Raw genomic sequence first — 576,716 nt, forward strand, 5'->3', positions numbered from 1 at the left:
TCAGAAACCAGTTTGCCAATGAGGACATTTGGCAATTGATAATAAACACTAGGATGTTACTTCAGGGGATAACTAGGAAAGGAGGAATTAACAAACTCTAATACTTCCTCCAGAAAACTTACAAAGAACACATTTTGAGTAGTTTTACAGGGGACAAGCACCTTGCATCCCCCAGACTTTATATATATATATATATATACATACCAACTTCATGGTCACACTGATTCAAAGAAGGAGGGACCCCCCCCCCCGGCATCACTGCCAGTACATCTTGCAGACAATGATTTTTCTCTGGAGGTTCTCCAATCCTTGCCTTCTTTTGCCCCAGGGCAATTGATGCTCAAGAAATCAGTCTTCATCCACCAGTACTGCAGCTGTCCATAGCACAGCTGTGGTTTGTAAGCTTTCTACACAAATGTGTTTTTCAGAGAAAACACACAATCTGCAATAGTGGTATTTTTAAATATAATCACACTAGGAGACTGTCCTTATAAACCAGTAAATTATATATAAGAATGCATACATCCATTGTTTTGCATATTAAAACTGAATTATGCTTTAACTACATGAAATAAATGGCATTGCTAATAAGAACCCAATCTTGTGTGGAACCAGTAAAGCAGGCTCAAAATGGGTAAGGTACATTTAAATACTTTATTCAACAGTTAAGCGCTTTCTTCCCATATAAGGACTTCATCAGAACTGTTAAATATAGTTAAAACCACCATTAAATATTTTAATTACAATCACATGATCCAAAAGCATCCAATAGGTACAACCATTCAATCAATTAATTAGTGCTAAAGAATTTTATCTCCACATCATGTGGAATATCCAATAATATAATAACTACTCATATATAAAATATCATAAATATAAAACATCATAAAAATCCATCTATATACAGTAACTATTAAAATATTAACCAAAAATACTGGGTTAAACTTCTAAATATTTTAATTTTAATAAAGAGCTAATAGAGCATGCTTCCTTTAACCCCAGTTTACCATAGGATTTAATTTTATCTGCTGTATCAACTAGCTCTTAGATAAATGCTCATCTACTATAAACCCTCAAAAATTTTTCTTAACCTGCTTTATAACTGTGTGTGGGATATTCAAAAATATATCTATAAAGAGCATTAGTGTTTTTACATTTCCTAATATCAAGTTGGTGCTCATACATCCTCTCTTTCAACTTTCTAGAAGTTCTTCCTACATAAAATGCTGACCATAAGTTGCAGCATCCTAACTATACAACTTGCATTGATTCATAATTATAATAACCATTTATATTATGCTTAACTCCCCTAATGGTCACCCTCTCACTTATTAATATATCCTTACACTGTGAACAATGTCCACACTTCACCATACACTTTTTGTTATTACTATTATTATTAACTATACTAGTCTTGCCTTCCAAAAGTTTTTTAAAATGCACTTACCTACAGACCCCTGTGTCTGCTGGATGCATACCTCTCAACATGGAAACATTAAAAATCTGGACAAGGCCCATGAAAAATAGGTACAAATCTGTACACTGATTAGCGTAAAATTTGTATACATAATTATGTAACCCCGCCCACTACAAAGCATTGTGGGATGCCAACTTTCAAACGCAAACTGAAGAACAGACAACCAAAATATGGCACCAGAGTCTCCCTGCGGCCATTCCAATGTCCCATTACCTGGCTATTTCACCCCATGTACCATAAACACTAATGTGTGCATACTGCTTCACTTCTACAATGATTATTTGGATTTTATTTTTACATTTTATAGCACAATGGACAAACACTGATAGATATCTGCTAAACAAAGCAATACTGTCTCACTAAACAAAGCAATACTGTCTCACAATGAAAATAGACTTGGCATTAAAACTTCTCTGCTCTTGAAACTCACATTCATTGAAACAGCATTGAAACCCACACCACATCCAATAGAAAATGCATCTGGCCAGTGGTGAATAAATATTACCTTTGGGCTGTTTTCAAATCATAGGCCCCTTGCACACAAAACATGAAACAACTGGTGACTAACTGTATTGCCGGCTATACCAATTGGTTCCAACAAGAAACATACATGCGTTCTTTGATGCATCTTCCTGACTTTATTAAATTATATTCCTTGTATAACACAGCACACTTGTTAGACTTAAGTTACAGCACATTTTAAATTTATTGTTTGAACATTTTTCCAGTAGGCATTAGGCAATGAAACAAAATGCATGAACCAGTAATGAAAAAACTGCCCAATTCAGAACATTTCCATCATAAAAGTCTACTTCCACACACACTATATATATATATATATATATATATATATATATATATATAATGACTGTAGTGTATGCAGGACAAAAGGCCAAAAACCAGGCACACATTTTAAACATTGCTTGTATAATTTTGTAAAGTTGCTAGAATAAAATGCTGTGTTACCACCATGCATTTCACTGCCAAGTTTAAACATTGCTTGTATAATTTTGGAAAGTTTCTAGAATAAAATGCTGTGTTACCACTATGCATTTCACTGCCAAGTCTTAAACCCAGGCCAGGACCCTGTGCACTACAGTCAAAGCAACATACCACTATGCCAAATCAGCAGCTTCCTGAAAGACATGAAGACTGAAACTTAAATGACTGTTAACCCTCAAAATTAGACAATAACTAAAAGAAAATATGGAGGTTAAGCAATAAGTTCTGTTCTGCTGCAATAAATAAATAGTGAGATTGGAGGCAAACTGGAAAAAAATGAAAGAGGCAGCTCACTATTTAATTCTTATAGACACCCATTGCCTCCTACCATGGAACCAATTAATTCTTCTGTTGAAAGAAGCTTGCATACCTCCTACTTTTCTTCCCAGCTTAATATTAAGCCTTGCAGCAGAACTTATTGCTTAACCTCCATATTTTCTTTTAGTCATTGTCTAGTTTTGAGGGTTAACAGTCTTCTTTCACATCAGAGCAAACATTCTTTTATATCTAATAATGTGGTTTGTTGCACTGATTACAAAAAAAAAAATTCCACTACTTACATTTGGGAACTGAGAACCTATACAGCTGTGAGAGGTACTCTGAGTTGATGACTGAATCTATCATGTTATCTTGGTCTGTAAGGATGCTGTGTTATTTCTCTGTTTTGAAAAGATGTACTAACACTGAATTTTACATTAGCAGTAATATCCAAAGCATTACTAGGCTAACCCCAGTTATAGCTGTCAGTCAGATTAACATAAGTCACCTCCTAGTATAGCTGGAACAGCATCTGATTTGTCAGCAAAATTTCGTGCAAGGAAATTAATACCATCATTAAATATTTTCTAGGTATGTCAGATACAGCAAATCTACCTTTACCCTGCTTCCATAATCAGAATCATATTCATAATACTGTGAGTGTCGGTCATTCATCCTAGCTGAAAACAAAATGAAAAGTTTCTTCTCACAAAAAATAATGTCATCCATCATGGTGGTGGCATCAGGTTTTAGCAATATATCTCAAGTTGCAAGGAGAAGAAATCTTGATATATAGAGCTATAATTACAAGCCCTTAGCCAAATAAAAAAATCACAGCATTAGCAAATATATATACGAAACCGACAAACAAAAGGTTGTAAAAGGTCTTAGCCATTTTTCTGTGCATAAACAACATACATACACACACACACACACACACACACACACACACACACACACACACACACACACACACAGTGGTACCTCTCAGCTGCTTGATGGTTTCTGCAATCTGCACAACTCCAATGCTAAACAGCAGCCTTTCAGACACAGCACAACCCTGAAACAGACTTCCAAGGCTTTAAAAGTAAAGGACTCAGACTTAAAATCTATCCAAGGCTTAAATGTAAAGGACTCAGACTTAAAATCCAAGGCTTAAACGTAATTGAAATGAAAGGTATTCCAAAAGGCAAGGCTTAAATGTAACATAATTGAAACGAAAGGAAAGGACTCCAAACGGCAACTCCATGACTTAAAATTAACGCGCGTACCTCTGAGCTTAATTCCGACAGGCTGACGGAGCTGACGTCATCACGCACATGATGACGTCAGCTCCGAAAGCGCAAAATGTAAAAAGATAGATAAAAAAATCGGAAATGAAGGGGTGCCACTCGGGAATCGTGGCACCCTTTCATTGGGACCCCAAAACTCGGTAAAAAACGAGTAATTCGGGACGGTTGGGAGGTCTGGCTGGATGTCACCACACATAGAGCAACAGGTGAGCAGGTAAAAAATGTATAATGTTGTCTACACATGCATGGACAGGGCACATTGTTCTTGCCCACAGGCTTGCCCATCCAAATGCAAACAGCCACAGATGGCCAAACTGGTAACTGTAGCCACATAACTAGGATAAATAAGAGTTATCTGACTGCTAGGCTACTAGATGCAGATAACAGTATGAAGCAATTTCACTCTGCACCACACAGATGCTGTTCAACACAAGCCTAGTTTGTGCAATCCACAAGTAGTTTGCCTGCAGTTATGTCTAAAAAAGACATCAGCGCTAGTGCGTGTGATAAGTACTGTGATCTATGGTGTATAAGACTATCTCACTCTGGGCCATTGGTGTGTGTGTGTGTGTGTGTGTGTGTGTGTGTGTGTGTGTGTGTGTGTGTGTGTGTGTGTGTGTGTGTGTGTGTGTGTGTGTGTGTGTGTGTGTGCATGTATCCCCCTGAAAAACAACTGGAGAATCCCTCATTGACTATCAAACTGTAATAATTCTGCATTTCTTGCCCTGTAAGTTGCTGCTGATTTCAAAACTGCCCTCTTCTACAAGGCTTGTTGATGTCATCAACTTTAAAACTACCAGCTGCCATTGTAATGTCAGAGTTAAGCTGTGGCATGTGGGATTAGTACTGTGAACTAAAGTGTGTAAAACTAGTTAGGTAGGGGTTCTAATCTCACTCCAGGCCACTTGGTGTGTGTATGTGTGCACATGTATCTCCCTGTAAACCACCTTAGAATCCTTCATTGACTATCGAACTGCAATGGTTCTGCACTTTTTGGCTCTATAAGTTGCTGCCAATTTCCAAAATGCCCTCTTCTCCAAGGCCTGCTGATGTCATTGACCTTAAGACTACCACCTGCCATTGTAATGTCAGATTTAAGCTGTGGAGTGTGTGATAAGTGATGTATAGTGTGCAAGACTAGATAGGTAGGTGTTCTAATCTCACTCCAGGCCACTCATTGTGTGCGTATCTCCGTATGACATAAATATGATCACCTCAGTAACTTAGAAAGAGGTAGGGTTTTGCAGTATTTTGGTTGTAGCAGCTGATCTGGGCCTCCAAAAGCCTGACTACAACTAGGCCTGCTGATGTCATCAAGCATAAGATGTCCTAAAGAGATAGTAATAGTAGACTCGAGGTGTAGCATGTGCATCATGTACTGTGATCTGTAGTGTGTACCATTAGATCGGTAAGTGTTCTACTCTTTATGCATCCAACTTGCAGTGTATGTGTGCTGTGCCATGTCCTATAAACAGTAATTGGAGGTGGTACTATCCTCAATGTAGCCAGGATTCTGTGTATGGCTGTTAGAGCATTTTACATCAGCTTATGGAATCATAGGGATCTTTGAACTTTAGTAGCATAATGGCCCTACAGCCCTCACAATCTTAGCCAAGTTTATACCCTTATTTACATGATCAGCACATATTGCCCCTGTCCATGAGGGACACAAGCAGAAGCCCTGTGGTGAATTGATGGTCACCCAGCAAATCATACAGATGACATCTGATGAGATCCACTGAGGTGCTCTGTTTGCCATTAGGAAGAATTCTGTTTCAAAGGGGTATTAAATTCTGCTAGACAGATCTCTCCCACCAGCATGTATTACTAATGTCACATACCAGGTTAATCTCCTTAGCATGAGTAATCCATGTACCATGCCACCTACAGATATGCAGCATTTCCAGTCAAGCAGGGTCATACATTGCCCTGTAGGCAAGGCAGAGATCACCTCTGAGTAGTCTATGTACCATAGGCTACAGTGACCACTGATTTCAGATGAACTCCATTGAACAGATAGTGAAGACGTGAAGTTCCCTTGTGAGGGGACCATTGTGCTGTGTGCAATTGCCAGTAGTTTTTGGAAATGTACATTACCAAATGGCCATTGCACTCAAATATTGGAATGCTGAGGGAAGAGTACATGGAGGTTATGAGTATGTCAATGTTGGGTGACTGTGCATGATTCCTGTCTTACCACTGGGGAGACATGGTGATCTCGGGTGCATTAGGTGTAAACCTGTGTGGTCAGGCCTGTGTGCCCAGGTCTATCACCCTGGAGTATGTACATGACATGTTGCAACTGATGTGCTACTTACCAGGAGCATAGGTGTTACCGATGGAAATGATACTACATATATATTTGCAATGAGCTTATTGTCATATAGTATGTCAACAGGCATTTGTTCATCAATACCCTCTTGTAGGATATCGACATAAGTCACAGAGTCTATGACTGCTCACAGTTTGCAGGCATAAGCCACCACTGTCAACCAGAGATATTTAGTATTCACTTGTGTGATGAAAGGAGATACTGCCATCCCAGCTAGCTAGAATTTTGTAAATAATTATATGTCATTGGTGAATATCAAAATGATTCATACAAGATGCTTGTGTTACAAGTGTATTAGAACTGTATGTCATGTGTATATCACACTGCTTGAACAGATGTGTGTGTTTAAAAGGTATTTGCAAAGTGGTGTTTGAAATGTAACTACAGTGTGCCCTTCTGGAAAAGAACAGAAATGTACATGCACTATTGTACCTGTTTAAATGTATATATTTTAACAGTGGAAACTGGGATACAGGAGGTTAACCTCAGTCTAGTAAATTTTAGAAAAATTAAATTATTTTATGGCTAGGCCATAAAAGATGGTATCTTTCAGTTTTCAGTGCAGCAAGAGACACAATATATGTACTAGGAAACATTCTGTATTGTCTTTAGGGTGAAGTAATTACTAGTCTTGAAAGCATGAAGAAATGCAATTGTTTTATGACTTCCAGCATCTGGCAGAGATCTGAGGAAAAGCCCTTGTCTGTATATTTTTACAGGTAAATGCTAAATACTGCCAGCTTCATCAGTGGTTGTTTGGCCTGGGAACTAAGAGTCAGATGAAAAGAAATTATGTCATTCTTCAAGCTATCCCAACAGAAATATTTTAGATATTAATTTGAGAAGTGTCTTAGTGAGACAAAGCATTCTGCATTCTGTCTTGGACCTGACAACAACTAGAAGATCCATTCACCACATTTGCCTTGAAAGTTCTTATGTTATAGTATAATTCTCTTACATTCAATTAGGAATATAGAAAATCTTAGTTTCAATATTTTATTTATTTAAGACTGTCCTGCGATGTTGTTTTACATATTTCCTGTGGTTTTGAAATCTGATGTCACTGTGAATATATATTTAGTATTGTCTTGTTCTTTTATTATTTATTATTAAGTATATTTAAACCTTTCATTGTGGCTGATCTGTGCACAGATATTTAAGTTTTGAGAGTACTTGCATGTTTATTTGGTGACACTGTGTGGGCCACTCATAACAGGCTTGCTCTTGGTCAAAATACCATTTGTGTTAATATTAATATTGCACAGTAAGACTGGACACCCTTTGTTAATGGCCTTAAAGTACCTCACTATACACCTACAACAACTGGAGAGGACACAAAAGTACCTCACAAAGAGGATCCTAGACCTTAAACACTTGTCCTATATGAACAGACTCAAAAAACTCCAACTTTTCTCTGTCTCATATCACCTACATAGAGGTGATCTCTGCTTGACTTACAAAGCCATGTCTGACCCAGCTATGTTAGAAATACTACATCTAAAGAAATCCTAATCCTTCCACACCACATCCTCCAGAGACCTCAACCTCATTACCACAATCAACAGAATGTGCTGGAGGGACAGGTTCATAACCCAGAGACTGACCATACTATGGAATAGACTTCCTATACATGTCAAACAGAGCACCTTACTGGCCTTCTTCAAGAGAAATCTTGATGCATGGATGAGAAATAGAAAATTCACCCCAGGGATCACTCCAGTGGCTCTACTTGACAGAGGCATTGGGAACTAAGGTCGGGTGGCACAATGTCAGGGTAATCCTATGGGCTAGGCTTGTAAAGGCTCCAGGACCATTAGCCTAGTACACACCTATGAACCTATGAAACTATCCAGATATCTGACCAGCAGGCTGCCTAAAAGGCATCCTGCCCTCCTTATCTTTCCTGGTTGCACTTCCAATCTAACCAACCAGCTTCCATTACTAAGGACCCATACCATGCTTAAATCATAAAAACAGATTCTTCAAAAAAAGGTGAACATTAAACAAATCAAGACCTACATCACTGAGATGTATCAATCTTGCCTGAACCATACCACATCTTTGTCCACAAAAAAGCAAAAAACCAGTTGCAGCCATTCTACAAACTTTTTGATTTTATTATCTTTCTGGCAATTTCTGTTGTTGCAACCCTGACTGCCGCTCTCCAAATTAACCTTTTATAGTCAATGACCAGGTAATCACTGACGTAGAAAATAACTGCAGTAATAATAATAATAAATCTTTCACTATCCAAGGCAATAATTTACCTTTTAAGACCAGATCCAAGTCTTTTCCATAGTAATATTTGGGCCACCAACTACTGCCTTAACTTCATCCAGCACTCCAGTGGATACTACTGCACCCTTGGCACATCACTTCCCTGAAAGACAAGTCAAGGCCCTTGTGAGGTCATCCTGGCCTAACTGCTGCTTATTTGGCTACTCAAAATATGTAAGAATGACCCAGGATCACCACCTTCTTGTGCCCTTCAAAACAACATCATCACAACCTACTTGCTCCCTGCAAACACAACAACCACTACCCAAACCAGCAAGCCAGTAATGTAACACCAAAATGAGGTTATCTAATTTAAGACAAGAAAACATCTGATAATCTGCTACCCCTCTTCTTGATAAGCTCTGTTGACTTGCCCTCATAAGCTAAGTCAGATGCCCTACCTATTTGAATAGAATGAGCCAAGTATCTTACCTTCTGAAATACCTTGACCCTTAAGATGTGGTTTAAAATGGCATCAAACTGCCGGACATTCACAGGTCTGCAATCTGAAAACTGAAAAACCAAACTACCCTGATAAAACAAAGACAAACTCCTCTTAGTTAATACCCACTTCACTGGGCACGACAGAACCTCACAACTGTCTTCCAGTACTACCTGACAACTAATGCAAGAATGATCGGTCTTAAATCTGTTAACCAAATCAAAATGTCTTGCTTAGTCACTACTCACACATCCAACCACTTAAGGCTCCCTTCCAACTTACTGGTATGAAATGACCCAACACACATAAAACAAAAATAGAGTAGCCCATAAAACATGCAATTTGTATGTGGCAAAAAACCTCATAAAAACTTTCAAGACTCCACTGAGCAATCGCTTCCCCAAAAGGAAGCCTTCAATACATCTCTGAGACTATAAATGTTTCCCAGCATCAATAACCTCAAAATTAACCAATGCTTTATAAAATTCAAACATCCTAAAACCTTAAGCAATTGCAAAGCCACCAAATGTTCTCTAATCAGTCTCACTGCTCTGCTCACGCCCCCATGTGAATCCCATACCTTGCAGTTAACCTCAGTGAACAGATCATCTCCTGCAGAGGCAAGCCACCTGCAAATTATAAAAAGCTAACAGAGATGCACTATATCACCTTCATGTCCACTGAGCCCATGATTGCTGCACTGACTACCCAGCCACCAACTGCCAGTCCTACAAACCTCCTGTAGCACTGCTGATGGGTGCTCTTCCACACCTGAGACCAAAGCCCTAAACCTCTGAAAGTGAAAAACAGGAGAAAGTATCACTTACATATTCAACCTATCTGAAATATACTTAGCAAAAAAGATATATTTATCTTTAGACAATGCAGTATAAAGTTCTTTAATAAAACCTAAAAAATCTCTGACCTGGCTGCACATGCATAATGAGGGTGGGGTGAATGGGCCCGACACCCCAGACACAAAATGTTAAGGAGAATGATAATCCCATCCTAATCAATCTTCAGTGCATTACTGGCATCCAGAAATGTATTTGCAGTTAGATCTGAAGCCTTGCCACACTCCATGCTTGACATAACTTTTAATAATTAGCAGTGTACTGCAGTTAAAAAGAGCATTTTTTGATCCTTAAATCTGAAAGTGGCATTAGACCAGCATGAGTACTAGATGCAAGATAGCTAGCTACACTACTACCTGGCTGATTACTTCAACAGCACCTGTGCCACCCCTCCATTAGAGCAAAATACCACCTAGTTGCACCCTGCAAGCATAACAACAACCACTACCCAAACCAGCAAGCCAATAATGCTTCCAAACAACCCAAATTGGCATTAATTCTAGGAAGATAAAAGCCTTCCTTCTGTCCTCTGGCCTCTTATCCAACCAAGAAACCACAGTCTAACTCCCTTTAAAATAGGCCCCCATGCCTAATCCCCCAGTTGCATCTGTGTACAGCTTTAAATGATCAGATGATCCCCAATCATCCTGTTGCATTGTGCTTCTTTGAAATGTACCAAAAACTCTCTCTCTCTGAATTAGTAGGCCTTCTCTAGTCCATCTTTTATTTATTTATTTCACATTTGTTTACCGGGAAAGTCCAAATGGGATAATATCCATTTTCAGTGGTGGCCCAGGTAGAAAAGCTCCACACTGACATAATATGCTTACAGTTAAATAAAGTTATTCAAAAGCCTACTACAGAAGAATGACCTATTAACTAAGTAAAAATTCAACTTCAGTTCATACATTGTGAACCTATAGATAGATCGTGCAAATATTTGGATGGATATAACACGCTGAAATAAAACATTGTTAATAGTTAAAGTATTCATAAGTTGCAGTTCATAGAGATGGCATTAAACAAACTGAGTACATTCTTTGGAACAGTGATGATTCATTAATATAGCTTAGACAAAAATATGTCCTTATCTAAGAAGCAGATTTTACTAATTCCTTCTCTCCAAACATAGTCAAAGTATGCTCAGGGTGGAAGAATTGTGGTACTAGTTCAACCTGGGGTAGTGTAGGAGCAGAGCTAACTCTTATTTAAGTAGTCTTTTAGCAGTTCTTTGAAGCTGGAGAGATTATAGGGAGATCTAATTTTCAGAGGGATTTAATTCCATTTTAGCAACAGAGTACAAGTAGAGACTTTGTCCAGAGGATTTGTGTGGTTTATATATGCTACGATGTTGTCATTAGATCAAAGTAGTCTATTAAGGTGACAGGAATGGAAAATAGCAGTAAAAGGAGGGCTGTCACTAGCTTTATGAGTAATGCTGTGTGTGGAGATAATCTGTATGTAATCAAAGTGGCAAGGTAGTTCTAGCCAATTCAAAACCTTTTATTTTTTAAACAAGAAACATCTTTATTAAATTGTCACGTATGACACAGGCAATCATATATTTATATAAATTAAAACAAACCATATTGACATAAGTTTTCAATTCAAAGCCTTAAGGGCAATAAAGTGGTAGCTCTGGTATTATTTGTTGGTGGCAAATTTTGCGACCTTATTACAGCAAGCCACTAGCTTATTTTTAACTGTAGCCTGAAGTTTAGTTAGGATGGGTGTACCATGTAAGAGAAATGGGAGAAGGTAAGTAGCGGCAAAAGTGCTTTTGGTGGTATTAAGGAAGTTTTTATGTTTGTAAACCATTCATAAATTTTGGTGAGTCTTTTTATGTTATTTTGAACATGCAGGTGAAATTGAAGGTTATCATCCATAATCACTCCAAGAAGTTTTGTAATGGGAGACAGATGACTTCAATTTCAGTTTTGTTCAGTGAAAAGATTTTGAAATTTGCTTTATCAGGCATGTGTGATTTGAGGAAAAATAGTTGTAACTTTTTTTTTGTTAGGTGGGCATGGTGGAGCTATTTCTTAACCAAGGAAAAGCTTTTTGTGTGATATGGAGGAGCTGAGGCAGGTTATTAGATGCATGCATAAGAGTGGAATCATCAGCATAATGAAACAGTATTGTTAAAGTATATGTCAAAGCACTTGCAATTTGCTTTGGTGGGAGCTTGGCTATGTTGCAAAAGCCCTTGGATCTGGTGTATTTGGTTAGTACAGATCTGTTTTACTGATCGGATTGTTATCCAGGTCTTTGTTTAATTAACTCTTTATATTTCACTGGACCAAAATATTTTCTTGGCCATTTTGGCTCACATGCTGACACAGTATACAAGCTTGCTGTATCCGATTTCTCTGGCTTCTTAAAAGTATCTGGAATTTTTTCTCAACCCTCCCACCCTTTTGTTATTATTTTAAAAGCCAGTGTCTCTGGCTTTCGTGCCTTATGATAATCTGACTTCCAGAGTCCCTCTCACCCCTTTGATGTCAGTTGTGTAAGCTAATTAAATATTTTCCCCACCCATTGTTTTACATAGATCAATAATACTTAGAGGCCACTCAGCAAACAGGTATTGCTCTTGAGTTAACCTCCCCTACTACAATTCATCATTTTCACAGCAGTACCATCTGCATAGCATCCTTGCCATAATCTGAGAGGGCCCTGAATAAATCCTGTGCCATCCTTTACAGATAAAAAAATTATCTTACTGTTTTATAACTGCTTTATCTGCTGATTTCTTGCTCTTTAAATTGTTTTCAAGTACTCTAATATTGTAATTTTGTTGATTGCTGAAAACTGCACTTTTGAGAAGGATTACTGACAGTGTTACTGCATAATTTGCTACTCTGTATTTTTGTTGGTACCTTTTGTGCAAGTCTGCCCCTGCTAAAGGGCCAACAAAGCACCCTTATTAGTCTGTATCAACAAAGTACCCTTAATAGCCTTCTAAACTCAATCCACCACCCCCTTGAAGCTCACCAATCAAACGAATGGATAGTATGGGTATGCAATTTCCTAAGTTCCTTGGAATCAGCTTGATGAATATGTGCATCTTGAGACAATGTAGCAATTGTCTGATGTTCACCAACAACCACTTAATCCTTAAGGAAGCAGACATAGTATGCGAGAGATGTACTTACACAATGACACTGGAAGCTAAACTCACATACAAGAGCACATCAGGTTATGGAAACCATGCATGCAGCACCCACCTCACATAGCACGCAAGGCACACATAGACTAACATATGCTGAGGCACTGAAAAGCAGTCTTCCTAAACAAAGAAGATCACTTAGACAACCCATTATCAAAGCTATGCCTCACCAAGCCCAAACATACACACAGAAAAATCAACACTTAACATTGCACATTCTGGCACTCTCAGTGGAACCCCAAACACTAAGCTCCTAAGGCAAGCAAACACACTTCCCAGGACTCTTGTCATAGGGAACCCCATTGTAAGATATAGTGATGCTCATCTAACCAGGCTGAACAAGGAGAGGATAACTGTTGGATACTTATCTGGAGTCAGGATTCAGCAAAGCATGCACGCCTCAGGTGATTACCCCACAGATACTATATGATTTCATCATAGATCATGTAGGTATAAATGACCTGAGATGTACCTCCTTGGGCTATATGAAGAGAGATATTATGGATCTTTCAGACTATATGTTTCAGGCTGGTATTAGCCTAGCACTGAGCAGCATATTATCATCACTGAGGATGATGCCACAATATGAGGAAAAAATGATTGATTTCAGCACCTAGCTGTCTTACTCGTGTCATTCTAATGGTATCCAATATCCATTAGCTTTTGAGGACATGGTTAACAGATCACATGACTTTGCCAAGAAGGTCTGCACCTTTCCCCTCTAGGCTTTTGAATATAGGCTAAAACTTTATCCACCCCATATTGCCTTTTTTAGGCAATGCCAAATTGACAAACCTACCAACATAGCAAAAGCTATTCAGTTGAACTTCAAGGAGTTGCTGCTCAATGCCAGTAGCCTAAATTAAAAAAAATACACTTCCTTCAAGCCCTCCTCATGCTCGAGAATATAGACATCTGTGCAGTTACCAAGACATGGTTTAAAGAGGCAGAGAGTACCACGGCAGTGCAAGGTTTCAGTGCCTTCCACACTTTTAGACCAGTAGCTGCACAGACAAGGGCTAAAGAAGGAAATGTCTCAATATACATCAGTAACAAGCATACCTCTAGGGTGGTCAAACAGGATGACATGCTGGAGTTCCTTCTGCGTACAGATCACCATAGACAAAATCCTGTACCATATCCTACCTAGCTATAGGTCACCCTCCATGTCCCAAGAAACTCACAATGTATATTTGGACCTACTGAAGAAACTTACCATCAAACCTAACACCCTAACCATGGGAGACTAAGTACCCCTCTATAGACTGGGAATTCTATAAGATCTCAAATCTATAAGCACAGAGATTCCTGTACTTTAAAAATACAAACACCCTTGATCAAATAGTGACTATACCCACTACAGGCTCCAACATACTTGCATCATGCTTGTAAATATAGGAGAATGCTGCACCTCCCCAATGTCTCATCATCTCTAGTATAGTCTGAGCATAAAGCTGCCTCCTCAAAATCAAAATCAACTTTGCTATCCCATTAAAACCAATAATAGTTAGGAGACATTCCAAGGCAAATTACCTTTTATTAGATGATGGTTTGTCAAAATTCAATGCCCCTCCAGACCCAGAGAGCACAGCAGCATATGCTTAAATGCTCTCAGAAACTCTGTACAACCATGTCAATGGCTGCGTAGAGGCTACTTTATCTCACAGAAGTAGTTATTTACTTATTTACCTATTTATCTGTCGTTGTTGACTGGGAAAAGTCCGACTGAGTAAAATTCATTTACAGCAGAGGCCTGGGAATAAAAGCTCCACATTTAAGTTACACAAAATCACATTTATAACTGAATAATAAAACATCTCTACATGAGTATATTTACTTTTTTTAAAATATTTACTACATGAACATAGCATTTTCACACAAAAAAAGAGAGAAATTAACATATATTGGCTAATTATTGAATATAAAAATAAAATATACAATAACAAATAATGTATTTATAGTATGATGGCTGTACAGAAAAGATCAAACTGAGGTGTTTTTGAGGTCAATAGTAATTTACAGACAGACAAGTAATAATATAGCTTATGAATCGATGATAAGAGACATATGAAAGGAGAAATTATGGAAATGACCAGGAGGGTAAATGGACAGAGGAGGAACTGTAATTAGTGGTGGGCTGTGACAGAAAGAGGAAGAGGAAGAATTTAGAAATTAATTGCAGTATGAGGAGGAGCGATAAGTTATAAAAGATTGAGAAGCAACATGGTTGTAAGAGTTGGAGTAAAGTAATCTGAGTAAAGCTAGCCAGGTGTGTAGGGAAAAACAGAGCCATCTTTGACACTGGTGCTGTTTAAGCAATGTTTTGAAACTATTTAGGTTTTCTATCTGTTTTAACTGTGTGGGGATTTCATTCCAGAGTTTTGCACAGAGAGGGAGAAGAGAGAATCTCCAGCAATGTTGAATGTCTTACTGAGAACATGGGGTAATGCCTTCTACCAGCACCTCCAGGACTACATGATCTGATCATTATAATCTGCAAAGCTATGGAGAGGATCATAATTCATAAATAAAGACATAGGGACTCACCCAGAGACTCCTTGATACATAGTTAGAGTTTATTGCTATAGTGAAAGTCTCTAGTGGGTGAATAGAGTAGAGTATTTTGTAATGCTGTTCATTTGTCTGGAGATTACAATTGGTTATGAGCAATGATTAGTTTGGGAGTTCAAGACATTTTAATTGTTTTAATGTAAGGAAATGGTGTGTTTTATAAGGTTGGTTAGTGGTTCCAAATTTAGCAATTCTGTAGTAGCCGGAGGCTAGTTTAGTTTCATATGTAATGCTGATATTTGTAAGAATAGGGGAAGCATATAAAGAGAAGAAAGGAGGTATGTTGCTGCTAAGGTAATCCTTGCTTGATCTGTCAGGTAGTGTTTGGCTCTACAGAGGGAGGCAAGTTTTTGGTGAGTTTGCTTGATGGAATGAAGTATGCGGTGATCAAATTTAAGGTTGTCATCTATTATGACTGAATAGTTTAGTCTGGCTTATGATTTCTATTTTCTTGTTATTACTTGAGGTAATATGAAATGTGTGTTTCTGGGTAAGGTGTTGTTTTGGAGTAAATATAATCTTGTTTTTATTTTGGCAACAAGTTAGAATTTTTTGCCATATTTCAATGTCAGTGAAAGATTTTTGAGTGATTTTGAGTAATTTTGTTATCGATGGGGCAGTGGAGATAAAGGTTGAATCATCTGCGTATTATACGAGAGTGGCAAGTGTACTGATATGATGTTTATTTATGAAAATATTAAATAGAAGGGGGCAGAGTATTGACCCAGGAAGACCAACAGAGACTGGATGAAATGCTGAAAGGTTTCGTGCATTTTAGTTGCCTGCTGATGATTCCATAAAAATTGTGAAACCAGGAGAGGGAGTGGTAAGTGAGACCTTGAGTTGCAAGTTCAGGAAGGAGCTTTTGGTGGGACACTATGTCAAATGCTTTCAAAAGGTCTAGAAAAAGTGAAGAAACAAGGTTGCCATTATTTCTGTATTGGTTTACTATGTTGTTGAAGTTGAGGAGGGCAGTAGTAGTACTGTGGTTGGGCTTGAAACTGTACTGGGTGTTGAAGAGGAGGGTCTGTTTGGTTATATTCATAGTTCATAGGTGAATACAAGGCCATTTCAAGCCTAGCCAAAAACCTGAAGTCAGTATCAAACCCTGTACCTTGTGTTTGTGAGGTGAAGACCTTAAACATTATGCCAAACCCACTACTACTTAGATGTTTCATAAGCTGAGTGAATGCATTGCTAAAAGATTTCAGAGAGGGGGTGATAGGACAGCAGTAGGTATTTAGTTTGTTAACTCCGTTAAAGTACTTCCTTGGTGAAGGGGTGTAATAATGGATATTGATTGGTTATCAGAATGGAGACAGGGAAGGCTAGTGCTTCTGCAGCTATTTTGAGGAAGTCAGTAGGAGGGTTATCACCATCTGAGGTTGCTTTTAATTTAGCTAGTAATTTTTTAGGGTTGATGTTGGGACAGGCTGAAAACTAAAAGACAGTGTGTTGCTTTTCAGAACAGATGGAAGTTGGAGGGGATAAGTGAGATGGCCATTGATTAGTGATGAAACTGGCTGGAGTGTTGAACTGAGTAGCAATGGACTCTGTTGTCTAAGGTAGAAGAACGGGGTGTAGTGGTATGACCAGGGAGTAATAGTTTATGTAGTGAGAGGATGTGTTGGTGCTTTTGTTGCAGATTACTGTAGTAGGATTTCTTGTCAGATTTAGCATGGCTCTTGGTACGGTTTCTGAGATATCTAAAGTTTTGGTAGGCATGTTGTGTTTCATTCTTATGACATTCTTTCAATGCTTTATCTCTTTGCAGCATGAGTTGTTTTGTCTTTTTTATTAGACATGGGGCAGTGTTAGTTTTTACCCTTCATGTTCTAACTGGTGCAAAATCATTTAGTAATTTCAGGAAGGTCTAATTGAATGAAGTGACTAACTGCTTAATCTAGTGGCATTTCTCTTAAAACATTCCTGGTGTAGTGGGACAGAGCTGTAATAAATGTCTTTGTCAAATCTGGTTAAATTGTGTACTTGTTTATAAATTATCTTTGTGAGTGAACCCAGTTGTTGTCTTTTACATAGCTTAGGATGTGATTGCTTATGGTATCTAGAAAGCAACTACAGGAGTTTATATTATGGGATTTGATTGTCAATATCCAGTCCAATGTGAATTGCCTCTTAGTGCTTTTGTTAATTCTGGTGGTGGAGCTTATTAGTTGAGTGAAGCCAAATAAGTGAATAGAGAGTCCTTGGGGTTGCTGCTGTTTATGGATTGCCAGTCTATATTTAGGTCACCTAAGATGAAGGTTTCCTGGGGATGCTGTCAAATAGCCAGTGTAGGATATTTTTGGTTGTGGTAATGTTGCCTGGTCGGATGTATACTGCTGAGATACATATAGATTTCTTTTGGTTGATTTTGAGGTATGCAATCAGAAGTTCAGCATTATTAAATTTTCATATTTAGATGCACTGTTGCAATTTCTAAATTGTTTTTAAAAATAATAGCCATACTGCCTGCTCTTTTAAGTTTTCTGTCCATTCTGAGTATGTTGAAACCTGGGGGAATAATTTGTTGTCAAATATTTCTTGTTTTATCTAGGTTCCAGTGGCTAAAACAAGCTGAAGTAAGACTAACCCCAGAAACAAACCACCCTTGTGGCATACCAAATTAAACAGGATAAACAACAAATGGAAAAAAATATGGCAAAAATCAGGAAGGGTAATTCCCATAGAGATAAAAACTCTCTCATCAAAGTAAATAGACAACTAAGAGGGCTAATTAGGTCAACCAAAGCCATCTTTGACTTTAAGATAGCCTCCCTGGTGAAGTATAACCATAAGGCCTTTTTTAACTATTTCAAAAACCTCAAGGCAGCACACAAGAATGTGCTAAACTGGTAGTTAAGGGTGCCACATTCACCAAGCTTGGTGATATAATAAACCTGTTAGCAGACACATTCAGTTCCAACTTTACCCACTGTCACCCACAGCCATTCCACATGAAATACCCTCAAACATAACCCCTCCAACTATAACTAGGCAGCATGTTCTGGCTCTACTTGTTTAATCCAAGCACCCAGCCTCATTTAGTCCAATAACATCCCCGGGTGCTTCCTAAGCAGTCTAAAATATGACTTAATAGGACACCTGGAGTCATTATTTAACTATACCTTTGTCCCATGAGACTGGAGGACGGAGGTGAACATCCCCTTCATAAGGGAAGACCTTCAACAGATCCTGGAAACTACAGACCCATTAGTATGACTAGTCTTATTTGCAAAGCCATGAAAACCATTATCATAGAATTTATCAACAAGGACAGCAGACCTCCAGACACTGGATCCATCTCAGTTTGGCTTTGTCAAAGGAAGGTCTTGCTTACTGAATATGGTGGACTTCTTTAAAAAGGTCACTAAGGCAATGGATGAGGAGAAAATGGTGTATATGCCTACCAAGATCTGGCTAAACCATTTGATATAAAACCTAACTTGAGCATTGTCAACAAATTTATAGAACTAGAAACAACCCCTTTATAACACTTTGGATAGCTAGCTGACTCACTAATAGGACACAGGAGGTTAAAATCAATGAGGTCACCTCCACAAAGAAGCCAGTCACCAGTGGAGTCCCCCAGGGCTCTGTACTATGTCACTCCTCTTTGGCTTCTACTTCTTGGATGTCAAAGCCAATGTCAAAGGCCTCTGGCTAACTAAGTTCACAGATGACTGCAAACTGGTAGCAGTCAAGATGAGAACACCCCTACAGGAAGGTCTAACACAGACAAATGCTTTGTACTAAAGCCATGGCTTAAAACTCAGTACCAAGAAATGCATTATGCTACCTTTTGGGAAGTTGACCCCCCCAGGTAACAATGTCATCAAGAAATGAAACACCCCTAAAAGTTGACTAAGTAGTCAAGGAATCTAGGAACTCATGTAGATAGTGATCTAACCTTTGACCAACATGTGTCCAAGTAGTAAGAATTTTTTTCTGTGTTGCTCAACTTATAAGCAAGGGCTTGGAATCTAGGTCCAGAGAGGTCATCATATCACTGTACTCATCAGACCCATCATAGAGTTTAATGCCCCCTTCAGTATGTACCCGACTAGACATATGCAGCAACTGGAATTTCAACAAAGGTTCCTTACAAAAAGAATACAGGAAGTAAACACAATGTGCTATACTGGTCACCTCAAAGCCCTGTATCTTTACTTGGTATCATACATACTTCTGACAGGTGATCTTTACCTGGCGTACAAGGCATCCCCAGACCCTGTTTTGATTACCCTTTTGCATATCTGTAAAATAAACAACATAAAAACTACTAGATTAAAAGACCTAATGCCATAAATAGGCCAGGTTGGACAGATAGATATGTTTCTCAGAGAATTCACATTCTCTGTAACAGGCTCCCCATCCATAAAAAGCAGAGTTTCATTCTACTACTATTTAAGCACAACTTGGACCAATGAATGGGTAATTGGAAATTCACCCCTGGTCTATGTCTATGTCTCTTACAGATGGAGGCAGTCAGTAAATCAGCTGATATATACATCAAATTTGTCAGTCACATTTGGGTTGCACGGCTAGGCTTATAAGGGCCCTAGTGGTTGTTAGCTTAGTACACACCTATGAACCTATAAGCGATGCTGGACCTAAGGAGGTGTAGAGGTCATTGATAAAAATATTAAACAGAAAGGGAACAAGTACAAAACCTTGGGGTATACCTGTGAGGACTTGCAGGTAGGGACAGAGAGTATTCTGTTATTTTACAGATCGGAGCCTGTCAGTTAAATGACTATTCAACCATAGTAATGAAAAAGGGGATAGTCCACGTTGAGACAGTTTATACATGAGTTTAGGGAGAGAAACTGTATTGAAGATTTTTGACAGGTCAAAGAATAAGGAGGAACAAGTTTGCCTGAGTCCCTGTATTTGTTTATGGTGTCAGTGAATGACAGGAGGGCTGCAGTTTTACTGTGTGTTGGGTGGAAGCCACATTGGCTGGATTGTAGAAGATAGTGGAGGAGTTGCTTATGAAAATATCTTTCAAGAATTTTTGAAAGCAGTGATATTGCAATAGACCAAATGTTAGACATGTCAGTCAAGATGCCACCATTATGAAGAGGGATAATATAGGATTTTTTCCAATGTGAGGGTACATAGAATTCAGTTATTGATCTATTGATAAGCTATCTTTAGACATTCAGGTAAGAGGTCATCAGCTGCAGTGGAGCAAGGCTTGAGTTTAAGTAGAAGTTTTTTATCACTGATTTGGGGAGAAGTCCTCAGTGGAAGTTGCTAGAAATGGATATAGAGGGTTAATTAGTTTATGTGAGGATGATGAAAGGGAGTGGGGAATAAAGGAAGTGGAAGTGTGTATAGTATATGGAGAATTTTGCTTTTGATCTAACCAGTTATTTGCTGAATTACTAGGATTGGATGTTATTGTGGTGGTGACAAACGCACTGTATGGGGTAAAGAGTTTTCAGTTAAGGAGGTAATGCTTTCTTTGAAGTAGGTATTGAATAAGGTAGCGATTTCTAGTGGAGACCAATTATGAGAAGGACTGGATTCCTTGTTTGAGCAGGGATGTAACAGGTTAAATATTGATGTCCAGAATTTTTTGGAGTCGTTTTCTGGTGAAGTTGTAGATTGCTATAATAATATCTTTTTTATCTAGGTTAACTTGTTTTATTACTCAGATTGTACAATTCTCTATAAAGTTGCAAGTTATAGGGTGTTTTTAAGTTAAGCCATTTTTTTCCAAGCTTTGTCTCTGTTATACATTATAGTTTTCAACTGGGTAGTGGGCCATGGCGCGTGGTTAATATTCACTCTTGGTTTGCAACGTGGGGTGTGTTTTGAATCTTTAAGAATAAGGTATTACAAGCATTGACTACCTTGTCAAGTGGAACAGTGTGTATAGGGCAACCTAATTAAAGGCTTTCAATGTATTGATAAAGGAGTTTTTAATTGAATTTAGAATGTTTTGGGGATGTTTTAAGTAGGTGAGTGTTAGGTTGGTATGTTGTATTTCTATGGGTATAGTTTTGGAAATGGTCACTAAGTGAGTTTGGATAGGTTCCACAAGATGAATTTACTAGGTCAGAGATCATCATCTCCCATTTAGTTATCACCTTCCACATCCAAAATGTAGAACACTACCACTCGTAATGTGGAGCAAAAAGCAAAATGTGAACCCCCTAATAACGTTATATTAGCAACTTCATATAGAAACTCCCAGCATGATGACCTGATATGATTCAGTATTAAGGACCATGGGTAACAGGAGGATTCTAACAATGAATGTGTGACTGGCCCCTTTACTTCTTACTTAGTTTCTCATTAATTCTGGATGAAAGCAAACTAAAGGGAGAGATAGGAACAGATTTTGAATTATGCTCTTATAAAGTTACCAGAAAACCAGGTTTTGTATCGACCTACGTCTTCTTTTTTAAAACAGGTTTATTGTTTTAACATATAAGAGAAATATCATAACAATTTTATACAAATAATTAAAAATATCGACCTACGTCTTCTGAAGGATGTGAAGTCTGAAAATAAATGTCTGTCATTATTTAGCTAATGGAATCCTCCATGATTTGCCAGAAAACTATGAACTTATGAGAAACAAACCACAGCTTACAGGCCACAACATTATGGACCATTGAGGCATGTCAACCTCATTTAATGAGGAAACAGATAAACCTTCCTCCTCTGCTTCAAAATCAAACCTTACAAAGGGCCAAAATCAGGGATAGATTTAGAATACTGCTCTTAAAAACGTAGTTACCAGAATAAAAATTTGTATATAAGAGTGCCTTTTCTGAAGGGTTTGAATACTGCAAATCAAATGTGTGCCATTATTTACTGACTGCAGTTCTTCATGATTAGCCAGAATGCTACAAACATTTTCAGGAATAGCCCAAAAATATGAGGCAACAATTTGGAAAATCAAATCTCACAGTTTGTGACACTGCAAGAGCTCCTGCAACCTCTCCTGCTATGCCATAGCATCATAGTACCTCTGCTGATATGACCACAATGCTGACAGTTCTAGGGCAAATGGTCCTTAGCATTCATGACTGATGGCATCTTGGTATGAATGAATAGGAGACCACCTTCCTGGGAAGTACAGGGCAACTGAGAGGTCCAACCCTACCTCTCAACCTCTTAGCACAAGACTTCTGGACAACAGCCCAAAAGAAGAGACAAACTAGATCCTCAACAGCATGCATTTTCTGAAGTGCTGGAAGTCTGAAAACTCAAATGTCCATTGCCATTCAGCAACTTCCTCTTCCCATGCCCAACTTTAACTGCAAACCTCATAAGAAAAGAACTAACCATGAGCAACGTTCACAGTTTCTTGCTCATGAATCAGGGACAAAATCAGAGACAATTTAAATATTACATGAATTCACTTTAAAGTAAATAGACATAATCAGGAAGAGCATCTCCCATAATGATAGTAGCTCTCTGATTAAACTAAATGAAACTAAGATGACAAAGTTGAACAAGGTCAATTATGAGGTCAAGATAGCCTTCGAAGCTAAAGACAACCACAAGGCCTTCTACAGCTGAGTCTGACATCTCAAAGGCAACACACATCAGTGTGCCAAACTGTGGTTAATGGTGCCACTTTCTGTGAAAAAAGTGATATAATGAATTTCCTGGTTGATAAATTCATCTCAAACTTTGCCTCACACTCCCCCTGCCTCCTCCCATGAAATACCTACTTGCATAATCCCACAACTATTAACAGGGAGCATGTCATGGCAGCACTTACTATGGCCAACAACACAGCTCAATGGGCCCCACCAATATCCTGGGATGCCTGATAAGTTGCTTGAAAGATGACCTGTCAGGACCACTTGAGTCACCTTTCAACTATAGCCTCAAAAGAGGTTTTGTACCATGTGAAGAGAGGACTGCAATAGTTATCCCACTTCACGATAGTGGACCATCAACTGACCCCAGAATCTATGGACCCATTAATCTGACTAGTCTAATATGCAAAGCCATGGAAATAATGACCATGGAAGTGATAAACAAAGACATAGGCAACCTTCAGACACTGGACCTAACCCAGTTTAGCTTTGTCAAGGGAAGGTCATGCATACTAAACCTGGTGGACTTCTTTGAGAAGGTCACCAAGGCAATGGATGAGGGGAATATGGGGCATACCGTCTACTTGGACCTGGCAATGGTGTTTGATACAATACCCCACCCAGGTAAAGTTGACATACTCATCAAACTGGGCATAAACCCCTACATAACTCATTGGATTGCCAGGTGGCTCACAGACAGGACCTAAGAAGTCAGGGTTGGTGAGACCACCTCCACTACGAGACCAGTGACCAGCAGGATAGCAAAGGGTTCCATGCTGGGACAGCTCCTATTTGGCATCTACTTCTCAGAGGTAAAGGCTAATGTCAAGTGCCTTTGGCTGACTGAATTTGCAAAGGAATACACATTTGGAGATATCATAGATTCCCTCTATGATACAAACATCTTACAAGACAGTCTAAGACAGAAAAATGACTGGTGCCAAAGTCAAGGATTAAAACTCAATGTCAAGAATTGCAGTATATTGTATTTTGGGAAAACTGCCACCCATGCTAATTACTCCATCAATAAGATACCCCTAAGAGTTGACCTAGTATTTAGGGTCTGGGAACATATGTAGACAGTAAACTACCCTTTGAATAGCACATGGCCAAGGTAGTAAAAAAATCTTTCTGTATTCCCCAACTTGTAAGTAAGGGCATGGCATCCTGGTCCAAGGAAGTCGTAGTGCCATTTTATTCTGCCCTAACAGACCCATCATTGAGTATAATAAGGGCATGGCATCCTGGTCCAAGGAAGTCATAGTGCCATTTTATTCTGCCCTAACAGGCCCATCATCGAGTAGAATGCCCCCCCCTCAGCATGTACCTGTCCAGAGACATGCAACAGTTGGAGCGTCCACAGAGGTTCCTTACTAGAGGAATCCAGGAATTGACATAAAGCCCTATCGCTATTTTCAGTCTCCTACAGGTTAATGAGATGCAATCTATGCCTGGCATACAAGGATTCCTCAGATCTGGTTCTGATGGACCTTTTGCACATCCACAAACTGAATAGCATCAGAACCACTAAATATAAGAAATTAAATTTTGCTTGTGACATAAATAAGACATGTTGGCAAGACAGATTTGCCTCAGAGGATCCTCTTGCTCTGGAACAGACTCTTCATCTACATATAGGAGAGTCCATCTTTAACCTTATTTAAGCATCAACTTGAGCAAGGGATGGGAAATCAGAAATTCACTCCACGTCTGGCACCCATGTTTCTGATACAGAGGCAGACAGTACTCCCCAAACTAATATAGGATCATAGGAGGTTACTAGGCTAATGGCCCTGGGGCCCTTTACAAGCCTAGCCAAGAGTTTAGCCCCAAAAAAGAAACCTCAGTCAGTGCCTGGCACCCCTGTCAATTACGGACAAAGGTGGGACCCCCTGGGACAAATTTGTGGTTTCCCATCCACTCATCAAGGTTGCGCTTGAAGAGGGTCAGCAAGGTACTCTGCTTTACGTGTATGGGAAGTCTATTCCAGAAATGGGGCAGCCTCTGGGAGATAAACCTGTCTCTCCAGCAGGTTTTGTTGATGTGGCATATTAGATTTGGGCTTATTGAGCAGGTAATGCACAAGAAGTTAGACTCACAGATATGGAACATCTCTAGTAGGGCAGGGTCCGATATTGCCTTGTAGGTAAGACACAGATCACCTCTCAGCAATCTGTATGATACTGAGTAAAGTGATAGAGATTTCAGCCTATCCGCATAGGACAGGTGTTGGAGGCCATGGATTATCTTTGTGAGGTATTTCTGTGGCCTTTCCAGTTATTGCAGGTGTTTGGTGAGGTGCATACCAAACAGGGCATTATACTCAATTACAGGTCTAATGAGGGAAGAATACAGAGAGGTAATAGCCTCTTTTTTTCCTGGATGCAATCCCTTTACTTATGCAATGAACCAAGTAAAAGGTTTTTCTGACCACTGCCGCCACATGATGGTCAAATATGAGATTGTTGACAACCTTTTACCCAGGTCGCTCACCATAGGTTGTGTGCTTAGATAACCTCTAGAAATTTCCTAATACTTCCTAACTAACATACTCCCTCACAATAAATGCCTTTGATGCATAGAGACACAATTGGGATGGGTTGCACAGTTAGGCTTTTAAAGGTCCTGGTGGTTTTTAGACTATTATATACCAATGAACCTATAAACCCAAGTTGCACTAGTTGTATAAAGGGATTTTGACACAGGCTTAAGTAGGGGACTCTGCCTTGGACCCCATCTAGTATAAAACCACCCCTGATTAGAGGTATATGCAGAAAGCCACTATAGCTTGTGGGGAGCTAGGGACACTAAGATCATTGTTTCTTTAATATTCCTTGTGATCAATCCTTGGGGTGTTCAGAGAAAGTCTTTACAGCTTGTGTGGGAGCTGGGGAACAACATGATCATTATATCTTTTAATTTTCCTCATCATCAAACTTCTAGACTGTGCACAGAAGATCACTATAGCTTGCATGGGGGGGTAGGGACAAAGTAATCATTATTTTCTTTTAATGTTTCACATAGTCTAACCTCAGAGTTGTTCACCAAAGGTCAGTATATCTTCTCTAAAGTTAGTTCACTCTCCAGGAGCAACACAGTGGAATACATGACTATGACTGTTATTTTTTTTTTTTTACTTTTTTTCAGCCAAAAGTTACATTTGTATACAGATGACTAACTTCTGAGGGTAGTGGTAAGGAGACATGCTGCGTATGCATGTCTGACAGAAAAAAGATGAAGTGTGTTACTATATTCTGTTTTTAGCTTTTATTCTTGCTGCTTTTTGGGGATGGGGTGAGGCAGCATATCACAAATATGTATGACAGCAACATGAAATATATCACTGTGGCCATTTGTTCATAGTTTAGTACTAAGCTAACTGCCCTTGTGAGCTATTTTTGTTTTTAAGCCTAGTCAATTATCCCTTGTGAGACTCAAACCCTGCACCTTGTGTTTATAAGGTAAACACCTTAGCCATTAGGCCACCCTCCAAACCCACCTTGTTCTTTCACCTTTATTCCAATCTAAGACCAGAGCAATACATAGAAGCTGACTGTCTTTTTCTTGTTTGGGGGGGGAGGCAGGGAGGCAGGTACTATTCCCAAAAATAATAATACCTCACAAGTATTTGTCTTCTGAATGTACAAGCCTTGAAGAACATATTTCTTCTCTGAAAGAAAAGGAAAATGAAGGCGGCATTTATTTTCTTAGTAATTGGTTAGCTGTTAATTGTTTTACATGGGGTACTTATACGCATTATTGACTGTGATTTCAGACCCTGGTGAAGCCTGTTTGTAAATAGGGTGAAAGTGCTCAGTCTAAATTGCTTATATTTTAATATTTCTATTTTAATAAAGTTGCTGTGTCTGTACTGGAGCCGTTTTGTCTTTGTTGGTTTTACTACCAGTTTTACATTATGAACTTGGGAGATTTCCCATAAATTGTAGCACTCTGATATTCATTTACCTATTTGTTTATTTGTGAAGCAAATCTATCAGTTTCTCTTCCTTGCCTGCAGCAACTTTGCAGCATGACAACATAGCATATTGTTTAGAAAGTAAATGTTGACTGCAACAATCGGTAAGCTGCTTTAGTATGTGTTATCTTTATAGGTTCATATGTAAGTACCAGGCTAGCTGCCTTCACAGGCCATTTTAAGTCTAGCCAGTTTCCCTTTTTGTACTAGAAATAACCTATCCCATTTGGTTAGAGATTGCCTTACCCATCCCACGGTTGGTAAATATATATTACTCCTAATGAGAATAACTGGGATCATAGTATATATAATTTGAGGGAACCCATGCATGGGATAAAGCATTGTGGGGCTCTTTCTGTCCATTCGTAGTACAGGGCAGTCTTGAGTAAATTTTCTGTTTCCCATCCATACATCCAAGTTGCACTTGAATATGGATAGGAATGAACTTTGTTTTTTATGGATATGGGGAGTCTCTTCACAACAGCAGTATCCTCTGTGAGCTATACCCATAGCCGGCCTTAGGCATAGGCCAACTAGGTGGTTGCCTAGGGCACTGCTTTAGTAGGGGCACTTTTCCGGTATTTATTTGGTGTAGGTAGACCAGGATGGGGGCACTGAGTGGTGTGGTGGGGGTGCCATGGTGCCCTTTTGCCTAGGACACCAGTTGACCGAAGACCGTTCCTGGATATATCTGTCCCTCTTCACCATTGTATTCATGTTGCAGAAGTTTAGATCCCTAGACTGACTATTTCTGATGACATCTGACTTTCTAATGTGCAGTAAATCCATTAATAATGGGTCTGAGGATGCCTTGTATGCCAGACATAGGTCACCTCTCAGCAATCTGTAGGATACCAAGTATAGTTTTTAGGTCTTTGAGTCAGTCCATGTAAGACATGTTGTTTAGGCCTTGTTTCCTTTTTAGTAAGATATCTCTGTGGGCATTGTAGTTTTTGCATGTGTCTGGACAGATACATGTCAAAACAGGCACTGTATTCAATGGTTGGCCTAATGAGGTCTGATTAAATGGGAAAATTGACATCCTTATATCCAGACTTGATCCCTTTGTTTATAAGCTGTGAAATATAGAAGAACTTTCTTACAACAATAGATACATTTGAACCTTCAAACAATAACTGATGGAGTTTATTAAAGCATACACTTCAAATGTATTCAGCTTACATTTGGTGCATACAGTATAATTCTATTTGCTTTAAATGGGATGGGTGAAGATAGCATTTAACTGATAATTTAAAGTACTTTGGAACATGGACTGATGAATAGCATTGAGCACAAATTTAAGGCAAAGTAAATGTTGCAGTATAATACAGAAGAGGAATTCTCAGTTTTACCATCCATAGATAAAGATAAAGAATAGTTCAGAGTAACGGTGAGTGTGGAAGAGAGGTGAAGAAGAGAGTACAGGCAGGATGGAGTGGGTGGAGAAGAGTGTCAGGAGTGATTTGTGACAGACGAGTACCTGTAAGAGCAAAAGGGAAGGTCTACAAGAGGGTAGTGAGACCAAACTCAAATGCTATGGAACAACTTGTTACCACTCCCACAAGAGGGGAAAACATACTGGACCTGATCATCACCAACATGGGGACTCTATGCTCCAGACCAGAAGTGTATCCCTCACTGGTAAGATCAGACCATAAACTAATCTCACTGGATATTCACATCCCGACCCCACCCCCTGCCCAGAAAACCACAGTGAAAAACTTCTCTAAAGCAAATTTCACACTCCTCAAAACCGAGGTGGAATCCTTCAAAGCCCCCGGGCCTGTGGAAAATACGGCCCAGACCGCAGAATCCTTTATAAACGCATTCTATGAACACCTTCAGGAATGCATGGATCATGCGATCCCAAATAAAACCAAGACCCAATCCTCCAAAGGCAGACGTCCTGTCTGGTGGACCCCAGCCATAAACAAACTATACAATAGAAGGAGGAAGCTACTAAATGATAGAGCAAAATCCCAAAAAGGGAAGGCATCACTCATCAGTATTAGCAAAAAACTACGGGCACTCATAAAATTGTCTAAGGCCAGCTTCAGAAAAATTGCACAGGACACTAAGGATAATCACAAGGCTTTCTTTAGTTATGTTAGGAACCTGGGTGGTAATTCCCAGATATGCTCAGAATTAGTCCAAAATGACAAAAAATACACTGAACCCACAGACATTGCCAACATCCTAGCTGACAGGTTCAGTGCAAACTTCTCCCCTCCCACCAAAGGGCAAATATCTATCCCAGCAGAGTGCTGCCCCTGACATCTCAGATGCTCAGGTAAGAGACGCCCCTCCAAAGCAAAAACACAGCATCAGTGGGACCAGACGGTGTCCCGGGCTGTCCTACATGAACTCCAAGAAGAGCTAAACCCAAACATAAAACTACTGTTCAATCTCAGCCTTACTACAGGATATGTGCCCAAAGAGTGGCGTGCAGCAACAGTGGTCCCTCTCCATAAAGGTGGTGCCTCAACGGATCCTGGAAACTATCACCCCATAAGCCTGACTAGCTTGGTCTGCAAAGCTATGGAAAGGATCATCATGGACCTCATAAATAAAGATATTGGGGACCTACAGACACTGGATCCTACCCAGTTCGGCTTTGTTAAGGGCAGATCCTGCCTCTTAAACCTGGTTGATTTCTTTGAAACAGTCACCAAGGCGATTGACGAGGGGAAGGTGGTCCACACAGCCTACCTGGACCTCGCAAAAGCCTTCGATACAATACCCCACTCGGGCATTATAGATAAGCTCACCAGCTTAAATATAAACCCCTATGTCACTAGATGGATTGCAAACTGGCTCAAGGACAGAACCCACATGGTTAGAATTGCTGGAGCCATGTCAGACTCCAAACCAGTTACAAGTGGTGCCCCACAAGGCTCAGTCCTGGGACCTCTCTTGTTCGGTATATATTTCTCGGAGATACAGGCCAACACGGAAGGACTGTGGCTGACTAAGTTCGCAGATGACTGCAAACTGGGCACCATAATCGACTCTCCAGCCGGCACAAGCATCCTCCAAAAGGGCCTCATAGAAACAGACAACTGGTGCCAGAGCCATGGCCTCAAGCTAAATGCCAAAAAGTGTATAGTCATCCCCTTTGGCAAAAACAAAGTGCCCACAAATTACCACATAGGTGGTAATCCATTAAGTACAGAAGAAGTAATTAGGGACCTGGGGACCCAAGTTGATAGCAATCTCTCATATGACAACCACATGACCAAAGTGGTTAGAAAAACATTTTATATATCCCACCTAATCATGAAGGGATTCACATCTAGATCAGGGGAGGTCATTGTGCCTCTTTACTCATCCCTCATCAGGCCCATAATTGAGTACAATGCCCTTTTTGGGATGTACCTTACCAGACACCTGCAGCAACTGGAAAGACCCCAAAAGTACCTCACCAAGAGTATCAAAGGGCTCAAACAGATGCCATATGCTGCCCGGTTAAAGAAACTCCAGCTCTACTCAGTGGCATACCGCCTGTTCAGAGGCGATCTGTGCCTGACGTATAAAGCCATGTCCAACCCGGAATTAATGGACATGCTGCACCTCAGAAAATCCAAATCCCATCGAGCTACGTGCTCGAGAGACTTGAACCTCAGCACTGAAATAAATAGGACATGCTGGAGGGACAGATTCATAACCCAGAGGCTCCCTTCACTCTGGAATAAAATCCCAGTCCAGGTTAGGTAGAGTCCCTCACTGACTCTCTTCAAGAGGAATCTTGATGAGTGGATGGGAGATCGTAGGTTTACCCCGGGTATCACTTCTGTGTCACTGTTAGACAGAGGCACAGTATACTAACCTCAAAAAAGGGCATAGCAAAATAAATTTAAAATGGGTGGCGAAAGCCAAACACATTCTGTCTAGGCTTATAAATGCCCTAGGGCAGATAGCCTAGTATGAACCTATGAACCTATGAACCTATGAGCTATGTTATATGGGTTGGAGACAGTGGCATTGACAGAAAGGCAGGAGTTTGAGCTGGATGTGGCAGAATTAAAGATGTTAAGATTTGCACTGGGTGTGACGAGGGTGGACAGGATTAGGAATATATTAGAGGGTCAGCCCAGGTTGGAAGGTTTGGAGACAAAGCCAGAGAGGCACGATTACATTGGTTTGGACATGTGCTGATGCTGAGTATATTGGGAAAAAGATGCTAAGGATGAAGCTACCAGGTAACAGGAAAAGAGGAAGGTCTAAGATACGGTTTATGGATGTGGTGAGAGAGGACATTCAGGTGGTTGGTGTGACATGCAGAGGACAGGAAGAAATGGAAACAGGTGATCTGCTCTGGCGACCCCTAACGGGAACAGCCAAAAGAAGATGATGATGATGATGACCATCCATAGATAAAGATAAAGGCTGGATTTGTTTTGTTCATTGTAAGATTTGCAATTTCTTGTAAACCATTCAGGATTAGTAACTAGATAATATCAGTCATTAAAGTTTCAAACTTCATAGTCTTCAGAAAATGCAAGTTAGTATAAAGCCAGTTATTCTTTTAACATTATGTATATTTTAAAATGTCCCTGAGTTTGGGCTTTATTTCCTTATTGTTTATGGCTGTTTCCCTGATTCTTGAGCTAAGAGGTTAAAGAGTATGTGATAACATGTTCAGAAACTGGCACACATTATGTGAATAATGGATTATTTGGAAAGTTAATATTAAGATCATGTATAAGTTGATAAGAATTATTATTGATCTGTTGCTGTCTAGTTCTTTGAATGTCTAGTACCCATCTGTTGAATGGTCACTGCCTAATCTGCAGGACAGAATGGCTAGATATCAAAAACAACTCATTTTAAGAATTAAGGAAGTAATGGTCAGTCATAAGAAGCACCTTATTCTGGTCTTATGATTAATATCACTCTCCATTTATACGTGTGATCGCATTCCGTTTTTATATGGATCTGAATACATGTAAATTAAAGGAGTGATCAGCAGGTTGTAGAATGGAAGACACAGTCAAACCTTAATCTGAATAAAACATAATTATTCTTCTTATAATTTATATTACTTCATCACTCTGTTTTTTTTTTCCTAATTCATGTTTCTGAGTGGTGGTATAACAAAATCCTACTTGAAGTGAGGGGATTATTCTATTAGGTATGTAAATTCATGCTAATTAGAGTTCCAGATTTTTGGTCATTTGTACCTACTTTTCAAGAATCATTGCCCACATTTTCAATATCTGCAGGCTGAGAAGTATGATTGTGCATTTATTGCATACAATCACTGTATATGACAATTCAACTACATACGCCTGTGTGTGATTTATTAAAAGGGGCAGAGTTACTCAGGAAAAGGGGGTTACATTATACAGCAGATGTGGCTTACTTGTCAATAGATAGCAGAATGTAAAGATGGCAACCCTGCATGGGACTGAATTCTATTTAGTAGGACCCAAATGGGAGGAGGCTGTTTCAAGAGAGATTAGAGAAAGTGTGTGATGATAAATGTAAGAGCACTGAAATCAGACAATCTGAGAGGCATGGAGGAGTGTTTAACAGAAAGATAAGGCAATGTAGTGTCTTAAAGTGAAATGCATTTCAAAATTCACTGCTTGTTAGAGTCACATGTCAGCACATACCACATTCTAGGAAATATATTTAAAGCTTAAAAGTTTTATTTTCAGAAAACAGAAATACATATACAGCAGGAGCATGACCAAGGTATCTACATCCAAAACAAGAAAAACACTTAAGCAGCCATGAAGATGTTATACATCATTCTCCAGAAGCATGCATCCCTGCCTGTTGAAATTAGGGCTTAAATATATACTATATGCTTCAGTGAATGTTGACTAGGACTATATTGCACTGTTTTGAAGTCATGCTTTATTCCTATGTTCTAATATACTTTACTGATTTCATTCCTGTTTTTTTTTTCTATACATTTGTATGAATTTATATTGCAATCAGTATACGGCTGAAAAACAGATACACTAGTCAGTCAACTTGCATCTCAAATTACGAATAAAACAGTTATTAAAATGTCACTGGGAAACTGAACACTCAAGTGGCATAGGTTCATAGGTTCAGAGGTTCATACTAGGCTATCTGCCCTAGGGCATTTATAAGCCTAGCCAGAATGTGTTTGGCTTTCGCCACCCATTTTAAATTTATTTTGCTATGCTCTTTTTCGAGGTTAGTATACTGTGCCTCTGTCTAACAGTGACACAGAAGTGATACCCGGGGTAAACCTAAGATCTCCCATCCACTCATCAAGATTCCTCTTGAAGAGAGTCAATGAGGGACTCTGCCTAACCTGGACTGGGATTTTATTCCAGAGTGAAGGGAGCCTCTGGGTTATGAATCTGTCCCTCCAGCATGTCCTATTTATTTCAGTGCTGAGGTTCAAGTCTCTCGAGTGCGTAGCTCAATGGGATTTGGATTTTCTGAGGTGCAGCATGTCCATTAATTCTGGGTTGGACATGACTTTATACGTCAGGCACAGATCGCCTCTGAACAGGTGGTATGCCACTGAGTAGAGCTGGAGTTTCTTTAACCGGGCAGCATATGGCATCTGTTTGAGCCCTTTGATCCTCTTGGTGAGGTACTTTTGGGGTCTTTCCAGATGCTGCAGGTGTCTGGTAAGGTACATCCCAAAAGGGGCATTGTACTCAATTATGGGCTTGATGAGGGATGAGTAAAGAGGCACAATGACCTCCCCTGATCTAGATGTGAATCCCTTCATGATTAGGTAGGCTATATAAAATGTTTTTCTAACCACTTTGGCCATGTGGTTGTCAAATGAGAGATTGCTATCAACTTGGGTCCCCAGGTCTCTAATTACTTCTTCTGTACTTAATGGATTACCACCTATGTGGTAATTTGTGGGCACTTTGTTTTTGCCAAAGGGGATGACTATACACTTTTTGGCATTTAGCTTGATGCCATGGCTCTGGCACCAGTTGTCTATTTCTATGAGGCCCTTTTGGAGGATGCTTGTGTCGGCTGGAGAGTTGATTATGGTGCCCAGTTTGCAGTCATCTGCGAACTTGGTCAGCCACAGTCCTTCCGTGTTGGCCTGTATCTCCGAGAAATATATACCGAACAAGAGAGGTCCCAGAACTGAGCCTTGTGGGGCACCACTTGTAACTGGTTTGGAGTCTGACATGGCTCCAGCAATTCTAACCATGAGCCAGTCCTGTCCTTGAGCCAGTTTGCAATCCATCTAGTGACATAGGGGTTTATATTTAAGCTAGTGAGCTTATCTATAATGCCCGAGTGGGGTATTGTATCAAAGGCTTTTGCGAGGTCCAGATAGGCTGTGTGGACCACCTTCCCCTCATCAATCACCTTGGTGACTGTTTCAAAGAAATCAACCAGGTTTAAGAGGCAGGATCTGCCCTTAACAAAGCCGAACTGGGTAGGATCCAGTGTCTGTAGGTCCCCAATATCTTTATTTATGAGGTCCATGATGATCCTTTCCATAGCTTTGCAGACCAAGCTAGTCAGGCTTATGTGGTGATAGTTTCCAGGATCCGTTGAGGCACCACCTTTATGGAGAGGGACCACTGTTGCTGTACGCCACTCTTTGGGCACATATCCTGTAGTAAGGCTGAGATTGAACAGTAGTTTTATGTTTGGGTTTAGCTCTTCTTGGAGTTCATGTAGGATGCAGCCCGGGACACCGTCTGGTCCCATTGATGCTGTGTTTTTTGCTTTGGAGAGGGCAGCTTTTACCCGAGCATCTGAGATGTCAGGGGGGCAGCACTCTGCTGGGATAGATATTTGCCCTTTTGGTGAGGAGGGGGGGAAGAAGTTTGTGCTGAACCTGTCAGCTAGGATGTTGGCAATGTCTGTGGGTTCAGTGTATTTTTTGTCATTTTGGACTAATTCTGAGCATATCTGGGAATTACCACCCAGGTTCCTAACATAACTAAAGAAAGCCTTGTGATTATCCTTAGTGTCTTGTGCAATTTTTCCTCTCGAAGCTGGCCTTAGACAATTTTATGAGTGCCCGTAGTTTTTTGCTAATACTGATGAGTGATGCCTTCCCTTTTTGGAATTTTGCTCTATCATTTAGTAGCTTCCTCCTTCTATTGTATAGTTTGTTTATGGCTGGGGTCCACCAGACAGGGCGTCTGCCTTTGGAGGATTGGGTCTTGGTTTTATTTGGGATCGCATGATCCATGCATTCCTGAAGGTGTTCATAGAATGCATTTATAAAGGATTCTGTGGTCTGGGCCATATTTTCCACAGGCCCGGGGGCTTTGAAGGATTCCACCTCGGTTTTGAGGAGTGTGAAATTTGCTTTAGAGAAGTTTTTCACTGTGGTTTTCTGGGCAGGGGTGGGGTCGGGATGTGAATATCCAGTGAGATTAGTTTATGGTCTGATCTTACCAGTGAGGGATACACTTCTGGTCTGGAGCATAGAGTCCCCATGTTGGTGATGATCAGGTCCAGTATGTTTTCCCCTCTTGTGGGAGTGGTAACAAGTTGTTCCATAGCATTTGAGTTTATAAATTCTAGGAACCTTTGGGCTGGGGTGTTGGAGCTAGAGTAATGCTCCCAGTCTATGTTTGGGTAGTTGAAGTCGCCCAATATAATGGTGTTTGGAGAGACCTTCATATTTTCCAGTGTTCTCAGGAAGGCCGAGTGGGGTTCCTGGGTTTGGGAGGGTGGTCTGTAGCAGGCTATAAACTGGAAGGCAGTTTTACCCACTGTTAGTTGCACATGGATAGTCTCTGATGCTTCGTGCTTTGCCACCAACCTGGAGGTGTGGGTATCTTTGATGAATATTGATACTCCCCCTCCTTTTGTGGTTCGGTCCAAGTTTTGGGGCCGAAAAGCATGGTATGAGGTATAACCTGGTAGTGCTAGGGTGCTCTCGGGAGCCCTGAACCAGGTTTCTGTTACTGCACAGATATCGATGTTCTCCATGCTAAGGAGAGTTTCGAGTGCATGCATCTTCAGGTTTAGACTTCTGGCATTGAGTAGCATTACTCTTAGTTTCTTATCCCTTGTGATACCTATGGAGGTGGGTTTGTCTTTTGAGCCTTGCCTAAAAAAGGCACTATGGGGGTTGCAAGAGCCTTTACCAATATCCGAAAGCCCAGGGGTGACAGGTGCAAGCCGACCCTAGCGAAGCATCGTGGCTTGTCGAGCATATCATCCCAAGCTGACAGGCATTGGATCCCCTTTGAATGACACCAGTACTTAAGCCAATTGTTGAAATTGATCATCTTGAATTCATATTGTGGCATCATTCTTGGTGAGGGTAAGATGCTACTCAAGGTCAGGGTCATACCGGCCTGGGCTACATGCTCAGAGAGCTCCTTTATGTCTCTTTTCATGTAGTCCAGGGAGTTACGTCTCAGGTCATTCACACCAGCATGGACAATGACCGAATCATATTTGTACTTGCCTTGGAGTGACCTGAGTGCTTGTGTTATGTGGCGGATCCTAGCGCCCGACAGGCTGCTCACCGTGACCCTCTCCTTGTTCAGCCTGGTGAGCGGGACGTCAGTGTGCCTGATGATAGAGTCACCTATTACAAGTGTATCAGGTGTGTTGTTTAGTCTTAAGGGCTGTGACTGTTCGGCACACTGGCTTTGTGAGATATGTGTTGCACTTGTTTTGTTTTGGGGTAGTGGTTGCTTGGGTGTCTGCTTTGGAGGTCTCTGCTGCTTAGGCAGATCTTTATTTAGAGCCTCCGAGTATGTTTTTGTTTGATTATGTGTTTGGTTTGCTGTCGTGGTAGGCCTATGTGAGACTGGAATTGTAGTGAGTGTGGTTTCCTTCTCCTCCTGACTGGTTATGCCAGTACTGAGTTGAGAGAGCTTAGCCTCCAGTTTGGCTGTATGGTTGCATCTCTCACATGTGTTGGAATTTGTTGGGAGGAGGAGAGGGTTGTCTGTGTACATGAGGCAGTTGTAACATTGCCTCAAGATTCCCAGATTCACCAGCTGGACCGGAGAGGAGATTGACAACTGACCTTTGGACATGCTAGAATAATATTGGGAATTCCTTAATAATTGAAAACAAGGGCCAGTGGGGAGTGAGGGTGTAGTGCTTTTAATTTTTAGTGCTGACTTATATAATTGCTTTAGTGAGCAAGTGCCAGGTAACTTAAGTGCAATGTGTTACAGGTAACTTAAATGCAAAAATGACAAACAGTAACTTTCTTTCAAGTGAAACAAGGAAATAAGTACAGTAAGCAATGCAGATATCACTAGTGATCCACAGAAGCTGAGAAGCCGCATATTAGGTGGAATTAGCGTTCCAGGAAATAACAAGCAAACAAACAACAAGCATATAAACAAAGCTAGATTCAGCAGGCCTGGATCTAGTCTATGCTACAGCAAACAAGGTGTACCAATTTCAGTAAGATACAGTTCAAATATTCAGGCACTATAAACCTTTAACCAGAAATTCCCAGCTCAGAAGGGCAGAGTCCAGCCTCTTCTCCCACAAGAGTGCAGACCACAAACCTTCTTAATGTAAAATAACTGGCCTGAAGCCCAAGTGCTTAATCCAGAAATAATACACTTTAAGAATAACAGACACTGGGCTCTCAATCAGCAGTTCCCAACTTAGAAGGATGAAAGCTACCTGTCCTGCCACCACAGTGCATGCCACAAACCTTCCTAATGTAAAACAACTGGTCTGAAGCCCAAGTACTTAATCCAAAAGACTTAGAATTATAGCTACACTTTAATCAAGTTACTACCAATCAGTAATAAATACAATTGAATACTTTAGAGAATGCCTGGATTAGTGCTCAAGTTACACAAACAAAGCTAGATCCAGCAGGCCCGAATCCAGTCTATGCCACAGCAAACAAGGCGCACCAACTTCAGTAAGAAGCAGTTCAGATATGCATGCACTATAAGCCTTTAACCAGAAATTCCCAGCTCAGAAGGGCAGAGTCCAGCCTCTCCTCCCACAAGAGTGCAGACCATGAACCCTCTTAATGTAAAATAACTGGCCTGAAAGCCCAAGTGCTTAAACCAGAATTAATACACTTTTAGAATAACAGACACTGAGCCCTCAGTCAGCAGTTCCCAACCTAGAAGGATGTAAGCTACCTGTTCTGCCACTACAGTGCAGACCACAAACCCTCTCAGTGCAAAACAACTGGTCCGAAGCCCAAGTGTTCAAACCAAAAGGCTTAGAATGAGTTACACCAAGCAGTAATAAATACAATTGAGTACTTTTAAGATGATGCAAAAGTAAAATAAAGTAGGTAGAAACACAAGTACAGTAAAAGCAGATGAATTTTTTTTTTTTTTTTTTCTGAACAAGTGCTGAGATCAAAGAAACAGATTTGAGTGCTGAAACTAGAAAACTGGCTAGTTATAAGAAAAAAAAACTAAGCTAGAAGGCTTCCCTCCAACACAGAAGGGCTTGGGGGCTCAGAAGCCTACAAATAGTCTATACCACTTAACAGGAAAGGCAGGAAACAAGCTTAAATTTTTTTTTTTTCTGTTTCCCAGATGCTCTCTTTGTACATGGTAGGAGTGCCTGAAATCAGAATATGATCTCACTGCACTCAATTGAGTGAGCAAATGAGATGGGCCCAGAAGGAGTATCCAAACACATGTAGCTCAGATTTGGGTAGTGCACATTTCCTCTGAAATTATAGCAAATTGTACCTACAGCACTGCTGAAAACATGAAAAGATGATATATATATAGGGTTGCAAGATGGAAATTTTCTTCTGATGAAGCTATTCTTTTGCTGATTTGGATGTATGCATGGGGTCATTGTGGTACCGAAAGGTAAAATTCCTCTTCGTCTTCAGCTTTCTAGCAGATGCCTGAAGGTTTTGGGCCAAAAGTGACTGGTATATATATATATATACACATACATACACACACACACACACACACACACACACACACACACACACACACACACACACACATATATATATATATATATATATATATATATATATATATATATAGTGGATATAAAAAGTGTACACCCCCTGTTAAAATGCCAGGTTTTTTATATAAAAAAAATGAGACCACAATAAATAATTTCAAAACTTTTCCCACCTTTAATGTGACCTATAACCTGTACAATTCAATTGAAAGACAAACAAATCTGTTAGGGGAAAAATATAAAAAATAAAAAATATATAATACGCTGGTTGCATAAGTGTGCACACTCTTAAACTAATACTTTGCTGAAACACCTTTTTATTTAATTGTAGCATTCAGTCTTAAACTAATACTATATTTAAGCAACTTTTGATTTAATTACAGCATTCAGTCTTCTTGGGTAGGAGTCGATCAGCATGGCACATCTTGACTTGGCAATATTTGCCCACTCTTTCTTGCAAAATTGCTCCAAATCTGTCAGATTGCAAGGACATCTCTTGTGTACAGCCCTATTCAGGTCACCCCACACATTTTCTATTGGATTTAGGTCTGGGCTCTGGCTGGGCCATTCCAAAACTTTAATTTTCTTCTGATGAAGCTATTCTTTTGCTGATTTGGATGTATGCATGGGGTCATTGTGGTACCGAAAGGTAAAATTCCTCTTCGTCTTCAGCTTTCTAGCAGATGCCTGAAGGTTTTGGGCCAAAAGTGACTGGTATTTGGAACTGTTCATAATTTCCTCCACCTTGACTAAAGCCACAGTTCCAGCTGAAGAAAAACAACCCCAAAGCATGATACTGCCAACACCATGCTTCACCGTGGGGATGGTATTCTTTTGGTGATGCAAAGTGTTGTTTTTGCGCCAAACCTACCTTTTGGAATTGTGGCCAAAAAGTTCAACCTTGGTCTCATCAGACCATAACACATTTCCCCACATGCTTTTGGGAGACAATGTATTGTTTTGCAAATTTTAGCCAGGCCTGTATGTTTTTCTGTTTAAGAAAAGGCTTCCATCTTGCAACCCTACCCCATAGTCCAGACATATGGAGAATATGGGAGATTTTTGTCATTTGATGCTTTGTAAGTTCTCTGCAAGCCATGGCTTTTGCTGTAGCAGGCAACTGAGTAAATGTCAGAAAAATCCTACTAGGCCAGCTGAACTTTATTTGGGGTTAATCAGAGTCTCTTTAATTGATGGCAGGTGCGTACCCAAAAAGACTGAATGCTATAATTAAATCAAAAGTATCTTCAACAAAGTTTAGTTTAAGGATGTGCACACTTATGCAACCAGCGTATTGTATGTTTTTTATTTTTTATATTTTTTCCCCTAACAGATTTGTTTGTTTTCAATTGAATTGTACAGGTTATAGGTCACATTAAAGGTGGGAAACATTTTGAAATAATTTATTGTGGTCTCAATTTTTTATATCACAAAAACCTGGCATTTTAACAGGGGTGTGTGCACTTTTTATATCCCCTCTATATTACCTAATCCAAATGGGTAAACATTGAATGCCTTTTCACCAACCCCTAAACATCAAACTACCATTTATGAGAACGGCCAGTTTAGCAATTGGCTGTCGTCATGAATTTGCCCTTTTCCCCACTGTAGTGCAATCTTAGAGTTGATATATTTAGTTGAGGGGGTGTGAGGGGGGTGAAGCCCCCCACTTTGCAATGTTTGAAGTGGTGTGTCATTTCTGGTTGGCCAAGAGATTTTTTTCCCTAGGGAAATAAATCGCTGAATTGGCTGTTTGCATAAATGGTAGTTCAATGTTTAGGGGTCAATGAAATGGCGTTCAATGTTTAGCCATTTTGATTAGGTAATATAGACCCTATATATATATTTTATACACACACACACATATATATATATATATATATATATATATATATATATATATATATATATATATATAGATAGATAGATATATGAGACACTTAGTTGTATACTCATATTAGCAAACTGCACAAGATCAACAAAAAATGGTTGATAAAACAGTTGACAATAACAAAAGAAAAACAGTATTTTTTGCAAGGGGGCAAAACCCCATGCACCCCCACACCACCTACTAATTATATATAACAACTTTGAGATCACTATACAGTGGGGAAAGAGCAACTCCCCAATCCCCACTGCTCATAGTCTTGCACAGAAACAAAGCTGGTAGTGTTCGATCACCTGATTTTCATTCAGCTGTGCTGGCTTTTTTTCTGTTCATAGGTTCATGGGTGTTAGGTTAATGACCAAAAGGGCCTTTATAACAGCAAAAGAGCAATGCATCCCAAATCTCTGACAAGTTGTGTTACCCTTGATAAGTGTAAGCAGGAGCTTGGGAGATGAACCATTTACAGGTTGCCTGTGTCCTTTAGAGACATAGGTACCAAGCCAGGGATAAATGTCCTGTTCCCCATCCAATTGTCCAAGTTACACTTGAATTGGGTTAGGGAGAAACTCTGCTTCACATTCATGGGGAGCCTGTTTCAGAGATGGGGTAGTCTCGGTGATACATGCCTGTCTCTTCAACAGGTCCTATTTATATCACAGGCAAGGTGTAAGTATTTATAATGGGTAATTCTAGTGCTGTTTGTTTTGTGGATATGCAGGAGGTCCATCAGAGTGGAGTCTGACAATGCACTGCATACCATGCATAGCTTTTCACTCAACAGCCTCTAGGAGAAAGAATTCAGGGATAGGGCCTTGAGGCAGTCTGCATAGGACATTTTACTTATGCCCTGTATTCTTTTAGTGAGGAACCTCTGTGGACATTCCATTTGTTGGATATGCCTGGTTAGGTACAAAACAAAGGTGGCATTGTACTCGACAGGTCTGATACATGCCAAATACAGTGGAGCAATGACTTCCTTGGACCTAGATGCCATACCTTTGTTTATAAGTTGCACAGCATAGAATGATTTCCTCACTACTGCAGATATGTGATGGTCAAAGGCATTACTGTCTATGTGTGTCCTTAAGTCCCTAACTACTGGGTCAACTCTAAGGGGTGTGTTGTCAATATGATAGTTGCCAGGGCTGGATGGCTTCCCAGAAAATACTATTATGAATTTCTTGGCATTTAGTTTAAATCCATGGCTCTGACACCAGTTGTTTGTCTGTGTCAGCCCTTTCTGGAGAACATTTCTGTCGGTGTGGGATTTAATGACAGCTCTTAATTTGCAGTCATCAGCAAATATAGTCAGCCAGAGATCATTGAAATTAGCCTTGGCTTCAGAGAATATATATGTGTTCCATTCATTTCATCAATTTTTTTTATATCAAATAGTGCTAAGTGATCAAAAATCAACTGATCTAGCTGCTGTGCCAGCTTTTTTAGAATGAAAAAATAAGGTACAGCAGTGTTTGGGAAATTTACCTTTACCTCACTGTAGTGCAATCTTGGAGATGGTATAAATAATTAGTAGAGGGTTTGGAGGGCTGCAAATGTGTTTTTTTTGGAGGGGGTTGTGAATCTTTTTAATTTCAAATATTAGATGTTCAATGAGTTGATTTTTGATTTTATCATATATATACATATATATATATATATATATATATATATATATATATATATATATATACAGATGTACATAAAACTCGGAGACACTAGGCACTCACCAACAGTGCTGGACAATGACCAACCATCAACAATTACTTAATGCAGGTTTTCATTGGCTAATGAAAATATGGTGTTATTTTATTACAGTTTTCAACTGAAAATATGGCAGCTAGAAATTGATCCTCCACATCATTAAATATCCCAGACTGAGTAAGCAGGTACTGGGGCAGGACGGTATCAGATTAAAAAGACAGACAAGAAACACAAAAAGAGACCATGTGTGGATTTCCAGTTTAATGTTACTGTTTCTATTTATTTCAAGCACGGGACACTGACAGACTAGTTACCCGCCAATATCTCAGTGAAAACATAACACTGACCACCAGAGTAGTGAATTGAGTTCCCTGTGCTTTTCCATGCTGCAGTAGAATCCAGGTAGAATTTTTTTTTTTTTGGTCTTTTTGTGGTTTTTTTTTTTTTTTTTTACATTAGGGAGAAAGTGTATATCAGTGGACTGTGGGAGTAGCAGAGACCACCAAGAAATGCTGATCATACTGAAAATTGCAGCATGAATTCTGACAGCAGATTAGGACCACTTGGCACACCTATCCTGTCAATGTTTCTGCCTTCTGACTTAAGTTACAGAACCTACTTTATCAAATGATTTTTCTCTCAAGACATACCCCATGCATGCCTCATACCATATTTTATTCGCTCAATGCTTTCAGATCCTGTTTACATGACATGACTTGTGAACCGGTGAACAAGAGAATCATGTCTATAAATTCTGACCAACTTGTGCAGCTGGCATGTAGAACTTGCCTCGCCTGTTCTTACAAAGTAATTGATAAAACAAAAAGAAAACTGCCAACACAAAAAAAAAAGTTGAACGTTCAGTTAGTGAGCTCTGCAATTAAATGCCCTTTTCTCCTAAATTAGTGCATAAATCAATTTCCAGGACCTATGCAAAAAATGTCTTTCTCCAGTGCTTGACTTTTACATAAATCAAAAGGAATGAGTCAGCTACATTTAATTAACACCCTATTAAATTGCCATTCCAAAGAGTTTAAACACTTAGCACTTCTTCCTATACTAGTTAAGAGTCTGCTAAAACTCAAAAACAAATTAAAATAAAAAGAACAAATTTTTCACAAACTGCTTGAAAATGTTTCTGTATAAAGACCAATTAAATAGTCAATCAATAACCTCTGAAACAAAAAAAAAATGTCTCTGCTGTGCCCTTGTGGGTCTCTTTGCTTGTAACTGCTGGCTTCAGGAGATATGCAACCTAAATATCTGTTAAGGATCTTATAAGCATTCTATATGGACTGCACACAAACAAAACAACCAGAAAAGGCAGTAGGAAAAGCAATTTGTAGCAATGAGCTCAGAAAACTTTCTTTATGGAATTCATTTTCATTTAACACTGACAAAATAATTATTGCTTTAGTTATATTATATCAGATGATTCCCAATTATAACTTAAGGTGAATGTCAGAGGGAACGTGAATGATACTGGAGAATCCATATTAGTAGTTAGAGAACACTGCGATCAGAAATTAAACATACCAGGATGCACACACAATATATAGGTGGGACAAGCAAAGATACAGAATAAGAAAAACGTATGCTAATGTGCTATACTCTGTGTAGAAGGGAAGGATCAATACAAAATAATAACTGAAAAGAGAAGGAGGGAAAGCACTAGTGGTCCCACAACAGGACTGGAAATAGCAGCTTTGCAAGGTTTTAATATTTATTTATTTTATTTCACATTTGTTAACCTGGAAAGTCCAACTTGGAACGAGCCAATTTTCAGCAGAGGTCCAGGGAGAAATGCTCCAGATGCGTCTTTATAACATGGGAGGAAACCGGAGCACCTGGAGGAAACCCACACGAACGCAGGGAGGACATGCAGACTCTGCACAGAAAGCACCCCAGCCAAGAATCGAACCGGAGAACCTCTTGCTGTGAGGCAATATACAAATTCATAGCTACTAGGCTATTGTTCTGTGAGGATCATAAGCATAGCTTTACATTCCCATGGTAGTTTTTAGCCCTTATATTTTGCAAACAAATTTATTTTTATTTATTTATTTTACATTTGTTTACCAGGAAACTCCGACTGGACACAGGTCTTTTTTCACCGGAGTCCCAGGGAGAAAAGCTCCAGAGTTAACATTAATAGTATGCATATTGAATATAATGTACAAAAATGTATAAACAGTAAAAAATTTAAGTACATATGTAGTAAACGGACAATCAAGATTACAAGATGCTAAGTAAGTAGAACTACAGTCACAAGGTTGTTCTTGGACAGGCAGATTAGTACATAGGTGTAACTGATATAGGTAAATACATGTATAAGTCATATAATATGTTGAGTGCGTTAGATGTAAGGAGAAAGAAGGAATAGAAGTGTTGAGTTAGCATGTGGTCAGAGTTTGAAGAATGCAGAGATTAGAATACTGCTAGCCTGGATAGTTGCAGTTGCAGAGCCATATGTTAGAGAGGTGTTTTATATAACCCAGAAGCATGCAGAAAAAAATATGCTGGAACATTTGCTGCCCCCATCCATGAGGGACTTGGATGCTAAACTGGGGGTGAATTTGTTTTCCCATCCATTTGTCCAAATTATGTTTGGATGGAAAAAGAGAAGTATCTCACTTTATGTAAAATGGAAAACTACTCCAAAGAAGAGGTATTCTGTATGATCTATACCTATTACTTCAGCATGTTCTATGTATGTTGCAAAAGAGACTAACATCCCTTGAGCAGGTGTTCATAATACCAATGGACTTGCAAATGTGTAACAGGCCTAACAGGATAGGAGCTGTTGAGACTCTATATGTGAGGCAAAGGTCCCTCTTAGCAGCCTGTAGGATGCTAAGATATTACAGTGCTTACCAGCTGATGAATATAGCAATAACCCATAGCTGGGTGTGGGTAGTATTGGATTTACCCACTGTTGGCATTCACCTTTTTGACCAAACAAACCCACCCATGGGTAAATCCAGCATTACCTACACCCAGCCATGGGTTATTGCTATTACACAATGACATTATTTAAGAAAGAAATTGCTTAGTTTTCTTGAATAATGTCTTTGTATAATGGTGCTGTGGTGTTCTTCAACATTGTTTCCCGATTCTACTGTTTTCTTGATATACTGCGTATGTGTATGGGACTTCCATTCCCATGTTTATACAGTACATCAGTGCTTAGGAAAGCAAGCAACAGAGACAGGAAGATCTCCATTGCTTTTTTATTTTTGTTTGTTTGCTTGCTTTTTTTTTTTTTGTTTGTTTTTTTTTGGGGGGGGGAAGAAAAAAAGCTGTAACCTCCAGACAGTTTAGAGGTACAAGATAGATGAGGAAACCACAAGGAAATCAGATAGGTTTCTTTAGTTTTGCAGAATGTACGTGATTTTTTTTTGTATTTTCTCTGCTTTTGTACACACCTCTCCACCTCTTATTTTAAGAAATGTGGACAAAGCTATAAATAAAGAGGGAATGGGTAATGTTGCTCTTATAAACTTGGAAAGTGTTGAGAAAGATTGCACATTGTCTGAAGGAAAGTCTGAAACTGAAATGTGTGTCATTATTTAGTGACTTTGTTCCTCAATGATTTGTTAGAAAACCACACATTTTATGAGGAATTAAGTCACAAAATAATGACATACATTTCAGTTTCAGACTTTGTTTCCTTCAGACTAATGTGTGTCTACCACATACCAAGAGAAAAAAAAAGTCTGGCAGCTCAATGATACTTTAGCAATGGGACTTTTTTCTATTGGTATATTGTGAATTTACAAAGGGTATGCTGGTTGGACTGTCCAATCAACATGCTAGTTTTTAAATGTTAATGGCCAGTCATTGTATAATAGCTAACAACACACATAATTAAATGACAGGACAGAGACCTGATGAAATTCTAAGGACCATAAATGTGATTTTGGAAGACTAGAACTGTTAGCCAAATGTGGGAAATATTACACTAAGTCCAAAATTTCCACACTGTTCCCCACTACTCTGAGGTACAGCAACCTCAAAAGTTAGCATGTATAAATAGCTAGCTCCTTGAATAAGACCCTTTAAAAATGTGTAACACTGAGTTTCAGAATTCACTGTTTTTCTTTAGAGGTGTCCATGCTCTTCCAGTATTGTATCTTGCACTTATGAAAGGAAACTAAGTAGTATAGCTAGAGGGTGTAATAGACACATCAGATTTATCATTACTTTAAAAAAGGTATGTTGATTAAAAGACCTGTATATTGCAGGGTGACACAGTGGTGCAGCAAGACATGCATCTGCTGAATTTCTCCCTTGCCCTCTGCTGTAAACAGGCGCTGTGGAACCTAAAATGTTAAATAAATAAATAAAAAAAAGTTGTAGAATGTAAAGGGATTAAGGTGATTCAGAGAGGGGCATCCAAGCACTGGTGGCAGGCAAGGAGAATGAGAAGGGAGTTAGACAGTTGTGGTCATCTTATCTCTTCAACTGAGCTATGTTATAGTCACAAAATAAAAAGATGTAAAGTCGGGTCTTTTCAAGTACCAGTAAATTTGCCATCCTGTTCATCATTCAGTCACATTTTTACAGCAGAATACAACTGCACTGCAACAGACGTGCTTTAGCTGTGTTCTGTACAGCAGGACAATGCAATCTCTAAAGTCAATGCCAAGATCCAAGAATTTAATGCCATGCCACCCTTGGTAATTATCTTACCACATCAGGTGATATAATCAGTTGAGATGCAATTAATACTCAAACACACCTCCTCCTCCATTGTCTAATGCCTCCTCTCTTCATAGATCAGTGCTTTGTGGCAGCAATCCTAGTTGCTGTTTGCTCTGACAAAATTACCTTCCTTAAAGCTTTACACCCTACCACCGCAAACACACAGATATACGCAAAGCCAGCCTTAGGTTAACTGACACCCTTGGTGCAATGGCTCTATGGTGCACAGACACACTTGCACACATCACCCAGTACATCCATCCTGGCCTACCCACAAGATCCAGATTACTTTTTTCTTCCTTTTTGTCAAAGTTTGTCTTACTCTTCAGTTTTTACTGCATTTACTCATTCATTCAACACATTTTAAGCATGCAAGACTGCTTTCTGATAACTGTGTAAAAACAGCTGCATTAAGCTGGAGTCCACAGGGTTCCTAGATGCGAAGGGGGTTTCCTAGATGATTTTTCTCAGGTGCACTGTACAGTATTTTCTTAAAAAAAAAAACAAGGTTTACATCCATGATGGCTTGAACAAAAATCATGATTAAAGGAAAAATTCAGACTTTCACTTCAACTTTGTTTTTCACTAAATGCTTTCAATGCACCCTAACTCTTCAAGAATTACACAGCAATAACCAAGGTAGAAATAACTGTATTAAGCCAGGAGTCTGGGAGTCACAAAGTCCCCTGAAGCCATGGGGGTTCTAGATGGTATAAGTTTACATTTTCTTCTTTTTTCATCCAGTGATGGCCTGAACAAATTCATGATCGAGGCAAGAAATTAATTCTGATTAAGGGAAAACGTTCACACCTTAACTGACCAGGACTGTACTGCAATAAGTAAATTAAGCAGAGGGGTCTAGGGGTTGCTGTGTACCAGAAGACACGGGGTTATAGATTCTCTGAGATACATTTTAGAACTTTTTTCCTACCTTTTGATTCAGAGGTGATACTAACAAAAATCATACATAAGGTATGAAATTATACTGTTCTTTTTATTTCAAAAAATGAGTTGTACCCAAAGCTTAACCAAATAGCAGTGCGCAATAAACATGACAGAGAAGTGCTTGTATTATACATAAATCATACCTGTAAATAGTACCTGCCACCCTAAGCCACCTTAAAAAAAGTTTGTCACTTTCTGTGTATCCTCATCTGGTGTTAAATTGGGGTGACAGTTTAAAGGCAAATGGTTACAATCATATATTTCAAGTCACTAATGTCATGTGTATATAATGCATGCCTCCTTATCCCATTCCCACAAAAAAAATATCTACCTTCTGTGTATCTCCCTGATGTCACACTTGGACAAAGTTGAAAAAAAACAAAAAAACAAGTAGGTCATATTTGCTGTCAAGCATACAAAATAGCCACCTGTATATGCACCTGATTTCATTTGTGAGAAAAAAAAAACTATTTTCAACCTGTACAGGAGCAGTATGCTTTCTAAGTGACCCTCTGTGCACCCCTCTAATGTTTCTGAGGAAATTTAAAAAGTAAGGACTACACTGTTCACAGCCCAACACAAAATAGTGACCTCTGAGGTTTGGGAGGAAAATTAAAGAAATAAGGACATGCCCGCCAGCTTCCTACACAAGCTACAGTAACCTTCTGTGCACACCTCTAAGCAAGGCAGGTTTAAGGCTAGATGGGGTTCAGGGCAGAGGAGTTACTTGCTCAGTTTATAGTCATTTCTCAAAAAAAAAGATAAAATGCATCACAGAATTCCCAGTCCTTCAGAGACTACTAAGCCCATGTCAAAACCCACTTATGCAACGCTCTCAGAAACTCCTCAGGTCTGGGTATTCTGTGATGTAGTTTACTCCCCCGCCTTTTTTTTTTTTTTTTTTTTTTGAGAAATGCCTGTAAACTGTTTAAGTGACATGATTGTCATTTAATGTCATCCAGAAACCCCTTACCAAGCAATTATAGCTATATCTATGTACAATTCGCATGTTGGATTGTGATAGCCATGTAATGCATTTCACCTTTGTTCCAAACAAACATTGGCCACACATTAAAATATTCAAAAATGCACAAATTACAATAGTCCTGCAAAGTCTGAATAATAAGTAAATAATTACATGAAAGTAGTTGTTTTCCTCCAAATACAGCTCATCAATTATACCTACTCTGTCAGTGCATATCAGGTGCCAAGTTAAGTAGTTCTGCTTACTTCTCTCAAATGCACACAAATCCTGCAAAGCCAGATTGTTGTGGATGCTTACAACTGGGAAAAGCACAAGATCATCTGGAATTAACCACACTGTCCAAGCTCACTTGGTATCATGCCGTCAACCACAACCCCATAGCTCTCAACCTCTAGCCTCCGGAATCAGGGACAAAAAAAAAAAAAAATCAGGGCCACATTTTAAAAAGTTAGTACTATTAAGATGAGAATTTGGCAGAATAAGAGAAAGTGAAATAACAACCCCAGTGCCATAGCTCCCGACCTCCTCCCACCAGAAAGAGGAAGAAATTAAAAAGAAAAAAAAAAATCAGGGACATATTTTAAAATGTTAGTACTATTAACATAAGAAGCTGACAGAAAAAGAGAATGTAAAATAACATACATTTTCTGAAGCAAAATAAGTCTATAACTCTATATTGTCATTATTATTAGATATAGTCCACTCCCGCGGTGGTGGTGCTGTGGTAGTGTTGTCGCCTCACAGTAAGACGCTGTCTGGTTCGATTCTCAGCTAGACCGTCTTCTGCGTGGAGACATGCGCGAATGGGCGTACTTTTGTTGAAGGTTGTGCATCAGGCCTGGCAAGCCGGTACGTAAAAAATCAACTGCCAATCATTAGCGGACCAGAGTTCCGCTGTGGCGACCCCTAACTGGGAAAAGCCAAAAGACACAAACAAATTTAGGTATAGTCCACTATCTTTTCTCCTAAATGTACTTGTGAGCCAAAATCATGGACAAATGAGAGGAATGCCAACTCCAACCCAGCTGTTATAGCCATGAGGTCTGATGGCCACATAATAAGTTCACCTTTGTTAGTACACACAATTAAGGTGCCACATATCCAAGTATTGCAAGTTGCACAACACAAATTACTATAAACATTGCAAAAAAAGTTAATCACTGCCAGCATCACAGAGAAAAAAACTCAGTGATAATTTATATCTCACTGTTTTCTCTGTTATACCATTCCATTCAAATATCCATAAATGCCCCCACCCCCAGGCTGAAGATACAGTTATCAGTAAAGCCAGACATTAGAGCTTTATTTGAAAATAAAAGCATTACAGTGATGCAGCCACTCAATAATGAGAACATCACCACTTCCCATGTACTAACTTGAACGTTGCAAGGTCTCTGCTCCATGACCTCACAATACTCAATTCTAACAGGACATTTCTTGACTTGACTTGAATAGTCAGGTCAAGTAAAGCAGCCTCCTGGTGCACCTACCTCGCTGAGGGGTGAGTGCATCTTGTTGAAGTAGGGAAACACATTTCATTTGTTTTGTAGAGCGACCAAATCTCATTATTCATTGCTCTAAAAATTAAAAAAATAAATAAAGAAATTGAAAAGAGCAACCTTCCAGCCCTTCCAAGCACAGCGCCTTAAACAGTTCCCTAGTCTGTCCATGTGTAAGGGCAGCCTTGCACACATGTTGTTGCCTCCAAGGTCACAGTCATCTGCATACCTTACCATTCACTCTGTGTGCAGCATCCAAGATTTAAAAAAAAATCAGCACCAAATACTGTACCAAGCCAAAGCAATCCACTAGCACTATCCTCTCAGAATAGCTATTAGTACATTACCCATCTCAAAGCTTGAAACAGTTTCCATGGAACCAACCTTTAAGTAACATCTTTCAGGTTTTTTTCAACATATACTGAAAACCTTAACAAAATATAAGAAACCAACATACACCACAATCCTAAAAGCTGTGCAGATCAGTTTTAACTCAAGTCATTATTATTCTGCAAGAACAAATTAGCAAAAGGTTGCCTCCCTGAGGCTGTATGGAATTAACCACACTGTCCAAGCTCACTTGGTATCATGCCTTCAACACACAAACATTCAATGAAAAGCTGTAGGAATCTGGAAAAATGCAGTTAGAACAATGGGGTACGCTGACTAGTCAGCTGTTCTTTTTGCATTTGCAGCCTACTACTAAGCATAGGTGTTAGAAAGCAACATACATATTCAGTGAGAGTGACACATACTCATTTACTCTAATAAGCATTTATTTTATTTATTTAGCACTTGATTACTGTGAAAGTCCAAATGGGATGACAAAGCATGTCCCTTTTCAGCGAAGGCCAGGGTGAAATGCTACACATTAAGTTCAATAGCATAATTTGGTTACAGTTTCAATATAAAATACAATTGTTGAAAAGCAAATTGTGTTACATAAGTTCGTAGGCCTATAGTAACAGATATCAGATATATAAATTATGCATAATCTGATTGGATGCACAGAGAGATGAGAAACTCTATGTAGAGCGAGGTGAGGAAGTAATAGTATAGCAAAGAGTATGGTAAGTGAAATACAGGAGAGATGCTATTCTAACAATGGAAGGAAGATTATTGGTAGTTATGAGGTTGCAGATGAAAGATGTAGAAAAGGAGAAGGTATATGATGAAGTAGAAAATATCCTTATGATGATAGCGAAGGAGTCATTTTTAGAATACATTTAACAGGAAAAGGACAGTATCAGACTGCTGGATAAAGAATAGCTGCATTAATAAAGTTTTATTTGTTTTGCGGATGTGACAGCTACTGCCTGAAGTGCTGCATTATAACTGATATCTAAACAAGTCTCACACTTAATACAGACAAGCCCAGTAGCAGAAACCAAAGCTGCAGACAGAAGGTAGATTAAACTAAGCTTCTTATTAAACATATTCTGTCATTTGCAATTATCTTGTAGATTGTATATTTACTATAGAGAAAATATACAGTCCCCCAAATTGCCTTGCATGCATGATGGGGAGTTTAAAGACACCACAGGTTGAACACAGAGGTATCTGGAAATACACTAGTATCATGGGAAAACCATGGAGAAGTTCATTAAACAGTGTTAGTGAAGCAGCCACATAAATGTCCAAATAGCTTTAGAGAGAGCAGGTCATACTGGTCAGATCAGCTACAACTTCATGACTGTATAACTAGAAGAGGTCTATTAGGAGAATGAGTGGATTGATTTTTTTCTGGACTTCAGTTAGACATATAATATGCTGCATATGGAAGACTGATCTAAAAATGCATGGAAAATAGAAATAGTATTCAGATAGCTGAATGGATCCTAAACAGGCTAAATAAAAGGAGGCATACTGCAGTGATAAGGAGAATCCTGTCTGAAGGTAACCAGGTGATGACTGGTGCTACCCAAGGCTTGATGCTGGGATTGGGGCTTTTCCAAATATTAGGTGATTGTTTCAAAAAATAATAAAAAGAAAATACACATTTTGCATGACACAAAGGTCAGCACAGAGATTTTCAAAAGGAGGTGGGATGCAAGATGATCTGGATATATTTGGGTTCATTTTCAGTATCACCACAAGCCTACAACAGGTATTCTGAAAATGCAAATGGAAAATCTGAATGGCTGCATCTAGCATCTGTACTGACATTACAGAGACCTGCCTGAATTAAATATAGTATGTGCTAGCCTTCTGGGCATATTAAAGTGGTATAAAATTAACTATATATACATACATATACACATATATTAACCCCCACATTTAATTTTACAATATTTTATATAAATACTGCTTCACTGCTTTCCCCACTTTTTTCATTGCTTACTAGGCCAAATTTCCAACTCAGACTTTAAAAAAGAATTCAGTACCCTACCAAAGCTTCCACAACTGCCCACACTGCATCCACCCACACCTCCCTTTGCACACATATTTTACTTCAAATAAATCAAAGCAAAATAAAACAAACATCTTCTTGATCAACATCTCACTGATGCTCCCACAGGTTATGATAATCTAAAACCGTGGTTTGTGAACTACTGCAGACAATCCATCGCCATCCCTCTACTACATATCTGCAATCTCTGTTTGACAGACAAGTTGGCTGGTATTTGGAAGGTAGCTTTAGTAAAACCCTTGCCAAAATAATTCCGTTCTGCTAGTGCTTCTTAGTATTGGCCCACCTCAATTCTATCCACATTAGAATATATACTTGAGAAGATCATTTATAGCCAACACAGGAACATCACAAAGACATTTTTGTTAAAAGCAGTTTCAGTGAAAATATTTAAACAAAAATGGGATTCAGCGAGTGGAGAATTACCTTTTTTCCCCACTGCTGTGCGACCTTGTAGTAGGTGTATTTAACTTTGGAGTGTGGGGGTGCCCCCCCCCCCCCACACACACACACACATACATTGGAGAGGTACAATTTGCTGTTGCATTCACTGAAGGATTTTTTCAATTAAATGTTTTCACAGAGTGCATTCGGCAAAAATGTTTTTGCTCTAGTGACATGAATCTATCCAGTGCTCATGGTACAACAAGTAATACGACCTTCTTTCTCTAAAACAACATGGTTTCTGGACACTGATGCACAATTCCTGCATTTGTATGCTCTCTGATGAAGCATTTCTTAACTGGATAAAGGAAACCTGATTAATGTACTCTTTAGTGATCTCACAAGAGCATTTGATCTAGTTGGCCACACCGTTTACTTAATCACATGATAAATATAGGGATCAATCCAAACACTACTACCGAGTTTCAAAACTTTCTAACCTAGAGACTCTTCAGAGTCGTGAGTGTCTCTTCCATCTTTCCTCCCTCTAACCTTCTCATAGTTGTTCCTTAAGGTGCCATCCTTGCCCCACTAATTATCTCAATCTTCATTAACAAACTTCCCTATGATCTACTACTCATCTCCTTTAAAGACCATATGCAGGTAATGGACTTATTCTGCTCAAATGCATCACATTATACAAAGAAAATCAACTGACAGCCAGCTCTATAACATAGATGGGTAAAACCCTCACTACACTGCAAGTGACTCAAGTTGGATTAGTGGTTTGGTTGTCAATAGGACCTAACCAGAGAGAATGGTAGTGACCAGCAACTGTTGGGGGTGGAAGGTGACTCTGGATCACCACAAGACTGACATCTAGTGAAAACATTAGGTGCTGCACCCATTTGAGTCTGAGCCTGTGCTGTCAAAGTACAGTCACACTAGAAGCTGAGGGGAAATCAGCATGCAGAACAGAACTTCCCAACTGGAGACAGTAATAGCAGAGCTCAGGGGAGCTGCCATGGGGTGTTCCCAAAGGAGATGATAGGCTGCAGGAACAAATGGTTCATAGGGCCTTAACTTAGCCCAGGAATGCCCAGGTCTCATCAGCTCAGAATGAATGGACCACCTGGGTTTGGATAGAGTAGCCAATTGGACAAGGTCCTAAGAGATCAAAAAACAAACAAAAAAAACCCACAAAGCCTTCTGGAAAATTACCTCCACTAGCTTTCAGAAATGGATCAGCAAGAAAAAAATGCTTCTTCATTAAAAAACAAAACAAAACCATGCTATTTAGGGCACATCAAAAACTTGCAAAGGCCTAAATGTTAGTAACTAAAGATCAATTGAAACACTAATTCTTTCAAATCATAAACATGTAGCTATAACAAACCCTTAACTTTTAAACCCACCTAGAAAAGAAAGAAGTAATATTAATCTTCTTTTTCTATGCTCATTTTGAATATGGACTTACTCAACTATAATTACCAAAACTTTACAGAATATTTCCAAGATATGCAAGTACATTACCATATCTGGCTCCAGGACCTGCAGGTTAGCCCACTCCCAACCATCCAGCTGTCACTTGGGAATGTAATGGCTGACTGATATTCCTGAGTGAGAATGAATGGACTATAGGGGTCTTGCCCAGCTTGAGATTCCCGGTTTTCATGTCCCCAAAACAAATTGGCTCATAGGGTGTTGATAGTGGAACCACTGGCCAAGGTCCTGTGAGGGCGTAAAAAAATCACACCAAACTGCTTACAAACAGCTTATACCAATATTTCAGGTTGTTGTAGTGGCACAATCTAAAATAAAAGATTGTAACTCCCAGCTTTTGTAAATGAAGTATCTAATTTTCTCTTTTGTTTTAGTGCATGACTGGAATAAGCTAGTAATATAGCTTCTGAGCTTTTCTCAATGCCTTGCAAACCCAAGTCTCTGAATGTAGTTTTGGTCAAGATAATGCAATCTGTACCAGTAACAAATTTAAAGTAAACAACTTAGCCAATATTGCAGTTTCTCAGTCCAGTGTGATTAATTTTCTAGCAGTATTGCTGTATTACTGCATTTCAATAGTCAGTCTATCCACAGTGTCCTTAGTATCCACTACATACGCTTCTATGGTATCCACAAACAATGCAAATGCAACATTAAATAGTGCATTCTCTATACTTATAGTTGCATTATTTATTTGCAAAACATTTTCTGCCCACTTACTTCCATTCTTTTTGTTTCAAGCATTTTAAAGAAATGGTTCCATAAACCACATTTTCTGCATTCTTTATTCATTACAGTGCAAGCTTTACCCACATACCTACCACCACATTTTGAACAGTATGGAATCATGTTCAACTGATCATAGGATCATAAGATCATAGAAGGTTACTAGGCTAATGGCCACAGGACCCTTACAAGCCTAGCCAAGTTCAACCTGTGTTCCCAAGGGTGTCTGGTTCATGCAGACACTAAAATCATCACCTAATTTCTCCTGTCCAAGAGGGACACAGGTGGAAACCCCAGAGTGAATTTCTGGTTACTCATCCAGTCATCCAAATTGCACTTAAATACAGCCAATGAGAGGATTTGTTTAACATGAATAGGAAGCTTCTTCCAAAGGTGGACCAAAACCAAGAAAAGTGTAGTCAATGATTAAGTCAATTTTACTTTGATGAAAGCACTTAACCTGGAAATAAATTGTGTGTCTATTAGTCCTGCTGGTGAACTTATTGTTTTTTTGTTCCAAAGGTGGGACAACTTCTGTGAGACAAATCAGTCTCTCCAGCAAGTTCGGTTGATGTCACATTCCAGGTTAAGTACTTTGAGCGAGTCACCAGTGTGCCATTAATGAACTCAGTCTGTCCACATAAGAAGATCTTAAAGACCCTGAATTTTCTTTGTAAGGAACCTTTGTGGTTTCTCCAGTTGTTGCAGGTGTTTGGAAAGGAACATACCAAAGGGAGTGTTGTACTATATTATTGGCCTGATGAGGGAAGAGTACACAGGGGTTATAACCTATTTTTTTTCTGGAGGCAATGCCCTTACTTATGAGATGAGCAATATGAAATGCCCTTCTTACCACTGTGGAGACAAGGTTACTGACATTAAGGTTGCTGTCAACCTGGGTTCCAATATCAGTCATCACGGACTGTGTGCTTAGGGTATTGCTATTGATGTGGTAGTTTGCAGGAACATCACCCTTGCTGAAGGGGATGATAATACATTTTTTGCATTAAGTTTATGACCATGATCACAATTGTGGTGATGACCTTTTTAGGGTAAAGTTGAAGTTGTGAGATAAGTATGTCCCAATTATTGGGGGAGGGGTAGGAGTTTGGTATTTGATGTAAAGTTAAGTTGGACTTATGCAGTAAGGCAGTTCCACCCCCTTTACGAGTGGTCTGTCTTGTTTAATGATATTGTAGTCAGTAGGGAGAACTTTTGAGTTAGTTATGTTTTTATTTAGCCAGGTTTCTGTTAAAGCAACTATGTCTGGGGAGTAGTGTGCTATTGTAGCCTGGAGTTCAGGTATTTTATTTTTGATACTTCTAATATTAATATTCAGCATTAACAGATGGTTGGTTTTGCTGCTGTTGTTGATTTGCCCAGGGATGAAGATAGTGGGGGCATTATGTTCTGACAATTGTGTTGGAGCAGTTTGTGTTGGAGAGGATGGATTTGGGCTTGGGTTGGGGTGGATTGTCCCCACTTATGATGAGCCTGGTGTTAAAATGGTGATACAGATGTTGCAGTTTGGTGATGAATGTGATAAAGTATTGTGTTTTTTTGGAGTAGGAATAAGAGCATATGTGTTTAGATCTGAATTGGTCTGTTATGTAGTTCTTGAACAACTGTGGGCAGATATTATTATAATGTGCAGTGTCTGTATATGAGAGTGGATAATATAGTGTTGTGCCACTAAGTTTAGGGATATTGCTAAAGTGATAACTTGTGGCGTTATAAAGAATTATGAGAAGACAGACTAGACTTAGTTGTGTGATAGTCATGGTTATAAAGTTTGTTTGTTCTAGGTAGAGGTGTGGATAGGAATTATAGGGTTGCACTATATGTGGACGGAGTGATGTAATAATGCCTATCGGGAATGAGAGTGGTTGGGAGTATTCTGTGGTGGAGCAAGTGGGCGTGGTGTAATGTAATCTGACTTGAGGAGCTGTGATTGGTGGAGGTGATGTGAGGTTGAGCTGTGGGTGTGGTTGCGATTACTATAAATGTAGAGGTAGAAGGGGCAGGAGGGAATTGGGGGCAGAGCAGGGGAGTGGAGAGGGCAAAATGGAGCAGGACAGAGACCACAAAGACAAGAGTAATGGGCAGCAAAAAGTAAGTGTTACTTTACAAATCTGAACACTTTAACAAATTCCTGAGGTCTGATGGCTTACCAGCAAACAGAATTCAATTGCTGAAGAGCACTTGTGTCCTGGTGGGGGACTAGTACTTTAAAAATGGCTCCATGCTCAGCAGGATTCTAATATAGACTTAGTATTGGGGGAGGGGGATAGCACAAGGGGTGTAAACCAGGTGGAATGCAAAGAAACCAGCCCAAACCAGAGAGGCAGTCAGTAGAAATCTATCAGTGAAGGCCTCAGAGGGGGTGAGTAATAATTCAAACTCTACCTGTAAAGTGAAGGAGAGAAGAGACAGCAAAGTTTATTAAGGTTGGGAGTGTGTCTTCACATTGACTTGCTTATTAGCAGCCAGTTTGTGCACAGATTAGAGTAGGGAGATACATTAGCAATGAAGGGGAATGTATAGAGATAAAAATAAACAAATGGGGCTCAAGTGATACAAACTAAGGCAGAAAGCACTGAGAGGGATGCTTAATGGTTAATTTAATCACAGAGATCTGAATTAAATGTATACTGTCTATTGGACAGTTAGGATTACTGCACTAGCAGGGGGGACACAAGGCTACAACAGTCAGTTTTATTAGCACACTGAGAACTACTAAGAAACATTGCTAATGTTATAGCTTCACTCTCTTAACACATACAAGTAGAATGCCTGGGTGGACTGACCCTCCTCTTGAGGCTCAAAATGTATATCCTTGTTTAGTTTTGCAGTACTGATTCCTTCTTAGACTGTATGGGTGGGGTGGAAGCCTCAGACTGCAGAGTTGCTTGAGTGTGCTCCTGCTCTTGAGGCTCAAAATGTATATCGTTGTTTAGTTTTGCTCTATGACTCAGCTTAATTTCATATGTATCAATTATGTCTTGTGGCCATTATTTTCTAATAAAAATAAATCACAAATATATGGCAGATTTTTCTTTGGATCACAATACTGTTTAAATCTGTTTCTTATGACTACTAAGACAGTTTATTCCTTGTTGGTAATATTAAATGTGTAGGATACTATATGTCACAATCTCCAGCAGACTTGACATTTACCTTTATTAAGTAGTGAACAAAACTTGATGCAGTAGTTTTGGTGATGGGTATGTTATGGACAGAATTGTGAGGAAAAGGCTCAAACAGTATTTTTTTTCATAGTATGAGTCAGGAGAGAAAATTATTGCCTTGTTAGAATATGCTCAAAATTTTGACACCACAAGGCAAATGTGCTATAATGTTATTCCGAAGAATAAATCAATACCTTTCAAAGTTATTACCCTGCTTATCTGTCCACGGTCCACTTAGGATGCTAACAGAGCATGGAGTCAATTGTTTTAGTTTGGTTTAGGTCTTCAGAGCAGGATAAAAGCTTTGAAATGTTAAACTGGCTTGTTACAAGAGCTCCAGCTTTAGAGATTATGGTGTCTCTCAACCAGCTACTCCTTAGATTGATAGCATTCAACTAGAACTGGGTGCCGTGCTGATACAGTATGGTAAACTAACTGTTACTGAGCTGTTAATGAGCTGCTTCCTTTAGTACAGGGTTCATTTCCCTTAAATACCATTTGCCTACCATGATACTTTAAGCAAATTACTTTACCAGACAGTTCTTGGGGAAATTAGGAAATTTGGCTAGGCTACTCAATGGTCTCCTGGACTGCATGTATAATAGCTATCTTTGAGCCTATAAAGATCTTTGACTAAAGCACAACTAAGACATGCATAAATAGAGAAAAAAAATGTTTCCCAATTGTCTTTTTCTGCCTAAAATTTCATGGCATTTTTGGCAAAAAAGTAACAGTAAAATCAGCTCACAAACCACTGCAAAAATATTTTTAAGAAAACTTTGTGCAAAGCTCCAATGAATTTTCTTAAGTCTGCAAAATATGCCGTCAAAGTCCAATACAAACAGGAGAATGAACTCCATATAGCTGATAAATGTAACATCAACACAAGGAAGAGCAGCTGAAACAACACTTAGAAGTCCTTTGGAATATTCTGCAGTTACTTATGTCTGTTAACAACAAAAAATAAACTGATGAACTATTTGTTTTTATTTATTCATTGTTGACCTGGTTAGTCCCACTAGCCTAGTAGTCTCTTTCCAGGGAGGCTTGAGTTAGGATTTATAGTACTATGGGAAATTTGGCCAGGGCATCATGGAACGTCCACTACTCATTATTGTTGTGAATGGGAACCATTTTGGAGGATCACTTCCTGTTTCCATTCCAGGTGCAGAGGTTGCCCAGAGAAACATGAAGGCAGATGCAGGAGAAGGAGATGATGGAGTAGTGAAAGAAATGAAAGAGAAAGGAAATATTGAGACCAGAGAATGTGTGCAGGATTCAGTGGAAATATTTCAAAGAAACCTGTTTGATGGAGATGAGTCAGCAAATAATGGATGTATAATTACAACCGTCCAGTCGGGAGGGTTGCAGGATGATTTACTTAAAAAAATGGTGGTGCAGAGTGAGCCAGAAAATTAAGATATTTCCTAAGGGGACATTATGGAGAAAATACAAATGGAGGATGCAGAGACAATCCTGAAAAATAGTGGAGAGATGGAAAAGAAAACAGACACAGAAAAAATAAAAGGAGAAAGTGGAGTAGCAGAAAAGAATGCAGAAGAAAATGAAAAGCAGAAGTATGTGGTAAGGATTCAAAGTAAAGAAGGCAAGGAAATGGAGAGGTATGGAGTTTGGGACAATTTAATAGCTCCTTTGGGTGTAAAAGCACATGAAGTAAGAGCACTTATCATTTTTATCAAAGAGATATTTTGTGACATTATATTTGAGACTGTTTTTTTAATACAATATTTTCTTAAAGAATATGAAAAAAGAAAGACTGTAACTCCTAGAATCTTTATGTGTTAAAAGCATTTAACTGGGAAACAAAAAAGAAGATTCATGTACAATTTCAAACAGAGGTACAAAGAGAGGCTTTGAAAGAACATTTGAAAGATTTTTGTGAAGAAGTACTAAACATTGCAAAAGTTTACAACAAAAGTGGTTTATGGGCAGCTGGCTGGGATTGTAATACTGTATTAAAACTTGAACGAGAAAAAAATATATACATATACCAAGCATGATAAAGGTGGATGGAAATGGGGTGTTGTAAAATACTAGGGACAACCCAAAAACACATTTCTTGTGTGGAAAAGAATGATATTTGATAAGTAACTTGACAAAAGAAAATGTATTTGGGAGGAAATGAGACATGATGCAAAAAATGTGAATTGAACTGTTATAAATGTAACAAAGTTGGGAATTTTTGGATGGATTTAAAAAATAAAAATAACAGTAAGGAAAAGAAAAAAGAAAGAGAAGAAAATGAACAAAGAGAAGACATTTTAGAAGTAGTAGAAACAGAAAAAAAAACAATGAGAAAAAATAATAAAGAGAACTTGAAATAAGTCATGAAGAAGACCTAAAGCAGGAGGTAATAAAAGGGAAAAAAAAGTTCTATTGGTAAAAGGGTAAAAGACAGAAAAAGAAAATTTAAAGGGATAAGTACAAAAGAAAAAAGAAAATAAATGGATGAAAAATAATATATACAGCTGAAGAATGCAGCTTGATATAATGGTTAAAGTGTTTAACTTATATATACAAGGTACAATGCTTGATTCTACCCATTGGAAATTGGTTAGAATTAGAATGGCCTATTAAGAAAGCTAGCCTACTAATTAGCTATAAACATATGAAACCATGAATCAAAGTGAAAATGAAAAGTTTAGAGGGCTTTCTGTAAATGTGAATAGTATTAAGAATACAGTAAGAAGAATAGGAATTTTGATGTGGTGTAATATATGTGACGTAGATGCAATTATATTAGAAGACACAATATTTTTAACAAATGAATGATTACAAACAGAGAAACTATGGGAAGGAAAGATAATCTGGAATTTAGGAAATGAGAGATGTTCTGGAATAGCTATATTCTGTAGAAATACAGTAAAGATATTACATGTAAATTTAGCAAAAATAGGAAGATTAACCATTGTAGATTTAAAATGGAAAGATAAACCCCAGGATTCACGAAGCCTCCGTGTAAGAGTTATAACTCTTACACGGAGGCTGCAGTTAAACGGAGTGATGTCAGCATGCTTTGCATATTCATGAGAGCATGCTGAATCACACCTAAGTCTAACACGGTCCATGTAAGACAGTAGGGGGCGTGTCCGTAGACTGAGCCCTGCAAGCGGACACGCCCCCAGAAGTGTAAAAGTGCCCAAAGTAGACACCCACAACAGAGTCCACGGAAATGTGAATAAACACAACACATGCCCCTACAGACTATAAACATAAAAGAAATATAAATGAACATGTTATATATTTCTTTTTAAAATTGTAAAGATGTTTAACCGTGAGTGCTTCGTTTGCTGGCGTGCCAGTAAAGCGCAGCTACAGTTAGCAGTCAGTGGGAAAGCATATAAGAACTAAATATGCAAAGTAAGCCAAGAAGCAATAGCGTAGCGGTAGAGATGTTGGCTGAAGAGCAGGCATTCATGGTTCGAGCCCCCACAACACCAATTTTTTTTTTTGCAAAATAAGCAGGAAACAAGTCCCTGACAAATATGTACACATAAAACCACAATTCATGTAAAATGTAATGAAATAGCCCATTTATATTGAAGACATATGAGGTACCAAAAGAAGAAAAAATGCCAGATGTGCTCATAGCTGAGCTACAGTTTAACAGGGTGAGTGCATGTGCCCGTAGATGAGCAGTGGTTTAACTGGTGCAAAATGTGTGCCCGTAGCTGAGCAGTCGTTTAACATGTTGAATCTATGTGCCCCTAGCTGAGCTGAGCGTAATATGCGTGCCGATAGCCAAATGAGGCTTAAAGCAGCGTACCCCATTTGTGCGGAGCTGCGCACCGCGCAAACAAGCTAACCGACGGGCAACGTTGAGCAAGCCGTATCAAAACTGCCTTTACACAGACACACCCCTCAGCATGTCTAGACAGTCATGAAAAATAAAAAGCAGTGGCCAGGTTTGAACCCAGGATACTATACACCATAGTCAAGGTACAGAACCACTAAGCCATGACAGCAGTATCTAGAAATGGAATAATAGCTAATATATAGGAATGAATACAAACTACAGCATGACAATGCAGGTTTACTGAAGTTGATACAATTCCAAAATGGCCAATCACAGATATGTGCGGGAAAAATGGACTATATAAGCCCCATAGGCGGGAATACACAGCATAAATGATTGTAGAACAGACCTGCAGGCAGAATGTCAGGAGTAGGAGAGGGTAGTCGCTTTCAAGCACAGAGGTGGGGTGTTGAGGAGTCCAGGTACATGGCCTGGCTCCTAGTCCACAATCATGAGGCCCAACTCATGCAGGGCCAGGTCCTTTGGGGAGCATACAGGGCTGAGGCGTGGGACTGGTTGGCTCATGAACTCACCAGTGCCACAGAGATTCCAAGGACAGGTGAGCAGGTCCGTCACCACCATGCGGACCTGAAGAGACGCAAGCAGGACCAACTGAACCTTTGGATCCAGGAGGCCTGGCAAACACCCAACGCCCCACCACTGAGTAAGTAACATTTAATTATGTATGTAAAAAGTTAAACTAGCTGATATTATGGAGATGTGTATTCCAATATTACTTCATTTATATTACAGCTGCAGGTGTCCGTTCTGCGAACCGCAGAGCCTATGGTGATAGGCTGGTGCGGTTGCGCCACCAGGCAGGTCAGTAATCCACTACCAGTAACTGTAAAGAAATATAAAAGTATGACAGTCAGCAAAAGAGTGCAGTGTAGTCAGTAAGGAATAAAATCTGCAAGTAACAGTGTGAAAGTGTATGCAAGTATTGCTTGATTACAACAGTTTTCAGCCTGTAAGTTTAAGCTAAACATGAAACTGTCCGACATATATCCTGAAATAAAAATGCCCTGCCTGTAAGAAAATAGTACATAACCTGCAGCAGGCTGAAACGTATAGCTGCAGAAGATGATAAATCACATGTGTGAAATATATCCCTGTGGAAATACTGAAACATGACAGAAGTGAGACTGCTGGAAAGGATTGTAATAACTACTGTTAAAACATGTCAATAAAGCCTAGAAGTGCCATCCTGAATAGTAAAATGAAAGCAAGTGAGAGAGTGTGAGAAAGTGCCATGAATCCAGCAATACAGTAGTAATAACCCCTGAATAAAGTATACTGCAGTCAAGACAGAATGAAATGCATGTCAGATTCAAAACCAAACAGCTAAATCTGTTCAAAGTGTTGCTGCATCTGGAATGTGTATCCCAAAATCAGGATATGTTGCTCTCAGTCTGCAATATGCAGATAGGATGTTTGTCTGATATACCAAACATCCACACTTGTCTACAGCCATATAAAGCAAATGTAGCCTTGATGTAGCTGAACAAAGCTAGATATGAATGTGTATGAAGAACCATAAAATGTATATTGATGTTGCATTAACAGTCCTATCACCAAGTTGAAATAGTTAACATATAGGAAACTGTAGTTAGAACAGTAGTGTGTATATAACTGTAGCTATTAGAAATGTATAGCATATGTATTGTTATTCGAAGGTGTTAATATTACTTTCTTCACCCCACCCTATAACTACATATAACCCATTCCACGTGAAAATGGTATGTGCAATCACAATTAACACCCCTGGACGTTTGTCCTGTTGGGTCATATATATTTAAATGTCTGTTGATGCATCTGCCCTGTTCATATATCCACACCTGATGGCCTGTTGCCATCAATTAACCCTGCATGTTGTTGGACTGTGTATTTCTGTTCAAATTATGCCTGTGTTATGCACGCTGTTCAATGGTGTGAATATCTGGGTGTTTGGTTAATGGGAATACTAATGCATGCTGTTACAACTAATTGTGAATGGTATTATATGTCACTAACCCAAACTGTCATGACATGATGCAAAACATAGTACGACAGGGAAGGCGGGTTCCAGCGGACCCACCTCTCCCACCTCAGCTGGCGAGTGCACCTGGCACTAGTGCTGAGTCCGGACCCTCCTCCGGTGGCCCTGTGCCACCTGCGGGTGGAAGCGCTGCAGGGGATGGGGCTTGCCCCCCCCTCTGCAAGTGTGGCCGGAGGAGATCCACCACTCACCCTCCGTAGCGTCCGGACTGTGGTGCGTAGGGAGATTCGGGACTCTGTCCTTGAGCCCCTATGCCAGCTCGAGGCACGGGTGGCACAACTAACGGGCATGCCTGTTGCCCCACCTACACAGCCCCCAGCACAGCCCCGTCCTGGGCAGTGAAGGAACAGTGGCAACTGCCTATGGGTGGGGATATCAGTTCCACTGTTGCCATCTGTGGGCTCATGGGCTCTGGATATCCAAACCTCCGTCCCCGTCAATTGTGTAACCCCCCACACGTGTCATACACCGCCCCTGTATGCATCTTGTTTGTCTTGTCTGTTAACCTACCCAACCTACCTCCCCAGCTGTACCGACTACCTTCACCTGACATACCACTCTCACCTGAAAAAAAAAAAAAAGGGCACTCTGTACCCACAAATAAATTACGCCCCATACATAGCTGCCCATTCCGCACACATGTCTACTGGACATGGAACCTATCAATTCCAATTGGCTGTACAACAAGTATTATTGTTGTCCTGACACCTCTCTCAGGGGTGGAAGGTTTCAAATGTCACACCAAATTACATATATATGCACAGCTGTTGCTGATGAAGAAATGGGCAGCTATGGGCCTTACCTACATCCCTCCTGCACATCCCAAGCTTGTTTCCCTACTGTCTTACCCTCTTTGTGACCCCTTTTTCACCACTTTCCTGTCTCCCCATTTTCTTTTCTTTCAAGGAAAATAGCGGGTGTCGCAAGAGTAAGCGTTTAAGTGGTTGTAATCAGGTGTGCGCTTGTGTGCACGGAGCTAACCGCCAGTGTGCATCGTGAGCTCCGCAAACCAGCGCTAACCTGGTTACAACTGCTTAAAAGTGCCTTAGTCACTTTGATTGACAGGTCCTGTACACAGTTCAAAAGCAAAATAAAATCCCACTGTGAGTCCCGAACCCAGGACCTTGGCAACTGTAGTCTGCATGACTTACCACTAAGCCATGACTCTTATACAAGAACATTGTGCTAAAGTAAATATATCATGTAACAGTAGGAATGAATGTAAAGGGAATATAGATGTGTAGTACACAAAGCATGACGTTTAGAATTACTAACAAAACTGGTGGATTTCCATTATAGTAGTGTGTGAACAGAAACAGCCATGCTAGTTGGAAGCTAGTAGGTAATAATGTCACTATAGCACCTTGCAAGACACACACATACTCACAGCAGGATAAGCACTGCCCCTACCCCACAACCTCTTACAGGAACACATCTGGACCAAGTAATAAAATATGTGGAGCAAAGGCCCAAAACCAGGGACACATTACAAATAATGTTACAACAAACGCAGACAGTTCAGAAAGTAACAGGGTCTACACTTTGTGGGATATTTGGAAGGGTATGCAGTCTGGAACTTGAATGTTTGTCACCATATTCTGACTTTAGCCCAGAGTGACTTGCCAGAAAAAGGTGTGCATGAGATATTGACCAAATTATGAGGCAGAAATGTGGACAACCTGCAAATATCTGTACACATGACGGGTCCAACATCACCATATTTGAATAGTTAAGAGCCTAGACATAGCAACAGTGAATGACTTACAGGGATGCCCCACAGACCCCATGTGAAATGTACAAACAGTAGGCAGAAAGGTGTAACACATGCAATGGTAACTATGGAGTCCGGAAAGTATTCACCACTTGCATGGCAGAAAAAGTGTAGTAATACATATGCTCATGCTAACCCACAGTCACAACTGCAGCATACCAGACATTTTAATGGGTGTACCCCACTGATATGTACCATTCCATGAGGCACATAACAGATGAACCTGAAAGTCTCTGGGGCCTGCTCAGCAGCATACTCAAATACCCTAATAGATGTCAAGGCCCACACCATGGCCAGACCACACTGCATGCTGTAACACCCTAGCAGATATAGCAAGCATTCCAAAGTGTGAATGTACATGGAAAATAGGAAAGCTACAGCAGCACACTACAGTCAAGACACCTAGCAGGCATACAAGTAGTGACTGTAAAGGGCAACTATTGAAGCCTTAGCAACAGAGTGCAAGCAAAAGTGAAAGGAAAGCACACACACACATTAACAGTAGTAGTAGTTGTAGGTGTCAGTGTACATACACAGTTAGTACAGGAAACTGGAGAAATGAATGGAGTAATGTTAATCTACAACACACCTGGAAATATGAGAGAGATACCAACCTTTACACTCACAGAACATTGTCCACAGCATAACAGCATGGTCCCTGCCCTTAACATCTGAAAGGGCTACGCCTATCTCACAACCTTTTTATAGCACTGTTCTGAAATCACAGTGAGAACTGCAATCAGTACACAACTGGCTGCATGCAATTAGCAAATGCTGGCTAACAATTGGTGCAGAGGCCATCACATGGGCATATGCAGATACCTACAAAAGTATGCTGTACTCCATGTCCACGCATGCAATACTTTCATTGCACCCTGAGAAGGACGTGAGAGACAGACAGAGAGAGAGAGAGAGAGAGAGAGAGAGACAGAGACAGAGAAAACTGCAATTAAGCAGACAGAAACAAATTGTTCAGCAACAGCTACCTGAAAGCTGACAACTGGGAAGTGGAGCAGCAGGACAGAGAACCAGACAGCAACACAAGCAGCTGTGACAAACACAGGTCATGTAAAGTAATACTATAAAGGTCTACATACTGTGAACCCTCCATATGTGTCATTGGTCTGTATCCATATGTATATGAAGATGTGTAAAGGGCAGGGGACATACAGCAACTATCAGTGAAGGCTGTACATACATTTGTATGTGAGAGCATCTATGTGCACATATCAATGTTGTTTGATTGTAGGTTGTAGTGCCATGTACAAAGTAGGTTACACAGTTATGTATGTTTAGCAGTATGTTAGTGTGTGTATACAGTATGGTAGACAAATATGTTGATATACCTGTCTAACATATGGATATGTATGTATGTCAACATATGTATGTGTATATATATATATATATATATATATATATATATATATATATATATATATGATATGCGTAGATGTAGATAGAATATTGTACAAACATATCTATGTAATGCACACATACATATATAGATATATGTAGATACATATACATAGACAGACTGATCTGACTACCTACAGGTATGACTGTATATGACGACCTGCAACACAGCCTGTCCCACCCCCTCTGTCACTCACACCCCTCTGTGCCCCCTCCACATCTATAGCAATATATGTACATCAATATATATATGTGTATATGTATATGGACATATATATATATATATATATATATATATATATATATATATATATATATATATACATATAGATATATCTATATACATATATATATATATATATATATATAGATATATATATATATATATATATATATATATATATATAGAGAGAGAGAGAGAGATGTATATAAATTCTGAGTGGGGCACATGTGTACAGATGTATTGCAACAGGTGCCTGGTGACAAAGGCATGGAGTGAACACCAGTGTCAAATCCGGAGTACCATACCACATTCCAGATCACCTACACCAGTAACCACCAGATATGTGATTGGCTGCCCACCACTGCATGTGTCAGGGGTGAGCAGGGTCAGAAATGTGTACAATAGTGGCCCCAATGATATTCACAGTGGCACACTATCCCTGGAATACCTGCACATGGTATGTGTCAGCGGACATGGTGAGTCAGGTATGGACATGTAGGTCGGTGTACCCCTCCACACCACATAATGGATGCCATGGTATGGACCTCACATGACAGCTACAGATATGGAGGAGGACACAGTGACATGTACAACACTGTGACAATGCACTCAAACACATTACCAATGCACAGTGTCTGACAACACCACAGAGTACACATATGCTACCCACATAGAGGTTACCACTCCCGCATTTACATATGGAAGTCACACCCATGACAGATGTCTAACAACCATAGTAACACCTCCCACCATCCACAACCTAAATGTCTGCTGTGTGTCGTCCGTGCCACTGCAATAGTGTGCACATGTGGAGGTAAGAGTTCCTACCCACAGGTAAGACATACCCTGCAATAAACCACACAGTGTTAAGAAGCAAGACTCCCCATGAGTACATGTCACACATACCCCTGCTGAATGTTAGTCAGATAGGTAATATGCCATATGAGTCACCCTGTGTAACTGTGTGACAGCAGCAGGTATCATCACACCACATGTGCCACAATGGTCAGGGTAGCAGAACAGTATGCTGCTGTAGACACAGGGGCAATAGCATATTGTATAGTATTGTATTGTAATGTAATGTATTGTGTTGTATTGTAATGGTATGGTGAGGTGCCTCCTTCATGGAGTGGAACCACTGCTGCTGTGCGCCAGTGTACAGGTACATATCCTGTAGTCAGGCTAGTGTTACATAGCACTTCTATATGTGTGTTTAGCTCCTGTCAGAGGTTATGTAGCATGCAACTGGGGATACCATCAGGTCCCATCCATGTTGTGTATTCTGCTGTCCTGCGGGTGTCTCTCACCTGGACATCTGTGATGACAGGCAGGTTACAGTCAGCTGGGATAACTATGCCTTATTTCGGGGGAGAGGGCGGGGTGACACCTGCACTGAACCTGTCTGCCACAATGTTGTCGATATCTGTGGTGTCAGTGGAATATTTGTTGTGGTGTACTACCTATGGGCATAGAGGATGGCTCCTGACCAGGTTGCTAACATAACTGAAGAAGGCCTTCTGGTTATCTGTAGTGTCACTCTTGATTTACCTCTCAAAGTTGCCCATGTATTTTGTATGATGGAAAATAGATCCTTACCAGTGCTGCTCAGACATGCCCTCCCTTTAGTGAATTATGCTCTGTCTTGCAGTAGCTTCCATCTTCTGTAATACAATCTGTCTATGGCTGGGGTCCACCAGACAGGATGCTGTCCCTTTGTGGAGAGTGTCTTGGTCATATATGGGATTGCATGATCCATGCATTCTCGGAGATGTCTGTAGAAAGCAATTGTGTAGGGGTCAGCATTGTGGGTTGTATCTGCCACTGGCCCAGTGGGCTGAAAGGATACCATATCACTGTTACAAAGTGTAAAGTTTGTATCTGTAATGTTATGCACTATAGTCGTTTGTGCTGGTGGTGGAGGTGGGATATGTATATCCAGGGCAATCAGTGTGTGGTCAGCTCACAGTAGTTGACGATGTAGGCCATACAGTACCTAGATACAAACCCCCAGAGTGAGGAGGTGCTCTTGACCTGAATCAGTGTTCTGACTGCTGGGGTTTGGTAGTATGTCGTATGGAGTCTGCCAGGTACTGTTGCACAGTTGCTGGCCGAGCACTGATACCTGGCCATCTACATGTGTATCCACCAATAGACAGACAGATGCTACATATGTGAGATATGTTGTATCATAACAGTCGAGTAGCATGTGTAGTATGTGTGCCAAATTCTGCTGACATATATTGCTGATACCAGGTTATTTTCTTTCTCAGGTACATGGCCCACCAGCGGAATCCCACCTACTCCACAACTGAGGATAAGGAGATACACCAGAGCCTGGTGCAGGATTATGCAATACTCTTTTCCCGCACCAGCCAGAATCAGCAGGAGAGGGCTGCACTGTGGCAAGACCTTGCCCGTCGGGTAAATGACATAGGCATGCATAATAGGACATATGAGCAGGTACGACATCACTGCAGTGATTTAATCAGACATGTCCGTCAGCGTGCGTCAGATATCCACAGGCAACAGGTCGCCACAGGTGGTGGGGTGGCTACACATCCCCCACTCACCAGACTGGAGAGACTACTCATGAGTGTAGTGGCTCCAGTCCGCCAGCAACAACAACAGCAGCAGACATGCATTATGATGGAGGCTGGAGCCACACAGCAGCAAGACAGTGAACGTGCAGGTAATATGCCATATGTATAGTTGACTATTGTGTACACTGGTAGTTAATGCATGTGTGAGGTGTGCCCTTGGTTTGTAGCTGTCACCATAGTATTTAATGTGCAAGTGTGATATCCTCAATATTAGCTGCTGACCTGTGAAAGGCGACTGTTGTACTCCTGACCTGTATCATACTCAGTAACAATGGCACAGTTGTGCCCACTAACATTAGTTTCTTCACGTCTGCAGGACCCTCTGGTATAACAGCAATGCAGCCTATCCATGCTGGTGAGTGTGTATTAACAATTCCTGTAATAGTGTTGATAGTAATAGTACTATTTGGCTCACTTAGTAGTGCTCTTTGTATGCATGTAGGTGTGTCTGTGTCTGTGTGTTGATATCACGCATACTGAGTACTGTACAATTGTGTGAAACTGTGTGCATGTGTGCATGTGTGCACCTGTGCACCTGTGCACGTGTGCATATGTGCACCTGTGCACGTGTGCACCTGTGCATGTGTGCACCTGTGCATGTGTGCACCTGTGCACCTGTGCATGTGTGCACCTGTGCATGTGTGCATGTGTGCACCTGTGCACCTGTGCATGTGTGCATGTGTGCACCTGTGCATGTGTGCATCGCTGGTAATGTGTAGACATTGTAAACTGTGCTTCCTGTTTCCTTCCCACAGGTTCTGTTGCTGCTCTGGTTTCATGTAGCAGGGAACCTGAGTCAGGTGCCGTGGGTACTGATAATGATGACATCTGCGTAATGGCACAGGAAGGTATGCCAGGGTCCGCCATTGGTCAGCCGATTGACAGTACACAGCTGTCGACCCCATCAATGCGCACAGTTATCCTGCCAATACACCCTTTGTCACCACTGTCCCTAGGTGATGGACAGCATACAGTGGGCATTGACCAGGGTAATGTGGTATCTGTGGCACATGCCTCACCACACAGCAGCCATGGGCATGGCCCAGAGATGGTACCACACAGACAGATGTCCAGGGGTTCTCGTGGGAGCATCCATGGGCGTACTGCCCTTGTCAGACGTGCCCACAGAGGTCTTACAACCTCAGCTATGTTTCGGACTGTCATGCAGGCACAGTCACTTATGGAACGGTACACCAGACAGGGTCTGAGGGAGCTGGCAGCATGTCGCACAGCCATGACTGACAGTATGTGTGACATTGCGGCTGCCATCCGTGATTTCACCAATGTCATAGACAGACATTGTGGGGACATATTAGACCGGTTCCACAACTACATGTCCATGAGCCAGGGCGATGGTGGGCGGTTGAGGCGTCGACGTGGCCGTATGCCAGCAACAGCAGCAGCTGGCAGTCGTCACGGGCGACAACAGGGCCGCGGCTGCCCCCGTAGTGCCAGCAGCAGCCCCAGCAATGCTGGGTCTGTGCTGTCATCAGACCGCCCCAGGAGACCACGTGCACGTGGCTCTGGCCAGGCCCAACAGGGACCTGTGTCCAGTCAACGAACACCTGCTTCTGATGACAGTACCCAGTCTGGGTTGGTACCGGATATGGTCTGTAGCACCCCTGCAAGGCACAGGTACCGTGTCCGTGGCCAGAGACACTGATCTGTATGACCTGGCAGGTACAGTCTGTGGCTGTCCACAAACACCAGTATATGGCAGCCATGAGGTGGAACTGTGTGCATCCATACACACATGCAAATTAACAACACCTAGGGCTACCGCATACACGCACACACTGCATCAACATTGCCCCACCTTCTACTGCTGTCCCTCACCAACACACATAGACATACATGTCAATTGGTGGTATGAGTGGCTGACTCAGGCATAGCAGGTTCACACCCTGTGCATATGATGAAACTGTGCCACCTCCTGCAATCTGTAACAACTGTGCAGGTACAGGTTAACATGTTGCTGATGCACAGGGTGACCACATAGATGTGTAGTAATAGTATCATGTTGTTAACTGTACTGTGTGCTGAATTAATTGTGGGTATATCACAGCATGCCTGATGCAGTAAGTGTGTGATTGTCATGTCCTGTTGTCTACACCCATGGTAAGTACCATAGTGTATCATCTGCACATGTTGGCATACTGGTGGTAATGATGTCAACAGAAGGCTACATACATAGGTAGCACAGGGGATAGGGTAATGAATGTAGTAATACACAATGATGGACATGTAAATTGCAAGTGGCATGTTGCCCACACTAGACTCTGCATTGCAGATGTTTGAGGATGTTGATATGTGTGCAGTACTACACGACTGGTACAGGACACACAGGAGCACCCTTGCACTGCATGCTCACATCTCATACCATGCTAGACAGCCCCAACACACATAACTAACTGTCACAGGAGGGAGAGTCCCCATATATGTCAGGGATACTGTGGTGGCAGGCCAGGGAGCATACATCCTACTAAGTATGGAACCACTGAGTGAAGGCTCAGTGTCTGTTATTGACATGTGTATTACTGCAGGTATGAGCACATGGGTTTCTATCCAGTTATTGTACATCCTGACAGTACATGGTCTGTACACTTGTGTGCACTGAGACTGGACCCTAGCCATCTGACCCATGTATTTCCATGTACATGTGCATAGTGCCTGCATATTTGCAGTGTTACCTACTGGAACTGGTACAGCTTGTTTGTTGTACAATGGACTACATGCAGCCCTGTTTACTGTAGCTTTGTTTGCATGCATGTTTGCTTGCAATTACCCTGGAATACTGATCACACCTGCAATGCATAGTTATAGAGCTTCTGTGGACTCCTAGTGCCATCTGCATAGCCTACTATATGTATGTCCATGTCCCACTTGACAGGATGTCACTGTTTGTCCTGTTCACATGTACATTGCCTGTGACACAGTGCATATGACCTACCTGGCATGTGTCCACGTGAGCAGTCATATATGCTACTGCTAACTAATCACAGGCACTACACCTTCACACATTCATCTTCTGTTGAACTACCTGCTTTGCTAGGGACGGCCTGCACCTGTCACCCTGGGCTTTCAGATATTGGCAAAGGCTCTTGCTACCCCATAGTGCCTATGTTAGGCAGGGCTCAAATGACAAACCCACCTTCATAGGTATCACAAGGGATAAGAAACTAAGAGCAATGCTACCCAATGCCAGAAGTCTAAACCTCCAGATGCATGCACCCAAAACACTCCTTGGCATGGAAAACATCGATATCTGTGCAGTAACAAATGCCTGGTTCAGGGCTACTGAGAGCACACCAGCACTACCAGGTTTAACCGGTTGATTTCTTTGAAACAGTCACCAAGGCCATTGACGAGGGGAAGGTGGTTCACACAGCCTACCTGGACCTTGCAAAAGCCTTCACAACAATACCCCACTTGGGCATTCTAGAGAAGCTCACCAGCTTAAATATAAGCCCCTATGTCACTAGATGGATTGCACAGTGGCTCAAGGACAGAACCCACATGGTTAGCATTGCTGGAGCCATGCCAGACCCCACAACAGTTACGGGTTGTGTCCCACAAGGCTCAGTCCTGGGACCCTCTTGTTTGGTATATATTTATTGGAGGTACAGGCCAACACGGACGGACTGTGGCTGCCCAAATATGCAGATGACTGCAAACTGGCCACCATAATCGACTCTCCAGCTGACACAAGCATCTTCCAAAGGGGCATCATAGCAACAGACAACTTGTGCCAGAGCCATGGCCTTCTGCTGAACAGTGTTTAGAAAGGCCAATGTGCATCCTGTAGTCTGTTCACCTAGTTGCCAAAAGGGACATTGTCCTCACACACACTAACCCCCCTCAGCCAAAAACACACACTTGCCAATTGCAGGATTCAAACCCCTATCTGACTATGTTATGACACTTGAGACAGCTGCATTAGCAGAGCACGCTATTTGCATTACTGGGAGTTTTCCCTTCTCCTGCTATACTTATAGAGTGCTGACATCATCAGTGTTTAGAACAGGGAATGAGCATCCTGTAGTCTGTTCACCTAGTTGCCAAAAGGGACATTTCCCTCACACACATTAACCCCCCTCAGCCAAAAACACACACTTGCCAATCGCAGGATTCAAACCCCTATCTGACTATGTTATGACACTTGAGACGGATGCATTAGCAGAGTACGCTATTTGCGTTACTGGGAGTTTTTTCTTCTCCTGCTATACTTATAGAGTGCTGACATCATCAGTGTTTAGAAAAGGGAATGTGCATCCTGTAGTGTGTTTTCCTAGTTGGCAAAAGGGACATTTCCCTCACACACACAAACCCCCCTCAGACAAACACACACACGTGCCATTCACAGGATTCAAACCCCTACCTAACTATGTTATGAAACTTGAGACGGACGCATTAGCAGAGTGCGCTATTCGCATTACTGGGAGGTTTCTTTTCTCCTGCTGTACTTATAGGGTGCTGACATCATCGGTGTTTAGAAAGGGAATGTGCATCCTGTAGTGTGTTTTCCTAGTTGCCAAAAGGGACATTTCCCTCACACACACAAACTCCCCTCAGACAAACACACACACTTGCCATCCGCAGGATTTAAACCCCTACCTAACTATGTTATGACACTTGAGACGGACGCATTAGCAGAGCGCGCTATTCGCATTAGTGGGAGTTTTCCCTTCTCCTGCTGTACTTATAGAGTGCTGACATCATCAGTGTTTAGAAAAGGGAATGAGCATCCTGTAGTCTGTTCACCTAGTTGCCAAAAGGGACATTTCCCTCACACACATTAACCCCCCTCAGCCAAAAACACACACTTGCCAATTGCAGGATTCAAACCCCTATCTGACTATGTTATGACACTTGAGACGGATGCATTAGCAGAGCACGCTATTTGCATTACTGGGAGTTTTCCCTTCTCCTGCTATACTTATAGAGTGCTGACATCATCAGTGTTTAGAAAAGGGAATGTGCATCCTGTAGTGTGTTTTCCTAGTTGCCAAAAGGGACATTTCCCTCACACACACAAACCCCCCCTCAGACAAACACACACACGTGCCATTCGCAGGATTCAAACCCCTACCTAACTATGTTATGACACTTGAGACAGATGCATTAGCAGAGCACGCTATTCACATTACTGGGAGGTTTCTTTTCTCCTGCTGTACTTATAGGGTGCTGACATCATCGGTGTTTAGAAAGGGAATGTGCATCCTGTAGTGTGTTTTCCTAGTTGCCAAAAGGGACATTTCTCTCCCACAGACTTACACACACACCAACGCCACACACACCAACCCCCCACACACACACACACACACACACTGAGCATTTGCAGGATTTGAAACCCCTACCTAACTATGTTATGACACTTGAGACAGACGCATTAGCAGAGCGCTATTCGGATTACTGGGAAGTTTCTTTTCTCCTGCTGTACTTATAGGGTGCTGACATCATCTGTGTTTAGAAAGGGGAATGTGCATCCTGTGGGGAGGCAGACACCAAGCACACTCTGGCTAAGCTGTCATTCCCTAGGGCAAACGGCCTAGTGTTGACCTCTACACCCATATGTTTAATTGTCAAATGCACATTATTTGTTGCTGATAGACTGTTTGCACATCTTTATTGCCATAGCATTCCCTGTTTGTATGAACAACTTGTGCATCTGTGGAAGATGTTTGCATATGGGAGGGATCCACTATATCACGTATGTCTCTGTAGTCATTTAACTGTGTGCACTGGGCAGACTGCTGTAATGTGGTTGGTTCCTGGAATAACACATAACAATACCAGATATGTGTGTCCAACTGCTAAACCGAGATTTGGCTTAGGTGTGTGAGCATGCCCAGTTCAGCCTTCCCATGGCATGTTGTCAAAGTGTGTGAGCATGCCCAGTGTGAGCATTCCATATGTTGGACTCTGCAGCCCACCACATTTGTGGATGAGTGTGAACTTCAACAACTATCACCCGTTTATGGTTGTGTGTTGTGTGTCATGTTGTGTAGTTACTGTACAACTGCTTTGTGTGTGAACACAACAGGATTATACTGTGCCTGCAGTGTTTGCATGGGATACTTTGCATACAGTTGTCAACATCCTTTCACACTGACCTAACACTGTAGTACTGTATAGTGTACTGGTAGTACTTTGACTGTGGTGGACAGTATCCTGGGCTTTACTGCTATCACTGCTTTACATTTCGATAGTGGGCACAACAGCCTGGTTAGGGGCCAGTTGTGTACATCTGACCATGTTGCATTCTGTTCAGATATGAACTACTTAAATCAGGCTTGTCCAACATTGGTAGTGTATTCCACAACATAGGTGTACATTTGCAAACACTAGCGATGTGCCCTAGTCCATGTCTAATGCTAGTTGGAGAGTGTGTTTGTCCTTCAACACACATTGTAAGTGGAGTTTGCCATGACATATGTCATGGTTAGTATACTGTGCCTCTGTCTACCTGTGACATGACAGTGATACCAAGGATAAATCTACCATCTCCCATCCACTCATCAAGATTCCTATTGAGGAAGATTGATAAGTGACTCTATGGGTAGCCTGTGCTGGGGGTTCACTCATGGGTGGGAGTGGCTTCTGTGTTATGGATCACGCAGTACAGCTTGTCCTATGTAAGTCAGTGCTGGGGTTCAGGTCTCTCATGTGCATAGCTCACTGCCATTCAGAATGTACAAGGTGCAGCATGTTTATTGATGCCAGCAACACAGGCAACACATGGCATCTGTGCAAGCTCTTTGATACTCCTGATGAGGTACTGTTGAGGACTTTACGGTTGATGGAGGTGTCTGCTGAGGTACATCCCACAGGGGCTATTGTAGTCAATTGTACCGCTGATGAAGGATGACTGCAGAGCCACAATGACCTCCCCTTATCTAGATCTGACAGCCTTCATGATTAGGTGGGTATATGGTATGTTTCTGTAAACACTACAGCAAATGTTTGTCCAATGCAGGATATCTATCACCTTGTGTCCCCAGGTCTCTCATTACATGTTAACTACATAATGGGTTAACACCTATGTGGTAATTGGTGGGCACTTACTGTATATCCACGGGAGTTGACTAAACACGTTTATGCACTTAGCTTGCTGACATGGCTATGGCACCAGTTGTCTGTTTCTATGTGGCCCTTTTGTGGGATGCTTGTGTCAGCTGGTGGATCATATGAGGTGAGCAGTTTGTAGTCCTCTGCAAACATGTTCGGACACAGTCCTTCCATGTTTGCCTGTACCTATGGGACATATATACCAGACGAGGGAGATCCCAGGACAAAGCCTTGTGGGATGCCAGTTATATCTGGTTTGTAGTCTGACATGGCTGCAGCATGTCTGACCATGTCTATTCTGTCCTTGGTCTGGTTTGCAACCCCTCTACTGACATGTGGGTTTATATTTAAGCTGGTGAGCCTATCTATAATGAACACGTAGGGTATTGTATAGAAGCCTTTGCAAGGTCCAGCTACACTGTGTGGAGCACATTGCCCTCATCAATGACCTTAATGACTGTTTCAATTGAGTCAAACATGGTTATGGGCAGGATCTGCACTTGAGAAGGCCACACTGGGTTGGGTCCGGTGTCAGTAGGTCCCCAATATCTTTATGTCTGTGGTACATGCTGATCCTTTCCATAGCTGTGCTAACCGAGCTTCTCAGGATTCTGGGGTAGTAGTGTTCAGTATCCATTCAGGCAACACCTTTGTTGAGAAGGACCACTGTTGTTGTACACTGCTCTTTGGGTACATATTCTGTGGTAAGGCTGACATTGAGCAGTAGTGTGGTTTGGCATTCCATTCATCTTGGAGTCCATGTTGCACTAAGCCCAGGACACCATCTCATACCATTGCTGCTGTGTGTTTTGCTTTGTAGATGTTGGCTGTTACCTCAGCATCTGCAATGTCAGGGGCCAGCAGTCTTCTGGGATAGATACTCTGCATTCGGGTCTTTGCACTGCACCTGTCAGGATGTATGTTGGCAATATGTGTGTGTGTTTGTGATATTTGTGTGATTCAGGGCATATCTGTGGATTCCCAACATGGTTCCTACCATCAGTTGTGAAAGCCTTGGGATTATCCTTAGTGTCCTGTACAATTTGTATCTTCATAGGTTCATAGGTTCATACTAGGCTATCCACCCTGGGCATTTGTTAGCCTAGCCAGAGTGTGTGTGGCTTTTGACACCCCTTGCTATGTGAATATTATGGCCATTTATGATTTGCTTTGCTGTGCCTCTGTCTGGACATGACACAGTGAAGACCCCCAGTGTAACTCTACAATCATCCATCCACTTGGCAAGATTCCTGTTGAAGAGTGTCAGTGAGGGGCTCTGCCTAACATGGAGTGGGATTCTGGTCCAGGGTGTGGGGAGCCTCTGGATTATGCATCTGTCCCACCAGCACATCCTATTTCATCATTTGTTGAGGTTGACATCTCTCACTCTCACAGCTCTGATGGATTTGAGTTTTCTGGGGTGGAGCATGTCCATTACTCCTGTGATGGGCATGGCCTCCTACAACAGGCATGCAATGCCTCTGTGTAGGCAGTATGTGACTGGATTCAGCTGGGGTGTCTACAGCCAGGCAGCATATGACATATATTTGAGACCCTTTATCCTCTTGGTGAGGTACCTTTGAGGTCTTTCTAACTGCTGCAGGTGTCAGGTAAGGTACATCCCATATGAGGCATTGTACTAGATTATGGGTGTGATTAGAGAAAAGTATAGGGGCACAATGACCTCTGTTGCCGTAGATGTGACTCCTTTCCTGATACGGTGTCAAATGTAGACAGTCTTCCTAGCCACATTGGCAATGTGGGTGTCACATAACAGGTTACTGTCCACTTGTGCCCCTAGGTCCCTGGTTACTCCTTCCATACATAATGGTTTACCACCTATGTGGTAATTTGTGGTACCTTGTTTGGTATTTGGTGGGACATTCATACTATCCAGTGTCTTCAGGACGGCTGGATGGGGTTATTGTGTGTGAGAGTGCAGTCTGTAGCATGCTACAGACTGCACAGCAGTCTTGCCTACAGTTAGTTGCACATGGGTGAACTCCAATGCCTTGTGCATTGTCAGTTACCTGGACGTATGGGTATCTGTGCTGACTATGGATACTCACCCTCCTTTTATGTTTTGTTCCAGGTTTTGGGGCCATGACACATGATACGTGGTATAACCTGGTAGTGCTGGTGTGCTGTCAGGAGGCTTGCAGCAGGTTTCTGTCACTGCACAGACATCGATGTTCTCCATTCTGGGGATGGCCTCGCCTGCATGCATATTGGGGTGTACACATCTGGCATTGGTCAGCATTTCCCATATGTTTCTTCCCACTTATGTTTTCTAGGGTGGTGGGTCAGTCTTTTCAGCCTTGCCTACAAAAGGCTCTATGGAGGTGGCAAAGGCCTTATCCAATATTCAGACCCAGGGTAACAGGTGCAGGCCATCCCAAGGCAGCTGCGTGGCTTGTCAAGCATGACATCCCAAGCAGACAGACATTGGATCCCCTTGGAATGACACCAGTAAGTGTGCCACTTGCTATGACTGATCATTCCATGTTTGTACTGTGGCATTATTCTTGGTAAGGGTAGGATGCTGCGAACGGTGAGTGTCATACCGGCCTGGACTACATAATCAGATAGCTCATCTATGTCTCTTTTCATGTAGTCTAGGGCAGTACATCTCAGGTCATTCACACCAGCATGGACTATGACTGCATCATATTTCTACTTGCTTTGGAGTGACCTACATACTTCTGTTATGTGGCATATTGTGGCAGCCTACAGGCAGCTTACTGTACCCTTTCCCTTGTTCAGTCTGGTGTGTGGGACAGCAGTGTGTCTGACTATGGAGTCACCTATTACAACTGTATCAGGCATGTTGTTTCACCTTCTGGCCTGTGACTGTTTGGCACACCAGCTTTGTGTGCTATGTGTTGCATGTGCTATGTTTGGAGGCTGTTTGATTGGGTGTCTATTTTAGAGGCCTCTGTTGGTGTGCTGTGTTTGTAATTTGTGCCTCCGGGAATGTTTTTCTGTGTTTATGTGTTTGGTTTGCAGTTGTGATAGGTCTATGTGGGAGTGTGTTTGTGGTGTGTGTGGTTACCTTCTCCTACTGACTTGTTTTGGGAGTACTGAGTTGAGGGAGTTCAGCCTCCAGTTTGGATGGATGGTTGCATTTCTCACATATATTTGTATTTTTTGGGTGGAGTTGGGGGTTGTCTGTGTACTTGGGGCAGGTGTAACATTGCTTCAGGATTCACAGATTCCACTTGTTGTGGCTGGCCTTAGTGGATTGCATGTGTGGACAGATTTTATTGCCATACTACTGATCAGTGATTACTTCATTGTTCATGTTTGCTCTATCATGTAGTAGCTTCCTCATTCTCTTGCATGTTTTGGTTATGGCTGGTGTCCACCATGCCAGATTTAGGCACTGTGTCTTGTTTTAATTTAGGACTGCATAATCCAAGCATTCCTGGCAGTGTTCATGGAATGGCTGTATTACAGGTTCTGAGGTGTGGCCCATATTTTGCACCTGCACGGGACCTTTAATGGATTCCACATCAGTTTGGAGGAGTGCAAATATTGCTTAACACATGTTTTCCACTGTGGTTTTCCGGCCAGGGACTGTGGTCAGGATTTGTATATCCAGTGTGATTACTCTATGGTCTGGTTTTACCAGTGAGCAATACACTTCTCGTCTTGCCATCCAGTACCCATGTTGCTGATTATCACATCCAGTATGCTTACCCCTCTTGTGGGAGTGGTACATTGTTCCTGGGCCTTTTGGTTTGTGGATTCTATGAACTTTTGTCCTACACTGTTGGAGCTAGTATAATGCTCCCAGTCTATATCTGGGTATTTGCAGTCACCCAATATAATGTGGTTTGGAGGACTTGATATATTCATGTATTCCAGCATAGGCCGGATGCAGTTCCTGGTGTTGGGACAGTAGTCTGTAGCAGGCTATAAACTGGGGGGCAGTTTTAGCCACTGTTACTTGAGCATGGCTAGTCCATGCTGCTTTTGTTGTGGTACCGACATGGGGGTGTGGTTATCCTTGACAATTCTTGCTAGTCACCCTCCTTTTGTAGCTTGTTCCAAGTTTTGAGGCTGTACAGCACAGTATGAGGTGTAACCTGGTAGTGTTAGGGTGCTGTTGTGAGCCTTGCCTCAGTTTTCTGTTACAGCACAGTTATCAACATTCTCCATACTGGGTGAGTTTAGACTGCATGCATCTTGCTGTTTCAACTTATCCCTTATCTTATTCTTATCCCTTCTGGTACTTATGGAGATAGGTTTGTGTTTTGAGCCTTACCTATTCAGGGCACACTGTGGGTGACAACAGCCTTTGCCAGTATCCATACGGCCTGCTCCGATAGGTGCATGCCAGTCCTAGCAGGTGGTGCATCATGTCATGCTCAGCATGTCATCCCAGACTGGCACACATTGGGTCCCCTTTGACTAACTGCGATACTTCAGTCAATTGTTGCACTTGATCATCTCATTGTCATGTTGTGGCATGATGCTTGGTGAGGGTAGGATGTTAGTCAGGGTCCTCAGGTGTGCATATAGTACATGGTGTTACATTACTTAACACATAGCATTCATGCCTCAGGTGGTGCTGCAGGGCTGTCTCTGTTGGATGCGCATATTACACTTCCCTGTACATATTTGAGAGCAGGTTGTGTCATGTTAGGCATCCCTGTTACTATATGAGTGAGTCAGAGAGGGGTATCATTCCCAAGGTTCTTACTGAGCCAATGTATGTGCTATGCATTGCCTCTTTGCCAAGGCCAGGGCATACTGGGCACGCCTCCTTCTGCCTACTGGGGCAGGCTCAGGTTGTTCCTCCTCCGAGTCACGCTCTGCCTGTGATGGCCTTGGCAATGGTGGGGGGCTGTTTGGCCCAGCCCTATGCTGGTCCTGCTGCAGCTGTTTTCACAAGATCATATTATGTAGCATAGCACATACCATGACTATTTGGGTACATGTAGTTGGTGTGTACTGCAAGGCTCCACCAGATGTGTCCAGACACCGAACCGTGATTTGAGCAGCCCAAACACATGCTCTATTACATTACGTGTTTGTGCGTGTGCCTCATTATGGCGTTCCTGTTCAGGTGTGTGCGCATTTCTGATGGGTGTCATTAGCCACGGCTCCAGTGCATAACCTGCATCCCCACTAGGTGTCTGTGGGATGTCCCCATTGGCAAATGTCTGGTACAGCTGCCAAATGCCAGATGTGGGAATCGTGGTAGCTCCCAGGACAGCCAGCACACACATTCATTATTATGCCCTGGGCATCACACACGACCTGGCAGTTGATGGAGGGGAAGCCCTTGCGGTTGATGTATGCCCTACCCTGCTCACCGGCTGGTGCTTTGATGCGTATGTGCAGTCTATTGCACCCACTACCTCAGGGTATTCCGCTATTTGCTGGAAGAGATGCATATTGCTGGCGAATACCTCATGGGCATTGGGGAAATATACATGATCACCGACATGTGCTGACATGGCATCCAGGAACTGGTGCAGTACCCTGGAGGCTGATGCCTGTGATATCCCCATCATATCACCAGTTGGTCTCTGGAAGGTACCTGTTGCTAGTATTCTTAGGCCAACACATACCTTGGTTTCCACTGGGATGGGTTCCCCTCTGTTGGTTCTGTGTGTGAGGCGTGGCCTGCACAGCTCCACTATTTGCTGCAGGAGGTCTCTGTCCACTCTATAGCGGCCTACTATCTCCAGCTCATGTAACCCGTGGTAGGTGACCCTGGGCCTGTACACTCTTCTCCGCCTCCTCACTGTGGGTTGTCTGGCACCATCTGCATTGTCACCACCCTCAGCAAGTTGCCTATGTCTCATTATGACAGCTATGGCAGCCCCTAACATTTCTGCTCTGAGTTCAGCTTTTTCAGTTTTCACTTCTGATAACTTAACTCCTGTCTTGCAGTGTCTCTTGAGAGAAACATTCTGCACTGCTGTTTGCAGAGTTTTAAGTGCTGGGCTGGGCTAGTATTCTGCCTGTGTAATTGCCTGCATCTAATTGTTTTCACCTGCTAACTTCCTACTACATCTGTTGCTTCCTTTTTCCTTTCTGTTTCCTCAGGGTGGAGCCGTGTGCAAACCAGCAGAAACACGCTCACAGTGGCTTACACGCGTGCACACATACTTACACAGTTCAGAATCTGCTTATTCGGTTTTAAACACGTGCACACCCACGCAAACGGTGTTAAACATCTCCCAACACGCTCCCACATGCTTAGTCTGCCTTACACGCCAAGACACTGCCTTACACGCCAAGACACTGCCTTACTAGGCTTCGTGGGCCCTACATGTGCATACACGCCCAGCAAGAAACTTTGGTGTAGGCAACAGTGTACACCTTCCATTTCTTGACTTTCTCATGTTTACTTAGTGGCACACCTCTTTCCTTGATATCTGTCTGACATCTGTCATGTAACTCTAACCTCCAATGAACTGCATTTCTTTCTACCATTCCCCTGTGATGTCACCTATCTCCTACTCTGTTCCTCCCCTTATGTAACTCTTACACTACTCAGAATGTGCTCATTTGCTATGTGACAGTGGAATTCAGTATCCTTACACTCATTTGCATCAGATTGCCTACTAATGCTTAGTTACATCTCTTAGACTCAGCTTCCCCTTAGCAACCACTACACGGTGGCCATGTTGGTTTTGTTCTGCTGGTCCCTGCATTGACATTCCATGTATTGCATAAAACCTACATTTGTAGGTTTAAAACCTTCGCTTTTATAGTTCTATACAGCGCAGCCCGTTTGCTGGGCTGCGCTTGGTTTAAACATCGGCAAAAAAATTATATTTCCCATATATTTGCATCAGGTTACCTTGCCATTGGCCACATATTTGGCCATTGGCATGCTGCCTGACACATATGCACCCTTTATTTGGAGCTGACATGGCTCCATTGCGCTTTTGAGAAACGCACTCAGTTGTCAACTGAGTACATTTCTGCAGCTAAACGGCTCTTACATCGGCTGTTCTGGCTTCTGGATCGCTAATCAGCCTCATTTGCATGCTATTCGGCTGCAAGTGAGGTGATTAGCTTATCCACGCCCACTCCGTGTAAGAGCCGTTTTAGCTTGACTCTTACACGGACTTTGGGCTGTTCCTGGATCGGGAAGGCTGCATGGAGTCTTACACTACTCTTAGACTCCGTGCAAGCCTTCGTGAATCCGGCCCAAAGTATATTGAATTATAACATTATATGCTTATACTAACAGTAAAGAAAGGGAAAGCTTATTTCATCCGATTTTAGACTATGTAGTGATAAATATGAATATTATAATAACAGGACACCTTAACTGTGATTTAAAAGGCAAGCATAAACAGAAAGGAAATGATATAACAAAAATGTTGGAAGTTATAAGATGTGGTAAGTTAAAACTTTGGGACAAAACTTCATGGACTTACAAAAGGGGTATGTATAGAACTGAAATACATTATTTTATAGTATCAGAATGTTTAGTTATAGGAGAAGGGGAGGTAGTTGAAACAGGATTTTTTCTTCATCTTGCAATATGACTAGAGATAAAAGAAAACAAGGAATATATAAAAAAGGCAAAGTAATAAAAAGGATAAACGGGAATGAATGGAATGAAGAATGGAAGAGATTAGCAATACAGTTATGGAAAGATCTTATTACTGTGATAACATTTTATAAAAAATGCTCTGAATGGTGGATGATATTTAAGGAAAATATAAAAATGTTTTTTTTTTTACAGTGGCAATATAATGTTAGAAAAGCAGGAAAGAAAAGTATAAACAAACATAATGCATTGGAAGATTTAAAAAATAATCATAGAAAGTACTTTGACAAAAAAAGGAATTACATGAAAGAAATCAAGAAACTATACAAGAATTATTATATAAGCAAAGATATTTTACAAGGTAAAAGAGAAGTATCAAGTTACTTAAGCAGATTAGTAAAGGAAGATAGCATAATGAGAGAAATAAAAAAATCTAAAATGAGAAACAGAAAGAGTCAGGAAAAGATTATGAATAGTGTAGTACAATATGTACAACAAATGTTCAAAAAAAGAAGGTAGTGTTAAAAACCTGGAAAGTAAAAAAAGTTAACAGAAAAACAGAATAAAGAGTTGGAAAAGGAGATTTTTTTTTAAAAGCGCTATATAAAGTATTAGGACAAGTAAATATAGATTTGGCTGCAGGCACAGATGGAATAGGCTATGAAATGTATAAACAATTTGAGGGATTGGTAAAAAAATGTTTTAAAGATTTTGAATGGTTAAATGAAGGTTTTATGCACAAAGAATTTTATATAGAAAAAGGAAGATATAAAAGAATTAAAAAAATGGAGACAAATAGTATCGAATAATAATGATTATAAGATCTTTATGAAAATAATACAAAAGAGATTTGAAACTAAAATGGAAAATATTACGGAAGATAGCATGTATATTAGTAAGGGGAAGGGTTGTCAAAAATTACTAATGATAGAGAAATTGTGGATAATATTATGAACAGAAAAGAAGAAGCAAAAATCATGTTAGGAGGCATTAATAAGTCATTTGAAACAATTGGACATGAAATCTTATGGGTGATAATCAAAGAATATAATATGTGAGAAAGTTAGGAATTATGTATGTTAGTGTATAGTATGATAAAGTAAAAATACTTGTAAATGGCTATGTACCAACAGGTACATATGAAGAGTGGTATAAGACAGGGATGTCCAGTGAGTTGTATACTTTTTGCATTAGTTATGAATTTGAAAGTATGTGAAATAAATTACAAAATGAAGGAGGTATGGTATATAACACCTGAAGGGCTAAAAATTACAGTTTTGTTAACATATGCAAATGACATTATAATAATTGGAAAATAACAAAATTTGGATAAAATAAGTAATAGTTTGCACAAATAAGTGTCTAGCGATAATAGAGATGGCTTTAAATAATAAAAAGGTAAAGGTTTAGGTGAGGTAGTAAAGACTGGGGTATATTTTACAATGAATGAAATTTGTGTGTTAGGCATAACATTTGGGAATAAACATGTAAGTAGAATTCAATGGGATAAAAACAATAGAAGTAATAAAGTAAACATCTTTTCTGGAGAACATACAAATTATCATTCAGAAAAAATAACTTATTTGATAAATTCAGTACTGATGTGGAAAATACTATATTTGGAAAGTGTATCTATGTTGCCAACAGTATTTGAAAAGGAATTATTGCAGATTTTTTTTTCATTTATATGGGGTTCTAGATTAAACCAGGAGTTCTGTATGTAAATAAAGTAGAAAGGGATTTAGGGTTAATTAACCCAGTGGTATATGCTTCTTCATTAAATTTGTACTAATTATTAAAGTGATTAAATGAATAAGATGAGAGATCAGCAGAAAAACTATATACATATAAGTATGATAAATGTTGAGTTATGGTGAAAAAGAGTATACAAATGAATAACTACAATGTTACCAAAAATATTTTTGTGGAAAATACAAATTGGTTATATAGAAAGAGATACAAAAGTATGGTATAAGAATGTCATTACTATGTAAAACCATGGAAAAATTTAACGGATGAAAAAACTGATGCTATAAAAATAAACAAATGGTGTAATCAGAAAGTAGAATGTCAAGATGTTTTGTGGACACTGGTAGTAGATAAATTACCAGTAAAAGGAAATATTCCATATAAAAAGAAAAGTAATAGAATATATTTACATTGTCAAGAAGACAAAGCTACAGAACATGTGTTTTTGAAATGCAGAAGAGTAAAATATTATAGGGGAAACTATGTAAAGAAGATTTTTGAAGCTATAAAAGAACTGGGTAAAATAAGCATGGATGTGATTAAATATGGATATTACAAGAATGGAAGTACATACTGTGTTACATGAATAGATAAAAAGTTATTTTATGTTATATGGGTTATATGGAATAAAATAATTATGTTTAATGGCAAATGGATTTTAATAACAATATTAAGTAAAATGAGATGGTGGTTATGGAAAAAGGAGTGGGGGTCTAATAGGAATGACAATTTATCATGGTTTTAAAGGAAAGTATGAATATGTGCAAACAGATTTGTATATTTATATATTTGTACATGTGTAAATATTTGTAAGTATGTAAATATTTTGTAAATAAGAGTTACTTTTTTATATAAATAAAGAACCCCTTACTCTTTTCACCAGGTGTCATGAGAGCTCTTACAACCACCTGTGATACCCCCATTCAAGCAGATGGGACCTTGGTTTAACATCTCATCTGAAGGAAAACATAGTCAGGAGTGCAGCAACTCCATTATGCTGCACTGCAGTATCAGCAATCCATCTACCTGCTAGGGAATAGAACCCATAGTCTACCTATTACACCACTGATACTGATCAAGGCAGCACAGAAATCCAACATTGGAAAAAAAGTTATTATAAAAGGTTGGATAAATCAAAAGTCTTCAGTAATCTAAGTCAGACAAGAGAAACAATGCTTAAAAAATATGTGAATTACATCTAGGCATGGCCAGGTCAAGGTAGGCAGTGTGAACCATTATTCTGTCTATTGCCTTGGTGACCTTCTCAAAGAAGTCCACCACATTTAATAGGCATGAAGTGTTCTTGAAAAAACACACACTGGGTCAGATCCAGTGCCTGGAGGTTTCCTGTGTCATTACTGATCATTTCAAAGATAATTCTTTCCATGGCTTTGCATATGAGACTAGTGATGCTTATCAGTCCGTAGATGGCCTGCCTTTGTGCGAAGGAATGACAGTTGCCATTCTCCATTTGTGAGGCACAAAAACTGTCTGGAGGCTACAGTTAAACAGTGATTCTGGAGAGCCTGATAAGAATTTCATGCTATTTAGAAGGCAGCCTGGGATATTGTCACGGCCCATCGATGCAGTATTTTAGGTCTCAGAGAGAGCATTGAGGACCTGTTCTCTAGTGATAGTTCTAAGTTATATTTGATGGCATTTCCTGATGGGAGGGGTAAAGTTATTTGTTTGCCAGAAGGTTTGCAATATCTTCGGGCTCAGTGTAGGTGACTCCATTAATGAAGCGCTCTACATACAATTGTGTATTGTCTTTGAGGTTGCAGACATAGCTAAAGAATGCCTTGTAGTTGTTCTTGGCCTGGGAGGCCAGATTTACTTAAATTTGGCTTTGCTAGACCTTATTTGCCCTCTGAGTTGCTTGTTTAGTTTAATGAGAGTGCTTTTATCCTGCTGGGTATTACACCTCCTAAGATTCTACCAGGGTGGCTTTTTTTGAGTTAGTTGTGTGCTTATTCTTGGTGGTACAGTAGCCTCTATGCAGCTATTAACATGCTTGAATAGGAATTCTGTGAACAATTCCACATAGGGAGTGCTGTTCTCAGGGTTTAGGGGGACTTGAAATTTTTCCAGGTTATCACTTAACAGTAGGAAGTTAACTTTAGAGTAGTTCCTGAATGATCAAGGTTAGCTGGAGATCCGGGTTATATTTTCACTTCAACTGAGACTATGTTGTTGTCCGACCTTAACAGAGAGGACATTACACTAGAGGGTGTGCAGCTTTTGCCTATATTAGTGAGGACGATCCAGTACTTCCCACAAGACATTCCAAGGTGCATAGTCATATACTTTCTCTAGGTCCTCAATACAGATGCAGACCCAATGCCATGTCAAATACCTGTGTAAGGACATGTTAATAATGTTGTTCATATGGCTAGGACAGAATCTATATTGCTATTCCAGAATCAGTGACTCATATTCTAGAAGAAGTTGCCTTTCCACCATCATGGTACAATATTTCTAAAGGAAACAGCAGTACCTGATACCTTTAGAAGTAGTACACATTCTTCCTGCTCCCTATTCTAGAAGATCACAAATTGACAGTTCAGAGGTACTGTCTTGGCCGCCTTCTTAACAATGAAATAATGCAGTAGCCATGACAACCCAAAAGCACCCAGTAACTTCAGCAATTCCATCTGGACCTCATCTGTTATCACAGCCTTGTCACTAAAGAAAAGTTTAATTGCTTCAGTGGTGATGTGGACGCAATCCCTCTAGTTTTTTCTGGCACTGTCTCCTCAAAGAAGGTATGTCCAGCTGGGTTTAAGAGTTCCTCAATGTGTTCTTTCAAGCTGTAGAAAAATGTGCATATTTGAGATTATTACTTTTTTGCCCTTGCTGCGAACAACCCCCCCCCCACCATGTTATCAGATGGTTTGTAAGAGCCTCTGTGAGGCCACCTAAAAGTCATTCTATAGGATCTCACCAAACATTTTTCACACTTTGGCATTTGTCTCATTGGCTTCTGCAGATACTGCCTTTCAAGTGAGATGGTACTTATCAGAGACATCTGGAGTCCCCCTCTGCTAGTACTTATGAGAAGGTCTTTTTTTATTTGAGGGAAGGGAATATGCAATATACGAAAGGCTACTTTCTAACTTGATGGCAGGAACTGTGGATAAAGGTATATCTAGAGAAAACCAAAGCCATGTTTTTTGGCATTCAAAGAGCCTTGTGAATGTAAAAAGGAATTTACAGGTCTAAGTCCTACAGGGGTTAAGTTCTGCAAACGATAAAGTACCTGTGAGTGGGGCTAGACCCTGCTCTCACCTTTTTTTTGGGATATAAAAAATGTTAAAAAAAAGTTAATAAAGCCAATTACTTTCTCTCTTACCTGTTGCATAATTTTAAATCTATTGACTACGGATGCCAGAGAAACAATAGCAAAGGGGTTATGCTTCTTCCTCTGTTCTGCACCTTATCAATAACAAAAGCGACACCTGCAAGAAAGCTAAGTAAATTGCAAATCACCAGAAGAAAGTTCTTTAGGTAGAACTGATACCTCCAACCAGCAGCATTACTTTTGCATATTGGGAGAGGCAGAATGTACCTGTGTGTTAACCTCAGAGCCAAACTGCCAGTTATACAAACCAATTTTCTTGGTGGAATGTCAAGTCAGACAGTCCAAAGAATGATGATATTCAAACACATAGCATATTTAGATAAAGTTAGACTTCACTTGAGCTATTGATCCCACAGCATTCCTTATTATACCTATCCAGAGCAGTTTCACTTCAGGGGCCAAAAATATGAAATTCTCTGCCTGTCACTATAACACTACTATACAGTCCCATCAGGATTCGTAAGAGAAAAATAACAGCTGCTTTTAGAAGGAGCTACCACGTGCAAATGCAGGTGGTATTAAACAGGATATTTATATGCTATTGACTACCTACTTGCATAACTCAGATGAAACCTGGGTTACAGTGGTCGGTATGGTTTATATTTTAACATAGTTAGCTTATTTCAGTAATATTCCCGTCAAGTAGAAAGGAAACGTAATCCACTAAAGTCTTATTTTATTTTCTTTGTTATTTTATGTAATCTGTTTCCATAATACTAATGTAACTAGGTCTTAACCAAAATAGTACTCTAGTAATCCAGTTCACTTACCTCTAAAATAAAAACATTAAAAAAAAATTGCTAGCTTCTATCAGTGTATCCTAGAATCACTACTGTTATAAGGACCAACCACCTTCTTATCGCTGCTTCTTCCTGACATACCAACTACTAAAGTTTAGAAAAAGGTTCTTTGTATTCCATGTCTATGACCATTACTGGAATACAAAGTTGGGAGATGAACTCATCCGGAGCAAATCATCTTCTAAGCATTCATAAGTCATTCTCACTACATTGTTTTGGTTGTTCAGTTCTGTCCAGGCACCACCCAGGTTGTATGATCCAACTTAACACCAAGAAAAGAGCAGTTAACAGCTCTGTACCTCTATTGACCAAGTGTCCAGAACATATGGTCTGATGTCTGATGATTTGACTACAAAGATGGTCTTTGGCCTTTGGTCAAAGGTAGTTTAGTACCAAGCATTCTCAAGAAGAGTCAGACTGTTCAGACTGTGGGTTCCATTAACAAACTAGGTGTTTGGATTCATTTTTTTTTTCAAATACTGGCAAATTTAGTGCAGCTTAAGGGGCTGCAAACCTTTGGAAAGATGTTAAACTGGGTCTGTATTAGATAATCAAAGCTTTGGGTAATCTAATACCTAAATTGACACCTAAACAGCAAAAGATGTAAACCGCGAATGGCCAACTTCCATTAATTTTTTCATAGAGAAAAAATTTGCTTGGCATGACAAAAAAAAACGTTTGAACCCTAATCGAGTGGGGAGCTTGGGCTGTGCCCCCCACACCCCACTAACTAAATATACCAACTCTGAGCTCTCTCTACAGTGGAGAAAAGGGCAGATTCCTGGTAATGGCCAAGCAAATTTTTTCCCTATGAAAAAATTTGCAGAAGTGGCCGCTCGCGGTTTACAGCTTTCACTGTTTAGGTGTTGAGCTTTAGGTATTCCATTACCTAAAGCTTTAACTATATGATATAGACCTGTTAAACTGATGCCACATCTGCCTGAGTTACTGACAGCTCATACGAATGAAAAAGATACAATGACACTTTCAGAAAAGAGTTGGGGCATTTTTCTGGTGCCCTGGTCAAATTTCCTGTAGTCAGTATTAGTACCACCTTGGGTCTTCCAAGAAAAGTGGACCTAGTGGGACTAGCCTGGTCAACAAATCATAAATAACAATAAATAAAAAAAACAGACTGGGGTACAATATGGCATTTATTATGAATAATTCATAACTGGCACACAAATACAAGAACAGGTAGCCATTTAGGCTCAGATTAAATCAACCATTCCTCCCAGTCAAGGCCCTGCAGATATCTCCAACATCATCATCATCATCATAATTCCCCATTTGTTCACTTAAGTGTTTTTGGGTGAACTGAAGCATTCATTGATGATATCTTGTCAACTTCCATATTCACGGTCTCCAAGGTCAAATACATTCACTGTTAGGTGCACTTGCTTAGAATTTTCTGTTTTGTGCCTCACAGTTAGACTGAAAAAACTTCCTCATCTACTGCCACAAATATCAAGTGTACAGCAGCATTCCCAGGGCTTGTAAATATTCCCATACTTAAGACAGAATTTCCAAAGCAGGATACAGAACAGCCCTGAATGAGCTTGGTTCCAGAACCAACACTGCATACAGAAGTAAGACTATCTAGATGTTCATCCTCCAACAAGAATTCTGGCTCCTTTCTACCCAGCAATGAGACTTCATTACAAATCTCAACAACCATTTTTCCATAGTCTTGTCCATCTTCTATAGTCTTCATTACAAATCTCAACAACCATTTTTCCATAGTCTAGTCCATCTAGGCCTCTTCTACTCCTACACTCCTAAAATTTACTGAAGAAGCTTTTTCAACCACTGAGCAATGGATGAAAAGAAATCACCTAGCACTCAATGCCTCCAAACCCAAATTAATGGTATTTACTCCCTCTAAGGTCACCTCATTCAACTTAAACTCTTTCACTATTACTAGTCAAAACAATATACCTCTGGAACTGGTGTCAGAGACCAAATTACTCAGGGTCCAAATTGATAACCAGCTCAAATTCAACTCTCACTTACAACTAAATATAAAAAAAAAACATCAAAAACTAGGCATGCTCTACTGACAAAATCATTACCTTACACCTGCCACAAAAGTAACTCTTTCCACTTCCTTTCTCATCCCCTCCCTTCTCTATGGAGCTCCTCTTCTTACTAACCTACAATCCTCTCTGAAAACACAACTTTCCTCCTGCTACAACAAAATCGCCAAGTTTGCTGCCAGCCATAAGTCCTTCTCCCATCACTGTTCCTCTCTCCAAAAACTAAAATGGCTAGAACTTCCTAATCATCTTATCTATACACAACTAACTCTTGCACACAAGCTCATTTTTAACCCCTCCCTCTGTCCTTCCCTCTCGTCTGCCTTTAAGATGCACCTACCTGATAGAGTATTAAGATTCATTAACCAAAATCTACTAGAAGTGTACAAACCAACCCATCCCCCAGGCGAAAATCTTCTATCTTATGGTCCAGCACATGTCTGGAACTCCCTACCACCATCCATTTGTGTCACTTCTAACCATTACATTTTCAAAAAATCTCTTCATTCACATCTAGTATCCCAATGGGAATGCTCCTGTTCTCTCCCCACATAATTAACAATAGCAATCTCCATTTTCCCTTCATTCCATGATTACACCAGATATTTTTCTCTATTGCTGTTTACATCAAAAATATTATTTCCTTCTATCATCTCTCCATACACTTATACTCCTGTCACTTCTATGCTATTTGTAAATAATGCATCAGACTGCAACTGTAATGTGTATGTTTCTAATATGAAATGCCTCTCAATACCTACATTGCAATGTTCCTATCACTAGTCTGTATCATCTTCAACCTTATCACTAGTCTGCACTAATTTGTAATGTTTGCTGTATTATTTGCAATGTTTTGCTCGAATCTACAACTTTTTGTATAATTTATCATCTATAACCTATTGTAACCTAGATTGTTTTGGAGCTTTTCTCCTCAGGACTCCATTGAAAATGGGTTCAAAATGGCCCAATGGACTATCCTGGTAAACCAACTGCAAATAAATAAATAAATCATAATCTGTCACTTTCCCACCTGTCACTTAATTGGAATCACACCCGGTCAACATCTTTTTCTTTGCTGGTGGTTTTTCACAAAGAAGCTCAAAGCAGTTATTTTGGGCTTAGCTGAACATCGCTTATAACCAAACTTAACTTCTGTAAACAAATAAAATCCACAAAAGGAAATGAAGAGAGAATAAATTATCCACAAAATATTGTATGGCAGTATAGGTGTTTAGTGCCTAACAGGCAACAGAAGAACTGAATGATATCAAAAAGAAAAGTAAAAAAAACATAACACTGGCTCTAGCACACACACTACCAAGCTGTGGGTATGTTAGAACCTATGCATATGCTTAGTAAACTTTTATACAACCCTGAGCTCTGCAATAAACTCAACTATCCGAGAAGTAATAAGCCAAGGGTCTTGCTATAATTCCTAAGTCAGCTTTTGTGTGAAAAGCATGATGTAAAAATATGTCGTGTTCTTCTGCAGTGGTAGATCATGCAATTCACCTTCTTTAGGTTCACAGGTAGTCACTCAGCATGTAGTCAAGGTGACCATTGAGGAGCCTAGGCCAGTGATCCAATTGTCCCACAGTCTGGTTAAGTGACTTGTTCCAAGTCACACAGTAAGCAAATGAAGGCTGAGGGAATCGAATAATGGACTGCAGAAAGCAGCTCGTTAACAGCTTCATAGCCTTTACCCACTGCACTTACTGCCAGACTGGAACTGAGAAATGCTTGATGGTGGCTACTAGTGACAGATAATAGAGTGACAATGCTCATAGCCGGCCTTAGGCATAGGCCAACTAGGCAGCTGCCTAGGGTGCCGCTTTAGTAGGGGCACTTTTCCAGTATTTATTTGGTGTAGGTAGTCCAGGATAGGGACACTGGGTGGTGTGGTGGGGGGTGCCATGGTGCCCTTTTGCCTAGGGCACCAGTTGACCTAAGGCCACTCCTGACAATGCTGAAGGAGGTCAGAATTGAACTTGGTGACAGGAAGAAACCTTATGAAAATTTCATTAATGTTTTATCTTTTCCATTCACTACTGAGTTTCATAACTGTGAGATAAATATTCAGTCTGAGGCAAGATTTCAAATTCTTTACTGGAGTTCATAACATATCATATATCCTTACAGATGGAGGCAATAAAGGACTACACTAAACTCATATTAGCATTTTTGTTCATCTGTTGAGTTCATCAAAGCCTCTGATTTGCTGCAAGCCACAGAACATGTGGGTCTTACAAGTCTGTATATAGAATTATGTGTTTCTACATGCCAGAGCTGGACAGAAAATTGCCTCTGGTCATGTAGCACTGCATGGTGTGTTTGTGTGTGAGACAACAGCAGAATGATCCCAGCATACAGTCTCTAGCAAACAGAAAGTGGGTTGAAGACATAGCAGGTGTTGGTCATATCTTAGACGTCATGTTCGAATACTAATGTCATGTGGTATACAATGGTTGCTTTAGTAACAATGAGATGAAATTTAAACGTCCATTTACCAAGCAATGCATGTTGGGAACTCTGAAATTATTACACAGACTACAAGGTTACAGACATCAAAGACTCAAATTTAAACACATGGAAATGCTTTAATAAGAGTACTCTTGTTTTCTGAGCAGTTTATAATCAGGTAACTTAATGGGTCTTTGATGTTACAATTTCCGTTGCACCTTATCGAAAAACTATGTATGATAAAAGGATGATGTGCCATTTTATTTTTTCTTTTAGCAACTAAAACTTTCAGATTCTTTTTAAATAAATCAGTAGTCATAAGATTCTGGTTCTTGTTTTCAAATGTTACTTTGATGGAGAATTATGAAGGCACAACCATTTTGCAAATAGATGATATGTTTCTCTTTCCTATCACAGACAAGGTGTTAAACCATACTTTAACAGTTCCTATTTTTAATCATTTTAATTACTATCATATGCTTATGCCATCCTAAACTGTCCAGCTAGAACAATGACATTTCGCTTTATCTTTAAGACTTTTTGCCTTCTCGGAAAAATAAGACAAATATCCTCATTCAGCCTTCATGATCAACATAACTATACAAATGTCGATAATTATGAATTAACATTCAGCATGCCACTGGATGTTCTTACACTTGGTATTGTTAATTTTCTTTTCAGAAAAGAAAATAATCTGTTTAAAATGTCAGCTTGCATTTTGCAAACTTCACACAAGTACCAGAATAGAATGCATATGGTTCATATTATGTAGAAGAAGTAAAAATGCAGAACAAAGATTATGCATAGATTGTTCGTGGGACAAAAGGGTTGCATTGACTGATGGTTTGATTACTTATATTTAATGATGTAGATAATTAAATGTTTACATTCTAATTTTTCTTATGCTCACATAATATTAAGGATTCAGACATATAGCAGGACCAACTGATAACACAATTCAGCAAAATAAAAAAAAATGGCAACAGTTCTTCTTCTTTTTATAGCTTTATAAAGGAACATTATTAAGGAGTTCGCCTGGAGGAAACAGCAGCATGATTAAAATACTTAAGTGAGTTAGTGGGAGATAACAATTATTGTCACAGCTAGCAGTCATCCGCAGCTTTCTGGGTTGCAGCAACTGCATCAAACTCTGGAGAGATGTTTATTATTAAGCTAATCTTATTTATTGGCCAACTCATCTGCTAAACAGGCACAGTAGATGTAGACGTAAAGTTGGCGTATAAGAATCAATATCATTATTACTAACTGAGCAGTATGGGAAGAATGCATATGAGCTGTATGGTGTATGGCACCACCATGTGTTCAAAGTATAAAATTGCATGTTATAAAATAGTGTACTCTTATTTTATAATATGCAGTTTTAAATCTTTAAACACATGGTGATGCCATATACTCTACAGCGTATATGTAGTCAGTGTACAATTAAGCATTCTAGACTTACACATTAAATATCAACTGTACAAAACAGCAGCCAGCATTATTAGCAGCATATTTCAAAGCAAACCTTTAGCTGTGGGAACAATGGATATTTAATGTGGAAATTCTAGAAAGTTTAATTATACAGTGGCACTGTCTTGTGTCTCTGCACTACTAAACATATCTGGAATCAAATGCAGTTCATGAGCTGACAACACATAATGCAACAATTATCTGTCTACGTTAGTGTAAGGTGAGAGAAATGCTGGATGTGTTTTCAATGAATAAGATGAAGAAGTTAGTCAAAGGCTTTTAGAGACCTGCCTAAGCTGCCCAGCTATCTCTGTAAAAGCAGTCGGAAAACCTGTGCAGCTACAGATAAGTTTGTTTTGAGTAGGTAAGTGGAATGGGCCAACATAGTTACAGAGTTAAAATATTTAGAAATAAAAAGGAAGAATAGCAACCATCACCATTATACACTCTTAAAATTCCCTCCAGTACAGGCATTGTTCATTGGACCATAGGAGGATATTAGGTTATTGGCCCTATGGCCTTTACAAGCCTAGGCATGTTATACCCTTGTTCTCTTATAGACCAAGATATATATATATATATATATATATATATATATATATATATATATATAGTCTATATTTGCAGGTTGAAAATCTAAGATCAGCACTGGATGTCCCTGTCTAAGAGGGACATAGTCAAAACCCCTTGGATAAATTTATGGTTTCCCATCCAATTGTCCAAGTTACACTTAAATAGGATCATTGAGGAGCTCTGTTTTACGTGAATTGGGAGTTTGTTCCAGAAGAGTGGCAACCTCTGGAAGACATATCTGTCTCTCCAGCATGTCCTGTTAATGTTGCAGGCTAGGTTAAGGTCCCTAGAGTGAGTGACTCTTGTCACATTTGATTTGTGGATATGCACCATTTCCGTTAAGACAGGGTTCGAGACCACCATGTAGGCCAGGCACAAGTCACCACTAAACAGTATATATGATATACAGAGTACAGTGACAGGGCCCTCAGTCTGTCAATGTAGGTCATATATTGTAGTCCCTGAATTTATTCTGTTAAAAACCTCTGCTGTCTCTCTAGCTGCTGCAGGTGTCTGGTAAGGTACATACATAAAGAAGCATCATACTCTATTACTGTTCTGATGAGGGACGGGTACAGGGCAGTTATGACCTCCTTAGCTTTAGATGCTATGCCCTTATTTATGAGATGTACAACATAGAAGGCCTTTCTCACAACTGTGGACACATGGTGGTCAAAGTTAAGGCTGCTATCAACCTGCATTCCCAAATCTCTCACCACTGGGTTTGACCTTAGGGGGCTATTATTAATATTGTAATTTTCAGGGACTTCTTCGCATAAGGGGATGATAATAGATTTTGTTTGTGTTGAGTTTTAAGTTCGTGGCTCTGGCATTATGTTGACATCATTGGGGGATTGTACAATTGCACAAAATTTGCAGTCATCAGAGAACTTGGTAAGCCACAGGCCATCTTTTTTTGCTTGGATTCCTGAGAAAATGATTCCAAGCAGTGAGGGACCCAGCCCAGAACCTTGTGGAACCCCACTGGTAACAGGTCTGCTAGTAACCAAATGTAAGGGGAAAAACAACTCCAACCAACGACCAATAACCTGAAAAAGGTGCTGTTTGGAAAACAAAGTCCACGGACCACAGAGTAATAATCCTTTATTCCAGACACAGATATATGTACAGAGGCTATGGATAAATACTTTAAATAGGAGGGATGTTTCACTCTGGCAAGGAAACAGCATAGTGTGTCTGAATGGTGTTTTTGGTGTTGGGAGAGCACTTTCAGTACTTGTTCAGATGTAATTATTGGGGGACTGGATACTTTATATTAGGAAGTTTGGAGGTGATAAAGGGGAGAAGTTGGATCTGAATTCATCTGCAAAGATGTTAGATATTTCTTTAGGGTATGAGTGACTAATGCCATTATACAAACGCTCAGCACAATTCTGTGTATTTTTTTTTCTGTGGTTCTTTAAACAATTAAAGAATGTCCTGTAATTATCCTCTGCTGATGTGACAATTAGTTCATAATTAGCTCTGCATGATTTGATGTTGTTCCTGAGTTGCCTGTTAACCATTCTGAAGTTGATTATAACATCTGTCTATTTATTAAAGCCACAAGCTTTTTCCTTTATTGCAGTTTGTTTGTAGTTGAGTTTTAACAGAGGGTCTTGTTTCTAATCTGTATTTGTGGTGAACAGGAAAATGAGTTTTTATATAATAGCTGAAATGGAAGTATAAACTTTAGGTACACACATCAGTATCTGCTATAGGATAATCGGGATGGGGACTGTCATAGCCATCTCAAGTCATCACTCAATGTAAGGAAAACAGTCTTGGAGAAGTCTCTAAAGATGGTTGGGCTGTTAATTGACCTGCACTGGGATCTTATGCTGAATACAACAGTGCATTGGTCTGATATGACTACTAAGGGTATGACAGTGGAAATAAGCAGACAGAACCTGTATTTGTGAGGATAAGACAGAATATGTTGCTACCTCCTGAGATGGAGAGTACCGTTTGATCAAGGGAGTTTGTAGTGATAAAGTCAAGAAAGCGTTGAGCATATTTATTTGCAGAAGTACAGTTTATGGAGGGGTTGTTAAAGTCCTCTATAAAGATGATGTTTGGATAAATTGAGAGAGACTTTAGTTTATTAAAATATGTTTCATGGTTTGTGGGTGTTCTGGTCTTATTTACTGATATTAGAATATGTCAGTGTCCTGGCTGATTAGTCTAGAGGGATGGTGTTTTAGATAAAGTTAGACATGTCATCATAATCATTACTACTATTTACACTTAAAGGTCTTAACAGCCCTGCAGGCAGAGAAACCAGGTAAGGAGGGAGTGTTGACACTGTTCTGGAAGCAGACTTCTGTAACAGTGCAAATATCTATGCTTTCCAAAGGTAAAAAAGCCTCAAGAAAAGACATTTTCTTATTTAGGCTCTTAACCCTCAGTACTGAATAGCAAGCTACACTAACATTTGCCAAATCAGAATTTGTATTTGCTAGGTCAGTAGTAGATATACCGGCATTGCCTGAAAAAAAGCACCATGGAGACTGAGAATATCTTAGCCAGTATGTAAAAGCCCCAATGAGATAGTGCGGTTTGTTGTTGGTAAAGCAGGTAGGACTGTTGTTAGTCTTTCTGCAGTCTGACACAATTTGGGTCCCCTCAGAATGGTACATATAAGTAAAATAATTATTAAAGTCTATCATATTCTGATGATATTGTGGCATCCATCTTGACAACGGTAGAATGCTGCTTATGACTATTTTCCAGCCTTAGAGACATATTCAGAGAACTCCATCATGTCTCTCTTCATATAGTCTAAACAGGTGCATTGCAAGTCATTCACATCTACATGAATAATGACCACTTCATATTCATACTTGGGGTGAAGGGTCCTGGGTGCTGTGGTAATATGGCTCATCACAATATGTGAGAGAGAGCTGACTGTTACAATGTTTCTGCTCAGCCTTGTGAGTGGAACACTGGTGTGCCAAACTATGGAGTCACCTATAACAAGTACATAAGTGTGGCAGATGGGCTGCCCTTATAGCCTAAAGAGCCTGGCTAAACTATTCTGGTGACTCATGCATGTGATGGTGCTGAAAGAAACTATATGTGGTATGGAATGTATGTTACTATATGACCGAGTTTTGGCTGTGATGCACAAACTTACATTAATAAACTCTGGAGGTCTCTGTGGTTTTTGAAAGTGACTTTTGGAGCACATTAACACAGAAAGGTTTTCTGTTCATCTTGCAATGTTTAGGTGTAGTGCAAGTATGGATACTGATAACCATTCTGTGGAAGAGGTTTGCTTCCAGATGTAGTTTAAGTATTTCCAGTTCTCACATGTGGACTCATTCTGTGGTAATAGCAAGTGGTTATTAATAAGCAAGTAGCAGTTTATACATTGCCTCTGGGTGCCTAGTGCTAGAAGGCTGACAACAGATGGGGCAGAGAAAAACATGGGCTCATGCTTAATTTAGAAATGCCATTTTATGTTATACAATTTGATGACCCTTGGTCTGTGTAGAAGGGAAGGAATGCTGTATGATATATAAATGGATGGTGAGACAATGCAAATAGTGCAAAAACAGCATAATATACTCAATGCAGTAGCTGTTTGGTATACAAGTCAGTGAACCCATTTACAGAAAAGTGTAAAACAGTGCAACTGTGTACAATGTAACACAATATAGTAGAATATTATACCATACAATATAGTAGTGCTCAATAAAGCTCAATACAGATACAGGCTGATACAGTTCAATACAGTGAAAAACAAGGCAGTAAGTACAGATCAATTGAGCAACAAATATGGATGTCACTGCCCAATGAATAAAGAGATAACACACAAAATATAGTATAAGAATGAGTGAGATGCAAACAGGACTATTATAATGCAGTGATCAGTGCAATACAATATATTAATATATGACTGACCAGCAAGCAGAGGGTTCACAGCACAATAATCCAGAAGCCACGGATACAGCTGTCTCCAAGACATCATGTGGTGGTTTATATAGCAGGCAAAATGCCACAAGATTTTACAAGTTGGATAATACAACAGGCAAAATGTGACAAGAGGCATTACGTACACAGGCCACAGCTGCCACAATGAGGCATCAACAGCAGGCTTGGATGCCACAATAATAAATATAATGATGAAAAGCAGAAGTAATGCAAAACTGTAGCTGATGCCATGATAGCAAGGCTACCATATGGCAGGCAGTAAACAGTCAGCCGTGGATACAGTATATCAGGACATTAAACAATCAGCCACAGCTGAGAAATAGACAACAGGGAGTAAAAGTTAACAATGTTTAATCCAATATCATTACTATACCCCTCAACCTCTTAGCACAAGAAATCTGGACAAAGCCTCTCATAACTGGGGGACAAAGGCCCAAAAATAGGGACACATTTTAAATATTGCTCTTATAAACTTAAAAAGTTGCTAGAATAAAAGGATTTGTGTTAGAATGCATTTTCTGAAGGATATGAAGTCTGGAACTCAACTGTATATAATTATTTAGTGACTTTAATCCTTAAATCATCCTAGTGTTTTGTCAAAAAAACTACAGTTACCACCTGTCCCTCTTTGCAAGGAACAGTCCCACTTTCGGCACTTGTGTCCTCTGAAAAAAACTAAAAAATGGCAAATGTCCTGAGATTTTAGGAGAAAAAAAAACATTTCCTAAGATTTCATTAATAGTTGCATAAAAGTCATTTTGTATCTGAAACATTTAAATGTTATATGAAATAGCATAAGCAACTCAAACGCTATAAAAGTAACCTTTTATTTGGGCAAAAAAGTAAAGTTTTGTCCTTTGCACTGGCTGTGGGTATGTTTTGTCCTGCAAAATCTCATGTTTCTATAAAAGAATGTCACACTTTGGGCATTTGAAAAGGTGGCAACCCTAAAAAAAACACATTTTTATGAGGAACAGAAGAAAAATATAAGGTAAAAATCTGGACTTTCTGTGAAAATCTGTACAGTTGAGAGGTATGATTCATTACTACATAGAAGGTGCCAAAACCATGTGCCACACAACCAAGAACAGCCAGATGAAGGTAAGCATTAGGGTGTTATGGTTCAGGGAATAGGGTTTTGGAGGAAAAGGACAGTTACCAAGATAAGTACTTGCTACTTTCATATGCACTCCAGTACTGCACTGAAAATTCTGCAAACCCAATGAGCTAGGTGCAGCATTTCCCTGATGTCATGTGATTGGTTTTCAAGTTTAATTTGGTAATGCAAACATTCCTAGGGGCAATTTTTTTACATAGGAAGAACAGCTAAAAAGCTAACCATTAGTGTTTAACAACATAATTATGCTGACACAAAGAAAAAAATATAAAAATGCTCTTTACTGACACATTCTCATGTACTACATGAAAGAAATTTATTTTTTATATACTAGAAAAACTGAATTTGGGGTTAAGAACTGAAGACTTTAAAATGCATTAAGCAAAAAAGAGCACTTTTTGCAGGCTGTTTTAGAAGCATGTAAACAAAAGAATTTGGTTTAAACAGAGCTTTATATTTTATATACAGATTTAAGAATAGACCACTAAAACTATGGAATAATATGGTTTTACATTTTTAATTATTACTATTTAGAATTGATGGGCGGCCACGGTGGTGCAGTGGTTAGCATTGCCACTTCACAGCAAGAGGTTCTCCGGTTCAATCCTCAGCTGGGGTGCCTTCTATGTGGAGTCTGCATGTCCTCCCTGTGGTCACATGGGTTTCCTCTGGGTGCTCCAGTTTCCTCCCACATCCCAAAGACATGCTGCAGGTGGATTGGACACTCTAAATTGGCCCTAGGTGTGAGTGTGTGTGTGCCTTCTGTGGAAGGTTGGGTGCCAGGCTGGCAACTTGACACCGTAAAACTCCACTGCCAATTATGAGCAGACAAGGTGATTCGCTGTGGCGACCCCTAACTGTGAAAAGCCAGAAGAAGAAGATTACTATTTAGAATTGATTTTCTAATACTATTTCTGTATCACTTTGAAGTGAAGGCAAGTTGTGTTTTTTAATATACATATTATTTTTTAATTCTCTGCAGCTGATCACCAGCTGCCAACAGCTCCTCTCCTCATTCAATGACCCTATCAGAGCTGCTTTAGCCTCCCCCAGACTCTATCCGAGCCATATAAATAAGAAACAGCCTCAGTTACTCACAGCAGGAAATAGAATCACAAATCAATCAGCAAATTAAAGGCACTTTGTCAAGCACTTAACTTTTTTTTTAAAAACATTATCTTAAAAATAATAGTTTAATGTTTTATCATACTTTAATGCTTCAAAGGTCTCTCTTTCAAAAAGGGTTTTAGGGAGACTTTGGCATTCAGTCCTGGAGGTCTGTCTGCCTAAAGTTTAATTATTCAATTTTTGCTCTGCCACTTCAGTTTTGTTTTTAAAGTCTCCTCCCCTTGTACTTTCAACTAAGACTTCTAACACGAAGAAACTAAGGCTATGATTCATTCCTTCTTTTAAAACATGTTGTGCCAAGGCACTAGTTTCTTTTGTGTTCTGTACATCCCTGTAGTGCTCATGCATCCTGTCTTTCAGCATACGGATGGTTTTACCAATGTATTATGCATAACACATCTTACAGAAACTGAAATAAACCACATTTTTTGTCCTACAATCAGTGTAAAAATGAAAGTCAATGTTAAAGTGCAATATAGGGTGTTGATAAGATTCACCAGTATATACATATTTACATGCACTACAATTTCTGCATTTATGTGTGCCAATTCTTTCTGAAGGAATTCCTTGGTTCTTATTTAAAGATTCATTTTAAGGGACGTGTTGTTCTAAAACGAAAAGCACGGTGTTTCACCTGTCACTTTTTCAAATTCATCTACAGTCCTTAGAATGTTCCAATTAGCTTTCACAATATCACATATACTGTTAATATCACTGGAGTATGGCAGGGTGACCCTAAAATCACCAGGCTTCACTCTATTTAGTTGTGAGTTGATTTCAAGTGGAGTCTCATCTCCATAATATGGCCTGTATCTATTCTGCCTTTCTCTCCAGGCTTCTGTGATACAGCTATCTATCTCTGCAGCTTTGTAGCCCTTACTAAAGAATTCAGCTTTAAGATTTGATAGGGCCCTTTCCAGATGAACATCATCATTGAAAAGCCTCTTTGTTCTGAAGACCTGCCCCTTCAAGGCATTTTTCTTTACATGTCGAGGGTGCATACTACTATTATGGATGTTATTTCTCCTAACCAGCTTTCTATAGAGGCCTGTGTGTATTGTGTGCAATTCCCCTCTACTAATCTTCGCATCCAAGAAATCAATGTCACTATAAGAATATTTATGTGTAAATTTAAGGAAACTAATGGTAGTGTGCAAATATGCAATAAAGTCATTCAGATGTTCAACAGTGCCATCCCACAACAAAAAGACATCATCTGCAAAGCGTGTATACCATTTCAAATTCTCAGTAAATGCATTGTTAGATAAAACAAAGTCCATTTCCCACTGAAATAAGCAAAGGTTGGCATAGCTGTTCACACACGGTGTGCCCATAGCTACGCCAACCCTCCGCAGGTAAAATTCATTATTGAATGTAAAAACATTGTTGTCAAGTATTAATTCTAATGGGTCTATATCATAGTATCGAAATTCCAAAACATCGAACACCATAAGCTCGAACTTGGAATCTCAAAATATGATATCATCGAAAACTCAGAACAGCGAATTTTTTCCTTGGGAAAAAAAATCGCTGTTCCAAGAAACACACACACAGCACAAGCACACCAAAAAAACAGCAATCCACACACATACAGTAAAAATCCTACATCTAACCCTACACTAAATTGTACATACACTACTATCTATCCACGTACCTTAACTCAAACCCTAACCCTAAGGTCCAACACTATCGCACACTCACCTGACCTGCGCCCTAACCCTAACTCACCTACCCCGCCCTAACCCTAAAGTCTGTCACTGTCGCACACTCACCTCACCTGCACCCTAACGTCCACACAATCACACACTTACCTGAACCCGACCCGTAACTTTCCACCACAGTGCTGAAAATAGCAAATCCACAGAAACGGCCAACCGAATTCTTTCCCTAGGAAAAAATTAGGTGTTCTATAGCTTTGCTATTTTCAGTGTTCGCTGTTTTGGGGACAATATTTGAACATTCGATGTTTTCAAACTTTGATGCTCTAATATAGACCCATTATAACAGTGTACAGATAAGAGAAACCTTCCTGTCATTCCAATTCTTACTGTTCAGAAACTTCCTGATACTAGATACTCCCCATTTATTCGGAATGACAGTAAATAAGGATTCTATGTCCATGGTCACAAACCAATAATCAGTATGTAAGTTACATGTTTGCATATACAAATTCTGTAGAAATGCCTTGGTGTCCTTTAATATAGTGACACATTGATCTAGAAAAGGATGTAGCTTATTCTCCACATAACTAGATAGAGGTTCAGTCACCCAACCCTTGCTGGATACTATAGGACGCATAGGTGGTATATTCAGATGTTTATGTACTTTGGGCAGTCCATACAGGTTAGGAATTGATGAATATTCTACTTTAAAGTATTCAAATAAAGGTTCATTAATCAAATTGTTAATCAGTAGATCAAATACCAAAAAAGAGACCGTCTCAATAATCCCTTTCACAGTGGAACCTGATACATTCAAGTGTGTCAACATCATTTAATAAAATGTTCATCTGCTGTAAGTAAAAAAGGTCTTTATCTCAGATCACATCCCCCCTCCCTTGTCAGCTGGTCTAATAACAGCACTAGATATGTTCTTTAATTCATGTAGTGCATCATGTTCAGCTGAAAGACAGGATACTTGAGCACTACAGGGATGTATGGAACACAAAAGAAACTAGTGCCTTGGCACAACATGTTTTAAAAGAAGGAATGAATCATAGCTTTAGTTTCTTTGTGTTAGAAGTGTTAGTTGAAGGTACAAGGGGAGGAGACTTTAAAAACAAAACTGAAGTGGCAGAGCAAAATTGGAAAATTAAACTTCATGCAGACAGACCTCCAGGACTGAATGCCAAAGTCTCCCAAAACAAAACTGAAGTGGCAGAGCAAAATTGGAAAATTAAACTTCAGGCAGACAGACCTCCAGGACTGAATGCCAAAGTCTCCCTAAAAGAGAGACCTTTGAAGCATTAAAGTATGATGAAACACTAAACTATTATTTTTAAGATGGTGTTTTTAAAAAATTTTAAGTGCTTGACAAAGTGCCTTTAATTTTCTGATTGATTTGTGATGTCATAAATTGGTATGGTTTTAAATGCTTTTGTTTTTGAAGCGAATGCATGTCTGATGAAGTGGCGAATACCATGAAAGCGTTAACATAATACATTTTGTTATTTTGTTCTTTTTCCTGCTGTGAGTAACTGAGGCTGTTTCTTATTTATTTTCCACTGTTTTGCTACTGCTGGTTACATTGCACATATAAGCTGTTTTTTTTTTTTCATCTACCCGAGCCATGTCTGGGGCCAGTGAAGAGATACTGCTGCCAGAGAGCATGCACTAAGCCATCACCCCATGGCAGCTTTGCAGGCTCTGCAATGGCTTTCTTCAGGAGATGCATGGATACTTCCATCCATCTCTAACCTCTTAACCAAGCTACACACTGCTTGCAGCATGGAGTTTGCCAGACTCTTCATTCTATTATTGCAACAAGCCTGGCTGCCCCCCACCCCATGATGGAAGAGATGGCATCAGTTGCTCATTCTTATTCTCACTCATCTGGTCTCTTCAGTGTCCCTGCCACTAATTTAATATAGGTCATCTGGGGCACAGTCAGGTCTCTATTCCTCTGTGCTATGGGGTAGGGATTCTATGGTTTTAATGTTAATGACTTACGTAGACTGAAAGTTGTTTTTCTGTGTTAATCTGTCGTATGCAGTCACTCATTTCTTAGCACAGAGCAAACTTAAATGATAATTTGCGACTTGCTTGTTGTGTATCAAGTAATTGCTGCAAAATGTACAAAGCATTGCTGTCATTTTACTTTAACATTATGATGAAGTCCAGCACAGGACATGAAAGCACTAATTATTATGTGGTGCATGGAGTATGGCGATTACGCTCCAAATTTTGGAAAAAGACGAATCAGTTAAGCTCTAAAATGGCACAAGACCTTACCTTAACAAATATTAAGCATCCCTTGATTAAGTTGTTAAGATCAAGTCTGGGGTTAGGCAATCAGATCTGATAGTACTGACCAGCAAATGATAGCAGCAAAATAAAATATTTTTTTCTGCCTGCTGTCCATTTCAATAAGGTGCCCCTGACTTCCTGTTATAAACTTAAGAGCGTTGACAGGATATCTGTTCATCTGCATTTTCTGAAGGATACAAAGTCTGAAACCTAAAGGTATGCCATTATTTCATGATTTCAATCCTCAGAGATTTGTCTAAGAACCCCAGACTTTTTGAGGAACAGAGCAAATATATAAGGCAAAAATTTGGACATTTGAGAGGCATGGAAGGTTAGTATAAAAAAAAGGGACTGTGTTACACTGTCTTCCTGATAGCCCTAGTGCTTTATGGCTTTGAAAGCCAGCAAAATGCTGACTGAGTCCTATATATATATATATATATATATATATATATATATATATATATATATATATATATATATATATATATATATAAATAAAACTACTAGTTTGTGGAGCAGATAAAGCTCCATGAACCGTACCTCTCAACTGTACAGATTTTCTCAGAATGTCCAGAATTTTGCCTCATTTTTTTGGTCCAGCTTTCATAAAATTATGGTTTTCTGGCAAATCTCTGACAATTCATTAAAGACTGAAGTCAGGAAATAATGACAGACATTTGTGTTTCAGACTTCATACTCTTCAGAAAACCCATGCTAATGCAAAACCTGTTATTCTATCAACTTTATAAGTTTGTAGGAGCAATATTTAAAAATTTCCCCTGTTTTTGTCCTTTGCCCCCCCCCCAATTATTTATAGCTTTGTCCAGTTTTCTTGCTGTAAGAGGTTGAGAGGTATGCCATGCACTGCAAAGAATTATGAATGGGTCGCTGATGATATCCTTCTATTATGTTTCCTCAACATGAATGTCAAGATTCACCTTTTGATATTCCCTCTTGAGATGATTTTCTTCACATCCATGCCTGAAACACATAATAAGTCGGCTAGGATTGCCAACTTGCTATGCTAGGATTGCCAACTTGCTATGCTTGAACACATAATAAGTCGGTTAGGATTGCCAGCTTGGTCATAATCCTCTATTTATTTTACATTATATTAAATGTTTCTCATCAGATGTAAGGAGGTACAAGTGTCTTTTTATGTATTTATTTATGTGTTTATTCTAATTTACACAGTGTGTCATTCACTGGTTTGCTCAGTTTTCATTGGAGTTATTGTCGAGTCCTCCTCTGATGCGCAAGTCCTTCGGCAAGAATATTTACTCATGAACACCTTGTGCAGAAAAATGGAATCAGATTAAATGCTAAAATGTGCAATACTGTCATGTTTGTTAAACAACTGCCCCCCAACATACAACATAGACAACACCCCACTCCAAAATGAGAATGTCATTAAAGATCGTGGAACTTGAGTTGTCCATGGTTGGTCCCTAAGTTGTTAGGCCTGATCACCAAGTGTTTACCATATCCCTCAGAACATCCTTTCCCATGGTTACCAACGCCATTTTCTTTAGAGACTTTAAAAAAAAGCTAACCTTTTACAATTTTATGACAGAATCAAAAAGTTATCCAATGCTTAACCTCAAAATGGAACTAGAATATGCAGCCACCTATACAAATGATCTTTACGCATAAAACAGATTTTCCCCACAAGGACCAAATTCAGTGGGAAATTCAATAACAACTCCTCAGTGGTCAGTAGACATAAACTTTACAACAGAAGGAATAAACTGCTTAGATTACTTGTAAGGTCAGAATTTCTCATCACAATGAGAATATAAAATACCTTACCAAGAAACTGAAGGTAGCTATTAAGACCAGAAAAACCTCCTGTGAAATCAGGCTTGCTTCTTGCATACTGTACTCACTTCCCTACTATCACCAAGGAGTGTGTCTTTAAAGTGCTCTCCAAGACCAAACAACATTCTGTCTTGTCTAATAAATAGTGTCAAGCAGGCTCTTGCTGATCCCGTCCTTATGTTGTTCAGCCTCCGCCTTGCCACAGGTCATCTTCCTGATCAATGGCACATGACATGGTGATGCCTCTTCATAAAGTTGGTCCTCAAACTTACCCAAGCAACTACAGATCCATTTGCCTTACCAGTCTTGTCTGCAAAGCGTTATCATTCTCCTCATAAACCAGGACATTAAGAATTTAATCAGGATCAAACCACAACAATTCAGATTTGTTAGGGGCATATTATGTCTACTCAATCTTATGAACTTCTTTGAAAAGGTTGCGTAGGCCATGGACAATGATCACACTGTTCATGCTGCCTACCTGGATCTAGCAAAAGCATTTGCTACAGTACCATGTGATGGGACTGTACACAAGTGAATAGCCTTAAATGTAGATACCTATGTGGTAAGATGGGCTGAAAACTGTTTCAAGGACTGAAAGCACTGTGCCAGGTCTGGTGATGCCTCCTCAGTTAAGAAAGATGTGACCAGTGGCATTCAACAGGTGTCCAAATTGGGAGTTCTCCTTTTTGACATTTATTTCTCTGATATCAGAACTGACACAGGGATCTCTGACTAATTTTGATTATGAATACAAGTTGAGTGTACTTTGTCAAATCAACAAATGATACAAATTCCCTTAAAATGGAAATACCATGCACTAATACATGGTGCTCTAAGAAAGGGCTCACATTAAATGCTACAAAATATAGTATTATTTTCTTCAGAAAACAACAAATCGCTGCCATCTTCTGCTTCAGTGATGCCGTACTCTCCAATGAGTCTGTCATCAGAGACCTGGGCAGCTGGATAGATGTCTCCCTCTCCTTTAATGTGCATCCATTCCAAAACCAAGGAAGCTATTATTCCCTTATAATCTGCACTGGTTAAACCTATTATAGTATGTGATACACCCTTTAACATGCATCTCAATAGACATATCAAAAACTTGAAAGACTGCAGAGGTTCCTTAAAAACTATTTTGTGCCTCAAACATCAGAAAAGGCTGGAATTACTCTCCCTGTACTTAGTACCATTTAGACTCTTGAGGGGAGACCTATACTTTGCTTTCTGTGTCCTCAGGGATATCATTATCCGGGACCTCCTTTTTCTCAATATGTCAAACAGTACAACCAACACTAAAACAAGAGACTGAATCTACATCAAGGAATAAATAAAACTAAATATAGAGATAAGTTCATCGTATAGCACCTCTCTTTGCTCTGAGATAGACTCCACCTGCTTTTGAAGTAGTGCAATCTCTGTCTGCCTTCAAACATAGGTTAGACATTTGGATGGGTACCCTAAACATACTGTCTGGGTGTTACAGGCATTGCCTTCCTTGAAAGGGTTGGTAGAGCCTCAGGTTGGTTACTGGCAAGGAAGACAGGGCCTCTAGCCTGATACTCTTGTATTTCTTGTATTTCCTATGATCTTATGATCTTTTAACAACAATAGTCAGAAAGCCCTTCTACTTTGCACAGCTAATTGCCATATGGATATCATCCAGATCTAAAGATGTCATTGCTCCCTTATTCAGCATTGATTATTCCAGTTACTGAATACCAAGGTCCATTTGGGTTCTATCTGACTTGACATATCAAACAACTAGAAAGACCCCATAGGATCACTTGCTAAAAACCTGTACACTACCAGAAATGACAGGAAGCACTGTTCCTTTATTCAGTATGTTATAGACGCCTGTGGGGAGATCTATACCTTGCCTTCATTGTTGTTAGAGACCTATTGGTCCTGGATCTCTTGCATCACCGCAAGCCAAATACTTCCATAAATCCTAGAACAAGGGAACTAAATCTTCATCAGCAAATAAATAAAAGATGGCAGAGAGAGAGAATCATTACACAGCACCCTTCCTACCTCTGAAATAAACTCCCTCTGAAAATTAAGAAGTGTGGTGCATTACCTTCCCTCACATGGGAACTGGATGATTAGATGGGTATTCACAAATTCACTCCTGGCCTGACTTGCCTAGCTGTCCTCAAAAGAGGAGACATGGTGTAAGGGTGGGTGCTGGCAAGTTATAAATGGCTGCAAGACTCAGTTGCCTTGTATTTTCTATGATCCTATGAATGAGTCAAGTTATATAAGAAATAAGATAAAGCAGAACACCAAGGTTAGTTAATTTTTATTAAACTAAATGAGTCTCATCAGAAGGTAGGAGCCCAATGTCTTTTATTCATTCATTCATTCATTCTTGTTTACACATTGTGCCATCGGCTGCTTAGTTTAGTTTTCATTATATTTTAAAGTAAATTCAAGTTATAAGAAACAGGGCAAAATATAATGTTACAGTTATTTGTGCAACTGATTGACTGGGTTGGATCAGAAATGCTGTATTCATTGTCCAGTAGTTTTTAATAAGAAGCCTTGAAACACTCATATGAGGTCATTGTTCAGGTACTCTTCCAATAGAGCTTGTAGTGTACTGCTGTATTTAAAAGGTGTTTGGAGCTGTAACCCCCTGGGTATGGATAGCATTGTTCTAATGCTCATTAGTAGTGAGTTACTACCAGAAAGTAAGGAATGTTAAGATATTATCTCAACTCCATGTCACAATAGGGTATGTACATGGTCTCTAAAAGCCATTGCAGAATATATTGTTTTCAGCAGAAGATCTAGGGACTCCCATAACAGCCTAAAAAGGAAATAAACATGCAAGCTGAACAAGTGAGCCTGGTTTTTACAAACCCTAAGTATGTATATACGTTTTTAGACAGTTTTTTACCTTATCTAAACAGACTAATAAAGAAATCATTAAATGTCATGCCAATTAAACTGATTCAATTTATTAAGTCCTTGGATACTCAAAGTCAGAAAAGAACATTTATCCATGAGGATGGGAATCAGAAATGACTCCTAATATTGCTTTCGTGTGCACTCATACCTCTCAACTGTCCTTGACTTTGCAGAATGTCCCTGATTTGACTCATATTTTTGCCCTATCTCTCATACAGTTTTTGATTTTCTGGTACATTACTGAGGATTACAGTTAATCAATAATGCCATATATTAGAGTTTCATATTTCTTATTTTTCAGGGTTCACATTCTGTTTCAGAGATCAGGTAAGTATCCTAACAGCAGTTAATAAAATGTAGAATAACATAACACATTGTAACACAATATAACATAACATTATGCTTCTCCTATGAGACCTTTTAATAAGAATACTCTCTTGTCAAATTCGCAGTCGCCCAATCTTGTAGGAATTAGAGCATTGTCTTTAGATATGGCATCTGTATTATAATTGGCCTTTGGCCTTAATGCAATTTAATATGAACTGTGGAACTACTGAACTATTGAACTTGTAACTCATCCACAACATGCAAACCAATATATTTATTTATTTATTTATATATATCAACCCCACAATCGTACAACACTGTGAGCGAGGGAAAGTCCACAGATCAATGAACACCAGTTTTGGTCAATGTCATTTTTCACCCTTTCATGACTAACCAGCTTATTTATATGATCTAGTGTAGCAAATGCATGTTGGGAAACATAATACAACATATCTTTTCTATACCAATGTTATCCAATTCAGCATGGCAGGTTGCCAAAGCCTGTATCAGTAAGCAATATTTGGAAGGGAGGACATTAGCAGAATAAGATGCATGTCAAACCAACACAGGAGCAGTCCAGAAAATAAAAACAAATGACCAAAAAACAGTTTCTGGACCAAAAGAAGGGCACCATGCTTGGGATCGACTCCTTTATTGTACCAGTAGATAATAACACTAAAATATTAATGCCACACACAATTCAATATGTGTTTTTGTCTAGGAAACACCTAAGACTTTTTCAGATACAAGGCTTGAAGAAATAAGCGCTTCTTATATACATTTGTTAAAAGATTAATTAAACTTGATTGTTAAAAGATCAATTAAACTTGATTGACATAATTAGTTTTTTTAAAAAAAATGCTCAAATAAATTTTAAATATATATACACGCTGAATGTTTATTCTAAGGTACAGTGAATATTATTCTTTGTTTAAAAATGTCTATCTTTAAATTTATAAAAAAATAAAAATATATAAAAAAATGTGTATATACATACATATATATATATATATATATATATATATATATATATATATATATATATATATATATATATACATACACACACATACATATTACACACTTCACATTTAAAGTTTAGCAGATCTAAGTTTCAAAAGAGGTGCTAGGGAAATGTTGTCATTCAACCCAGGAGGTTTGTTGGCTTCAAGCACCACCTGCCAAAAGGTCTCCACGTACTCTAATCTTGTTTCCCAGGGACCCCCACTAACATCTTTAGGAACTGTTTCAACAACATAAAAGGAAAAACTGGCTTGAACACAATCTAAGGTGTATCTATATAATGCATTACTGTTTTTTTTTCCTAACATCATTAAGATGTTCATAAATTCTACGTTTAAACTGCCTTTTTGTTTTTCCAATATAAAAACTCTCACATGCTCCACATAAAACCAGGTACACCAAGCCTTGGGAATTATAGTTTGAATAATTATTTGTGGTTAACAAGTACTGTCTAGCTGCTATAAAAACCTCTTCTTCCTGTATAATGTAGGTGTACACTGAAAACAGGTCCCACACCTATATGTACCTCTCTTTTTCTGGGAGTATACACTGGAGCTATTGGCATGTTCTAATAGATTTTTAATGTTTTGTCCTTTCCTAAAAAAGCACCTTTACATATTTATTTTTCAAATTGCACGAGTCTGTTAATTCTAAAAATTTATTCCATTCTTTCTCTACAATATTTTTAATTTGATAGGCATTTCCACTAAATTTAGTTATAAATGTTCTACCAAAAGTAGCCTGTGTCACCCCACTGTTGGTTTGGGAAAATTAAATTCCAGTGCCTAAAATAGGTGCAAATCTGTCTTTGCGACCTTGCAATACCTCCCTTTTAGTGGAAAAAATAAATTCCTTAGGGTAGTCCCTTTCCAAAAACATTTGTTCTAAATTACAACATTCCTCCAGAAACTCTGTATCCAGAGATGTCTTGCGACTAGCATGAACAAACTGCCCCTTAACAATTCCTTTCTTCAGAAAGAAGGGGTGTGCACTAGGAAAACAAATGTATATGTTAGAAAAGGTGCGCTTTCTATATATAGTAGATTTAAAACCTTCATTCAGTTTGTGTATGGAAACATTCAAGTAGTTCAGTCTTTCAAAGGTTACTGTATGTGTAAACTGAAGAAAAGATATAGTCTGTGCAAGATATTGTATGAATTCTTCCAGCACCTCAAGGCTACTAACCCAAAAAATACAAATATCATCTAGGTATCGGGTATATAGCATCCAGGAAGTGCAATAATTACTGGCATGTACAAATTTGGATTCCCAGACTGATAAAATAATATCAGTGTAGGTGGGGGCACAACTAGCCCCATAGTCACTCCCTGTTCTTGTCGAAAGAATTCTCCTTCAAAAAACAAAAAGTTATTTTTGAGGACAAGTTCTGCCAATTGCAGGCAAAGAAAGATGTTATTGTCTGATACTCCTGTCTTGGACCTAAGTGCCTCTTCAAGCCACTCTAACCCTATATTGTGAGGAATGACCGCAAATAGGTCCACCACATCAATTGTAACAACATTTAAGCTGTTAGAAAAATATTCAGGTTTTACCCTGGCCAAAAAATCCCAGTCTTTGGTTATGCGTGTTTCACCTCCCCACAAAGTTTTTAATTTCCAATCTAGGTATTTTGCTAGGGGTGCTATTTTTGAGCCATCAGAGACAACAATGGGTCTAAGAGGAGGATCATCAATGTTCTTATGGACTTTGGATATTCCAAATATGGACGGTACCCTAGGTGTTGTATTTTCCATGCACTTGTAGTCTCAAAATCTATCACCCTCTGATCAAATAGGTCTTTCAAAGCAAAATCTGTTTTCTTGTAGAAAATATTGATCTCATTAATAGAAACCTTACTGTACCTGGTTTCATCATGTAAAATAGAAAACATTTTAGATTTGTATAAAATTTTGTCCATAAGCATGATGCCCCTTCCTTTATCAGGTTCCATTACTCTAATTCCTGGGTTTGTACATAATTCTGTAAGCAATTTGTTCTCATTTTTATTTAAGTTGTACCTAACCTTGTTGCGTTTAAAAATAGTTCTAATTTGGTTCTCCAATACATTCTCCAAATTCATTAATTGTGAGTGCATTGGGGGATTAAAGGTGCTGTTTTTTTCTAGGGGTAATGGAGCTAATTGTTGGTGTATTTCCACCAAACATATCTTCTTGGATAAGTTTCCTAATGAACATTTTTAAATCAAGAATAACTTGTGCCAAACTACTTTTCTTCATAGAATAAACTTGAACCCTTTACTGAACAGACAAAAAAAATCTTGTGTAACTTCAACACAATTGTAATTATAAATACAAAAACCCTGCCAGCTAAAAACATTAGGATTATCAGTGCTGAAGTCTAGGGACTGAATACCACCTATTAACGTTGATTGCCCCTGTGTCCCCCTCCTCTCTGATTGTAAGTAACCCTGTGAAAATGGTTATTGTTATTGTTATTGTGTTTGTTCCACAGCCTTTCCGACCTGCATGATGAAGTGTGCTCATTGACGTTGTCAATATTCTCATTTTCAGATGCAATAAAAACATCCTGTTGATGCCCACCTTGTGCTTGTTGATTTGTGTGCAATTCACTGAAGAAGTTATCACCTTCTTCCCGAGAGTGTGGTAAATTATTATATAGTCTAGGTAACGGGTATTGCTTACCCTACCTGTATTGTTTAATGTCTCTATCTAATCTTTTGTATTTTCTGTTTAAAATAGTTTCACATTTCTTGTCAATGTTAATTTTAACATCATAATAGGAGGTCATAGGATCATAGGAGGTCATAGGAGGTTAATAGGCTATTGGTCCTGAGGCCATAAGCCTAGCCAAGAGTTTAGCCCATGTTTAGACAAATCAGCACCTGATGCCCCTGTCCAGCAGGGACATGGGTGGAATCCCAGGGGTATATTTTCTGTTTCCTATCCAATTATCCAGATTGGACTTAAAAAGGGATAAAAAGGTATTCTGCTTGGTGTGGAGATGCAGTCTATTCCATAGATGGGGGAGTCTCTGGGACACAAATTTGTCCCGCCAACAAGTCTTGTTGATGTTACAGACCAGGTAGAGGCTGCGCATGTGGGTTACTCGAGTGGAGCTTGACTTGTGGATATGCAGCAGTCCCATCAAGGCGGGGTATGAAAACGCCTTGTATGCCAGACAGAGGTTACCTCTGAGGAGTCTGTATGAAACCAAGTAGAGGGATAGGGCTTTGAGCCTATCTGTATATGGTAGATGTTTGAGGCCCTAGATTCTCCTGCTGAGGAACCTCTGTGGTCTATCCAGCTGCTGCATGTGCTTTGTGAGGTACATGCCGAAAGGGGCATTGTACTTGTTAAATAGGCCTTATAAGGAAAGAATACAGGGATGTTATGACCTCCTTGTCCCTGGATGAGATAACCTTATTTATGAGTTATGAGGTGGGCAATGTAGAAGGCTTTCCATAAAATGGAAGCAACATGGTGGTCAAAAGTTAGGTTGCTATCAACCTGGATATCCAAATCTTTCATGACTGACTGAGTGCTTAGAACGTTGTTATAATTTGTCGGGAAGTCACTCACTCCAAAGGAGATGAGAATGCATTTTTTTGGTATTCAGCTTGAGGGCATGTTTCTGGCACCAGTCATTTGTCTGAGTGAGACCCTCTTGGAGGATGTCCACATCACTAGGGGAATTGATGACCACACCCAGCTTGCAGTCATCTGAATACTTGGTCAGCCATAGCCCACTGGTTTTGGCCTGCACCTCAGAAAAGTATATTCCAAATAACAGAGGCCCCCAAGTCCGAACCCTGGGGTATGCCGCTTGTTACAGGTCTATTGCTTGAGGTGACTTCCCCTATTTTGACTATGTGGGTTCTGTCAATGAGCCAGTTTGCTGATAGTCTGGTAACATGGATTGATGCCAAGTTGAGAGAGTTTATCTATTATACTCTAGTGGGGAATAGTGTCAAAGGCTTTGGCCAGGTCAAGGTAAGCAGTATGTACCTTCTTCCCCTCATCCATGTCTTTGGTGACCGTCTCAAAGAAGTCGACCAAATTTAGCAGACATGACCTCCCCTTGATGAAGCCAGACCATGTGGGATCAAGTGTTTGGAGGTTGCCAATGTCCTTGTTAATGAGATCCGTGATAATCCATTCCATGGCCTTGCAGAGCAGGCTAGTTAGGCTGATGGGTCTATAATTTCCCAGATTGGTGGATGCTCCACCTTTGTGTAAAGGGATGACAGTGGCTGTCCTCCTCCCAGCTGGGATGAAGCCAGTACTCAGGATTTAGTTGAATAGGGTGCCTAGTGGTGCTGCCAGTTCCTGCCCGAGTTCACGTAGGATGCAGACTGGGATGTTATCAGGTCCCATGGAGGCTGTCATTTTTGTCTTTGAGAGAGCATTGATGACCCATTCCCTAGATATGAGGAAAGTGGCAGGTACTGCGGATGTCCTGATTTACTGATGGGGGACAGAGGTAAAGTTTTCACTGAATCTGTCAGCCAGCAAGTTTGCTATATCTACTGCATTTGTATATGTGGTGTCCTTGACTACCAGTTCTGAACAGATCTGGGTGCTTCCTTTGAAGCTGCAGACATATATGAAGAAGGCCTTATGATAGTCTCTAATAGATGTGGCCAATTTGGACTCGAAGTTTACTTTGGAGGATTTCACTAGTGCTTTTATTTGCTTGTTCAGGCTAAGGAGACATTGCTTCCACTTGGGCACCTGCTACTACTTGGTCTTGGACAGCAATTTTTTCCTTTTGTCATAGAGTTTATTTATTGCAGATGTCCACCATACAGGTTTACTCTTCCTTGCGGAGGATGATTTAGTCCTGTCAGGTATTCCTGATTCCATGCATCTATATAAATGCTCATATAGTGCTTTGGTGTAGTTTTGGTGCCAGTACCTACAGAGGGGGAGGGGGAGGGGGCTATGAAGCTATTTATATCATCCCTCAGGAGGCTGTAATCAGCTTTGGAGAAGTTTTTATGCCTGATCCTGGCTTGGGGGGGGGGGGTTGGGGGAGATAATGACTTCAAAAGTGACCGCTTTGTGGTCAGATCTTACCAGGGAGGATGATACTATAGGGATGCTGCAGTGGTTACTCATGTTGGTTAATACCAAGTCCAAGATACCATCACCACTTGTGATGGTATCAACTAGCTGTTCCAAGGCATTTGCATTGACAAAATCAAGGAATTTCTGGGCATTTGTGGTCTGGCATGAGTGGTTCTTCCAGTCTATGTTTGGAAAGTTAAAGTCACCCAAGATCAGGGTAAAGGTTGAATCTTGATAGATTCGAACAGGTCCAAATAGGCGGATTAGGCATCGAGTCAGATTTGGGGGCCGGTAGCTAGCTATGATTTGAATAGGGGTCTTGTCAAAGGTTGACTGCACCTGGAGTGTCTCCTGTGCATCATACTATTTGACAACCCTGGAGGTGTGTATGTCTTACTAATACTTCATTTTCTCCGCCCCAAAATCAAACAACAAATCATTAGTAACTTTTAAGTAATGTAATTTGTTGTTGCAAAATAATCATGTCATTCTCGCTATTTTTGACAACAGCTTTTAAAATTTTTAACCCACTTTTGTCAAATATGTTGATAAATTCTTTATGAAATTCTGAACCAATCTTGACATTATTGGGGTATTTATAGACCTGAAGGCCTTTAGGTACAATTGCTAACTTGATACATTCATTTAAGTAGGCGTTATCTATACAAAGAGTTTTATACCTCATAAGAGCATCTTGTAGTCTATTAAAATCCCCCCCTGTAAGAGTCCAGAGTTTCAGCGTTTGTTGTTGGAACCAGTCATTTCTGAATGTCCGGTATTTCCTGCAATGAGGCAGAACAGTCCGTTCATTCTTCGTTGTTAAAATTATGCTCAATTCCCACTTCCTGGTTTACTTTATGGCCACACTGTGTCCTTAGTATGGTAGGCATGTTGTTCCAAGCTGTTCTGTTCAAAGCAGGCTGGATGGAATTGGAATCAGCATTAATGTTCAACCCAACACTGTTCTGATGATGTGACCATTCAGAACGTACCAAAGCTTCCTGGTTACCTGGTAAGGAAGCATTAAACAATAAAACTGTTAGTCTTTGGCCAATAGGGGTCAATAAATCCACAAGCTGGGTAAATTGGCCAATGATTTTATGTATTTCACCCACTTCAGATCCTCGGGATTCTTGTGAACATATTATGGGTGAGGAAAGACCCTTCGAAGACTCCATAGTAAATAACCAGTCAAACCAACACGGGAGCAGTCCAGAAAATAAAAACAAATAACAAAAAAAAAAAAAACAGTTTCTGGACCAAAAGGAAGGAAGAATAAGATGCTAGTTTTTTTTATGTGGTACACAGTCACACAATAACAAACACCTATGGTTAATTTAGCATTGGCTGTCAGCTTACTGCCTTATCATTCAACTGGAAACCTGCACAAACAAAGGGAAAACATGCAAACTTCTCAAAAGAAGGTAACCCAGACAACAAACAGGAAATAAGTTCTGTGAGACAGCAAATCTGTTTCACTGGTATGGTCCAACATAACATAAAATAACACAGCTAGCGATGTACACCTGCCTGACAGGTTATGTGAGAAAAGGGCAAGTATCTTCTATTACCATCAACCATCACCACTGATCCCCATTGCTCCCAGTTCCATCCACCAACTCCCTAGCCATGTTGGAATCACCTCCATTATGAATAGCCCCCCAGTATAATGGGTCCACCACAGTATCCATGAATAGGCCATCCTCCTATCCCATCACTAAGCCAGACCCAAAGTCTGCCAGGCAGACCCTCCTTACTCCTTTATTCTTTACCAAGAACTGCTCCCCATCCTCATTTTATAGTTGCAACTATGAACGTCTAGATCAGTGATGGCAAACCTTTTGTGCTCGGCGTGTCAAAAATTCAGAAAATGCCCATCTTGACTCTGCTGGAGTGTCACCCCCCCCCAAACAAAAGCGAAACAATTCTTTACATATTCATTTATTTAAAAAAATACACTCCAATCATGTGCTGGTATGTATTATAAAAGTAAAAGAAAAATCACTGACTTACAATAGAGAAAATGATATGCGCACTGAGAATTGGGCTTAAAATAGTGCACCAAAAAATTACACTACTTTTAATAGTAATTTTGAATTGAACTGATAAAAATGGAAAACATTGCATTTGATTTGATCAACAACAATTAATGACTTTTTTGTTGCTGAGTTTTAATAAATAAGTGCAGAGTCACATATTTCTTGTATTTTTGTTCCTTCAGTTTCTTTGGTAACTTGTGTTGGTGAATGCCGGTGTGTCACCCAAAATGTCTTGGTGTGTCACCTTTGACATGCGTGTCATAGGCTCCCCATCACTGGTCTAAATCATATTATTTCTTGCTCTCCTCTAATCAGAAGAAAATACTGCCTGCCTATGAAGTCTTACAGTTATATTCTTGCATGTGCTTATCACATTACATTTTAATCTCCCTTATCTTGCAATGCCTCCAGAAATGCAAAAAAGTACTTCAAAGGTACCTTAACCGGAGATTTGTGTAGTAGTAAATTCCACACTCTGTAACTACTATCTCATAACATGGTTGTATACCTATCAGTTGGTTAGTCTTGCCACTGGTTTAATATAGTGACTATAATGTTAAATGTTTTCAGCCACTAGAATGTTATTCACAGTATTCTAATATCTTCTTCTTTCGGCTTTTCCCGGTTAGGGGTCGCCACAGTGGATCACCTGTCCGCTCATGATTGGCAGTGGAGTTTTACTGTGTCGAGTTGCCAGCCTGGTGCCCAACCTTCCACAGAAGGCACACACACGCACACACACACACATCTAGGGCCAATTTAGAGTGTCCAATCCACCTACGGCATGTCTTTGGGATGTGGGAGGAAACCGGAGCACCCGGAGGAAACCCACACGACCACAGGGAGGACATGCAGACTCCGCACAGAAGACACCCCAGCCGAGAATCGAACCAGAGAACCTCTTGCTGAAGAAAAAAATTGTTAAATGGGTAATCTCATTGGACATGAAGTCCCTTTTCAGTGGTAACCTGGGAGGGATGGATATCTGATAGTTAAGTGAAAAAAATTGTTAAATGGGTAATCTTATTGGACATGAAGTCCCTTTTCAGTGGTAACCTGGGAGGGATGGATATCTGATAGTTAAGTGACTTGCCTAGAGTCGAACATTAGGCAAGTGGAAGCTGTAGGAATTAAACTGTGGGACTGCTGCAGGTTCCAGATCTACCAGCAGATAGTCTTAAACACTTATGCAAACTGCCAGATTACTATGAAGGGCAGGTTATAGTTAAAATGTTTCAAGTAAACAGGTGTACTTATTTATGCTTTTACTGCTCATGTGTTTTAAGTCATTCACTATTCAATGATTGTGAATTGAATAGCGTTTCCCCCTTGCTTGTAAATCACAATGCCTATTGATTGTTAGTTTTTCTAAGATGTAAGCAAAAACAGAATATTAGCAATTAGATCATAAGACATGACTTAGAAATTAAAGGAAATAAAGGAAGTAAGAAGGCGAGGAAGTCATATTTAAACATCATAACCATTAATTATTCCAGTCTAGAAAGTGCTTTAATACCAGACTCAAAGCAGGAAAGAAGGCATCTTACAAGGAAGGCAAGAAAAATAAATGATGATCAGAAAGGGAACAAAAGGCAACAGTATGCTAATTTGCAGTATAATATGAAGCTCTACATGCAATGCTGCACTGAACAGCAAGAGGAAATCCCTTTACTTCTCTGCATTCTAATGAACCCCCATGGTTATCTCAAGCTGTGCTGTGACCCATCAAGATGCACTCCTATGTCTCCTTGTGGTTGCTATAGAAACATCAGCTATGCAAAACATCCTAATTCTCAAGGAAAGGCAATTCTCTGAGATACAGTGAACAGACACCCTGTCTGACTCAAAATCAGTATATGCTTGCTTTGTTAGCCAGCGGCAGCACCTGTTAGCACTTGCTAGCCATGCTGATGATGCTGGGGAATCATCAGAAGCAAATAATGTGCATAATAGTTTTATTGCACTGATTCTGAGCCTTCCATAATTTACAAGAAAGAAAAAAAAAGGAACGAAAATGCTGCTGACTTTCTCCAAAATATCCCAGCCTTCCAGTCTGTTCCTAAATTCCCATAGTATAGTGTGAACATGTACAATCTTTAGGAACTAGATAAGTGTCTTTGACAACAGAAATAAGCTTCTTTACACACAAGAACAGACTGTGACTCTAACTGAAAATTCATGTCACCCACTTCATCTTTATACCCTGTTCCTGTCTAATGACTAAGGGTTACACAACTGATAATATGCAGTGAGAGTTCAACGGCTACATGGCCTTATTAATAGAACAGTGATTGACAGTCTGTTGTTTTATTTTATTAGCTGTTAATAGTTTAGATGGTTGCACTAGATAGCACAATGATAGTTTTTACATAAACACAAACACAGAGAGGTTACAGATTTTGGATAAGTGAATAAAAGGTGCAGTATTGTAAAGGTGCATGACTGATGAGAGAATGCGCACTTCATGTTGCCAAGTTCAGGGACTGGTTCAGTAGTAAAGACGCTACAGAGCAAACTACTGTTATTTTAATGGGCAGCTAAAACTCTTTGCCCTCTGCCTTCCTGCCTGTCTTCTTACTTCCTTGAATCCACAGTAATATCATACCCAATCAGTTTTTAATTCTTCTTTGGGATGACATAGACCATCTTACCCTGATCTCTTCTTTCAAACATCCAGCAACAAAACTGAAAAATGGTTTCTGCTATCATATTTGAATATGCTACATTCCAACTAAGACGTACAACCATTTTGCATCAATTGTGGCCATTTGTTTTACTTCATTTATTGATTTTATGTATTTCTGTGGTAAAATAAGGGCCATATAATACTGCTCAGGTACAGCACTGTAAGCTTCATGAGCTGAGCACAGAACATCTACAAATCTACTATTTCCAATGATCCAGCCCCTGGTAATTACTAAACAAAAAAAATTGTCTCACCAGGAGACAAAACCATAAGACAGGATAAGGAAACACCTTTATGACATCAAGCAAAATAGATCAACTAATGCCTTATACAGACATCGTGTTATATGCTTGAATTTTAAGAAGTTTATATTTTTTTGTACTTGATGATAAGGTACACCCCTCTGAAAAGGGCTGTGACTTGGATAATTTTTTAGAATACAAACAGAATGTCTGGTAAGCCGCAGTGGTGCAGCGGTAGCATTGTCACCTCACAGCAAGAGGTTCTCCCGTTCGATTCTCGGCTGGAGCACCTTCTGTGTGGAGTCTGCATGTCCTCCCCACGGTCGAGTGGCATTCAAAGACATGCAGGAATGGACGTGCCTTCATTGAAGGTTGAGTGTCAGGCTGGCACCTTGGCACCGTAAAAATCTACTGCCAATCATTAGAGGACCGGAGTTCCACTGTGCTGACCCCTAACCGGGAAAAGCCAAAAGAAGAAGAAGAACAACAACAAACAGAATGTCTGGTAGTTGAGACTGAATGCAGGTACACCCCAAGGGTTGAATGATTATGTTTCTATTGGTGTAAAGAAGGGCCACTATTTTTTTAATCTTGGTATTTTAGGACATACTTTTTCACATATTTACATTCTCTTTTATTATAAGTATATTGGGTTTATTTTTTGTTTATTAGTTCTGATTATATTAGTATTTATTGCATCTAGATGGCATAGACTGTAGTGTCTTTTAAGCCTTTTTAAATAATTTAAACAATTACTCATTATTATTCATGAATCTGCTATTTATATTGGTGGGATTTTTAAATAAATTGCATAGGGCTTGTGAAATAATTACTCTGATGAAGTTCTAGCAATAATAAGAATGAAAGCACTTGATCTGTTGGTATTTGTATATTAATAAAACTAGGATAACTGCTAATGGTGGACTTTTTTGTTTTTGCTTATATATTGGTGTATATTTTTGGTGCTTTACCAAACTGTCAAAATAAATATGGTCGACAATTTGGTTTGTTGAACCATTCTGACTGAGACCACAGAACAGTAGAGATCAGGGCATTTGTCCCTTTCCCCACTGCAGTGCAATCTCAGAGCTGGTATAAATAATTAGCAGGGGGTCAAAAATATTGTTTTGTTGGTGGGTGTTGTGTGGATTTATGTTAGTTTTTCAATTAACTGCAATTTCGACCATATGCTCTTGACCATAGGGGTTTCAACAATGTGTTTTTTTTTTTAAACTGATATAAATCCAAGTCTACTGTATGTGGGTTATTATCATCATTTTTTTACTGCTGTATTATTGTTTAATCCTCATTTCAAATGTTTGGGACACTTCTCCAGATTCACTCTCAAAGTCAAGTTTCTGCTAGAGAGTCAGATTAGAAATTAAGTTTATTACAACTCTATGGTGCATTTTCATAATTTTTACTTCTTTGGTATTGTTTTATCTTCCCCAGTACAGCCTGAAATAACATTACTATTATAGACTCTCTTCAGTGCAGTATTTTGAACTCACTTTAGTTCATTTAATATTTCTGCACAATCTGACCACTGTGTAATTCATAGGTTAACACGGGATATGAGGAAGTTTGTGATGAGCAAGCAAAAGCACTCCTAGGTTAGGAGAACCCACAAATAGGCACTGTTAAATGATGAGAGGTTGTTGTTTTGTTGTTCTGGCAGTTCACAAGTATTTTAGATAGTAAATACGTCTGAATATTAGTAAACAAACAAGAAATTGAAAATGAAAATATTAGTAAACAAACAAGAAATTGAAAATGAAAATAAAGCTAGAGAGCTCCATACAAGCAGGTCCCAAAATGCTTTGCTAGAAAGGACCACAATCAAGTGTGAGCTTCATAAAAGTGAGCTCATATCTTCATTACATCAAAAATGATTGTGAACGCATTCAGAGCTGAGAAATATGCAATCGAGATGCAATAACATGCAACTAACATCGGATTACCGGGCCAAATGGCAAGTGATTTGTTAAAACAGCATAGTAATGATTTGACCACAAAAATATCTGTGAAACAGTTTGTAAAATTCAGTGGGGTAGCTATGCACATATAATGTATTAATTTTGAGTTTATACATTAAAAAGGACATAATTTAAGGTAGTTGAAGCTTAAGCAATAACAAAGTTTAGCAGTACATTAGATTTCCAAGGGTTGAACACATGGGCGTTATCAACCACACTTGGGAACATCCCCATGCAAATGGGGATGAGTATTAACATCCAGTAAGATGTCATCATTATAAGCTGATAAAAGGCCACTCAGGTGGAATTTGGTTGTCTTACAGTGTATTGTGCCTCTCTGTAACAGCACTTATAGTAACAAGATGATCATAGAAAGTTTAGGTGTAATAAATGGATCTGAAGAAGACTACAAGGACGATAGCACTTATCCCAGTAAAACCTATAAAAGGAATTATCTGTAGGCAGCCAGATTTGGAACTGGGTTTATTTTGTTTTTAGAAATAAAATAATATAGTTGCAGGGATTGCTCTAAATACTTCGCTATGGACCATCCTGTGGTGGAATTTCAGTTTGCATGGTGCATATTCCCTGTATACAGCCAGGCTGCATTGGAGATAGTGGAGTCCCCACCCACTGGTAACCTTTTTTGTCTACATTCATTCTTTGAAGACAATGAGGATCTGTAAAGCACAAGGTCCCTCAGAGTCTTTGGAATTTTATCCAGAAGGGATTCCCAGATTAGAAAGTCAATACTACCAGAGCTTAAAGGTGTGACCCACAAAAGGTAACCATGGCCCACATAGCAAACTGGTAACTGACCACCAGTTTTTCTTTGGAATCCTCATGGAGACCCCCCCCCAGGGGAATTACTCAGAGATCACAGGACCAGCAGGGGGAATGGTAGGAACAATGAACAGCAAAAACAGGACTTCATCCAGTTGCTTCTTTCATTAGAGAAGAACTTAAAAAAGAAATCAAAAGCCTCCGATGGCAGGAAACTTTTCTAACCACCTCAATGAAAAATTAAACAGTACCAAGAGGGCTAAGAGTGCAAAAGAAACCCATGTGAAACAAACATGAAAAAAGAATGTCATAAAATGCTGGAAAACTCTGGACTTAAATTATTGAACATCTTACTAGAATACAACAAAAAACACAAGAATTCACTAAGAACAACATTCATAAACTGGAAGAGGAGAGACAAAACCTGGATAGCTACCTGCTAAATACAATGGACTACAGGATCAAGTAATTACCGACTAAAAGAAACTCAAAGAGAAAAAAAATAAAGAAAATAGACAGTGACCTGAAAGATTACAAAGACAACATGAATAACCATGATAATGGACTGTCAGTCGATCACCAAGAGAAAGACAAGAATGAGACCATGGCCACCTAAATACCACATCATGTGGACCTGGGAAATGCTTGTCTAAGAAAAATCACCTAGAAAACCTGGGAGATAGACAGAACCTCAGGCCACACACCTATGTAGCTGAGATCTTAGATTCAACACCAAGCCTAACAGAAAACACAGAAAAAGAATTTTGGAAGAACTGGAGACCTGCCAGCCTGGACAAATATCATTACGCCACTCCCAAGATCCATACAACCCCAAACCTTCAAGAAGTCTTCAGACTCCAAAATAATTTTATCCCTACCACCAGAAAGGCCAGTCAACAATGAACAATCCACCACCTCAGGAAAGGCCATCAATCCCACACTACTCCCAACCAAAAAGGGACAGGAAATAGCAAGGAAAAGTAGTCATGAAAAACCTGCAAATTCCTAACCAAAAAGAAGGACACACCAGCTCCAGACTAAGGTCTGAAACCATTCCAGGAACCCATCTCACAGAGTTGGAATCAAGGCTACTCAAGAAATGCATGAATTTTATTCCCCACATCAGGAGTAACTTGTTCAACAACACAGTGGACTTAAAGCTATATGTAAGGAGGCTCAAACTTAAGTATTTTTAGTGATAAAGAGAAAGAGAGCAACACCAACAAAATCAATCCCAATTATATGCCAGACAGAAAAATGAAACAAATCAAGTGATTTCTGCCCCCCCAATATACGCAACCCTGAATGCCCAATATACCCAACCCTGATGACTTCAAAGCCAAGAGCAAGCCAACATTCTGAACATTCTAACTAAGCAATGTAAGAAAAAAATATTCTAAAACTTAAAAAGATGAAACACAAGCACTAGTCAGTATTAGTACAGACAAGAACATGAGAGTAATCAAGGCTGATAAGTGCAGAGGTATTCTAAATAGAAACACTACTGCCTACAACAGAAAAATTGGCAACATGCTCGATAACCCATTTTTTACAAGAAAGCTGATTATATAACAGTCACAAATGCATAGATGCCATCCATGATATCTTGAATTCACCATACAATGATATATTAATACACAGCAAATTGATAGACTTGCTTAAAGTTGCCCACCCCAAAATCTCTACCTTTTTCAGTATACCTAAGCCCAATGCATAGATGCCATCCATGATATCTTGAATTCACCATACAATGATATATTAATACATAGCAAATTGATAGACTTGCTTAAAGTTGCCCACCCCAAAATCTCTACCTTTTTCAGTATACCTAAGCCCCACAAGTGCTTACTGGATTCCCCATACAGGCCCATGGTAGCAGGGACAGCTCAATAGCTTAGCCCATATCCACTTACCATGAGGCTTCAATAAACCCCTTGCAGCTAAAGCCAGATCATATATTCTGGACAAGATCAGTTTTCAGAAAATCCAAGATATCAGGCTACACCCTGAGCATGGCTTGTCAAAACTGATGTACACACTCTCTACACCATTTTACCACACAACTACTGCATCAAAGCAGTACAGGAGACACTAACCAACTGCAGTGAGGCCCTCCCCAATGAAATAGAGCTGAGTACAAAATTACTCTAGCTATGACTGAAAAACAGCTTCTTCATATTTAATGACAAATTGTATCAACAGACCAAAGTAATCTCTATGGGAGCAGCCATGGCATCAAGCCTGGCTAATGTTGCTTTAGCAATATGGGAGTAAGATGTGATTTATTGCTCAAATTTTCATCATGGCCTGTTACCTCTGTTTCATTAATGACATTGTCATTGTCTAGAATGCAGAATAAAACCAGCTAGAAGATTTCTTCTCCCACATAGGAAGCTCAACTTTCTTCCAAAATTTACCATGAACCACAGCCAGAATAGTGTATGCTTTCTAGATATCATTGTCAGCAAGAGCACTGAAACAGGGTCTCTGTCCAACAATCTATACAAGAAACCCACAACAGTGAACCTACTGCTGCATGCTTCCAGTGTGCACCCCCAGATAAACAAATGCAATGTCATAAAGTCATAGAGCATGTGCATTACAAGGGTCTCAAAAGAACTTACAGACTTTCTATGCAACCTAAACAAGCTCACAAAAGATTTCTTAACTGGGAGGTATTAAAGCAGGGTGCTCAACAGAATACTGGAGCCAATAAAGAATTTGAAAATAGCAGGAGACCCCTATTTGCTGGATCCAGTCAGAAGATGATGTATCAATTACAGAATAGCCCAGCTGAATCCCAAATCTGGGGCTAGAAAAGAAACATGGCTATAGCATTTACAATAGATCACAAATAAATCTGCAAGGCCACACTAAGAACTGGATCATAATAAAGAATAGAGAAAAATGGACCCATAGCTAAGATCATTAAACCATCCCCAAGTTTCATCTTTAAGAAAAGAAGAACTATGAAAGCCTTCCTTGAACTGAAAGACCATGGAGAAAGGACAGATGCTTATGTCATATGGAGGTCTGAAATGTAGGTTTTGCAGCCTGATGAGTTGAGTGGACTACTTAATCTGCCCTAACATGGACCAGAAGTACCATAACAAAATCAGGGGTGACTGCAACACTGAAAGAGTGGCTTGCAGGGAAAAATGTCTGAAATGTAAAAGTTTTTATATGGAGAAGACAATTAATAAACTGAAAATCTGCATTATGCACCATTTGTCTGACATCAGACTGAAAATCCATGTGAACAAACTTGCAAAACACAGCATGGTCAAGGAAGGACACTCTACTTTCAGGTACCATATCCTGGACTTTGTTTAATTTGACCCCCCCCCCCAAAGGCAATGCAGTCCTGGAAAAAAGAAAATAAGAATGGCAAGTTTGGCTCAATACATACGTGGCCTACAATTATGGAGCCTAAACCTCAAACTGTTCTGCTAAAAAAATCCATGGCTTCTGCTAGAGATGCACACTCTAAGTCAAATTTCCACCAGAGAATAACATTCAGAGTCAATTTTACTATATGTGGATTTATATCACCACTTTTTGCTCCCATATAATTAATCTTCCCTACAACTCTTTGAGACACTTCTTCAGAATTCTGAATAGGGTTGCCAACTTTTCATGTCAAACATTCTGCATATGTATGTGAAAGCAAAATGCATGCAAATTTGGTACCCCCCAACACAGCCATTCCAGTGTTCCATTATTTAGCCAGTTCTCCATTTGCCATAAACACTGTTCAAAACCTTCAGTGTACATGCTATTTTCTGCTTTACTTCTACAATCACTACAGATATTTTGATTTAATTTAAAACTTTTATTTCAAATTTTATAGCACAAACTGATAGACATTTTCTAAACAAAGCAATACAGTCTCACCATGAAAACAGACAGCATTAAAACTTCTCTGCTTTTGAAACTCAAACACATTGTAAACAAACTTAGCATGAGCAACAGTAAACATTTCTCTTGAAGCTCACAATTGCTTGAAAATGTACTTGAAATTAAACTCTTTGAAAAATTCACCTGATACTCTGTTTCTTGAAAAATACAGCTTGGTATTTGCGGTAGAGGATTCAGGCTCTTATTTCCTGTAGCTAAGGTACAAGGTTTCAGCCTAAGCAAATTATTAACCTGCTAACCTTAACTAGGGTATTTCACTCATTCACATAGACACACCCCTCAACCTCTTAGTGCAAGAAATCTAGACAAAGCCTGTCATAATGTGTGTGTGGGGGGGGAGGCAAAAAACTAGGGGATTTTTTTAATATTGCTCTTATAAACTTATAAAGTTGCTAGAATAACAGGATTTGCATTAGAATGCATTTTCTGAAGGATATGAAGTCTGAAATTCAAATGCATGTCATTATTTAATAACTTTAATCTTTAGATAATCGAAGTGATTTGTCAAAAAAGTGATCATTTTTATGAGGAACAGACCAAAAATATAAGGCAAAAATCTGGACATTCTGAGAAAATTTGGACATTTGAGAGGTATGACACCCCCCCCCCCATCATGATGCTTTGCTTTTGACCTTCATAAATGTTTACTAAAGCAAATATTTATCCCACAAGAAATACTCTTACTGCTATTTTGTTTACTTGTAATTTACTGGGTCCTACAGAGGCTTCACACCTCAAGACCTTAACTTTCTATTTGAACACTGAGTTTCTAATAACCAGGAGGGAATAGCGTATTCCACTGCATATTACCTGATACAGCCTAAATGCATTCTACAGTGTTTAAATACAGGCTATTAAACAATAATGAGTGTTTAAAACTACAGATATATAGCATATGAGTACAGCACTGCACCACCATCTCCATGCATTAGTGACTACAAAAGTCCCTTGTGGCACATTCCGAAACTTGCTGTACTGGGGACTTAACTATTAGAAACAGCAGTCTGATTCCAAGAGGCTAATACAATGGATAACAGACCTAAAAGACTGGAAGCCTACAAATGTTACTCCATTAAAAGTAATTACAGACTGTGTATATACATTAGTGTTGTGCTGCACAATCTATCCATTAAAAGCATGGCAGTAAATAATGTCAGTGCCTTTCATAAAAAACAGAGCTAAGATAATGCTACAGTTTTGGACATTTAGTGCATCTCTGGTGGAGTCAACTGCATTACATTTAGCCGCAATGCTAACAGTCCCATAGCATGCCTTCTCCCTGAATCTGCACATCACATTATGATTATGATCATCAAATTATCATTCTCCACTGGCTAGCAAAACTGGCACTCTTTCTTCCTGTTAAATATTGATGGGCGGGGGCTGCAAAGCACAGGGAGTCAGTCAGACCTTGCTTTGCTTGCCTAATACTTTTCCCAAGGCACTATTGTATTCTGGTCCTTTGTTTCTGTTGATGGAACAACAACTTAGTAAGAACATTCTTTTTTAGTTTCAAGAAAAAAAAAAACCTCTCTGACCAACGTTTCCTGGAATTCATTAATTCCAATGCCCTGGACCAGCTTGTTCTTACCGCCACTAGAGGTAGCAACATCCTTGACCTGGTCATTACTAACATGGGTGACCGTTGCTCTACACCAACAGTCAACTCTTCCCTGGTTAGATCCGACCACAAACTAATCACCTTGGAAATCCACATCCCCCCATCCCCCGCAAAGGTAACCACCATGAAAAACTTCTCCAAAGCTAACTTTGGGCTCCTAAAAACAGAGGTGGCTAACTTCACAGCACCCATAATTGCATGACCACTGAATCATACACCAAAGCACTGTACGAACACGTACACAAATGCATGGATCTTGCCATACCCAATAGAACCAAGATGCTCTCCTCCAAAAAAGGAAGCCAATATGGTGGTCTCCTACTATAAACAAACTCTACAACAGAAGGACAAAACTGATGCAGAATAAGGTGAAGTCCCAAGACTGGAAAAACTCCCTTATCAGCCTCAACAAAATGTTGAGATCTCTCATCAAATCCTCTAAAGCTAGCTATGAAAACAGAATTGCAGCAGATAGTAAAGACAGCCACAAGGCCTTCTGTAGTTATGTAAAGAATTTCCACGGCAATACTCAGATTTGATCTGAGCTGCTGCACAATGGTACCTCCTATACCGAGTGAACACATATTGCCAATATACTGGCCAACAGATTCAGTGCCAACTTTAATCCCCCCTGCCCCAAAAGAATCAATCACAATAACAGTAGATTGCCAGGCACACAGTATTACTGCTGCACAGGTTAAAATAGCACTGTCCTAGGCCAAGAATACAGCTTTTATGGGACCTGACAATATCACTGGCTGTGTTCTACATGAACTACAGAGTGAACTGGCACATTACTTGTGAGCCCTGTTCAATCACAGCCTCACCTCAGGCTTTGTCCCTACCAAATGGTGCACTGCTAGTCATCCCTCTCCACAAAGGAAGAGTGACTGCACACCCTGGGAGCTATCGCCCCATTAGCCTGACGGGTCTGATATGCAAAGCTATGGAGCGCATCATCATGGACCTACTAAACAAGGATATAGGGAATCTCTAAACTCTGTATCCCACACAGTTTGGTCTTGTGAAGGATAGATCATGCCTGCTTAACTTGATCAACTTCTTTGAGTCAGTCACCAGAGCTGTGGATGAAAGCAAGGTGGTTCATACAGCCCACCTTGATCTGGCCAAGGCCTTTGATACCATTCCCCACTCAGGAATCATAGAAAAATTCAGTAAGCTAGGCATCAACCCCTATATCACCAGGTGGGTTGTAAATGGCTCACAGATAGAGCCCACAGTGTGAAAGTAGCTGACTCCAAGTCTGACTGCCAACCAGTCACGAGTAGAGTCCCACAGGGTTCTGCCCTGGGTCCTCTCCTGTTTGGTATCTACTTCTCTGAAGTCCAGGCCAACACGAAGGGACTCTGGCTGAGATAGTTCACAGACGATTGCAAGTTGGGAACTATTATTAGCTCCCTAAGTGATGTTGACATCCTACAGAAAGGTCTCACTGAGACCAATGACTGGTGTCAGAACCATGGCCTTAAGCTCAATGCCAAAAAATGTGTCGTCATCCCCCTTTGGGAAAAGCCTGGTTCCCATGAATTACCACATCAATGGTAGTGCACTGAACACAGAAGGCGTTATGAGAGATCTGGGAACACAAGTTGTCAGCAACCTCTCTTTTGACCAACACATTGCCACTGTGGTCAGAAAGTCCTTCTGTGTGGCACATCTCATTATTAAGGGTTTTGCATCCAGGAAGAAAGAGGTCATTGTCTCCCTCTACTCTTCCCTCATTAAGCCAATGATCGAGTACAATGCCCCTTTTTTAATGTACCTCAGTAGACACCTGCAACAACTGGAGAGGCTGCAAAAGTACCTCACAAAGAGGATCCTAGGCCTTAAACACTTATCCTATATGGACAGACTCAAAAAACTCCAACTATTCTCTGTCTCATATTGCCTACTTAGAGGCGATCTCTGCTTGACTTACAAAGCCATGTCTGACCCAGCTCTGTTAGAAATGCTACATCTAAAGAAATCCCAATCTCTCTGCACTACACGCTCCAGAGACCTCAACCTTATTACCACAATCAAAAGAACGTGCTGGAGGGACAGGTGCATAACACAGAGACTACCCATGCTATGGAATAGATTCCCATACATGTCAAACAGAACATCTCACTGGCCCTCTTCAAGTGAAATCTTGATGAATGGATGGGATATAGAAAATTTACCCCGGGGATCACTCTAGTGGCTCTACTCGACAGAGGCACTGGGAACTAAGGTCAGGTGGCACGATGCCAGGGTAATCCTATGGGCTAGGCTTGTAAAAGCTCCAGGGCCATTAGCCTAGAACACACCTATGAACCTATGACTGTCTTATGTTTCATGTAAAGATCACTGCACCTTCTAAACACAGAACTAGCTGTGCACACAAGAATAATACAACTACATTTATACTGTTATGTTCCATAAAAAAAAAGAAAAAAAAACACTTACTGCTCCATCTCTAGTTTTGCTTTTTCAGAAACAAAAGCCTTGATGTAGTACTGTGTATCAGAAATGTGGAGAGTAGCAGCTGGGAACATGGATCTTCTGCCTGCTTCTCTGTCAGATTAACAAACTGCAGAAAAAAAGCAGACACCAATAAAAATAAAGGGGGTAAATACGTCTGCAGTCCAAACTGCTTCTGAAATTCAAATTCCGCATGCGTGGAGGACGAAGATGTACAAAATTGGTCACACAGACACAAAGGTGGCCAACACCTGTAGCTTCTGTCAGACTGGATGCAAAGGGTGTTCTTAAAGAAAAACGCATTTAAAAAATGTATTTTTTAACTAAAAGAAAATGTGCACTACAATTGATTTTATTTTTTTACGGACAATACACTGTCCAGAAAAGGCAGCCTCCATTCTCCAGACAGTGTCCCTTAATTCTACACAGTCTGGATGAATTCTGGATGGTTAGCAACCCTAGATACTCAAGTTTACTGTATGTGGGTTTATATAACCATTTCTTATTCCTGTATTATTGTTTTATCTTCCATATAACTGCTTGTGACACTTCTTCACAGTTTTGTTAGAGTAACACTTAAAGTTAAATTTCTGTTAGAGTCAGATTAGAAGTCAAATTTATTATGACTTTATAGTATATTCTCATAATTTGTACTTCTTCAATACTGTTTTATCTTCCCTACTACAGCCTGAAAAAAAGATTATTATTATTATTAACTGTCTTCAGTACAGTATTTTGAACTTTCTCCAATACATTTAATACTTCTGTACAATCTGACCATTGTGCAATTCATAGGTTAGCTCGGGATCTTTAGAAGCTTGTGATAATCAAGCTAAACCACTACTGTGTTAATAAACCCCAACAACAGGCTCTGTTAAATGACACGGGAGATTGCTGTTTTGCTATTCTGGCAGTTTACAAATATTTTATGTAGTGAATACGTCTGAATACAGAAACAATTGAAAATGAAAATAAAAACAGAGGCCTGTACAAGTGGGTCCCATAGAGCTTTGATAAAAAGGACCACAATCAAGTATGAACTCCATAAAAGTGAGCTCATATCTTCATTACATCAAACATTATGATGAATGTTTTCAAAAATATAATCTAGATGTAATAACCTAAAACTAACACCTGAATACAGGACCAAATAGCAAGTATTTTTTAAAACAACATAGTTATGTTTGTTGACCTTGTCACACTGCCAGCCCAGCTATCCAGAATTTTGTAAATAATTCTGTCATTTGTGAATATCGATATGATTTATACAGAAGTATGTGTAAAAGTACTGAGCTAAAATGTAACCACAGCATGCCCTATTGGAATAGAACAGGAATGTACCTGCACTACTGTGACTGTTTAGATGTATATGCTTAATGGAAGCTGGAACACAGGAGGTTAATTTAAAAAAAAATCAGAGAAAATAGTTGAAATTAATTTTTTTTTTATAATTACTGGGTCATAAACAGAATATGTTTTTTTTCTCAAAAATCTTTGTAGATTAGTTTTTAATATCAAGTAACACTTTCACACATAAAAAGGTTATATATGAATAGAATAAATGGTGTTATATCAAACATACATCAAAACTATAAGACACTTATTTACAAATGTGTCATACAACTATAAACAGTCAAGTATTTGGTAAGCTGTGTACATCTAAATTACTGTACCACCAAAATAAGAGCAGGATCTGATTGATAATCCACTACCATTCCTTTTGTGTAATGGGGAAATAATACTTCCAGTTACTAGGAAACAACAATGTCAAAAATCTTTGCCAGATTTTCTGTAGGTTAGATTATTTTTTTATTATTATAAATAACCATTTTGTATGCCTATAAATGTTTGATAGCCATTTGTTTAAAGTCTCCCTTTGGAAATGATAGTAAATCCATCCATTTGGAGGCAATATAGAGCTTCATGAGAAGGAAGAGTGTAATAAGGATTCGGATTTGAGATGCTGAGAGGTCTGTGGGGAGATATGAAGTAGTGTTAACTCCCAGGATAACATTGTATTCTCATATCCCATCTTTTGGAGCTGTAACCTTAGGGAATTCCATAACTTATACACACTTTTGCAACTCCAAAACATGTGTAATAAATCTGCTTTTTGGAACTCGCAATGTGGGCAGATAGATGAAATGGATAAGTAAATTCTATGTAAAACTGTAGGGGTAAAATAGGCATTAATTACAATCATAAGTTGTGTATACAATAATTTTTTCAGGGGGGAGTATTTTATAAGTTATTTTAAATGATTATTTTATTTGATTCTCCATTATCGAAAGGTTCACCTCCACCATAAACAGAAGTTGTTATTTCTCAGTTTCAGTGCCGTAGCAGACACAATGTCTACAGCTAAAAATGTTTTGTATTGTCTTGAAAGAGAAGTAATTACTAGGTTTGATATGTAGAAGTGTTTTATTGTTTCATGATTTCCAGGATCTGCAAACATCTGAAAGACATTTATTTTTCACAGAGAGATCCTAAATTCTGGTAGTTTCTGACAATGAGATTTTAGCTTGGGAACTGAAAGTCATGTGACAAAAAGTGATGTCATCCAAACTAACCTAGCAGTAATATCTGATATTAATTTAATAATTCTCTCAGAGAGAGACTGTGCATTTTGTATTTTGTCTTTGACCTAACAAGAACATCCAATCATCACCACATCTGCAATTGCCTTGCTGTAAGTAGGTTTTTAGGGCATAGTAACTCTTTTAGATTCAAATAGGTGTATAGTAAAGTGTAGCTTAGATGTTTTCTTTATTTGAGACTGTCCTGCAAGGTTTTAAATATTTCTTGTGATTTTGAACTCTGATGTAACTGATTACTTACTGAGTATTGTCTTGTTCTTTTATTATTTATTATTAAATATATTTAAACCTTTTAATTGTGGCTAGTCTGTTTAAAGATATTTAAGCTCTCAGAGTACTTGCATATCTATTTGGTGACACTGTACAGGCCACTCCTAAATAGTCTTCCTCTTGGTCATAATATCATTTGGATTAACAGTAACATTACACAGTAGGACTGGACACCTTATGTTGGGGGCCTTAAAGAAGATGATAAGTAGTGACTGGTGGCAGTGGAAACTACCGTATAGTCTGGGCAGAAGGAGGCATTGCTAGTAAACCTGTGCCAGCCTTTCCCAGGAGTGTGTGTGTGTGTGTGTGTGTGTGTGTGTGTGTGTGTGTGTGTGTGTGTGTGTGTGTGTGTGTGTGTGTGTGTGTATGTGTGTGTGTATACATAAATCAAATCTCAAAGAGTTTGTATGTGAGCTACTTGGCTACTTGGGCAGGGGCACAAAGCACTGGTTGGACAGAGAAAGTACTGGAGATCTTGATTTGGCCACTCAGCTGAGATCTCAACCCTATACCTGTGCCAGTGGGGAGTCTTATTGGGGATCTTGGGAAAGAGGGAGAAACCAGCCCCACACTTACTGTAATCTCTGTGTGCTCTTAAGGGAAGTTGTACTTTACTGTGTGTGTACATGTCATCCTCCCAGTGTGTACATTTCCCACTGTTACCAGGAAAGTGATACTGGGTAAAAAATACCAATTTTCAGTGGCAGCCTAGGGAGAAAAGCTCCAGAGAATTAAATAACATCAAATAAAATGGCAGTATATATGAAATGTAAAGAAAAAAAAGCACAACATATATTTGGTTTGACAGTGGAATACATAGAATACAGTGAAGCATGATGACACACTAGTTATGTTATAATAATAAAAAATAAAAAAGAATGACAATTAAATATGAAAATCAGTATATATAAAAGTGTTAGAAGTGTAGTCTATTATGCTAGGAAATAAAAATAATAAAAAAGATATTAAAAGTGGTTTACTCTTGTTTTACTAAAACTACATTGATTCAGAGTTTTTAAAAGGAGAATCCTTCTTAAACTGTCTTAATCTCTTGTGTTTTTTTAAATAAATCAAAATATCATCTGGCAAAAGAAGCGTAACCAACCACAATGAACACATGGAAAAAGACTGTAGAAGCCAAGATGTAAAGAACTAATGTATTTTCACTACACTGATCTGAATGAATCTGGAATGCAGAGAAAGAAGAATAAAAGACTTAAAAGTTACAGAACATGTATTAACACCACTTAAGGCATCATATAGTTTTAAAGCTAAACTATCCTGAAGGAAGCAGATTGGACAGAAGTGGGATAGTGGATATGTTGCTGTCATATAGCGGAACAGAAAACAAGCAGTTACTCAAGGGGGTACAAATTAGTTCAGGAAGGAAAGGGTTTTTGCAAGTACATAATAGAATCTATATTCCAGTTTTTACCGTTTCAACAATAAAACACTTTATATTATAAAATGTAATATTTAATCAGACTGACATTTGCTTTTAGATTTTCTTCTCACCACAGTTAAGGAGTATAATTATTCCCCTAAATGTTTGTTTTTTTGTGTTTTCGTAATAGAAAATGTCTGAGAACTAAAGGGAAGAATTCAACGTTGCTTAAAGAGAAAAGAATTATAACCATTTCTAGACTTACAGATAGCCAGGCTTATCTATGTGATATTCATGGCAAAGTTTGTTGGCTTAATGCAGAGTTTATGCTTCTCTGAAGAGGTGTTATCTGTAACAGGATAAATGATACTAGCTGCAGACTCACTGGAAATCAAAGATGCAATATGGCTTTTAATGGTGGGTCTATGACTTTGTCACATATAATGACAGCACAAAAGGAACTACAGAGTTCTCATGCAGGCCTTTTGGTAAATCAAGAATCAAAGACATTTTTCATTTCTGCTACACAATACAAAGCAATTAAGGACATTAATGCATGCTGTAGACTATTGGTCATCCTAAAACCTTTAATGCTTACAAAGGAATTAATTTGTCACCCAAAACCTGTAACAAATCCAGCCAGCTTATGCTACTGCGGTTTTAGCATAATACAGTTTTTTTACCTAAGCATAGAACAGGTAAATGCATAACATAGGAGAAATAAAGCACTTCATTGGCTATAGCTCTTTTTGACTATGAAACAAGAGAAAGAATCATCAGTGTCAGAATTCCTATATACTCTAGCTAAACTGCAGACTTTTAACAGTTTTTAGGTTTTAGTTTCTATTCCAGGAGAACATTAATGAGTTTGTACTAAAAGATTTCTTTAATATGCTAGCTATCACAAATGAAGATCTGTAGCAGGCGCAATATATTATGTCCAAGGGATCTTGACCCAAGGGAAATATTTTCCCTTCTGTAGTGCTAAGACCAAGCTGAAGGGAAGAAAAAAAATCTTAAACACATAGATAGATAGATAGATAGATAGATAGATAGATAGATAGATAGATAGATAGATAGATAGACCTTCTGGTTTTGAACCAAGATGTGACTTGTATCACTAGATGAGCCCAGAAAGAGGACAATATTACCAGCATATTGAACCAGTGAATTTTCCTCACAAATGTTGAATGCTGGCCAGGAGACAGAAAAACAAGATACCCAATCCTTGATCTGAGTTACTGATAAGAGACAAATTAAGAACCACATAAACTATGACCAATATTTCAATAGCTGGAGAAATTTTATCTCTGCCATTTCCACATTCCAGTGACCTAAGTAAAAGGTCATTAAATCAATGTAATTGAAATGCTCCATGGCTTCATTGCTCCATCTAGTACTATCTTCTGTTTCTTGTAGTAGTTTTTCCTTCAGCATTCTGTTTATCATTAACGTTGACTGTATTTGCGTTCCTTTTCTGTTTGCTTTTAGCAATAAGAAAACTTATTAGGCATTTGAAAATCAAAGTGGTCACTGCTGATAGAGTTGAGCATAACATGTCCAGCTACCCTCCCTGCAAAATGTTTTGCCTCACAAGTATTTCAGCATAGCTACATTTCCAAGTATTAATCTTGATAAATCCAGTTAGAGGTTTTTATGTCTTCATCCCTGTAATTGCTATCTAGATAATTCCTTCTAGCAAGGCTGAGGGACCTCAGTGTTACCCTGTTAAATTATACTTGCCCTGACCATTGTTATTGCATTCACAAACCTTAGTAACCATCATGTAAAATAGAGTGCTGATTCTGTGTTATCCCCTATACAAATGTAACTGTTTACTTATCTGTAAACACAATTTGATATGTTTGGTCAGTCTTCTCTGCCAAATACTCATTGACCTGCTACCGTTGTATGTCACAGTCTTCTGTTGTAGTATCCTTGACTGCCCCGGTAGTTTTATTTCAGGCTTCCTGTGCCTGTTCTTATTACTCTGCCTGTCTGCTTTGTAATACTAATACATTGCATATTTCTGGGGACATCACTGTTCTGTCCCTTATTGTTCAGTGTGGTTTACATTAAGAGGCTTTTTAATGCAAATACAGCACATACCTTCTTATTTTATATTGCCTGTTTTCTGATGATTCTATGCATGCACAGATTGTCTCCCGGTGCTGTGATAGGTACATCCCTCTTTGCTCACCTCCCACTCCCATTCTCCATCCATCCTCTCACTACATATAATGTAGCTTAACCACTCCCACTAATTCAGGTACTTAAAAAGCTATATGGCATATATTTGCACTTTAACAAACTTGCTGCAAGTCCTCACTTTATGCATTACAAGTAAATTATATACTAAATGCTAAGGCTACCAGTAAAATCTTTCAAAGAGCAAGACCCCAGTAAAATCAAAAACTAGAAAGTCTTTATAGGTTCATAGGTGATTACTAGGTTAATGACCCCAGGGGGCCTTTTTAAGCCTAGCCATACTTCTCAAGTGTATCTGAAAGTTTTGCTACCCTAGGATTATTTTAATTGGTATATGCAGGCCTGGGCATGACTGGTCAAGTACTTACAGGGTGCCTCTGTCTACTAGAGACAAAGATGCCAAGGCAGAGGTAAATTTATGGCATTGCAGTAATTGGTGAACTAATCACTACTTAAAGAATCCACTTATAACTTAATACCCAAACTGGTCCAAAATCCCTACAATCCATCAGATTAAATACACCAGTAATAATACTTCCACTGAGTTACCAGTTTTTTTAGCTAAAATCCTGCCTTCTTGAAGAACATCATTATCCCAGCCCAGTGTAGTACTTAGTTGTATAAGAACAGTAAGCAATACTAATTTAATATCAAATTCAAACTGAATAGGGTTCAGCAAACTTAAAATACTCAACTCATGTCAATCACGCTTGGCAATCAACATGAATTACAAAAATAACCCTCCTCCAACACAAACCTTTAACCTTCCATATATCTTTGAGTCCCACACTTTGACTCCATTTATACTCTCTTATTAATTTTATTATCCTTACAATTTTTTATTCATGTTTACCCATAACACAGTATTCCAGTCAGCCATGACAATGGTTACACTCACACACTACCCCCCTTATCCTTTATTTCCTTTTACTGTCCTCTCACACTGACATCTCTCGACAAGTCTACAACCCCACCACTCCTCTTTGAAGCTTTCAAAATCTCCTCTATACCTTCTCTCACTCTCTCTCATTGTCACTACACAAATTGCAAATTTACCATTTTATATACCCATCAATACCCAAGTAAATTGTTGTCCCTGTGACAATGTGAGGTATTGCCAGCTATGCCAGGAGAAGTAGAGCAGTGGATATATAACATATGCCCATACCTCTCAACTTGTAAACATAAAAAATGTGGACAAAGGCCCATGAAAAATCGGTACAAGTGGCCAAAAATCTGGATGCTGATTAACATACAATTTACATATATAATTGTGTAACTCCACCCCAGTGGAATTGTGGGATACCAACATTCAAACAGAAATTGAAGAACAGACAAAATATTAAACACAAAATATAACCAGAACAATAGTGTTTTATTTATATTAACATTTCAGCTTGTATCAAACTTTGAACTTGTATAAATCTAAAATGCAATTTTCTTTTATAAAAATAAAATTAACTGCTGCTACACTTATATTAAGTAACAAACTGCCTATCTCAAGTTATTTGTACTAAAAATATAAGGGCTAAAAACTATCATGGGTATGTAAGGTAAGGCTCCTTAAGACTCTCACAGATAATAGCCTAGTAAATACCTGTGAACCTAGGAACACACACACACACACACACACACACACACACACACACACACACACACACACACACACACACACACACACACAATACAGGAATGCTAATTCAGAGATTCCTTTCTATAACATTTCATTTACAAAGGCAACAAGACACCACCCCTAACTAAATATTCTTACTCCAAGACCACACTACACTCAGGGAAAGGGCAGGTGCCAGGGAAAGAAATTGGTTATATGGCCGTTCGCTATGTCCGTAGTTCGGCATTTTGATGTCGAACATTTCAGACTCGACACTGTGAGCTGTTGACAATTTAATATAGACCCAACAGAACAGCATACTTGGCACTCATCTAGAGTAAGATGATAGAGGAATGAGGGGTTCCATGATTATACATGCAACATAGTGGGTATTACTGATAAGCACATTGTCACTGCCCCTTCAAAAAAGAATTCTGATTGATTTTTAAACAGTGGGATTGTCCCTTTAAATGTTTAAGTATTTTATAACTTGGCGGAGTATTACAGCTCAGTCAGAATCTTCACTCCAAAAATAAATAAACATTAATGATAATAATAAAAATAAGGACAACTGCAAGACAAAGTGAAAAGGCACAAGTGCACATTCAACTACATGCCTTTTTCACAGAAATCCCATTATATATTCTTTGCTGTAGAAATAAATCATACTGGAAAACTGAAAGTGTGATAATCCATACTACTTGCAGAGCTATAACTCAAAAAAAAAAGGGTTGACTGCCTACGGTGTAAGTCTGTAATGCAAGCATTACTTTAACAGCTAAGAACAAGTGATCACATTACAGAACCTTACCAAAAAAAAAAATTATGACTGAAGGATAAGTAGATATTGGCCAACAAAACTGTAAGGGCACCAGAGAATGTAAATAACATACCTGGATTAAAAGAAAAGACATGTTTCCGCGTTATTACAGGTATAGTTAAGATCCCTCAACAAAATACATGCATCCACCAGCTAGAGTGAGCAAATTATTTCCCACTTCCCAGAGATGCCCAGCTTCATCTTTTAATTGGCTGTAATAGCCATATTAAAAAGATGTGATGTATATTACACACCACAGTAACATCTTCGTAAATCAACGTCTACACCAGTTCGCCCTCATTCACCTGGAAGTATATCCTGCACTAAAGCATCATGGGAACCATAGTTTTTCAGTCAAGAAAGGAAAAAATATATTTATTTAAAACAATATTTATGCTTGCTTACCATTATTAACATTTCACTAATGCTTTAACAATTATAAAGAGCTAACAAAAGCATGATTACAAGTATTACCATCACACCCTCCACTTCTGTGTTGTTTTTGTAATCCTATTTGTGTGTGCACTTGACTCCACTGATAGTTGCAGCCTGTATTGTCATGGTTACAGGCTTATAGAGATACTTGGTTTGACTAAAGCAGCAGTCGTTCTTTCAAAGTGTTAAGTTAAATTAAAATGTATTCAGGTAGACAGCTGCCTGTATTGTAAAAGTGAAATGGATAACTGTGATTTAGAGAAGCTTTCAGTTACTGTCGGGAAATTGGAACCCCATTTTAAACCATCTGTTTTAAATTACAAAGTGTCATTGCCAAGTGGTACTGAGAAAATAACTCTAGATCTTCTAACAAGTGACCATGGAGCATCTTATAGGACTATTGTAAGTGATATATAATGCATTGAATGTTGCTTTAGCATAATCAGTTTAAATGTACTATGCAGATGTGAGTTCTACTAGATTTGACATGTAGTTTCTTGCTCAAAATTCATGTAACAAATAATTTTCAAAGTACTGGAACTTCAACTTGTATTTGCAGACAGGATATGATAAGGACAACGATATCTGTAAATGTAGCAAAGAATGAGACCATCCACTATGGATAATGAACACAATGCAAAGAAGACTACTTTCTTTAGTGCAGAACTTATCTGTCAAGAGGTAATGATATTCAGTTTTGATCTACAACTCGCACCTCCAAATTTACCTGATAAAGGTCAGTTTGTTTGTCCTTTCTTTGCCCTCATGCATACCGAGAGGGATGCTGGTATGTAAATGTGGTAGACAAATAAGAAAAATAACTTCTACATGATGAAATTAGCAGGTGCATCTCCAAGGCAAAATGACTACAGGAGGGCAATTTTGGGTGGTCCTTGAGCAGCAGCAAAGAAAACAGGAAAAAAAGCAAAGGGTGTTGTTATTATTACAGTGCCCGTACTATCTGTACAGCTCTGCAAGTATGTCACAGGCTTAAAGATGGCTGAAAATAGCAGAGCCGTAAGTAAGGGAATGGAAGAAACAGTCAAAATTGTTATTTTCCAAAGCACTGTGACAGCTGTAAAGATCTACATTCAGCTGATAGGGGACAAAAACATTTGTGAAATGAGGAAACATCTAAATAAGCATGTTGTGGCCCTTTAACTAAACATTGTAAATATAGAAAATAAATTGCGATTTGAAGGGGCCACTCAGGAATTTATGGCACCGCATTATTTTAGTCTCAAAACTGGGAAATTCTGAGTAATTCAGTATGGTTGAGAGGTATGCATATGCCAGCATAGCTAGCTGGTGTTTTGTAAATAATTATATGTCATTTGTGTATCAAACTGATTTGTACAGGTGCTTGTGTTGAAAATTTATTTGTAAAGCTGCTTGTGTTAAAAATGTACTAAGAGTGGGTCCTGCTGGACAGAAAAGAAGTACACCTGTATGTTAAAATGTATTGTAACTGTTGAAATGAATATATTGCAACAGAAGATACTGAAGGAGACAGAGTCCAGTAAATTCTGAAAAGTCATCTGAAATTAAGTTACCTGGTTTAGGCCCTAAAGATTGTGTCTTACAGTTCTGATTGCAGCCAGAGACAAAATGTCTGTGAAAACCAGGACTAGGAATCCTACTGTATTGTCTTTAGGGGTGAACAAATTGCTACCCTGGAAGTGTGGAAGTTCTTAAATGGTTTTATAGCTTCCAGATACTATAACACATCTTAGAAAAGCTCTATGTTTGTGTATGGTAATACATATGTGCTAGACTCTGGTTCAGTTTCTAGTAAAGGGGGTAGTGTGGGAACCTGAGTCAGATGACCAGATGTATGTGATGTTATTCTGTAATCCAGCACTGAAAAGATGTTTTAATACTAGATGAGGTTGAAGTGCCAAGGCAGTCTGTTTTTGAAACCTGACAAAGAAGGACCACTCACCTACATCATCTTGCCATGTTCTAGTAAGTGAACTAGGGAACATAAATTCTTTGGATCAGTCAGGAAAATATAGTGAGATTAGTTAAGTATTATTTTCTGTAGCTGTGTGAATCTATCCAGCAGTGTTATTTTTAATACTTCCTGTGATTGAAACTCCTGTGTTTATTGTAAATAGATATTTAGTATTTGTATGTTCTTTTATTATTTATTATTAAATATATTTAAACTTTTCATTGTGGATGGTCCTTTAGAGAATATTTTAACATTGAGAGTACTTATATTTACTTGGTGATACTGTGGCTGCTTCTGAAAGCCTTGTTGTTTGTTCAACATTACCATTGATATTAGTATTAATTTTATCAGTATAATTGGGTACCGTTGTAACAGCCTTAAAGTAACTAGCTGGTGGCAGTGAATCTACCTTATAGTCTAGGCAGAAGGGGGCATTGTTAGTAGATTTGTGCCAGCCTTTCTCAGGCATGTGTGTGTGAAAATCAAATCTAAAAGAGTGTGTGTGTGTGTCTGTGTGTGTGTGTGTGTGTGTGTGTGTGTGTGTGTGTGTGTGTGTGTGTGTGTGTGTGTGTGTGTGTGTGTATGTGTGTCTCAGCTACTAGGAGCAGGGGCACAGGGCACTGGTTTCACAGAGAGGTTGGTGGAAGACTTGGCTTGGAACACTCAGCTGAGGACTCAAACCTACAGCAGTGTCAGTGGGGAGTCTTATTTGGGGCCTGGACAGAGAGAGAAACCAAGCCACAGGGCTGAGTGTGTTCCCTGTGTGCTCTTAAGGGAAATTGTGCTTGGTGCAGAGAGTTGTATCTGGAAATACTGTGTGTGTCCATTTTTGTTCCAAGTAAACATCCCTCACTGGTATCCATGGTGAGGACTGAGACTCCTTGATTACCAGCCCAGAGGAGGGTCATCACAGTCCCAACCTCCACCCAAATTCTTCCTCTGTAAACTCTTAAATTTAAAAAATACTTCTCTTTCATTATATTAAATGTCTCAACTTTACATAAACGTATTCTCTGATAAATGTTTTCTTAATACAAAAGTATTGTCAAACAGATCCAGAATCACTTTTATAACTAACTAAGCTACTTACCCACCTAACTATAATGCCAAACTAAAAGTAGCTTGTGTGGTCAATAAATTAGATCAACTCAATTTATTCCCTACAACACTTTGTCCAATTTCAAAGAGATAATGGAACCCTGTTTAAAAAGAGACTCTTCAACCTGAATCAATACTTTACTGGGCTGGGTACAATTATCTCCTTAACACCAGAATTAGTTCAGAAATTTCTGGAGGCACACTATTGTATCCCCAAAGGTAATAATATTATAAGAAAATATTCAAACCTTCCTCAAAGCACAAAACACTAATAGAAGAGCTTTAAATATACCTCTTAATAACTCGAAAAAATATCACACTGGCTGATGCCTATTTTCCCCCTCCATCAATTCAAAGCAAATTCAAAATGCTTATAAATCAAATTCTGTATCATACTAAAACATTCAAATATATTATGATTCTGTTAGATTTTAAAGTTAATCGCCTCAGCCTGTTTGAAAGAATACTGAACACTTCCTGCAGACTAGGGCCTTGCCTAACTATTAAGGATCCTACTAGACCAAAGTTTAAATCTGGAAATCATTTTCTTCTAGATCTCATACTTACAAAGAAGTCTTAATAAAATCATAAATGTATTTATTTACATACTGACATTTGTTGTCCGGGTTATTCCAACTGGGCAAATGCCCCTTTTCAGTGGAGACCTAAGGAGAAAAGCTCCAAAAAATGGATAATATATAAATAAGTATAGCAGTAATCACATACAGTAAAACAGTGGTCACTTAAATTCATTCAACACATTGTCAAAGTAACAATAATAACATAACTTATAACAGTAAGCACATATAGTTTCCAATACACAAAGTACAATTACTTATAGATGTAAGGCACCATCCCATAAATGTAAGGCGTCTTCCTATACATTGCCAAGGTGACAGTAATAAGATACAGTATAACAGTAAGCACATGTAGATTTATCCTATAGATAGTCACCATAAAGTATCTCATAGATGGTTCTGGACTATTACAACACCTCTGGACTGTAAAACTGTAGTATAGCCTACTCTGTGGAACATGAGGATGAAAGAAGGAGGGTTAGTTGAAAGAAAAGGGGAGAGATAAAAAGGAGGGGCTAATAGAAAGAATGGGGGAGAGACAGAGGTAGATTAAGTTAGGTCAAATATCTACATTCTTTTTCCTCTTAGTAACTACTGCTGATAATTTTTACCCTACTAATTCCAAAAAATAAAATCTCCCTTACTGATTACCTTTGACATAAATTACAAAAGAAATTAGCTTTAAAAGATGAACTGTCAAAAATATTCTATTTACTGAATACCCTGCTAAAATAACTAGTACACTCATGCAGACCTTAACTAAGAAACAAGACAAACATTTTCCTAAATTCTCCAGGATTTGTAAAGGTACACAGAACCAATGGCTTAGAAAGGAACTAAAAGTTCTTTACAAAGTAAGAGTAACAAATCAGCAGCAATGGAAACTCTGCCCTCTCTTGTAGAAAACAGAAAGATATTCATTCTAGCAAAAAAGACACAATGAGACATAAAGTCAGCTATCTACAGTTCTCCCAGACTTCTCTCTCCAAAACAGTTGAAACTAATTCTGGAACCTAAATAATTGTACAAATCTATGCTCACTATGTAAATAACCCCTAAAGGATAATACTTATACAACCTCCTTAGGAAAAATGTCTCCACTAGATTCACTGAAAGACTTTTCCACACTTCCATCTACCATACAACTCTCCAAAAAAGTCCTTCCCCAAATCAGAATCTATGCTGTATGCCTCACCATTTTACTTTAAAGCAATAAAAACTAAGACATTAAAAGTCTTTAATCAAATCCCCTTCCATATGCTAACAGGAGCTGATGGTCTACAGCTCTGGTTTATCCTACTTTGCAAGGATCATATCATATAACCCCATATGCTACCTCTACAACTTCTGCCTCATTAAAAATACTATGCCATCAAAGAGTAAGCATGTCATAATCAACCCAGATTCAAAACCTGCTAAACCCTCTTATGACAAGGACTGCCTACACTTGGAGAAATGTTTGAAAAATAATGTTAACTTAGAAAATAGAATATGTTGAAAGTGCACCATTCTATCTCATTATCAGAATGAATTTTGGTTTGGTAGGAAAACAGTGATGGCCCTTACTGTTATTAGTTGTTATCAATAAACTGCCAGTTGACCTCCTTCACATTTCACTAATTTTGTACACAAACAGTACGGCTATATGTAAGGCAAACACTTCAAACTCCACCATCAAAAACTGAGCTGGACCAAGACCTCTCTCAAATCTGTTTGATTACTATAAAATAATATTGTTCTAAATACCAAGGGAAACGATAACAGAAAAGTTATATTCTTTGGTACAAAAAAAAAATATCCATAATCCTACAATGTTGGAACATTATTCACAATAACCAGGAACTAACAAAAACAGCTCCATACTAAAGTAATCTAAGATCCCGGTTGGATCAAAACCTCAGCTTCCAATACCATGTATAAATTATTAAAGCAAAAGTAAACAAATTAATACTTTGAGCCAAAAAAAACTCACTTCCTTTCCCCAATAGGGACAATGGGGACAATGGCCATAGGTAAAGATCGTCTTAGCCAGTCAAATATGAACTTCCCTTTATAGTAGCAGGATAAAAAAAGCACAGTTCTCTCTGCAGAGATCCATCCCCTTGCCTGACAAATATAACAGCACTGTTTTTTCTTGTCAAAGGCAGTGTCTACCTGCAAAACATAGATGTATTCTGCCAGCTGCATCAGTAACCTATGAATTAATCAACCCCACCTTTAAGGTGAGAGTCTCGGTGCCTCTGTACCCTCTACATTCCACTCAAAGTAAACTTTACTCCATAGACCCAGTCTTTTTTCTTTTTTTGTAAAAATAATGATCTTCCTCTCATTGTTCCTGTCTTGAAATTACCTTTGGTGAAGGATTTCCAGCTAGTTGTTTAAGTGGTTTGGGTTAGCACTCCACTTGTTGGTCTCTTTTCTACTATGTTTTGACATTAAGAGAGCTGGGTTTATTCCTCTTCTGGCAGGAGGCGTTTGCTTGGTCTATATGAGTTGGGAAATGCACAAAATGACTTGCAGTGTAGTCATTTTATTGGCCAAAGGGTTCATTTTTTAGTTTTCTTTTCGTCTGTGCTGCTATAAATTCTGCAAGTTTGCATGTACTAGCAGTGCTCTGTACGATAGTAAACACCTAGAAAGCAAATATTCTCTGTAGAACGATCCATAAAACTGCAACCTGTAAAGCAACAATATAGTGCAAATACCTTGTGTGCCAACAAGCTTAGAGCAGCTAGTTGGGATTCAAGTGGCAATACCTACAGATCTAGTAGAATTCAGTATTGTGTAAACATTAACATTAGTAGAATTTAGTACTATTTAGCTTAATCTGCCCCAATAAAGCACCCTTATTACTATGCACAAATGAAGCAGCCTTAATAGCCTTCTAACCCCAATACACCACTCCCTGTAGCTCACAAATCAAAGGACTGGACAGTGTGGATATGCAGTTTCCTTACTTCTCTGTAGTCAACTTGGTAGATATGAGCATCCTCAGACAATATAGCATTGTATCATGTTTACTAACAATCACTTAATCCTTAAACAATCAGACACAGTTTGTGAGAGATGTAATTACACAATGACACTGGAGGCTAACCTCTTGTATACAAGTCCACATCAGGTTATCGAAACCACACACACAGCAACCACCTCACATAGTACATAAGATACACACATAGACTAACATATGCTAAGGCACTTAAAATCAATCTTCCTAACAACAAAGATTGTCTAAACTACCCACTGTCAAGGCTATGCTTCAGCAAGTGCAAAGGCACTTAGAAAAAACAACACCTAACATCACACATACTGTCACTCTCAGTGGAGCCCCAAACACAAAGCCCCTACAGCAAGAAAACACACTTCCCAGGAATCTCATCATAGCAGACTCCATTGTAAGATATATCAATTCCCCTCCAACCAGACTAAACAAAAAGATAATACCTGTTTGTTGCTTATCTGGAGACAGGATCCACCAAATCACGCATGCACTCAATTCATTATTCCACATGTACCAGTATGATTCCATCATAGTCCATGTAAGTGTAAATGATCTCAGATGAACCTTCCTGGACTAAATGAAGAGAGACATTATGGAGCTTTCAGACTATGTGTTTCAGGCTGGTATGAACCTGGCACTGAGCAGCATATTACCATCACTGATGATGATGCCACAATATGAGGAAAAAATTATTGATTTCAGCAACTGTCTGCCCTTCTGGTATCATTCTAAGCGGATCCAATATTTGTCACCTTGGGAGGACATGGTCAACAGACCATGTTGCTTTGTCAATGATGGTCTGCACTTTTCCCCTCTAGGCTTTCAAATACTGGCTAAGGCTTTGTCTACCACCATAGTGCCTTATTTAGGCAATGCCAAATTGACAAACCTACCGACATAGCAAATTCAACTAAATGAAACCTCAAGATGTTACTGCTCAATGTCAGGAGCCTAAATAAAAAAACTGCACTCCCTTCAAGCCCTCTTCACAATGTTGAATTACAGATATCTGTGCAGTTACTGATACATGGTTAAAGCAGCAGAGAGTACACCAACATCAATGCCTCTGGCTAACCAGGTTTTCAGATGATAGCAAACTGGAAGCAGTCATTGAATTCCTCCAAAATGAGAACACCCTTCAGTAAGGTCTAATACAGACAAACACTTGCTGCCAATACCAAGAAATGCATTGTAGTACCTTTTGGGAAGTCTGCCAGCTCGGGTAACTATGTCATCAATAAAACACCCTTAAAAGTTGATTCACTAGTCAGGGATCTGGAAACTCATGTAGATAGTAAACTAGCCTTTGACCAACATGTGATGTGTCCAAGGTAGTAAGAAAATCCTTCTATGTTGTTCAACTTATAAGCAACGGCATGACATCTAGGTCCAGATAGGTTATTTGTACCAGTGTACTTGGCCCTCATCAGGCCCATCATAGAGTACAAGGACCCATTCAGTATGTATCTAACCAGACACATGCAGCAACTGGAACTTCCACAAAGGTTTCTTACAAAAAGAATATAAGGAGTAAACACAATGTCCTACACTGATTACCTCAAAGCCCTGTCTCTTAACTCAGTATCATACAGACTTCTATGAGGTGATCTTTGCCTAGCATACATACAAGGCATCCCAGGACCCTATTTTGATGAATCTTTTGACTCGCCAACCAGGATATTGCAATAGTAAACCAGAAGTAAGAATGAACAATAGACTAAAACAATAAATCCAACTTCAAGAACGGCACAAAAGTTTATTGCACCGCTTTCAGGATAACTCACTTCCTCAGTTCTAATACAATTCAATCATTTCTTCCAATTCATATGCAATGGTTAGCTGTTTGTCAGGTTCCAGAATCCGCCATATCCCACACGCACTCAAGTCTCCCAACAACAGGTACTGTTATGACTCTGTCATAGTCCATATTGGCGTGAATGACTTGAGATGTACCTCCCTGGACTATATGAAGAGAGACGTGATTGAGCTTGCTAAATATGTGTCCCATGCAGGTATGTCCCTAGCCTTAAGCAGCATTCTACCATCACCCGGAATTATGCCTCAATACAAACAGAAAATTATTGACTTCAACAATTGGCTTAGTTTCTGGTGTCATTCCAGGGGGATCCAGTACCTGACTGCCTGGGAAGATATGATCGACAGACCACAATGCTTTTCTAGAGAAGGCCTGCATCTGTCTCACTTGGACTTCAGGCTTCTGGCAAAGGTCCTTGCCCCCCCATAGTGCCTTTTTTAGGAAAAGTCATGAGATTGACACTACCAACATAAAAATTTCAACAAAACGCAAATTAAAGGTCATGCTACTAAACACTAGGAGTCTAAACATGAAACTGCACTCATTGAAAGCATTCTTAACCCTGGAAGATGCTGACATTTGTGCAGTCACAGAAACTTGGTTCAAAGCTGCAGAGAGCACCCCAGCCTTAGCTGGTTATAGGTTCATAGGTTCATAGGTTCATACTAGGCTATCTGCCCTGGGGCAATTATAAGCCTAGCCCGATTCTGTATGGCTTATGCCACCCCTTGATTTGAGTATACTGTGCCCTTTTTTAAGGTTTAGTTTACTGTGCCTCTGTCTAATAGTGACACAGGAGTAATCCCTGGAACAAACCTACGATCCCCCATCCACTTGTCGAGATTCTTCTTGAAGAGATTCAGTGAGGTGCTCTGCCTCACATGAACTGGAATTCTATTCCAGAGTGAAGGGAGCCTCTGGGTTATGAACCTGTCCCTCCAGCAAGTTCTATTTATTTCTGTGCTGAGGTTCAAGTCCCTCAGCGTGTGGCTCTAAGGGATCTAGATTTACTGAGGTGGAGCATGTCCATTAATTCTGGATTTGACATAGCTTTGTATGTCAGGCATAGATCGCCTCAAGTAGGCGGTATGCAACTGAGTAGAGCTGGAGTTTTTTAACCGAGCAGCATATGGCATCTGTTTGAGACCCTTGATCCTCTTGGTGAGATACTTTTGGGGTCTTTCTAATTGCTGCAGGTGTCGGGTAAGGTACATCCCAAAAAGGGCATTGTATTCTATGATGGGCCTGATGAGGGATGAATAAAGGCACAACCTCTCTTGATCTAGATGTGAAACCCTTCGATGAGGTGGGCTATGTAGAAGGTCTTTCTAACCACTTTGGCAATGTGGTTTTCAAAGGAGAGATTGCTGTCAACTTGGGTCCCCAGGTCTCTAATAACTTTCTCAGTACTTGATGGGTTTCCGCTATGTGGTAATTTGTGGGCACATTGTTTTTGCCAAAGGGTATGACTATACATTTTTTGGCATTTAGCTTTAAACCATGGCGCTGGCACCAGTTATCTGTCTCTGTGAGACCTTTTTGAAGGATGTTTGTGTCAGCTGGAGAGTTGATTATGCGCCAGTTTGCAGTCGCTCATGAACTTGGTGAGCCATAGTCCTCCCACGTTTGCCTGTACCTCGGAAAAGTATATACCGAACAAGAGTGGTCCCAGGACAGAACCCTGTGGGACGCCAGACACCCTAGCTAGGGGGGGGGGGGGGGTCAGATTCATCCTATCATACATTTAGACCCCAAACTGTGGGCAGCAAAGCCAAAGGAGGTGGAGTTTCAATATATATTAAAGACACATACACACTTCCAGGCTGGTCAAACAGTATGATGCACAACAGGCTCTTCAAATACAGTTAACCATTGACAAGACCCCTATTCAGATCATAGCTAGCTATTGGCCCCCCAAATTTGATTCAAGATGCCCACCCCACGTATCTGCACCTCTTCAAATCTATCAAGATTCAACCTTTTACCCTGATCCTGGGTGACTTTAAGTACCCAACCATAGACTGGAAAAACTACTCATGCCAGAACACAAATTCCCAAAGATTCCTCGATTTTATCAATGCTAGGCGATAACCTCACAAGTGGTGATAATATCTTGGACTTGGTATTAACCATCTTGAGTAACCACTGCAACACTCCTACAGTACCATCCTCCCTGGTAAGATCCAACCAGAAAGCGGTTACTTTCAAAGTCACCATCTCCTCTGACCCCACCCCCTCCTAGCTAGGGTCAAACAAAAAACTTCTCTAAAACTGATTACTACCTCTTTAGTGATGGTGTAAACAACTTCACAACTGCCTCTGCCTCTGTAGGAACTGGCACCAATGTCCAAATCTACAACAAAGTACTATACGAGCATTTATATAGATGCATGGAATCAGGAAAACCGACAGGGCAAAACCATCCTCCGCAAGGAAGAGTAAACCTGTATGGTGGACATCTGCAATAAATAAACTCTATGACAAAAGGAAAAAATTGCTGTTCAGGACCAAGAAAGAGCAGGTTCCCAATTGAAAGCAGTCTCTCCTTAGCCTGAACAAGCAAATAAGAGCACTAGTGAAATCCTCTAAAGCCAACTTTGAGTCCAAATTGGCCACATCTACTAGAGACAATCATAAGGCCTTCTTCACATATGTCTAATTTCTCAAAGGAAGCACACAGATCTGTTCAGAGCTGGTAGTCAAGGACATCACATACACAAATGCTGTAGATATAGACAACCTACTGGCTGACAGATTCAGTGAAACCTTCATACTTCTGTCCCCCATCATTAAATCAGGACATCCCCAGTACCAACCCCCTCCCCTTATCTCTATGGAACAGCTCATCACTACCTTCTCAAAGGCAAAAAATACAGCATCCATGGGACCTGATAACATCCCAGGCTGCATCCTATGTGAACTCAGGTATGAACTTGCAGTACCATTAGGCATGCTATTCAACCAAAGCCTGAGTATCGGCTTTGTCCCACCCAAGTGGAAGACAGCCACTGTCACCCATTTACACAAAGGTGGAGCGTCCACCGATCTGGAAAATTTTAGACCCACCGGCCTATTTAGCCTGATCTGCAAGACCATGGAATGGATTATCATGTTCCTCATTAACAGGGACATTGGCAACCTCCAAACACTCGACCCCACACAGTTTGACTTTGTCAAGGGGAGCTCATGTGTGTTAAATCTTATCAACTTCTTTGAGACAGTCACCAAAGCCATGGATGAGGGGAAGACAGTACACACTGCTTACCTTGTCTTGGCCAAAGCCTTCGACAATACTCTCCACTTGGGCATAATAGATAAATTCTCTCAACAAGGCATCAAGCCATATGTTACCAGATGTCTAGCAAACTGGCTCACTGATAGAACCCACCTAATCAAAATAGGGGAAGCCACCTCAAGCAGTAGACCCGTACTGAGTGGTGTACCCCAGGAATCGGTCTTGGGGCCTTTGTTATTCAGGATATACTTTTCTGAGGTGCAGGCCAAAACCAGTGGGCTATGACTGACCAAGGTTGCAGATGACTACAAGCTGGGCATGGTCATCAATTCCCCAAGTGATGTGGATGTCCTCAAAGAGGGTCTCACTCAAACAAATGACTGGTTCCAGAAACATGGACTCAAGCTGAATCCCAAAAAATGCATCATCATCACTTTTGGGGAAAGTGACATCCCCACATACTATCGCATTAATAACAATGTCCTAAGCATGCAATCATTTATGAGGGATTTGGGCACCCAAGTTGATAGCAAGCTGAATTTTGACCACCTTGTTGCTTCTGTTGTACGGAAATCTTTCTACATGACCCACCTCATAAGTAAGGGTATCTCATCCAAGGACAAGAAGGTCATAACATCCCTGTATTCTTCCCGTATAAGGCCAATTTCTGAGTACAATGCCCCCTTCGGCATGTACCTTGCAAAGCACATGCAGTAGCTTGAGAGATCACAGAAGTTCCTCACCAGAAGAATCCAGGGCCTCAAACATCTACCCTACACATATAGGCTAAAAGCCCTGTCCCTCTACTCAGTTTCATACAGACTCCTCAGAGGTGACCTCTGTCTGGCACACAAAGCAATCTCACACCTCGCCTTGATGGGACTCCTGCATATCCGCAAGTCAAGCTGCACTCGAGTAACCTCCACACGCAACCTCAACCTGGTCTGTGACATCAATAGGACTTGTTTGCAGGACAGATTTGCATCCCAGAGGCTCTCCCATCTGTGGAATAGACTCCCTCTCCATGTCAAGCAGAGTACCTCATTATCCCTTTTTAAACACAACCTGGATAACTGGATGGGAAACAGAAAATGCACCCCTAAGATTCCACCTATGTCCTTGCTGGACAGGGGCTTTGGGTGCTGACTTGTCAAAACATGGGCTAAACTCTTGGTTAGGCTTATAAGGTCCTCAGGGCTAATAGCCTAGTAACTTCCCATGATCCTATAAAAATGAAGTCTCAAATCTCCCAAATCCAAGGACAGTCCAACAACTCTGAATGTCTCTTCAAGAGACCCTTTTGAACCCCCTCCCTCCTTAGCCCCAGGTCTCTTCCAGAAAGTTTGAATCTCCTTTTTTCTCTTTGGCAACAGATTGTTTCAAACAAGTAAATCCTTCCATCCAGGGGGTCATTCCTCATTTTGCAGTGCAGACTCTTTGTTTCCTCCTGTTCTGCATTACATACTGTGAGAAGTGATAGAACCAGTTCCTCCTTCTGAAGTGGGGATGGGGTTTTATACAAGCATGTTCTTAGTATAAAAAAAAAGAAAATGCTTGAAGACCAGCTCTGGATCTTTTTTCCTAAACCTGTTTGTGATAGTGCCCAAATTCAAAATGATGTCACTTTATAACCTGTTACATCTTCTTCCCCTTTCAAGTTTCCTGGTAGCACTAGACTTAAGAGATGCTTATCATAACATCTCTATTCATTCAGAATTCAGGCATTTCTCAAGGTTTTGTGTGTCTGGATCACATTACCAATTCTCTGCCCTATCTTTGAACTATCACTATCCACTGCAGCAAGAGCGTTCAAAAAGTGCCTGACTCTAATTATAGCTCATTGTAGGGTAAAGGGTATGCACCTTTTTCCATATCTAGATGACTTGCTTATCTTTGCAGAGTCCTTTTCAAAATGTCAGGGGTCTCCCTCTTGGGTGAAATATCTCTTGCACAAACTGGAATTCCGAGAGAACATTCAAAAGTCTTTCTTGACTCCCTCACACGGGATTGCGTTCCTGGGATGTCAACTAGACACCTCTGTTCAAAGAGTTTTTCTTCCACAGGGAAAAGAAACAGACCTTTATCTAGATCTATTTCTAAGGTTTTCTACTAAGTCTCTGCAAGGGAATAACTCAGAATTTTGAATATCTTTGCATCTATAATTTTCATGATACGTCTAGCAAGACTCCATATGAGAAAGATACAGTAGTATCTAAAATCTCTTTGTTCCTATCATCAATACCCTTTATCATTTCAGATTCCACTACTGGGGTTTGTCAGAAGGAAAATGTTTTATTGGAGACAACAGATATCCTCATATTTGTGTCTCCCCTTCTCCATCCCTCCTGCCACGCAGTCAGTCACCGTAGATGCTTCAGACTTTGCTTGGGGAGCTGATTTGGAAGGGATAAAATTCCAGGGGGTGTGTCACCAAGGACAGATGGAAGCATATAAATATCAAGGAGATGCTTGCCCTGATCAAGACATCTAATTCTGAAACATCTTTGTTCATAGGTTCATAGATTAGTACTAGGCTAACTGCCCTTGCAAGCTATTTTAAGCCTAGCCAATTATCCCTTGTGAGACTCAAACCCTGTACCTTGTGTTTGTAAGGCAAACACCTTAACCATTAGGCCACCCTCCCAACCCAGATTCCCATGACCTCTTCAAGTAGTTACAGACAATACCACAGGCATGTGGTACATCAATAAGCAAGGGGGGACCAGGTCATACCCCTATTGCAGAATAGCCATGTTAGCTTGGGGTATAGCTTCACAGCACAATCTGACTACAGGCATGCTACATTCTGTCAGAGCAAAATTATATGGCAGACAAGCTGAGCTGAGCAGGACCAGATCCATATGTGGGGAGTCCCTCAAGTAAACGTCTTTGCCTCCTCTCTGAATAGTCAGCTGGCAAAATTCTGTTCTAGGACTCCATGCAAGACAGCCTGGAAGACATATGCTTTTTCTTTTCCTTGGACAGGAATGTTCATGTCTACCTTTCCACTGTTTCCACTAATATCTAGGGTATTTCTGAAGATTTAGAAAGAATCCCCCCAGTCACTAAACAACTGTGGTTCTCCCTTTTTTTGGAAGTGGCCAGGGGCAGTTATGACAAGCTTTCTCACAGAATGGATCTACGCACACAAGAACAGGGGTGTTTGATACACCCTAACATCAATTATTTTCAAGTGACTGCCTGAATGATAGGAATTTAATTCCTTTCAGGCACTTGTTTACTCAGCATGTGAAACAGGTACTAATGGAGGCAAGAAACCCTGCTACAAGAAAATCATATATTAGTAAATGGAAAAGGTTTTCTAATTGATGCCAGAAACATAACCAGCACCTATTCAGGGCTAGCTGTTCTCTGGCTTTACAATATTTGTGTGAGTTACTATCCTATGGGCTTTCTTATTCCTCTATTAAGGTTCATTTATCGGCCATTTCAGCATGTCTGCCTATGGATCCTCCTCTTTCATGGCAGTCTCATGACAAAATGTTCTTGAAAGGGGTTTTGCATAAGAGGCCTCCAAATAAACAGGTGGCCCCCTCCTTAGGATCTTACTTTTGTTTTAGAGAAGCAAATGCTTGCTCCATTTGAACCAGGTAATCTGGCTGACTTGAGGTTCTTAACATGGAAAACAGTTTTACTTATTGCTCTGACCTCTGCAAGAAGGGTATCTGAGTTGAAAGCTGTTATGGTGAGTCAACCCTACCTCATTATCCATACAGACAGGGTTTTTTTAAGAACTAGTCCTTCTTTTATGCCTAAAGTGGTATCCAAGTTTACTTTAAACCAAACTATCCATCTCCCTTTCTTCTTTCCTGAACCTAAAAATGAAGAAGAAAGGATACTCCATACCTTGGATGTCCACAAACAACTCATTGCTATCTTCTCAGAACTAAATCTTTCAGATCTTAAGATCAATTTTTAATTTCTTATTAAAGTAAGAAGAAAGGAAAACCTGTATCAAAACAAACTATTTCCAAATGGTTGTCTAATGCCGTTACCTTTTGCTAGGCTCACTATGACAAATCTATTCCAGGCAGGGTCAAGGCTCACTGTACCAGGGCCTTGGCTTTATCTATGGCTATTTGGAAAGACTTGGAGTCTAGAAGTATTCTAGAAGCTGCAACTTGATACTCTGTACATAATTTTACAAAACACTATAAGCTTAATTCCTTTGCTAGGTCTAGATCAAGTTTTGCTAGGACCATTCCCCCGGGGGTCTTAGACCCTTCTCCTTCTTCCTCCCAAATATCAAATGTAGTTAGCTGTGGTAATCTCCCCATATAGCTAAGGCTACTGCAGAAGTGATCGATATGAAGAACATAGTACAGCTGTGTAAGTTGAACTTATAATAACAGTAGACATTCAAAAAGTCACTGTTGCAGTAGCTGCTCCCTCTCTCCACCTCCCTTGTTTTCTGGTGTGTTTTTTATGCCAGGGTGTGGACATTTATTTTCTGCTTTTCCTAGTATTGTTCCTTCAGGGGTCAGCCTCCATCTCCCTGCTGGCAGGAAAACTGTGAAGGGCTTTGCACCCAATCTTACCTTTTAGTCAGCTCATCTTGAGCTGCTTCACAATCTGAGTGGTGAAAGGTGCCCTGAAGCTTTGGAAGCTGGCTGGCTGGCTGTTATATTCTTGGCAGGATATAGTCCATATAGCTAAGGCTACTTCAGAAGTCATCATTGAAACATCTACTGTTAAGGTAAGTTTAACTTATACAACTGTACTTTTATCATCCTGTTTTTTTTCATTCACTTAACACATTTTTTGCATATCTAAAGATACTGAGTGGGTGAGATACAATGTTAACATTTTACGGCCATGACCTAACTTAGCAAATAGGTGCATAGGTGATTACTAGGCTAATGGCACAAGAGCCTTTACAACTCAGGATATGACAATATTATATCTTAATTCCCCAGATATGGGCTAGGGTAGTGACAGAGTAGTGGGTCTTTGGGTGTTGGAGCCCAGAGTCATTTTACAGACTGCCTGTGTCCATAAGGGACATGGGTAATGGCCGTGGAGTGAATTTACTGTTACCCATCTATTTATCCAAATTCTTTCTGAAGAGAATGAGGGACAGTCTTTGTTTTACAAAGATGAGAAGATTATTCCATAGATGAGGTAGTCTTTGGGATACAAATTTGTCATTCCAGCAAGTTCTGTTAGAGGCACAAATAAAGTTCAGGTCCATGGAACGCATAGCCCTTGTATAATTTTTGCAAAAATGTGTAACATTTTCATCAGGGCTGGATCAGAGAATGCCTTATATGTCAGGCATAAGTCACCTCTCAATAAACGATAAGAAATAGAGTAAAGGAAATAGGGCCTTTAGTTGGTCTGCATAAGACATGTGTCTTACGCTTAGTATTCTTTTAGTGAGACACCTCTGCAGCCACTCCAGTTGGTGTAAGTGCTTGGTTAGGTACATGCAGAAGGGAGCATTGTACTTGATTACAGGCCTGATGAGGGCCAAGTACAATGGCACCAAGACTTCTTTTGATCTTGATGCAATGCACTTACTTGTAAGTTGAGCCACACTGAAGGATATCCTCAATACCATAGCTACCTAGTGGTCAATGTTTAGGTTATTGTCTATCTGTATACCTAGGTCCCCTCACCACTCTGTTGACTTTTAGGGGTGTGCTATCAATATTATAATTTGCAGGGATATCTGATTTACCAAAGGGTATGATTATACATTTTTTATTATTTAGTCTCAGACCATGGTTTTGGCACCAGTCATTTGTCATTTTTAGGCCAGTTTGTAGGCTGTCAATGTCATTTGGGGATTCAATGATTGCTTCCAGCTTACAGCTGTCTACAAACCTGGTGCGCCAGAGGCCCCCAACACTGGCCTTCACTTCAGAAAAGTATATACAAAACAGGAAGAGTCCTGACATTGAGCCCTGTGGGACAACACTAGTAACAGGTTTCTTACTGGAAGTGGATTCACCTATCTGGACAACATGTGTCCTATCAGTGAGCCAGTTGGCTACCCATCTGACTATGTAGGTGTTTATGCCTAACTTAGTAAGTTTATATATGATCCCTGACTGTGTCAAAAGCTTTGTCAGGTCTAGATAAGCAGTGTGTACCATTTTACCCTCTTCCATGGCTCTGGTGACTTTTTTGAAGAAGTCCACCAGATCGAGAAGGCAAGACCTCCCTTTGACAAAGCCAAATTGGGTCTGGTCTTGTGTTTGGAGAGTTCCTATATCATTATTGATCTGGTCCATGATAATTCTCTCCATGGCCTTGCAGATAAGACTGGTCAAGCTTATGGGTCTGTAGTTCCCTGGGTCAGGTGATGGTCTCTCCTTGTGCATAGGAACAACTGTTGCAGTCTTCCATTCCTCTGGGATAAAGCCCATCCAGATGCTGTGGTTAAAAAGGGATTCTAGGCGGTCCTGATATATTCTGTTTTAAGCTATTTAAAAAGCATCCTGGAATGTTGCCATGGAGGCTGTGTTGCTGGGTTTAGTGAGCACAGTAAGAACCTGCTTGGATTGGGAAATGTTTACGAATGTTTCTGTGGGTGTTGTAGGAGGTGATTGGGGGGAGAAGTTTGAACTGAACTTGTCAGCCAGCAGGTTTGCTATACTTTCAGGTTGGGTGTAAGTGTTGCTGTTCATAATTAACTCAGTACATTGCTGAGCATTTCCCCTGAGGTTATGAGCATAATTTAAAAAAGCCTTAAGGTTATCGTTCACCAGGGAGGCTATCTTTATGTTATAGTTTGCTTTGGTAGATTTGACCAGCTCTCTAATTTGTTTGTTTAGAGTGGTGAGTGTCTTTTTGCACTGTTTTGTCTGTTCCTTCTTGGCTTTGGAGAGGATTTTTTTCCTTTTATTGAATAACCTATTTATTCTAGGGGTCCATTAGGGTGGTTTATTTTTGCCAGCAATCTTAGCTTTGAATCGGACAGGTAATGTCTCTTCTATGCAACTATGAATGTGGTTGTACATTGCTTTTTTGTACAGCTCAGAGTAGGCCTCAGTGTCATCCAGGTTTAGAAGTTTAATAAGCTGTCACTTAGTTTGAAGTAATTGGCCCTGACAAAGTTCTTAACGGGTATGAAGTTTGATGGAGGTTATAGCTTAGTTTTAATACTAAAAGAGAGAATTTTGTGGTCCAATCTTAGCAGGGAGGAGTTAATGCACAGGAGGAAGCAGCATCCCCCCCATGTTGATGAGTGTTAGGTCTAGGATATTTGTGAACCACAAAGAGAGATGTAGGCAAAATAAATTAGACTTGTAACAACTGCTGAATTTTGCCAAGGACACCACAAGGGAAACTCGCACTCCACCAGAACTCCGTTTATTGAAATAACAATGAAAAATAACGCTGGAAATCCAAGATACGTTTTCGATCAACTATCTTCATCAGAATAAGCACAAAACACTTAATTAACATCCTAACTAGTTATATACCCTATCCAATTAACAGAGCAACACAAATAATTGTCAATTAGTAAGAATAGTGTCAATTAGTAAAAATAATTTAAACCTAGCAAGCAATGTTTAAAAAACTCTTACAAACAGCCTTAAAAATAATTAAACAAGTGTTTGTATTACTAAATTGGATAAAATAAACATACCTAATTTAAAAAACATTTTTAATAATATATATTAATAGGATAATAAAATAATTCTAGGATATTTGTACCTGTAGTTCGGGAGCTAACTGGTTGCTCCAGGGTGTTTGCATTAAGTCCAAAAACTTCTTAGTAAGTGAATTATGAGTCATATAAGTCTCCCAGTTTAAGGAGGAGTAGTTGAGGTCACCCATAAGTATGGTGTTAGGCTGAATGTCAAGACTCTAGTAGGTTTAGGCAGGATGTGTAGTTTTCCAGACTCATGTTAGTCACTTAACACAAAGTAAGAATTTTCTTCATTTACACTATCAAACACAACACAGAAGGGTGGCCACGGTGGTGCAATGGTTAGCGCTGCCACCTCACAGCAAGGGGTTCTACGGTTCGATCCTTGGCTGGGGTGCCTTCTGTATAGAGTGTGCATGTCCTCCCTGTGGCTGCATGGGTTTCCTCTGGGTGCTCCGGTTTCCTCCCAAAGACATGCTGTAGGTGGATTGGACACTCTAAATTTGCCCTTGGTGTGAGTGTGTGCATGCATGTGCATGTCTTCTGTGGAAGGTTGGACGCTGGGCTGGCAACACAATACCTTAAAACTCCACTGCCAATCATGAGTGGACAGGTGATCTGCTGTGACGACCCCTAACCAGGAAAAGCCAAAAAAAGAAGAAGGAGATACTATCAAACATAGAAAAAGCAAGTAATGGTTTGCATTGCTGCTGATTCCATCAAGCAGCTGTTATATCCCCATCAGGTTATCTCATTAGCTTTTGACTATTAGATAAATTGGATTCTTTTAAATGTCTTTTTTTGCTGTAGCTGCTAAAAAGGTGTTCAGTTCAATTTCACTCAAAAAGTGCCCTTAATCAAATTTTAGGACTCAGTTCTGTATGTAAATATATTTAAACTGTATGCAATTAGATATTTCACTGTAACTAGGCTATGTTTTGAAAAGGCGTTTAATGACCGGGTGCACTTCCTTGATCAAGAAAACTGAAACCGAGATTTTTTCTGAAGACTTTTCAGTAGCATTCTATACTGCCAAGGGATATTTTTCATAAAAAGTACACATGGGCATATTTATGTTTTTGCAAAAACATAGAAAGATCAACTTTTGTAAACTCCCATTGAACAAAAATTATATAATTCATTACTTATAAGATTTCATTTGTATATTTTGCTACTGATTAATTTGAAAGAGTCAAACTAATTTTGTTTTAGCCACCTCTACTCTCTTTGAGTCTGTATGCATTTCGGGATAAAACATAAGGTTAACTTATTTTGTGCAGATAACAGGCCACTGAGGAATTGGTAAAATTAACTCAAAAGAGTCAGAACTAAATGTTTTAGCTAGACTGATGTGTAGATAGAATTGCTGGCAGTTCTGGAATACTGATATCTTAAATTTTCACATGCATTTTTTGAGAATGCCATTTAGATGACATTTCTAAAACTGAAACGTATTAATTGCCAAAATGTGAGTGATTTCATTTGACTGAAAAAGTATCGCTGTTAGTAGATTTGGAAGTTCATCACTGTGTGCCTGATAATACAAACAAGACAAATGTCATTACTGATTTCAAATAGTGTGCCTTTTAAATAGAACACACTTACATACTTCATTGCAACAGCACACTCATAAGTGCATGTGAATCACACAGAAATAGAAATATAAGCAATGTCAGGTGTTCTTGTCAATCTGGGAGCATTTTAATATTCACCACCATAAGTGCCTGCATACACAAAAGATTCAGCTAATCAACTTGCAGACATTATAGTATTGCATTAGTCATGAACAACTTCTATTACCAAAGCAATATCAGTATTAATAAGCAATTCAATAAGACAGGATATGTTTTAGATTATAAATTAAAGCTAAAAAAGAGAGAAGAAACAGAACCTTCAATCATTATTTGTTGATAATTATCTTTTCTATTTTTAGAAACAGGCATAACATAAGTTATTCATTTCCTCACCTGACATGATGCATTTTCATTAACCATGTCACATTGTCAACCAAGAACAACCATTTTCTTCATTGTTGAACCTGGTATGACCTATCCCTATAAATAACTGATCAATGAAAGGTTTTCAGTTTGCAAATGGGTCAATTCTATTTGTTCTTTGATCATCTAGCTGCCCTGTTTTAATGCCTTGGCCTAAAAAATACTTTGTAATAAACCAGACCGCCCTCAAAAACAGAAAGGCTGGATAATTTAGATTTTAGATTTTGCATTGTAAAAGTGCCATATGGCACTTTGCAAGTGCTGTCAGTGTCTGCGGACACTAACAGCTAATAAAATAGCTCATGTTAGTGTCCATGAACACTGAAATAGCCAGCAGATGATCAAGGAAATGCAGGGGGTGTGTGACAGGTTCTGTCACACACCCCTTGCATTGTAAAAGTGCCATACAGCACTTTGCAAGTGCTGTCAGTGTCCGTGAACACTGACAGCTAATAAAATAGCTAATGTCAGTGTCCACGGACACTGAAATAGCCAGCAGATGATTAAGGAAATTCAAGGAGTGTGTGACAGGTTCTGTCACTCACCCCCTGCATTGTAAAAGTGCCGTACGGCCATAGCCATTAACTGTACAGGTGTCTGCCGAATTCCCAGATGCCTGCCTCACATACTTCTCACCCTTCTAGAGCAATAAAGCAGTAGAAAGCCATAAGTAATGGGAGGACAAAGCCACAAAAATAGAGGCATGTTAAATATTGTACTGACAAACCTGAAAGAAGACAGAATAAAAGGTTTGCAGTAGCAAGGACTTCCTGCAGGGTATGAAGACTGAAACAAAAATGTCTACCATCTGAAAGTGCTGTATAGCCATAGTTGTCAACTCAACAGGTTTATGCATAATGCCCAGTTGCCTGCCTCACATACCTGTCAACCTCCTAGAGCAAGACAGCTGTGGAAGGCCAGAAATAATATTAATTTTTCCATACTAAGGAATGTTTACATATAGCTGAGCGGGTGTGCACATTATCACCCTCTGCTTAGCATTGCTTAAACATCCCATAGGAGATAAATAGAAATATACAGCTATAATTCCCAAAGTGAGATAGTACAGTGGTTAGAGTTCTGGCCAAATCAGGCAAGTTATTTTTATATGGGAAAGCAGTGTTAAAATTATTATTTTCAACTTAAATTATGTAGTAACTGTTTTTTGTCAACCAGGGTAGTGTAGCTGGTGTAAAATAGAATTCTGATTGTATATAACATGTGAAACCACCCATGTATACACAAGTGTCCCATACAGTATAGTCACACCCCTTGCTAATGTAATAAAAGCACATAGAGGGATGTCATGTAAAGTAAATCACATACACTGATTAAATGAAGTCATTATTCTGATATTTTCTAAAAATTTAAAGCGAGGAATGGTTAGCAATGCTCAGCTATGCTTACCAAGTTTAAGCAACACTTAGACATGAATGCTAAGTAGCAGATAGCTCAGCTAAGTGGTTTTGTGCACTGTTAAGCAGTGTTCAGCAATTACCCCTTTAAGCACTGTTCAACTCAACTTAGCAGATTTGTGCACTGCTTAGCAGAGCTTAACATGTTCAAAATGGTCCAATGACGGCAAAGGGTGGGAATATCACCCTATTTAAATGGCGCAGGCAGGAATACAGCCAGAATCTGTTATAGTTCATCTGTGCAGGTACTATGGCTGCTGTAGGTGAAGGAGCGAGCTTTCGGGTGCAGTGCTGGAGCATTCAGGAGTCCAGAGTCATAGCTGGACTCCTTGTAGAAAACCATAAGGAGAGATTGCTGCATGGCCAGTACTAGGGCTCATAATACAAAGTGGAGGCCTGGGACAGTCTTGCTCATGATCTCACCAGTGCAAATGACATCCCCTGGAATGGTGAGCAGGTACAGTACCACTATGGTGACATAAAGCAGAGGAAGGGGATGCTCTTGCCAAGTGGATCCAAGATGCACAGGCACAGAATGCTCCAGTAGTGAGTAAGTATCACTATCAAGTAGTCTGTAGCAAATACTAGCCTGAGAATATGATAGACAGGTATGCATAATGTTTGTTTTTCTCCCCTACAGCTGCAGCAGAGAAGGCTAGTAACATAGAAGCCCATGCTGACAGACTGCTGAGGCTGCGCCAACAGGCTGGTGAGTACAAATCTATTTTGCAGTATATTGTTCAAATAGCTAAGAAGGAGTACATTTCTTACTGCTGCTAGGTGCACTGTTACTGTGTGAACTGAATAAATAAAAAAGTTTGACTGACTAATATTGATATGCAATAAAGATCCCTACAAAAAAACTGTTGAGTTTATTCTGGTATGTTGTTGTAGACATATAGAATGTATACAGGTTCGTCACAGCAAATATGACTGTGACCGCATACATTAACTGAGGTTGTTCTGTGAACCAGCTGTTAAGAAAAACTGTAGATGGTATAAGACAAGATATAACTGAAATGTGAAATATATACTGCACTAAGTTCTGAACCCTGAATAGTAATGTGTAAAGTTTCAAAGTGTGTTCCATCCAGCATTGCCTTGTGTTAACCATTGCTTTCCAGATTGTAGTAATCCAAAGGATCAATGCACAGTACAATAACTATCTGTCATGCATGCATCACAGGATTACAAGTTCAGACTGTCTAACCAAGAGACTATTAGGAGAAACCAGTGAAACAAAAACAGCAGTTCCCCAGTAGATCAGTGTGATGGGAAATAGCTTAGTTGTTAATTTTGCACACCCAGACATGGTTTGAATCCAGGGAGTCTTACTAAAATGCGTGCATATCTACACACAAGGAATCAAGAATAAATGTAAAAATAGTCAAGTAGTGTTAGATATTTTCTCCACAGGTTTTACAGCTAAGGAAATATTGGTAGTAGCTGTATGAAGGATATACTAATACACTGTGTAGAACTGTTTAATTGTCCCACCACATGTCAGCAAATGACAGCAGGATAGGTACATACAACATGCACTCTTCCCGATACATGTCTCACAAGTGTCACGCTGTCACGGCTAGTGGTTACTGCTGCCAATAACCCTGGACACAGATAGGAAACCAGTTGAAGTATGCCAGTAGCGCACTCACATAACAGCAGTTCAGGGTACCCCTTCTGTGCCAGATATGTAACTGTGACATGTACGAGTCCCCTCTAGTCATGTACCCAGAGTTGTCACAATTTGCCCCATACCATTCCAGGGTGACAGTTTAATAGGTATGTTTGTGCTACAGAAGCTATGGGCCCATAGTCAGATGTAAAGTGAGGGCAGACCCATAGAGTATTGAGCAGTACTGTTGTAGGAAATAGAAGCATAAACAGTTGTTAATGGACTTTTTGTCTCTCCCCCAACCTCTCATCTGGATCAATACTATAATTCATATACTATGGATATGTTTTTCTCTAAATCTAATGCTGGGACTTGTGTTCTGTTATTGTTCATATTTTTGATTGGTTGCATGTTAACATACCTTGTTCAAATACCATTGTTGGTGGCCTGTTGCCATCAATGTTACTGGCATGCTGTTACGATGCATACTGTTGTTCCATTTATGCATGTGTTTATTTTGCTATGCAACTGTTTCAAATCTGCTTTATGGGGTTAATTGGAACACCCATGCATGCTGTTATAACTAATCTTGAAATGTGTTGTTCATGACTAACCAACATATTTTTAAAACCTCAACACCATAGCGTATTTGGGAAGGCAGATCATGGTGGATCCACCTGTCCCACCTCATCTGGCCATGGCACTGGTCCCCAGCACATCTGAGACCCAACCTGGGACTTCCTTGTCCACTGGTCCTGCACCACCTTCAGGTGGACCCACCTCAGGGGATGGGGCCCGCCCCCCCAGGAGTGGGTGTGGACAGGAGCCTGTCACCTGCAGTCAGTTCTGGGGTATGGTGCACAGCACCATCCAATCTTGGTGCACCTCGAGGAGTAGGCCGCCCCTCCTGTTCAGTCTCCAGCACAGCCACCTTTGGGGCCATGAAGGAGCAGTGATGACTGCCCATGGGTGGGGACCTCAGTCCCACTGTATCCATTTGAGGGCTCATCAGCTTCGGATTCCCAACCACCCTCCCAGTCGAAGGTGTTTACCCCCCTCATGTGTCATATACCGCCCTTGTCTGCTGTCTTGTCTATCTTGTCTGTCTGTAAATGCAACCTACCTCCCCAAACATAACTACAGCCTTTCCCCAACATCCCACTCTCACCTTAAAAAGGGGCATCTGTCCCACAAAAAAAAAAATTGCCCCATACTAAGCTGTACATTTTGCCCCCATGTACAGTGATACTAATCAATCAACCTACAGATTATTCTGCAAATGTCTGTTGCCAACACCCCTCCCTGTGGGGTGTGAGGCTGTAAATTCAAAATTCTACACATTGTATTCACACCTGTTGCTGCAGAAGAAATGTAGAGCTATGGTCCTTTCCTACACCCATCCTGCACATCCCTAGCTGTTTTTCATAATATTTTACCCTTTGCTTGCAGCCATTTCACCACTTTCCTATCACCCTTTTTTCTTTTCTTTAAAGAAAATTAGTGTGGGTGTAAACGGGAGCAAGTGGTTCTAAGCAAAGCTAACAGGGCTTTACCGTACATTAGCATCGCTTAGCTTCACACAAAACCGTGCCAGCCTACTTACAACTGCTTACAACTGCTTTAATCATGCTGTCTCCATCAGCCCTTGTTCTGCCAGGCAACAAAATGATCATAGCCAAGTGTTGAACCAGGGATGCTGTGCACTACAATCACAACAATGTACCACTAAATCATCTGAGCTCTGGGAATCTGTAAAGCTTTTACAAATATATCATTCATTCTGGTTATTTAACATTAATGAAAAAAAAAAGTAATCATTTCCTAGTTTGGAACCGAGGACCCTGTGCACAGCAATCACAGCAACATACCTGTACACCATCTGAGCTGCAGGAATTTGTAATGTTTTTACAAACATATCATGCACAACAGTCATTCAATATAAGGAGGAATTATATATTCTTAGTACTGTTATATACATATATATATATATATATATATATATATATATATATATATATATATATATATATATATATATATATATATATTATATATATATATATATATTGTGTGTGTGTATGTACACACCACACACACACACAAATAAACACACATGCACACATACACACACACACACACACACACACACACACACACACACACAGACATATATATATATATATATATATATATATATATATATATATATATATATATTCATACACAGATATATAAACAGATAACCAACCTCTTACTGCAACACATCTGCAAAAAGCCAGACAAACTGGGAGGATAAAGGGCAAACAATAGTGACATCTTTGAAATATAGCTGTCATACATGTAGAAGTCTGCTAGAGTGGCATGGTGTGCTTAACATACAATGCCAGATAGATTCCAAGTCTGAAACACAAATGAATGTCATTATTTACAAAAGGCAAGCTGCTGCCTATGCAACACAGGTCACAACCCATCTACACAAAGACAGACTGCGACTACACAAACCTAAACATTTGCATTGTTGTGAGGAAACTCTTGAGCACTATAACAGGTATGTCAAACATGTAAGCTTGTAATGGAATGCAGAAGGGTGGATGCAATGATCCAAAGTCCAAACACCAAAAATGCCAGCAAAATGTAGAAAAAACAATCCAGGTACCTCCAGGTTCACACTCCTTTATTATGAAACTGAGAATTAAGCATTTTCGTCTCTGCCAATGGGGACTTCATCAGAATAATGAACACTGAATGCATGAATGAATGAATAAATGAATGAATGAATGGCACTTTATATAGCCATTATAAGCATAATAGACAACTCCCTTAGCCAATCCAAACACTAAATGTCACAAAAATGCAACTTCCCAATAGATTATAAAACTCCACCCCCTTTAAAAAAAAACACAATACTGTGTTATACCAGTATGAAAACTTCTTATTAAAACATTTATGTATGTTTAATATGATGCCAGAAACAATAACAAAAATATTAACATAAAACAAATCAAAATGTGTTTGTTTTTCATGTAGCATAGGAATGATGGATATAGCGTCATTCATCCCCAGGGGGAACATAGCCACCAGTCTTATCTGCCACTCAGTTTCTTTTATGCTTATAATGGCTATATAAAATGCCTTTGACTGGTAACTTCATTATTCTGATGAAGTCTCCATTGGCAGAGATGAAAGCAGTTAATTCTCAGTTTCAAAATAAAGGAGTGTGAACCTGCAGGTGCCTGGATCATTTTTTTTTCTACATTTTGTTGGGGATGCAATGATATCAAATGGGACATTAAACACTAGGCCGCAACAAGACCTGCTGGACTCACATGCTGCTGTCCAGCACCTATGGCCATTTCTGCCTGCCCTGCCTGCATTGACATGGAGCACATCTCTGGCTCCTGAGTCACCCCAGCAAAGGTCAGCTCTGTTGTCCAATACTGAGTGTGTCACTGGTAGGCCAGCTACCTAGGATGTAGTAATTATTCATATGTCACCTGTGAATGCTACTCTCATACATATGCTTGTACACAGGGTATGTGCATAGTACACGACAGGTGCAGATGTATGTGTTGAACTGTATTTGATATACTGAGCCGATACTTGACAACTGTACAGAGTTTTGCAGACTGAACACATGTCTACCTCATATATGTAGACAATGCCTCAGACAGTTGTGTATTGTTTGGCACATCACTGGCAACCCATTAAAGACTGACATCATAACAAATTAGCATACATTTCATTGTCAGATGTCATATCCTGCAGAGTACACCTGTGAATGTGACACCATCTTTGCTGGCAACTAAGTGTGTTTCAACTAGATGGCCTTTACCTACCACTGATGTGTGCCTTTGTGCAGATGTCTTGCTCTAACAGGAGCTAGGTGTCTCACCATGAAACCCATGTCAATCCAAGTGTACCTTGTCCTGTACAGTTCTGACATTTGTGCAGTCACTGACCCCCTGCTTTCTAGCTGTGGAGAGCGCACCAACCTTGCCATGTCACTCATCCCATCATATGTTTAGACCCCAAATGGAGGCCCGCAAAGCCACAGGAGGTGGAGTGTTGAATATTAGCAAACACATGTATACCTCCTGGCTGGCCAAACAGTATGATGCATGGGTGACATCCCAAGTGCAGTTAACAGTTGACAAAACACTCAAATCATAGCTAGCTACAGGCCTCCAACCATGACTATGGACACCCACCACATCTATTGGGACCTGCTGGAATCTGTTAGAATTCAATCATCTACCCTGCTCCTGGGTGACTTCAAATACCCAACCATAGTGTGCATGATCTATGCCACTTGAACATGAATGCACATATATTCTTCAGCTTTGTCAATGGCAATGCAGTCTACAGTATGTGGAAATCCCATGTACCTAGTCTTAACCAACATGAGTAGCCACTGTAGCACTCATACAGTGCCATTCTCCTTGGTAATATCTGACCACATAGCCATCACTGTTCAGGTCACCATCTCCCTTGCCTTCCCCCTTTACAGTGTCAAACAAAATTAACTTTACCCAAATGACTATAAATCCCCTCAGATCAGGTAGAAGTAGCTGTACAGCTAACATCCCATTTGTTAGAACTAGCAGTATTGTCCAGGCCCACACCACAACACTATGTGGACACTTACATAGATGTATGGAATCAGCAGTACATGACAGGACATCATCTCTTACAAAGTAGGGTAAACACCTGTGGTGGACAGCATCAATATACAAATATCATAATAGGTGGAAACAGTTGCTGGATGGGCTAAGAAGGAACAGGGTGCCTCATTGGAAGCAATGTCACCTTGGTCTGCACAAGCAAATAAGGGAACAGGTGATGTACCCTAAGGCTGTCTTTGAGTGCAAATTGGACATATCCACCAAGGCAAATCACTAGGCCTTCTGCACGTGTCTGCAATTCAAGAGGTAACATACACAAATCTGCTCTTTAGTGGTGGTCAGTAACACCACATGTACATAAGGCATAGATATAGGCAACGGGCTGCAGACAGGTGAAGTGTAAACACCATCCCCTGTCCCCCCCAGTGGTACACATGTACATGTACAGCACCTGCCCCCTCCCCTCGTCATCAGGAAGCAGGTCCGTAATGCCTTCTCAAAGACAACACACAGAGGTCTCCATAGGCATGATACAGTCTGCATCCCACATGAACACAGGCATGGGCTCTCAGATCCATTCCTCACTGTACTCAACCAGAGCCTGAGCACTGGTGTCATCCCATCTACACAAAGTACAGCCATTGCCATCTCTATACACAAAGGTGGAGCAATCCACCAACCCAGCCAATATTATGCAAATCAGCCTATCTAGCCTACTTTACAAGGTCATGGAAGGCAATATCAAGGACATTATGAACAGGGACATCAACAACATCAAAATGCCTGGCCCACACACCATGGTATCGTCAAAGGGAGATCAGGCCTGTTAAATCTGTCTGACCTCTCTGCAGTGATCAACAAACACAGGGACAAAGGGAAGATGGTGAACAATGCCTACCTTCACCTAGTCTAATCCTCTCACACTAATCCCCAGGTGGACAGGATACATACACCTACACAGCTAGGCACCAATCTGTAGGTTACCAGATGGGTAGCTAACTGGCCCAATGATAATACCCACTCAGTCAAAGTAGAAGAACCCACCTCTAATAGTAGATTCCTCCACAACAGTGTACCCCAAGGATTGCTCTGGGGGCCTCTACTGTTTGAGATATATGTATCTGAGGTACAGGACAAAAGCAGTGGTTGCGACTGAACAGGTGTATGGATGGTTGCAAGCTGTCCACTGTCTTACATTCCCCTACTGATGTGATCATCACCCAAGAGGCACTTGCTCAATTACTGACTGGTACAAGAAGCATTACAGCAAACGGAATGCCAGAAGAGGCATCATTCCCCCTGCTGTGGCAGACATCATCCACACTAAGTATGACAGTAATAATGTACTGAGCATGCAATCAGGTGTGAGGCGACTTGTGCACTGAGGTTGGTAGCAACCTGACAGTTTCCTACCATGTGGGCACCATTGTACGGATGGCCGTCTAATGACCCACCTCACAAATATGGGTATGTCATATGTAGGCCATAGGTAGATGTAAAGTGAGGGCAGACCTCTACAGTGTCAAGCAGTACTGTTGTCAAAATAGAAGCCAATGTAGTTGTTAATGTACTTTTCTTCTCTTCCCCCACCCCTCATCTGCATCACTAATTATTAGTCATATACTATGGGTATGTTTGCACCAAACCTAATGTTGTGACATGTGTTATGTGATTGTTCATATAATTAATTTGTTGCATGTTAACATACCTTCTTTAAATATCAATGTGGGCTGCCTGTTGCCATCATTCTTACTGGCATGCTGTTACAATGCTTACTGTTGTTCCACTTATGCATGTGCTCTGTTTGCTATGCAACTGTTTCACATCTGTTGTTTTGGGTTAATTTGAACACCCATGCATGCCTTTAAAACTAATATTGAAATGTTTTGGTCATGACTAACCAATTTATCTTGGAAAACCTCAACACCATAGCACATTAGGGAAGGCTGATACCAGCTGATCCACCTGTCCTGCCCCATCTGGCCATGGCACCAGGCCCCAGCACATCTGGGACCCACCCTGGAACTTCATCTTCTGCAGGCCCACACCACCTGGGAGCGAGGGCAGAGATGAGCCCATCATCTGCCTTCAGTTCTAGGGTACGGTGTTTAGAGTCATCTGCTCTGAGTTGGGTGGCCAGCAGCACCAGATGGAGTGCTGCCTGGTGCACCTTGAGGAGCAGGCTGCCCCTCCTGTCAAGCCTCCAGCACAACCACCATCAGGGCTGTGACACTGCAGTCATGACTGCCTGCAGGTGGGGATGTCAGTCCCACTGTATCCATATGGGGACTCATGAGTCTCTGATTCCCAAACATCCTCCCCATCCAAGGTGATTACCCCCCACATGTGTCATACACTGCCCCTGTCTGCTGTCTTGTCTGTCTCCCTACCCAACCTACCTTCCCAGATGTACCTACAATCCTTCCCCAATATCCTACTTTCACCTTAACAAAAAAAAGGGGATCTGTCCCCCAAAAAATTATCGCCCCATACATAGCTGTCCATTTTGCACAAGTGTCACTGGACACATGTAATCCAGTCCAATTGGCTTGACACCATATTTCTGTTGTCCTCACCCCTGTCTCTGGTGGTTGAGTGTCCAAATTCACCTCCAAATTCCATACAAATGCACAGCTGTTGCTGTATACGAAGTAGACAGCTATGGACCTTCCCTACACCTGTCCTGCACATCCCTAGCTACCTTTCATATTGTTTTTATCTCTGCATACCCCTTTCTCACCACTTTCCTATAACCCCTTTTTCTTTTTTTTTAAAGGGAATTAGCGTGGGTGTAAGTGGGAGTAAGCAGGAGTAAGCGAGTTTGAGCGATGCTAAATGAAGCCAAAATGGATTAAGCATCTGTAAGGTTAATCGTATGTTGGCATCACATAGCGCCACGCAAACCTGAACAAACCCTGCGCAAACCCACTTAAAGCTGCTTAAAACTGCTTTAATCACTCTATCTCCATCAGCCACTGTTTTGCCTAGCAACAAAATAATCAGCCCTGTCAAGTCTCAAACACAGGACCCCCATACACTATAGTCAGAGCAATGTACCACTATACCATTTGAGCTACAGGAATTTCTGATGCTTTTTCAAACATATCACTTAGTAGTAATCCAATAAATGACTGGAAGGCAAAAATAATAAAAATAAGTAATCCAATAAATGTCTGGAAGGCAAAAAATAATAAAAATCAGTAATCCAATAAATGACTATCGCTTAGTAGAGTCATTCAATAGTAGGGAAAAAGCTCTATGGAATCATTCAGGTTTTGTATATATATATATATATATATATATATATATATATATATATATATATATACAGATATATATGTATGGAGATACATATATATGAAAAATATATTAAAGACACACACACATATATATATATATATATATATATATATATATATATATATATATATATGTACATAACATATAGTGCAGTCATACCTCAGAACCATACCTTTCAATCTCTTAGTGCAAGACATCTGGGCAAAGGCTGTCAAAATGGGGGGACAATGAGCCAAATGTAGGAATGTGATTTAAATGTTGCCATTAGAAACATAGACAGTTGCAAGAGTAACAGGGTTTGTTTCAGCATGCATTTTCTGAAGGATATGAGGTCTGACACTGAAATGTATGTCATCATTTACTGACAGAAATCCTCAGATCATCACAATGATTTACCAGAGAAATACAAATAATTTGTGGAACAGACCGAAAATATGAACGATAAACCTGGAAATTCTGAAACAATCCAGCCAGTTGACAGGTATGCTCAGAACCCCTTAGTGCAACAAATTTGTACCAAGCCTGACAAAGTGGGGGGAGAAAGCCATGAACATAGGGACATATCTGAAATACTTGAGTAGATAAGCTGAGACAGTTGTTGCAGTAACACTGTCTGTTCTAACATATATTGACTGAAATAGCACAAGTTCAAGACTCAATTGCTTCTCATTAGTTAGTGATTTAAATCCTCACATCATTCCACTGATTTGTCACAAATATACAACAGTTATGGGGACCAGACCAAAGATATGAGCCAGACAACTGGACATCTTATGAATATCTGGACATAACATGACATTAGGGAAAACACACTGGGCTGCTAAGCATGTCACCAAGCACCATTCAAACTACAGTCAGACTGACACAACACTACCCCAAATCAGCTATGGGGAATTACACATGCATTTGCAAATATATCAGGCACTACAGGGATGTAACAGTAGTGAAGAACCGACACCAGTGTGAAAGTGCATACCCCCAACCAATTTCACCACAGTCACAGTGACATACAAGTAAGCCAAATGAACACTAGGGTATAATGACTGTGTGAACAAAAATATAAATATCAGATTTGCCACTCACACACTACCCCTACATATACTGGACCAATTCACAGTGTAGTAGGAATCCTGAGTTGATACAGGACATGCCTCAATCTGCCCATACAAACATATACAGCCGATATAACACCAGAAACTGGAGCAGCATGAACAGTCAGATAGAAAAGGAGCAATGACACTTGCATCTACCCCCTCCCTACACAGCCCAACTAACATTTATACACTACACTGCTACACAATTCTGACAGTTTGTTAACAATCACCAGACATACACAGACCTCTCAATTGTACAGATTCCCACAGAATATCCAGGCTTTGTCCTCATATATATGGCCTCGGGTCTATATTAGATGAATGAAAGTTCATCTTAGCGAACGCTCACATGAGCGAAAATCCAGGAACTTGAAACCACAATTGTGAGATTGCAGTACAGTGAAGATGGGAATATTTGCCCTTTCCTCACTGTAGTGCAATCTCAGAGTTGGAATATATATTTAGTGGGGGGCACAGCCCCCCACAATTGCAGTTTCGAGTTCCTGGATTTTCGCTCATGTGAGCATTCGCTAAGATGAACTTTTGTTCATCTAATATAGACCCTATGGCCTCTACCTCATAACATGTCTGGCATTCTGCTACATCACTGGTATGATATCAAGAATGAAGGCAATAAATAATGACATACCATACCTATCAACCTCTTACTGCATGTCATCTGGACAAAGCCTGACATAATTGGGGGACAGAGGCACAAAAACAGGGGCATAATTGAAATATTGCTGTTACAAACTGAAAAGTTGCTGGTGTTACAGGGTTTGTTGTAACATATCTTTTCTGAGGGATATGAAGTCAGAAACACAAATGGATGTTAGCATTTATTGACTGCGATCCCCAGAGTATGCTACTGAATTGCCAATGATAAAAACTGTCTGAGGAACAGACCAAACATAGGAGTCAAACCTCTGGCCATTCTGCGGATAGCTCTACAGTTGAGAGTTATATCAACCACATAACTCTGTCAGACTTAATATCACAGAGAAAATCCATGTCTACACAAACCCTGTTAAACTAGCATTAATCCAGCTGTATAACAGCAATACCTGCATTCTGTCCCTAGGTCTAGAACCTTCTCCCCCATCTTGTTGGGCTGTCTCCACATTTTTCATTGTAAGAGGTATTTCCAACTACCCTTTGTGTTGCTGTTGTTCACACACCTCCACGATGTTCTCCTCAGAGGCAAGGAAAAGGGCAAACGCCCACATGAAGTACTCAATTATAGGAGTGTGTTGCCATATCATTTGGCTATAGGAATGACAATACAGCTATTTAGCATGCAATTAGCAAGTGGGGGACAAATACCTCTCAACCACTTAGTGCAAGAAGTCTGGACAAAGCCTGACAAAATGGGAGTACAAAGGCCCAAAAATAGAGACAGATTTTAAACATTGCTCTTATAAACGTAGAAAGTTTCTAGAGTAAAAAGGTTTGTGTTGACATGCATTTTCTGAAGGTTTTGAAGTCTGAAACTCAAATGTACGTCATTATTTAGTGACTTCAATCCTCAGATCATCCCACTGGTTTGCTAGGAAATCACAAATTTTATGAGGAATAGACCAAAACAGGAGTAAAAATCTGGACTTTCTATGAAAATCTGTACAGTTGAGAGGTATAGGGGGACACCAACTGGTGCACAGACCATCAGCTGCTCATGAGCATTACCTACAAAAGACAAGCTCCTGCCTATGCAAAACAGATGTATACCTGACATGTTTGAGAGAGAGAGAGAGAGAGAGAGAGAGACAGACAGACAGACAAACATAAACAGAAATCGGATGCAAACCAACTATACTTCGAAAAAAAAAAGATATGTCAATCAAGTAAGTGGGATGCAGTAGGGGATATGTAATAAGGGGAAATAGATAGTTTAACAATTATGTCTCAACAAGACTTGCTCTACTGATAACTTGCCGGTAAGCACCTATGGCCATAGCACCTGGGTCTGTCTGCAGTGACATAGATCACAGCTCAGGCCCCTGAGTCACCCCAGGAAAGGATGGCTCACATATGACTACTACTGGAGTGTCTGTTGAACAATACTGACTGTGACACTGCTAGGCCAGCTAGTGGGATGTCGTAAATATCCATATGTTACTTGTGAATACAACTATGATACATGTTTGTCTCACAAATCTAAGAGACCTATATAGGGAATATGCACAGTAAACTACTGTCGCAGATGTGTGTGTTGAACTGCATGTGATATACTGAGCTCATACCATTCAACTGTCCAGTGTTATGCACACTGATCATATGTGTGCCTCATATTTGTAGTCATTTACTCATAGAGTTGTGTTATGTCTACAAATCATAGGCAAATCTGTGAAGACTGACATTAGAACATACTAGCATACATATGAGTGTCAGACATCCTCCAAGGTATTTCTGTGAATGCAAAGCCTACTGTACTATCAACTGACTTAAGTGTGTTACAGCAATATTAATGAAGTGTCACCAATGTTGGGCCACTGCCCCCCCATTTATGTGTGGCATCCTCCAGATGTCCTGCTCTAACAGGTTGAGAAGTGTGACTGAGCAGCAAGAGTGTAAATACAGTGTGCCATACTGACAAGAACAGATATGTATATCAGGTATTACCTGTGCACATGTATATATGAGCAGGTGTACCTGCAAGCCTCATAACAACAGAAATGAGATACAAAATGTCAGGTAAATAAGCTGTATATGTTGTACATGTGTGTGATCTTAGTTTCTGTGCATCCAACAGGCATGAATTTATACAGCTACTGGTTGTTGCATTGCCCTGACACAGCTATGGGTGCTAGAATAAGCATGATCATTAGGTTGAAATTGGAGAGCTGTCCGACTGTGTTATGACCTTGTGTCTATGCCTACTACAAATGGCTATATGAGCTACTACATAGCTGTCTGGACTCAGTAATACCTTACTCTTAAAACCTGCCTCCACCAAGGTAGAGTAACCCCCTTTGCTGGACAGCAGCAATGCACAAACTACATAATCAGTTGTTATATTGGCTGTACAGGGCCAAGTAGGAGCAGGCACCAGCTTGGGAGCAAGTCAGGCTTTGTCTGACTGAGCATATAAGGTCACAGGTGAATTACTGTAAGGCTATGAGTACAAATCAGACACATCCACCAAGGCCAATCACAAGGCCATCTTCACATATGTCTTCAATCTCAGATGCAACAACTCAACCCACCCTATAATGGTGGTCAATCACACCACATACACACACACCAAAGCTATAGCAGACAGGTTAAGGGAAAACATCAGCCCCTGTCCCATTATCAGTATAAGTGGCTATGCACAGCACCCGTACCCCTCCCCTCATCATCAGGGAGCAGGTCCATAATGCCTAATCAAAGTCAACAAAAGTAAGTCTCCATGGGACCTGATATCATCCCTGTCTGCATCCTACATGAACTCAGGCATATGCTCCTAGCTCCATTACACACTGTACGCAAGAAAAGCCTGAGCACCATTGACATCCCATCTGCAAGGAAGATGGCCACTGTCATCCTTCTACACAAAGGTGAATGATGAATGGTGGATTATGCAATGTACTGGCCTTCATTGGGGGGAACATGACACATCAGGACCAGGAGTGCAATGCAAGTTCATACTGTACTGATATATGACAGGGATATGATGTGGTTGTAAGTGGTGGCTAATGATATTCAATGTTGATATGCAGGTTCTGTAAATAATTTTGACAAATGTATGAGGTCCTTTGATGTGTTTTCCTGTTTATGTCTTCCAGGTGACATGCAGCGGCCAAGACAGCCAGCATATACTGCAGCTGAAAATGCAGCCATCACAGATACCATCATCCAGCACCATGGGGTGATGTTTGGCTGTAGCCAACACAATCTGTGGCAGCGGACCACCCTGTGGGATGACCTTGTCCGCAGAGTTTGCAACTTAGGCCACCATGGACGCACATATAACCAGGTCAGGCATCAGGCAACTGACCTGATATGCCATGCCAGCCAAAGGGCTACTGCCATGGCCAGGGACCGTACCACTACAGGTGGGAGTCCTGCCACACAGGCCCCACTTACACCAACAGAGGAGCTCCTTGCCAACCTTGGGGTGACCACCACACACCAGCTAAGCCAACAAACACAAGTTGTAGAGGTGGGTGACATCCAGGCAACAGGAGAGGAGCATCCAGGTAAGGCCCCAGTGCACATCAATTGAATACTGCAGCAGTCATACTGGCTTCTGTAGAGTATCTAGATGCATATGTCAGGTTAAACTGCATTTGTGGGTGCGGTTTTGTAATGCACACAAGTGCACATCTATGGTGAAGGACAGCAAATGGTGCAGTATCAGAGCTTGTACTGTACATGTGCAGAAACGTAGCATTCATCTTGTACCAATGCCACATGTGAGTCTGCTGACAATACCTCTCCCCCACAACTACACAGGTACCTCTGGTCTGGATGTGGGACAGCAGCCTGAAGCCGATGAGTATGGGATTGTCCTGTTGTGGCTCACCAGTACCCCAGGCATGTTAACGTCATGCATTTTACCATGCAAACAACTGCTATTCTTAGCCATATTGTGATATGTGCATGTTCACTTATGGTGGGGTTAACTGCATTGCATCACAGTGGTCGTCACAGGGGCCTATTTTCAGGAGATGCAACATATCTGTAGCATACCTCACAACCTGTCATTGCAAGACATCCGGACAAAGACTGACAAAATGCGGGAACAAAGGCCCAAAAACTAGGGTCATATTTTATAAATTAGTCTTATATAGTGCATATAAAAGATGTACACACCCCTATTAAAATGCCAGGTATTTGTGATATACAAAAATGAGACCACAATAAAACATTTCCAAACTCTTCCAACCTGTAATGTGACCTATAACCTGTACAATTCAATTGGTAAACAAACATATCTGTTAGGGGAACAATTATGACAAAATAAAATGTACAATAAGCTAGATGCATAAGTGTGTACAGGCTGAAGCTAATACTGTGCTGAAGCAGCTTTTGATATAACTACAGCATTACGTCTTCTTGGGTACACACCTGCCATCAATTACAGAAACTATTTGATTAACACCAAATAATGGTCAGCTGTCCTGTTCAGCTGTCCTACTAGTATTTTCCTGACATTTACTCAGTTGCCTGCTACAGCAACAGCCATGGTTCACACAGAGCTTACAAAGCATCAACGGGATGCCATTGTTGAAAGGTATCAGCCCAGAGAAGGGCACAAAAACATTTTCACAGCATTGCATATACCATGGAACACAGTGAAGCCAGTCATCAAAAGGTGGTGAAAATATGGGACAACAGTGACATTGCAAAGAAGTGGACATCCCTCCAAATGTGATGAAACAGCAAGACCAAAACTAGTCAGGGAGGCTGCCAGGAGACCTACAGCAACACTAAAGGAGTTGCAGGAATCTCTGGCAAGGACTGGTTGTATAATACATGTGACAACAATCTCCCATACTCTCCACATCTGGACTATGGGGTAGGGTTGGAAGATGGAAGCCTTTTCTCACACAGAACAACATCCAGGTCTGGCTAAATTCTCAAGAGCAATACATCAGGTCTCCCAAAAGCATGTGGGAAAATGTGTTAAGGGGAAATGAGACCATGGTTGCACTTTTTGGCCACAATTCCAAAAGGTTTGTTTTTCACAATAACAACACTGTGCATCACCAAAATAACACCACCCCCACGGTGAAGCATAGTGATGGCAGCGTCCTGCTTTGTGGCTGCTGTTCATAAGCTGGAAGTGGACCTTTAGCCAAGGTGGAGGGGATTATGAACAGTCCCAAATACTAGTTGCTTTTGGCCCAAAACCTTCAGGTCTCTGCTAGAAAACTGTAGATGAAGAGGAAATTCACCTTTCCACATGACAATGACCCAAACCATGCATCCAAATCAAAAAAAGAAAGGCTTCACCAGAGGGACAATCAATGTGTTGGAATGGGCCAGCCAGAGTCCACACCTGCATCCAATAAAAAATACGTGGGGTGCCCTGATGAGGGCTGTGCACAGGAGATGCCTTCGCAATCTGACAGAGTCGGAGGACTTCTGCAAGGGAGAGTGTGCAAATATTGCTAAGTCAAGATGTGCTGATAGACACCTTCCCAAGAGGACTGACTGCTGTAATTAAATCAAAATGTGCTTTAACAATGTATTAGTTTAAGGGTGTTCACACTCATGCAGCCAGCCTATTGTATGTATTTCATTTTCTATATGTTACCTCTAACCGATGTGTTTGATCTAAAAGTGAATTGCACAGGTTATAGGTCACATTAAAGGTGGGAAATGTTATGACATGATTTATGTGGTCTCATGTTATATATCAGCAAAACCTGGCATGCTAGCAGGGGTGTGTACACTTAGGTTCCCTATTAGAAGACCGAAGACACACTCTTTCAAACGCATCTTGGTCGAACTCAAAAGCCTGAAATGGCAAAATATCGAAGCAGCTTTTAAGCAAATTCTTTCCCTAGGAAAGAATTTGCTTGGCCGCTTCATTATTTTGTCATTTGTGGCACTGTAGTGCAGTCTCGGAGTTGGTATAATTAAGTAGGGGGTGTGGGGGGGAGTGGAGGGCAAAGCCCTTCACTTAATGTAATGTTTAAAGTATGTTTTTTTTTTTTTTTTTTGTTGGAAAAGCGATTTTTCCCTAGGAGAAAAATCACTGTTCTGGCAGTTTGAATTTGTAAGCTTTCGCTTACATGGGGTTGATTAATCACCGTTCACTTTTTTAAGTGTTCATTGATCTAATATAGAACCTACACTTATTATATCCACTGTAAGCTTAGAAGGTTATTAGAGTAACCAGTTTTATTTTAACATACATTTAATGCAGGTTTTGAAGTGTGAAACGCAAATTATGTCATTAATTAGTGATGCCAATCCTCAGATTATCCTAGTAATGTGTCAGACAAACACAGGATTTATGAGGAACAAACCAAAAATATGAGCCACACAGATAGACATTCAGCAAATTGTTGTACTGTTGAGAGGTATGTTCTGTAGGAGTTGCCACTGTGCTATACAGCTGAACAGCAATAATGTGTACATGGCTGCACTGTGTGCTAGGTGAAGGCCATCACCTACTAACACTACTCATGTATCCCAGAGGTGTATATTAGTAGTAACATTAAGTGGAAAGGGCTGCACTGCATGATGTTGAGGGCCTGTCCAGAGTGTGTATGTTGTGGTCTGACTGTGTCGTGAATGTCACCAGTTGGCTATTGTAAGGTCTGTGTAATGCCTTTGTGCCACAATTTACATATGTTGTCTTCCACTCACAGGTGAACATGGTGGTCATGATCCCTCTTGCTCAGAATCTGATGTCAGTGTCTCTACAGACTCTGACAATGATGGAGGTCATATTGGGGCACAGGTGGAGTTGTCAGGGTCTGAACCTGTGACACTGGCTAGCATTTCACAGTCATCCACAATGTCCCCACACACAGTCACAATGCCCACACATACCTTGTCCCCAGCAGCCACAGATAATGGACAGTTGGCAGGTGGTAGCATGGAACAGGCTAGTGTGGTGACTATGGCAAGTGTGAGTGTAGCAACTAACCATAGCCAGAGTGCAGGTGAGGTCCCACACAGGCGGAGGAACAGGGATGCTCGAAGGAGGACTGCTGCCCATCAAGCCACTTTCACAAGTGCCCCAGCAGGTGTCACCAGGTGCATGTTTTGGGCTGTCATGGATGCACAGGCAAGTAGTGAATGCAACACCAGACAAATACTCAGGGTCTTGGAAGCAACTCTTCTTAGCTTACATGCCAACATACATGATCTTGTTGAGGCCACACATCAAAATACTGAGGTCATGAAAAGATGGTGGGGTGAGACCTTGGCAATCCTCGACTGTGGCATGTCTGTTCTAGAGCATGTGGTGGAAGATGGGTGTTGGCCATGTGGACATAGGTCAGCACCAACATCAGCTGAGAGTCTACGGGGCCATGCACCTTCACACTCCCATAGTGGCAGTACCACCAGCACTATTGAAGGGGGTGTGTTGTCCACACCACAATGGAGCAGGCCATAGGCACATTGTCCTGGCCGGTCCCGTCAAGGAGACAGATCCAGCAGACAGCAGTCACCATCGGGAAGCAGTACTGCATATGGCTTTGTGCCTGGGGGGGCCAGTGAGACCCTTGGCAAGACCAGTTACTGTGTCTGTGGCTGGAGATGGTGAACTGTATACCCTGCCGTGTATGGTCCACAGCTGTCCAACAAACCCTTGTGTAGGGCAGCCACATGGTGTGACTGTGTGCATACATACACACACACATCTGTATCACAGGCAGGTCACCTCCAGACACACACAGCACCTCTGCACAGCCCATTTATACAGTGCCCCTCCATAGACAAACACATGATGTCAACCACATGACCCAGTCTAGGCCTCTGGCAAACCCACACCACACCCTGTGCATATGATGATACCTATGCCACATGCCTGTCATCCATACCATCAATGCGGGGACATGCTAATATGGGTCTGATGCACAGGGTGAATATAGTACAGTGTAGCTTTGTAATGCTGTGTAAGGTGCTGTGTACTTGCACTTGTTATGGGTACACATTAAAATGTAAATACCTTATTAGCTATGATGCATTATTGCTGTTAGTACTACTGACTGAATGTAGTCTGACATGCTGTGTTCTGTTTGCATGTCAGGTGTCTGTGTGTCTGCAGGCTGTGGCCTGCAGACATTACCAATGTGGAGTGTATGGCAGAGTGGAAACACACTGACAGTGTCAGAACCGAGTTACAGCTGTATATGTACACATTTACCAGATCTGTGAAACAGTTATTGTATGTGCCACGGAGCTTATAGGGCTGAAGGGTGTATACAGGTAAGTCTATGGTGGTTGATGTCATTAGCCCTTGTAAAGTGGACAATGGTAAGTGTAGTGGGTGGAACACACCTCAGAATGGTAAAACCCACCCCCCAGATGATATTGTGTTGGCCAAGCTCACAGAGAATATTGTTCCCACACACACATGTGCGCGCGCACGCACACACACACACACACACACACACACACACACACACACACACACACACACGGTGCGCATAGGATCACAGTTGCCAGTGTTGGGTTTGGAACCCCTACCCATCTAGTTAGTGGTACTTCAGTGTTATGTGGTTATCACAGGTGGCACGGAACTAATAGTGTGATGACTGTTCCACGGTACCTGTTAAGTGAATAACATCACGTGCCATTGTGAAGTATGGCAATGGGGGTGTACTGGGTATGGAAGAACTCATTAGACTGTCATCTACAAATCTACACACTCACAAAGACTGCTATACACACCAATGTACACACACAGTTGCCAGTGCTGACATTAACAGCCGTGCCTATCTTGTTAGTCAGTCCATACTGTTACATAATTGCCGCATGCAGCACAAGGCTTACTGAGCTGAAGAGTGTCAACAAATACCTCTATGGTTGATGAAGACAGCAGGCCTTGTAAAGTGGACCTTGGGACGTGTACTGGGAGTACCATGGCCTAAAAATATAAAACCCACCACCCCAATGGATATAGTTCTCACTTAGATACATACACAGTATACAGTTCTTACACACATTTGCCAGGACTGAGATTAGAACCCCTACATATCTAATTATTGCTAATACAGTGTAATGCATTAATCACACATGCCACGGAGCTTATAGTGTGAAGAGTATTCCACAGTTCTTCCAGGGTGAACAACATCACCAACCATTGTAAAGTATGGCAATGGGCAGTGCATTGGGAGAGTGAGGCCTCAAAATGTTGTATCCAGCAAATATACACACTTATAAATACTTACACACACATTTGTCAGGACTCAGATTATAACCCCTACTTATGTCGTCATTGGTACTATAGTGTTACACAGTTACCATATGCACCACAAAGCTTGTAGGGTGAAGAGGGTCCTATGGTACCTAAATAGTGAATAACATTACCAGTCCTTGTAAAGTATGTAAATGCTAGGTGTACTGGGTGAGAAGAGCCTCAAACTACTTTCACCCACAAGTTTACACATTCACAAACACTTTTCTACACACTAATGCACACACACCCACATTTGCCAGTACTGAGAGCCATACATTCATAGGTTCATAGGTGTGTACTAGGCAAATGGCCATGGAGGCTTTACAAGCCTAGCCTATAGGATTACCCTGGCATCATGCCACCTGATGATAGTCCCCAATGTGTCTAACTAGTATAGCCACTGGAGTGATCCCTGGGTTGTGATTTCTATTCCCCATCCACTCATCCAGATTTCTCTTGAAGAGAGCCAGTGAGGTGCTCTGCTTGACATGTATGTGAAGTTTATTCCATAGTGTGGGCAGTCTCTGGGTTATGAACCTGTCCCTCCAGCAAGTTTTGTTGATTGTGGAAATGGGGTTGAGATCTCTGCGGCATGTGGTGCAGATGGATTGCGTTCTTTAGATGTAGCATTCCTGACAGAGGTGGGCCAGACATGGCTTTGTAAGTCAAGCAGAGATTGCCTCTAAGTAGCCAATATGAGACAAAGAATAGTTGGAGTTATTGGAGTCTGTCCATACAGGACAAGTGTTTAAGGCCTAGGATCCTCTTTGTAAGGTACATTTGCAGCCTCTCCAGTTATTGCAGATGTCCAGTTAGGTACATGCCAAATGGGCCATTGTACTCATTGATCGGCCAAATGAGGGGAGAGTAGAGGTAGACAATGACCTCTTACTTCCTGGATGCAACACCCTTAGTAATGAGATGTGCCACATAGACGGACATTCTGAACACAGTGGCACTGTGGTGGTCAACAGAGAGCTCGCTGTCAACCTGTGTTCCCAGTTCTCTTATAAAAACTTCAGTGTTCAGTGGACTACCATTGATGTGGTGTTTCATGGGAACCATGTTGTTCCCAAAGGGGATGGTGGCACATTTTCTGGAACTGAGCTAAGGTCCAGGGTTCTGACACCAGTCGTAGGTCTTAGTGAGGCCTTTCTGCAGGATGTCAACATCACTTCGGGAGGTGATAATAGCACCCACCTTGCAGTCATCTGCAAACATTGTCAGTCAGAGTTCCTTCATGTTGGGCTGGACTTCAGAGGCATAGATACTGAACATGAAGGGACCCAGGACCAAACTTGTGGGACTCCACTCATGACTGGTCAGCAGTCTGATATGGAGTCCACTGCTTTCACATAGTGGGTTCTATCTGTGAGCCAGTTTGCAAGCCACCTAGTGATATAGGGGTTGATGCCTAGCTGAGTGTGTCTATAATTCCTAAGTGAGGAATAGCATCCAAGGATTAGAAGGGCTGTCTATCATGTTATTTATTCCATACTATTACATAGTTATCGCATGTGGCACAGAGCTTATATGGCTGCAGAGCGTCTACAGCTACTTCTACAGTGGATGACAACAGTGGGCCTTGGAAAGTGGACATTGGGACGTGTACTGGGTAGACCACAGCAAAAAATTGCAAAACCCGCCACCAGTGGATATCGTTCTCACCCAAACACGATACTGTTCTTGTGCGTACACACACACACACACACACACACACACACACACACACACACACACACACACACATACACACACTTGTCAGGACTGAGATTAGATCTCCTACCTATCTAGTTATTGCTAATACAATGTTATGCATTCATCACACATGCCATGGAACTTATAGGGTGAAGTGCGTCCCAAGGCACTTCTAAGGTGAGGAACATTACCAGCCCTTGTAAAGTATGGCAATGGGTGATATACTGGGTGACAGAGGCCACAAAATACTTTAACCTACACATGTACACACACAAATACACTCACACATTTGCCAGGATGGAGAATAGAACCCCTGCCTAACTAGTTATTTGTACTATAGTTCAAAACAGGTTACAAACTAAGAACTGCTGACAAACCAGACAAATGGAATCCACTCAGGAGCTGGAACAAAAAGTTTTTAATAACACCAAAGTTTAGTGCGTTCACTTCCTTGTGAGAAACTTCATCAGAACAACTACAATGAAACCCCTACATAACTAGTTTATTTGTAATTAGTGTTAAGCAATTATCGCATGCACCACAGAGCTTCTAAGGTGACTGACATCAGCAAGACTGCTAAAGTAAGGCAATGGGAAGTGTACTGGGTGTGAATGGGCTCAAAATCTTCAACCTACAGACACACACACACACACACACACACACACACACACACACACACACACACACACACACACACACACACACCTTTACATTTGCCATGACTGAGATTGGAACCCCTACCTAACTAGTTATTTGTACTATAGTGTTACACAATTATCACACACACCAAAGTGCTTATAGGGCTGTGGGCTGCCCAAAGCTACTTCCTAAAGTGACTGACATCAGCAGGACTGCTAAAGTAGGGCAATGGGAAGCATACTGGGTGTGAATGGGCACAAAATCATTAACCTACAGACACACACACTTTTACATTTGCCAGGACTGAGATTAGAACCTCTACTTAACTACTTATTTGCCTCATAATGTTACGCAATTTTCACACACGCCACAGAGCTTGTAGGGCTCTTGGCTGCCCAAAGGTACTTCTAAGGTGACTGACATCAGCAGGGCTGCTAAAGTAGGGCAACAGGAAGTGTACTGGGTGTGGATGGGATCAAAATCTTTAACCTACAAATACACACACACACACTTTTACATTTGCTAGGACTGAGATTAGAACTCCTACCTAAATATTCATTTGCACTATAGTGTTATGCAGTTATCACACACCACAGAGCTTATAAAGCAGAGGCCAGTCCAACAGTACTTCTACAGTGAATGACATCAGCAGATCTTATGGAGTAGGGCAATGGGAGGTGTACTGAGTGAGAATGAACAGGACATCACTCTATGCCATTCAGGGTAGCCCTGTGTTTGACTCACTGCCTGTGTGTGCCTCCCTGTGTGTCTCATTCAATCACTGTCTGTCCCTCTCTTACCCATGTCTATGTGTCTGTATGCTTGACATATTGCAATATGTTGCTCATATATACTGTATGTGTGTGTATCACACACAACAGATGCATATATATATATATATATATATATATATATATATATGTGTGTGTGTGTGTGTGTGTGTGTGTGTGTGTGTGTGTGTGTGTCACATGCAGCAGATGCAGATATACCACATATATGCCACCTACAGCTGGCTGTAGGTAATTCTGTCTGATGGGTGTGTGTGGAGGCAGTTAGGTTTACATAGCTGTGTGTATGCAGATACATTTGCACAATACAGAGATGTATAGTCCGATGGGATTTCAGACATGGGCTTCACTTCTCTAAGTGTAGGAGCATGCTCAGTATGACCTTCTATAGTAAGTGTGGGAATCCATTCTCGGGATAGTTGTACTCCAATCTGGGGTGTTGTGTGCTACATCCATACATTGCAACCTGTTTGTGCAAGATATCTGGAGATAGGCTGCCAATATGGGGAAACAATGAGCCAAACATAAGGGGTACTGTAACTATTGCTGTTATCAATGTATGAGTTGCTTGAATTACAGGGTTTGTTTTAGCAGACATTTTCTGACATATGTAATGACTGACACTGTGTCATTACCTGCTGACAGATATAATCAGATCATCACATTTATTTACCAGAGAAATACAAGATGGATGATACGCAGACCTATATTATGAGGTAAAGTTAGACATTCTTGCACAATCCGGCCATTTGGGAGGTGTGGCTACAGCCGATTGACTGATAAAGCTGGGTAAAATGTCCAGCATCTTGGTGATATACTGGCTGGGGATCTCCTGGTTGTGTGGTATTCTTCTTACCTGAAAGGTCATACTCTGGTGTGACCATACCTGTCAACTGTACATATTCTTATCCAGATTCATGCCTCATATATCTGGTCGGTTTCCCTTAACATTGTGGTTTCTAGCACGTTTGTTGAAAATCACTCAGGGTTGCAGTCAGGGAATACTGACAGAACATTAGAGTTTCAGACTTCACACCCTTCATGACATCCATGCTGCTACACACCACTTCTGTTATTCTATCAACTTTCAAACATCATGAGAGCAATATTACAAATGTGTCGCTATAGTTAGGCCTTCATCCCACCATTATGTATGACTTTGTCCAGATCTCTTCCTCTACAATTGAGAGGTATGTTACTAGCATTTAGCAGCATGGCCTTACATTTGCATTTTGTTGACTGTGTTATGTTGGTAGTATGGACCCCATGACATTCCCTACAAAGGCACTATGGGTGAGGCATGGGCCTTTGCCAGAGGCCTGTAGGCCATGTGAGACTGATGCAGGCCATCTGTAGCAAGGCAGTGCGTTCTGTCACTCATATGTTCTCAGGCTGCCAGGCAGTGCACCCCCCTGGGGTGACAATGGTAAGTGACAGAACACACTGCTTTGATACTTAGGAACCATACCGTTCTAAGTATGTGAGCCAGACATCTGGACAAAGCCATGAGTAATTGACAAAGGACTAAATATATGGACCATTGTAACTATTGGCCTTACAAACCTGGAAGGGTGATACAATAGCATATTTTGGATTAGCATGCATTTTTCTATAGGGAATGAAGTCTGAGACACTACAATCCATCATTATTTTCTGACTTTAGACTTTCGTGATTTGCCGGAGATTTGCCAGACAACCATTGTTTCAGAATAAAGACATCACAAATAAGCTCTGTACATTCTGCAAAAGGTCTGCACAGTTGGGAGGTATGGTAGGCACTGTGTAGGTTACTCCAACCTGTGTACTGTTCATATGTGTGGCCCCTTGTACATGACCTGTCCAGTTTCCCAGCAGTAATGGATATTGACACCTGGACAGTGAGTACAACTCCCACCGTAGGTGTAGCTGACATGCAAAATAGTTGGCATTGCATTTTGTGGAACATGGCCCTGACTACCACAGTACTGTACCTAGGCCACTAGGACACAACAGTCATGAGAAGTTGCTGGCCACATCCTGACAGTATTCCACACACATATGCATAGCTCATTGACCACTGCATATTGTGGACATGCAACAAGTTACATGTTGATTGGGACAGCCCTGGCAATGTGTATTCTGCTGCTATTACCCTACAAACTTACATGTTACTGCATTTCTATGGGAATATGGGTGTGGGGGGGCATGCCTGTCAATGGTACACATTTGCACAAACTGTGCTGATATTGGCTTCACATTTTGGTTCCATTTAGTATAGCATTGTGCCCTGTCTTGGAGAATAGAGGCATATCACTAAGTTAGATTGTAATGCCATACAACTGAGTTAAAGACTTCTTACCCTTTAGAGCCTTACTGCATATGCAAGGCCTGCTGTGATATAACTGTGTAAGTCTGTAGTGAGTTATTCCATCATTGTCACCATTTGTGGGCCTTTGCCAAACATTCCTTTATGGTTTTCTATGGTTAACTTGCTGTGTGAGTCTGTGGAGTGAGTATGGGATCCCCACAGTAACAGCCATACATGTGACCTATGACCCCCCTTAGTTGCCCCCCACATATACTTGCAGTGGGATTAAATGATACTGCATAGTGTGGGGAAGCCACTATTGTGCAGACATTTCCTGGTGTCCCACATAGCTGTCAGCTGTCTGCTGCTATTCCAGTAGGCCACCTCATTCCCTTGCATGCATGCAGCATTACCATAGATATGCAACCAAAACATACTAATCCATTCATTTATTGTTAAGAAGACTGACTTACCTTGTGTCTGCAGCAGTTGTGAAGATGGTGCTTGAGGGCTGCCTATGGTGGATGCACACAGTACACTGCCTATACATGGTAAGTTACGGGTAATGTGATGCGTGTGCCATCCTTTTTACTGTGTGTGCAAGTCAGACAGAGGTCCCTGGGTCCCTACAGTGTCAGTGTGTGCGTGCTATGCATTGTCTCTTTGCCAAGGCCTGAGCATACTGGGCAATCCTCCATCTGCCAACAGGAGCAGGCTCAGGGGCCTCTTCCTCTGAGTCCATCTGTGCCTGTGGGAACATTAGCAATGGTGGGGGGCTGTGTTTCCCTTCCCCATGCTCTTCCTGCTGCAGCTATTTCTGCAGGATCATATTGTGTAGCATGGCACATACTATGAACATGTATGCACATGTGGCTGGAGAGTACTGCAAGGCTCCACCAGATGTTCCAAGGTAGCGGAACCATGACCTGAGCATCCCAAACACATGCTCTATAATGAACCTGGATTGTGCGTGTGCCTCATTATGGCATTCTTGAGTGTGTGTGCATTTCTGATGGGTGTCATCATCCATGGCTCCAGTGCATAGCCAGCATCCCCCACCAGATGGCCATACGGGATGTCCCCACTAGCAAATGCCTGGTACAGCTGTGACGAATGCCAAATTTGGGAGTTGTGATAGCTTTCAGGGCTGCCAGCACACACATTCATGATAATACCCTCGGCATTGCACATAACCTGACAGATGATGGAGAGGAAGCCCTTGTGGTTTATGTAGACCCTACCTGTTCACCGGGTGGTGCTTTGATGTGAATGTGTGTGCAGTCTATGGCACCCAGTACTTCCGGCTATTCTGCTACACTGTGGAAGAGACACATATTGCTGGTCCTCTCCTCACAGGTGTTGGGGAAGTAAATGTGCTCACCAGCATGTGGTAGGAAGGCAACCAGGAACTGGTGGAGTACCCTGGCTGTAGATTCCTGTGAGACCCCATAATGTCCCCAGTAGATCTTTGAAATTACCTGTAACTAGTATTCTTAAGGCTACACATAACTTGGTATCCACTGGGATGGGTTCCCCCCTTTTGGCTGTGAGTCTGAGTTGAGGCTGGCACAGCTCGATGATTTGCTAAAGTATGTCTCTATTCACCCTGTAGCGCTCTACTATCTCCAGATCATGTAGCCCCTGGTAAGTTACCCTGGGTCTGAACACTCTTCTCCTCCTCCTTGATCTGTAGAGGTTGTCAGCATTATCCTCCTCACCGCCTTCAGCCTCTAGCACATACTGATGGGTCAAAGCAATGGCAGCCCCTAACATTTTTTCGGTTAAAATTCCCCTGGATGTGTACACCAATGATGCAGAGTTTGTGGGAAAACCAGACTAGAAGGTGTTTGCATAGTTTTTGTGCTGCAGACGCTGCCTGTATGACTGACTGACTATGATTCATTCCACCTGCCAGCTATTTGTACTTGATTGCTTTTATTCTGCTATTCCCTTTTTTTTCTTTATTTCCCTTCCCATTTCTGCCCCTGTTAAGCCCTGAGGTGTGCAATGCAAACCTGGTGCCCAAATGTGAACAATCCTGCTACTTCCAGGGTTTTTTTTTTTTGTTTTTTTTAGACCCACACCACGCAAACCCATTTAGTTAAGATAAACAGTAAGAAATGGCCCATCCCTGGACACAAACACACTTTTCATTTCATGGAATAAGTCAATACAGGTTCAGACCCCCCCCCCCTGCTTAGCTGTGCTTAGCTAAGCTCAAATGTGAGCCATGAAGCTCCAATGTGCTTACACCAAGCATAAGACACACCCTTTTCATGTCAGCTGCTTCTCCTGCTTACACCACTGCCTTATAGCTCCTACCTGGTTAGGTGCAGTTTGGCACTTGTCTTCTTTTTGTGATTCAGTAAATTTCCCTCATTAGCATACCCCACTGCCTTAGTCCCTAGTTACAGCACTTCACCAGATCCTTTCCCCTTAGCAACCACTGTTCCCTGCTGTTGTTTTGATTCTGCATGCCATAGATTATAATGGCAAAATGCAGATTTCACTTAAAATTGCCTTTTCACATTTTTTTTTATTTTTGGCATGATCCTGTTTGTGTGCCACTGCCCTATGCTTAAACGGCCGAGATTGGCAAAAAACAAAAAACGTATTTTTATAATTTTGCAACACTTTTCCATGCCAATGGCCATATATTTGGTCATTGGCATGCCTAATGATTATAATACATGCTTTAGTTTGAGCTGTCATGCCTCCATTCTGATATTTGCAGAAATGTATTCTGCTAGTAGCCGAATACATTTATGCATCCTACACTATTCTGCCATGGATGCTTGCCTGCTTACTGGATCGCTAATTGACCTCATTTACATATTTTTTACCAGCAAATGAGGTCATTAGCATAATCCACACATGTCCATGGCTGAATAGTGTTAGGAGGCTCGTGCAAATCCCCAGGCTTGTTTACTGGATCGTTCGGTGGCAATATTCCATGCAATGGCTACACTATTCCTGCACAGACTTTTTAGCTTACTGAATCCCGGAGTGAGTCTATACTGCCTGTATGCATAAAGTTTTATTATAATCCATGTTTGCCAGTCTATCAGTCCAGTTCATCTTTGAAAAATTGGGCAAATACACACAAACTGTAAAAATAAAGTAAAGGAAAAAGCATGTAAGCCACTCAATTACATCTCACTTCACTCTATTAAGTCTGTACAGGTAGGACTCCATCAAACTAATTCAACCCTTAAAAACACTTTTAATAACCTAATTTCAAAATCATGTGACAAAATTACCCAATCAACTTTAAAAATATATTCACCTTAATTTTCATCTCATTAACTCAGGCCTCTTACTGTATAACTTAATTTATATTTGTAAATAAATTTGCCCCATATTTTAATTGCCATTGCATTTCTTCTCTGCTTATTATAGTGTCCAATTCCCTATTCCCTAATAAGTAAATTAACACTATCCAATATATAACATTTAAATTTACTGTTGTTGTTACGTTAGCTTAAATTAGCTATTATAAATAGCTATTGTTGCTTGAACTTCTAGCCCAGCTAGGACCACAGACTTGTAGGTTAGACTCTCAGTAGTGAGAGTATTGTGATTTACAACAGAACCAGTGTTAGAGAGCTCCTCTGGCTCTAGTTTCCAGCTTTTTTAATTGGTTTACTCTCCTAGTTTTTCTCTTACAATCTGCTCTGAGCTGTTCATAGGGCACCACTGCTGAAGTTCCAGTTTGATAATAGGTAGTGTGTGCAAAGGCTTTTTATATAGGAAGCCTTGCTTGAGTCTTACAGAATTCTATACTTTGAATCTGTGGCCTCATTCATCTGCACTAAGTGCTGATAAAACAACTCTGCAGCAGAAAGTAGAGTAATTTCCCACCTAGCCCAAGATAAATACCCCTTTTGAGCAGATAAGATAGCTCTGCAGTAGCAACTATAGTAGTCTCCTCTGTAGTCCAAGAAAATTAATCACCCCTTTATAAACACTCACCTCAGACTCCTACCCAAGACGGGCATCATAACTCCCCCCTATCTCTGTGTCCAATCAAAGTACTTCCTCACCTAAAACAACTCCGCCAGCCCTGGTAGAATCTTGACAAATAAGAACCATGGAAAAGCACTCTCCTGCTCTTTCTATAGCCATCTTGATTTAGATGGGTATCTTGAGACAATGTAAGAACTGTCTGATGATTACCTGCTACACAAACAGTGTGTGAGAGATGTATTTATTTAATGTCACTGGAAACTAAAGGTTCAGACAGTGTCACCACTGTTGCAAGGATCTTTAGCAGCTCACCCCATGGCACACCTCTTCACAACTTACATAAAACACATAATCCATCATATGCCAAAGTTCTAAACCTTAATCTGCCCAAACCTCAAAGATCTACAAAATACAGCAAGGACATTATGCACCCTCAGCAATATTCCAAGCCTGCAATACAGGCAAAGTCTAACACCTTACAAGGCCACTGTGAAAGCATCCAGACAACCTAATATTCTAGTCTTAGGTGACTCCACAGTGAGACATACAGATGCACCACTCACCAGGGTGAATAAGGAAAAAGTGATACTCATTTCCTTATCCAGAGCCCAGATTCATCAGAACACACACACAAAAAAAATTCAAGGCTATTATTACTATTTTCTGTTAGCATATTTTTCTAATGCATCATCAGAAATACCTGACAAATTCTTTATGGATTTGTGCAGTAAGCACTAAAAGCAGTCTTCAATGGTTTCATAACACTAAATAGAAACTTATTTTTTGTATCCTCCATTGGATGTGCCTGATGACTACACTACCTTGCACAACTGACCCATTCATTCCATTTGAGGTGACAGCTAGGCATCCCTAGGCTAAACAATAGCCCTATAACTCATTCATTCCTGTCCAGATGTGCCTCATCAGCCCACTAATTTCCCCTACAGTGAGATTCAGGTGGTATGGAGCTGGCTAACTACCAGATCTGGTAAGATGTCCCCCCCCACCCTCCCAAGTAGCATCCCTATGCCCACAACAGCAAACTCCACAGCTGCCGCCAGATACAAGATGCATGCATCTGCACACTGTAGGCTCCGGTTCCATGGGTGCAACACCTACTGCTCCAACTAAGTGTCACCCAAGTGGCAGGCCAGAGCTGCCTCCCTCCCTCCAGGATGAGTGAACTGGCTGCAGTTGTTCACCCCCACCTTCACCTGTGACAGTCAGGGCACCTGTGTCTTGACCAGGGCCTTACCTCCCTACGCCACAGAGCTTGCAAAAGATGAAACCCTCTTTTAGCAGGTTATCTGTCATATCCAATCTAGTCCAGTAATGCTGAGCCATCTTGTACTTGAAAACTTCTGTCTTATCATTAGATAGATCAGAATATAAAATCAGATGCAGGTTTGGAATAGGTGATCACCTATCAACAGCTGATTTACTGACCTCCTGGGTTTGCTGATTGAGTTTGTGTTCACCACAAATAATCAATCTTTCATAGGTCAGGAAAGAATAATACTGTTTTTGCTTCTGCAGGCCTTCAGTGTATGGACCGGAAATGGAAGTGATGCAAATAGAAATTGACTTTGCCATGGTAAACTGCAACCTGGAAGGAAAAAAAATATCTTAACATGGATTTCTGGAGTAGAATGTCCAATATGATGTTGAGCAGTAGCCCTAAAAATCCACATTTGGAATAGCCACCAATATAAGAGTTTTATTACTTCTAGAGTTAATGGTTACTCACAAGGGTCTTCTCAACAAAACTTGTTTCCAAAATGTCCTGAACTCCATTCAGACAAATTGTTTAGAGCAGGACTCCTCCACTGGCTACTGTTCAACATCTGAAGAATCCCCTGTAGGGGAAATACAAACTTCTCTTTAATTTTGAATGTATTATTTTAGATGTTTGTATGCCTTGAATGAACTGATGACTACATCTACCAAATCATTAACACTGTTATAAAACTGATCATACTTCAAATGTTATGGACCAAAGATATACCCCCACAGGACTCAAACAGTTTGGATAGAAAGACTTTAACAAAGGATACCCTACCAAAGAAGAAAACAAGAAACTAGTCTGAGTGAATTTTCCTTTTGAATTCTTTCTGAAGAAGCCATTGCAAAAATACTTTTCAAGTAACCATTTCATCAAGGACCAGACCAAGACCTGACTAAAAGAAATGGATATGAATGCAAGAAAGTGATACTTGTATTCCCTGTACACTGAACAACTATTGTGCACTGCTCACATGCAAGTACTCAGAATAGCAACAAATCCATCAAATTCACTATATAGACTCAACCTGCATAGTTTCTTGTTTCGTGGTGTACCATGCTGCATGCAAACACTCTTTTTATTTTCATCTATGGCATACATGCTCACAGAGACATTGATCCTACTTTCTTCAACCAAGGGCTGCTCTTCAGTTTTTCATGATGGCCTGTCCTTCCACCCCAACCTATTAATGCAAGTATAACATTGGAATGCCATTTATCTCAACATTAGTCAGTGTACCCTATGAGCACGGTTACAGGGAAGCTCCCTCCGAGAGGTGTGGTATAATTCCTCATTATCCACACAATTATTTTGCAAGTAGGTTGTTAAGAATGAACCATCATCTTAACTTGGTAGGACCTTTTCCACTGCCCCTCATATCCAGTCTGCAATACATTAGTATATCTGCTCATTCAAACTTAATGAGCCTGTGCAAGTATTTGCCAGTGTTGCTGCAGTTTCGTTCTGCGTACTTCATATAAGAACTGCCCTTAGTCACTTAACTTTCCTCCCTCTTTGACTTTACATTCTCCTTGTGATTGTTTATGAACTTGCATCATGGAAGTATGACCTTTCCTTCACATCACAGGGTAGTCAGCATATTTGCTTATGTTTTATTAAACCGAAGGGAAGTTGTGTCTGCTTGTATTCAGAAAAGCTGCTGCTCTACGCTGTAGGGCATATTTTATCTCTTAAATAAAGAATACACTGAAATATGGTGCAGCATATTTAGTAAGCCCAATCATTTTTTAAATAGCTGCACATAAAATTCACGACTCAGCAAGCCACTTAACAACAACATAATTTTATTTTCATAGTTCCAAAACAAACAATTGTACTTAGCATGCCTTATTTGGCTAACACATACTTATATTTGATTGGCAGCTGCAGAGGTTACTACACCTAAACTAAGAAGCCAAGCACAAGTATTTAATTCTTCTTTCATCTTTTGTTTAGATGAAATTGAAAACTGGAAGTTTTATATATATATATATATATATATATATATATATATGCAGATCATTTAGTGGTCTTCACAACATGGCAGCTTTTATACCAGTCTATTAACACTGTATTTTCAACTCCAAAAATATGAGCCAGTCCTAAGCTTAGATGTTAACAGACTACAGTAAACATTAATGTCCACAGGACATGCACTTCATCATTTATATAATTCTTATATCTACCAATGTCCTTTTAAGATATTATCTTTTATAATAGCTATATTATTGGATTTGAGTTTGGTTCTATATGTAATAATACAGCCCCATGAATTCTATTAGAATAGAAATAAGTTGTATCTTCTGGCTGGATATTACATTTTCTCTGTTTTTCTTTTCTGCATCGCAATGTATAAAGGTTTTCATAGCCTTACTCAATCCAGATAAAGTCCATAATTAAAGCCATAAATCACTTCTGTTCTTTCATCAGACATGATGGCTCATATTTATCCAATTTTTTTGCCAATTTATTTTAATATTAGTACATTTCCAACCCACTGTGTTGCTTAAGCAATTCTGAATAGCTTCATCTACCATACCATTTGTAATTCGTTTAAAAACTCATATTATCTGCATAGCTCAAACCCTGCATTTATTATGCAGTAGGACTATCTATTACAAATAAATGAAAGAAGATAGTGGCCAATTTGGAAACCTGAATTATTCTTTTGTGATAAAGAATATTTTTATATGGATTTATAAGAAAATTGCCTTGTATCTTAGCCTCCTGAGCTCATGCATTCATGTCCCTACCATTTACTTGATGGAAACATTCCACATTAAAATTAAAAAGAAAAACATTGAATAACACCTTCTCAAAAAGAATCAATACAAAAATTAACAAATTTCACCAAGTATAAATCTAATACAGCTAAAAATGCGTAACTCCCTTTGTTCTCCCTTCATGAGGATGCTAGTACACTGGCATGTAAAATCAAGGGTACACAAAGGTAATGATTGTCAATAAACACATTATTCAAAATGTTTAAAAATTCAGTTGAATCCCTTAAGCAAATAGGTATACAGGACAACAAAGGTCTTAAATATTTTTTCTAAAAATGCTGACAGGGGTTCAATTAAAAAATCCTGACTGAGATAACTGGTCTGCCTAGAGGAGTGAATATGTATTTGTGTATTTTAGGCAAGAATGCAAAACATTAGGATCTTTCACTAAAAGCTATATTTACTCAGAAATTATGACCCTTAATACTTCATCCATTAATTGTGACTCAAGTTACATTCTAAAAGTGGGTGTAGGATCTAATACTAACTTTTGATAAAGCATTTGATTTGAAAGCTATTTGCTTCATTATCATATTCTACATCATTCCAATTAAGTAGAGCTCTACCTTTGTCAACTGTAGTAATAACAATAACAGCCTTACTCATAAACAAAGCTGAAGGCTATTTTCCAGATCAGAAATATTATAACCACCATTTTTAAAAGTAATAGAGGCATTCTTATTCAAATCCCTCATTGCGATTTGTTTAAATGTCATAAATGCAGGGTGATATTGTGGATTAAATTTAGTTTTCTTCCATTTAAAGGCTGGAAACTTCTCTATACTATTGGTTGGATGAGTAACAAACCGATATTTTAAATTAAGAGTTCTGCAAAAACATTTAAGATCAATAACCATTAGGAAATATGAAACAAAATAAGCAGGGGCAAATGTTAATCTTTTATTTAACAAAATCATACCATCTTTAGTAAATTCAAAATCAGATATATTGATAAAAATCATCATTCAATGTCCCAAAATGTCCTAGAACATCTAGAACCATTTTTTTTCTTTTATTTTAGCATTTTCTCCTAATGCAGGTGCCTTGATTTCCAAAGGGTGAAGCCCTTTAATAACTTACAACTGTGAATATTCGCTCATGGAAGAAACATCAGCTATCGTTGGAAGAAAGTTCAGATGTTGAATCTGGACATTTTAAAAAGGAACTATACTGGATGGCCTTTTATATTTGTTTCTGCCCTTATTAACAAACATTTTTGACATAGAACCTTAAGCAAACCATACAGCTCATTTTTTTCTCAAACTAAAGCCAATTCACCGTGTAATCTTTTAAATTCCTCTATTGTTTTTTTATTTTTTTTATTTCTGTAGCTCTTGTTCATTGTCAAGCTCTTTCATATTTTTGGAATAATTCTGAAACAATTCATCACAATTAGGATCAAAGGAAAACATCTGAGCCCATTCCATAGAAACAGAGTCTGTTTCACTTATTATTGGTAACTGCATTTCATAAATCTGAATTAAACAGTTAGCAAACATTTGTGAAGCCACGTCCTGCATAGAATAACTTATCTCCATAAAAACTATCCCTGAGATTCAGTAATACTTACACAGAGTGCTAGAATAGTGAAAGCGCTACTGCACGAAATATGTCTGTAGTGCGATCCAGTAAACAAGTCTGGGGATGTGCACGAGCTTGGTAGCACTATTCCTGCCCGGACACCACTGAATAGTGCTAATTATCTCATTTGCTGGTGAAAAACATGTAAATGGGGTGAATTAGCAATTCAGGAAGCAGCCAGGCATCCATGCAGGAATAGTGTTATATGCAGAAATGTTTTTGGCTACTAGCCAAATATAGTTTTGCAAAAATCAAAATGGAGGTATGACAGCTCAAATAAAAGCATGTATTATAATTTTTAGGCATGTCAATGGCAAGATATATGGCCATTGGCATGGAAAAGTGTTTACATTTTATAAAAATAAAAGTTCATTTTTTTTTGGCTGATCTCGGCCATTTAAGCATAGGGCAGCGGCTTGCAAACTGGATTGTGCCAAAAATAAAAAAAAGATGTGAAAACACAATTTTAAGTGAAATCTGCATTTTGCCATTATACTCTATGGCATGCAGAATCAAAACAATACCAGGGAACAGAGGTTGCTAAGGTGATAGGCTCTGATGTAGTGCAGTAACTAGGGATTAAGGCAGTGGGGAATGCTAATGAGGGAAATTTACTGAATCACAAAAATAATCTAAGTGCCAAACTGCACCTAACCATGTAGGTGTTATAAGGCAGTGGTGTAAGCAGGATGAGCAGCAGACATGAAAATGGGGTGTGTCATGCTTGGTGTAAGCACATTAGAGTTCCACGGCTCCCAAATAAGCACAGCTAAGCAAGGGGGAGTGTCTGACGCTGTATTGACTTATACCATGAAATGAAAAGCATGTTCATGTACAGGGAGGGCCATTTCTCACTGTTTACATCAGCTAAATGGGTTTGCGTGGGGTACACCAGGTCTAAAAAATAAACCCCCCAAAAATAGCAGGACTGTTTACATTTGGGCACCAGGTTTGTGCGGCGTGCCTTGATGCTTAAAAGGGGCGGAAATGGGAAGGGGAAAAAAAGAAAAAAAAAAAACAGCAGAATAAAAGCAATCAAGTACAAATAACATAGCTGGCAGGTGGAATGCATCAGAGTTAGCCAATCATACAGGCAGCATCTGCAGCACAACAATATAAACCATGCAAACATCTTACAGTCTGTTTTTTCCCACAAACTCTGCACCATTGGTGTACACATGCAGGGGAATTTTAACCGAAAACATGTTAGGGGCTGCCATTGCTTTGATCCATCAGTATGTGCTAGAGACTGAGAGAGGTGAGGAGGATAATTCTGATAACCGTCACAGACCGAGGAGGAAGAGAAGAGTGTTCAGACACAGAGTAACTTACCAGGGGCTACATGATCTAGAGATAGTAGAGCACTACAGGGTGGACAGAGACATACTGCAGCAAGTCATCAGACCCAGAGCCAACATAGGGGAACCCATTCCAGTGGATACCAAGGTATGTGTAGCCTTAATAATACTAGATAAAGGTACTTTCCAAAGCCCTATTGGGGACATCATGTGGGTCTCACAGGCATCTGCATCCAAGGTACTCCACCAGTTCCTGGATTCCATCCTACCACATGCCAGTGATCACATTTATTTCCCCAAAACCCGTGAGGGGAGGATCAGCAATATGCGTCTCTTCCACCATGTAGCAGAATACCCAGAGGAACTGACTGCGATAGACTGCATGCATATCCACATCAAAGCACCACCCAGTCAACAGGGCAGGGACTACATAAACCACAAGGGCTTCCTGCTGGCAGCCCTGGAAGTTATCATGACTCCCACATCTGGCATTCATCACAGCTGTACAGGCATTTGCCAGTGGGGGAATCCCATATGGCCATTTGGTGGGGGATGCTGGCTCTGCACGGGAGTCGTGGATGATGACACCCAACAGATATGCACACACACCCACACAAGAACACCATAATGAGACACACGTACAAACCAGGATCATAACAGAGTGTGTGTTTGGGATGCTCAAGTCACATTTTCGCTGCCTTGACATATCTGGTGGAACCTTGCAGTATTCTCCAGCCATATGTGCACACATGTTCATAGTATGTGCCATGCTACACAATATGATCCTGTGGAAACAGCTGCAGCAGGAACAGCATGGGGAAGGGCCACGCAGCCCCACACCATTGCCAAGGTCCCCACAGCCACAGAGGGACTCAGAAGAGAAAACCCCTGAGCCTGCTCCTATAGACAGACAGAGGCATGCCCAGTATGCCCAGGCCTTGACAAAGAGGCAATGCATAGCACACACACTGACACTGTAGGGACCCAGGGATTGACACCTCTCTCTGACTCGCACACACAGTAAAATGGATGACACACACATCACATTACCTGTAACTTACCATGTATAGGCAGTGTACTGTGTGCATCCAACATAGGCAGCCCTCAAGCACCATAATCACAACTGCTGCAGGCACAAGGTAAGTCAGTCTTCTTAACAATAAATGAATGGATTATTATGTTTTGGTAGCATATCTATGGAAATGCTGCATGCATGCAAGGAAATGGGGTGGCCAACTGGGAGAGCAGCAGACAACTGACAGCTATATGGGACACCAGGAAATGTCTACACAATACTGGCTTCCCCACACTATGCAGTACTATTTAAGGTGATAAATCCCACAGCAGTATATGTGGGGGGCTAACTAAGGGGAGGTTTATAGGTCACATGCATGGATGTCACTGTTGGGCTCCCATACTCACTCCTAGACTCACACAGCAAGTCAGCCATAGAAAACCATAAAGGAATATCTGGCAAAGGGACACAAATGGTGACAATGATGGAATACCCCACTCCAGACTTACACAGTGATATCACAGCAGGCCTTGCAGTTGCAGTAAGACTCTCTGAAGGATAAGAAGTCTGAAACGCAGTTGTATGGCATTATAATCTAATCTGTGGTCTCTAGTGATATGCCTCTATTCTCCAAGACAGGGCACAATACTATACTAAATGGAACCAAAATGTACAGCCAATATCAGCACAGGCTGTGCAAATGTGTACTGTTGACATGTGTGCCCCCCTACACACCCATATTCACATAGAAATGCAGTAACATGTAAGTTTGTAGGGTAATAGCAGCAGAGTACACATTGCCAGGGCTGTCTCAATCAACATGATAACTTGTTGCATGTCCACAATATGCAGTGGTCAATAAGCTATGCATATGTGTGGGGAATACTTGTCAGGATGTGGCCAGCAACTTCTCATGGCTGTTGTGTCCTACTGGCCTAGGTACAGCACTGTGGTAGACAGGGCCATGTTCCTTGAAATGCAGTGCCAACTATATTGCATGTCAGCTATATATATATATATATAAATATATGGTGGAAGTTGTACACACTGTCCAGATGTCAATATCCATTACTGCTGGTAAGTTGGATAGGTCATGTACAGGGGGCCACACGTATGAACAGTACACAGGTTAGAGTAACCTATATAGTGCCTACCATACCTCACAACTGTACATACCTTTTACAGAATGTACACAGGTTTACATCATATCTGTGGTGTCCTTATTCTGAAATAGTGGTTGTCTGGCAAATCATTGGCAAACCATGAAAGTCTAAAGTCAGAAAATATTGATGGATTGTAGTTTCTCAGACTTCATACCCTATAGAAAAATGCATGCTAATGGAAAATCTGTTATTGTATTACTGTTCCAGGTTTGTAAGGCCAATAGTTACAATGGTCTGTATATTTAGGCTTTTGCCACCCAATTACACATGGCTTTGTCCGGATGTCTGGCTCACATATGTAGAGAGGTATGGTGCCTAGAAGCACAGCAGGGCATTCTGTCACTTACCATTGTCACCACAGGGGGGTCCACTGTCTGGCAGCCTGGGAACATGTGAGTGACAGAATGCACTGGCTCACTACAGATGGTCTGCAGCAGTCTCACATGGCCTACAAGCCTTGACAAAGGCCCATGCCTCACCCATAGTGCCTTTGTAGGGAATGTCATGGGGTCCATACTACCAAAATAACACAGTCAACAAAATGCAAATGTAAGGCCATGCTGCTAAATGCTAGTAGCATACATCTCAACCTCATAGAGGGAGAAATATGGAAAAAGCCATACATAATGGTGGTATAAAGGCCCAACTATAGGTACACATTTGAAATATTGCTCTCATAATATTAGACAATTGATAGAATAACAGAGGGGTGTGTAGTAGCATGTATGTCATGAAGGGTGTGAAGTCTGAAACGTTAATGTTTTGTCAGTATTCCCTAACTACAATCCTGAGTGATTTGCATGAAATGTGCTAGAAAACCACAATATTAAGGGAAACTGACCAAATATATGAGGCATGCATCTGGATAATATGTGAGAATCTGGACAGTTGCTAGGTATGGCCACACCAGGGTATGATCTGTCAGGTAAGAAGAAAACCGTACAACCAGAATATCCCCAGCCAGCCTAACACCAAGGTGCTGGACCTTTTACACAGCTTCAAAAGACAATCAGCTGTACCCATACCTCTCAACTGACCTGACTGTACAAGAATCTCTAGCCTTTACCTCATAATATAACTCTGTGCATCATCCATCTTGCATTTCTCTGGTAACTAACTGTGATGATCCGATTATATCTATCAGTAGGTAATGACACAGCACAGTACAGTGTCAAACATTACATATGTCAGAAAATGTCTGCTAAAACAAACTCTGTCATTCAAGCAACTCATACATTGCTAAGAGCAATAGTTACAGTACCCCCCTATGTTTGACCCATTGTTCCCAAATATTGGCAGCCTATCTCCAGATATCTTGCAAACAGATTGTAAGGTATGGCTGTAGCACACAACACACTGTACTAAAGCACAACTATTCCCGGAATGGATTCCCACACTTAAAATAGAAGGTCACACTGAGCATGCTTCTACATTTAGAGAAGTGAAGCCCATGTCTAAAACCACATCAGATTATATATCTCTGTATTGTGCAAATGGCTTTGCATACACACAGCTATGTAAACCTTTCCCCACAAATACACACATCAGACAGGATCCCCCACAGCCAGCTATAGGTGGCACATATGTGGTATATCTGCATCTGTTGTGTGTGATACACACACATACAGTATATATGAGCAACATATTACAATATGTCAAGCATACACACACACACAGACATGGGGAAGAGAGGGCCAGACAGGGATAGAGTGAGACAGACAGGGAGGCACACACAGACAGTGAGTCATACACAGGGATACCCTGAATGGCAGAGTGATGTCCTGCTGCAGACAGTTGCATACCAGTTGTAACCACTAGCATGTGCCAGCATGAAGATGAGATTCATTGTCTGATGGTACTGAGGTGAGGGTTGTAATATCATATCACCTACCTTTGTGTGTGTGTGTGTGTGTGTGTGTGTGTGTGTGTGTGTGTGTGTGTGTGTGTGTGTAGGTCTAAGTATTATGATGCCTTACCCACCCCGTACACTTCCCATTGCCCTAGTTTATATCTGCCAGTGTCATTCACCTTAGAAGTACTGTTGGACTGACATAAGTCATGTGTGTGATAGCTGTGTAATACTTTGATACAAATAACTAGATAGGTAAGGGTTCTAATCACAGTTCTGGAATATGTAACAGTGTTTGTGTGTGTGTGTGTGTGTGTGTGTGTGTGTGTGTGTGTGTGTGTGTGTGTGTGTGTGTGTGTGTGTGTGTGTAGGAATAAGTGTTTTAGTTCATTCCCACCCAGTGCACCTCCCATTGCCCTACTTCACAAGATCTGCTAATTCATTCACTGTAGAAGCACTGTTGGAATGGCTTCTGCCATATATGGTCTGTGGTGTGTGCAATAACTGCATAACACTATAGTACAAATAACTATTTAGGTAGGGTTTCTAATCTCAGCCATGGCAAATGTAAACGTGTCTGTGTTTGTATGTCTGTAAGTTAAAGGTTTTGAGCCCATTCACACTCAGTACACTTCCTATTGCCCCCCTTTAGCAGTCCTGCTGATGTCAGTCACCATAGAAGTACCCTTGGGGAGCCCTCAGCCCTATACTCTCTGTGGCGTGTGCAATAACTGTGTAACACTATAGTACAAATCACTAGTTAGGTAGGGGTCTAATCTCAGTCTTGGCAAATGTAAAAGTTTATGTGTGTGTGTCTGTAGGTTAAAGACTTTGAGCCCATGCACTCCCAGTACACTCTCCACTGTCCTACTTTAGCAGTCCTGCTGATATCAGTCACCTTAGAAGCACCTTTTGGAAGCCCTCAACCTTATAAGCTTTGTGGCACATGCAATAATTGTGTAACACTATAGTACACATAACTAGTTAGGCAGGGGTTCTAATCTCAGTTCTGGCAAGTGTGTATATTTGTGTGTGAAAGTGTGTATATGTGTAGGTTAAAGTATTTTGTGGCCTCTCTCACCCAGTACATCACCCATTGCCATACTTTACAAGGGCAGGTAATGTTCTTCACCTTAGAAGTTCCTTGGGACAACCTTCACTATATAAGCTCCATGGCGTGTGCGATATATGCATAACACTGTAGTAGCAGTAACTAGATAGGCAGAGGATCTAATCTCAGTCCTGGCAAGTGTGTTTTTGAGAACAGTATCATGTGTGGGTGGGTGGGTCAGAACCATATCCAGTGGGAGGCAGGTTTTGTAATTTTTTGCTGTCACCCACACAGTACATATCCCAATGTCCATTTTACAAGGCCCACTGCTGTCATCCACTGTAGAGGTAGCTGTAGACACTGCAGCCCTATAAGCTCTGTGCCACATGCAATAATTATGGAACAGTATGGAATAAATAACAAGACAGGCAGCCCTTCTAATCCTTGGATACCATTCCACACTCAGGAATCATAGACAAACACACTCAGCTAGGCATCAACACCTATATTTCTAGGTGGTTTGAAAACTGGCTACCAGACAGGACCCACAGTGTGAAAGCAGTGGACTTCATGTCAGACTGCCAACCCATCATGAGTGGAGTCCCACAGGGTTTGGTCCTGGGTCACCTCATGTTCGGGATCTACACCTCTGACGTCCAGCCCAACATGGCTGACAATGTTTGCAGATGACTGCAAGATGGGTGCTATTATTACCTCCCCACGTGATGTTGACATCCTGCACAAAGGCCTCATTGAGGCCTCTGACTGGGGTCAGAACCCTGGCCTTTATCTCAATGCCAGAAAATGTACTGCCATCCCCTTTGGGAACAACATGGCCCCATGAATTAATACATTGATGGTAGTCCACTGAACACTGACGTTGTTATAATAGAACTGGGAACACAGGTTGACAGTGAGCTCGCTGTTGATCACCACAGTGCCACTGTGCTCAGAAAGTCCTTCTATGTGTCATATCTCCTGACTAAGGGTGTTGCATCCGGGAAGTAAGAGGTCATTGTCTCCCTGTACTTTCCTCTCACTAGGCCAGTCAATAAGTATACTGGCCCATTTGGCATGTACACCACTGGACACCTGAAACAACTGGAGAGGCTGCAAAAGTATCTCACAAAGAGGATCCTAGGCCTTAAACACTTGCCCTACATGGACAGAATCCAATAACTCCAACTATTCTCTGTTTTATATTGGCTACTTAGAGGTGATCTCTGCCTGACTTACATAGCCATGTCTGACCCAGCTCTGTTAGGAATGCTACATCTGGAGAAACCAATCCATCCATACCTCATGCCCCAGAGACCTCAACCCCATTTCCACAATCAACAGAATATGCTAGAGGGACAGGTTCACAACCCAGAGACTGCCCATGCTTTGGAATAGACTTCAAATACATGTCAAGCATAGTACCTCACTGGCCCTCTTTAAGAGAAATCTGGATGAATGGATGGTGGAATTGAAATCCCACCCCAGGGATCACTCCAGTAGCTATACTCGTTAGACACACTGGGGACTATCATCAGGTGGCACAATGACAGGGTATCCCCATGGGCTAGCCTTGTAAAGGCTCCATGGTCATTCACCTAGTACACACCTATGAAGCTATGAACATATGGATCTCAGTACTGGCAAGTGTGTGTGTGTGTGTGTGTGTGTGTGTGTGTGTGTGTGTGTGTGTGTGTGTGTGTGTGTGTGTGTGTGTGTGTGTGTGTGCATTAGAGTGTATAAAAGTGTTTGTGAGTGTGTAAACATGTGGGTGAAAGTAGTTTGAGGCCCTTGTCACCCAGTACACCTACCATTGCCATACCTTACAAGGGCTGGTGATGTTATTCACTATATAGGTACCTTGGGACACTCTTCACTCTATAAGTTCTGTGGTGCATGCTGTAACTGCATAACACTATAGTACCAATGACTACATAGGTAGGGGTTCTAGTCCTGGCAAATGTGTGTTTGTAAGAGTTTGTAAGTGTGTATATTTGCAGGATACAGCATTTGAGACCTCACTCTCCAGTTACACTGCCCATTCCCATACTTTACAAGGGCTGGTGATGTTGTTCACCTTAGATGACCTGTAGGACACTCCTTACATTATAAGCTCCATGGCACTTGCGATAAATGCATAACACTGTATTAGCAATCACTAGCTAGGGAGGGGTTCTAATCTCAGTCCTGGCAAATGTGTGTATATGTGTGTGTGTGAGAAGAATATCCTGTATATGTGTCTGAGTGAGAACTATATCCATTGGGGGATGGGTTTTACATTTTTAGGCCATGGTACTCCCAGTATACATCCCAAGGTCCACTTTACAAAGCCCACTGTTTTCTTCCACCATAGAGGTATCTGTTGACACCCTTCAGCCCAATAAGCCCTGTGCCATGTGCAGGAAGTATTTAACAGTATGGACTGACTAGCAAGATAGGCAAGGCTGCTAATCTCAGTCCTGGCAAATGTGTGTATGAGTGTATTTGTGTGTGTAAGTGTGTATAACCATAGGTTTGAGTATATTGAGTCCATTCTCACCCAGTAAATCACCCATTGCCATACTTTACAAGACCTGATGATGATGTTCACCTTGGAATTACCTTGGGACTCTTCTCACCCTGTAAGCATTGTGGCGCATGCAAGAAATGCATAATACTGTATTAGTAGTAACTTGATAGTTAGGGGTTCTAATCTCAGTCCTGGCAAATGTGTGTTTGTGTGTGTGTGTGCAATAACAGTATCTTGTGTGTGTGAGTGAGAACTATATCCACTGGTGGGCTGTGGTTTACAATTGTAGGTCATGGTGCTCCCAGTACACGTCCCAAGGTCCACTTTACAAAGGCCACTATTCACATCCACCATAGAGGTATTTGTGAACACTCTTCGGCCCTGTGCCAGGTGCAACAGTTATGTAACAGTATTGAATGAATAACATGATAGGCAAGGCTGACTGAATAACATGATAGGCAAGGTTGCTAATGTCAGTATTGGCAATTGTGTGTGCATTGGTGTGTATAGCAGTGTTTGTGAGTGTGTAGACTTGTAGGGGACAGTCTAATGAGTCCTTCCACACCCAGTACACATCTCATTGCCATACCTCACAAGGGGTAAGTATTGGATCCCCACAGTAACATCCATGCATGTGACCTATGACCTCCCTTAGATGGCCCCCGACATATACTGCAGTGGGATTTGTCACCTTAAATGATACTGCATAGTGTGGGGAAGCCAGTATTGTGCAGATATTTCCTGGTGTCCCACATAGCTGTCAGTTGTCTGCTGCTATCCCAGTAGGCCACCTCATTCCCTTGCATGCATGCAGCATTACCATAGATATGCAACCAAAATATACTAATCCATTCATTTATTGTTAAGAAGACTGACTTACCTTGTGCCTGCAGCAGTTGTGAGGATGGTGCTTGAGGGCTGCCTATGTTGGATACACACAGTACACTGTCTATACATGGTAAGTTACAGGTAATGTGATGCATGTGTCATCCATTTTACTGTGTTTGCAAGTCAGACAGTGGTCCCTGGGTCCCTACAGTGTCAGTGTGTGTGCTATGCATTGTCTCTTTGCCAAGGCCTGAGCATACTGGGCATGCCTCCATGGGCATGCATACAGGAGCAGGCTCAGGGGCCTCTTCCTCTGTGTCCTTCTGTGCCTGTGGAGACATTGGCAATGGTGGGGGGCTGTGTTTCCTTTCCCCATGCTCTTCCTGCTGCAGCTGTTTCTGCAGGATCATATTGTGTAGCATGGCACATACTATGAACATGTGTGCACATGTGGCTGGAGAGTACTGCAAAGCTCCACCAGATGTGTCAAGGCAGTGGAACCTTGACTTGACAATCCCAAACACATGCTCTTTAATGAACCTGGTTTGTGCATGTGCCTCATTATGGCATTCTTGAGTGTGTGTGTGTGTGTGTGTGTGTGTGTGTGTGTGTGTGTGTGTGTGTGTGTGTGTGTGTGTGTGGGTGTGTGTGGGTGGGTGGGTGTGTGTGTGTGTGTGTGTGTGTGTGTGTGTGTGTGTGTGTGTGTGTGTGTGTGTGTGTGTGTGTGTGTGTGTGTGTGTGTGTGTGTGTGTGCATTTCTGATGAGTGTCATCATCTATGGCTCTAGTGCATAGCCAGCATCCCCCACCAGATGGCCATATAGGATGTTCCCACTGGCAAATGCCTGGTACAACTGTGACGAATGCCAAATTTGGGAGTTGTGATAGCTTCCAGGGCTGCCAGCACACACATTCATGATAATGCTCTTGGCATTGCACGCAACCTGACAGTTGATGGAGGGGGAAGCCCTTGTGGTTTATGTAGACCCTACACTGTTCATGGTGCTTCGATGTGAATGTGTGCACAGTCAGTGGCACCCAGTACCTCCAGCTATTCTGCTACACTGCGGAAGAGACAAATATCACTGGTCCTCTCCTCACAGGTATTGGGGAAGTAAAGGTGCTCACCAGCATGTGGTAGGAAGGAAACCAGGAACTGGTGAAGTACCCTGGCTGTAGATTTCTGTGAGACCCCATAATGTCCCCAGTAGGTCTTTGAAATTACCTGTAGCTAGTATTCTTAAGGCTACACATACCTTGATATCCACTGGGATGGGTTCCCCTCTTTTAGCTGTGGGTCTGAGTTGAGGCTGGCACAGCTCAATGATTTGCTAAAGTATGTCTCTGTTCACCCTGTAGTGCTCTACTATCTCCAGATCATGTAGCCCCTGGTAAGTTACCCTGGGTCTGAACACTCTTCTCCTCCTCCTCGGTCTGTAGCGGTTGTCAGCATTTTCCTCCTCACCACCTTCAGCCTCTAGCACATACCGATGGGTCAAAGCAATGGCAGCCCCTAACATTTTTTCAGTTAAAAATCCCCAGCATGTGTACACCAATAATGCAGAGTTTGTGGGAAAACCAGACTAGAAGGTGTTTGCAAAGTTTATACTGTTGTGCTGCAGATGCTGCCTGTATGAATTGACTGACTATGATGCATTCCACCTGCCAGCTGTTATTTGTACTTGATTGCTTTAATTCTGCTATTTCCTTTTTTTTTCTTTATTTCCCTTCCCATTTCTGCCCCTGTTAAGTCCTGAGGTGTGCAGTGCAAATCCGATGCCCAAATGTAAACAGTCCTGCTATTTCCAGGGTTTTTTTTGTTTTTTGGCGTTTTTTTAGACCCAGTGCGCACCACGCAAACCCATTTAGTTAAGGTAAACAGTGAGAAATGGCCCTTCCCTGGACACGAACACACTTTTCATTTCATGGAATAAGTCAATACAGGTTCAGACACCCCCCCCCCCTTGCTTAGCTGTGCTTAGCTAAGCTCCAATGTGAGCTGTGAAGCCCCAATGTGCTTACACCTAGCATGACACACACTCTTTTCATGTCAGCTGCTTCTCCTGCTTACACCACTGCCTTATAGCTCCTACATGGTTAGGTGCACTTGTTTTCTTTTTGCGATTCAGTAAATTTCCCTCATTAGCATACCCCACTGCCTTAGTCCCTAGTTACAGCACTTCACCAGAGCCTTTCTCCTTAGCAAACACTGTTCCCTGCTGTTGTTTTGTTTCTGCATGCCATAGACTACAATGGCAAAATGCAGATTTCACTTAAAATTGCCTTTTCACATTTTTTTTATTTTCGGCATGATTCTGTTTGCGTGCCGCTGCCGTATGCTTAAACAGCTGAGATAGGCAAAATTAAAACTTTGATTTTTATAATTTTGCAATACTTTTCCATGCCAATGGCCATATATTTGGCCTTTGGCATGCCTAAGGATTATAATACATGTTTTAGTTTGCGCTGTCATGCCTCCGTTTTGATTTTTGCAGAAACGTATTCTGCTAGTAGCCGAATACATTTATGCTTCCTACACTAATCTGCCATGGATGCCTGCCTGCTTACTGAATAACTAATTGACCTCATTTGCATAGTTTTTACCAGCAAATGAGGTCATTAGCATAATCTAGACATGTCCATGGCAGAATCGTGTTAGCAGGCTCGTGCACATCCCCAGACTTGTTTACTAGATCGCTCGGTGGCCATATTCCATGCAGGAATGGCTACACTATTCCTGCACAGACATTTTAGCTTATTGAATCCTGGGGAGTCTATACTGCATGTATGTATAAAGTTTTATTATAATCCATGTTTGCCAGTCTATCAGTCCAGTTCATGTTTGAAAAATTGGGCAAATACACACAAACTGTAAAAATAAAGTAAAGGAAAAAGCATGTAAGCCACTCAATTACATCTCACTTCACTCTATTAAGTCTGTACAGGTAGGACTCCATCAAACTAATTCAACCCTTTAAAACACATTTAAATAACCTAATTTCAAAAATCATGTGACAAAATTGCCCAATCAACTTTAAAAATACAGTCACCTTAGTTTTCTACTCATTAATTCAGGCCTGTTACTGTATAACTTAATTTACATTTGTAAATAAATTTGCCCCATATTTTAATTGCCATTGCATTTCTAATCTGCTTAGTATAGTGTCCGATTCCCCATTCCTTAATATGTAAATTAACACTATCCAATATATAACATTTAAATTTACTGTTGTTGTTACGTTATCTTAAATTAGCTATTATACGTTAGCTTAAATTAGCTATTATAAATAGCTATTGTTGCTTGAACTTCTAGCCCGACTAGGACCACAGACTTGTAGGTTAGACTCTCAGTAGTGAGAGTAATGTCATTTACAGCAGAACCAGTCTTAGAGAGCTCCTCTGGCTCTAGTTTCCAGCTTTTTTAATTGGTTTACTCTCCTAGTTTTTCTCTTACAATCTGCTCTGAGCTGTTCATAGTGCAACACTACTGTAGTTCCAGTTTGATAATAGGTAGTGCGTGCAAGGGCTTTTGACATAGGAAGCCTTGCTTGAGTCATACAGAATTCTATACTTTGAATCTGTGGCCTCATTCATCTGCACTAAGTGCTGATAAAACAACTCTGCAGCAGAAAGTAGAGTGATTTCCCACCTAGCCCAAGATAACGACCCCTTTTGAGCAGATAAGATAGCTCTGGAGTAGCAACTATAGTAGTCTCCTCTGTAGTCCAAGAAAATGAATCACCACTTTATAAGCACTCACCTCAGACTCCTACCCAAGATGGGCATCATCACCCCCCCATCTCCATGTCCAACCAAAGTATTCCCCACCTAAAACAACTCCGCCAGCCCTGGTAGAATCTTGACAAATACGAATCATGGAAAAGCACTCTCCTGCTCTTTCTATAGCCATCTTGATTTAGATGGGTATCTTGAGACAATGTAAGAACTGTCTGATGATTACCTGCTACACAAACAGTGTGTAAGAGATGTATTTATTTAATGTCACTGGAAACTAAAGGTTCAGACATTGTCACCACTGTTGCAAGGATCATTAGCAGCTCACCCCATGGCACACCTCTTCACAACTTACATAAAACACATAATCCATCATATGCCAAAGTTCTAAACCTTAATCTGCCCAAACCTGAAAGATCTCCAAAACTCAGCAAGGACATTATGCACCCTCAGCAATATTCCAAGTCTGCAATACAGGCAAAGTCTAACACCTTACAAGGCCACTCTGAAAGCATCCACACCATCTAATATTCTAGTCTTAGGTGATTCCATAGTGAAACATACAGATGCACCACTCACCAGGTTGAATAAGGAAAAAGTGATACTCATTTCCTTATCCAGAGCCCAGATTCATCAGAACATGCACAAAAAAATTCAAGGCTACTATTAGTATTTTCTGTTAGCATATTTTTCTAATGCATCATCAGAAATACCTGACAAATTCTATATGGATTTGTGCAGTAAGCTACTAAAAACAGTCTTCAATGGTTTCATAACACTAAATAGAAACTTCTTTTTTGTATCCTCCATTGGATGTGCCTGATGACTACACTACCTTGCACAACTGGCCCATTCATTCCATTTGAGGTGACAGCTAGGCATCCCTAGGCTAAACAATAGCCCTATAACTCATTCATTCCTGTCCAGATGTGCTTCATCAGCCCACTAATTTCCCCTACAATGAGATTCAGGTGGTATGGAGCTGGCCAAATACCAGATCTGGTAGGATGGCCCACCCACCCCCCAAGTAGCATCCCTATCCCCACAACAGCAAACTCCACAGCTGCTGCCAGATACAAGATGCATGCATCTGCACACTGTAGGCTCCAGTTCCATGGATGCAACACCTACTGCTCTTACTAAGTGTCACCCAAGTGGCAGGCCAGAGCTGCCTCCCTCCCTCCCTCCCTCCAGGAGGGGTGAACTGGCTGCAGCTGCTCACCCCAACCTCCACCTGCGACAGTCAGGTCACCTGTGTCTTGACCAGGGCCTTACCTCCCTATGCCACAGAGCTTGCAAAAGATGAAACCCTCTTTTAGCAGGTTATCTGTCATACCGAATCTAGTCCAGTAATGCTGAGCCATCTTGTACTTGAAAACTTCTGTATTATCATTAGATAGTTCAGAATATATAATCAGATGCAGGTTTGGAATAGGTGATCACCTATCAACAGCTGATTTACTGACCTCCTGGGTTTGCTGACTGAGTTTGTGTTCACCACAAATAATCAATCTTTCATAGGTCAGGAAAGAATAATACTGTTTTTGCTTCTGCAGGCCTTCAGTGTATGGACCGGAAATGGAAGTGATGCAAATAGAAATTGACTTTGCCATGGTAAACTGCAACCTGGAAGGAAAAAAATATCTTAACATGGATTTCTGGAGTAGAATGTCTAATATGATGTTGAGCAGTAGCCCTAAAAATCCACATTTGGAATAGCCACCAATATAGGAGTTTTATTACTTCTAGAGTTAATGGTTACTCACAAGGATCTTCTCAACAAAACTTGTTTCCTATATGTTCTGAACTCCAGTCAGACAAATTGTTTAGAGCAAGACTCCTCCACTGGCTACTGTTCGACATCTGAAGAATCCCCTGTAGGGGAAATACAAACTTCTCTTTAATTTTGAATGTATTATTTTAGATGTTTGTATGCCTTGAATGAACTGATGACTACATCTACCAAATCATTAACACTGTTATAAAACTGATCATACTTCAAATGTTATGGACCAAAGATATACCCCCACAGGACTCAAACAGTTTGGATAGAAAGACTTTAACAAAGGATACCCTACCAAAGAAGAAACAAGAAACTAGTCTGGGTGAATTTTACTTTTGAATTATTTCTGAAGAAGCCATTGCAGAAATACTTTTCAATTAACCATTTCATCAAGGACCAGACCAAGACCTGACTAAAAGAAATGGATACAAATGCAAGAAAGTGATACTTGTATTCCCTGTACACTGAACAACTATTGTGCACTGCTCACATGCAAGTACTCAGAATAGCAACAAATCCATCAAATTCACTATATAGACTCAACCTGCATAGTTTCTTGTTTCGTGGTGTACCATGCTGCATGCAAACACTCTTTTTATTTTCATCTATGGCATACATGCTCAATTGATCCTACTTTCTTCAACCAAGGGCTGCTCTTCAGTTTTCTCATGATGGCCTGTCCTTCCACCCCAACCTATTAATGCAAGTACAACATTGGAATGCCATTTATCTCAACATTAGTCAGTGTACCCTATGAGCAGGGTTACAGGGAAACTCCCTCAAAGAGGTGTGGTATAATTCCTCATTATCCACACGATTATTTTGCAAGAGGTTGTTAAAGATGAACCATCATCTTAACTTGGTAGGACCTTTCCCACTGCCCATCATATCCAGTCTGTAATATATTAGTATATCTGCTCATTCAAACCTAATGAGCTTGTGCAAATAGATGCTGTTGATGCTGCCATTTCATTCTATGTGCTTCATATAAGAACCGCTCTTAGTCACTTAACTTTCCTCCCTCTTTGACTTTACATTCTCCTTGTGATTGTTTATGAACTTGCATCATGGAAGTATGACCTTTCCTTCACATCACAGGGTGGTCAGCATATTTGCTTATGTTTTATTAAACTGAAGGGAAGTTGTGACTATTTGTATTCAGAAAAGCTGCTGTGCTACGCTGTAGGGTATATTTTATCTCTTAGATAGAAAATACACTGAAATATGGTGTGGCATATTTAGTAAGCCCAATCATTTTTTTAATAGCTGCAGACATAAAATTCACGACTCAGCAAGCCACTTAACAACAACATAATTTTATTCTCAAAGTTCCAAAACAAACAATTGTACTTAGCATGCCTTATTTGGCTAATACATAGTTATATTTGATTAGCAGCTGCAGAGGTTACTACACCTAAACTAAGAAGCCAAGCACTAGTATTTAATTCTTCTTTTATCTTTTGTTTAGATGAAATTGTGATTATTACACCTTCCAAAAACTGGAAGTTTTATATATATGCAGATCATTTAGTGGTCTTCACAACATGACAGCCTTTATACCAGTCAATTAACATTGTATTTTCAACTCCAAAAATATGAGCCAGTCCTAAGCTTAGATGTTAAAAGACTACAATAAACATTAATGTCCACAGGACATGCACTCCATCATTTATATAATTCTTATATCTACCAATGTCCTTTTAAGATATTATCTTTTATAATACTATATTATTGGATTTGAGTTTGGTTCTATATGTGATAATACAACTCCATAAATTCTATTAGAATAGAAATAAGTTGTATCTTCTGGCTGGATATTAAATTTTCTCTGTTTTTTCTACATTGCAATGAATAGAGGTTTTCATAGCCTTACTCAATCCAGTTAAAGTCCATAATTAAAGCCATAAATCACTTCTGTTATTTCATCAGACATGATGGCTCATATTTATCCAAATTATTTGCCCAATTTATTTTAATATTAGTACATTTCCAACCCACTGTGTTGCTTAGGCAGTTCTGAATATCTTCATCTACCATATCATTTGTAATTTGTTTAAAAACTCATATTATCTGCAAGGTTAAACCCTGCATTTATTATGCAGTAGGGCTATCTATTACAAATAAATGAAAGAAGATAGTGGCCAATTTGGAAACCTGAATTATTCTTTTGTGATAAAGAATATTTTTATATGGATTTATAAGGAAATTGCATTGTATCTTAGCCTCCTGAACTCATGCATCCATGTCCCTACCATTTACTTGATGGAAACATTCCCCATTAAAATTAAAAAGAAAAACATTGAATAACACCTTCTCAAAAAGAAACAATACAAAAATCAACAAATTTCACCAAGTATAAATCTAGTACATCTAAAAATGCTTAACCCCCCCCCCCCCTTTATTCTCCCTTCATGAGGATGCTAGTACACTGGCATGTAAAATCAAGGGTACACAAAGGTAATGATTGTCAATAAACATATTATTCAAAATGTTTAAAAATTCAGTCAAATCCCTTAAGCAAGCAGGTATACAGGACAACAAAGGTTTTAAATACTGTTCTAAAAATGCTGACGGGTTCAATTAAAAAATCCTAACTGAGATAACTGGTCTGCCTAGAAGAGTGAAAAATTATTTGTATATTTTAGGCAAGAATGCATACTATTAGGATCTTTCACTAAAAGCTATATTTAATCAGAAATTATGACCCTTAATACTTCATCCATTAATTGTGACTCAAGTTACATTCTAAAAGTGGGTGTAGGATCTAATACTAACTTTTGAAAAAGCATTTGATTTGAAAGCTATTTGTTTCATTATCATATTCTACATCATTCCAAATGAGTAGAGCTTTACCTTTGTCAGCAGTAGTAATAACAATAACAGCCTTACTCATAAGCAAAGCTGGAGGCTATTTTCCAGATCAGAAATATTATAACCATAATTTAAAAAAAAAATACAGGCATTCTTATTCAAATCTCTCATTGCAATTGGTTTAAATGTCATAAATGTATTGTGATATTGTGAATTAAATTTAGTCTTCTTCCATTTAAAGGCTGGAAACTTCTCTATACTATTGGTTGGATGAGTAACAAACCAATATTTTAAATTAAGAGTTCTGCAAAAACATTTAAGATCAATAACCATTTGGAAATATGAAACAAAATAAGCAGGGACAAATGTTAATCTTTTATTTAACAAAATCATAGCATCTTTAGAAAATTCAAAATCAGATATATTGATAAAATCGTCATTCAATGTCCTAAAATGTCCTAGAACATCTAAAACATTTTTTTTATTTTATTTTAGCATTTTCTCTTAATGCAGGGGCCTTGATTTCCAAAGAGTGAAACCTTTTAATAACTTACAACTTTGAATGTTAGCTCATGGAAGAAACATTAGCTATCATTGGAAGAAAGTTCAGATGTTGAATCTGGACATTTTAAAAAGGAACTATACTGGATGGCCTTTTATATTTGTTTCTGCCCTTATTAACAAACATTTTAGACATAGAACCTTGAGCAAACCATACTGCTCATTTTTTTCCCAAGCTAAAGCCACTTCACCGTGTAATCTTTTAAATTCCTCTATTGTTTTTTTTTTTAATTTCTGTAGACCTTGTTCATTGTCAAGCTCTTTCATATTTTTGCAATAATTCTGAAACAGTTCATCAAAATTAGAATCAAAGGAAAACATCTGAGCCCATTCCATAGAAACAGAGTCTGTTTCACTTACTATTGGTAACTGCATTTCATAAATCTGAATTAAACAGTTAACAAACATTTGTGAAGCCGCGTCCTGCATAGAATAACTTATCTCCATAAAAACTATCCCTGGGATTCAGTAATACTTACACAGAGTGCTAGAATAGTGAAAGCGCTACTGCACGAAATATGTCTGTAGTGCGATCCAGTAAACAAACCTGGGGATGTCCATGAGCTTTGTAGCACTATTCCTGCACAGACATGACTGAATAATGCTAATTAACTCATTTGCTGGTGAAAAACATGTAAATGAGGTGAATTAGCAATTCAGGAAGCAGCCAGGCATCCGTGTAGAAATAGTGTTATATGCAGAAATGTTTTTGGCTACTAGCCAAATACATTTTTGCAAAAATCAAAATGGAGGTATGACAGCTCAAATAAAAGCATGTATTATAATCTTTAGGCATGTCAATGGCCAAATACATGGCCATTGGCATGGAAAAGTGTTTACATTTTATAAAAATAAAAGTTTTTTTTTTTTTGGCTGATCTCGGCCATTTAAGCATAGGGCAGCGGCACACAAACTGGATCGTGCCAAAAAAAAAAAAAAGATGTGAAAACACAATTTTAAGTGAAATCTGCATTTTGCCATTATACTCTATGGCATACAGAATCAAAACAATACCAGGGAACAGAGGTTGCTAAGGAGATAGGCTCTGGTGTAGTGCAGTAACTAGGGATTAAGACAGTGGGAAATGCTAATGAGGAAAATTTACTGAATCACAAAAAGAATCTAAGTGCCAAACTGCAACTAACCATGTAGGTGCTATAAGGCAGTGGAGTAAGCAGGATGAGCAGCAGACATGAAAAGGGGGTGTGTCATGCTTGGTGTAAGCACATTGGAGCTCCACGGCTCCCAAATAAGCTTAGCTAAGCACAGCTAAGCAAGGGGGTGTGTCTGACGTTGTACTGACTTATTCCATGAAATGAAGAGCATGTTCGTGTACAGGGAAGACAATTTCTCACTGTTTACATCAGCTAAATGGGTTTGCATAGGGTGCACCAGGTCTAAAAAAAAACCCGGAAATAGCAGGTCTGTTTACATTTGAGCACCAGGTTTGCATGCCGTGCCTTGATGCTTAAAAGGGGAGGAAATGGGAAGGGGAAAAAAAAAGAAAAATAGAATAAAAGCAATCAAGTACAAATAACAAAGCTGGCCAATGGAATTCAACATAGTTAGCCAATCATACAAGCAGCATCTGCAGCACAACAGTATAAATTATGCAAACACCTTACAGTCTGTTTTTTCCCACAAACTCTGCACCATTGGTGTACACATGCAGGGGAATTTTAGCTGAAGACATGTTAAGGGCAGCCATTGCTTTGATCCATCAGTATGTGTTAGAGACTGAGGGAAGTGAGGAGAATAATGCTGACAACCGCCACAGACCGAGGAGGATGAGAAGAGTGTTCAGACCCAGGGTAACTTACCAGGGACTACATGATCTGGAGATAGTAGAGCACTACAGGGTGGACAGAGACATACTGCAGCAAGTCATCGAGCTGTGCCGGCTTCAACTCAGACCAAAAGCCAACAGATGGGAACCCATCCGAGTGGACACCAAGGTATGTGTAGCCTTAAGAATACTAGCTACAGGTACTTTCCAAAGCCCTATTGAGGACATCATGTGGGTCTCACAGGCATCTGCATCCAGGATACTCCACCATTTCCTGGATTCCATCCTACCACATGCCTGTGAGCACATTTATTTCCCCAAAACCCGTGAGGGGAGGACCAGCAATATGCGTCTCTTCCACCATGTAGCAGAATACCCAGAGGAACTGGCTGCGATAGACTGCATGCATATCCACATCAAACCACCACCCCGTCAACAGGGCAGGGTCTACATAAACAACAAGGGCTTCCCCACCATCAACTGCAATGTCGTGTGCAATGGCCAGGGATTATCATGAATGTGTGTGCTGGCAGCCCTGGAAGTTATCATGACTCCCACATCTGGTATTCATCATAGCTGTACCAGGCATTTGCCAGTGGGGGCATCCCGTATGGCCATTTGGTAGGGGATGCTGGCTATGCACTGAAGTCATAGATGATGACACCCATCAGATATGCACACACACCCACACAAGAACGCCATAATGAGTCATACTCACAAAGCAGGATCATAATAGAGAGTGTGTTTGGGATGCTCAAGTCACAGTTCCACTGCCTTGACATATCTGGTGGAGCCTTGCAGTATTCTCCAGCCATATGTGCACACATGTTCATAGTATGTGCCATGCTACACAATATGATCTTGCGGAAACAGCTGCAGCAGGAACAGCATGAGAAAGGCCCACGCAGCCCCCCACCATTGCCAAGGTCCCCACAGCCACAGAGGGACTCAAAAGAGAAAGCCCCTGAACCTGCTCCCATAGGCAGACAGAGGCATGCCCAGTATGCCCAGGCCTTGGTAAAAAGGCAATGCATAGCACAGACACACTGACATTGTAGGGACCCAGGGATTGACACCTCTCTCTGACACGCACACACAGTAAAATGGATGACACACACATCACATTACCTGTAACTTACCATGTATAGGCAGTGTACTGTGTGCATCCAACATAGGCAGCCCTCAAGTACCGTCCTCACAACTTCTGCAGGCACAGGGTAAGTCAGTCTTCTTAACAATAAATGAATGGATTATTAAGTTTTGGTAGCATATCTATAGAAATGGTGCATGCATGCAAGGGAATTGGGTGGCCAACTGGGAGAGCAGCAGACAACTGACAGCTATGTGGGACACCAGGAAATGTCTACACAATACTGGCTTCCCCACACTATGCAGTATCATTTAAGGTGACAAATCCCACTGCAGTATATGTGGGGGGCCAACTAAGGGGAGGGTTATAGGTCACATGCATGGATGTCACTGTTGGAATCCCATACTCACTCCCAGACTCACACAGCAAGTCAGCCATAGAAAACAATAAAGGAATATCTGGAAAAGGGACACAAATGGTGACAATGATGGGATACCCCACTACAGACTTACACAGTGATATCACAGCAGGCCTTGCAGTTGCAGTAAGACTCTCTGAAGGGTAAGACATCTGAAACTCAGTTGTATGGCATTACAATCTAATCTGTGGTCTCTAGTGATATGCCTCTATTCTCCAAGACAGGGCACAATACTATGCTAAATGGAGCCAAAATGTAAAGCCAATATCAGCACAGGCCATGCAAATGTGCACTGTTGACAGGTGTGCCCCCCCTACACACCCATATTTACACAGAAATGCAGTAACATGTAAGTTTGTAGGGTAATAGCAGCAGAGTACACATTGCCAGGGCTGTCCCAATCAACATGATAACTTGTTGCATGTCCACAATATGCAGGGGTCAATAAGCTATGTATATGTGTGGGGAATACTTGGCAGGATATGGCCAGCAACTTCTCATGGCTGTTGTGTCCTTCTGGCCTAGGTACAGCACTGTGGTAGACAGGGCCAAGTTCCATGAAATGCAGTGCCAACTATATTGCATGTCAGCTATACATGTGGAAGTTGTACACACTGTCCAGATGTCAATATCAATTACTGCTGGTAAGTTGGATAGTTCATGTACAGGGGGCCACACATATGAACAGTACACAGACTGGAGTAACCTACATAGTGCCTACCATACCTCACAACTGTACAGACCTTTTGCAGAATGTACACAGGTTTGCATCATATCTGTAGTGTCCTTATTCTGAAATAGTGGTTGTCTGCCAAATCATTGGCAAACCAAGAAAGTCTAAAGTCAGAAAATATTGATGGATTATAGTGTCTCAAACTTCATACCCTATAGAAAAATGCATGCTAATGCAAAATCTGTTATTGTATTACCCTTCCAGGTTTGTAAGGCCAATAGTTACAGCGGTCTGTATATTTAGGCTTTTGTCACCCAGTTACTCATGGCTTTGTCCAGATGTCTGGCTCACATATGTAGAGAGGTATGGTGCCTAGTAGCACAGCAGGGCATTCTGTCACTTACCATTGTCACCACAGGGGGTCCTCTGCCTGGCAGCCTGGGAACATCTGAGTGACAGAACACACTAGCTCACTACAGATGGCCTGCAGCAGTCTCACATGGCCTACAAGCCACTGACAAAGGCCCATGCCTCACCCATAGTGTCTTTGTAGGGAATGTCATGGGATCCATACTGCCAAAATAACAGTCAACAAAATGCAAATGTAAGGCCATGCTGCTAAATGCTAGTAGCATACATCTCAACCTCATAGAGGGAGTACTCTGAACAAAGCCATACATAATGGTGGTATAAAGGCCCAGCTATAGGTACACATTTGAAATATTGCTCTCATAACATTAGACAGTTGATAGACTAACAGAGGAGGTGTGTAGTAACATGGGTGTCATGAAGGGTGTGAAATCTGAAACGCTAATGTTTTGTCAGTATTCCCTAACTGCAACCCTGAGTGATTTGCATCAAATATGCTAGAAAACCACAATGTTAAGGGAAACCGACCAAATATATGAGGCGTGCATCTGGATAACCTGTGAGAATCTGTACAGTTGACAGGTATGGCCACACCAGGATATGATCTGTCAGGTAAGAAGAAAACCGCACAACCAGAAGATCCCCAGCCAGCTTATCACCAAGCTGCTGGACGTTTTACACAGCTTCAAAGACAATCAGCTGTACCCACACCTCTCAACTTGCCCGACTGTACAAGAATCTCTAGCCTTTACCTCATAATATAACTCTGTGCAGCATCCATTTTGTATTTCTCTGGTAAATAACTGTGATGATCCGATTATATCTGTCAGTAGGTAATGACACAATGCAGTACAGTCTCAAACATTACATACGTCAGAAAATGTCTGCTAAAACAAACCCTGTCATTCAAGCAACTCATACATTGATAAGAGCAATAGTTACAGCACCACCCTATGTTTGGCGCATTGTTTCCCAATATTGGCAGCCTATCTCCAGATATCTTGCACAAACAGATTGTAAGGTATGGCTGTAGCTCACAACACACTGGGCTGGAGCACAGCTATCCCCAGAATGGATTCCCACACTTGCTATAGAAGGTCATACTAAGCATGCTTCTACATTTAGAGAAGTGAAGCCCATGTCTGAAACCACATCAGACTATATATATCTGTATTGTGCAAATGTCTTTGCATACACACAGCTATGTAAACCTGTCTCCACACACACACACACACACACACACACACACACACACACATCAGACAGGATCACCCACAGCCAGCTGTAGGTGGCACATATGTGGTATATCTGCATCTGTTGTGTGTGATACACACACATACAGTATATATGAGCAACATATTACAATATGTCAAGCATACACACACACACACAGACATGGGGAAGAGAGGGCCAGACAGGGATAGAGTGAGACAGACAGGGAGGCACACACAGACAGTGAGTCATACACAGGGATACCCTTAATGGCAGAGTGATGTCCTGCTGCAAACAGTTGCATACCAGTTGTAACCACTGGCATATGCCAGCATGAAGATGAGATTAATTGTCTGATGGTACTGAGGTGAGAGTTGTAATATTATATCACCTACGTTTGTGTGTCTGAGTGTGTGTGTGTGTGTGTGTGTGTGTGTGTGTGTGTGTGTGTGTGTGTGTGTGTGTGTGTGTGTGTGTGTGTGTGTGTGTGTGTCTGTCTGTCTGTCTGTTGGTCTAAGTATTATGATGCCTTACCCACCCAGTACACTTCCCATTGCCCTAGTTTACATCTGCTGGTGTCATTCACCTTAGAAGTACTGCTGGACTGACTTCAGTCCTTAAGCTCTATAGTGTGTGTGATAATTGCGTAATACTATGATACAAATAACTAGATAGGTAAGGGTTCTAATCACAGTTCCGGCATATGTAACATTGTTTTTTTGTGTGTGTGTGTGTGTGTGTGTGTGTGTGTGTGTGTGTGTGTGTGTGTGTGTGTGTGTGTGGTGTGTGTGTAGGAATAACTGTTTTAGTTCATTCCCACCCAGTGCACCTCCCATTGCCCTACTTCACAAGATCTGCTAATTCATTCAGAAGTACTGTTGGACTGGCTTCTGCCCTATAAGCTCTGTGATGTGTGCAATAACTGCATAACACTATAGTACAAATAACTATTTAGGTAGGGGTTTAATCTCAGCCATGGCAAATGTAAAAGTGTGAGTGTTTGTGTGTCTGTAGGTTAAAGGTTTTGAGCCCATTTATACTCAGTACACTTCCCATTGCCCTACTTTAGCAGTCCTGTTGATGTCAGTCACCTTAGAAGTACCCTTGGGGAGCCCTCAGCCCTATAATCTCTGTGGCGTGTGCAATAATGTGTAACACTATAGTACAAATCAGTAGTTAGGTAGAGGTCTAATCTCAGTCTTGGCAAATGTAAAAGTTTATGTGTGTGTGTCTGTAGGTTAAAGATTTTGAGCCCATGCACTCCCAGTACACTCTCCACTGCCCTACTTTAGCTGTCCTGCTGATGCCAGTCACCTTAGAAGCACCTTTCGGCAGCTCTCAACCTTATAAGCTTTGTGGCCCGTGCAATAATTGTACACTATAGTACACATAACTAGTTAGGCAGGGGTTCTAATCTCAGTTCTGACAAGTGTGTATATTTGTGTGTGAAAGTGTGTATATGTGTAGGTTAAAGTATTTTGTGGCCTCTCTCACCTAGTACATCACCCATTGCCATACTTTTCAAGGGCCAGGACAACCTTCACTCTGTAAGCTCCATGGCATGTGCGATATATACATAACACGGAAGTAGCAGTAACTAGATAGGGAGGGGATCTAATCTCAGTCCTGGCAAGTGTGTTTTTGAGAACAGTATCCTGTGTGGGTGGGTGGGTGAGAACCATATCCAGTGGGAGGCGGGTTTTGTAATTTTTTGCTGTCACCCACACATTACATGTCCCAATGTCCATTTTACAAGGCCCACTGCTGTCATCCACTTTCAAGGTAGCTGTAGACACTCTGCAGCCCTATAAGCTCTGTACCACATGCAATAATTATGTAACAGTATGGAATAAATAACAAGATAGGCAGCCCTTCTAATCCTTGGATAACATTCCCCACTCAGGAATCATAGACAAATACACTCAGCTAGGCATCAACCCCTATATCACTAGGTGGCTTGCAAACTGGCTCACAGATAGGATGCACAGTGTGAAAGCAGTGGACTTCATGTCAGACTGCCAATCCGTCATGAGTGGAGTAAAAACAGGGTTTGGTCCTGGGTCCCCTCATGTTCGGGATCTACACCTCTGAAGTCCAGCGCAACACAAAGGGACTCTGGCTGACAATGGTTGCAGATGACTGCAAGGTGGGTGCTATTATTACCTCCCCATGTGATGTTGACATCCTGCACAAAGGCCTCACTGAGGCCTATGACTGGTGTCAGAACCCTGGCCTTTATCTCAATGCCAGAAAATGTACCGCCATCCTCTTTGGGAACAACATGGTCCATGAATTACTACATTGATGGTAGTCCACTGAACCCTGACGTTGTTATAAGAGAACTAGGAACACAGGTTGACAGTGAGCTCTCTGTTGACCACCACAGTGCCACTGTGCCCAGAAAGTCTTTCTGTGTGTCACATCTCCTGACTAAGGGTGTTGCATCCAGGAAGTAAGAGGTCATTGTCTCCATGTACTCTCCTCTCATTAGGTCAATCAATGAGTATACTGGCCCATTTGGCATGTACACCACTGGACACCTGCAACAACTGGAGAGGCTGCAAAAGTATCTCACAAAGAGGATCCTAGGCCTTAAACACTTGCCCTATATGGACAGAATCCAATAACTCCAACTATTCTCTGTCTCATATTGGCTACTTAGAGGCAATCTCTGTCTGACTTACATGGCCATAGCCATGTCTGACCCAGCTCTGTCAGGAATGCTACATCTGAAGAAACCAATCTGTCCATACCACATGCCCCAGAGACCTCAATCCCATTTCCACAATCAACAGAATATGCTAGAGGGGCAGGTTCACAACCCAGAGACTGCCCATACTATGGAATAAACTTCACATACATGTCAAGCATAGTACCTCACTGGCCCTCTTCAAGAGAAATCTGGATGACTGGATGGTGGAATTGAAATCCCACCCCAGGGATCACTCCATTAGCTATACTCGTTAGACACACTGGGGACTGTGCCTAATGCCAGTGTATCCCCATGGGCTAGGCTTGTAAAGGTTCCATGGCCATTCACCTAGTACACACCTATGAAGCTATGAACCTATGGATCTCAGTACTGGCAAATATGTGTGTGTGCATTAGAGTGTCTAAAAGTGTTTGTGAGTGTGTAAACATGTGGGTGAAAGTAGTTTGAGGCCCTTCTCACCCAGTACACCTACCATTGTCATACCTTACAAGGGCTGGTTATGTTATTCACTATATAGGTACCTTGAGACACTCTTCACTCTATAAGCTCTGTGGTGCATGCGGTAACTGCATAACACTATAGTACCAATGACTACATAAGTAGGGGTTCTAGTCTGAGTCCTGGCAAATGTGTGTGTAAGGGTTTGTAAGTGTGTATATTTGCAGTATACAGCATTTTGAGACCTCACTCTCGAAGTACACTGCCCATTCCCATACTTTACAAGGGCTGGTGATGTTCACCTTAGAAGAACTGTGGGACACTCTTCACATTATAAGCTCCATGGCACGTGTGATAAATGCATAATACTGTATTAGCAATCACTAGATAGGGAGGGGTTCTAATCTCAGTCCTGGCAAATCTGTGTATGTATGTGTGTGAGAAGTGTATCCTGTGCATGTATCTGAGGGAGAACTATATCCATTAGGGGGTCAGTTTTACATTTTTAGGCCATGGTACTCCCAGTACACATCCCAAGGTCCACTTTACAAGGCCCGCTGTTTTCTTCAACCATAGAGGTATCTGTTGACACCCTTCAGCCCAATAAGCCCTGTGCCATGTGCAGGAAGTATGTAACAGTATGGAGTGACTAACAAGATAGGCAGGCTGCTAATCTCAGTCCTGGCAAATGTGTGTATGAGTGTATTTGTGTGTGTAAGTATGTATAATCATAGGTTCGAGTATATTGAGTCCATTCTCACCCACTAAATCACCCATTGCCATACTTTACAAGACCTGGTTGATGTTGCTCACCTTGGAATTACCTTGGGACTCTTCTCACCCTGTAAGCTTTGTGGCGCATGCAAGAAATGCATAATACTGTATTAGTAGTAACTTGATAGGTAGAGATTCTAATCTCAGTCCTGGCAAATGTGTGTGTGTTTGCGTGTGTGCAAGAACAGTATCTTGTTTGTCTGAGTGAGAACTATGTCCACTGGTTGGCTGTGGTTTACAATTGTAGACCACGGTATTCCCAGTACACTTCCCAAGGTCCACTTTACAAAGGCCACTGTCCACATCCACCATAGAGCTATTTGTGAACACTCTTCAGCCCTGTGCCAGGTGCAACAGTTATGCAACAGTATTGAATGAATAACATGATAGGCAAGGCTGCTAATGTCAGTACTGGCAATTGTGTGTTCATTGGTATATATAGCAGTGTTTGTGAGTGTGTAGATTTCTAGGGGACAGTCTAATGAGTCCTTCCACACCGTACACATCCCATTGCCATACCTCACAAGAGTACATGATGTTATTCATTTTACAGGTACCTTGGAACAGTCATTAGACTATTAGTTCTGTGCCACCTGCAACAACCACATAACACTGTAGTACCACTAACTAGATGGGTAGGGGTTCCAAACCCAACACTGGAAACTGTGATCCTGTGTGTGTGTGTGTGTGTGTGTGTGTGTGTGTGTGTGTGTGTGTGTGTGTGTGTGTGTGTGTGTGTGTGTGTGTGTGTGTGAACAATATTCTCTGTGTGTTTGGTCAACACAATATCCTGTGAGGGTGTGGGTTTTACCAGTCTGAGGTGTGTTCCACCCACTACATTTACCATTGTCTACTTCACAAGGGCTGATGATGTCAACCACCACAGACTTACCTGTTTACACCTCTCAGCCCTAAAAGCTCTGTGGCACATGCAATAACTGTTACACAGACCTGGTAAATGTGTACATATACAGCTGTACCTCGGCTCTGACACAATCAATGTGTTACCACTCTGCCATACACTCATTGCCAATTTCTGCAGGTCCACCTCCTGCTGACACACAGACACCTAGAACACAAACAGAATACAGCATGTGAGACTACATTCAGTCAGCATTACTAACACCAATAATGTATCATGGCTGGAAAGGTACATACACTCTGAAGTGCACCCATTACAAATGCCAGCTGACAGCACCTTATACAGCATTACACAGCTAAACTGTACTTAATTCACCCCATGCATCAGAACCAAATTAGCATGTCCCTGCATCAGTGATATGGATGACAGGGATGTGGCACAGACATCATCATATGCCCAGGGTGTTGTGTGTTGTCTAGAGGCCTAGGCTGGACCATATGGTTCACATCATATGTGTGTGTGTGTTTGGAGGAGAGTTCTATGAATGGGCCATGCAGAGGTAGTGTGTGTGTGTGTGTGTGTGTGTGTGTGTGTGTGTGTGTGTGTGTGTGTGTGTGTGTGTGTGTGTGTGTGTGTGTGTGTGTGTGTGTGTGTGTGTGTGTGTGTGTGTGTGTGTGTGTGTCTGGTGGTGACCTGGCTGTGATGGTGATGTCTGTGTATATGTATGCACACAGTCACACCATGTGGTTTCCCTACACAGGGGTATATTGGGCAGCTGTGGACCATACATGGCAGGGTGTACAGTTCACCATCTCTGGCCATGGACATGGAAACTGATCCTTCCAGGGGTCTCACTGGCACCTCCAGGCCAAAGACCAGATGCAGTACTGCTTCCCAATAGTGATGCTGTCTGCTGGATCCATGTACCTGACGGGACCATCCAGGACCACGTCCCCATGAACTGCTCCATTTTAGTGTGGACTGCACACCCACTTCAGTAGTGCTAGTGGTACTGCCACTACAGGAATGTGAAGATGCATGGCCCCGTAGACTCTCAGCTGATGTTGGTGCTGACCTACATCCACATGGTTGACTTCCATCTCCCACCACATGTTCTAGCACAGACATGCTACGGCCAAGGATTGCCAAGGACTCACCCCACCATCTATTTATGACCTCAGTATTTTGACATGTGGCCTCAACAAGGTCATGTATGTCGCCACGTAAGCCAGGAAGAGTTGCATCCAAGACCCTGAGTATTTGCCTGTTGTTGTGGTCACTAAGTGCCTATGCATCCATGACAGCCCAAAGCATGCATCTGGTGACACCTGCTGTGGCAATTGCAACAGCAGCTTAACAGGCAGCAGTCCTCTGAGCACCTTGTCCCTCCGCCTGTGTGAGACCTCACCTGCACTCTTGCTATGGCTAGTGATTACAATCATGTTTGCCATAGTCACCACACTAGCCTGTTCCATGCCACTACCTGCCAACTGTCCATTATCTGTGGCTGTTGGGGACGGGGTATGTATGGGCATTGTGACTGTGTGTGGGGACATTGTGGATGAGTGTGGGATGCCAACCAGTGGCACAGATTCAGCCCCTGACAACCTCTCCTGTGCCCCATTATGACCGCCATCATTGCCAGAGTCTGCAGAGGCACTGACATCAGATTTTGAGTGGGAGGGACCACAACCACCATGTCTACCTGTGAGGGGAAAACAGCATATGTAAATTAATACCTGCACTATAAGGTTTGCTGGTATACACACACACACACACACACACACACACACACACACACACACACACACACACACAGACACACACACATGGACACACACACACACACACACACACACACACACTCACACACACACATAAAGTTGGGGTGGCACAAATGCATTACACAGACCTCACAATAGCCAACTAGTGATATTCATGACACAGTCAGACTACAACATGCACACTCTGGCCAGGCCCTCAACATCATGCAGTGTAGCCCTTTCCACTTAATGTTACTATTAATATACACCTCTGGGATACATGAGTAGTGTTAGTAGGTGATGGGCCTTCACATAGCACACACTGCAGCCATGTATAAATTATTCCTGTTCCCCTGTATAGCACAGTGGCAACTCCTACAGAACATACCTCTCAACTGTACAGAGTTTCATTGAATGTCTAGATGTGTGGTTCATGATTTTGGTCTGTCCCTCAGAAATCCTTTGTTTGTCTGACACATTATTGGGATGATTTGAGGATTGGCATCACTAATTAATGACATAATTTGAGTTTCACACTTCAAAACCTGCAGTAAATGTATGTTAAAACAAAACTGGTTACTCTAATAACCTTCTAAACTTGCAGTGGATATAATAGGTGTACACACCCCTGTTAACATCCCAGGTTTTTCTGATATATAACATGAGACCACATAAATCATGTCATAATGTTTCCCACCTTTAAACTGACCTATAACCTGTGCAATCCAATTGAAGAACAAACACATTGGTTAGGGCTAGCATATAGAAAATGAAATATGTACAATAGGCTGATTACATGACTGTGCACACCCTTAAACTAATAGTTTTTTAAACCACATTTTGATATAATTACAGTAGTCAGTCCTCTTGAGAAGGTGTCTATCAGCATGGAACATCTTGACTTAGCATTATTTGCACACTCTCCTTTGCAGAAGCCCTCCAACTCTGTCAGATTGTGAGGGCATCTCTTGTGCACAGCCCTCTTCAGGGCACCCCACAGACTTCCTATTGGATGTAGGCGTGGACTCAGGCTGTGCCACTCAAAAACATTGATAGTCTTCTGGTGAAGCCATTCTTTTTCTGCTTTGGATGCATGGTTTGGGTCATTGTCGTGTAGAAAGGTGAGATTCCTCTTCATTCATAGCTTCCTAGCAGACACCTGAAGATTTTGGGCAAAAATGTACTGGTATTTGGAACTGTTCGTAATCCCCTCCACCATAGTTATAGGCCCACTTCCAGCTTATGAACAGCAACCGCAAAGTAGGACACTGACATCACCATGCTTCACTGTGGGGATGGTGTTCTTTTGGTGATGCATTGTTGTTATTACGCCAAACAAACCATTTGGAATTGTGGTCAAACAGTGCAACCTTGGTCTCACTACACCATAACACATTTTCCCACATGCTTTGGAAAACCTGATGTATTGTTCTTCAGAATTCAGCTAGACCTGGATGTTGTTCTGTGTGAGAAAACGCTTCCATCTTCTAACCCTACACCATAGGCTATTATGTGGAGAAACAGGAGATTGTTGTCAGATGTAGTACACAACCAGTACCTGCCAGAGATTCCTGAAAATCCTTTAGTGCTGCTGTAGGTCTCCTGGCAGCCTCCCTGACCAGTTTGGGTGTTGTCTTTCAACACATTTGGAGGGATGTCCACTTCTTTGCAATGTCACTTATGCCCTATTTTTTCACCACGTTTTGATGACTGTCATCTCTGTGTTACATGGTATATGCAATGCTGTGGAAATGGTTTTGTACCCTTCTCCAGGCTGAAACCTTTCAACACTGACATCCCTTTGATGCTTTCTAAGCTCTATGCAAACCATGGCTATTGCTGTAGCAGGCAACTGGGTAAATATCAGGAAAACCCTAGTAGGACAGCTGTCCATTATTTGGTGTTAATCAAAGAGTGTCTGCTCTTGATGACAGGTGTGTACCCAAGAAGACATAATACTGTAATTATATCAAAAGCTGCTTCAACACTGTATTAGCTTCAGCCAGTGCACACTTATGCATCTAGCTTATTGTATGTGTTTTATTTGTCATAACTGTTCCCCTAACAGATTTGTTTGTTTTACAATTGAACTGTACAGATTATAGGTCAAATTAATATACAGTATACAGCTCAGCAAGCTCCTGCTTGGTGCCCTGCAGAGTTCTACAGCAGCAGAGAGACAAAATAGAGACTTTGGAGTGATTAAGTATCATTGTTCTGCATTTTTTTGCTGCCTTTAGCTAATTCCGCCTAAAACACCGATTTTCTAGAGTTTCTGTGATTTAAAAAGCTTGTTTCAGCTACATATTGTACTTATTTTACTGCCTGCACTTTAACAAAGTCATTTTTGTGTTTAAATTACCTGTTTAACTGTTGTAGGCTACACACTCAAGTGTGATAGCCATTTCTGTGCATTTAAAGTGTTTTTTTGATTGTAGCTGCTTTAGTTTCTGAAAAAAACAAAAAATATATATACTTGTTTTACCGCCTTTTTAAGCTAGTATAGTCCAGTTTTCAGGTTAGTGCTGAATTCAGGACTGTGTTACAAGTTTCTGTGTTTGCCCATACCTTACTTGGATAGAAGGAAGTTTCTCTGTTCACTGTGAGAGAGGGAGCTTTGAGCAGCCTGTCTGTCCATGGAGAAGTGTTTTCAGCCCAGAAATTAGTAGTTTATTGGCCATGTTGGGCTAATTTCTAATTCTTTCATTTCCCTGCAATAAAACCCACATTTGCAAGGTTTTTGTGCTAGTATACAGCTCAGCAAGCTCCTGTCTGGTGCCCTGCAGAGTTCTACAACAGCAGAGAGACAAAAGAGAGACTTTGGAGTGATTAAGTATAATTTTTCTGCATTTTCTTGCTGCCTTTAGCTAATTCCACCTAAAACACTGATTTTCTAGAGTTTCTGTGATTTAAAAAGCTTGTTTCAGCTACATATTGTACTTATTTTACTGCCTGCAGTTTAACAAAGTCATTTTTGTGTTTAAATTACCTGTTTAACTGTTGTAGGCTACACACTCAAGTGTGATAGCCATTTCTGTGCATTTAAAGTGTTTTTTTGATTGTATCTGCTTTATTTTCTGAAAAAAACAAACAAAAAATACTTGTTTTCCCGCCTTTCTAAGTTATTACAGTCCAGTTTTCAGGTTAGTGTTGAATTCAGGGCTGTGTTACAAGTTTCTGTGTTTGCCCATATCTTACTTGGATAGAAGGACGTTTCTCTGTTCACTGTGAGACAGGGAGCTTTGCGCAGCCTATCTGTCCATGGAGGAGTGGTTTCAGCCCAGAGATTAGTAGTTTATTGGCTATTTTGGGCTAATTTCCATCTCTTTCATTTCCCTGCTATAAAACCCGCATTTGCGTGGTTTTGCCTGCCGGGCAGCACTGGTTAGCTAGGGTATAACTATTCCCGTCTCCACAAAGTCTACTCTTCAATTTTTCCCTTGGAACTAGACAAACTTTCAACTTAAGCACTCAAACCATTCACTTCTTGTACCAGCACTTGCTCAAAACTCATAGCAAGCACTAATAAACCTTAGCACTAGAATCCCCCCCCCCCCCATACTGTAGAGAAGGACAAGGCTCTCTATTCGACCTTACCAGCCAATCAGTAAAACAGTTCACTGTACCTATCCAGGCATGTCCAAAGGTTAGTTTCAGGTGTACTCTCTGGTCCAACTGGTGAACCTGGGCATTTTGAGGCAATGTTACAATTGCCTCATGTACACAGACAACCCTCTCCTCCTTCCATCAAACACTAATACATGCGAGAGATGCAATTATGCAGCCAAACTGGAGGCTAAGCTCTCTCAACCCAAGACTGGACCAGGCAGTGAAGTGGAAAAGGGAATTACTTGCATCACACCACCAGTCTCACATAGATCTATGAAACCAGCACCGGCAAAATACACAAATAAATACACGAAAACATACTCTGAGGCTCTAAATAAAAATCTGCAGAAGCAACAGAGACCTCCAAAGCAGACATCCAAGCAACCTCCACCCCCTCCCAACTCAAACCATAAAACACATACTTCACAAAACCAGTGTGCCACACAATCACAGCCCTTAAGGCGAAATAACGTACCCTACACACTAGTAATAGGTGACTCTATAGTCAGGCACACTGACGTCCCACTCACTAGGCTAAACAAGGAGAACATTACTGTTAGCTGCCTGTCAGGTGTCAGGATCCGCCACATAACACAAGCACTCAGGTCACTCCAGAACAAGTACAAATATGACTCTGTCATTGTCCATGTTGGTGTGAATGACCTGAGCTATACCACCCTGGACTACATGAAAAGAGACATGGAGGAGCTCTCTGATCACGTAGCCCAGGCTGGTATGACCCTGACCCTGAGTAGCATCCTGTCCTCACCATGAATGATACCACGGTATAGAGAACAAAATATCAATTTCAACAATTGGCTAAGCTTCTTGTGTCATTCAAAGGGGATCCAGTGTCTGTCAGCCTGGGATGACATGCTCGTAAAGCCAAGCTGCTTCGCTAGAGATGGCATGCACCTTTCACCCTTAGGCTTCGAATACTGGCCAAGGCTCTTGCCATCCCCATAGTGCCTTTTTTAGGCAAGGCTCAAAAGACAAACCCACCACCATAAATAGCACAAGTAACAAAAAACTGAGGGTAATGCTACTCAATGCCAGAAGTCTAAACCTCAAAATGCATGCACTTGAGGCACTCCTCAGTATGGAGAAAATCAATATATGTGCAGTAACAGAAACCTGGTTTAAGGCTCCAGAGAGCACCCCAGCACTACCAGGCTACAACTCATACCATACATTTTGGCCACAAAACCCGGACCGAAATACAAAAGGCGGGGGAGTATCCATATTCATGAAGGATACCCACACCTCCAGGTTAGTGGCACAGCATGATGTTTCAGAGATCATCCACATGCAACTAACAATGGGCAAAACTGCTATTCAAATTATAGCTTGCTACAGATCACCCACCATGTCCCAGGACCCCCACTCCACATTCCTGGAAACACTGGGAAACATAAAGGTCCTACCAAACACCCTGATACTGGGTGATTTCAATTACCCAAACATTAACTGGGAGAAATGCTCAAGTACAAACTCCCTTGCACAACATTTTCTAGAATTTATAAACTGAAATGCCCTGGATCAACTGGTCAACACCCCCACCAGAGGTGACAACATATTGGACCTGGTCATCACCAACATGGGCGACCAGTGTTCCATGCCAGAGTTCAACCCCTCGCTGGTTAGATCTGACCATAAACTAATCACTCTGGATATCCACATTATGCCACCACCCCCGGTCAAAGAAACCACCGTGAAAAACTTTTCAAAAGGAAACTTCACGTTACTTAAGACTGAGGTGGGAAGTTTCAAAGCCCCCATGCTAAAGGATAATGCTGTACAAGCTGCAAAATCCTTTACTAATGCACTCTACGGGCACCTACAAGAATGCATGGATCATGCTATCCCAAACAAAACCAAGACTCACTCCTCCAAGAAAAGGAAACCAGTCTGGTGAACCCCTGCCATAAACAAGCTATACAATAGAAGGAGGAAACTAGTACATAAAAGAGCAAAATCCCAAGAAGGGAAGACATCCCTGATCAGTATCAGCAAGAAACTACGTCCCCTCATAAAATTATCCAAGGCTAGCTTCGAAAGAAAAATTGCCATGGACTCCAAAAATAACCACAAGGCATTCTTTAGCTATGTCAAGAATCTAAGTGGCAATTCTCAGATCTGCTCAGAGTTAGTGCAGAATGGCACAAAATACACTGAAGCCAACATCCTGGCAGACAGGTTCAGTAAAAACTTCACCCCCCTCTCACCCCCAAAAGGGCCCATAACTATACCAGAAGAATGTAGTACCCCTGAAATCACAGACACTCAGGTTAAAACAGCCCTCTCCAAAGTCAAAAACACAGCATCAATGGGACCGGACGGTGTCCTAGGCTGCGTCCTACACAAGCTCAAAGATGAAATAACTCCTCACCTAAACACATTCCCCAGGATTCATGAAGCCCAGCGCAAGGACGGCATTAGCCTTGCTCCAACCGTGCGGCGTAGAGATGGTGCAGCAGCACCACATGCATATTAATGAAGGAGCGCTGCTGTAATGGCCACATGCATAAGAAACATGTACGAGTGCAGGGAGCATATCCAAGTGCTGCACAGAGGCGTAAACATGTCGGCTGCATATGCACAACCTAAAAAGCTGACTAGTACAGCCTGCCTCTAATAGTAATCACTCCTGTCAGTGTCCATAGATAGTGAAATGTATGCAAAGCATACAAGACATTTTTGAGAACACCACAATAAGAAGTAAACACAAAAGCATGTAGCTGAATACTGATGGACGGCGTTAGCCTTTCTCCAACCGTGTGGCATAGAGATGGTGCAGCAGCACCACATGCATATTAATGAAGGCGCGCTGCCATAACGGCCACATGCATAAGAAGCATGTACGAGTGCAGGGGGCATGTCCAAGTGCTGCACAGAGGCGTAAACATGTCGGCTGCATATGCGCAACCTAAAATGCTGACTAGTACAGCCTGCCTCTAATAGTAATCACTCCTGTCAGTGTCCATGAATAGTGAAATGTATGCAAAGCATACAAGACATTTTTGAGAACACCACAATAAGAAGTAAACACAAAGGCATGTAGCTGAATACTGAGTCCCCGTCCCTCGAACAAATGATATTTAAAACCCCGTGCCCGTATTCCATTGTAGTGCCACTACTTATACCAAATGGAAGCGAAACGCATCGTGTTAGCGCACTGCCAATTGCTAAGCCTAGCCCACTGGTTTGGGTTACCACCTGTCCTACATTGTGAGGGACAGTCTCCCTCTAGGCAGGTGTGTCCATACCAAAACCATTATAAATGTGAAATGTCCTGCGATAGTAGGACATAATTATATCCCATATTTTATGTAATAGTCCCATACAATACTTACGTCCAGATATAAAATACCTAAATGTTACAAGAAACAGAATAAGCAAGTAAACAAAACAGAATAAGCAACTACACTGCTACAACAATAAAAGCTTATATGTAGGCATAAAACTAAAGTACTATCCTTTGTAATGACCATGGGTATGTGTTGGCCTGTAAACTCTGATGTGTGTCCCGAAAATGTCCCATCCAGGTCATATGAAAAGGTGGCAACCCTACCAATGGTCATAGCATTTGCCCAATATCTGCCCATTCGCGTTCCAAGTCGTCCTTGTCAGGATGGCCCATAGATGAACGGGTATTACCCGGGTCTACCTACCATGTCATGAAAGAGAAGTATTTGCGTGTACCTATGTGCTTAAAGTATAGCATCTGGATGATCAGAAATGCTAGGGTAGTCCTCATAACCAAATTGGCCCCAGAGATATATAGTGTACCCAATGTGTTCTGTTGACTGTGCCATGGGCCATCAACTAGAGAAGGGATGAATGGTGTCTGTGGAATATGGGGGTGGGGGTGACGGGTAATGTAATAATTCCCCAAGGGGAGACTGGGTTGCATGCACAATAGGTGAACTGGAGGTCTACGAGGGAGCAGTGGGTGAATCAGGAAGATAACCAAAGAACAAATATACACATCCGCAATACAGTCCCACAAACGTGAACATTAAAAAGTGCAATACACATGTACAGAAACGTTACCGACACATACCCACATAATGGTCTGGCCTAAACTGAGCCATCCAACCCCAACACACCTGGATACATATTTGAATACCCATCATCCCTTTCACAGCACACCACCCTCCCTTCTTAAACATCCACCAAAACCACCCATACTCAGGCTGCTAGATAAGCTCAGCCATATCTGCACATAGTGACCCCCAAGTTATAAGAAACAGATTAAGCAACTAAACTGCTACAAGAATAAGCTTTCATTTAGGCAAATAAGTAAAGTTCTATCCTTTGTACTGACCGTGGGTATGTGTCGGCCTGTAGAATCTGATGTGTGTCCTGAAAATGCCCACCTTTGGCCATATGAAAAGATGGCAACCCTAATAAGTGGGTATGCAAACATGTATGCGCGACGGCAAGTGGCGGTGATTCAACGGTATGGGAAATGTTTGTATGTGTATGTACAGACCGATATATATACACACACACACACACACACACACACATCTCTCTCTCTCTCTCTATATATATATATATATACATATATATATATCTATGTAGATATGAAGAATGAACATGGTCACAATATAGCAGTCATAATGAATGTGAAAGGAAACAGCAGCGGAAATCCCCGTAATAGTTAGTGCTGTTATATATCAGGATGGCCATAGGTGAGCACACCTCTGCATCCCCAACCACAGGAAGGATGCTAAAAGTGGAATGAACGATCTCCCCGTGCTAAGTCTGACTTTCAGCTAGGTACAGGGCAGTCCCAGTCCCCAGTCAGACAAGCCTAAACCTGGATGACCATATGAACACCCTGACAATTGAACACACATATGTGCCAGGGCTATAGGCCTCGTAGGTCTGAATATCCTCGGAGTGAGTCAACATGCGGCACCGGTCCAGAGCAGTAGGGAATAGGGAATGGTGCGTGTGTAGTAGTGCAGTTTTTCCAACAGGAAAATGGATGCCTGCTGTGTAAATGAAGTGATGAGGCGTGTGTTCAGGTCACTATGCACCATGGGTATACATATAAATGAAGCAGAACACCAATAGTGTAGTGGTTAGAGCATCCGCCTAACGAAAAGGCATTCACGGTTCAAGGTCGACAATAGCACATATCATTTTCCTTTTGGAATGAATGTTGCTCTGCTGTCAAGCCGACATTTAAACATGTAAAGGTGAACATGTGTATCACATGGTACTATTAACCAGACCCTTTCAATCAAAGTGGTATTGTCATAATGAATAAGGCACAAATAAGCGGCAGTAAACATATGTAACGCACAGTAAGCATAGATGAGTGCGCCTGCGTGGGTGTAAGCAACTCCCAGCATAGGAAATGTATGTTTGTATGTACAGATGTAATAGATATATATTTATATTTATATATATATATATATATATATATATATATATATATATATATACACATACACACACACACACACACACACACACACACACACACACACACACACATTTATTTATTTATTTATTTATATATTTTATATTTGTTAACCAGGCTAGTCTAGCTGGATACATATCCATTTTCATTAGAGGCCTCGGGAGAAAAGCTCCAAGCATAAGTAAATTACAAAATACAATAATTAAAAAATGACTAGATTCAAATACATTAGAGAGCAAAAATGTTTGGAAGAAAAAAATAAAAATTGTTTCTATGCACAATAGTAAAGTTTTTGCACAGGTTTAAGAAACAATCAAGTACAAAGTCTTTGCATAGGTTTAAGATACAATCTAGTACAAGTTTACACAATTTTTTAAAATTATCATTCATTAAGTCAAAGAAGGAGAAAGAAAAAAGGCAGGAAAACACAAGGGCAAGTATAAAGTTAGCTTCTATTGATTAATGCTGCAGAGGGGCCATAGCCCAGGAGGAAGGGGTATAGCAAGAAGAGAAATAAGAGGATAAGTATGATTCAGTCAGGCTTAGAGCAGGGACAGAGCCAATGTATTTTTAGATGTTCTTTGAGATGTTTCTTGAAGAGTGGTGTAGATGAGAGATATATGAGTGTTCTAGGAAGCTTGTTCCAGATTCTGCCCACAACATTGGTAAAAAGTCAGTCCCCAGCTTTATTATTAGATTTAATATTGGAAATTAGTAGCTTATTAGCTGAGCGTAGTGCTGTAAGATTTTTATATGGGGAGATCAGGTTAGAGAGGATAGGGGTATTATTTGGGTGATAAAGAATTTTTTGTGTGATCACAATTTCATTATATAGTAGTTGGTTTTGTAGTTCTGACCATCCGAGTTGTTTAAGGTTGAGACAGTGGTGTGTTCTAAAAGGGGAGCCAGTGGCAAATCTGACTATATTATTATAGCTAGTTTCAAGCTTGCTAAGATTGTGCTTTGATAGACTGGTATATATGGCAGAAGCATAGAATAGGGTAGAAGTGAGATGAGACTGGGCAATAGTGGTTCTAGCTAGCGGTGTGAGGAAAGGTTTGATTCTATACAGGGAGCCTATTTTTTTATTGACAGTTTTTATAGTATTGTTGATATGATCATCATAGCTGAGGTTATGATCTATGGTTATGCCCAGATGTGTAGTAGTATCAGGGGAAATAATAGTTACATTATTAGAGGTAATTGTAAAGTGGATTTGTAGTGACTTTTGGGTGGGAGTAAAAAGTAATAATTTTGTTTTTTTTTTTGGGGTTAAGGGGGGAGGCAATGATGGGTGAACCAATTTTCAACAGAGTTGAATACAGTTTAAGTAAGGGTCTGGAGAGAGGTTGATGACTTAGCGGTACAGATCAAAGTAGAGTCATCAGCGTATTGTATACAGGTGGCTTGAGGAAAAAAACAGTATAGAGATCATTACTAAAAATGGAAAAAAGAAGCGGGCCTAGGATAGAGCCTTGAGGAACTCTAATGTTCATGGGGAGGGGTGTGGAGAGATTATTGTCCCAGAGCACTGCTTGTTGTCTATTTTCTAGATAGGATTTAAACCAAAGAACTGCTTGTGGGTCAAGATATTGGGCTTTTAGCCCACTGATAAGTAAGTTATGGTTGACCATGTCAAAGGCTTTTGATAGGTCAATGAATAGTACAGAAGAAAGAGAGAGTTATTGTTTCGATTCCTGTTTATACAGTCAGTAAAAGTTAGCAGGGCACTTGTAGTGCTATGAAAGGGCCTAAAGCCATGCTGGCAGTTGGCAAGTAAATTATTATGGAGCAGGTGTTGAAGTAGTTGATGGTGAATACATTTTTTCATTATTTTGGCTAGTGGAGAGAGTACCACAAAGTCCAAAGTGAGTAAACCAAGAAAAAAACTTGCCCGGCAACAATAGGACCCAGAATAACCACTTAGAACAATTTAAAATAAATTAAACTTTTATTAAACAAAAATAATACCAAGCCCTTTTGCTCGGTTATTACCGAGCTTTTTCAAGGTGACAAAACATCTGATGCTCAAATTAGAGCAATTAAATACATTTGAACATGTCACATGACCGTCCTTAATTGATTTAATTTTTTTAATTTTTTTTTTAATTTTTTAAAAACTCAAAGAGCATCATTTATTTATATACATTTTTATATATGTTTTTAAACACTCACATATTTTTTTAAATATTTTTAGCTTGACCTGTATATTTAGTTTTATATGCATTTTGATTTCCCGGTTGTTTTAATTAGATTTTTTGAGACAGATTTTATTAAGATGATTTTTAGTAACAAATATTTGCCATTTGCACAAGACTTGTTGGATTGTCTTTTGTTTAATTGATTCGAGCTGATGCTCTTTAAAAGAGTTTTTAAAAAATTTAAAAAAAATTTTAAAAATTAAATCAATTAAGGACGGTCATGTGACATGTTCAAATGTATTTAATTGCTCTAATTTGAGCATCAGATGTTTTGTCACCTTGAAAAAGCTCGGTAATAACTGAGCAAAAATGCTTGGTATTATTTTTGCTTAATAAAAGTTTAATTTATTTTAAATCGTTCTAAGTGGTTATTCTGGGTCCTGTTGTTGCCAGGCAAGGTTTTTCTTAGTGGAGAGAGTAATGCAATTGGTCAGAAGTTGGAGATATCAGTGGATTTGCCTCCTTTATGTAAGGGGATTATATGGGAGACTTTCCATATGGAAGGGATGGTACCTTCTGTGATTGTTCTGGTGGATATGGGATATGCTATGGCTTTGGAGGCTATTTGAAGGAATGCTGCTGGCAGGCAGTCAGCAGAAGGGGTGCAAGGTTTGAGTTTTTGAAGGAGTTTGCAGATAAGGGATGTTGGCACAGGTTGTATATGGAAGGAAGGAACTGAAATGTTTGTATATTGTAAAGGACAGGGGGTAATGGGAGATATTGGTTTTGCTAGAGTTTGAATAGCTTCAGTGAAGTAATTGTTAAAGGCATCAGCTATTTGCATAGAACTATTATGGGGAATTGAGGATGGTGTTGGAGTTTTATCCTGTCCAGGTTTGAGAAGTTTATTGATGCCTGACCAAAACTTTTGAGGGTTTTTTGAGTGAGATTGTTGAAGGTGGGAATAATAGTTTTTCTTGTCTAAGATAATGTCCTTTTTGGTAGCATTTCTTAGCTGTTTAAAGCATAGGTGGTCTGCAGAGCTCTTAGAGGCTCTCCATTTGGCCCATATTTTGTTCCGTAGGAACATCTTTTCTCTGGTTTGTTTTGTGAGCCATGGGGCTATTTTAGTCCTAACTCGGGAAGAGCGGAGGGGGGCATGGCAGTTTAGGATTTGTAGGAATTTAGTATTACAGTAAGAAACTGCTTCATCCAGTTTAAGTTATATATATGTGTGTATAGATATATATCTACATACATGAAAAAAAAAAAAAAAAATATATATATATATATATATATATATATATATATATATATATATATATATATATAGAATGGATTTTGTAACAATAAAGCATACACAAGGGATGTGAAGGGAATCAAGAGCAATGTTGGAATTATATAGTGCTTTCAGCATATGTCATATAAAGCTACCCAGGAGTGAGCAGAGCACTGCTACTCAGACCACAGGCAGGGTTTTACCAGTGGGAGTAACATCGTTGAAATGTTATGTCTACTTTACACACAGACTGAATGTAGTCCCATGCTGGGACCTCCACAAATTGGGAAGCGCAAATGGCCGGAGTCCATAGTCCCAGAAAATGCACGTATGTGCAAATATACATGGTGGGAGACCCTGTGAATACATGAGGTGGGACAAAATGTGTGTAGGGCCCCAAAAGCTCTGGAGAGGGCAATGTGTAAAGGTGTGTCATGGCTGCGATAACAAGTGGATAATGGATGTTACGCATGTACATTTAACACGGGTGGTATGGAGGAACTATGGTTATGCAATTATGGATCCAGGTGTGCAAGGGTTGGATGGGCTGGTTCTAATGGACTGCCGCATGGAGGTCAGCTAGGTCATAATAGGTATATATGCATACTCACATGCAGACAACAATATATGTTGAAGAACAAATTCTGTAACACATGCATTCCATTTGTTGGCATAAATAATAGGAATGTGCCCATACAAACACCGGCAGTAGATGGAATAATAGGCTGTGCAGAAGAGGGATGGGTCGTATCACACTATCACATTCCAATTACCATCGGTAATCCGTACATGAACATATAGCGACATCTGTCCACTGTATAACATTCTACATACCTATTACAAGATAACCGGAGTGTGTTGGTGTTATAATGAATAAGGCACTAGTATGCTGGTGAAGCATATAAACACCATTACGCATGTGTAAGTACGTATGAGCGGGGAATGTATTGACACACTGATGTACATATATATATATATATATATATATATATATATATATATATAGATATATATATATATATATATATGTATGTATAGACATATATATATATATATATATACACATATATACATATATATATATATATATATATATATATATATATATATAAAACAGCAAGATATGAATATACATGTATGAATACATATGCAGATATATCTGTATATATTATATATATATATATATATATATATATATATATATATATATATATATATATATATATATATATATATATATATAGGCCGGTGAGACATACAGACACGCAATAAAGGTAAATACAACACTGCTTCCCAGACCACCGGCAGGAAACTACCAGTGGGAGAGATCTGCAAGGTCTACACTTTAAACATGGACAGTGACGTCCCTTGCGGGACACCAAAAATGTGGTCCTTCCAACCAATGGGAGCAACACTATTATGACCAGGATGTAGCTGTACACGGAACAGTAGGTTGGGCAAGCCTGATAACACATGGGTTGACACAACATATGACATGTGTCCCGACACGGGGAGAGTGGGCAGTGTGTAGGGGTGTGTTCATATCCCACCTGCATCTACCTGCGCCCACAGTAAGGATGAGTGCTGTAGATTAGTGGCAGGTGGGGGAACTATGGGCATGCAATTATGGGGCTAGGCGTGCAGGTGTTGGCTGGCAGACACATATTAGGACTGCCCCGTGGGTGTAAGTAATATTCCGATGTGGGTATAGCAGACGCCCATACCTCCCAAACCTAAAGTGCACATCTACTGGACAGTCCGTAAACCATTGGGGAACACATAGGGACCATATCACTGAACTGTCCCCTATTACCAGGGACATCCGTGATTACGAATCAGAGTCTAACACAGTCTCAACTAAACCCTCCTAGAACTAGTGATATTAGGGGGGAAAGGTGGCGGAATATACATAATGAATAATGACAACATGTAAGAGTCATAAACAGCATGTACCTCAGACAATGTGTATGAATACATATGTGCTCTGTGTCCGTCAATGTGTCAGGTTAATAGCACCAACCTTCTAAATGTGTCCCTGAGGTTGTTATGCAGTGTCCCTGATTCAGTGTTCATTCTTCCCTATTCGTATGAGAGGTTTAATAGTGAGAGAAAGTGCATGTTCCGCCGACTACCTTAGAATGTTGATAGAATAATAGGGTTGGGGTTACCACCTGTCCACCTTTGCGAGGGACACTCCCCTTTGGGCAGTTGTGTCCTGCAAAATAACTGTAATTAAGGCAAATGTCCTGTGATTTAGGGCAAAGATTACCTATATTGTCTGTAGTAGTTGCATAAAACAATTATGTTCACTTGAAACTCCTAAATGTTATAGGTAACAGTATAAGCAACTATAATGCTACAAGAGTAACCTTTTATTTCGGAAAAACAGTGAAGTACTCCCCTTTCTACTGGCTGTGGGTGTGTTGCCCTGCAAAGTCTGACATCTCTACATACAGGTCCTAAAGGGTTACCATCTTTCCAAATGGCCAGAGTGGGACATGTTCTGTAGAAATGTCAGACATTCCAGGACAAAATATACCTACAGCCATGCATAGTACAGGATTACACTTATTTGCACAAATAAAAGCTTAATCTAGTTGCATTTGAATTGCTTATGCTACTTCACATAACATATAGACGTGTCATATATAAAATAACTGTTTTATGCAATTATTAATGAAACACAATATAATAATGTCCTGTAATCGGGACATGTGTTATGTCTTGATAATTTTCGCAGTGTCCCTCGCAAAGTGGAACAGGTGGTAACCCTAAAGTCGCACCTTGGCCAATTGAAAAGGTGGTAAATCTATAATAGGTATGCGGTAGCATGACTCATCCGATGGATGTGGCTCCCAGAACCCAACTACGTGTCTGAATTGCAGAGTCTCGGTTCCCATGTATCAGTCAGACAGGAGCAGAGTGTATGCGGAACACACAAATATGATTAAATCACTAGACAGGCTGCTGATTCCGTACAGTCAAACGCCATGCCGTCGCCTAATGGGCAGCCATTCCCAATACTGTAGTCATGTAGTCCAATGTGATAGGCATCACAAGGTGGGAGCAGATTGTAAGAGGAACACACAAATATGAATGATTCGCTGGACAGGCCACTGATTCCATACAGTTGAACGCCATGCCATCACCTAATGGGCAGCCATTCCCAATACTGTAGTCAGAAGTTGCCTTAGGTCAACTGGTGCCCTAGGCAGAGGGCACAACAGCACCCCCCACCACACCACCCAGTGCTCCCATCCTGGTCTACCTACACCAAATAAATACTGGTAAAGTGCCCTCACTAAAACGGTGCCCTAGGCAGCCGCTTAATTGGCCTATGCCTAAGGCCAGCTATGACTGTAGTCATGTAGTCTGATGTGATAGGCATCACAAGGTGGGAGCAGATTGTAAGAGGAACACACAAATATGAATGATTCACCAAACAGACCACTGATTCCATACAGTCAAACGCCATGCCATCACCTAATAGGCAGCCATTCCCAATACTGTATTCATGTATTCCGATGTAATAGGCATCACAAGGTGGGAGTACATTGTATGAGGTACACACAAATATGATTGTGTCACTGGACAGGCCGCTGATTCCGTACAGTTGAATGCAATGCTGTCGCCTAATGGGCAGCCAGTCCCAATGCTGTAGTTATGTAGTCCGATGTAATAGGCATCACAAGGTAATATTGTGGTCCTCACTCACACCCAGGGTTGTGAGTGACAGATGCAAGCACCAATGTTGGTGCATTAGCAAGTGCGGGAGCGAGCAGGTGTAAGCGTGTTTGGCTACCAGTATGTGAGTATTGCACTGGTTAAGCAATGTAGAGGCTAACCGAGGATAAGAGGATGTAACCAGAGGTCAGCAGTGCCAAACACCATGCAAACCCACGCACACCCGCTCCCAACTGCTTTAATGTGCCTTACTCCCTCCGTATCCAATGGGCTTGTTCTGCCCTGCAACCAACTAAACGTCCTTCGCAAGGTTTGGAACCAGGACCCTGCAGAGACAGCTAATGTGTATTACTAATACACCATGGCAGATATACAGACAACGGACAGTACCACAAACATATCATACAGCGCAGTCATTCAACAATATAGGAATGTATCCCATCATGTAGATGTACATGTGAGTGCTTATGTCCAGCATATAGGTACATACATATATAGAGATGTATCAGGAACATACCATGTGGCAACAAAGCATTACAAACAAATGAAACAGGAAACACCAGCGACACCTGTACTATGTAGTGGTGTTGCTCTATGCGATCACAAGACTCCCTCAGACAGACATGTGTCAGTCATATACGCAAATAGTTGTACATTGGCCATATACATCACTCTGTGTAATGTACATTAACACAAAAGTACCTGTCCGATCATTATGTGTTAACAGTACTCTTGCAATGTGCTGTGTGCAACATCATCATCGTGATAAAGGTAAATGGGGTAAACATAGAGGGACCGATAGTGCTTTTTGTACAATGGGGTCGTCCTCCTCATGTGTACCTGGACCATGTAGGAATGATGTGCATACCAGGATCGTGTGCCTGAGGGACAGGGGTGAGGATAACAGAAGTATGTTATGATGCATATTACAAGGGTTTCATGTGTCCAGTGGGCACGTGTGTGTAATGGACAGCTATGTATAGGTCAGATGGTATCCTAGGAGCCAAATGGCCTTATGTGTCCATAGGTGAAGGTCAGATGTTGGGGAAGGAGTGTAGGTATGGCTGTGGAGGATAGGTAGGAGCACAGAAATGACAGCATACAGGGTTGGTATATGACACATGTGGGGGGGATACACCCTGGATGGGGATGGGTCTTCGGCATTCAAAAGCCGATGGGAACACTGGGACGGAGGTCCTCAGCCATGGGCAACTGCCACTGCACCTCCACAGCTGCAAAGGAGGCAGTGCTGGGGGCTGTCCAGGAGGGGCAGCATCACCCTGTAAATGTGACACTCCACCATTGAACTGGCGTATCTGACTTCGTAACCCTTTAGGGAGCCACCAACGCAACACGTCTGGGAAGGCACGATAGCAGATATGTACCTGTCTGGTCCCGTTCCCAAGGGGGTCATGCTCCATCCTCAGTGGTGGTACCACCATCAGGTGGTGCAGAGCCAACAGAGGTTGATGTCAATGGCTGGGCCCTAGATGTGCTAGTGCCCGGTGCCATGGTCAGCTGAAGTGGGACAGGAGGTTCTGCCGGGACCTCCCAACCCATTCAGCCTATGGTGTTGTGTTTTAAACCCACATATGGCTTAGTAATAGACAAGACAACAGCATACAGGATTACCTACAACAGTATGCATAGATATCACCAGCAACCCAACACAACAGATGGTATACATTTGCAGAGGGAGCACAACACATGCATATATACTGCATGCCAACTGTACAATATGTAGTAGACGTGTGACCACAGCTATGAACAGTTGCCCATCATTGGCTTGTCACTAGGAATCCCACACAGTGTCAGTCATATCACTATCTCATGTGACACATGTCCAGTCAGGGATGCAATGGCAGTAACACATCCCTATCATCATGTACTGTCTGCAATCCTCACACCATGCTTCTGCTGTGCACAGATGTGTGTTCATTGTGTAACACAGGAAACAAATGGTTGCACACACTGACTAGTTCACACATGGCCCTACAGATAGGGGTCCCTCATGAACAAAGTACTGTCATGTCTGTATTATAACATGCAGAATAGCCATTACCACACACATGTTAAACAGGCAGTAGTCTCAATGCAGCATAGCTAAACTTACATGCTGTAGTTATGTGTGGCACATCACCCGCCTGTCATTAGTCTATTTCCCACTGTGGAAAATCATTGAGGTACATCCAGATATTATCTGTGATGCCGTGTCAGAACACCACATCCAGGTAGAACTCACAGTGACTGTCATGACCAGATAATGTTTCCCTAGATAGTGTACTGTGTTTATCATGCGGATGGCTATGGGGACACCATCACAACTGTACCACATGCAATCAGCTAGAGGAGGACTGCAATAGGTGCAGAGGCCATCACCTGACCATTGCCATCTCTTACAATACACATGCTGCTGCTGTGCAGGTGTACACCTTCACATCCACCACAGAGTGTGTGGATGGGACAGGCAATGTACACCAGGGAAGGGCTTGGAGACTTAACCATAAGCATCATCTGCCACATGCTGAATAGTACAGGGGCAAACCCCTGACTACTCATTATAGGTTCATAGGTTCATACTAGGCTATCTGCCCTAGGGCATTTATAAGCCTAGTCAGAGTGTGTTTGGCTTTCGCCACCCATTTTAAATTAATTTTGCTATGCCCTTTTTTGAGGTTAGTATACTGTGCCTCTGTCTAACAGTGACACAGAAGTGATACCCGGGGTAAACCTACGATCTCCCATCCACTCATCAAGATTCCTCTTGAAGAGAGTCAATGAGGGACTCTGCCTAACCTGGACTGGGATTTTATTCCAGAGTGAAGGGAGCCTCTGGGTTATGAATCTGTCCCTCCAGCATGTCCTATTTATTTCAGTGCTGAGGTTCAAGTCTCTCAAGCACGTAGCTTGATGGGATTTGGATTTTCTGAGGTGCAGCATGTCCATTAATTCCGGGTTGGACATGGCTTTATACATCAGGCACAGATCGCCTCTGAGCAGGTGGTATGCCACTGAGTAGAGCTGGAGTTTCTTTAACCGGGCAGCATATGGCATCTGTTTGAGCCCTTTGATCCTCTTGGTGAGGTACTTTTGGGGTCTTTCCAGTTGCTGCAGGTGTCTGGTAAAGTACATCCCAAAAGGGGCATTGTACTCAATTATGGGCCTGCGTAAAGAGGCACAATGACCTCCCCTGATCTAGATGTGAATCCCTTCATGATTAGGTGGGCTATATAAAATAATTTTCTAACCACTTTGGCCACGTGGTTGTCAAATGAGAGATTGCTATCAACTTGGGTCCCCAGGTCCCTAATTACTTCTTCTGTACTTAATGGATTACCACCTATGTGGTAATTTGTGGGCACTTTGTTTTTGCCAAAGGGGATGACTATACACTTTTTGGTATTTAGCTTGAGGCCATGGCTCTGGCACCAGTTGTCTGTTTCTATGAGGCCCTTTTGGAGGATGCTTATGTCGGCTGGAGTGTCGATTATGGTGCCCAGTTTGCGGTCATCTGCAAACTTGGTCAGCCACAGTCCTTCCGTGTTGGCCTGTACCTCCGAGAAATACATACCGAACAAGAGAGGTCCCAGGACTGAGCCTAGTGGGACGCCACTTGTAACTGGTTTGGAGTCTGACATGGCTCCAGCAATTCTAACCATGTGGGTTCTGTCCTTGAGCCAGTTTGCAACCCATCTAGTGACATAGGGGTTTATATTTAAGCTGGTGAGCTTATCTATAATGCCCGAGTGGGGTATTGTATCGAAGGCTTTTGCGAGGTCCAGGTAGGCTGTGTGGACCACCTTCCCCTCATCAATGGCCTTAGTGACTGTTTCAAAGAAATAAACCAGGTTTAAGAGGCAGGATCTTCCCTTAACAAAGCCAAACTGGGTAGGATCCAGTGTCTGTAGGTCCCCAATATCTTTATTTATGAGGTCCATGATGATCCTTTCCATAGCTTTGCAGACCAAGCTAATCAGGCTTATGGGGCGATAGTTTCCAGGATCTGTTGAGGCACCACCTTTGTGGAGAGGGACCACTGTTGCTGTATGCCACTCTTTGGGTACATATCCTGTAGTAAGGCTGAGATTGAACAGTAGTTTTATGTTTGGGTTTAGCTCTTCTTGGAGTTCATGTAGGACGCAGCCCAGGACACCGTCTGGTCCCATTGATGCTGTGTTTTTTGCTTTGAAGAGGGCAGCTCTTACCTGAGCATCTGAGATGTCAGGGGGGAAGCACTCTGCTGGGATAGATATTTGCCCTTTTGGTGGGGAGGGGGGGAGAAGTTTGCGCTGAACCTGTCAGCTAGGATGTTGGCAATGTCTGTGGGTTTGGTGTATTTTTTGTCATTTTGGACTAATTCTGAGCATATCTGGGAATTCCCACCCAGGTTCCTAACATAACTAAAGAAAGCCTTGTGATTATCCTTAGTGTCCTGTGCAATTTTTCTCTCGAAGCTGGCCTTATACGATTTTATGAGTGCCCGTAGTTTTTTGCTAATACTGATCAGAGATGCCTTCCCTTTTTGGGATTTTGCTCTATCATGTAGTAGCTTCCTCCTTCTATTGTATAGTTTGTTTATGGCTGGGGTCCACCAGACAGGATGTCTAACTTTGGAGGATTGGGTCTTGGTTTTATTTGGGATTGCATGATACATGCATTCCTGAAGGTGTTCATAGAATGCATTTATAAAGGATTCTGCGGTCTGGGCTGTATTTTCCACAGGCCCAGGGGCTTTGAAGGATTCCACCTTGGTTTTGAGGAGTGTGAAATTTGCTTTAGAGAAGTTTTTCACTGTGGTTTCTGGGCAGGGGCTGGGGTCGGGATGTGAATATCTAGTGAGATTAGTTTATGGTCTGATCTTACCAGTGAGGGATACACTTCTGGTCTGGAGCATAGAGTCCCCATGTTGGTGATGATCAGGTCCAGTATGTTTTCCCCTCTTGTGGGAGTGGTAATAAGTTGTTCCATAGCATTTGAGTTTATAAATTCTAGGAACCTTTGGGCTAGGGTGTTGGAGCTAGAGTAATGCTCCCAGTCTATGTTTAGGTAGTTGAAGTCGCCCAATATAATGGTGTTTGGAGAGACCTTGATATTTTCTAGTGTTCTCAGGAAGACAGAGTGGGGTTCCTGGGTTTGGGAGGGTGGTCTGTAGCAGGCTATAAACTGGAAGGCAGTTTTACCCACTGTTAATTGCACATGGATAGTCTCTGATGCTTCGTGCTGTGCCACCAACCTGGAGGTGTGGGTATCTTTGACGAATATTGATACTCCCCCTCCTTTTGTGGTTCGGTCCAAGTTTTGGGGCCGAAAAGCATGGTATGAGGTATAACCTGGTAGTGCTGGGGTGCTCTCGGGAGCCTTGAACCAGGTTTCTGTTACTGCACAGATATTGATGTTATCCATGCTAAGAAGAGTTTTGAGTGCGTGCATCTTGAGGTTTAGACTTCTGGCATTTAGTAGCATTACTCTTAGTTTCTTATCCCTTGTGATACCTATGGAGGTGGGTTTGTCTTTTGAGCCTTGCCTAAAAAGGCACTATGGGGGTAGCAAGAGCCTTTGCCAATATCCGAAAGCCCACGGGTGACAGGTGCAAGCCGTCCCTTGTGAAGCATCGTGGCTTGTCGAGCATGTCATCCCAGGCTGACAGGCATTGGATCCCCTTTGAATGACACCAATACTTAAGCCAATTGTTGAAATTGATCATCTTGTCTTCATATTGTGGCATCATTCTTGGTGAGGGTAAGATGCTACTCAAGGTCAGGGTCATACCGGCCTGGGCTACATACTCAGAGAACTCCTCTATGTCTCTTTTCATGTAGTCCAGGGAGGTACATCTCAGGTCATTCACACCAGCATGGACAATGACTGAGTCATATTTGTACTTGCCTTGGAGTGACCTGAGTGCTTGTGTTATGTGGCGGATCCTAGTGCCCGACAGGCAGCTCACCATGACCTTCTCCCTGTTCAGCCTGGTGAGCGGGACGTCAGTGTGCCTGACGATAGAGTCACCTATTACAAGTGTATCAGGTGTGTTGTTTAGCCTTAAGGGCTGTGACTGTTCAGCACACTGGCTTTGTGAGCTATGTGTTGCACGTGTTTTGTTTTGGGGTAGCGGTTGCTTGGGTGTCTGCTTTGGAGGTCTCTGCTGCTTAGGCAGATTTTTATTTAGAGCCTCCGAGTATGTTCTTGTGTGTTTATGTGTTTGGTTTGCTGTCGTGGTAGGTCTATGTGAGACTGGAATTGTAGTGAGTGTGGTTTCCTTCTCCTCCTGACTGGTTACGCCAATACTGAGTTGAGAGAGCTTAGCCTCCAGTTTGGCTATATGGTTGCATCTCTCACATGTGTTGGAATTTGTTGGGAGGAGGAGAGGGTTGTCTGTGTAAATGAGGCAGTTGTAACATTACCTCAAGATTCCCAGATTCACCAGCTGGACCGGAGAGGAGATTGACAACTGACCTTTGGACATGCTAGAATAGTATTGGGAATTCCTTTATAATTGAAAAAAAGGGCTAATGGGGAACAAAGTACTCAAGGGGAGTTTGTGAGGGTGTAGTGCTTTTAATTTTTTAGTGCTGACTTATATAATTGCTTTAGTGAGCAAGTGCCAGGTAACTTAAATGCAATGTGTTACAGTTACAATTACTATTACATGTGCATGACATTACTACATGTGCCACAAAGGCGACATGTTGCTGTTCTGTAAAACATGTGTGTAGGTGAGTGAGTGCCATCTGCAACAGATATAGTAGACATACATTAGGTGTGGCACACATGTCAGTCCACATGAATGGATGTCATTGTCACCACAGCCACACTCTCTAATGTACATGCATTGAAACCTTTTCCAGGGCCACAAATACACAACATAACTACTTAGTTTGCCACACCACAGTAATGCAGAGGACCACATGCACCACAGGGGATATCTGGAGGTTCTATGGGCTAGGGCATGTGAAAGTACTTGACAACTGTTGGTATGCCAACGAGGTTTATACTGGGAGTGACTTTGGTTGGGAGCATCACAACAAACACACAGACACAGGTTGCCAGTACTGGCATGCAGGTATGCATTGCTCCATGGGTGTGTAGTGTTTGGCTGTGCAAGACGGCTGTACAAGGCTGGGTGAGGGGTAATCCTTGCCATCGTCTCACCCAACAATGGAGTGCAGTGCAGCGGTGTAGTGTCTGCAATGTCCCACACAGATGGGTACTGCATTACCTGGCCTGACATCCTGGTTACCAATGTGTAGGGCCATAGCTTTGCAATGCATGCCATGTCTGTGTTTGATAGTCCTTCACATGGACATTGCCTGGGATGTGCATGTCCCACAATACTGTACAGTGACATGTACAGGTGTACCTGGTTTGGCAGACACATTTAGTGTGCACAGCCTGTTATACCCTGATATGCCAATACTGGCCTGGTGTGGCGAAAGCTGCTTATAGTGAGCAGGTCAGCCCTGCACCTGCATGGATAGTATGATACAGGTATTCCGTGGTGTCAGTGGCATGTGTCCATACAAGGCACATGTGTACAGCATTGTCTGGCCTTAGTGGATCACATTTGATGGCACAACATATGTTGCAGGCATTCAGTGTGGAACAAAGTGAAGGCACAATGTCCGCATATATGTGCCTATTGTACTGCTGTAGGGTGCCATGTCCTCTGCAGGCCACTGCATTCACACCATGCCTACTATCTGTCCTCAATATGCATGTTACTAGCAACATAGTGGGATATCCTAGGCAAGGTTGTATGTGCATGGCACATGGGTGCGGGACATATACCGGGTACTAGTAGGGCTGCATACTTAGTTCACCAGGCCTTTTGCCAGATGTATGAGTATGGCTTGCCAACACAGTGCTGTGGCTGACTGACAGCTGTACTCCTGGGTGCATACTTAGTTCACCAGGCCTTTTGCCAGATGTATGGGTATGGCTTGCTAACACAGTGCAGTGGCTGACTGACAGCTGTACTCCTAGCTGCATACTAAGTTCACCAGGCCTTTTGCCAGATGTATGGGTATGGCTTGCCAACACAGTGCCATGGCTGATTGACAGCTGTACTCCTCGTGAGGTGGCCAATGTGTCATAAGATGGATACCATATAGGAAAACTACAAAACCCACTCCCAAACATGTCCAATGGTAAGACAATCATGGCCACCTCTGCACAGGCTCTGACAGACAAACACACACTTGCCATGTCCTGTATACAAACCCCTATCATATCACACTGCAGCAACACGTGTTTAGAGCATGTGCTACGGTGAATACTACAAAGCACTGTACTTGTCTCATGCAGGCAGACACACACACACACACACACACACACACACACACACACTTGGCATGTCTGGGATTAGAACACCGACCTAACTACCTTACTCCACTACAGCATTACACAGTTACAGAATGCACTACCGAGATTACTGGGACACAGCACTCCCAGAGGTGTATTTGTAGATGGGTGATATCAGCGGCCTTGCTAACGGTGGGTATAAGAAATGTATGGAGTGTGAGCAGTATAAAAGCATTACTCAGTCCTCAGGCAACCGGGGACACACACACACACATACATACACACACACACACACACACACACACACACACACACACACACACACACACACACACACATATGGCAAGTGTGGGACTAGAACCCTGACCTAACTACTTTATTACACACTACAGCATTACGCAGTTACAGAACACGTTACCGAGATCACTGGGACACAGCACTCCCAGAGCTGTATTTGTAGATGGGTGACATCATTGGCCTTGCTAAAAGTGGGTATAAGAAATGTATGGAGTGTGGGCAGTCTAAAAGCAATTTACAGTCCACTGGCAAATGGGGACAGACATACACACACACACACACACGCCAGTGGCAGGAATGGAACACCCGCCTATTTACAGATTACTATTACAATACTACATACTTACGAATCGTGCCACACAGACCACACATTTCAAGGCTGTCATTATGACCTTCTGGGAATGTGGACATCAACAGGGATGCTGGCAGTTAAGATGTACATACTTGTGAACCTGTGTGTTTAAAGTAGGAATCTATCCTGACCTGGAGTATGCCCATCTGTGGAATGGATGACTACTACCACTATATAGGGTTACAATGGCCATGCCCATACACAGAGGCACATAATCGACACAAGGTGTCACTGGGCATGCTCACACACTTAGTAGCACAGGGCTGGATGGAATGCACTACTATGCGTCCATCTACACAAGGATATACTGGGCATGTTCATACTCCTAGTAGCACAGGGCTGACTGGGATGCACTCTGATGCATGCTCACACACTTAGTAACACAGGGCTGGTCAGAATGCACTACTATGTGTCCATCTACACAAGGATATACTGGGCATGCTCATACTCCTAGTAGCACAGGGCTGACAGGGATACACTCTGATGCTAAACACGGAAGGCCACAGTGGCCATGCTATTACGGGTAGACGTAAAGAACACATTGTAATGGGCTCTGGTGTTAGTAGTTGTTATTGTTAGCAGGAACACTTCTCTACATATATTTGACACCGGTCTTTTACACAACATCTGCTGTCATTCCGGGATGACATGGCTGACAGTAGGCAGGCCTTTGTCACATATCACATGCATCCATGATTCAAGGGAGTGGGGATATTACACAAGTTGCATCCGCCCACACAGTGCCATTCCAAGGCAAATGTCCTAAACACAGGTTAACTCCCATACACCTACAGGACAACTGCATTGTTTTCTTATGCTAACCAGTGTTAGATGTGTAGTGTCCATATTCACAGCTGGTCACTGTAGATTCAACAATGGGGAGTACTGACATCTGTGCAGTGAGGAACACCTGGCTGATGGCTCTGTAGTGCACAACAGCACTACTACCATATACTTCAGAACCTAGAACTACCACCATATACCTCAGAACCAGACATGTGGGCCATAACACAGGTACGGACCACTCCAGGCTACTCACATGTACTGACTGCTCCCCCCATGAAAGGCATCACAGATGTGCCATGTGGCAGGACACAGTGTCACATGCTGCATTCTAGGATGTAAACTGCAGACACCATCATGCCCTCGGACCACCACCACGCAACCATACATGTTGTATGACAGATGAGTATGCCACCATGAGACCCTTGACCTGTGTACTGTACTAAGTTCTACATCAACTGTAGACAGTACACATGTACTGATACAGTTGCATCATGTGTTATGGAATGCAATGATACCACTGTCTGTGACCAGGTCAGCTGTACACATACCAAGGGCCCTCAGTACTGTCCACCATTAGCAGATGTCTGTTGCTGTACACCAGTACACACCCTCATGTATGGATATGACATACTTGTACCTGCCCTGGGTATGTACATGCCAAACACACAATATACCTGTAAATAGCATAGCTGTTATTGTCCTTTGTGCAAACAGGTGGCTACAGCCATTACACACATGCACATGGAATGTAGGTCCATGGCTGCTGAATGCTAACAGTACATAAGGTGTGATATCAATGTTGACAGAGGTAACATTCCCTCTGTACTGGTCACCCATTACACCCATCATATCATACAACAGTTCATATGTCATGTATGTCATTACACGTCCACCAATTGCAATGCCTACAAACATGCCCAAATGTCAGGATTGTAGGACCTACACACCTGTACACATAGTGTTGTGCATTCAGATAACATGCGTGTGCAGTTGCTGATGTGTGCAGGTGATGTGTATCCTAGTACATCATGCAGTTGCAATGCAGCCTCAACATTGCCAACTGTATATGGTGATATGCTGAATGTACAGAAAGATGTGCCTCAGGTATGGACAGATGTGTAGAAATAACTAAGTGGTGGGGCATCTTTGCAGATGGGTGTTTGCTGTGGACAGCTCACAGGTGTGTCACAAGCGGTCCTACAATACCCTGTGTAACCGGTAAGCAATGGTTTTGTTAATTGAAGGACATAACACACAACATAGACAGTGGTCAGGGTGACAGCGAAGGTAAATCACTTGACACCTGTTAATAGTTAAGACATCCCTAGTGCATATATCAGCACTGTTACCACAGGAAGCATCAGTACAGTTTGTAACGTGTGCAATGCTGCTGAATGTCTGACATACATAACATGAGCTAGGCAGGTCTGAGATTCACAGTACTGGCATGTGTGGTTGCGTGTGTGTCCATATATGTCACGTATTGTGGGGAATACATCTCAATTGTTACTCACTCTCCTGTACACTAGTTTACACATCTGTACAGACTGCAATGTAGAAAGCAGAACATAGGCAGGGGCGTGTATCTCACACATGTGAGGTATCTATATGTGCATGACATAGGTGTATTAAATACTGAATGCCACAGTGTGTATATGTAGGGCTGACTGGTCCCTGGGATGAGGATGTATGTTACCATACTGAACTGATAAGACCCCTCCCACCATCCAGGCGATGCATTCTACTATCTGTGTTGATGCCCCCGATCTTAGGCCGTACTGACTACCTGTACATGTGTATTCTCTGTGGCGTGTCATGTAGGTGCACAGTACTGTAATGATGATTTGCACATAGGCAGGGGTCCTCACCTCACCAGTAGCAACTGTGTGCAAGTGTGTGTTACTGTGTCGGTGAATCTGTGAGTGTGTGGGTGTGTTATTGTGTCACTGAATACATGTGTGTCAATACCTGAGTGTGTGGGTGCAGTTGTGTGTTGGCATCCTGTCATGGGAACATGTATTACTGATTCCCAATGAGGCATCACACTTCCCACTGGCCTCTACCCTTATAATCAGCTAGACCACTCTCTTACCTCACCACTCCATGTAACTGTACCTGTGATGTCACCCTTTATGGATGTCACGTCTGTGGTCACAGTAGCTTAATACACAGCTATCATGCTTTTGGATCAGTAGACGTGTTGTTGTGGCAGCTACACGGTGCATGCTGGTATATTCATACATACCTGTGAGTACTCCACATTGACATATGGGACACTAACTGCAAACACTGACATCCACAGGCACGGGCAATTAGACCTGAAGGAGGACAGCAGAACATTATGACCAACACGCAGTTACTGTTGTTACACAAGACACAAACTGTTAACAGTATTGTACACCTGTACTACATGGTATATCTGCTGCCTGTCAACAGTTCTCAACAATTGTAAACTACACTTATCTTCCTAGTCTGTTCACCCTGTGCATCAGGCCATATGAGCATGTCCCAGCACCGATGGTGTGGATGTCAGGGATGTGGCACAGGCATCATCATATGCACAGGGTGTTAATGTTTGCCAGAGGCCCAGGCTGCACCATTGGATGACATCATGTGTGTGGGTTTGGGCCTTTGATCTAACTGGGCGTGTGTGGATGTGATGCATGTGTGTGTTGCGGTGCTCTGCATATGTTTCCAGTGTGTGTGTGTATGTATGCACACAGTTCTTCCATGTGTCTGGCCTACACAGGGGTATTATTGACAGCTGCAGACTGTACAGGTGAGGTTTTACATTTCACAGTGTCCGGCCACAGACATGTGACCTGTGCCTGCCAGGGTTTGCACAGGCACTACCAGGCAGAGGTGCAGATTGGGTACTGTCTGATCTCACTTGTCCATTGGAACCGTGTCCCTGTTGGGACTGTCCTGGGCCACATTCACATGGCCTACTGTGTTGTGGTGTGGACAGCACAGCACCAGATTCACTGCTCCTGCTACCGCCACTATGGGAGTGGACATGTGAGGTAGCTCGTACACTTAGACCTGACACAGGTGATGTAGCAGGCCTACGTCCACATGCCTGATGCCTCACTCCTACCAGATGTTCCAGCACAGACAGCTCATGCTCGCAGATTGTCATGCCATGGTCAAGGACTCCAACCATATTACCCAACCATCTATCCAAACCTTAAGCAATCTGCTGTTGAGCCTTTACCATTGCCTGGATGTTGTTGTTTAAAGAATGGACAGCAGCCCTCTGTAGCCTCTGATCGTCTCTGTTGCATTGTTCAGCACATGCCTGTGCCTCTATTACAGCCTGAAACATGCATCTGGTGACACCAGCTGCTGCGCTCTGTCTTGCAGGAGCATGTTGGCCAGAGGTCCTCCTATGAGCATCACTGGCCACGTGCCTGTGTGGGGCACCATCAGTCATTTGGCTGACACCATGGTGTGCAGGCACACCTTCCATAGCCCCCACACTTTCCTGTTTCAAGCTACCATGCACCAACTGTCCTTCCTCTATGGCCACTGGTGATGGGGTATGTGCAGGTATGGGATCTTTGTGCGGGGATGAGGGGGATATAGATGGAATGGCAACCAATGGCACAGTTTCAGCCCCTGACATCTCTGCCTGTGACTCAATCACACATTCATCATCACTGCTAGAGTCTGTGGGGACACTAACATCAGTTGTACCGCAGGAGGGCAATGCACCTACATCATCTGTGAGGGAAGACAAGAACTGTACATTACAATCTATACAATAGACACACACACAGACACACACGCATGTGATATGACAGAAGGCATGCAACATGCAAGTGATATGGCAGACAGCATGCAGCGCAGACAATAATAGTGGTAGTTATCATACATCCCTGGGTTGCACACAACAGCATGCATGTGTCATAGCAGACGGCATGCAAATTACACAATCATAGTTGTAGTTAGCATACATCCCTGTGTTACACCATGTAGACCAGCACAGGTTAACAGTACACCTGCCTGATGTGTGGCATATGTCCTTGACAATCACATGTAGTATGACATGTGATCTGCTGACGTGTGCAATGACATGCATACATGTTTAACACAATGGTGTCCTGTCACACATACAGTGGGGCAATGGTGTCCCAATGCAGTGTTGTCTGTCCGCCCTACAGATATACTACACATTTAGCTGATGTGCATGGCTGTTGCAGGGAATCATGAGGCATGCATACATGTTTAACAAAATGGTGTCCTGTCACACATACAGTGGGGCAATGGTGTCCCAATGCAGTGTTGTCTGTCTGCCCTACAGATATACTACACATTTAGCTGATGTGCATGGCCATTGCAGGGAATCATGAGGCATCTCTAGTGCTATACAGTGTGAGTTAAAAAGAGGGTTCATAGCCTTGACTGTGTTCAGATACAGTACATATACATACTGTGGAATGTGACCCATGTCATTGAGGTGTATACACACTAAACCATGATGTGGAAGTTGTGATACAGGTCACTGATGGGTATATGGATGACACCCCTGCACATCTGCAACCATATTGCTGCTGCCTGGCAACTATGGCCAGACATGGCGAACACGTTGGTACACCATGTCCCACATGACATCTGTGTACCACACACACACACACACACACACACACACATGAGGAGCAAGTATGACATTGATGTCCAACACCAGCAAGGGGAATGTACTGTATCTGTGGGCTGATGTGGATACTGTACAGGTGACTGCTGTCATGTCGCCACACCCTCAAGATGTTCAACACATCTTATGTGGTGGATTGATGTTACGCCTACACAAGATGTGCACAGGCCTGTAGGATGTCTAGTGTTCCACATCTACAATATGATCATTATACAAAGGCCATAGTTGGACCATGTGTAGCCATTGTATGACAGGGTGTACACACAAGCACATCACATCTACTGTGTGTGTTGTTCCATGTCTCTGGCCATCCTCCATGGCCATGTGTGTACATGTGTTGTCCAAATTATTGTGACAGGCATCTATTTCACATGCCTGTGTTGCCCCCTATGACATATATGCTCCACTGACAACAGGGTTATGCAGATAAAGGGTGGTATGTGGGATATGTTTTCAGGTTAGGTAGGCAGTGCTGCAGCCAGGCCACTAGATGTCATGGACATGTTAAGGTAGCACATCACATTGTGTGACATTCATAGCAGGGCTATGATCCACACCAGTGAATCCTGTGAGCTGGCCATACTCCAGCCCACTGTGTAGTACTGTTTGTATTCACCACATGCGTAGTTCTGATCTGTAGTACATCCCTAAAGTTAACAGCACCTCCACCATTGTATGCACAGCTGTCCACACATCTGGCCATGATAGTTTGTGAGGATTCATGTCAGTGAGATGATTCACATAGTTTGCAAGTGTTGCACATGGGTAGTCATTGTGATGCATCGCAGGTCCGACCTGTATAGTGTGACAGGACCATACGTTATGTGTACATGTTGTAAATGGCCACATGGCAGATAGATTTGTGCATTACAATTCCTGATAAATAATAACACTTTCACCTGCAATAGGCTGCTGTCACAGCGGAACACCAGAGGTACCTAAATAGGAGTAACACAGCAGTATGAGCATAATCCACGCCTGTATAATGGCTACAGGGTGCAATGTGCATAACACATACACCAGTACATTAGACTATACTATGGTGTATGCACATGGGTGCATGCACACAGTAGCATAATATAGTATGCGGCATGTGTGTATACATGCCTTGCATATGATTTTACATTACATATTGTACAGTGACACATGCAACTATATGGAATATAGTTGTTATAGGTGCAGTACTGACTTACCAGGCAACTCCAGTCTCAGTGGTTGAGAGACACCCACCTCCACAATATCGACTAAGGCTTGTGGATGTGGTTCTGCAGGTGTCCCCAGGTTGGTCAGTAGCTACTCGGTACGTGTGAGTGGGGGCTGGGTTGGTGGCCCACCACCTGTTACACCTTGTTCCCTGGCGATTGCATTTGCACACTGTTTCGCCCATCTAATGAGGTCTGTACAGTGTCCGTGCACCTGCTTGTTTGTGCAGTTGTGGCCACTAACATCATTAACCCTCCTGCGAAGTTCCATCCACAGGGCATCCCGCTGCTGTGCATCCTGTGGCACATGACTGAACAGGATATCGTGATTGCCGAGTAGGTATGGGATGAGGGCCTCATCCTCCAAGCAGGTAAAAGGGGGTAGCTTTGTTGCATGCGGCATACCTGGAAGACATAATGACGGAGACAGGTCACAGTAATTCACAAAGACATACAGAGCTACAGCTGAACATACATGTGTATCACATTTATTAAATTTAAATAGTTGTATTTGCAAACCTACATGACACTGATGTGTTTGTGTCACACACATGTGACACTCAATGTTGAGTGGATATTATCACCATATATGTGTGTGTGTCACCTGATTACATTGCTCATACTCCATGTGGATGCTGTCTTGATGTGGGCATGTCTGTTTGCCTGTACTGGTGTTCCTACCTATCAACACATGGCTGGATGTGTCCGCATTAATCCAGTTGACCTTGATGCTGTGTATATGTCACATATAAGGATTTACACTGCCTTAACAGACATGACCTGTGACCCTGCAGACTTGCTCACATAAGGTTTTACATGTATGTGTTCTGCCATATACATCTACGCGGCACTGTACAGCAATTCAACATCCTGCCATGTATCACCTATGTTGCACATGTGATACACATGGGACACTGGCTAGCCAGATCATATTTGCAGGGATGGATATCAACTATAGTACAAAGTCAAAGTCAACTAGTGGGCAATATGCCATGTGCCATGTATGAATCTAGGATAAAAGGTTACCTGGCAGTAGCCGACAGGCAGGTCTGTGGGGCCAGGTGGAACAGTGCCACATTACTGATCCACAGGGTTAATGATACATTTACCATGCATTACCATGCGGTCATCACACCATGTCTGAGAGGGGAGAAATGTGCAGCTTTGATGGACAGGAATGCATAGCACGGCAGGACTATGTAAAGTGTATGGGACAAGGATCTGTCCAGCATGTGGAAGGTGGATGTCCATGACATATGTGTTCAAGATCAGGATGAGTACATGTAGCATGTCCAACATCACTAGGTTGGACATGGATTTATTCAGGGTATGCATCATGCTACATAGTAGAGACGGGGAATGGGAAGGCTGGTGTAGGCCATCTGCACATGGCCAATACCTCTTAAAGGAAATATGTGATCTGATATGGGTCACTTGGGTGTTGTGTATGGCTGAACAATGATCTCTAAATTCATGGATGGCACCCTATCATTATTAGAGTTGCCACATATGACTACCTGACAGGTGTGGTGACGTGGCTATCACAGGAAAGACAACTGCCCAGCTGCATCCCTTACACACAAGTGTCCATTATGTTGACCGCTGCCTAGGTGGTAGTTCATGGGTACAGGGTTATTAACATAGGGGTGACAATGCAATATGTAGCTGGCAGATTGTGGCCATATTTCACACACACCTCACCCACAAAGGCCCTTCTGTATGTTGTCCACAACACTCCTGAGTCAGCTATTGCTCCTAGGTCATAGTCATTTGCATACTTCAACAGGCAGATGCCTTCTGTTTGTCTGTGAGGTATGGACTACAATGAGGGGGAATAAAATTCATTAACCCTGACATACTGTAGCTGCCACTGGTGTGATGAGCATGTATTATTGAGACACCTTCTGTAGTGTTGGTTCTGCCAGCAGTCCTGTTGCAAAACACTCCTGTAACATAGGAATGTACATCTAGTATACCAAGTGTAGGTGGTACACAGTATAGGTGATGATGTCCTATGACCTGGCAAGGTTATGATATGCAATGTGACATCAACCATACTGTCATCTACATCTGTACTGCTGACATCAATTAATTGATCAAGGTTCATGACCTTCCAGACTAGACTCAGCAGGGTAGTAGTGCAGTACTTGCCATTATCAGTGGTGTCTCCCCCTTTGTGGGTTGTGATACCTGTTGGTGTGCACCATTCAGTGTGGACACAACCTGACATGGAGCTATGTTTTACATGATGTGTACGTGGAGAGCATCTTGTTCTGCCATATGTGTATGATACAACCTGTGATGTGGACAGGTCCCATGCAGCCTGAGTGCAGTTTGTACCTGCATAGTTGTGGGTACTGGGGCCCTGTGGTGTACATGGATATATGATTGTGTACCTGTTGTGGGGAGGGGGCCGTGTGTTTATGTTATCCAAGACCCTATCTGGATTGCTTATTCATGCTCAGCACTTGTTCATAACTTGTAAGCACTACGTAAGCTAATAATTACTATAGCACTCAATCTTCCTCATTACCTAGAGGTAAGGATAAACAGGTTTTGTACATACTTTTCTCACTTGCTTATAGTAAATTAGCTCTTGTACTCACTTTCCTCACTTATCTAGGTGAAAGTAGTTCTATATTCAGGCATGTCCAAGAGTCAACTGCCAGTGTTCTCACCTGTCTATCTGATGAATCTGGACATCTTGAGGCAATGTACACATTGCCTCATGTACACAGACAAGCCTCTCCGCCTAGCACCCAACACTACAACCTGTGAGAGATGCACTCATCTAGCCAAACTGGAGGTAATGGTCTCTCCAACCAAGCCTGACCCTGACAGTCATGTGGAGAAGGTAAACATTCGCACCACACCACACTCATCACATAGTCTCACTGAATCTACCCCACCATTAACTAGGAAAACTACTCGTGTACCAACACATTAGCTCAACGCTTTCTGGAATTCATAAACACCAATGCCCTGAATCAACATATCCACACACCCACCAGGGGCAACAATATCCTAGACCTAGACATTACCAACATGAGTGACTGGTGCTCCACACGTGAAGTCAACTCCTCGTTAGTCTGATCTGACCATGAGCTGAACACCGTTGATATCCACATCCCACCCTCACCCCCCATTAAGGGAACCACAGTATAATATGTCTACAAAGCCAACTACATGCTTCTTAAGACAGACATGGTGAACATCATGACACCCATGCAGATGGACAATACTGTTACAACTGCTGAATCCTACACAAATGCACTCTATAAGCACTTACATGAGTGCATGGCTTGTGCTATCCCAAACAGAACCAGGACACTATACTCCTAATTAAGGAAACCAATCTGGTGGTCCCCTGCCATAAACAAACTGTACTACAAGAGGAAGACACTGTTGCAAACGAGAGTACAATCCCATGCGTGGAGGAGTTCCCTGACCAGCCTCAGTAAGAAGGGGAGATTCCTTATAAGATCCTCCAAAGCTAGCTACGAAAACTAAAATGCCACTAATTCCAACAACAACCACAAAGCATTCTATAGCTATGTCACATATCTCAATGTCAACAACCAGATCTGCTCTGAGTTACAGCACAAAGGCACAAACATTACAGAAACAACTGATATTGGCAACATCCTGGCATATAGGTTCAGTGCTACCTTTTCCCCCTCCCTCTCAAAGCTGCACATTCTAAAGCCAATATCACAGCATCCGTGGGACCGGACAACATCCCAGGCTGCGTTTTACATGAACTTCAGAACGTACTGTCTCCCCACCTACACACCATGTTCAATAATAGCCTCACATCGGGCATAGTGCCCCCTGAATGGCACACACACACACACCAACAGTTATCCCACTCCACAAAGATGGTGCCACAATGGACCACGGGACCTATTTCTCTATAGGCCTGACTAGCCTGGTCTGCAAGGGTATGATGTACATTATGGATCACAGTCACAGAGACATTGGGTACCTCCAAACCTTTGACCCCTCCAAGTTTGGCATTGTTAAGGGCAGACCATGCCTCCTAAACCTAGTGGACTTCTTGGAGACAGTTGCCAAGGCATTAGATGAGAGTAAGAAGGTCCACACAGCCTACTTAGATCTTTCATAGGCTTTTAACACCATTCCTCCTTCTGGTATTATCAACATACCCATCCACCTGAACATTAACCCCTACATCATGTGATGGTTTGCAAAGTGGCTCACGGACAGAACCCACACAGTGGGAGTTGCATACCCTAGGTCCGACTGTATACCAGTTACAAGTGGCATCCCCCAGGGCTCAGTCCTAGGACCCCTCATGTTCGGTATATACTTCTCTGATGTACAGACAAGCACAGGGGGGCTTTGGCTGAAAAGGTTTGCAGACGACTGCAAACTAGGGGACATAATTGTTTCCCCAGCTGTTACAGACACCCTCTGGAAGGATCGCACTGAGACAGATACCTGGTGTTAATATCATGGCATCAAGCTGAATCCCTAAAAGTGCATAGTCATCCCATTTGGATATAACTAATTACCCGTGGACTGCCACATAGGTGCTAGTCCCCTACATACAGAAAAGGTAAAAAGGGATCCGGGAACCCCAGTAGATAGCAATCTCTCCTTCGATACCCATAATGACAAGGTGGTTAGAATATCCTTCTACATGGCCCCCCTAATCTCTAATGGGTTTGCATCCAGATCAAAGGAGGCCATTGTGACTCTACTCATGACATATTAGACCCACTAAAGGATACAACACCCCATTTGGAATATACCTTACAAGACAACTGCAACAGCTTGAAAGACCACACCAGTACCACACCAAGAGGATTACTGACCTCAAACAGATGACCTATGCAGCCCAACCTAAGAAACTCCAGCTGTACACCATTGCATACTGCATATTCACAGGTGATCTCTGCTTGACATACAAGGCCCATGTCCAACCCTGTATTGCTGGATATGCTCCACCTAAACAGAGGCCCCTGAGAGCCACATGCTCTAGGGATATACACGATGAGTAGGATGCGCTGAATGGATAGATTCCTGACCCGGACACTCCCCATGCTTTGGAACATGATTCCAATGTACATCAGACAGGGCCACTCACTAGCACTCTTCAAGGGAAACCTTGACGTGTGGATGGGAGACAGACATGTACCCCAGGGATCACTGCAGTGGCTCTGCTGGACAGAGGCACAGGGAACTAATGGCTCAGCCATTCAGAGGCACAGGGAACCAACCTATGGGGGTGGCAAAAGCCAACACACTCTAGCTAGGCTTACAAATACTCTTGGTAAGACAGCCTAGTACCTACCTTTGCACATATTACATGTCTTATTTGCATGGATAGTTAACTAGCTCTTACATTTTACTTTGCTATCATGCTGATAAACTGTCAGGTGACTAAAATACATATGTATCCTGTTATTGTGTATTGTAAATGCCAATAGACATAACTAATGTTTGCCTAACATTACAATAATGCTATGTAGCTTGTAATACATATCTGCCTACAATACTGTACATTACACAGTTTTTGGCACAATTTCCCACAATGCAAATCATAATTGCACAGTAGCCCAACCTTCCACATGTTATTCTCAGTAATACACCCATACATATGGCTACAGTTACAATATATCAACATATATTATCCCCTGTTATAGCACATACTTGGACTATGCCTGCCACTGACATCGGCTGGTGAGGAGTATTTCTGTTCAAAGCCCTTATATAGCATCCCTTGTGGTGTATGCAGTGTTTGCCTTGTGACCTACAGCAGTACACACAAATACTACAAGTGTTACTATGCTCAACAATACATCACTACAAGATAACTGTTTCCACTATATGGATTGCGTGCACTTTAAATACTACAGAAAGGTACTACATACACAGACATAATGACTGTTCTACATACCTTATTAGTAACCCGAGGTGTCGTTAACTGTTGATTCAATCCTTTTCAGTTTGTGTTTCAATGTTCTTTGTAACGCTCCGCTGGTATATATGGATGGTTTGAATGTGTGATAACACATGCTTTTCTAGTTGCATATTGGTAACATGTTGTATCCTGTCCACCAATTGCTGTTCCAAAGTAGTTAATTAGATGCACATCAGCTGTGCAGCTACTCCATTAGCCGATACCATGGCAACAGTGGTGTATAACTGAGTACTCCTTTTGGACATTGTCCGTTTGCCTTACTTTCGAGGAAGATGGCCTGGATGTGTTGTTTGTGATATATTTCAACAGCTATATGGAGACACACAGAGATATATTAGCTTCATGACTTCCATGGACTGTGTGTAATGGCTAGACGATTTTGTTCTACATATGAGTACAGCTGTTATATTTCAGAACATAGCTACTTATGCAGGGTTTGTTTGTACCTGATACTTCTGCAGATGTTTAAGTCTGGCAAGGATGTTTGGCCAGCTCAAGGCTGTATGGCTATGCATGAACTGTTATGTGGTTTACAGTGTGCTCACCAGACATCCTTGATTTGGTGTACAAGTGTAGCATACTGTGCTGTTACTCAGTAATTTCTAACACATCCCGGTGTACACACAACCCTCTGAAACGGGATTAGTGCAAATAAACCCTGTAATATCAGCATCTGTTCCATTGTATAACAGAAGCTATTTCACTTAGGGCCATGTTAGTGTGTCTCTGACAAGGTATGTTAAGGCTTCTGCAGATGTCGTACAGTGAGTGAATGATTTGTGATGTTATTACAGTTTGTATTGTAATATGTTTGGGTGTGGGGTGATGTTGGTGGGTGTGCATAGCAGATGCAGGTGTGTAGGAACTGCTTTTATACATAATTGATATGTGCGTGAGGGTTCCTTCCCTATTTGAACACCTATCCTTTTGTGAACTAATACAATGGTAATTGCAGGCTGATTCATTAAGGTACTGTTATGTGATTCCTGTATAGTATGCCACCTTTTCATATGGCCATAGTGGGACATTTTCAGGACACACATCAGAATTTACAGGCCGACACAAACCCACAGTTGGTACAAGGGATAGAACTTTCCTTTCTTGCTTAAATATAAGCTTATTCTTGTAGCAGTTTAGTTGCTTATCCTGTTTCTTGTAACATGTAGGTATTTTAGATACAGAAATAACTATTGTATGCAACTATTACAGTACATATGGGACATAATTATGTCTTACAATCCCAGGACATTTGCCACGTTTAATATATTTGGTCAAGACACATCCGCCCATAGAGGGAGTGTCCCTCGCAAAGTGGGTTAGGTGGTAACACTATCACTGGCTCATGTCCATAGGACATATTTGTAATAGTGTATAGGCATATACTCTCCATATCCTTTGTTCATAAAGGTTGATAGTAGCGGAATGTGTGATTGCTATGGTCCATGTTATACACATATATGAACACTTCAACCACTGTATACGGGATACCTATGGAATCCCGAAACCACAGAATTCCGACACACACAGTACCGGGACCAGAATCCCATAACCCACATTACCGACAGCGATAGTAACTCTCAAAAGTAACACGAACATGGAACACATACACGCACACACAGACACACTGCTACCCAACACATCCAAACAAAAGATCCTACACTCTGTATGAGGAGGTGGCCAAGCCCCCCTACATCCCCCATGTAGGTGTCTGCACCCCCCCCCCCACACCACCTCCTACTTTAATATTCTACCTCCTAGGTCGCGCAAACAGACGCACAAAGCTAATCCACACCCACACATTACAGTCCCCCAAGAACACACACCACACACAGAACACACACTTACACACACTACAGTCCTAAGAAACACACTTACACACAGTAACCTACATGAACCGCAACACCAGAAGCACTGACTAACTGTTCCTTAACATCGTGATTTTACACCTCGCACGTCTGGTGTTTCGGTACTGTTTTCTTTCGGACCTTAAGCCTCGGGATTACGAGCGTCGGTTTGTAAAGCAGTCGGTATGTGGTAGGTATCCCATTTATATGTACCTCCATGGTTATGCAGATATTGTTAACCTATCTATATATCTACATATATATGTATATCCCCATATATCGACATAAATCTCTCTCTCTCCCTCTCTCTATATATATGATGATGTATATATATATATATATATATATATATATATATATATATATATATATATATATATAAAACATACACGTTTCATTGGGTACATGCTGGTTTGTCCTATTTCAACACATTCCTACCTTTTGTGTTTTATCCTGTCAGTATACACGACTGCCATTGGAACATCTCAGGTAGCTTAGTGGTATGTTATTGTGATGAATGTGTACATAGTTGCGTGTTCTAATCCTGGCAGTGATACCTTAACTCTCACAGCAGGCATTGCTAGTGCAAGGGTGATTAACGCACATTTCAGTGGTTGTGTGTTCCACGTGTTTATTATTCTGTGGAGAACTACCTATATATGCAAGCTGTGTTTAAGGCATACTATGTAACATGTAAACATCTGTGAAGATTCCTGTCAGGGATACTCCCCATTATTTGGAAATACATCCCTGATTACATTATACAAAACCCCTCACTAACACTCCAGGGAATCCTTGCAGAGTGGGTGATGAACAGTGGCTACACCCCAGGGATCCCGCAATTGGCTCTGCTCCACAGAGGGACAGTTAGTTAATCGATGGGGTGGCAATAGCAGACACGTTTTGCCTATGCTTATGAGTGGCCTCGGCAACTGGGCATGTACCTACCTATGTATCTAGGAACCTGTACATACAGTATGGACACAAGATAGCTTAATTTACTGTTCAGGTATTGACTTACCTTGTGCCAATGTCGGTTGTGTGTACAATAGTTGAGGGCTACCTATGTAGGATACACACAGCAGACCACCTATACATGACAATTTACAGGTGGTCGTGTGTGTGTGCCATCCATGTTTGCTGTGTGTGCAGGTGGAGAAGGGTGTCAGTCCATGAGTGCCTACACTGTCAGTGTGTGCTATACATTCCCTCTTTGCCAAGGCATGGGCATACTGGGCACGCCTCCATCTGCCTACTGGGGCTAGCACAGGGTGTTCGTGGTCTGAGTCCCTCCGTGCCTGTGGGTCCCTTGGCAATGGTGATGGGCTGTGAGGGCCTTCACCATTCTGTCCCTGCTGCAGCTGTTTCTGCAGGATCATATTGTGTAGCATGTCACGTACTATAAAGATGTGGGCACACGTTCCTGGAGAGTGCTGCAAGGCTCCACCAGATATGTCCAAGCAACAGAACCATGATTTCAGCATCCCAAACACGTGCTCTATGATGATTCTGGTTTTGCATGTGCCTCATTATGGCATTCTTGCGTGGCTGTGTGTGCATTTCTAATGGGAGTTATCATCCACGGTTCTAGTGCATAGCCAGCATCCCCCACCAGGTGGCCATATGGGATGTACCCCCTGGCAAATACCTAATACAGCTGTGAGGCATGCCAGATGTGAGAGTCGTGAAAGCTTCCAGGGCTGCCAGCACACACATCCATGATAATGCCCTGGGCATTGCACACGACCTGGCAGTTGATAGAGGGGAATCCCTTCCGGTTTATGTAGCACCTACCCTGCTCACCAGGTGGTGACTTGATATGTATGTGTGTGCAGTCTATTGCACCCAGTACCTCCGGGTAGTCTGCCACACGGTGGAAGAGATGCATATTGCTGGCCAACTCCTCCTGCATTTGGGGGAAGTATATGTGCTCATTGGCATCTGGTAACATGGCATCCAGAAACTGGTGGAGTACCCTGGATGCTGATGCCTGTGAGATCCCCATGATATCCCCGGCTGGCCTTTGGAAGGTACCTGTGGCTAGTATTCTCAAGCTTACACATACCTTCATGTCCACTGGGATGGGTTCCCCTCTGTTAATTCTGGCTCTGAGGCATGGCTGGTACAGCTCAACAAGTTGCTGTATGATGTCCCTGTCCACCCTGTAACGCTCTACTATCTCCAGATCATGTAGCCCCTGGTAAGTTACCCTGGGTCTGAACATTCTTCTCTTCCTCTGGTGCCTGAGATGGTTGTCAGCATCATCCTCCACACCACCGTCAGTCTCCAACACATGCTGGTGAATCAAAGCTATGGTGACCCCTAACATGTACATATTAAAAGTTCCCCATCTGTATACACCAATGGTGCAGAGTGTCTGGGAATACACAAGTGTGTGTGTGGGGCTTTCACACCTTATACTATTGTGCAATGGGTGATGCTGGTGTAATTGGGTGTGTTTGTGCTATTCCAGCTGCAGGGTATCTTAATTATTGGTTTTACAGCAGGTACTGCTATTGTGGGGCCTTTGGTGTTGACTTATGCTTGGCTGCCATGATTCATCTATTGCCCTTTACTTCAATTTTCAACCCGATTCCCCTCCCATTGTCAGGCATGCATTCAGCTGCCGCCTTTCTTGTTTTGTACTTTCACAACCCAGGATTGTGTTGGGAAATGTGTTATGCAGCTGATCTACTGCAAGTTTGCCTTATTCTACTGTGACAGTTCTCTTTTCTTTGCTGTACGGCATCTCCCCTTTCCTGTTCTGCAGGTAGCTGCTAGCAGCCTTGTTAGCTGTTGTCTATGGCCCACTGTGAGCTTCTAGGTGTTAATTATTCATTTGTACTCTAATTACCATGCTGCAGCATTTCCTTATTGTCTTCCTGTATCCTTCCTGTTTCAGCTGTGGTGCATGCTGCGCACAGCTGTTTACCAGGTTTCATCCACGTTTTCATCCACGATCACATGAACTTTTGGTTACCTTGTGTACTCTCAGCTAAGCAAAGCTATGGCTACTTCCACACCCCTATCCTGCGACTTTGCTTAGCAACACGCAACATGGATTAGCAATGATCCAATGTGCTAACAGCTACAGTGGTGCGCCCCTCTCTTGATGTCATGTTTACCTCCAGGCCACTCCTCGGTGTTGTACCGCTACGCCGTGTGGTACATCCTTACGCTGGCGGGGCATTTGCGATTCAGTATTACTTGACTTATTTGCATGGTATTGACTGCTAATTCCTAGTTACCACACGGAACACTGTCACAGACCCTTAGCAACCCTTGCGCCATGGTTGTGGTGTAGCATGCATGCCACTGACTATTATGGGGATATCATGAATTGTGTTACATTGCAGTTTTATGACATCTAAATATATTTTCCTTGTGATCCCGTTTGCGTACAGATGCACTGCGGTTTTACTTTGCGTTAGTGTGGCCATGACATTAAATGCTATTTTTTATATGTTGTGCATGTTGTTTTATGCCATTGGCTATATATTTAGCCACTGGCATATATTAACATTATAATATGTAAGTTTGGTCCGCTTTCATGGCTCTGATTTTATGTTTGACAAAATGTAAACCGTTTTTTTTTAGTTTACACTTCTACATGCTTACGCTATGCCTGCACCACTTCATGAATCGCTATATACCTTCATTTTCATGCTACACTGCTGCGCATGAGGTAATTAGCATACATGCACCGGGAGCTGCACAACTCTGCCGTACGCTGGTAGTGCACGTGGAAACAGCTCATAACTGAATAGTTCGGTGGCCATATTTGGTGCTAGATTGCCGTTGCTACACCAGCGCCTGGTGCAAGCTTCATGAATCCCAGGGTTTGTTTAAACTCAGCTTCTCCACAGGCTATGTGCCCACAGAGTGGTGCACAGCAATGATTATTCCACTCCACAAAGGTGGAGCCACAATGGACCCCGGGGAACAATCACCCTATAAGCCTGACTAGCTTGGTCTGCAAAGCTATGGAGCGCATCATCATGGATCTCATTAACAGAGACATTGGAAACCTTCAAACACTGGACCCTATCCAGTTCGGCTTTGTTAAGGGCAGATCATGCCTCCAAAACCTGGTGGACTTCTTTGAGACAGTTATCAAGGCTATAGATGAGGGAAAGGTGGTCCACACAGCCTACCTAGACCTTTCAAAGGCCTTCAACACCATTCCCCACTTGGGTATTATGGACAAGCTTACCTGCCTGAACATAAACCCCTATGTCACGAGATGGGTTGCCAACTGGCTCACGGACAGAACCCACATGGTAAGAGTTGCGAGAGCTAGGTCTGACTCTAAACCAGTTAAAAGTGGCATTCCCCAGGGCTCAGTCCTAGGACCCCTCCTGTTCGGCATATACTTCTCAGAGGTACAGGCAAGCAAAGAAGGACTATGGCTGACCATGTTCACAGACGACTACAAACTAGGGGCTATAATTGACTCTCTGACTGATACAGACATCCTCCAAAAGGGTCTCACTGAGATGGATACCTGGTGTCAAAACCATGGCCTCAAGCTAAATGTCAAAAAGTGCATAGTCATCCCCTTTGGAAAAAACAAAGTACCCACAAACTACCACATAGGTGGTAGCCCCTAAATACAGAAGACATAATAAGGGATCTGGGGACCCAAGTAGATAGTAACCTCTCCTTTGATAATCACATTGCCAAACTGGTTAGAAAATCCTTCTATGTGGCCCACCTAATCACAAAAGGGTTTGCATCCAGATCAAAAGAGGTCATTAGGCCCCTCTATGCATCACTCATCAGACCCATCATAGAGTACAATGCCCCATTGGGATGTACCTTACAAGACACCTGCAACAACTGGAAAGACCACAGAAGTACCTCACAAGAGGATCACTGGCCTCAAGCAGATGCCCTATGCAGCTCGAATGAAGAAACTCCAGCTGTACTCGGTTGCATACCACCTACTCAGAGGTGATCTCTGCCTGACATACAAGTCCAACCCAGAATTGATGGACATGCTCCACCTAAAGAAAACCATATCCCCTCAAGCCACACACTACAGGGATCTAAACCTCACCACAACAATAAATAGGACGTGCTGGATGGATAGATTCCTGTCACAGAGACTTCCCATGTTCTGGAACAAGATTCCAATCTACATTAGGCAGAGCTCCTCGCTAACCCTCTTCAAGACAAACCTTGACGAGTGGATGGGAAACAGAAAGTTTACCCCAGGGATCACTTCAATGGCTCTGCTGGACAGAGGCACAGGGAACTAATCTAAGGTGGTGGAGAAAGCCAACACATTCTGGCTAGGCTTATAAATGCCTTTGGACAGATAGCCTAGTACCTACCTATGAACCTATGAACCTATAAAGGTTGGAAGAAATAAATACCAATGAAACTGGTCACCACCAAACTGATAAAATACCACCAAACTGTATTCCAAACTGAAAAGAGCTTTATTTGGAATCCATAGACCCTGAATTTAAAAAAGCATTGAACAATGAGTAAATTCCATAAGAAACTTTGTTGAAAAACTTTTGTTAAAAACAATAAAGTACTAAGCGCTTTCACCCGTACAATTTAAAACAGGCTTCATCAGAGTTTGGAAATGTTTTATAGTGGTCTCATTTTTGTATATCACACCTGACATTTTAACAGGGGTGTGTACACCTTTAATATGCACTTTATAAGACTAATTTTTAAAATATGTCCCTAGTTTTGGGCCTTTGTCCCCCCATTTTGTCAGTCTTTCTCCATATTTCTTGCAATGACAGGTTGTGAGATATGCTACAGATATGTTACATCTCCTGCAAATAGGCCCCTGTGATGACCACTGTGATGCAATGCAGTTAACCCCACAACAAGTGAACATGCACATATTGCAATATAGCTAAGAGTAACAGTTGTGTGCATGGTAACATGCATGACCTTAACATGCCTCAGGTACTGGTGAGCCACAAAAGGACAATCCCATACTTATCAGCTTCAGGCTGCTGCCTCACATCCAGACCAGAGGGACATATGTAGTTATGGGGAGAGGTATTATCAGCAGACTCACATGTGACACTGAAGATGAATGCTACTTTTCTGAACATGTACAGTACAAGCTCTGTTAGTACACACTTTGCTGTTCAACATAGATGTGCACTTATGTGCATTAGAAAACCCCACCCACAAATGCAGTTTGACCTGACATATGCATCTAGATACTCTACAGAATCCAGTCTGACTGCTACAGTGTTCAATTGATGTGCACTGGGGCCTTACCTGGACAATCCTTGCCTGTTGCCTGGTGCCACCCACCTACAAGACTTGTGTTTCTTGGCTTGGCTGGTATGTGGGGGCTGCCCTAAGGTTGGCAAGGAGCTCTTCTGTTGCTGTAAGTGGTGTCTGTGTGGCAGGATCCCCACCTGTAACAGTACTGTCTCTGGCCATGGCAGCAGTCCTTTAACAGGCACAACGTATCAGGTCAGTTGCCCAATACCTGACCTGATCATATGTACGTCCATGGTGGCCCAAGTTGTTAACTCTGTGGACAAGGTTATCCCACAAGGTGGGCCACTCCCGCAGATTGTGTTGGCCATGGCCAAACATCACCCCATGGTGCTGGATGATGGCAACGGTGATGGCTGCATTTTCGGCTGCAGTATGTGGTTCATAGGTGTGTACTAGGCTAATGGCCCTGGAGTCTTTACAAGCCTAGCCCATAGGATTACCCTGGCAATGTGCCACCTAACCTTAGTTTCCAGTGCCTCTATCAAGTAGAGCTACTGGAGTGATCCCTGGGGTGAATTTTCTATTTCCCATCTACTCATCAAGATTTCTTTTGAAGAGGGCCAGTGAGGTGCTCTGTTTGACATGTATGGGAAGTCTATTCCATAGCATGGGCAGTCTCTGGGTTATGAACCTATCCCTCCAGCATGTTCTGTTGATTGTGGTAATGAGGTTGAGGTCTCTGGAGTGTGTGGTGCAGACGGATTGGAATTTCTTTAGATGCAGCATTTCTAACAGAGCTGGGTCAGACATAGCTTTATAAGTCAAGCAATGATTGCCTGGTGGTTGTCTTTGTCTCTGCATATCACCTGGAAGACATAAACAGGGAAACATAGCACAAGACCATACATTGGTCAAAGTTATTTACAGAACCTGCACATCAACATTGACCATCATTAGCCACCACTTACAACCACATCATAGCCCTGTCATCTATCACCACAATATGAACCTCATTGCACTCCTGGTTCTGATCTGTCATGTTCCTCCCAATGAGGGCCAGTGCATTGCATAACCCAACATTCATCATTCACCTTTGTGTAGAGGGATGACAGTGGCAGTCTACCTTGTAGATGAGATGTCAATGGTGCTCAGGCTTTGCTTGCGTATGTGTTTAATGGAGCTGGGAGCATATGTCTGAGTTCATGTAGGATGCAAACAGGAATGTTATCAGGTCCCATGGAGACTTACTTTTGTTGACTCTGAATAGGCATTATGAACCTGCTCCCTGATGATAAGGGGAGTGGTGTGGGCACTGTTCATATCCACCTATACTGATGGTGGGACAGGAGGATGATGTTTGCCCTTAACCTGTCTGCAGCGGTTTGGCTATAGCTATGGTGTGTGTGTATGTGGTGTGATTGACCACTATTACAGGTTGTGGTGGGTTTTTGCCTCTGAGATTGAAGACATATGTGAGGACAGCCTTGTGATTAGCCTTGGTGAATGTGTCAAATTTGTACTCATAGTTATCCTTACAGTAATTCACCTATGACCTTATATGCTCGTTCAGCAAGGTTGACTTGCTTCCAAGTTGGTGCCTCTTCCTGCTTGGCCCTGTACAGCTTGTAGCCTTATTGGCCATTTTGGACTAATTTCTATCCCTTTCAAGTTTCTGAGTTAAAAACCAGTGTTTGCGTGGGTTTGCACTTACTCGGCCTATCTTGTTTGGGGGTCTTGCAGACTACTACAGCACCAGAAACAGGAAGGAGAGATTTTTCTGCTGATCTAAGTACCCTCTTGGCTTTCTATTAACTGTTTTAGCTAATCGCACTTTTAAAAAGCTGTTTTTACTGTAGTTTTGCTGTATTTCTGCTGCACCATACTGTTAATTCGTTTTACTGTGTGTGCACTTTATTTATCTGTTTAAAAGTTAAAATTTAAACTGCATTTAGTACTGTAGGAGTCACACTCAAGTGTGACAGCCTGTTCTGTGTATTTCTACTGTTTTAAATTGCATTTTGCTGCCTAATTTCTTAAAAAAAAACAAACAAAAAAATACTATCTGTACTGCTCATTTCCCCGCTCTTTCCTATACTAGAATAGTCCGGATCTCAGATCTACTGGTTTCAGGACTTTAGTTAGTGTTTCTGAGTGGTCCAGACCTTGTTGTGGTAGTGGGAGGCCTTTCTGCTCATCAGTGAGAGTGGCAAGCATTAGAGCAGCCTATCTGTCACAAGTGGAGTGGTTTCCAGCTCTGAAATTTACCTTATTGGCCGTTTTGGGATAATTTCTATCCCTCTCAAGTTTCTGGGTTAAAAACCCGTGTTTGCACGGGTTTGCGCAAGTTTGCACATTGTGCAGCGCCACTTAGCTAAGGTTAAACTATTCCCAGCACCATAAAGTCTGCTCTTCAGTTTTTCCCTTAGAACTAGCCAGTTTCTTAATCTTAGCACTTGAATCTGCTTTTTCGTGCTCAGCAGTGATTCAGAACTGTTGTAAGCACTAAATAAGCTACAAATTACTGAAGCACTCAATCTTTCTCATTACCTAGTGGTTAACAGTTTTTGTACTTATCTTCCTCAAGTTACTTCATGGAAACAGCTCTATTATACAATGACTGCCAATTAGTATTCCAAAACATGCACGCTGACTGGCCAGCCCAACCAGCATGCCCCTTGTAAATCTGACATATACTAATGGAAAAAGGTCGAGTCGCTCAGTCTTTTTCCATTACTATAAGTCTTGATTTGTTTTGTTTGTGTTAGGTAGCAACAGAGAATGGAAGATCTCCGTTGCTGTAATCTCGCTATGTTATACGTTTAAAATAGTGAGATATCTTTAAAAAAAAGCAACGGAGATCTTCCTTTTTCTGTTGCTTCCTCTACACAGCTCTGATGTACTGTGCATGCATATGCATGCGCAGTACATCAGAAAAAGCTCCAGGATAGCGGAAAACAGTGGAAGGGCACCACGCAGGTATTATACAAAGGCATTATTTAAGAAGAGTAAGTATTTTTTTTCTTAAATAATGTCATTGTATAATAGCAATAACCCACGTCTGGGTGTGGGTAATGCTAGATTTACCCACGGTTGTCTTTGTTTGGTCACTCGGGCTTTGCCTCATGACCTAACCACACCAACTGTGGGTAAATCTAGCATTATCCATACCCAGATGTGGGTTATTGCTTAAGTACTTACTTCCCTCACTTGTCTAGAGGAAAAAAGTGATTACCCAGGCATGTCCAAGGAACAGCTCCTGGTGTTCTCTCCTGTCTACCTGATGAATCTGGGAATCTTGGGGCAATGTAGCAATTGCCTCATGTACACTGACAACCCTCTCCTCCTACCACCCAACACTACAACTTGTGAGAGATGCATTTATCTAGCCAAAGTGGAGGCAAAGCTCTCTCAACCCAACACTGAACTTATCAGTCAAAAGGAAAAGGTAAACGCTTGCTCCACACCACACTCATCACATAGTCCCACTATACCTACACCACCAAAACCCACACATAGATACACAAAAACATTCTCAGAGGCTCTCAGTAAGAATCTGCCCAAGCAACAGAGATCTCCAAAGCAGAAATGCAAGCAACCTCCATTGTTGGATGACAACCCAAAAGACACATAACCCACGGACTTAGTGTGCCACTCAACCACAGCCCATAAGGCAAAACAATGTACCTAACACATTAGTCATAGGTGATTCTATAGTCAGGCACACTGATGTTCCACTCACCAGAACAGACAAGGAGAAGGTCACTGTTAGCTGCCTGTCATGTGCCAGGATCTGCCACATAACCCAAGCACTCAGGTCACTCCACAACAAGTACAAATATGACGCAGTCAATATCCATGTTGGTGTGAACAACCTGAGACATACCTCCCTGGACTACATGAAAAGAGACATGAAGGAGCTCTCTGATCTTGTAATCCAGGCAGGTATGACCCTAGCCCTGAGTAGCATCCTACCATTGCCCAGAATGATACCACAGTACAAGGACAAAATGATTGACTTTAACAATTGGCTAAGCTTCTGGTGTCATTCTAAGGGGATCCAGTATCTGTCTGCCTGGGATGATGTGGTCAACAGACCATGATGCTTTAACAGAGATGGCCTGTACCTGTCACCCCTGGGATTCTGGATACTGGCTAAGGCTCTTGCCTCCCCTATAGTGCCTTTTTTATGTAAGGTTCAAATGACAAACCCACCACCGTAACAGATACAGGCAAGCAAAAACTGAGGGTAATGCTACTCAACGTTGGAAGCCTAAACCTCAAAATGCACTCACTCAAGGCACTCCTTAAAATGGAGAACATTGATGTCTGTGCAGTAACTGAAACCTGGTTCAAGGCTCCAGAGAGCACCCCTGCATTACCAGGATAAAACCCATACCATACCTTTCGGCCATATAACTAGGACTGGAACACCAAGGGTGGAAGTGTGTCCATATTCGTTAAGGATAACCACACCTCCATGCTAGCTGCCCAACAAAATTATCCAAGTGCAACTAACTCTGGGCAAAACTGCAATCCATATTGTAGCTTGCTACAGATCCCCCACCATGCCCCAGGATTCCCACTCCTCTTTTCTTGATATACTAGAAAGTATTAGGGTTCAACCAAACACCGTAATAATGGGCGATTTCAGCTACCCCACCATTAACTGGGAAAACTACTCATGTACCAAGTACTTCACTCAACGCTTTCTAGAATTCATAAACTCTAATGCCCTGGATCAACTTATCCACACCCCCACCAGGGGCAATAATATCCTAGACCTAGTCATTACCAATATGAGTGACCAGTGTTCCACACCTAAAGTCAACTCCTCGTTGGTCAGATCCGACCATCAACTAAACACCATAGATATCCACATTCTGCTCCCACCCCCCATTAAGGAAACCACTGTAAAAATGTTTTCCAAAGCCATTTTCATGCTTTTTAAGACAGAAGTGGCCACCTTCACAACACCCATGCAGATGGACAATACAGTTACGACTGCTGAATCTTATACAAATACACTCTACATGAGTGCATAGATCATGCTATCCCTAACAGAACCAAGATGCTATCCTCCAAAAAAAGGAAACCAATCTGGTGGTCCCCTGCTATAAACAAACTCTACAACAGAAGGAAGAAACTGTTGCAAAAGAGAGTAAAATCCCATGAGTGCAGGAGCTCCCTGGTCAACCTCAGTATGAAACTGAGATCCCTCATAAAATCCTCCAAAGCCAACTTTGAAAACAAGTTTGCCACTGACTATAAGGACAACCACAAAACATTCTATAGCTATGTCAAGAATCTCAATGGCAACACCCAGATCTGCTGTGAGTTACAGCACAATGGCACAAAAACTACGGAACCAGCTGATATCGCCAACATCCTGGCTGATAGGTTCAGTGCTAACTTTGCCCACACTCACCCCCTAAAGGGCCCATATCCATACCAGAAGAATGCAGCACCCCTACAATCACAACTGAGCAGGTAAAAACTGCACTCTCCAAGGCCAAGAGCACAGCATCCATGGGATCGGACAACATCCCAGGCTGTGTTCAACATGAACTTCAGAATGTACTGGCCCCCCACCTAAGTATCATGTTCAGTCATAGCCTCATGGCAGGCTTTGTACCCACTGAATGACACACAGCAACAGTTATACCACTCCAGAAAGGGGGAGCCACCATAGACCCTAGGAACTATTGCCCTATTAGCCTGATGAGCCTGGTTTACAAGGCCATGGAACTTATCATCATGAAACTCATAAACAAAGACATTGGTAACCTCCAAACTCTGGACCCCAACCACTTCGGGTGTGTGAAGGGTAGATCATGTCTCCTGAACCTGATAAACTTCTTTGAAACAGTCACCAAAGCCATAGACGAGGGTAAGGCAATTCACACAGCCTATCTTGACCTCACCAAGGTTTTTGACACCATCCCCTATTCTGGAATCATAGATAAACTCAATAAACTGGGTATAAATCCATACTTCACAAGATGGGTTGCCAACTGGCTCACTGACAGAAACCACACTGTAAAAGTTGCAGACTCCAAATCTGACTTCAAACCTGTGACAAGTGGAGTGCCACAGGGTACACTCTTGGGTCCTCTCCTGTTTGGGATCTACTTCTCTGAAGTATGGGCTAACAAAGGGGGCCTCTGGCTGATGAAGTTGACAGATGATTACAAATTAAGTGCCATAGCTGAGTCCCCATATGATGTGGACATCCTACATAAGGGTCTCACTGAGACTGATGCCTGGTGTTAGAGCTATGGCCTCAAACTCAATGCCAAAAACTGCATTGTCATCTCCTTTGGAAAAAACACTGTACCCATGAACTATCACAAAGGTGGAAGTCCACTTAACATAACACTGAAGGTGTGATAAGGGACCTTGAGATGCAGATGGACAGTAGTCTCTCTTTTGATAATCACATCGCCACAGTAGTCAGGAAATCATTCTATGTGGCACACCTCGTCATGAAAGGGTTCTCATCCAGGACAAAAGAGGTCATTGTTCCCCTCTACCCAGCTCTCATTAGACCCATTATTGAGTACAACACCCCTTTTGGAATGTACCTCACAAGACATCTGCAACAACTGGAAAGGCCACAAAAATACCTCACAAAGAGGATTACATGATTCAAACAGATGCCCCATGCTGACCGTCTCAAAAAACTCCAGCATTACTCAATAGCATATCGCCTACTCCAAGGTGATCTCTGCCTAACATACAAAGCTATGTCAAACCCAGAGCTGTTGGACATGCAACACCTAAAGAAATCCCAATCCCTCTGATCTACATGCTCTAGAGACCTAAACTTTGTCACCAAAATAAACAGAACATACTGGAGGGATGGATTCCTGTCCCAGAGACTTCCCACACTCTGGAACAAGCTACCTATCTATGTCAAGCAGAGTTCCTCACTAGCACTCTTCAAGAAAAATCTTGATGAGTGGATGGGAAATAGGAAATTCACCCCAGGGAACACTTCTGTGGCCCTGCTCAACAGGAGCACAGGAAAATAGCCTTCTTGGGTGGTGAAAGCCAGGGAACCTTGTTGGCTAGGATTACATAGGCCCTTGGGCCATAGCCTTGTACGTACCTATGAACCTATGAACCTATAATGACCAATTGTGTGGTTTGTGCATTGCTGCTGTCCAGCAAAGGGGATTACTCTACCTTGGTGGAGGCAGGTTTTAAGAGTAAGGTATTTCTGAGCCCAGACAGCTATGTAGGTGTTCATATACCTGTTTGTAGTTGGCATGGACACAAGGTCATAACACAGTTGGACACCTCTCCAGTTTCAACCTGATAATCATGCTTATACTAGTACCCATGTCTGTGTCAGGGCACTGCAACAACCAGTAACTGTAGAAATTTATGTGTGTTGGATGCACAGATACTAAGATTACACACATGTACAGCATGTACAGCTTATTTACCTGACATTTTGCATGCCATGTCTGTTATGATGCTTCCACGTATACCTACTCATGCATATATATGCATAGGTAATACATGAAATACATTTCTGTTTTATGTCAGTATGGCACACTGTATTTACACTCTTGCTGCTCAGTCATACCTCTCAACCTGTTAGAGCAGAACATCTGTAGGTCACCACACATACGTGGGAGCAATGGCCTAAAATTAGTGACACTTTCTTAATATTGCTGTAACACACTTAAGTCATTTGATTGCACAGTAGCCTTTGCATTCACATTAATACCCTGGAGGATGTCCAACACCCATATGTATGCTAGTATGTTCTAATGTCAGTCTTCACAGATTTGCCAATGATTTGCCAGACATAACAAAACTCTATGAGTAAATGACTACAAATGTGAGGCATACATATGGTCAGTGTGCATAACACGGTGCAGTTGAATGGTATGAACTCAGTATATCACATGCAGTTCAACACACATGTCTGCAACAGTAGTTTACTATGAAAATACCCTGTATAGGTTTCTCAGATTTGTGAGGCAAACATGTGTATCATAGTTGTATTCACAAGTAACATATGGATATCTACGACATCCCTGTACCTGGCCTAGCAGTGTCACAGTCAGTACTGTTCAACAGACACACCAGTAGTTGACATATGTGATCCATTCCTTCCTGGGTTGACTCAGGAGCCTAAGCTGTGATCTATGTCATTGCAGACAGACCCAGATGCTATGGCCATAGGTGCTGATCAGCACTATATCAGTACAGCAAGTCTTGTTGAGACATATTTATTTAACATACTACATCCCATTATTGCATACCCCCTACTACATTCCATTACATGCTTACTTGTTTGACATACCTTTTTTCCCCAAGTATTGTTGGTTTGGATTCAAATTCCTGTTTCTGTTTCAGTGTGTGTGTGTGTATGTGTGTGTGTGTGTGTGTGTGTGTGTGTGTGTGTGTGTGTGTGTGTGTGTGTGTGTGTGTGTGTGTGTGTGTGTGTGTCTCTCTCTCTCTCTCTCTCTGTCTCTCTCTCTCTCTGTCTACCCATGTATAGGTATAGACCTGTTTTGCATAGGCAGCAGCTTGCCTTTTGTAGATAATGCTCATGAGCAGGTGATGGCCTGGGCACCAACTGGTGTCCCCCACTTGCTAATCGCATGCAGAAAAGCTGGGTTGTTATTCCTATAACCAATGGCATGGCAACACACTCCTATAATTGAGTACTTTGTGTGGGCATTGCCCCTTTTCCTTGCCTGTGACAAGGACAGTATGAAGGTGTGTGAACAACAGTATCACAGAAGGTAACTGGAAATACCTCTTACAACAAAGCATGTGGAGACAGCCCAGCAAAATGAGGGAGAAGGTCCCAGACTTAGGTACAAAATGTGAGTATTGCTGTTATACATTTGGATTCATGCTAGTTTAACAGAGTTTGTGTGGACATAGATATTCTGTGTGGGTCTAAGTCTGACAGTATTATGTGGTTGGCATAACAGTCAACTGTAGGGTTATCTGCAGAATGGCCAGAGGTTTGACTCTTATGTTTGGTCTGTTCTTCCAACAGTTGTTGTCCTTGGCAAATCAGTAGCATTCCCTGGATATTGCAGTCAGTAAATGCTAACTTCCATTTGTGTTCCTGACTTCATATGCCTCAGTTAAGATATGTTACAACAAACCCTGTCACACCAGCAACTTTCTCAGTTTATAACAGCAATATTTCAATTATGCCTCTGTGTTTGGGCCTCTGTCCCCAAATTATGTCAGGCTTTGTCCAGATGTCATGCAGTAAGAGGTTGATAGGTATGGTATATCATTAGTTAGTGCCTTCCTTCCTGACATCATCCCAGTGATGTAGCAGAATGCCAGACATGTTATGAGGAAGAGGCCATATATATAAGGACAGTGCCTGGACATTCTGTGGGAATCTGTACAGTTGATGGGTCTGTGCACGTGTAGCAATTGTTAACAGACTGTCAGGATTGTGTAGCAGTGCAGTGCGTAAATGTTTGTTGCGCTGTGTAGTGAGGGGGTACATTTAAGTGTCATGGGTCCTTTTCTATGTGACTGTGCAGGCTGCTCCAGTTTCTGGTGGTCTATCGGCTGTATATGTTTGCAGGGGCAGACTGAGACATATTCTGTACCACTGCAAGAGTCAGACTACACTGTGACTTGGGGCAGTATATGTAGGGTTAATGTGTGAGTGTCATACATGATATTTTTTATGTTCACACAGTCATTATACCCTACTGTTTACTTGGCTTACCAGTATGTCACTGTGACTATGGAGAAATTGGTTGTGGGTATGCAGGCTCACACCGGTGACTGTTTTTGACTACTGTTACATCCCTGTAGTGACTGATATATTTGCAAATGCATGTGTAATTCCCCATATCTGACTTGAGGGAGTGCTGTGTCAGTCTGACTGTGTGGTTGGTGACATGCTAAGCAGCTCAGTGTATTTTCCCATTGTCATGTTATGTCCAGATATTCGTAGGATATCCAGTTGTCTGGCTCATATCTTTGGTCTGGTTCCCACAAGTGTTGTGTATGTCTGACAAATCAGTGGGATGATGTGAGGGTTTCAGACACTAACTAATGAGAAGCAAATGAGCCTTGGAGTTGAGCTATTTCAGTCAATATATGTTAGAACAGACGGTGTTACTGCAGCAAATGTCTCAGCTTATCTAGTCAGGTATTTCAGATATGTCTCTGTTTTCATGGCTTTCTCCCTCCACTTTGTCAGGCTTGGTCTAGATTTGTTGCACTAGGGAGTTTTGAGCATACCTCTCAACAAGCCTTTCTCTGGTAAATCACTGTGATGATCTGAGGATTTCTGTCAGTAAATGATGACATAATGTCAGTTCCAGACCTCATATCCTTCAGAACATGTATGCTGAAACAAATTCTGTTACTCAAGCAAATTTCTATATCTGTAAGAGCAATATTTAAAATATATCCCTAGTTGTGCCCCATTATCCCCCCATTTTTACAGCTTTTACCCATATTTCTTGCACTAACAGGTTTAGAGGTATGGTTCTGAGATATGAGTGCACTATGTGTTATGAGCATGTGTGTGTGTGTGTGTGTCTGTGTGTGTGTGTGTGTGTGTGTGTGTGTGTGTGTGTGTGTGTGTGTGTGTGTGTGTGTGTGTGTGTGTGTGTGTGTGTATATATATATATATATATATATATATATATATATATATATATATATATATATATATATATATATATATATATATATATATGTATATAAACATATTTTTCACATATATATATCTCAATACATGTATATCTGTATATGTACAAAACCTGAGTGATTCCACAGAGCTTTTTCCCTACTTTTGAATGACTCTACTGCATGATATGCTTAAAAAAGCATCAGGGATTCCTACAGGTCAAACGGTGTAGTGGTACATTGCTCTGACTATGGTGTACAGGGTCCTGGGTTTGAGACTTGACAGTGCTGATTATTTTGTTGCTAGGCAGAACAGTGGCTGATGGAGACAGAGTGATTAAAGCAGCTTTAAGCTTTTGTAATAAAGCAACAGCTGTGCATTTGTACGGGATTTGGAGGTGAATTTGGACACTCAAACCCCAGAGAGAGGGGTGAGGACAAGAGAAATGTGTTGTCAAGCCAATTTGATCAGATTACATGTGTTCAGTGGACACCCATGTAAAAAAGACAGCTATGTATGGGGCGATGATTGTTTTGGAGACAGATGCCCTTTTTTCCTTTGTTAAGGTGAGAGTGTGATGTTGGGGAAGGATTGTAGGTACAGCTGGGGAGGTAGATTACTTAGGGAGACAGAAGACAGACAAGACAGCAGACAGGGGTGGTGTATAACACATGTGGGGGGATAAACACCTTGGACAGGGAGGGTGTTGGAATCAGAGGCCCATGAGCCCTCATATGGATATGGTGGGACTGACATCCCCACCTGCAGGCAGTCACAACTGCACCTTCACAGCCCCAATGGTGGCTGTGCTGGGGGCTATACAGGATGGGCAGCCTGCTACTCAAGGTGTGCCAGGTGGCCCTCCATCTTGTGCAACTGGCCAACCAACTCAGAGCAGATGACACTGCGCACCATACCCAGGAAATTACAGCGGATGATGGGCTCATCTCTGCAACAGCCCCCAGGTGGTGCAGGGCATGCAGGACATGAAGTTCCATGGTGGATCCCAGATGTGCTAGGGCCTGGCACCACAGCCAGATGGGGCAGGACAGGTGTATCCACTGGGCTCGATCTTCCCAAACGTACTATGGTGTAGAGGTATTCCAAGATATATTGCTTAGTCATGAACAAAACATTTCAATATTAGATTTAAAGGCATGCATGGGTGTTCAATTAACCCAGAACAACAGATGTGAAACAGTTGCATAGCAAACAGAACACATGCATAACTGGAACAACAATAAGCATTGTAACAGCATGTCAGTAACAATGAAGGTAACCGGCCACCAACAATGCTATGTGAACAAGGTATGTTAACATGCATCCAATTAATTATATGAACAATAACGTAACACATGTTCATAGGTTGGCACTAGGCTATCGGCCCTAGGGCCTATACAAGCCTAGCCATAACAATTCCCTAGCTATTTCTTCCCACAGTATTTCCTTCCCTGGAGCCCTATTTAGCAGGGTGACTAATGTGATCCCCGAGGTGAATTTCCTATCTCCCATCCAATCATAAAGGTTCTTTTTGAAGAGGGCCAAAGAGGCACTCTGCTTGACATGTATAGGCAGTCTATTCCAGAGTCTGGGGATGCTCTGGGTCAGGAACGTATCCCTCCAGCATGTTTTGTTCATTGTGTTGACAAGGTTTAGATCCCTGGAACGTGTGTCTCTGAGGGATTAGGATTTCTTTAAGTGTAGCATGTCCAACAGCTCTGGGTTTGAAATGGCCTTGTATGTTAAGCAGAGACCACCTCTGAGTAGACAATATGTGACAGAGTATAGGTGGAGGTTTTTTTAGATGGTCAGCAAAGGGCATCTGCTTTAGGCCTGTGATTCTTTTAGTGAAGTATTTCTACGGCCTTTCCAGTTGTTGAAGATGTCTTGAGAGGTACATACCAAATGGGGCGTTGCATTCTATAATGGGTCTAATGAGGGATGAGTACAGTGGGACAATGACCTCCTTTTTTCTGGATGAAAAGCCCTTAGTGATGAGGTGTGCCACATAGAAGGATTTCCTGACTGTTGTGACAATGTGGTTATCAAAGGTGAGACCACTGTCCACCTGTGTCCCTAAGTCTTTTATCACACTTTCAGTGTTTATTGTACTGCCACCTATGTGGTAATTCACAGGTACATGCTTTTTCCCAAGGGGATAACTATACATTTCTTGGCATTGAGCTTGAGCCCATGGTTCTGGCACCAAGCATATGTTTCTGTAAGGCCCTTTTGTAGAATATCCACATAATTTGGGGATTCAGTAATGGTTCCCAGTTTGCAGTCATCTGCGAACTTTGTTAGCCAGAGTCCTTTAGTGTTGGCCTGTACTTCACAGCGGTCCCAGGACTGAACCCTGAGGTACTCCACTTGTCACTTGTCTGGAGCTGGATTTGGAGTCAGCTACTTTTACAGTGTGGGTTCTGTCAGTAAGCCAGTTGGCAACCCATCAAGTGACATAGGGATTAATGCCCAGCTTAGTAAGTTTATCTATGATTCCAGAGTGGGGGAGGGTATTGAAGGCCTTGGCGAGGTCCATATAGGCTGTGCGGACCACCTTACCCTACTCCACGACTCTGGTCACTGATTCGAAGAAGTCAATCAGGCTCAGGACTCAAGATTGGCATTTCACAAACCCAAACTGCTTGGGGTCCAGTGTTCAAAGGTTGCCAATGTCTTTGTTTATAAGTTCCATGATAATACGTTCCATGGCCTTGCAAATCAGGCTCGTCAGACTGATGGGGAGGCAGTTCCCAGGATCCAAGGTGGATCTCCCCTTGTGGAGTGGGATAACTGTAGCTGTGCGCCACTCAGTGGACACGAAGCCTGAGGTGAGGCTATGATTAAACATGACACTTAGGTGAGGTGCCAGTTCATTCTGTAGTTCATGGAGTACACAGCCTGGGATGTCATCTGTTCCCATGGATGCTGTATTCTTAGCTTTGGAGAGTGCATTTTTTACCTATGTGGCTGTTATTACCGGAATTTGGCAATCTTTCGGTATTGCAATGGGCCCTTTAGGGGGTGGGGGGGGGTGAAGTTTGCACTGAATCAATCTGCCAGGATATTGGCGATATCTTTAGGATCAGTATATTTAATGCCATTCTATTGTAGCTCAGAGCAGATCTGAGCATTGCCATTTAGATTCTTGACATAGCCATAGAATGCCTTTTAGGGTGTCTTTGGAATCTTTGGCAAGTTTATTTTCGTAACTAGCTTTGGAGGATTTTATGAGGGATCTCAGCTTCTTACTGAGGCTGTTAAGGGAGTTTTTTCATCCTGGGATTTTCCTTTTTTCTGCAACAGTTTCTTCCTTTTGTTGGAAAGGTTGTTTATGGCAAGGGACCACCAGATTGGCTTCCTTTTTTGGAGGAGAGCGTCTTGGTTCTATTGGGGATGGCACGATTCATGCACGAGTGTATGTGCTCACACAGTGCCTTAGTGTACGATTCAGCAGTTGAACTTTCAGTTCCCGTCTGCTTGGGTGTCATGAAGTTTGTCACTTCTGACTTGCGTAGCATGAAGTTGGCTTTGAAGTTTTATACAGAGGTTTCCTTACTGGAGGGGTGGGGGGTGGGGGTGGGATGTGGATGTCAAGGGTGATTAGCTTATGGTCTGACCTGACCAATGAGGGGGTGACCATAGGTGTGGAGCATCGATTTCCCATGTTGGTAATGACCAGTTCTAGGATATTGGAGCCCCTGGTAGGACTAAGGATTAGTTGATCCAGGGCGTTGGAATTTATGAATTCCAAGAACCGCTGGGCAAAGCTGTTGGTACACGAGTAGTTTTCCCAGTTAATGGCAGGGTAGTTGAAATCACCCAGTATTAGGGTGTTTGGTTGTATCTTAATATTTTCCAGTATGTTTAGAAAGGTGTAGTGAGATGTCCCAACATTGGGTTTGGTAACAACATACCCGTAGTATATGAATAATAATTAGTGATGCAGATGAGGGGTGGGGGAAGAGAAGAAAAGTCCATTAACAACTGCATATGCCTCTATTTTTACAACAGTATTGCTCAATACTCTAGAGGTCTGCCCTCACTTTACAAATATCTATGGCCTACCTATGACATACCCATATTTGTGAGGTGGGTCATGTAGATGGTCTTCGGTACAAGGGTGCACACGTGGTGGGAAACTGTCAGGTTGCTACCAACCTCAGTCCACAAGTCACCTCACACCTGATTGCATACTCAGTACATTATTACTATCATACTTAGTGTTGATGACATCTGCCACAGCAGGAGGAGTGATGGCTCTTCTGATATTCCGTTTTCGGTAATGCTTCTGGTACCGGTCAGCAATCGGGTGACTGCCTCTTGGGGGATGGCCACATCAGTAGAGGAATGCAAGACAGTGGGCAGCTTGCAAGCATCCATATACCTGGTCAGCCACAGACCACTGCTATTGTTCTATACAGCAGACACATATATCTCAAACAGTAGAGGCCCCCAGACTGATCATTGGGGTACACCGTTGTGGATGAATCTACTATTAGAGGTGGGTTCTACTACTTTGAATGAGTGGCTACTATCATTGGGCCAGTCAGCTTCCCATCTGGTAACCTACAGGTCAGTGCCTAGTTGTGTAAGCTTATGTATCCTGTCCACCTGGGGAATAGTGTGAGAGGATAGGACTAAGTGAAGGTAGGCATTGTTCACCATCTTCCCCTCGTCCCTGTGTTTGTTGACCACTGCAGAGAGGTCAATCAGGTTTCACAGGCCTTATCTCCCTTTGACAATACCATGATGTGTGGGCCCAGGCATTTTGATGTTGCCAATGTCCATGTTCATAATGTCCTTGATATTGCCTCCCATGCCCTTGCAGAGCAGGCTAGTTAGGCTGATGTGCATCATATTGGCTGGGTTGATGGATTGCTCCACCTTTGTGTATAGGGATGACAGTGGCTGTCCTCTGTGCAGATGGGATGACACTGGTGCTCAGGCTGTGGTTGACTACAGTGCAGAATGGTTCCAAGAGCCCATGCCTGTGATCATGTGGGATGCAACCAGGGATGGTATCATGACTATGGAGACCTCTGTGTGTTGCGTTTGAGAGAGCATTACAGACCTGCTTTCTGATGATGAGGGGAGGGGGGCAGGTGCTGCACATGCACATGTGTACCACTGGGGGGACAGGGGGGTGGTGGTGTTTACACTTCACCTGTCTGCAGCCAGTTGTATATATCTATGAGATATGTGCATGTGGTGTTATTGACCACCACTACAGAGCAGATTTGTGTGCTGCCTCTGGAATTGCAGACACATGTGTGGAAGGCCTAGTGATCTGCCTTGGTGGATGTGTCCAATATGCACTCAAAGACAGCCTTAGGGTACATGACCTGTGCCCATATTTGCTTGTACAGACCAAGGTGACATTGTTTCCAATGAGGTACCTGTTCCTTCTTGGTCCATCCAGCACTTGTTTCTACCTATTATGGTATTTGTGTATTGCTGCTGTCCACCACAGGTGTTTACCCTACCTTAAAGGAGATGATGTTGCCCTGTCAGGTACTGCTGAGTCCAGACAGCTATGTGGGTGCCCACATAGTATTGTGGTGTGGGCCTGGACACTGTTACTAGTTCCAACAAATGAGACATTGGCTGTACAGCTACTTTTGCCTGCTCTGAAGGGACTTGTAGTCATTTGTGTACAGTTCATTCTGTTTGATACTGTAAAGGAGGTGGTGGGGGGGCAGGAGAGATGGTGACCTGAACAGTGATGGCTATGTGGGCAGGTATTACCAAGTGGGATGGCACTGCAGGAGTGCTACAGTGGCTACTCATATTGGTTAGGACCAGGTACATGAGATTCCCACCTGCCGTAGGGGTGTTGACCTGCTGATCCACTGCATTGCCATTGACAAAGCCAAGAAATCTATGTGCATTCATGTTCAGGTGGCATAGGTCAGGCATTCTATGACTGGATATTTTAAGTCACCCAGGAGTAGGGTAGATGATTTAATCCTGACGGATTTCAGAAAGTCCCAGTAGGTGTGGTGGGTGTCCTTAGTCATGGTTGGAGGCCTCTAGCTAGCTATGATTTGAGTTGGTATTTTGCTAACTGTTAACTGCACTCGGGATGTCACCCATGCAACATACTGTTTGACCAGCCTGGAGGTGTGTATGTGTAAGCTAATGTTCAACACTCCCCTTCATGTGGCTTTTCGGGCCTCCATTTGGGGTGTAAACGTATGATGGGATGAGTGATCTGGCAAGGTTGGTGTGCTCTCCACAGCTAGACAGCAGATGTCAGTGACTGCACAAATGTCAGCATCCTACAGGACAAGGTGTGCTTGCATTGATATGGGTCTCATGGTAAGACACCTAGCTCCTGTTTGAGCAAGACATCTGAACAAAGGCACACATCAGTGGTGGGCAAAGGCCAGTAAACAGTGTCACCTTATGAATCTAGCTGAAACACACTTATATGCCAGCAAAGACAGTGTCACATTCACAGGTGTACTCTGCAGGATATGACATCTGACAATGAAATATATGCTGATTTGTTATGACTGCAGTCTTTAATGGGTTGCCAGTGATGTGCCAGACAATGCACAACTGTCTGAGGCATTGACTACAAATATGAGGCAAACATGTGGTCAGTCTGCAACACTCTGGACGGTTGGCAGGTATGGGCTCCGTATATCACATACAGTTCTACACACACATCTGCACCTGTCATGTAGTATGCACATACCCTATGTACATCTATTACATTTGTAAGACAAGCATATGTATCAGAGTAGCTTTAACAGATGACTAATTACAACTTCCCAGGTAGCTGGCCTACCAGTGACACGCTCAGTATTGGACAACAGAGACTCCATTAGTAGTCATACATGAGATGACCTTTGCTGGGGTAAGTCAGGGGCCAGATATGTGCTCCATGTCAATACAGGCAGGGCAGACAGACATGGCCATAAGTGCTGGACAGCAGCATGTGAGACCATCAGGTCTTGCTGCAGCCTAGTATTTAATGTCCCATTTGACATCATTGCATCTGCCCTTCTGCATTTTATTACATGCTTACATGATTGACATATGTGTTACAGTGCTCAGACATTACCTCACAACAATGCAGTTGGTTAGGTTTGTGTAGTCACAGTCTGTCTTTGTGTAGATGGGTTGAGACCTGTGTTCCATAGGCAGCAGCTTGCCTTTTATAGGTAATGCTCATGAGCAGGTGATGGCCTCTGCACCAATCGGTGTCTCCCACTCGCTACTTGCATCCAGAGCAACTGTGTTGTCTTTCCATTTGCCAATGCCATAGCATCACAGCCTTAATGTGGGCCTTGCTCCTTTCCCTTGCCTGTCTGGAGGACATTATGGAGGTGTGGGGGCTACAGCTTCACACACAGTAGGTGGGAATACCTCTCAGGAGAGGACACGTGGAGACAGCCCAGCAACATGGGGAACAAAGCTCCAGAACCGTGTACAGATTGTAAGTCAGTAGTGCTCTTATACACATAGAGGATTGCTAATTTAACAGGGTTCATCTGGACATGCATTTTCTGTGTGACGACGTCTGAGAGTGATATGTCTGTGACATAACTGTCAACTGTCCTGATGTCCACAGACTGCCCAGGGGTTTGCCTGTTATATTTGGTCTGTTCCTCAGACATCTGTTTTTGTGGAAGCAGTAAGATAATGTGAGGATTGTAGTCAGTAATTGTTGACATTCATTGGTGTTTCAGACATCATATCCTTCAGGGATGTTATGTTACAACAAAGCCTGTGATACTGTCAACTCTTTCAGTTTGTAACACCATTATGTGAGATATGTCCCTCTTTCCAGCCCCCTGTCCCCCAAGTAAGTCATGTTTTGTCCAGATGTCTTGCAGTAAGAGGGTCAGAGGTATGTGATATCATTATTTATTGACTGCACTCAAGGTATCATCCCATTGACTTAGCAGACTCCTTGGAGTGGTATGCGGCAGTGGCCATGAATATGGTCTCACACCCTGGACATTCTGTGGAAATCTGTACCTATGAGCATTATGTATGTCTGGCCATTATGAATTGACTGCCATGATTGTGTAGCAGTGTTGTGTGTCAATGTTTGTTTGGCTGGGTAGGGATAGTAGCAGATGTGAGTGTTACAGATCCTTTTTCTATCTGACTGTGCATGCTGCTATGGCTGCCGGTGGTGTATCACGTGTGTATGTTTGTAGGGGCAGACTGAGAAAGTTCCTTTAACACCTCAGGATTCCCAGTACACTGTGAGTTGGGCCAGTATCTGTCAGTGTATTGTGTGACTGGGAATCAAGATATGTAAGTTCAAACAGTCATTCTACTCTAGAGATCATATAGGCTACTGGTATGTTGCTGTGACTCTGGTGCAAATGGTTGTGGGTGGACATTTATGCACCACTATCTGCTTTTCCCTACAGTTCCATCCCTGCAGTGCATGATATATTTGGATATACATGGGTAATTGGCCAGAGCTGATTTGGGTTAGTGTCGTGTTGATCTTACTACGGTTCAGAAGGTGCTGGGTGACATGGTTGGTGGCTGTCATGAGTTTTTCCATTCTGTTACATGACTGTGGGCATACTTCTCCACTGTCCAGATGTCTAGACACTGTCCTGATGTATGGCTCATATGTTTCATCTGTTGACCACACCAGTTGTGGGTTTCTGAGAAATCACTGGGATGATGTGAGCATTGACATCAGTAAATAATGACATTCATTTGTGTTTCAGACCTGGAATCTATCTGGCATTGTATGTCAAAGCAAATCATGCCACTCTAGCAGACTTCTATGCATATGACAGCCATATTTCACAGATGTCACTATTGTTAGCCCTTTATTCACCCAACTTGTTGGCCTTTTTGCAGATGTGTTGCAGTAAGAGGTTGGTTTTGTGTGTGTGTGTGTGTGTGTGTGTGTGTGTGTGTGTGTGTGTGTGTGTGCATGTGTGCGTGTGTGCGTGTGTGTGTGTGTATGTATTTGTGTGTTTGTGTATATATATATATATATATATATATATATATATATATATATATATATGTGTGTGTGTGTGTGTGTATGTATATATGAATATACATATATATATATATATATATATATATATATATATATATATGTATATATATATATATATATATATATATATATATATATATATATATATATATATATATATATATATATATATATATATATATGTGTGTGTGTGTGTGTGTATATATATATATATATATATATATATATATATATATATATATATATATATATATATATATATATATATATATATACACACACACACACACACACACACACACACACACACACATATATATATATATATATATATATACACACACACACACACACACACATATATATATATATATATATATATATATATATATATATATATATATATATATATATATACATAGAGAGAGGGAGAGAGATATTCCCCCTTATGTTGAATGACTGTTGTGCATGATATGTTTGTAAAAACATTACATATTCCTACAGTTCGGTTGATGTAGCAGTATGATGCTGTGATTGTTGTGCACAGGGTCCTGGATTCCACACTAGGAGGTGATTACTTTTTTCATTAATGTTAAATGAGCAGAATGAATTATATGTTTGTAAAAGCATTACAGATTCCCATACCTCAGATGGTGCAGTGGTATGGTGCTGGGATTGTAGTACACAGCATCCTGGGTTTGAGAGTTGGCAGGCCTGATTATTTTGTTGCTGGGCAGAACAAGAGCTGATGGAGACAGAGTGATTAAGGCACTTTTAAGCAGTTGTAAGCAAGTTTACATGGTTTTGCAAGGTGCTAAGCATTGCAAAGAGACGGTTAAATAAACCCTCTTAGCTTCACTTAATACTGTTTACTCCCACTTACACCCGAGCTAATTTTCTTTAAAGAAAAGAAAAAAGGGTGAGAAGAAAGTGGTGAAATGGGGGCAAGCAGAGGGTAAAACATTATGAAAAGCAGCTAGGGATGTGCAGGACGGAAGTAGGAAAGGACCATAGCTCTACATTTCTTCGGCAGCAACAGCTGTGAATTACATGTATAGAATTTGGAATTTACAGCCTCACACCCCACAGGGTGGGATGTTGGAAACAGACATTTGCAGAGTCATCAGATGTTGATTGATTAGTTTCACTGTACATGGGGGTGAAATGTAGAGCTATGTATGGGGCAATTTTTTTTTTTTTTTTTGCAGAACAGATGCCCTTTTTTTTTTAAAGTGAGAGTGGGATGTTGGGGAAGGGTTGTAGGCATGTTTGGGGAGGTAGGTTGTGTGGGATAGATTGAATTTGCAGACAGACAAGACAGGGTTGGTATATGACAAATGAGGGGGTTAAACACATTTGACGGGGTTGGTGGTTGGGAATCCGAAGCCCATGAGCCCCAAAATGGATACAGTGGGACTGAGGTCCCCATCCATGGGCATTCACCACTGCTCCTTCACAGCCCCAAAAGGTGGCTGTGCTGGGTGCTGGACAGGAGGGATGGCCTGCCCCTCAAGGTGTGACAGGCAGCCCTCAATCTGGAACAGTTGCCCAGCCAACTCTGATCAGATGGCACTGCTCACCAAACCCTGGACCTGACTGTGGGTGACAGGCTCCTGTCCGTGCCTGCTCCCAGGGGGGGATGGGCCCCTGTCCCCTGAGGCATTTCCACCCAAAGGTGGTGCAGGGCCAGCGATCAAGGAAGGCCCAGGTTGGGTCCCAGATGCCCTGGGACCCGATGCCATGGCCAGATGAGTTGGGACAGGTGGATCTGCCGAGATCTGCCTTCCCAAATGTCCTATGGTGTTGAGGTTTTAAAGAATATGTTGGTTAGTCATGAACAACACATTTCCAGATTAGTTATAACAGCATGCATGGGTGTTCTAATTAACCCCATAAAACAGATTTGAAACAGTTGCATAGCAAAATGACCACATGCATAAATGGAATAACAGTATGCATCATAACAGCATGCCAGTAACATTGACGACAACAGGCCACCAACAATGGTATTTGAACAAGATATGTTAACATGCAACCAATCAAATATATGGACAATAATAGAACACAAGTCCCAACATTAGGTTTGGAGTAAAACATACCCATAGTATATGAATTTTAGTATTGATCCAGTTGAGGTGTGGGGGGCTGCACCCTCCACCCCAATTAAATATAACAACTCCGAGATCACACTACAGTTTGGGAAAAGGCAATGTTCACCTTCACTGCCAGCAGGTTTCTTACCCTGAGAAGGATTTTGTTCATCCAGTCTGTCAATGTGGGTTTTCATGGATGGTATCTCAATAAATCTGTCTTCGACAAAGTTGGCTTTCGATATTATCAGCTAAACCTGTACAAACATACACATGCATGCATGCATGTACATACACCAATTCCAACATCTCTCAAATTCAGAGAAGAGGGAAGATGCTATAAAAATGCAAAATACAGCTTCTTGTTCTTCTCCAAGAGACTTCCAGCGTTGATGTTCTGAGCATCAGTCAAGTAGCTGCTGACAAACAGTAGGTTCTCCTTTATTCCTCTACACCACAGAACCAAGGATGGAATTTCAGAAGTTTATGGCTCAAAGAATGGATGAGAATGAGACCAGTGTGCTAAGGACCAGACCACTGGTGATCAAAAAAGTCAATCAGTCATTCTAAAGAAAAAAAAGTAATTTAGCAAAGAATAAAATAAAAAAGCAAATTTGCACAGTGTGATCACATGACATAGCCATTAACTATTTTGAATTAGAATGTATCTGATGAAATTCAAGCACTATCTGGACGAAAAGCACTTAATAAAGACGTTCTTAAACAATACAGCATCTTTTGGGGTTTGTGCCTTCAACAGCTATTTTTTGTTTATCTTTTTAAAATAAATAAAGAATAAACATATGAAATATGTTTGTTCTAAAATCTTAGGACATTTGCCATTTTTCATTTTTTTTTCTACAGGACACAACTGCCCAAATAAGGACTGTCCTGCATAAAGCAGGACAAGTGGTAACCATAATTCACACACACACACACACACACACACACACACACACACACACACACACACACACAAAAGCTATCACTTCAAAGAGAAAAGAGCACAGCAAAAAGAGAGGGGAAAGAGAAGGTCTGTGAGGATAGTCTGACAATATCCTGTTGACAGCCAATAACATATTAATACTGATTATCTTCCAGAAAATTAACATTAAATATTAAAAATGCTCATTATTAGTATATACATTATCTGTAGGAAGAAAGCAAGCAGAAAAGCTTTCTGCTGAAACTTAGTAGGTCAAAAAGAAGTGGTCCCAGTACAGAGATCTCGAAACACCACTGGTAACCCCATCATGATGGACCTGCACTATATGAATTATGAAGATATTCTGATTGCGGGCCCTATTTTTACACTAGCCTGGTCAGTACTGCTATTTAATGAACCTCACACAAATCACTAGCAGAAGCATTTAGAATCTATGCATGTGCCATTGGGCTGTTTTGAGCTCCAGGAAGTCCCCCTCACTGGCTCTATAGTCAAGCTAATGTAAGAGAGAGAGAGAGAAAGACAGAAATCTCCTGCAAGCAATCCAAGCCATAAGAACAAACATTTATCAATGTGATTTCTTTTACAAAAAGTGGAGGCAAAATTTCACAGGACAAATTAAATGTATTAAAGGGCCATATCTGGCCTATGGGCCATGAGGTTGAGACCATTAGTGCAGAAGAATAAAACCCTGAATACAACTGTGATGAACCACCACTGCCAATCAGTAATCAAGGAGCCTCAGTCTCATCAATGTCAACAGTGGGGAGACGTTCACTGAGAGGATAACAGGTACACACACAGTATTTCCAGATGCAGCTCTCTGCATCAAGTGCAATTTCCCTTAAGGGCACACAGAGACCACAGTCAGTCTGGGGCTGGTTTCTTACTCTTTCTCCAAATCCCCAGTAAGACTGCCCACTGGCACAGCTATAGAGTTGAAATCTCAGCTGAGTGACCAAGCCAAGATCTCCAGCGCACTCCCTGTCCAACCAGTGCTTCATGTCCCTGCCCAGGTAGCTGACAGACATACTCTTTGAAGTTTGATTTACACACACACACACACACACACACACACACACACACACACCTGGGAATGGCTGGCACAAGTTTACTAGCTATGCCCCTTTCTGCCCAGACTATAAGATAATTATCACTCATACCAGTCACTCCTTATCTGCTACTTTAAGGCCCTTAACAAAGGGTGCCCAATATTACTGAGTAATATTAATATTAACACAAGTGGTAGTTTGACCAAGACCAAGGCTATTAGGAGTGGCCCACACAGTGTCACCAAATAAATATGCAATTACTCTCAAAACTTAAATATCTCGACACAGAACAACCACAATGAAAGGTTTAAATATATTTAATAATAATGAAAGAACAAAACAATACTAAATAAATATTCACAGTGACATCAGAGTTCAAAATTATAGGAAATATTTAAAATAACATTTCAGTACAGGCTCACACAAATAAAGAAAAACATCTAAACTAAGCTTCACTATATTCCTGACTGAATCTAAGAGAATTATACTATTCCCTAGTAACTTACTATTAGAGCAAGGCAGATGTGATGAATGGTTCTTATTGTTGTCAGGTCTAAGGCAGAATGCAGAATGCTCTGTCTCACTGAGAGACTTCTCCAAAATAATATCTAAAATATTACTTTTGGGATAGCTTGCATAATGACATCATTTCTGGTCATCTGACGTCCAGTTCTAAACCAAAAAACCCCATTGCTGGCAGCTGGCAGCATTTAACATCTACTTGTAAAAATACTCATGCGAGGGCCTTTGCTCAGATCAATGGCAGATGCTTGAAGTCATAAAACAATTACATTCCTTCATGCTCCCAAAGTAGCAATTATTTCAACCTAAAGACAATACAGAAAGCTCCCTAGTACAACTTTGGGTCTTTGGCTGCACTGAAACATCTTTATGGCATAACCTATAAAGTAACTTAATTCCAGATATTTTTCTAAAGTTTGCTGGACTTAGGGTAACCTCCTGTATTTCAGTTTCCATTGTTAACATATATACATTTAAAAAGTTACAATAGTACATGTACATTTCTGTTCTCTTCCAGTAGGGCACACTGTGGATATGTTTTAAACAAGCACTTTGCAAATACCTTTTCAACACAAACATCTGTACAGAGCAGTTTGATATACATATGACATACAGTTCTAATACATTTGTAGCACAAGCATCTGATATAAATTAGTTTGATATTCACAAATGACATATAATTATTTACAAAATTCCAGCTAGCCGTGCTGGTAGTACCTTCTTTCATCACAGCAACTCTGGTGATCTGAGTTTGATTAGTCGCACAAGTACCTGCTGGAACTTGAACGAGAAAGAGGAGTGATGCAGCATTGTCACTTTTCCCTTATTCGAAAGAGAGAATAGGACATTCACTTCCATGGTAGATGTCTAGACTTGAAACCACATGGTAGTCCTGGTTCCCAGGGAAGCAATACATTTTTGATGGTACAGCATGCCCTAACCAACATGCTTGGCAAACTAAGTCCCGAAGCATTTCATTGGGCATGTGCTGTAGGTTTAGTTGTACAAATAAGAAAACTTCTCATGGGTGACTGAATGACAGATCCTCTCAGTTGTATCTTACCACCTCAGATGAAAGGTGAAGGAACAGTCCAATTAGGTGAGACAGGAGTGAAAGCTGACACAGGGGGAGAAAAAGTGGGAAAAAAAACAAATTTGTCTCTCTCCCAAAACAATATCCTTTGTCAATAAAAGAGCATGTAGATATTTAGATCTCCTCCCCACCTGTAGATGTCTATATATTTAAGAAGTCAAGATAAAATAATGGTCTTGAGAACAGCTTGGCATCATTCATTTAGTATGTGGGAAAAGAAGACCATAAGATATGATATTTTTTTCAGGAAAAGTCCTACCTACAAGAAAACAGTGTTGGCCCATATGAGAGATTTCTAAACTAGAAGAGTACCAATGTTTAAACTGTATACCTAGCTAAAATAAAAATCACCCAAAAACCAGAACCTTAAATGTGATAATCCTGAAGAAGCCATTCAACAGCTACTAAGCAGAGATGTTATATCTTCAGAAGACTCATTGGTATAGGAAACAGCAAAGTCTGGAAGGCCAATCACAAGTGACAGTTGGCAGAATAGTCCAGGTGCAAATAACAAGAAACAAATAATTTATAGAAATTTAATGTCCATTGTGCTAAACACAAAATATTTTCAGCTCCATTTGATTTCCACAGATTATAAGTACTTCTGACCTAAAGTCATCTGCAGCTAAAATAATATTGTAACTAGTTACTTTTTCTTCTGCTAAGGGTGCCCATGGTGGTGCAGTGGGTAGCATTGTCACCTCACAGCAAGAGGTTCTCCAGTTTGATCCTTGGCTGGAGTGCCTTCTGTGCAGAGTCTGCATGTCCTCCCTGTGGTCGCGTGAGTTTCCTCCGGGTGCTCCGGTTTCCTCCCACATCCCAAAGACATGCTACAGGTGGATTTGGACACTCTAAATTGGCCCTAGGTGTGAGTGCGTATGTGTGTGTGTGCCTTCTGTGTAAGGTTGGGCCCCACGCTGGCAACTCGACACTGTAAAACTTCACTGCCAATCATGAGCGGACAGATGATCCACTGTGGCGACCCCTAACCGGGAAAAGCCGAAAGAAGAAGAAGACTTTTTCTTCTGCTAATTGTTTAAAACCTTGTTTGTAACAACTCACATACTTGTCTGCCAATTGTTAATACTCTGTATAACTGAATTGCCTGAGGAGCTTTTTTTTCTCTCCAGGTCTCTGCTTGTAAGATCCTATAGCTGATTGTTACTACTATGTTACTAAAATGTAATAAATTGTTTTCTAGTCCAAAGGAGCTTTTCTCCCCGGTTCTTTGCTGAAAATGAGCCAAAAGCTCAGCTAGACTAACCCAGTTAACAAATGTAAAATAAATAAATAAAAAATAAATTTGATGCCATCTTTGATTGAAAAGAATACCGTAAAGGAAATTTTATGTAATAATCTACACTTTTTCTTCATCTTTAAATACTGTGATAAATAATAATTATTTAACCAAGATAAATGAATTTATTTATTTTTACATATTTTAGTTTGATTACTGAGGTACTACACTGATCACTATAGACCATTTGCAGGCACAATCCAGGTCTTATTTAATGCTTTATTTTCATATGGTAATACATGTTCACCTCTTATAATTAATTTACATTTACTTTTATGAGTACAATATAGATAAAGTTTCATTCTTAAATGTCTCCCTCTGATCAAATACTTAGATTTCAGTCAAAAAAAAATGCAGAGTGCTGAATACTGAAGTCTGTAGGTCCAAATGTTAAAAATTCCCCTCTAACTCATCTGTTCTTATTGTCTCCACCCCCGATATTCTGTAGTATACTTTCAATGATGAAATGAGAGAAATAGTTCTGCATCTTTAACAGTTACAGGCAGTATAACATTTTGAATAACAAGTGTGCTATTTAGTACAAAAAGAGCAACGATTAAGCGTTATCAACTATTGCAAGGGTGCTATATTTTTACAGTAGTTAGTTTTCCTTCCACAGCACACTTTTAGTAATACATTTATCAATACATTTCAAGAGTGAAGTATTACAGGGGGAAGTGGGGGACAGAGAAGAAAGCTGTAGGAGATTTTTGAGATGTATCTTCCCTTCAGACAACAAAATAACTGGCCTGTTGTTTACTATCACTCATTAATATTCTAGTGTTACTCAGTAAAATATTAAAAGCAATTAATTATAGTAACAGTAACACTGTACTGATGAATGAGGTAGCATTTAAATCTGCAGACTTAACACTTCCTAATGTCTTTAGTGACATTTCAGTGATAACTTTGTATACAGTTCTGGATACGGTTAATACTGATTCTCAGTTTATTGTATTCGGGTAGCATCCTCTAACATGAACTTCTTCAATGCTCTATACATCAAGATCTCTGATGGAGACCAGATGTGACTGCAGAGGGGAAAGAATTTCACAGCGATATTGTTGACTGATTGCTCCAAATAATGTTGCATCACTCACCTGCTGCAGGATCTACTCTGGATGCCAGCTACTTTCAGATCTGCACTTAGATCCTTATTTTTACCTTTATAGACCTATGCAACCTGGGTCTGTCATATTTCAAAGAGCATCTGTTACACTGTGTTCTGGCTAGGCCCATCAGGTTGTCAGGGGTGGGGTTGTGTTAGCTGTTCTAAGAGCTTATCCAGAATAGTCTGATAAGTCTACAATGTTTATCTGCTGCTAGTCTTTTGGAATCAACCAAACCAAAGGATAAAAAGATCACTCAGACAAACAATTCAGTAAAAACTGCAAGAAAAACCCAACAATGTTAGAGTTTTCACTGAGTGATACTTTAAACCTCCTTGTAATGGAGGCTCTTGAGATATATGGAAATGACCTGTTAAGGACATCAAGTTTTTCAGCTACATGGCTTCTGAATGTCCATGACTTTTGTAGTTTTTAAGTCTTCATGGTTACATTCAGGCAAATAAAGCCATGCCTGACTAGCCATGGGCATTTGTTCATTTAATTCAGATGCCTCCTTCAGAAGATGTCAGAAGAATCATCATTTTAGGACAGTCTTTTTAAATCCCACACACAAAATTATTAATAGTATGTTTTAATTTTATTCTACTTTCACCATTTTTTTACATTTTGTCTGTAATGTGTACTGCAAATTATTTATTTTAATTTTGTGCAGGGATTTTTTATTTAAGCATTTCAATATTCTAAATAAAGAATTAAATAGGCAATTATTTCAGTTACAGACCATAACTGTATGTTAAAAGAAGCATCACTATACTGTATGTGGTGTCACAGGCACAAACTTGCTTTACTGTTTAAGGCAAAGTTCTGTTGCTCCTGCAATTTTTAGCAAATTTAGTAAACTGAGTAGTAAGTTATGAATATCTCCTGACTTTGAGTAACAGTCATAAGCAGAGTACCTCACAAAATTGATACTAAGTCCTGCTGGATAACATTTCATTAGCAGTTGCAAGAGCCCATAACACTTATTTTCAACAAACAATCGATTTTAATTTATATAAGCATGTTAAAGTTCAGGGCAGGGTAGGGCCTTCAAGCATCAGGGATGTGCCATCTTTCAAGAAATTCTGAGTAAACTGACTAATATTTCTATATCAGGGGATAAAGCCCTAACTACTGCCCAGTTGACCCAAGTTCAATTAGTAGCTCAGGTGACTGATGCAGTGGCACCAAGGGATGGATGTGTCAGTCCAAGGTGGAAGAGTGTTCACTAGTGATGCTACCTTGGGGAGACTTGGTTCAATGAGGGGAGCTGCTCTCAAATGGGGATTGATAAGCATGGGAGGTGGGGTAGAGAATGGGTAGGGCATATAACAACCCCCACTAGGATGGAATTAGAAATGTCTGAGCCCCTAGGAGACCCTTATGATCCATGACTGGCCCCATCAATATATCAGAGTAAGTCTGGATGGAGTTGTAGTGAAGCACATGGCATGGACATGGGGCACTGGGGGCCTGGCCAGTATAACGAAGTCCCAAGGAGGAATGAAAAAAATGTACTTCTACATCAGAATGTTATGAAGTACTTTTTTTACTCGAGTGCAGCCCTCCTTTCCCTTTCACTTATACCCACCTTTCTTTCACTCTTCTCAAGTTCTTCATCTTCTCTTTTCTCATAAAAATAGTTCCCCAATATTTAAAGTCCACCTATCAAGCCTTGATTTGGGTAGTCAAAGATGGGCTAACCTTAAGAATCTTAGTAGATTATCATTTTACACTATCATGGATCATCTGTCAAAGATAATGGAACCCCAATAATATACATTTTCACTTTTAATATCTCAATTTCTGGTTTTAAGGTGCAAGCTATACTTTTTAGGTAATGCATTTCGTAATGTTTAAACTGTGTTACTCTTCTAGTCATATCAGTTGAACTAAAGATATCATGTCACTGTGAGAGTTTGAACTGAGTAGTAGGCTCATATAGAGTAAGTCTTGCATTTATAAATAAACAGCACATCTGCTCTCAAAAACCCTTCTTAGCTATCAAATTAGCTAGTCATATTTACAGAGGATAGACTTAACAGTTAGTGACTTAAAACCTCTAATTTGGCAATGGCTTCCCTTCTATCTATTTTCCTTCCCTTTGCATCCTGGTTTTCATTTAGTCCTTCACCATCCTGCATTTATATATTTGATTCTTTCAATATTTTATCTGTTTGAAAAAGTTCTAAGTTAATAGAGTATAATATTGTTTTTTTGGTATACCTCTCATTTTATTGTTCTTAATGTTATGAGGCTCTCACACCTTGAATTCTCTAATTTCTTAAGAAAAAGGACAGCATTTTGCTAAGAAATGGAATCACAATAGATCTCAGATGTAACCTGCTTTCATATGGCTTTATGCGTAATGTCTCTAATGGCGTGTCAGTGGTAACTCTATGTATTGCTCTAGATATAGTTAATATTAGCTTAACATATGAAATTAGCTGGTAAAAAGGGTACTTCTCATGCTGCCTATGATGTAAGTGTACATCGGTTTCAGGATTAGTAGAAGTTACTGACAGAATTGTAGAACATTTGTTGACACAATTAAATACCCAGGATCAGTGAGTTTGTTTCCTTTAATGACAATGGTTTGTATCTATCTGTTAAAACATCAAGGCTCTTTTTGCCTACAAACTTCAATAATTTCTTACATGAAAAGTATTTATCAGCTAAAGAACAACTTAAATGTAGTGGATTTGGTTTCACTTAATTCTCAGCATCATCACATGCTTCAAGAGGTCATATAGGTGCAGATATTCTAATTAACAATCAAGCTCTCGTGACTGAAATGTTGCCTTCTTACACAGATAAACCAGGGATTTTTTTTTTGTCTTGTTATAGTTTGGTCTAGTAGTAGGAAGATTACAGTTGCCAATGTTTATTTGTAGCTGGGATAGAATTAAAAAAGACTTGACCCATATTTAACAAAGTAAAGTCTTTCGGCTTTTCTCAGTTAGGGGTCGCCACAGCGGAACTCCCATCTGCTAATGACTGCCAGTGGATTTTTATGGTGCCGAGTTGCCAGCCCAACATCCAACATTCAAAGAAGGCACGCCCATTCACGCAAGCACCTACCTCCATGTCTTTTAACGTCACTCGACCGTGGGGAGGACATGCAGACTCCACACAGAAGGCGCTCCAGATGAGAATCAAATGAGAGAACCTCCTGCTGTGAGGCGACAACGCTAACTACTGCACCACCGCGGCATTACCCATATTTAACAAAGTAACACATTTAAAACAAATTTAAGTATTAGTAATGGAAAATTTCATTTGCATATGGAGTAGGGTGGGCTGATCAGTTCTTTCTAAATGGAACAAATGAAATAAAATCCTGAACTAGAATATGTTGTAGTAAATACACAAGTAGAATCATGCTTAATTTTCTCCCAGAATTATCACTCTCAGCTAAACATAATATGTCTGCTTCTGTCTTTAATAAGCCAGTGAATTTGTTTAACTTATCTCCATCTTTTATTTCAGATCATCTCTGCTTTTCACTTTTGACAAAATTCTCTAATAAATTATATCTCAAAGTATGGAAAATCCAGTGTATCCAGAGCAGGACCATGGCCAAACGGGGCTCTAGGTTTTGTGAGTGCATCTGATGCATAGATGCTACTAAGGATACACAGAGTGTGTCCTTAAAGTAGAAATGTATCATGAATGCAAAGTGTGTTGTTAAAAAAGAAATATAAATTCTGTGTTAGCCTCCTGGCCAGTGAGCCCCCCAAAAGCCAATAGTGAGCCACCCCAAGCCAATGGGCCCTAGGCAACTGCCTAGGTCGCCTAGTGCTGGATCTGGCTCTGAGTGTATCTGGTAACCATAAAGGAATGGGAACTCTGGCTTACTGAGGAAATCAAAGACCTTGAAGATGGTACATCTGAATCATCCATCTGATAATGAAATTTAGGTACACATTAAAGAGTACTCCCTTAGAAAAGATTAAATCCTAGGATATGCATAAAATACCAGAGTGCTAACAAGAAGTAAACCATTTACATGAGTGCTTAAACATCACAGCAAATAAAATTCAGACAAGTGATAATACGACTTTTAAATTATTACAAAAAAATTAGCATATAACACATTACTTGCAAAATAACAAGAACTATATATAATTAACATGACATTTAAAACTGACAAGTTTTAAAAGTCATATTAAAAAGATACAGGAAAAAGGAAACCAAGAGTTTGTATACTAATACTAATAGCATATCAATTTACTATTATTTCTATCTTCAAAAGATGAATTCTGCTAAGGATAATATGAATTTAAATAATAACTGTTAGATTTTCTTAGCAATAGCAACAAAAATAACTAATCTCAGAGTCTGACAAAAAAACAGTATAACCGATTACAATGCTAAAATCCTGACTGTGTATTAAATCCTCCCAAAATGTAAATCTCATGCAGTTAATGGCATTCCACCAGAAACACGGAGGAAATTAATAGTCTCTGTTTTGAATATGTTTTTATTTTTATTTTACAATAATCTTTTAGCCTCAAAGTATATTCTAGATCTGTGTCATTACTCTTAGACCACATTTCTTAACCATTCTTAACAAAAACCCCAGTTTCTGCTCTTCGTAAAAACAACAGTATAGAAATATTGAATGTAAACCATTCATAAAGATAATAGTGAAATGGTTAATATTCTTATGCTGCAATGGATTCGCACTGATCAAAGTGTATTTGTCTGAGCAACGTAAATTACTGGCAACATTAAAACAGCTTTTTCAAGTGAATATTCCCAGTCATGGAGGACTTTTATTTAACTTAGACTCAGAAAAAGTTCTTGATATTATTAGCTTAAAATACATCTATTTATAATCAAAGTATAATTCAGAACAAGCCAGTTCCAGTGATATAGAAGGATAAATCCCAGAATAAGGCCCAGATGAGCAAGGTTCAATTAACGGCTCAGGTGTTGACCGGAACAGTAGTGAAAGGTCATGCCTTTGAAAAGAATTGGGGTTGCCCAATCCAACAGTCCTTCAGAGAAGGGGAAAGTGTTGCAAAAGACAGCCCATGGCAGACATTCTGCCCACCAAGTCACTTCAGCTGTAGCATTCATCATGACTGTATGTGAGCAAACACTCACACGGGGAAGTTATTGTGATCCCTATAGTGAAGGGGGTTTTCTGACTCCCCCTCCAGAGTAGGTGGTTAGGTTCCATCACATATGCCTCATTGCTGGGATCCCATTGAGGGCATAAACCCCCTCATGGCTACTTGAATGATGGTCCTCCAGACATCTGTTACTTACATGTTTGTGATACCCAACATAGAAGAACAAATGAGGTCAGGCCCTCTTAGGAGAGGCTTGATGGTCATCATGAAAGGGTTCAAAAATAACCTACAGAAATGGAATTTAGAGTACAATGTATAGATTCAACATTGAATTAATATAACAATTATTCCATAGAGGTTAAACTTGGATTATATGTTTCAGAGTTTTTTTCCACACAGTAGAAGTACAAAACATGGTTGTTTGCTGCTGTCCTCCTTTCCACATTTCCGCTAAACCATTAATAAAAGCATTAGGTGAAAATGATGCTCTACTAGGATTTCAGTCTATGCCATGAGAATAATAATTAGATTTTGTTACAGATGATTTCCTTAGTTTTTAGCTCATTTAGAAACATGTATTGAAACTCTGTGAAGCACTATATCCTTTCTTTAGATGTCAGGTCCTTGTTGCAATAATGAAAATCTTTACCATTTGTCTTTGTTTTCTCCCATATGGACAATCTTAAATGTAAAATTGATATCAGACTCAATCAGTAATATATTATTTAGAGATCTACTTAGCATACTAGTTTTCAACAAATAAGGATGCTTAAGTTTGTTTCCATAAATGTAAACAAGTATTACAGGACAGTATAAAACAGTGATCTAATCTCCTCATCCCTTTGGAGCAAAGATGTTTGATGCAATTAAAATTATCTGGATGTCAAGGACATTTTATATTTCTCATCAAAATTCCTCTTTACCTCTTCCCTCTCTAGTAAAGAAATGAAGTAAACAACTGCCTAACTTCCTTTGGTACCATAACAAACTTGGCTTGCATTTCAATGTAAATCTCATTCATTAGAAAGGGGGGGGGGGGGTTGGTTTTTCCAAACAACAATTTTTTTGTGCTTCTTTTGTTCCTTCCTTTGTGACAAATAGCCCATATATTCCTCAGGAAGGAAAGAGTTCTACAGCTCATTGGTTCCCCTCTCGGGAAAACAGCAAAATAGTCGAGAATGATTCTATCATATTTTAAGAGGAGGACTTTTTACTTAATAAGCCTTTGCCCCACAGCACATGTTCAGTAACCTACTCTATGGTTCAGCACATCATGGGAAATTGCCAAGGACATATATTTCACCTCTGAAAGTGATGTAAGCCCTCAAGACTGTCCTGCCCCTTGAAGCCGGTGCTCCAGTGCGGGTGTGGTCTCCAGTCTCCACCAGTGATCGTACTATGAGACCTTGCACCTTGAACATGCACTGCACATGAAACAAAGTTAAGAAAGACTCACAACTGGAAAACTGTAGGCCCAAATGTTGTACACAGCTTCTGGCTAACAGCATCAGCTTTAATGCACCATGAGTTTTCTTTGAGTAAAAGTTTAACTGTTTGCACATCTTCAATTATCACACCATTTTACATTGGGGAAAGCTATACCCCTCCTTAAAAGTTAAACTGCAAGCTATCTTATGAACTACCAATGAATAACTTGTCTTCCAACATATATATATATATATATATATATATATATATATATATATATATATAAGAACTCATGTAGATAGTCTGCTTTCATTTAGACAAAATCTCAGTTATAGTACCAAAACAAAAAGATGATGAAATATGATAAAAGAAAACCATAAAGAATCAGGGGTCATCTATTACTAAACAAAGCCAACCACTTGAAAAATGTACAGAATTTCATTATATAGCATAGGTAGAATTAAAAAAAAAATCTGTTGACAATATTCCACATTCCTAGATTAAAAAAGATTTACAATATACATGATAAATTATATCAGTTACAATGAAAAATGGCATATCACTTTACAAACAAGATATGAAAAGTACAGAAAAGACAGATTACAATACTGGGTATAAGACATCTAAAGGGTATTTCAACATGATTTTTTGTGGTGTATCTGACAAGCACAAGTAAAATATGTAACAGATAGAAATGTTTTCAAATGATATAAGAATGGCATCTGCTCCTGATCAGTATATTAAAACATTTATAGAAGAAAACTGAAACATCAAGAAAATATCAGATTGAGACGAAAAAGAGATACAAAAATAAATGTGACAAAATGGACTGTATAAATATCTGGGTATAGGGGCAGGGCCAACAATATAACATGAATAAACAAAAGCAATATTCAGTAAGGAATATTTTAGTAAACTAAAGCTAATACAGAAATAAAGTTTATGCTATCAGTCACCCTACTCTACCTCTTCTATCTTATTACTTTGATGTGATTAACTGCCTACCCAAAAAATGCTCAGGCTATCAAATGATTATAAAAAAATCAATGTATAGCATATATATTCAGGTTTAATGAAGGCAAGGGCCTTCCAGAATTGACAATATATCTACATTTGCATATATAGGACTCCATGCATAATTGTTCACATCATCAGACTTATTGTGAAAATTTTGAACAATGAAGAATATCTAACATCCATTGTTATGAAAAACAGAAAAAAAATCAGAAAGTAATGGAATAGGTATCATGCAAAAGTAGACATGAAACAGGGAGTAACAGAAATGCTAAAACCCAAAGAAGGAATACAAGGATCATGGCCAAAAGGAAAGAAAACCTGAAAACCCACAATTACTGTAGCAAATAAAGAGATCAGACAATCCAAACACTGACTGATCAACAGTTAGCATATGAATGGTTAAATAAAGATGAACTAATTCAAAACATAAAAGGCCGTTAATGGCAGCTCAAGATGGCAGACTACATATGAAATGTTCACAAAGTCTGTAGAAAAAAGTGACAGATATAGAAAAATGCAGGTTCTGCAGTATAAAACTAGAAAAAGTTGCATATCTTGTACTGGCTGTGATAAAATTATTGATGAGGGTCTGTATACTGGATAGTAATTTGACAAGGATGATATACTGGAGATTGCAAAAATTACGGGATAGTAGTAGTCAAAAACCAATGGATTCACAGTCAAAGAAGGTGCACCTAGCAGAAGAGGATCATTCTGAAATGACATTATATGTGAAGAATGAGACAAATTGGTGTTTTTGGTCTATTTTAGAAATACTTTGAAGACAATGTAAAACCCAAATACCTCTTAGACATTCCACCTGCAATAGTTATCCACAGCAAACCCAAAGGCACTCTATTGAAACACCAACACTACACATACAGCCATATCCTAAGGGCTCTCAGCTATAAAGTAGGCAAGCACACTTCCCAATACTCTAATCTTAGGAGGATGTATCATGACACATACTGATATACCACTCACCAGGCCAAGCAAGGAGAAAATCACAGTCAATTGCCTATCAGGAGCCAGGATCCACCAAGACACATATGCACTCAGATCATTGGACCACAAATACCAGTATGACGTAATATGACTCAGTCATAGTCTATGTGGGTGTAAATGACCTGAGACATACCTCTCTGGACTATATGAAGAAAGACATTCAGTAGTGGCTGGTGACTTCAAATCAAAGGGGGGGGGGGTCAGGAGACACCTGAATAGGTTGGGGCCAACTAGAAAGGACTGGGGTTAACTTCACAAGGCAGAAATGTGTTACAGTGGGAACAATACTGATCATGCTTACCATTTTACAAAAAATAACTGCTCGATCACTATTGCACATACTGAATAGTCTATGAAATACTAGAATAAATCACATTTTAGAGCTAATGAGGTGTTTCGGTTATGCTATAACAGCACAAAACCTAAACATCTCTAAAGAATAAAAAGTGGTTAGTCTTGACTGCATGAAACTATTACGAGTCCACATGATGTAATAAACATACATTGTACTTTATCAGGTAATCAGCATTTTGTACAATGCCAAGTGAAAAGTAAGAAGATTTGGAAATCCCACTGTACTATCTTAATTTATTATTCACAATTCAAGGTCACTCCAAAGCCTAATGTATCTTTGGTTCCGAAGGTCCTGACACAGTCTTGTATGATAGTTGACTTTACCAAAATACACATTAATCTTGCAAATCCAGAATTACAACAGTAAACAGCAGGGCCAGTCAACCCATTTCATTCACAAACAGCACCCCCATTACTGAACAAAAGTACCTGCTTTGACTCTGCCAGGATTAAAGTAGAAAAAATAGTAACAGTTAGGTTTCATGCTTGCATTAATTTCATTTAGTTTCAGAAACATTAGTCACAACTTGTGTGTGCCAGCTCACCTTACACAAATATAAATTTAATTTTATTTTACTTTACTTTTGTTTACGCAAGTTTGTCCAACTGTCTTTAGTAAAAAAATAAATGTTTTCAGCATATATCTGGGGAGAAAAGATCTAACATATTACTAACATTTTTAAACAGACATTCGGTAAATACACGAACAAATATAAAATAACATACATTAAGAATGACTGATACATTTGATAATTAGATTACATTCATCTGAAAGTACAGACAACTATTACAGTCTTACAAAGCCAGAATTGCAGCAGTAGTAAACAGCAGGGCCAGTTGTTTCATTCACACATAGCTCCAATTCCTATTTCCACCCCACACACAGTATCTGATTTGATCTTGTGAGGTTAAAAGACAAAAAAATGATAAAAGACAACATTGTTATTAATATACATTATGTATTTTTTCACATAAACAACAGCCAGAGTTCAGAGCTTGTAGTCCATCTAACCTCACTCACATGCACATTACTCTCCTGCAAAGAAGTACAACAATAAGGCCAGTCATTTCATTAACACATACTAGCTATAGCCCCCCAGCCCAGTCGCCTACCCACAATATTTACTTTGAGCCTACAAGGTTTAAAATAATGAAGAGAGAAGACAATGGTTACATTACTGTACTTCTTTTGCATCACATAGTCAAGAGCTTGCAGGTGATCTTACTTCAGTTCACCCATACACACTTTCTTCATGCAAGGCCAGAGTTTCAACAACCAAACATCCATACACCATCCTAATCTATTTTGATTGACCCCGAAAAAGATATTAGGTTAAAAAAAAAACATTTCATCCACAAGCATCTGTTTAACCCTTGCCAGGATATTTTATTAGAAAAAAGACATCCACAGTCAAGCAGTCTCCAAAGCACACTGCCTCCTTATTATCTGGTTCACCCTGTCAGGATATTATATTAAAAAAAATCCATCAACAGCCCCAAAACACATTGCCTCCATAGTATCTTGTTCACCTTGTCATGATATTATACTAAAGAAAAATCATCAACAGCCCCCAAAACACACTGCCACCTTAGTATCTGGTTAACCCTGATAGGATATTATATATATATATATATATATATATATATATATATATATATATATATATATATATATATATATATAAAAAAGAAATCAGCCCCCACAGATCACTAGTATCCGATTGACCCCTGCCAAGAAAAAAATGCAGAAAATGTCTAGTTGGCCCTGCCAGAAAAAAAAAACTCTCTCCCTCTCAACTTTATGTCTAGTTAAAGTGCAGGAAGAGAAGGCAAGAGTAACTGGGCTAATTAGCAGCCACATCACATACTCAGATTATGGAGCTTTCTGACTTTGTGTCCCAAGCTGGCATGAGCCTAGTATTAAGCAGCACTCTAAATTCACCAAGGATGATGCCACAGCAATGGTTCAGTGCCATTTTAATGGGACACAATATTTGTCACCATGAGAGGATATGGTAAACAGGCCATGTTGCTTTCCCAGAAATGGTCTCCACCTGTTCCCCCAGGTTTTTGAATATTAGCTAAAACACTGTTCTCCCCATAGTGTCTTTTTAGGCAATGCCAAATTGATAAACCTTCCAATACAGCAAAATCAACCCAAGGGAATATAAAGGTATTACTGTTCAATGCCAGAGGTCTAGACAAGAAACTCCACTCCCTCTAAGCTCTCCTCACCTTGGAAAATGCAGACATCTCTGCATTTACCAAGACATGGTTTAAAGTCACAAAAAGCACCCTGGCAATGCAGGGCTACAAAGGCAGGGACTAAACATGGAGATGTTTTGATCTATATCAAAAGCAAACATTTCTCAATGTTGGTCAAGCAAGATGATGTACTTGAGCATCTCCATGTTCAAATTACCATAAGCAAAGCACCTCCATGTTCAAGTTACCATAAGCAAAGTCCCATATCATATCCTGGCAAGGTTTAGGTCATCTTCTAAGACCCACTAAATCCATAGCTCATACTTAGACCTACTGGAGACACTCACCATTTAACTCAATACCATATCCATGGATGACTTTAACTACCCTATATAAACTGTGAATCCTACTCCATCCCAAATTTGCTGGCACAACGATTCCTGGACTTTGTTAAAACAAACCCTATGGATTAGATAATGGACCATGTTACTCACAGATATGTAGGAATGCTGTACTCCCCCCAGAATAGTGTCTTTTCTGGTAATGTCAGGCCATAAAAATATCTCCTTTGAAGTAAAATTCAACTTTGTGACCCCAGCAAACCCTGTAACAGGAACTATTCTAAGGCAAATGTCTTATTATTGAACAAGAACCTGACAAAATTTCAACCTCGCCAAACCTAGAGAACACAGCAGCCTATGCAGAACTGTTCACAGATACCCTGTACAATCATGATAATAGTTTCACAGAAGAGCTGTGTCTACCAGAAATAATCCCAGAACAAACTCAAAACACAAACCACCCTAGTGGAATCCTAACATAAACAGGTTGCATAACAAAAGGAAAAAGTCATAGCTAAAATTAGTAAGTGCAATATCCACCAGGATGAAAACTCTTCAAGCTAAACAAGCTACTAAGAGGACAAATTAAGTCTACCAAACCAAATTTTGAGGTAAAAAGAGCAACCCAGGCCAAGGACAACCACAAGGCTTTCTTAAGCTATATCCAAAACCTCAAAGGCAGTACACAACAGTGTGCAAAACTGGGTATAAATGGAACCACATTCATGGAGCAAGAAGACATAACAAATCTGCTAGCCAACAAATTCAGGTTCAGTTTTACTCCCCTCTCTCCCTCAGCTGGCCTCCAGGAAATGTCATCCAACATAACCCTCCAAACTATCACTATGGTGCAGGTCCTAGATATCCTCTCTAAGGCCAAGAACACCACATCGATAGGCCCTGATAATATCTCAGGATGCCTCCTAAATAACCTAAAACATGATCTGTCAGGGCGACTGGAGTCTCTGTTTAACCAAAGCTTCCAGGCAGGATTTTTTTCATGAGAATGGAGGACTACAATAGTCAGTGCTCTTCACAAGGGTGGTCCATCAATGGAACCTGGGAAGTACAGACACATAAGGCTGACTAGTCTCGAATGCAAAGCCATGGAAAGAATTATCATGTAAATGATTAATAATGACATAGGAAACCTTCAGACACTGGATCTAACCCAGTTTGGCTTAATCAAGTGCAGATCACGCCTACTCAACCTGGTGGACTTCTTTGAAAAGGTCACCAAGGCAATGGATGAGGACAAAACAGTGCATACTGCCTATCTTGACCTGGATAACCCATTTGGTACAATTCTCCTCTTGGGTATTGTAAACAAACTCATGGAATTATGCATAAATGCATATTTTACAGTGAGTAGTTAGCTGGAACTCACATATGTCCCAGAAAGTTGAATAGGGCAGACCATCTCCACAAAGAGGCTTGTCACTAGCAAAGACCCGCTGGGCTCTGTGTTGGGTCCACTCCTTTTTGGCATGTACTTCTCAGAAGTCAGGGCCAATGTGAAGGGCCTCTGACTAACATCATACAGGAAGGACTAACACAGACAAATGACATGTGCCAAAGCCACAGCTTAAAACTCAGTGCTAAGAAATGCATAATAGTACCTTGTGGGAAGTCGTCCACCCTAGGAATCTACCTCATTGATAACACACCCATATGAGTAGACCCAATAGTCAGGGATTTGGAGATATATGTAGATAGTAACCTGGCATTTGACATGTGTCTAAGGTAGTAAGGAAATCATTCTATGTTGCTCAGCTTCTAAGCAAGGAGGGCATCATTCCTGTATTCAGCCATCATCATACTAATCAGTAAGTACAATGCACCCATTCAGCATGGACCTGACCAGACACATGCAGCACCTGGGACACTTTCAGAGGTTCCCCATAAAGAGGATACAGGGCGTTAACAACATGTACTAGGCAGATTACCTCAAGCCCAATCTCTTTACTCTGTTTCTTACACTGCTGAGAGGCAATCTCTGCCTGGCTTACAAGGCATCCTTACTTTTGCATATCCATAAAATCAATAGCATCTGAACTTTTTGATCTAGGGGCTTAAGCCTTTATTGTGACATGAAGAGGACATGTTTGAGGGACAGGTACATGTCTCAGAGAATTTTCTTCTCTGATACTGGCTTTCAATGCATGGGAAGCAGAGATCTTTCCTTACTTCAAGTGTAACTTGGACCAGTAGATGGGAAATCATAAATTCAACCCTGGTCTGGCACCTATGTCGCTAATGGACAGAGACAGCCTTTAATTCATGCCCTAACCTACATACACCCTTTAAAATAACTTATATACATCCTTTAAAATAACATCTAAAGCACAAAACTTGCAAGCACAGTTTAAATGCATGATTAAACTTATAAAAGCCACAGTGATCACTAGCTATGAGACAATGCACTAGTGATGGGTAGGATTGGAATACAAATGGGATAAAGAATGATGTAAAGGGATGTAGATCACAATAATGGGGATGTGGATAGTGAGCTATTAGGAAGGCCTGACAAACTGGTCCAGGGAGGAACCCACTCAGAAGTCACTCACCTCTGTGGTTGACAGCATGGGTGGGATTTGCCTCTTGTGGCCTGAAGGTTGGGTCTGGTTAGTTGTGCAACCCTACAAGCCATATGAGCGGGTACTCTAGGGTGCTAGTGTGGGCATTAAGCAACATATCCAACTCAGTCCTCAACAGCTGCTGCACTTCCAGCCATGAGACCCAGAAAGGGCCCTGTGTACCACTTTCAGTTGAGGATGCTTCACCCCACCCCACCCCCAACTCCCACAAATGTGCTAAAAGAGGCCAGGCCACCAATGAGCCCTTCAAGTCACCATCCCATGGTGACCTTCATCATCATGCAAAGATCCAGGCCTAGGGACTTCAGGAGGCACAGCAATTGGTACAATGACTGACTCAGTGCTGTGTAGCTGCCTCCTAACCTCTGTCTGTACCATGGTTGATACTCAAGAAAATGAAAATGGAAATAAAATATAAAAAGGATACTTAAAAAATGTAAAAAACACTTGAACACATCTGCTCAGTTATCACTTGCACAGTTTATTGCAAGATTACTTTACTACCAGCAATAGACTACACTTAACAAGTTATTTAAGGAATCTGTATACATTTTAAAATATGATACTTTAGCCCCAAAATGGTTAAATTTAGAATGTAATTGGAGATTTTTTATTTGATGGCTTTATTGGAATGTTTAATTGTGTTTTTTTTTCCAAAATCTCTTTATTCAGTTTTTCAGTAATATCAAATGTTAAATGGTTCATAAGTATGTGTATATAAGCCAGGTGTGTTTTGGAAATGTTTTACTCCTTGAAGGCTTTCTGCCGAGACGTCAGATAAGAATAGTGTTTTGAATACTGGCTGGTCGTTTTGCTGTTTGTTGCTTCCAGTTTTGGTGATACACTATACACTACACTTACCTTACCACCTCTAGAGCCTGCTCTGCCTCCTCTGTCAGGCAGTACAATGCTCTTTGATCTTCTATCATCCTGAAAACATATAACAAACAGAATAAGCTAAGCATATGCCTAAAAGCAGAAGACAATTACAGCTGCAGGTGCCAGGCCTACTGTATAGTGCTTATCCAAGGACAAAATGCTTGCAACTAAAAAGCTGCCTCTCCTTAACCTCTTCTTTTCACTGGTGGAGAAGGTCAGATGGCACCTCCTCAGGTCAGTGTATCTGTGCCTGCACTGCTAAACACAGTAGATGATGCCAGTAGCATCACTTCCCATGCTGACAACTTGGTTCCAGGTAGCTACATTATGAATGTGGGCCTTCATAGCCCTTCCATCAGGTACTCCAGATGGTCCTCATGCAGCAGTTGTAGAAAGATCTTGCACTCTCTGCTGCACCATGTGGGAGCCCTACCAGAGTATGCACCTGCTGAGGCCATTTTCACTCTCTAGGGCAACTCCAGAATAAAAATGGTAGCTGGGACATCGTGTGGCATGCACTGATATGTTGCAGGATAGTGTAATACCCATTAATGGTAACACAATGTACATAGTCAGTAGTGTGATGCAAACAGACATTAACATTTTCAGGCTTTACATTTGTAAACACCCTATGGGACCTCCCAGCCCATGAATAAGTAGGAATGGGCCCCACAGTATGGGTGAAGAGTGATGACACCATGTGTTATCCATGAGATTCAGCTGCAATCATGCGAAATCATCTCATTAGCAAAATAGTCTTGTCCCATTTTTACATGATAAAAATGTCATTTTTGTGGGAGATCACATTACAGCATGTAATGTAAAAGAATATAGCAGATATCAGAGCACACTGTCATATATACACTGTCAGCAGACAGGACAACTGCTAGCGGACTTCAGGACTGCCCTGGCCATACTGAGATGCATGGAAGCAATAGATACTGTCATAAAACAGTAGTGTGGAGGGTAACACTGCACAGGGGAATGGCCAGCTGGGAGCTCAACATGACAATCAACAGAGAATAGATCAGGACAGTTTACAGTCCTGTTAGTGGGTGAGGCATTCAAAATGACAGGGTACAGGGGACAGCTGGAACAGAATGTGGTCCTGTTAGGGGGCTCCCAGACAGTAGAGAGAGACCAGGCCAGCTGGGTTGTAGTCCTGTTGGATGGGCTCAGCCTGAAAGGCCACAGGGGAATACAGTCAGGTGCAGTCACTGTCCTGCCAAGGAGGTGATGCCATACTGTACCACATATGCACAGACAGCATAACATGCTGCAACAGATACTTGAACTCCAGTACATCAGGCAGAGGCTGTGTTATCTACACATGCCCACTGGAGAGCAAGCATGGATAACATGCCCATAGTTGCTACACTATGGCACAGTATCTGAATAGTTACACTAGATCAGCACACAGGGCTGCAACCACTGTAAGGGTGAAGATTACAATATGGAGGTAAGTGGTGGCTGGCATGGACAATCATGTATACACCCAGTTATCTGCATGTGTAAGTCATAGATGATCAAGCCTTGGTATGGGACCAAAGGAATAGCAGCACATGGAGAATTTCACCAAGCAGGAAAAAGAGGTGCTAATACAAGCCCTAAGTATGCATGGTATGCATAGACTTGAGAAGGATAAAGCTGACACAGCCTTCTGGGGACCAGATGTGGGAGGGACTGGTGTAGGACATCAATGCAGTGAGCAGCCACAATAGGACAGTAGTAAAGGTTGATTATAAAATCACTGATATGTTATATTATACTAGGAACAAGGCACAGGAAATAACCAGAGACAAGCTGACCACTGAGCAAAACAGAGGCACCTGGCAACAGAGGGTATATAATACCTTGTGCACTTTTCACCACATGACAGCTGGAGTAGAAGTCCTCCTGGCTGATATACCAACATCATATAAAGCAGCTGGGGCCTGGATATATATATATATATATATATATATATATATATATATATATATATATATTATCTTATATATACTGTCTATTATCTTCTGGAAAGAGTTAGTCATTGGTGTTGTAAGAATGCATGTCTATGGTTTAAAATGTATTGTTTTGAAGCTTTCGGTGAAATATAATATAAAACCAAAATAGGTGGGGGTCTACACCCCCAAACCCCCCAACTATATATATTAACTCCAGGATTGCACTACAGTGGGGAAAAGGGTAAATACCTTTTACTTGCCTTACAGAACTCTACCCAGTGCCAGTACTTCACTTTAGTGAAATGAGTTTTCAGTAATTTGAGCTTTCAGCAATTTGGTCAGGGTGAATTCAAATTCAGTGAAATGAGCTTTCAATGAAACAAAGTAGACCCATATATATATATATATATATATATATATATATATATATATATATGTGTGTGTGTGTGTGTGTGTGTGTGTGTGTGTGTGTGTGTGTGTGTGTGTGTGTGTGTGTGTGTGTGTGTGTGTGTGTGTGTGTGTGTGTATATATATATATATATATATATATATATATATATATATATATAGATATATATGGGTCTACTTTCATTCATTGAAAGCACACCCTATCGAATCTCAAAAAGCCAATTCCTTTTCAGCAAAAGTGCAGTTTCATGAAAATGCACTTTTGCGAAACTCACATTAACGAAAAACACAAATAAGAACATAAATATTAAAAAATAATTTTTGCAGGGGGGCTTCCTCTCACACCCCTGCTAATTATATATACTAACTCTGAAATAGCACTATAATGGGGATATCCTTTTCTACACTGTTCTGTGATCTATATAACGAAGCCCCAAATGCTGTACACGTTCCACTGCCATTGGAAGTGTACAGAACAAGTAAATAACACCTTACATGTTATTCCACAGGATCCCGGAACTACCACACCTATTTCATTAATGTGACTTTCACGAAGTTGTTTTTTTGAGATTCAATAGGGTTTACTTTCAATGCACGAAAGGAGACCCTATATATATATATATATATATATATATATATATATATATATATATATATATATATATATATATATATATATATATATATATATATATATGTATATTTATATATATATATATATATATATAAACAATTTTTCCAGCAAGTATATAAAACATTTTTCCAAAAAGTGCTACTTTTATTAAAAAAGAGTTATAGAGTTAAGTTATTAATGTGCAAAAATAATAACGACATGCCATCTTGAAAACATTCCCTCATTACACCAATATTAAAACACGATATAGATCCAGTAAAAAAAATGATCATGCAGACCTGTTACACTCTTAAATGCTGATTCTAACTGTTTTGCATACTTAATTTATTTTCTCTAAAATGCAGCATTCACAGTGGCATTCCACCCTGTCAAATACACATACTAAAGCAACACTAGTCTCATTGAAATATCCCTAAGGTAATTATGTGTTTGTTTAAATTAATTTAGTTTCTGAGGTGGAACACTGATCCAAATGGATCAATTTCAGGCTCAGCCCTGGTGAATACAGGAGTGACAGAAAATTTGTCACATCACACAGAATTAGCAGTTACACGTACTTACAGTATAAGTTACACAACAAATGCACAGTTAATAAGAGAGTAATACAATATTTAGGCATTTGAAAAAACTTCTAGAGAAAATGCCCATAAATATTAAATACAGTTTGGCTATACTGGTTAAATACCCCATTTTACTGAAACTGGGTTGGTTTAATCCTTGCATACCCTGTTAATTCACACCCTTCATATATTACCTTTTCCAAACATGAACCTATATTTCTACTGATACCTTCTACTCACTCAGTCTCAATATTCTTTCACTCCCCTACTGTCTCACTATATGCATGATTTTTACTAATTAAAAGAATTCTCTGAACATGCAACTCATACACCAAAATAGGCAGTTGTATTTGTAATAGTGAGCCTAATGGTATAATTCTGACAAATGTATATATAATGATCGTGGGAAAGAGTAGTGGAAGCTAGGTTAAGAAGGGATGTAATGATTAGCGATCAGCAGTATGGTTTCATGTTGGGAAAGAGCACTACAGATGCAATGTTTGCTCTGAGAGTGTTGATGGAGAAGTACAGAGAAGGTCAGAAGGAGTTGCATTGTGTTTTTGTAGACTTAGAGAAAGCATATGACAGGGTGCCTAGAGAGGAGTTGTGGTATTGTATGAGGAAGTTGGGAGTGTCAGAGAAGTATGTAAGAGTGGTACAGGATATGTACGAGGGTAGTGTGACAGCGGTGAGGTCTGCGATGGGATTGACGGATGCGTTTAAGGTGGAGGTGGGATTACATCAAGGATCAGCTCTGAGCCCTTTCTTATTTGCAATGGTGATGGACAGGTTGACAGACGAGATCAGACAGGAGTCCCCGTGGACTATGATCTTTGCAGATGACATTGTGATCTGTAGTGAGAGTAGGGAACAGGTGGAGGAGACCCTGGAGAGATGGAGATATGCTCTAGAGAGAAGAGGAATGAAGGTCAGCAGGACTAAGACAGAATATATGTGTGTGAATAAGAGGGAGGATAGAGGAATGGTGAGGATGCAAGGAGTAGAGGTGGCGAAGGTGGATGAGTTTAAATACTTGGGATCAATAGTTCAGAGTAATGGTGAGTGAAGAAGAGAGTACAGGCAGGATGGAGTGGGTGGAGAAGAGTGTCAAGAGTGATTTGTGACAGACGAGTACCAGTAAGAGTGAAAGGGAAGGTCTACAAGAGGGTAGTGAGACCAGCTATGTTGTATGGGTTGGAGACAGTGGCACTGACAAAAAGGCAGGAATTTGAGCTGGATGTGGCAGAGTTAAAGATGTTAAGATTTGCACTGGGTGTGACGAGGGTGGACAGGATCAGGAATAGGTATATTAGAGGGTCAGCCCAGGTTGGAAGGTTTGGAGACAAAGCCAGAGAGGCAAGATTATGTTGGTTTGGACATGTGCTGAGGAGAGATGCTGAGTATATTGGGAAGAAGATGCTAAGGATGAAGCTACCAGGTAACAGGAAAAGAGGAAGGCCTAAGATAAGGTTTATGGATGTGGTGAGACAGGACATGCAGGTGGTTGGTGTGACAGAGCAAGATGCAGAGGACAGGAAGAAATGGAAACAGATGATCCGCTGTGGCTACCCCTAATGGGAACAGCCAAAAGAAGATGATGATGATGATGATCGTGTTATTTTCCTATATATTGTAACTTATTTATATATAATGTCATTTCTGTGCTTTGTAGTTTGTAAATATTTTTCAGCTTTGTAAAGTTAATTACATATTTTGACAGTATCACTGTATAACTCAGGCTGAGGTTGAAATGGTTAGGTTTAACCAGCCTATCTACCTAGTTGTCAAATGAAAATACAATAAAAATATACCATCTACTAGATCCTCCCTATCAGACAGTCTTGAGTTTTTTCCCTTAAGATACATACCAATATAGTGCAAGTTTGGAAGGTCTTAAATAATGTTTAATAAGTCGCATGGTAGAGATGAAACTGTTACTGATGTCTATTATCATTAATTGCTCCCATCCTTCACAGGTACTCCAAATTCAGGTTCTTATTAAGCTTACACACCAGGTTACCAGTAGGGAACTCAGTACTAGAGGAAGACCAACAATGTTCTGCATTAAGTAGCTTTTCCCCATGTATCCTAGGTGGAAATTGTGAACATTTACAGGACTTCCAGAGAGGTTTTAAAGGTTGCTAGGGAAATACTCTGCTTTATATGTAAAGGCAGCCAACCTAAGAATTGACCGATTACATTGGGTAGGTACCCGTTGTGCCATTTAGTGATGCTGATATGATAGTATAGCTTTAGGTCTCTAAAGCAGGTGTTTGCTTTGCTAGTTGCTCTATTTAGCTAAATGTGTTAAAAGAGTACTGAGTCATTTGTAGCACAAAACAGTAAGCAAAGATTACACTTAAGGAGTTTCCTGTACAATACTGAGTACACAGACAAGGTTTTAGTCTATTAGAATAGTTAAGAGAATTGAAATCTGAGATGTTTTGGTGAGGAAATACTGAACTGTCTTGACATGATTTATATGCTTAACAAGGTACATGCCAAAGAAGGTATTATATTCAAAGATAGACCTAATAAGGGAGGAATTAAAGGAGATAGGTGATGCTTTGGGACAAGTTAAATAATTAATGTAGTATGTGTGAAATGACTGTTGATTCCTCTTTTTATCATATCCAAGAGAAAAGTAAGGAGTTGACATTTTATTCTACTGCTAAGACATCAGTAACAAACAGGAATGGATTTTATGCAGGCCCTATTTCCTCTAACTCTGCAGGTAAATTGGTTATTATAGTTATTATAGTTGACAGCTTTACATCAAGATTCTCCAGTATCAATGTTGTGATCCTTGACAAAGTTAATAACCTAGATAACCTAGATATATAGATGTTTTTTCTTTTAATTTTACTTTTACTTTGCATTTTGCTTATGTAACTGAATGTACGTAATCGATGAAAGAATGAAATTAGCTCACTCTAAATTTTCTAAAGCTGTTGTAGATTTGAAGCTTCTTAAAGTTGTGTGTGTTTTTATGTTGTATGAGACACACACAGTGTAATCATTCACTTGCTCACCTCGGTCTTATCCTTCTTCCTTTTATAAGAGTTGATCTGTAAAAATAAATGAAAATAATATGGAGGACATCTTTCTCAAGACTTTTAAAAACTATTGCATGATGTTAAATAACACATTCTTCCACCATGCCCTGCTTCCAATTACCCAGTCCATTAACCATTAATCATTTGCCAGACAAGATGCAATGAAAATGAATAACTTTCCAGTTCTAGTAAGTACAATGTGCCTACAATTTATTTTGTCATGCATGGAATTACACTCTGAAATTGAAAGAAGATAAACTTGTTCAGCATCTTTCAGGCATCCCTAGTGCATGACCCAATCTTAACAGCATTCAGGGATGCTAAATGCTTTTAAGATCAGGTCTCACTTTAGTGACTAACAGAAGACACAGCCATATGGCAGAGAAGAGTGGCAGAAGGCAAAACAGCATTAAAACTTTATTCCTCTGCCATTGTTATAAACAAAAAGTGTGGCAGAATGAAATGTCTAACAGCATGTAAAGGATTTCATTCTTCAGGAAAACACGTTCAGCCTGCCTGCTCTCTGTTTGGCAGCATCAAGTGTTTTACCTGCTTTCAAATAGCATTGAAAGTTGGTAAAATACACCATATTCCTACAATTTTCTTTTCTTTTCCATATCCAGCAGTTTATGGAGCAGATAAAGCTCCATATATGTTATTGACAAACATGCCAGGATTCATAGGTTAGTACTACGCTAACTGCCCTTGTGGGCCATTTTAAGCCTAGCTAATTACCCCATGTGAGAATCAAACCCTGCACCTTGCATCTGCAAGGTAAACAACTTAACCATTCTGCCAGCCTCAGTCTTCATCTTTGTGGTGAATGTCTCGGTATGCATGTTGAGAGCAAATAATAAGTTGGTTATAACATGAGATCCAGTCATAATCCTCTATGTGGAGCTATTTTAGATTATTTTCAGAGCTACTGTTTCTAATTGTATGGAGTACAGATCTTCTGTTATTATAGATGCATTTTCTCCTGCAAATAAAACTGCCTTTCAGCTTTCAGACTTAATCCAGTAATGTTGTGGCTTCTATGAAACCAAACGTATAATAGTTAGGTCTGCAGTAGGTAGATGTTGCTCATTCTGGGAAAGATTGTCCTTTTTTTATAACGGCTTTGTCCAAAGGCTACAAAAATGGTACTCAAGTAAAAATAATTATTGGCTAAATAGTTTGTTGCATGAGAATCTTACTTAGGTGCTTTAAGTGTTATTGCTGAACTTGTCTTGAACAGCATGTTGTACTATATCTGAGTACCTTCAACTAAGCAGGTACTCTTAACAAAACAAAAAAAAAATCTGGAAGTAAAGCACATCGAGAGGTTTCAGCTCCTCTATGACGTATGTTTGTTTTCCTCCTTGCCTTTTGGCATCTGGCAAACCTTGAGCATTGAGAAGCCATTCAATATTGACCTACTTTGCCCTTGATTTTCCCATGTGTCTGAAACTCAGCATATTGATGCTTATTTAAAGCAGTATGCAGATAGTTATCACGGACGTCATTGCTAATCACCTCTAATAAGTAAATTCAGATTTCTACCAAGCATGGTAATAAATTTTAGCTTGTATATTGGCTTTCCATTATTAGGAGAAAAATGCAAAAGATTTTATCTTCAATAACTTTAGGTGAAGGCTCATCTGATGTAGTCAATCTAACACTGGTAAAAAAGATAATATCATAGGAAAACAACTAAGCACTTCACATTTATGTGAAAAAAATAGTACTAGAATGAAAAATATTAAAGTACAACTGCATTTTTGACAATATATGCTTATTCAAGGAAAACATGGTCTAAGAATGGTGCCCTGTAGATCTCCACTAGACAGGTATTCTCAATCTGAAATGTAGTATGGACATCATTGCAGTACATGTGTCCCATACATTAAATGTATGTGTTGCAACATCAAATTAACTGTGACCACCTGAATCAAAAATCTGGGGGACTCTAAAGAATTAATGTGTAATAAAAATTGTTTTTCATTAGTTTCCTGCAACGCTTTACCTAGCCTCATCAAGTACTATGTGTGGTATTAAAACTACACTGGGCACATGCAATAATTCAATGTTTTCAAGATAAAAAATCAGTTCATCATATACCAGACAACAGTAGACTTTGATGAGATGCGACACATCTGAAAACTATTTGTGATTCCTGCTCTAAGTTTTTGGCCTTATTTTTACATGTATAAATGGGATGTGAGTCAGAGCTTTGCAATCTCAGAAAGAAACTAGCTAAGAAAGAATAGTTTGAAAATGTGTCTAAAATACCAAACTAGAGCATCAAGTCTTAGGTTTATTGTTCTGCTAGGAGTCACACCTTTGGTTCCACAGAAGGTTAGTCTGGGGGTATCTTTGTTACATAACAGTATGATTTCAGTATTTTTTATTTTAATTATTGACTGCAAAGGTAATAAAGACTTATTTATAGTAATTGCAATAATACATAAACTTTAAAATCATTTATATAAAATGTTATTCCTAGAATGTTTATGAAAATATAAATAATACACAAATGTACTTTTCATGCAAAAGCAAATTATTCTGACAATATACTTTTACATTCTTACCCACTAAAAAGGCAAAATAGAAATTTTATGTCATAGTTCTAGTTAAAGAATCTTTACTGGCTGTGATCAAATGTCTCTTCAGTTCGTAAAAATAAGGCAATTATGTCTGTAAAATAAAGAAAGCTGGCAAAGCCTACTTAATAAATGTTGCTTTCTTTAAAAAAAATTCACATTTACATGATTTTCCGAAGTAATAAGTGGGCAAGGCTACAGGTCAGTTTTTGATTTTGTTTAATTTAATTTGTGCAAGAACATCTTTGGTAATCCAAAATTAGTCTCACTCCTGATCCCTGCATTTGTCTGAAACATTTCAGATTATTTTCACCCTGCCTCTGATATGCATCACTGATAGAACCCTTCTCATCTACATTTTTGGCAATGAATAAATGTATTCAGCTTCTGCTGTTTTGTATTAACCCTTTTAAAGTCTTGAAGATCACAGATTATATTTCATTAAAAATAATATTATAGACAATAAATAGTCACTGATAAATGTGGATTGTGGTTAGGCTTTTTTCATGGCAGTTTGACTGGAATCAGTTTATTCAAATTCTTTTGGTAAAACTGGATCTGCTTCTGAATGTCTCATAGGAATGAAATGCCATTCTGTTGTATGTTGTTTTGAAATTAAATGCCATTTGCAGAAATTTAGTAGATGCAGTACTTTTACAGTTCAATGACTTTCATAGATGGGGGTTAGGCTGAGGCTGGTATTGATGCCTTGAAATTATCTAACATTACAGTTAGGTAATGTTAGGCTTAGCATTAGGTTTAAGTTTAGTGCTGGCTTAGGATTGTTGTTAGTTTAAGGTTTATGGTTAGGATTAGCTTTAATGGGTTAGGGCTGTAGTATCATGTGTTCTGTATGTCAGGAGTAGGAGTCTTTGCCTGCAATAATAAATACAGTAGATAATATCTTGTGGTATATTGTGCACATTTTTGTTTATCATGCTTATCGTTTCAACTTTTTTTTTTTGTATTTTCATCTCTTTGGAATTGATTGAGCTATTTTCAATTAATTTATTTTCAGGGATGCCATAAACTCACACTAAACTATTAAAGAACAAATGATTAACTAACATGTAATCAATAATGGTGTTATTCTTATTAAGAACACTTGAGAAATTAGAAGATGGTGACATTTGTTCTAAACCAAAATTATAATGTTTTCAGTATAAAAACTTTTTAAGAATTGCTAGCCAGTTTGTTTTACTATAGGATATTTGCATATCAAATGTTTTTTGGGAAAAAAAACAATATTGCAAATGTCTGTTTTCGTGATATAATTTGCGATAACATTAATTGGCATGTGGAAAGTTTTCATTGGGTCAACCAGCTAAACATGTTTGAGTATCTGCAAAGATGTCAAAGTACAACCTTGGAAGTTTGTGTTTGTGAATGGAAAATAAAAACTGTTGACTTATTCTCCATTGTAGGTGTCACACTTACAATACTGCAGGATTTTGTAACTACTTAATATCTAAAATAGTTAATTACATGTTTATAAGTAAATTTAGGACTTTCATAATCCAGTTAGTACCTTTTTTTGGCCTGTGACCTTGAGATTCCTGTATAGGAATGACAGCTTCTAACAACTTATGTCATAACTGCATATGTGATTAATGGTCTCTAGAAATACTTTATATAGTGCAATTAACCTGAAGTCACATTATCACATCTCTGTCAGAAAGGATAATGCTGTTGTCATACATGGCACCTTTGACACAACAGAAATATTGTCTGACACTTAGCACAGAGTATTCAGGTAGTCCAGGGTTGTTCCTCTTCAGCCTCCATTCACCTACTATGTGACGCTAATAAAGTCATTTAACCAGATAGTGATCTGCCATAACTGAGAAACTGATGTGGGCCCCTCAGTTGTCTCCTGGACTGCACGTCGATTCAGTTCATAGGTTCATAGGTTCATAGGTTTATACTAGGCTATCTGCCCTAAGGCATTTATAAGCCTAGCCCAAATTATTGTGGCTTACGCCACCCCTTATATGAAAAAATACTGTGCCCATTAGTTTGTTGTGCCTCTGTCCAGCAGTGACCCAGAGATGATTCCCGGGGTAAACCTACGATCTCCCATCCACAGGTCTAGATTTCTCTTGAACAGAGTCAGCGAGGTGCTCTGCCTCACATGGACCGGGATTTTATTCCACAGCATAGGGAGTCTCTGAGTGATAAATCTATCCCTCCAGCACGTCCTATTTATATCCGTGCTAAGGTTTAAGTCGCTTGCTCTAGTGGTTTTGGTGGATTTGGATTTTTGAGGTGGAGCATGTCCATTAATTCCGGGTTGGACATGGCCTTGTATGTCAGGCACATGTCACCTCTGAGCAGACGGTATGCGACTGAATAGAGCTGGAGTTTCTTCAATCTGGCAGCATATGACAGATTTTGGAGTCCCTTTATCCTTTTGGTGAGGAACTTTTGGGGTCTCTCCAATTGCTGCAGATGTCGGGTGAGATACATCCCAAATGGGGCATTGTACTCGATCATTGGTCTGATAAGTGAAGAGTACAGGGAACAATGACCTCACTAGATCTGGATGTGAATCCCTTCATGATCAGGTGGGCAATGTAGAAGGTCTTTCTAACCACTTTAGCAATGTGAGTGTCAAAAGAAAGGCCACTGTCAACCTGGGTCCCCAGGTCCCTGATAACCTCTTCTGTGCTTAGTGGATTGCCACCTATATGGTAGCTTGGGGTTACCTTGTTTTTCCCGAAGGGTATGACTATACATTTTTGGCGTTTAACTTCAGGCCATGGCTCTGGCACCAGCTATCTGTTTCAGTGAGTCCCTTCTGAAGGATATCCGTGTCCGATGCACTTTCCACTATGGCGCCCAGTTTGCAGTCATCTGCAAACTTTGTCAGCCAAAGTCCTCCCATGTTGGCCTGTACTTCTGAGAAGTAGATGCCAAACAATAGGGGGCCAAGGACCGAGCCCTGTGGGACACCACTTGTGACCGGCTTGGAGTCTGACACAGCGCCAGCAACTCTAACCCTGTGGGTTCTGTCCTTAAGCCAGTTTGCAACCCATCTTGTGACATATGGGTTTACATTTAAGCTGGTAAGTTTTTCTACAATACCCGAGTGGGGTATTGTGTCGAAAGCCTTTGCAAGGTCAAGGTAGGCTGTATGGACTGCCTTTCCCTCATCAATGGCCTTGGTGACTATTTCAAGAAGTCGACCAAGTTCAAAAGGCATGATCTTCCCTTGACAAAGCCAAACTGGGTCGGGTCCAATGTCTGCAAGTCCCCTATATCTTTGTTTATGAGCTCCATTATGATCCTCTCCATAGCTTTGCAGACTAGACTTGTTAAGCTTATGGGGCGGTAATTACCAGGGTCCATAGAGGCCACCTTTGTGGAGTGGGACCACAGTTGCCGTCACGCCACTCCTTGGGCACATATCCTGTGGTAAGGCTGAGATTAAACAGCTGCCTTATGTGCGGGTTTAATTCCTCATTTAGCTCGTGTAGCACACAGCCGGGGACACCATCCGGTCCCATTGATGCTGTGTTTTAGCTTTAGAGAGAGCAGCTTTCACCTGCGCATTTGAGATGTCCGGGAGGCTACACTCGGCTGGGATAGTTATCTCTCCTTTAGGGGAGAGGGGTGAAGTAAGCACTGAACCTGACTGACAGTATGTTGGCAATGTCTGTGGGTTCAGTGATTTTTGTATCATTTTGGACTAATTCTGAGCATATCTGTGAGTTTCCACCCAGGTTCCTAACATAGCTGAAAAAGGCCTTATGATTGTCCTTTGAATCCATGGCAATTTTTCTCTCAAAATTGGCCTTAGTTGATTTTATGAGTGCTCGTATTTTTTACTAATAATGATCAGGGGTGACTTCCCTTTTATGGATTTTGTTCTATCATGTAATAGCTTTCTCCTCTTATTGTAAAGTTTGTTAATGGCTGGGGTCCACCAGACTGGACGTTTGCCCTTTGTGGAAAGAGTCTTGGTTTTATTTGGGATTGCCTGATCCATGCAGTCCTGGAGGTGTTCATAGAAGGCATTTGTAAGGGCTTCCGCAGCTTGGGTTGTGGTTTCCTCTGACTCAGGGGCCTTGAAGGATACCACACCAATCTTGAGTAGTGTGAAGTTTGCTTTAGAGAAGTTCTTCACTATGGTCTTTTTGTTTGGGGTGGGCGGGATGTGGATTTCCAGTGAGATTAGTTTATGATCAGATCTCACCAATGAGGGATATACTTCCGGTGTGGAGCATTTTGTCCCCATGTTTGTGACAATGAGATCTAGTATATTTTCTCCTCTCATGGGAACAGTGACTAGCTGTTCCATGGCATTTGAATTTATGAACTCCAGGAACCGTTGGGCTAGAAAGTTAGGGCTTGAGTAATGTTCCCAGTCTATATTCGGGTAGTTGAAGTCACCCAATATGATGGTGTTTGGAGATACATTTATACCCTCCAGTGTCTTCAGGAAGGCTGTGTGGGGTTCCTGAGTTTGAGAGGGTGGCCTGTAGCATGCTACAATTTGTAGAGCAGTTTTGCCTATGGTTAGTTGCACCTGGATGGTTTCCGAAGCTTCATGCGTTGCCACCAACCTGGAGGTGTGAGTATCCTTTATGAATATGGATACACCCCTCCTTTTGTGGAGTGGTCCGGGTTTTGGGGCGGAACGCATGATATGAGGTAAAACCTAATAGTGCCGGGTGCTCTCAGGAGCCTTGAACCAGGTTTCAGTTACAGCACAGACATCGATGTTCTCCATACTGAGAAGGGCCTCGAGTGCGTGCATTTTGAGATTTAGACTTCTGGCATTGAGCAGCATTACCCTCAATTTCTTCCCATTTTTGTTTTCTAGGGTGGTAGGTTTAGAATTTGAGCCTTGCCTAAAAAGGCACTATGGGGTGGCAAGAGCCTTAGCCAATATCCGGAATCCCAGGGTGACAGGTGCAAGCCATCCCTTGAGCAGCGTGGCTTGTCAAGCATGTCATCCCAGGCAGACAGACACTGGATCCCCTTTGAATGACACCAGACATTAAGCCAATTGTTAAAGCTGATCATCTTGTCTCTATATTGTGGCATCATTCTTGGTGAAGGAAGGATACTGCTCAGGGTTAGGGTCATACCTGCCTGGGCTACATAATCAGAGAGCTCCTCTATGTCTCTTTTCATGCAGTCCAGGGAGGTACGTCTCAGGTCGTTCACACCAGCATGGACAATGACTGTGTCATATTTGTACTTGCTGTGGAGTGACCAGTGCTTGTGTTATGTGGCGGATTCTAGCGCCCGATAGGCAGCTTACTGTGACCCTCTCCTTGTTCAGCCTGGTGAGTGGGACGTCAGTGTGTCTGACTATGGAGTCACCTATGACAAGTATGTTTGGTGTTGTATTTGGCCTTAAGGGCTGTGACTGCTTTGCACACTGCTTTTGTGGTTTATGTGTTGCTTGTGGGGTGTCTTGAGGTAGCAGTTGTTTGGGTGTCTGCTTTGGAGGCCTCTGCTGTTTAGGTAAATTTTACTCAGAGCCTCCGAGTATGTCTTTGTGTGTTTATGTGTTTGATTCAGTGGAGTGGTAGCATTATGTGAGGCTGGTTTTGTGGTGTGTGTAGTTGCCTTCTCCTCCTGTCTGGTCTTGCCAGTCCTGAGTTGAGAGAGCTCAGCCTCCAGTTTGGCTAAATAGCTGCATCTCTCGCAAGTATTTGTGTTATGTGGGAGGAGGAGAGGGTTGTCTGTGTACATGAGGCAGTTATAACATTGCCTCAAGATTCCCAGATTCACCAGCTGGACCGAGAGGAGATTGACAACTGACCTTTGGACATGCTAGAATAATATTGGGAAATCCTTAATTGAAAACAAGGGCCAGTGGGGAGTGAGGGTGTAGTGCTTTTAATTTTAGTGCTGACTTATATAATTGCTTTAGTGAGCAAGTGCCAGGTAACTTGAGTGCAATGTGTTACAAGTAACTAAATGCAAAACGACAAACAGTAACTTTCTTTCAAGTGAAACAAGGAAATAAGTACAGTAAGCAATGCAGATATCACTAGTGATCCACAGAAGCGCTGAGAAGTTGCGTATTAGGTGAATTAGCTTCCAGGAAATAACAAGCAAACAAACAACAAGCATATAAACAAAGCTAGATTCAGTAGGCCTGGATCTAGTCTATGCTAGAGCAAACAAGGTGAACCAATTTCAGTAAGATACAGTTCAAATATTCAGGCACTATAAACCTTTAACCAGAAAATTCCCAGCTCAGAAGGGCAGAGTCCAGCCTCTTCTCCCACAAGAGTGCAGACCACGAACCTTCTTAATGTAAAATAACTGGCCTGAAGCCCAAGTGCCTAAACCAGAACTAATACACTTGGACACTGGGCTCTCAATCAGCAGTTCCCAACTTAGAAGGATGAAAGCTACCTGTCCTGCCACCACAGTGCTTGCCACAAACCTTCCTAATGTAAAACAACTGGTCTGAAGCCCAAGTGCTTAATCCAAAAGACTTGAATGATAGCTACACTTTAATCAAGTTACAACCAAGCAGTAATAAATACCATTGAATACTTTAGAGAATGTCTGGATTAGTGCTCAAGTTACACAAACAAAGCTAGATCCAGCAGGCCCGAATCCAGTCTATGCCACAGCAAACAAGGTGCACCAACTTCAGTAAGAAACAGTTCAGATATGCATGCACTATAAGCCTTTAACCAGAAATTCCCAGCTCAGAAGGGCAGAGTCCAGCCTCTCCTCCCACAAGAGTGCAGACCACGAACCCTCTTAATGTAAAATAACTGGTTTGAAAGCCCAAGTGCTTAAACCAGAATTAATACACTTTTAGAATAACAGACACTGAGCCCTCAATCAGCAGTTCTCAACCTAGAAGGATGTAAGCTACCTGTTCTGCCACAACAGTGCAGACCACAAACCCTCTCAGTGCAAAACAACTAACTGGTCCGAAGCCCAAGTGTTTAAACCAAAAGGCTTAGAATGAGTTACACCAAGCAGTAATAAATACAACTGAGTATTTTAAGATGATGCAAAAGTAAAAAGAAGTAGGTAAAAACACAAGGACAGTAAAAGCAGATGAAATTTTTTTTTTTTTTTTTTTTTTTCTGAACAAGTGCTGAGATCAAAGAAACAGATTTGAGTGCTGAAACTAGAAAACTGGCTAGTTACAAGAAAAAAAAAAAAAAAAAAAAAAACAAGCTAGAAGGCTTCCCTCAAACACAGAAGGGCTTGGGGGCTCAGAAGCCTACAAATAGTTTAAGGCAAAAGACTGAAGTTGACATTATCTTGGTTCTGTTTATTAGACTGAGTATTAACGCAATATGCCTCCTTATTTGTTGGTACTGATAGCTAGTATGAATCAATAGTATGAATCAATCTTTTCAATGTGGTGCAGTAGTATATATCCTGCAAGCGCTGTACACATTGGAAAGTACTTCTTTAAATGCTTCATTTATTAAGAAATTAAATAAAAGCAGACTTCTAGATGATTTTATATGAAGTTTATTGCAGATTCAGTGCCCTCAGAATTGAATTTCCCTTGTATGGGAAACCTAATCCCTTTTTTGTGCTAATTTGTAGACATTCTAAAAAAGTTCTTGAAGTGATCAAAGCAGAATCAGTAGTTGAGCTTGTTGACAAAACACTACTTTTTCATAGCTCACAATTATACAGTTTTATCCTCTGTTCCAGATACTCAAAGTCCTGAAATGGATGAAAGTGGGTATAAAAACAAAGCATAACAAAGAAAGTACCCTGGATTGGATACTTACTAATACCCCTCATCAAGCCTACATAACAGGAACCCTTCCAGACGACCTAAGTGACCATTCTCTAACTTAAATTATCAGACAGAAAACCAACATAATATTCCCTAACAATTTCAGAACAATACGCTCTAAAAAGCAATTTAACCAAGAACTTTTCCTAACAGAACTAAAACAATGTAACTGGTCACCATTAAAATCACTCCCTCTAAATTAGACACGTCCAACCTGCGGCCCGCAGGCCGCATGCGGCCCTCAGAGCTCTTCCATGCGGCCCTCAACCACTAACTGCAACATAGATGTACGCATGCCCCAAAACACTTTTTTTGTTTTGTGTTTTTTGCTCCCGTGACCTGTAATGCTAATGTCGGTGTGTGCATGTGCCAAAGCACCCTTCTAGTTTTGTTTTTGAGCCAAAAAAGGTCAGTGTGTTTACGCCATTATTTTGCACCGAACAATCAGTGTGCGTTTGTGTGTGTGTGTGTTCTCACTGAAGAGGGACTCGTATGGATTTGCTGCTGTTGCTTTTGAAAGGGACAGCAATTACCTGTGTTAATAGGTAAGTACGAAGTGAGTAAGTGCATGCATGAAAGCAGAATTGTGTGCGTGAAAGTAGAAGAAGAGTGTGTGTGTGTGTGTGTGTATATGTGTGCATGACAGAGAGAGATGCATGCACAAAGAGGCTAACAATGATCAGTCTACCTACTGAACACAAACAAGTTAGCTCACAAATACATCATACATTAAGAGTACACTTTCATTAAATTGCAGCTTTCCTGACAGGGAGAGTGTTGTATTGAACATGAACTCATACCTCTTAACTGTATGGATTTTCAAAGAATGTCTGGATTTTTGCCTCATCTTCCAATTTGTGTCTTTTGCTTAGGAAATAAAAGTAGTCATCCAAGGTAATGCAGTTCCAGGGAGTAAGAATGAGACAGCAGCCTAGGGTTAATGGGTCAGTAGTGGACTGACTATGTGGGACTGTAGCATATAAAGTTGTATTGTTTTTTCAGACAAACAAAAAAGCACCTAGTACTAGGTTCATAGGTTCATAGGTTCATACTAGGCTATCTGCCCAAGAGCATTTATAAGCCTAGCCCATAGTTATGTGGCTTTCGCCACCCCTTTAGTTTGAATAAAAACTATGCCTATCATTTTGCTGTGCCTCTGTCAAGCAGTGACACTGAAGTAATCCCTGGGGTATATCTGCGATCTCCCATCCATTGGTCAAGATTCCTCTTGAACAAGGCCAGCGAGGTGCTCTGCCTCACATGTACCGGGATTTTGTTCCACAGCATAGGGAGTCTCTGGGTGATGAATCTGTCCCTCCAGCACGTTCTATTTATAACCGTGTCAAGGTTTAAGTCTCCGCCTTGTGGTTCTGAGGGATCTAGATTTTTGAGGTGAAGCATATTCATCAAATCTGGGTTTGACATGGCCTTATATGTCAGGCACAGGTCACCTCTGAGCAAGCGGTATGAGACTGAATAGAGCTGGAGTTCTTTCAGTCGGGCAGCATAAGACATATTTTTGAGACCCTTAATCCTTTTGGTGAGGAACTTTTGGGGCCTTTCAAGCTGCAGCAGGTGTCTGGTCAGATACATTCCGAATGGGGCATTGTACTCAATCATAGGTCTAATGAGTGATGAGTACAGGGGGACGATGACCTCCCTTGATCTAGATGTGAATCCCTTCATGATCAGGTGGGCGATATAGAAGGTTTTCCTAACTACCTTAGCAACATGAGTGTCAAACGAAAGGCTACTGTCAACCTGGGTCCCCAGATCCCTGATGACTTTTTCTGTGCTCAGTGGATTGCCACCTATATGGTAGCTAGGGGTAACCTTGTTTTTCCCGAAGGGTATGACTATGCATTTTTTGGCATTTAACTTCAGGCCATGGCTCTGGCACCAGTTATCCGTTTCTGTGAGGCCCTTCTGGAGGATATCTGTGTCAGATGTGTTTTCGACTATGGCGCCCAGTTTGCAGTCATCTGCAAACTTTGTCAGCCATAACCCTCCTGTGTTTGCTTGTACTTCAGAAAAGTAGATGCCGAACAAGAGTGGACCCAGGACTGAGCCCTGTGGGACACCACTTGTGACAGGCTTTGAGCCTGACATGGCTCCAGCAACTCTGACCCTGTGGGTTCTGTCACTTAGCCAGTTTGCAACCCATCTTGTGATGTATGGGTTTACATTCAAGCTGATGAGTTTTTCGATGATACCTGAGTGGGGTATTGTGTCAAGGCCTTTGCCAGGTCAAGGTAGGCTGTATGGACTGCCTTTCCTCATCAATGGCCTTGGTGACTGTCTCGAAAAAGTCAACCAAGTTTAAGAGGCAGGATCTGCCTTTGACAAAGCCAAACTGGGTTGGATCCAAAGTCTGCAAGTTCCCTATGTCTTTATTTATAAGTTCCATTATGATCCTCTCCATGGCTTTGCAGATAAGGCTTGTCAAGCTAATGGGGCGGTAATTTCCAGGGTCTGTGGAGGCACCGCCCTTATGAAGTGGGACCACAGTCGCCGTGCGCCACTCCTTGGGTACGTATCCTGAGGTGAGGCTAAGATTAAACAGCTGTCCTAACTGTGGGTTTAATTCCTCGTTGAGTTCATGAAGCACACAGCCGGGGACACCATCCGGTCCCATGGATGCTGTGCTTTTTGCCCTAGTGAGGGCAGTTCTCACCTGGGCGTTGGAGATGTTTGGGGGGCTACAATCCTCTGGAATAGATATCTCTCCTTTTGGGGGGGAGGGGGGGGAGAAGTTTGCACTGAACCTGTCAGCCAGTATGTTGGCAATGTGTGTAGGTTCAGTAATTTTCACATCATTTTGAACTAATTCTGAGCATATCTGGGAGTTTCCTCCTAGGTTTCTAACATAGCTAAAGAAGGCCTTATGATTGTCTTTAGAGTCCTTGGCGATTTTTCTCTCAAAATTTGCCTTGGATGATTTTATGAGAGCTCTTAATTTTTTACTTATAATGATCAAAGGTGTCTTACCTTTCAAGGATTTTGCTCTATCTTGTAGTAGCTTCCTCCTTTTGTTGTAGAGCTTGTTTATGGCTGGGGTCCACCAGACTGGACGCTTGCCTTTGGTACAGAGAGTCTTAGTTTTGTTTGGGATTGCCCGATCCATGCAGTCCTGTAGGTGCTGGTAGAAGGCATTTGTAAGTGATTCAGCGGTTTGAGTAATGTTTACCACTGGCTCAGGGGCCTTAAAGGAGACCACAAGTACTGACTTTTCATTGGTGGGTTCTAAGCAGTGGTAGATTGGACAACAGTAAGCATAGCTTTGGCGGATCATCAATACTGGCAAATTAAGTGGGCACAATGTCATTTTTTAAATGTTAGGGATTTTAGTGTGTATATGTGTGCTTATGTGTTGGGAGTGCTGCAACAGTAGATGATTATTAAAGACAGAGACTTACGGACTGTGGAGAATGATCTTTGTTTCAAAACCTAATACTTGGGTACGCATGCCAGAAGTAGATTTTTTAAGACATAGCTTCTTGCTATTTACAGTGGATGGATATTTACATTTAATGGACAACGTATTAGCGTGGGCCTGTGGGGTTCTGAAGAATGCCAAGTCTACCACTGCCAATGTCTTGTAAAGTGACCTGGAAATGGATATTGGGATGTTACTGAAAAAATATAGTAAGTGGGCTTAGAAATATAGTTTAATTAAACAAAGTGTGCTTTCAATTTACAGGCCATAATTTAATTTATTTCAGGTAGTCCAGATACTGGTAGATTGTATACCATTAGACTTAATTAGGGAGAGCTGTCATTCTGGGGAAACAAGCAGCCCTAGTTTCAGTGAAAGCTCTGTGGTTGCTTGCAGGTAAGAAGTTTCAGGATGTTGATGCAATGTGTTTTATTTATTATTTTTAATGCATTTGTCATTTCAAAGCATGGTTTTCTTTGATGCAAAAGAAGGCAGGACTGAATGAGCCATATAATGTTTAACTGACAATAATGGGATAGAAAGATTACAAGTGATGTATAATGTTTGCAGCTACAGTTGTTTCAATGGTGTCTGTGATACATAACTATTTTTGGGCCTATGTCCCACTTTTATTTTTCGCTTTGTCCAGATTTCTTGCTCTAAGGTTGAGAGGTATGGTTCCATACTAAATCAGAAGTTGCATTTACCTTGGAAGACTTTTCGGCATAATTATGAAAAACAGAGCCTTTTTAATATCTCTGCTTATTTCCAATATAAACTGCCATGTAACCTTGCAAATAACCTTCTTATTAAGCTACTTTACTTCTTTTGGAATTGACAGGTATGATTCATCTGTTCGGACATAAGTATAGAGTGCTAATGTGACTTTGATTTCTTGCAGCAGTCTGTGGTTTACATAATCACAATAACTTTTCTGTGTTTCTGAGTGTGTAATCAATTTATCAGTTTTAAAGATGTTTTCCAAAACTAAATAAATATATAATAAATAAATAATCCTCTCTACACTTTAAGCTATTGACAAAGGCTGGGAATTTGTTTTTTTTCAAAAGCGAAGGTCAGCATTGCAGCTCAGTAAACTGTCAGTCTGTGAGTAATTTATGCAGAAATTAAAATGTCTGAATGTCAAATGACTTTAGATTGGAGGGAAGTTTATTTTTATTTATTTTATTTTATTTTTACATTTGTTTACCGGGAAAGTCCGACTGGACACAGGTCCATTTTCAGCCGAGGCCTGGGGAGAAAAGCTCCAAAAATAACACAAAACAATATAATACATGAGAGAGAAAGAGAGAGAGAGACAGCAAATTATGGATGTACTACTCATACAATATGGCAGAAATTACATCTCGTAACAGTGAGAATCATTGAGGTACAGAATAAACTTAAAAACATTTTTTTTACAGTTATAATTACAGCAAGGCAAATATCAATGAGTTAAGTTTTTAGGCGAAAGCTGTTTGTACATAGCTGAAGCTCTGAAACAATCTTTTGGTATGGATTAACCTGGGGATTGACACAAGTTATATGTTTACACCAGTATGTAGCATTATAGTTTATGGTTTTCTTATTGATTTACTTTTTGCCGAGCAGTTGATTGTTGATTTATTGATGGTCCTTTTGGTGGTTGGAAATTACATGGATGAATCCATCTCTATTATGATTTTTTTTTCAGATATTTTGACTTCCAGACAATTTCATTCAGTGAGTTGGTGTTATGTGATTACTGAGGTTGCCTATTTTACAAGTAGGGGCTTTTGTGTGTTTGTGTGTGTGTGTGTGTGTGTGTGTGTGTGTGTGTGTGTGTGTGTGTGTGTGTGTGTGTGTGTGTGTGTGTGTGTGTGTGTGTGTGTAAGAGAGAGAGAGAGATTTAATATGTATACTGAATATAATTTTGCAAATTGAATTCTGAGTTAAACATGCCCCTCTTCTTGGGCAACTAGACTTGAGTAACCAATATTAGATCTTAGTCATCCAGCTGGGAAAGGTTAGTATGTGGATTTTCCATCTGGTTTGATGAAGGCTATGCTACTTACCCAAGGACTACATTTATGGCTATCCATCCAGCCATCGTGTTGCTGAACTACATTGTTTGATAATGACAGGAGCTTTTTACAGAAGTTGAAGGTTTTTGTGTCAAGAACCTGTCCATAAAAAGTGGCTTGTTTATGTTGCAGTGAAGGTTGTGGTCTTTGTAGTGAGCGTTTTAAGTATAACCAGTATTTCTGAGGTAGAGGACGTCTCTTAAGGCAGGATCTTTCTTACCCTGGAAAGCAAGCCAATGATGAAATTTATAGGAGCCAGTGAGAGACAGAGAAAAGCAAGAAGCTTTTTAGTCTGTTTGGATAACTAAGTGAACTTAGTCCTTTGACCTTTTTTGTCAGAAATGGTTGTAGTCTTTCTTTTGGCAGGGTGTTTTGCTGAGGCACATGCCAAAAGGGGCATTGCACTCAATAATGGCTCTTGTAAAGGAAGAATACAAGGATGTTATGACCTCCTTGTCCCTGGATGAAATACCCTTACTAATGAAGTGGGCCATGTAAAAAGCTTTCCTTACAATGGAGACAACGTGGTGGTCAAAAGTCAGGTTTCTATCAACCTGGGTGCCCAACTACCATACAACTTATTGCGTGCTTACAACATTGTTATTAATGTGATAATTTGTGGGGACATCACTCTCCTCAAGGGGGATGATGATGCATTTTTTGGCATTTAGCTTGAGGTCATATTTCTGGCACCAGTTATTTGTTTGGGTGAGGCCCTCTTGTAACTTATTCAGAATTGTTTTATTAAGTCAGTAATGTGAATTCTTTACTTTATGGCAAATTTGTTGGGTTATCTTTGTGGATTATAGTATTGTATGACTGCTGATGTTGACATTTTACGTAGTTGGACTGCTGGAATGGTTTTCCCAGTGAGAAATGCTAATGCTGTAGTGAATATCTGTTTATTTGTAAAAAAAAAAAAAAAAAAATATATATATATATATATATATATTAACTAAGATGTTAGAGTTAACTGTTAGATTAGAGAATTAGAATTAGAATGAGAATTAGAATTTTAAGGCAAATATCAGGCATTTATTACATTTATTCATTGATCAAATGCACCTACAGTGCAGCCAGGAGGTCGCCTGTGGTCTTCCGGAGCAACGAAAGAGATAACTATATGATATATTTTATATGCAGCCCCAAGACCATTTCTGTTCACTCAATGCGGCCCCAGCAAACCAAAAGGTTGGACACCCCTAAATGAAGCAGTTGAATACTTCAGTTCAACATTCTTAACCATCCTTGACCACCATGCACCAACTCGCTCTATAAGAACCAAAGCTAAGCCCGCCCCTTGGCTCACCAACAATACTAAACAAAAAATCCTTCTTAGAAACAAATCCTGGGCAAAATGGCGATCAACTAAGAATCTAGCAGACCGACAAACCTTTAGAGAACATAGAAATATTACAAAAAAAGCCATCCTACTAGACAAAAAGAACTTTTATCTACATTTACAGCAAACCACTCAAAAGGATCCTAGAAAATTCTGGACTAGTATTAACAATCTTCTTTTCCCAGGCCAATCAATCTTACCCAACTCACAAGGCTCAAACCCTGGCAATCCCACACAAACAGCCAATGCCTTCAACTCTTTCTTCACAGACGCCATCCAAACTCTAGCTAGCCACCTATCCCCTGATACCTTTAACCTGCCCACCTCTTCTATAAACCTACCTCCTTTACTTCACTTACAACCAGTATCTACTTCCTTCATTTCCTCCCTTCTCCAAAAGTTAAAACCTAATACTCCCACAGCCGATAAACTAATACTCCCACAGCCGATAAACTGCCTGCAGAATTCTTGCAAAAAGGAGCTAAAGCCATTGCCTATCCAATCTCCATTCTGATAAATAGATCTATAAGTGAAGGAACTGTCCCATCTATCTGGAAAATTTCTCATATCATCCCACTACACAAAGGGGGAACTCCAATGACTTCTCTAACTTTTGCCCTATAGCTTTTCTATCCCCTATTGCAAAAATTATGGAAAAGTGTATCCATAAACAACTTCTTAACCACCTTCTCCAGAACAACCTACTTGCCAACTGTCAACATGGTTTCAGACCTTCCCACAATACTACCACTGCTCTGCTGTCATTCACTAACTGCATTAACAATAACCACAACAAAATTCTTCTCTCATCTGCAGTTTTCATTGACTTATCTAAAGCTTTTGACATGGTTAATCACCAACTACTCCTCCATACACTGAACTCTCTTTCACTCGATCCTCTATCTATGAGCTGGTTCAGATCCTACCTTGAAAACCACCAGCAGGCTGTACTCTGGCAAAATAAACTATCAAATCACCTCTCTAACTCCCTTGGGGTCCCACAGGGCTCAATACTAAGCCCACTCCTGTTTTCCATTTATATTAATGACCTGAGTTCTGCTATTCCTTACTCCACCTGTATTCAATATGCAGATGACTCTACCATAATCTGCTCAGCCTCCTCTCAAACTGAACTTCATAATCTTACTCAAAAAGCTTTCAACACTGTAGAACAATGGTTCTCACACCGCTGCCTCCTCTTAAACCCCAAGAAAACTAAACTACTACTCTTTACACCAACCCGAAAGTCCACCTCTTTCCATTTCAATCTCACTTCTAACAACGGTACTCTTATCACACCTGAACCAACCACTAATCTGCTAGGAATAACAATAGACAACAATCTTAACTTTGACACTCATATAAACACCACAATAACATTAGTTAACAAAAAACTAGGATCCCTTTACAGAATTAAACCCTATCTTACACCTGAAGCTAGGACCACTATAGCCAGAACTCACCTAATCTCCACTCTCCTCTATGCTTCTCCTATATACACCAGTCTCTCTAAAAACAACCTCAATAAACTAGCAACATCCTATAACAATATTGCTAGATTTGCAACAGGCTCTCCTTTTAGAACCCATCACTGTCTAAATCTACGACATCTAAACTGGTTAGAACTACTTAATCAGCTCCAACTTCACCAGCTTACAATAATCCATAAGACCTTGTATCAACCTAGCAACACCCCAATACTCTCTACCCTAATTACACCTTATAATAATCTCAAAAATCTACGCTCCTCAAACAAACTACTGATCAATACTACTAAACCCAACAACTCAGCAGGTGAATCCTTATTCTCGAACTCTGTTGGAAAAATATGGAATAAACTACCCTCAGAAATCACTTCTCAGTCTTCTCTCTCACTTTTTAAAAAGAACCTAAAACTATACCTCAATAAACACTGGCTATGCTCCTGTACTAACCCAGACTAATTATTTTCCTATCCTCTATACCTCACCCTACATCCTTTCTTTTCTTCCATTTACGTATTCTTTAAAATACTATTATACAACATATATATATCTTGCACCTGATCATGAAATCACTAAGTGTTTTGCAATTTGTATGTACCTGGGGGGGGGGTAAAAAAATTTTTTTTTATTATAATTGGCTTTTGTAATACTTGCTGTTTTATAATATCTGTAATAACTTCTGTTTTAACTATGTATGATTTCTTGGAGCTTTTCTCCCCGGGCCTCTACTGAAAATGGACATGTATCCAGCTAGACTAGCCCGGTCAACAAATGTAAAATAAAATAAAATAAATAAAATGGATGGAATATTACTTAGATTACAGCATCTTATTTTTATTCAAACTGAAATACCACACATTTTAAAACCAGAAAAAAATACTGTGTTCTCAGGCTCGCACTAAATCTATGGGAATACAGTTCCAGTTATAATCACTGCCATTACTACTTTATAATGAATGCCCAAGGGAGTAATAAAATATCTTTGTGCTGACCACTCTAACACACTAAGCTATTGTTGTAAATTCGACCTCTGAATGAAGACAAATCCTTCCACTTTCTATTCACAGCTTACAGCTAGTGCTCCCAGAACATATTCTAGGCTTTGAAATATATGCTGCATGCATTTTTCAACATATTCATTCCTCTGATAATGCAAGACATCTGAATGATGCTAGTCAATACTCAATTAATTTCACGTCAAGTAGCCCAAAGACCAAAATATTAAAAAAGTAATTTTTTATACCTATTGACATGATGCTGTGTTCTATCTGGGCATTTCTTTGTATGATAAAATTAATTTTCTGGGCTAAAAATGAAGTACATACCGTTCATTCGATTTTTTTCTTTGTACGTGTCATGCAAGTCTCTATAATAAACAACTTCTAATACTGTCAGAAGAACATATGATGGCTTTTAAAATGTAAGCAAACATCTGAAAGTATTTAATCTATACTATACTCCACATTTGTGAATATGAAATGTAATTCTCCTTGCAGATAGGCCATAAATATTTTCGCATTAATGTTACTGAAAGAATAATTGTCTTATGTTGACTAATGATCTAATGTAAACACAGATTAAAAATATAGAGCCATAACACGGCTATATTGTATATCAGCAGACCACTTACTTTTCTTCTAAGACTATCCTTCTTTGCAGATTATACTTGCTTTTTAATGTGGTCCAACTGTATTAACAAGGAATACCCGGTATTCTGTTTTAATATTATTCACCATATAAGTAGTTCTGTTCTTTGAGTTGAATGCTGTGGAAATATAGTAAAAGATAACATGTTACTTCTTTTGATTTTGGGTGTTTTAACAGCTAGTGCAGTACAAAAACACTACATGTACTGCAAACTGAGCACGATTTGTATTGCTGAAATAAAAAAACAGTATCCTGTCTGTGCTAAGAGATTCTTTTTATTGGTTGCTGGACTAAGTATTATCATGATTATGTCTAATGCATTGTCTTCCCCATTGCTGTGCCAGGATATTTGAGTTTACACATGTATCTGCACTTTGGCTGACACGTGACAATGTCCTAAGACTGTGCGTGTTGTAGTGTTCTACCTCCAACTTCTGTCCATCAGGCCTCCACTAGAGGTCAAAATGCAGTGCAGTATCTCTAAACACTCCATCATGTTAAATTCAGTCTCATCTGCTTTAGTTCACCTCCTCCATACTGATTCCCCAACAATAATGCATAATAGATGAAAATGGATCACATCACTGTAGCTGAGTCTCTATCAGTCTGTGTAAATGGAGTTTGTTTTTGCAATGTGACAAACTTGTCTCTAGTAAAGTATGTGGACATCCTAACAACAAAATGATGTGTACATTTAGTTAAATATACTTCCACTTCAGCTGAAGGGACATACCTTTTCAGGTGTATTTTTCTAATTATGTTGTCTGTTTCTATTCTTGAGAAATGGCTTCAGTACTAAAGGGGTCAAAAGAACATTTAAAAATAGATAACCTACATTACTTATTTCTGCATTGAGAAAAATATTACATGATCAAGTAATAGTATTTGTTCTGGAGCAATATTAAAATATTACTAGAGAGAGAATAGTTCAAAAATTCTCTTAACTAATTTTGTTATCAACAAATAAACATTTCCCCAGACTAATTTCTTTATTTCTTCTCTTTCTCCAGTTTCCAAATATTTTCTTCATACTTTCAAAGCTAGTATCAGAATTTCTTTGGTTTCATAAATCAATCTGAATTTCTTATTAAAACCTAATCCTTTTAAAAGATAATAATAGTTTCAAAATTCTCCATGTTTATTTTTATTATTTGATGAAATGTTAGAAATGAAAATGCCTAAGACTGCAATGATTGGTATTTCTGCAAAACAAGGGGTTCACTCTGAGTTACCTAGTACCCTGTAAGTGGCAAAAGCAAAACCACAAATAGAATAATAACGTAATGTCAGGGGGGGGGGGGGCAGCCATGATATTCTGAATATATGGAGCTCTGCCTCCATGTAAAAAGATAGAGATGCCATATGTGTATTTTTTTCTTTTTTTCTTTTTTTTAATTCCCGTATGGTATTTTTAGTAAACTATTTTGATAAACAAACAAAAAATGTCAGACTTAGGAACCCATTTAGCCGACTCATTGAAGTGGTTTTCAAAGAAGCCATCCATAAGGAATTGAAGTCTATCCATTAAGCTCAAAACAAAGGCAAATCCCAGAAACTCCTGGTTAGGAGCATCATCAATCAGTAGTCTAGGGACTTCAGAGTAGGCAAAGTGTACTTTTTATTGAAGGTATTACCCACTGCAAAGAGAAGAAACAATTGTGCGACTTCAACAAGGAGGTTTACACTTTGAACAAAGATGCCATCTCAAGAGCCCTGTAGTAGCATAGCTGTAACAGTCTGAATGAAATCCATGTGAAACTTTGCATAATTGTTGTAAAGCTGTAATTAGCTGTAATTCCCTCCATGACTTCATGGTGTTAAGTAATAGCAATCTGTGTTGCTCCTTCAGTACCACCTTTATCCCCTTTTTGCATCAGAATACTAACACCAAGACAGTAGTTTTCCAGCATGGCTTAGTTTGCCAGATAATGAATCATTTCTGGGGAAAACCACACAGTTTCCAAAAGTAACCCCACTCCATACTACATAGATCCCATCTCTCATGGGTTATTACTCACTAGTCTGGAACAAACTTAGAGCACATGCCTCTTAAGAGCAGGTCTAGACAATTATTCAGAAACCTGTACAGTAGCCTGGGAAGCAGTTATTTTGCCAGACTTCAAAGGTAGCTCCAGTCTCCCACTTGTCTGGTCTTCTATGACATCTGGGGGTCTTTTCCTCGTATACAGTTTGGTAGATACAGAACAGGAAAAGGAGAAATGGAGAGGATTACAAACTCTTTCACCATGAACAAGAACTTGTGGCTTCTCTTAAGAAATTCAGTAATTTCCTGAGAAGCTTCTCCAAAAATAATAAAAATTAAAAAGACTTATTAAAAATAATAAAAATTAAAAAGACTCATTAATAATAACCTGGATCAGTTCCTCATTAAAGGAGGAAAATCTGACCTACACTGACAAATACCAGATTACCTGTTCTGTCCAATATCATACAACAGATCAGATCAAAGCACATTCACAAAGTTAAATTTATAGCCATATCCACCACTTCCTTCTCATCAGGTTCAGGAAGAAAGAACATTTTCTACAAATCAATCACCATCAGAAGTACTTGGAACAAGTAATTAAGAGCCCACAGACACAGTGTACTAGATGAGGAAACACACTTACCACATTTCTCCATTGCTGTAGACTCCTTATCAGGAAAAAAGGTGGCTAGATACTACTGTATGTAAGACAAATGCTGAATGAAGAAGCAAAATATGAATCACCCTTAGAATGCTTGGTCAGATGTGCAGACCACTTTGGGTGGCCTCTAATGGTGATCAGCTTTCTTGGCATAAAGGGCCAATACCTGAGTACTTCCAGGTCTCAAAAATGAAATGTTAATGATCAGCTTCCCAGCAGAAAGACCCGTGACTACTCCTTTTTCCCCAAATGCTCATGAAAATGTCTTGTGAGAAAGAGGCAGGGAAAAGATGTCTAGTCTAAACTGAATTTCAGAACTCCAGATGTTTTCTGCAAAGCAGAGATAAAATTAGGGTTTGGAAAGAAAGAATAATCATTATCGTTGTCTGTCTAAAGGGCAGGGACACTAGACCCCATTGACTCTGTCACAGCTGAAGACACTGATGTGGAAGGAGAAGGCTTCCTCTGGTAGCATCAGAAGATTGAATCTTATACCATTCCCACATACACTCTGTGTTTATTTAGGTCATGTAGCAAAGTGAGGCAACCCACAAAAGATTTTGAACATTCTAAGTGTAGGTACAATCTGGGGGAGGTGGCTCAAGATACAAAAGAACTGTGCCAAGCACCAGGATCAAGTTAAACTGTTGGATGGGCATGTACATCAAGTTAAAATGTTGGGACAATGTTTTTCTTCACAAGCTCAAGCATCTGCCACCAGAAATTAAATAAGTTTCAATAATCTCACATGGAGATAGCAATGTCCAAGGTCTCAGAAAAAAAAAAAGTGTATGAGGACTTTTGTAAATAGCCGCAATGTTCAGTGGTGAGAATTCCTTAACTCAAGTAGGAAAGCAAAGGAAGACCATCACCCAGTTTCATGTTCCACCTTGGGAACATGCCTCAAGAACTCAAGGACCCATTCATAATGCTGCTATAGGGTGTCCTGCCCTAGTGGGAAAGACTGGGTGGAACGTGTCCTTGCTTTCTTACTTCCTGGTTCAAAGCCTAGGCATATCTCTCTGATATAATAGGCAGATTGCAATCTTCTTGCTGCCTGCAGATGCAGCTACAAGTAAGTTAAAAGCCACCATAGCATGGACTTTGGACCCTTTATCTTAAGCGTGTAGTCTGCCTGTGGTCATGAGACAGGCCCTATGTTGATTGGTCTACATGACTGCCAAATGCTGGGTATGAGCATAGGCCTGTATCTTCTGTGTCTGGTGCTGAAATACTGAAAACTGTCAATGCTGTGTAAGGGTCCCCGGTGAAAGAAGCAGCCCTGTGATGGTTCTGAATAGTGGCATAACAATAACAGATGTACTTAGTAGGTCTTCATTTTTTAAGCATCAGACAGGGGAATTTTCCAAAGATTCACATTTAGAGAAGATCCAAATTATGAGTTATTAGAAAGAACTGGAATACCAGGAGCTGCACATATCTATTATGCCCAGTGCAGGGATAATAGATGTCTGCTATTCTGAGAGCTTGATATTTAAAGGAATAGCCACTTAAGATGCCATGAGAAGGAATTATTCAATCTGTTACACCCACTGCAGTGAACCACCTCAAAGTATGATCTCTAGGCTCCATTCAGAAACTCTGAAAGAAAACACTAGAGAATATTGTCAACACTAACCCAAAGAATGTAGACAGTGTTTCGATTCTATTTAAAACAAAAGTCTAACTCAGATGATCACACTCACACCATGGTTCCTGACAATCAATATTCTCTAACAGTAACTTTGAAATAATTAATTAAATTTTGAAAATTCTCTTCTTGTGTGTTTTGTTAATAATCCAAATATTATAAGCTCAGAGCCTCTGGAAAAAAAAACAGCTTAATATTCTTCTGTACACTGCCATTGGTTGCTAACTACTACAAATTTCTATATTAGTAGTGAGTTGTATAGTATATAGTATAATAGTAGTGAGAGCTCCATGTCCTACCACAGAACTCATGCTTACAACCTTAAACAATGTTTATAACATGACAGGCTGGCCTTTTTCTCCTTCAGGTAATTGGTTATACTCTTGCTGCTATTCTCTCAGCCAAATTTAGTTTGTTCCACTCCTATCTGCAAACTTTCCTGCACTCAGCTTGTTTGCTGTGAAACTGCACCTGGTGAAGATAACTCACCAGTAGATTCATAGTGTTTTGTAGAACTTTATCCTTATAAAAAGCTCTACTATAATTGCAATCTGACAGAGTAGGATAACCCTTGTGAATTTAAAGCATGTGTTAGACAACTGTTCCTATTGCAATAATTGTTCCACTGAAAGCTTATATTCATTAAGGATGTCCACACCTCCAGGCAAGTTGCTCAGCATAATGCATTTGAGGTTATCCAAGTGCAACTAACTCTGGGCAAAACTGCAATCCAAATTATAGCTTGCTACAGATCCCCCACCATGCCCCAGGATTCCCACTCCTCTTTTCTTGATGTACTGGAAAATATTAGGGTTCAACCAAACACTCTAATAATGGGCGATTTCAACTACCCCACCATTAACTGGGAAAAATACTCATGTACCAACTCCTTCGCTCAACGCTTTCTGAATTTATAAACTCCAATGCCCTGGATCAACTTATCCACACTCCCACCAGGAGCAACAATATCCTAGATCTAGTCATTACCAACATGAGTGACCGGTGTTCCACACCTGAAGTGAACGCCTCATTGGTCCGATCTGACCATAAGCTAATCACCCTAGATATCCACATCCTGCCCCCACCACCCATTAAGGAAACCACAATAAAACATTTCTCCAAAGCCAACTTCATGCTTCTTAAGACAGAAGTGGTGAACTTCATGACACCCATGCAGATGGACAATACAGTTACGACTACTGAATCCTACACAATTGCACTTTATAAGCACTTACACAAGTGCATGGATTGTGCTATCCCAAACAGAACCAATATGCTATCCTCCAAAAAAAGGAAGCCAATCTGGAGGTCCCCTGCCATAAACAAACTGTACAACAGAAGGAAGAAACTGTTGCAAAAGAGAGTAAAATCCCATGAGTGGAGGAGCTCCCTGGTCAGCCTCAGTAAGAAGCTGAGATCCCTCATAAAATCCTCCAAAGCTAGTTACGAAAACAAAATTGCCACTGATTCTAAAGACAACCACAAAGCATTCTATAGCTATGTCAAGAATCTCAATGGCAACACTCAGATCTGCTCTGAGTTACAGCCCAACGGCACTAAATATACAGACCCAACTGATATTGCCAACATCCTGGCAGATAAGATCAGTGCTAACTTTACCCCCCTCTCACTCCCTAAAGGGCCCATCTCTATACCGGAAGAATGCAAAGTTCCTGTAATCACGGCTGCACAGGTAAAAACCACACTCTCAAAAGCCAAGAACACAGCATCCATGGGACCAGACAACATCTGAGGCTGCATTCTACATGAACTACAGAATGAACTGGCACCCCACCTAAGTACCATGTTCAATCATAGCCTGACCTCAGGCTTTGTGCCCACTGAATGGCACACAGCAATGGTTAACCCACTCCACAAAGGGGGAGCCACCATGGACCCCAAGAACTACAGCCCCATTAGCCTGACGAGCCTGGTCTGCAAGGCCATGGAACGTATCATCATGGAACTTATAAACAAAGACATTGGTAATCTCCAAACTCTGGACCCCACCCAGTTCGGGTTTGTAAAAGGCAGATCATGTCACCTAAAGCTGATAGACTTCTTTGAAGCAGTCAGCAAAGCTGTAGACGAGGGTAAGGTGGTTCACACAGCCTATCTAAATTTTGCCAAGGCTTTTGACACCATCCCCCACTCTGGAATTATAGATAAACTCAATAAACTAGGTATAAATCCCTATGTCACAAGATGGGTTGCCAACTGGCTCACTGACAGAACCCACACTGTGAAAGTAGCAGACTCCAAATCTGACTTCAGACCAGTGACAAATAGAGTATCACAGGGTTCAGTTCTGGGTCCTCTCCTGTTTGGTATCTACTTCTCTGAAGTACAGGCTAACACAGAAGGTCTTTGGCTAATGAAGTTCGCAGATGACTTCAAACTAGGAGCCATAATCAAAACTCCTAACGATGTGGACATCCTACAAAAGGGCCTCACAAAGACAGATGCCTGGTGTCAAAGCCATGGCCTTGAGCTCAATGCCAAAAAGTGCATTGTCATCCCCTTTGGTAAAAACTCTGTACCCATGAACTACAACATAGGTGGTAGTATATTTAGCACCGAAAGTGTGATAAGAGACCTTGGGACACAGGTGGACAGAAGTCTCTCCTTTGATAATCACATCGCCACAGTCGTCAGGAAATCCTTCTATGTTGCACACCTCATCACAAAAGGTTTCTTATCCAGAAAAAAAGAAGTCATTGTTCTCACTTACTCATCACTCATTAGACCCATTATAGAGTACAATGCCCCTTTTTGTATGTAGCTCACAAGACATCTACAACAACAGGAAAGGCCACAGAAATACCTCACAAAGAGGATTACTGGACTCAAACAGATCCCCTATGCAGACCGTCTCAAAAAACTCCAGCTTTACTCCATCGCATATTGCCTACTCAGAGGTGATCTCTGCCTAACATACAAAGCTATGTCAAACCCAGAGCTGCTGGACATGCACCACTTAAAGAAATCCCAATCCCTCTGAGCTACATGCTCTAGGGACCTAAGCCTTGTCACCACAATAAACAGAACATGCTGGAAGGATAGATTCTGGTCCCAGAGACTTCCCATACTCTGGAATAAACTACCTATCTATATCAAACAAAGCTCCTCATTAGCACTCTTCAAGAAAAATCTTGATTATTGGATGGGAAATAGGAAATTCATCCCAGGAATCACTTCTGTGGCTCTGCTCGACAGTGGCACAGGAAAATAATTTTCTTGGGTGGCAAAAGCCAGGGTACCTTTTTGGCTGGGCTTGTATAGGCCCTAGGGCCAATAGCCTAGTACCTACCTATGAACCTATGATAAGACAAATTCTGCAGGTGTAAAAGCTCTTTCTCACTATGCTCCTCTCCACCTCCAAGTTCCCCACCCACTTTTCATGCCATTACATTTATAGGACCTGCTCTCCGCCCACAACTCCACAGACTTCCCACACCTCTTAAAGACACACACATAAATATAGACATACCACAGACACAATAATACACACACAACTCCTAAACCATCAATCTGCATTTAAGTACTTTAACGTTCTTTCCTCTCTTATATTTACAAACTGACCCCAGTGATCACAACTTACCCCATTTACCCTACTCAGCTATCTACTCCTACCCCTCCTATATTTGTTTACCAAGTGTTTTAGCTCCTCTTTCAGAGACCTATCTCCCTACACACCTACATCCTATGCTCCTCTTAAATATTAATGCATCCTTGCCATTCTTGTTTTATCACCTTACAACTTAACCATACATCACTCAATTTTACACATGTTTTCCCACTACCTGATCCACCTCTAACCCTTCAAATCATCCCATTTCACCATCAATTGCTTCCAGCATATACAATGAATCGTGAAATCATTACTTAAATTCAAATAAATAAATGGGTGGTGCAGTGGTGCAGCGGTTAACATTTTTGCCTCACAGCAAGAGATTTTCCTATTCGATTCTTGGCTGGGGTGCCTTCTACGCAGAGTCTGCATGTCCTCCTTGTGTTCACTTGGGTTTCTTCCAGGTGCTCCTGTTTCCTCCCACATTCCAAAGACAAGCATTTGGAACATTTCTCCCTGGGCCACTGAAAATAGGCTCTGAAATAGTCGGAGTTTCCCACTCAACAAATGTTAAATAATAAATAATAAATAAATAAATAAATCATCACACCCACCACAATAAAATAAAACTAACTCTTAAAGTTACATCAAAACAAGCTGAACGGCCTTATCCATCTTTCTGTCTCTTACCATTCTGTCAGGATATTCAACCCAACCCTGACCTCACCTCCCTCCCTTCCTGACTCCCCAGTAGCCTTGAAAACTAATCTCAAGCCAATCCCCCCATCCTACTCAGCCCATCTTCTAATTTCTAATACACAGACCACACCACTATCACCAAAACTGTATAAACCCAACCCACCTACTCCAAACTCACCCAAACAGCTTAAATTAATTTCCTTAAACACTCATAACAAATATAACAAAATCTCAGAACTTCACACCTGGATCTCCCATAATAAACCAGGTCTTGTTGCTATAATGGAAACATGGCTAAACCCCCAAATACCTGATTCTGAAATATCACTCTTCGGTTAAAATTTCATCAGGGCTAATCAAACAAAAAAGTACTGGAGAAGCTTTACTATACCCAGTCTATCTTGAAATCCTACCCTATAATAAACCAATTCCCAGATTCCATAACTTTAGACTCCTCATCTCTAATCTTAACCTAAATAACCATAAACAAATATGATTAGAGGTGTGTGTGTGTGTGTGTGTGTGTGTGTGTGTGTGTGTATATATATATATATATATATATATATATATATATATATATATATATATATATATATACATATATATAATGCACACACACACACACACACACACACACACACATATATATATATATATATATATATATATATATATATATATACTCTATATCCCCCCAGGTAATAATGCTACATTCTTGGAAACCATCCTAAATTGGATCTCACATACAATTTCTAATTAAAAGATAATCCTAGGTGACATTAATCTTGATTTCTTGATTGACAGATTATTGCCACAAAATACCCATGAACTAGCCTCAACCTATTTGGCTTGACTCAGCTCATTTCCTCCTGCAACACTTTATAACTCTCCCAGTAACTGCTGCTCAATTCTCAACTCGATATTGGTCTTCAGATTCCACTATATATGTTTCCAGCAGCACCCTTTCTGATTCCCTCACTGACCACCTCCCTGTACAAGCAAACAGACTCTGTACCCATCATGTCAAACAACACTTACTTAGAACTTCCTGTAAAATCACTAATTTTAAACCTGATACATTTAAAATAATCTTATGTTCCCTTAATTGGTCTATCCTGAAGTATATTCCACTTGATGACGCAGTATACAAATTGAACACACTTTTACTGAAAATCCTCAATAGTCTAGCTCCAACTAGAACAAAACAAGTAAAAAATAACAATACTCCATGGTTATCCACTCAAAGCAGGCATCTAATGTATGAAAGAGATAGGGCTTGGAAAGAATGGTTAAAATATAGAGTCCCCAAAAGCTGCAACATTTTAAAGAATTGTGCACCTGTAGTAAAAGACAGATTAATGCAGCCAAGAAAAGTTTCTACAGTAACCCATTACTAAATCAGCCTACCAACCCTAAACATTCTGGTCTTCTATTAATAATATACGACACTCTGAAACAAACACAACTACTAATCCTGCCCCAAATAACACTTCCTCTAAAATAGCTGTTCAATTTAAACACATTTTATAGAAAGCATTAACATCATTGCTAAAGATTTTCCTCCTAACAATCTGGACATGTCCTCTCTTTAGAGCTAATACCCCCTATTTTACACTCAAACTCATCTCAACCTCCTACATCAAACTGTTACTTCTTAAACTGAAACCCTGTTTTACTTCAGCAGATATTCTCCCAGAAGAGTACCTCAAGCTGGCTGCCAGTTCCATAGCCTAGCCTGTGTATGTTCTAATTAATAAATCTAGCAAGGAATCATACATTCCTTCTCTATGGAAAAAATTCTTCATAATCGCCTTCATTAATGAGAAACTTCATCTGATATAACCAATTTTTGACCTATAACCATACTATAACTTTTGTCAAAACCTCTGGAGAAGGTAATTCACAAGCTACTTCTTAAACAAGTCCTGTAGAAAAGGCTCCTGACCTCCATACAGCATGGCATTAAACCTGCCCTTTGAACTATCACAGCCTTATTAACCTCCACAGATATAATTAAAACCATTGACAAGACATCCAAGGTGGCTTCACACAGTGACAGTTTAATTTCAGCACTCCCAGTTTGAAAACAGAAACTCAGAAAAGAGAGACAGTGAATTGGTCGTTTTGGGTACATTCTAGTTACTGGCTAGTAAGCGCACTGCCTGGACATCAGCAAAAAGAAATTTAGAGATCTTGAAAGAATATCAGTCACAAAAGTTGATGAGAAAACAAATACTGGCTGGGCAGAATCCTGCAACTGTTCAGCAAAATGCAGCTGAAGCTCCAGCTTTGGAGCAAGACATAACTTCCAGTTTTCTGCAGAAAAATAAGTCCAATGTGCTCAGAGCTGATTAAAATAAATGAAACACTGAAGAAGTATATCAATTCAAATAAAAAAGGCTGGAAAAAAAATGGAAGAAGCATTAAACAGATATTCACATGAGCTGATAAACTGTAAAAATCAGAGGGTGAAATGAAGAAAAGGCTGGCAGAGTATGAAACTGTTCAAGAAGAGATGTTTCAAAAATGGTATAATTAGAAGACATAGCATGTAAGGAAAACCTGAGATTTTCTGCTGTAGCAGAGAAACTAAGAGGAAAAAAATTGTATTAATTTTATGAAAGTATAAGCAAGCAACAGGACTGGTACTCGACAGCAGTTATTAATTGAAAGGGCACATTGTGTGTATGTTTGCAACCTGGATGTGAGAAAGCAGCCATGACCTCTATAGCAAAGTTGCAGAAAGAGTTGATTCTGACAAATCTGTGGCAGAAGGACAAAGTATTTAAAGTTGGAGACAGTTGAGTGTTTCTGGAAAATGATTACTCACTGTACACTAGGCAGAAAAGGAGTAAATTTATTCCAGCAATTGGGGAATGTCAAGAAACAGGTGTGAGATTCAAGCTGCTATATCCAGCTATCTTCAAAATATTTTTTCCTAGAGGGACAAAGTCATTTTTTGATGCAGAACATACTATGGAGAAAATACCAAAGTCTGTGCAACAAAATGTGAGCTATTAATCAGAAAGGGATTCTTCTTCTTCTTCTGATAATAAAGCTCATAGAGAGACTATGCCAATGAAACCTTTTCCAGTGTTTCAAAGGAAAATTCTTAAGAGACAGCAAAAAGCACAGAAGTTCATTAGACGAACCATGAGTATATTGGAAATGAACCAGAGACTGGATTTGGGAGCTAGAGATCAATGGAAAGAAAACCAGCAATTCTGAAATTAATGAATAAATGTGGGATTACAAAGCATCGATAATATTTGTAAAATATGGTGAAATAAGAAAACTTGGAAATACTGGACTGTTTTGACTTTGTTGAAATCGTAGGGGGCTCCAAAGTATATGCTCCATTTCATGTCATTAATGTTTGGAAGAACATTAAGGAAAGAGGAAGATGAAGGAAAGAGGTAATTGTAAGTAAAACAGTTTTGTTCTTAGCAGGATTTTGTATGAAACAAGATATATACTGCATGTTATAAAATATAGCGTTTTCAGTTATTTTTAATAGGGATACTAAAGTAAACAGGTGCCCCATTTTTTGCCTTCTTCTTTATTTCTTCTTCTTCAGTTTTTAAGATATGTCGGCACTGAGATGTAAAACGAGAAGGAGCCTGGAAAAAAGAGCATGATATAAGTAAAATTGATATGCTTTTTCTTACTTTTGCATAGGTGAATGACTGGATTAAGGCCATTGGCATTATCTAATAACAAGTTTTAAGGGGAAGCAAGTAAATATAAGAAACTGAATATAATGAAAAGTTTCCTTCTAGCAAATGTTCACAGTGCAACATGAGAAGCTTGTAGCTAAAGGCAACTGTGTATTTGGTTCTCATGTTTCTATGGAGATAAGCTGACAAGGGCAATAAAAACAGCATACTCTTTTCTTGCAATGGTTAAAAATAATGTTTTCTAAAAGTATTCAATGAATTTTCTTCATCTGGGATAGGAATAAAGATAAGACAAAAACAGGCATCACTTATTATAAGTAGAAGCACAGGATGTGCCATGCATCTTAACATGAATAACCTTTATTATAGGTCAGTTCAAGCCTGTGACTGTAGCTATCAGTCTGGGACAATTGCTATTATTAGGAGGATTAAACTTCATTATTTGAACATGTACATAGTTGTGTGTGCTTTTATTAAGTTAATTGGTTATGGGGGTGTTCTGAGGTATGTTCGTTAAGCATTTGCATTAAAACAAAAAGTCTTGTAAGATGTGACATAGTTTCAAATGGATATGATAAGAAACAACTGTATAAAGGATTATGCTACCAAACATTAGTGAATGCATATAATACAAAAGCTGAAACTAGAAAGTAAAAAAAAAAGTTGTTATATATAACAGTGGGGATAATAATGTCTTATCATAATAACAACACCTTCCTTATTAGCTTTAAATGTGAATGGTCTCACAGGTATATACAAAACTATATTAAAATGCAGATTGCAAATAGTTATATTACAGGAGGCAGGAAAGAACGGATCATGTGAATTTGATAAAAAAAAGATTTCAGGATGGTCATTCAGCAGAATATCTGGGACAACGGAAAAAGAGAGTACTTATATTAATTGCTGGAAGAGCTCTAATAGTGATAGAAGAGGAAAAAACATAATAATGGTAGATTTGTAGTAGTAAGGCACTGCTGGCAAGAGAGGAGAATTATGCTGGTATGTATTTCTGTTCCACCTAAAACTGCTATAATGAAGCTTAAGGAAAAAAACAGGCAGCAGTTTCTACTTCCTACTTTAGTTGAGTTTTATTTAGAGGCATTAACATAGAAAATAAGGGACTCAGGAATTCAAAGATATAAATGGTATGGCAATCAAGAAAAGTTGGCTTTATCTGCAGATGATATTATTTTGTACCTGATAAAACCAGAAAAGGACATTTCATTGTTATGGAACATTCTGAGACAGTTTCAAATCTTTTTGGGATACAAAATTAATGAAGTTAAACCAAAAGTAATAGCTGTAAAGTATGTACCCACACACAAATTGATTCAGCAGTACCAATATTTACGGGGACAATATAAAATGAAGTACTTAAGAGTATCATTTAAAAATAATTCTGTTGTGGCATCTAAGGATATGTAGGAAGAGAGTAAACAAAAGATAATACAAAAACTGACATATTTGAAAGCTCTGTTTTATGGATATGGATAGCAAGACAGAAGCAATGAATATGTTTTTAGTCTCTTTGGTTACATGCATAGGTCAGACACATTCTTATCAACTAAAGGAGAAGTTGTAGATGGCAATTAATAAAGAGATGAATGATTTTATCTAGGAAAGGGTGTATAGTCATTCAGCAGAATATCTAGGAAAAAGGAAAAGGGGGTACTTATATTAATTGCTAGAGGGGGTCTAATAGTGATAGAAAATGAAAAAAAGATAAAAATGGTAGATTTGTAATAGTAAGGCACTGCTGGAAAGGGAGGAGGATTATGCTGGCATGTATTTATGTTCCACTAAAACTGCTACAATACAGCTTAAGAAAATTCTGGGAGAAATAGTCAGCCTTCAGCAGGGAATATTACATATTGGTGGGGACTGTAATTTGATTTGCAACAGTGATGATATATCTGGGCTGCCAAGCAGGGAAATATATAACAAAAGAGGATAGATTGTTTTAAGAAATTTATGAAAATATTTGGTATGGAATATGTGAATTCAGAAGTAGAAGCTCAGAGAAAATGTATACATTATACCCCAAGATACAAAAACTGGACTAGGCTAGGGAGAACTTTTATTTCACTGGAACATGTGCATTTAATTGAAAGTTTTGAAACACATCCAATAACTATTTCATATCACTTGGCAATAATAACTAAAATAAAAATGCAGAGTAATACAAAAAAAATGAGACACTAGTGCTTCCCCATCTATCTGTTAAAGAAAGAGAAATTTAAAGAAGGAACAGTGGAAATTATTCAGGAGTTATTAGGGAAGATAGAAATTTCTTCAGAAAATAAAGATAGAGAGTGGGATAAACTGAAAGTGAAGTTTAAAATAGGGTAGAAACAAAAGAAAAGGGATAAGGTTAAGAAGTAGCAAGAATTATTTAGAGGGACTGACAAAGGTTAAAATGTTGCAGAATAGGGGAATCTTACAGAACAAGAAGATCGCGCAAATGCAAAGTGCTAAAGAGAAAATAAGGGACTACCTCGATAATATGCATGAGTTTAGAAAGATTGCTGTTAATAACTCCAGAGCACAAAAGCTCTTCACTCAATGTCTCAGGCAACAGAAAGTAGAAAAAGTGGTTGCCAAGCTTAGAGAGCCTATAACAAGAAAAATAACTAGAAATCCTGTACAGGAAATAGAACTATTTGGAAAATTTTATAAAAATCTGCATAAAGCAGAGAAACATGGAAATCAAGTAAAAGTACAAATGGAAATGTTTATGGAAGAATTAAATATGCCAAGGTTAGAGGTAAATGAGACTCAATTACTAATAGGATAGGAGGAGATGAGATAAAAATGGTGATGTACAACCAATCTACAGGAAAGTCTTCATGAACAGATGGAATTGCATTGGAAGTTTGGAAACTAAAGAGGGACAAAAGTGTTAAACATCTGGATTTTTTTTAACAGTACTTTAAAAGGAGGAGAAGGTGGCTGTAATACCTAAAAATGGTAAAGACCCATCAGATTCAGCTTCTATAGGTCCATTTCAATTCTAAACCATGATTATAACATGTTTATGTGTATAATGCCTAAAAGAAATGCAAAGCTGATGCAAAATTGATACATATGGATCAATGTGGTTTTGTGGAGGCTAGGAAAACATTTGACAACATTAACAGAACCGTGATGATCCTAAGGGAAACAGAATTCAAAAAAATACCACAGCTTTTGGTGAGTCTTTAGGCAAAGAAAGTATTCAACAGAGTAAGATGGAATTTTATAAGTAGGGTAATGGAAGCATTTGTATTCCCTGATACAATAATAAGGTTAATTAGGAGGATATATGAGTGATCAGAGGCAAGCACTAAAGTGGGGGGATTCCTCTCTGATAAGTTCTCTTTGAGCAGAGGAATGAGGCAGGGGTTTCCTCTTCCTACTTTGTTATAGCAAAGAAAATAAAAGACTCAGAAATTCAAGGACATAATTGCTATGGCAATCAAGAAAAGTTGGCTTTATCTGCAGATGATACAATGTTGCATGTGGTAAAACCAGAAAAGCACATTTCAGCATTATGGAACATTCTGAGACAGCTTCAAGTCTTTTTGGGATACAAAATTAATGAAGTTAAACCAAAGGTGATCGTGCAAACTATGTACCCACATATAAATTGGTTCAGCAATATCCATATTTATGGGAACATAATAAAATGAATATTTAAGAGTATGGATTAAATAGGATTCTGTTGTAGCATCTAATGATATGCAGGAAGAGACTAAACAAAAGATAATCAAAAACTGAGAAATTTGAAAGCTCTGTTTTATGGATATGGATAGCAAGATAGAAGCAGTGAATATGTTTTCAGTCCCTTTAGTTTTATACACTAGTCAGGCATATTTTTTATCAAATACAGAAGTTATGGATAGAAATTAATAAAAGGTTGAAGGATTTTATCTGGAAGGGGAAGAGGGCAAGAGTCAAGTGGGATAAGTTCATCCTTTCAGTAGAACAAGGTGCCCCTTCAGAGTTACACAGTTATGGCTCCAATACATAGTACAAGCAGAAAGCTATAATTCAAATTAGAAAAGGATGATGATGATGAAACAGGGAGGAAGCTCAAGAAATAAGGAATGACTGGGATTTTGGATGCAGGTCCTTAAGACAAATAACAATAACAGTACAAAATATTATATTTATAAAGTAGAAGAAAGTATTCTAACAACTTAGTCAACATGGGAATGGAGAAATAAGATTCTGTTGATAGAGATGACTGCAATTAAGGGTACAGAAAATAGACAAGAGGGGGCTAGAATTTACTGGAGAAAACTGGCAAAGGAATCAGAGTATTGGGAACAAATAATTAGAGAGGGAAAGGAATACAGAATAGGAAGAAGCCAAGAATTCATTTAGACTGCAGGCAAGAGATTGCCTTCCCTATCAAGGAGTGATATCAGAGTACAGGCAAATAGAAAGGGACATGGGAGATCCTAAGTGAAAGACCAGCACTGGTGGAGATTTTAGTAGAATCTGAAACAGAAACAGCTGTTAAAAAAGGGATAACTACTAAGGAATATAAAATATTGCATGATAAATATAGGAACCAATCAGAGGATGTTAGATAGGATTGGGAAGAGAGTTTGAATAAGCAATTTTCAAAGATACAATGGAAGGATATATATATATATATATATATGGCTCCCAAATATGCGAGAAAATCTAGTAGATTTCGGATCTTTGGGAGTATTTGCGTAATTATTTATTTACTTCAAGCAGACTTCAAAGAATGTTTTCTCAGTTGGATTGCAATTTTGGAGGTGTGATGGTTAAGAAAGAGATGATTGGGAAATATCTTTTGGGAGTGTAATGAGCTGGCAGACTATTCTGTCAGAAATACTGGGTGAGCAAATTGGTATAACTAAAGAAATGACTTTTTGAGTTGTGATACAGACTCAAAATTGAGAAGACATAGTAATTCTGGTAGTTGCCAAAAAAGCAATTACTAGAAAATGGAAATCAAAGTCTAAACCAACCATACTAGAAGTAGTAAATATAATAAAAGAGATAACTGAACATGGAATCTTTAGAAAGGGGTAGGAGCAAATTACACAGAAAAATGGGATTTGTGGGAGCAATACATGCAGAATAATGTTTTGGAAGAAGAATAAGGTTTATGGGAAGGCAGGAATTGAAAAAGCTATGTAGTGTTTGCCTCACAATGACTGTATAAAATATTATAGGTGATGTATAATGTTTGCAACTAAAAATATGTCATTATAGTTTGTTTTCATTTATATAAATGTATGATTCCCTATGTCATAAGTGATAATTCAGTAACGATGTTTGTTGTTAAAAAAAAAAACTTTCATTCTGAAATTGCAACAAAGACACTGATGAAGGCAAACTTTTTTTCTATTAAATTCTTTGATCTCTCTGAAGCTTTTGACCTAGTTTCTCACCAGAAACTCCTCTGCTAACTTTCTTCTCTCAAGCTGTCGGTTTAACTACTTAACAAAAAAAAAAAAAAAAAAAAGTCTGTTAAATGGTTATCCACCTTTTCTCCCTTCTTCCTGCCTGTCAGTAATGGCATGCCACAGGGCTCCATTATCGGCCCACTACACTTCAATATATTCACTAATAATCTACAAAAATCCTCTCAGCAAACTTTCCAACAACCTAATACATCTTCAGAGAATTACTTAAGAAGCCTTTGACTCTGTTAAAAGCTAACTTCAAGATAATCACCTGCTGCTATATAAAAATAAAATAAAATTACTTCTCTTTTTTTACCAAAAGCCAATTTTCATGAAAAAAAATTTAAATGTCTTCCTTAAATAATAACATAATTGAAAGTACCCTACATACAAAACCACTTGGCATGACAATTGACAACAATTTTAAATATGACTTATATATCCACAACAGCATCAAGAAAACGCATCAAAACTAGGTACCCTACAAAGAGTAAAGAAATTCCTTACAGACTCTGCCAAAGTAACTCTAGCTACCACTTACCTATAACCCTCTCTCCTATATGTAGCCTCAATTATGACCAGCCTTCAAGCCTTATTTAATTCTAAACTTGAACAATATTACAACAAAGTTACCAGATTCATTTGCAACAAACCTGAGTGGACCCACCACTGTTTAGCACTAAAACACTTAACACTTAACTGGCTTGAACTTCCTTATCACTTGTCTTATAGTCAGCTCACCTTAACCCACAAAATTAATCATTACCCCATCTGCCTACCCAACAATTAGCCCCATACTTCAATACTATCTTATAAACTGTCCCCTTCAGTCAAATAATAAACAACTTCTTATCGTCTACAAACCATAAAGGGCTGCTAGGGTCAGTCTCTATTCCAATAGTGTAGCTAGAACTTGGAACAAAATTTCTGTATCAGTCAGGTATAGATCATGCCTTCTTCTGTTCACATCACTACCAAAAGACCCGGTCTGCCTCCTGGCTTTGTCACTTCTACTAATCTGAAACATGGCTCTCCTAACACCCTTCATTACCTTTTTATACCTCCCTTTAAAGCACCGAATCACTTAATCCACTTATTCCCTTCAAATACCTTACTTTATTGTATATCTTAAACTACTATAACTACTTCTAATTAGCACAATCAAATTACTATTCCATAGCTTATTCTCTATTAACACTAAAACTTTCTTATCCCCTGTAATACCTCACTCTATTGTATTTCTTAAATTACTCCTACCCATTATTTAATTAAGTTATTTATGTATTTATTTATTTATTTTATTTGGCATTTGTTTACCTGAATAGTCTGACTGAGTCATGAGGTACCCATTTTCAGAGGAGGCCCAGGGGAAAAAAGCTCCAGATGCATATTGACAGAATGAAAAACTAGACAGAAATAATAAAGTCATAACATTCAAGTACAAATATGAAAACAACACATTAGTTTGTCAGAATGAGAACTTAACAGACATAATAAAGTCATAACATTCAAGCACAAAATTAGAAAAACTACAATTATTAGTTTGTCATAATAAAAACTCAACAGACATAATAAAGTCATAAAATATATATGGAAAGTCTCATAATAGGAAGATTCAGCATTATTTACATAAGAGATGATTATCATAATGATTATTACTATTCTAGACTTCATGATATATGGTAACAGATTATATTGGTGAAGGCATAGGATAGTATGAGTAGAGAAGGGTAGGGTGTGATAGGGGGATAGTAGGAATAAATGTGGAAAGGGTATGAGTATAACCTCAGGGGAGTATGTGTAGAGGAAGGGAGGGTAGTGTAAGTTAGCAGTGGGAATAGAGAGAGAGGGTAGAGGTAGAAAAAGATTTAAGAGTACCTCAGCCTGGGCTCATACAGGAGCAAATCCAAGCTTTGTTGAAATATTCTTTTATAGAGGTTTTGAAGGAGTGCAGGTTAGTAGCAGTTTTGATAATTAAAGGAAGGGAGTTCTATAGTTTTGACACAGAGAAGGAGTAAAGGCTTAGGCCTGGGTTTTTTTAAGTTTATAAGTTATGAGGAGATGTTTATCTATAGATCTGAGATGTTTATTTGGGATATAAAAGTTGATTAATGGGCTCAGAGAAGGAAAAGCTAGTGGGTTGTGGATGATTTTGTATACCTAGTAAGAGGTGGAGGGGAAGTTCAAGCCATCTTAGGGACTGCAGGGTTTTATAGTGATGAGTAAGAGGGGTTGCGTTTATGGCAAATCTGGCAGTTTTGTTATAACAGCTTTCTAGTTTTTTTTCTTAGGGAGGTCTGTAAGTTAGTTAGAATAGGGGCTCTATATAACAGTGAGTGCAAGAGGTAGGTTTTGGTCAGGGTAATTTTGGAAGCTGCTGTGAGGAAGTTTTTATTCCTGTGTAGCATGCCTAGTTTTTAGTGTTTTTTTTTTAATACTGTTTTGTATGTGTAGGTCAAACTTGAGATTATCATCAGTTGTGACACCTAGTAGTTTGGTATGCTGAACCAATTCAATTTCAGTATTTTTGGATGAAAATATCTTGAAGTTTGTTTTGTTGGAACTATGGGGTTTGTGGGTGAAAAGAAGGAGCTTTGTTTTGAGGGCGTTCGGAAAGAGATTAGCACTGGAGAGCCATGTTCCTATGGAAGAGAAATCTTGTTGTGTTATGTGTTGTAGGTGAGTTAATGTGTCTGATACGCAGATGATAGTGGAATCATCTGCATATTGGACAAGCGTGCCCTCACAAGAGGGTGTGTGTAAGTGACTGATGAAGATATTAAATAGTAATGGGCCAAGGATGGATCCCTGAGGTACACCTGTGTGGGTGATGCGATATGTGGAGACAGAGCCTTGCCATTTTACTGTTTGCTGCCTGTCGGCTTGATAGCTAGAAAATCACTGATGTGAGGAGGAGGATAAACTAATGCTGGAAAGTTCTTTAAGGAGTTTGGGGTGAGATGCCATGTCAAATGCTTTTGACCAATCTAGAAAAATTGCAGGTACTAGTTTGCCAGTGTCACAGGCTTTGTTCACAGAGTCCATGCAAAATAATAAGGCTGTTGTGGTACGGTGTGCAAGCCTAAAGCCATGTTGAGTGTGAGAATGTAGCTTGCTGTGTGTAAGATGGTGGAGAAGTTGTAGGTCCACATATTTGTCTAGAATCTTAGAGAGGACGACAAGATTGCAATAGGGTGAAAGTTTGTGATGTCAGTGGAGTTACCTCCCTTATGTAAAGGGATAATGTGTGATCTTTTCCATAGGTTAGAGACATGTGATTCAGCTATGGATCTATTAATTAAGATGCTAACAGGGAATGCCATTGCCTCTGTGGCAAGCTTTAGATATTCTGATGGGAGGTTGTCTGCTGATGTTGAGCAAGGTTTCAGTTTTTGTAGTAGTTTTTTATTTGAGATAAAAGGTTGGGCTGAAAAGTAAGCTGGGGATGGTTTAGTTTTTGGTTATGAGTGAGGGATTGGTTGTGTGTCTGTAATGTGCGGGGTGCGTAGAAGACAGTGTTGGGGGTATTAGTAGAAGTAGTGAGATGGAGTGGATGAGTTGGGTTTATTTTTAGATTAGATATGGACTCTATAAAGTATGTGTTGCATTTGGTGGCTGTTTGAAGAGGTGGTATATTCGAGTATGGACTGGGATTATTTTTATTTCCTGGGTTGAGTAGTGACGCTACAGAGGACCAGAATTTCTTAGGGCTGTTTTTGTAGTTATCTTTAATGTAGGAATAGTATGATTTTTTTTGTCATGCAATATTTGTCTTTTTGTTTGATTGCGGAGTTGTCTGCATAACTGAGGATTTATGTCATTTTTATTCTTTAGCCAGGCAGTTCATGCTTTGTCTATGACTTTCATTAGAACTTTACATGATTTGGTGAGCCATGGAGCATGTCTATGTTTTATTATTTTTGTTTGCTGAGGGGCTAGGGAGTTAAGAATGTTTAGCAAGGTGCTGTTGAAATGCTTAACTGTGTTGTTAAGGGAAAGTCTTTTTAGGATAGACCAGCCTATACATGAAACAATGACAAAATTCTTAGTAAACTTGTAGGTGTAAGGCTTTGTGAAAGAGCTCCTGTAATATCAGGGTCAGATGTAGTGACTACAGGCTATGAAACAATGACAAAAGTCTCAGTAAACTTATAGGTGTAGGGCTTTGTGAGAGAGCTCCTGGAATATCGGGGTCAGATGTAGTAAGCGCAGGTTATGGAACAATGACAAATGTCTCAGTAAACTTGTAGGTGTAGGGCTTTGTGACAGAGCTTCTGCAATATTGTGGTCAGATGTAATAACTACAGGCTATGGAAACAAAGGCAAAAGTCTCAGTAAACTTGTAGGTATAGGGCTTTGTGACAGGGCTCCTGCGATATTGGGGTCAGATGTAGTGTGTGCAGGCTATGATACAAAGACAAAAGTCTCAGTAAACTTATAGGTGTAGGGCTTTGTGACAGAGAGAGCCTATTTTATACACTACTCTTCTATCTGTAAATTCTCAATACAATGCTTGTATATTAATGTTTGTGAATATCAATGCAAATTTTATTAGCACTTACCTGGTGCCTGTGGAATAAACTGTTGGATTTTTTATAATATCAGAGTACGTTTCTACTACTTACAAACGTTATTTTAAAACTGGAAACGTTGCTGCTTTATGGTTGTTCTTTGGTCATAGTTTTTGGAATTTGCTGCATTTTAATTTTATTTGGCCAGGAAGCATTTGCTCTGTTGAGTGCAGTCACTCTTACTTATTTTATCTGCAAATTTTATTATACTGACTTATGCTATGTATTCACTGAAACTACATTATAAAATTTGTTATTGTAAATATTGATTGCATTAAATATGTTACCTTGGAGCTTCTCTCCCCAGGCCTCTGTTGAGAAAAGGAACCTGTACCCAGTAGGACTTTCCTGGTACACAAACGTCATTAAAAAATATTCAGCAGAAATGGAACAAAACTCCATTGATATTCCTTTCTACACCAATGTATTGGTTGCTGCCAGTCACTTGATATATTAAGTAACTACGAATAAAAAGTATTGTTAAATATTTTCCTATTCTCACTCTAGTAGTTAACTTAAAATTGTATAGTTCATAATTTTGAAACTATCTGAAAATATGCTTAGTATTTTTAAAACAAAATTTTCCAAATTGCAGTCAAAATGTATCAAGTGCAAAGAACAGCATACTCTGCTGTCTGCATGACCATTCTACAGACAACTGGCTGCATCAGCATCTTGTAATGGGTGTTAAGTTGTCTAATGGCAAAAGATTATGTTGATGACAATTCTTGGAAAGGGCTTGTTACGTGATTGCTATCCCTCCCATCCATGGTGGAAAAGAGACAAAGAGGTGTCCAGTCTTTCACTGCAAGGGGAACCTGGATTCATTCTCTCTCTCTCTCTCTCTCTCTCTCTCTCTCTCTCTGTCTGTCTGTCTGTCTCTCTCTCTCAAATTATTTCATATCTATTTTAATAGTATATACTTTTTTATATATTTTTGACATAAAATTCCTCCACCTAATGTTGCAAGATTTCTGTACTACATGTAACTGTTGTTGGAGGAAGCATTTTATATTAAAAAATAAATTATATAAGTATTTCATGTCAATATGCATGGTGTGCACAAACACACATGCACACACACACACACACACACACACACACACACACACTCTCTCTCTCTCTCTCTCTCTCTCTCTAGATTGCATTTTTCTTTATTTTTCTTCCCTTCTAAATCAGCTTTTTTAAACTATATTTAGCAAGGAGTAAGTGAAACGGCAAGTCTTTATAATCACTATTGCAGTTAATTTTGCTAGTCCAATGTTTTTCTTTAGCTTTTTTATATTATTATTTTATGTTTGCTAAACAGCAAAGTCTCATTTAGTGAATGTAAGAAATAGTCTATATACTTTTTTCAGTCCCTTCTTCATGACTATTTAATATGCTGCCATGGAGTGGCAGACTTATTTTTTACCGGGCATCCCTGTACATTAACACACTGTTGGAAACCATTTGTTCTTCAGTAGAGTAGATGATGTACATTTATCCCATTTTCTAATTTTAATAACCATACCCCCCCTAAAAACCACCACTCATTTCCATTACTTGGGAACATGGCTGGATCAGACCTTAACCTCCAACACCACAGACAACTTAAAGCTAAAATCACCTCTCAGCTTGTTTGAGACACCAAGATTTCTCACCCTCTCTCGCCCCTGAAGAAAGGTCAGACATTGGCAAAGGGATGCTTCTCTCACAATTAGAATATGGCATTCCCTGATAGCATCAATATCCATGAAAAACCTATCCGCCATAAAAACTTCTGTAAACAACTTTTTCAGGTTCATTATACTGTTACCAAAGAGACAATGCCTCTGCCAGGTCCTTGCCAAAGTTCACTGGTTGGCCATCACTCACAGAATAAAACTCTACTAATGTCTCTACTTTTCAGACTAATGAATCTCTGGTCATTCTCTATCTCTACAGCTCGTTATTTCCCTAGACCTCTAACTGCAACCTTAAATTCCTGCCTCCCATTATACCCTCCCTTCAAACAACAACAAAAAAAGCAGTTTCTGTATCCTTTGCCCTCAGACCTTGGAATATCTTTCTATATATTTTAAAGAAAACTCATCTTTTAGAATTGTCAGGAATGACCTTCCACCATTCCTCTTCAAAGATGTAACCGACACTTACACCGGAGGTCCAGTTGCCTAACCCAGTCCCACATTCCTGTCACAGCTTATACTCTTACTACTAACTTACCTGATCCAGTCCCACATTCCTGTCACAGCCTGTACTGTCACTAATAATTTACCTGATCCATTCCCACATTCCCATCACAGCCTATACTCTCACTACTAATTTAACTGATCCAGTCCCACATTCCCATCACAGCCTATACTCTCACTACTGCTTTACCTGATCCAGTCCCACATTCCTGTCACAGCCTATATCCTCACTACTAATTTACCTCATCCAGTCGCACATTCCCTTCACAGCCTCTCACTACTAATTTACCTGATCCAGTCCCACTTTCCTGTCACAGCCTATACTCTCACTACTAATTTGCCTCATCCAGTCCCACATTCCCACCACAGCCTATACTCTCACTAATAATTTACCTGATCCAGCCCCACATTCCAGTCACAGCCTGTACTCTCACTAAGTTACTTTATCCAGTCCCACATTCCTGTCACAGCCTATACTCTCACTACTAATTCTCAAGTATTTACAGCACATGCACTCAATTTCTTAGTCAGTCTTACGTTCTGTGACACTGCAACTCTCTACGTACATAACATCTTTTTCATTCTCCTTCATTGTCCTTAACGTCTCCAGATTTTCTCAGTTCATTGCACTTTATCTATACTTAATCCATATGTGGACTGCACTATTCATGTGTTATCCTGTGTTAAAACTCATAAAGCAGAAACTGTATAATTGGATTTTATACTGTAATGTAATTTTGCTTTCTACTTTTTTATTTCATTTTTTACACTTGTGGGCTCATCATATGGGAGCAGTGAGTTACCCTGGTTAACGAAATTAAATAAATGATATTAATCAGGAAGTTCCCATCTCATGGAAGAGAAGAGTTCTTCAGATGTGGTGAGAGATGCAGCATTTCTTTAAAGAACTGCTTGACTAGTCTGTGCTGGGCCTCAGTCTTCTCTACCACAAAGCGGCGATGCACAGTAATAGCTGGGACATGCATTTGCAACACAGAATAACTGAAGATTAAGTCATACATTAGCCTGTGACAGGTCATTATAGCCTGTATGGTGACTGACTGATCAATACTATATACCATTTGGGGCAAACTGAGAACCTATGTCACTTGGCAGAGAATGTTTAGTTCTCTAAACTTTGTTATTTAGATTAGAATCAATTGTAGTGGTGGGCAGGAATACAGGAATCTCCTTTGTCATGGGAAAAAGAATATCACCACAGGAAAATCTCCCTACTGGATGAACAAAAGAGGGGAGAACTATGCTCCATGTGGTGACTAACCTGTTTTGCAGAGAATCCCACATGTAGAAGACCCAGCTCAGACATGAATGCTAAATTTGCAATGGACCCTGGGAACTACCACCCCATCAGCCTAACGAGCCTGGTCTGCAAGGCTATGGAATGTATCATCATGGAACTTATAAACAATGACATTGGTAATCTCCAAACTCTGGACCCCAGCCAGTTCGGATTTGTAAAATGCAGATCATGTCTCCTAAACCTGATAGACTTCTTTGAAGTGGTCACCAAAGCCGTAGATGAGGGTAAGGTGGTTCACATAGCCTGTCTAGATCTCGCCAAGGCTTTCGACACCATCCCCCACAATGGAATTATAGATAAACTCACTAAACTAGGTATAAATCCCTATGTCACAAGATGGGTTGCCAACTGGCTCACTGACAGAACCCACACTGTGAAAGTAGCAGACTCCAAATCCGACTTCAGACCCGAGACAAGTGGAGTACCACATGGTTCAGTCCTGTGTCCTCTCCTGTTTGGTATCTACTTTTCTGAAGTACAGGCTAACACAGAAGGTCTTTGGCTAATGAAGTTCACAGATGACTGCAAACTAGGAGCCATAATCAAAACTCCTAACGATGTGGACATCCTACAAAAGGGCTTCACTGAGACAGATGCCTGGTGTCAAAGCCATGGCCTCAAGCTCAATGCCAAAAAGTGCATTGTCATCCCTTTTGGTAAAAACTCTGTACCCATGAACTACCACATAGGCGATAGTCTACTTAACACCGAAAATGTGATAAGAGACCTTGGGACACAGGTGGACAGTAGTCTCTCCTTTGATAATCACATTGTCACAGTAGTCAGGAAATCCTTCTATGTGTCACATCTCATCACAAAATGTTTCTCATCCAGGAAAAAAGAGGTCATTGTTCCCCTCTACTCATCACTCATTCAAACCATTATACAGTACAACACCCCTTTTGGTATGTACCTCACAAGACATCTACAACAACTGGAAAGGCCGCAGAAATACCTCACAAAGAGGATTACTGGCCCCAAACAGATGCCCTATGCAGACCGTCTCAAAAAACTCCAGCTTTACTCTGTCGCATATTGCCTACTCAGAGGCGATCTCTGCCTAACATACAAAGCTATGTCAAACCCAGAGCTGTTGGACATGCTCCACTTAAAGAAATCTCAATCCCTCCAAGCTACACACTCTAGGGACCTAAACCTTGTCACCACAATAAACAGTACATGCTGGAGGGATAGATTCCTGTCCCAGAGACTTCCCATACTCTGGAACAAACTACCTATCTATATCAAACAAAGCTCCTCATTAGCACTCTTCAAGAAAAAATCTTGATGATTGGATGGGAGATAGGAAATTCACCCCGGGGATCACTTCTGTGGCTCTGCTTGACAGGGGCACAGGAAAATAATTTTCTTGGGTGGCAAAAGCCAGGGTATTGTTTGGCTAGACTTATATAGGCCCTAGGGCCAATAGCCTAGTACCTCCCTATGAACCTATAAGAGAAGCTTCAAGCAGCAGCTCAGAGAGACAACTAGCATGTTCAGCTCAGCTGGGATGGGAACTACTTGTTAGAGAGATGCAGTTTCTCTATGACCTAACTGCAAGACTCTCATCTCCTCTTGGCAGAAATGGAATGATCTCATGACTCTGTTTGTTCAGATATCACACTACTGACTGGTTGTCAGACAGAATATGAGGAGTGCTGGACGTAATGCTTCATCAAAGGTCCTGTGGACCTCATACTTCCAGCTGTCTGAAATGGGTCCTTACCACATCAGGGATTACATCCTTGGAACTATCATCACCTGTAATAGGTTTGTTCTCAAGAGTGGAAGGTCAACATGAAGACTGCTGGGGATGGTCTACTCTAGCTACTCTAGTACCCACCAACATGCATCTCATGCCAAAAACAGGTGTGTGAAACATCACAGTCCATTGCTAACACCTACATCCTCCAACGATTAGATGGCCCAATCAAGAATCTGTCAATGATTAGGTACTGGAGCTTCAGTATGGTTTCAGCCTGGATGCTTTACTGCATCCTCATCCAGTCTACCGAGTTCATGACTTTTTGGTCCCTTCCTGTGGGCAAGAATGATTGACACTACAGAGTATCCATCTCTGTGCCTTCTCCCAGATTTTAGCACCCAAAACAATTGCAACAAAGGTAGTGTCCATTGCAAGGCCATAACCAGGAGTTCCTTATTGAAACTACCAGGAGTCAGTCATATAGAGAACATGGACAGCCTTCTCCTTCTCCTTCAAGGCATCAGTCACTACAGCCAACATTTTAGTGAACACTAACAGTGATCAAAAGAGTCCAAAGAGCAGCAACTTGTACTGGAAATTATCTGAACCCATAGTAAGTAAAAGGAACCTCCAGTGCAACCTTTGGATACTAAACATCCAAACTGTGACCATCATGTACAGCATCATCTAGGTACCTATAGCATCAGTGGCAGAATCCCATAGAGAGTCAACATTTCCCCATTAATGTAACAGATGTGCTAATTAAAGTCAATGGGACATAAAATAACACACTTTTAATGTATGAGAGGAGCTGTGAAAGAGACCTACTTGAGTTGTACTTGATTATATCCACATTAGCCACCAACTGACAGTTGGCAAGAAATGCTCAAGATCCCATTGCACCAATGGCACAGAGGCAAGACATCCATAGCAGAAAATGATGAAGCATCTAACAGCCAACTCTACTATCCTGGTGGAAGGATCTGCAATAAACCACTGACTGTGAAACTTCTAATAGAAACCAGAGAGAGATTGTACCTTGGCACTTCAGGAAGTGATGGCAGGAAAAGTGATGGATGTGCTGACATCACTGCATGTTGCTCCTCCTAGGAAAGGATTTGTGACAAAATGCTGCCACAAGATGATGACTCCATGGTCCCCATAAGGTGCTCATTCTCCATTCTCTAGCATTATGGCCACAAAGCCAACAACACAGAAGTCAGAGGGCCAACCTAGTATTGGGACATATCCGTGACTGTCTGGTAAAAGGCTAAGGAGATATCCAGGGGAGGAGCATATAAGGCATGTGGGAATACACCTGGAGACTGAGTGGTAGGTCAGAAGTATTAGTAAAACAAAATGGAAGATCCCACATTAGAGAATGTTCAAACACCCATGACACATGTTATGATGTAATGAAAAGGAGAAATAAATACATGGGTACCTTGAGCCTTCCACATGTTTTTCCTTACTAATAGTAAGTACATTCTAGCAAATCAGAAAAGATACTAGGTACTCAAAACCTGCATCGCTAATACCTATTTGCTTGCTGGCATTAAATGAAACTTCAAGTCTCAGCAGTAGGGGTGTAGAAAGACATTATTCTTGATCCATCAAGGGCAGTCATCTTATAGATCAGCTGATAAGGTAAAAATGTCTGTTATTATCAAAAAAGAGGGAATCTGCATTGCTCTAGGAAACTCCACACTGTGGAATAATGCGCATTTGCACTTATTTCCCTCCTTTCCTGTAACTAGTCTAGTCCAGACAGAGATTTGCTGTATCCAGAACTGTTTGTAAGCTTCTGAGCCCCCCACCCCAAGCCTTTCTGTGTTGGAGGGAAGCCTTCTAGCTTATCAGTGGGAGTTGTAAGCACTAGGTAGCCTATCTACCACTGGGTTTCTAGCCCAGAAATTGTAGTTTTATTGGCTGTTTCAGTAGTTTTTCCATCTCTTTCAACTTCTGGTGTAAAAGCCCACATTTGCGCTTGTTTCCCACCTTTCCTCTAACTAGTCTAGGCCAGATACAAATTTGCTGTATCCAGGACTGTTTGTAAGCTTCTGAGTGGTGCCAAAGTCTGCTCTTAAATGTTTCCCTTAGATCTGCTAGTTCTCTCCTCCCCTGCACTTTTACTAGCTTACTAATCTAGCAGTTTACCAGACTTTTTGTAACAATTACTGTAGCACACAAAAGTGCTACCACCACTAAACATTCTGCAAGGAAACAGCTCCAGTAATTATTATTAACGCCCAGCCCTCCGGGCATGTCTAAAGGTCAGTTCCCTGTGCTTTCACCTATTAACCTGGTGAACTTGGGCATCCTGAGGCAATGTAGCAACTATCTCATGTACACTGAAAACCCTCTCCTCTTACCTCCCAACACTCAGACTTGAGGGTGATGAACTTATATATCCAAATTGGAAGCCACGCACTCTCCAGCCAAGACCGGAATAGCTGGTCAAAAGGAGAAGGTCAACACTTGCACCACACCACATGGAACACACAGCCTTCCAGAGCACCTGCCTGCACTGCCTTCACATAAAAACACAAACCACACACCCACCTTCGCAAAGGCTCTCAATAAAAATTCACCCAAAACGCACTTGACCACCACAACACAACACTAATCACAAGACACATAACTCTCCTAAACAGTGTGCCACTCAATCAAATCCCCTAAGGCAAAACAGCATGCCCAACACACTGGTCATAGGTGACTCGATAGTGAAGCACATTGATGTCCCACTCACTAGGCTGAATAAGGAGAAAGTAACAGTCAGCTGCCTGTCAGGCCTCAGGATCCACCACATAACCCATGCACTCGGATCCCTCAACAAAAGGTATAAATATGATTCTGTCATTGTACATGTGGGTGTGAATTACCTGAGACATACCTCCCTGGACTACATGAAAAGAGACATGGAGGAGCTCTTGGACTGTCTAGCCCAGGTGGGTATAACCCTAGCCCTGAGCAGCATCCTACCATCACCCAGAATGATACCACAGTACAAGCAGAAAATAATTGATTTCAACAATTGGCTAAGTTTTTGGTGTCATTCTAAAGGGATCCAGTATTTGTCTGCCTGGAATGACATGACTGACAGACCTCGATGCTTTGCCAGAACTTGCCTGCATCTGTCATTCCTGGGCTTCTGGATACTGGCCAAGGCTCCTGTCACCCCTATAGTGCCTTTTTTAGGCAGTGTTACAAATACCAAATTACCACCGTAACAGCTACAAACAAATGCAATCTGAGGGTCATGCTGCTAAATACTAGAAGTCTAAATCTCAAAATGCACTCGCTCGAAACACTCCTTAAAATGGAAAACATCGACATATGTGCCGTAACAGAGACCTGGTTCAAGGCAGCAGAAAGCACCCCTGCCCTACCAGGCTATAACTCATTACACACCTTTCAGCTCCAGAACTTGGGCCAAAGCCCAAAGGCAGTAGTGTTTCCATATTCATAAAGGATGCACACACCTCTAGACTGGTAGCCCAACATAATGCATCTGAGATACTTCAGGTGCAGCTAACATTGGGTAAGACAGCAATTCAGGTCGCAGCCTGCTATAGGTCCCCAACCATGTCCCAAGACTCACACTCCACGTTCCTAAGCACCCTGGAGAATATCAGGGTCCAACCTAACACCCTCATACTGGGCAACTTCAACTACCCCTCCATTAACTGGGAAAACTACTCATGTACCAATACACTTGCCCAGGGTTTCCTGGAATTCATTAATTCCAATGCCCTGGACCAGCTTGTTCTTACCCCCACTAGAGGCAGCAACATCCTTGACCTGATCATTACTAACATGGGAGACCATTGCTCTACACAAATAGTCAACTCCTCCATGGTTAGATCCGACCACAAATTAATCACCTTGGAAATCCACATCCCTCCCTACCCCCACCCACCCCCCAAAGGTAACCACCATGAAAATCTTCTCCAAAGCTAACTTTGGGCTCCTAAACACAGAGGTGGCTAACTTTACGGCACCCATGCAAATGGAGAATAGTTGCATGACCACCGAATCATACACCAATGCACTGTACGAACATGGAGACAAATTCATGGATCTCACCATGCCCAACAGACCCAAGACACTCTCCTCCAAAGACAGAAGCCAATCTGGTGGTCCCCTGCCATAAACAAACTCTACAACAGAAGGAGGAAACTGATGTGGAATAAGGTGAAGTCCCAAGACTGTAAAAACTCCCTTATCAGCCTTAACAAAAAGTTGAGATCCCTCATCAAATCCTCTAAAGCTAACTATGAAAACACAATTGCAGCAGATAGTAAAGACAGCCACAAGGCCTTCTATAGTTATGTTAAGAATCTCCATGGCAATACCCAGATTTGCTCTGAGCTACTGCACAATGGTACCTCCTATACTGAGCCAACAGATATTGACAATATACAGGCTGACAGATTCAGTGCCAACTTTACCCCTCTCACCACCCCAAAGGACCATTCACAATACCAGTAGATTGCCAGACACCCAGTATTACTGCTGCACAGGTTAAAACTTCACTGTCTAAGGCCAAAAATAGGGCTTCTATGGGACCTGACAATATCCCTGGCTGTGTTCTACATGAACTAGAGTGAACTGGCACCTCACCTGTGTGCTCAGTTCAGTCACAGCCTCACCTCAGGCTTTGTCCCTACTGAATGGCGCATTGCTACAGTCATCCCTCTCCACAAAGGAGGAGTGACTACAGACCCTGAGAACTATCACCCCATTAGCTTAACGAGTCTGATATGCAAAGCTATGGAATGCATCATCGTGGACCTAATAAACAAGGATATAGGGAATCTCCAAACTCTGGATCCCACACAGCTTGGTTTTGTGAAGATTAGATCATGCCTGCTCAACTTGGTCAACTTCTTTGAGTTAGTCACCAGAGCTATGGATGAAGGCAAGGTGGTTCATACAGCCTACCTTGATCTGGCTAAGGCCTTTGATACTATTCCCCACTCAGGAGTCATAGAAAAACTCACTAAGCTATGCATCAACCCATATATCATTAGGTGGGTTGCAAACTGGCTCACAGGTAGAACCCACAGTGTGAAAGTAGCTGACTCCAAGTCAGACTGCCGACTAGTCACGAGTGGAGTCCAACACGGTTCGGTCCTGGGTTCTCTCCTGTTTGGTATCTACTTCTCTGAAGTCCAGGCCAACACAAAGGGACTCTGGCTGACAAAGTTTGTAGACAATTGCAAGTTGGGAGCTATTATTAACTCCCCAAGTGATGTTGACATCCTACAGAAAGGCCTCACAGAGACCAACAACTGATGTCAGAACCATGGTCTTAAGCTCAATGCCAAAAAATGTGTCGTCATTCCCTTTGGAAAAAACCCTGTTCCCATGAATTACCACATCAATGGTAGTCTGCTGAACACAGAAGGTGTTTTAAGAGATCTGGGAACACAGGTTGACAGCAACCTCTGTTTTGACCACCACATTGCCACTGTGGTCAGAAAGTCCTTCTATGTGGCAATTTCATTACTAAGGGTTTTGCACCCAGGAAGAAAGAGGTCATTGTCTCCCTCTACTCTTCCCTCTTTAGGGCAATCATTGAGTACAATGCCCCATTTGGCATGTACCTCACTAAACACCTGCAACAACTGGACAGGCCGTAAAAGTACTTCACAAAGAGGACCCAAGGCCTTAAACATTTGTCCTATATGGACAGACTCAAAAAACTCCAACTATTCTCTGTCTTATATCACCTACTTATAGGCGATCTCTGCTTGACTTACAAAGCCATGTCTGACCCAGTTCTGTTAGAAATGCTACATCTAAAGAAATCCCAATCCCTCCACACCACACACTCCAGAGACCTCAACTTCATTACCACAAGCAACAAATCATGCTGGAGGGACAGGTTCATAACCCAGAGACTGCCCATTCTATGGAATAGACTTCCCATACATGTCAAGCAGAGCACCTCACTGGCCCTCTTCAAGAGAAATCTTGATGGGGCAGAGCCTAGTGCCCAACTGAGAGCAGTGAGTTTTGAGAGCTCCATAAACTATTATAACAATATAGGAAAATGTTATTATTTTCAAGTTTACAACATCAGAAATCTATAGATCAACTACTAAACTACATAAATATCAATTTTGGCAGAGATATACAAAAAATTTCCTGTCAAGTAACTTGAAAATATATTGAGTCACTGAATATGAAGAACTCAAGGAATTCTCATCCAGATACTACGTTGAAAAAAGAACTGCAATTGATGACATCTGCCTTACAGGAACTATCTTTGAAGATGGATGGCTTTAAAAATGACTTAGAAAACCTCAAATTAAATTCTCAAAAACAGACTGATATTCTTGAGGAACTACTACAGCAACACCATACAAAAATAACAAATATAGAGACTTCTCTAAATGACATTGAATGGAGACTCAAAAAGGAAGAATTCCAGAAAGAATTTCTGCTTAAACAGAATACATGGCTGCTTAACAAAATAGATGACTTAGAAAACAGGGAAAGGAGAAATAACATAAGGATCATTGGTCTACCTGAAAACACTGAAGGGGGAGACATTATTTCATTCTTAACAAGCTGGAGTCCTGAATTTTTAGACTTGAAAGAGGGACTTTCATTTGGAATTGAAAGGGTGCATAGAGCAGTGAGGGAACCTGCTTCTAACTCAACAAATAGTCCACCTAGATCCATAGTTATAAAATTTCTTTCATTTCTGGACAAGCAGCTAATATTAAAATCTGCTTGGAGAAAATCACCCTTAAAATACAATCAAAGCCTGATAAGGTTTGACAATGATTATTCTTCCAGAATACTAGAACAAAAGAAAAAAGTCTGGCCAATAATAAAACTGTTGAAACAAAACAACATTAAAGCACAACATCAGAAATCTATAGATCAACTACTAAACTACATACATACAACTATCCAGCCAAGATAAAAATACTTTTTGCCAATGAGATGAAAACCTTTAATGACTACACGTTGCTATAGCCATCAAAAACAACAACATAGCATCTATCCCAGAAGAAATGGAATGGAAGGCCTCTACTCTTAAAGAATAAAAGAAACCCATCCTTGGACTGATTCTAGAAAGAAGAAACAAAAAACTGATTCCAAGATAGTTGTCCCAAAAAAACAACTCTTACAACTACAGCTCTCAAAGTATCAACTGATATGGTACATCACTTGTCCTCTGTTTTTATTAAAAAAAAGAAGGGCTTCTTAAACAACTGAGAAACAGTAATGACTTATTCAGAATGTTCAAAGAGTCTAATAATTCTTCACAAACAAAGGTAGGTCAAGATGGGTGACTATTTACATTACATATAAGCCAAACAAAGCAACATATAATACAAACATAGAAGTTTCTATTTCCCTACTTTAACTCAATGAGTACTTATCTTGTTAATTTTTCATTGATTTTACTTATAATAATTTAAGTAACTAATTTAAGGTGCCATTCATCAGAGTTCAGACTCAAATGTAACAAATTAACATCATATATAACAGCAGCAACAGTAGAGTGTTTTGAAAAAAAAAATGCTGTCATGGAGACTAATGCCTTCTTCAGTTAAAGTACGATTTAGAAATGTCATGTATATCCTGGTTAAATAATGGTAGCAAGCTCTTAGTACAAATGTCATCATTATTCTGTCTAAACATAGTTAATATCAATTGTGGCAGGTATCACAGCTATGAGTGCTGTTTGATCAATCCTGATATGGTGTGCGTGGATGCAGCTGTGTCTGGCAGCTAGTGCAATTGTCATTATTATTCTGTCTAATCACAGTTATTATCAATTATGGCAGGTATCGTAGCTTCAAGTGCTGTTTGATCAATCCTGATATGGTGTGCGTGGATGCAGCTGTGTCTGGCAGCTAGTACAAATGTCATTATTATTCTGTCTAAACATAATTAATATCAATTGTGACAGGTATCATAGCATCGAGTGCTGCTTGATTAAGCCTAATATGGTGTATGTGGATGCAGCTGTATCTGGCATCTGTTGTATGTTGCCTTTTTTGTCTCCAGGAAGTTGTCGGTTGTGACTTGTGATCGAGATTTACTGATGCTTGTGTATTAGGAAGAGACATTTGGTGTTTTAGCCTGGATTCAGGGGAAGGGGGTGGATAAAACTGTGATTTGGGATATTTTGGCAGAGAATAGTTTCTTTATACATCTGCTGAATGAGAGGTGAGAAGGCTGGAAGAATGTGTTATCTCTTGTTGTGGGGGCTTGTTTTTTTTATCTGTTTGCTCTCCGATCTTTTCCTATCTGCTGCCTCACTGAAAGGGAGGGAATGTAGGCTTGAAGTTGCAGGGAAGTGAAGCTTTGCTTCAGGTGCATCGTGAACCTCTGGTATGCAGTACACAGACACACTAACAGAAACAGATGCTCCCAGGTTGCTATGGTAATGGAGACAGAGTGATGATAATGCTTAATGGCTCTGAGGAGCCTCCGAGATGATCCTTGGCAATGGAAATGTACACATACTGATGGTCTCCCAACACTTTGTTTAGCTCATTAAGTTGATTCTTGATAAAAAATAAAAAATAAGCACAATTTTATATTTAAAATGTATTTTGGTCCAAACACATTAAGGACTTACATAAGAGTGGAAGTCTGAGTTTGAGTTAAGGCCACATAAATACCTCACAATGAGGATTACTGGCCTCAAAAAGATGCCCTACGCAGACCGTCTCAAAAAACTCCAGCTTTACTCCGTCGCATATCGCCTACTCAGAGGTGATCTCTGCCTAACATACAAAGCTATGTCAAACCCAGAGCTGTTGGACATGCTCCACTTAAAGAAATCCCTCTGAGCTACACACTTTAGGTACCTAAACCTTGTCACCACAATAAACAGAACATGCTAGAGGGATAGATTCCTGTCCCAGAGACTTCCCATACTCTGGAATAAACTACCTATATATATATCAAACAAAGCTCCTCATTAGCACTCTTCAAGAAAAACCTTGATGATTGGAATGGGAAATAGGAAATTTAACCCGGGGATCACCTCTGTGGCTCTGCTCGACAGTAGCACAGGAAAATAAGTTTCTTGGGTGGCAAAAGCCAGTGTACTTTTTTGGCTGGGCTTGTATAGGCCCCAGGGCCGATAGCCTAGTACCTACCTATGAACCTATTGTGAAAGACTAAGTGCACATGGTCTTCTGCAGTACCCTTTGTAGTGGTCTGAGAGGTGAGCTTGTTTGGACATGTTGGGCATATGGGGATAGCTGATTCTAGGGGTGTTTGGGGTTGCCAGAAAGTGCTAGAAAGTCATCAGATTTCCTTCATGGAAATATCTGTGGGAATGGAAGGTGTGTTGAGTGTTTCACTGGTAGAGAGGCCACTACATGGAACAGGCTGGTAAAATGGAACAAGACAAATATTGGTTTGGATATTTTAAGAACAGCCTGGAAACACACCACATGAACTAGTAAATGGTATTCTGGAAAAACTGTATGGGCATTCTTGCCCATGCTTGAAGTACTGATATGTGTGTATGTAAGGATGGAAATATAACAAATAAGAAACTAGAAGAGTCTCATAATTTAAAGTCTATGGACTGTATAAACATGCTTGGAAGGAGCTAATAATAAGAATAAGCATTACAGCTTGTGGTCTCTCAAATAACTAAGCAACAGCCAAAAAAAAAAAAAAAAAAACACACACACAATAGTTATGTAATGTATGATTTTACTAAATCTAGACATAAATATATAATTGTCATATAAGATGAAGCAGTCTGCTGAATTTAGATCTTAAAGACAGGATTTAATAACTTGGGCTTGTGTATAATAGCACTACTGTTTTAACTTGTCATAAATGACATACACAATATTGAACATTAAGGGGAAGCATGATGATTTTCTCATATAAGTAAATGTGCATAACAAGTCATATAATTGCTTTAACTTGAATTGTGGTTTTGTAACCCATCTTGACCATACATAATACGTAAGCTGTTACCACGGTAACTAATGTTTTATACATGAAATCAAACTGATAAAGTTGTTCAAGGGAAACAATACAAGCCTGAACTAGGAATGTCAGAGAATGTAACAATTCTGAACAAATAGTATTAAATTGACAATAATCACTCAGTTTAACCTTTGCTGATTATATAAAACAGAATGTTGCCATTTAAATGTAAAAAAATTCCGTGTATGCCATAAAATGGTAATTTATGAATATGGAAAGGGAACTTGTAATCATTATTCACAATAAGTGAATGTGTTGTTTTTAACCTATAATTTCACTCATTTTATAATAAGAAATGACATATATGAAAATCCTTATGTATAGGAAATGGAGGGAAGGGGGATGCACTAATAATTAAAATGCACTAACTTCCATCAATGTTCACATAAAACAAACTTGATGCTTTAAGTAAGTTAGCAACAAACAAAGTGATTACTTAAATTCTGGCAAACAATGAAATATAACTTCTGATATATTCCGTAAAATACATTGTATTATAAATGTTAGGTGTAAATATTATTACCATCTATTTATATTAGGTAATACGTTTTGAAAGACTTCTTCAGTAAGGGTGAATATGTTAAATAACTGTGTGCTATAATCTTTTATTGAGGTTTATATATGATACATCCTACTTTACTATGAATGAATTGCTTGTCATCTATCTTTCATGTAAATATTAATTGCTTATACCATAAGTAGTCATTTATATTGTATTATAATCCTGTCTAATCTACAATAGTACTATATCTGTTCAAAATAATATAAATATAGCTTATTCCTATTATAAATATTCTCCATGTGATAATTCAATTTATGCAGCTCAGATGTTCTGGATTGTCAAGGTATGAGTGATAATCTGATGGATTTAGGTTTATCCATCAGATTAGGAATTATTTTCATTCCATGGCTAGTGCGGATCTTAGTTTTGTTAACATTTATTAATTTAAATTTGTTATTTCACAAAAAACATTTTTAGTATGCCTGACCAAAACATTACTTTATTTGTAAACACTCAAAGTATAAAACTGATAATTTCCTTTAAAAGCTCAAATATATACTTTATAGTTATCAGTGGATAATGTTTAATAGTCACAATAAAACAAAAAATACTTAGTCTAAATAACCAGAGATGGATTTAACTTTATTATCTTTGAATACCAATGGCTTAAACAATCCTAGCAAGAAATCAAAGTTACTGAAATATTTAAAACTGAACAAAGTACAAATTGTCTTCCTTCAAGAAACTCATTTTAAAACAAATGACAATTCCAAATGGAATCCTAAGGAATATATGATATTGGCGCAATCCACTTATAAGACAAAGACAAAAGGGGTAACAATGTTATGGAAAACAAATGTGATTAACCCAGAAATCATTTATAAGTATGAAGATAAAGAAGGCCTTATGGCATTAGTAATAGTTAAATATAATAACAGAAAATGGACCCTAGCCAATCTATACTGGTTCCCGGGCATTGGAACAGGAACTGTTAAAAAATACTTGGATTTCATTTCCAATAATTATAAAGGCAACTTAATATTAGGAGGAGATTTTAACTGTATATTTGATATTTCTGAAACAACAAATAAAAGACCGCTGCGTATATCTGCTGTATCAAAAACTTTAAACAAGTGGTGGAGAATCATTTCATCTTGTAGAAGTTTCAAATTTAAAGAAGATAAATCTTTGTTGTTTTCACATCAAGATCACAGATTTGGTACCCAAACTAAAATAGACAAAATATTTGCTTCCTATGACTTACACTCTAAAATCATTAATTTCTCAATCACTCCCTGCCCCTTTTCAGACCACAATTCATTGATACTAAAACTTCAAAATGGGCATAAACCTTTAATCTTTAACTTCAGACTTCCAGCATATATAACTAAAATTAAAGAGTTCAAACCCTGGTTATTATCTGAATTACAGTTCTTCTTAGATATTAATTACATCACTGAGATAAATAAAATAATGATATGGGACTCATTAAAAGCTTATATATATATGGTAAAACCATAACTTAGTATACAAAAAACAGAGAATGGGATTCTGAATTATTAGATCTACAATCCAAACTTTTGTCAGTAAAAGCTGAAAAAAATCAAAATAATTTGGAGATGAAAAAGAAAGTAGAAGTATTAAACAATAAATACAATGAAATTCTAACATATAAAACTAGTTTGGCTTTAGAAAAACTAAAAATTAATACCTTTGCCACTTCTCCCAAATATCTGCATAATTTATTTACAAGAATCAAAATACAATCAAAAGCTAATACCATTAAAAGTATCTTCCATGAAAAGAAAGGGAAAAATGTCCTGGATATAGATGACATTCTTGATGCCTATAGAAATCATTATATTGAACATTTCCAAAAAGAAAATATACACATCGATCAATTAACTCTAGATAAAAAAATGTTCTAATATAAAAAAACAGAAAAATCAAAACTAGATCTGCAAGCACCCATATCCTACAAAGAAATTACAGATACAATAAAAGAGGTTAAAAACAATAAAGCTCCAGGTATAGATGGCATAATTATGGAAATATATAAACTTTTTACTTAAAAGATACTATCCCTCTTCCATAAAACTCTATTAGAAATTCAGTCACAAGCTTTAATACCACCCTCTTGGAGATATTCCTTAATCACACCTATCCTAAATGAAAACAAATCCCAAACCTCTGTACCTCATATAGACCTATATCATTATTAAATAATAACTATAAGATATTTATGACAATATTAACTAACAGAATGAAAATACCACTATCAAAAACAATAAATAATTATCAAACTGGATTTATATATCATAGACACACACAATATTAAAAGTATAATTTCTCTTATAGATTATGTTAATAAAGAAAATAAAGAACCACTCATAATTGGCATAGATATAGAGAAAACCTTTGATTCCCTAAATTGGGACTATTTATTCAAAATCCTAATGCTATCTGAATTTCCTGCATTCTTTGTTCATCTCCTAAAAAATATATATACAAATAATTTAGCATATGTGAAGTTAGGTCTTTTTACTTCTGAATCTATACATATAACAAAAGGCACTAAACAAGGATGTCCCATGTCATTGATTCCATTTGCTCTGGCTATTGAAATATTGGCAGATTCAATTTGTAACAATACAATTCTAAAGTAATGCTATTTGCTGATGACATATTACTAACATTATCGAATACAAAAGAAACATTAGAATAATTAAATATATTAATTGACAAATTTCACATGACTTTAGGATTCCATTTCAATAAATCAATATCAGAATTTTTATTTTTAAATAAAAAAAGAACTGCAGACTAAAGGGGGGGGTTGCATTATAGGGAAACAAGAATCTACCTTAAAATATCTAGGAATTGAGCTAAGTTATGCAAGGATAATAATGAATTAGTCTAAAAAAAAACTACAATAATATCATCAATACAATTCGAACCTCTATGGAAAATGGACCAAAATAATATTAACATTTGAAGATAGACTACAGTTAATAAAAATGTTTTTACTGCCCAAGATCCTATATATAGCATTGGCAATACAACTGTTTCCAGAAAGGAATATACTTAAAGAAATAAATTCATGTCTAATAAATTTTTTATGGTTTCCCAAAAGAAACAGAATAGCTCAGAATCTCAGCTTGGATAAGTCCAAATTACTCTGCAAATTGGAAAGAATTACTAACTGTAATATCAATAAATACATTTGATATACAAAAGAAATTACAAATAACAGATAAAAACAATTTTCCATGGCACATCTTATGTATTAGTATGCAATATAACATAACTAAACCCACTAAAACTCGTATGATTAATTATTACATTGATTCATTTAGGAAAATGATTATTGCAAATATAGATTTAAAAATCTGGTTTGATCTTTTAACACCGTTTATAGTCACAAAGAACTTTCCCACATAAAATATATAGAGAAATTATTAATTCCTGGGAAAAGAAAGGATTTGTTTGTTGGCTCCAATGTATCAAAGAACTAAACATTTTGGATATACAAGTAATAAAAACAACATACAAAATTCCACAACAGGACTGGCTAACTTTACAGAGTATTCTGTCATATTCACAAGATTTAAGTAGAATAATTAAAAATTCTTCATTTAAAGAAACACCTAAATTTACGAAATACATATATGAAATCATATATAATGACTTTGACATGGGAAACAGTATTTCAAAATTTTACAAAATATTGATAAACTATAAAACAACACCCAAAACCTCATATTGAAAATATATAACAAAAGGACACTCAATACAGTTAACTGAAGGTATTAAAACAGTTTATCATATTTCCGAATCGAACTCCATTGACTGCACTTTTGTCGAACATGGAAGTTCGAAAACAGTAATGTCGAACAACAAAAGTCAACCTAGGAATGGGTTTTAACATGGGTCGAGATAGGGGAGAGGTTTGTAGGTCAGCAATAACAGTGAACACCTATCTCAACCCATGTTAAAAAAGTGCAGTTGACAGAGTTCAATTCAGAAAAATGATAGTAAACCATTAAAACAAATATCTTATTATCGATAAAATATACGTCATGTACACAATACTGGAAAGTTTTCAACTGGAAATGCTCACACAGAGCATTAGCCCCAGATAGAATCAGTAAAATTAGTTCTTCCATAAAAGGAATATATTGGAGATGTGAGCAAGTACACAATGCAGATTGGAACCACATTTTCTTTGATTGTGTTAAAATTAAGCCATTTTGGAGTGGTATTAATAACTTTCTACAGCTGCGGTGGTGGTGCTGCGGTAGCGTTGTCACCTCACAGTAAGACGTTGTCCTGTTCGATTCTCAGCGAAAGCATCTTCTGTGTGGAGACATGCGTGAATGGGCGTACCTTCGTTGAAGGTTGTGCATCAGGCCTAGCAAGTCGGTATGTAAAAATCTACTGCCAATCATTAGCGGACCAGAGTTCCACTGTGGTGACCCCTATCCGGGAAAAGCCAAAAGATACAACAACAACAACATCAACAATTAATAACTTTCTACAAGCTTTAATGAATCATTTTATTTAACTAAAGCTCTTGTATTATTAAATGTGAATGAAGGTCCTCATTTGAATAGGTCAAACATGTATCTGGACTACACTTGCAATTTCAAGGAAGTGTAAAACAAGAAGATGGAATACAAACATAATACCAACTTTGGAAAACTTCTACAGCCTACTGAAAACCACAGCATTACTGGAAATTAAAATTGAAGAATTTATCCTAAGCCATTTATCAACAATCAGACACTCTGATAGTGGATTGGACATACTTATAAAGTAACTGTATACATTAAGATCTGTTATAGTGTCAGGCTAATGTAAATAGTGTACATAGTTATTTAAGATGTTATGTATAAATACAATGGAATTCATTCAAAAGTATTTGAAAAATAAAAAAAATAAATTGAGAAAAAAAAAAAAGAGAAACCTTGATGAGTGAATGGGAAATATAAAATTCACCCCAGGGAATACTCCAGTGGCTTTACTCGACAGAGTCACTGGGAACTAAGGTCAGGGGGCATGATGCCAGGGTAATCCTATGGGCTAGGCTTGTAAAGGCTCCAGGGCAATTAGCCTAGTACGCACCTATGAACCTATGAAAATGTAAGCATGCATGTATATATGTAATGGTCTGTAATTTAATCAGTTTGTTTATATTTTATGTTGCTGCTATCCATCCTGATGTGTTTCTATATAATAAAGTATTTAAACAAACTACCCCACCTGTTCATCTTGAATCATAACATAGGACGAACGACAAGAACAAACATTGCATTGCTGGTACTCATCTGAACTGCTGCTTGCTTTTTCTTATTAAAGACATAAAGTTGTTCTGTGAAGTTAGGATATGTGTATTGGTCATATTTGTACTGCTTAAAGTTGGACATTTATGTATTAGTCCTCCTAACTTATCTGAGCAGTTGCTTGCGATATTTCAACTCTCTTTATTAACAAAAGGAAATAAAAAATTGTTTTGTTGACTGAACCAACAGAGCTGTTTTCCAGGCATTTTTGTTCACAGCTGTTGCACTGCAAAAGAAACTACTTTATTTCTAAATGCTTAAATGCATGATGTTCTCTGGCAATTTGGAGGTATCTATGCAATATTGGTTGTGTGTTTAGTCCATTAACTTGTTTATCAGTGGTCTTTGTTCTTAGACCCTTTTTTATTTATTTTTATTTATTTGTTGTGAGCTTGCACAAATTTATACTTACATATACACACACACACACACACACACACACACACACACACTCACACATACACATGCATACAGTATATATATATATATATATATATATATATATATATATATATATATATATATATATATTTATATATGGGTTACCATTAGTACATCGACAGCCCATTCAATCGAAACTGACTTCATCGATATGGCAGATCGACAACTGAAGAGCTGACGTTTACCACACGGTAAGTAACCATTTGGCCATCAATTGTCAAAAACCACCAGCAAAACAAAGCCAACAATGTGGTAGGCTATGCCCCCCACACCCCCCTTCATAATTATTTCAACTCCGAGAACGCACTGCCGCTAAAACAATAAACGGTCATAGTGAAAGAGCAAGATATTCCAGACCCAGGATTGCAGTACCCCTTTGTAGGGTGGATAGTACTCTGTCTACCTGTAGAGTTTCAGTCTCCTAGCATTTTTCCCTCTTGAAGAAAATCCAGTTTTTAGGGTAAAGGAAAAGCTCAGGTTGATGGCCAAACAGTTACTTACCATGTAGTAAACGTCGGCTCTTCAGTTATTGATGATCTGCCGTGTCAGTGAAGTCAGTTTCGATGGAATGGGCTGTTGATGTACTAGTTGTAACTAGTGGTAACTCATATATATATATATATATATATATATATATATATATATATATATATATATATATATATATATATATATTTAGCCTACATGCCTGTTGTCGAATGTCTGTTTGGTCAACGAGTGCCTGAGTGGTGCTTTATGTCAAACTTACGGCTAGGTGAATGGTCAACATGTTAAGGTATGTTTTGTTGAGACAGGTGACTGGGAATTGGAGAGAGTGACAGTGCTTCTGCATGTATTTGTGTGTTAGGGATAGGGTCATAGATGGGCTTTGCATGTTTATGTGTGAGTGTGTGTATTTTAGGGTTAGGGTTGGGGTTAGGTAAGGGGAATAGACGTAGTGTTTGGCATGTTTGTGTATGTAAGTGTGTATTGTGTAGTGGTGGTGCTACTGGAACTGCTTTTTTTAAGGTAAGACGTAGGCAGAGTTATGATTGATACCTATTACTAAGGCAGGCAGGGTGCACCTTACCTTAAAAGCAACTTTCTGTAGCACTGACAGTATTCAGATGACTGTTCAGCTAGTGTTGGTGGGGTCTTTCTCGATATTCTGTAGGTTCGATATTAATGTTGTTTTATTTTATTTAGTTATGAACTTCTTAATGCTGGTATGGTACATTTGACATTACATAAGTTTGACCATTTGTTAGTGAACCATATATAGATATATGGGTCTATTTCTATTTCCCAAATTCCCACTTAATCGAACTACAAAATGACGAGACAATATTACCAAAAATGTAGTTTAATGTTCCCTGTGTCACCATAATTTAACTCTGGGGAACTAGCCACTTGGCCACCATGGTGAACTTGCACTTTTCTCCACTATAGTGTGATTTCAGTGTTGGTATATTTAGTTAGGGGGGGGGTGTGAAGCCCTCCACTTGGCTGGGTTTGATTTGCTTCAGATTCCTTTTAAAGTGTTGGTGGTCATGTGTTTAGTTTTCTGGGGTTAAATTACAGTGAGCCAGATGTTTGTTAAAGAACATTTTTGGCAACGTTGTCTCATTGTTTCGATGTTCAACTAAGTGGGATTTTGGTAAGTAGACGTAGATCCATCTATATATAAGGGTCCCTATCACAAGCTTGAATCTTAAAAGATCTAGCTGGGTGCACTGAAATCCTGAAAGCCTGAATGGCATAGATGTTCATTGTGCAGGATCGTGGTACAGTGGAGACAGATGTTTTCCTCCTTCCCCACTGTAGTGCAATCTCAGTTTGTATATATAATTAGCAGAGAGTTTGGGGCACAGATGCTGTGTTTTGCTTTTTTTTTCCCTGAGCTTCTGGGATTTCGACATTCCCAGCTCTGTCTTTTAAGGTTTGAGCTTGTGATAAGAACCTCTATATATATATATATATATATATATATATATATATGTGTGGATATGGAATCACTACTTAATACCGAAACTACACAATCCCGAAGCCCACAATACCGAGACTAAAATCCCTAAACCACACATTACCGACATTTTAAAAGCGCGAAATTCAAAATCGCGAAAGTACTACATACATACAGCACACACACAAACATATACACAGCCTCCCCATAACCAAACAAACCACCCTACACTAAAGATAAGCAGGGGCTTGCCCCTGCACTATGAGGGGCTATGCCCCCACACACCCCGACTTTAATATTCCAACTCCGAGATCGCACAGACATACACACAAGGCAAATTCACACCCACACATTATAGCCCCTCACACACACACACTAAAGCCCCTCACAAGCACACACTTACACACACATACTTACCTGAACCGCAACACCAGAAGCACTAACTCAAAATCCCTTACCATCGGGATTTTGAATTTTGCGCTTCTGGTCTTTCGGTAATGTGCGATTTCGGCTACATGGTCTCGAGCTTTTGAAATTCGAGATTTCAAAAGTTTGAGATTTAATAGTGTTCCTATATATATATATATATATATATATATATATATATATATATATATATATGGATATATATATATATATATATATATATATATATATGTATGGATATATATATATATATATATATATATATATATATATATATATATATACATTTGTAATATTTTGCCTAGCAGCTTAGTTTAAAAGTGTGGGCAGTATGTGAAAATACCTTTGAATGTAATGTTGATGCATTTAGGTTCATAGGTTCATACTAGGCTATCTGCCCGAGGGCATTTATAAGCCTAGCCCATAGTTTTGTGGCTTACGCCACCCCTTTAGTTTGGAGAAACTATGCCCATTATTTTGCTGTGCCTCTGTCGAGCAGTGACACTGAGGTAACCCCTGGGGTGTATCTGCGATCTCCCATCCATTGGTCAAGATTCCTCTTGAACAAGGCCAGCGAGGTGCTCTGCCTCACATAAACCGGGATTTTGTTCCACAGCATAGGGAGTCTTTGGGTGATGAATCTATCCCTCCAGCACGTCCTATTAATAACCGTGTCGAGGTTTAAGTCTCCCGCTCTTGTGGCTCTGAGGGATCTTGATTTTTTGAGATGAAGCATGTTCATCAAATTTGGGTTTGACATGGCCTTGTATGTCAGGCATAGGTCACCTCTGAGCAAGCGGTAAGCAACTGAATATAACTGGAGTTCTTTCAGTCGGGCAGCATAAGACAGATTTTTGAGACCCTTTATCCTTTTGGTGAGGAACTTTTGTGGCCTCTCCAGCTGCTGCAAGTGTCGGGTCAGATACATTCCGAATGGGGCATTGTACTCGATCATTGGTCTGATGAGTGATGAGTATAGGGAGACTATGACTTCCCTTGATCTAGATGTGAATCCCTTCATGATAAGGTGGGCAATGTAGAAGGTCTTCCTAACTACTTTAGCAATATGAGTGTTGAATGAAAGGCTACTGTCAACCTGGGTTCCCAGGTCCCTAATAACTTCTTCTGTGTTCAGGGATTTCCACCTATATGGTAGCTAGGGTAACCTTATTTTTCCCGAAGGGTATGACTATGCATTTCTTGGCATTTAACTTTAGGCCATGGCTCTGGCACCAGTTATCCGTTTCTGTGAGACCCTTCTGAAGGATATCTGTGTTGGATGTGTTTTCAACTACGGCGCCCAGTTTGCAGTCATCTGCAAACTTTGTCAGCCATAACCCTCCTGTGTTTGCTTGTACTTCAGAAAAGTAGATGCCAAACAAGAGTGGGCCCAGGACTGAGCCCTGTGGGACACCACTTGTGACAGGCTTTGAGTCTGACATGGCGCCAGCAACTCTGACCCTGTGGGTTCTGTCACTCAGCCAGTTTGCAACCCATCTTGTAATGTATGGGTTTACATTTAAGTTGATGAGTTTTTCAATGATACCCGAGTGAGGTATTGTATCAAAAGCCTTCGCCAGGTCTAGGTAGGCTGTATGGACTGCCTTTCCCTCGTCAATGGCCTTGGTGACTGTTTCGAAAAAGTCAACCAAGTTTAAAAGGCATGATCTGCCTTTGACAAAGCCGAACTGGGCTGGATCCAAAGTCTGCAAGTTCCCTATGTCTTTATTTATGAGATCCACTATGATCCTCTCCATGGCCTTGCAGATAAGGCTTGTCAAGCTAATGGGACGGTAATTTCCAGGGTCGGTGGAGGCACCGCCTTTGTGGAGTGGGACCACAGTCGCTGTGCGCCACTCCTGGAGTGCGTATCCGGAGGTGAGACTAAGATTAAACAGCTGTCCTAACTGTGGGTTTAATTCCTCGAGTTCATGGAGCACACAGCCGGGGACACCATCAGGTCCCATGGATGCTGTGTTCTTTGCCTTGGAGAGAGCAGTTCTCACCTGGGCGTTAGAGATGTTTGGGGGGCTACAATCATTTGGTATAGATATCTCTCCTTTGGGGGGGGGAGTTTGCACTGAACCTGTCAGCCAGTATGTTGGCAATGTCTGTAGGATCAGTAATCTTCACATCATTTTGAACTAATTCTGAGCATATCTGGGAGTTTCCTCCTAGGTTTCTGACATAGCTAAAGAATGCCTTATGGTTGTCTTTAGAGTCCTTAGCTATTTTTTTCTCAAAATTAGCTTTGGATGATTTTATGAGAGCTCTTAGCTTTTTACTTATAGTGATCAGCGGTGTCTTACCTTTTAAGGATTTTGCTCTATCTTGTAGTAGCTTTCTCCTTTTGTTGTAGAGTTTGTTTATGGCTGGGGTCCACCAGACTGGACGCTTGCCTTTGGTACAAAGAGTCTTTGTTTTGCTTGGGATTGCCTGATCCATGTAGCCCTGCAGGTGCTGGTAGAAGGCATTTGTAAGTGATTCAGCGGTTTGAGTAATGTTAACCGCCGGCTCAGGGGCCTTAAAGGAGACCACACTAGTCTTTAGAAGTATGAAGTCGGCTTTGAAGTTCTTTACTGTGGTCTTTCCATTTCAGGTGGGGGCGGGATGAGGACCTCCAGCGAGATTAGTTTGTGATCAGATCTCACCAGTGAGGGGTATACTTCCGGCGTTGAACATTGTGCTCCCATGTTCGTGATGATGAGATCAAGTATGTTTTCTCCTCTTGTGGGGATGGTGACTAGTTGTTCCATGGCATTTGAGTTTATGAATTCCAGGAACTTTTGGGCTAGAGTGTTTGGGCTTGAGTAGTGTTTCCAGTCTATATTAGGGTAGTTGAAGTCACCTAGTATGATGGTGTTCGGAGATACCTTTATCCCCTCCAGTGTTTTCAGGAAGGCCATATGAGGTTCCTGAGTTTGCGAGGGTGGCCTGTAACATGCTACAAATTGCAGAGCAATCTTGCCTATGGTTTCACTAAAAAAATACTTAAAGTATATCACTGAAGACTTTTCAGCATTTTATGGTGGCAGAATGTGTATACTTTATGGCTGTATTGAATATTTTTGTATTTATAGTACATTTTGGTAGCAGTATGTAATTTTACTATTTAAAGTGTATTACTGTGTCACAGCAGTGTCATGTATATAACCTTATTTTTGCACATATTTTCTAGTATGTTCTGTTATTAAAAAGCATGTAATATTACAATGTATTTTAAGTTTTTAGTTAAAATAAAACATCTCTCCATAAACTTGGCATGTTACTAATAGTTTTTATTTTTTATCAATGTTCATGGCTGGACATGAGCTGTATGGTTGTGGGTATGGGTTGTAAAAGGGGCAGGGCAGATGCAAAAAAATGTGAGGTTACTATATATAACTTGTGTAGCTTGAGTCAGAACACGGGACCATGTCAAAGTGGCAACCTTGGTGCTGAAGACACTCATTCAGTAGCTTCATTTAGAAGTGAGTGCAGACTCACGTGCTAACAGCCCTTAAAAGAACATATGATTCCTCAGAAAGTACTGAAAAGAGAAGTGAAGCTACTCTAGAAAATGACCTAATCTCATAGTATTATTTTATGTTTATCTGGATTGATCCATAAGAAAATATTTAAGTCAGTGTCCAAAAAACAAACTACAACAAATTACAAGAATGAAAACAGCACATACAGCAGTTAAAACATACTAAATAATGTGAGGTAACAATAACCATAAACACAAAAGTAACAACATCTTATTGTTAAATACATTAATACAAGTATAATAGCAGATAAATGCTAGCAGTAAATACAAAACAGTACAAAGAAGCCTGCACTGACATATGCAGATCTACGCAGTTAGTGTTTCATAACGTAAACTATAATGAATTCAGAGAAGCATTAAATGATGAGGAACTGAGAAAACATCTGCATGTGGCTGTTTCTCTTAAGGGTAAATAATGCAGCATGTATTCTCCTTTGCTGGAAAAATTTAGAAAGAAAACAGGAAGGTTGATGGACTGATTTATAGCTGTTTCTGAAGCCACCTTAGATAGAAAAGAAGGAATAGTATGGAGAGATACTCTGTCCTTGGGAAAGATCCACTATGGTGGCTTAGAAGACAGAGCCTGGAGTTCTGATACCCATCTATCCGATGTGATCGCAACTAGAAAATAAATTTCAAAGACTGAAACTTTTAAGTCCAGTTTGTCAGCTGGTTCATGGAGGGACTGAATCAGGGTTTGAAGAAGTATTGTTAAATCCCATGGAGGAGTAGGATCTTTAACAGCGGCTCAGAATAAAAAGGTACCTTTGAGAAATCATCATCATCATCCTCATCAACTCCCTTTTTTCACATTTTCTACATGGGATCAGGGTGTCATCTCACTTGCCGCCATTTCTCCCTTTTCAATGCCACTCTCCTACTTTGTCATGTTTAACTGTTGTAGGTCTTCTCTCACCCAGTCCATCCAGCCCTTTGCTGGATGCCCTTGTTTCCTCTTGCTTTCTTCCTGTCTGCCCCAAATCTTCTTCACCAGATTGTCTTCTGCTTTCCTGCACATGTACCTGAACCTCTGTAATCTGTTGTCTTTGATTTTTTCTTTAAGTGAAGCTACTTTGGCTTCTGCTCTTATGTCTTCATTCCTTCACCCGTTTCACAGTGTGCATCCTATCAACCATCTCAGCACTTTATCTCCATCATCTCTAGCTTCTTCAAATACTCAGCCTTTACTGGCCAGGTTTCAGTACCATACAATAGTACTGGTCACACCATTGTTTTGTACACCATATTTTTAAGCTTCTTTGGCATTTTTCTGTCATACACCACCCCAGACACTCTGTGCCAGTTGGCTGCAGCCTCTCTGATTCTTGCTTTGCCTTCATCATTAAGACTTCCCTTCTCCTCAACCACCTCTCCCAAATATTTGAAGCTGTTAACCTGTTCCACTATTTTCCCTTTTATCTCAATTCTCAGCTTCTTCTGATTTCCCCTATTTGCTGCCAGTTCAATTTTCTTATCTGTACTCAGTTTCATCGCATGTGCCTTCAGTTTTGCATTCCATTCCACTACCCTTTGCTGATGTTCTTGCTCAGAGTCTGCCAGTAATGCCACATCATCTGCATACAGCAACTTTGCTTATCTGTCCTCTTTGACCTGTTTGCTAATGTAGTCCATCATTAAGCATGAACAGCAGTGGGCTCAGAGCTGACCCCTGATGCACACCCCTCCCAATGGAAAACCCTCTGTAAGACTAAACACCGTTCTTACTTGAGTCATTGGGTTCTTGTATATAAATTGGTCTAGTTCTGCCATTGTTTCTGGAGCATGAAACCACCACAGGACTGCCCAACTCAGATTTCTTGGGACCTTGTAATATGCCTTCTCCAAGTCTCGGAATACCCATTTGGAATCTTTCCTCATTTCTAGCTTCTTCTCAAGTATCTGTTTCACTGCAAACATCAGGTCAGTTGTGCTGCATCCTGATTTGAATCTGAATTGCTCATTCACTATCTTACTTTCTGCCACTCTTCCCTCTCTGACACAGATGACAAGCACTTGGGGTGTTTCATCTATATGCTTTAATATATAGAAACACATCAGGATGGATAGCAGTATCATAAAATAAAAACAAACTGATTAACAGACAGACCTTACATACATGTATGCTTACATCTCAATGGCTTACTACAAAATGGCAGTCTAGCTTGCAAATGCTCAGTATTTATACACTTGTGCAAGCCCTTGGATAGCTTCTTAAAGATGTATATACACACACACACACACACACACACACACACACACACACACACACACACACACACACACACACACACACACACACACACACACACACAAACACAAACACACACACACATTGATCTACATCCTCTCTTTTAAAAGATTGCCCTTTGTTAAAACAATATTAGAGTTAGACATGCATTACTATATACATTAGAAATAAAACACAATGTTAATGTCCAAGTTGCCATGTATCTGCTACATGGTTTAGAGATACGACCAAATCTCATAACATAACAATCTGAACTGAATTTAGCAACAGGAGCAGTCTTCAGTGAACAACTCATATCAGGAACTTCTGGATTTATCACAGGAATGGGAATATCCTCTGGAACTTCCTCTGGTATTGGAACACCGGACAACTCACTCTGAGATAAAGAGTCTATCTCACAGGCTATGTGATGTGGTATAGGCTCGTATACCGGTCTTAAATGTCTCCAATTCTGCCTAAGGTTTGTTCCTTATGATTCCACAATGCATGATCTTGGCTTTGGGTAAATATTCTTCATGACACCAATCTGATCATAACCTTTGGACATTTGCATCCTTACCACTTCTCCTTCTTGTAATAGATTGAGTGGTTTACTGGTCTTATAGTAGTAGGACGTCTGGGTTAAGCACTTCTTCAACAGATTGGCTTTCACTGACCTGTTGTTTTTAACACATAGAACAAACAATTGACTACTGATTGGTAATGTGGTTCTGATTTGTATTGACAGAAGTCTCTGAGCAGGTGAACCAAGATATTTATCACAAGGAACATTTCTGAGATTCAAGAGATTCAGGAAGACATCACTATTATCTCATTTTGACTTCTCAAGTAACTGTTTTGCACTTTGAACTGCACGTTCTGCCAAGCCATTTGACAGCAGGTACTCAGGGCTACTCATGGCATGAGTAAAGTCCCATTCTTCAGCAAAGCTTTTGAACAGTTGGTTTGTAAACTGTGTGCCACTGTCAGAAATAACTTTGTGCGGACTACCATGTACTGCAAAATTATGCTTCATTTTAGTAATGACAGTACTGGATACTAGGTTGGGAAGTAGGTCACACCTGAAGCAACTGGAGTAAGAGTCTACTAACACCAAATAATGCTGACCATTCCACTTTAAGATGTCAGTGGCTACTGTCGACCAAGGTAGTTCAGGAATTTGTTTTAGCTGAAGTGGTTCCTTCTGTTGATGTGGCTTTGTACTATTACACACTGAACAAGATGAAAGTGCTCTCTCAATGTCTGGTGACATAGAAGGCCAAAATACTAGTCGTCTCACCCTTCTTTTAGTAGAGTTGGTTCCTTGGTGACCACAATGCAAGATAGTAATTGTGAAGCCCCAGCACTGTCCCAGTAATTAAGGAGCCTCAATCCTCACCACTAGCAACAGCTAGGGGACGTACACATTGGGAGAATGACAAGTACACAGACAGTAAACTACAATTTCCCTTCAGAGCATACAGAGACCACAGTCAGCCTGGAGCTGGTTTCTCCCTCTTTCTCCAGATCCCCAATAAGACTCCCCACTAGCACAGCTATAGAGTTGAGTCCTTAGCCATGGTTCCAAGCCAAGTCCTCAAGCACTCTCTGTCCAACCAGTGTTTCATGTCCCCACCCAAGTAGCTGACACACACACACATTGAGATTTGTTTTACACATATACACACACACACACACACACACACACACATACACACACACACACACACACCTGAGGAAGGCTGGCAGAGGTTTACTAGCTATGCCCCCTTCTGCCCAGACTTTAAGGTAGTTATCACTGCCACCAGAAACCCTTATCAGCTACAATAGGCCCTTACAAAAGATGTCCAATCCTACTGTTTAATGCTACTATTATCCAAATGGTAGTTTTGACCAAGACTTGCAAGGCTATTTAGGAGTGGCCTATACAGTGTCACCAAATAGATATGCAAGTACCCTAAGAGCTTAAATGTCTCTAAACAAACCAGCCACAATTAAAAGGTTTAAATATATTTAATAATAAATAATAAAAGAACAAGACAATACTCATTACACAAACACAGTTACTTCAGAGTTCAAAATCACATGAAATTGTGCAGTAGTGCAACGGTTCAGTGGTGCAGCAGTTCAGTGGTGCAGAGGTAGCATTCTCACTTCACAGCAAGAGGTTCTCTGGTTTGATTCTCGGCTGGGGTGCCTTCTGTGCGGAGTCTGCATGTCCTCCCTGCATTTGTGTGGGTTTCATCTGGGTGCTCCGGTTTCCTCTCATGTACAAAGACATACGTCTGGAGTGTTTCTCGCCAGGCCTCTGCTGAAAATTGGCTCATTCCAAGTCAGACTTTCCAGGTTAACAAATGTAAAATAAAAATAAAAAAATAAATACATGTTTTAAAACAACATTGCAGGACAGTCTCAAATAAATGCAGAAAACATCTAAACATATCTTTACTATATTCCTAACTATATCTAAAAGAAATTACCGTACCCTAGTTACTTACTATTAGCAAGGGAAGTACAGATAGTGATGATGAGTGGAAGTTCTTGCTAGGTCCAAGGCAAAATACAAAATGCATAGTCTCTCTCTGAGAGAGTTCTTAAATTAATATCAAACATTATGCTGGGCCAGCTTGGATGACATCACTCTTTGTCACCTGACTTCAGTTCCCAGGCTTTACAGAAACTAACAGAATTTAACATATCTGTGTGAGAAATACATATCTCACAGACATTTGCATCTGCTAGGAAGTTATAAAGCAATAAAGGACCTCCACATCTCAAACCTAGTAATTATTTCTTTCTAAGACAATACCAAAAACATCTAGTTCTAGACATTGTGTCTGCTACTGAACTGAAACTGAGAGATAACATATTTTCTAAAGACCGCAAAATGCCAGGAACTCTACTTATTCAGCAACTGTAGAATTTGATAAGCAGCATCAATAAAGAAAATCCACAAATTAGTAGACCAATGAACTGAAATAGCAGTTGGTATTATGACAAAATCACAATTGCATATACCTGGAACAGCACAAAAAAATCAATATAATCTCACAGTATAACCTTGTAGTGCCTCTGCCAAACAGCCTTTTGTTTATGGCCCAGCTATAAAGTAACTTAACTTCAACTATTCTTAAATTTTGCAGGTTAATCTTCTATGTTCCAGCAGGGTACACTATGGATACATCTTAGCTCAGTACATAACATACACGTCTGTATAAATCATATCAATATTCACAAATGACAAAGAATTATTTACAAAATTCTAGATAGATAGGCTGGCAGTTTGACATTTCTCACCCCCCCCCCAAAAAAAACTCAAGCTAGTTTTTCAAGTACCCCTTGAGAAACATTGATTGAGAGGGTTAAGCCTATCTGGGAATACCCTACCCCATTCCCTGTCTTGACAGCCCATCTGCATTGGCACTGTTAACCCCACTGTGGTGCTGTACTGTCATATCATATGCTTGCAACCCTAGGCTCCACCTTAGTAATTTGGCATTTTGCTGGCTCGCTCAATGTAGCCATGTTAAGGGATTGTGGTCTGTAACTACAGTGAATTTCCTTCCATACAGATAAGGCTGATGTTTCTGCAGTGCCCACATTATGGCTAGGCATTCCTTTTCTACAGTTGCATAGCATTCCTCCCTGGGTTGGAGCCTATGACTGAGATATACCACTGGGTGAATTTCTCCCTCTGAGCAAACGTGGCTAAGTACAGCCCCCATCCCATGGTTTGAAGCATCCACCTGTGTAACAAATTATTTGCTGTAATCTGGACTGGCTAACACAGGGGGTCCTCCCAAAGCTCCTTTAAGCTTCTTGAATGCCTGCTCACATGCTGGGATCCACACCTTATTTGGCCTGTTTTTCCTTGTTGGACCTGTGAAGGGAGCAGCTATGGAACTATAATTGGGGGCAAACTTTCTGTCATACCCTGCTGTCCCTAAGAATGTCCTCACCTGCTTTCTGGTAACAGGGCCAGGCCATGCCTGAATGGCTTCCACTTTGGCCAGTTCTGGCCTGATCTTACCTCTGCCCCACTCTATGTCCCAGGTAGAAGACTTCTGCCATATGCAACTGACATTTGCTGGGCTTAATGGTCAACCCTTGCCTCTGTAGCCTACCCAGCATCTCCCTAACATACTGAAGGTTCACTTGCCAGGAATGGCTGTAGACAGCAATATCATTTAGGTAAGCAAGGGCAAAATTTCCTGCTCCTGCTAGGATACAATCTACCAGCCTCTGGAAAGTCACTGGGGCATTTTTAATTCCAAAGGGCATCTTCATGAACTCATACAAGCCAAAAGGAGTCACAAAGCCTGACCTCTCTTCTAGTACTGGGAGTCAAGGGCACCTGCCAGTAATCCTTGGTAAGATCAATAGTGGTAAGATACTTTGCCCCACCCAGCTATTCTAGGGCTTCATCTGTCCTAGGCATGGTGTAAGCATCTGATTCTTAATTTCCTCTAGTCCACACAGAACCTGGTGCTGCCATCCTTCTTTGGTACCAGCACCACTGGGGATGGCCAGGAACTGCTGGACTCCTGCATTACCCCTAGTTCCAACTTTTCCTGTATCTCCTCCCTCAGAGTCTGTTTGACTGTCTCAGGCACCCTATAAGGGGCCTGTTTAATAGGCCTTTGGGGTCCTTTATCCACATGGTGTTGTACCAGGTGGGTACACCCTGGTTTCCCAGTGAACATATCCCCAAACTCCTGTAACAATGTTCAGATTTCTCGAACCTGGATAGGGGATACCTGCTGGGACATTGCCACCCCTTCCAGTGAGGTATCAGTCTGAGCCAAACTGAGGAGATCAGTCACCAGATCCCCCTCAGACTCCTTCTGTCATCCACTGCAAATACTCAGCACAAGGCCCTCCCTATCATGTTAAGGTTTCATCATGTTGACATGGTACAATTTGTGCCCCTGACTCCTGCCTAGAAGTTTTACCATGTAGTTAACATTACTGTCCTTCCTAGTAGGGTCCCTCCCAAGCTGCCTGCAGCTTGTTGCATCTGACAGGAATGAGAACCATTGCCTACTGTCCTACAGCATACTCTCTAGCTTGAACATTCCTTTCATACTAGACCTGTTGCTGCTGTTGGGTGTCTGCCAGGTTCTCTTGGGCCAAGCCCTTGAGTTCCATGAGCCTTGTCCTGAGGTTTAAGACATATGCCACAACAGGCTCCTTGTGGGATTCGCACTCACCCTCCCACTCATCTTGAATCAAATTTAGAGGTTCCCTCACCCAATGCCCATACAGCAACTCAAAGGGTAAAAACCTATAATATATAGTGTATAAATATTTGTCCCACTCCCTCTTAAACTGGTCTGCAAATGCATGTAGCATCATCTTGAGTGTAGACTTTAACCTCTCAACAAGACCATTAGTATGGAGATGGTAGGGGTGGTCTTTAACTGCTTCACCCCCACAGTACTTCCACAGACAATCAGCAGGTCTGATGTGAAATTGGCACCTCTGTCAGTCAGCATTTATTTTGGGAAACCTACCCTGCTGAAAATCTCTAACAAAGAATTTGCCACCTGTTCTGCCTCAATGGAGGATAGAGCCACCACCTCAGGGTATCTGGTAGCATAATCTACTAACACAAGGATATACTGTTTCCCTGTGAATCTTGGGGTACTCAGAGGCCCCACAATATCCATAGCTACCCTCTGAAATGGCTTCTCGATCACAAGCAAAGGCATCAAAGAGCTTTAACCTTGTCTCCTGCCTTGCCTACCTTTTGGCACTGCTAACAGGTCCTGCAGTACCCTGTTACATCTCTGGAAATCCCAGGCCAATAAAAGTTCTGCATAATACGTCTCTTTGTACATTTTATGCTCATATGACCTGCAAAGGGAATAGCATGGGCTATCGCTAGAAGTGCCAGATGGTAGGCTGTGAGCACTACCAACTGCTGTATTCTCTCACCTTCTAGCCCTCCCTCAGGGTCCATTCTCTGTACAGTAACCCCTTATCTCAGTATTTGGATTCCCCCTTCCGTTGAGAATCAGGTGCCTCACTAGCTACCTCCCTCAGGCCTTGTAATGTAGGGTCTGAGAGCTGAGCCCATCTCAACTCTCTCTTAGTAACCCTTCTCAGCTTTCTTTCCACATTAAGTCTGGCATCCTCTGACGGTGGTGCCTCACTGTCAGCCTGGGTACTACTACTCACCTCTGCTCTTGCAGTCACTCTGTCCAAGGGAACATACATACAAGCAGTTGTGGTTCACCTTGAGACTCACTGCTACAGGGTAGTTCCCTCCCTGAAGTAACCACCTCACCAGTCCTGGCTGCAAGTGTGCAGTCTGTCTGGGTCTCCCCTAGGCTACCAGATCTACATGCTAGTCTCCAAGCCTGAATGCATGTAACTGCATGCACACATGGTACTGCATTATCAAAATCATTTCCTATCAGGGCATCTGCAGTGATATCTTCAAACACAACTATTTGCTGGCTTCCTTTTCCTCCCTCCCAGTCAAGGTGAATCCTAGTCAAAGATATTTGGAATGGGGTCTCTCCTAAAGCTCTGATTGGAGTAGACTGCCCAAGGAAGTAGTGCTCCTCTTTAACCATTGAAGGCTTCACAATGGATAGGTCAGAGGCTATGTCTTTTTTAGCAATGACCTCTTTCCCATTTACTAAGATAGGATATAACCTCTTGTGGTAGTTTGGTACCCTTGTTGTCTCCAGACAATTTACTGATGGAATTCTGTCATTCCCACTTACTGGCTCTACCACCTTTTGTTCCCCACCTTGCCTTTGTGGACATCTATATGCTACATGGCCCCACTGGTTGCATTTAAAATATTTAACCCTTGGTTCTGGACATGTACCTGGATGAGTGGCTTGCCCTGCTACTGGTGGACTCTGTTGGGGAAGTCTAGGGTGTCCACTATGGCTTTGCTTAGACCCATGAGCAGCACTGGGTATCCATTTCCTGTGCAGTGATGCCCTGCTTGTTAGGTATAATTCTCTCTTCTTCCCCAACTCCTCTGGACTATTGCATTGCTTATCAGCTAACCAGATTCTCATGTCCTCAGGCTAAGTGGTAAGGGCTTGTTCCCCTCACCAAAAGGTCTGCCAGCCCTTCAAAAGCGCTGACCTGATATCCACTCACCCACCTATGAAAATAGGTGCTTAGTTCAGCAATATGTCCACACACACTTTCATCTGCCTTGCGTCTATGCTCACGAAACTTTTTTCTATAAGCTTCAGGTGTTAACATTCTAACAAACACATTTTGACTGTATTATAATTTAAGCAATCAGTATCAGACAATTTAGAAATAGCAGTTACAGCTTTACCATGGAGTAAGGGGTTAAGAACCGTACCCAGAGCCCTTGGTCAACATTATAGTGTTTACATACCCTTTCAAACATATCAAAATTATCACCCTCTGCAAATTATGGAAGACATTTACTGACCTTTGTTGCTTCTGGGGTACAGTTACTCCCTTCCTCATTACCTCCATGACTCTCCTGAAGAGTCAGCATCTCCTTTTCATGTTGCTTCTGCCTCTCCTCCACAGCCTCTAGACATCAAAGTTTCTCATTTTCCTCAGCATCTAGACATCTCAGTCTCTCCGTTGCTTCTATTTGCAAATGTTTGGCCTCCAGCTCAAGTCTCTTTAACTCCAGATGGATTTTAAGTCCTTTATGGAAAGGTTGAGCTGTCTATTTTCTGAGAGATGTACATCTCCAAGCCCAGCCTGGTTGTCCTCCTGATCGCTGGTCTGTGACGCAGCTATGCCAAAAGCTACAAGCATGTCTGCCTTAGTCAAGCTGGCATGCATCATCCCTTTAGCCTGGCATATCACAGCCAAATGGCTTTGTCAACTTGACATACTCCTCTGCTGACATGCTTGCCTGCTCTCCCTGACTAACTAAGCTAACAAAAAAAAAATAAAACAGTTGTGATGTGAAATTCTGAATGTTCACTGTGTGGCTGATTGAGAGTACAAACACCTTCGGTGACCACTGTACACAAGCTACAGGAATTCAATATCCACACCACTGCAAGCTAATTAATATTTGATGTGGGTATCTCACCACTGTCAACCAATTAATATGTGATGTGGATATCCCACCACTGTCCACCATTTAATATGTGATGCCCCAATACTAGCCCAGTAATCAAGGAGCCTCAGTCTTCACCACTATCAACAACTAGGGGGCGTACACATTGGGAAGATGACAAGTACACACACAGTAAAGTGCAATTTCACTTAAGAGCACAAAGAGACCACAGTCAGCCTGGGGCTGGTTTCTCCCTCTTTTAAAGATCCCCAGTAAGACTCCTCACTGGCACAGCTGTAAGAGTTGAGTCCTTAGCCAGGGTTCCAAGCCAAGTCCTCCAATACTGTCTCTGTCCAACCAGTGCTTCATGTCCCTGCCCAAGTAGCTGACGCACACACTTTGAGATTTGTTTTACACACACACACACACACACACACACACACACACACACACACACACACACACACACACACACACACACACACACACACACACACAAACCTGGGGAAGGCTGGCAGAGGTTTACTAGTTATGCCCCCTTCTGCACAGACTATAAAGTAGTGATCACTGCCACCAGAACCCCTTATCAGCTACTTTAGGCCCTTACAAATGGTGTCAAATCCTACTGTGTCATGTTACTATTATCCAAATGGTAGTTTTGACCATGACTTGCAAGGCTATTTAGGAGTGGCCTATACAGTGTCACCAAGTAGATATGCCAGTACTCTCAAAGCTTAAATATCTCTAAACAAACTAGCCACAATTACAAGGTTTAAATATATTTAATAATAAATAATAAAAGAACAAGATAATACTCAGTACAAAAACACAGTTACTTCAGAGTTCAACATCACAGGAAATATTTTAAAACAACATTGCAGGACAGTCTCAAATAAATACAGAAAACATCTAAACTAATCTTTACTATATTCCTAACTATATCTAAAAGAAATTACTGTACCCTAGTTACCACTAGCAAGGCAAGTGCAGATAGTGATGATGAGTGGAAGTTCCAAGACAAAATACAAAATGCAGTCTCTCTCTGAGAGAGTTCTTAAATTAATATCAAACATTACTGCTCTACCAGCTTGGATAACATCATTCTTTGTCACCTAACTTCAGTTCCCAGGCTAAACAGAAACTAACAGAATTGAATATCTCTGTATGAGAAATACATATCTCTCGGATCATTGCATCTGCTAAGAAGTCGTAAAGCAATAAATCACCTCCATATCTCAAACCTAGTAATTATTTCTTTCCAAAACAATACCGAAAACTTCTAACTCTAGACATTGTATTGGCTACTGAACTGAAACTGAGATAGCATCTGTTGTTTATGGCCCAGCTATAAAGTAATTTAACCTCAACTATTCTTAAGTTTTGCAGGTTAATCTTCGATGTTCCAGCAGGGTACACTGTGGATACATCTTAGATCAGTACATAACATACACTTATGTATAAATCATATCAACATTCACAAATGACATAGAATTATTTACAAAATTCCAGATAGCTGGGCTGGGAGTGTGACAGTAATGTACTCTTGTTGCAAGGACTTTGGAACAATTACTTTTGAACCTTTCATAATGATACCTTTCTCAGACAAAATCTCATCTCTGCATGGAAAATAAGGTTGCACTTCTTGAAGCAAACTAGATTGCTTTGATGGCCATCCTTGATTGATAAAGTGGTTAAGCCTTTGTAAAACTGGATCTATGGCTTTGTGATCTCTCAGCTCATCAAGACACGTGGAAGAAAAATTTCTAACTTCCATGACTTCAAAATCAAGGTTCTCATTTTCATGCTGTTCTGTGGTATTTCTGGGCAATCTGGATAATGTAGCAGCAAGATAAAGAAGTTTGCCTTTCTTGTAGACAAGAGTGAAATTATACATTTGCAATCTCAGCATCATGTGTTGCAGTCTGGCTGGAACTGAATGCATAGGCTTTCTCAAGATAGTGACTGGAGGTTGGTGGTCTGTTTCGATCCGAATAGTTCTACCATAAACATAATCATGGAACTTTGAACATGCAAACACAATTGCCAAAAGCTCTTTCTTGATTTGGGCATACTGAATTTCAGTTTGGGTAAGAGTTCTTGGTGGATAGGCAACAGGTTGATCCTCTTGTAGAAAGACTGCACCAAGACCAAATTTCAAAGCATCACATAAAAGATTAACTGGCTTGTGAACATCACAGTATTTGAGAGTTGGTGGACTTGAAATTCTCTGTTTCAGGATATCAAATGCTCTTTAGTGTTGCTCTAACCAAGACTATGATACAGCTTTATGTGTCAGCTCTCTGACTAGACTAGAATTCAGTCTATCCATGGAAGGATGAAGGGAATAAGGGGTATAAGAGTGATGACAGAGACATGGGTAGCAGATATGATCATGAAGCACAAGCTAGCTATAATAATTCACATTTTCACAGGGACTGGAAACAACAACAGAAAATAGGATGGAAGAAGGACAGGAGATGGAAAGGGAACAGACAACCTTGGGGAAAGGGACAGAATACAGTTCAGAACTGGAAAGTGGACACGAGATATTAGAACAGGTAGAGTGTTTGGATGAACCCACTATTACAACATCTGATGATATAGTATATAGTTTAGATAATTTTAACATTTATAACTATACAAGTATGGCTATGAATAAAAGCCATTTTGGATTATTTTCCAAAGGTATGAAATATATACCAAAGGGGAAATTTTGGGTGGAAGACTGTCTAACAGAGATTAAATTATTTTTAAGGAAGATCAACTTGGTTCTTATTTTTCAAAATAAGACTACATCAAGTAGCAATGATGGTTTAAGGAAAAGAAGCACTTATATACCACCTACCCACCCTAGTGTGGCTTTATATGAGAAATTAGTTACTAAGGAGATCTATAAGTTACAGAATGATGTAAGACATAAAAAATTTTCTAGTAACTTATCGATGGAAGAGATAAAGACATTAGAATAGGTTAGAACAGATCTCAACATTAGAATTATGAAACTGGACAAGGGAGGGGGAGTAGTGCTTTGTGATCATATGGATTATATCAACAAGATGTTTAAGATTTTACATGACTCTGGAAATTATGAGACAGTGTCCATCAATTAAATTAACATTGGATATAGATATATACATATGTACCTTGAAGAGTTTTTGCTAGACAATCGCATATCTAGTGATATATACAATTTCTTAAGGGTCGAATATCCCTTAATGGCTACAATAGTGGAAATCCCCAAAGTACGTAAAAGTATTACGGATCCACCATTCCATCCTATTGTGTTGGGCAGTTATTCTAAAACATTTCCTTTGGGTACCACCACTGATAAATGGTTAAAACATATATATGCTAAGATCCCACACTTAATTAAGGATTCCTGGATATTTTTAAGTAATCTTACATCAGGAGTGTGGAGGAAGGGACTGATATACATCACTGTTGATGTAATAGATTTATTTTCATGTATTCCAAAAGTACCTGGATTGGAAGCATTTTGTAATAGTATCAGACAGTATTCAGACCTAAATTGGGATCAGATTAATATGATTATGGAACTTATGTCTATAGTACTTGACCACAACTACATCTTTTTTGAATGAGACTATTATTAACAAACCAGAGGGGTGGCAATGGGGGCTGCGTGTGCCCCCATTTATGCCAACCTGGTTATGCTGGACTGGGAATCTACCCATTTGGTAAGTGTAATTACTTTCAATACATCAGATATTACACAAGATTTTTGGATGACATCTTTATTTTATGGGATGGTCCCAGTTATATGATAGACAAATTAATTTCATACTTGAATGGTACTAGCAGTATTTTGAAATTTACCCATTCTTGGAGTCTGGATGGTACAGCATATTTGGACCCCTACATTTCCAGCACTCCTAGTGGGTTCACTTCACGTATATACAGAAAGAACATCTTTTCCAACAGTTATTTGGAATTCACTAGCACCCACCCCAGGAAAATGTTGAAGAACATATTCAAGTGACAATGTATAAGGGTGGTAAGAATGACGTCTAGTTACCATGAAATGATAGAAGAGCTAGACCTTATCACCTCCATATTTAGATCTAGGGGTTATCCCATGCACTTGTTGAAGGAAGTTAGTGGGTATGTAATAGGAGAATGGGGTAAAAAATATCCACCCATTTTAGGGACTGAATTCAAGAACAACAAGGAGAGTAGTTATTGCAATGAAGTTCAATACAAGAGGGCATGTGTTTTGGAATATAATTCTTAAGCCTGTGATATAGGTTCATAGGTTCATAGATTAGTACTAGGCTGACTGTTCTTGCGAGCCATTTTAAGCCTAGCCAATTATCCCTTGTGAGACTCAAACCCTGCATCTCGTATTTGTAAGTCAAACATCTTAACCATTAGGCCACCCTCCCAACCCATGAAACAAATTCTTAGTAGAAACTGGAATGTGTTTAAGGTTGATAAAAGAATGTGTGATATAGTTGGAGATCATCCAGTATTTGTATACAAGATGGGTTGTAATTTAAAGTCTCTACTTGAAAGAGGTAGTATTAGTAGGATGGTGAAGAAGCAGAACAAAAGTACAAGACATGGTGGGAGTTGCAGTCAGTGTAGTTCAATTTGGGAAGTAGATGGTGTCACGCTAGACAACATTAATAAAACCAAAATTACACTTCAACATGGGAACTGCAACTCCAGGAACATCATATATTTAGCCAAGTGTATGACATGTCCTAGCTTCTACACAGGAAAAACAGAGAGGTTCTTCAAAAGAAGAATTTATGATCACCTCTATTGCATAAGGCGGAAAGATAAAAATAAAGCCTTATACAGACATATAGACAGGCATGGGGACTCACACACATTTACATTTGCCATAGTGGAACAAGTTACTTTGTACAGAAAAGACTTTGTACAGAATTCACCTCAGTTGTGGAACTCACAGCCATAATAAAAGGTTGACTGCGAGATTCTGTACAAGTCATTTGATGAAGGAGTGAACCTTGTAGGAGATGGCTACTAGAAGAATTAATAGGGCTTGTTTAGACTACACACTTGGATATTACAGAGTGGTCAACTGTGAGACTCAAGCAAAGTCCCTTTCCAGCCTTCCTTCCCTCTGGGATTAAAAGAACTTCAGACCTGAGCCCATAACTTACACTATCAAGAGGCACCGATTTATTTTGTGATTATAAAGTGGTCAACTGTGAGACTCAAGCAAAGTCCCTTTCCAGCCTTCCTTCCCTCTGGGATTAAAAGAACTTCAGACCTGAGCCCATAACTTACACTATCAAGAGGCACCGACTTATTTTGTGATTATAAAGTGGTCAACTGTGAGACTCAAGCAAAGTCCCTTTCCAGCCTTCCTTCCCTCTGGGATTAAAAGAACTTCTGACCTGAGCCCATAACTTACACTATCAGGAGGCACCGACTTATTTTGTGATTATAAAGTGGTCAACTGTGAGACTCAAGCAAAGTCCCTTTCCAGCCTTCCTTCCCTCTGGGATTAAAAGAACTTCAGACCTGAGCCCATAACTTACACTATCAAGAGGCACCGACTTATTTTGTGATTATAAAGTGGTCAACTGTGAGACTCAAGCAAAGTCCCTTTCCAGCCTTCCTTCCCTCTGGGATTAAAAGAACTTCAGACCTGAGCCCATAACTTACACTATCAAGAGGCACCGACTTATTTTGTGATTATAAGTATGTTATGTTTCCTTGCTAGAGCAGACTTACTCTATTTGTGTACCACGGGTTAAGCAACCCTCCTGTACCTCCTGCAGCCTACTTTTTCCCCCTTCCACATTAGATACCTCCATTTTAAATTTATCTTTATCTACCTCAACTATCCTTATTTGTTAGCATACTACTCTCCTTCCCCCCTCCCCCTTTCGTACCTAGTCCTCTGCTATACTGCCTGTTCCTGTAACCATACATCCTACCACAAAGGGGCACCACTATCATAGTTCTCCTGTGCTCTCCATTTCTTCCACCCCTGCTTATCTTCTGCCTCCATTACACTTTCTTATTGAAAGCTTCTTCCTGATCTGCTTTCTAACCTAACCTCTTTTACCTTACCTGTTTTCCTCTCACTCTATATCCTCTGCACTTTTACCTCTACTCATTACAGAAATTACTCATATTTTGTTTTCTCTAACTCACTGACTTACCTGTTTGTTTCTCCCTTTCTCTGACTGTTTTCCTGCTGGACTTCTCTCTCTTGTGTCTTTTGCTCTTCCCCGCTCCGTTCGCTACGCTCACTCCGCTCCCCACCCTACCCCCAATTCCCACCCACCCCCAGGGGCCCTACCTTTATTCTTGCTTAGACACTCCCCCAAATAACTAACCACCTATCTCATTTCCTGTTCACATCACCTAATCAACACCATACTCCAAGTCCTACAACCACACCCTCTCTCCACATTTTTATCAAACTGCCTCACCTCACTCTACTGTTCATACCACACAGTCCTATACTTGCTAACCTCATCTCACTAGTAGCATGCCTTTAAACCTTAACTCAATATTTTCACTTCTACTTCTTAACATCCTTCTCTACTACTATACTCTTACCTCCTATGAATATCTTATGCTTAGCCAACCTCCTGTTATAGCCAAACACACCACATCCACACTTCCTCTACCTGACCAAAATCATATTAATATACTATCAACCTATCCCTACCTTCCCCCTCTCTACCATAAAGTACACCACTATAGATTCCAAACCTCTAAACGGTTTTATTTAATACCCTGCAAAAACCTAAAAGTATTTCAAGTCCCACAAACACTTTTATTGATACATGGTGACATCCACCCCAACCCTGGTCCCAATACTCTCATGAGCCACACCCCATCAAACCTAACTGCTAACTGTTCTAGTTCACCTTTCTCCTCTGACTCCCTCTGTATTTCTCACCTAAATATTCGTAGCATCAACAATAAAATCACACAACTCCATGCCTTAATTGATTTCTATGCCTTTGATATTCTCTGTCTCACTGAAACTTGGCTTAAACCTAGTACCAAAGACAACGAATTTACTCCCCCAGGTTATAGCACCTTAAGGCAAGATCGTCTTTATAAAAAGGGTGGGGGAGTGGCCCTTTTATACAAATCCCAACTACAGGTAGCCTTAATTGACTCCTTGCCCCCCTCCCCAGCTAATGCTGAAATACTCTGTGCCAAACTCCAAGTTAATAAAACCAAGGCTATATATATCATATGTTCCTACATCCCTCCAGGTAATAACATTAACACACTAGAAAATATCCTAGGCTGGGTCTCCAGTAGTTTTCCTCAGGAAACCATAATCTTAGGGGACTTCAATATTGACTGGAACTCCTGCATATCTCCCAAACCCTCCATTCACCTTAATCTCTTTAACTTTCATCAAACCATTAACTCCCCTACTAGAATACACAAATCAACCCACAAACAAACCATTCTAGATTGGATACTAATTAACAACAATCCCCTTTCCTATAAAACAGGAATACTCCCCGACAATATCAGCGACCATCTCCTGACCTTTATCACTAAACAAAAATACAACAATCCCAAGCAAGCTACCTATCGTACCATACACAACAAAACAGATTTTAACCTAGCATCCTTTCAAAATGAACTCAAAGAATATGACTGGTCAACTCTAAAATACCTCCCAATAGACGAAGCAGTAACCCATTTCAACAATACCTTCCTACAAATTCTTCACCATCATGCCCCACCCCGCTTAATTAGACTAAGCTCCAAGGCAGCCCCATGGCTCTCCAAAACTACTAAACAAAATATGCGAGCTAGAAATAAATTATGGACTAAATGGAGGTCCACAAAAAACCCCACTGACCACCAAAACTTCAAACACCTAAGAAACACGACAAAGAAACTTATCTATCTGGATAAAAAAAACTATCACTTTAAATATCAACAAAACCAAAACCCTAAACAATTTTGGTCAGGAATAAACAAACTACTCCATCCAGGGAACACCAAAACACCTACCCCAGCTAGCCTAGCTCAAACCCAACCTGACATAATAGCCAACACTTTCAATGACTTCTTCTCTCAAACAGTCGCCTCTCTGGCAAACACCATGACTCCCCCCCTATCCCTCCAAATTACCCCTACCCAAAACAGCACCACCATGCTAAAGTTTAATACTGTCTCCACAACCTACATACGTAAATTACTATCTAAACTCAAACCTTGCACCCCTTCTGCCGACAAGCTACCAGCTGAATATCTTCAACTAGCTGCAACCGAACTAGCTTACCCAGTCTCCATCTTAATAAACAGAACTATAACTGAGTCCAAAATCCCATCCTGTTGGAAAATCTCCCATATCATTCCACTCCATAAAGGAGGTAACTCTAACGAACTCTTCAATTTTCGGCCTATTGCCCTTCTATCTCCACTATCCAAAATAATGGAACGCTGCATACACCATCAACTCTTACATCATCTCTTGAATAACAACTTGCTTGTAGACTCACAACATGGTTTTAGGCCCTACCACAGTACTTCTACTGCCCTTCTCTCCTTCACTGACACAATCAATAAAAATCGCAACAACAACCTGTTCTCCTCTGCACTATTCTTAGACCTCTCAAAAGCATTCGATATGGTCAACCATCAACTTCTCCTCCACACTTTAGAATCCCTGTCAATTGACTCACTAGCACTACAGTGGTTTGATTCATACTTGACAAACAGAAAACAAGCAGTCCTTTGGGACAGCCATCTATCCTCTCAACTTCCAGTTACTATCGGCGTCCCACAAGGGTCCATCTTAGGTCCCCTACTTTTCTCTATATTCATAAATAACCTGCCCACTTCCCTCCCTACATCCACTTGTATACAGTATGCTGATGATTCTACTCTCATCTGCTCTGCTCCATCCCCAGTTGAACTCCACTCCTCTACCCAATTGGTTTTCACAGCAGCAGAAAAATGGTTTCAACATATCTGTCTCCTCCTAAATCCCCAAAAAAACAAACTTCTACTTTTCACCCCAACCCTTAAATCCACCCCAATCACTTTTTCCATTGTGTCCTGCAATGGCACTATCATTAAACCTGACTATTCCACAAAACTGCTAGGTGTCACCATAGACAATCAGCTAAACTTTGACTATCACATTGATTTAACTATCAAGACAGTAAATAAAAAGATAGGTGCCCTCTACAGACTTAAGCCCTTTCTTACTGCCACATCCAGAGTATCTCTTGCCCAAACTCACCTCATCTCTACACTACTGTATGCCTCTCCTTCCTTTATCAACATTTCTAAAGCTAACCTTCAGAAACTTAATTTAGCCTACCATAGTATTGCCAGATTTGCAACTGGCTCTCCATTCCGTACTCATCACTGTCTTAACTTAAAGAAACTCAACTGGCTAGAACTTCCAAACCTAATACTCCTACAGCAATTAATCATGACTTTTAAAATTCTACATTACCCCTCCAACACACCCATACTGAACAACCTTATCAAACCTTATAAAAATCTTACTACACTTCGCTCAGCCAACAAGCTCCTAGTAACTACTCTCAAATCTCATAATAAAGCAGGTGACTCTTTATTTGCAAACACTATCGGATCATATTGGAATAAACTTCCCACTGAACTGACCTCCCTAGGCTCATGTCACCTTTTCAAAAAACAGATTAGAAATCATTTACAAAATCACTGGCTATGCCCATGCTCCAACCCTGACTGATAACTGCTACACTACCTGCTTTCATAGTTAACACTATATATTAAATTGTATCTTTTTTCTTCACAATGTTTGTTTCTTCTTTTGTGCAGTGATTTTTTTCAACTGTAATGTTTATAGTATGATAGTGGAGCTTTCCTCCTCAGCCCTCTGCAGAAAATAGACATGTATCGAGCCAGACTAGCCCAGTAATACTGTATATTCAATTGTACTTTGCTCTTTTTTTTAGTCATTGTTTGATTGTTTTATTGTTTGATTGTTTTTTTTTTTATTAGTGATTTCTTTTTAAACTGTAAAATTATAGTATGCTAGTGGAGCTTTTCTCCTCGGGCCTCAGCTGAAAATGGACATGTATCCAGCCAGACTAGCCCGGTTAACAAATGTAAAATAAAATAAAATAATAAATAAACTTTGGGAGTACGGGGAGGTAATAGTAAGACAATATTAGGGCAGAGAGAGGTCAAATGGCAGCTGTTAACTGATGCATCTAGTGAGCCAGGTTTGGATGATTATATAACTATTAAGCCTATTTTACAACTCAAGATTTAGGCTTTTATGCTACTGTGTTTTACAAACTACTTACAAATAATTCTTTAACAGTTTAATGATATATATGGTGACTATGACGTGTATTTACAACACAATATAGTAATGTATTAGGAATTTCATATCCAAATTTTAAAATGAAAAAATATTTAAACTTATGTTTATATTTTTTAGCATTACCATTATAATTAGTTACATTATTATACATAGTATGTATGGCTCGGGAAAGTTGATTAATGTATTGTACCATCCTAACATATTCACGGTTGTGATTTTAATGTGTATACCTTTAAAAGTACAGGCTTTTAGTTCATTAGAAATTGTTGGCGCCAAAAATGTGGATATTTAAGGATTCAATTGAATAATGCTTATGTTCTGATGAAGTCCATTGACATATAGATGAAAGCGCTTAACCAGAGGTTATTTTTATCACCATTTGGAATAAAATTGTGTTTTTACACAAGCGACTCCTGAGGAATTTGTGCTTACAGCATATTAGACTTTTATCAGTGTTATGGTCGTTGGTTTACGCTGGTTTTGATTTTTCAGTATTTGAGAGTTGGAGGACTTGAAATTCTCTGTTTCAGGATATCAAATGCTCTTTGGTGTTGCTCTAACCAAGACTATGATATAGCTTTACGTGTCAGCTCTCTGAGTGGTGCTGATAGTTGACTCAAGTTTGGAATGAACTTGTCTAGATAGTTAACTATGCCAAGAAAACATTGCAGGGCTTGATCATCATCTAGATCTGGCATCTTGAGAATAGCTGTTTGTTTTCAAGGGTCTGGTCATAAGCCTGAACTGGTAAATAAATGACCAACATAAGTAACCTCTTGTAACCTGAACGTGCATTTCTATGGACTGAACTTAAGATTCACTTGACATGCCTTTTCCAGAACTTGTCTGAGGTTTTGACCTCTTACTAGTATGTTGTTGATTATAATATCACAAGGATACCCATAACAAAGTTGCTCCACTGCACTTTGAAAGACTTCACTTGCAGAATGTATCCCAAATGGCATTCTCAAAAATCTGTACCTGCCAAACAGAGTACTGAACATAGTGAGAAATGATGATTTCTTGTCAAGCTGAATTTGCCAAAATGAACTATTTGCATCTAAGATAGAAAAAACAGTGGCATTTGGCATCAAGGCTGCAACTTCTTCGACTGTGCGCATTGGATGGTGAAGTCTTTTTAGCGCTTTGTTCAAATCTCATGGAGCAATACATATTCTGATGTCATCTGAGCTTGTCTTATGAGCTACCAGCATGGAAGATACCCGTTCAGTTGGAGTTGCAACTGGACAAATCACAACTTGTCACACCATTTTATCTAGCTCAGCTTTGACTCTGCCCTGCATAGCTATTGGAGCTTTACATGCTGGCCTGACAAATGGGATAACCTCTACGTCTAACTTCATGAAGTACACAACTGGAAGCTGCCCTAATTTGTCTTCATAGAGATCAGCATAAGTACAAAAAATGTACTGGGCAAAATTAGAGTAGTGATCTTTCAAGCTAACATGATGGACTTCCTTATTAAATGAAAGCAGTCCCATTTTTAAACTGTCTCTGAGCCCTAATAATGACTGGAAGTGCCTCTTGACCACATAAAATAACAAGGCATAGCTTCTTCCAACAGAGTAATATGAAAGCACTACTGAGCCTTCGGTTTGAATTTCTTCACCTCCATATGCAACAAGCTTCGCACACCTTGCAAAATGAAGCCTTACACCATGACACACTCTCGCAAATGTTTATGCTGACATAACATTGGACTTGGAACCTATGTCAACTTTGAGCTTTATGGGTTTGCCATTTATCCAAACAGTACAAAATACTTCATTCTTTGCCCTTAAATCTACTGCATTGATTGTTTCTTAAAGCAATGACACACCATCAACATAAAGAGTGGGGTTGCAGCTCTCTAATTGAGCACCTCTTTTCTTAAAATGTTCCCTTTTAATAAAAGAATGTGGACCTTTTGATTTACAAAACCTTTTGAAATGATTCCACTTACTGCATTTGTGGCATTGTTGGCCAAAAGCTAAACATTTCTCCCTTTTAGATTCATGACTTCCACCACAATTGTGACAGTTGACAATGAAGCTAGGTTGGGGGCCATGCTTTGAGTTTGCTAACTCACTCATGCTTAAATGAGACTGTGCGGAAATTGCTGGAAAGCTCAGGGGTTTACCAGTGAGTGCTGCAGGGGCTACAATTGCTGCCATGTGCTTCGGCCTGTTTCTTTTAACTATATGCCGTATACTATCAACACAAGCTTTATCACTGTGCCTTCTAGAGCTATTCTCATTTGTAAGCATATTTGTGTGCTTTTCTGTGAGCTTGTATATCTGACAAATCTGGATGGCCTTATTCAAAGTTAAATCACTGTCATTAAGCAAAATATTTCTCACAGCATCATCTTTAATACCACGCACAAGTCTGTCCTTTATAAACTCATCCCTTAACTCATTCACTCCAATGGAGCTCAGGAAGTTTGCACTATAACTTCTGATGGACAGAGCCTGAGCCTTTGGACAGAATCAAATTATGTCCTCAAATTTCAAAACAAATATTCATATCTCTGGGATCATAGGGGTTATGAAAGAAGTATAAATTACAAACTCTTCAGCACAAACAATTTTTATAGTGGCAGTATTCTTTAGGTTCTGGTCTCAAACTGAATTTTATAAGTCACAGTAAACACAGTAACTATTAAATCTGTAACATTTTGAAAACAATTTACAATATGTCAGCAACCACTCAAGTTACTCACATACTGTCAGCAACATTTTATTCATTTAGCTGAGAGCTTTCATAAGAGGCTACAAAGTTCTGCCTGTGTTACTTGGTTGTTGAGATATTTAGAAATAAGTGAAAATTATATCTATATAAATTAATATAATAAAAACAACAGTCAATATATCTTTTCCTGCACTAGACCAAGGTCAAATATTAACACAATTAAGTTTGCCATTCTGTAAGCTTTAAGGTGAAATATTTTAAAACCTTGTACATAGCATGGTTTTGGAATAATTGATGCAAATATGAACAAACAATATTTGACGCCTACAGGCATCAGTAGGAGTTAACTGCAGATACACCTGGATGCATCACTCGGATGTAATGAGTTGAATCACCAAATCTGCACATTTTATCTTTGTTTCTCAAGTCAGTTATATATGCTGCAAATGTTTCACTTGGCTTTTGATCCCTTGTATAAAATAAGCACCTTTCCATTGTAACATTTGTCTGGGGATTACACATTTCTCTAAATTTATATTTTAACCACTCAGGGTCCTTCCTTGACTCAGCCGGTACAACACTATGATGGTATTTCCCCACTCCTGAATAGATATCAGGTACATACACAAATGAGCGTTCTCTTTCTATGGCTTCTGACCCAGCTAAATTAAGTAGAATAAATGCCTTTGTACAGTCATCTTTATCAGAAAATGCAGCCTGTATGAAAATGTTGTACTCTTGCTCAAACACTCTCCAGTTCTCAGCAATATTACTGTCAAACACAAGTGCACTAGGTTTTCGAAATCCATCTGACATGCCCACAAAGTATACACAAACACACTGAAAATATGGCCCTTGTAATTATGTACAAACTGTTCTGTGAGCTTGCAATAACATTCAAATGCACAGTAAACTCAACACTGTACGCTGCAAAATATATTCTGCAATGGCTGTATTCTGTGAAATAACTTTACTGTAACACTGCACAAACATGCAAACACTATACACTTCTGATAACCCAGATGTCTTTGATTAATATGAAAAATATGGATTTTCTAGGCACGTATTAAAAAATGCAGTCATTTCCCCTTATTTTATTAGTTTTATGCAATCTGGATTTTATTTCAAACATTTTCTGTAGTAATTCAAATATTTTATGAATATTGGACATTATGCGAATATCATTTAGAGTATTCTATATGTCTTATTTCATATTTTGCAAATAAGAAATAGTGATGAGCAAGTTTAGTACCTGAAATTCGTTTCTGACCTGTTTTGCAAAGTATGCATGCTGTAGGGATGATTCACTGCTGTATATTCCTCCAGTTCCAACTTGGCACCCCTCGAACTCAAACTGAAGAATTTGGATTCCATCTTGGCTCAAGTCGTTTTAGACATCATGTCCTTTTAGAAATGCCACTTCTGACACCATGTTGCTCATCCCTCTCTAACATAGACAAACATGTGGGGTATTTCATTTATATGCTTTAATACACAGAAACACATCAGGATGGATAGCAGCATCATAAAATATAAACAAACTGATTAACAGACAGACCTTACATACTTACATAAATGCTTACATCTCAACGGCTTGCAATAAAATGGCAGTCTAGCTTGCAAATGCTCAGTATTTATACACTTGTACAAGCCCTTGGATAGCTTCTTAAAGATGTATATGCACACATTGATCTACACTTTCTACCACTCTGCATATTAGTTTATCAGTCACTCTCTCCAGAACTTTTACACAGTGTGATAGGAATCTGATACCTCTATACCTTTGAGAAAGGCTTTTCATAACCTAGAAAATGCAAGGGATGAATGATTATGTCCTACATGGAAACTCAAGATAGCTTCAAGTTGGATCTTTATAGTAGAATAACTAGCTCCACTGCTAAATATGGAAGCAAGAAAGTCTAGGATAGCTGGAGTAGGTGCTGAAAAAGGGTTTAATTATCTCTGAAGCGCCCAAAGTGAAAACCATTTCCATTTGCTGTTATATGCCTTCCTACTACAATTCTTCTTAGTGGATAACAAGATGAGACAAACCAGGGAGGAAAACTTGGACTGTTTAGCCATCACAAGAAGTGGAGAAACCATGCAATCAGTTTCAGGGTACTAATGTCTGGCTGAGTCATCCCTGACCAATACTCATGAGGGGTGCACTAGGTGAGACCACAGGAAGGGAACATATACTTGTCAAGGCCAGAATGGGGCAATGAGGATTATTTTCCTCTTCCAATGAGATGCTTTATGAAGAAACTTGGGAATTAGAGGTCTGGGAGGGAATGCATATAGGAGCCCGGGGACCAGTTGTAAACTAGAGAATCTCTTGGCAAATCCTCCTGTAATGGAATCAGAGCAACATTCCTGCTGCACTTGAAACTGAGAAGGGAAGCAAAGAGATTGCAGCACAGCTGGCCCCATAGACAAAATTGTTTCTGCTGCCACAGTGCTGAGAGACCACATGTGAGGGAATAAGATGGATCTGCACAGTTTGTCTGCAGGCACGTTCGACTTCCCCAGGGTATACATTGTCTAAAGGAAGCAGCCAGAAAAGATCTCCCAGTGCCAAACTATTAAAACCTTTTGACATAGGGGACAGGATCTAGTTCACCCCTGCTTGTTGATGTATCAGATTACTGACATGCTGTCTGTCTCGAGGGAGAGCATCTTGAAATGCCTGCAATAGGACTACTATAATTTCATGACATTGATGTGAGGATTGACCTCCAACTGGGACCAAGTGCCTTGGAACGTCCTTCCCTAGTAATGTTCCCCACCCTAGTTAGGAGGCATCCAAAGTAACTGTTGCTATCGGTGGTGGAAGGATAAAAGGGAAGCCCTGATAAACTTTTGTGGTGATCCACTTGGCTATGGTGTAGATAGGGGGCGTCATCTTTTTGACCATTGCACTGCAAGCATCCATTGCAGCACCCTCATGTAATATCTTGCTAGAGGTACTAGAGTTATGGAAACTCCCATAGATCCAAGGAGTTGTAATACCAACCTTGCTGGTGGGGAAGGAAGAAAGAGGATGTGGGATGCTTGACTCTGTAAGGTGTTTATTCTTGACTGTGGTAAGCTTGCAATCTGTGTCCCCATATCCGGATGAGCACCAATAAACTCCAGGACTTGAATAGGGGAGAGCTGAGACTGGGTGTAGTTCACTGTGATGCCCAGTTGAAGATAAAGTTGGAGCAAGTAGTCCCAGACTTGAAGGAGTAGAGACCTGGTGGGAGCAGAGAGGAGTAAGTTGTTGAGATATAGAAATACCTGAAATCCCAGCAGTCTCAAGTGAGGTGTGACCACTGCCATGCACTTGGTGAACACCCTGGGAGCTGTGGTGAGGTGAAAGGGCAGAGCCCTGAACTGGCAATGACTGGCTCCCAGTCAGAAACATAGATATCTCCTGGTTCACCTGTTTATTTTGATGTGATAGCATGCATCCTGGAGATCTATCAAGTGCATCTAATTGTCCTAGTGCAATAGTAGCAGAATGGACTGAATTATGACCACTGAGAACTTTGAGTGTCTGATGTACTAACTCAAATTACTGAGATCTAAGATAGGTGTTAGGTTCCTGTTTCTCTTTGACACCAAAAAAACCTTGAGTAAGTTCAGAATCTTTGATAGACTGGGGGGACCATTTGGATGACTCTTTTGGCCTGAAAAATTCTATATCGGTAGCTGCTGCTTTCCTCTGACTGGGTGGAATGTCAGAAAATTTTGCAGACTAATTGAAGGGGGGCTTAAGGGAAAAGGGTAAGTAATAACCTCTGGATATGATTCTCTACATCCAAGTATCTTTGATGATGGCTGTCTTGGTTTCTGGGTTCAGGGATAAGTACCTCCGACTCTCTCCAGAATGCAGCAGTTGGGAAACATTTCAGGAGTACTGGAAGGGCTTCTCAGAGTAAAGACCTCTGAATCCCTGGTTTTGCAGGGACCCACTGTCATGTGGGTGACTTCTACCATTGGAGTTCCTACCCTTCTGCTATTAGGGGGACCAGACCCATAAGAGTCCTGGGAAGAACCTTGCAAGTTATGGAACCACATCTTCCTACCATATCTCTGATTTTCGAAAAAAGCTCCTTTGAGGGGTAGAGAAAAGTATCCCTATGTCAGATAATGCCTTCCCATCTTGCTCACTCCTAAATAGGGTTTCTTTCACCTTGAGACTGAATAAGGTGGATCCATCAAAGGGAGCATTGATGAATGATGACTTGAAAGGCTCCACAAAATCACAGAGGTGTATCCAGGCATGCCGTCGCACAGCAATTCCTGAACCCATGGCTCTTGAAGCTCCCTCTAATGTGTGAAAAATCAGCCTCAAGGCATTCAACAAGGGCTGTAGGGTGGGTAGTCGAAGCAACGGTCTTCTTATCCTCTGCAGACATGTACCCTGATAGGACATTGGAAAATTCCTTAATTAAGGCCTTCTGAAATCTCGTAATGTGTGTCAAATAGTTCAGCAACCCAGATGAGAGGGTCACTGATGCATAAACACACTTTGCAAACCTGCCCAGCACTCTGGACTCTGTGTTCAGGGGATAGACAAAACAACTCTATTCAGCAAGTTCTTTCATGGTGGTTGCTGCTACCACCATAGCATCTACTGGGGACCCTTGTTCCAATGGGCTTGATCCTTGGGTGCAATGAAGTACTTATTCAGCCTCTTGGGGATAGGCTTCATGACATCTGGATCCTTCCAAGCCAGGCAGGAGATGAACCCACCATCTTGACCACTTGGAGGACTACCCTGGACATAGGTGAGCTGGCTCTGAAAGCCTGAAGAAACACTGACTCCTCCTGAGAAGGGGCGAGTCAGAAGACCAACCACCTTTCTGCCTCAAAAGTGTGAGTATTTCATTGAAGGAATAATCCTCAATGGGTGATCTGAGGAACCCTTCCCCTTCATCAATCTTGGGGTCTTCAGTCATGGATTCTATAAAAAATCTAAGTCCCTCCATTTACACTTATGCTTCTGAGAAGGCTCACCAGAGAGATGTTCCACACAGAATTTAGAAGTGTGAGCAGAGTCCTGGATAAGGACTACATCTAGGCTATAATGGACCAGCCACCCAGATGGGGCCGGATGAAGACACTCAGGGACGAAAGAAGACAATTGTGGAGGGGTTGGACACAGGAGAGGCAAGTATGTCTTGTCAGTGGAGGTGGGAAATGTTTTCTCCACTACCTCACAAGCAGAAGCCATGGGAGAAGCAAGGGCTGTACAGGTAGCAGCCAAAGACACCTGCTCAAGATGGCTCAGAGCATCACTACAATCCAACCTCAAAGCAGAGGTTGGAGCCAAGCTGTTCAATGCCAAGGCTCCAAGTGGAAGGGACTGCTCTGAGAGAATCTAAGTCTAACCCATCTACCCAGAAATGGCACCAAAGATACAGCTCTGAGATCTATGTGGCTCCAATAGTGCTGGTGCCAACGTGATCAGAGATGTAGTCAGAGTTGACAAAGGCCAAGCCTTCATATCCATTACAAACTTGGAGCTCTTGGATCTCATGGTGCCAAAACAGCAGGTCACATCAAAGTATGTTTCAAAAGTTGGGCTTGTGTCAGTGGCAAGCTCATGGGTCTGATGGAAGATGGAACCAGTAAAACTCTCAACTAAATCTAGGCCCAGATAAACGTCTTCATCATCCTATCCAAATATGTTTCAGTTAGGCTCCTAGATGATCTGAAGGATGAAGAATTTGAGTGTGGTCTGGAAGCCCTTTGAGGGGGTCTCCTGTAAGAAAGGAGAATTGATCCTAGAAGATATTGGCTCTAGGGTGAAACTAGAGGAGCAATGGACTTGTGATCTGGATTTGGCCCTCATCGTTTCCAAAGAACCAGATGGATCTGTGGGCTTGGAAACTTTTTCAAGTGGAGCTGAACCTGAAATGGAGGAAGGAGAATGATCAGGGGATCATTTTAGAGATTCATTGACTTTAGCTGATGAATCCCCTTTAGTCATTTCAGAAGTTTTTTTAGAAAGATGGGGAGCTCCAAACAAAGAAAAGGAAGATATCGAAGGTAGGAATCCTTTTATTACCAGCTTGTTACTATGCTAAGCCAGCAGCCAATGATTAAACCCTGTGCAGATTTCACATTCCACCTCAAGGTGGGCCGATACAAGACAATAAACACTCTCTTGGTAGGCATCTGAATTTGGGATCTTATGCCCATGGGAGATACATGTTTTGAAACCAGTAGGCTTATCAGTCATACTGAAAAAAACTACTAAAAAAAGAATGAAGAATACCAACAATGGTATACAAGGGGAGAAGGGAGAATGCCAACAACAATAACAGAGATGTATTCTCAACAGGTGGCACCAAATATTACTGGGGAAACAAGCAGGGGATGTGGTCTGTAAGGAGAACAGAGAAAGGAAAAAAAACTATATATATATATATATATATAGAGAGAGAGAGAGAGAGAGATAGCTATATAGATAGTAAAGAAAAACATGTGAGGTAAGAAAAAATGAATAGCTTAAGAAGCTATTAAACACCACAAAAAGCACTTATCTTAAACCATTAAAGCCCAAACTACAGAAGATCATGACCATACTTCATATTCTGAAGAGGCAAACAAGATCTGAGGAAATTTAAGCTAAAGAGGAGATTTATGGGGAAGGGGAAGATCTCAAGCTATGGAGCCAAAGTCCTTAGAAGTGGCCAAAGTCAGATTAGAGGTCAGATCCAAGACCCATCAGTTGAGGAACAGACAAAAAAGACAACATCAGATCAGTATCCTCTATAATGCAGCATTGGTCAGGACTATTGCTTATATTTTCTAGAACTTGGAAAAGGTGTATCAGATTAGCAAATTAATAGTTTGTGAGCACTGCTAATGATAAGTTAGTGAAATTTCCAGTCACATGTTGGAAAGTTGAATGTAGGATTAGAGAGAAAAAAAACAGAGACCGAGTTTAAGGATAAAAAAACAATAGAGGCAAAGGAGAGAGACAGAAGTTTAGAGCATTTGGAAATAACTGTGTATTGAGGAAGATAAAAAGAATATGAGAAAAGATTAGTTTTATTATGCAGGTATAAAAGAAAGGAAAGTAGGGTGATTTGTGACAACAGAAAGAAAATTAATAAAGATGACAGAGTTAGAAAGTATTTAGGTGGAGATGAGAGTGCATCAGTATTTCTATATGTTTGGGTGGACATACCAGGAGTGAAAAAGAAGATAGAGTTCCAGTTATTCTATATGTATGGGTAGACCTAATCAGGAAGTAGTGCATAAGCATTGCCATTTTTCATTTAGATGTTAATTTGGTCTTTGAAACTTCAGAATTTATCTATCAGTTGGATAGCATAGAGGAATGAGTTCCAGAGTTTGGAGGCATAGTTTGGGTACAGTGAGTCACCTGCATTGTTACTGGATTTGGTTGTTAGAAACAGGGGTTTGTTACTGGGTCTAAGATGTCTATTACAGAAGTAGAAATTAAATGCATTTTGAAGTGTGAGTCATTTTTCAGGTGTATCGATAAGTTTATTAGCAATGATTAATTGGGAGTATGACAGGTAATGAGGAAGTTCTAGCCAATTTAGTTCTTTTAGAACTATGCAGTCATTGGTTTTGAGAGGGGAATTTGATGCAATTTTATTGCAGCATGTCTCAAGTTTAGACTTATTGGTTTCATTTAAGTTTGTTAGCACTGCTGAGACATATAGAAGGGATGGGAGTAGGTAAGTTCTGGCAAGTGATTGTCTAGTAGAGTCTGCAAGATACGGTTTGGCTCTGTAGAGGGAGCCTAGTTTGATGTATGTTTTAATGACTTGTAATAGATGCTGGCTGAATTTTAATTTTTCATTAGTTATTATACTTGATAGTTTAGTCTGCAAAACTGTTTCTATTTTGGTTTTGTTGGTTAAGTAAATATGAAAGGAGGATTTTTGTTCAGTATACTTCTTGGGAGTAAAGAATACTAATTTAGTTTTATGAGGATTCAGGAATAGGTGGGATTTGAATAGGCAGGATTCTACTGCAGTGAAAGAGAGCTAGGTAATTTACTGGAGTATTGGGGGTAGGGGTGGAGCAGACGAGTGTGGAGTCATCTGCATACTGCACAATGGTGGGCATGGGTTGTTGGGGTATGTAGCTTATTTGTGAATATGTTGTGGAACTTGAAAAGTGAGTGGTACAGGTGGTGAAAGTATTTGCTGCTATTTAACAGCTTGTTGTCTACAGGATAGGAAACTATGGTATCTGGGTAGGGGTGACTGACTGAGACCAATAGTAGATAGTTCAAAGAAGAGTTGTTGATGGGAGATAGTATCAAAAGCTTTTGAAAGTTCCAAGAAGAAGGATGATACTGCATTACCATCATTTCTATTTTGGATGACAGAGTTGGAGAAACAAAGTAGGGTTGTTATGCTGTGACTGGGACAGAATATGTTGTGTTTTGGCTAGAAGATTGTTTTTGGTTTGGTGGTTAATAGTTGAGTATGTGCACATTTCTTTAATATTTTTGATAAGGGGGAGTTGTATAGCTATTGGTCTATACTTGAAGAATTCAACTGAACTTCCTCCTTTGTGCAGTGGAAAGATATGGGGCATTTTTCATATGGCAGGGGCATGACCTCCTATTATAGAGTGGTTTATTAATACTGAGATATATAAGGACATTGCATTTGCTGCTAGTTTCAGGCACTCAGTATGCAGATTGTTGGCTGTTAGGGTAGGTGGTTTTGAATTGGATAGCAGTTTTTTATAGAGGAGGTTTGGACTGTTTTGGATGTGAAGTCATCAGTGGTACCACTTAATGGGGTGGGGTGTATTGAGGGGATTGAGTGGTTAGCTTGATTAATGATCTGATAGAGTTTGTAAAGTGGGAACTGAAAAGCATGGCTATACTGTCATTGTTATTGTTGTTACAGGACACAGGCATAGGGGAGGGGGACTGGCCAGGCTGGAGAATCTTTTTTATAGAGGACCAACATAATTTGACATTATTTTGGAGTTTCTGTAGGAATTTAAAGTAGTGGTGTTCTTTATCCTCTTTTATCTGATTTGATAGTTTCTAAGATGTCTGAATGTTTCGAAAGATTGTTCAGTTTTATTCATGCACCATACATTCCATGCTTTGTCCATCTGTTTGAGTAGCTGCCTGATTTCATTGACAGACAGGATGTTGGGGCTGATTTCAGTCTCTTAGACTTAGATAGTGCCATTTCATTTAGGACAATTATGAAGGTGTTGTTTAAGTGAGAGAAAATGTCTTCTAGAAGTAGTGTTTTGAGTAAATTCCATTTGTAGAGAAGGCAGGTGGAGATAAAGGTGTCCTTATTGAAATTGTTGGATTTTGTATTTAGTTATAAGTTATTGCTCTATTTAAGTTAATATATTTTCTCAATATGTATATTGGGAGATGATCATAAATACTCTCTGGGAGGAATCTTCTTAGGTTTATGGTGCAGGCTTTATTGGTTAACAGCCAGGTGAGAACTGGTTTCTTATTTGTTTGTTTTTTTATCAAATCTTGCAACTATTGGGATTAATTGGGAGAAGTCATATAAGTTCAAGGAGTTTGTTGGGGTATACACGATGCAGGTCTGCCAATCAATATTAAGGTTCCCCATTATGGATGTTTCTTAATGTATAGTATGGCATATCCAGTGGAATATTTCTTCTGCTGTTGATGTATTATTTTCCTGGTGGAATACAAATTCCCACTATGGCTAGGGATATGGATTTTTAAGAGTTTGCTTTAAGTTGGGTGAGAATTATTTCTGCATTCTTAAAGATGGGATTTTTTTTATGTGTGGAAGAAGTAACTTCAATCCTGGCTTTATGCAAGATTGATATACCACTTCCTAATTTACTTTTTCTGTCAACCTTGTGTATGTTAAATCCAGGGGACAGTATTTCATTGTCTTTTGTTTCCGGTTTCAGTCATGTTTCAGATATTACGGCTATATTAGGGGAATATTGAGAAAGAAAGGCATGGACTTCATTTATCTTGTTTAATATACTCCTTATGTTGATAAATGTGAAGAGCAAGTTTGATCATCTGGTGAAGGGGTGTGGGAGGTTGTAGGTGTAGATTATTCGTGGAATGTATATCACTACTAAGTGTGAGTTTTGTGAACTAAGATTTGTAGGGTGTCAAAGCATTTTGTTTTGTGATTAATTTTGATAGTTGTCTTAAGCATTGAAGCTTGTTTTTTTTTTGCAAATTAAGGAAAGAGATGATCTGTGTAGGTAGTTGGGTACAGCTGTGGAGATATGAGGAGTATTAGGACAGTGTTGGTAAATGAAGGGTACAGGTTTATGGGGTGAAGTGCTTTTAGTGAGTGGATGTGTGTGGTAGGATGTTATTGTGCTAACAGAGTGAGGATAAGTAGTGCTAGATGAATAGAAATCATTCTGAGACATGTAAGGCAGGGAGAGTACTTGTGACTTGCACTGAATAGATGCATAGTCAACAAAGTGTGGAAAAGAAGAGAAGAGAAAACTAGATTTATATCAGTAGGTGGAAGAGCAGAGAAAAAGTAGAGTTATTAATAAGGGGTGTAGGTTGTGTGTGGGTGTAGGATGAGGTGGTATATTTGTATGTTGTGTAGAATATGTTGCAGGAAGTAAGGTAGGGAAAAGGTGAGGAGACAGAGGTAATAGGTGAGTTTGCAATGAGACTAGTGGAAGTAATGTATATATTGTTAGGAGGGATTTGGTGTTCCTGTTTTATTAGTAGCCTACTGGAGAGTTAGATGGTGTTATAAATGTGTAGTTGAAGTGGGGTGAGTGGGAAGTCGGGTGGGGTAGGGGGAGCAGAGTGAGCCCAAGCATAGCAAGGGTAAACAGATTGGTTTAAAATGCTGACTGTAACATTGTTCAAAGGAAGAACAATCAATCAGTGATGATTAGCCTGAAAGCAGGTAAGGTGTATTGCTAAGACCTGTATTGCAACAGCTTTTTAACCTTTTAGTTTGAAAAGATTGCAGGGTAAGTCATTAATTTTGTTGGAGTTAATCCCTGTTTCTACATAAAGGTCAAAGTTACAGTACAGCTACCTTACTGGGCAGACTAGCTTTTAAAAATAGTAATAGGTGCTATCTACAAGTAAACTATTGGAGCCAATATCTTAATGTGCAGAAGGAATAAGGTAATAGTATAACTGCAGTACTGAGCTAAACTAGATTTAAAAACAAAATAAAGCATTGGGGGCTGATGTATTGACGTAAAGGAGGGAGCTGACAGTTTCTTTCATTGTGATGAAGGGGCTTTTAGATAGGAAAAGTAGAGGTAGTGGTAGAAGTTGTGGGCAATGGCAAAATATTAGGAGTTTAAAAATCAAAGTTAAGTGAACACGATGTGAATGTTCACTTACAGAGTGGTTGTTAACTGTAGTAGGAATGGTAAAGTAATGCCATGCTTGGGAAATAGAAGAATAAATCTGCAAATCATTTTGGAAAGGATATTGAATCCATACTGATTTTTCATGAGAGCAGAAGCTAGTAGAGGAAGTCCATATTCTATCTGGCAGTATAAAATACACTCTTCAATGGCCACTTTTGCCTAAAAGATGAGCAATCTAGAAAGTATACAGTGACCAAAAAGAGTATGGATGACGTTAAGCATGTGATGCAGACAATGAACATTCATAGACATAAGTCGAGGTAATTGCGGATAGGAATACATCAATGTTTGCAGAGTAATGTGCTTAAGAATTATGCTAAACCACTAATACTGGTGAAATGTAAGAATATCTCTATTTGGATGAATAATTTATTTTTATTCTACTTTATCAAAAGGTATCTAATAACAAGCCAGCCTAGGAGATTTTTAAAACCATGTTGGAGTTCAGAAATAATGGAAAGATGAGAGGAAAAGGATCTAAAGATGATTAGGCTGAAGGACAGAAGACAGGCGAGGAGAAAGAAGGTGGTCCTGAGACTCAGCTTTGGCGGCATCCTGAGCCTAAAGTAGAAGGAGAGGGCAGAGAGGAGCCTAGTTTGATCCAAAATGATCTGTTAGAGAGACAACTGTCAAACCAGTTAGCAACACATGGTAGAAAGCTGAAGGATGTCACAAGTTTAGCAGAAGGGTATGGCTAACTAGACTGAAAGCTTTCTTATTTTCTGTGAATAGAATATATATGATTAGACCTTTATCCATAGCAGAAAGTAAAGAACCAGCTTAAGAAAATAAAGGAGGCTGCATATTATAGCCCTGACTGAAACCTCAATCACATCTGAAGAGAATATAGTTCTTATATAAGTATTTGACATTTGCAGGTAGTCTGCTTTTTTTCAGCATCTTGACCAAAATAGCATAAGAAGGAAACTGGTCTTTAGTCTGAGGTAGTAAGGGGGAAGATAGATTTCCAATATAGAGGAAGTTAGAGGGACTGCACAGAGGAGTGATAGTGTTGTATTTCTAAAGCCTTGGGAACTGTGAGAAAATTGTACTGCCCCTGGTATCATCATGTTCAGGAATACAATCACAATCCATAAATGTATCAATGTTCACAAAATATTTTTTTTTAAATGAAAGTCAGGAAAAATAGTTCAATGAGAGAAAGATTAGGGACATAATTTTGGAGAGTGTTTATCAACTCATTTTGGAAGTCTTTAGGAAAGAAACTTAAGTAAGAGACATTTTGCAGGGGCTGACTTTTCCATTATTTTTTTTACCTTTAGCCAGCCTGTAAGAATGAACAAACCATGTGCAATAAGTGTGATTTCATTGTATCCGAGATATAATATGAAATGTGCTCAGAGAATATCATTTTAGGAAATTGAAAATAGGGAGATATCACTTGCATTGATAGCTATAGACCACTCATAGGGTAACTACTGTTAGGAGAAAAGTCTGCTTTGACAAGTCAGGATTCAGTGCCTGGTAAAGCCAAACATTTGCGGTGATTGTTCTGCATAAGCTAAAAATGTGATCTTATAGGTTCATAGGTAGATACTAGGCTATCTGCCCTAGGGCATTTATAAGCCTAGCCAGAGTGTATTTGGCTTCCGCCTCCCTATTAGATTAGCCTACTGTGCCTCTGTAAAGTAGGTCACAGAAGGTACCCTTTTAAGATTAGTTTACTGTGCCTCTGTCTAGCAGGGATACAGAAGAGATCCCAGGGGTGAATTTGCAATTTCCCATCCACGCATCCAGATTTCGCTTGAAGAGGGTCAGCGAGGGGCTATGTCTAACATGAATTGGGATTCTATTCCAGAGTGAGGGGAGCCTTTGGGAAATGAATCTGTCCCTCTAGCATGTCCTATTTATTTTTGTGTTGAGGTTTAGGTCCCTGGAGCGTGTAGCTCTAAGGGACATGGATTTTTTGAGGTGGAGCATGTCCATTAATTCTGGGTTTGACATGGCTTTGTACGTCAGGCATAGATCGCCTCTGAGTAGGCGGTAAGCAACTGAGTAGAGCTGGAGTTTCTTTAGTCGAGCTGCATAGGACATCTGTTTGTAGCCCATGATCCTCTTGGTGAGGTACTTTTGGGGTCTCTCCAGTTGCTGCAGGTGTTGGGTAAGGTACATCCCAAAAGGGGCATTGTATTCAATTAATGGCCTGATGAGTGACGAGTAGAGGGGCACAATGACCTCTCTTGATCTAGATGCGAACCCTTTTGTGATAAGGTGGGCTATATAGAAGGTCTTTCTAACCACTTTGGCAACGTGATTATCAAAGGAGAGATTACTATCTACGTTGGTCCCCAAATCTCTGATTACTTCTTCCGTACTTAATGGATTACCACCTATGTGGTAATTTGTAGGCACCTTGTTTTTCCCAAAGGGGATGACTACGCACTTTTTAGCATTTAGCTTGAGGCCGTGGCTCTGGCACCAAGCATCCATCTCTGTGAGACCCTTTTGGAGGATGCTTGTGTCAGCTGGAGATTCGATTATGGCCCCCAGTTTGCAGTCATCTGCAAACTTTGTCAGCCATAATCCCCCTGTGTTAGCCTGAACCTCAGAGAAGTATATACCAAACAAGAGAGGTCCCAGAACTGAGCCCTGTGGGACGCCACTTGTAACTGGTTTGGATTTGGACATGGCACCTGCGATTCTGACCATGTGGGTTCTATCTCTAAGCCAGTTTGCAATGCATCTTGTGATATAGGGGTTGACATTTAAGCTGGTAAGCTTATTTATGATGCCCGAGTGGGGTATTGTGTCAAAGGCTTTTGCAAGGTCCAGGTAGGCTGTGTGGACTACCTTGCCCTCATCTATGGCTTTGGTCACTGTTTCAAAGAAATCAACTAGGTTTAAGAGGCAAGATCTGCCCTTAACAAAGCCGAATTGGGTAGGGTCCAGTGTCTGGAGGCTCCCAATGTCTTTGTTTATGAGTTCCATGATAATACGCTCCATAGCTTTACAGACCAGACCAGTCAGGCTTATGGGGCGATAGTTCCCGGGGTCTGTTGTGGCACCACCTTTGTGGAGTGGGACCACTGTAGCTGTACGCCATTCTTTGGGTACATATCCTGTAGTAAGGCTAAGTTTGAACAGTGACTTAATGTGAGGGTTCACCTCTTCTTGGAGCTCATGTAAGACACAGCCTGGGACACCGTCCGGTCCCATAGATGCTGTGTTTTTTGCTTTGGAAAGGGCAGCTTTTGCCTGTGCATCTGTGATGTCAGGGAGGTTACATTCAGTTGGGATAGGCATTTGCTCCTTTGGGGGGGAGGGGGAGAAGTTTGCGCTGAATCTGTCTGCCAGGAAGTTGGCTATGTCTGTAGGTTCAGTATATTTTGTACCGTTATGCAACAATTCAGAGCATATCTGGGAGTTTCCACCCATGTTCCTCACATAACTAAAGAAGGCCTTGTGATTATCTTTAGTGTCTAGGGCAATTTTTCTTTCGAAACTGGCCTTTGATGATTTTATGAGGGATCGAAGTTTCTTGCTAATACTGATCAGAGATGCCTTCCCTTTTTGGGATTTTGCTCTGTCATGTAGTAGCTTCCTCCTTCTGTTGTATAGCTTATTTATGGCTGGGGTCCACCAGACTGGTCTCCTGTTTTTGGAGGAGTGAGTCTTGGTTTTATTTGGGATAGCATGATCCATGCATTCCTGCAGGTGCTCATAGAATGTATTTGTAAAGGATTCTGCGGATTGGGCTGTATTATCCTCTGGCCCGGGGCTTTGAAGGATTCCACCTCAGTCTTGAGAAGTGCAAAGTTGGCTTTTGAGAAATTCTTTACAGTGATTTCCTTGGCTGGGGGTGGGGACGGGATATGGATGTCCAGGGAAATTTGTTTATGGTCTGATCTTACCAATGAGGGGTTTACCTCTGGTGTGGAACATAGAATCCCCATGTTGGTGATGACCAGGTCCAATATGTTGTTCCCTCTTGTGGGAGTGGTGACCAGTTGTTCCATTGGGTTAGAGTTTATAAATTCAAGGAACCATTGGGTGAGGGTGTTTGGGCTTGAGTAGTTTTCCCAGTCAATGTTTGGGTAGTTGAAGTCACCCAATAACATAGTGTTTGGAGAGACCTTCATATTCTATAATGTTCTCAGGAATGCCAAGTGGGGTTCCTATAATAGGGAGGGTGTTCTGTAGCAGGCTACAAACTGAAAGGCAGTTTTGCCTGCTGTTAGTTGCACATGGATGGTTTCCGATGCTTCGTGCAGTGCCACTAACCTGGAGGTGTAGGTATCTTTGATGAATATAGATACTCCCCCTCCTTTTGTGCTTCGGACCGAGTTTTGGGGCCAAAACGCATGGTATGAGTTATAACCTGGTAGTGCTGGGGTGCTCTCAGGAGCCTTGAACCAGGTTTCTGTTACTGCACAGACATCGATTTTCTCCATACTGAGGAGAGCCTCGAGTGCGTGAATCTTGAGGTTTAGACTTCTGGCATTGAGTAGCATTACCTTTAGTTTTTTTTTATCCTTGGGTTGTCTATGGAGGTGGGTTTGTCTTTTGAGCCTTGCCTAAAAAAGGCACTATGGGGGGTTTATGCCTGAAGACCAGGTATTGGGATAGCCAGTCTTTGTGTATCCAATGTATATAGTGGCTGGCATCTAGATTACCAATATCACACTGACTAACCTTTGAATTTCTGCTGTGTAGGACCCTGGCATTAAGGTGTTACTACAAATGGTATGAGGTTCTGATGAACAATGTTAATTTCCACCAGAATAGGCATGTTACAATGTGGTTGCAGTAAGCAATAGCTGGTCATAATCAGATATAATGGGCACAGCCACTGAGGGCCAGTGAATGGATAGGGGAAAGCAAACTAAAAAGAAGTCCCCGGCATCAAGAATGCTAACTATATCCCACAATCTAGAGGGAGAGAGAGAACACAGTCTAAATGGCAGGTTTATTTATTTTTATTTTATTTATTTTACATTTGTTAACCGGGCTGGTCTAACTGGATACATATCCGTTTTCAGTATAAAGTTTTCAGGTTATAAAGGAATGGCTTACCAACCAACAAAGGGCTTGACTGGGGCTACTGCAATCTCATTCTGGAAGACAAGTGTGAAAAATGATTATTTTTAATATGTTATGCCCAGCCATTTGTATTACATCCCACAATGCTTGCTCAAAAGGGTTTCAAATGAAAGTTTTATTAAAAAAAGTCATCCCCAACATCTGAGACTGCACAGGACTGTCAATGTCTATGGAACTCTCCATGCCCAGTGAGGACAGGGTACAATAAATAACCATTGTATCTACCCAGATAGGTGGGAAACATAGAACTACCAGAAGAAGGAAGGAAGAGGAGACAAGGGTGAGGTTGACTGCATGGTGAAGGTTACCCAGTTCTAAACTTTTCAGACTTCCTTTGAATTAACTTCCTCCTTTTTTCAACCTGTGTCATATTCTCTTTCTTGTTGGGTCATGATTCTTCCTTTTTCCCATTTCTTCTTCTTAACCAAAGATCTGAAAATGTGACTAGGTCTTGACAGAGATGGAGAGGAAGAGAACTCTGTTTTGTTGGGTAAAAGTACTGTTATGTAGTGCTCTTGACATTTATGATAAGCACTGGTAAAACAACTGGAATGTTTTTCTTTCCCCTACTCAACCGACTAACCCAATCCTCTACCTCTGTTCAAATGACCCATTTCTTACTCATCTGGATGAAAAGGTATTTGGCTACAAGGTGAGATAACCAATCCTATCCAGGATGCACCAGGTCAATTGTGGGCAGGGTGAGAGTCCTATGACCCATTCATTCTACCCCCCCCCCCCGAGCTCACAGGTGTCTTGATTTGGGATGAAGATCTTGGCCTCCATGGGGTAAGAGCCCAATGGCCTCTTCATTCCCTGGATCTGAGCTCATGAGCCCCATCCTTCCATTAGTAATGAAAGGTAGTTATTGCGCCAGTAGTTAGACAGGTGGGCAAACCTAACACGATCTCCTGTGGTGTCACTGTGGTCTTCGGAATGGCCAAGTATCAGGACACATGCATATGCGCTACTGCAAATGAAGGTCCCCAAGAACTTGCACCATGATCATTGCTAGACCCATTACTGTTGGATACACATCTCTTCTACTGGCAGAATCTGCTAATGAAGTGGGCTGATGTCATCCCCCCCCCCCCCCAGCAAGATGGGTGAGTTGAAACCTGCCTCACATTCTCATCCTCCAATCCTGGTTCCACCAGCAACCAGTACTGCTAGCAAAGCAGTGGTTGTCTGGGTTGTAATGAGGGTGTTAAGCCTGCATGTTATGTGTCTAGGCAAAACTCATGGAAATGTAATAATCTACATGATGATTAAACTCCAAACAACAGTGCCAAAGCAGTTCATCATGAGCAACCATGGCCTATCTGCTATAAGAACAGTGAAATGGTTTTGAAGATAGGATTGCTATGCTCAAACTCTGGGACCACAACCCCCCCAGAAAACAATAAATGTATCACAAAAAGTTTCTCAAAAATCTAATAGAGGAGATATGTAAAATATCCAAATTTTGGCATACTCAAAATTGGATTTCAGAGCTAGGCCTCTCCCAGTAGTAAGGCTGGGTTTGATCTGAGAGAGTTTAGAGGTGTTAGAAAACAACCTAGCTGTGCAGTCCTAGGGCCTAGATGCAAAAGTCCTATACATTGTGAAGTCATAAAACCTGAAAATAAGATCAGCTGATGTATATTCCTCACAAGTGCTCCTGCTCAGGAAGAAACTGAGGTAGCAAAGCACACTAAAATGTTAAATATCTCTTTCTCCTACAGAATCTGCTGCTAGAAAAAAAATACAGGCATGCGTAGGGACTTGTTTAAGCTAGTTTAGTCCACTTTCTTAAGAACTTCAGAACTTTGGTTTCCTTACATATAAGAACATACACATCTGAAATTTTATCAGCAGAAGTAATGACAACCCACACTGTAAAAGTAGCTGATTCCAAATCCAGCTCCAGACAAGTTACAAGTGGAGTACCTCAGGGTTCAGTCCTGGGACTCTCTTGTTTGGCATCTACCTCTCTGAAGTACAGGCCAGCACTAAGGGACTCTGGCTAACAAAGTTTGTAGATGACTGCAAACTGGGAGCCATTATTGAATCCCCAAATGATGTGGATACTCTACAAAAGGGCCTTACACAAACAGATGCTTGGTGCCAGTGCCATGGGCTCAAGCTCAATGCCAAGAAATGTATAGTTAACCCCTTTGGGTAAAAAACATGTACCCATGAATTACCACATAGGTGGCAGTAAACTAAACACCAAAAGTGTGATAAGAGACTTAGGGACACAGGTGGACAGTGGTCTTACCTTCAATAACCACATCGCCACAACAGTCGGGAAATCCTTCTATGTGGCATACCTTATCACTAAGGGCTTTTCATCCAGAAAAAAGGAGGACATTGTCCCACTGTACTCATCCCTCATTAGACCCATTATAGAATACAACTGCCCATTTGGTATGTACCTCTCAAGACATCTGCAACAACTGGAAAGGCCGCAGAAATACCTCACTAAAAGAATCACAGGCCTAAAGCAGATAGATGCCCTATGCTGACTGCCTTAAAAAACTCCAGCTATACTCTTTTTCATATTGTCTACTCCTAGGTGATCTCTGCTTAACATACAAGGTCATGTGAAACCCAGAGCTGTTGGACATGCTACACTTAAAGAAATCCCAATCCCTCAGAGCCAGATGCTCCAAGGATCTAAACCTTGTCATTACAATAAACAAAACATGCTGGAGGGATAGGTTCCTAACCCAGTGACTCCCCAGACTCTGGAATAGTCTGCCCATACATGTCAAGCAGACTTTGACAAGTCTTTGGCCCTCTTCAAAGGGAATCTTGATGATTGGATGGGGGAAAGGAAATTCACCCCGGGGATCACGTCAGTCGTCCTGCTAGACAGGGGTCCAGGAAAGTAAATAGTATGGGAAGAAATAGCCAGGGAATTGATTTGGCTAGGCTTGTATAGGCCCTAGGGCTGATAGCCTAGTACCAACCTATGAACCTATGGCAACCAAAAGGAATACCATCCAAGAGATGACCTTTAGATTCACTGAATCAGCTGTTTCAAAGTGGGAATGGGCAATTCTGTCAGTCATTAAGCTCAGGTCTAAAGAAGGGTTATTCAAAAGTGGGACAAGATGCAGAACCTCTTTCAGGTACTACTTAACAAACTGTTGCTGGGCTACAGTCCTACCTTCCATAGCCTCATGATACTGTAAAATGCAGCATGACCATGGTGAAACTAAGAAACATCTCAAACATATGCCTGCGAAAGTTTAGAATTATGCATACACTAAGAAAGTATACATTTTCCTTCCAGGTTTAGAAACTCTTCCACATTGCAGAGCAAGTCTGATAAATGGAAAGCTTTATGACAGCATTGATCACATCCCAAATTTCTAGTAAAAGGACTGACAGGAATATAATGAAGCAACCATACCTGGAAGCTGAGACCACGACCAAGGGCTAATCTTTGGCTTGTACTTGGACAGGTTCTTTACTGCCAGGGATCGGAAAACAAGAATCAAACCCCTTTTAGCTGCCAAGATTTTAAAAATACGAGATTTGGTCTTTCTTCTATAAATTTTGCTAGCGGGCATGGAATCAGAATGTACATTCGTATTCCTCACCATACATGGGAGACAGTATCTACCATCAACTCCTCCTTATTCAGGTAAACTCAGCAAAACAGGAGAGGACCACATCCTTTCAAATGATGAATTTGTCAGTCTCAAGGGTGCTCCATTCCTGGGATACCCTAGTCAGACAGTCCTCACTTATCCTCAGCTAGGATTGCTGGAACTGCAGTTAAGGGAGTCCACCTGCACACTTATTTTATCATGGATGTAAATGGCAGTTAGAAAGATGCCCCCAGTCAATTATCTATTATTAAAACCGTATCCATTTCTATATGGGGAATGTGCACACCGTCCTGCTTGTTCACATATTACATAATGGTCTGGTATGAGTGAAGCAAAGGGGAGTTCTTACTTCAACTCCATGTTTAGAGTCTGAGAGGTCCAGAACACTGTCTTTCATTGAATCAGCCTTATGTATACCCAGTTTTTCTTGGGAGATTCTATTTTTAACTGACACACAAAAAATATCCATCCATCTTTCTATCTATAACTCCCTTTTTCCCATTTTTGCACATGGGGTCTGGGTGTCACATTAACAGTGACAATCATCTAGAACCAATTTTCACACCACTGGGAAGCTAGCCCTGCCCCTCTGTTGTTCTTCTGTACCTCACACACTCACATCTGTGGCCAGTTCAGAGTATGTAGTCCGCCTACTGCATGTCAGACAGCATTGCCTATCCCATCTCTATTTTTATAAATAGATTCATACAAGAATCATACATCCCTTCTATCTGGTGCCATACTTACATCATCCCACTCCACAAAGGTGGCAAAAATACTGATACCATCAACTTCAGGCCTATTGCCATCTTTTCCCCCCTTTCTAAAATACTAGAGAAAACAATACGAGCATAATTCATGGGACACCTAACACTAAACAATCTCCTCTCCCCTACCCAACACAGCTTCTGCCCTGGCCACAGCACCATGACTGCCCTTCTTTCCTTTCTTGAAACCATAAACCTTGAACGCAACTCAGGCAAGTTCATATCCACACTATTCCTAGATCTGTCAAAGGCCTTTGACACCATCTCACACACCCTACTTATATCCCAACTCTCTACCCTACACCTTTCTCCCACCACCATCGCCTAGCTTTCCAGCTACTTGTTAAACTGCCAACAAGCTGTCCAATGGAAAACTTCAACCTCCCCCTTTCTTCCCACACCCACAGGTGTCCCACAAGGTTCTGTTCTTGGCCCTCTTTACTTTAACCTATTCATTAACAACTTTCACCAGTCACTCCCAGACTCATCATCCAATAAGCAGATGACTCAATAATCATCTGCTCAGCCATCTCCCCCTCCGAGCTCCTAGCAAAAACCCAACTAGCCTTCTCCAAAACAGAAAGCTGGATGCAGTTTAACCATCTGGCACTAAATGCAAATAAAACCAAACTAATGTTTTTTTCCCTACCAAAAACTCCATTGACAAATCTAACTTTCACCATACAGAGCCAAAACACCCTCCTTGAAATTGTTCCCAACACTAAGCTTCTTGGCATCATTATTGATGAAGAACTAAAATTTGACACCCACATCCACTTCACAATTAAGAAAATCCACGAAAAGTTAGGTCTCTTCTAAAGGCACAACCACTTCCTAAGCCCCTCTATCTGTCAAACTATTGCATCCACCTTCCTACTCCCCTCCCTTATGTATGGTGCCCCTCTTTTTACCAATCTCCATCTTGGCCTTTGGTCCAAACTTGAATCCTGCTACTACAAGATATCCAAATTTGCAACCAATTCAAAAAACTCATCCCAACACTGCCACTCCCTCCTCACCCTCAACTGGCTTGAACTACCCAACTACCTCAGTTACCTACAACTCACCATTGCCCGCAAGCTAATCTTTAAACCTGCCAACTGCCCAGCTCTCACTACTTCCTTAAAACCTTACATTCCCAACAACTCACTCAAATCGAAAAAAACAAAATCTCCTTCAGGTCCACAAACCTGCACGACCTCCTGGCCATCTACTGCTGCCCCACTCTTTAGCTAAACAGTGGAACTCTCTCCCCACACACCTATGCAACCTACCTAACCATACAAATTTCAAACCTCAGCTACTGTCTCATCTTTCTTCCAAATGGGAATGCCCTTGCCACGCTCCAACTTAACCCCCCCCCATTCCTCTTTGCACTGATTCATCCAGCTACCTCTACTATTACTTCATCCCACCCCTACTAAAAACTAATTTTCTCTCTAATATCTATTGTACTATACTCTCCAATCTCAAATATACTATTACCCTTTTCATTTTTGTAACATTGTGACAAGCCAATTGCAAACATCATGGAGCTTATCTGTTAATGTTTAATCAGCTGTATGAACCATGTCCTTTTGTAACGTGAAATGTACTTGCAATTATTGTGGAGCTTTTCTCCCCAGGCCTCCACTGAAAACAGGCTCTTCTTGGCCCGGAGGACTTCCCCGGTCATCAAACTTAAATAAATAAATAAATAAATAAATGTCTTTGGAATGTGGGAAGAAACCAAAGCACCTGGGGAAAACTCAAGTGAGCACAAAGAGGACATACAGACTCCACATAGAAGTTACCCCAAAGAATGCACTGCATTCAGCCAAAGGGAGGATAGTCTGCACACTGAGACAATATAATAAGGTCCTCTGTACTAGAGCTTAGTGACAGGAATTTGACTTTCAAACACTGATCATTCAGTGATGATCTACCTCATTCATAGGCATGCAAATGGGCACTGAAAATGGTGGTTCTCATGAAGGTTAAAAGTTATAGAAAGATCCTTGGACTCCCCCATCTCTGAGGCTTCACCCAAGCTGCAAATCCACTGACTCCCTCAGCTGCCTCTTTTAACATGAACTAACACTGGACAGTGTCCAACTACACTGCAATAGAGGAAATCCCGGCAGAGACATGAAAAAGCTACTTCCAGTTTATGATTACACCAGAACCTGAAACTACTGAACAACACCCCATCTCCCAACTCCATCCTCTTCCTTTCACACCACCTAGTTTTCACCCAGCTGAAATACTCATAGTCAACTATAACTTAAACAATCGAAAACAAATTGCCATTGCTTCCATTTATATACCTCCTGGTAACAACATCCCTGTCCTCGAACTCTTCCTTGCTTGGATCTCTCAAACCATCTCCTATGAAACCATCATTCTAGGTGATATTAACATTGACTGGAACATTCTGTCTTCTACCTCGCCCACCATAACCATTAACTTACATAGTTTTTCACAACTCATAACCTCCCCCACTCGCATTAACCAACAATCTAATCCCAGCTCTAATTTTGACTGGATTCTTACCTCCCACACCAATCACTATCATAACCCCTCTATTCTATCTGACTCACTTTATGATCACCTCCCAGCTTCCATACAGTGCCATTCCTCTCAAGCATCTAAATTTCACACATTTAGAGACTGCCATAACCTATCTAATTTTGACCCTGGGGTACTTAATCAAACTCTCTCCTCCATCAATTGGTCTTTCCTTTTTGACCTACCCCTGAAGATGCTGTCCTAAAATTTAACAGCATATTTCTCAACATTCTTAACTCCTTGGCTCCCATCAGGAAAATAAGGGTTAAAACCAACTGTGCCCCCTGGATAACCAAAGACTCTCTTTCCCTCATGTGGAAAAGAGACAGTGCTTGGAAATCCTAACATACGCATAAAACTCCCGCCAGTCACCAGCTCTATAGATAAGTTTGAAATGCAACAAAAAAAAATCAACCCAGACAAAAAGGCATTCTGTCTTAATCACCAAAAAAACACTCAGTCCAACCCCCAAAAATTCTGGGCTACCATCAACAAGCTATTGCACTCAGGGAACCCATGTCCCCCAACCCCTCCCCCTAACAGTTCCCCAGTCAAAACTGCCACTCTGTTGAACTCCTTTTTCATTAACTCCACACAGAACTTACTTAAATCTAATACTTACTCTAACTCTGATAGCCCTCCTCCTCCTCCTTTCCAAGCTACTCCTTTCTCCATTAAACCAATCCCCACTTCCTATATCCAATCACTTCTCAATAAACTTAAACCCTGCTCCCCCTCTGCTGATAACCTACCACCTCTCTACCTTAAGACACAAGCTTCCTTCATTGCTCATCCAGTCTCCATACTTATCAGTCAGTCAAGTTCTGTAAAGCCTTGTCCCTGACATCTGGAAAAAATTGTATGTTATATCCCTACACAAAGGAGGAAACTCCAATGATCCCTCTAATTTCAGACCCATTGCTATTCAATCTCCCTTTTCTAAAATTCTTGAAAAGTGTATAAATAAACAGCTCATCTCATATCTTACTCAAGAGAACCTCTTCACCCCCACACAACATGGTTTACAACCTCATCAGAGCACTACTACGGCCCTTTTATAATTTACTCATTCCATTTCTACATCTCTTGACAATAACAAATTAGTCTCATGTCTGTTCCTCGACCTCTCTAAAGCCTTTGACACTGTGTCCCACAACCTCCTTCTCTCCAGACTAGCACACCTTAACCTCTGTAACTCTTCTCAACTGGTTCTTAAGTTACCTCTCTGATCAACTACAATCTGTTAAATGACTCTCTGCAACTTCCCCATTCCTGTCCATTCAAACTGGGGTTATGCAGGGCTCCATCCTGGGGCCCGTTATTCAATATCTTTACTAACAACCTTTACCAATCCTGCCCACACTCCAGTCTTATACAATATGCTGATGGCTCAACTATCATCTCCACATCCAATAATCTACTTTACCTACTCACCCTCACTCAAGGATCTCTGCACTCAGTTGAAAAATGGCTCACTACCAATCAACTACTGCTTAACCCTAACAAAAATAAACTCTTACACTTTCTTTCTAAATCTCTCCAACACCTCAAACCCTCCTTCTCTGTCTCCTCTGTAAATAATATTAATATCAAAGTTGAATCTCACACTAAACTCCTCAAGGTTTACATAGATGACAAACTTAAATTTCACATCCACATCAATAATTGTATTAAAAAGACACACCAGAAATTTAGACTACTGTGCAGGAACAAAAAATTCCTAACTCCAGAATCTAAATTGTCCTTAGCTCAAGCGTACCTACTCCCCATCCTACTATACGCCACCCCAATATTTACTAACCTCCAAAAGAACCTGTCTACCAAACTTGAACTCGGTCACTCACAATAAAATAGCTAGATTCACCAGTAATCTGCCTTATCAATCACACCATTATCATTCCTTAAAAAAACTTCACTGGCTAGAGTTTCAACATCAACTCTTCCTACCACAGCTCCACCTGACCCATTCCATCCTTCACCAACCCCTAGCTTGTCCATCTCTGGCAAAACTTATATCCTCCTATATTCCTAATCATGACCAATGCAGCTCTGACCAACTTTTCCTGCAGATTTCCAAACCTAGGAAATCCATTGGCAAAATACTTTATAGTCACTGAGTCATCTCTGTCTGGAACAAACTTGCTCTCCACATCTGCTCACTTAACAACACAACTAGTTTTAAAATTGCATTAAAGGAATTTCTGCTTAACTCCCAGATCTGCTCCAGTAATGACCCCACTTGAATACTACCTTCTCTGCCAATACCCTATCTCTCCTTTAACCTCTGTTTCTCCCTCACCTTATCCCCTATCTATTCAGTAACTTAACCGTTATGCTCCGACTATTCCTATTTCGCTTACTCTTCTACCTTAGTGTACTCTTCAAGCGCAAATGTATCTTGATTTATTTACTTTATTTTTCCCATGTCGTTATATATAATGGTTTATGTTCCTTTGTTATAACTATGTATTTCCCAATTATTGTAGGATTTCTTTATGCTAGCCATGTATTAGACAATTACTTAATTCCGCCAATTATTTAATACTCTATCTATGTCAAACTTTCTTGTAATTGAGCTTTTCTCCTCAGGTCTCTGCTGAAAAGGTGCATGCTGCCCAGCCAGGCTAACCTGGTCAATAAATGTCAAATAAATAAATAAATAACTTAATTAATTAATTAATTAATTAATTAATTAATTAATCAATCAATTAATTAATTAATTAACACATGCAAAGCCACAACAAATTAATCCTTTGACAGGACCAGGAGTAATCAGTAATCCAGATGTGGTTCTCAGTACAAGTCCCTTCTGCTGCGTGCCCTTCTTCATTACAGCAAGCACCCTGGTAAATAATCAGAGTGCAGAAGATAACACAGATGGCAATACTTTGCACTCAAATTAAAGTCTAGGCAGCATAAACTGAAATAACGTTCTGTGAGGCCATAGACTCTGAGGTGTTCAGTGGTATCCTCACGGCCCAGCAACAGCCTTCATGAACTCTGTGGGAGCAGGGATATGACTCCCTGGACAGTTTACCTAATAGAATATGACATACTGGATTGTTGCTGATGTCCAAGATGAGAGAAAAACCTCTCATCCACTCCTAAATGAGAAGAAGGGAGGCACACTACTCTTAATTTTACTGAAGGTACAGATTCTACAACCTGTCTTAAAAGTAGACTTCAGGTTAATTCCAGGAGCTAAATTAAAACAAAACTTTCATAAGGGGAGGAATCAAAAACTCACAGACTTTGCTTTATAAAACTAAACCTAGAACCAATTGCCCTTAATGAATTATGGTTCACTAGACTGTATCAGATTCACGTAAATGGCTTTCCACATGCAGTATAGACTATAGTTAGGATTACCAAAGTAGCACTCATTTACCTTACCTCCAGAGAGAATTTGCAAAGAAAATGAGGATGAAATTAATTTTTGGGGCATCTTTAATTTCCTATGAGAAGTCCTTTTATTTTTTTTTTCATGAGTATAAAAAGTTTGTTCAAAAATTATAATGATGTCTTCTTATTACTAATCCTGCAACATCAAAATACACCATATTCAAAAGACATTGTTATCATGGTCAGATTGTTTATCTTTCGACTATTTTTGAATAATTTGAATTGAATTAGGTCTAGTGTTTCCTCAATATTGTAATGGGCAGAATGCCAAAGTGTGTGTGTGTGTGTGTGTGTGTGTGTGTGTGTGTGTGTGTGTGTGTGTGTGTGTGTGTGTGCGTGTGCATGTGTGTCTTTCTGGAGTGTGGTGTGTGTGTGTGTGTGTGTGTGTGTGTGTGTGTGTGTGTGTGTGTGTGTGTGTGTGTGTGTGTGCCTTTCTGAAGTGTGCTGCGTTGTTAATATCAAATACAGGAGTTTAACCCTTCGGGGTGGAGTTGTTTATTCACCAAAGTTGTTCATTTGTTGAATTAGTATATTTAATTAAGTAAATTAGGATGAGAGGTTGAAGTCCCCACCCAACAGGCTGTGGGCAGCAGGCTCCTAAAATATATTTTATTATTTTCATGTCTGTATGTGTGATTTTTAATGACTATGAGTTTAGTAGTTTTCTATGTAATGTAACTGTTTCCTTCTCTGGAATTTCTTTGTTTTGAGACTCATTTTCTTCCTTTTAGAGAAATTATTTAGCCTAGAAGAAAGGCTGATGTCTCTAGGGAGAACCATACAGACCCTGCATGGTGTTTGGCACCTGTTTACTTTTTTTGTGGGCCTCAAATGCCTGTCACAGCTCTGCCTTGGAGTAAGACATGAACAAAGTACAATCAAAATTAGAGCAGGCTAACAGACATCCCATTAAAAATCTTTCTAGAACTCTTTAACTACAGAATCAAGGACATGTCCCAGCTTTTCCACAACCACATCCACAAGTGACCGCTGGAAATGGGAAGGCAAGAAAAGTAGTTAAGTGACCTAAAGCTACACCATAGCTGTCTCATAACCCTGTCCAAAGCATCAGGTTTCCACAATCACATCCACAAGTGACTGCTGGAAATGGGAAGACAAGAAAAGTAGTTAAGTGACCTAAAGCTACACCACTGTCTCATAACCCTGTCCAAAGCATCAGGTTTCCACAAACACATCCACAAGTGACCGCTGGAAATGGGAAGGCAAGAAAAGTAGTTAAGTGACCTAAAGCTACACCACTGTCTCATAACCCTCTCCAAAGCATCAGGTTTACACAACCACATCCACAAGTGACCGCTGGAAATGGGAAGACAAGAAAAGTAGTTAAGTGACCTAAAGCTACACCACTGTCTCATAACCCTGTCCAAAGCATCAGGTTCTTATCCACAACCCAAAAGAAAGGTGTTGTCATCTGTGAGACCTAATGGGGCTGAAGAGATCATACCGGATATACCCTGGGATGCTTACTCTGGATGCTACTCATTGCCATTATGTGTTCTTTGGAGTAGGAAATGAAAACTCTGGATGCTTCCAGGCTGCATAAATACCATCTATCGGAACAAGCTCCATAAATGGAGACTACCTAGAGTTTCCTCATTGTTCTTCTTCGGATACTGGCATTTACAGGAGTATTTGGACATGTGATCAGTGACTTACTGAAGCCTGTTTGGTTTGATCTAAGTATAGTGAAGTGACTAAGATCAACAAAAGTAACTTAACCCTAGGTTTTGTGATCTTGGAGTTATTTATAGCGGGATATGCAGATGTCACAGTTATATGCCCAAGAGTATGGTAAGTTTTACTGCTCTATGTGTAAATTATTTGTTGCTCTCTACCTACTTGGCCTATTTGATTCGTCAATTGGCTTCAATGGCACTGTCTTTAAATTTTGTTACAATATTCAGACATGATGGTTTGTCTGTCCATTAGGTTTTTGAGGGGTATTCCAAGGAATATATATTCCTCTGTTTAATTAGTACCTCTGACACAGAGTCATTCCTGATCATCTGGGTTTCATTATCATCTGTCAAAAATGCAGAAGTGCTGTGGTCTTGATTTAAAAAAATCCTTCCTGCTTTTATCTATTGAGGAATGACCACATATTTTAGTAGTATAGGCTGTCAGGGTTAATTCATTTTTTCTGGTGAATTCAGGTGTACAAACACAGTAAAAAAAATGAGTCTTTGCCTCTTAGTTGAGAGGTGACTGCTGGCTCTGTGAGAAAAGCATTCATGCCTCTCCCTTACAATATGGCTGCCATAGCTTTATCACCTTAAGTTTTGAAAAAAAATGGATTCTTCCTGGATGGCTTTCAAGTGAGTTATGTGCATTCACTCACTGTGAAACATAAATATGACTAATGCATCTCCACATACATATATCTTCTTTCTCTTTTGTGATCAACCACTCTGGGTACCTCACTTCCTTTTACATCAGTTCTCTCAGTTGGAGGTTTAAATTTTGTTTGAAACATCATTTTAACTTTTGTCTCCTGTAGATCAACTCTTCACCAGCATTTTCAGTGAGATAGACAAACCACATTTTTAAAAATGGCCAGTTGTTTTTTTTTTTTTTTTTTTTTTTCCTGCCAGGAGTGTAAATTTAATTTAAATTCTACCTGACAATAACCAATCTGATGTTTCAACGGATGCTTTCAGAATGAATAAATTATAGTTATTAAGCCTTGTCATTCCTAGGCATTTCTTTTTTTTTTTCCAAGTAATCTTTTATTGAAGAGATTTTAATCCGAGGCATTTCTTCTCAGTGCCACAGGCTTTTTTGTTTGTCAATTGGGCTTTGAGGGATTATATAGTGGACAGCTCCCTTGAGTTTGATTACTGTCTCTAGCATAGAACCATTCCTGATGACCTGGTATGATACTTTGCTCACTGATATTATTTCTTGTGTGTTTTCTGAAGGAAGCTCAAGATTTAAGCTGAATATCACAAACAGTAATTTGCCAGTTTAGGTACTTATTTGATTACTGCAAACCTGTATGCATCAATTCTAAATGTGAAGCCGATCATCTGTTTTTAACTTTAGTTTTTATTTTCTATTTATGCACTAAATGGATTTTATTACATGTATTAATTGTTGCTTGTCCTTTGACCTAAGCTTTGAGTAAAATGTTTGCACTCTAATCTTTATGCACTATGATTGCATTACATATATACCTAACATTAATTGCTTAATTGCTTCTCTCCCTTTACATTATAGTTTCTCTATCAGTTGCCATGATTGCACAGTTGCAGTGGTCCTGATTTACAAACTTTGTTCTTGCATAGAAAGAAATCAACTTTTACTAGCTGAGAGAAGACCGCTATGTTTTTGATTGTAACAGCTTTTGAGGTTGCTTTCTGTTGTTTTGGACCATTCAAAAGTGCAAGCACAATCAGAAAAGGTTTCACAAATTCTATTGTTTCTCCCCTTTTTGACCCAGAAACCTTCTTCCCTGCACTCATTAAATGACTATTGCATTACCTGGTTGACATCCATCCTTATGTAACACCCTAGATCCTTAGGTTTCTCTCTTTTTATGTTTTGCTTATTTTATGTATTTATTTTTATTTTTGATGCAAAATGCCGGACCATGGCCAAGCACTGAAAATTCTCTCAGCTTGTGATTTCAAACTTCCTGTAGGTCTCTAGGGTGGTCGTCTTATGGTAGACTCATACATGTGCATTTAGACACATCTCACGGATGTGTTTTGTGTGTTAGTTCTACTAGCTCCTTCCCAATCACTGGTTCTGAGTTTTCATGAGTTAAATACTTGACAAAGACTACAACTTAATATTATAAGGCTAGCTTTTGTTTACTGTCCACTTTCTCCCTATCACCTAAATGGTATTAAAAAAGCCTGTTATAACGTGGATCCTGATTATTTTGAAATGATCTAGATCTGCGGATAGTATTGCTTCTTTCTGTGTGAGACAAACCATACAAGAAGTGATCCACAGACTGCAAATGCATTGAAAACAATGAAATCCCTAATATGCCAGGAAAACAAAAGTGGCTGAAGGATAACCATTGGCCATACTCCCATAATACTCATAATTACACCCTATTCTGTCATACATAGAACTGAACATGGCAGAGTTGTAAGGGATTATGCTAGTGGTTAAACAAAATGCTACAAGGTGCCTGATCAAGAAGAATTCATCTCTGGATGAGGATGCTCCAAACTGGCTGTTACTGCAGACTATACTTCGAGGAAGTCATACAAAGCTGTTGAGATGTGTTGTATATATACCCCCCTCTGAGAACTGTCCATTCTGTTATGGAAATTCTGAAAGGTGTGGGGGGGTGAGTATCATCATCATCATTCTCTTGGCAATCTTAACCAAAATTGTTCAGGCCCCACATGGAATGACTCAGGAGAATGGAAAAGTCCATCAACTTTGTTCAGAATTAGGGAATCTACTATACCAAACACTGTCTTTAGTGATAACTTGTTCCCATTTCCTATCTTTACTAACATCCCTATCAGACATCATTGTGCTACGGTATACTCTGATTTCTGAGTGTCTAGTGTCCACTCACCTATTACTAGTTTCTAGTCTTTTAAAAGAGCTAACGTTATGTTACCAGTGTATCTAATGTGTCTTCAAGAGAGAACATCCTGTACAGAGAACATGGCACTGCTAACTGTAAATCACTAACATCGCTTTATAATGTAGTTGTAGCTTTGGACTTATTTTTCAACACAAGTCTTAGCAACCAGGAAATATTTTTTTCTAGCTAGATTTGAGGAGATTACGGAGAAATAAATGTGCATGGCTCTTATGCTCTTAACTTCTCAACATGTTTTAGGTTTCTAATGCCTTGATGGGAATGGACTTCATAATGCTCATGAAATTAGCTTTACTTCAAACTTTGTTTTCCAAGAGTATGCTTCTCAGCATCTACAATGTATCCAGAATTGCCTTCTTCTACAGTTGATATAGAGTTATCTATATTTCCAACATATTAAAACATGCTTGAAAATTCTATTTTTATTAGCCCATTTGCTCCTACTACTATTCGAACTGAGTGTCGTTACTCAAGATTTCTGTACTTTCTGTTTGAATACTCTGGTACTCTATGAATGCATGTCTCTTAGTATACAGGACACCATAACTGTTAGTTGTTGCTATTTATATGATCAGTGCAACTTTTGTCCTCTTTTTTTCTTTGACTACAATATCTGGTTTTCGTGCTTTGATTTAATTTACTGTTAGTACTGGGTGATCCCATGTAATTGGTATGCATTCATTTCAGTAATTCTTTGTGGTTCATTTCCATTGCTTCTTGGCTACCTGCATGTTACAATGTTTGTGCAATTCCCCATTATAAAAGCTTTTCTGCATGATTATGCCTTTCAGTGTATAGAACCTCATCCACGAGTGCATCACACCAAACAAGATGTACAACTGTCTCTAGTTCTCTACTACACCGCCTACATTTGTCTGCATCTTCTACTTAGGTTCATAGGTAGGTACTAGGTTATCGGCCCAAGGGCCTAAGTAAGCCTAGCCAACAAGGTTTCCTGGCTTACGCCACCCAAGAAAGTTAATTTCCTGTGGTCCTGTTGAGCAGAGCTACAGAAGTGATCCCCAGCATGTATTTCCTACTTCCCATCCAATCATTAAGATTTTTCTTGAAGAGTGCTAATAAGGAACTTTGCTTGACACAGATGGGTAGCTTGTTCCAGAGTATAGGAAGTCTCTGGGATAAGAATCTATCCCTCCAGCATGTCCTGTTTATTGTGGTGACAAGGTTTAGGTCCTTAGACTGTGTAGCTCGGAAGGATTGGGATTTCTTTAGGTGTAGCATGTCCAACAGCTCTGGGTTTAACATAGCTTTATATGTTAGGCAGAGATCTCCTCGAAGTAGGCGATATGCTACAGAGTAAAGCTGGAGTTTTTTGAGACAGTCAGTGTAGAGCATATGTTTGAGGCCAGTAATCCTCTTTGTGAGGTACTTCTGTGGCCTTTCCAGCTGCTGCAGATGTCTTGTGAGGTACATTCCTAAAGGGGCGTTGTACTCTATAATGGGTCTAATGAGTGCAGACTAGAGGGGAACAATGACCTCTTTTTTCCTGGATGAGAACCCTTTTATGATGAGGTGTGCCACGTAGAAGGATTTCCTGACTACTGTGGAGATGTGATTATCAAAGGAGAGACTACTGTTGACCTGGGTCCCAAGGTCTCTTATCACACATTCAGCATTAAGTAGACTGCCATTTATGTGGTAGCTCATGGGTACATAGTTTTTACCAAAGGGGGTGGCAATGCACTTTTTGGCACTGAACTTGAGGCCATGCCTCTGACAACAGGCATCTGTCTCAGTGAGGCCCTTCTGTAGGATGTCCACATCATTTGTGGACTCGACTATGGCTCCTAGTTTGCAGTCATCTGCGAACTTCATTAGGCAGAGGCCTTCTGTATTAGCCTGTACTTCAGAGAAGAAGATACCATACAGGAGAGTTCCCAGGACTGAACCCTGTGGTACTCCACTTGTCACTGGCTTGAAGTCAGATTTGGAATCTGCAACTTTTATAGTGTGGGTTCTGTCAGTGAGCCAGTTGGCAACCCATCTTGTGATGTAGGGATTTATACCTAGTTTAGTGAGTTTAGCTATAATTCCAGAATGGGGGTGGTGGTGTTGAAAGCCTTGGTGAGGTCAAGATAGGCTGTGTGAAAGACCTTACCCTTGTCTACGGCTTTGGTGACTGCCTCAAAGAAGTCGATCAGGTTCAGAAGCCATGATCTGCCTTTTACAAACTCGAACTGGGTGGGGTCCAGAGCTTGGAGGTTACCAATGTCTTTGTTTATGAGTTCCATGATGATTATGTTCCATGGCCTTGCAGACCAGGCTCATCAGGCTAATAGGGTGATAGTTCCCAGGATCAGTGGTGGCTCCCCCTTTGTGGAGTGGGATAACTGTTGCTGTGCGCCATTCAGTGGGCACAAATCCTGTTGTGAGAATATGATTGAACATGGTGCTTAGGTGGGGAGCCAATTCGTTCTGAAGTTCATGTAAAACACAGCCTGGGATGTTGTCCGGTCCCATGGATGCTGCGTTTTTGGTTTTAGAGAGTGCAGCTTTTACCTGCATAGATGTGATTACAGGGACTCTGCATTCTTTCTGTATAGATATGGGCCCTTAGGGGGTGAGAGGGGGGTAAAGTTAGCACTGAACCTATCTGCCAGGATGTTGACAATAACAGTTGGTTCTGTAATTTTCATGCCATTGTGCTGCAACTCAGAGCAGATCTGGGTGTTGCCATTGAGATTCTTGACATAGCTATAGAATGCTTTGTGGTTGCCCTTAGAATCAGTGGTGATTTTGTTTTCATAGCTAGCTTCAGAGGATCTCATAAGGGATCTCAGCTTCTTACTAAGGCTGACCAGGGAGCTCCTCCACTCATGGAATTTTACTCTCTTTTGCAACAGTTTCTTCCTTCTGTTGTATGTTTATGGCCTTTGGTGTTCTGGTCCAGGTTAGATGGCCGAAAAGTGTGATATGAGTTATAGCCTGGTAATGCAGGGATGCTCTCTACAGCCTTGAACCAGGTCTCAGTCACTGCACAGATATTGATGTTCTCCATTTTAAGCAGTGCCTCGAGTGAGTGCTTTTTGAGATTTAGACTTCTAGCATTAAGTAGCATTACTGTCAGTTTTTGCTTGCCTGTTCCTGTTACGGTGGTGAATTTGTCATTTGAACCTTGCCTAAAAAAAAGGCACTATAAGGGGCGGCAAGAGCCATAGCCAGTATCCGGAATCCCAGGGGCAACAGGTGCAGGCCATCTCTGGCAAACCATCATGGTCTGCTGACTATATCGTCCCAGGCAGACAGATACTGGATCCTCTTAGAATGACACCAGAAGCTTAGCCAATTGTTGAAGTCAGTCATTTTGTCCTTGTACTGCGGTATCATTCTGGGCAATGCAGTGAGCAGTGTTAATTTGTTGGCATAGATTTAAATCCTTAGTGTGGGTGCTTGTAAAGCCACTGGATTTGCAAAGAAACAGGAGGTTAAATAGGACTGGGCCTTTCATTACTTGAAAAGTGAGACACAGGACACCTCGGAGTAACCTTTGGGCTACTGAGTGTAAGAAGAGTTGTGTTACAAAAACAGAAGAGATAGAATAATCTATCAGGATAGTTGAAGGATTTAAGCCTTTTAATTTTTTTGGTAAGGTATCTTTGAGGCCCGTTTAATTAAGCAATAGATTTTGATTTACACATACAGAAGGGGACACTGTATTCAATGATTGGTCTTATATGGGAAGTGTACAGTGGCAGGATAAATTATTTGGAGCTAGAAGATATTCCCATGGAATTAACTTGACAGATAAAAGAATTTCTTTTCTATGGTGGGAACATGCTGAGAAAAAGAGAGAGAGCTGTCAACATAAGGTCTCTTGTGGCCATGTCTGTCTGCAGAGGAGTACCATTTGTAACATGAGGTGGGAACAGCTTTTTTTTCCCCCTTACGAGTAACTGGCAGAGACAATCTTTCACTAGCCATCAGATCTTGAAAGTGAAACACAATTGCCGCTGTCCTCCTAAAGTATCCTGTAGCAAATAGCAACGCCAAAATTACAGAGGTAACTAGCAGGACACACCACGAGAGCACTGGTTTCTTCACAGATATCCTTTATTCCAAACAATAAACACAAGAATGTGCGCTTTCGCGTGCTTCTTGCACGCTTCTTCAGATACAAATTAAACTATCTAGCCTAGTCCCTTTTATATCTATCAGTGCTGTCAATTCTTATTAAACAATAAAACAATTACTCAATTGAAGCATTGATTAATCAATTTGCAAGAAGATTTTTAACTTATTACCAGTTCAACGCTGTGCATTCAGCTCATGCTACAGTCTCTTAGTGTCATTTCTACTTTCTATTTTATCATTCATTCATAAACACAGTTCTTTCACATAAAATTGTCTTATAAAACCCAATCTGATGCAAATATGCAAAAACATTGGCAAAAGGCATTAACAAAAAACATTAACAAAAATCATCCCGAACAACATGTGCTCAGATGACTGAACACCGTACTCACATCTTGCTGTTCTTGTTCTTAAATAATTACTAAGTATGCAACAGAGAATCACTACTAGTGCATATAAGGTGCATAGAAACATAACATATGTCAAATAAAGCGTTCTCCAAAGTCTGCATATAAAACAAAGCAAGAGCATGCACCATATACACTGTTAGTGCATATAAATATATCGTGTGTAAAAAATTGATATAAAGAAGGTATAATGGTAATGTGAGGAGAACGTGAACGTTTCCTTCACAATATGCATGAAACCACATCAGTGATTAAGCCCTTGAATGAAACAATCGCAAAAATTGAAATTGCACCTAAGTGTCTACATTATGATTACTCACTGACTTCATATCCCAGTGTCCATTGTAAAGTCGCAATTGTGACGTAGTATCTTGTATGAAAATATATACGAAATCAACGCTACATGGATCTATCCTATTTGTATATTGTTGAATTTCATAATTTCTACTGAAGGTAACATTTTAACAGCTCAGCATTAAAATGTTGGATTATTGAGTCCACTGGAAAGTTGGACAAATAACTGAGGCTATCAATTGTCAAACTCACGATTTCACTGTTACATATGAGTACATCCTTTACTTTAAAATATCATAAAAAACTTAAAGAACTTGAAATCAAATCACAAAGAATAATTAATCATAATAATGCTAATCATGAATTTTTAATCTCTTTGACTTGTGTTATGTTGAGTGAAATGAGAGACCCGTATTTCTCTTAAGTATTTCATTGTTCTCCGAATCTTGCTACATAATTATTAATTAGTAGTGAATAACTCAAGCTTATTGGGCATGAGTACATTAAACAGGAACTATTATTAAGTTAATAAAAACTGTTATTAAGTAAAATTGATAAAATATAATAAGATGTATATCGAATATACCTAAATATTATAAAAAATTAAAACCTTTGTATGAAGGGTCGTAAATATACGACGCTTCATGTTATATATATCAAACATCTTCCAGAAATTGTATAAACTTGTTTCTATAGATCATAATATAAATGACACATATCTCCATCTTGTTTTTCCATTGTTAATTAAAATTAACATATATGTATAAAAATATATACATAGTGATATAAGCATCATATAAAATTACATAGAAACCAGTATGGCTTTCAATCTAATAGTCTGCCATATTGTTAATGACTTTAAATATATGCTTCAAGTCTCATTCCTAGTACTAGCCTGAGATTAATGTGGATATAAATGGATAGTATGTCTTTAATGCCCTGTGGTCAATCTACTTAAAAATATTTTAGATCCAACAAATAGACAACGTCATCCAAATGTCATAGGAATAGTTTCAGGCTTCCATCAATTCTAGTGCAAACTCTTGCAAACTATCCATATCTAATAAAAAGGAAAAAAAAATAAAAAATAAAAAGAGCTGAATACAGCCAAATTGTTGGAACCTTGTTCAACCAAATAATCTCCATTGTTGTCCGGTTCTCAGCATGTGTGTTCTTAAAATCCTTCTGCTTATACATCATAAGCCCAAGGTATGGGTACTTGTTGTAAAAAATGTGCCTATATTAATTTATTCTATAAATGGTTTAACAGTAACATAGTTGTTAATCCCTGGGTCTCTATGTGCCCCTGATCTAAAGATCCACTCCATCTCCAGTTTCGCTAGGGCATTACTGTTATCACCCATCCTGGGGCTAATATGCAGAGTTTGTAACACTCTAAATTTAAAATGGTGTGTAGGATTTATAATTATGTGTTTGGCCAGTGCATTCAGTTCATGGTGTTTGCGGATGTCATAAACATGGTTGTAAATGCGCTCTCTCAGTCTCCTCTTGGTGAGACCGATGTAGAAGGCTGGGCAGAGAGCGCAGTTAGCCATGTATATTAAATTCTTAGTATTGCAATTAGTTCTTATCTTTGGTGAAAAATCGAAATGTCCATGTGGATGTTGATAATCTTGTACAGTGGTGATGTATTCACACATGCTACAGTTCTTACAAGGGTATGTCCCTGGAGTAACAGTATTTCCATCATTCACATGGATATTCTTATGTAATTTGGAAGAAAAAATAGTTTTCAAATTGTCACAAGTCCGAAAAACAAATCCTGGTTTTTCGCCTACTATTGCCCTAATGTCATCTATAACAGTAAGAATATTCCAGTGTCTATTTATAATCCTCCTAATTTCATTGATGTCATCAGATCTGTTAAACTAATTAATCAACAGCAACTCACTTCAGTGCCATCAAAATGTTTCACTAAATATCCTACTTACTCCGTCAGAAACAGTAGTGATAGGACACTCACACTGAGTGGACCACCCACTGGACTCACCCTTAGCAAGAAAGAGTTTTCTTTGATTGGGCCAGACTGTTGAAATTCCTCCCAGGTGGCATTCATAAGCAACAAACCTTTATAGAGTTTACAGTGAAAATTATTAGTACCTTTTCAATGAGAGTGATTGTAAATGCCTAAGGGACAACAGTTAACAATGTATATATCATAGCTTAACTGCAAATGTTTCCACTTTATATTTACTTCTACCTTGGAAAATATGTTACTTGTACTTTTAAAATAATTGTTACTTACTTCTTATTTCTCTAAAATGGATCATGTTTTATCATCATCATCATTATTATTATTATTATTACTACAATATTCAACAACAGTGTATTGAAATGTAATATGAACTATAACTAGACCTCACTACCTGTGTTTTATATGCTCTTTGGCACCCAGATCATGACAAACAAGGTAAGCAGACTAGTCTACCATACCTGTTAAGCAAATAAAAAGAATGCCATGCATTCATCATAGTAATAAGAGAAACTAGCTGTGACGTTGGTTTCTTTGAGGTGGGATTCCCCCTAGGTCCAGGCTAGTTTCAAGTACATTAGTTACGTTGTGGAAGATCTTCCTGGACTTAAGTTCGCTTTATTTGCTAAAGACTTTATTCTAATAAAAAGTGCCAGCTTCTTAGGCCTGAATCAGCATTTAACACAGAATGAGTTTCTCAGATCTTCAAACTTGTTAAGTAAATATAAACTCATTTTTAATATGGGTAAAACTGTCATGACAGTTTTTGGTCATTGTCAGACATTCGCAAAAGTCATAGTCCTACGCATGAGTGATCCTGCTGATAAATGTATGAGTCAAATCCTCAGACTCCAAATCAATGGTACTCTGGTTAGATGGCAATCTATCCTTCAAAGTGCATACAGCAGAGGTGGCATTTTAAATACAGCAAGAATTTAATGTTAATTACAATTCAGCTAATATTTTAACTCCTGAGGCAAGATGAGTTACTAGGTTTAATATTCTTCCTCCTAGATTGGAACATGCCTTTATGTTTAGTGCTTAATCCCCCAACAATGTTGCACTGCTTCAAACCAATTTTAATAAAATCTATCATTATATTTCACATGGGGATAACAGGGAGTGTCAGTGTCTTTCCTTGTAGAAAAGCGGGTGAGTCAACTTATAGGGCATGATATTGTTGAACACGGCCAACTTAAACTTATTACATTTGCTGTAACGTCTGATACTCATTCTGCTTCACTGATGGGTTACAGATCTGATCCTCAGATCCAACTCGGCCACCTTCAACAGACTTAAGCTTCCAGGCTCGAGCTCCTCCATTACCCATAATCCTCTACCCCTAGCTGTACCTTCTCATATCAAGTTTGCTGCCTCTAGCAGAAGTGGACCAAAAAAAGAAAAGGAAGCAAGGGCTTAACCTAGAACATAGGTTCCAATGAAGGTTTATTCATATCCTCTAAAAACCAGACTTTTTAGGAGGGGGATGGCTTGGAGGGAAGGTGAAGCAGAATGAGAAGAGGACAACACAGATACCAAGTTATGGTAAGTACATAACTAATAAATCTGATGTTGTCCTTCTCATTCTGCTTCACTGATGGGTCAGAATCCCCAGCTACATGATTTCTTTGGTGGTCTAAAGGAAGGATATGCCGGAGCACCGAGGAGCCAAAAGATGTCCTGCTCCTGGAGATCACATCCAACTTATAATGGGTCACAAAGGTATGAGACTTAAACTAGTTGCTGCAGCACAAATATCATAATTTGGAACTCTAGATGAAAAAGCCACTGAGGCAGCTCCTGATCTCATTGAATGGGCTTTTGGAGAACTAGGCAATTTCAGACCATTTTTGTCATAAATAAAAGTTATGCAACTGGTTATCCACATAGCTAATATCACTTTAGAAACTGCTTGACCCTTATGGATAGACAAAAAGGAGACAAATAGCTGCTCAGATTTTCTGAATTGTCTTGTTCTATATAAATAGAAACAGAACTGTCTGTGAACATCCAAGGAGTGTAACATAGTCTCATTTGTTAGAATAATTTGGAAAGAACACTGGTAACTTAATGCTCTGATTTATGTTAGACTCTGTGGCCGCTTTTGGCATAAATGATGGGTTAGCACATAGGGAAACTCTATCCTTGTGAAAAATTATGTATGGAAGATTAGATGACAGTGCCTGCATTGCAGAAACTCTTCTTTCTGAGTAATGGCTACGAGAAAGGCAGACTTCCAGGACAAAAATTTCAAGTCACAATCATTAGCCAGTTCAAAGGGTTTTTAGGTCAATGCTTGCAAGATTATAGTTAGATCCCATGGGGGAGTGGGATCTTTGATCAGAGTCCTAAGAAGAAAGACACCTTTCAGAAAAGCTTTACATATTCTGGTTGAAGGTATAAAACCCAAAGGTAATCCCAAATGAAAACTGGAAATGGCTGCTAATTGGAGCTTAATAGTAGCAAAACTGGATCCCACTTTATATAAGGTCTCAAGGAATGAAAAAATTGAAGCAACAGGTGCTAAAAAAGGGTCAATGTGATGATTAGTTTTTCCACTTGCTTTTATATACCTTTTTGGTGGAAGCTTTCTGGGAAGTTAGAATGATAGCTTTGACAGGTGAAGAAAACCTAGACCCTCTAGCAATCAAAGGGACTGGAGAAACCAAGTGGTTAACTTGAGGGTGGGGAGATCCAGGTGGAGTCCTAGTGTGGGGTGATAAAGGAGGTCCAGTTTGGGTTCCAGTATCCATGGAGGATATCTCAGGTGAGACCAGAGGAAGGGGAACCAGATCTGATAAGGCCAAATGGGGGCAATGAGGATCACAGGACTCTTCAAACATTTGGCTTTTTGAAGAAATGTTGGAATCAGTGGAAGAGAAGGGTAAGTATAAAGGAGACCGGGGGTGGGCAATAGTGGAGTAGAGTGTCTCTTGAGGAACTCCCTGAAGGAGGGATCAGGGCAAAATAACTGCTGCACTTGTTGTTGTGCAGTGATGCAAAGAGATCACAGCAGGGAAGACCCCAATGGTCAGCTAACTTGTTTGCTACTGATTGCTTGAGGGACTACTTGTGTCATCACAATGGCCCTGCTGAGCCTGTTCGCCAACACATTGGATTTCCCTGGTACATGTGTTGCAAGTACTAAGCTGTGTGAAGAAATTGTCCATTTCCAAACTCTCATGGCCTATCTGCAAAGGGGGTATGAATGGATTCCTCCTTGCTTGTTGATATACCAGATGACTGACATGTTGTCGGTGTGAATTGCAATAGTTCCCAGAGGTAAACTGTCCCAAATAGTTAGCAATGATAGAAGAACAGCCCTCATCTCCAGGACATTTATATGCAATCTGGTCTCTAGGGGAGTCCACATGCCTTGGTCCATTTTCCCCTTGAAATGCCCCCCCCCACCCTAGGTGGCAAGCATCCGTGGTCACTGTGGCTATTGGAGGGGGAAGGATGAAAGGACTGCCTACCAAAAGATTGGAATGAATCCACCATTCTAAATGGTTTCTGCAAATCAGTCTGACAGGAACAGTTAGGGGCTGATGCAGAACTCACAAATGAACAGCCAGTGTCCATTGTAGAATGCGCATATAGTATCTGGCTAGAGGTACTAGAATTATATCAGCTGCCATAGATCCCAAGGCCCATAGAATCAATCTGGCAAAAGGAGATGGATGAGATAATATAGCTTGTACTGCTGATGAGATGTTGGGGCAAAGAAGCTACTTGCATAACTGTGTTCAATTGAGCCCTGATGAATTCCAAGAGGTGCATAAAAAATGTTTTGAACAAGCCATAAACAATATTAGATATGAAATAAACTGTCAGGCAACTTGTAGAATTGCAATGGTTGTCTATCTGGCTACCTGCACAGAATGTTTAAGCTTTTATGTAGGAAAATGTTCAAGGACATTAAAAGAACAAATTATTGAGCATAAATCAGAGATGAGAAGAAACATCCCTTCTAATGCTTTAGCACAGCATAGGATGGATAAAAGTATAACACACAATTTTAAATTTAAGGTTTTAGAAGTGATAAATAGAAGCCTAAGGTTAGGTGATACAATTAATAAACTGGACATCTCTGAATACAAATGGATTATAAGGCTGCATGCGGATAAAAAAACGGGTTTAAACAATATGATTACTGTTAAACCAATGCTAGAATTTAAACAGAAACAGTACCATTGATTGTTTGAATATACATTTAGATATATATAATGTTCTATAATGCAAGTCATGTATATCTGTATAAGATGTACTTGCTTCTATATGTATGAATATTTTAACGGAGGTATATAATGTTAAATGTTAATTAATTTGCTTTCAAATTATGTTTTTATAGGATGGCTGTGTCAGGTGGTTTTGATGTATTGAGTATATATATGTGTGTTTAAATCTAAATGTTATTTGATAAACACTGAGGAAGGGACATTCCCGAAAGCTTTGTTTTAATAAAGTGAGTTTTTCTTATTCTATTTGTTTTCTTGGATTCCTGTTTTTGGAATAGAGAAGATTTAGAACTGCAGTTGGAGTTTGTTTCTTTATATGAATTCCAAGGGGTGAACAGGCAATGGCTGTGACTTGTCTGAGTTTATGGTGATGCCTAGTTCATGGAAATCCAATATAGGTAGTGTCTGGCCTGAGAAAGTTGACACTGGGTGGGGCAGTTAGGAGCCAATTGTCCAGATATGGGAATACCTGAAACCCTTGCAGTTGTAGATGAGTGTGACCACTGCCATGCATTTGGTGAACAGCCAGGGGGCTGTGGTGAGTCCAAAGGGGAGGGCTCTGAATTGAAAGTGATTGGCTCCCATGCAGAAGTGCAAGTGATTTCTGGAGTGTCTGTCTAGTTTTCATGTGATAATAAACATCCTTTAAGTCCACAGAGCACATCTAATTGTCTTTCCTTAGTAACGGAAGAATGAACTGAACTGTAACCATCCAGAACTTCTCTTTCTTTACAAATAAATTGAGCTTGCTTAGGTCTAGGACAGGCCTTAGTTCTTCTGTTTTTATGGCACCAAAAATAAACAGGAGTATGTTCCGGAGCCTCTCTGTTCAGCTGGGACCTCTTGAACTTTGGAACTGCCAACTCCCTCTGGCTGGGTGGAATGTCGAGAAGCTTCTTTTGAACCTTTGGAGGAGGGAGAAAAAAGAGAATGTAGTAGCCTCTGGAAATTTATCCAAGCATTTGACTTTATTTGGGCCCAGGTGCCTGGGTGCAGGGAAAAATCACCCCCAACTGCCTCCAGAGTTGGACAGTTGGGCAGCAAGGGCTTGTTGGGAAGGTGTTCCATAAAGCCCTGCTTTTGCGGTCCCCCTCTGCTTCTAGGATGGCATCTCCCATTAAACACTCCTCCTCTGCCTCTGGAAGAGTACTCTTTGCTTTGATCAGGAAAGGAACTAAAGCCTCATCTATGCATATCTGCGCATCACAATGCCTTTGCCGGCTGCCCTTGAGGATCCTTCTGCCAAATGGGAAACAAGCCTCATGGAAGAGTTTGCCAGGGAAGTGAGTGGTCAGCTTTGGAGAAACTTTATCTAGCTCCTCCTTATGCAAACACTCCACCAAGGACGCAGAGAGTTCCTTCACTAGGTCTTTCTGTAGGAGAATAAAATGTGCCAAGTAATTAAGCACTCTAAGAAAAAAGCTGCCGAGGCAAATGTGCACTTCCCAAACCTGTATAGTGCTCTGGAATCCCTGTTTGGCAGATGGACAGTCTAGCTCTGCTGTGTGAGCTCTTTCTTAATGGCAGCTGGTACCACCACAGTGTCAATGGGAATGCCATTGCTCCAAAATGATCAGTCCTCAGGGGGGAAAGAATCTTATCTGGACATTTTAGCAAAGGCTCTAGGGTGTCCTTCTCCTTCCAGGCCCAATGGGTAACAAGATCTATAAGAGCGTCCAATTGGGAGGACTAACTAAGATGTAGATGGGCCTGCCTCAAAGGCCTCCAAGAATACAGACTCCTCCAAAGAAGGACTTTTGGATGACCAGCCACCTCTCTGCTTTAAGATTTCTAAGATGTCCACAAAGGAGACATTCTCCATTGATGATTTTGGGGATCTCTCTCTCCCTCACTGTAGTCCATATCCTCAGTGAGGGACTCCATAGTGGAGTCCAAGTGCCTCCTCTTGCATGTCCTCTTCCATGGGATCGCCTCCATGGGATATTCAAGTGAGGAGTCAGAAGAGGAAGGGGCTACCTCAGGTGGAAGAGTTTGGAGATCCTTAAAGGTGGGCTGACCATGGACAGAAATGGAAGATGAAAGGCCCAGATCTGATGCATGGACATGGGGAGGAGCAGGAATCAAAGGGTCCACAGCTCTGATTACAGAGAAAGCCTTTTTTAAAAGTCAGAAAGCCAAAGGCTCTGGGGATATCTTCCCCCACTCCCTCGGAGCTGAAGCCACTGAGGAAGGATTATAGAAAGTTACTAGGCTATTGGCCCTGAGGCCCTTATAAGCCTAGCCAAGAGTTTAGCCCATGCTTAGACAAGTCAGTATCCAAAGCCCCTGTTCAGCAGGGTGGAATCCCAGGCGTGTATTTTCTGTTTACCATCCAGTTATTTGGGTTGCACTTGAAAAGGGATAAGAGGTACTTTGCTTGACGTGGAGACGAAGTCTATTCCACAGATGGTGGAGTCTCTGGGACACAAATCTGTCCCGCCATCAAGTCCTATTGATGTCACAGGCCAGGGTGAGGTCACGCGTGTGGGTTACTCAAGTGGAGCTTGACTTGCAGATATGCAGCAGTCCCATCTAGGTGGGGTCTGAAATTGCTTTGTATGCCAGACAGAGGTCACCTCTGAGGAGTCTGTATGAAACTGAGTAGAGAGACAGGGCTTTTAGCCTATCTGTGTAGGGTAGATGCTTGAGGCCCTGGATTCATCTGGTGAGGAACCTCTGTGTTTTCTACAGCTGCTGCATGTGCTTTGCGAGGTATATGCCGAAGGGGGCATTGTACTCAATAATCGGCCTTATAAGGAAGAATACAGGGATGTTATGACCTCCTTGTGCCTGGATGAGATACCCTTACTTATGAGGTGGGCCATGTAGAAAGCCTTCCGTACAACAGAAGCAACATGGTGGTCAAAAGTCAGGTTGCTATCAACCTGGGTGCCCAAATCCTTCATGACTGATTGTGTGCTTAGGATGTTGTTATTAATGTGATAATATGTGGGGATGTCACTCTCCCCAAAGGGGATGATGATGCATATTTTGGCATTCAGCTTGAGGGCTTATTTCTGGCACCAGCTATTTGTTTGGGCGAGACTCTCTTGGAGGACGTCCACATCACTTGGGGAATTGATGACCGAGCCCAGCTTGCAGTCATCTGCAAACTTGGTCAGCCATGGCCCACTGATTTTGGCCTGCACCTCAGAGAAATATATCCCTAATAGCAGAGGCCCCAAGACCAATCCCTGGGGTACGCCGCTCATTATGGGTCTACTGCTTGAGGTGGCTTCCCCTACTGTATTGAAGAAGTCCAGCATTCTCTAGGCATACATGGTACAAGATGCATGTCTCCCAGTTAATGGTGGTGTAGTTGATGTCTAAAAGAAAAAGAATGGTGTTTAGGTTATCACATAGGGGCTCCATACTAGTTAGGTAGGAGTTATGAGCTGTGGGAGATATAGAGAGCATCCTATAGCTTGTCATGATGTGATAACTGATCATGTTAATTATAAGTTGGAAGCATTCCAGAGTGTTATTTTGTCTAACTACCTTTGAGGCAAAGAGTTTTTATTCAGATATGGAGACACCACTTATTTTAATGCCTTCATCTATTGCTGTGGGCCTGAACTTGTAGTAGACATTAAAACCCTGCACTGATGGGTGCTGTTCTTAAGTGATCTGCTAAACATGTTATTTTTTTTTCTTTTCTTCTTCTTATTCTAGTGGCAATTATAAGACAATCTTGGACATATTTCAACATATTAACAGATTTTAGTGAATGCTATATTGTTCTCCTTTTGAGCACTTTAATATTGTATAATTACTTACAGAGGGATAGCTTGCTATACTGTCTATTGGTACCATAGCTCAATCTGGTGCCTACCTCAAGTTTGTGGACAAGAACAAAAACAGAGGAGAAAAAGGTCCTTTGTTCATCTGGCACTTCTTATCTAAGAAACAAGCCAGGTCCTTTCTTTGATCCCCAACTTAGACTTGAGACACAAAAATAAATAAATGAATAAAGCTTGCTTCATGATCCAGTTTCGCATGCCACACTATTAAAGGAGAAAACCAGGTCCATGTCTGCATTTTTCAATTCTGCAGAACACAAAATACTCTTCTGTACTTTTCAAAGTGTCACAAGTTGCTTAACACATTTGCCTCAAGAAGTTGCACCAGGTTACACCATTCAAGGACTGCTAAATGTACTTTAGTTCTGACAGTAAATACTATACGAGGCATTACTTTCTAAATGTGGCATTGCAGTTAAGACCATTAGGGAATTGATCATGCCCCCCTTCACCCCACATTAGCTACACTTTTGCTGATGTATAGCGACAGTACGCAGACACAACATAACATGTGTACTCTGCATGTTTTAATACTCATTTGAGAGCCTACAGAAAGCATAAAAATAACCAAATGTGTTTTTTCACCTTTTCTGAAAAATCATTTTATCTTTACCTGATGCATTCTTACCATTTCTCTATAAAGCCTTATTGCCGTACACTGTCAACAGTCATATTTTCATAAATGAATTGTAAAGTATGTATGTGAGTATTCTAATCAGAACCTTATATCTTTGGGACAACTTCTCCATCTATACTTACATATTTGATGAATGAAACAGTTTTTCAAGATTACAGCACATATTCTAGCATTAACAAAGCATTCACAATAATTTAAAATCATATCTCTATTCATTACAGAGAAGAAGGAGGGAGTATCCCAAAGCCCTGGCTCTCCAATAGAACCAGACCTGCACTGTCGAGAGCCGAAGCTTCAAGGTGGAGGGAAAGATCTGACAAAACTGGAGACGAACCTTGCCCCTCAGATCCAGCCACAACATCACGGACCCGGGAGTCACTCTGATCAGAGGATCTCAGAGCAGAGGTAGTCAAGGTCATGGTCAGTGCTGTGGAAGCAAAGATCTTCTGATCTGACTCTGAATCCCTCAGTAGACTGCTGTCCTGGGGCTCTGAAACAGCTATATGCACCAGAGAAATAAAAAAAGAAGAAATGGTTGTGACTCTCTTGGATCCACGAGGGAATGGAGCTGGAAGTCACCATACTTAGATCTGAGCCTTGATAATGGACCTAACCATTTTGCCCGCATCATCCTATAGGCTCCTAGAGGATCTGGGAGAAGCCACAGAGGAAGGTCTTGAATGTCTAGGTGTCTGCAAAATTTTGGTCGGCACCATAGGAGAAACTGATCTTATGGATCTCCCAGGTGAATGAATACTAGATCCCAGATTTGGGGACTTACGGATGTGAGAAAGAGGTTATTTTTTGGCAGACCTGAACTGGTAGTCAGTCTGGAAGTAGGCACACTCAGAGCAGTCAAGTGTATCGGAGCTGAGGAAGCCAACATAGATCTAGGAGCCGACATCCTGGGATATGACTCTTTAGCCATTTTTTCAGGAGTTTCAGAGGATGGCCTAGATTCTTTATATCAGTGCATTTTTGCCTCGAGCCTTGCAAGTCCTTAGAAGGGGTTGAGCCCCTGGGGAAGAAGCCCTTTTTAAAATTAACTTATTTCTATGCTCCTGAACTTCACAAGAATTGAACCCCCCACAGATCTTGCAAGGGGAATCCAAGTGGGCAGCCCCCAAACAATAAACACATTTGTCATGTGCGTCTGAGTGGGGGATTTTCCTATCACACTCAGCACACCTCTTAAATCCAGTTGGCTTATTTATGAAGATAAACTACAATATGTTCTAAGGCAACCAATCCTAAAAAGAAGAAAAGCTATAAAGATATAAAGTTTTTTTTTTTTGTTAAGAAAGGGCCAAGGCCCGAAGGGAGAGGAAAGATAGGAAGACTAAGAAAAATAGACCTAATGTCCTCGAACACTGAATAGAAAAGGGTGGAATTTTATAAGATTATAAAGAAAGAAGGTTGTAAATATCAATAGACAATAGAAAAATATTAAGAGCAAAGCTTCACTTAGCTGAGAATAAACTCGGAGCACTAGAGAATGCATCTGTACTCACTGGCAGCAAACGAGATCTGGGGAGGTAGAGCTAGGGACAGAGAGTTATGGGTAAGGGAGGAGCTTAAGCCTGGAAGCTAAAGTCTGTTGAAGGTGGCCGAGTCAAATCCGAGGATTGGATCCATAATCCAACAGTGAAGCAGAATGAGAGGGACAACATCAGAGCTGGTTATTGCAGCTCCGGATTATAGCTTGAAACTCTCAGAATGAGGTGTCCTAACCGTGAAAATGTTTCCTTTCAGTTTAATTATAATGGGGGAATACTTTAATAAGGCAGGACCTTACAGAGGAATTATCCACCTAACTACATTGAAATTATGTGTACCTTTCCAAATTTAGGATTAAATTAAAAGATTATCTTTGGATAATGGAGCATTTCTCCCCGGGCCTCCTCTGAAAACAGGATCTGTGGAACCTAGTCGGACATTCCCGGTCAACAAATGTTAAATAAAAAAATAAAATAAATTATCTTATTGTTAAATTACAAATGCTATTGCTATGGAGAAAATGGCAGTCAGTTCTTTTTCATATAAAAGAGCATAGGTTTTCCAATTTTGCTCTTCTGTTGCTCATGTCCAGTTTATCATTCTTCTAAGCATTTTGGCTGTTTATTTTGTCCAACACATTTTCATGTATTATTTATTGACATTTGATTTTAACAAGATATTTTATTTTAACAAGAGGGAGGAGCATATGGTGACATACAAGAGTGGAGGAAGATGCACACGTATGGATTATATATTATGTAGAAGGGCCAGTCTGAAGGAGATTAGAGACTTAAAGTGGTGGCAAGGGAAAGTGTAGTTAGGCAGCATAGGGTGGTGGTTTGTAGGATGACACTGGTGATCAAGAAGAGGAGGAGGAGTGTGAGGGCAGCACCAAGGATCAAATGGTGGAAACTGAAAAAGGGTAATTGTGAGGTGGAGTTCAGGGATGAGTTAAGACAGGCACTGGGTGGCAGTGAAGAGTTACCAAATAGCTGGTTAACTACAGCAGAGATAGTAAGGGAGACAGCTAGAAAGGTGCTTGGTGTGACATCTGGAAAGAGGACAAGGAGACCTGGTAGTGGAATGAGGAAGTACAGGAGATTATACAGAGAAAGAGGCTGGCAAAGAACAAGTGGGATTGTCAGAGAGATGAAGAAAGTAGACAGGAGTATAAGGAGATGAGGTGCATGGCAAAGAGAGAGGTGGCGAAGGCTAAGGATAAGGCATATGAAGAGTTGTATAAAAAGGTTGGACACTAAGGAGGGAGAAAAGGACCTGTACCGATTGGCTAGACAGAGGGACTGAGCTAGTAAAGATGTGCAGCAGGTAAGGGTGATAAAGGATAATGAGGGAAACATACTCACAAGTGAGGAGAGTGTGTTGAGCAGATGGAAAGAGTACTTTGAGGGGCTGATGAATGCAGAGAATGAGAGGGAGAGAAGGTTGGATGATGTGCAAATAGTGAATCATCAAGTGCAGTGGATTAGCAAGGAGGAAGTAAGCATAGCTATGAAGAGGATGAAGAATGGAAAGGCTGTTTGTCCAGATGACATACCTGTGGAAGCATGGAGGTGTTTAGAGGAAATGGCAGTGGGGTTATTAACTAGATTGTTTAATGAAATCTTGGAAAGTGAAAGGATGCCTGAGGAATGGAGAAAAAGTGTTTTGGTACTGATTTTTAAGAATAAGGGTGATGTGCAGAACTGTAGTAACTACAGAGGGATTAAAGTGATCAGTCATAGCATGAAGTTATGAGAAAGAGTAGTGGAAGTTAGGTTAAGAAGGGAGGTGATGATTAGTGATCAGCAGTATGGTTCCATGCCAGGAAAGAGCACTACAGATGCGATGTTTGCTCTGAGACTGTTGATGGAGAAGTACAGAGGTCAGAAGGAGTTGCATTGTGTCTTTGTGGACTTAGAGTAAGCATATGACAGGGTGCCTAGAGAGGAGTTGCGGTATTGTATGAGGAAGTTGGGAGTGTCAGAGAAGTATGTAAGAGTGGTACAGGATATGTATGAGGGTAGTTTGACAGTGGTGAGGTCTGCGGTGGGAGTGACGGATGCATTTAAGGTGGAGGTGGGATTACATCAAGGATCAGCTCTGAGCCATTTCTTATTTGCAATGGTGATGGACAGGTTGACAGATGAGATCAGACAGAAGTCCCCGTGGACTATGATGTTTGCAGATGACATTGTGATCTGTAGTGAGAGTAGGGAACAGGTGGAGGAGACCCTGGAGAGGTGGAGATATGCTCTAGAGAGAAGAGGAATGAAGGTCAGCAGGACTAAGACAGACTATATTTGTGCGAATGAGAGGGAGGATAGAGGAATGGTGAGGATGCAGGGAGTAGAGGTGGCAAAGGTGGATGAGTTTAAATACTTGGGATCAACAGTTCAGAGTAATGGTGAGTGTGGAAGAGAGGTGAAGAAGAGAGTACAGGCAGGATGGAGTGGGTGGATAAGAGTGTCAGGAGTGATTTGTGACAGAAGAGTACCAGTAAGAGTGAAAGGGAAGGTCTACAAGACAGTAGTGAGACCAGCTATGTTATATGGGTTGGAGACAGTGGCATTGACAAAAACGCAGGAGTCAGAGCTGGACATGGCAGAGTTAAAGATGTTAAGATTTGCACTGGATGTGACGAGGGTGGACAGATTAGGAATAAGTATATTAGAGGGTGAGCCCAGGTTGGAAGGTTTAGAGACAAAGCCAGAGAGGCAGGATTACGTTGGTTTGGACATGTGCTGAGGAGGGATGCAGAGTATATTGAGAAAAAGATGCTAAGGATGAAGCTGCCAGGTAACCGGAAAAGAGGAAGGCCTAAGATAAGGTTTATGGATGTGGTGAGAGAGGTCATGCAGGTGGTTGGTGTGACAGAGCAGGATGCAGAGGACAGGAAGAAATGGAAACAGATGATCCACTGTGGTGACTCCTAACGGGAGCAGTCTAAAGAAGAAAAAAAAAATTATTGACATTTGATTACTGAGAAAATCTGACTGGGTAGAATCCCATTTTCAGCAGAGCCCCAGGGAGAAAAGCTCCAAATTATTACAAAACATTTTAAGAACAATAATTTTACAATCTTCAAAAATAACACAAAAACATTTGTAGTTTTAAATAATTATAACAAATTAGACATGATATAAAAACATTGGTTAAAAACTGATTTGCTGTATCCAGGACTCTTTGTAAGCTTCTGAGCCCCCAAAGCCTTTCTGTGTTGGAGGGAAGCCTTTTAGCTTATCAGTGGGAGTGATTAGGTAGCCTATCTACCACAAGAGGAGTGGTTCCTGGCCCAGAAACTGTAGCTCCATCTCTTTCAACTTTCTGGTTTAAAAGCCGCACTTGTGCTTGTTTCCCACCTTTCCTGTAACTAGCCTAGTCCAGATACAGAGTTGCTGTATCCAGGACTGTTGGTAAGCTTCTGAGCCCCGCAAGTCTTTCTGTGTTGGAGAAAAGCCTTCTAGCTTATCAGTGGGAGTGGTAAGCACTAGCTAAGCCTGTCTACCCACGAGAGGAGTGGTTCTTGGCCCAGAAATTGTAGTTTATTGACCATTTGGACAGTTTGTCCACCTCTTTCAACTTTCTGGTTTAAAAGACCACATCTGCACTTGTTTCCAATCTTTCCTGTAACTAACCTACCGGGTAGCACTAGAAAGCCTTAAAGTGATACAAACCTTCTAGCTTAGAAGAGAGACTTTGGAGTGATTAAGTATAAGTTTTCTGTACTTTCTTGCTGTACTTATCTATTCTCTGCCTAAACGCAGATTTTCCAGCATTTATTGTGATTTAAAAGCTTGTTTTTTTCACATATTGTACTTATTTGAATGCCTGCACTTTTAAAAAGTCATTTTTTGTTTAAATAATTTGTTTAACTGTTGTAGGTTACACACTAAAATGCAATAGCCTTTTCTGATAGTTTACAGTCGTTTAAAGCTGTTTTAAGTGTATTTTTGCTGGTTTTGCCTTATCTTTTCAAAGAAACAAAAAAAAAATCCTTGTTTCCCACCTTTCTAAGCTAGTATAGTCCCGTTTTCAGGCTAGTGCTGAATTCGGGGCTGTGATACTTGTTTCTGACTTGCCCATACCTTACTTGGATAGAAGGAAGTTTTTCTGTTCACCTGTGAGAGAGGGGAGCTTTGAGCAGCCTATCTGTCCCTGGAGGAGTGGTTTCAGCCCAGAAGTGAGTAGTTTATTGGCCATTTTGGGCTAATTTCTATCTCTTTTATTTCCCTACTATAAAAAACCGTGTTTGCACGGTTTTGCACTCCGGGCAGCGCCGGTTAGCTACGGTTAAATTATTCCCGGCTCCACTGTTTCCTCTTCAGTTTTTCCCTTGAAAGTAGTCTAACTCTCAACCTAAGCACTCAAAAAGCATCCTACAGCCCAGCACTTGCTCAGACCTAATAGCAAGAACTAATATACCCTGACACTTGATTGCCCAGCAGGGCAAGGCTCTTTATTTACCTCTCACCAACCAAACGACTAAGCAGTTCACCCTACTATTCATGCATGACCAAAGGGCAATTTCAGGTGTACTCTCCAGTCCAGCTGGTGAATCTGGGTATCCAGAGGCAATGTTACAACTGCCTCATGTACACAGAAAACCCTCTCCTCCTACGACAAAACACTAACATATGTGAGAGATGCAATTATACAGCTAAACTGGAAGCTAAGCTGTCTCCACCCAAGACTGGAACAGACAGTCAAGAGGAGAAGGTTAACACTTGCACCACACCTCCAGCCACAAATAGACCTACTAAAACAGCACTGGCAAAAAATACACATAAATACACAAAATCATACTTGGAGGCTCTAAATAAAAACCTGCAAAAGCATCAGAGACCTCCAAAGCAGACACCAAAACAACCTGCACCTCCCGTCACAAACCAGACAACACATAAAACACAAAATCAGTGTGCCACACAATCACAGCCCTTAAGGCGAAATAACATACCTAACACACTAGTAATAGGTGACTCTATAGTCAGGCATACTGATGTCCCACTCACTAGGCTGGACAAGTAGAAGGTTACTGTTAGCTGCCTGTCGGAAGCCAGAATCTGCCACATAACACAAGCACTCTGGTCACTCCAGAACAAGTACAAATATGACTCTGTCATTGTTCATGTTGGTGTGAATGACCTAAGATGTACTTCTCTGGACTACATGAAAAGAGAAACTTGTAAAATTCAAAAACAAACTTGAAACTGAAATCCAAAAGGTAGTAGAAACGACCAAGGCAGATAACCAGATAATGCACGGAATGTTTATTGTATTTGTAAGCGCTTTCGGTCGAGGTGATACCCCAACCTTCCTCAGACATACACCGTGCATTATCTGGTTATCTGCCTTGGTCACTTCTACTACCTTTTGGACTACATGAAAAGAGACATGGAAGAGCTCTCTGATCATGTAGTCCAGGCTGGTATGACCCTGACCCTGAGTAGCATTCTGCCCTCACCAAGAATGATACCTCAATATAAAGAAAAAATTATCAATTTCAACAATTGGCTAATTTTCTGGTGTCATTCAAAGGGGATCCAGTGTCTGTCAGCCTGGGACGACATGCTCGACAAGCCACGTTGCTTCGCAAGAGACAGCTTGCACCTGTCATGCGTAGGCTTTCGAATACTGGCCAAGGGTCTTGCTGCCCCCATAGTGCCTTTTTTAGGCAAGAATCAAAAGTCAAACCCACCTCCATAAATAGCACAATTAACAAAAAACTGAGGGTTGTGCTACTCAATGCCAGGAGTTTCAATCTCAAAATGCAGACGCTCGAAGCACTCCAAAGTACTGAGAACGTCGACATCTGTGCAGTAACTGAAACTTGGTTCAAGACTCCAGAGAGCACCCCAGCACTATCAGGCTACAACTCATACCACACATTTTTCCCACAGAACACGGACCAAAACACAAAAGGAGGGAGTGTATCCATATTCATCAAGGATACCTACACTTCCAGGTTAGTGGCACAGCATGATACCTCTGAGATCATCCATGTGCAACTAACATCAGGCAAATCTGCAATGCAAATTGTGGCCTGCTACAGATCACCCTCCATGACCCAGGACAACCACTCCACCTTTCTGGAGACACTGGAAAACATGAAGGTCCTACCGAACACCCTGATATTGAGCAATTTCAATTACCCTACCATTCACTGGGAAAACTACTCAAGTCCAAACTCCCAGGCCCAGCCCTTCCTGGAATTCATCAACTCAAATGCCCTGGATCAACCAGTAAACTCCCCTACCAGAGGTGAAAACATATTGCACCTGGTCATCACCAACACGGGTGACAGGTGTTCCACACCACAGGTCAACCCGTCATTGGTTAGATCAGACCATAAACTAATCACTCTGGATGTCCACACCCCACCACCACCCCCAACTAAAGAAACCACAGTAAAAAACGTTTCTAAACCAAACTTCACCTTACTTAAGACAGAGGTGGTAAGTTTCACAGCCCCTACGCTAAAGGATAATGCTGCCCAAGATGCAGAAACCTTTACAAATGCACTCTATGAGCACCTATAAGGATGCATGGATCGTGCCATCCCTAGCAAAACCAAGACTCACTCCTCTAAGAGAAGGAAACCAGTTTGGTGGACCCCTGCCATAAACAGGCTATACAATAAAAGGAGGAAACTAGTTCAACAAAAAAGCAAATCCCAAGAAGGAAAAACATCTCTGATCAGTATCAGTAAGAAACTAAGGTCCCTCATAAAATCATCCAAGGCTAACTTTGAAAGAAAAATAGCCAAGGATTCAAAAGATAACCACAAAGCCTTCTTTAGCTATATTAAGAATCTAAGTGGCAACTCGCAGATATGCACTGAACTAGTGCAAAATAGCACAAAATATACTAAACCTACTGATATTGCCAACATCCTGGCAGATAGATTCAGTGTGAACTTCACCCCCCTCTCACCCTCAAAAGGGCCCACAACAATATCAGAAAAGTGTAGTGTCCCGGAAATCACAGATGCACAGGTGAAAACAGCCCTTTAAAAGCCAAAAACACAGCGTCAATGGGGCCATATGGTGTCCTAGGCTGCATCTTGCACGAACTACAGAATGAACTAACCCCCCCACCTAAACACACTGTTCAACCTTAGCCTCTCCACAGGCAACATGCCCATAGAATGGCACACAGCACACAAAGAAGGGGCCACAACTGACCTTGGTAACTATCGCCCCATAATCCTGACTAGCCTGGTCTGCGAGGCTATGGAGCGGATCGTCATGGAACTCATTAACAAGGACATTGGGAACCTCCATACACTTGACCCAACCCAGTTCCGCTTTGTTAAGGGCAGATCATGCCTACTAAACCTGGCTGACTTCTTTGAGACAGTCACCAAGGCCATAGATGAAGGAAAGGTGGTTCATACAGCCTACCTTGACCTCGCCAAGGCTTTCGACACCATTCCCCACTCGGGTATTACAGAAAAACTCACCAGCCTGAATGAGATGGGTTGCCAACTGGCTTACATACGGTAAGAATAGCAGGCTCCAGGTCCAACTCTAAACCAGTCACAAGTGGTGTCCCGCAAGGCTCGGTCCTGGGACCCCTACTGTTCGGCATATATTTCTCAGAAGTACAGGCAAACACAGGAGGACTATGGCTAACCAAGTTCACAGATGACTGCAAACTGGGAGCCATAATTGACTCTCTGGCTGACACGGACATCCTCCAAAAGGGCCTTACTGAGATGGGCACCTGGTGTCAAAGTCATGGCCTTAAGCTAAATGCCATAAAATGCATAGTCATCCCATTTTGGAAAAACAAAACACCCACAAATTACCATATAGGTGGCAGCCCTCTTAATACAGAAGAGGTAATAAGAGATTTGGGGACCGAGGTAGATAGTAATCTCTCCTTTGACAATCATATTGCCAAAGTAGTTAGGAAATCCTTCTATGTGGCCCATCTAATTACTAAAGGGTTTGCATCTAGAAATAAAGAGGTTATAGTACCCCTCTACTTGTCACTCATCAGACCCATTATTAGAGTACAATGCCTCATTTGGGATGTACCTCACAAGACACTTCCAACAGCTGGAAAGACCACAAAAGTACCTCACCAAGAGGATTACTGGCCTCAAACATATGTCCTATGCAGCCCGACTGAAAAAACTCTGGCTGTACTCAGTGGCATATTGCTTACTCAGAGGTGATCTCTGCCTGACTTACTAAGCCATATCCAACTCAGAATTGATGGACATGCTCTACCTAAAGATATCTAAGTCACTGTGAGCCACGTGCTCTAGTGAGCTAAACCTCACTAAAACAATAAATAGAAAATGCTGGAGGGATAGATTCCTGTCACAGAGACTCCCCATGCTTTGGAACAAAATTCCAAACTACATTAGGCAGAGCCCCTCACTAACACTCTTCAAGAGAAACCTTGACGAGTGGATGGGTAACAGAAAATACACCCCTGGGATCACTTCATTGGCTCTGCTTGACAGTGGCTCAGTTAATGAATCAATGCGACGGTGAAAGCCGACACACTCTGGCTAGGCTTATAAATGCCCTCGGGCAGATAGCCTAGTACCTACCTATGAACCTATACAAGGTATAGGACAATCTTTTAATATTTAGAGAAACTTTACACAGTTTGTAGAGAAAGTAAAGGTTAGATAGTCTAATACAAGAGGAATAGCAATATGAGGTGAGGGAAAACAGGCTTACGGTATATTTAGAGTGAAAGTCAGGAAAGAAAATTAGATAGCAGTAAGGAATTAAGTAAAGAAAGCACAGTAAGGAAGTATAAGGAATGAAAAGATACTTGCTCACATTTAGGGATAAGGTTTATCCTGGATTTGAACAAGAACAAACTAGATTTTAGCTAGGAAGTCTTTCAAAGTGGTTTTGAAAGATGGGAGGGATGGCATAGACTGATGGATACAAGTAAAGAGTTCCAGGCCTTAGCAACCTTGTATGAGTACAGACAATGACCAGCAGATGTGCTAGGCTTGTAGACAGGCAGGAGTTTTGGGTCACTGAATCACAATGACCGACTGGGAAAATAGTTGTGTAAAATGTTGTTTTAGTGCTGGACAGTCAGATGGATGCTGGATAATTTTATATGTGGTAGGTTGTGTATATGTTATTTGATGTGGCAGTTCTGGATTTGGGTCTTGAAAATAGATATGTGTGTGTATATATATATATATATATATATATATATATATATATATATATATATATATATATATACATATACATATATATAGTGACATATTGCACTTAATTTTACTGTGGAAAATATTTACTAAAAGTTTTTGTTCTGTTAGTTTTTTTCTCTGCACTGAAGTTCTACATTTAAGAAATAGCTTAGATTTATTCTTATAGTTTCCTGCATATAGTGGTGCTATTCTTGATGTCCAATGGTTTACTGCTACATTACTGAATTGATATTGTCCTTATGCTCTTAGCACTTTTGCCTCACTTCACAGCTGAAGATAGTCCATGGATTAGTTCACTTAGTTGGTTGTCAAGTAAAATAAAGAAATATTTGGAAGTCTGTAGTTTGACAAGCATGTCTCAGTGTGAGGGGACAGAAAAACAGACTCCCCATACCAGAATTTGACTATCAAGCCTTCAATGGGAAATTCAGGGACTCTAGTCCAGTGTCATGCAAAGGACTCTCTTGACAATCCTTCTGATAAACATCATCCAAGACCACAATATTGTGTAAGGAAATGTACTTTTTCCAGCTTCTTGTGCATTCTGTAGGTGGCCAAACTGAAGTGCTGATACCTGTGGCACCTTCAATTTGTGCACTTTCTGCAGGAAAAGTATTAGAAGTTTGACTAAAAGAATAAGAGAAAACAAAAATTATATAAAAAGAGAAATTTTGATAATGCAATGATCAAATGTATATACAACTCTAGGGATGCAAATCATTTGAAATTTCAAGTAATGTAATATATTTATGATTATAATGGTGACTGGGATTTGGGCAACACTTTATTTGCATGTAAAGATTTTGGTTAAATAATGTAATTAGTTTAAAATTTGCATTTTCAATATGCAAGAACGAAAAGAGAATTTTTATGAAGAATTTTGTGCCATTAATTAATTAAGTCAAGTGACCTAACTAAATTTACAAAAGGATTGCTAGATATGTAACATATTTTTAAGGTCCCAAAATAACACAGATTTGAAAGCTCACTTTTTTTAATGATTTAAAGTCTTACACTTTTTTGTGCATCTTTTGTTGTTGTTGTTGTTAATTGCATAGTAAGACATGCCCTGAGATTCAATAAACTCTGTGTAGGCTTCACGCGAAGACTACACAGAGTTTATTCCTGTGCACAGTTAGGTGCAGTGAGCAGCAGCAGCACTAATTACATATTCATGCCACACACCGTGTTTAAACATAAATAAGCATGGTTTCATGACTGGCAACAGTGTTACCAGCCAGGAAACCATGTAAAGCAACACAATCAGCAAACCTGTTTACCTCAGACCACAGCAGGAGAGCAAGATTGAGCAAAATGCCACAATGATTAGCAGGGCTTAACATATAGTTATGTATATGGGTCAAACACAGTACAGGACAGTGTATACAGTGAGGAGTATTGTGATGTCCCATTCCAGGCATTCTGTACCAAAAGTTGGGCAAATGATCTGTAAGGGTACATGGACTGCCATGTAAAAAAACACTCAGGGAAAGTGTGTGTATTGAACAGGGACACTCAGATGAATAGAAATGAACACAGGGAAAGAGGACAGGTGTAACAACTTAATGTACAGTAGATGAGACCATGTCAATGGAAGTCACATATCAATATGGTAAACTACGAACTACACAGTGAAAATGTGTATTATGTGACTGTCACACAAGGTGACATAAAAATGAGGACGATGTCTGTGTGAGATAAGCATCCTTACATGAATAATGCAGAAGACATCTATCATGGATATTTTACACAACTGGGGTAGGTTCATAGGTTCATAGGTTCATAGGTTAGTACTAGGCTAACTGCCCTTTTGGGCCATTTGAAGCCTAGCCAGTTACCCCATGTGAGAATCAAACCTTGCACCTTGTGTCATTAAGGTAAACATTTTAACCATTATGTCATCTTCCCACCCTAGGGTGCATATTGTGAAGCTGTGCAAACTGATTTGCCTGAATGTGAGTGTAATCTCAGCAGAATTCTCCAGCAAGTGGAACACAGGTCAAGGCTCATGTACAACAATAAAAAAACACACACAACCATGGACAATATCAAAAGAATACCGCCAGTAATCCCATGTCTCTGACATATCATATGCAATTTAGAGTGATAGATGGTTCTGCGCAAACACACTTATACAACAATTATGACATGTCCGCACTCTATGAGGGTAATCATGCACACTGTCCTGACACTGGAACATCTGCTGGAGGTGTTAGATCCGCACTGTCATGAATGTTAGCCAAGCCATCAATGCTGTCAAACAGCTAGGTATGTAATGTGTGCATCATCAGAACAGGTATCACACATGCATCTTGTATAATGACTTGATCAGGGGTCTGCACCATCAGACAGTAATGCTGATGCCAGAACAAGAATACCTAGGCATGGCCAATAAGATACGTAACAGGTCACTGTGGCAAAGGTGGTACACTTCAGTTACACATCACTGAAAGATGTGCAGGGAGGTACATAAAGAAGGGTGCATTGTACTCAGCTACTGGTGTGATGAAGACTATCAACCATGGAGGTACCATGGCCTGTGATGTGGAAGTCCTTCATATACTCTGTAGTTGTGTTACATGCAAAGGAGTAATCAGTACTCTGGCTATATGTTGGTGGATGTCCCACATACCATCTACCCCAGGACAGAGGTCACATACCTAGTGGTCTGATTATAGGGTGTGATGTCTATATTATTGTTGGGTTGTCATGTTCCTGACTTACTACACCCCCCCATGTTTTTGTTTCATTGCATGTTTTGTTGTGGCTGTGGCAGCAATCTTTGGTGTGTGTTGATATTGTCTGTATTATACTAATATCACAGTTGGAGTCAATGATGGCCCACAATCTGTAGTCCTGCAGACAGCTATGTCGACACAGGATGTGTATGTAATTCTTGACATCTGTGACTTAAATAATGGATGGGAATGGGCCTAGCAGACAGCCCTGATGTACGGATCTGACCACTGGACCTGAGATATAGGTCACTTCACAAATTTCAATATGTGATACAGTGGTCTCCCCACTTGGTGAAATATGTATTTATGGCCACATTTGATAGTATTGAGTAAATATCTCACTGCAGACGTGTGTCAAATGCCTTGGGCTTGTCAAGGTCAAAAGGATGATAATGTTGTCATCATGCATGCCCTTGATAAACTCTTTGAGGACATCTAACAAATGTAACAGACATGATGTAGCATTAATAACTCAGACAGGTCTGTTGCACACAGCCAGGATATTACTAGTGTCTAATTAGTAAAGGTCCATGATGAGATATTGATCTACCTCACAGATAAGGAGAGTCAGGATGTGTCTGTACATGCATGCATTGGGTGCTGACCCTCCAACTCAGATGGATGCATGTTGATGTACATCCTTCTACAGGAACATAGTGTGTGTGGATGGTGTGTTGAAGTGTGTATTCAACCATATCAGGAAGGTGTATGCACTGAGTCACACTATAGGTGATCTGTGATGTTGTCACAGCCCACTGATTCTATGTGATAGGCCTGGGTGAAGGTAAGACAGTGCATACTGCCTATAATGATCTGGCTTAGGGTTTAGACACAATCCCCCATGTAGGTATCATAGAGTAACACTCACAGCTTGGGATAAACCCTTACATTGCTAGATGGGTAACCAATTGGCTCACTGACAGAGCATATACTGTGAAAGTTGGGGAATTAACCTGTACCATTAGAGTTGTCACCATTGGCGTACCCCAGGAATCTGTCTTTGGCCCTTTACTGTTTGGAATCTATTTCTCAACAGTTCAGGCTAAAGTATATGGCCTTTGGCTTATGAGTTTGTTGATTAGTGCAATAATTGAGTCCACCAATGATGATGACATACTGCAGGAGTGGCTAATACAGACAAATGGTGACAAAGCCACACAGTCCACAATTTAATGTAAAAAATGTGTCTTTACTTTGTCCTTCTGCAAAGTGGAATTCACTGCTAATTACAGCACTGACAACAGTCCCACTACGCTGAAACCCAGTGATGCAAGACCAGGGTACATAGCAATCTGAACTTTGACCACCAAGTGTCCACACTAGTATTGAAAGCCTATGTTGTGCACATCGTACGTCATGCTATTGTATTCATATCTGAGGATTATACTACAACAATGAACTTGAACCTCATCAGAACACTAACAGAGTATAATGCTCTCTTTTGCATGTACCTCACCAGACACATGCAGCAGCTGGGACAGACCACAGGGATTTCTCACCAAGAAAACACAGGACCTACAAACCATGCCATAATGCATCTGAGTAGAATGAAAGCCATGCCACTGTAATCTGTATTGTATAGGATGAGGTGACTTCTGTCTGGCCTCCTGGCTAGTCTCTGACACTGTCCTGGTAGAAATAGTGCACATCCACAAATCAGATATAGCTGATGACATTAGCAGTGTCTGGTGAGGAGAATATGGTAATAACATTGTCCTACATATTGGTGTAAAAGGCTATCTGTAATGTCAAGCAAGTATGTATACACACACGTTATACCTTCATATGTACGAAGACACATTTCTGAATGTGCTGAACCGCAAACTGTTTAGCTGAATTCTGTCACGCCGACTTCCCTGAACGTTGCAAAAATATAGAAATTCAACATTCCCAATCGTTCCACTGCCAAAACGAGTGTTACCATGGGTCAAAAAGGGGGCAAAGTTTTGTAAATTGGCACTTCAGTTTTCATGATCTTTGTGGTTCACATTTTGGGGCAGCAGCGTCGAAGATGTGGCCTTCAAACTTATGAAGGTATACCCCCACACACACACACATACACACACACACACACACACACACACACACACACACACACACACACACACACACACACACACACACCAGTTGACTGCAATGAAAAATAGAACCCCTACCTAAACACACAGACTCCAGAACTCAGTACTTTACACGAGTGTCATGGTACAAGTCTGACTTTTACAAGGTTGCAAGACAACTTAGAGTAGATGACATCAACAGTGGATGTTGGAGAGAAGTTGTTGGGATACCTCCATGAAATGGATGTGTAGGCATGTGCAAGTCAAAATACTGTCAACCCATGAGATTGGAGTGGTAACTGTAGGATACACACTTATGCTCTTCTGTCTAGATAGGCACACAAGCACCCCCAGTTGACTGCAGTGAGAACAGAATCCCCTACCTATCTAAGTATACAGACTACAGAGCTCAGTACATTATGTAAGTTGCACAGCACAAGTCTGCATTTTACAAGGTTGCAGGACAACTTATATTGGAAGACATCAGCAGTGGATGCAGAAGGGATTATGTTGGGAGACCTACACAGGTTCACAGGTGGTTACTAGGCTAATAGCCCTAGGGCCTTTACAAGTCTAGCAGTGAAAAAACCTGAGTACCCTTATGGACCATAGTTAGATGGTCATTGTTAGCAGAGCAATTTTGTGATCAGCACCCACTACCCCTGTCCTTGATGGACATAGGTGCCACTCCTGGGGTGAATTTACAGTCATCCATCTAGTTGTCAAGGCTGCACTTGAATAGGGTCAATGAGTAGCTCTGCTTCACATGCAGTGGGAGCCTATTCCAAAGGAGCAGAAATCACTGGGAGATTTCTCTCTCTCTCTCTGATATGTTCTGTTTATTTCATAGACTAGGTTGACATCCCTGGAGCAAGTTATTCCTTTCCCATTTGATTTGCAGATTTCCAGCATTTCCATTAGGGCAGGATCTGAGACTGCTCTGTAGGCAAGGCACAAGTCACCTCTCAGCAGCCTGTATGATACTGGGTACAGTGACAGGGCCTTCAGTTTTTCCATGTATGTCACGTTTTGTGGGCTGTGGATTATCTTGGTCAGAAAGCTTCGTGGTTACTCCATTTGCTTCAGGTGTCTGATGAGGTACATGCAAAAGGCAGCATTGTACTCAGTTGGTGGTCTGATAAGGGTAGAGTACAGCAGAGTTATGACCTCCCTGGTCTTGGATGCAATGGCCTTATTTATGAGGTGTGCAATTTAGAATATTTTTCTTACCACTATGGACACATGGTGATTGAAGTTTAGATTGCTATCAACCTGTGTTCCCAAGTCTTGCACCACTGAGTTTGAGCTTAAAGGGGCGCTATGTATATCATAATTAGCAAGGGCTACTTCTTTGCCAAGGTGGACAATGAGGCATTTTTTGTGTTAAGTTTCAGTCAGTGAGTTTGGCACCAATCATTTGTCTATGTCAGCCCTTTCTGTAATATGTTTACATTGTTGGGGGACTCTGATTGCTCCAAGTTTGCAGTCATCTACAAACGTGGTAAGCCACAGGCCATCTACCTCCAACTGGACTTCAGAGAAATAGTTTCCAAACAGTAGAGGCCCAGTACAGATCTTTGTAGTACTCCACTGGTAGCTGGTCTACTGGTGGAGATAAACTCCCCAACTTTGATAGTGTTCATTCTGTTGGTGAGCTAGTTGACTACCCAGCTATTAATGTATGGGTTAATCCCCAGAGGGGAGAGTTTTTCTATGATACCTGAATGGGGGATTCTGTTAAAGGCCTTGGCTAAATCAAGATATGCAGTATGTACTGTTTTCCTCATCCAGAGTTTTAGTGACATTCTCAAAGAAGTTCACTAGGTTTAATAAGCAAGATCTTCCCTTGACAAAATCAAACTGGGTAGGGTCAAGAGTTTTGAAGGTTGCCTATGTCCTTGTGGATAAGGGCCATGATGATTCTTCCATAGCCTTTCACATAAGGCTGGTTAGACTCATGGGTCATTAGTTCTCAGGGTCAGTTGATGAATGTGTAGGCATGTTCAACTGAGAAGGTAGTTCTAGTTCTGCATGTTACTAGATTGATGTCCATTGCATATCACACATTTGTTATTAACTCATTCACTCCAATGAAGCTCAGGAAGATTGCACTGTAACTTCCAATGAGTGAAGCCTAAGCCTTTTGACAGAATCAAATTTTGCCCTCACATTTTAAACAGATGTTCATATCTCTGGAAATGGGAGTTATGAAATAAGTATAAATGGCAAACCCTTCAGCATAAATTATTTTTACAGTGGAAGTATTCTTTAGGTTATATGTCTTAAACTGAATTTTATAAGTCACAGTAAACACAGTAACTAATATTTTGTAAACAACTTACAATATCTCTACAACCACATACTGTCAGCAGCATTTTATTCATCTGGCTGAGAGCTTTCATATGAGGCTAAGGAGTTCTGTCTGTGCTACTTGGTTGTTGAGATATTTAGAAAAATGTGAAAATTATATCTATATAAATTAATTTCACAAAAACAACAGTTAATATCTCTTTACCTGCACTAGACAGAGGTCAAATATTAATGCAGATGGGTTTACCACTGTGTAAGCTTTAAGATGAAATCTTTTAAAACTTTGTAAATAGCATGGTTTTAGAATTATTGATGTAAATATGAACAAGCAATATTTGATGCCTAGAGGTGTCAGTAGGAGCTAACTGCAGATGCACCCGGAAGCATCACTTGGATGCAATGAGTCAATTTATGTAGTGTAGTTGATATAGTTGTGAAAAAGTACTGAGAGACCAGGGCTGCAATGCATTGGGGAGGAAACAAATGGCTGCATTGCAAATTTGTGACGCACTGTTAGATAGGACCTTCAGTTTGTTACGTTTCCACATGTAGTTTCATGGCATAAAGAGTAAATGGACAGTAAACAGCACTAATACATGCTAATAGTGACTTTGCATAGTGCAACAGCGACCAGCGGCTTTGTTTGATGGCTAGCAAAGTGTTTGTGCATGCGAGATACACATTTCCATTACTTTCCCTGTTTACATGTAGTTAAGTAGAACAAACGCGAGCTGCATTGATAAAATTCTGAGCATTAGTATTGAGTCTATGAAACATACTTGCTGCTTAGCTGACTCTGTGGCAGCAAGTGTAAATGCATTGATAGATTTCTTTTTGAGCCCAGGTGATACTGGGTTCAAATACAGGTGCATCTAATACTTTTATATAAACTGTGATAATGCAATGTCATCAGTTCTTTATAGTACACATGTTGCTGTGTGTTGGCATAGTGCAGCAGGTTTAAGCAGCACTGTGTGTAGGTAACCACAGCATTGTAGGGCCACTCACTGTTGCTTAGCATTGGTGCACAATGCCAAACTCTGTGCAAACATAGAGTACTTATGTGTGTTGTGTGCAATGTTATTTTTGACAAGAATATAGGTGTTAAAATGGAGTAGATAGGAAAGTGGTGAAATGGGGAGCAAGCAAGGGGAAGAACAAATACAAGAATGTGTAGGAGGGAGGTAGGAAAGAACCATAAATATCCATTTCTTCAACATTGAAAACTGAAAATATGCAGAATATTAGCTGAATTTGGACTGTCACCTCCAGAAAGAGGGTGACAACAACATAATCATGTTGTATAGCCAATTGGACCAAATCAAGTGCGTCTAGAAGACATGTGTGCAAAATGGAGAGCTATGTATGGGACAATATTTTTTTTCCCCGGGACAGGTGCCCTTTTTTTTTAATTCAGTAAGTGAGGAATGCTGGGTAAAGGACGTAGGTATTTCTGGGTCAGGTAGGTTGAGTAGGTGAGGAAGCAAATGAAAACAAACAAGACAAGAGATAGGGATGCTGAGAGACATAAAAGGTTGGGGGACACCATGATTGGTGTGATGGTGGGGACAACACAGGCTCATGCTCATCAAACATGGAGACAGTGAGAATTTAGTCCTTACCCAGTGGACTGTCATCACTCTCCCCTTACTCCGCTGGTGGCTGGAGTGCTTGATGGCTCCTCCTCCTCCTAGGTATCATGAGGGAGAGTAGCCACTTCATCTGGTGTAAGCATACACCAATGGTGTGGTACATAACCCTACGCACCAACCCTGGCATCTCTTGGCAGGTGATGAAATCCTACCTCTGCTACTGCTTCTGGATAGTACCACAGCACCACCTGCCACACCAGTACTACCTGAGGGTGTGGGTACTGCAAGGGCAGCAGAAACAGTGCTGCCAGGTTGGGTCCCAGATGTGCTAGGCATCAGTGCTGAAGCTGGTGGAGTGGGGTCAGGATGATCCACTGGGGCTGGCCTACCTCACTGTGCTGTGAAGCATTTAGTGATTTGGTACAGATGACATGGTGGAGATATTTTGACAAGACATAATATTGTGTCTTTAGGCTTTTCCCGGTTAGGGGTCGCCACAGTGGAACTCCGGTCCGCTAATGACTGGCAGTTGATTTTTACATGCCGAGTTGCCAGCCCTGACGCACAACCTTCAATGAAGGTACTCCCATTCATGCATGTCTCCACACAGAAGATGCTCTAGCTGAGAATCGAACAGGACAAAACGTCTTACTGTGAGGTGACAACCCTACCACAGCACCACCACTGCAGTGGCAAGACATAATAGAAAATAAAAAAAAGAGAAATAAGAGTTGGGGTGAGAGAAAAAATATGTAAAATTAGTACTATCATATCTGAAGTATTACATTTAAGTATAATTCTAACAACTACACACTATAACTACAGATTGCTGAAACTAATCCTTGAAATGTGCATATACTGCAAATATGCTTGGTTCAGTTGTATAGATTACAGTTAACAGCAGGGCATTTATGCAACTTGTATAAAGTTTAAGTTAATGTAATATTATTAAAGAAATGCAGTATTGCATAGCCATTACCTGTGGTATTTAAACCCACAACTTCTGACTACAGTCTTACACTTGAGTCCTAAAGCTGGTTTGTGCTACAGACTAATGTATGCAAGCTTGCTTTTACAGTTAAGATATGCATGTTCAATTTGCTACAACTGTATAACAAACTCTATCTTTAACTTTTAAAGTTACAATAATACTTCTCTTGTGCTGCATATATACCACTTGCTTCCCTCAGTCTCTCCATTTGATCAGCATGAGCCCATCTATTCAATTCTCTTAGGGCTTTAGCTGTGCAAAGAAGAGAAGAGCATTATGCATACCACTCGACTATATGTAACTTTCTATGTATTATAAATACTCTCTATTATACTTACACAGCTGTGGGATGTCAGCAGTTTAAAATTCATTCAACCACTGGTTGAGGGCATCCCTTTTGTGCCTGTGTAGGTCATTAACATGATGCTTACACTGTTCTCCAGTGTGTGGGATGTCAGAAGCACTGGATACAGCCTGAACCAAACTACTACAAGCCTCAGACTTGTACTGGGAGCCAGAATAGTCCTCCTGCATAAGCCTTTGGCTATGATACTTTACCAAGAGTCCAATAAATATCATGGACTCCTGGACACACAACCTCTGTGTCCTAAACTGAGCATCTTCCCCTCTAACTCCAAACATGTCTAACATCAGAACTAGAGCAATGGCAAGTAATGCATACCCACCAGTTCCTGTTATCATGTTTACTGGTAGTGCACAAACCCTAGAAATTATGCCAACTGCATTTGCATGATGGTAAGCAGACAGCAGCAATGCTAAGCAGGGAGGAAATAAATATTTTAAATTGGAAGGTTAATCTGACACTTGATCTTGGTTTGAGGGGTGTTTGCTGTTGTAGCTTGGAAATATATATATATTGAAAATTGGAAGGTACCTCTTAGTAGAGTTAATTTTACAGATATGCAGTGGAGGCATATATGTTATGACATGACACATTTGTTTTTGGCTTTATGTACTGGTAAAATGTATTTTTAAAGTACGTGATTCAAACCTAGGCATAAGGGAAAAAACATTTTCTTCCACAGCAGTGATTTTCTATTTTTGCCACAGAAGAAGTGCTACTCACACATAGTCAGGAATCATTCATAAATACAGGTGACAGTTTGAGGTCTTACAAATATATTTGTGTGACCTGACATAGTTCTTGTATATAGATCCAGTGTATGTGTCTTATTTAATTGTGAAGGCCATCCAAGTCCAGATAGCAGAATCATACTTACAGAAATATATTAGACAGTATACCCTCAGTCATATATCTCTATCTAAAGTGTTATAAGTGAGCATGAAAATAGTGGGAAATGGAACAACAGTAAAAATGTCTGGAATATCCTATAATAGAACCCAGGACCATGTGTATGCAGCCCTACACTTAAATTTGTTGCCACAAGAATGTTGAAATGACACTTGTATATTTTTCAGTTCATTGCTATAAACTGCACTGTCACAACAGTAAAAATAGGTTTTACACCCTGTAATAGAACCCAGGACAGGACCATCTGTTGCCACAGGACTAGTTACATGACAGTTCCATAATTTCTTACTCATTTTTAAGTTCCGTGTGTTAACTGCCATGCAACACCGCTTAGCGTGTTTGCGCATTACCCAACATAATTAATTGAATTCATCCATTTTCAATAATTGACTGTCTGGTCCTGTCTGCAGGTGTTTGTTGGCTGCAGGTGTTGGGGAACGTTGCTAACCACTGCACAATGTCACTTAGTGGCATTGTGTGATAGATGTAAAATGTATCCTTTTGACCATTACAATTTAACAGATGCCCTGTCAACAGGTGTTCTGTCAGCTTCCTGTGTGGGCCACTAGTCTGAGTTTGTGCACTGCTAAGCATTGTGCAACCAAGATAAGCATAGCCAAACCTGACATTCATTTTCTCCATTTCTCTTGTTTGCACAAAGTTGAGCACCATGCAAACACTGGCCATAAAAAAAAGTTATAAGGGAAAAGTAGTTGAAATGAAGAAATGCAATCTATGAAGTAAACACTACAAAATGATTGTTAGTACACATTAAATATTTCCACATAGGTCTGGATTTGAACTCTCATTCCAATGAACCATCAGAACACTGTAAGGGTGCCTTATCCCTCTTTGTCACACAAACAGCTTTGCATCAGGAAACTGAAATCATTCTGCATACAACCAACTGTGACATCATCCACAGTACTAAGAAACCACATAACAGTTATTTGTACATGTATTAATTTCAGATGTGGTTCACTGAGTGATCACACAACCATTTATGACTGTTGCTTACAAAAAATCAGCAAACGTCTTACTGTGTTCGTTGCTCATTTTTGTCTTGTCCGACCAGTAATCTGATACATGCAGTCCATAAGGCATTCTATATAATTGTCCTTTAACTGTATGAGGATATTAAATGGAATAATATACAGCTGTCAACAAATGAAGGAGAGGTTGGATGTTAATGAACAGAACCTGTGAATTGAGTGCTGCTTACTTACATTTCCAACCTTGATAAAATTACTTCTATATACTTTGTAAGTCTAACCTGACACACTCACTGGAGGTAGAGCAGTCTTCATTGCTGTTGTGTTTTCCTTCTCCCTACCAGTAATCATTCACAGTTGCAATCAATTAGCAACAAACACTGAGGGAGTGCATGCACTACCTTTACAGCTGCTACACGGAGCCAAGTATTTGGGATTCAGCAATTCTACTGAGTTCATACCTGATTTGCATATTCACCGTGCTCACAGCCCTTTATCTACACCATAAAAAGGCAACCATGTAGCTAGGGAATCTGAAGGTGATGAGACTTATGTGAAGAACACAGAAGATGCTATTACTTAGGCTATATCTGCACAGAAGACAATTGAACCTGAGAAGATATGCTTGCATTTTTCAGCTATATACTGCAGATGCTGAAATGTCATTAAGAAAACTCTGTTTCACATTTATATTAATTATCAAATGCTACTGTTATCTGTATGCATTACTTAGAAGTGTACTGATAGCATGGGCATGTTTGTCTGGGCATTTCACAGGTATACATGATTGGCAAGAGCTTAAAATGGAATGTTCTGTGTTAAGTCTGTACACGTGTTTCAGGGACAGTTCATTTGATAACACTTTCAGCATTTCACTGATGGTTTGTTAGCAAAATGTGTCATTTGCCTGTTCTATTGGGGGTGAGGGAGCAAAGACACATTTCTGTTTTTTTGCAGAAACAAGTATATGTTGCTATTGTTACTCTTCCTTGTTTTGCATCCAGCCTTGCTTTGTGTGTGAATGTAATATGTTACAACCACACAATTTCTGTGGTTCATATTTCAAATATCTAGACTGTTTTAGGTTTCTCCTGTGGATAATAATGCTACCTTTTCTGTTTTATCTGGGAACAGGATTTTTTTAGTTATGTGATACTTATGTGTATTATCCTTCCACTGTGTTTTAGAACACCAAGGACTATGGCACCCAGGCATCTCAATCCCTGAAACCCTCCTTCAGTGACCCTGAGAATCAGGTAATTGTGGAAGCTTTTAGGTGACATGGTGCCTTTCTGCTTGAGCAGGAATGTGGAGATATGTCAGGCAGAATGTAAATTTGGCAACATTTGCTGATGTGAATGCAGTAGGCAGCTAGAGCAGGACATATGATCAGGTGCACCATAGGGCCACTGACATGATCTTATCTGAACGGAAGAGAACAGCTGCAGAGGGCCATGATCAGATGGGTGCCTGAGGGGCCTGCTTACACAGACACTACTAACAGCAAATGAAGAGTTCCAGTCCATTATCAGGGCTCCAGACAGCTCCAAGGAAAGTACAGAACACCATGTCCTTGACATTGGTGTTACTGTTTCAAGGAAAGCAAGTATTTCCCAGGAGGAGCTTCCAGGTAGGCTAGTTATGTATCTCAATTGTTAAATTCTCATGTATAGTAAAATATTTACAGCAATACATTAGTTCTGTTTAACAATAAATTGGTTGGGGGGATTGTAGATTGCTACAGTTAACAACATATTCTGATTGATTACACATGAGTTTAGGCTGAACTTGTCATCCAAAAGTTCTTGTTGAAAGTATAGTTAATGGACATATAAAGGGAAAAATGTTTTACCCCCTGTGTTACTGTTAATTGTGATGATGTCCTTACCTTTTGCTTAACTTCTTCGAGGACCATCCAGCATAGGGAGCCTACCATCATCTGCACATGGTAAGCCAAGCATTTTTATGTCAGTACTGATGAGCAGTTCAAAGAAATATTTAGTTTGTGATGTTGGTCTCAGGACTGTTGTATGTATTGCTGTACTGTCTGTAATAGTGGCACCACTGTTAGTTTGTTAGCATTTATTGGACTATAGTAGTATAAGTATTATTTTTTTCCTGTGTCTGCTGCCTATTATCATGGGTGATCCTAACAGTGGAAATGTGGGACTTCTACCACCAGATATCAGAGTATCAGCAGACTTGGATGATGATGGTGGCTAAACAGAGGCACAGTCGGGGGGGTGCAGAGGCTGAATCTGACACTGAGATTGACATTCAGCCATCCCCTGTAATTCTATCAGGCACAGCCAGTAGGCCTATGTCTACCCAATCCAGTGAGCCTTCGGATATTGTACAAGTGGAGGGTGAGACACTCGATCAGGGAAGTGTGGTTACTGCTGCTTGAGACCCTGTTGACTCCGGCCATAGCCAAACTGTGGGTGAGATGCCACACAGAAGGGTTGTTAGGGGTGCTAAGAGGAGGCCTGTTTTCCATTCTCCACCTGATTTAGGTGTCGCTTCCCATTCCACTCAACGTATGTTTAAGGTCTTCATGGAGGGACAGGCATGTTCCCATAGGTCCTGCAGAGAAATGCTTAGGGTTGTAGATGTGGCACAGGCTGCATGAGTGACTGCCTCCACCATGTTGCCAATTCAATGGACTGGATGAATGACACGTTGGAATGGGCAGTGTCTGTGATGGAACATCTGCTGGGAGGGGTACGGTATCCTTGTGTGCGTAGGTCAGCAGTGCATCTGACCATGGGTATGGAAGTGCCAGTGCAACTCCTGGCAGAGCCAGTTCTCATGGTTGGTTGTGACAATGATGAACTGCCACCTCTACCATGCATGGCTCATACCTGTTCAACATACCAAGATGTAGAGCTAGCAGAGGAGAGAGCTTGGCTGTGTTCATGCAGACACTCACACACCAATTTCACCTGGAGGACCCATACAGACATACACACAATAATTACATGGTTCAGCTGTGAAGCTTAAAGCTCATTTTGTCTCACTGGCCATTTGTTACTTTATCCAAATGTCTCCCTGCTTCTGTCTTATTCACACACACTCACCGACCTTTTGTGTCAGCGTAGGCTTCCTGGCCCCCAGTGCAACTGATAACTGTGGCATATCCCCATTTTCTATCTTTTGGATTCAAGGATACAAAACATTTGTGTCTGATGCTCAGGGTCAGGGTGCATAGCTGACTTCAGTGCTTAGTATATCTGCATTTGTGATGTTGAATTTGTAATTGTACCTTTGACATATTGGTCTTAGAAAGTTAGACAGTTGATAGCATCAAACATTTTTTGCATCAGTAGTGTTGATAATATTGTGAGGGCTGTGAAATCTGAAAATTAAATGTGTCTCATTACTTTCTAACTTCTCTCTTTAATGATTTTCCAGTACAAACGTATGGTGCTAAACTGAGGACATTTGGTGACCATCAGTATTTTTGAGAAGAATGACAGTGTGAATCTCTGATGCCTGAGACCTACTACTTGATAATGGACACATATAAGTCACATAAGTCTCTGCTGTCACAGTAATTTCTGTAAAAATCACCCTTTTACTTGCTTACACTACTAAGTAACAACATGCAAGGTTATGCAATTCATTTGTATTATTACACAATACACTCCAGGCTCAGCACTTACCTTGCAAATCCAGCAGTTGCAACAGTTTTAGTTCAGGTCTGACTCTGATGCTAGCAGTACACAGCCATTACATGGGTAGGTGAAGGTTGTAAGCATTGTCTTGCATGAATGTTACTATATGTATGTGCATAGGAGGAAGATTTTAGCCCCTTAGGTGGTGAGTGAGTCTGCTATGTGTTGCCTGTTAGCCAATGCAAAGGGCATATTGAGCATGCCTACATTTGTCTACACCCACAGTAGTTGCTGGTTCCCCCCTCTGACTCCTCACCTGCGTGTGGCTGTGGTGACCTTGCCATTAGTGGTGGGATGTGTGCCCCTTCTCCTTGTTGATCCTGCTGAAGCTGTTTTCTCAGGATGATGTTGTGTAGCATGGCACATATAGTGAATATTTCAGTACATGTACATGGATTGTACTGCAGAGCTCCCCCAGATATATCTAGGCACCGGAACCATGACTTCAGCAGCCCAAAAACATGCTCTATGATATTTCTGGTTTGAGTGTGTGCCTCATTATGGCATTCTTCAGTGGGTGTGTGTGCATTTCTGATGTTTGTCATCAGCCACAGTTCCAGTGCATAATCTGCATCCCCCAGTAAATGACCCTGTGGGATATCCCCCCCTAGTGAACATATGATACAGTTGGGAGGTGTGCCACATATTTGAGTTGTGGTAACTGCCTGGGTTGCCAGCAGACACATTCAAGATGATTTCCTTGGCATTATACACGACTTGGCAGTTAACAGAGTGGAAGCCCTTTCTATTTATGTAGAGACTTCTGTATATATATTTTTTGGGGTGTATACAAAAATATTTTTTTAACAGAGGGTAATGCTATATAGTCATATGGTCACCATGGATTTTAATATTGTTTGGTATTTTATTGGGTAATGAGAGAGGTATGTTTAAATCATGTGATGCATTTTCTGTGACTTAAATATTGAATGCTTTAAGTTTTTTTACTCTGCAGAGTCTTATAAATAAAGACAAAAGCACTTAATTATACCACTGTGTAGTTTGGTCAGTGTTCTCCTTTTTGGATCCTTTGGTTTGGATTATTTGTTCGAGTCTGTGAGTTTCTGAGTTTTTGGTTACTGGTTTGGTATGTAGAGACTTCCCTGCATTCCGGGTTGTGCCTTAATTTCTATATGTGTGCAATCTATGGTACCCAGTACTTCAGGTTAGTGTGCTACAGTGTAGAACCCCTGCATATTTCTGGCCCTGTTCTCAGGAGTATGGAGCAAATATATGTGGTCACAGATATGTTGGAGAATAGCATTCATGAACTGATGGAAGATGCTGATGCCTGTGACACCCCCAGCATGTCCCCTATTGATCTCTGAAAGGCACCTGTAGCTAAAATTCTAAGTGCTACACATACCATTGTCTCCACTGATATGGGTTCCCCTCAGTTTGCCCTGGCTCTGAGTTGAGGACGACAGAGATTGCAGAGTTCCTGTAGTGTGACTCTATCCACCCTGTAGCGCTCTACAATTTCCATGTCATGTAGTTTGTGATAAGATAAACGGAGTCTGAAAACTCTTCTCTTTTTGGCCTTGGTCTGGTAGCAGCAGCAGCAGCACAGACCTCAGTCTGTTGCCCATACACATGAATTATAGCAACAGTAGCCACTAGCATTGTTTCTGTGTAGACTCCTTTCCATGGCCATTTTCCAATAGGTTTTGGAATCCCCAAGGAAAACCAGCATGGAGTCTACACAGTTGCTTTATAGCTTGTTGAATAGCTCCTCCATCTTGGATTGGTTGATTAGCATATAATTCAGCTGTGTATGCTGTAATCAGCATGCCACGGTGTTTACCTTGTTTGTGTGGCTCTACAAACTGTGTAGAGCCACTTACTAACTAAAAGAGTGTGCTACCATGTGCATGTCATGTAAACACACTGTGTAGGTTTTATTGAATCTGGCTGATGGTGAATCTATTTTTATTTCACATGAGAAACTTGCTTTAAGAATAATTTGGCATTTGGGTATAATATAAAAAGAAACCAATATATGGAATGTATATTAAAATAACTGCAATAACTTTAAACATGCACACCAGACTTTTGCAGATATCCTCAAAGTTGAAAAGTCATCATTGTACCCTGCCTCCAAAATTTCCAGTGAAACACTGCAGACGGGGCCAAAGTGTGTGCCTGGGTACTCTGGTTAAGTGTACTTAGATGGAGAACTACAAGCCAATCACTTGTCCGTGTTACATTGATGGCAGAGATGTCTGCCCAAAGGTTACTCATGTTCCTTCATGTCAGACAGAAATTCAAAGCTCCTCCACCTTCCTCCCTCTCACAGTTCAATTTATCCAAAATTATCTGCTATACATCTAAGTAAAAAATCTGTTTATGCTTGGTGATTTCAACCTTAACCTCCTATGGCCTTTTTCTAATAATGTCTCAGAATTTCTTGCAGACTATGCCATAATACAACTTTTAACCAAAAAAAAAATGGAAGCTTAACTTAAACAAAACCAAACAAGCATAAAACATTAAGTCAGCACGGAAAGGAAGTATCCAAGTAAAAACAGACTTTGTTTAGTGCTTTCATTCTTTTAATGTAATGCACAAGAACTTCATCAGAAACGGACCCCATTTTGTGAATCTTGTTACAGTTTTTATGTGGGCAAAACTGTTAGAAAGTTTGCTAAACCTATTTATAAACATGTTGCAGATATTAAAAACAAGGATTTAAAGAGTGAGCTAGCCAAACATGCACTTGGTTGCTGTAACTTTAGGAAATGTTCTTTTTATGTTCTAGATAGTGTGGTTATGTCCTCATTAATTGGTGACTTCAATACAAGACTTGAAGTCAAGGAAGCATTATGGCACATATGCTTATCTTTTGAAAAGTCACCAGGCCTGAATGATGTTATAAACATTATTTTTTTTAATAAAAGAATTTAACTATGATTTTAAATTTAAGTAGCACTTTTGTAGGATATGTTTGAAACAGAGACTTAAGCTTATTGTACTTAATGACTTTTAAGTTATTTGATTGGTCATGTCATGTTTTGGTTTGAGTATTTAAGTGTTGTGAGAACTGTGGGTCGGTTTCTGATGAAGTTGTTGTGAGTTACATTAAATGAACAAAAGCGGTAAACAGTCCGGTGTTACTTGGATACTTACTTTCTCTGCTGACTTAACGTTTTATGCTGGTATAATGCAACTTTTGCAGAAACCCACAAATTCAAATCTAAAATGAGGTAAACAATCTCTACTTAACCTTATTACTAATAATTCTTACAAACTAGCAGACATCACCATTTACTCCACTCCTTTTAGTGACTACAACCACATCATATTCAACATTATTTTTAACTTAACCCCCCAGCACACACACACACACACACACACACACACACACACACACACACACAGACACTTGAGACAATTAGCTCCTCAGCTTGCAATAACTGGCACTTTCATTCTACACCACTGAAAGCCAGGAATCTCTAGGTAAGGTGAAATCCCTGTGGCCCATTTGTTTCTTGCAGTAAATCCATCAGCTTGAAGGATCTGCAGTTAGAGACAGGTGTTAAGAACTGAGTCAGCTTGTTTGCCCTGCAGGGTACTTCCCCAAGCACAGCACCCCCTCTACCACAGTGTTTTTGCAAGCTGTACTATATCTGTCATGTGAGAGGAAATGTGCCTCTGCATGTTGACTTCCCTTCAACATACTGTGAGACCAGTGTATCTCAGCATGGGCTCACTAGATTCAAGTTTCATGGGGTGAACAATTAATGCACATGTGATGAACCAAAGCTATCTCCCTCCACTGATGAAAGGGGAAGCTTGCAACAGCCACTGTCCCACACAGACACGTCAGTATGACCCCCCCCCCCCCTGCCAGCTTCAACTGGCACCTGAGCTGCTTTTCAAACTCCGATCACCTGCTAAATATCTTTTGCTTTATCCCTCTATTCCCTGAAGCTGGCTACCTTCAACATTATTAATGTTAATCTAAAAACATACTCCTGAAGTATTACCCTCATACCTCAAACCACTCTACATAACAACCTTAAAGCCCACCTAGCTTCTTATGACTGGACTTCGATCTTTAACTCTCAGTCCTCAAACTGGGCAGCTGAAATCTTTACTTCAACTCTCCTTCTCCAGAATAGAGTATTTCCCTTAGTTTCAAGACTACTTAAACCTAATAAAGTAACTGTCTAACTAAGGAAATAAAAGCTCTATTTAAGCTCAGAAATGAAGCCTGGTCCATTCTGAAATGTCAAATCCTACAAACCAGACTAAGATGAACCACACTTTGCAACCTCCCCAAACAAGTGATCCACAGACATAAAGAACTCTACCTCAAGTTTAAGCAACAAGCCTTATACCACAAGGAAAGAAGTCAGTTTATTTATTGGTCATAAAATATTTTTGAACACCACCACTCAAAAACCTGTACCACCTTAGATTTTCTTAATGAATTCAGTAACCTCCAACCTTCACTTCAACAATTATCCAATCTTGTATCACTTCGGCTACTGATTAATTATGTCAATGTATTCGTAAACACTGTGTGAAGTTTCCCAAATGTCTCCTTTGCACTTAGTATGTTGTGCATCATTACCTGTACTCAGAGACATGGAATACAGTTCTACAGAGTGGCATACAGAAGACTGCCTTTGTCTTTGAATGGTAAAGAGGCATACATACTATACAGTATTTTAATATAATTGTCAGTGCTACAGAAAAGGAAAACTTTTGCAGCAGGGAGAAGTTACATAGTAAGATGTTTTAGATCACAGCTCACAATGAAGATATTCCCTGCTTCACTATACTCAGCTAAGCCACACCCTGATTCATAAAGCTCTGTCCATCATTAGGTATGATTGTGGGTGTAGGGTCAATACTATGTTATGTTAATGAGGGGGAACTAGTATCATTTTAGCTCTCATTGGGAGGAGCAGAAACAGTGTGGGTGGGGTAAAAAGGTGGGGTATTGATAGTTTGCCTATACCACAGGAAATTCTGTTGTATCATAGGAGGTTACTAGGCTAATGGCCCTAGGGCCCTTACAAGCCTAGCCAAGTATAAGTCATGTATACAGGATTTTGAACCCCACAAAATGTTTCTAGTTTCTTTTTATATAAGTGCTGATGCTCAGGAATGTATCAGAAAGGAGAAGGGCAGGGGGTGTCACAAACACTACACCATCTCTAGGCATGTAGTTGTCTATCATTTAGCTACCCCACCAGGACCAGCCCATACACAACTGTTGCAAGTGTTAGTGGATTGTGTACAATCCAGGTGGTACAACTGCACGTGCATACTGGGTAGGGAGTTTTGTGGTATACATTGGGGCAAGACTGCAAACAAAAATGTTACCCCACTGCATAGTTGTGCTCATGATCCACACTCGGCTTTGGTGTGCAGCTCGACTGTGCAGCAGCCCTGTTCCATAGGGCACAATGTTCATGAATCCCAACCCTAGACAGTACTCAATTATATGTTAAATTTAAATACATCTGTACTGTTTGTTATTAACTTCTGTGTGCCTGTATTCAGATGCTACAGATTCTATTCTAATTAAGATAGTGAATAGTTGGAATACAATTATGTCAAGATTTATTTTATGTATACTGGAATATTTTTAAGATAGCCAAATGTAAATATGATTTAGAATAAAACTAAATTTGCTTTCTTCTCAAGGACTGCAATTTTGAAGATGAACATTTTTTCTGACTAATTTTCTATACAAAATCATCATAAAGTCTATTTCTATACAGTTTTATTTCTCTTCATAACAAACATCTGCAGATGTTCTTCATTCTATCACTGCTGTGTAGTCATAACTACTGGAACTTAGCCACAAACATCCCTGAATGTGCAGTCTGACCTCCAAAGTGCAGAACCTATCCCCTCAGTATGATCCCTTTCCCTTTGGGTTATCAGGTCCCTCCTATTATATAGTTAGTGCCCACCTGGACCATCTTAGAACTTTCTTGCCACAGCCTGATGCATTTGCTTCATTCCATAGAGTCCAGTGTCATTCAGAATCACTCTTTACTAATCTTATTGACAATCACAAATGCACAAATCCTGAACAAGCCTTGTAACTGAGGCTGCTGTTTACTGCTCTGAATTTTACTCCCTCTTGGATATATTGAGAAATCTGTACCAGTCCTGAGTAAGAGTAATGGCAAGAAAAAGCTCCTGGTCATTAAATAGCAGTCCACTTCATCATTTACCATTAGGAAATAGGCCAACTGTGAACCTAAAATTCTGTACTGAACTTATCTCAAATGGTACCTCCTTCTTTGACATTAATATTCTTGCAAATTCTCTTCCAACTTCAATCTACCCACCTTCTCCTCCCTCCCTCTCTCCCACCCCTCCATTCCCCATCACACTCCCCTCCAGAGATCAATTTGGACCAACTCCTTTTGCCGCACTCCATAATTAAAAACTCTACTTGCATGGGCTCCAGTAATATCCTTGGATGCCTGCTGAGAATCATAAACTCCTCAATTGACTCTTACGTCTCGAGTATCTACATGGGTTATGTCCCCAAGGAGTGGAGAACATCAGTTTTTGTGCCCTTTCATAACGGGGAGCCCTTTGCTGATTCTGAGTATTACAGGCCTATTACCTTATTACTGTTATTTGCAAGGCTTTGAAATGTATTTTAGCTTAACAAATAAACAATGACCTTATATCCCTGGATATACATCAGTTCAGCTTTGTAAAAGGCAGATCATGCCTGCTTAACCTTGAGATCTTTGGAAGGGTTATTGAAGCCATCAATTAAGAGCACACATTCTACAGTACTTATCTAGAACCTATGATGGCCTTTGACACTATTCCCAATGCTGGTATTATTGACACCCTTCCAACTCAACATTAACTCATGCTGTAAACAGAAAACTGTCACTAGTGGTATCCCACAAGGCTCTGTCCTGGGTCCCCTCCTCTTTAGAATATATTTCTGTGACAAAAAACTATAGCAAGGGACTTTGGCTTAACAAGTTTGCTGATGATTACAAACTGAACTGGGGGTGGTTATCAAATCCAATTCCAATACTTAAATTCTCCACCAAGGGCTGTACCAAACAAATGCTTGGTGTATGATTTAATCATAGACTTACCTTTAACACCAATAAATGTAGCACAGTTTTTGTTGACAAATCCATCACCACAACTGCTTACCATACAGATAAAACACTACATAACTTTGACAAAGTCATCAGGGACTTGGGTACATACAGTGGATAAAAAGAGTTTACACATCCTTGTTAAAATGCCAGGTTTTTATGATATAAGAAATGAGACCACAATAAATCATTTCAAAACTTATCCCACCTTTAATGTGACCTATAACATGTACAATTCAATTGAAAAACAAACAAATCTTTTAGGGGAAAAAATATAAAAAATAAAAAACATACAATACGTTGGTTGCTTATGTGTGCACACCCTTAAACTAATACATTGTTGTGTGTGCACACCCTTAAACTAATACATTGTTGTGTGTGCACACCCTTAAACTAATACTTTGTTGAAGCACCTTTTGATTTAATTACAACATTCAGTCTTCTTGGGTACACACCTGCCATCAATTAAAGAGACTCTGATTAACCCCAAATAAAGCTCAGCTGTCCTAGTAGGATTTTCCTGACATTTACTCACTTGCCTGCTACAGCAAAAGCCATGGTTCACAGAGAGCTTACAAAGCATCAAAGGGATCTCATTGTTGAAAAATATCAGTCAGGAGAAGGGTACAAAAAAATGTCCACAGCATTGGATATACCATGGAACAAAGTGAAGACAGTCATCAAAAAGTATATGGGGCAACAGTGATGTTGCAAAGAACTGGACGTCCCTCCAAAACTGATGAAAAGACAAGACGAAAACTGGTCAGGGAGGCTGCAAAGAGACCTACAGAAATATTGAAGAAGCTGCAGGAATTTCTGCCAAGTACTGGTTGTGTACTACACATGACAACAATCTCCCGTATTCTCCATATGTCTGAACTATGGGGTAGGATTGAAGATGGAAGCCTTTTTTTTACACAGAAAAACATCTAGGTCTGGCTAAAATTTGCAAAACAATACATCAAGTCTCCCAAAAGCATGTGGACAATGTGTTATGTTCTGATGAGACCAAGGTTGAACTTTTTGGCCACAATTCCAAATGGTATGTGTGGTGCAAAAACAACACTTCAAATCACCAAAAGAACACCATTCCCATGGTGAAGCATGGTGGTGGCAGTATCATGATTTGAGGTTGCTTTTCTTCAGCTGGAACTGGGACTTTAGTCAAGGTGAAGGGAATTATGAATAGTTCCAAATACCAGTCACTTTTGTCCCAAAACCTTCAGCTGTCTGCTAGAAAGATAAAGAGGAATTTAATGATTTAATGATAGTGTGTTTCCTGGCCTCCTGCCGAAACCAAAGCAAGTCCTCAGAAGAGCAGTGCCTAAAAGGGATAAAAACCCTATCTCCCCAATGTCATTTGAAGAGTGGATAGGTAAGAATGGATAAGAGACCCATTGTCTTGTATGAGAGGTCCCACCAAGTAAAGTAACTTGTGGTGATTGTCCCTGGCCAAATGAAAAATAAGAGGGACCCTGAGCTGTCGGAGTCACCAACAAGATTCTGGGAGAGTCCTGCTTGATCTTGTGCAGAACTGTTAGCAGCAGAGGTAGGGAAGGAAAGAGATACAGAAACATTACCTTCCAAGGAAAAATCAGGGCATCCACTTTTCAAGTCAGAGAACTTGGTACTCATGAATAGAATAAATTAATTTATCCACTTATACCCACAATCAATGGACTTCCGAAGGTACATAAGAACAAATTGGATCCTCCTCTTTGACCAATAGTGTCAGGAGGAGGATGGTTAACTGAACTTGCCTGTATATATGTAGAAAACCAAATGAAAAAGGCACTTTCTAAAGCAACTATGGTTTTGAAAGATATATCCCACTTTTTAGAAGCACTCTGTATAAAGACACATCCATAACTTAATACTTCTGATCTACTAATGGTCACTTTAGATGTAAAGAGTTTATTTACGGTTATACGACATGCATTTGGCATTCAAGCTGTTATCAAGTTTTTAAGGAGAAGTGAAGTTTTGGACAATGAAGTGATGATGAGAATAAGTAAACTTTTAACCATCATTTTGGAGAATAATGTTTTTGTATTCGATGAGCAGTACTATTGGCAGAAATGGGGAGTGGTCATGGGAACTCCCTGTGCCAATAGTTACTCGAACATAGTGATGCCTGAATGGCAAATGGAATATGTCTTTAATGACATCAGTCATTGGAGAGAGAGAATTGCTTATTACGGCAGGTTCATAGATTATATCTTCTTTCTCTGGGCTGGAGATGGGAATGAATTGACTAGACTTGTGAATTACTTGAATAACATTATATAATTCTTGGAGTTTGAGTTACATTGGTCTGACAAAGACATACATTTCCTGGATGTGACCCTCATGATTAATTCTGAAGGTGACTTTACTACTAAGGTTTATAGGAAAGACTGCTGGAAGAATAGTTCCCTACATCATTCTAGTATGCATCCTAACCATGTATATTCACAGGTTATCAAAGAACAGTTACTGAGAATATCCAGACTCTGTACCAAAAACAGAGTGCAGTAGGATGAAGCTGGTGCTCAGCTGAACCATCCCTAAGCCTGTGGTTACAGTGACAACGAGATACAAAAAGGCTATTCGGAGAAAAGGAATATGAGAGCCAAAGAAGGGAGACCATATTTTTCAGAGAAAAGATAACATGTAGGAAATAGAATGTATGTCATGAACAACTAAGATGTACTTTAACTTTTAGAAATGATACATCACAGATTTGTAAGATAATAAAAAGGAGTTGGAAAATATTAATGGTAGACAATAAGCTGAAGAACATTGTAGGTGAAACTCTGAAATTTGCTTTTAAGAACAAACAGAATTTGAAAAGACTTTTATGCTACAAAGATGAAAAAGCGTCCGATGATGCTCCCTCCAAAGAAGGAACATTTCTATGTAGAAGATGCAAAGCATGCCCATAAATTAATAAGAATGTTTTTAAGAATCCATCTACCAGTAGAACCTACAAAATAAGGAAATATGCAGATTGCGATACTATGAATGTTGTTTATGTAGTAACTTGTGTTCACTGCTCAGGGTTCTATGTGGGAAAGACTAATAGACATTTTAAAGAAAGGATTCTTTGCCATTTGCGAGACATATGAAATAAGAATGTTGCAAATGCTTTATATCAGCATATGCAGAAGAATGAGGGGCACAGCTTTTTATTCGCAGTCCTGTAAGTTATCTGTGATTCAAAGACAGGTTATGATTTACACAACAGGACTGAAAGAGCTAAGACTAAATGAATATCTAATCTACATAGGGACATAGGTTCACAGGTGTGTACTAGGCTAATGGCCTTGGAGCCTTTACAAGCCTAGCCTATAGAAGTGCCCTGGCATCATGCCACCCATCAGTTCCCAGTGCCTCTATCAAGTAGAGCCACTTGGAGTGATCCCTAGGGTGAACTTTCTATTACCCATCCACTCATCAAGATTTCTCTTGAAGAGGGACAGCGAGGTGCTCTGCTTGACATGTATGGGAAATCTATTCCAGAGCATGGGCAGTCTCTTGGTGAGGAACCTGTCCCTCCAGCATGTTCTGTTGATTTTGGTAATGAGGTTGAGGTCTCTGGAGTGTGTGGTGTGGAGGGATTGGGATTTCTTTAGATGTAGTATTTCTAACAGAGCTGGGTAAGACATGGCTTTGTAAGTCAAGCAGAGATTGCCTCTAAGCAGGCGATATGAGACAGAGAATATCTGGCGTCTTTTGAGTCTGTCCATTTAGGACATGTGTTTAATGCCTAGGATCCTCTTCATGAGGTACTTCTGTGGCGTCTCCAGCTGTTGCAGGTGTCTAGTGAGGTACATGCCAAATGGGGAATTATATTTGATGACTGGTCTAATGAGGGAAGAGTAGAGAGAGATGATGACATCTTTCTTCCTGGATGAAAACCCCTTGGTAATGAGATGTGCCACATAGGACTTTCTGACCACAGTGACAATGTGGTGGTCGAAATAGAGGTTGTTGTCAACCCGCATCCCCAGATCTCTTATAACACCTTCAGTGTTCAGTGGGGTTCCATCGATATGGTAATTAGTGGGAACTGAGCTTTTACCAAAGGGGGTGATGCATTTTTTTGGTGTTAAGCTTAAGGCCAAGGTTTCAACACCAGTCGTTGGTCTCAGTAAGGCCTTTATGTAGGATGTCTGCATCACCTGGGAAGTTAATAATAGCTCCCAGCTTGCAGTCGTCTGCGAACTTGGTCAGCCAGAGTCCCTTTGTGTTGGCCTGGACTTCTGAGAAATAGATGCTGAATAGGAGAGGACCCAGGACAAATCCCTGTGGGACTCCACTTGTGGCTGGTCGGCAGTCTGACTTGGAGTCTGTTACTTTCACACTGTGTGTTCTATCTGTGAGCCAGTTTGCAACCCACCTAGTGATATAGGGGTTGATGCCTAGTTTGGTGAGTTTATCAATAATTCCAGAGTGAAGAATGGTACCAAAGGCCTTGGCCAGATCGAGATAGGCTCTATGCACTGGCTTACCTTCATCCACAGCCCTGGTGACTGACTCAAAAAAGTCAACCAGGTTGAGCAGGCATGATCTCCCTTTTACAAATCCAAATTGTGTGGGGTTTACAGTTTGGAGATTTCCTATATCTTTGTTAATCAGGTCCATAGATTTACATATCAGACTCATCAGGCTAATGGGTTGATAATTCCCAGGATCTGCAGTCACTCCCCCTTTATGGAGAGGGATGACTGTAAGCATAGAGCCATTCATTAGTGACAAAGCCTGAGGTGAGGCTATGACTGAACAGGGCACACAGATGTGGTGCCAGTTCGCTTTGTAGTTCATGTAGAACACATTCAGGGCTATTATTGGATCCCATGGAAGCTGTATTCCTGGCCTTGGACAATGCAGCTTTAACCTGTGCTGCAGTAATGCTGGGTTGCCTGGCATTCTTCCAGTATTATGATTGGTCCTTTGGGGGAGAGAGGGGTAAAGTTGGTACTGAATCTGTCGGCCAGTATGTTAGTAATATATGTTGGCTCAGTATAGGAGTTACCATTGTACAGTAACTCGCAGCAAATCTGGGTATTGCTGTGGAGGTTCTTGATATAACTATAGAAGGCTTTGTACAGACTTCGTACAGGCTGAGAAACCACCAGAATTAAATGGGTTAATCCCTCTCAAACCTATATTGAAGGGGTGGTGGCTCAGAAACTGATTCCCGATTAGATGAAAGGGTTATTTTAAAGAACAAATGCATGTTTAGTATTTCAAGATCAGATGAAGGTCTAGGACTGAAAGCGCTTATCCTGTTTATGTTTTTAATAGTTTTCTATAGCTTTTATGGTGCATCAGAATTTATTAAACCTTTATCATAGGTTGGTACTAGGCTATTGGCCCTAGGGCCTTTACAAGCTTAGCCATAACAATTTCCTGGCTATGTCTTTCCACACTATTTACTTCCCTGGACCCCTGTCTAGCAGGGTGACTGACGTGATCCCTGGGGTGAATTTCCTTTCTCTCATCCAGTCATCAAGGTTCCTCTTGAAGAGGGCCATGAGGTGCTCTGCTTGACATGTATGGGCAGTCTATTCCAGAGTCTGGGGAGTCTCTGGGTCAGGAACCTATCCCTCTAGCATGTTTTGTTTATTGTGATGACAAGGTTTAGATCCCTGGAGTGTGTGGCTCTGAGGGATTGGGATTTCTTTAAGTGTAGCATTTCCAACAGCTCTGCGTTTGACATGGCCTTGTATGTTAAGCAGAGATCGCCTCAGAGTAGACGATATGAGACAGAGTATAGCTGGAGTTTTTTAAGGCAGTCAGCATAGGGCATCTGCTTTAGGCCTGTGATTCTTTTAGTGAGGTATTTCTGCGGCTTTTCCAGTTGTTGCAGATGTCTTGAGAGTTACATACCAAATGAGGCATTGTATTCTATAACGGGTCTAATGAGGGATGAGTACAGTGGGACAATGACCTCCTTTTTTCTGGATGAAAAGCCCTTAGTGATGAGGTGCGCCACATAGAAGGATTTTCTGACTGTTGTGGTGATGTGGTTATTGAAGGTGAGACCACTGTCCACCTGTGTCCCTAAGCCTCTTATCACACTTTCAGTGTTTAGTGTACTGCCACCACCTATGTGGTAATTCATGGGTACATGTTTTTTCCCAGAGGGGATAACTATACATTTCTTGGCATTGAGCTTGAGCTCATGGCTCTGGCACCAAGCATCTGTTTCTGTAAGGCCCTTTTGTAGAGTATCGACATCATTTGGGGATTCAATAATGGCTCCCAGTTTGCAGTCAAGTCCCTTAGTGTTGGCCTGTACTTCAGAGAAGTAGATGCCAAACAAGAGAAGTCCCAGGACTGAACCCTGAGGTACTCCACTTGTCACTTGTCTGGAGATGGATTTGGAGTCAGCTACTTTTACAGTGTGGGTTCTGTCAGTAAGCCAGTTGGAAACCTATCGAGTGATGTAGGGATTAATGCCCAGCTTAGTAAGTTTATCTATGATTCCAGAGTGGGGGATGGTGTCAAAGGCCTTGGCGAGGTCCAGATAGGCTGTGTGGACAGCCTTACCCTCGTCCATGGCTCTGGAGACTGATTCGAAGAAGTCAATCAGGTTCAGGAGACAAGATCGGCCCTTCAAGAACCCAAACTGGGTGGGGTCCAGTGTTTTAAGGATGCCAATGTCTTTGTTTATAAGTTCCATGATAATATGTTCCATGGCCTTGCAGATTAGGCTCGTCAGACTTGATGGGGCGGTGGATCCCCCTTGTGGAGTGAGATAACTATAGCTGTGCGCCACTCAGTGGGCATGAAGCCTGAAGTGAGGGTATGATTAAATATGACACTTAGTTGAGGTGCCAGTTCATTTTGTAGTTCATGTAGTACACAGCCCGAGATGTCATCTGGTCCCATGGATGCTGTATTCTTAGCTTTGGAGAGTGCGTTTTTTACCTGTGTGGCCGTTATTACTGGAATTTGGCAATCTTCTGGTATTGAGATGGGCCATTTAGGGGGTGAAGTTGGCACTGAATCGATCTGCCAGGATATCGGCAATATCCTTGGGATCAGTATATTTAATGCCATTCTGTTGCAGCTTAGAGCAGATCTGAGCATTGCCATTTAGATTCTTGACATAGTTATAGAATGCCTTGTGGTTCTCTTTGGAATCTTTGGCAATTTTATTTTCATAACTAGCTTTGGAGGATTTTTTTGAGGGATCTCAGCTTCTTACTGAGGCTGGTAAGGGAGTTTTTTGCATCCTGAGATTTTCCTCTTTTCTGCAACAGTTTCTTCCTTTTGTTGTAAAAATTTGTTTATGGCAGGGGACCACCAGATTGGCTTGCTTTTTTTGGAGGAGAGCATCTTGGTTCTATTTGGGATGGCATGATTCATGCATGAGTGGATGTGCTCGTACAGTGCCTTAGTGTAGGACTCAGCAGTCGGACTTTCAGTTCCCATCTGCATGGGTGTCATGAAGTTTGTAACTTCTGACTTGAGTAGCATGAAGTTGGCTTTGGAGAAGTTTTTTTTATGGAGGTTTCCTTACTGGGGGGGTGGGGGTGGGACATTGATGTTAAGAGTGATTAGCTTATGGTCTGACCTGACCAACAAGGGGGTGACCATAGGTGTGGAGCATCGATTTATCATGTTGGTAATGACCATGTCTAGGATATTGGAGCCCCTGGTGGAACTATGGATTATTTGATCCAGGGCATTGGAATTTATGAATTCCAAGAACCGTTGGGCAAAGGTGTTGGTACACGAGTAGTTTTCCCAGTTAATGGCAGGGTAGTTGAAATCACCCAGTATTTGGGTGTTTGATGGTATATTAATATTTTCCAGTATGTTTAGAAAGGTGCAGTGAGAATCTTGGGGCATGGTGGGGGATCTGTAGCAAGCTATAATTTGGATTGCAGTCTTACCTAGTGTTAGTTGCACCTGGAGAATTTCAGACGCATTGTGTTGGGCAACTAACCTGGTGTTTATCAATGTTAGCAGTGTCTTTCTTACTGTTTTATTTGTATGTTGTCTTTGACTGAGCTGCTTTTAGTGAACAGGGGACTGCTTTTTGTTTTGCAGGTATATGGAGATGGAAGATAAATGTCAGCAGAGGGTCTTAGGGACAAATGTTTGACAGACAGAGCAATGCATATACTTGGGGGAAGCATCTAGGCAAAAAAGACACTGGTCATCATGGTCTTTATGGGGAATCTACCTCCCACACTGACATTTCCCCTCTTGCATAACATAAACACAAGTAACAACAATATTGAGAAATAAAAAGAGAAGAAAAGTACAGTTTTGTACCTACCATAAATGTAGATGTCCGAACAGGAATGCATCTGCAGTCCTTACAAATGGGTTGTCCTGTCATCAGGCAGCCCTTCGGTCGGCCGGATTCCAAAGTCTGGGTCTGGCCTTGGCTGGTGTCGCACTTCACCCGACGTCATAGCTGCAGTTCTTCGGGTATAAAGGCATCAGCCGACGCCATTTTCCTCAGTGTTTCTTGCCCCAGATGCCAGTTGCCCTCTTGGATCGCTAAATTTTGGATAAATGCCAAAGTTTCCAAATAGTAGAAGGCAAACACAAAAAATAAGCATGTATGTACATATATACAAACAAATACACCATAAGAGATCCTCCCCAGCTAGCTATTAGATGGGCAAATACCCTAGGAATACCACAGAGGGGAAGGAGGGTGGGTAATCCTGACTGCAGATGCATTCCTGTTCGGACATCTACATTTATGGTAGGTACAAAACTGTACTATGTCCTTCAAGGATGCATCTGCAGTCCTTACAAATGGGTAGAATACCATAGCCAAACTAGGGGAGGAGGAAGAAGAAATTATGGTGTGGTTAGGATCCCTTGCAAAACAGCAGTGGCAAACCCTGCTCGGGATCTAGAGTATAAAGGTAAGTTATAATGCTTGGCAAATGTATGCACGAAGGTCCAAGTAGCAGCCTCTATAATGTCCTTGGTAGCCACTCCTCGTAAGAAAGTTGTGGTAGTGGCTGTAGCCCTTGTAGAATGAGGCCTTATGTTCTGTGGAGTTTGCTTTCCATGGTAGGAGTAACAGAATCTAATGCAATTTCCTATCCACTTGGAGATTGTCTGTTTTGAAATTGCTTTTCCTTCCCTTCCTGTTGCATATGCTACCAGAAGCTGGTCAGTTTTTCTATTGCTCTTGGTTCTGTCCATGTAGTAGCGCAACTGTCTATGTACATCCAAAGTATGCAGCAGTCTTTCCCCCCTGTTCTGTGGATTGGGGAAGAAGGTAGGTAGGTGGATAGCCTGGTTTAAAGACACTCTGGATACCACCTTAGGCATAAATGTAGGATTTGTTCTCATGGACACTCTATCTTGATGGAAGATTAGGAAGGGTTGTACTGCCATTAAAGCCTGTAGCTCAGAAACCCTTCTTGCTGAGGTAATTGCCAGCAGAAAAGCAGTTTTCCAGGATAGGTGTTGAAGATCTGCTGTTGCTGCTGGTTCAAAAGGGGTAGTGTCAATTTTTCTAGCACAAAGTTCAAGTCCCATGCTGGTAATGGTGGTTTCCTAGGAGGTTTTACATTTTTAATTCCTCTCAGAAACTGCCTGAGTAGAGGATGCGAGAAGACAGGGGGATCAAAGCTGTATTCTGCAGAAATAGCTGATGCATGTATCTTGATGGAGGAATAGGACAGGCCTGTATGGAAAAGCTCTGCCAAATACTCCAGGATGTTGGCAATGTCTACCTTTGACACATCTTTTCCCCTTTCAGTACTCCAAATGAGAAACCTTTTCCATTTTCCTGCATAGTTCCTTCTTGTTGAGGGTCTGCGGGCCTCAAGGATAATGTCTTTAACCCTTTGGGATAAATCTGGGTTAGTTGCTGTTATGTAATGTTCCAGGCAGTCAGCTGCAGAGTTTTCAGGTTTGGGTGCAGGGTGTTGTAGCCACTCTGAGTTAACAGCAAAGGAATCAGGGGTAGTGTCCACATTTTCCCCCGAGACATGCTCCTCAGTAATGGGTACCAATGTTGTCTTGGCCAGTCTGGAGCTATCAGAATGATCCTTGGACGTTCCTCTTTGATTTTCAATAGCACCTTGTGCATCAAAGGAAGAGGTGGGAATGCATATGCTGTCAGGCCTTTCCAACTGAAGGATAGAGAGTCCACCTTCCAAGCAAGTGGGTGGTACGTCCTTGTGCAGAATTTCTTGAGCTGGTGATTGAGTGGGGATGCGAATAGGTCTATTTGTGGCAGTCCCCATTTCTTTGTGATGATCTTGAAGATGTCCGGGTGTAGCATCCATTCGTGAGCATCCGAGGTAGTTCTGCTTAATATGTCTGCTAGGATGTTTTCTTTTCCCGGTACAAAAATTGCTTGTAACTGAATGTTGTAGCTCAGAGCCATATTCCATAGGTCCAGTGCCATCCGGCATAGAGGGTATGAATGAGTGCCTCCCTGTTTGTTGATGTACCACATGACTGTGGTGTTGTCTGTCCTTATCATCAACTGCCCTTCTTGGAGGAATGGTCTGAAATTCTGGATTGCTAGTTTTACTGCCAGCATTTCCTTTTGATTTATGTGCAGGTGCAGCTGATCTGGAGTCCATAAGCCTTGTATGCACTTGTCCAGCATGTGGGCCCCCCAACTGAGGTCTGAGGCATCCATTGTGATGGTTTGGCTTGGTTGAATGCTGTGGAAGGGCAAACCTGGGTTTGACTGGCATGCCTGAGCCCACCATAGGAACTCTTGTTTCAGGCATGGGATTAGTGGTATTTCGGCTTCTAAGCTGTGCCTGTGTTGAGACCATAAATTCTTCAGGTACCACTGTAGCTTTCTCATATGTAGTCTGGCATGAGGGACCAGGAATATGCAGGATGCCATGAAGCCCAAGGCCTGCAGTACTTTCCTTGCTGTTAGTTTGTTCTGCTTTGTTAATGCCAAGAAGTAGAAAGGAAGTTGTTCTTGTTTTTCTGCAGTTAGGAATGCCATCTGTTTTACTGTGTCCAATTCTGCACCTAAGAAGGTTATTCTTTGGGATGGTATCAGTCTTGACTTTTTTATATTGACTGTATATCCCAGGGCTTGCAGTAAGCAAATGACTCTTTGTAAGTCTTCTGTTAGCTTGTTTTTGTTGTCCGCTTGTATCAGGCAGTCGTCCAGGTATGGATATATTTGGATTCCCTGAAGCCTGCAGTGAGCGATTACTGATGCCAGGCATTTCGTGAACACTCTGGGCGCAGTAGATAAGCCAAAGGGCAATGCTGAGAATTGATAATGCTCTGATCCTGCAAGAAATCTGAGGTATCTTCTGCAATTTGGTCATATGGGGACGTGCAGGTATGCCTCCTTGAGATCTAGAGTCACCAGCCAATACTCCTTGCCCAGCATGGGAAGAAGTTGCTGTAGGGTCAGCATTTTGAATTTTGGAACAATGATGAATGTGTTTAAAGCGGACAGGTCGAGAATAGGCCTACAATTTTTCTCTTTTCTTGGTACCAGGAATAGTCTGGAGTAAAATCCCTTTCCTTGTTCCATAGATGGTACCCTTTCCACAGCTCTCATCTTTGCTAATTGAGCTATTTGTTTTAGAGCTTCTGTCTTTTGATTTGGTGGTAGGTTTGGCATTCCTCTTTTTCCTGGTAAAGTATGGAAATGAAACCTGTAGCCTTGGTCTATAGTTTGCAAAATCCACTTGTCTGTTGTGATGTAGTGCCAGTTTTTTGAAAATAAGGCTAACTTTCCGCCTAAGGGTGCTGCTATTTGTTCCCTGGTAGGCGGTGCCAGTGCCAAGTCACTGTGATTGTCCTGTTGCAGTGGTAGTAGTTGTGTCTGTGCCTCGCTGGTTGTTACCTTGCCACTGGCGTCCCCTGTAGGCACCTCCTCTGGATTGATTTCTGCCTCTTGAATGCCTATTCCTGCATCTCTGAGTTTTAGAGGCGTCTGGAAAGGACCAATTTTTGGAAGGCCAGTTCCTGCTAAACCTTGGAGGCTGAACCTGTAAGAAATCTTTCACTGTTTGTACAGATTTTGCCTTCTCTTCCATTTTCTTCAGTACCTGTTGAGCAGGAGAACCAAATAAACTGACCTTATCCATAGGAGCATCTAATAGTTTTGCTTTAACATGATCCGGCAAGACCTGTTCTTTCAACCATGCATGCCTTCTTATAACTGTGCCAGTCATGGCTGATCTAAAGGAAGCCTCCAGTGAATCATAGCCACATTTTAAAGAATGGTTACTAACCTGATGAATGTTATGCACCATTTCTAGAACATATTTCTTATCTAAAGAATCATCAGAGGACAGTTTCTTAGTTAACTGATCAAGCATAAACTCCTGGTATTGGATCATATGAAACTGACAGTTCAATGCCCTAGCTGAGAGAGTAGCAGAGGTGTATACTTTTTTACCCCATCTCTCTAAGGACCTGGATTCCCTTTCAGAAGGGAGAGGGTTTTTAACTGAGGTCGAAGCTACTGCCTTAGGTCCCTGGGAGATAGTCTCGGGATCTGCAAAAGGAGCCTTGTATAAATGGTGATGTGTATCCGGGACCCTGTAGAACCTATCGGGCTTAGCAGTGGCTGGAGGTAAAGTATCAGGAGCAGTGCAAGCATCATTAAATGCATCATCTACAACAGGAAGAACTGGAGGTATAGCTAAAGGCCTATGTTGTGGTAAATGCAAAAAGGTCCTAAGCCTTTTCCTTGAATCTGAGAAATCTTGTCCCTGCCATTGGAATTGCTCTCTCATGGCATGTAAGGTTTCCCCAAAGGAAAATTCCTCTGGTGGAGAGGCAGAAGGAATCGATTCCTCAGCATCGGAGTCTTCATAAGTAGAAAAAGGAGCCTCTGGATGGTCTGTATTGTTTGTATCATCAGAAGAATCATCTGAGGACACTGGCTCAGGGGTCTCTGCTCTAGGTCTCTTTTCTGGAGGAGGTTGAGAAGCCCTGTCTGGGTGAGATTGGGATCCCCTTATTAAAGAGATGAGATCCTCTGCCAGAGTGAGCATTTGGGAACTGGAACTGGGCCTGTGAGAGGGGGGCTTAACAGGCCCAGACTTAGAAGTTTTGGCTGCTTTAGCCCTGGCAAAGGCCTTTATGGACATGGCTGCAGGCGGCCTAGCAGCACCACGTGCAGGGGTTGAAACATCCAAAGGGATGGTGTCCGATAATTCTTGTGAAACCACAGTAGCAGGTTGAAATTCAGAGGCCAATTCAACCAGGTTAGAAGGGGCCTCGGTAGTAGTCATGGATTCGGCTGAAGATAGAACCGTTTGCTCGGTTTTGGCCGAAACCGAGACACTCGCGGTTTGCTTAACAGTGGTTTCAGCCGAAACCGCGGACCGCGAGTGTCGGTCCTTTTCTTTGCGTTTCTTAACAACTTGTGAAGTCGGAGGATCCAACGGCATTATGTACGCAAAATCTGAGCCGAAAAACTGTTCAGCAAACTCCGACCGACGTCTAAGCGTCCGTCGGTTGAAAGAAGCACAGGCTAAACAAGCTGCTACGTCGTGGTCTGGGCCTAAACAAGGTAAGCAGTAAGAGTGGAAATCTTTATGAGGTATTTGTTTCCCACAAGTTAAACAGTTATTCACTTTTTCTGACATCGGCTGAGGCAAGAAAGAGTCCCCAACGGGTACTTAGCTTTAGAAGTCTTCAAGTAGTATTCGGTAGTAGTAATCTCTGGATCTGACCGACCGGCACTTGCGAACAGCTTCTGCTTTGGGCGCCACGCGGCAAGAAAGACTGAGGAAAATGGCATCGGCTGATGCCTTTATACCCGAAGAACTGCAGCTATGACGTCGGGTGAAGTGCGACACCAGCCGAGGCCAGACCCAGACTTTGGAATCCGGCCGACCGAAGGGCTGCCTGACGACAGGACAACCCATTTGTAAGGACTGCAGATGCATCCTTGAAGGACATCACCAATAGGACTTATCTGAAGATGACTTGGTAACCAGTATAGAAGACAGGTGTTCAGACCAGTGTTCATTAATGGCATTCAGACTGATATCAAAGAAGTTCTGAGTATTTGCATCTGTAAATCACCTTTAAGCCCTGCACTCTATGTGTGGAGCATACGTTTGACATATAGTGCCAATAAATTCCAAAGGTTTTGGTATACTGGCCAGATGTTGGGCTATCCTTGGGAAGAGATCCTCTCAATGAAGAATACTGCAACAATGATATGGAAGAAGATAGTTTTATGTCTGTTCCAGAGTCGTGGTAACCTCTGGGACATGTACCTGTCCTTATAAACCATTCTGTTTTATAGGCAGGCACAAATCACCTCTTAATAGTCTATAAGAGACTTGAGTTTAGTGGTAGACCTTTGAGGCAGCCCATGCAGGTCATGTGATTTCTTGTCTTCCATTGGGAAGAGGATGAGCCTCAAAATCTATGCCTTCATTCACGACCAACTTTTATTCATATCCACATTTGTGACAGAGTTCTCTGTGAATGAGATTATCCTGTCCCTTGTATTTTATTTCTAAACAAACATGAAGAGGAAATAATTTTATGTTCATTATATATGCACAGACAGTTAAGATATTATCTATAGAGGGTCAATGTATCAGAAAATCTAGCCAGCTATTTACTTTTTTGCAGCAAGGAAAGAGAGGTAAACAGTTTCTAAACAGACTACAAGGAGAACTCCTGAAAGGCAGAGTAAAAACTCTCGATACCACAGTCACAGCCAAAACTCTAGACTTCCTGTGATAGTAACTACCTCAGCAATTCTGGAAACAGCCATTTGAATATCTATTTACATATTCTCAAAACATTACATACTTGACATTGAGACAGGGACTACAGCAAGGGTTTCCTATGGCCATTCTTTAGGATGTGCTGCAACACAGTACCTCTTCTCAGGCCACCCCCATCATCCTGTATTTCTAGGAATTGTCCCAGTAGTTATGACTACTGCAACAGTGATTGACTAAAGAACATAATACAGCTGTATTAATAAGTGGAGGTTGATAAGTGAATGAAATCCCCAAGTTGTCCAAATCAAGAAAAACTGCAAACATCCACATGAAAAAATCCATACATGTTTCAAAGAAAAATATTTCTTATTCTCCTTTTTAAAAGATTTTTTTTCTTTTCAAATGAAATACTCCTCGTGGTTTTTAGGCAATTTTATTTAGGTTATAGGTGCAGGCAAATGAGTCATGAAAAACTGAAATTAAATGTTTATACCTCATGTATTTATACATAAAACAAGAACAGTTCTGTTTTGAATAAAAAAACATGGTCTTATCAGAATATGCAACATAGAATAGCATTTCAGATTATAGTTTGCATTATTTTAAAATGACCAATCATTAACATTCACACAATAAGCATTGTCCCCAGGAGGAGAAATGGATGGTAGAAAAAGAAAATCAATGGTGCTCAGGAGGACTGCTATTGCCCAATAAGGTGGCGAGCCAGTCTAGCCAATTACATGTTAATATTGCTCTGAAGGGAGGAGCTATCTTAACAGGAACTTGCAAATAAGGATTAGATGGGAATTTTGGTGCACTGAGGAATGGCCTTGTTTGATTGGTGGAAGTTGCTAGCATAGAGCCAATGGCAGGTATGAAAAATATCAACCATTTGGAAGTGAACAATGTATTTGACAGGCAATTTTCATAGGAAGGATACGCAGTTAAGACTAACAGCCAGATTATGTAAATAATTATGTCTGTTATGGTGGACAACAGACTAAGACCAATAAGCTAAGTTTTTACATAAAAAGCAAGAGGGGCATAAGCCTGTCTAGAGCTTGGAAGTTTTTGGTAGGCTTCATCATATGTAATATAGTGGAGGGGAAGGGCAGTATGTGGTTGGGGAAACAGCGGCCAATTAGAGTAAAGAAGACGGGAATACAAGCATTAACCTGATAGGTGGACATTGTAGTGTTTGAAAACAAATCAATGCCCAGACTAGTAGTAAGTCTGTGGTAATCAGGAGGAGGGATGATGCACCTGTCCAGCACCAGGAAGAAGGTGCTCTCATGGGGACAAAACCACCAGTAAACTGGTGGTAGAGTCTGGAATCCCAACGAAGTTAATGATTGGGTGCCTCACTCATTGGCCTAAGGAATTGGACATTGTCTGAAGCCATCAGTCTCATTGCTTGATGGTCCCATTCCTCCATGCAATAAAAGGGGGACTCCAACAGGCCGTTGTGGTGCAGAGTGCATATCCTTTAATCCCAATGAACCCAGAAATTACTAATAGCTCAAACAAATAAAGCCACAAAATAAAAACATTAATGAGAAAACAAAAGGAAAAAGGGAAACAAATACAAGTAAAAAGTAAACAATCCAAAAATAAATATCACTGAACACACAAAAAGAAACAATCAAACTTTGGTCATTTTACCCAGTGAACCAAATCTGCTCATTCTAAATATATTTGTGCCACCCAGAGCAGTTTAGAAATCAGTAAGCACTTAAGTAAATAAATAAATATTTGTCATTTGTGCATTAATTTTGTGTCATGCTATGTTGGGGACCTGTGACAGGTCAAGCTACTATAGTCAACACCATATAAAACTAGTGCTTTTGCACATTTTATCAGATCTGCCTGCTAGGGGCCATGGGATGGGATCCCCTACTCCCTGTGCAATGGAAAATCCTCATCTGTGTTTAATTGATGACCAAGGTTTAGGTATGACAAGGGACCACAGTGGTGCAGCGGTTAGCATTGTCGCCTCACAGCAAGAGGTTCTCCGGTTCAATTCTCGGCTAAAGTGCCTTCTGTGTGGAGTCTGCATGTCCCATCCTCCCTGTGGGTGAGTGAATTTAAAGACATGCAGGTAGGTGTGAGCGTGTGTGGGTGTGCCTTCTTTGAAGGTTGGGCACCGGGCTGGCAAGCTGACACTGTAAAAATTCACTGCCAATCATTAGCAGACCAGAGTTTCACTGTAGCGACCCCTAATCAGGAAAAGCTGAAAGGCAATTTAGTTCATTTTAAAATAACTGGTGAAGGGGACCAAATCTGAACCAAAGAAAAAAAATTTAGGTATCTGAGGACAGAGAGACAACTACTAAAAAAAATAATGTAATTCAATTTACAAGCATGACTTAAAAAACAGAAAAAAAGAAAATAGCACAGACAAAAGGCTTAGGCTGAAGAGACCATTAATAAAAACCCTAGAATAAATTGAAATAAAAACAGTATGAATAAACTGAAATTAAACCAGTATCAAACAAGAAGGGTGGTGGTGCTGCGGTAGCATTGTCGCCTCACAGTTAGATGTTGCCCATTCGATTCTCAGTTAGAGCATCTTCTGTGTGGCAACATGAGTGAATGGGCATTCCTTCGTTGAAGGTTGTGCATTAGGCCCGGCAAGCCAGTACGTAAAAATCCACTGGCAATCATTAGTGGACTGGAGTTCTGCTGTGGCGACCCCTAACCGGGATAAGCTGAAAGACGCAATCAAACAAGAAAACTAGAACAACCAGATGAATAGATAGCAATCTATGGAACAAGGTAAAGACTGCGTCAATAGTAGGCTTTGTGGTGCAAGTTTCCCAGGTTTAATGCACTGGTGATGGAGATGGACATGTTCAATCCCGGGGGGGGGGGTTGCTGGCATCCAGCCTTATTTGCCTTTCGAGTTCTTTAAACCCGAGGTGGTCATCATAATTCCAGTGCAATTCCAATTTGGCTACTTTGGTTAATACATGCAATTTAAAAGTTTTGCGGCCTGGATGGATGCTGTGGTGTTTTGCCAAGACATCCAGGATGTTTTTATGCTTAATATCCATCAAATGCCTGGCAATGTGTGTTTTTAGTTTATTTACCATTTTGCCAATGTAGAAAGTAGGCCATCTTGTGCATTGAGCCCTGTACACCAGTCCCTCCATGTTACAGTTGCGGTGGTCTACACTCATGTAGAATTTATTGGTGCTGGGGCAGTGGAAGCCGGATGAATTTCTCATCAGTTTGTAGTATGAACAATTGCGGGGGGCCACAACTGTAACTCCCAATCTTGCAGAACAGTTCTCCTGGTTCAATCTTCATTGTGCTGTCCACATAATTTCTGATGTTTTTGTTCCTTCTAATGCTGAACCTCAGTCTTTTAGGGATCCCATGGCTTACAGTGTGGATACTAGTCAAGATGACTCAATTATTCCTCACAAACTTCATCAAGTCCTTGTTGTCAAGAGAGTAGGTAATAGTCATTGAAATGTCTCTATGCCTAAGCTGGAATTCCTGCTAGTCCTAACTGTTCTATCTTTCCTGTTGGGATAATTTGGGTCATTTCATTTCTTTTTACCAATCAGATTAAGTATGCTTTTGATGAAATTCAGGCTGTATCCCTGGGAAAAGAAATCTTTCTCTAGGTCCCCTAGGTTTTTAGTGAAATCTTCGATTTCCTTCAACACTTTTGCCATCCTCAAACCCTGAGATTTGGTTACATTCTTAAGGGTGCATACTTGGCTTGTGTAGTAAAATGTTTACCCTAGTGGGTTTTCTGTAAAGGTTATTGCTGAGTCTGTCTGAACATTTTGGTTTTGAAATGTCCAGGTCCAAGAATATTGTTTTTGATTTATGGAAAAAATATGTGAAGTGGAGAAAATCTGTAGATCCATTAATGTGTGTGAAAAAAATCATTAAGTTGGTCCTCTGTGCTATTTCAGACAATAAATATGTCATCAAAGGGTCACAAAAATATGTCTTATGCTGCCCGACTGAAAGAACTCCAGCTCTATTCAGTCTCATACCGCTTGCTCAGAGGTGACTTGTGCCTGACATATAAGGCCATGTCAAACCCAGAATTGATGAATATGCTTCACCTCAAAAAATCTAGATCCCTCAGAACCACAAGGGCGGGAGACTTAAACCTTGACACAGTTATAAATAGAATGTGCTGGAGGGACAGATTCATCACCCAGAGACTCCCTATGCTGTGGAACAAAATCCCGGTACATGTGAGGCAGAGCACCTCGCTGGCCTTGTTCAAGAGGAATCTTGACCAATGGATGGGAGATCGCAGATATACCCCAGGGATTACTTCAGTGTCACTGCTTGACAGAGGCACAGCAAAATAATAGGCATAGTTTTTATTCAAACTAAAGGGGTGGCGAAAGCCACATAACTATGGGCTAGGCTTATAAATGCCCTTGGGCAGATAGCCTAGTATGAACCTATGAACCTATAATATACCTTAAATAGCAGCCCATCAAGTGCACAAAATGGCTAGTTGTAGACACATTCTCTTTCCCATTTTCCAAGGGCTGCATTTGCAAGACTTGGGTCCATTGCTGCTCCCATCAAAATCCCTCTCTTCTGTCTGTAAAAGGTGTTGGTAAAGCTAAAATAATTGCTTGTCAGTAAGATCAATAATTTTGGTGGTGGTGTTATCACTGGTACCACTAGAAAGAATGAATTCGGTGAGAGCAGTAATGCAATAATGGTGGGGGAGCAGGAGCGTCCTTAGGCTAGCTGGTGCCCTAGGCAAAAGGGCTTCACGGCGCTCCCCACTACACCACTCAGTGGCCCTATCCTGGTCTACTTACACCAAATAAATAGCGGAAAAGCACCCCTGCTACAGTGGCACCCTAGGCGACCACTTAGTTGGCCTAGGCCTAAAGCCGGCTATGTGGGGGAGCACTGTATACAGGTCTTCTACATCAAGACCACCTCCTTCCTGGTGCTGGACAGGTGCACCATCCCTCTTCCTGACTGCCACAGGCTGACTACTAGCCCAGGCGTTGATTTGTTTTCAGACACTACTATGTCCACCTATCATGTTAATGGTTGTATTCCCTTCTTCTTTAATCTAACTGGCCACTGTTTCCCCAGCCATACACTGCCCTTTCTCTCCTCCATATTACATATGATGACCCCGCCAAAAACTTCCAAGCTCCAGACAGGCTTATGCCCTGCTCGCTTTTAGGCAAAAACTTAGCTTACTGGTTGGTCCACTTTCCACCACTAGAGACAGAATTACTTACATAATCTGGCTGTTAGTCTCCCCCCCCCCAACTGTTTACCCCTCCTATGAAGCTTGCCCACCAAATAAGTTATTCACTTCCGATTGGTTGATATTTTTCTCACCTGCCATTGGCCCACTGCTAATACCTTCCACCAATCAAACAAGGCCATTCCTCAGTGTGCCAAAATCCCCATCTAATCCTTACTGGCAAATTCCTGTTGAGATAGTTCCTCCCCTCGGAGCTATGTTAACATCTCACTGGCTACACTGGCTCACCATCTTATTGGGGGATAGCAGTCCTCCCGAGCACCACCATTCATTTTCTTTTTCTACCAACCATTTCTCCTCCCGGGGACAGCACCCACTGAGTGAAGGTTAAGAACTGGTAATTTTAGAATAACGAGACATATAATATGAAATGCTATTTTATGTTACATATTCTGATAAGACAATTAGGCTTTGTTGATTCAAAAAGAACTGTTTCTGGTTTTATGTATAAATACATGCGGTATAAACATTTAATATCAGTTTTTCAGCACTCATCTGCCAGCACCTATGACCTACATAAAACTGCTTAAAATCCACAAGGCATATTTCATTTAAAAAGAAAAAATCTTTTAAAAAAAGAAAATAAAAATATTTTTCTTTGAAACATATACAGATTTTTTTCATCTGGATGTTTCCAGTTTTTCTTGATTTGGACAACTTGGGGATTTCATTCACTTAGCTTCCACTTAAGTTTCAGTTTTTACAAGGTTCACTTAAACAGCTAGTTATTAGGTGACTTTGACAGTATAAGCTTGATTTTATCCACCAAAAGTGCTAAAGTGTAAAGGGACATCATACTACAACTGTATAGGAACTTACCATAATAGCAGATGTTAAGAACTGCTGTAGCACCACATTCCTTTCACCTTCCCAACTGGCATATCACCCCCACCTTTTGGATTGCAGCTGTCTTGAGCTGGGATGGATAACTTTAACTTTCAACCTCTGCAAGCCACCCCACACCCTCCCCCACACAGCATTGGGTCTGCTCAGATTTGAATAGCTGTCTGGGAAGGCTGGTTGCTTCCCTTTCCTCTTCCTGAGCAGGTTTGGGACTTTATTTTCTATTGCTGTCACTTGTAATAGTCCACACTTGGTTCTGCTCGGACTTCTCTGTATCTTTTCATGGCAAAAAAGTTCTATAAAGGCGCAGGTTGGTGTTGACTTTATTGTGGGAGCATCTTGACATCCCAAGTGGACAGCATCCACTGTGATGACAGGGGAATGGTTCTGAGCTCTGCAAACTGGGCTGGACAGGCAGAGACACTTGCAGCTAAATTTCAGTAGGCATGATTATGTCAACATCTAAAATTCTGGTAACTTTTTATACACTTGTACATTCCTGTGGTAGCCTAAAGGTACTAATGTTTCACATAATAAGTCATGGGAGGTTTTAAAAATCCTAACTTACATGCATTATACTATCATCAAAGCTTTAAAATTAGCATAAATTGTATTTTTTCTCCACAAAACAATAAATGAGCTCTGTTTGGGAGCAGCTATGGCATAAATATTTGTCAGGTATAAGGATTGATCTTTTCCATCTTCGCCTTTTTTTTTACTATGAAGAGTCCATGCATTATATTATTTTTTCCAACCTGTGGTTACTAACAGCACTGTTTTATTAGATAATTCAGCAAAATAAGGGAATAATCTCCCTAATTGTGCAACTTGACAGTAAACAGATGTTATGTCCTCTTCTGGTTTCTCTGTACAATATTCACATTCAGATAAAGATTTATAACTGGAATATATTCAGGTTTTGCAATTTCAAAATCTTTCAAATGTTCTATTCTAATTTCAGACATGTTAAGTGAAATATAGCCACGGAAAAGCTTTTTATAGCCATGGAAAAGCTTTATTCCAGTGATATACATTTTACATTAAAATTAAAGTATGGCATCTTTAGCATTCATTTACATAGGACCTCACTAAAACAGATTGTAAACTCAAAGAATCTTTAATATGTATTTGGAATAAGACTGCCCCTTGTATTTCTTTTCTAAATCTATATTAAATCCCTTATATAATATGTATTAATAATTATTATAATCTATCAAGATGATCAGTTTTTTTAATAACTTGGACTGTTTTTAATTCTTTAATCATACAGAATTGGATAGCTACCCTATTTTTGTGCAGTTGCTCTATGATGGCAGTTTTTAAGACAAACTGAACCATCATTTTCTTTCATTCCAACAACTAGAATAGCCTCAAAATGTACTAAGTGTCCTGAACTGGGTACATAAACACAAGTCAATTTTATGAACTTGCAAATAATTTGTATCACCATTTAGGATAAGTATAAATGACTGTTATGACAAAAAAGTAACTAAGATTATGCTCTATTTTTCTTAAGAAATGTTAATTTATCTGGTCTTTTTGTTATAATTACTTGATATTTTGTTGAATTAATGGATGTGGTTACACTTTTTCTTTATACCATAAACTTTTGAATAAAAATATTTTGGGGAAAAAATCCATTTTCTATCTTCCCAAGCTGGAGTTTCCACTGTGTGATTCCTCAAATCTCTTGTATTAGAGGCTCAAGGGATATATGCAAATGACCCTTTAAGGTCATCAGGTGTTTCACCTATATGATAGTTCTGAACGCCCATGACTTTTTTCTTTTTAATCTGTTATAACCAAATTTAGGCTAATAAAGCCAATCCCCACTTGCTAGTCAATGCATGTTTCAGCCTTCTGATGGCTTTGTCTTGTCAACACAGCATAAGTGGAATGCTTGGCTAATGTCTAGAAACACAGGGCTGTCATACCTAGCTGATGTGCATAACCATTAGGGTGTCTGTGTTTCTAAATGTTAGCCAAACATTCCACTTATGCTGTGCTGATGAGGTCATAAGAAGGCTGAAACATGCATGTACACAGCTAGTGGGGGTTGGCTTTACTGACCTGAATTTGTCCACAACAGACTTCAAAAGAAAGTCATGGGCATTCAGAACTGCCATATAGCTGAAACACCTGATGTCCTTAAAGGGCCATTTGCATATATCCCATGTGCCTCTAATATAAGAGCTTTAAGGAATCACACAGTGGAAACTCTAGCTGGCTAGATTTTTCTTCATTTTTTACTGATTGTTTTTCTGTGTGACCTTTTTACTCATTGTTTTAGTTTGTTAGGATAATTTGCAGGCAGCGTAATGGTTATGGACATCAGCTGGGTTCTACAAGCCATGGACGAGGGGAAGACGATACACACCGCCTACCTTGACTAAGCCAAAGCCTTTGACATTATTTCCTGCTCAGGCATAATAGATAAACTCTCCCAACTAGGCATCAACCTGTATGTCACCAGATGGGTAGCTAATTGGGTCACTGATAGGACCCACTCACTCAAAATAGGGGAAGCCACTTCTAGTAGTAGACCCATAACAAGCAGCGTACCCCAAGGATCTGTCTTGGGGCCTTTACTGTTTGGGATATACTTTTCTGAAGTGCATGCCAAAACCAGTGGTCTGTGCTGAACAAGGGTTGGAGGGTGGCCTAATGGTTAAGGTGTTTGCCTTACAAACACAAGGTGCAGGGTTTGAGTCTCACAATGGGGTAATTGGCTAGGCTTAAAATGGCTCACAAGGGCAGTTAGCTTAGTACTAACCTATGACCCTATGAAGTTTGCAGATGACCACAAGCTGGGTGCTATCTTAAATTCCCCTAGTGATGTGAACATCCTCCAAGAGGGCCTTACCCAAACTAATGACTGTTACCAGAAGCATGGCCTCAAACGGAATGCCAAGAAATGCATCATTATCCCTTTTGGAGACAATGACATCTTCATTAATTATCACATTAATAACAATGTACTAAGCATTCCATCAGTCGTGAGGGACATGGGTACTCAGGTTGATAACCTGACATTTGACCACCACATTGCCTCCATTGTATGGAAGGCTTTCTACATGGCCCACCTCATAAGCAAGAGAATTTCATCCAGAAACAAGGAGGCCATAACATCCCTGTACTCCTCCCTTATTAGACCCATTATCGAGTACAGTGTCCACTTCAGCATGTGCATTGCCAAGCACATGCAGCAGCTGGAGAGACCACAGAGGTTCCTGACCAGGAAAATCCAGGGTCTTAAACACCTATCCTATAAAGATAGGCTAAAAGCCCTGTCCCTCTACTCAGTCTCATACAGACTGTCCAGAGGTGACCTGTGTCTGGCATACAAGACCGTCTCAGACCCAGCCTTGATGGAGTGGCTGCAAATCTATAAGTCAAGCTACACATGCAAGGCCTCAACCTGGTCTGTTACATTAATAGAACTTATTGTCAGGATAGATTTGTGTCCCAAAGACTCCCCCATCTGTGGAATAGACTCCTTCTCCATGTCAAGCAGAGTACCTCACTAGCCCACTTTAAGAAGAACCTGGACAAGAAGGGAAACAAAAACTACATCCCTGGGATCCCAACTGTGTCCCTGCTGGACATGGGAAACAGGTGCTGACTTTGGGGGAACATGGGCAAAATTCTTGGTTAGGATTATAAGCACCTCTGGCCCAATAGCCTAGTATCATCCTATGAACCTTAAAGGGTCATTTGCATATATCCCATGTGCATCTAATATAAAGAGTTTTAAGGAATTACACAGTGGAAGTTTTCGCTTGGCTACATTTTTCTTTCATTTTTACTGACTGATTTTTCTGCATGACCTTATTACTCATGATTTTTCTATCTTTCATACAAGGTGTTCCTACTTCCCATTTTATAAGTCACACAGTACCGATGTCACTACTGTTTTGCTCCTGAACTTATAATATTCAATGCTAGAAGACATGACTGTTTTGGCAAACAGATTGCAATTCACTGGACTGCACCAAAATGCAATGCAGCATTTCCAAACTTACTTAAACTGAAAGCAGTGGGTCATACCAAAGACACATTCTTAATCACATATACATAAACAAATGGGTACCACAGTGAGCTATATTAGTCTCTCTATTCTTTTTATATAGTTCTTTTTAGGAAATAATGCTTTTATTTATGGCAGCAATGCTTCAAATCAGGTATCTTTTAAAGCTAACACTAATTTAATTTTCCAACCACCTCAAATAAATGTATCTATGTTAAGAGTTGTTCCAACAACATAACATATAAGCAAATCTTATCCATAGTCAAAAAATTCAAGTATCTGCTTGGGAGCTTACATCAAATCAGGACATACCTCACCCCTACCACTTGATTAAATCTTATCAATTCCCTGCTTTTCTTCAAATCTTATATGGCTGTATCATCTACACAAATTTAACAGAGGGTAACCTGCAGACATTGGAAAATAAAACATGACTATGTTAGATTTGCATCCTGCTGTGCCATAAGACTACATTACGGTGACCGACAAACCATCATGTGAATCACCTTCGAGCGTAAACTACATATCCTCCTCCTACTCTCTGCAATGATACATAACTTCTCTTAAACTTCGATCCTTGGACATCAACTTGGTAAGTCTCCCACCATTCCATAATTTTTATGCTGATACCTTTTTTCAAATACAATACTGGTAAAATCTGGAATAACCTTCCCAATCATATATGAAATAACATTAAGATTTTTAAAAGCTATTACCCTGTTAACTTAAAAACAATGGAACATACTTGGCAGGCAATCACAGGGACCATATGATTCCAGCTATATACACCCTTAAGCAGGCAAATTTAAAATAGAACAGAGCCATACATGACAACCTTTACATAAATTTGTATTTACCCATCCACTCATCAACACTAGCCTTAATGGGGGGCAAAGTAGTGCCTTATTTGAGCTGTAGTAGTAACTTATTCCTTAGGTAAAGAGTATGTTGAGCTAGAATTTATCCTTCCAACAAATTTATAGGTTTATAGATGTGTACTAAATTAACAACCATTAGGGCTTTTTTTAAACCTAGCCATGCATCCCAAATCTCTTGACAAGTTCTGGTACCCTTGATAGGTGTAAGCAGTGTTTTGGGAGATGAAACATTTACAAGCAGAGGCCTGGGTGATGAACAATTTATAGACTGCCTGTGTCCATTGGAAACATAGGTGCCAAACCAGGGATGAAATGTCCTGTTCCTCATCCAAATGTCCAAGTTACACGAGTTGGGTTAGGAAGGAACTTTGCTTCACATGGATAAGAAGCCTGTATGGGGTCAGATCTGGGATACATACCAGTGTCTCCAGCAGGTCCTATTCATATCACAAGCAAGGTTTAATTCTTTTGAACAGGTGATTCTGGTGCTGTTTGTTTTGTGAATATGGAGGAAGTCCATCAGGGTGTGGTTTGACAATGCCTTAGATGCCAGGCATCTCCCTTAAATAACCTGTACGAGACAGAATACAGGGATAGGGCTTTGAGATGGTCTGCATAAGCCATGTTGCTTAGTATTCTTTAGTGAGGCACCTCTGTGAACATTCCAGTTGCTGGATGTTCAAGGTTAGGTACATACCAAAGGGGGCACGGTACTCAATGATAGGTCTGATGAATACTGACTATAATGTAACAATGACCTCCTTGGATCTAGATGCCACACCTTTGTTTACACACTGCACAAAAATTAATTATTTCCTCACTACATCCCAGTGGTGTAAAAGCCTTACATTTATGTGAGACATTGCTCATTTATTCAGAACTTCCCTGTGCCTCACTTGTACACCTGTGATTACAAGACCTTGGGTTCATCTAAAACAATCTGTGGAGCTGATTTTATATATATATATATATATATATATATTGCACTTGCTCTATCTCAGTGTTATTTAACAGTTCTGTACTACATTTATTGATTTTGTTGAATTTATCACTGTTTTTCAGCCTGCACTTGTTAAAGAAACACCATCTGTTTGTGACTATACTGCTTTTAGATCATTTAACAGTATTCAGATATTTCCTAACCTTCTCTGGTACTGCAAAAGCTTTTCTGAGTTTGCCAAAGTTCTCCTGACTTTGCCAAAATATTTCTAAATTTTGCAAAGTTTTTTCAGTGTTTGTAGAAATTCAATATTTGCATACATTTTTCTGTATTTGGGAAATTTCCTCAGGGTTTGTGAACTTATTCATAAGTATTCCTGATACTGCAGGAATTCTGCCTTTTGTTGTAAAGCATCTGTTTCCACACAAACTCAAAACTAGTTCATTTTACATTAAGAACGATTGTTTTCTGCACTCTGGTGGGAGCAGAGGGTTGATTCATCCCATCTGAGTTGGGAACTGCTGGTGTAAGGCTTATTTTGTGTTTATTTGACTGGCCTGAGGGCTTAACTGTGTAAAAGTCTATGTCCTTCTATATCACTCTTGCAGTATTCTTCATAGAAGGGATGTCCTGCCCATGGCAGCTCACTGGTCAACCACTAGGAAAAAGACTAAAAAAGATCTTGTATGTGCTGTATGTCACATTTATGCTCCCCATATGGAACATAGGGCATAAAAGAGAAGTACGGATGCAACTACTTAGAACTTCTTTTGCTGCCAGTTCGAACTCTGTTTTTGGCAGTTGGTTTGAACACCTTGTTGCTGTACTGCATATTTAGCAACACCAGATAAGTTCCCCGTTGGGAATTTTTTTTTTTTTTTTACTTTTCTTGTAATTTATTTTACTACCTAGAGTTCATGTCATCCAAGGGGGAGAGGTCAATGTGGGAAGCAAATTCCCCAAAAGGAACATCACCTCTTGTAGTATCTGTAAGGTATTTGTGCCTAAGACACTCAGAAGCTATTTGTTTTCCCTGGCCATTTATACTGAAAACCAACGGGTAAAACAGTTAGCCCAGGGTATCACAACAGACTCCTTTAACTCTGAGATACTCCTGCTAGGTATGAATGTGGACCAGAAGTCTCAGCCAGATTTTTTAGCTGTCCAGCCACCACCAGACATCCCTCTAGAAGTAGGTAATAACTCTGTAGTTGGTTGGAGTTTACATTGGATACTTTGCCACAACCCCACTGGAGGCCGGCATGGATCCATATCTTTGCACATTCTCTGAAGCTTTGCAGGCATCTGCTCTGCACGTTGAGAGGAAAGAGTGGTTGATAATCTCGAAGAGTCCTAGAGGGATTCTCTAGATAATGGTTAGGGAGGACATGCCACATTCTATTCTCAAATCTCATCAAGGGTCAGAACCCTCCAGTATTTGTTAGGGTTGATGACCCTTCTAAGAAAAGAAAAACTGAAGCATCTTTCAGTCAAATCTATGGATTCTCAAAATGAATGGCAAGCATTTACTTAGGGCTTGTTTTCTGTCTTAATGGTCCTAAAGCCTCCTCAAGGGATTTCAGTACCCGCTCCTCCTTGGACCTCAACCCCTTCTAAACAAGTGAGGGGTCTTTGTCTTATTCTTGACAGATGCCTTTGCCTTATGGTTCTGATGCTGAGAAGTCTGTTAGCCCTGAGTGTCCTGTCAAGGAATTGTCATTTGAGGACACAGTTGCTAGGATGATGGAATTATTTAATTGAGATTCTTCTCAACTGACTGATAGTCAGAGAAGATATTATGAGTTGCTTCAGGTGGATACTCCTAAACCATCTATAGTTTCTTATGTGTTGGCTGCCTTGTTAAATACTTTCATTGCTGCTTCCACGTCTCTTGATTCTCAGCCTCCTGCTCCTAAGTAACCTGATAGATTCTATAAAATTCCTGAGGATTGCATATTTTTTATTTAAATGTCCTTCTGCTGATCTTGCTGTTGTGTCAGTCTCTTCCAACAAACCTACTAAACTATTGCCATCTACCAAACTTTTGCCTTCTGATAAGGACAGTAGGAAAATAGAGAAGATTAGCAAGAAAGTTTACACTGCTTCTATTTTGGCCTTTAGGGCTATTAATTACCAGACTCACATAACCAGGCATGCTCTGGCCTCAATTGCTCAAGCTTGTCAGGTTATCTCTGCCCTCTATGAGTTTGATGTCAAATCCTCTGCCTTATCTTTTTTGGATACTGCTTCTCAAGTGACTCACCACTCTATTAAGTGCAGCTATGATGCTGCTAATGCCTCTTCAAGGAAAGCAACTTTTAAGCCCATCTTGAGATATTATTCTTGGCTTTGTCTCCAGTCTCTACCTGAGGCCATTAAGGCCAAGTTGCTGGATTCTCCTTTGGATAATACACATCATTGGGGGACTGCTGCTGCTGACATATTTAAGTCTCTTCAAGAGAGGGCAAAGCCTTGCAAGACCTTAAACATATTTTTGTCTCTCCAAACCCTAAGTTCAAGAGGAATTATCCTTCTAGGTTTGCTTTTGTTTGCAGGTAACCCCACCAGACCCCTAAGGGCAGGGAGGGTAGGAGGCAGATCCTCTCTACTAAGGCTTTTAAGATTTCTGTGGACCAGAAGTCTCCTTTATCTGACAAGCCTACTTCTCTTTGATCATTCACCCCTTCTTTTAGACCAGGTTCCTTTGTCTCTTCAGCTGCCCCTTTGTCTTTCCAATTAGCTTCCTCATCACTTCAGACTCTTGGGTTTTTTCTATCATCCTTCAGGGTTACTACATGGTATGGAAATCATTCCCTCCTTTTCAGGGATTCCTCAACCTCAACCTCCTCCAGAGCAACTTCCTCATTTCCCAGAAGTTCTTGTTGAATCAAGCGACCCTTCACAGTTCCCCCCTTCCCAAGTAGGAAGGGGGTTTTATTCCAGGATGTTCCTGGTTCCTTGAAAGAAGGGCACTCGGAGACCTATTTTGGATCTCTCCCTGCACAACACCTTTCAAGAGATTCCTTCTTTTTGGATGCTTACTCTTCAAACTCTGTTTCCTCTTTTATTACCCCAGGCTTTTCTGGTGACCTTAGCTCTGAAAGATGCTTACCCTCATATCCTTATTCACCATCTCTTCAGGAAGTTTTTATGTTTCTCTGTGTCTTCCTTTCATCTTCAGTTCTCTGCTTTGCCCTTGGACCTCTCTACTGCCCCAAGGATATTCACAAAATGCCTAGCTCCTGTGATTGCCTTTTGTAGTCTACAAGGCATTCAGATTTTTCCTTATCTAAATGACCTGTTGCTTCAGGTACTTTCTCTCAATCAGATGCATAACAGAAGGAAGAAAATCATGGGAAAAATTAGGAGGTGCAGCATCCAACAGGATAAAAGCACTCTTGCTAAACTAAACAAACAACTCAGAAGACAAATAAAGTCTACCAAAGTCAAATTTGAGGTAAGTTTGGCCTCTCAAGCCAAGGACAACCACAAGGCATTCTTTAGCTATGTCTTCAACCTCAAAGGAAATACACAATTATGTGCAGAGTTCATTGTAAATGGAGCCACCTATATTGAGCCAGAAGATATAGCAAACCTCCTGGCTAATAAATTCAGCTCCTCCTCAACCTTCCCTCAGGAAATATCATCAAATATAGCTCTACCTACTATCACTAAGGAATAGGTCCTTAATGCTCTCTCTAAGACCAAGAACACTGCATCAATGGGCACAGACAATATCCCAGGATGCTTTGTAAATAACATGAAACATGACCTATCAGGGCCTCTGGAATTACTATTTAACTGTAGCCTCCAAACAGACTTCATACCTCATGAATGGAGAAAGGCAACAGTCATCCCTCTGCACAAAGGTTGGCCATCTACAGACCATGGAAACTACAGACCCATAAGTCTCACTAGTCTATATGTAAAGCCATGGAAAGAATTATCATGGATGTGATCAACAGAGGTATGGTAAACCTTCAGACACTGGACCCAACCCAGTTTGGTTTCAAGGGCAGATCATGCCTACTCAACCTAGTAGACTTCTTTGAGAAGGTCACCAAAGCAATGGATGAGGGCAAACTTGTTCACACTGCTTACCTTGACCTGGCTAAGGCATTTGACACAATACTCCACTTGGGCATCGTTGACAAACTCAAGAGGTTAGGTACAAACCTGTATGTCACCCGGTGGATAGCCAACTGGCTCATAGACAGGACGCAGGAAGTTAGAACTGGGGAGTCCATCTCTACAAAGAGGCAGGTCATAAGTAGAGTCCCTCAGGGATCTGTCCTTGGACCACTCCTTTTTGGCATTTACTTCTCAGAAGGCCAATGTCAGTGGTCTCTGGCTGACTAAATTTGCAGATGATTGCAAATTAGGAGCGGTCATTGAATCATACACTGACAAAAATGTTCTTCAGGAGGGGCTAACACAAACAAACAACTGGTGTCAGAGTTATGGACTAAAACTAAATGCCAAGAAATGCATAATAGTATCCTTTGGGAAGTCATCCATCCCTGGTGACCATCATATTGACAACACACCCCTTAGAGTTGACCCAGTAGCCAGAGACTTAGGGGCACACAGATAGTAATCTAGCCTTTGATAATCAAGTGTCTACAGTGATGAGGAAATCATTTTATGTTGTGCAACTTATAAACAAACGTATGGCATCTAATTCCAAGGAAGACATTGTTCCACTGTATTCGGCATTTATCAGACCTATCATTGAGTACAATGCCCTCTTTGGTATGTACCTAACCAGGAATTTCCAACTGGAATGTCCACAGAGAATCTTCATTAAAAGAATACAGGGCATAAGTAATATATCCTATGCAAACCGCCTCAAGGCCCTATCCCTGTATTCTGACTTCTACATGATTTTGAGGGGAGATCTATGCCTGGCATACAGGGCTTTGTCAGATCCCACTCTGATGGACCTCCTGCATATCCACAAAACAAATACCCATTCTAAAGATTTAAACCTTGCCTGTGATATAAATAGGACCTGCTGGAGAGATAGGTATGCATCCCAAATACTACCTCATCTATGGAACAGGCTCCCCATTCATGTGAAGCAGAGTTCCTCCCTAATCCAATTCAAGTGCAACTTGGATGATTGGATGGGAAACCGGAAATGCATCCCTGGTTTGTTGCTTATGTCTCTGATGCAAACAGGTAACCCATAAATGGTTCATCTCCCAAGGGCCATGCCTACAATCATAAAGGGTATCAGAACTTGTGTGAGATTTGGGATGCATGGCTAGGCTTAAAAAGGCTTTTGTGGTCGTTAGCCTACTGAACATCTGTGAACCTATAATTGTTAAAGGATCTGCAGTTCACCATCTCTTCTTCAAAGTCTAGGGTTTACTATCAGCTTCCAAAAGCCCACCCTGACTTCCACACAGGATCATGAGCATCTGGGATGAAAGCGTCAGATGGTGCCAATGTCCGCCTCTCTTCTGCCTCCAAAGTTACTGTAGTTGAAAGCCTTCTTTCAGTCTCTTCTTCCTCTGTCATGACAGCCAGGGGGTCTCTTTAGGCCCTGGGATTCATGGCCTCTTCCATTCCAATGATTCCTCTTGCCAGACTGCATATGCTGAAGCTTCAGTGGTACTTCAAGTCAGTTTGGCTGCAGCATCATCACCCTCTGAATTTCAGTGTACCTCTCCTTTCCTGTCTCAAGAAGGAATTTAAGTGATGAATTCAACAGTTCATTCTCAACCCAGGCCAGCCCTTATTAGCCTTCAGTCCCTTGTAAAGAGCTGTTCACTGAGGGTCTATATCATATGAGTGAATCGCACAAATTGCAAACACTCATAATATCGAATGTACCGGACCTCGAAGTGCTTTTTCTGAGATCGCAGTACAGTGAAGAATGGGATATTTGCTTTTTCCTCACTGTAGTGCAATCTTGGAGTTGGAATATACATTTAACAGGGGGTGTGTGGGACACAGCCCCCCCACAATAGGAAGTTCGAAGTCCGGTATGTTCGATATGAGCGTTCGCAATTTGTGCAATTTGCTCATATGATATAGACCCATTCACTGATGCCTCAGACATGGGGTTGGGGTCTTCTCTTGGTCACCTGCAGTTTCAGAGTCTTTGGCCTTCCCATCAGAAGTCAGATCATATCAATCAAAGAGATGAGCACTCTGATTTTGGCCCTTCAGGCTTTTCACCCCATGTTCTCTCCAGACCCCATGAAGGTGTACACAGACAACACTACAGTGATGTGGTATATCAACAAGCAGGGGGCATGAAATCTTACCTACTCTGCAGGGTGGTGTTTCAGGATTGGGAAGTGGCTTTCAGTCATCTATTAACTATTCAGGGAGTATATATTCTTTCACAGCACAATCTAAAGGCAGACTCTCTGAGCAAGTCCAAAATACAGGCTTCTGAATGGATGCTTCACAGACATGTTTTTGGACATTGTCCACTGGTGGGGTATTCCTCATGTAGATCTTTTTGCCTCTCCTCTGAATAGGCAGCTTCCTCTCTTCTGTCTGGCATGGAAGATGGATGCTCTTTCCTTTCCTTGGAAGAGGAGGTTGCTTTATGCTTTCCCTCCTCTTCCTCTGCTTCCATGAGTCCTGCAGAAGATTCAGCTGGACTCCCAAAAATCTTGCTAATTACTCCCTTTTGGCCAAGACAGCACTGATTCTCCTTACATCCGAGTGACGCCTCCAGGTGCATCTGCAGTTACTTCCTACTGCTCCTCTAGGCGTCAAATATTACTTATGCATATTTGCATTAATAATTCCAAAACCATGCTACATACAAGGTTTACAAATATTTTATCTTGAAGCATACATGATGGCAAACACAATTGTATTGATATTTGACCTCTGTCAATGAGTATTTGTTAGAATTGTAAGGTGATAATTTAATTTTTAAAGGCTCAGGCCACACTCACTAGGAGTTAAAGGTACATACTCAAAATAGTTGCACTGGAGCGAATGCATTTGGCTAGGAGCAATCACCATGTTACCTTACCAGCTGGATCTCATTACACAGGACAAGGGAACTCTCATCCATCCCCACTTATCCACTCTGCAACTGACATTGTGGGTGATAGGGTTTTGATCCAAATGAAAAAGATTTTCAGTCTGGTGCCATACTCAAAACCAGGACCCTTTTTCCCTCCTGTCTTTTCATATTTGTGTGAGTTGCTCCAGTCTGGGTTGGCCTATTCTTCTGTGAAGGCCCATTTTTCAGCCATGTCTGATTGTATGCCCTTGAATCCCACTTTGACTTCTTGTTTTGAGGTCAAACAATTTTTTAAAGGCATCCTGCATATCAGGCCTCCATGAAAACCTATTCCTCCTCCTTGAGACCTTCATTTTGTTTTGCAAAAATAGACTCAGGCTCCTTTTGAGCCTGCAGAGTCTGCTTCTTTATAACATTCTACTGGGAAGACTGTTTTGTGGCTGACTCTTACTTCTGCTCAGCAGGTTTTTGAGCTCCAGGCCCTTATGGGCCATTCCACCTTTTTTTTTTCATTAGGATAAGGTGTCCCTTTGTATTAATCCTTTTTATGCCCAAGGTAGTAAATGAGTTGTCCTTCAATCAGATGGTACTACTCCCTTCCTTTTTCTCTTCTCCTCCATCTGTTTGTGATTGGGTCATGCACACCCTGGATTTGCACAGGGAGCTCAGGTGCTATTTGAATAAAACTAGGACTATTCACACGTCTGATCAGCTTTTTGTTTCCTTCCATCCCAAGTCTTTGGGTTTGATAATTTCTAAGCAACCCATCTTCTCCTGGATATCTAAGACCATTTCTTTTTATTATTCTTTTCATTGCAAATCTCTGTCTACTTCTCTTAGATCTCATTACACTAGGGATGCTGCCTCTTCTGGTGACTTCTTCAAGGGGTTGGACACCAATTCCATCCTTGAAGCTATTTGGTCTTCAGTACATACAGTGGATATAAAAAGTTTACACACCCCTGTTAAAATGCCAGATTTTTGTGATATTAAAAAAGGAGATCACATTAAATCATTTCAAAACTTTTCCCACCTTTAATGTGACCTATAACTTGTACAATTCAATTGAAAACAAAAAGAACGTGTTAGGGGAAAAATATAAAAAAATAAAAAACATACAATAAGCTGGTTGCATAAGTGTGCACACCCTTAAACTAATACTTTGTTGAAGCACCTTTTGATTTAATTACAGCATTCAGTCTTCTTGGGTACACACCTGCCATGAATTAAAGATACTCTAATTAACCCAAAATAAAGTTCAGCTGTCCTAATAGGATTTTCATGACATTTACTCATTTGCCTGCTACAGCAAAAGCCATGGTTTGCAGACAGCTTACAAAGCATCAAAGGGATCTCATTGTTGAAAGGTATCAGTCAGGAGACTGTACAAAAAAATGTCCACAGTATTAGATATACCATAGAACAGTCATCAAAAAGTGGAAAAGATATGAGACAACAGTGATGTTACAAAGAACTGGACAACCCTCCAAAATTGATGAAAAGACAAGATGAAAACTGGTCAGGGAAGCTGCCAAGAGACCTACAACACAGAAGGAGCTGCAGAAATTTCTGGCAAGGACTGGTTGTGTACTACACATGAAAAGAATCTCCCGTATTCTCCATATGTCTGGACTATGGGGTAGGGTTGCAAGATGGTCTTACACAGAAAAACATCCAGACCTGACTAAAATTAGCAAAACAATACATCAAGTCTCCCAAAAGCATGTGGGAAAATTTGTTATGGTCTGATGACACTAAGGTTGAACTTTTTGGCCATTATTCCAAAAGGTATGTTTGGCGCAAAACAACACTTCACATCACTAAAAGAACACCGTCCCCACGGTGAAGCATGGTGGTGGCAGTATCATGCTTTGGGGTTGCTTTTCTTCAGCTGGAACTGGGGCTTTAGCAAGGTGGAGGGGAATTATGAACAGTTCCAAATACCAGTCACTTTTGATCAAAACCTTCAGGCGTCTGCTAGAAAGCTGACGATGAAGAGGAATTTCACCTTTCAACATGACAATGACCCCAAGCATACATCCAAATCAACAAAAGAATAGCTTCACCAGAAGAAAATTATAGTTTTGGAATGGCCCAGCCAGAGCCCAGACCTAAATACAATAGAAAATCTGTGGGGTGACCTGAAGAGGGCTGTGCACAAGAGATGCCCTTGCAATCTGACAGATTTGGAGCGCTTTTGCAAGGAAGAGTGGGCAAATATTGCCAAATCAAGATGTGCCATGCTGACAGAACTTCTACCCAAGAAGACTGAATGCTGTAATTAAATCAAAAGGTGCTTCAACAAAGTATTAGTTTAAGGGTGTGCACACTTATGCAACCAGCTTATTGTACATTTTTTATTTTTTACAATTTTTCCCTGAACATATTTGTTTCTTTTTCAACTGAATTGTACAGGTTATAGCTCACATTAAAGGTGGGAAAAGTTTTGAAATGATTTATTGTGGTCTCATTTTTTCATATAAAAAAAACTGGCATTTTAACTGGGTGTGTAAACTTTTTATATCCACTGTACCTTTAAGAAGCATTATAAGTCAGATATGGTTTCTAGGGCCACAGCAGGTTTTGCTGAAACCATTTTATGTGGGGTTGTTGAGGGCTCTTCTCAGCCTTCCACCTCCCATTCTGTTTCTTGAGCTTTTAGGACATAGTACAGTCATGTAAAATCTTACTATAACAGTAGATATCAGTGATTTCACTTTTACAGTATTTGTATTTTTTCTTCTGGATGTGCATGGACTCATTCGTCCTATGGTGACTGTTCTCTTCTGGGGCAATTTGGTTCTAGATATTTCCATCTGTACATCCCTTTTATGCTCTACATTTTGTATGGGGTGCGTAAATGTGATGTACGGCACATACAAGATCTTTTTTTGTATTTTTCATACTGGCCGAGTGTCGGGCTGCTGTGGGCAGGACATCTCTTCTATGAAGAATACTGCAACAGTGAAGGGAAGAACATCTACTATTTTGGTAAGATTTTACAAAACTGTACTTTCATCCTGGTGGTATAAAAGCCTTCCATTTGTACAATGCTCAGATGCAGTTACCTGTGTCTTAAACATTAAGCAATCCTCTCTAGTTTAAAATCATCTATAGGAAATGTTCTCCATAGTCTTCCACTGCTCATAGCTGCTTGAACAGCTGCTAGTTTGTGAAGAAGGCAGCACCACAGCAGGTTATTTAATAGTATACTGCTAAATACTCTAAGACTTTTAAGTGACTCTCCTCTATTCCTTTCCATCTACAAAGGATCTGGTATAATGGATAGGCACTTCCCTGTCATCTCTGCTTCTGGCCTGGTGGATATGGGCACCCTGAGGCAGTGTAGTAACTGCCTCATGTTCATTGACAACCATTTCATTTTTGAACATACAAACACAGTGTGTAAGAGATGTAGATACACAAGGTTATTGGAGGCAAAGCTCTCACATGAACAAACAAAAAATGCAATCCAAGTTTTCAGTGTTACACCCAGAACATTCACTACCAGCACTAAGGAACAAACACACAGACTCACATATACAGAGGTACTCACTTGTAATCTACTCGAAACTTCAAGACCTCATAAAAGCATCTCTCAGAGGCCATGTGCACACACAAAAAAGAGAGTACCTCACATAACGCAACTCTGAAAATCATTAACAGCCTCACTTCCAAGCCCATAAGGCAACACAGCATATAACCAAACATTCTAGTTATTGGAGATTCCATTGTAAGACATACTGATGTCCCCCTTACCAGCCTAAACAAGAAGATCACAGTGAGCTGTCTGTCTGAAGCCAGGACCCACAACATCACACATGCACTTAAGTCATTAAACCACGAGTACCAGTCTGACATGGTCATAGTCCATGTGAGTGTAAATGACTTAAGATGTACCTCACTGGACTACATAAAAAGAAACATGTTGGAGCTCTCTGAATATGCATCCCTGGTGGGTAGCAGCATACTACCTTCACCAATGATGATGCCACAGTACCAGAAAAAAAATATTGACTTCAACAATTGGCTTAGTTTCTTCTGTCACAAAAAGGGGATCCAATATTTGTCAGCCTGGGGAGACATGATTGACAAACCATGATGCCTTGCCACAAAATGGTTTGCACTTGTCACCACTTAACTTCTGGATACTGGCAAACACTTTTTAGGCCAAGGCAAGTTGTTAAACTCTCCAACATAACAAATATCACTCACAACTACCTAGAGGTACTGCTGGTCAATGCTAGGAGTTTAAATAAAAAACTGCACTCTCTGGAGGCACTGCTCACCCCAGAGACTGCAGACATAAGTGCAGTCATAGAACCATAGAAAGCACCCCAGCTATCAAAGGCTACAATGCCTTTCATACATTTTCATCCTCCTCAGCTCAGGATAAAGCAAAGGGAGAATGTGTCTCAATGTTCATAAAGGAAAAGTGCACTGCTTGACTAGTTCAACAAAATTACTTGCTTGAGCTTTTCCATACCCAACTAACCATAGGTGTGACCCCTATCATATTCTTGTTGGCTACAGATCCCCTAACATGAGTCTGGAAAGTTTTGCCATCAAAATGTCAAAGGCAAAACATTTTTTAAGCAAAAGACTGAACTAAAATGTTGAAAACAAAACCAACATCTAACCTAAATGTCGAAGGTTAGAAACATGGCGATCAACATTTGACATACCAGACTGCTGGTTTCGAAAGTATGTATGTCTGTTTACATTTTAGAAGGGGGGCAAGCTCCCCTGCAAATTTATATATATATATATATATATATATATATATATATATATATATATATATATATATATATATATATACATATACATATATACATATATCATCTCCAAAATTGCACTACAGTGAGGAATAGGGTAACTTCCCTCATCCTCACTGTACTGCAATCCCCATTCACAATGCTGAACTCATAATAACGAATCAAGCTTTACTTTCTTTATTATGATTTTGTATTATTCCAGTTTGGCATTCTGAAACTTTGAAAATGTACCTTTGGCCACATGCTGTTCGAGAATGAGCCTACGAAATTTTGATGGCAAACCATCTGGAAAACCGCACCTTCAACCTAACTATTGGAATCTCTCAACATTCAGCCTAACACCATACTTACGGCTGACTTCAACTACTCCTCCATAAACTGAGAGAGTTATACAACCTATAACTCACTTGCTCAGAGGTTTTTGGACTTAATCAATGTAAACACCCTGGAGCAACTAGTTAGTTCCCCAACTACTGGTACAAATATCCTAGACCTAGTACTCACAAGCACGTGGGGCATGCTGCTCCCTCCCTGCCAAGGCCAATTACCTCAAAGAGACAGCTTATCAAACTTCCAAGCCCCTCCGAACCCAGATGACACTAAGGCCTACTCTGAGCTGTACACAAAAGCACTGTACAACTACATTCATAGCTCCAGAGGAGGCAGTACCTGTCCGAGTCAAACCTATGACAAATGGCAAAAACAAATCAACCTGGTGGACCACTAACTTAAATAGATTATTCAACAAAAGGAAAAGAAAATCCTCTCCAAAGTCAAGGAACAGACAAAACAGTGCAGGCACTCACCTGTCTAAACAAACAAATTAGAAAGCAGGTCAAATCTGCCAAAGCAAACTATGAGGCACAGACAGCCTGCCAGGTGAAATATAACCATAAGGCTTTGTTTAATTATATTCGTAACCTCAGGGAAAATGTTCAGCAATGTGCTGAGTTAATCATGAATGACAACATTTACACCTAGCCTGAAACTAATGCAAACCTGCTGGTCGACAAGTTCAGTTCAACCCCCCCCCCCCCATCACCTCCTACTACACTCAAAGAAATCCCCCCCCTACCAGTCATTATGATGTCCTTACTGCACTCACAAAATCCAAAAACACAGACTCCATCAGTCCCAACAACATTCCAGGATGCTTATTAAATAGCTTAAAACAGAATCTATCAGGGCCACTAGAAAACCTCTTTAACCACAGCCTATGGACGGGCTTTGTCTGAGAGGAATGGAGGACTGCAACAGTCATCCCTCTGCACAAGGGGGGCCATTAACTGACCCAGGAAACTACAGACCCATAAGCTTGACTTGCCTTATCTGCAAGACCATGGAGAGAATTATCATGGACCTGATCAGTAATGATCAAACACTGGACCAGACCCAATTTGGCTTTGTCAAAGGGAGGTCTTGCTTGTTCAATCTTGTGGACTTCTTTGAGAAAGTCATCAGGACCATCAATAAGGGTAAATGGTGCAAACTGCTTATCTAGACCTAGCCAAAGTTTTTGACACAATCCCCAACTTAGGGATCATAGATAAACTTACTTGAAGGCATAAATCCCTACATCATCAAATGGAAAGTAAACTGGCTCACTAACAGGACACATGTCCAAATAGGTGAATCCACTTCCAATAAGAAACCTATTACTAGTAGTGTCCCACAGGGCTCAGTGTTGGGAACCCTCATGTTTGGTATATACTTTTCTGAAGTGATGGCTAATGTTGGTAGCCTCTGACTCACCAAGTTCTCAGACATCTGTAAACTGGAAGTAATCACTGAATCCTCAAATGATGTTGACATCCTACCAGCAGACCTAAAAATGACAAACGACTAGTGCCAAAACCATGGCCCGAGAATAAATGCTAAAAATGCATAATCATACCCTTTAGCAAATCAGATATCCATGCAAATTATATCGATAGCAAAACCCTAAAAGTAGACCCAGTAGTGAGGGACCTAGGAACACAGATAGTTAGTAACCCTAATTTTGACCACCAGGTAGCTACAGTAGTGAGGACATCCTTCTGTGTGGCTCAACTTATAAGTAAGTCATAGTGCCACTGTATTTGGCCCTCATCAAGCCAATAACTGAGTACAATGCTCCCTTCTGCATGTACTTAACCAGGCATTTACACCAACCGGAATGTCCCCAGATGTTTCTCACTAAAACAGATATGAAATGTAAGGCACATGTCTTATGCAGACCAACTAAAAGCCCTATCCCTTTACTCAGTCTCATATCGTTTATTGAGAGGTGACTTGTGCCTGACTTATAAGGCATTCTCTGATCCAGCCCTGATTAATTTGTTAACTTTACAAGGGTTACAAGTTCAATGGAACTGAACCTTATTTGTGACTCTAACAAAATGTGCTGGAGAGAGAGATTCATATTCCAAAGGCTACACCATCTATGAAATAAAACTTCCATTCTTCATAAAACAAAGCCCATCCCTCACTTTGGATAAATGGGTGAAGAACCATAAATTCACTTCCAGGGTACTGCCCATGTCCCTTATGGGCAGAAGCAGTCTGGAAAATGACCCAGGACTCTGATACTACTCCATCCCATAACTGGGGAATTTAGATATAATACTGTCATATTCTGGGTATTACTGGTTAGGCTTGTAAAGGCTCCTGTGCCATTAGCCTAGTAATCACCTATGAATGTGATGGTCAAAGGCTAGATTACTGTCTACATGTGTTCCTGACTTCTGTGTTAATTCTTAGGGATGTGTTACCAATATGACAGTTACCAGGGCTGGATGACTTTCTGCGGGATACTATTATGTATTTCTTGGTATTTAGTTTTAGTCCATGGCTCTGATACCAGTTGTTTGTCTGTGACAGCCCTTCTTGCAGAATATCTGTGTCAGTGGGGAATTCAATGACAGCTCCTGATCTGCAGTCATCTGCAAATTTAGTCAGCCAAGACCCCTGACATTGTCCTTGACAGAGAAGTAAATGCTGAAAAAGAGAGGTTCTAAGATTGATCCCCTAGGGACTATACTTGTGACTTGCCTCTTTATAGAGGTGGACACCTCAAAGTCTAACTTCCTGGGTACTGTGAGCCAGTTGTCTATCCACTGGGTGACATAAGGGTTTATACCTAACCTCCTGAGTTTATCAACAATGCCTGAATGGGGTAGTGTGTCAAATGCCTTGGCCAGGTCAAGGTGGGTAGTGTGAACCATTTTAACTTCATCCATTACTTTTCAAAGAAGTCCACCAAGTTGAGTAGGCCTGACCTCCCCTCTACAAAACCAAATTGGATTGGGTCCAGTGTCTGGAGGTTTCCCATGTCATTACTGATCATTTCCAGGATAATTCTTTCCATGGCTTTGCATATGAGACTAGCACAATTTATGGGTCTATATATGGCCCACTTTTGTGCAGAGGTATGACTGATAATGTTCTCCATTTGTGAGGCATGAAGCTGTGTGGAGGCTATTGTTAAATAACAAATACAGATGGCCTGATAGGTCATGCTTCATACCATTTATAATGCATCCTAGGATATTGTCTGGGCCCAATGATAGTGTTTTTTGTCTTAGAGAGATCATTTAGGACCTGTTCCCTAATTCTAGGGGTTATATTTGATGGTATTTCCTGAGGGGGAGAGAGGGGTAAAATTAGATCTGAATGTGTCTGGCAGTAGGTGGTACAATTAAAAATGAGCTCTTCACAGCACACAATTGTATATTGTCTTTGAGGTTGTAGACACAGCTAAAGAATGCCCTGTGGCTATCCTTGGCCTGGGAGGCCAAATTTACCTCAAAGTTGGCTTTGGTAGACTTTATTTATCCCCTGAGTTGTTTTAGTTTGAGGAGAGTGCTTCTATCTTACTGGGTGCTGCACCTCATAATTTTTGCCATGCTTTTCTTCCTTCTGTTATACAGCCTCTTGATGCTGTGATTCCACCAGGGTGGCTTGTTTTCTGAGTTAGTTCTGTAGTTAATGCTGGTGGGTACAGTTGCTTGCATGCAGCTATTAATGTGCTTGCATAGGGTTTCTGTGAAGTGTTCTGCACAGGCAGCAATTTTCTTAGGATTTTACCAGGTTATCACTTAATAGTAGAAAGTTAGCTTTATAGTAGTTCCTGAACATTCCAGGGTAAGCTGGGATTACGGCTTTTATTATTATTTCAAAGGAGATCATTTTATAGTCTGACCTTACCAGAGAGAACTAGGGGTTGTGCAGCATTCTCCCATATTAGGGAGGACCAGAACCAGTATATTTGGACCCTGAAAGGCATACTAACAATATGGCTCAGGGAGTTTGTATTTAAAAAAATCCAGGAATCTTTATGCATGCATATGTGGTGTCATATATGTGATTTCCACTTAATAGTGTGGTAATTAAAGTCACCCATCTCTTGTTTATTTGTTGGTGTTGTTTCAAGTATGGGTGTTTGCAGAACCACTGGTTTTGTGAAGAAACAGAAGGTCAAACAGGACGGGGTCTTTCATGACTCAAAAACTGAGAAGCAGGTTATCTCTCAGCAATCAGTAGGATTCTTGGTATAAGAATCATGCTAATCTATTGGGATAGTTTACGTATTTAAGACCTTTGATTTTCTTGGTTAGAAATCTTTGAAGCCTTTCCAGTTAAGCAGTATGCTTGGATATGTACATACTATAGGGACATATTATTCAGTGATAGGTATGATAAGGGAAAAGTACAATGGTAGGATGATTTCTTTGGACCTTGAAGATATTTCCTTGGAAATTAACTTGGCCAGATAGAAGGATTTCCTGATTATGCTGGAAACATGATAACTGAATGTTACAGAGATATCTACATAAGTAACTAGATCTCTTATTACCATATTGGTCTGAAGAGGAGTACCATTTATAATTTATGATGTGGGAGCAATTATTCAACCATACACTACTATGCTGCACTTTTTTTCATTTAATTTGAGGCTATTTTTGATACATCATGTATTTGCATATTCAAGCCCTTGCTTCAACATTTTTGTATCAATGTATGAGTGGATATTAGGACCCAGTTTACAGTCATCAGCAAACTTGGTCAACCACACTTCTGGGATAGTGGCTTGGATGTCTGCAAAATAAATGCCATACAGGAGAGGCCCCAGAACTGGTCCCTGTGGCACCCCACTAGTTATAATTTTACATTCCAAGAGGGAGACAGTAACTTTCACAACTTGGCATCAGTTAGGCAGCCACTTTGCAATCCGCTGGTCAATGTATGTGTGCATATATATATATATATATATATATATATATATATATATATGTAGATACATTTCCATAAAAAACATTTATACACATATATGCAATCAAGGACAACACCAAATCATTTTGTCAACAGTTGTGGTAACACCTTGTGCAGCATCAGCAACAGCCATGTGGCAGTACCATATGAAGATTACATGTTTATATCTTTACATAGTGTACATACTTTCTCTCTATGTATAAATTAAGCAATTTTGTCTTTTATCCTTGACTATTACTACTTAAAATGCAGATGAATTCTACTTCTCACCTAAATGTTACATCCTGAATCAGTACTACTGCAAACAATTGTAAACATGGCACTATCAACTTGCACATTATGCTTTCTTCTCCAGGTCTTCCCTGAGAATGGATCCCTGATCTTGAGACAATCCAGTTAAAGAAACAAATAATGGTCAACCAAAATAGCACAAAAAAAGAGACAACAAAAAGGTAAAACTAAATGGAGGTACAATTCAATCACCAAAGATTCCAACTGTTCGGTAACCAGTGGTGATGTTACCTATGCCTTGGAGTCTACCTATGATTTCAACTTGTCAGTTCCTCAGAAGCAGCACATCACAAGAAGTGAGAAGACTAATAGAAATATACTTTTGTATATATTTTGATTTCTCTCAGCGCTGTCCTGAGGTCCTGAATGAAAAATTTCATTAATGAACCATATGCTGTTCCCCATGTAACTCAGTGGGTTGAAGTCACATTCTCATGGGGTAAAGTAAACAATGCCATTGAATGAAGGGTATCACAATCATTCATCAAAAATGTAGCAGAGTACTAATTTTTCATCTTCTACTCTACCTTCCTCCCTTTTATTTGCCAGAGGTCACTACATTCAATGCATCATACAAGTGAGCTGCATGCAAACAAGTACCAACATATGCATTTAGATGGATATCTATTGGAACATCCTCCTCAAGTTTAGTTGTCTGAATTATCAAGCCAAATGCATAGTCTTCAAGAAAGTGATGCTCAATTTACTAACTGCACCCTGTCACCTTCTCCTAAAATCATAGCAACGTTTGCTCTGTCCTTTCTTACTGGTTGACCCTCCAGCATATAGGCTGGTAAAAGGATTCAAATCATAGGCAGAATAAGTACATATATCATTTAGAGTTCTGCCATGATCAGTAAAATTTAAGGATAGTGATTATTCTACTGAAGAGTGGGTTCTGCCTTAATAAAGCTAAGAAGGAATGTCAACTCAGTCGGTTTGGAGGAACTCATCCCATTCTTGGACCAGATTCAGATCAGTCACTCAGCTTTTTTTTTCCCCAACCAATCTGACAAATACATAGTCATAAGTCTGGACTTTTTGTATCTCCTTCAGGTGTTCCTCACTTACTGATCCTTTCCGCACAGAAGTTTATAAGCAATTAAAAGAACATTTTCATGACATTCAGAATGAGGATGGAACTTGCACTGAGGTGAGAGGCTTTATAAGTGATCTTTTAATGTTGACCCTATCTCCTATAGTTGTACCTCTCAACTGTCCAAATTTCCACAGAATGTCTGAATTTTTGCCTCATGTTCCTGGTCTGTTCCTCATAAAATTTGTGGGTTTCCTACAAATCATTGAAGACTGAAGTCACTAAATAATAACATATATCAGAGTTTAAGAATTTATAACCTTCAGAAAATGCATGGTAACACAAATCCTGTTATTCTTGGAAGTTTCTAAGTTTATAACAGCAATCTTTTAAAATCTGTCCATATTGTTGGCCCTTTGTCCAGATTTTTTACACTAAGAGATTGAGAGGTATGCCTATACTAACATTTCTTCTCTTTATGTTCTCAGCACTTCTTTCTGCACTGCTTCTTACACTTAGGATAGTTAGGGGCCTGCATGAAGTCTATCGCCAGCTTTAAATTACACTATTAATAGAAGGCAATACAAATGCACATTATACAGTAACTGGCCATTAATATTCAGATAGTTAGGGGCCTGCATGAAGTCTATCTCCAGCTTTAAATCACATCATTAATGGGCAGCAATATAAATGCACATTATACAATGACTGGCCATTAATATTCACAACGAGTATGCTGATTGGTCAGCTCAACCAGCAGGCCCATTGTAAATCCGAGAATATACCAACGGAAAACGGTCATCCGGACTTTTTTCCATTAGTATATCTCATTATTTTTTTACTTTTCTTTCTTTTTTTTGAAAATGGAAGACCTCAAATAAATGAGGGAGATGGCGCAGACAAAAATAACAGGATAATAAGCACTTTCTGCAAAGCTAAAGAAACTTACCTGATTATCCTTTTATTTTGCCTGTTCTGGCACTCCTGCAAGTTAAAAGTCTCACGGGTTCTCTTTTTCATTCCAATAAAAAAAAAAAATTTAATAAAAAAAAAAAAAGCAATGCAGATCTTCCTTTCTCCCTTGCTACCTTTACACAGCACTGATGTACTGCGTAAGCATGGGAACAAAAGTCCTATATGCATAGGCAGTACATCAGAAAAAGCCCCAGGATACCAGAAAAATGCAGAAGGGCAACACGGAGGCATTATACAAAGGCATTATTTAAAAAAAGAAGTGTTTTTTTTTCTTAAATAATGTCATTGTATAATAGCAATAACCAACTCTGTGGTGTGGTATATTGAAATTAACCCACAGTTGGCTTTATTTAATCACGCCAACTGTGGGTAAATCTTCAATATACCACACCGACGTCGTCGGTCATTGCTTAATTAAACACCCTCTAAATTTTATCCGATACTGCATGTACATCATAGTGCAATGCATAATGAAAGAAAACAAATATCAAAGTTTTTTCAGATTACAAGTATAACATATAAAAATCAAGCATAATGCAATTAAGTATTAATTACAAAGAGAGAGAGACCGATTTCACTAGCTGCAATATAGGAAGGTCTTCAGACATTAATGAGATCAGTATACTATGCATGCCAGTATAGATAAAAGCCTCCATTAATCAGCTGCAAAATAACCTGTAAATAATCAGTTTGTCAAGTGGACTTTCCACATGCACTTTTATTAAGACCTATCTAATCTTCAGGCTCTCCTCAAAGAAAATTTATTGAGAATGTTAAAGGAACCCTACATGTAACCATTTGTTTAGTCTAAATACTTTATTTGATACAAATAATGTTGTGTCCCAGTGTTTGTTTCTTTTAACCAATTGAAGGCAATGTGGTTATTAGTTTACATTCATTTTCACTTAGTTTTGGGAAAACATTCTTCCAAGATACTTGCTCAAGAAAAATCAAAATTTAAAATATGCACACTGGCATACAGTCATGCACACAACATTTTCAATATAACAGACAGAAATGAAAGCACACCATCAACACCTGATGAGTTAGTTATATTCACAGTCAAGGGAAAAGTCTAGAACAAGACCAACAAGATGAAAGAGAATTAAGCATTTCAGATAAATAAAAGTCATATCAATTATTGCTACAAAGGAAACAAAACCAGAAACATTTTTGCATGGTACAGTACAGGTTGGAATGTTCTTAAAATGTCAAAAGATTCAAGTTAACAAAATTAAAAAAAATGATAAACAATCATTGCATCAGGTTGTGAGCTGTTTGTGGGGCACTGCTGACAAAGATCATTTCAGAAAGACTGCAGTTGCTGTTTCACAGGTGGGTGTTAAGACAAGGTTTATTAAGAGAGGCTGTTCTTGTGTCTTTAGTCTTCTTTAAAGAGACAGAATCCAATGCAGACAATTAGGCCAATAGCGACTACCAGACTAGAATTCAAAATAAGCATTTATTTTATAAAGTTCATAGGATACCTTCATTCTCACACCAGAAGGACAAGTACATAACTTCACCCTTTTGATCACATATTAGAGCAATTAAAGTACAGCTTTCAAAACAGAAATGACAGGCCCAAGGATTCGTCACTTTCTTACTTCTAGAACTAGCAGCAAAAAGTGAACAATTAAATAGAGACTGCCTCCCCTTCAATGTAGTTTCTATACTACACATAAAACAGTGTTCACTAACATGCAGGAAATGGCAGCTTCTGGGCGGTATGCAAGAGAATTTATCTTGGGCAATGTAGTGAAGACAAGCTGTAGGCTACCAATGATGTCAATGCATAGGAACAAAACAGCAGAGAGTATAGCTGTGGTTGGAAGAATAAGTTGCTGCTAGGAAGAATACAATGCTTAGTTAGTCTGTGCACTATGGGTAACACAAGACGTGCAGAAATGGAACTATGTGGCAACATGCAACGACTGACTTTAGCAGGTGTTTACAGTCTCATGAAAACCTGTATGCAACTGTTTAGAGAAATTTTCAAACAAACCATAAAAACTATACTGACATAACATTATGCTAGCATGGGCCTTTAACTCTAATTAATACCAGTGTATAAGATCATACATGATATATACCACATTACATTAGGCAGGAGGAGACTAATCTTTAAAGTGCCTACATACTCAACCTCTCCTACATTCCTTATATGCCACTCCCCATATCTCTTCTGGGACCAATGAGAAGACCTTAACATTTTCTAGCCACTGCTCATACTTCTTCCTTTCTATACCATGGAACTTTTTAATATCTTTCCCCTGAGTGATTTCCAGCAGCCTAATATAATTTTCCTTTAATAGCATCCACAATGGCAAGCAGTACTCAGGATATGGTCTGACCAACACCATGTAGACTGGAAGCATTACCTTGTTGCTTTTCGAGTCTGTCCCAATTAGAATACACTCCAGCATTACATTTGCTGCACTACTGCCCTTTCACTTTGCTTCCAATGGTACAATACAGGTGTTCTTAACACTCTTGAATTCTCCTTTTCTGTTGCTCTCAATTCTATCCACCTAGGTGATACCTCGGAACACAGATGAAAAAGTAAATGTGCAGTACTTTTGTCTTTGTTTGCAGTGAACCTCCACTACAAAATTTATGACCCACTTGTTCAGACCTTCTAAATTATTCAACAGATGCCCACCCTCTTTTCAATGCTGCACCTTTGTCTCATTAGCAAACAGGTTGATCTTGTTCTCTTTTCCCTCAGCTATGTTTGCAACAAGCACACTGAAGAATATTGTGGCCAGGAGGAAAGTGGAAGGACAATGAGACATTTCAGTTTAGCATAGAATGTGCACGATATCTGCAATGAATAACAGCTTGCAAGCAGGAATCAAAGTAGATACACACCGTTAACTGGTGTTGGCTTATATAAATAATATCTAAAAGATAAAATATCAGACTTATGTGATACAGTCCCATACTGTATGCTTTTGTAAACAGAAAGAGTATAGTACAATTAAAGTTTCCATAACTCAAAGTCACATGATTCACAAAAATGTCATATGAAAGAGATAAAATATCAAAGCAGTAACATATGATAGGGATTTTGTTATGGATTAAGCAGCATGACAGGATACCTGTAAGGCACATAATTGACCTTCCATAAATGTACACTCAGCCGAGGGATATATTAAAAAAGATAGAAACAAGTACTATATAGTGTTTTGCCTCTAATTAAGAAACAGTAAGCATCATCACATTTGCTTGTAAAAATGAAAGTAGAAGAAACAAATGAACACCAGCTGCTTTATCACTTAAAATAAACACATAAATTAAAAAAAAAAAAACATGGAAACCATTCATTTTAATTCTGAATTAATATCCCAAAACATTTTGAATGTCTAGTTAAGTACCAGAGCTTACTGAAGAATAAAAATGAAGATGCAAAGTTAAAAAAAGTTTGCAAATTAGCAAGCAACCATGTACATTGTCAGGGACCTGCCACAGCTGAAGCATCCTCAGAGGTTTCTCACCAACAAATACAGGGTACAACAAAGATGTTATATGTGGACCAATGAAAGGCCCTACAACTGAATTCAGTTTCCATCTTATTACTGAGGGGTGATCTGTGTCTGACCTGCAAGGTAGTTCATAGTTAGGTACTAGGCTACTGGCCCTAGGGCCTATATAAGCCTAGCCAGAAAGGTACCCTGGCTTTCACCACCCAAGAAAATTATTTTCCTGTGCCCCTGTCAAGCAGAGCCACAGAGGTGAACCCCAGGGTGAATTTCATATTTCCCAACCAAGCATTAAGATTTTTCTTGAAGAGTGCTAATGAGGAGCTTTGTTTGATATAGATAGGTACTTTGTTCCAGAGTATGGGAAGTCTCAGGGACAGGAATATATCCCTCCAGCATGTTCTGTTTATTTCGGTGACAAGGTTTAGGTCCCTAGATCATGTAGCTCGGGGGGATTGGGATTTCTTGAAGTGGAGGATGTCCAACAGCTCTGGGTTTGACATAGCTTTGCATGTTATGTAGAGATTGCCTCTGAGTAGGCGATGTGCGACAGAGTAAAGCTGGAGGTTTTTGAGATGGTCTGCATAGGGCACCTGTTTGAGGCCAGTAATCTTCTTTGTGAGGTATTTCTGCAGCCTTTCCAGTTGTTGTAGATGTCTTGTGAGGTACATACCAAAAGGGGCATTGTACTCTATAATGGGTCTAATGAGTGATGAGTAGAGGGGAACAATGGCCTCTTTTTTCCTGGATGAGAAACCTTTTGTGATGAGGTGTGCCATGTAGAAGGATTCCCTGACTACTGTGGCAATGTGATTATCAAAGGAGAGACAACTGTCCACCTGTGTCCCAAGGTCTCATCACACTTTCAGTGTTAAGTAGACTACAACCTATGTGGTAGTTAATGGGCACAGAGTTTTTACCAAAGGGGATGACAATGCACTTTTTGGCGTTGAGCTTGAGGCCATGGATTTGACACCAGGCATCTGACTCTGAGGCCCTTTTGTAGGATGTCCACATCATTAGGAGTTTCGATTATGGCTTCTAGTTTGCAGTCATCTGTGAACTTCATTAGCGAAAGACCTTCTGTGTTAGCTTGTACATCAGAAAAGTAGATACCGAACAGGAGAGGACCCAGGACTGAACCCTGTGGTACTCCATTTGTCACTGGTATGAAGTCAGATTTGGGGTCTGCTACCTTCACAGTGTGGGTTCTGTCAGTGAGCCAGTTGGCAACCCATCTTGTGACAGGGAGCTATAAATAGTTTAGTGAGTTTATCTATAATTCCAGAGTGGGGGATAGTGTCAAAAGCCTTGGTGAGATCTAGATAGGCTGTGTAAACCACCTTACCCTCATCTACAGCTTTGGTGACTGCTTCAAAGAAGTCTATCAGGTTTAGGAGACATGATCTGCCTTTTACAAACCCAAACTGGGTGGGGTCCAGAGTTTGGAGATTACCAATGTCTTTGTTTATAAGTTCCATGATGATACATTCCATGGCCTTGCAGACCAGGCTTGTTAGGCTGACGGGGCGGTAGTTCCCGGGGTCTGTGGTGGCTCCCCCTTTGTGGACTTGGATAACCATCACTGTGTGCCATTCAGTGGGCACAAAGCCTGAGGTGAGGCTATGACTGAACATGATGCTAAGGTGGGGTGCCAGTTCATTCTGTAGCTCATGTAGAACGCAGCCTGGGATGTTATCAGGTCCCATGGATGCTGTGTTCTTGGCTTTGGAGAGTGTGGTTTTTACCTGTGCAGTCGTAATTACAGGAACTTTGCATTTTTCCAGTATAGAGAGGGGGGCAAAGGAGGATGAGAGGGGGGTAAAGTTAGCACTGAACCTATCTGCCAGGATGTTGGCAATATCAGTTGGTTCTCTATATTTAGTGCTATTGAGCTGTAACTCGGAGCAGATATGAGTGTTGCCATTGATATTCTTGACATAGCTACAGAATGCTTTGTGGTTGTCTTTAGAATCAGTGGCAATTTTGTTTTCATAACTAGCTTTGGAGGATTTTATGAGGGATCTCAGCTTCTTACTGAGACTGACCAGGGAGTTCCTCCAATCATGGGATTTTACTCTTTTTTGCAACAGTTTCTTTCTTCTGTTGTAGAGTTTGTTTATGGCAGGGGACCACCAGATTGATTTCCTTTTTTTGGAGGATAGCATCTTGGTTCTGTTAGGGATAGCACAATCCATGCACTCATGTAAGTGCTTATAAAGTGCATTTGTGTAGGATTCAGCAGTCATACCTCTATTGTCCGTCTGCATGGGTGTCATGAAGTTTGCCACTTCTGTCTTAAGAAGCGTAAGTTGGCTTTGGAGAAAGTTTTTATGGTGGTTTCCCTAATGGGGTGGGGGCAGGATGTGGATGTCTAGGGTGATTAGCTTGTAGTAAGATCTGACCAACGAGGAAGTGTCCTCTGGTGTGCAACACCGGTTGCCCATGTTGGTAATGACCAGGTCTAGGATACTGCTGCCCTGGTGGGAGTGTGGATAAGTTGATCCAAGGTGTTGGTATTTATATATTCCAGAAAATGTTGTACAAAAGAGTTGGTACATGAGTAGTTTTCCCAGTTAATGGTGGGGTAGTCTCTGACACAACCCTGATATAAATGTTGTACATACACAAAACTAATGGCACAATGGTTACCCATTCCAAAGATCTAAACCTAATCTCTAACATAAATATATCATGCTGGAGAGTCAGATATGTGTCCCAGAGATTGCCTCTCCTCTAGAATAGGCTTCCTATTCATGTGAAGCAGAGCCCCTTCCCTGACCATCTTCAAATGTATTCTGGACCGATGGATGGGAAATTGCAAATTCATTCTTGGGATGGCACCTATGCCCCTTATGAACAGAGGCAATCTGTAAATAATGAAAACCCAATTTTCTGATTCTTGTCCTCTTTTCCCTAGGGATAGAACATTGGGTAAAACTGGCTAGGCTTGTAAAGGCTCTTGAGCAGTTAGCCTAGTAAACTTCATTGAACCTATGAACCATGGAAGTCTCATTATCAGTATTAATTGGTATACACTGGGCTAATGACCAGACAGGTTGCCGACTGGTTTTCAGTTACAAAAAAGGTAGTCTATCCATTACTTCTGGTGCTGTGATGATGGACTCCTTTTCTGTCAGAAAAAGGAAATGAACAGCACCAGTAGATTAGCAACATTAATACTAGACAACCAAGATATTACAAGCAAAATAAACCACCACAGTGAGATGATAACAGATTGGTCAAAACCTGTATGACTGCCTACATATTCTAGGACATTTCTTAAACCAGTAGGGAACAGTGGCTGAATCCCAGTGATCAGTTTTATAACAAATATAATCTTATTAAAAGATGTTTTCAATAAGTGTTTTTAAAATTATATTGCAAAAATGTCATTTCAATCACTTTGTGGATGAATCATCTTATATGGAGTTAAAGAATCTGTCTCACGTGGTTGGAGTGTAGCATGCATAAAGGTGTGATTCATTAATCATGTATATGTTTCTTCTGACTTAAAAAAAATATGTACCGTGAGCCACAGTTAAACCCCAACTGCTGCAGGTGATGCTCTGCAAAATCTCTTTTTCATAGGGCTTCACAGAGCATTAGTATTATTTCAATAAGCTATCACTTGCCTTGACAAGTTTGTGAAGGAAAGATATAATCTGTGGATCTCATTAATAAATTTACACAGTAATGGTGATAGAGGAAAGGGAGGGAGACTAAAACAAGGAGTGCAATACCAAAGAAAAAGTATATGAGTTAGCAACTTTTTTATGCTCTTATCCATGCAGATTTAGGCAAGGATGAACCAAAGCACGTATAAGAATCCAACTTCAAATCTATGGGTGGACTTTTACAAGGCTGATTTTCAGTGCATACATGTAGCTGTGTAATATTGTATAGGTAAATAAAGGGTAATTCAGTGACAGGCCTCCTGTGTGTATGTGTGTGTGTGATAGGCACATGGGGCTGCTGTTGAGGCTGAAGTAAAGCCTCTGGAGCATTACAACATATACAAATTATTTTTATTAAAGTAATCACTACTGTAGGTGTTTCACACAATGTCATTAAATTACTGTTACGAATATGTGCTTGAGAAGAAAGGCGATGTTAACTGTGGAGGCTAGTAAGTTCAGCCTTAACTTAAAGCTTTGTGAGCTTGAAAACACACCTTAAGAATTTTACCAAAAGTTGTACCAGAAAAGTTAAAAGTACATTTAATTAAATGAGTGCTTTCGTCCACTATTGTGTACTGAACATCAGATAAAACCTCCCTCATTCAACGTCCTTAAATATAAGAATACCATACTGCCTTCTTGTGGCTACAAATGTAATTGAACTAACAATTAACTTGTGATACACTATAACACCTAACTTGTAGCATTAGTTTGTGATTTTAGCAGTGCCACAAAGGATATTAAAGCCATTTTACAAAGGAACAGGCTTAGTTTCATAACAGCAAAGGGTCTCAATAGTAGTTTGGGTAAGGGTCTCAGTTTAGTGTTCAGAACAGGGCCAAATGTGAAAAAGATATTTGAGAAAGGTTGTAATAGGAAGTTGAAGGATTATTTGACCTTGAAAGGAATATCCAAATATGGGGCACATGGTCAATCTTGGTATATTTTTGAAGGGGTGAATTTTATTGTAGGTAATATTTTAAAACCTGTTTACCTCAATGGGAGATTTAATTGCAACATCAAAGGAGTGATTTATTTGGCACAATGCAGTTCTTGCCCAGCATTTTATGTTGGTAAAATTGCGAAGGCATTACAAACTAAAATATACCATCATGAATATGTGAGCAACAAAAGGGACCCTAACAGCATGTTGTACAAACATTTTGAGAAATGTTTGAATTTTAGCAAATGTATATATTTTTTTCTTTTGGAAAAGGTCTCCATTTGAGAGAGGTGGTTAACTGGGATGCATATGTGGTGTTAAGAAATGGGAAATGCACTGACAGGTATTGTTAGATGTTACAAGTTCTTCAGGCATTATTGAGAGGGTATCTATCAACAGTTTATTTTTGAGTAAAAGGGTGCATATTTAGTATAAAAATTAATGTGGAATGTATGTGCACACCATCTTATATTTTAGGATGGGTTTAGTTACCTTATATTTAAACATGTCTGATGGACCAATTTTTTACTTGTTTCAACTTTAAAATGTTTCAGTTTTAAAGAAGTTTTAGTAGTAATTCCTTGAATGACTTGTGTTGTTACAGTGTATCACAAATTATTGTTAGTTCAATTACATTTGAAGCAACAAGATGGCACTGTGGTATTATTATATTTAAAGATGGCGAATGAGGAAGATTTTATCTGAAGCTCACAGTATACGATAATGAACAAAAGTACTCATTTAATTAAATATACTTTTAACTTTTCTGGCAACTGTGAGGTTTTTTTTGTTTTGTTTCCACCTTAAGAATTCTAAAATAAATTTAGCTGATTTCATGGCAGAATTAAGCACATTGTTAGAACAGGTTTGAGTCAGCGAAAGGACAGTACTTCAGGCTAGGGACTATATTTTCTCATTACTTGCTACACATGTTCTAGGCATTAATTATACTTCATTGTCAAGTATAGTCAACGGGACAGATGCATTTCAAATTTACATATTAAATCTACATTGCTATTATTACTGCATTTTATAGTTTTCTCACCCTTATAGTGCACAAGTATATGTAAACATAAAGGAAGTAACACCTCAGAATTTCTACGCATAAGTAGTATGCTGGACACCATGTTTACCACACTTGAAAAAACAGACAAAGCTTAAATAAACAAAAACTTAACCCATGGGACAAGGAGGATGGAATACAGATGGACAAAACCAGGATATCAAACTACAAATCAATCAACATGAGAGAATGTATGAGGCAAAATTGTGAAGGGAAGATGGAGAATTCCTCCCTATGTCTATTTAAGCACAACCTAAACCAATGGATGGGTAATCAGAAATCCATCCCTGATTTATGCCTACTTCTCTGATGGGCACAGGCAGTCAGTAAATCACCCACATTTGGGTTACATGGCTGGTCCTATAAGGGCCCTAGCAGTCATTAACCTAGTATACACCTATGAGAGAATAAGCAGTTTGTGGGTCATAATCAAACAGGGTTTAAAGACAAAAGAACTGGATCAAGCTAAACAAAGTAAAGTTAAATGAAAAAAAAAGCCCAGTATGTTTCATTCAGGAAGTAAAAGAGGCAGTCAAAGTAGAGACACTCAAGAGGATTAAAAAGAAAGGGCAGCAGTGAAGACAGGAGTATGACGAAACTATGAAAATCTTCAGAAATGTGATAAAGGCCAGAGCAAAGCAGACTGAACTAGTGGAGGGCTTAATTAAACGGAAGAAAGGATTCTTCAAATATACAGGAGAAAGAAGATGAAGCTGCCACTAAACAATAAAAATGAGAGTAAACAGACAACTCTGACAAGGCAGAAACTCTTTTTTCTTTTTTTGTAGTCTTTGTGAATCCATCCATTCATCCACAACCATTTTTTCTTTTATTTTTGCACACGGGGTTAGGGTGTCACTGCAACAGTGACAATCATTTAGAATCAAAGTTTCCACCACTGGGTGGCTAGCCCTGCCATAGTACTTCTTTCACAGCACACACTTGTACACACACACACACTTATGGCCAAATTAGAGTGTCGAATCTACCTACTGTATGTCTTTTGAATCTGGGAAGAAACCAGAGCACCTGGTGGAAACCGATATGAACACGGACAGGACATGCAGATTATACACAAAAGGTACCTCAGACGAGAATCAAACTATGGAATCTCTTGCTGTGAGGTGAAAATGTTATCTGCACCAAAAATGAGGTGAAATACCAGAATGGGAAAGAGTCAAGGGGTTACTGCATAACTTCCAGAAAGCTGTAGAAAAGAAACTCAGGTAGGACAAGGTACATGGCCCATATGACATACTTGACAGAATTCAGAGGAACTTTGTAGTTGATCAAAAGTGATGACATTCCTGAGAGATGAAGTGCACAGTGGTGCCACTATACAAATTGGGTACAAGAAAGGAACTGAAGATCCAGTAGCTTCAGCGCACTACCTACAAATGTAATCAAAAAGGCTAGCTGAGTTCAGAGAGACAAACAACTTGATCAGTTAAAAAAACAGCATGGGTTTTTACTCTCCAGGTCACATTACCCTACACCAATCCAGTTCTTTTATGGGTCCCTATTAAATGAATGAAAGTTACAAATCCTGAATGCTCACATGAGCAAAAATGCTACAACTCGAAAAGGTTATTCCCTCACCAAATATATATTCACAATACAGTGAAGAATGGGCAAACATCCCAATCTTCACTGTACTGCGATAAAAAAAGCAACTTTGAGTTGTGGCATTTTTCACTCATGAGCATTCAGGATTTGTAACTTTACTTAATTTAATAGGGACCCTTTTTTACATGGTTATCCTGAAACTTGACAAAGTGAACATATTGTATGTGGAGTACCTAGACGTCAACAATGCCTATGCATCTGTCTCACAAAGGAGACCATTTCTTAAGATGAATGACTAAGGGTGTTGAGGTAAGCTAAGAACACAAATGTAAGAGAGCCTAAGAGGCAGAAAGTAAAAGATGGTGGTGTGATGACCACTACAAAAGGAGATAAACATGGTAAGTACAGGCCCACAGAGAACTGTCCTAGGTCCAGTGCTCTTACTGTCCATTGACTTAGATATTACAAGTGGTAAAAAGGTCTAGCTCTGCCTTGGTGAAGGCAGACGTTTGCTACTGATAAAGTAAGATTAGCAAATAGGTAGGGAAAAAAATCAACTACACTTCAAGGTAAGGGACTAAGAGGAGTATCGGCTGAGTTCTAGCAATCTCAGAGTGAAAAAATAGCTGAGGTGTCACAGTGAGCAGACAGCTGGGAAGAAAAAGACTTCAGAGTCACTGACTGCAGGAATCAGCCACCGCACATAACCAGTAGGGTGTAGTCCAACAGAAAGAGACCCTGACAGATATGTTTTACCATTACACAGATGTCTTGTAAGGTTACAGGTAGACTAAAGGTCCAGATGAATGCCAGAAGGGTGATACAGGGGCTGAAGATTAAAGGTTTAAAGAGGGACTAGGGGAGATAAATTTTTTACCCTTGTAGATAGATTGAAAAGCACGTATATGAGACATAGTTGGTATAATGGTTAAGGTACTTGCCTCACACGTACAGGGTAAACTGTGCAATTTAGACCCCTAGTCAATGGCTGTGCTTGTTCTCCCCATGTCTGTGTGAGGTTCCTCCCATCTCCCCAAAAAAATGTGGTGTGTTCCTACTTTAAATCTGAAAAGGATTCCAGCAGAGTGCACCCAAAACTGAACGAAGCTGGAGGATAGCTGCACTAACTGGTGTTTACTGGGGTATGGTTGTGTAGACTAACCTCTTCAGGCATCATCTGTGCTGTGCAGTATCCTCTAGGTACAAGAACATGGATCATACATTGTACACCACTGTCAGGGATAACCACTTGACAGTGAAAACTTGACTCTGTGTGATTTGGTCATGTTAACTAATGCTGACAAAAAATGGTATGGGCATTTGACAGTAATAAGTGAATTGAGGACCTGGCCTACTTCAACATGTGCCAAGTACCCCTTGCTAATAATGGGAAGGAGCTTTGTGCCTCCAATGCCCAAAGTGCACCCACTATCAGAACTTTTGATGTTTGAAACTGTTTGGTTGGCTACCATGGAGGTAAAGGTTGACATGCTTCAGAACAGCAACGAAACTGGACAAAGAAACAGAAGACATCCAGGAAAACACTTTGTTGCACTCTATGAGTAAGGGGTGGGAGGCAATATACTACTCTTTTACTCATACTAGGGACCTAAATTTATCCCAAGAAATAAACAAGACTCACTGGATGGTTATGTTCCTAATTCAAAGTATTTTCCAGCCTATGGAATAAGTTACCATTACTACTCAAGCACAGTAGTACTTTGTTTGCCTTTAAAGCTAGTCTTGATGACTGGATGGGTAGACATAAATTTACACCAGGGTTATCATGTACAGCCCTGCTTAATTTGGGAGGTGGGCCCAACTGAGTATTCCTAAAGGGTGGCAAAAACCTATATTTGTGTCTACTTAAAGAGGTATACGGCTAGAGTCCTTATGATCACTCACCTAGCATTCCTCCTATGATCCTATATCGGTCAATAAGGCTGTAACACAGCAGAGTGATGGCATTAGTTAAAAAAGATGGGGGAATGACAAGGTGGGTATAGATATAAGACTGAATTCATTAAGGACATGAAAGTGTACTTTTTTTTCCAGAATGCATGGAAGAGTGGAATGTTACCAGAAGGAATTGCATGCTACAGCATTAAAGATGGATTAAAAAAAAAAGACTAAGATATTAAAAGGAACAAAACATGTACAGTAGATAGAACATATTTTTCAGCCATTGCTGTTATGAAATGTAACAAAAGGAGGCTACACAGTAAGAAATATAATGCAATGAAAACATAAAATTCACTTAGAGCTGCAGTAGGCCAGTCTTCTTTAGCACTACTTCATGTGCTAGAATGGAAAAGGCTCACAATTTAAAACTCTAATCTGGCAGTTATATTTATTCTGTACACATTCTACTTGCAGTTCATTTACAAAAACAGAAAATATGCACATTTCAAGATTTATACACACACACATACATACACAAGCCTAATTGTACGCATCAGGTGTTATCTATTTAAAGATGAAAGGAAACCGTTTTAAGCATTTGCACACTGACGTGGATCATACTGCCACTATTTTGATATCTTACTTTTTTTCTAGAAACAAGAGAAACACGTTTGATACTGAGGATATATCATAGATCTTGGTCTGCCAGCTCCAAAAAGTCCTTTACTCATTTTCTGGACAATTCAGAATTACTATTTCAATATGATTTACAATGTTTCCCAAGAACTTTTGTCAAAAAGCATAAAATCATTTAAAAGAAAATTCAGCAGCAGCAGTTACAATAATTTCCTGAATTACAGTCACTGTTCATGTCACTGCATGGAAGAAATTAATTATTGAATAACATCTGCAATCAAATGAAAAAATAAGTATACATTATTTTCAAATTCCCTTTAAGATTTCTCTTTAATGTATTTGCATTGAGAAATACTATCCATAAATGCAAGTGCAACATACTGTCCTCTAACCAGATTAATATGTTAACACCTTCTAAATTACATGTTTTGTTGCCTGCACTACTGTTTACGTAACAAGCACTCATATAATAATGCCGACTCAAAATGAGCGTCTTGAATACCTAAAATATCACTATGGAATGCCAAAACAATTTGCAAGACTAATAATGAAGTATATAAGCTGTCTTAAATTTAGCAAAGTGGGTAGAAAGGTGTTGCCTGCTGTGGGCAGATCCACACTGCTTGGACTTTAATTTTTATGTATTCAGGGTTTTCATTTGGAAATGCTAGGCAGAACCTAACAAATGCACATAAAGCAGAAAAGTATAAATTTTTACATATGCATTATAGCTATTAATGCAAAGACTTGTACAACACAGGGGCCTACAAAAATGCATTAAATGTCATGCTATTCAGAGATCTTTTATATCAGCACTGCTACAATGCTCAACAATTGAGTAGAGAGATAAAGCACATTTCAAACACCTCAGGAATTTCTGAACTTTTTTAGTAGAAAAGGGTTATGTGTTTTTTCCCTTCATCTGGGACAAAACTACTGACATCAAATCTGGAGTGCAGGTCCCTAGTCTGAAAGACTGCAAATTACATGGAAAATTTTAAAGGAAACAAATAGAATGATTTTTATGACAGAGATGTGCTTTAAGACCAATCTAAATTTATCCAACTAGGGGATCAAGGAAATGGCTGGGGGACATAGGACTGATTAGGACAAACTGACTAAGAAATCACTGAATGGGACATGATGAAAACAGGTAAAGGGTCTGTAACTTGTTCATGAGTGCAATGGGTATAGTCACTGATTGGATTAAGAATAAAATGTATAAAGGTACCTGGGTGGACAATAAGAAAACTGCCTAGAAACCCACTGATTAGGTCCATGTGAAGTTACTGGGGCCAAATACATGGTCAGAAGGATAACATCTATGGTCTATGTTATGTTTACTGGGCCACAGTAAAGTATCTTGACTATGCTCTGGCAATAATCAGGGTGCGACTATATTAGCAATGTCACTAAGCAGGTAAACAGGTAAATGTTCATAGGTTGATACTAGGCTATCTGCCCTAGGGCATTTATAAGCCTAGCCAGAGTGTGTTTGGCTTTTGCCACCCTTTTAGATTAGTTAACTGTGCCTCTGTATAGTAGGTCACAGAAATTAGCCCTTTTAAGGTTAGTTTACTGTGCCTCTGTCTAGTAGGGACACAGAAGAGATCCCAGGGGTAAACCTACAATCTCCCATCCACTCGTCAAGATTTCTCTTGAAGAGGGTCATTGAGGGGCTCTGCCTAACATGGATTGGGATTTTGTTTCAGAGTGAGGGGAGCCTCTGGGATATGAATCTGTCCCTCCAGCATGTCCTATTTATTTCTGTGCTGAGGTTTAAGTCCCTGGAGCATGTAGCTCTAAGGGATTTGGATTTCCTGAGGTGGAGCATGTCCATTAATTCTGGGTTGGACATGGCTTTATACGTCAAGCACAGATCGCCTCTGAGTAGGCGGTAAGCAACTGAGTAGAGCTGGAGTTTCTTTAGCCTAACTGCGTAGGGCATCTGTTTGAGTCCCTTGATCCTCTTGGTGAGGTACTTTTGGGGTCTTTCCAGTTGCTGCAGGTGTCGGGTAAGGTACATCCCAAATGGGGCATTGTATTCAATTATGGGCCTGATGAGTGATGAGTAGAGGGGCACAATGACCTCTCTTGATCTAGATGTGAACCCTTTCTAACCAGTTTGGCAATGTGATTTTCAATGGACAGATTGCTATCTACTTGGGTCCCCAAATCCCTAATTACTTCTTCCGTACTTAATGGATTACCACCTATATGGTAATTTGTGGGCACTTTGTTTTTTCCAAAGGGGATGACTATGCACTTTTTGGCTGGCTCTGGCACCCATTATCCATCTCTGTGAGACCCTTTTGGAGGATGCTTGTGTCAGTCGGTGAGTCCATTATGGCAGCCTGTTTGCAGTCATCTGCAAACCTGGTCAGCCATAGTCCTCCCGTGTTAGCCTGTACCTCAGAGAAATATATACCGAACAAGAGCGGTCCCAGGACTGAGCCTTGTGGGATACCATTTGTAACTGGTTTAGAGTCTGACATGGCACCTGCAATTCTGACCATGTGGGTTCTATCCCTGATCCAGTTTGCAACCCATCTTGTGACATAGGGGTTGATATTTAAGCTGGTGAGCTTATTTATGATGCCCAAGTGGGGTATTGTGTTGAAGGCTTTTGCGAGGTCCAGGTAGGCTGTGTGGACTACCTTCCCTTCATCTATGGCCTTGGTGACTGTTTCAAAGAAGTCGACCAGGTTCAAGAGGCAAGATCTGCCCTTAACAAAGCTGAATTGGGTAGGATCCAGTGTTTGGAGGTTCCCAATGTCTTTGTTTATGAGTTCCATGATGATATGCTCCATAGCTTTGCAGACCAGGCTAGTCAGTTTCCGAGGTCTGTTGTGGCACCACCTTTGTGGAGTGGGACCACTGTTGCTGTATGCCACTCCTGTAGTAAGGCTGAGATTGAACAGTGACTTTATGTGAGGGTTCAGTTCTTCTTGGAGCTCATGTAAGACACAGCCCAGGACACCGTCAGGTCCCATTGATGCTGTGTTTTTTGCTTTGGAGAGGGCAGCTCTCACCTCTGCATCTCTGATGTCAGGGAGGCTACACTCTGTTGGGATAGATATTTGCTCTTTTGGGGGGAAAGGGGGGGAGTTTGCACTGAACCTGTCTGCCAGGATGTTGGCAATGTCTGTAGATTCAGTGTATTTTCTGCCATTTTGCACTAACTCAGAGCATATCTGGGAGTTGCCATCCAGGTTCCTGACATAACTAAAGAAGGTCTTGTGATTATCTTTAGCGTCTTGTGCAATTTTTCTTTCAAAGCTGGCCTTAGATGATTTTATGAGGGATCATAGTTTCTTGCTAGTACTGATCAGAGATGCCTTCCCTTTTTGAGATTTTGCTCTATCATGTAGTAGCTTCCTCCTTCTTTGTATAGCTTATTTATGGCTGGGGTCCACCAGACAGGTCTCCTGCCTTTGGAGGAGTGAGTCTTGGTTTTATTTGGGATAGCACGATCCATGCATTCCTGTAGGTGTCCATAGAATGCATTTGTAAAGGATTCTGCGGTTTGGGCCATATTTTCCACTGGCCCGGGGGCTTTGAAGGATTCCACCTCGGTTTTGAGAAGTGTGAAGTTTGCTTTTGAGAAGTTCTTCACCGTGGTTTCCTTGGCTGGGGTGGGGACGGGATATGGATGTCCAGTGAGATTAATTTATGGTCAGATCTTACCAATGAGGGGTATACCTCTGGTATGGAACATAGAGTCCCCATGTTGGTGATGATCAGGTCCAATATGTTTTCCCCTCTTGTGGGAGTGGTGACCAGTTGTTCCATAGCATTTGAGTTTATAAATTCTAGGAACCATTGGGTGAGGGTGTTGGGGCTTGAGTAGTGCTCCCAGTCTATGTTTGGGTAGTTGAAGTCACCCAATATAATGGTGTTTGGAGAGACCTTCATATTCTCCAGTGTTCTCAGGAAAGCCGAGTGGGGTTCCAGAGTTTGAGAGGGTGGTCTGTAGCAGGCTACAAACTGAAAGGCAGTTTTGCCCACTGTTAGTTGCACATGGATGGTCTCCAATGCTTCGTGCAGTGCCACTAACCTGGAGGTGTGGGTATCTTTGATGAATATGGATACCCCCCCTCCTTTTGTGGTTCGGTCCGAGTTTTGGGGCTGAAAAGCATGGTATGAGGTATAACCTGGTAGTGCTGGGGTGCTCTCGGGAGCCTTGAACCAGGTTTCTGTTACTGCACAGATATCGATATTCTCCATACTGAGGAGAGCCTTGAGTGTGTGCATCTTGAGGTTTAGACTTCTGGCGTTGAGCAGCATTACCCTTAGTTTCTTTTTCCTTGTGTTGTCTATGGAGGTGGGTTTGTCTTTTGAGCCTTGCCTAAAAAAGGCACTATGGGGGTGGCAACAGCCTTAGCCAGTATTCAAAAGCCCAGGGGTGACAGGTGCAAGCCATTCCTAGCGAAGCAACGTGGCTTGTTGAGCATGTCATCCCAGGTTGACAGACACTGGATCCCCTTTGAATGACACCAATACTTTAGCCAATTGTTAAAATTGATCATTTTGTCTTTATACTGTGGCATCATTCTTGGTGAGGGTAAGATGCTACTGAAGGTCAGGGTCATACCGGCCTGGGCTACATGATCAGAGAGCTCCTCTATGTCTCTTTTCATGTAGTCCAGGGAGGTATGTCTCAGGTCATTCACACCAGCATGGACAATGAAGGAGTCATATTTGTACTTGCTTTTTAGTGACCTGAGTGCTTGTGTTATGTGGCGGATCCTGGCACCCGACAGGCAGCTTACAGTGACCTTCTCCTTGTTCAGCCTGGTGAGTGGGACGTCAGTGTGTCTGACAATAGAGTCACCTATTACAAGTGTATTAGGTGTGTTGTTTAGCCTTAAGGGCTGTGACTGTGTGGCACACTGTGGCACACTGACTTTGTGAACTATGTGATACGTGGGTATTGTTGTGGGGTAGCGGTTGCTTGGATGTCTGCTTCAGAGGTCTCTGCTGCTTGGGCAGATTTTTATTTAGAGCCTCCCAGTATGTTTTTGTGTGTTTATGTGTTTGGTTTGCTGTTGCGGTAGGTCTATGTGAGACTGGATTTGTGGTGTGTGTGGTTACCTTTTCCTCCTGACTGACTGCGCCAGTACTGGGTTGAGAGAGCTCAGCCTCCAGTTTGGCTATATAGTTGCATCTCTCACATATATTTGAGCTTCTTGGGAGGAGAGGGTGGTCTGTGTACATAAGGCAGTTGTAACATTGCCTCAAGATTCCCAGATTCTCCAGGTGGACTGGAGAGTAAACCCGAAACTGAATTTTGGACACACCAGAATAGTATAAGGAACTACTTTTTGACTATCAAAAAGGACCAATAGGGAGCCACTTAAAGGGAGTTTAAGAGGGTGTAGTGCTTTAGTTTATTAGTGCTTACTTATAAGATTACTTGTACAAGCAACTGCAGGGCTTTAGAATGAAAATAGAGTGCTTACTTTGAGATTTGGAACAGTTCTAAGGGAAAAAGTGAAGAGCAGACTTTGTGAATCCGGGAATAGTTTAAATGTTTAAGCGGCGCTGCCCGATGCTGCACTATGTGCAAAATCGTGCAAACCCCCGCAAATGCAGGTTTTAAAGCAGGGAAACTGAAAGAGATAGGAATTGACCCAAAATGGCCAATAAGCTACTAGTTTCAGGGCTGAGTCCACTCCTCCAGGGACAGATAGGCTGCTCAAAGCTCCCCACTCTCACTGGTGAACAGAGAAGCTTCCTCCTATCCAAGTAAGGATATGGGCAACACAGGAAACTATACCACAGTCTGGAATTCAGCAAAACCTGAAATCTGGACTAATCTAGTTCAGCAAAGGCGGGAAAAAGAATTTAAACACCGCACTCCTCTAGCCCATGCCAGGATAGGGGAGCAGCACAGGCATTCAGATGTAATAATATCTTTAATATATTTGAGTAACAAAGAAAACAGAATTCTGTGAATATGTACCCCCTTGCAGACAATGTAGAGTTCTACAAAAGGACACATGACAACAGACTTCATCTAACCTCCTATTCGAAGTCTTCAACTGTCAAAGTGTATTTCCTCTAATTATTTTTGTTGGCCAACACACAGAAAATATTATCCAAAGAAGCATGACCAGCCTAAACCCCGCCCACCATTCAACAATTGGTTAAATTTCATTAATATTCATGTTAATGGTGGCATAAATATTCATAGCCTATTTCTACTTTACCCTTTTCATCAACAGAGTGCGATCTTGGACTTGATATATTTAATTTTTGGGGTGTGTGCAGTAAAGCCCCCCACTTGGGGGGGTGCACCCCCGCCTGAAAAAGTGTAGGTTCTAAAGTACTTCGTATCTAGTTTTTAATTTTATGGGTGCTCTCACTTTTGAGTAGACCAGTCTGTCTGGAAGTTTAATAATAGGTGTAGGCTATTTTTAAATTAAAAGTAATAGTAGTGTAAGTTATTTTTTATGTCACTAATTCTTTTTTTTTAAATATTACATTTTATGTGTTAAAATAATGTTTAAAGTTTTTAGGTGTTTCAGTTTTGTTAGCTGGCCAAATAAGAGGTTTTGATGTTATGTAGTTTGATATTTAAATACTTCAACGAATAGGAGGTTCGATGTAAAGGGTTCAATTAAAAGGTATTCACTAAAATGAAAGATTAAATAATATAGACCCTATAGAAATATATATATATACATATATATATATATATATATATATATATATAAATATATACATACACACACACACACTGATTATATATAATATACTCAGAAATACAAGGCTGCATACTTTGGGAAGCAAAAGAAATGAAGCATAGTGGGAAGAAAACAATGCAATAACAAAGAGAGCCATGCGATGCCTACGTTTGTAAACAGGCAAACTCAATGAATGTAAGACATTTATATGATTTGTTTACAACACAATAATAAGCACCTGTCAAAGAAATACTGTGTGTTCAAGCACCATATTTGTAAATCTTCCAAGATGGACTTCTGAAGTAGGTCCAACCAAGAAGATCCATCTACAGTACTCTGTTCTGGTGTCAGAAGCTTTTGTGCATAGGGCCTTTTTTCTAGCAGTATCTATATCTGACAATGGAGACACACTGCCAAAGCATACCGTTCTTGACCTGAAATCAGCCAATGTAACTGTCCTGAAAGAATATGAACGTTAAAGTTTACTTTGGTATAAATTCCCAAAAGCAGTTTCTTCTACTTTTTAACTGCATACATAGGTAAGAACTATGACAGAAGTATGACCTAAATCAAATAAGAGATAAAGAGAATCAACTCCAGCAGTTGACACACTACAGGGCATGGTAGGTACCTGCATACCTGTACCAATTCAAACCTAGCAGGGAATAATAAACAAGGGCAAATGAATGCAAAGATAGGATGACGAATCTTAACTGATAGAAAAAAATCGAAGTTAAAGTGTCTTGCAAACATTTACACTGTAAACCAAGTGGTTGCAACAAATATACAGAGTCTGAATTCCTAAGGTAAGCAGAGTTAGCTTTTTTTCTAGTTAGACGCCCTTTAATGTATTAAGAATAATGGCCAAAATCACTGCCATAACTCAGATATGGAGACAGTATGTATGTCTTCCACTTTCCCTTTCTGATTTAAAACAGAACGGCTTATCAGTTCTGTATGTATTGTTAATCTTACCTTACAAAATAAGGTACAGCTGATTAAAGCAGAACTCTATGCTTACTGTATGGCTGCCAACACCACAAATACAGTATTCTTCATCAGAAATTTTTTCACATATCATTACAATTTCTCGGTGTGAGGCATAGTCCCAATACCTCTGTGTACGAGACTGTCTGTTGCATTCATAAGTTTGAAACTAGCTCCGAGATGCTCCTCTCTCACGAGAGAAAGAATAAATAGACTGTTTCTCATGGAAATATCCTAGTCAATCTGGATATACTTTTCCTGCAAACAGAACGCAAGAAACAGATGTCCACAGGCATGAATTACACTTCAGTTAAATTCGGGTGGTAGGAAGGAACTGAAGGAAAAAAGCTGAGGAATTGTCTAGTTTATAGACTGGGGTATAAAATGGGGTAATCCTGAAAGGAATCTGCAGGAAAAAAAAAAGCAACAATTGTCAAATCAACCCTGTCTGCCTGCACCAATATTTGTAATACTAATGCTAAGATGAAGCCCATTCCATTACAAATGCTTGCCCGATAAGGAATCCACGAGTTCTCTACAAACAAAAGCATGGAATTTAAATATTCAATATCTGAAGATATTCCAAGAAACAAATATGAAGGCCCAGGAATAGGTATACATGAATGAATGAAGTGAAAAATCTCTTAAAAATCAAATTTGTGTCTGAGTGCTGCAGTTGGAGTCTTAATGGAACATCTTAAATGAAGGACTCTAAACAGGCATCACTTGCTCATTGTGTAAATGATGCACAGATCTACCCTCTACAGGTCACTGAAGGTGAATACAGCCACAGTGAAGGTGGAAGCACATCAGATTAAGGTCAGAGGACAATTTGAGATGGATATATATCCTATGATTTCCTTGGATTTACTACCAGGTTAACCTACTAGGCATTCAATACCCACCCTATCATTCTTAAAAAGACTGTCTAGAAATTTCCATCTGAGTAAAAATGCAATCATTTGTTTGTGTATATCTGTTTGTTGTGTTTGTTTACATCTGTGTACAGATCTTTTTATTTGTGTTTATTTTGTGTTTTAAACTGTAAAAATGTAACAGTTTGTTGAATGTGTTTTTTGGAGCTTTTCTCCCCGGGCCTCCACTGAAAATGGACATTTATCCAGTCAGACTATCCTGGTAAACATATTTAAAATAAATAAAAATAAATAATAAAATAAATGAAAGCACAGTCTAGGAGCAAAGCATGATCATTTCCCCAGAATCAGCTGCTCTTTCATTTGCCACACAGGTTAAATGAGCAAGGACTACTCAGGTGCTATCACAATTTTAACACTACATCTGAAACACACAGAGGGAGAAAAGAACTAATTTTCTGCTATCACTACTGATCTTCTAACAGGTCTGAAGAAGGGGAGTAGGGGGTCAAACTTGCAAGATTCCTCATTTCATGGGGCCAGATACCCCTGGACCGATAAAGACTTGGGTTCAATTGCTCAACTTTCACTACAAAATCCAAGAGGTGCTAAAACACTAGAAATGCATATTTAGATAGACACTTAAAAAAAAGTGACATTTGCACAGAATGAAAATTTGCCCAGTGCCCATTCCCTATTGTTCTGCTAAAAGAAAGGAATCTGGAAAGGACTTTGTTTCTAAAAATTCAAAAAACAAAAAACAAACTGGTGAAAAAACCACCCTTGCAGGCCCAGCGCCTTTAAACTCCTGGATTCAGATAGATGTGTGCGAAGTTCTTTATAATCCATAGGTTATGTTGTAAATAAGAACGCCAATAAACGAAAAAAAACAAATTGAAATTTTATTAAGCTTAAAAACAAGCTTTTCGTCGGCGCTCTGCACCAACTTCCTCAGAAAAACAAACTGCACCACACATTTGTCTCACTATAAACACATCACTACTCCACTCAAATGCGCCCCCTAGCGGCTCCCCTTTAAAAAGCACATAATTACACTTTAAAAATTTTTAACTAAGATGCGGCCAAAATGTTCAACAATGTGGTATCTACTACTCATACCTGCCATCAATGCTGGTAAATCTATGATGCTCCAAATACTGAATTTTAAAGCCACCATAAATACATATAAATACAAATGATCAAATGTGTCAATAGCCACAAGAAAAATTATGATGTATTTTAAAAATAAGTATAAAAGTGGAAAGAAAATTCCCACAAGTGTTAATATAAACATTAATATAAACAATAAATAGTGAACACAGAAGTGAAATAAAATAGTGAAATAAAAAATGGTAAAACCCAAGAATATGTCCCCAGATGGCATTAAGTCACTCCAGGGGGGCTTCACCTCACTAGGCTTCTCAATTTGAGAAAGCAACTGATGGAAAGCATACTGTTAAGTCCAGGTAAATGGTAAGCTTCCAACTTAAGTTGCCACATCAACTCCTTGCATTCAAGTCTTAAAGAATCGGGTCCCCCCCATAAACTCTTGGTTTAGCTGATCGATGACTGCAAACGAAAATTCGTGACCTGGATTATCTAATATATGTTTGGCCAGAACACTGTCGAGCTTCCCCTTCCTGATGGCATATAAGTGCTCGTATACTCGTTCCTGTAGTTTCCTATCAGTCTTGCCGATGTAGAAACCTGGGCAGACCGAACACTGGGCTAAATATACCACCCGATTACTGGCACAATTGAATCTTCCTTGTATGAGATATTTCTTATCCCTGATGGAAAAAGCCGAACTTGCTTTAATGTACCTGCAATATCTGCACGTTACATTTGAACATCCCAGATCTGGGGGAGACACCAGCAACTTTGGACTCCAGGATGTTTTTGATGTTAAGGCCCCTCCTGAAAGTAACCTTAGGGGGCGATAATAGTCCAAATGCTCCTATTGACTCGGTGGTTAATAAGTGCCAATATTTCTTTATAATGGACACAATGTCCATTGCATCCAAGTAGAATGAAATTACAAAAAAAAAATTGAAAGTATCAGACTCACTGGCGAGGCGAGGTAAACATAAAGACCGATCCTCCATATTCCCCAAAATGGGGCGGAAGTGGCCATTGGCCCTCTTACCCTGCACTTCCAAACTCAATTCTGTGACAAAATCGGCAGGGTACCCTCTGCTGACGAACATGCCAAAGATGAACTTGCACTCCTCGTGAAATTTCTTGTCTTCTGATGTCATACGGGCTGCTCGAACAAACTGGCCTTTCATGATAGCCCTCTTTTGGTGTAATGGGTGTTCGCTGCCAAAATGTAGATAAGAATTCGAGAAAGTCGGCTTCCGATGTATGCTGGCCACGAAGCGATTTAGGCTCCTATCTTTCTCTAGTTCCACGTCCAAGTAATCTGTCAATGGCAAACTCAGATGTGAATTTGAAAAATTCTGTGGAGCTGTTAAGTTATTAACATCATCTAGAGTACCATTGAAGATGACAAAAATGTCATCCAAAAACCTAGTGTATAACGCTACTTTCTCTTGGACCAAAGAATTAGATAAAGCAAACACCCTCTCCCAGTGGGCCATAACTAAATTGGCCACACTGGCTCCACAGGGCGATCCCCTAGGGACCCCAATCAATTGGAAGAATAACCTCCAATAGTTCGCTGACCATCGTAACTTCTTCTGCAGGAGCATGGTGAAAAACCATTTCCAATTGGATCCACTCAACCGCCTCCAAATGGGGGATAGATGAGTACAGGTCAACAACGTCAATGGTCAAGAGAATACAATCAGCATTAAATGGAACAGAACCCACTTTTTCCAAAAATGCCCAAGAATCTCTCGAAATGTATTGAACTCTGTCCACATACTTCTTGAGAATCTCGTCCACCACCTTGGCCGCTGCATACGTAATGCTTCCTCTGGCACTGACCAGTTGCCGCATAGGTGGATCATAGATGTTCTTGTGTACCTTGGGGTTCCCAAACAAGACTGGAATTTTAGGTAATGCCACAGGAACAAAATTATATACATCCACATCAATAATGCCATTGATGAACATCTCCTCGAAAAATGGCCAGATGTGGCACAAGCTAAGATTCAATTCATTCTTAGAAACCTCCTGGTAAGTATCAAAAGATAGGATAGCCAACATCCTGTCATTGTAGTCATTCATATCCATAGCCACCAATCCCCCTCCCTTGTCGGGTTGCATAAGTCTAACTGATGCAAACCTGAGTGCCTCTAACAAGGCCCTCTCCTCCTTAGTAATATTAAAATGAGCCTGGCGCCTTGAATTGAGGAGGTGGCGGATGTCAAGATCACACAATTGTTCAAAAATTCTGACAGCTGGGAGTAATGGCGGATTAAATGTACTTGGTATGTGGTAAGGGTTCTTGCGTTTTTGGGAATCACCCAACAACAGTGACAGGTTCAACTTTCTCACAAAAAGTTTCAGGTCCAATATAGTCCTCCCAACACCAGCTCTACAGGAGGGTACAAAAGTTAATCATTTAGCCAAAACATCCACCAAAGGTTGGGAAAAAACAAACTGTGAAAAATTGTAAATTTTAAAGTCTTTACCCATATTGCAAAGTATTTCCAAAGGTTGCATTAGGGATACTAAAGGAATAGCTAGACCATGATCTCTCAGTTCCTCCTGGTTTTGTATTTGTTCCTTGTCATCCGACCCGACTGTGGTTGGGGGGATGAGGCTCGGACTTGAAAATTTTCATCATAGTTGTCAAGAGTCGGCTCTTCCTGGCTCGCACCCGACCCAATACTCATAACACATTCTGTTGAAATTCTCTGGTTTGTTCGCCTCAATGGAGATCCATTCTCCGGTTCACGGGAGTGCATAGGTTGGCCATTGGTCTCGGGGCCAGATAGCAACCCCATGGTGGTTCTGCTAATCCCTAGAAAATTCCCTTGAGATTTAGGGGGTTTGGGGTAGGCTACCCCCTCTTTATAGGCATTTATGTCCCTCTGGAGTTTCTTTACTTTAGTTATAGTGGTCTTGGAAATGTGTTGATCGATACTGGTAAAGACTCTTTCGTATTCATAACGGTATCTGAAAAAATGAGTATCTGATTTAATTTTCTCATCTAAGTTGGAAAGTTCCATGGTTAATTGATTAATAACTTCCTGATAGTGGGCGCAGATTAAGTTGATCAATTCATTCCCATGTCTATCAAAAAGTGCCAAGAGGTCAAGGTGGAATTTCGACCCATCTTCCAAACCTGTAGGGTATTGCCACGAGCAAAGCCCCTTTGGAACAATCTTCGCACGTCGGCATTCCCCAAAGTAGGATACCTCAAGTTGTAACTTCCTTAACCTCAGTAATTTTTGGTCGAAATTGTTGAGCTTAGTAGGTAAATCGGACAATCCTTCAGTTTGAATACCAATATTGCCGATGTCTTCCCCAGTAGGAACACTGAGGGGGCGATTCAACCAATTGTTCAAGTTTAATTCAACATAGCCCCTCCTATGTGCCTCCGTTTCACCAAGCATAGCTGGAGAGGCTCCAATATTCTCACCTGAACTTGTATGGCCTCCCAAAATGCCCTTAGGCTTACCGCTGCTATCGGTATTATGTAAAGCTTTGTTGCCAATGGTAACAACTCTCGAGTCAGTTCCGGTTCCACTATCCGGTAACAAAGCTGGAGTTTCCGTCGATAATCCACTGGAGGGGCGCACCGTTGGACTCAAAGAACCGCTTTGTGAAAGCCCATCAATTCACTGTGAAAGATGATCCACTTTCTCAGTTAGGAGGTTAATAAGTATAGTTAAGTCGCCCGAGTCTGAAGTGCCACTGGCTTCCTGCACGGTGAAAGACATAAACCTTCTAAAAATTCAAAAAACAAACTGGTGAAAAAACCACCCTTGCAGGCCCAGCGCCTTTAAACTCCTGGATTCAGATAGATGTGTGCGAAGTTCTTTATAATCCACAGGTTATGTTGTAAACAAGAATGCCAATAAACAAAAAAAACAAATTGAAATTTTATTAAGCTTAAAAACAAGCTTTTCGTCGGCGCTCTGCACCAACTTCCTCAGAAAAACGAACTGCACCACACATTTGTCTCACTATAAATACATCACTACTCCACTCAAATGCGCCCCCTAGCAGCTCCCATTTGGAGGACTTTGTTTCTGTAGCTGAAAAAAAAAGAACTTAAGAAAGACCCCAGTGGTTGAGCAGAACTCACAAACTTCATCAATCAGAAATAGACTAAACAGATTGTTCAAGGCATATGTGAAGAAGTCTCTATCCCATGGAATGTAGACTGCCACTGTGGAGAGTCATCTTGCCATCACTCAGTAGCAGACTTACAATTTTCACTGCAGAGAGTATAATATTTTCTTGTTTGTTCAGATAACACTGAATCTAACCATAACAGGTATATTAATAAGTAGGATTCCAAGGTCTAAAATGCACAGAATATGCCTGAATTTCACATAATTTTCTCTCTCATATGAGCCAAGATCTATATTTGAATGCACTGCAAGAGTATAATTACAAAAGACACGATGTCTATCTATAATGCCTCAATTGTTTAGCGTATGTATTTCAATTGCCCCTCCTATACCCATTTTTTTAGTCCATCCAATACCACGGGTATTTCTTTTTTATTATTAATTAAACTACTATGCATTTCAGAAAAAAATGTGGTCTTACATTTAACACAATCTGTTGAAGTAATCTGTTCCATTTACAACCACGCTTTTCTTTGCCAAAGTACTTTCTAATATTTGGATTGAACTTTACAGCCATAATATGGTAGGCACGCCATTCCTACCTTTATACTTGAACTATATGCCATCATATTGCTTACCAAATTTAATGTGTACCTATATCATGTCCTTTCCTTCCAATCAATCCTCAAATAAACACAATCAAATTTCCATAACCTCAATGTACCCATCGTCTTCCATTATATGCATTTTATTACACTAGTAGCATTTCTTTGTACATTCCTGACTAGCTTGATATCTGACTTTTTATGCTGACAAAGGAACTGAACATGATACTCCAGTTGGGGGCCTGAACAGGGATCTACAGAGGTCCAATGCAACCTCTCTGTTGCTGGTGTATGCTCCTATCAGTATGTAACATACCACTTTACTGGCCTTGGATATAGCTTACTCAGTTTACATCTGATGGTATTTTGCTGTTACCACTACAAAAAGTTTTTACCCCTGAATTGCATTTTCTAGGGCCATTCCTCCTAACTGGTAGCCCACTTTGGAATTATTAGGGACTGGTGAAGTACTTTACAAGTCCTTGCCTTAAGCATTGCGCAACACCAGTCAGCTAAATTTTGGAGGCTAGCATAATGGTTAAGGTGTTTACCTCACAGACACAAGGTACAGAGTTTGATTTTCACCTTTGAGGGAAGTTGGCTAGGCTTAAAATGGCCTGTAAGGGCAGCTAGTTTAGAACTTATCTATGAACATATAAATCTGCTAATGTCTTAAGGTCCATTAATAGGCATGTTCTGTCATCTTCCACTGTTTCTTCCAGTTTCATCCATAAACAGATTGAGCTTTTCAGGATCACTTCTTCCAACTGGTAGCCCATTTTGGAATTATTAGAGGAAGGTGAAGTACTTCACAGTTCCTTGCATTAAGTATGATATTATAATTCTCAGCCAATGCTTTTCGTAATGCCCAGTTTCAGGCTTGGTGCCTTACATTGTATCTCTCAACAGGTTGCTCTTATTCTAAATACCAGTCATGCTGTCTTATACAATAATTATGAGCATTAGTTCCAGCAGGACTGGCCCCTGAGAAACCCTATAACCACTTTCTTTTTATTTGAAATGGTCTTCCTTACAACACAATGAATGGAAATAGGAAGTCTCAGACGAAGATGATGCCTAAGGAAATGGGCTAAAGCAACACAATCAAAAGGTCAGACAGCAATGAGTTCTTGGGAGGGCCAGTCAGAAACGTTAGGAAATTCCTTGCTGAAAACCCATTGCTAGTACTGTGAAACACTTAAATACCAATGGCCTTGATGACAGCCCAAAGGGCAACATTCTGTCTGAAAGGTGCAAAAATTCCAAAGAAAAATGCAGAACTCTCATGTTTTTAGATTACTATGATAGGCTAAAAGATGTTCACTCCATCTGCTGCATCATATAAATCTGGAGCAAAAGGGAAAAGATGACCAACAGGGTGATACCCCATTTCTTGGTATATATTGATGTGGAGTTTCATGGCATTCAATTCAAGAATTAGCCAATACTACTACTTTTTCCTTGGGAAATAAGACTGTGAAAAAGCAGAAACCAAAACACACAGACTAATGAAGCCAGTTTGATTGGCATGCCTTGTGCTGCACAAGGGGACAGTGCTGACAACATGGGGAGAGGGAC

Source organism: Protopterus annectens, chromosome 4.part0 (assembly GCF_019279795.1).
Source record: "Protopterus annectens isolate FY-2018-M chromosome 4.part0, PAN1.0, whole genome shotgun sequence".
Lineage (NCBI taxonomy): Eukaryota > Metazoa > Chordata > Ceratodontiformes > Protopteridae > Protopterus > Protopterus annectens.